At 41.7% G+C, this 576,716-nt stretch overlaps 1 protein-coding gene across 1 annotated transcript; it reads right to left on the minus strand.

Moving 5' to 3' along the window:
- Positions 1-173,238: 173,238 nt before the first annotated feature.
- PLCL1 (phospholipase C like 1 (inactive)) lies at positions 173,239-454,994 on the minus strand. Its single transcript, XM_063429886.1, has 6 exons — positions 454,718-454,994; positions 288,216-290,687; positions 285,770-285,973; positions 256,172-256,247; positions 231,019-231,128; positions 173,239-174,694 (listed from the first exon to the last, which is right to left on the minus strand). The coding sequence occupies exons 1-6, from the start codon at positions 454,850-454,852 to the stop codon at positions 174,506-174,508; spliced, it is 3,186 nt and encodes a 1,061-aa protein (XP_063285956.1). The 5' UTR covers positions 454,853-454,994; the 3' UTR covers positions 173,239-174,505.
- Between the last annotated feature and the right edge of the window lie 121,722 nt (positions 454,995-576,716).

Raw genomic sequence — 576,716 nt, forward strand, 5'->3', positions numbered from 1 at the left:
TCCAAATCTGTTTGTTTTTGTGTGAAATTGGGGTCAAATTTGTCTATTTATATTTACCATAAAAGATCTAATAAAAAGAAGCTGATACATAAATTGAGTTATTTGCGGTCCTAGTGCTTAAATTTCAACTTTACAATTACATACCCATACAACATTAAAATTACAAGCCAGTAGCATAGCATTAAATTTTGTCGCTTCCCATCTCAGATGAAATTCAACAAAATCGACCCTTATGTGTTCTTCTCACAATTCTACATTTCGCTCACAATTCCTGCCTTATGATTTGTCTATATGCTAATTGCATAAGCACACCATATAAATAAAAGTAATAACAGCAAATCTAATTTCTTCCAAGCATCTCATGAAAAACACTAAAACATTTGTTTTATAATATGAGATTATTTTAATAGCTTTGCAAATTTAGGCAAGAAATATATCACCATAAATCTAGCAGACTGTAGAAAGTATAAAGCTTTCACCACTATCTCTCTGCGGCTACAAATGTTTATTCCCAATGTTGCTTGTGTCTGACAACATATTGTAATTTTTAATTCCTGACAGAATTAATGTAAATGGGACATTATGTTAAAAATACACGCAGTGACCTTTGCATACGTTTTTCTTAATTTTGATATTATCTACAGGAATACATATTCTGAAACGTTGTTTAACATGGAAATTCTACATAGGGATGTTTTACATTTTTCTATTAAGTCTTTTATTCAACTTTAATTATTGAAGACAGAAAAGCATTCATTTTAATACAGAATTGTGCTTTCCATTAACCCAATGGGTACCAGTAAATATACAAGGTGATTTATACTGTTTGGTTCTATTTTGTCTTAAAAGTCATGTGTTTTTCATTCTTCATTGGTGATCTGTGGCAGGAGAGATAAGATCTGTCTTAATGAATTAATACACAGTTTATGTAATTCATCAGTAATTAATTAAGCAATTGACCATTAACTATATATGTAAGCGAGACATTGAGGTATATAATATATTCAGATAATGGAGTGTTCATTTTAACATTATAATGTATTTGATAACAATACATTCAATTGGGTTGCACATTGGGAAACGACTTTTTCAAATAAAAAATAGCATTGCATCTTTTAGTTTTTGGAAGAGACCCTTTTTAATTATGTATTAAATCATTTTTTTCTTCATTAAAATTTGAATTGCCAAAGAAATACCAAATTTTTAACCAAGATACAAAATAGCAGATATTTCCATTTAACCTATTTTGGTTTGGTATTTCCATTTCCTTAATTGTTCTCCATGATTCCAGGTTTAATAAATAAACACTTTTTGATTCAGTTTAGTAACTTGAAAAATATACAAAGAGTGTGCACAGGTTGGCAGAGGGTGTCCAACAAAACCAGTGTTTTGGCAGGAAAAAACAAACAATAAAATGATCCAACACGAACCTTCCAGATTTAGTGTACTTTATTAGGTGCCCAAACAGAATAAGTGACGTTTTGACCTCACACTCTGTACTAGGTTCTCTTTGGCCAAGTTTAGTTCAGTGGGTTAAATTCAACACAATTTACAAGTTGATTTCCATACTAAAGCAACCAAAATCTCCATATCCACATAAAACACAGGCCTCAATGCCTCAAGCTATGCATTCCCTTTATACATTGAGGTAAAATACTACACACGGCAGGTAGCTTAGAATGCTTAGACAAGTTTGCGGTCTGTGGATATATCATCCCCAGGATGTACTTGAAACCCAGAGTAATCTGAATGTGCCTTTCATAGTCAAATACTTTGTTATTAATATTTTATTCTAACCCATGCTAAATGAAGATGCTTTGATCTCTAGTATTCCTATTAGCCCTCAAAGATTTAAGCAGTTCTGAGGCCCTCCTTCGCTGCCTGACCAGGGAAAAGGACTCCCTAATAAAATAGGAGGATCCAATAAGGTGACCTTGGGCTTACTAGTAAAGAAATTGGGATTCCACTGAGAAACATTGCTTAAGGTTAAGTCCAATACGGATTGGGTTGCCACTCTACACTCCATAATGAACACCTTCCCCGTGATTCATTACATCCCTCAGCCTCACCCCTCTGTCAGTCTCTACACTGGCTTCCTGTTTCAGTTAGGGTTCAGGTCAAAGTTCTCATGGTTATCTACAAATCTCTTCTCACGGCTCACGGTTTGCTGCAAGGCGCGTCTGTGCCCGACCGGCGCGACCGCGCCGACATGCTGAGCTTACCTGCTCGGCGGCGAGCCGGGAACTGCTCCTCCGCGTCCTCATGGCGGTATGCCGAAATCAAAGATGGCGCCGACCATGCGGTCGCGTCCGTCAGTGGCTCTGCCCCCCCAAATTATACTAACGTGCGTGTGACGTCACAACGTCAACGCACGCGTACGTTCTGGGATCAGAGGTCGCCCTCTGACCAATCATAGCCTAGAGAGGGATATTTAAATTCCTGATTCACTCCAGTACCTTGCCCTGTCGTGGTTTTCTGTCCTGGTTCACGAGAGTGCATTTATCCTTGCTGTTATATTGATTCCCGGTATTCTGACCTTGGCTGTTCCTTGTTACTCCGATTTCTGGTTCCCCTGACTTGGCTTGTTTAACCCCTTAAGGACACATGACGTGTGTGACACGTCATGATTCCCTTTTATTCCAGAAGTTTGGTCCTTAAGGGGTTAAACGGTATTTGTGTATTTTCTGGCTTCCTTGACTTCGGCTTTCCCTTGGCCATTCTCTGTCTCTAACGTATTAGTCCGGCCATTCTAAGGACCAGTTTACGTTCTGTCCTTTTATTTCTTTTCTACCTTCTTTGTATATGTTACACAGTTCTGCGTGTTGGACCACACTAGCAGTTGTGACAGCTCTCTATAACTTTGTCCTTGCTTATATCTCCTCCCTTATTGGCAGATATATTTGAACTGGCTTCTTTTCTCTGCCAATTACATGTTACTATCCTGTTCTTGTACTTGCATCCCAAGCTCTTTCCTGCTTCTCCAGATCTGGCCCATCCTAATTTGACTCTCCCCATCTCTGCAATCCTTTAAAAATCATTAAAAGCACACTTCTTTAGAGAAGTCTATCAGATCACCCCTTAACTCTTCACCCCTTACAAGCTTCCACTGATGTCTTCCATCTGCAGAGCTCCTTCATCCCAAACGCCCCTGCCATCCTTTCAGGTATATAGATTGGATTCCCTTACTTACCTCTGTGTATTTCCCCCTTCCTCCTTCCCTTCCCCCATCCTTTTAGATAGTAAGCTTGTACTTTTCCCATATGTCAAACATCTTTTGTTAGAATATTTTGTCTTGTTTTACCAATTGTGAAGTGCTGTAGAATATGTCGGCGCTACATAAATAATTGTAGTGGGCTGTACATCCAGCCAATCAGAAGCTTCCCTATCTTTTCATACACAGGACCCCGTGTCCTTTTATCCCTTCAAGTACTAAGCATTTTACCAAGTACCACTAACTAGATGATTGCTGGGGTAACTTTCTGTGATGTTATTATACCTTAACCTTTCTAACAGACGTTTATGCCTATATATACACAGGGAGTACGGAAACTTTAGAGCCCAACCTATCTATGCCAGAGAACACAATATGCCCATCCTATGCATGGATATGTACTGTGAAGTGGATTTCTTGAACAGTGAGACTTATTGAACCTTCACATGATGTCAATGAAAGACTTTCAGTAAGTGTTGAAGCACTATCATTGAAAGAAACAGACTGCCAGAGTTGTATAATTGCCCCTTCACCGTGTCTAATGCTGGTAAAAAGTGAATCTCAGCAACCAGTTAATTTCCAATTACTTCAATCGGAATTCGCCCTGAAGATAATTTGTGATATTTTGGGAGCCATTTTGTAGTATATATCATTTTTGTGTAGTCCTACCCAAGTGAAGAATTATAAAGCTTGGAAGCTCCATTAAAGTCCAATAGGATGGATTAAATATACTGTTCTAGAAGTCTGTTTTAATAGCTCATCTACTCTTGTAAAGCTGTTGAAGGAGCAGCATCATTAATCATATATAAAGATTGTGCTTGGCACATTGGCAGTAAATATACCTGTAGAATGCTAATAATTGTATTTACTTTTGTATGCACTCTTTGAGACAGCCTCTTCTTATTTTCGATCTTTCAGCTGCTTAGTAGATAGTACACTAAAATAGTAAACGAATGTGGGATTACCATATTTAAGAATAGCAAATTAAGGGAGTTATCTACTGAACAGTTTAAAGATGAAAATTAAGACAATTTGCAATTTGTTATCCTTAAATATTTCAATCCTACATAAATATACTATATTAGGGAGCTATCTACTAAGCAGCTGAAAGATCAAATTTAGGAAAAGTCAATTATCATAATTTTGCTCTTTTAGTTGTTTAGTAGATAACTCACAAATTTGCCATCCATATCAAAACAAATGGATCTGAAATGATTTGTTTAATTAGTAATGGTTTGTTTAATTTGTTCCTTTTTTATATAGTTTTTTCGTTGATTCCGAAATTTTAACACTTCACAATAGCTAAAACATCCACAATTCAGCCAAAATTCGATTTGGAACTAAACAAACTGAACATGTCTAATGAAAAATATGTTCCTTAAAAAAAACCTCAATAGGACCAACTAGTTTATATATAAAACAGCAATGGTGTAAGCAAATCATGTCCCACTGTAACATTACCTATACTATAGTGAGCATGCACGTGTTTAATCACTACTGACTAAATGTAACTAAATTACATTTAATAAAATATCAATAAGAAGCTAAAGTAACAGAAGGTTAAATCAACATATCAGTGGATACACAGAAGATTATATACTATTTGAATGCCAAAACATCTAGCAAACAAAAGGTCCCTTTAAATATTGCCTCATCTAGCCAAATCTAGTCTAGTTATGGGTGGCATCATTCCAATTGCTAAACATTCAATGTGTGAATTTTATACCAATATTTCTTGGATTTAATAGTGTTAAAATGCATTCACTTCCAATGCACAACATACTGTGAAGTATACAAAGAGTTAAAGCGCAGTATGGGGAGGTGGAGTTGTTATTTTATAGAAGTCATCTTGTTGATTTTTGGCTTTGCAGGGGGCTGACCTCTCTCAATGACCTGTTTCCAAATTGACTGATGAGGTAAAAACAAGACAGCAGACAGGAGTGGCAGCAGGTAACTCTGGTTATCCTATGCAGGACATGAGTCTGGACTCTGTCTTTTGCCAGAAAAAATAAGCAGGGCCTTAACTCACTGTGTCCCTCAGGACCGATTCCTTCATCTCAGTTTACTTAACCCTTCAACTTCCAGAACGGAATGGAGAATATTGGTTTCAACAGCAATTGCATCATGTAAGCCAGGCTTCCCCAAACTCTGCTGAACTACAACTCCCCTGATCCTCAGCCTCTTTATTTCATTCATAGAATCATGGGAGTTGTAGTTCAGCAACATGTGGAGGAGTTTGAGGAAGCCTGAATTGTAAGCCAAGCTGACCGACTGAGTGCTTATCACATTCATACAATATCATTGGGTTTGGCTGTACAGAATATTTGCACTGCAGTTTTTAATCACATTTTATAGAGGTCGTGGGGGGGTAAAATAAGATATGGTCATTCCATATAATGTAATTTATAATTTAATTTTGTTTCCTCAGAGTCCTAGGTAAGTATCTTATTACGGTGAAAGAGGTAGAAACTAATGGACCATTTATTGGAGGTTTGGTCACAAAATATCCCGAGGTAACAGAGCCACTTTAAATATTGAATATGTTTATTTTGGGAAAAAAAATATGTATTGAGAGTTTGTAGTTATTAACGTATCCTTTTCTTTTTAATCCCAGATGAGGCATGTGTAATTTTTTGTGAGCTTTTGACTGGTGAACATTTTTACCACCTAGCTTGTAAAATGAGGTGCTGATTAAGTTAACGTCTTCTAATCTCTATGGGAGATGTCCTTTTGGTAGCTTCTAATTACAAGTCGTTAAACAGTAAAGGGATACTCTAAGTACCAAAACCACTACATTTTCTTGGACAATGTAAAACATTGCTGTTTTTTAAAAAAAACAGCAATGTTTATTTGACTGAAAACACTCCTGGGGATGTTGTCAGGTAGACAGTTACGAGAGGTGCTTCTTCCTTAACCCCTTAAGGACCAAACTTCTGGAATAAAAGGGAATCATGACATGTCACACATGTCATGTGTCCTTAAGGGGTTAAATCCTTTGATTTTCAAATGTCTTCATGTTCAGTGTCATCAAACACAGCATGATGACTCAAAATGTAGATAATGCTTCTCATGGAGAAGTACTGGATTCATTGCTTCACTGTTAGAACCATTGGAATGGAATGTTACCGCATGTGCATTGTATGTCCTCAGTTCTTCTTTATGTGAAGTATATGATTGGGGGGGAAAAGTAACCAGAATTGGATTTAGATTGGGTTGTAGTGAAGCGTCTGTCCTGGTGCTGTAATAAAGACACACACATGATTTCAATCATTAACAAAAAATGTTTTTTGAAGTTTTGTAGCATGAAAACTGATATGAATCAATGAAATCATGTAAGAAGTGCTCACCAATAGTACACCAAGTGTGTCACAAGCATAACATATCCCAAGTGCAGCAAGCGAAATGGGGGATACCCTTTACCTAACTGGGTACAAACAAGAATCAATAAACAAGCACCGTAGCACACCTTGTCTATCCAAATGATTCTTTATTAGTAATACAAATAAATACAATACACTTCATCTATGTTAGAATGAATTCATATGTTGCACATATAAACGCAAAAATACATGTAATATTGGCATTGTACAAATGTACATTTGAATATCATAAAGTGTTATTTCAAAACTTTTTAGCAAGAGAGTGGAGACCACAACCATTTCTCAAAAGATCCCCTTGAGTGTATAGCCATGACATCGGTTCCTGACAACTGAAGTTCCTGGCAGCTGAAGAGGAGTGGCGGGAGGAAGATGGTAGAGTTCATTGAGGGACAGGTTGAGGTAAGTAAATCTCAGCCTGCCCTCCATGGTCACCATCGGGGATCTTTGCAAATTATGTAACAGAGCCGCTTTAAGCAAAATAAATAATATTTTAAAATGTAATTTTTTTTATGTTTTAGTTTTTTTTATTTAGATATAAGCATTAAATATGATCATTGACATTAACAATCGATATTGCATCATAAATGGATAAGCAATTAAATATTATTAATAATAACAAAGTATTTAACCAGGAAAGGTACATTCAGATTACTCTAGTTTTCCTACATCCGTGGGGTGTTACCTTGGATACCTTGCCCAATATCAATTTTTTTAAAAGTACTGGAATTCAAAATTGAATTGCAAAATACAGCAAAGCTAATGTAGAAAGACAAACATGCCACCAGATTTTTTTTTTCTAATGTTGGGTTCACAGAGGAACCTATTATATTTTTCTGATGTTGCAGCAGTGCAAAAACAATTAACCAGAACGAGGCTGACTGATGCTAAACTGTCATAGAAACACCTGATTTTGCATTTTTTTCTGTCCTCGCCGTTTCTTAGCCCCATTTCACTTTTCCCTGTCATCCCATATGGATTATTATGATTGGTCCAGTAAAATCCGTTCCTCAGATAGCTCAGATTTTATGTACAGTATTCTACTTTTGGCTTACAAATCGTGATGGCTGAGGGTGATATGATTTATCATGTTCCATGGCTAAAGTTTTTCCATTATCAGAACTTTAAAACAATGCACTAAACTATTTTATGGCAGTTTCTTAAACTGTTCAGTAGTGTTTTTTTGTCATAAGTAATTTCTAGCGAACCTAGCACAAATGTATCTAACATGATGCAGTTTAAACAATGATCTTTCCTGAAGAAAGGAATGCTGGGATATAGTCAGTTAAACTGCATAAGTTCCACGTTCTACCTTTGCTGCAGGTAGTATTAAATGCTTTCAGGAGCATTATTGGTAAAGTTCCAAGATGGCTACCTCCATCCTCCATTTTGACATGTAGTAGTAACTCAGATGGCCATTACAGCAATATTTACTATATCATAATGGGATATAAACAATTCTAATCTGTTGCGGAGGTGTGTCATGTAACATAGTTGCTTTGCTTCCATTTTTAAACTTCAACTTGGATTCATTGTTTTATACATATATGTAAGTTAATGATAAAAGTTATTTTGTATGTTCTTAATAGGGACTGAGAATGGATCTTTGTCTAAATCAACTCCCCATCCTAAGGGCAAGTGTAGTGTGTGGCGAATTAATGGACTTTTTCTCAAAGGACGTGATTCCAGTTTGTTAAAAAAAAATGCTTTTCCATACACTTTATCAGAACTGAGTAGAAAGCTACTCTAAAGAAAAATGTAAGTGATGAAAGATATACTACCCGTGGTGTTGTGGAGTTAATGACCATATAAGAAAAAAAGAAAAACCTCTTCATGAAAAGCTTTAATAAAAAATGATTTTAATTAAAATACAATTATTATAAATGGAAAGTAAGATTGAAATGAAACACTTCACTAAACACTGTAAGATGGTGTTTTGTGTATGTTCAGTTAAGTAATGAGATTAATATGAACTATTTGAGTGCCAGAGCGGTGTGTGTTTGGATGTTTGGATAAAAGTATAGAAAGTCCTATGGGCCGTGCACAGTGAGAAAATTAATTTCGGCCTAACCATTTTTCACAAAAATAAAACATTTTTTGGGATGGTGGAATTTCGACTATATGGCCAAGACCGAATTAACATGGGGGCTGATGGAGCTGCATGTCCTTGGAAGAGGCCCATATATTATTATTTTTTTTATTTGTATTACTCTTCACATGCTCTTGCTTAAGCATGAAAACTTAAGTAGGATATAGGGGAACAAAACTGGTGTGGACTGGCTGACAATGAAATTAGTTAAGGTAAAGCTGACATTGCGCACTATGCAAATACTCTTGCTGCCTCAGTCTCTCTAACACTGTGGCATGTTCCCTTTCTTCTACTTTCACTACATACACATTTTCTCTGCCCCAAACTGTATAACAGGAGCTTCTGCCTGCTAGTAAGAAGGTTAGGAGAGGAGTGGACCAGCGAGTGCTAGGGGGCTGTCCTTGGAAAGCGTGGAGTCATCATTAGACGCATTTTTGCCAAGCTTATGGTGCTGTCTGCACAGTATGCATTCACACCTGGCTGGCCTTCCAATTCATAAATGCCCTTTTTGGGCATTTTCGCCCCTTTGGGCAGTTCTGGTTACGTGATTCGCCTCAGTGACCCACCCTTTTACTCTGCCCACCGACATTCTGCTTCACCGGACCTGTTGTTTGGCGGGATGGATTTACTTGAGAGATGAAAGTGAGACATTAGCATTGGGTATTTGTTTTCTGATATATTCTGTAAGCTTCCATCCAGCACTAAGCTTCCCTTCAGCACTACCTCCACCAGATACAGGACACTTTGGAGGTTTGGTTTTAGTGATTTCTGTCGATAAGATTTGGTAATTAGGCCCATCATAACTGTCAGCACCAGGCCCAATGGGCTCTTAATCCGGCCCTGCGTGTAGCAATTTAGCACAAAAGACTTTCGTTAATGAAAACCCAAATCTGGAAATCAATCAGACGAACCAAAAGGGCCCCAAAAAATTAGCCAATCCGTGTACTACAAAACATACACATAATATAAATCATAGCTTGTGTATATATTTTGCAGTACAGTGATAGGAGCATTTTCCCGCCATTTGGTTCATAGAGCAAACAAGAAAAAGTAGCCAGGAAAAGGAAAAAGAGGAGCAGTAAACATTTTTTTATAACATACTATATATTTATTAAGTATATAATATATAAATATATATTTTTGTTTATTGTTTCTCCTTTTTTCCCTTTATTGGTCACTTCTCACGCTATTATTTTGCAGATGTCCCTTTGTCATCAATTATCTTTTCTTCCATCAATCATGTCTTTTTGTGTCGCCATGGGTGGAATTGAGGGCTAGAAGTGGTAAACGTAGTAAGTGCCAAAAGTGAAAATGTTGGGAAATCGCAATATTATTATATTTTGCATATATCTGGCACTTACAACTAGTGACCTCTTTACATGCTCTTTTGAACTACTGAGAGGACTACCAGGAACTTTTCATGTTTACCACATTATAAAGCATTGCTTATTTAACACTTAAACTTGGAAAACGGTGTTTACAATTTTTTGGCACTTACATCTTTTACCACTTTTAGTCTTCAATTCACAATTCAAAAGAAGCATGGTCGGCTATTGTACGGCTTCTTTGGTTCGTGATTCGGCTACATTTCAGCTCAGAGATCGAGAATTTGACAGAACACCTGGTCAACCCAAATTGAGTTGGAAAGAATTTAATCTCCAAATCGAATCTCTTAAAACATGTTACATGTTACTTTCCAGCAGCAACCTCAAAATGTCTACAGAAATAAATCCTTTGTTAGTATTCCTTATGCAACATCCTTGCAGATAAAACCGTGGCAGGTTACATTTTGCAGTTTCAACGCTTACCAATGGCTGACATTTGAATAGTCACCAGGGGCTTCACAAACATTCAGGGTCTCTAGATCTCCAAAAAGAAAAATATTTAGCTATATCACTGAGCAGATATTGTTCTGATTTGGAAGCTCTCTGTTTGTGAGTGTGATTTCATTTTATTATTTGCGATATTTGATCTCGACTAGATTACACCATTGGTATCCCCTGTTTTCTGTCTGTTTCATATACCACCTGGGAGACACCTACATCAAGCTGTCACCTACATAGAGGGTCTGTTTGATCACTCTTCATATATCCCTGGCAAGGATTGTATTGTCATATGCTAAATCAATGCTAATATGCTAGCGCCACACTTGTAAGTGTATTTTTAATTACTTATAATACACCCTGACTATACAATAGTACACTTTTTTGTGCTTAATGTCGTTTCATACCTTCATGATTTTGATTTGATGAGTACACTAGGCTGTCATTAGAATCTCCTACCATTCTATACCATCAAGGCTCTTTGGGACTGTCATGATTACCGATAGACTATCTCACCTGCAATCACTTACGGGTTTTCGCCGACCCGGCCCCGACCATGCATCTGACGTTACATGCTCCCGTGTTAAAAGGAAGTCACTGGTACGCCGAAATTGCTCAGTCAATTTGTTACAATTTGTTACCAAGTGCCTTCTGAGCTCCCTGTATTATCAAGCTGTGTACTGAACCTCTCAACTTTCAAACCGACCTTGCTGAACTCTATACTCCCTGGACACGGAACAGACTCTGACAACTCTCACCTCAGAACTACTGAACTGACTTTGCTGAACTCCATAACCCCTGAACACGGAAAGGACTCACACTATTCACCAACCTCCTCCAACAAGCTAAGTTCTTTTTTTTACAGAGAATTGCTAATTTGTTCAATTGATTCAGTATAATCCTTCCAAGGTTTGATCTCAGCCAATTCATAAGTTAGTTCACTGTGCTTCCATTTATACCTGTATTTAAATTGAATCCTGAATATATCCTGTAAAACTCTTGTATTATTCATCCTGCTTAAACTCTGCGTAGATTCCTTATCTATGCAGAAAGCTGTTCTGATTTATCAAGACCTAATCACTAAAACACCTATTTTATTTTTCCTTAAAGTGCCAGCACATTTTTATTTTAAATCTGCAATTGAGTTCCAACAAACTTTACTTCCTAGAAATTACAGGGACTATCTTTCTATATGTGTCTCAGAATGTATATTTTCATTAAAATGAACTATTAATTTTATCATAACTAGTTATGGACATAATGTCCCCACTAGCCTCCACACATGGGCTGTGGGCCATGAGTATTAAGTAATAACATGGGCAGTGGGTGTGGGCTATTAAGTTAATAACTGGTGGGGACCTAATCGCCTCTTCAACTCCCACCCATGGATAGCAGGTGAGGGCTACAAGTAAAACATAGAAGGAGCAGGCATAGCATTGCATTACCCCTAAATTATGGCCATTCCCCACCAACTCAATCCCCCAGAGTGGCTATGGGTCCCCAAGCTCATAGCCACCTCCCCAAATAAAAATACCCTGCCTGCCATCTCATCCTAATAATACCAAGGGGCAGACTATACATCTATGAACCTGTACAAAAAATATACTTACTTACTTGGGAGCGGAGCGTGACCTTAGAGAAGAGCAGATGAGCTCCTGATTTATGGGCTGACTTTGGGGTCTTACCCCTTGCCAACAAACGACTTTACCTACTGATAGGCACTCCAGGAGCTGGGGTTCCCTGTCGACCACATAGTGACATTGATCGAGTCATTAGCCCTCAGGAAACCCGAGAAACTTTATTGCGGCCTGCTGCAGATAGGGTTGGGGAGAAGCGGCCAATCTCCTCACTCTTAAGCCACTGACAGACCTTGCAGGGCTCCTATCCGGTCCCCACTGTACTGCTTCATACAGTACTCACTGTACCTACCCTGAATACACAGGCTCAATTTCAGCTACACCACGACTATCCAGTGCCAAGATGGCGGACCTGCCAGAAGTGTCACCTCAGCGGCTGGAGACAGCTCTGAGCGACTTAGTGGAACAGTCTCTGCAGCAGCACAACAAGTTGTTCAGTCGTTTCTGGGTGGCAGTTGAAAACAGGACCGCATCCATACCACATTCATCTCAGGAAGGGGTTCAGAGGGGCGGGAAGTGAGTGCACCTCCCTGAGGCTTAGCTTTTACCCGATCATCTGCCCAACTTAAAAATGGCCTGCCTAGGTCGAGACCCACCAGGGGCACGACCCCAAGGTATCACCCACACCAATGAAGGGTAATCCACCGCAGGCGGCATCTGAACACTGATGTCTTCTGTCGCCCACATCATGGGAGGGACTGGAACAAGGATGCTGGCCTTCATATCGGCCTGGGGCTGGAGGACTAGCCTATCTTACTCCCAATGTGCTACTGCCTCCAATAACCCCCATATTCTTAATAATGCAGGCTTCCCAAGCCTGGGCATCGGCTAACACTGGACTGTATTGTGCACCCCACTATAAGCTGTGCCAGTTCTCGGCTATTATTAGTCATCAAGTTGCTGAATCCGCACAGATGTCCAAATGGACCTTGAACCTTTTTAGTTAATTTTAGTTACTTTTGCCTCCTTTATTAACATGTTATTCAACTGCTATGGTGCAGAGTATCAACTAGCTTCAGTGGTTTTCTTTCATGTCATGCAACAAATCTCAGTGATATTTATGCTATTGTGTTTTCTTGTTTAACCCAAACATGCATCTATATAAGTTTAATTCACTTACATCTACTTAGTCTGATGAATATTAAGTGCTAGGGAGCTAACTTCCCAATCACTACCTAGACATACTTACCTAGCTTGATTGTCTCTCATCATGACGTGACTTACTGCTACTTAGAATGTTCCAACTCCATTCTACAGACTACCTTAATCACTTACCTTGATTTAACTTACTATGCTTCACTCTATAGAGTCACTAGCTATATGTCTAGCATACCTTACTCACATCTTAATATACAGTGTGTTTCTGGTTTGGTCATATTCGTTTTGCTCGCCTGTTACTACTAAACAAAAAAAGTTCTCTTATCTCATATATCGTAGTTTGTAACATCTGTACATCGCATTTTGTCTACTTCAATGCTTGTTATGTCATATTACCTGCCTCAATAAAAAATAAATATAATGATATATATATATATATATATATAGATATATATATATATATATATACTTACTTATCATCAGATGTCTTCTTTCTTCTTAAGTTTTCTTTTCTTCAGGTCATAAAAAAAAATCATAAATTCCCAACATTACTAGTAAAAATAATATCTGAAAAGGCTTACATGTCCCTTCAGTGACTGGGCCCCCTCCCTTTTGTTGGTGGGACCTCCCATTGTTGGTATCTCCAGTGACAAAACCCCCAGATCTTACTCACTTGCGTCCCAATCACATACCTCCCAATGTTGAGACGTATGGTGGTATGAGTATTCTATTATTAAATTCACTCAACCCAGTAAATGTTTCAATATTATTTAATAGGGCTAGGAATGAGGATCGGTTAATGTCAAGGAAATGGAAGATATTATTAAAGGAGATCAGCTCTTAAATGGGTTCACTAAATCTTTTTAAAAAGCATGTGTATGTGCGCACTACAGGATCTTGTGAGATGAAACTCAAGAGACAATAGTCCTGTCTGTGCTTTCTAATTATCCATGTTACTGTTGGCAGGGAGTTTTGTAAATTTAGCTAGCCTACTGTCAGCCAGAAATGAAGGGAAGCTATCCATATTAGGTGGGGTTGTTTGGTGAATCTTTAAGATCACAGAATTTCATTATATGTATATTGTTGTCTTTTTTCTTTTTACATTTCATTACTTGCTCTTGTTCCTACAATTTCACACTCAATTGAACTCTCACTCCTGACCTAGCTACTACTCTGTATAATAATTCCATCTGTTTACCTACCTTTGGTACATCACCTCTGACCTTAACCTTTTGATAAAGGTTGGCGATGCAACTTTTGGCATGTTATGGTTCTCCATCCCAGAGTCAGATTGCATCATCAAATGAACCTCATAACCCAGCAACAACTTGTCTTGAATGGAGTTTTAAGTATGTTGTGTTTGCGCGCTACCTCCCATGCCATAATTTGCAACATGTACAATACACTGCAGCCATTGTTACGTATTTCATTGACATACACAAACACTTCTTCATCAATCTGTGGAAAATTGCCTGTTTTAGGACCTCTAAACGCACGTCTAGAAAGGTTTGTGTTTTTTAGCTTGGCTTTTTGGTTTCAGCTAATCTCGCACCAACGTCTTGCTCACTGGAAGCTGTCTTTCCACAGCTTTGTATCCATGCTGTTCTGCAAACATAATCACTTACAGCTTGAAGCCCTCAAAATAGTTTTTATATTTACCAATATTTACCCATAATCGCACTTTAATGCAGAGCCGACAGATGAACTATACAGCTAGCTTGGGAAGATGCAAGTGTTATCATGTCAAGTGATATTTCTAGACTCTCTGTGTGCCGATTACCCTATGAATTGAATTTGAACCAATTTTAGGACTGAAAAACCAGGGTGCGAACATTAAGCGCTGGTGACCGTTAAGCGGTGAAATACAGTAATTCAGCGGGGTATTTAAATGCTGCACCTCCATAGTAGATTTGTTTAGGTCCAAGCTGCAATTCGTCCAAATTCCTAAACTACAAACCAAAATGTATCCAATACACGAACCAACCAAAACACGCAATGGTCAAGCATGTCCAGTTCAGTTCATGATTCTGAATTCTGCCTATGGCACAAAATAAAAAAGAGATCACTGATTGGGGAAAAGGTGATGACTAGGGGACAGTCACAAAATGTTGAGTTTGTTCACAGATCAAGTGAGCAATAGAGGGTGGAAAAAAAGAGAAAAATAATTATGTTTTTGGAAAAAGATGGTTTGACTGAGACAAATATTCTTGCTGTGCACAAGCCTACTCCATATCTCTTGAGGGCTATATGGGCATATTACTAAGCAAATGACTAGTGCACTGGCTAGACATTCTGTATTCTGAATATAGAGTTGATTGATGGGAAAAAAAAGAGATGATTAATGGAAAAAAGCTGATTGATGGCTAGAGGACAACCACTAAATGTTGACTGTATCCACAGATCAAGTGAGAAGTGACCAATGCAAAATTGTAAAAAATGAGGAGCAGTAAAAAAAAAATATATATATTTACATATTCTATATATAATATAGAAGGTATAAAAACACAGATTCTTTTCACTGCTCCTCCTCTTTTTAAATCTATTGGTTACTTTTTCCCACTTGGTCTGTGAACCAAATGTCGGGAAAATATTTATTTTATGTATATATTTTGCAGTACACTGATTGGATCATTGTGCTGCCCTTTTTGGTTTCTCCAAATATTTCCCAATAGACATAGTACTGCTGAACGGAAACATAATTTGAAAGGGTGTTGGACAACCCGCACAAAATGTAAAAAAAAAAATTATTCCGCCATAACAAACTTTCCCCCTGTGCACAACGATGTTCTCTGGCCGTGGCTCTTTTTTTTCGGTTATGGATTTCCATGACCTTAGCCTCAGTTATTATTTGACTTTGATTTTCATATATTTCACTATCCTGCTTTTTCTTCTGTTCTGAGCTAGGCAATTCTAACGTCCAGTAATATTCCATTTCTGTTCTTGTGAACAGGGCCGGATTTACATGTCAGGTGCACAAAATTCAAAGATGCCTTCTGTTCCCCGAAATAAGAGAGATATAGGAAGCATAATGAATTTATTAACGGGACATTACAGGCCTAAAATACCTAATATATATATATATATATATATATATATATATATATATATATATATATATATATATATTTGCCAATTGCATATGTGTAAAAGTATGCATGCGCATATTTCTACTTGTAATGCATTGTGCTTGAATCTGTGAGTATAGTGAGTATAGTGAGTGTATACAGCTGTGTAAATGCACGCAGAGTTAAAAATAATGCTAGAAGTTGTTCTAAAGGGGGGTTGAGGTTAGAGATGGGTAATATCAGAGTTAGATTACACAGGGTGTTTACGTTTTAAGAGGGTTAAATGCTTGTCATGAGTTAAAGTTGTATTTACATAGTTACATAGCTGAAAAGTGACTTGCGTCCATCAAGTTCAGCCTCCCTCACATTTGTTTTTGCTGTTGATCCAAAAGAAGGCAAAAACCCAGTCTGAAGCGCTTCCAATTTTGCAACAAACTAGGAAAAAATTCCTTCTTGACCCCAAAATGGCAGCCAGATATTAGTTATCTCATTGGATCAAGCAGCTATTACCCCACTAATTAGAAATTATATCCCTGTATGTTGTGTTTTTGGAAGTATTTATCCAATTGCTGTTTAAACATCTGTATGGACTCTGATAGAACCACCTCTTCAGGCAGAGAATTCCATATCCTTATTGCTCTTACTGTAAAAAAAACAAAAACCTTTTCTTTGCCTTAGATTAAATCTCCTTTCTTCCAGCCTAAATGCGTGCCCTGTTTATGAATAGATTTCCAGATAATGGTTTGTACTGGCCCCGAATATATCTGTATAATGTTATCATATCCCCCCTGAGGTGCCGTTTTTCCAAACTAAAGAGATTTACAATTTTTAACCTTTCTTTGTAACTAAAGTGCTCCATTCCTTTTCTCAATTTTGTAGCTTGTCTCTGCAATTTTTCTAGTGCCATGATATCCTTCTTTAGAACAGGTGCCCAGATTGCACAGTATATTCTAGGTGTTGTCTTACCAGCGATTTATAAAGAGGCAAAATTATATTTTCATCCCAAGAATTTATGCCCCTATTTATACATGGCAAAACCTTACTGGCCTTAGCACCTACAGATTGATATTGCATATTGCTGCCTAATTTGTTGTCTATAACAATTCCCAAATCCTTCTCGTGTCTGGTTATCCCTAATTCACTACCATTTAGGGTGTAAGTTGCTTGTGCATTCTTGACCCCGAATTGCATAGCTTTCTACATTAAATTGCATCTGCCATTTTAGTGCCCAGTCCCCCAATCTATCTAAATCCCACTGCAGCAAAGCAATATCCTGCTCACATGTTATTACTTTGCAAAGTTTTGTGTCATCTGCAAACACTAAAACATGGCTTTCAATGTCTATTGCAAGTTCATTTATAAATATGTTAAATAGAAGCGGTCCCAAAACAGAACCCTGAGGGACACCACTTACCACTTTTGTCCAGCTTGAAAATTTACCATTAATGACAACTCGTTGTACTCTATCTTTAAGCCAATGTTCTATCCAAGAACAAGAATATTCATCTAGACCAATTTATTTTAGTTTTTTTTTTTTTTAATTCTTTATTTTTGAAGTGCAATTGGTTACAAGATATTATCATACGCCACAACAGCGTGTTTGAGGATGCGTTAAGGTTTGACAGTGGCATGAAAGCTGGCACATTTTTATGGTTATATCGGTTTTAACTAAACAGTAACATCGGTCGCATATAGTAAGATTGTTCTCGTATATCATTGCTAGGGTAGGTTGTCTGAAGTACCAAGTATCTAGGGTAGTCAGCCTTATAAGTCGGTATCACCACCCTGGCTTGGCAGTGATGTGTGTAGGTGTGTTCTGAGTAGGCAGAACAGGGTAGTACTAGCGCTAATTTGCAAAAAGTGAATAGTAGATGAGCAGCTTTAACACCAAATTCTTATCTTTAAGAGTGAGTTCAGTGGTAGTTTACTGGTGAAGCGCTATAAGATATTAAATGATAACAATCGTGTTTTTTCCTATTTACAATCGGTGAATAAACTTTAGCATGTGAATATATGCATAAACAGTACCTTTTAGGTATATACAAAGGTGTCCTAAGTTGGTAATCAGTACCTTAAAAAGAAACAAAATATACCAAACATAGTGTAAACTGTGACAAAAATGAAAATAAATTTGAATTAAGGGGGAAAATTCCCACTCACACTTTAGAGAGCTAATAGTGTATAGCTCAATTTAATCGCCTGTGGGGTCCGTGGAGGCGACCCTATCCCTTCTTTTTGCTGGATATTGTTGTCTTTGAAACTCTGAAACGTTAAAACATATATATGGTGCAGTACCGTATGGTTCCAAATATGTGTGAAAAAAGAACAGATTTGTACTCACAGACACAGAGCCATCCACATCGGCTCTGATCACGGGTATATGTGGTTAAGGACCACACACCTTCTTTAAGAGCAGGAACAATGCCACCAGTGTTTATAGAAATATAAGTATATTTATTACATAAAACTATTTATAACAATAAAAAACTATATATAGCAATATAAAAACACTGTGTGGGCATAAAAAAAGTCCAAATAAATAAAGACCGGTATTCTCCAAGTTCCAGGACGCGTTTCGCTTTAACAGCTTCTTCAACTGGATAAAAAAGTCTGGATAAAAAAGAGACTTTTTTATCCAGTTGAAGAAGCTGTTAAAGCGAAACGCGTCCTGGAACTTGGAGAATACCGGTCTTTATTTATTTGGACTTTTTTTATGCCCACACAGTGTTTTTATATTGCTATATATAGTTTTTTATTGTTATAAATAGTTTTATGTAATAAATATACTTATATTTCTATAAACACTGGTGGCATTGTTCCTGCTCTTAAAGAAGGTGTGTGGTCCTTAACCACATATACCCGTGATCAGAGCCGATGTGGATGGCTCTGTGTCTGTGAGTACAAATCTGTTCTTTTTTCACACATATTTGGAACCATACGGTACTGCACCATATATATGTTTTAACGTTTCAGAGTTTCAAAGACAACAATATCCAGCAAAAAGAAGGGATAGGGTCGCCTCCACGGACCCCACAGGCGATTAAATTGAGCTATACACTATTAGCTCTCTAAAGTGTGAGTGGGAATTTTCCCCCTTAATTCAAATTTATTTTCATTTTTGTCACAGTTTACACTATGTTTGGTATATTTTGTTTCTTTTTAAGGTACTGATTACCAACTTAGGACACCTTTGTATATACCTAAAAGGTACTGTTTATGCATATATTCACATGCTAAAGTTTATTCACCGATTGTAAATAGGAAAAAACACGATTGTTATCATTTAATATCTTATAGCGCTTCACCAGTAAACTACCACTGTGTTCTGAGTAGGGTATGGTACCTGCGAGAGTTAGGTCGGTCCGTGCCCGTATGTGCTCTTCGTGTGGCTAAGAGGGTGATGGGCCCCTTGTCTGTCAGTACGTGTCACTCCTGCGTGCGCAGGGTGTGTTCCCCCTGTGTTGTCTGTGTATGGGCTGTGTGCTTGGGAGTGACCCCTAACGGGTAGGTAGTGGTACCTGGTTAGAGTGTTGTGTCATCCCTGTGGGCAGGAGCTTTCGAGGGTACTCTATGGGGGTGTGTCATCCAACAGTTTGACCGATAACATATCTGTCATAAGTGAGAATTCAAATTACAATGAAAATAAAAGGTCAGTCAAAATAAACATAGTAGTATGAAAAATAAACAGGATGTACTAGACTACATCAATTGGAGAGGAATGGGAGAAACCAGAGTTCGAGTGGCGTGACAGAGAACAGTAACGTTTAGCGACTGTATGTGAGAGGCAGGGTATTCTTTTAGTTTTTAAGACTAACCTATTGTGAGGAACTGTATCAAATGCCTTGGCAAAATCCAAGTAGATCACATCCACTGCAACACCCTGATCTATACTTCTACTTACTTCTTCGTAGAATGCAATCAGGTTAGTTTGGCATGACCTATTTTTCCAGGATGGTTATTGCTAATAACAAAGTTCTTCCCAATGAATTACTGAATATTATCCCTTAATAGCCCTTCAAATATTTTTCCAGTCACAGAAGTTGAGCTCACAGATCTAAAATTTCTAGGCAAGGATTTTGAATCCTTTTTAAATATAGGAACGACATCTGCCTTCCTCCAATCCTCCGGCACAATACCTGAAACAAAAGAATCTTGAAAGATTAAATACAGAGGTTCTGTAACGAGTATATACCCCTACACGCAGGATCCAGCCTAACAGAAGACAGTACAGAGGAGAGATACGTCTACCGGACCTTAGAGTGGCCGGACTCGACGTAATAGGATAAGACAGAGTCAGGAACGATCCGAGGTCAAGGGCACAAAGAGACAGCGTAAACGAAAACTAGCCGGGGACTGGTACACAGGAATCAGCAAGCCGGCAAACAGTACAGAATAGGATAAAGCGAAAACGAAGACAGAATACAAAGCCAAGGTCAAATACGGAGAAACACAACTGAACACAACAAGCACTAAAGGGAACTGTAGCAGAAACCACGATAGGGCAAGGAACTAAGGGAAAAGGGTAAGTATAAGTAGCCTTCAAACTAATGTGATTGGCTCCTGTCACTTCCACTCCCCCAACAGGTAAGTGTATGGGGTGATTGGCATGACAGGAGCCAATGGGAGCCTTTTTGCAATTTAGGCTCCCACTGTCTCTTTAAGGGCGCGCCCGAGATTCGCGGCGCGCTCTTAGCTGCAGGCGGGACACGTGACCGCTTCTCGCGGTCACTGCCCGCCTTCCTGTCTGAACAGTCGGACGAGCCGCGCGCGGCTCGTGCAGCCGCAGGACCGCGCGCGGCTTGAAGAGAGGACCGCATCCGGCCCCTGGATAAGGTAAGTACCGCTACAGGTTCACTTATTTCCCCACTTAGCTCCCTAAGTGCTCGTGGGTGAATACCGTCTGGTCCCGGAGCTTTATTTACATTAATTTTCTTTAACTGTTGTAGCACCTTGTCTCAAGACTTCCAATCACAAGTTATCTGCAAGTTTTTTGCAGCAATCATTTGCATATCTCTTGCCATAGGATCCTCATTGATATATACTGAAGAAAAATAGTTGTTTAAAATTTCTGCCTTTTCCTGGTCTTCATTAAATAACAGACCCATCTCTGTTTCCAGTGTTACCTACACTTTCATTTTTTGTTATTTAAGAATTGATGTACTTGAAAAAAATTTGGGGGTTGGTTTTGCATTCTTTGGCTATCAATTTCTCATTTTCTAGTTTTTGCAATCATTATTGGCTTTCTTATATCTTATATAGGATGCCTCTGCTTTGTCTGATTTAAATGCTTTAAATACCATTTTCTTATTTTTAATCTCTTGTTTTACTTCTCTACTAAGCCACATTGGTTTCAATTTGTTTCTTTTATATTTATTACCCACTGGTTCATATTGAGAAATGTACCTTTCTAATATTTGTTTGAAGAGCTTCCATTTATCCTCCATTTATTTTAAAGATGTTTAGGATTAATGAGTTTAGGGCTAGAGGTGGGTCAAATTTAGTATTGAGGTACTTGAGGTGTTTCGTTTTAAAAAATAGTTAAAATACAATAATGGTAGAGGAATGAGTTTCTTTAGGTTTTGGGAGGGGTTAAATTTAGGGTTTGGGAAAAGGGGTGTTTAGGCACATGGAATTAGACTCTTAGGTCTTCGATAGACCAGCCATATTGGTAATATTAGAGCTACAGGGGCTGTTATACAATATGTAACACTTAGAGCTTCCCCCGCTCCTCTGCAAGGCATTTCCTGTGGGAGAGGCTACCAGTGGGCGGATGGGAAGTGCACCCTTCCACTTCCTGTCCAGCCTCACACACAGACACTGGAGGCGCTGGGACAGCACTGAGGTTTACACCCTCTAACTGATCCTGCAGCTCTGCTTGTAAGACTGATTGGACCACAGAGGACACTGGCCAATGCTCCTGGTATTTATCTCTCACCACCATCCTATTTAAGCTCAAAAAGGCACATTATAAGTGCTGAAAACAGGTGCCCCTAGTGGTCAAGCCCCTATAGGTAGGTAGGTACCTAATTGGAAATCCAGGCCAGCTTGTGAATAAAGGTTGGCTTATGATTTGCAAGGTAGAGTTATACCATCTTAACAATATCTCAGTTATTACAGTTACTTGTGATTTTGCATACAATAAACATTTTTTATTTATAAATGACACAAACACTGTTTTCTTTGTATGTGTCCCCTGAGCTCTGCAGAGACTTGATACAGTGAAACACACACCTATAACTAAATAACTTCAGATTCAGCATCAGATTAGTATTCATATAACTGCACAGAGTTACATTAGTAAGCTTCCATCTGTCTATACTTGCATTTTAAATTTTACACTCTATCATCTGGTAATGTATCTTTAAAATGTAAATTGTAGTCTCCAGTGACATATTAATTGATAGTCCAACTGGGGTCAAATATTTAAGGGGTGCCAATTTTTCAAATTGTTTCTTCCATTTTCTTAAAGTAACAAAACATTTACATTTGTTCCTGGTTTACCCATTCAGTCCCATGCACCATACTACAAATACCATAGAAGCCATATCATTAACCAAAGGTTAACCTTTGGCACCTAAATATCGCTCACATGGGGGGGAGGGGAAAGGAAGGGAGCAAGAGGAAGGAAGGGGGGAAGGTGGGAGGGGGAGAAAAGGAGAAGAGAGAAGGGGGAAAAAATCACACATACATACAGTTGGTACTTCACGACATATATACCTCTCAAGAAAAGCCACCACCACCAATGACTGCTCAGTCCCACTAACACTACCCGACCCAGATGTTGTCGATAGGAAACAGGGAGAGGGGAGGGAATGCTGAGAGGAGAGGACAGAGAGGGGGTGGGAAAACGGTACAGGCCGAAAAGGCTGCAGAGAACCGCAAGGATGCATACTCGGGCCCATCAATAGAGACCCCAGACAGACCAGGCGTAACTGACCCAACTCCCAACCCTGGACACAGTGAGTAACCCGAGACACTCAACTGCGAGTACCACCCTAAGGATGTGTATATACCCCAACAGATCCACCCCCATAACTCGCTATGTAGCCACCCACACTGAATGCACACACCATTCGATGCAAACATGGCAGATACATTTTCACGAAGGGCATCCTTCACGGTCAGAAATACACCTTCGCAAACATCTACGCCCCAAATTCCAAACAATACCAATTCCTCCGCACCACATTTAATAGCCTGATGAGATTTGCAGAGGGTATTTTGATAGTAGGCGGTGACCTAAATGCGACACTCAATCAACAAGAAACCTTCTCCCACACGGCAACACCACCGGACAACTGCCATGCTAAAACACTCATGGATTGATGGAGGGCGCTGAACCCGACAGCCCACTACTACACCTTTTACTCCCAAACGCACATCTCATACTCGAGACTCGACTACTTCCTGGTACCACACAATTACCTTACTCTATTAGCGGAATCTGACATTTTACCCATGACCTGGTCAGACCATAACCCAGTCCGCCTACGACGCACGTCACACTTGTTCCGACCCCGCCAGACATCTTGGCAATTAAATTAATCGATCCTCTCCAACACAAATATTTTCGAGATGACCAGACAGACCATTCGGGACTACTTCTCCACCAACAAGACAGGGGACACAACACCCCTGACCTGCTGGGAGGCCCACAAGGCAGTGTTCCGTGCGATCCAACACTCCTTCCAGCATTTCAGACACCTGATCCATGAACACGGGAACAAATGCAGCAGGCTCCTTGCCAACCTCCTTAAACAACAGAGAACTCAATTGTATATACCTAAAATTAAAGATTCGGCTCAGCGAGTCCAACACCTCCCAGACCAACTCTCTGCACATTCCTCCAATATTACCGAGACCTATACCACATACACCAGGAACCCCAAGAAGAAGGAGAACCTCACAGACAGGGGGAACTACAACGATATCTTGACACCTCGTGAATTCCTTAGATTGGGAATCATGACCGTGAAGTGTTGGAGACCCCCATCATCACGGAAGAACTGACACTTGCCATATAGAAAGCCAAAACAGGCAAATCACCAGGACCAGATGGACTCCCCCTCCTATACTACAAAACCTTCCTACCAAACCTCCTACCGAAACTACAAACAGTCCTGAATTCCATCCTGGAAGGAGCAACACCCTCAACACAATTCACATCTGCAAATATAACATTGCTCCCGAAAGAAGGCAAAGACCCCATGCTGTGCCAGAGCTACCGTCCAATTTCCGTCCTCGATGTTGACCTCAAACTTCTGGCCAGTGTCCTTGACAACCGCCTATCCCCACTACTGCCAGGTCTGGTGAACCCTGAACAAACAGAATTTATCCCGGGCCAGGAGGTCCGGAACAACACTATGCAGGCCCTGAACTTGATTTCTGTGGCTAGATAAGCACCACACCCAATCCTACTCCTGTCAACAGATGCGGAAAAGGCCTTTGACAGGGTGGACTGGGGACTGATGTCTGGGGTACTGGGAAGCCTTGGCGTTCGACCAAAATATATCACTTGGGTAGAAGCAGTATACACCTGCCCAATGGCACAACTGCGAATCAATGGGACCCTGTCAGATCCATTCCAAATCTACAACAGAACAAGGCAGGGCTGCCTGCTATCGCCCTTGCTCTTCACATTGACACTGGAATCCTTCCTGAACAAGATCGGATGTAACGTGAACATCCGCGGAATGGAACAGGGACGAACACATTCCTGCACACACTGGCGAGAGAACAAATCACACGCAATGCCCGATCAATCCCACAAAAACCCAGGATAATCAGAGACCGGACGGAATTCAAAACACTATGCATGCAGGACTCGATACCTCCGAAAGCCATCTTGCTGATCTACTCAACACTGGTGATAAGCAGATATCTACTGGCACCGCCATGCATCAGACAATGGGAAGAAGAACTTGACATGACACTCACGGAGGCAGAATGAGACAAAATCATAACCCATGTCCAAAAGACCCCGAGCTCAGTGCCATTACAAGAAAATGCCTACAAGGTCTTCACAAGGTGGTATATCACCCCCACCACCCTACATGCATGAGATCGCTTGAAATCGGAAACCTGCTGGCACTGCGGTGAGGAGCGGGGAATGTTCAACCATATATGGTGGGACTGCACCTTAATTAGGCCACTTTGGGAGACAGTTGGGCAGGTGATGCATGAGGTGACAGATGAAACCATACCTCAGTCACTAGCCTCATTCCTCCTCCACTACACCACAATGCCGTCAACTACATACAATCGGTCAGTGATCCCATGAGTATTGTACCCTTATACTGGAGACAATCACGCAACCCCCCCCCCCCCCACTCAGGAGATGGGTGGAGGAGGTGGAAGATATCAGGAAATTCGAGGATCTGAAAGCAACCTGTACGAAAGTAAGGGATAGACACACACAACGATGGTTCTACTAGCTACGCCATGTCAGCTCAGATGATTTCATATGCCAACTGGCCAATACTTGAACATCTTAGACGCAACCGCGGACACCCATGATGCACGGCGGATGGGGCAGCAACCAGGGGTACTGCCCCCCTCTTCAATGGGTGTTTTTGTTTTGTTTTTTTTTCTCAATCTTTTTCACAATTCACTATTTCACTACCCCTCCTCCCACCTCACCTTTCCCGTCCCACAGACCAAACCCACCCCCACTTACTCCACTCAAAGACCATGGGACAATCCAGACACCACCGTCACAGACCACAAAGCCACACAACACGGAAGACTCTCACACCACACGTACCCACGCGACCACCACGCGAGGCACATTACTGACAGCCGACCGGAAGGGGAGGGAGAGAGGACCCGGGAGCTGTTACCAGCAGCTCCTCCGGGTCCTCCTCTCGCGAGATTTGGAGCGTTGCCGCGGTTACCACGGCAACGCTCCAAATCTCGCGAGAGTGAACTCTAGCCCTGGAGCGCGGGCTAGAGTTCACTGGAACCACTGGACCACCAGGGATTCCCCACTGGGACCACCAGGGATCCATAAATATCCCCCCTCCTCCTCAATAAAGGTAAGAAGGGAGGGGGGGCATAAATATATTTTATTAAATACATTTTTTTTTTTTTTTTTTTATGAAAAAGCCTCCCTTCCCTCCTCCCCTTCCCCCCATACACACTGCCCCACATACACTGCCCCCATACACACACTGCCCCCATACACACACTGCCCCCATACACACACTGACCCCATACACACACTACACACACTGACCCCATACACACACTACACACACTGACCCCATACACACACTACACACACTGACCCCATACACACACTGACCCCATACACACACTACACACACTGACCCCATACACACACTACACACACTGACCCCATACACACACTACACACACTGACCCCATACACACACTGACCTCATACACACACTGACCCCATACACACACTGACCCCATACACACACTGACCCCATACACACACTACACACACTGACCCCATACACACACTACACACACTGACCCCATACACACACTACACACACTGACCCCATACACACACTGACCCCACACACACAAACACTGCCCCATACACACAAACACTGCCCCATACACACAAACACTGCCCCCGTACACACAAAGACTGCCCCCGTACACACAAAGACTGCCCCCGTACACACAAAGACTGCCCCCGTACACACAAAGACTGCCCCCGTACACACAAAGACTGCCCCCGTACACACAAAGTCCCCATATACACACTGTCCCCATATACACACTGTCCCCATATACACACTGCCCCCACATACAAACACTGCCCCCCATACACACACTGCCCCCCATACACACACTGCCCCCCACACACACACTGCCCACAAACACACACTGCCCACAAACACACACTGCCCACAAACACACACTGCCCACAAACACACACTGCCCACAAACACTGTCCCCATACAACACTGTCCCACAAACACTGTCCCCATACACACTGCCCCATACACATACTGCCCCGCACACACTGCACACCTATACACACACAGTGCCCTACACACACTGCTGCCCCCCATACACACATTGCCCCAAACACATACACACAGTGCCCCCCATACACACACTGCCCCACACAGACATACAGTGCCCCCATACACACACTGCCACCCTTACACACTCACTTCACCGCTCACACACACTGCACCTTTCACACACACTTCACCCCTAACACACACCACTTCTCCTATGCCCTATATCCCAGCAGACCCCAGGTAAGTTGTCAAACTGTTCTTAAACGGTATGACTACTTACTCTGGGGTGGGATCCTGGCACTACTGGCACCATAACTACTACACTGAGCTGTAGTGGTTATTGTGCTAGGATTATTTTTTTTAAATAATCTACAAGTGCCCCTCCCGAGATCAGGCTCTGGATCCGCCACTGCCACTAACCCCCCACAATACCAATACAAGCTAAGCCCAGACATACCAACCACATAACACAAACACACGGCATGAATCCCGCTACCCCCGCACTACACCCTCATCAGGGGGAAATGTTAAACTAGCTAACTAAGCCATTAAATATGGGAAACAAGAAGGAAGGCAACACAAACACATCTCGTTGTTTTCCTTACTCTGTAATACATACCTCTCACATGCCAGAAATTTGCTCTACATATGGATAACAATAATTTCACTAAGCAATATGCAACTCATGTATGCGACTCTGACCTTGTGTACTCATGTACTGATGAATGCGATTATATTGCCATGCCATATTTGGTCTCTGCGTAGGCTCATGTACATTTACCATTATTTGACATACTAAGCCTCTGCATAGGCAATAATGCACCAATCTTTCAAACTCTGACTGTCTGCTATCATACTGCAAACAAAATAAAAAAAACATTTAACACAAAAATATACTATTCCTTGGAGAGGGGGTAATATTAAAAATATCCTAGGTAAAAGTGAAATGGAATGAGTATTCAATCTACAGTCACTCACACCCCATGGCCTCAATGCAGAATTTGATTTAATTTTATAGGATATCATTATGCCTTTTACTGTGTACCCTCCCTACTTTTCTGTTTTATTTCCATTCTATTTTTAGTATTTCCCACCGTTTTAATATATACATTATTGCAACATTTTTCTGTATATCATTTATTAGGGATGTTCATGGGAAAAATATTCGGCTCGGTTCGGTTCGGTTCAGCATTCTGAAATTCGGGACTTCAGCACTTGGGAACTTTGGCACTTCGGTTCGGTTCGGCATTCCAAAATTCAGCAATTCGGCACTTTGGAAATTCGGCAATTCGGTTCGGCATTCGGAAATTCGGCACTTCGGATATTTGGAAGCATCTGAATGTCCGAATATCCAAAATCCGCATTGCACATGTATATATTATATTTATGTATATGTACTTATGTATATGCCTATCATCCCCTTTAATATATACTTAATAGCTACATGTCACCCCCTCCCATTACGGCCAGCGATCCTATTATAGATCTGACTGCCTACATTCCCATCATGGCCGCCGTCGGCCACCATTCACAACACAGCAGCCGGCCATCACAATATACGTGCTAACGCACGTCCTTCCCCATTACGGCCATCCATCCCATTAGGGAAGCTCCAGCCGCCATTCCCAATATGGCCGCTGTTCCGGCCGCCATATAACGATGCCCCACATTGTTACTACTGCCGTCTATATGGCCGCCGTCTAATATATTACCCATGCTGCCATAGAAGTTCCCAACGCCACTCCTAATATGACTGCTGGCATATATGGCCACCAACCGCCGTCTAATATATTACCCATACTGTCACGTGACTTATTTTACTTATACTAGCCTCTAAACCCTTTGTTTTAACTTGTTTTATTACAAAAAGCATTTAATTTAAGTACTAAATTTACAAATATTTCTTCCTTTCTTCTTTTATGTCAATTATGTATATGTTAATTTTTAATTGACAAGCCTAATTTTGGTGCCAATTTTAACCATTTTAGCCCTATATAAACTCCAACTGCCAGGTTTTATACTACTCTATCCACTTGAAGAAGCCCTAGGCGAAACACATTTGAATATTTTATATTGTGTATTAATTAAAGGTTTTTTAGTCACTACCCTGTGCCAATTATCTCTTTTCTTTTACACTGATTTTACGTCCTGGCATTTTACTTTTCCTGTACTCCAAGCAATCCTAGGTGGGGATCATACCACCAATGCTGATACCATAGAGCAGTAAGCCTGCTCTATCCTTGTAAGAACACTTTTATTCATTTTATCTATTGATATTTTTATACTGAGTTTTGGATATCGCTCCTGAGGTGGACACTTGCTGCATATCCTTTAAGTGGGGATTATACCACTGAACGCCTATTACGCTAGCGCTGGCTATAGCTCGAATAAATGTGAGTGTACTACCATTATTTCTAATAATTTTTATTGCACTATTCACTGTCCTCCGTTTTTTGTCTTCTATATATGCATACAGAGCACTCGGATTAATTGACTCATCATTTCAACTGAAGATCTTTCATTTTTCGATCAAGTACTTTATATTGACTCTCATCTATGACTTATAGTCACCTATACAAGAGGACCTCTTACTAGGACTATCTCTACTATTGATATTATCTGTATATATATTTGTAATGTTTGGTGCAACCTTTCCTTGTCTTGTCTTGTTTTATATTAGTTTTAAGGGTCTTGAGGGATCCCCTTTTTTAGGTTGCTGCCTTGCGATATTTTGTGTTTTAATTAGTGCTGACTTATCTCTTTGTTTTTGTATTTCAATCAAAATGGTCGTCTCTTCCCCACAATTCAATAACCTGTTCAACCTCCTCTCTTTCAACTGTCAGAAAACAAATAAAAAGTTTTTATTCTTAACTCTTCTGCCAACCAACGTTTCCAATAGATGAAGAATATCTTACCAGTACCATTTTGTGTAATTTTACTCCACTCCCTTTAGAATGTTCCTGTACGCCCTACTTATCTTGTGGCAAGTAATTGTGTGTTAGACCACCTATTGTACAGCACCGTGGAATATGTTGGCGCTTTAGAAAGAACTACAATATTAATTATAGAAGTGTTGACATATATCTATCCATAACAACCCTACATAACCGTTATCACTATTATAACATTGTAAGCAATTGTATTGCATGATTTTTTTGCTTTTGTTGTATTGGTAAAAGCACTTACAAAGATTTGCAATGCTTAGATTTTACTTTACCATTTTGTATTACTTTTATTGCGGGGGGGGGGAAAAACGAGATTATTATGAAACGTACCATCAGTTGGCAGAAGGAAAGTCATATAACCCAGATCCAGCTGTCTGTACCTGGAAATAAATGGCTGTTTATATTACATGTCTCGTTTAATAAATTAGGCCCATTCCACAGACTGTCAGTTTGCCTTTCTCCTGCAATTCATATTGAACAGATCCCCTGTCTATAGCATATACCTAAAACTGGCCAGTATGACTGTGCTTCCTTCTCATTACCTTTGCTCTGCGGGTTTGGTTATCAGCGGCCTACAGAGAATTAAAAACAATTACTAGCAACAGCCAGCTGCAGCAGAACACTTAAAGCCGTGGCTCTTTTCATACACAAAAAACTTTCTGTTTAGGTCTGAAAATTATTTGATAATTGGCATTTGTTTAAATACAGCATTTAAAACCAGCTTGATTTTTTTTTCTAATGCAGATTAAGTTACGAGGTCTTTTTTTGGTTTCCAAACACTCGAGATTTGTGACTTCTAATTTGTAACATACTTGTGGCACCAGCGTGATTGTAGAGAATCCTATGAATTCCTTTTGTTTTTTGTTTTTCCTAAACAAGAAACAAACCATATATATCAAGGCCTGGCAATCCCACCCACAATCCCACATACCAATTACTTTGTTTAAACACCACAGGGGTCTTTTTGTTGGGAATTAGCATTAAGACAGATGTTTTAATAATGTGCCAATAACCATCACACAGTCAAAGATTTGATTGGCCTAAAGGGGTGGCTGAGTATCACAAGAAATGTATTTCACAAATATATAGATTTACAGAATTAGTCATCCTGGCTCTATCAAGACCATTTTGTACATGATGTCAAACATACATTGAATAGTAGAACAAAACAACAAGAAAAGCAAGAACAATATATTAAACATAATTAAAATATATATATATATATATATATAAAGATACCCAAATTTGATGTTCCTACATTTGCTGTATATTCCCATGTTTTGCAACTTCAGGAGTAAACTTTTCCAAGACCACAAAGTGACTTATCATTTATCTTCTTCTTTTAACTTACTAGGGTTGTGTTACACTTATCTCATAAAATCCTGCACAGAGATGCTTTAAAGGAACACTATAGAGTTAGGAATACAAACATGGATTCCAAACCCTATAGAGCTCCTTTCCCTAGAACAACACAGGTCTACCCCCTAAAAGAAAAATGCACTTACCTTTTTCCAGTGCCAAGGCTCCCTTGGCTCTTCTTGCCTCTCTGCCTCCTGAGAGGTATGGCATCCTTGGCTATGACCCAATCCAATGCTTCTCATAGAGGAGTATTGGGACCTAACTTAAATTAATGCTTTGCTATGGGTGCCTCCGCTTCACGTGGCACAGTTTTATTTAGTCAGTATAGCGGAAGCGCCTCTAGTGGCGGCCATGCTGACCGACACTAGAGGCGGATTTAACCCTGCAATGCAAACATTTAAGTTTTGGTTAAAAGGACAGGGACATTGTACGCAGACCACTTCATTGAGCGGTCATTAATGTGTTCCTTTAAGTGAGGGTAAAGAAGGAGTTTCTAGGTATCCTAGTTCAGTTGTCAGCTTCCAACAGTAGAACACTAACAGCTGAACTACAACTCCCAGATACCTTTGCTGTGCTTAATATACAATTGTATTATGGAGCAAAGAAGATAATACAGCAGGCTGGGAGTGAGAGGCAGAATGGGATGATAGGCAGCACAATTATTATTTTATTTAAAAAAAAATTCCACCTAGCATAACTAACTGTAACCCATTTTACACAATACACCTACGGTGGAAAGCCCTCTTAATAGACATGTGCTTGCAGCCTTTGATGCTCTAAACAGCTGGGCGGCATTTTATTACTCCAAGCGACAGTGCTTAGATAAACAATTACTAATCTTGGCTCTGCAGATTTTTGTAAACTATATTTCACGTGATGTTCAGACAGTCATAGTCCCATGTGTAAACTGCAATTCTCATAATGTTCAGCCAGAACATTGGCTGAGTATCATGGGTAATGTAGTTTACAAACATCTGGAGTGACAACAAGAGAAATCAGCGGTTCATAGATCATCCGACTTCATCATTTCACTCCACCCAGTCATATAAACTGTAAGTTAAATGTATCTTTCTAAATGGCAAATATTGTTAAGTAACACACTTAAACAGCAGGAGCCTCCTTATTTCTTATTATACAACTGAAAAATCCAAAGTAATAAAGATTTGCAAGCAGCGTTCAATTTTGTATTAAAGGGTATCTGGGCAAAGAGAAGTCTAAGATTAGCAGCTTTGGAAAATGTTACCGAGAGGCTCATTTGTGTACTTGTTAATGTCTGATTCATGACAGACAATGAGTTTTCTTGTCTGTTCTGAATCATGGTATAAAATACCAGTATATCTGCCAAATCTCTTTGTGCAGAATGAGAAAGTGCCTGGGTGGGCAACCATATGGCTGATTAAAGGTGCAACTGAAACTAATCTCCAAAAAACAAACTTTTGGCTAAACAAGGGGACTATTAACCATTTAGCTGTCCAAAGGAACAAGGTTTGCAGAACTACTATCAATGACATAGATGAATGTATGTATTGCTGAAATATTTACATTGGCACATTTATGAAAATTCTATACAGTACACGAGGGAATTAGCATACATTGATGTTATGAGAGCTATACATCTTTTAGCAAGTGAATGAAAACTCTAGACCAGGGGTGCCCAAAAGGTAGATCCCGAGCTATTGTAGAACTACAACTCCCACGATGCTTTGCATCATGGAAGCTGTAGTTTGAAAACATCTGGGGGATCTACCTTTTGGGCACCCTTGCTCGACTATATTTTTGAGAATTTGTGAAATGTGTACTCTCACATGGCTATGCCACTATCACAAGGTGCCCCAAACGTGTTGGGTTCATACATTATCTAATAGGTGAAACATATTAATTCGTTACATTGTGCTATTTACATTGGGGCAAAATCATGTTTTGCATAAATGCTTAGGATACCCCCTATATATATTACAATGCTTTAGAAATATATGTATATTAAAAAAAATCAATTTCAAGAACTTAAGAATAATAAAAACAATTCAAAAAGCCGCATTTCTCGTTTTATCTCTGGACTTTGATCTCTACCCAGACTCGGATGTATTTACTTATATGGAAGTCAGATTGTCCTAACATAGACACATTCAATCAGTCATAAAGTAAGTTCACAGCTCCAATTGATGTTACTATTTTATTATATTCAAAAGATAATAAATATCTCTGCAGCTGGGCTCATCTTAGAAGGAGCATCCCTGGACTGCTAAGGAAGGAGGGACATGACTGCTGCCAGAGATAAGTGGTTGGGACTAAGGGGATACAATTGTTACAACTTGGGGACAGGATAAAAGGGATGAACAGGGACAGGACGTACAAGTCATTTAGAATAAGCATAGGGACAAGCTGCTCCAGACTCTTGGTTTTTCAGGATAGAGCTGTCTGTTGGTAAAGCATCCCAACAGCTGACAGGGTTAATATGTTTGCTGGCATTTGTGTTTATAAATAAAGCTGTAATACAGATTAAGAAACAAATCACTTATAAAATGCATTTGTAAATTCTATAAGGCTACTTAACATCACCTATCTCAGCAAACAAATATGAGGATTCAGTTCCACTACATGGCCATATTGTGTTAAACCCACCACTACGTCACAAAGCCCCAATATCGGTGGGTCCTACACTAATTCCAATGTGGGAAACAAATTAAATAGTGCTAGTGCTAAATAAGCTAAAGTAGACTTTTAGAATTTAGAAATGTGTTTTATGAGTGCCCTGTTCCTTACTCTGTATTATGTAAACATTTTGGTCACTACGGCAGCACCATTCCTGCAAGATGCATGTTCCGTTAAAGGACCACTATAGGCACCCAGACCACTTCAGCTTAATGAAGTGGTCTGGGTGCCAGGTCCAGCTAGGATTAACCCTTTCTTCTATAAACATAGCAGCTTCAGAGAAACTGCTATGTTTATAATAGGGTTAATCCAGCCTCTAGTGGCTGTCTCATTGACAGCCGCTAGAGGCGCTTCCGCGCTTCTCACTGTGATTTTCACCGTGAGAAGACGCCAGCGTCCATAGGAAAGCATTGAGAATGCTTTCCTATGGACTGGCTGAATGCGCGCGTGGCTCGTGCCGGCCATGCGCATTCAGACGAGGAGGAGAAGGAGAGGAGGAGGAGAGTCTCCCGCCCGGTGCTGGAAAAATAGGTAAATTTAACCCTTTCCACCCCCTAGAGCCCGGTGGGAGGGGGGCCCTGAGGGTGGGGGCACGCTCAGGGCACTATAGTGCCAGGAAAACGAGTATGTTTTCCTGGCAGTATAGTGGTCCTTTAATGTCCCCAATTCCTTTTTGTTTTTACTATATAAATAAAACTGTGGCCATTGCGCTTATCCAACATATCTATGTCTCCTGTGTTTATTGGGCAACAGGGGAATTGATTTAGGTCAGCAGTCATGGAATGGAATAGAAGAGTAACATTCATTAGAGTTGCAGAGCTACTTTATATGTTCCAGACTAGGAAGTGGCTGACACCTGTTAGCCAATCCTAGCCATCTCTTTGTTTTCCGTGCAGAGTATATCCCATAAATCTCTTTGACTTTTTAACTTTTTAACTTGGTCTGAAAATTAGTTCCAAACTATAATACTTTCTCTTTATATCTCTATTTCACACGAATAATAATCATACTCTTTAAACATGCAGGTGGCTTTGGTGTGTTTGCATACTCATTGCCGGTGATCTTGTGCTGAATTTGGGACAGGAAAAACACAATATGAATCTTCACTTGCCAAGACAAGAAAATCAATTTCAAGCGCTAGAACACAGGGGCGCTGGAGCAGAATGCAGCTAAATTCCACCAGCTGCTCTACCTCCTCACAGAGTGTGCTGCTGTGTTTAGATATGCAATGACCTGGTTAACCCCTTATTACATGTCGACGATCCTCATTCACTAAGAGTTTCGTTAAAAAAAATGTCTTGGTGAAATTAGAAATCAGTAAATCTTAATTATATATTTAGAAACTGAAAATTAGAGTGTCACTTTAAATTTGACTGTTCATGTCAGAATCCATTAGGAAACCAAATGCAGATTGTGGGCAAATAAGAACTAAACTGGGGAAACAGGGGTGAGCTAATGGGTGTGCACATGGTGCATGTACTCATGCGCATCACCTTCTAAGGAAGATTTACCCTCTGCAATGTCTGTGCATTCTTTTTACAGCTAATTTATTGCTGAATAGCACGTGTGAACCAACCCCACCCCTCTCACTAGTCCCCATTTAATTGCATCGACCTGTCACACAACCTGCCACATACTCCCAAACTCTTACATAGTGTCACCTAGGCACATGCACCCAACCACGCACCCTCTTACATACCCTTATACAGTCACATGTAGACACCGAACTAGTCATATTCCCCCACCAAATGAATGACATATATTTATCCATCAACACAGGGAAATTCACCTACCCACTAGCCAACCATTTCCTACATACATGTGCCTCAATTCCAATCTATTGGCCACAAATTGATGAAAAATATAAACTAGTTTTGGGCTAAATTTTTATTGAATTTTGACGCAATGAAAGTTCAGACTGTATAGCGCCCACGATGAGCCAAGTTGGAATTTTTTTTGGCATTGCATTTTTTGGGGGTGCTTTTTTGTGATTTGGTCTTTTATTAGTTTAAAAGTTAAGTTTGGTTTTAATGAGCTTTTTTTGTGGCCTGTTCTGAGGCTGAAGAAAATAAGATTCAAGAAGGAAGAAGACCTATAATGGTAGGTAAAAGTTTTTTTTTATAGCTATTAGATTAACTGGCCTCTCACTGTTATAAGAGTGTTAGAGTTTTGTTTTTTTACTGGAGGGGTGGCTTGGGGCTTGGAGACCTCTAGCCCTTCTATAAAAAAAAAAAAACTGGGGTGAATTGTTTTGTGGGTGGACAATGGCATGTACACCTCCTCTTCTATATTAATTGCAGCACTATGGTAGGGGCTGGAGCGGACACTATGGCATAGGCTGTGGACGAAACTGCACTACACTGTACCAGCCCCCAACCCCCTCATCTCTCACTAGTCTTTTATAACATTATATGTTTAGCAGAGATCACCCGACTCATAGCATGGCAAGTGAGGACATTGGAGTGATGTAAAACCTCACTTGTACTAATGTAGGAGTCATATTTACCCCCTCAGGCTTTTTTTTAACTATTTGCCCACTGGCTGCTAGTGCTGTCAATGTTAATTATTTATTGACAGATTTTGCTGTCAGTATTGTGAAAAACGCTGCTTCCCTCGTACGTTAGCCATGGACTCCGGGAGGAGTGTGGAAGCTGGCCTCCTGCCCACCGACTATGGTCCAGGTCTGGGAATCCGTTTGGGAGCTACCCTGCCCAGCCGCCATTAGTAGCTTTCTCTGGGTGCCACTGGTTTGGCACTTTTCCTTCTTGCGAATGGAACCGAACGCTAGCTCTCTGGCGACCGTTCCAATGAACCAAACCCACGAATAGTCCCAGCTGTACTTAGCCACGACCGCTATGGAACTAATTTCGGCATGAGCACTTTGTAGGTTCCCAGTCAACTCAGTGGGACTTAGCTGCGTATGTTATGGAACTGTTTTCGGCATGAGGTGACCGTGCGGTTCCCGAACAACTTGGTTCGTGGTTTTGAACTACCTGCCCTGGGTTACAGCTGACCTCATTCAAATGTACCAGTTTAGAGATTGACTGTAGTCAAAGTTCAAGCATACTGGTTCCATGAAGGATCACTGTGCCTACAGACAATGGCAAAATGCATGCACAAAACAAACAAATTAAACTCAAGAAACTTTTGGAAAATCATAAATAGCATACAAACCCTCACAATCCACTCCTAACCCTCCACTGTCAAAATGGACAACCAAACACTTCAACACCCCCTAGATGTAGCAAATGCTGTTAATAATTACGTTGTTGAATATGCTACCAACCTGGTTGCTAAGATAACGAATGGCACTCATTTTCAGACCACATATGAAGATCAGGCCCTGCCAAATCTTCAAAATCCTCTTATAGAGAAATTCAACTTTAGGCCTGTGCCTATTAGTGTCATTAATAAACATCTTAATCATTTAAAAATGAAAAACCAGTGTGGACCAGATCAAATCCCAGCTGAGGCTCAGTGCGCCAGCAATTGCTAAACCTGTCACTACCCTTATCAATGAATCCCTGGTGTCAGGATACATACCCAAACTTTGGAACACTGCAAAAGTAGTACCTATCCATAAAAGGGGTGACGATACTTTGGTATCTAACTATCACCCGATGTCATTTCTCCCAGTATTGTCAAAAATCTTGGGAAAATGCGTCCACACACAACTATGTGAATATTATCAACAATCAAATTGTCTGACCCCCTGATCAATTAGACTTTCATCCAAATCACTCAACTTCGACTGCCCTCGAAAGTTTGCAATCCCGTCCAAATTGGCATGGAACAAGAAGACTTAACTGGAGCTATTTTCCTTGATTTTTCCAAGGCTTATGACACAGTAGACCATGGGATTCTACTGCAAAAACTTAAAAACTCAGGCATTGGTGATTGCCCGCTAACCTGGTTTCGATCATATGTTTCAGACCGATTGCAATATGTGGCCATTTCTCATAGCATCTCCCTCCCTCTTCCAGTCACGTGTGGTGTTCCCCAAGGCTCTATACTCGGCCCCCTGGTATTCACATTATTTATAAATGATCTGCCTAACATCTGCAAATCCTCAACTGTACACATGTTTGCAGACGACACTGTAATCTTCGCTAGTAAACCCAATCTACTGCAGCTTCAGGCTGTGTTCCAAAGCCAATTTACAGAGGTAGAAAGGTGGATAGCAGTTAAAAAACTCTTCCTAAACATTGACAAAACAGTTACAATGATCTTTGGAACTGTACCTAAATTATGTAAACTATAAAATCAACAACTGCTCTGCTCTTTCAAATATCTAGATTATGTTGCTAGACCCCAATCTATCTTTTGGCCTTCACATTGAAAAAATCTCTTCAAAACTTTACCCAAAACTAGGTGCCCTGTGCAGAAACAAATCCTACCTAAGCCAGACAGTAAGGAAACAGATAGTGCAACAAATGCTAATGCCAGTCATTGATTATGGGGATGTCGTGTATGCACCTGCATCACAAACCCACCTTAATAAGCTTAATACGTGATATAATTAATTCTGCCACTTTGTACTAGAATGTAATTACTTTAGCCACCATTGACATGTTAAAAGCGCTAAACTGGCTATTGCTAGAATCCTGACGCACTCTTCATCTTTCCAGCCTTGTGCATAAGAGCATTTCTGGGAAGCTCTCACCCTACCTGAGTAGAATGGTCTCCTCAGCTGTTCCAACCTCCTATAACCTCCGAGTCAGTACTAGCACGATATTTTGCATACCGCAATACAAAAATAAAGTGGCTCTATCCTCCTTTTCCTACAGAGGACTGCAATTATGGAATAACCTCAGGGACACAGTAAAATCTTCATTCAATCTAAAATCTTTTAAAAGATTTATGGCAATATACCTCAGCACAGAATGCACCTGTCATGGTTGAATATATTTATCACGTGTTATGTTTTAAATGAATATATGTGTGTGTGTATGTATATATACCGTATTTATCGGTGTATAACACGCACGTTTTCTCCCTGAAAATAGGGGGAAAATGATGTGTGCGTGTTATACGCCAATATACCATATTTACTTACCTGTCTTGAAGCGTGGGCCGGTGTTCAGCGCGCACCGCGGTACTGGAACTTCAATTTCAGGTTCGGGGTTTCCGGCGGGACTGAAAGAAAGTGTGCACACAAAGGAACCTGAAAATTGAAGTTCCAGTACCGCGGTGCGCGCTGTGAAATCGGCCCACGCTTCAAGACAGGTAAGTAATTATGGGACAAGGGGAGGGAAAGTGCACTAGGGGACACTATGGGAGGGGGGGGACACTATGGGAGGGGGTAGGGAATACTATGGGAGGGGGGAGAATACTATGGAAGGGGGGGAACACTATGGGATGAGGGGGGAACACTATGGGAGGGGGTGGAGAATACTATGGGAGGGGGGAGAATACTATGGAAAGGGGGGGGGACACTATGGGATGAGGGGGGAACACTATGGGAGGGGTGGAGAATACTATGGGAGGGGGTGGAGAATACTATGGAAAGGGGGGGAACACTATGGGATGAGGGGGGGGAATACTATGGGAGGGGGGGAAATTTCCTGGAATTTCCTTCTTAAAATGAGGTGCGTGTTATACGCCGATAAATATGGTATATATAAATATATAAATATATATATATATAGTATATTATATATTCTGTAATATTGTATCCTATTGTAACAAAGCAATGTTTTGTGGATCCAGGACATACTTGAAGAGGAGAGAAATCTCAATGTATCCATCCTGGTAAAATATTTTATAAAGTACCGACTATGCTCGCCCCCTCCCCCCTCTTCCCCTCCACCAACCCTTAACGTGACGGACCTTTCATACTACTAGACGCCAGAGGAATCTGGCCCCCTAACTGACTGTACTTCACTCTGACGGACAGGTAACTTTATTCGCACCTAGGTGTTCAAAACCGAGATCCGGACCACACGACATGATACGGAACAAAACCTCTTTGAGGGGACCTAGAAGTCAAGGGAAGCTAGCCAGACGGACATAGACGTGATAGTAGGCCACCACCTAGACACAAACCCATGGACAGCCATGGCCCACCAGACATGACCGATACCCCTGAAAGGACACTCCACCGAGCAGGGTAACACATGGGGCTGCTCAAACCATAAGTAAGACGCCCAGGGGACACACTGTTCCAATAACTACACACAGCAACGGAATCTGGTCCCGGTTGGACCACCCGTGCACACAAAGAGTACACATACCCTGACACGACGTAGGTTCTGGGGTAGTAAGGAGTTAACCCCGAAATGGAAACACTAGAAATCTGTTGTTAATAAGTGGGGATCTGGGAATGGGAACTGCCGACCACAGAGTCGCCCGAATAAACCCAAGCAAACCCAGGGGGAAGCAAACGAGTGTTCTGGCCAAAGCCAATTCTGTTACCTAAGCTTCCCAGAAATCGGCATCCTATTTCGGCACCTCAAAAGTTTAACTGTTATTATGTTGTAAAAGGATCAATCTACATTTCCGTGTGACTTATGTGAAATTGCTGTTTTTGTTACCGGTGAAACCTTACCGATAAAATATGATTGACACAAAAAAAAAAAAAAAAAAAGAAGCTATCGCTCAAAGGAGCTGTGACAACTTGTTAGCATGTTCCCAGCCTGTAAACATACTGTATGTCCCTTCTTCTTTATTCTGTACCCATTTCAATGCTTGCTTCAATAAAGAAAGATTGACATAAAAAAAAAATATTTTATAAATACAAATCCTTCTGAACTTCATGATTCAGATATGATGGCCAGCGGTGTCTTGGTATTTGCTCTTACAGCAGGCCTTTCAAAGGGCCACTGAAACTCAAGCAAGCAAGCATCCTTGGAGGCCACTGTTGTCTTTTTTTTTCTCCCCGTTTTCTCACCGGGAGGGCGGTGTATGAATAGGTGACTTAACGAGACTTCTGACACACAGTTTGAAGTACAGTGGATCCACGACCCAAGTACGACAAAAACATATCTACTGTCTCTCATAGCCAAACACACCCCAAGATATTGGTATTTATTTACTATACTGATTTATTTACTAAAGTGAAAATTGTCAGAAATACAATGTGAATGTTAAAATGTAGACCATAATAGCCGAGCTAAAGGCACAGTTGACTTGGAATTTCCAGCAGTTCACCCTTTAAGTAATAACTCTGAGTGGGTTGACAGCTAAGATAGGTCCTAACAACCAAATTAAAGTCTTCATAAGAAAAAAAAAAAAATTCTAACTCATAACTTTTTTCCAACACGTTTTCTGATTGTTATTCCCTGCTAAAGCACTGGATACCACAAAGTATAGGTTGCCAGAGAAAATAAAAATGTTTTACGCTTTCCCCAGGATAAATGTTGTTATTTTACAAACACATGCATAAGTTATGAATATGCATAATAATTGAATATTATTATTATGAGTTCATTTTTATAGTGCCAACATTTTTTGTGCCTCTCTCCAGTTGGCTGGAAAATTGTACAAATAGAAATTTAACAAAAGTTAAGGGGATTATAAAACAAATATCGTGTCTCCTATTAATAGCTGCAATTCTTCCTGCATTGCTATGGTTATTAAACCACCATGTATACGTTTACGCTATGTCCACAAATAAAGAATCTTATCTCAATGTACGCAGACTCTTGGCTGTGTGGCTGCTGCTGACAGTGAGTTTGCTTTTTCTCAGACAGAGAGCAATTAGAATCAGCAATTTGGGATCACTTAAAAAAAGCTGACAATCAGCAATTTACGATTCCCCCTTGTCAATGCTTTATTTTAATATGTGTGTATATATATATATATATATATATATATATATATATATATACACACACACACACACATATATATATACATATATATAAGAGCTATATATTCACACATACATATATATATATATTTTTTTTTAAGTAGAGAGGTAGCTTTAAACTCAAGATACTCACAAAAAAAAAAAACGAAAAATAAAACAGCCATAAACTCTAAGTATGCTTGGAGTTATAAAATGTGCCCATTGTGGCAATTTGACTGCCAACATTGAAGTTTTAAGCATTAATATGCCTTCATTGCAGTTTTAATGCCTTAATATTGACTCAATGGCTCTTTGGGGTAATATCGCTTTCTCTGCTACTGAAAAGGTGATGATGTCAGCATTTTCTGTACTGATTCATATGCAGGTTGATGAAGCCGAGTTATTTATGGCAAACCATTATATTTTCTATAAACATTAGTTCTCAATAAACAGAGACATTTAGCCGAGGGTTTATTTATTAAATAGGTACTGTACAGATGGTTCTGCCACACATGATGTGCTGCAAAGCATATTACTCAGAAATAATCAGCTGTGTTATAGCTAGACTAAATTAATAAGATGATAATGATGAAATTGATGCTTTTTGAGCTAGGCTTGGCAAATGGTTTTTGCATAAACAAACTGATAAATTTGAGAAGCAATTACTTGCTTGTCAAAGATAAAAACACAACAGGGCCCATTTATAGTTAGGTCCTATTTATTTTTAAAGATTGTACCAGATTTTATGTTTAATACGCTGCAATTAAAAAATAATACTTAAATGAAGAAGAATAAAAAAGGCAAGTGGAAGTTGCTCGGTTCTCCTTGAAAAGCTGAAGATGCAGAGCAGTTTATTAGTGTCTGTGCAAACTTTTTTTTTAATTTAATAAAGATTCTGTATGCTAGGGACATGTATAGCTCTTTAAATCAGTTTAACAATTCACGCATATTTACCTACATAAATCCTGGGCACAGGATATTAGGGTGCAAGGTGTAGGATGGGTTACAGTTGGGTATGCTTGCTGGTTTTTTATTTCGTTGGGTTTTTTTTGTTTGTTTTTTATGAATCCTCTTTATTTATTTTATTTTTTTTCCAGTGTTTTCCTTTATACTTTGACATTTAACAATACCACTGTACATCATGGACACCTTTATTTGCAGTGCGTAGATCAGTAGATAGTCTGTTCACCAATACCAAGTTGCAGTAAGCTGAGATGGATCATTGACTTGTAAAATGTAGGATGCAGTCTCTAAATTGTTGGAATTATTATTAGGAAAGGAGTGGATTGTAATAGAATAAGAAGGTTGCGGAGCGACAGGCTCATACACTGTACATGGGTGGGGGATGGGATTTCATTAAAGGAACACTATGGTATTGGCAGTACAAACACTTAATTACCTTTTTCCAGTAAAGACTTTTGCGCACTCTGTCACTGGTGTCTCTGAGCCGCAGCCACTCTTGTCCAATCAAATGCTTCTTATACGTTTGGATGTCATCAAATGCTGATCATAGAGAAGGATTGGATTTAATGCTTCCCTAAGATAAGCAATTTATGACATCCGAATGTCACATGTGCAGGTCGAGGGTACCATGTACTGCGACCAACCCCCTTTACTTCTCATCCTCCTCAAATAAAACCTGAGACATATTTGTGGTATAAACAGGCCGCAGCTTTATTTATAATTTAACAAGTATACTTAACCAATAAATAACAACTTATTTAACATATCAACAATTTAACCGCAGACTTGTGCTTGCCAACCCATCCCAATCAGGAATAAACCTGGGCGCCTGCCCTCCCCCTTGTCTGAACCACCAACTGGCCTCCAACTTGGCCTTACCTTACCACCATGCCAACCTCTAGCCAGCCTTTTCGCTCAGTGGGCAAGTCCGTTTGTCCAACCATTTACCAGAAGTTAGGGGAGGGATCAGTACCAACCTTCCTTCTTTCCCCATGTACTCTTGCTCCAACCTGGATTGGCACTGTTGACCTGATTGTTATGCTCCCAGGAGTCCTATAAATTCCTCTTGCTCCTAACCAAGTTACCCCATTCCTGTACCCCACAAGCGCCTGTGCCCCCACTATCCTCCCTCACCCTGCCCCCCGCAGCTGAATACTCACCTATGGTTGCAGGAGTAGTGGGCAGCAGCAAAGCCAAGCCAGGACCAACAGGCAGAGCTTTATCAATGGCAACTTGAGCCACAGGATTGGCAGCACCATGCACAGCAGTGGAAGACCGGATAAGAAGCTGCTCAGGAGGGACCTGTGAAGACAGCAGAGGTAAGTGATATCCCATCCCACCCTCCCCGTCATTTGAAGGCCCAGCCCTGGAGGTGTTAGAGTAGGCAGCCTAGAGCCTATAATTATACAGTAAGCATACTCACATGCAGACACAGACAATCTCACTGACACACATAAGCTCAGTGATACACAGCCTCATAGACAAACAATGTCACTGATATACATAAGCTCATTGGCATAAAAACACAAGCTCACTCACTCACTAGCAGGCACACACACACACGCAAGCAAGCTCACTCACTCACTAGCAGGCACACACACACACACACACACACAGCTTAATGTAGTGGTTCTGGTGTCTATAGCCTGTCCCTGCAGGCTTTTCAATGTAAACACTGACTTTTCCCAGAAATAGCAGTGTTTACATTGCTTCCTAATGACACCTCTAGTGACAGTCACTCAGACAGTCACTAGAGGTGCTTCCTGTGTCAGTGCTGCACAGTGTGTATTCAGGGCCTTTGAAGCCAATCGTATGGCAGAGCATTGGATTGGCTGAGATCATCAAGCTTGATGATCTCAGCCATAGAGGCAGGGCCAGTCGAGGGGAGACCAGCACGGCGTGGGGAGAAAAAAAAAAGGTGAGTAAAAACACTGTTTAAATACACACAGACACGCATATACACCATGACAGAGAAACACACACCCCATGAAACAGACACCCCATGACACTGACACACACCATGACAGAGACACAGACACAGACACACCATGACACAGACACACACACAATGACACAGACACACCATGACACAGACACACACACACCATGACACAGACACACACACATACACTCACACTGACAGAATGACACATATTACCTGTGGGTGACCGGCTGGGCGTGCTAGTGGCCGCAGGGGGAGGTCTGATGGCTGCATAGGGAGGTCTGCTGGCGGGCGCTGAGGAGGTCTGCTGGCGGCTGCCGAGGAGGTCTGCTGGGGGAGGTTTGCTGGCGGCCGCTGGGGGAGCTGTTTTGTCTCTGCTCCCCCACCCTCGCGTGCAGCTTAATGAGCCCGGGGCCGGAATATGACGTCATATTCCGGCCCCGGTCTCATTAAGCTGCGCGCTGGAGAGCAAAGACAGAACAGCTCCCCCAGCAGCCGCCAGCACACCTTCCCCAGCAGATTTCCTCAGCGGCCCCCAGCACACCCAGGTGTCTGTCCGGCCCCAGGTGCCGACGGCCCACCGGGAAATTTCCCGGTATCCTGGTGGGCCAGTCCGGCCCTGGAAGCAGGTGGGGAAGAGGGAGGAGCTGTCAGACTCACTTGCCACAGGGAAAGCGAGCCCTGCATTACAGAATGCATGCCCTGCACCCCCAATGCCCTAGACAGAGCAGGGCCCCCTCGCTGCTAACCTCACCCTCCCAGTCGCAACTAGGGGAGGGGAAGGGGGTGGAGGAGAGACCACTAGGGTAGGAGTGGGGGGTGAGGAGAGACCACTAAGGGAGGGGGAGGGGAGTGGAGGAGAGACCACTAGGTAGTGGTGGGGGGAGAGGAGACACTACTAGGTGGGGTATAGACCACTTGGGGAGGGGGGTAAGAAGAGACCCCTAAGGTTGAGGGGAGAAGAGAGACCACTAAGGGAGGGGGGAGGAGAGACCACTAAGGGTAGGGGGAGGAGAGACAACGAGGGGGGAGAATAAAGACCACTAGGGAAGGAGGGGGAGAGATAGACCACTAATGGAAACGGGGAGGAGGAGAGAGATCACTAATGGAAAGGGGGGGAGAGGAGTGACGACTAATGGAAAGGGGGGAAGGAAAGACCACTGGGGGGCGCAGAGGAGAGCAAAGACCACTAAGGGGGAGGAGGAAGAGGAGAGATCACTAATGGAAAGGGGGGAGAATAAAGACCACTGGGGGGGGGAGTGGAGAGACCACTAATGGACAGAGGAGGGCCTAGGGCGGCAAAAATTCTTGCACCGGCCATGTACAGCCCTAATCCCCCTCTCTTACCACTCCCCCCATATTACACCTACACTTCCCCACATCCACACATGCCCCTTATCCGGCTAGCTTTCAGCCTGCTTCCTCAGGATCCAAACTGGGAAAACTTTAAAAAGAGCCACATGAGGTATGTTTCACCTTGCAATTTAAAACATTGCCATATTTAGTAAATTAATTTCAGGATCTAAAAGACAAGGGCATGCCATTCAGACCACTTCATTGAGATGATGTGATCTTGGTGTTTTTAGTGTGCCTTTAAGCAGATACCTTCTACTCTCCCCTCTCCCGGTAGGCAGAGATTCAGTGTGCAATAAGTATTTTTAATCAGTCAGCTAACTAAACATTGGCACCACGTATGGCATTGTGTATCAAGCTTTAGGTCGAGTATTCATTCAGTAAAATACTAGGCATATTCAAAGGAACCAGGAAGTAGAGGTAAAGCGCTGTATATTTGTAAAATTAACCCGTGCAAAACTTACTTGTGTACAAACTTCTATGTGACAATACCTTAATGTTTATACAAAAAGTCCATTGGTGGTATGCAATACCTTAAAAATAGAAACAAACACAACCAAACATAGTGTATACTGTGATATAAATTGGTATGTATAGATATAGAGTGAAAAAATAAAGAGCTAAGTATGTATAGCTCAATAAAATAGCTTGCGGGGTCTTGTGACCCTATCCCTTCTTTGGTGAGTGTTCTTTCCTTTCTTGATTTCTAGAGTGAGGGAGAACACATATGGTGCAGTGCCGTAGGTTTAACCCCTTAAGGACACATGACATGTGTGACATGTCATGATTCCCTTTTATTCCAGAAGTTTGGTCCTTAAGGGGTTAAAATAGTAGTGGAAGAAGTAAAATTCGTACTTACAAGCCCAGAGCCATCCACATCCTTCTTTCAAAAATAGCAGGAACAATGCCAGTAGTGGTAGTAAAAATATAAATAACCTTTATTTATACATAAACATATATCAATATAATATCACTAACTAGGCATAAAAAGTCCAATGCAGTAAAGACTATTCGTCACAAGGTTCCCAGAACGCGTTTCTTTATAAAAGCTTCTTCAACTGGATGTGGAAAAAAAAGTGCTTGTATCTTCAGTGGGACAAGTTCCTGCTTCATATACCTCTTCGAAGGTACGATAATAGATTTCCGGCTTGTAAACTCGCGGGCGTTCACCATGGAAACGGTGACGCTCAGCTTTTCAAGCCTCGCTTGTGGTGGTTTCCAGGTTCCCCCGTTACTTACTGTTACAACTTACTGTTAGGGACCAGGAACCAGACAGAGACAGAACTAGATGCAAAAACACCTTTATTAATAAATAACAAAGAAATAACCAAAAGCAAAGTCCAGGAGGCAAGCAGGTGTCCGTCACCAGAGCAGGTAGTCAGACGAGCCAGGATCAGGAGAACTGAGAGCAGCAGAGTCAGGAACAAGGCCGGAGTCAGGAACCAGGAACAAACAGGAAACACAGGAACAAGGAGACTTCTGGGAAACAGGAAACCACGCAAGGGCAAGGAGGTTCTGGGATTTGCTGCTTAAATAGGCTGAACTGATTAGCAGCAGGGTTGATTACTATTCTCAGGTGAGTAACCGTGGCAACATACTGAAGGAGCTGATCGTTAATTACAGCTGAAAACTCAGACACTGAAAAAGGAAGGGTTGCTGTTTAAAACAGCAAAGAAACCCTGACAATTTCTTGCCTCAGTTGTCATCTTAAACCCTGGTGAATGTATTTAGGTGGTCTCTTTTACTCTTTTGGCTAGTTCATGTGTAGTCGGTCAACCTATTATTTGATTTTACTAATATAGTTACATAAGACAGCAAATACAGGGTGCGCTGGATAAAATAAACGAAAACGATAACACGAAAAGGAAAGTCTCTATAGGTACAGTGTAGACCTTGAGTAACTGTTCTTCTGTTCTCGCTTTGGAATCGCAGTGGTTGGATATGAAACACAAAAGCAGAGAAGGGGGGGGACAAATAGTGCAAAACCGTATTGTTGAGAGGATCACGAACAACACAGACGTAGAGAAATGCCAACTTACAATTTTTAGAGCTAAGCCCAGCTCTAGGTAAAACAGCTTACAGTGGTATTTGATACTCCCCACATGTAGGATATAACTGGGCAATTGGAGTCTCCACACGATTCTTTAAAACTTCTGAGACAGACGTCCTAATTTTTAGGCACCTTGACGTCATACCTACATATTGGCACCTAAAAATTGCCTAAAAATTAGGATATCAGAACACTGTCGGAACATTAAGAATGGATTTGAGAATCATACAGTGTCTAAACATTTCCTAACACACCATCAAAAAAACCCTAATGTTCTTAAGTTTACCCCTATTCAAATATGCAATATTCCATGGAGAGGGGGCGATATAAGAAACATTTTGGGAAAGGCCGAAATGGAATGGGTTTTTAATCTTAAGACATTAACCCCAGAAGGCTTAAATGCAGAATTTGATCTTTTTAATTTCCTGTAGTATTTTAATTTTATGCATAGATTATTAGCTCCAGCACTGTTATTATTCTTCATTTTACTTTTATTGTTATTTTATTGTTATGATATTATAACCATATGCTAAGACCACCATTTCATGTCTTATGTATTACTTTCATTTTTATTTTTATTTTTATTTATTTATTTCTTTTATTATTTATTTCCACCATTATATGTATATGTATTTGATGACATTGTATGACTGTGATTCTATGCTCCCCCCCTTTATCACTTTGCCCCTTTATTTACTGTCCTTCCTTTATATGTCACCCTTCTGCCCCCTTCTCCTCTTTGGCCTTTACCACTATGGCAGCTTAAAATCCCCTTTCCCCTCACTAATTGGGACTCCCCCTACCACTTTTTCCGTTCTAAATTTCAGTCCGATCATGTCATTAGCAGAGACATGATTCGGACTACATTTCCCTGCATGCCTAGCACCATACACGGCATTTTGCCGTTTTTGCCGATCCGCCCGTTTGATTGGTCCAAAATGGCCACGCCCCCGTGACCTTTCCCCTGCCTCTTCTTTCCGTTATTTTTCTCCTTCCACTCCATAAAATTGATTAGTTGTAATTACCTAATAGGTCCCAAGTGGGTTAAGAATTAGCCCATAATATGTATTATTTAAAACGATTATTTTTTTAATGATTTAACATATTAACCTATCATATGTATAATTTCAAGCCATGTGACCGCGGTCACATGGTAATGACGCCATTTTGGCGCCAAACTTTGTAATTTATGCCATATAGCTGCCTATATAATGTGATTAAGCCAGGATTATTATCTTTACACTTGAAAAAGCCTACTGTTTGGCGAAACGCGTTGTGTATTTTTACTCTGTTTTATATTAAAGTATTTTGTTACTACCTTTTACTTTGGGTTAGTTCATTTACTTTATATGCTGCTGTTTTATCCTGGCTGATTTTTTTTATCATCATTTTTAACAAGATCCAGTACTGCAAAAGGAATCCCTGGTGGGGATTATTCCACCTACGCTTGGCTCATAGAGCAGTGTGGCTGCTCTGAACACTGTAAGTATGTTTCTTTTTATCACTTTGTCATTTTTACATATGGAAAACACTATGGGCCCTCTCTTGTGATTTTATTTTTCATAAGACCGGCACTACAAGCATCACTAGAGGAATATCCTACACGTGGGGAGTTTAAATACCACTGTATGCTGTTTTACTTAGAGCTGGTTATAGCTCTTTAGATTGTAAGTTGGCACTCTTAGGACCTCTGTGTTGTCTGTTGTTGCAGTACTACCAAAGTTATTGCACCATTGGGTTTTTCCTTTTATATATTTTATATGCTGACGTCTGTCTCAGAAGTTTTAAAGAATCGTGTGGAGACTCCAATTGCCCAGTTATATCCTACATGTGGGGAGTATCAAATACCACTGTAAGCTGTTTTACCTAGAGCTGGGCTTAGCTCTAAAAATTGTAAGTTGGCATTTCTCTACGTCTGTGTTGTTCGTGATCCTCTCAACAATACGGTTTTGCACTATTGGTCCCCCCCTTCTCTGCTTTTGTGTTTCATATCTAACCACTGCGATTCCAAAGCGAGAACAGAAGAACAGTTACTCAAGGTCTACACTGTACCTATAGAGACTTTCCTTTTCGTGTTATCGTTTTTGTTTATTTTATCCAGCGCACCCTGTATTTGCTGTCTTTTGTTTTCTCCATTTTCTGAAGGGTTTGAGGGTAGCCCTTCCTCTCAGGTGTGCAGCTTTTTTTCCCCTTGTGATCAGTACTGTAGCGCTGTTCCCTTCCCACCTTTTCTTAATATAGTTACATAGTTACATAGTTACATAGCTGAAAAGAGACTTGCGTCCATCAAGCTCAGCCTTCCTCACTTATGCTTTTGCTGTTGATCCAAAAGAAGGCAAAAAAAACAGTCTGAAGCGCTTCCAATTTTGCAACAAACTAGGAAAAAATTCCTTCTTGACCCCAAAATAGCAGTCAGATGTCTCCTTGGATCAAGCAGCTATTACCCCACTAATTAGAAATTATATCCCTGTATGTTATGTTTTTGCAAGTATTTATCCAATTGCAGTTTAAACATCTGTATAGATTCTGACAAAACCACCTCTTCAGGCAAAGAATTTCATATCCTTATTGCTCTTACTGTAAAAAAAACCTTTTCTTTGCCTTAGATGAAATCTCCTTTCTTCAAGCCTAAATGTTTGACCTTGTGCCCTATGTATAGCCCTGTTTATGAATAGATTTCCAGATAATGGTTTGTACTGGCCCCGAATATATTTGTATAATGTTATCATATCCCCTTTCAGGCGCCGTTTTTCCAAACTGAAGAGATTTTAATTTTTTAACCTTTCTTCATAACTAAAATGCTCCATTCCTTTTGTAGCTCGTCTCTGCACTTTTTCTAGTGCCATGATCTTTCTTTAGAGCAGGTGCCCAAAATTGTACAGCATATTCAAGGTGTGGTCTTACCAGCGATTTATAAAGAGGAAAAATTATATTTTCATCTCGAGAATTTATGCCCCTATTTATACATGACAAAACCTTACTGGCCTTAGCAACGGCAGATTGACATTGCATATTGCTACCTAATTTGTTTTCTATAACAATTCCCAAATCCTTCTCGTGTGTGGTTATCCCTAGTTCACTACCATTTAGGGTGTAAATTGCTTGTGCATTCTTAACCCCGAAGTGCATAACTTGCATTTTTCTACGTTAAATTTCATCTGCCATTTCAGTGCCCAGTCCCCCAATCTATCCAAATCCCTCTGCAGCAAGGCAATATCCTGCTTACATTTTATTACTTTACAAAGTTTTGTGTCATCTGCAAACACTGATACATGGCTTTTAATGCCCATTTCAAGATCATTTATAAATATGTTAAATAGAAGCGGTCCCAAAACAGAACCCTGAGGGACACCACTTACCACTTTTGTCCAGCTTGAAAATTTACCATTTATGACAACTCGTTGTACTCTATCCTTAAGCCAATGTTCTACCCAAGAACAAGAATATTCATCTAGACCAATTTCTTTTAGTTTGAAGACTAACCTATTGTGAGGAACCGTATCAAATGCCTTGGCAAAATCCAAGTAGATCACATCCACTGCAACACCCTTATCTATATTTCTACTTACTTCTTCGTAGAATGCAATTAGGTTAGTTTGACATGACCTATGTTTCATAAAACCATGCTGATTATTGCTAATAACACAGTTCTTCCCAATGAATTCCTGAATATTATCCCTTAATAGCCGTTCAAATAATTTCCCAGTCACAGAAGTTAAGCTCACAGGTCTATAATTTCCAGGCAAGGATTTTGAACCCTTTTTAAATATAGGAACAACATCTGCCTTCCTCCAATCCTCCGGTACATTACCTGAAACAAAAGAATCTTGAAAAATTAAATACAGAGGTTCACTTATTTCCCCACTTAGCTCCTTAAGTACTCGTGGGTGGATACCGTCAGGCCCCAGAGCTTTATTTACATTAATTTTCTTTAATAGCTATAGCACCTTGTCTCGAGTTATCCAATCACAAGTTATCTGCAAGTTTGTTGCAGCTTCATTTGCATATCTCTTGCCATAGGATCCTCATTAATATATACTGAAGAAAAATAGTTATTTAAAATGTCTGCCTTTTCCTGGTCTTCATTGACTAACAGACACTTCTCTGTTTTCAGTGTACCTACACTTTAATTTTTTGTTTTTTTAGAATTAATGTACCTGAAAAAATTTTTGGGGTTGGTTTTGCATTCTTTGGCTACAAATTTCTCATTTTCTAGTTTAGCCACTTTAATTGCCTTTTTGCAAGTATTATTGGCTTCCTTATATCTTATATAGGATGCCTCTGATTTGTCAGATTTAAATGCTTTAAAAGTCCTTTTCTTATTTTTAATCTCTTGTTTTACTTCTCTACTAAGCCACATTGGTTTTAATTTGTTTCTTTTATATTTATTACCCAATGGTACATACCGTGAAATGTACCTTTCTAATATTTGTTTGAATAGTTTCCATTTTTCCTCAGTGTTTTTATCACTAAGGAGTTTATGCCAGTCGATATGTTGTAGAGCTGCCCTAATCTTATTCAAATTGGCTTTTTTTAAATTATACGTTTTAATATACACCACGTGCTTTGGCTTTTTTGAGTTTATTTCAAAAGTTACCATATTGTGATCACTATTTCCCAAATGCTCCCTTACTTGAATGTTGGTTAAAAGATTAACATTGTTTGTTATAACAAGATCCAGAAAAGCATCCTTTCTAGTTGGTGCTTGTACCAGTTGTGACATAAAGGTGTCATTTAACACATTCAAAAACCGGATTCCCCTAGCTGAAGTACTAGTCCCTCTATCCCAATTTATGTCCGGGTAATTAAAATCTCCAATAATTAACGTGTTACCCCGATTTGCAGCTTTACCAATTTGCTCTAACAGCAGTTCTTCCTCATTAATATTTATATTTGGTGGTTTATAACATATCCCAACCAATAACGTATTTCCCTTTCTTTGCCCCAAGCAGATATCTACCCATAAAGCTTCCACATTTTCCTCGTCACACTCCACATGCCTAATATTTGACTTTAACTCATGGCTGACATACAAACATACCCCACCACCTTTCTTGTTTTTCCTATCCCTCCTAAATAATGTGTACCCATTTAAGTTAAGTTAACTGCCCAGTCATGTGTCTTATCCCACCATGTTTCTGTTATGCCTATTATATTGTATTGTTTAGTGTATGCTATTGCCTCTAGTTCCCCCATTTTGTTATATAGGCTCCTTGCATTAGTAAGCATACATTTAATATTACCATGAGTCATTTGTACTTTTTGTGAATTAGCAATATTACATACCTCCTCTGTTCTGAGCTTCCCCCTCCCCCCATCTCCACCCCCTTTGTTCTGAGCTAAAGCCCATCTCATTTCTATCCTATCTCAATTTTCTAGATTGCTTTGACCCTCCCCCCCACTACTAGTTTAAACTCTCCTCCAACCTCCTAGCCATCCTGTCCCCCAGGCACAGCAGACCCTCTGCCGTTTAGGTGCAATCCATCACGACTATACAGGTTGTACCCAAGCGCAAAATCGTCCCAGTGCTCTAAAAACCCCAAACCCTCTTTCCTGCACCAAGACTTCAGCCACGCATTGACCTCTCTAATCTCCCGCTGCCTTTCTGCTGTAGCGCGCGGCACAGGTAATATTTCTGAAAATATTACCTTGGAGGTCCTTTTCTTTAGCTTACTTTCTAGATCCCTGAACTCACTCTTTAGGACCTTCCATTTTCCTCTGACTTTGTCATTGGTACCAATATGGACCATGACAGCTGGGTCATCCCCAGCCCCTCCCAATAATCCCTCCACTCTGTCGGCAACATGCCGGACCCGAGCACCCGGGAGACAGCAAACTGTCCGGTTGAGTCGATCAGAGTGACAGATTACCCTATCTACTCTCTTAATAATAGAGTCCCCTACCACCACAACCTGTCTAGACTTCCTTACCCTCTCAACCCCACCTGTACTAGAGGGGCTGTTCCCACGGCTGTTAGAAGGAACAGCTTCCTGCAGTACAGCTACTCATGAGTTGATGCTCCCAACATCTTCACTCAAACGGGCAAATCTGTTAGGCTGCACTAGATCAGGACTAGCTAAACCTTTCCTCTTCCCTCCCCCTCTGCTTCCTTGCCCCACTGTTACCCAGCTATGTGCCTGTTCTCCAACTGTCTCATCTCCTCCCACTCCACTACCTGCACCCACTAAACTCTGCTCAGTGAGCAGCAGACTCCTCTCAAGATTATCAATCTTCCTCAGTGTTGCAATTTGCCTCTCCAGATCTCCAATCCGAGCTTCCAGAAAAGCTACTCGCTCACACCCACCACAGAGGTATGGACCCTGGACAGATTTATCCAGGCATGCATACATGCAGCAGGATGTACAATGAGTAAAACTTGTAATCTTGCTAGTAGGCATGTGCATGGGAAAAAAATTCGGTTCGGTTCGGCATTCCGAAATTCAGGATTTTCACAATTCGGGACTTCGCCAATTCGGCACTTCAAGACTTCGGAACTTTGGCAACTTCGGAACTTCGACACTTCGGATATTCAGCAACTTCGGAACTTCGGCACTTCAGCACTTCGGCACTTCGGAACTTCAGCAACTTCGGAACTTCAGCACTTCAGAACTTCAGCACTTCGGAACTTCGAGACTTCAGAACTTCGACACTTCAGCACTTCGGCACTTCGGAAATTCGGCAACTTCGGAACTTCGGCACTTCAGCACTTCGGAACTTCGGCACTTCGACACTTCGGAACTTAGGCAACTTCGGCACTTCGGCACTTAGACACTTCGGAACTTCGGCATTTCGGAATTTCGAGACTTGACTTCTCTTGCAGCCGCTTGGTAGATAACTCCCTAATTCCCACGGTATCAGTAATGGTCTTTCAGCCAAATTTACTAATACTAAGTAAAAATTACTTAGTATTAGTAAATTTTGACCCTACTCGCTATACCGCAAGTAGGGGCATGTCTAGTAAACAGTGAGCAGCCTGTGACTGCTCACTGTTTAAAAACAAAAAAAATAGTGCCCCCCCTGGCCCCCACCCCTGAGCGATGGGTGGGGGCTCTAAACTAGAATAAGGGGGGGACCTAGTGTCCTCCCTCTGGCCCCCACCCCTGAGTGGTGGGTGTGGGCCCTAAGCAAGAATAAGGGGGGGACATAATGTCCTCCCCCTGGCCCCCACCCCTGAGCGGCGGGTGGGGGCTCTAAATTGTAATAAGGGGGGGACCTAGTGTCCTCCCCCTGGCCCCCACCCCTCAGTGGCGGGTGGGGGCCCTAAATACTAATAAGAGGGGGGACCTAAGCTCCTCCCCCCTGGCCCCCACACCTGAGCGGTGGGTGGGGGCCCTAAAAAAAATATCCCCCCAGTCACCCCCTCCCCCCCAATAAAACGTATCCCCCTACCTACCCCCTCACCCTAAAAACTAATGAGGGGGGACCATTAACTAAGTACCTGTAAAAAAACAACAACTCACCATTCAATGTTTTCTTTCTTCTAAAAATCTTCTTTTTTTCAGCCGCAAAAAAGGGCAAATAAAAACCATAATAACCGACACAATTATATAAAAAAAAAGAGTGCAAAAAAAAAAATAATCCATCTTCACCCATGGATGGCTCCGCGCAGACTGAGCTCTGCAGGGTGGGGGAAGGCTTATAAAGCCTTGCCCCACCCTGCAATTAGGCTCAGAGCACTCTGATTGGTGGGTTTAAGCCATTCAATCAGAGTGCTCTGACAGGTAAATGAAGAGACTGACAGGTAAGTCTCTACATTTACCTGTCACAGCACTCTGATTGGTTGGTTTGAAATCCACCAATCAGAGTGTTCTGTGTCATTTTACACAACGTGGGAAAGTTCTTTAGAATTTTCCCACGCTGTGTAATTTGACTCATAACTCTCTGATTGGTTACTTAATCCACCAATCAGAGAGTTATGAGTCAAATTACACAGCGTGGGAAAATTCCAAAAAACTTTCCCATGCTGTGTAAAATGACACAGAGCACTCTGATTGGTGGATTTCAAACCACCAATCAGAGTGCTGTGACAGGTAAATGTAGAGACTTACCTGTCAGTCTCTTCATTTACGTGTCAGAGCACTCTGATTGAATGGCTTAAACCCACCAATCAGAGTGCTCTGAGCCTAATTTAAAAGCCTCGTTTTTTTTTTGTTTTTTTTTATAATTGCGTCGGTTATTATGGATTTTTATTTGGCCTTTTTTGGGGCTGAAAAAAGAAGATTTTAGAAGAAAGAAAACATCGAATGGTAAGCTTTTTTTTTTTTTTTACAGGTTCTTAGTTGAAGGTCCCCCCCCCCCTCATTATTTTTAGGGTGAGGGTGGCAGGTAGGGGGTTAATTATTCTTGGGGGGGAGGGGGTGACTAGGGGTTTGGGGACCCCTAGTCACCTGGGGGGGAGGGGACATTTTTTAGGGCCCCCACCAGCCGCTCAAAGGTGGGGGCCAGGGGGAGGACCTTAGGTCCCCCTCCTTATTAGTATTTAGGGCCCCCACCCGCCGCTGAGGGGTGGGGGCCAGGGGGAAGACATTAGGTCCCCCCTTATTCTAGTTTAGGGCCCCCACCCACCGCTCAGGGGGGAGGACATTAGGTCCCCCCCCCTTATTCTGATTTAGGGCCCCCACCCACCGCTCAGGGGTGGGGGCCAGAAGGGGAGGACATTAGGTCCCCCCCCTTATTCTGATTTAGGGCCCCCACCCACCGCTCAGGGGTGGGGGTCGGGGGAGGACAATAGGTCCCCCCCTTATTCTGATTTAGGGTCCCCACCCTCCGCTCAGGGGTGGGGGCCAGGGGGGAGGACATTAGGTCCCCCCCATTATTCTGATTTAGGGCCCCCACCCACCGCTCAGGGGTGGGGGCCCGGGGGGAGGACAATAGGTGTCCCCCCCCCATTATTTTTCATTAGGGCCCCCACCCGCCGCTCAGGGGTGGGGGCCGGGGGGGCTTATTTTTTTTTTGGTTACAGTGATCAGCCACAGGCTGCTCACTGTTTAATAGACATGCCCCTACTCGCGCTATAGCGAGTAGGGGCATAATTTAATAATACTAAGTAATCTTTACTTAGTATTAGTACATTTGGCTGAAAGACCAATTTAGGTCTTTCAGCCTTTTAATAGATAGCTCCCTAATACCGTAGGAATTAGGGAGTTATCTACTTATTCATTCCTGTCATTAAACTGACTGGCCAAGTAACTTACATTTTATATGAATGTATGTTACTTGATTGTTGTAAGTGTTGCAAATGCTTACAGGTGAATCCTGGCTATGTTTGTATACTTTTTATTTAAAATGGTATACAATGTAACATTCTTCTTCTTTCACTGGGTAAGTATATTAGTACTTAGGCAATACTGTGCTTCGGAACTTCGGCACTTCGACACTTCGGTAATTTCGGAACTTCGGGTCCTCGGCTATTCGGACCGAAACTAATTGCAAATGTCTACTTGCTAGCACTTATCCCCAGTTACCAAATAACACAAGTGAGCAAAAACAATATTTACCCTCTTGGTTTCAACTCCTTTTGTTTTAACTCCTACTTAAAAGAGACTACTTGAAATAGCCTCCTTTCAAGCAAACTCCAGTGAGTCAGTAGTGGGTTTATATTGGCAATACAAATCCCACACAGGTGGAAATTAAGGGGCACTCCCCCTAATTAGCTCAGCAGCAGCAGTACCCACAAGGAGGGGGATAGAAACAATGAGAGGGGGGAAAAAAAGGAGGGAAAACGTTTTAAATAAAATCAGCAAGGAGAAAATATAGAAGAGAAAAAAAAAAGGGGGCAAAGTTTAAATATATCCAGCAAAGAAAAAAAACATATATATGAAAAGGGGAAAAAAGTTTAAAAAAAATGTAAAATAAATCAAAACAGCAAGGAGAAAAATACATTAAAAAGGGTAAAAGTTAATAAAAATAAAATACAAAACAAAAAATACAAAAAATGTAAACCTGCTTTTTTTCCACTTGGTTTTAACTAATACCAACCACAGTCCACCAGTTCTCCAACAAACTCCTGTTGTTTTAACTCCTACTTAAAAGAGACTACTTGAAATAGCTTACTTTCAAGCAACTCCAATATGTTTCGTTCTGTGCTGACCCACACTCATATATTTCTTACTTTATCTTTAAAAATTGCAGCAACTCTGACATTTAATGTTAAGTCGGTTTATCGCACATATCTCCATTTAAATTTTTGTATAGGCTATCATTTTACAACTGCACAGCAAAAATAAAGAATCTGGAGGATGGAGCCAGCAGCCAACCGAGTTGGACACACTGCTCAAGCTCTGGTTCAGCTTGCCTAGAGGAGTGATCCCCTGCCCCTTACACCCTACCTAAACATTGGATTATACTTACTACCCCTTCTGATACTGATTGGAAAGAAAACTAAAAAGTACTGGGCGGATCTGGACCCAGGTACCTTGGAAAACGTTCCTGCGCATGCATGGTAGGCCAGAGAAGGTCAAAATGGTGTCAGCAGAGGCCTAAAATACTGCCTCCTCGGACGAAGATAGCCTATCTGAAACCCTATTTACATTCCCACGGAAGCCTGCTCCAGCACCAGGCCCATCTGACCCTGGGGTCGCTGCCCCATCCACTAAGGCAGGCATTAGAGCCCTGTCACAGGAAATTAGGACTATGCTCCAAGCTGGCATGGCCGTGCTGAGGAGAGAAATTGCTGCTTGATCTGGACGGGTTGTCACTGCTGAAGCAGACCTGGGAGCTACAAGGGTGGCAAAAACGGCCATGGATGCAGCCCTTAACACATTACAGAAAAGTTATACTGACCTAAATAACCGCATGGCCATATTGGAAAATAGAGCCAGAACAAGAAGGGGGTCCCCGAGACCATTACCAACGAAGAATTGCCACTATATCAGGCACCTTCTGTCTATCCTGCTGACTCTAAAACAGGTGAAATTAGTTACTTTGGACTACTGTCTCCGCTTGCCAGGGCCGGTGCAGGGATTTTTGACTACACAGGTGATGGTGCATTTTGCCCCCCTGTAGAGGAGTACACAGGTTCTGTTGTGGGGGGCACACGGTTGTGGTGGGGGGCAATGGGGCTGTAGTGGTAAGCAAAGGGGCTGTGGTGGGGGGCAATGGGGCTGTAGAGGGGCGGACATGGGCAGTAGAGGGGGACACAGGAGCACTAGAGAGGGGCACCGGGGCAGTAGCGGGGTGTACAGGGGCAGTAGAGGGGGGCACAAGAGCTATATAGGGTGGCACAAGAGCTATATAGGGGGCATGCATTGTAGAGGGGGGACATGGGCTGTGAGGGGGCAGGGGCTGTAGAGGATGGAGACAGGGGCTGTCAAGGGGGGGACAGGGGTTGTTGAGGGGGGACAGGGGTTGTCGATGGGGGGATAGGGGCTATAGAGATGGGGCCAGGGCCTATGAGGGGGCCAAGGGCTATAGAGAGATGGACATGGGGCTATAGAGGGGCCAGGTGCTTTAGAGGGGGGACAGGGGCTATAGAGGAGGGGGACAGGGGCTATAGAGGGAGAGGGGCAGGGGCTGTAGAGGGGGGACAGAATCTGTAGAGGGGGGCACTGGAGCTGTGGGGGTGCACAAGGGCAGTGGGGGGTGCACAGGTAAAGTAGAGGGGGCACAGGGGCAGTAGGGGTTGCACAGGGGCAGTAGGGGTTGCACAGGGTCAGTAGAGGGAGCACAAGTGCAGTAGGGTGGCACAGGAGCAGCAGGGGGCACAGGGGCAACAAGGGGGGGACAGAGACTATAGAGGGGGACAAGAGCTTTAGAGGGGGGACAGGGGCTATAGAAGGGGGCAGCGGCTATAGAAGAGAACTGGGGCTAAAGAGGGGGCACATGGGCAGTAAGGGGTTAAAGGTGGAGTAGAGGGGGGCACAGGGGCACAAGAGAGGGGCACATGGGCTGATTTAAAAAAAAACAAAAAAACTGTTTGATTAAAAAAACAAACTACACAGTATTCTTCCCTCCTTGAGGCTTACCTTGGGCGGGGGAGCCTTATCGCTGGTGGTGGGACTGCCTGGACAGGAGCCTGCATGATGGTGTAAGAGCTGGAGCCTCTGCTGGGAAAAAGAGCAGTGAAGTCACACCCTCCCTTTGACATCATCAGAAGGAGCCGGCTGACTTCAATGCCGAGCTGCTGACTGCAGGGAGAGCAAGGTAGGCTGCAGTGATTTTAAAAATCTGAGTCCCTAGCCAGAGGCAGGGGATTCAGATTTTTGCGCCCCCCTGTGCCACCTCATAGATGCGCCGTCCCTGCCGCTTGCCTAAACCCCCTAAAGCACATCTGGAGGCTCCCAGGGATAGCATACTCAAGTTTGTTTGGGACTCTGATAGGGGTGTTGTAATGGGGGCTAACAGAGGCACCACTTCCATGACCTCTGAAGGCTGTCAACTTACCTTTTACAGGGACTTTTCCCGCCAAATCACGGTGTTGCGACAGTCGTTCCAACAGGTCACTCAATTACTTTGTGACCACAAACTAACCTACAAGTGGGGCTCCCGACGACTACTAGTGGAGAAAATCACGTAACAAACCTCTCAGAGGCACCCTCCCTGCTCTGCGAACATGGAATTCTGTCTGGGCCCACCCCAGCTGGACACTGCACTTCATGGTTCGTAGACCGGATTACTCCATTTGTACTTGCATCGGTGGCGATGTACCCTGAGTAACATACCTGCACAACCACGCATGTCAACAGCAGATTCCTCATAGTCAGATTTAACATGGCATGTATCTCTAACTAATTATTCTCTTCATTATATGCATTTAAAGCTGAGGCAGTTGAACCTTAGTAAGTGCCTTTCTTTTTAATTAAAAAAATGGTGAACCTTTGATGTATTTGAAGAACTTACTGTAACCAGCTTATGTCCATTATGGTATTCCTGCTATGTTATGTTATTTGCAACGATAGCACAACAAAAAATAAAGAATGTAAAAAAAAAAAAGTGCTTTTTAAATGTTATGTTAACTCTTTTATCTCACTCTCTCTTGTATGTTGAAATACATGGATATGTTGGACTTAATTAAGATTTTTTTTTTAAAAAACCAACATATTAAAAGAGTTGATTATCGTATTTTACTAATAGACTCCCTAGTGATAATATATCAATTGGCCTTCCCTATACAATACAGCATGATTCCATGCATGCTCAGGGCCGGATTAAGAGCCCAGTGGGCCTGGTGCTGACAATTATGATGGGCCTATTTACAGAATCTTATCGAACAAAAACACTAAAACGGTCATACCTCCCAAGCGTCATGTATCTGATGGAGATGGTGTTGGAGGGAAACTCATAAGATGCAGCTATAAGAAAACACATACTCTATGCTAATCTCTCTCTAATTTATGCTTTCATCTTTCAAGTAAATCCATACCCCCTAACAGCAGTGTCCAGTGAAGTCAATGAGTGGGGTAAAAGGGTGGGCCACTGGTGCGAATCACGTCACCAGACCTCCCAAAAGGGGAGAACATGCCCAAAAAGGGGGCATGTCTGTCCAAAGAATTTGAAGGACAGCCTGGCATGAATGCATGTCAGGCTGCCCGCCAATCCTGCCGGCTGCCCAACTAAGGGCATACTATGCAGGCAGCATTCTGAGCTTGACATAAATGCGTCTAATGATGCGCTCACTCCATGCTTTCTAAGGACTGTCCCCTAGCACTCGCTGGTCCACTTGTCTCCTTATCTTCTTACTAGCAGGCAGAAGTTCCTGGTATACAGTCTGAGACAGAGAAAAGGTGTATGTAGTGAGTGTAGAAGAAAGGAGGGGACATACCACAGTGTTAGAGAGACCAACAGCATTACCTAAACTAATTTTATTGTCAGCCAGTCCACACAGGTTTTGTTCCCATACATCCCTCTTAAGCTTCCAAACTTAAAGGGACACTATAGTCACCAGAACAACTACAGCTTTTTGTATTTGTTCTGGTAAGTAGAATCATTCCATTCAGGCCTTTTGCAGTAAACATTGTCTTTTCAGAGAAAATAACTCCACTGGCCACTCCTTAGATGGCTGATAGAGGTGCTTCCTGGGGCAGTACTGCCTAGTGTGCAGCACTGCCATTCAGTGTCTCCGCCCTCTGCATGCAGACACTGAACTTTCCTCATAGAGATGCATTGATTCAATTTATCTTTATGAGGAGATGCTGATTGGCCAGGGCTATGTTGGACTTGTGCTGGCTCTGCCCCTGATCTGCCTAGTTAACAGTCTCAGCCAATCCTATGGGCAAGTATTGTAATTTGCTCAGACCACCACTTCTGATGATATCAGCAGACAGTCAGTTCAGAGGCAAGCCAGCAGCTGCAGACTTGAATACAAGTTATATTTTACTATACTTAGGGAGGCAAGAAGGAGCCAGGGTGGTGGTTTTAACATAATAGGGTCAGAAATACATGATTGTGTTCCGGACCCTGTAGTGCTCCTTTAAGCAAGAGTATGTGAAGAGTAGTTAGGGTTGCCACCTTTCTTGGGAAAAAATACCAGCCGTAATCATTTGTATAATCACAAGGAGTGACATCAGAGAAAATTCTGTAAAATCACCAACAAACTACTCACAGTTTGATTCTGCTGTATAGATGGATTGCTCCCAATGTCTCCCTGTCTCCCAGTGTCTCAGTCTTGCAAGTCACCCAGTGTCTCAGTGTCCCTATGTATCACAGTGTCAGTGTCCCCATGTCGCCCAGTTCCCTAGTCTCCCAGTGTCTCAGTGTCCCCATTTCTCAGAGTGTCCCAATGTCTCAGTGTGTCCCCATGTCACTAGGATACTGGGGACACAGTGAGACCCGAGGACACTGAGAGACATGGGGACACTGAGAGACCCGGGAACACACAGACATGGGGACACTGGGAGACATGGGGACACTGAGACATTTAGGGAAACAGGGAGAAATGGGGACACTGAGACACTAGGGACACAGACACTGAGACATGGGGACACTGAAACATTTGGGGACACTAAGACACTAGGGACACAGAGACATGGGAACACAGACACTGGGAGACTAGGGGACACTGGCTGGGAGACAGACACTTGGGGACACTGGGAGACATGGGGACAGTTGTGGACATAGACATGGGGACACTGGGACATATAGGGACACTGGGAGACATGGGGACACTAGGCACACTGAGACACTAGGAACACAGACACTGGGAGACATGGGGACACTGCAACATTTGGGGACACTAAGACACTAGGGACACAGAGACATGGGAACACAGACACTGGGAGACTAGGGGACACTGGCTGGGAGACAGACACTTGGGGACACTGGGAGACATGGGGACAGTTGTGGACATAGACATGAGGACACTGGGACATATAGGGACACATGGGGACACTAGGCACACTGAGAGACATGGGACACAGACACTGGGAGACTTGGGGACACTGAAACACTAGGGACACTGGCTGGGGGGACATGGGGACACTGGGAGAAATGGGGACATAGTGTCTCTGTGTCCCAATGTCTCAGTGTCTCCCAATGTCCCTATGTCTCACAGCATCCCCATGTGTCTCAGCATCCCCATGTGTCCCAGTGTCCCCTAGTGTCTCAGTGTCCCCATGTTTTCCAGTGCCCCCAAGTGTCTGTGTTCCCAGGTCTCCCAGTGTCCGTGTCCCCATATGTCCTAGTGTCTCAGGGTCCCCTAGTGTCTGTGTCCCCTAGTGTCTGAGTGTCCCCATATGTCCCTTAGTGTCCCCTAGTGTCTCAGTGTCCCCATGTGTCCACTAGTGTCTCAGTGTCCCCACGTGTCCCTACTATCTTTCCCCCCATCCCTCACTTACTGTAGAGCTCTTGTCTGGACTCTGTGCTGTGTTGCTGCTCCCTCATGGATCAGTGAGTAGTAGAGAGAGGCAGGGAGGGATATGCTGTAACTTCCTATCCCTGCCTCTCTCCACACACAGTGGTCACTACTATCCGGTGCTGGTATTGCAGAGTAATCTCCATTTATTCTGAGAAAAATACCTGCATTTGTATTGCTGGTATTAATGCAATACCGGCACGGCCAGGCAGCCTCAAATACCGGCTGTGCCAGTAAAATACCAGTCAGGTGGCAAACCTAAGAGTAGTGTGTAAAAAAAAAAAAAAAAATATATGTTTTTTTTTTTTTTTAAATGGGCCTATTCCATGGGCCTGGGCCTGGAGCTGCAGCTCCATCAGCCCCTATGTTAATCCGGCCCTGTGTATGCTCACTATCACTAAGTGGAGCTGGGATTATTATAAAAGGCTATCCTCCAGATTTTACTTGGTACCTGCTCCGATGGCAAGAATGTTGGGGGTCTAACTCGCTTTCTGTAAAATACTAGGGAATAAAGCTGCAAGTAGACATTAGCAAACAAAACACATATAACACATATAAGACAAGGATCCCAGCCATCTTGCACAAAAATAGATACAATTAAGAAAAACATGTGTAAATAACTAGAATCCAACTGTAAACTGCCTATATGTGATAATCCCACTATGCTGTTAACAGGGTATTACTAAAGTTAGAATTGTGAGAATTCAAAGTGAATTCAAAAAAATAAATTTTAAAATGCAAGTCAAAGGCCTAATATAAGTAAAGTGCTTAATTACTACTGCACCTTACCCAGTATAACACTTTTCTCCCTCCAGCTCAACCCCCTCCACTGCATCGATCCCACTAAAGTCGATCACAGGTGAAGCATGCAAAGGGTGAGCCTTTTATACAGTCCAGCTGTGGTTGCTGTGATGGTTACTTTTGCTGCTTCATGCTTGAGTTGATAGCTAAGACGTAGACAGTATCTGTGGGGGCTGACATTAGTAGTATTAGGCCACTAAACATGGGCATTCAAGATTGAAACTAAGTGGCATTTTCGGGTGAAAATATATACAAACAGTTCGATATGAAATGAATGCAGGGAAAACTTATTGGGGACTTGCATCTCGTGGTGATTTCTGCTCTTCACGGTTTTAATATGGCTTGCAATGAGGTTCTATGACAAGAAGATGGTCAACACTGTCAAACGATATGTAAATATACACACTTCAAAACGCAAAAGAACTAAGTAGGACACAGAGAACAACAACTCAAATAGCTTGCCCTTACCTGGGTCCTCACTCAGTTCTCAAGCAGGGACTATGCAAGGATTTTTTATGCCATATGCAAAAAACGCCCCATTCACTCAACCCACATTAATGCAGACTGACACACACAGTGACTCAAGTAGACTAACATTGACCAAAGCAGACTGACTCAACTGCGCACTGACCCATGCAGACTGATACACATACAGTGACCCATGCAGACTGATACACACACATACACACTGACCCATGCAGACACATACACACATACTGACTCATACAGACATACACACTGACCCATGCAGACTGATATACACACACACTGATCCATGCAGACACATACACTCAGATCCATGCAGACACAAATACAGACACACTCTGACACATACAGACACACACTTACCCATGCAGACACACTCATACAGGCACACACTGACCCATGCAGGTACACTCTCTGACACATACAGACACACACTGACCCATGCAGACTGATATACACACACACTGATCCATGCAGACACATACACTCAGATCCATGCAGAAACAAATACAGACACACTCTGACACATACAGACACACACTTACCCATGCAGACACACTCATACAGGCACACACTGATCCATGCAGACACATACACTCAGATCCATGCAGAAACAAATACAGACACACTCTGACACATACAGACACACACTTACCCATGCAGACACACTCATACAGGCACACACTGACCCATGCAGGTACACTCTCTGACACATACAGACACACACTGACCCATGCAGACATGGTGTGGAACAAAAAAGTTGGCAAAGGCTCAGGGGAGCCGAAACATTGTTTAAAGTTTTCTACTCCACAAAACAGTCTACCTGCTGAAGAAACTATTGGGTGTGCCCAAATCTATTTTTTCTTCCACTGGATTTGTCAGGGCTGGGCACCTCCCTGTTTTGGAACACCCAAGAGTACTCCCTAAAAAAGTGCATGTGCAAGGTCCTCTGAAAATTCTGCAGATTCAAAATGCTGGCAGATTCCCTTTTGCAAGAGAAATTCATCAAACCCAGATAATCATTGAGCTGTGGTAGACACCACTCTAAGTTTCATAATAAGGGTGCTACTGTGATCAATAAATACAACATACAAACTTCAGGACTCCAACGTTTTCACAACGCTTATATTAACAGAACCACTTCTAACATATGTTAAATTTATGAAACAGATACAGTATGATTGATGGTTGTATATGTCACAAGTGTTCTATAATGTACTAAGTCCACTATTTGTATCCAATTGGCTTGAAAGGCATCAAAATACATAAGAGATTAACCCTTCTACAAATCAGTGACTCCTGCTAATATATACTTACATAGGCTGTCTTGATGGACAGCAATTTAGTGGTTAAAGGTTCTGTGATTGCCTTAAATTCCAAAATTTAGCTACCAACTGAATGTGGTGTATCCACCGTTCTTGGCATCACAGAGCCTGACGAAGGAGTGCAGAATGTCAGCATGAACGTTTATGACTATTAAGGGAGCTCTTGTGCAAACTGTACGATCTCCAGAGCATCATGAGTTTTGCAAAATTTGATCTATTTACTGTAAGCAAATTTGTGCCAAAATATCCCACAGCGGCTCGTTGAGAGACAAACATCTTCTTGAGGTAATAATATCTTGCTTTTAATTATATTTAATAGACTAGCGTGTTTTTGAAGGCACCATAAAAGCATATTTACTTTTGATTTGCTCCTTTTAATTTGCATTAACACTTTATTTTAAGATTACTAATATTAAAGATTTAATTTTAATATTTTCATTTACAAAATGCAAGCAAAGTAATTTCTCAAATAATGTACAATAATGTACGTAAAGGGCAAATAGTTAAATATTGTTGTTTAAAACTGTTACTAAAAAAAACATAGTCTTGTTCCAGTGTATATTGACTAAATAACCTTTCAAAACCCACCCTATGTCCACCAATATATTCTAGAAATTTAGGATATCATACGGAGTGGATCAAAATTTAGAGTAGGGTTTTAAGAGTCAGTAACTTTTTTTTTTTATTAATGAACCAATTTATATGGACTGATATAACATACAACGAATGCTTAATGTATGGAGATTTGTTTGACAAGGTGTGGAATATACATTTTTTTTCAATGAGCTCCATTTGCGCCTCACAAAGTCGGGCTCTTTCAATTGCATTGTTTATAACAGTTAATGTTTGAGGCTCTAGTGCTCTAATTTCTGCACAGATATTCTCATTGGGCTGCTCAAGTGTACATGATTTGTTCACATACACCCGCTCGTTTAAGATGCCCCCATAGGAAGTAATCGGGAGCTGAAAGGACAGGCAAACATGCCAGACAAATACAAGGGAATTTCTTAAAAATGATTTGCTCACCGAATAGTTGTCTCAGTTTTGAAAACAAAATTCCACTATTTTTACATGTTGTTCCTTGGTGAAATTACCCATGATGACTCTCCCAAGATTATAATATGCACCTGGAGGGGAAAAAAATGAACTACTTACAAATAACTTATCTACCTGTCAAATCCTACTCCTACAAATTCACAATCTGAATTTTGACCCACTTGTATAAACATTACACCAGCTTTAGTTACCTCAGACAGTGGCGTACACACACTCCATGGGGCCCTGGTGCGAAACTGATCTGTGGCCCCCCACCCCCAACACATACATACAGACACAAACACATACACACACACCCGACAGACACATACATGCATACACACATGCAGACACATACATACAGAGACACACACACAGAAACAAACAGAGACACAGACACACACATACAGAGACACAGACACACACATACATACACAGACATACATACAGATACACACATACAGAGACAGACACACAACCATACAGAGACACAGACACAAACATACATACACAGACATACATACAGATACACACACACACATACAGAGACAAAGACACAGACATACATACACACAGAGACACAGACAAACAGACATACATACGGATACACACAAACAGAGACACAGACATACATACGGATACACACACACACAGAGACAGACACGCATACATACACACATACAGAGACAGACACACACACACAGAGACACACACACAGAGACACAGACACACACATACATACACAGACATACATACAGATACACACACAGAGACACAGACACAAACATACATACACAGACATACATACAGATACACACACAGAGCCACAGACACACACACACACATACAGAGACACAGACACACAGACATACACACATACAGAGACACAGACATACACACATACAGAAACACAGACACAGACATACACACACACAGACACAAAGACATACAGAGACAAAAATACACAAAATGTTTCCTACCATGTGTGACTTTCCCTGGGGTCCAGTGGTGGCTCAGCCTGATGGGAGTCAGAGTTCCCACTCTGACTCCCTCCTCCTTTCTGTTTCCTCCCACGCGGGATTTCAGTATGCTGGGAGGAGTGACGTGCGGTCACTTCCTCCCAGCAGTGATGATTTCATCACAGGGGGCCCGGTCGCGCTCTTAAAGCGCCCAGCGCAGACCGGGCCCCCTTACAATTCATGTCCATCGGGTGGCCCTGACAGCATGGGCCACCCGATGGATCCCTTAACATGCGGCCCCGGCGGTTTGCCGCACGGGCCGGGGCCTGCAAAGCGTGGCAGCTGCTACCCGGTCGCGAGGGGCCCCCTGGAGTGCCGGGCCCGGTCGCAGCTGCGACCCCTGCGACAACGGTACGTACGCCACTGACCTCAGACTTGCTACTTAAAACCAGTACTCGCTTCATTAAAACCCCCACGCTGTGCTGTATAATTAACTGTGAAATATGGTGCATTGAAGTGGTGCTTTCACAAATGATGTAATTGGAGGTATTATTCCTCTCTCAATATTCCGGAGTACTTGGGGCAAAGTTTACAGGACTTCACTCATGCTCCAGCTCTCTTACAAACACCCCCAATTGAGGAGTTTTGGACAAGCAATCGCTTGTGTTGGCAGATGTCAAAAGTAGGTGGAGCTGTTTTATATATTTTATTTTATTATTTTTGTTTTACATTTTTTGGGGTCTTTTCATAAATAATTAAGTTATAATAGAGTCAGAATGTAATTTGTAAATTATTACTTACATTATATTACAAAGTATGAATGTAATTTTATAACATGACAGGAGGCTTCGTATTTGCTTAAGACTTTCTTTACTTAAGCTTCACAGCAGCACTTTTTTACTTAGTAACAAGGTAACCAATCAGAAAAAAGATAACATGGTATAAAAGTCCCTCCCTGTGACGTCACTTCCTCTTTCTTTGCTGCTTCACACCAGTACAGGTCAGAGTGCCACTGTCTCCTACTTTTCTGTGGGTTCTGTGGTTTATTCTTTATTCCTTATTTTTTACCTATCTGTTTCTGTCATAATTTCACTTTAAATATGGTTTCTTATTCCTAGGTGTTTGTTTCCTACCCTATCTTATTTTTCCCTAAGTTTCTTTTAACTTAGTTCTTATTACCACCTTATTTTTCTTTCCTCATTCTTACAGTTCCATTTCTGTTGTGTATCTATTGAATGTATTAAATTAATAATTTTTAAAATGTACCATTTTAACGGTCCGGGTTGCGGTCGGCATATTTTGCCCCGTTTTCCCGGGCTTTCTGGGCCGTGGAGAACGCCTCCAGCGGCCCCGAGTGCGCACGGCGGCCATCTTGGATCTCGCGCACCTCTGCGAGATCCAAACGGCCGCTTCTCTTCCTTGTGCGCATGAGCACGATCGCGGCGGCCATTTTCTTGGAGCCGCGATCGGAGCCCAAATAGCCGCACGGCGGCCATTTTAACTGCACTTCGGCAGTATATTTATTTCTAACACCCGGAAAAAGAAATATATATATTTTACACTGCTATTTTTCAGATAATAATAATATTACCTCAGAGTAGGTTTGATTTCACTCCCCTAGGAAATATCTCACTCTGTAATTTCAGTTTGATGAGTTACTGGCTTATACTACTCCCCCTGGTGGTGAATTGGAAGTACTACTTGGAACCAAATATTTATATTTCGAATTCATATTAAACAACTCAATACCGTTGTTGGGATTACTCCATTACCATTCAGCCTGAGTTTTCATCACATTAATACTGAATTATTTTTTTTTTTTGAAATTCTTTATTTTTGTTGCACAAAGAATATACAGATTGGGACTGTCTCGCCACGACAGCGGAGCAGTCCTGTATTTTCAGACATGGTATGACAATATCATAACATTGACAGTGTGTGCATATGGTTTTTATATTATTAGGGTAAAATAATGCAATAACACAGCTTGGTGAGTCTTGTGGGCTATTAACGGCCGTGTAATAACTGGCTGCTGAGTACGTCTGTGGTAAGAGCTCCTCTCTTCTCGCCGGCTGGGCAAGATGTAGGTAGGTGTGGTGTTGTACGTGGGAAAGGCAGATAGTGGTGTTGCTCTTACGGAGTTGGAGGGCTGCTAAGTCGTACTTGTCTCTGGGTTATATTATAAGGAGCCCAAAGAGAAATGTTAAGTGTGCTAGCGGTTCTTGGGCATAGTCGTGGGGGGGGGTGGTAGGTGCCTGCCCCAGTGAGATATAAAGTGAGGTGGCCGATGGAGCGTTGGTGTGCCCTGATATGCGGGGGGTTCTCTGTTGCGAATTACGATAGCGCTTGGGAGGGGCGCACCCCTGGCAGCCGGTCACTGGCCCTGCTTTTCTATGTGGGGAGAGTGCGTTAGGGTAGTGCTCAACGTCTCTTAAGCCTGGGGAGGGGTGGGAACGTAGTCGGTCTGGCTGTCCTTAAGGACTACTGTTGTATTAGCTGCACTGTATATAGACCATATAACATATAACAAAGAAAAACAGGACAAAAATACTAATAATAATAATAAGAAACATAGTAAACAGACTAAGATGTACTTATTAGCTGCAGCAATATTGATTGCCAGTCTCTCGGCATACTCCCCTATGAGAGAGTAAAGGTATGTCCAGGCCTTCCTGTGGGTCTCAGCCTGTGTCCGCTTCCCTGCGAGGCACAAAGGGGGTTATATTTGGCACATCCCAAGAGTGTCCAGGGGTAGGAGCCTTCTTCTTGGGGCGTTTAATCCCAGACTGCGGAGGAAAGAGTCGGCATCAGCTGCTGATGTTAGTCGGCGGGTGGTTTCACCCTGAGTGGCAGCTAGTGTGTGAGATGGGCCCCATCTGTATTGGACGCCTGCTTCACGTAGGATCTTGGTGACCTGGTTGACTGAGCGTCTCCACTCCAGCGTTGCCTTGCAGAGGTCCAGTAGGAAGGTGAGTTGGCAGTCTTCAAATAAGAACGGGCATTTGTTCCTGACGGCTTCCATTACAGTTTGTTTTTCTCGGGGGGACTGGAGGCGGAGGAGGACATCGCGGGGTGCATCCGCAGGTGCCCTTGGAGACTTTGGGAGTCTGTGTATACCGTCCACTTGTATGAGCTTTGCCTGCTTAGGATGTAGAATCTCCGAAAAAAGGCGCCGAACAAAGTGGGGTAGCTCCCTGTCAGTGACCGTTTCTGTTATACCTCTGATTTTGAGGTTGGTACGTCTCCTGGCGTCGTCCATTGCATCCATTCTGGCCTGCAAAGCCTGGTGTGAGCTTTGGAGTTGCCGTATTTGTTCTGATGCACCCGTTTGTTGTTGTGCTATGGAGGAGATATCCTCCTCTGTAGCCTTCACCCGGTCTGTCACGGCTGTGACCTCCTCGCGGAGCAGTGTTATGTCTGTGCGGAACCAGGTACGTAGGTGTTTCAGGAGGCCTAGGATGTCTCCCTTGGTTGCAGGTGCCCCGAGGTCACCTATTTGTATGTCCGAGAATGGGTCATCTGCTTCGGGGATGGCGTCTGGGGAGTCCAGCGGGTCCTCTATCGAGGCTAGGCTTGCTGAGTCAGGCGTCGCCGCCATTTTGGGTTTAGGCCGCGCCAGAAATATGTCCCCTATTCTTCGTGTGCCCTCGTCGGAGTGGGCTTTTAGTTTTTTGGCTCGTTTTCCCATAGTGTGGAGCAAGTGGGTTGGCAAGATATCGGCTGGGCACCGCTGATTTTTGGGGTAATTGTCGAGATTTGATGATTTTGGCCCGGAGCACTGCAGACATGCGACCGCTCTCAGTGGATGCTAAGCTCCGCCCCCGGAATACTGAATTATTTTGAGGGTAAATCCCTAAATATATTTATGATTGCTGTTATGATATACAGCCCATGATTGGCCCGCTTTGTCTGTGCCGCTATACCTCTATACGGGTTTGAAATATTACTCCCGGAGGTTATTAAGACTGGGTGACCCCCAGCTACAGCTTGCACTGTTTTAAAACATTTCAATAAAGTTTTGTGTTATTTCGGTACTACGGTTTATCATGCGGGCAGGTTATTACATTGTATAGATATGTGGAAGACGCTGTCTTCAGATACCTGGGTTCTAAACACAGTTTGGGGTTATTTGATAGAATTTTATTCTCTCCCTACTCAAACAGGTTTTCCCCATTACCCGATAATGTCAAGAGCTCAAACCACACTCCTCGATTCGGAACTACGTTCCTTACTGACAAAAGGAGCTATTCAACCAGCTCCAAACGACAAAGGCTTTCTAAGTTCCATCTTCCTAGTCAAGAAGAAATCAGGGGAATTTCGCCCAGTAATCAACCTTCGCCAGTTGAATACTTTCGTGATATACAGGCACTTCAAAATGGAAGGGATTCATCTCCTCAGAGACATCCTCCGACCAGGCGATTGGTTCACCAGACTCGACCTCAAGGATGCTTACCTCTCCGTACCGGTACATACATCCAGCCGACGTTTTCTCCGCTTTCTTTGGCACCACCGGGTCTTCCAATTCACCTGCCTTCCATTCGGCCTGAGTTCCGCTCCATGGTGCTTCACCAAACTACTCAAACCAGTCACCGCACATCTTCGAGCAAGAGGCATTCGCTGCCTAATCTACCTCGACGACCTCTTACTACTCTGCGACGACGCATCCAGCATACAGTCACAAACGAACTACGCATCTTCATTGATCGAATCTTTGGGATTCGTTATCAACAAGGCGAAATCCTCACTGACTCCATCCCAAATCATTCAATTTCTCGGCTTCGAGATCGACTCCTCTACCTGTGTTCTCCGCTTACCTCAAGCCAAACTAACTGCGATCAGGAAGGAACTACGCAAGACGCTTCGACAAGTGGATATACCTCTCCGAGGTTTAGCTCGGATTGTAGGCCTACTTTCGGCTTCCATTCAGGCGATCTACCCAGGTCCCCTCCACTATCGGGCCATGCAACGCCTGAAGGCTCAGTTCCTCCAGACCCATCCATCATACGACCAGAGGGTCCCGATCACTACCGAGGTGAGGGAGGAACTCAATTGGTGGCTCCGCCACATGTCTGCCTGGAATGGCAAAGCAATTTTCGGCCCCACTCCAGACTTTGTGGTGGAATCAGACGCGAGCCTCCAAGGCTGGGGCGCAACTTGTCATGCAACTTCCACCGGGGGACCATGGACCGCGGCGGAACACTCTCTCCACATCAATTGTCTGGAGTTAATTGCAGGCTCGTTCGCAATCCGCAGTCTGGCCAACCACCTCTCAGACTGCTGCATCCTCCTTCGAATGGACAATATCTCAGCTATCCAATACATCAACAAACTAGGAGGGGGCAGATCACGTACCCTATCCGAAGTGACAAAGGACATCTACAGTTTTTGTTTCCAACGCAACATAACAATTCGAGCAGAATATCTCCCGGGAGAGACGAACATTACGGCGGATTGGTTCTCCCGACATTGGAGGGACGTCAGCGACTGGCGCCTGCACAAATCAGTTTTCTTCCGCATCTCCAAGCTCAGAGGACCGTTTACTCTGGACCTTTTCGCCTCCCGAACGAATTTTCAAGTCCCACATTTCTTCAGCTGGCTACCAGACCCAGAATGCTCGGCGGTAGATGCCTTCCTTCAAAAGTGGCCGACAACGGGAGCCTACGCTTTCCCTCCTTTCGCAATGATCCCGAGAGTCCTTCTCCAGATTCGCAGACAACAAGTCACGCTGGTACTACTCACCCCGCTCTGGCAGGGCCAAGCATGGTTCCCAGATCTCCTGGACCTATCCTGCCAACATCCCCTCCTTCTACCTCCATGGCTCAACCTGCTAGAGGACCCTCAAGGAAACCCTCATCCGATGATAATTCAGGGCCACCTCCAACTAGTGGCTTGGACTCTTTCAGGGGATCCTGGAATTTCGGAGAATTATCGCAGAGAGCTAAGGAACTCCTCTGGGATTCTTGGGCGCCTGGAACCAGAAGATGCTACCTTTCCTCCTGGGGTGCTTGGTGCAATTGGTGCCTGGAACGGAATACCGATCCCCTTACAGCCCCTAGACAGTTCATTTTGAATTTCCTCTCACATCTGTTCGACTTAGGCCGCTCATACCGTTCCATCAACGTTGCCCGGTCAGCAATCTCAGCGGCCCACGTGCCTTTAGATGGAGCTCCAGTTGGCCAGGACCCATTGGTTTGTAGACTATTGCGGGGCATTAAACTAGCTCGCCCCCCAACACCGAAATACTCCCATCTATGGGACGTTAATGTCATGATTCGCTTCCTTGAAGCTTGGCCGAACAACGAAGATCTAACCCTACGTCAACTCTCAGCAAAATTCACTCTGTTACTTTGCCTAATCTCCTTCCGAAGAGTATCAGACGTTCGAGCATTTGACCATAACGCTATCAACTTCTCACCAGAAGGTGTCACCTTTTCCGTGTCCAGACGGACAAAATCAAACTCCTCCTCAGTATTTTACCCTTATTTCCCTAACCATCCAAAATTGTGTGTGGTCTCGCTTCTCTCTCGTTATTTATCAGTCACCTCCTCTCTACGTTCAACCTCCTCCAACCAACTATTGATCTCATACGTCCGACCCCATCATCCTGTATCAACCACAACCCTTGCCAGATGGCTTAGGTGGTTGCTCTCCCTGGCCGGGATTGAAACTTCCTTCGGAGCCCACTCCATCAGGGGTGCGGCGGCATCAGGAGCATTCAACGCTGGAGCCTCTCTTCGGGACATCCTTCACTCAGCAGACTGGTCCAGGGAACAGACGTTCCACAACTTCTACTTTCGTCCAGCTGTGCACGCTTCCTTAGCCCTCCTGGGGGAGCGTTAAAACAGCAAATACGAAGCCTCCTGTCATGTTATAAAATTGTAGATTATGCTAGCTTTAGTGTACTCATAATCTTAATTTTATTAATGACAGGAGGCGAGTATTTCCCACCCATTCACCTTCGTTTTCTTCCCCCCCTTGGGTCGCCTCTTTAGGTAAGTTTATCTAAGATTAGAGTAACACGCTATGTATATTCTACCAGGGGGGGCTAAGAATTTCTCTCCATGGCTGTATAAATTAACACTTTAGGGGAGGTGGTCTATTATATATGATTTTTTCTAATTACTGGACACCATAATTTTAGAAGTCCAATTCTCGGATTAATCCTTGGTTTCGACTCTGCTCTCTCGTTTCAGCGTAAAGCCCCTCAAGAGGACAAGTTTAGTTGCTGTTTCATCTCAAGCATCATCTCAGCTCTCCTAGAAGTCATGTTTTCGTTCCTGTTCCCTCTCAAGCATCAACTTTCTCGTCTGGCATTCCGGATTTCTTATCGGTTCCCTTTACAGTTTCCCGTTCCTTTTGTTCGCAGCCAGAAAGAGGAAGTGACGTCACAGGGAGGGACTTTTATACCATGTTATCTTTTTTCTGATTGGTTACCTTGTTACTAAGTAAAAAAGTGCTGCTGTGAAGCTTAAGTAAAGAAAGTCTTAAGCAAATACTCGCCTCCTGTCATTAATAAAATTAAGATTATCAGTACACTAAAGCTAGCATAATCTACAATTATCCAATCAGATGGTAATAATGTACAGACTGACTCTCACATACATCAGATCCTGGGAATAACCCGGTCTGTCTGTCTGTGGGTGTAATATGGGTGTGATATTTAAAAGCTGCTAACCAGATATGATTATCTGTATATTCAGAAAGGCATTTTGGCTAACCAATATTTAAATAATAAATTCCAAAATATAGAAGACAGACATTACACATTAACGGCAGGTTTTTTTTTTTTTTTTTTGGATTGCTACTGCTTGCATCCTTTGGTATAACAACCCTAAAATAAGGTGTAAAAGTAAATTAATAATATTTAAGCATCCGATCCTAAAACCAAGGATACTAAAAACACATTTTAAAAAACTGTTGGTTCTCTGAAACTTCTACCATTAAATCAAACAAAGAAAATCATCTACTAAGTGTGTTAAAGGGACACTATAGTTACCAAAACAACTTTAGCTTAATGAAGCAGTTCTGCTATATAGATCATGCCTATGCAATCTCACTGCCAATTAGGAGTTAAATCACTTTGTTCATGCAGCCGTAGTCATACCTACTTGCATGTGACTTGCACAGCCTTTCTAAACACTTCCTGTTAAGAGTAATCTAATGTTAATAGCTTGCTAGACCGTGTAGGTGCCTCCTGTATGTAATTAAAGTTCAATTTACAGAGCAGGAAATAAAAACTTTTTAATTAGTTAAGGTGATTAAAAATGAAACCATTTTGTTTTCATGCAGGCTGGTCAGTCATAGTCAGAGTAGGTGTGGTTAGGGCTGCACAAACAGAAACAAGGTGATTTAACTCCTAAATGGCAGAGAATTGAGCAGTGAGACTTTTTAGGCATGATCTATACACTGAAACTGCTTGATTAAGCTAAAGTTGTTTTGATGACCATGGTGTTCCTTTAGCCTTTTTTTACTTCCTCAAGACCTGTATTAAAGGTCAAGCAAGTTGCATAATCCAGTTCAGAGAAGGAACGGCCAGGACAGACATTGCAGATGAAGAGAAGATAAAAAACACATGGTTTAATTGCTCCTCCTCTCTGTATGCTCTTTCTACTCTGACTGACATGTGCAAAGGGCAGAGCTTATAACAGCGATTAACAGGGAGCTAACATGGAGGCGTTAGTTGTAGGATAAAAAGGGTTGGATTTCTCTATTTAATTTTATTTCACATACAAAATAGTCTTTCTTCTTATGTATTTAAATTGTAAAATCTGTTTAAATTGTTTAAATATATATGTTGAAATATATGTATAATAAACATATGTATACTTCAAAGAAACACCTATATCATACATTATTGATTTTTTTTTGTAAATTGACATTCTCATCTCCTAAACTATGTTTATTATTTATTTATTTATTTATTATTTTGCTTATTTACAGCAAACAAACTGAATTACAAGTTCTGCTCTATAAAATAAAACGCTATTTCAAGTGACCAGTACTTGATGTCCTGCTGGGATATGAAGGGTTTAATCATCACCAGGATTTTAAAATACTTATAACTCTTACCCAACAGGATCTGAATATTTTAACTCTCATCATCTTAATTTAACAGCAACAGTCCTAAACAACAGGAAAACATCTATTCACATTGAGCAGAACCTCCCCCCTGTTTCTCCAACAGTGATTTTCTCTAATACCCAAAAAATGAGGAGTAGTTTTCTTTAGTTATTCCACCAGGTGCTTATCCTCTGCTAACGACACTTCTTAAATTGCATGCGGGTATAAAGGTAATTTGGTCTCAGACCATTAAAAAGTAATGGAACCCTTGATGATAAGAAATGCCACAGCTAGCTTGTTGGAAAATGTTTAATTAATAAAGCCATAAAAATATTGTAAAGCGAGGCAGTTTGTGTGAAATCTAGTGGTATCAAAAACAGATGAAATAAAAACTGCTTTGCTGCTAGTTCACTATTTAAAATTAAACATCGTGTTATTGAAAAACAAACAGTATGAAATGGTTCCCCTTTAGAAATACAAATGCAAGATGGTATTCCTCTTAAGATAGATACACAGACAGACAGATTTATTTTAATCAAGAGATTCTCTTTTCTGTAAACCTCTGGATTAGCAACTATTTCGAAATGTAGATTGTTATTCTAATTGTATTTTCTACAGTTTAATGACACTATTACATGTATGTTTAACATTTCCAGTATGCTTATACATATGTAATGTCATGGATGGATACATTTTCCCCCTTTTTCCCTTTTTTTATTTCTGTACCCTTTTCCCTAACTGATTTTACCAAATTTTGTTTCAGAAATTTTATAAAATTATTTCAAAAAAGATAGACAGACTGCCAGATAAATATTACATAATACAGCAAAATGTACAAAAATATAAGGCTGCCAGTGCTTACCAAGTACCCAAATTTTACTGTTCATACTCTAATGATTGCTATTGCGATATACGATATCTGTCAAACATTATACAGGGGCTATAATGAAACATAGAAACATAGAATGTGACGGCAGATAAGAACTATTCGGCCCATTTAGTCTGCCCAATATTTTGAAATACTTTTAATTAGTCCCTGGCCTTATCTTAAGTCTAGGATAGCCTTATGCCTATCCCACGCATGCTTAAACTCCCTCACTGTATTAACCTCTACCACTTCAGCTGGAACGCTATTCCATGCATCCACTACCCTCTCAGTAAAGTAATACTTCCTGGTATTATTTTTAAACCTTTGCCCCTCTAATTTAAGACTATGTCCTCTTGTTGAGGTAGTTTTTCTTCTTTTAAATATAGTATCCTCCTATACTGTGTTTATTCCCTTTATGTATTTAAATGTTTCTATCATATCCCCACTGTCTCATCTTTCCTCCAAGCTAAACATGTTAAGATCCTTTAACCTTTCCTGGTAAGTTTTATCCTGCAATCCATGAACCAGCTTAGTAGCCCTTCTCTGAACTCTTTCTAGAGTATCAATATCCTTCTGAAGGTCTCACCAGTGAGGTCTCACCAGTGTTATGTACAATGGCATGAGCACTTCCCTCTTTCTACTGCTAATACCTCTCCCTATACAACCAAGCATTCTGCTAGCATTTCCTGCTGCTCTATTACATTGTCTTCCTACCTTTTAGTCATCTGAAATAATTACTCCTAAATCCCTTTCCTCAGATGTTGAGGTTAGTAAGGTATCAAATATCCTATACTCTGCCCTGTGGTTTTTAAGTCCAAGGTGCATTATCTTGCACTTATCCTCATTAAATGCCAGTTGCCACAACTCTGACCATTTTTCTAGTTTACCTAAATCATTTGCCATTTAGCTTATCCCTCCTGGAACATCAACCCTGTTACATATCTCAGTATCATCAGCATAAATACATACCTTACCATCAAGACCTTCTGCAATATCACTAATACAAATATTAAAGAGAATGGGTCCAAGTACAGATCCCTGAGGTACCCCACTGGTAACTAGACCTTGCTTCAAATATACTCCATTGACAACAACCCTCTGTTGCCTGTCATTTATCCACTGCCTAACCCATTCAACAATATTGGAATCCAAACTTAAAGATTGCAGTTTATTGATGAGCCTTCTATGTGGAACAGTGTCAAAAGCCTTACTGAAATCTAGGTAAGCAATGTCTACTGATCTACTCACCCTGATCTATTATTTTAGTTACACAATCAAAAAAATCAATAAGATTAGTTTGGCATGATCTCCCTGAAGTAAACCCATGTTGTCTCTAATATTGAAATCCATGTGATTTTGGATGTTCAACAATCCTATCCTTTAACATGGTTTCCATCACTTTCCCCACTACTGAAGTAAGGCTTACTGGCCTATAGTTGCCCGACTGCTCCCTACTACCTTTCTTGGGAATGGGTACAACATTAGCTAATTTACAATCTTCTGGGACTACTCATGTTAACAATGATTGGTTAAATAAATCAGTTAATGATTTTGCTAGTACACCACTAAGCTATTTTAATAACTTTGGGTGTATAGCATCAGGCCCCATCGACTTATTTGTCTTTACTTTTGACAGTTGAAATAGAACCTCTTCCTCTGTAAATTCACATGTAAAAATGACTCATGTGTCCTTTTTCCTAGCTGAGGCCCCTTTCCTTCATTTTCATCTGTAAATACTGAACAAAAATATCCATTGAGGCAGTCAGCTACACCTTTATCCTCTTCTACATACCTTTCTTATTTTGTTTTTAATCTAACTAATCCTTGTTTTACTTTCCTTTTCTCATTTATGTACCTAAAAAATGTTTATCCCCCTTTTTTACTGACTGTGCTATTTTCTCGTCTGTGTGTGCTTTGGAGGCTCATATAACTTGCTTAGCCTCTTTCTGCTTAATCTTATAGATCTTTGTGTCTTCCTCACTCTGGGTTTTTTATAATTACTAAATGCTAACTTTTCATTTTTTACTATTTTGGCCACATCTGCAGAGTACCAGAGTGGTTTCTTATTTTTTTTTTGCTTTTACTGACAAGCCTAATGCAATTTTCTGTTGCCTCCAACTTTTAAATAATCCCATTTCTCCTGGTCTCCATTTACACTGCTCCAGTCTGACAAGGACTCCTTTACACATATTCTAATTTAGAAAAGCCTGTTTTTCTAAAGTCTAAAACTTTTGTTTTTGTGTGGTTGAACACAGTCACTGTTCTTATATTAAACCACACTGACTGATGTGGTACCAGGAGGACACGCGGCTGCCGCCATATTGGGAGAGTCGCAGATGAGTATGTCAGCCTGGGCGGCTGTGCTCTGTGCGACCATTAGCTCCAGACAGCCTCTCAGGGGTGGACCGGGATAACCCCCACCGGTCCGAGGGGGGGGTAACGGAGCTCCTGCTGGGAAGTTGCTGCTCCTGGGCATCCCAGGATCGGGAGAGACCTCGGTCCCATCTCCACCTGCCATTTGGGGGTCCTCCCAGGACCAGTCTATGAGGTCCACTACCTCGGGTACCTCTGGCTGCTGTTGGAGAGGGAGGCCGGATGCCTCCAGTCCCCAGGACGCTGGTTACTGTAAGGTGGAGGGATCGACCATCACCTCCTCCTGGAACTCAGGCCGCCGCTGGGGAGAGAGACCAGTTGTCTCCTTTCCCTGTAAATCAAGCTGCCGCTGGGGATCTGGGCCGGCTGCCCAGCATCCTGGTAGGGCCGGTAGAGAGAGTTTGGTCCCATCTCCACCTGCCATCTGTGGGTCTTCCCAGGACCATTCTATAAGGTCGCTCACCTCTGGGGTTGGTTGGACAGAAGAGGGTACGGTGTCCAGGCAATCCTCTGGGCTGAGGGGCGGTGGTTGGGCTAAGTTGAACAGTTGTTGGCAGCTCTGCTCCAGCTCCCACTCCATTGTGACCAGATGAATCAGGTCTGGCCCCAGGTCGTCCGCTTTTGGAAGATCCAGTAGGGCTTCCCTGATGTCGTGGATGTCCCAGATCTGACATTCTGCTGGACATCCAAAGTCATTGCCTTCCTCAAAGGCCTCCCACAGTAAGCCCGGACCATTATAGGCCTCTCCTTCCGGCATATGGTTGTCAGCCATCCAGCGGTTGCGCTGGGTGGCGTACCACTTTAGTAAGCTTCGTCCAGCCACAACTCCTTCCAAATCAGGTCCCACAGTTCCATCACCCACTCATCCAGGGGTTGCTCTCCTAGGAAAGGTGACCGCAGGGCCATGAGTACCTGGAACCACTGTTCTTCACTGGGAAGGCTCTCTCTCCGCCGCTGCTGCACATCCTCTAAGGCCTCATACCACAGCTCCTTCCGAGTGGCATCTCTCCAGTCCAGTATGCCCTCCTCTGATACAGGCCCATCCTGTTGGGCCAAGTTTTGCTGCAACCTCCAGAGAAACTCCTGCTCACATGGGGACGTTGCACAGGTGCTAGCTCTCTCCATTCTCCCGAGTTCCTCTGTAGATAGGGGTGCTGCACGAGTGCTAGCGTTGCCCTCAATTATAGATCCGTAACGTTACCAGTGTCTCCTCGCCGCTTCTCCTCGCACTAGGACGCCATCCCACCGCTCCCACCAAATGTGACGGAAAGCTGGCACCCCGACTGAGTACCTCCGCTAATCGATGCTTCTAGTGCTTGCCGAGGACTCCAAGCACTCCAACCGACACCATCAGCACTGCAGACCCCACTTCCAGCGATGCAGCTGCGCCAGGGTCTCGCCGTCTTTCACCCACCTTGGACCCAAGGTCAGGATCCAGCTTCCAGTGGGCAGGCCTCTCTTCCTCCAGAGAGCGTAGCAGGAACAAAAACAGCTCTTACAAGAGCTTACCCTGGGGAGTATAGTGTGAATATAGCAATCCCCAGAGTGTAGTTATCCCATCCCCCAGGCATGAGCCAAGGCTTCAAGAAAAGGTCAAGCAGGTCCGATTTATTAAGCACCAAAGGGCTTTCTTTTATGCAGGTTTTACACATACAGTACCGCCCACAAGGTTTTGGAAAACAACCAATAAAACACTCCCAGTCATTCCCACAAAATCCTCCCCTCTGCCTGTGATATAATTACTGAACACAATGCATTAATGTAATTATCACAGGCAGGAAACACACAGTTTTACACAATATTCATAACTTTACAAGTATACATCATATTCACATAAATAAAACTTACATTTTCAGAATCGGCATACTTCAAATACAAACATACCCAAAAATCATACAATTCCAGTAGTTAAAAAGTTAGCTGGAAGTCCTTTTGGACCGACCGCACGCACATTTTCATGCCCAAAAAGAGTTCAGAGAATCAGGCTATATGGCCGGTCTATTTCCCATATAAAAGTCAGTTCAAACAGACAAACGACAACCATTCAAATTGTCGAATGAACTGTCGAACGGCGTTCGAATTGTTGAATGCATTAGTTCCAGGGAAGGTAAAACTTCAGCGGTTTTCGTGCCATTTTGTAGCCAATTTCAGTTCCATGAATTTGATGGCACACACCGCTGACCACGTTCAAATGAATTAAAATGGCCGCCGCCGCCACATATTCGGTTTTCGAATGGCGGCCACTTCGACTACTTCAGCACTTCGGCTGCATCCGAAGTGCCAGTTTAAAAGTACAGATCCTTTTCCTAGGAGTTAAAGGGCCAGCAGCAGCACAATAAAAATCTATTATGCCTAAATACGTTCTTAAAGGGCAATACATCCCAGGGGCCATAGTCACATGGCAGGAGACTGGCAAGTAGTCCTCTCCAGGCCCAAGCTTTGTCACAGTGGTTTATAAAATATCCCAACCAATAATTGATTTCCCTTTGTTTGCTCCAAGCAGATAACTACCCATTAAGCTTCCACATTTTCATTGTCACACTCCACATGCCTAAGATTTGACTTTAACTCATGGTTGACATACAAACATACCCCACCACCATGCTTGTTTTTCCTATCCTTCCTAAATAACGTGTACCCATTTAAGTTAACTGCCCAGTCATGTGTCTCATCCCACCATGTTTCTGCTATGTCTATGTCTGTTATATTGTTTAGTGTATGCTATTTCCTCTAGTTTTCCCATTTTGTTATATAGGCCCCTTGTCTTAGTAAGCATACATTTAATATTATCATTTGTACTTTTGTGAATTTGTGAATTTGTATCACTTTTACAAACCTCCTCTGTTCTGGGCTTGCCCCTCCCCATCTCCACCCCCCTTATACTGAGCTAAAGCCCATCTCCTTTCTATCCTATTTCCATTGTCTAGATTGCGTCTACCCTCCCTCTACTACTAGTTTAAACTCTCCTCCAACCTCCTAGCCATCCTGTCCCCCAGGCACAGCAGACCCTCTTCCGTTTAGGTGCAATCCATCACAGCTATAAAGGTTGTATCCAAGCGCAAAATCGGCCCAGTGCTCTAAAAACCCAAAACCCTCTTTCCTGCACCAAGAATTCAGCCACACATTGACCTCTGGTTGATGCCAGTATAGTGGGATGATTGCTTTAGCTGCGTTAAGAAATAAAGGTATGTGATGTGGCAGCATTGCTGCCAGATGAAATGCAGGTGTATCATCAGATGTACGTTCAATTATAGCATATACTACCTCTCAATAACTCTCAATTATGGCACACACTACCATAAATGCAATAAGGTTCCTTCTGCCTCACCACATCACTAACTTTGTGAAGAATTTGTCAGGCCCTGCATAAAAAGAGTTGTTGGGGTTTGGTACCGTCTGGCACAGATCTTCTAGGAGACCTTCTGAAGTCTAACCAATAGATATGTTTTATGGATGATTGTGAAATATTAGTCCAGTCATCATCTGCAGGTCTTCCTACCACTTGTTCATGCAGGGTGTGGGAATTCCATATCTATCGCTGAGCAACAAATTATAGATGATGGAGATACCCTTACAAAATGACTTAAATGTAGTAAGCTATCAAGCAAAGCATCTTCTCTGAGGGATACCACATTGATAATGTAAGGTCTGAGGATCAGTGTGTGTAGGAATGTATGAACTGTGTTTGTAAACATCTCTGACAGGGGTAGGTCTATGTACTCCCATGGGATTAGGGTAGCCCACAGGGGTAGAGATGATTAGCATTAAAAAAAAAACATGTCAAAAAGCAAAACAAATATATATATATATATATATATATATATATATATATATATATATATATATATATTATTTCTCATAACCACAATATCCATGGAGTAAATATGTCAATTGATTATAAAAATAACTAGGAGTTCACTCAAAATAAATTCAAAGAACATACAAGGACAAATACAATTACAATGATTGATGAAAGAAATGGAATATAGGCAATTCATGCAGAAACCAAACTGGCTCTGATGAGGGATTAAAGTACTTATGATTAATAGAGCAGGGCATGAACTAAACAGACATCACAGATAACAAATAGTACTGGCAAAAGTAGTGTAAAAGAGGAAAAGGCGTACACCAACAGAAATGCCCCCCCAACGTTTTGAACCTTTCTCAAAGGAGGAAAAGGGTAGACCCCACAGAGGTAACATTAGGCTCAGATCCCTGGTCAGGAAGTATCTGGAGTCCTATCTGTGCCAAAGCAACATTCTTCCACATTCTGCCCCACAGAAGGCTGACAAGCTGATCAAAAGAATTGCCCTCTCCAATGAGACCCAGATCATGGTAGTATCCCTGTGGCACCAGTGGAGAACTTGTGAAAGGTGCATTGCCATGTAATACTTCTCAAAATCATGAAAAGCCAATCTCCCCCTTTATTTTAGGTGTACCAATTGTGTGTAAGCTAGACAGGGAAGCTTATGTCGCCATATGAAGTCTCTGATCGCCATCCTGAGTTGTTTGAAGTATGACGGGGGAATTCCGATAGGAATCATTTGAAATAGAAAGAGTAAACATGGGAGCACAAATATTTTAACAGCATTGATTTTTCCCAGCCATAATATGCATTGATAATCCCATTTACGCAAATCAATCTCTATTGAGGAGAGCACAGGAGAAAAATCTGTCTAGAATATCACAGCGAGGTCCCAAGTAAGCCAAATCCCCACGTATCTCTTTCTGGACATGCAGCAATGGAATGAGTGGGTTTTCATCATTATCTCCATCTGATCATACAGGGCAGTGATGTTAAGAATTTCCAATTCAGCATAATTAATTTTAAGTTTGGAAATGGACTCATAATTCATCCAGGGTTGCTCGCAGAGTGGGCACCAGGTCAATAACAACAAACAATAGGTCATCCACAGACTGGAGAGTGTGCTATTTTTAAATGTCATCCTAATCAACACTGGTGGCATGCCACTCAGCCATCCAATCATGCTCCCTTCAGGGCTGGCAAAGCTGGCAGCCTGGAACAGGGCCGGTATGGAGAGGGTCTATATAACAAAAAAAAACATCTCCCAACCCCATAACAACCAACATATAAACATATCACATGTAATCATCCACATATTTTAGTAGGAGTGGAAGAGAATCAATAAGAAAGACTTAAAGTCAATAGCACATTTCTGATAGGTAATGTTGGTAATGTTGTAGACTTTAGGGGTTCATACCAATCCTTGAGAAAATTATGGGTGTGGTATTGCAAAGTCAGTAGAGGACAGAAGGAAACCAAAAATGAATGACTGAATCAATAATACTCATCTGGTATACCGCTATGGAGGTACCATAAGGTAAGGAAACCCCCCTGTGTAGTTGAGAGTATTTTGTAAAACTCACATATGATGTAAGTTTAACAGTTTTGACATTATAATGTTGGTCCTCTAGCACCAACTCCCCCCTCCCCGACCCACCCTTCATACAGCGCGTCAAACCTCCTAGTAGCTCCAGAAGGTCTTCCCTCATGTAACTCACAACTAAGTAGGCCAATTCAAGTAGTAGACATGATCCCTGCAGTTGGGGTCCCATGGGTAGTGGTAAGCTGGCTACAATCTATTATAGTGCAAGGAAGTTAGTTTCAGGAGTTCACCAACCTACTCTCCAATTAATATATAGCATAGGTATGTGGCTACATCACTCCTCCAATTGCGTAGGAAAGTTCCCCGATATCCTGCGTCTATGGAGTAGAGATGCTGGCATATTCAATTAGTGCAGAAAATCAGCAGCCAATCTTGCATATACCACTGAGAGGTCAAGGGCTCTGATGAAACCTGGTAAATCAGATGGATGTCTGATTGTATGAGAATATGTACCTCTATGAGCTGTGAGTGCCAATGGAAAGCCCCACCTGTATGGTAAGCTAATCTCCAACAGTACAAGGAGTGTAGGGAAGCAGCACTTTACAGGTAAAGTCCTTGTATAAAATCCAATGGAGCAATATAAAAGAAAACAAAAATGGGACAGGAATGCAAATATAGTGTAGTAGGTCTCATAGCAGTAGAGGCAAAAACAAAAAAAGTATGGCACTTTTGCATGATGATAAAATGATAAAAGGAGATAATAGGTTTTGCTCAATCCTTAACAGTATAGGTGGTATGTCCCCCACCCGGAAATGTGAGATGCAGCTTCTCCAATAAAATTTTTCAAGGAAGGTCCAAATGGTTAAATACAAACTAATTTTATTGATAAACAAGATTAAAAAAAAGAAAATAAGTAACACACTAATGCGTTTCGCCTATACAGAAGGCTTTTTCAAAGTGTTACAGAATAAAGGACCTTCACTCTTTAAATAGCTGTAAAATTCAAATAAAACAGTCAGATGATGTTACCGATCATGTGGCTTTAACATCAACAGTACCGAAGTAACTGGCTGTAGAGCTCTAGGGGCTTGGAGGGTAAGCGGAGGCAGGTCTTGATAGATCTGAATCCCCTGATTATCAAACAGAATAGGTTCTATTGCCTGGCTGTCTGCATAACAAGTTTCTTCAAGATAAAGTCCTGAAAGAAACATATGACATCCTGGGGAGGGACATCCTGCGATGGCATAGTGTATAGGGCTCTGTGGGCTTGCTGGTGGGGAATTTGGTTGCCATTCTCTTGACCCAGGATATGAGTGAATAAATTTTGAAGTGTTTCAGAGATATCTTCTCAAGTGCTCCCTCCCTTAAGCCTTGCATGCGTTCAACTTGAAGCTCTGATTATCTATTCATGTGGTAAATAGGGACATAGATGTGACTTGTATTGTGGATATCTCTCATAGGTCTCTTATTGCATCCTGGTGTTTCTTCAGCTCGGGCCACTCGGCTATCCAGAGCCCGTAAGTCTGCCATAACTTAGAAGATCTCATTCCGAATGAGGCGAGAGAGCTGGTCCATGAAAGCAAATAAGTCCTTCATGGTTAATATAGGGAGAATGGAGCACCAGTGAGAGTGGTCCCCCTCCTCTCGTGGTGGATTGCTGCTTAGAAAGTACTGAGGCGTGCACGCCACCCTGGGGATGTCTGCCATTTTGGGCTTCTTGGCCTGTGAAGTCAGGCCCCGCGGGGTATGGAGGAACCACCATATGGTTTGTGAAGTGCTACAATTCACACATCCTGGGTTAAGTTTATCGGGCTAATTAACAATAATTATTGCTGATGCCACAAGGAACTGTACAGTTAAGTGGCCATGCTCTTTGGCTGCAGGAAATTCCCCGCACCTTCCAAAATATTTTTGCAAGGGCAATATTCGGCCAAGCCGAACTGCCAACTGGATGATTATTCAGCCAAACAGAATTTTCCAGTTTTCACAAATCAGTTTTGCACTGAAGGAAGGGTAAGGGTAACTCATCCATCCCCTACCCTGCAAACCTCCATTTCACCCCACCACACATGGGATGGAAGAAGAAAACACGCCACTTGTACTGCCATGGTGTGAATGGGGTTCCTGGGAACCCCATTTTTGTAACAGAGAGAGCTGGTTGGAACTCAGTGTAATGAAACCTTGTGTTCCTTATGAGTACAGAACCTACCAAATATTACCTTATACATTTTAATGTACCTTTCAATGCCACAGAGAGGAGAGTGCAAAACTGCTCTCTGATGCAGCACTGAAAAGATTAATGTGGTGGCGTATCAATAGATACATGCTGGAGATTTGCAGCTCCCATGTGTATTTTTTTTTAACTGTTTTTAGTATTTATGGCAGAAACTGTGATATTGTGTTGCTGTTTGCAGCTTTATTTATATATAAACCCATGCCATTTATTTCCTAGTGTCATGCATTGCTAGCCCTTTCTTTTAATAAGTCCTCTGGCTGAGTTCGGATACACTCAATTTACTATGATAGTAAATATCACACATTTTTAAACTGACTTCCGAGAGTAACAGTAGTGCAACTATTTATTTCACTGAGTGAACTGACATGATAGTAGATGGATCCTACGGCTATTGCACTGTTCTGCTACTTTATAACTATATCAATAGTATTTCTAATATTTAAACTTGTTTTTTTTTAGCTTTTACCTGGGTTTGTACAGTATTAGCAAGCTTATTTATTAACTGGTGGTCTCAAATCAATCGGCACCAACAAATAAATTGCCCTAACATAAATTGGTCAATTTATCAGCAGCAGAAAAAAAGAAACTTAATTAAGTAGGTCGAACAATAAATACCATGTTTTCTCAGACTCAAAGAAAATCTTCCCTTGGAAAATGTCTCTGAATACCAAGCCAAATTAATCCACTGTTTAGAACACAGATAATGTTGTTGAATGAAACAAAACTAGGCAATACAGTATTATACACAATGCCGCAATTAATTTAATTGCATTCAATTTACAATTACAAATCGTTCATTCAAAAGGAAGTGGAATGTTACCCATCAGGACTATTCTAATGAAGCACCGTAAAAAAAAAAGATACCATCTACAAACAAGTCGATCCCATGTTCTGGCAGATGACCAACATTAAAAATCTATCAGTATAATGTGCTAAACAAATTTATAAGAAATAAATAAATACATCAGTCAAATGTATATGCAGGTAAATAGAACACAGCATAAATGAAACTAATAATAAATGTAAAAAATATTCAAACATTTCCAACAGAAAATATTTATACAGTTGCTGTTTTCATTGAATCGCATACATGCATTCCACAGACTAAAAATGCTATACTTCCAATACCAATACAAAAGGGACTCTGACCAGCTTACATCTTCGAACGTAGGTGTTGGCTGCTTCTGCAGGGGGGATCTGTAGTATAACTCCTGGGACCCATTAAGTGTTTAGTCCTTTTTACCTAACACCACAGGATCCTGTTCATTATGACTATTATTCTGATACTACAAAATGTAGTGCTTGTGGGCCAGATGCCTATGGTAATTGCCACCATTCCCTCACCCTAACTCCCCCTTGTTAATTTTAGTATCAATTTCACATTCTATTAAGTCCCAGCACAGTGGATGCTGACAGTATAAAATGTATATATCAGAAGAATGCTTTCTAAAAATTTAAAGTCTTATCTACTCATTTTTTCCCAATTATAGCTCATTTTACCTGACGACATGATAATGACACTACTTCACTTAGAACTCACCACTAAATCATTTTTTTATCTTAAACTAATTCTATTCTATTTTTATTTGAAAATAAATATTTTTTTTCCTTCTATTTCAAGCGAAACCTTTTTTTCCTGAGAATAATATATATATATGTTTTTTTTTCCCCTGACAATAATATATATACATTATACATTATATTATTATATTAAATCAGTTAATAACATTTTCAAGTGGATTGGATTATATTTGTTATATCTCAGGGTTTGTTTGTTTTTTACCCAAGAAAACTTTGTCCAACTTAGAGAACATACATGGTTCATCAGAAAGAATAAAGAAAAAAAATAAAGAAAAATACTTCAAAAAGTCCAATTGCCTAACCCACTATTTAATTATACGCAAATGTAAATTGGCCATTTTTCCATAGCTGGTTATTACATTCACTGCTTTACAGTGTTCTGAATTTTCACCATCTCTTCTGCTTCCTGCTATATAATTGTTTTGTTGCATTATTGTCTATATATTTTTTTATTTTTTTTAATGTGAGTGCAGCGGGGGTAAATCTTGGTTTTCAGCCAGCCCCTGTTCTTCATCTGCTTTAAGCTTTTATAGATGAAGATTGCTGTAATTATCAGAATACCTGCTTATTTCAAAAGTATTATCATGGCACCCAGCTGGCATTTACAACCAATTAACAAGCTTTGCCATTAGTTGCATAAGGGATATCTCAGAGTATAGACATTGTGTGCTAATTTTCTGTTTTAGATAATCAGCCTGGCCATCCGAAATGCGAGCGGGTAGGAAAGTTAAAGGTTGACACCCAGTGGTAAGCCAGAAGAAATTGCTATGTTCTTCCTGTAGACAAAGACATCCAGCTATTCCCTGATTGCTTTAGCTGCTGCAACTTGAGTTTGAAAGTATTCCTTTTGTGTTTGTTGAGAAGAAGGGAGGAGAAGGAGAGAAGATGGGCGTTGAAGATGAAATGGGAGGGGGATATGTTAAGAGGACACAGGAGCGAAGAAAAAGAATATCAGTGTCTTCTGTAAAAAAAATAAAAAAATAATGTGCTTTTATTTCGCTAGTAGTTGTTCGCAGTTTGACCTCAGGCCACCGTAATTTTGCCAATTTCTGCTAATGCATAAGTGCTTTAAAAAGGGGCTGGCCGGTGACTGTGCAAATGGCACCTTGATAATTAATGCAGTCCATAGGCGTCCGGGAAAAGGGTACACAGAAATTGCGCCCCCCAATGTGTTTTGTTAAAGATGAGTGTTCAATAACCAGCCAGGGAAATTAATATCATGTCTGGGAGCCGCAGAGGCTTTTCGAGAATGTGTGAGATTGAATATAGGATTTCAATTTCCTTTCAGTGTTAGCCATTTTTTACAGTGTAAATTTCTGAGAATTTATACATCGTCTGCCAGTTTTAGTTGCACGCACAAAGTATTTGACGGAAGAGTTTGTTCAACAAATGGGAACTTAAATATAATGATTAGGGAAGAAGTTAAAGCACATTTTTAAAAAAAAAATGGTTCTGTATCACTATGTGATTTATGAGACAACAACTTTCTTCAGAAAAGCCAAAAATGCCACCTTCTGCCTCACTGAAATATTCTTAAGTAATGGTGGTCTGGTCCCAATGGAATATTTGGTTGACGCTCATGTGAAGTTTATGGAATGACAAATCTCTTAGATGCCTGTATTGTTTTTTGTTTTTTTTGTATCTGCTGTCCTGTCACTATTATACAATACAATAGTGATACAATATAGCCTGCTTTAGTTAATATTAATTAATATTTGTTTGTTTTGTGCAATGTACATTTTAGCTTTTTTTCATGTTTTTATTATTTTTACCTTGATTTTATTTTATTTTATATATAGTATCATTGACAAAAGATTGCATTTTTGACATCCTCTAGAATTATGTACATTTCCTTGTTTAGGACAGAAAGTGTCCCTGTCAAAATGTTTCAGCAAATCCATCCCAAAAATATTGTGTGCTCTACATTTACGGTGTTAAAAGTCCCATTTAAGTTGTATTCGACTGCCTGTAAACAAACAGTGTGTGTCATCTATAAAAAATGGTCTGCAAAATAGGTAATTGATTAGTGATTTATAAGATGTAATTAAAAGAGCTCCAGATAAGTAAATAGATAAACAATCAATGCATTGGTAACATGTTTTGTCCACCAAGTAGAACTGTCTATAACATATATATCACATGCTGACAAACTGCATCAACAAACATGGACAGTAGGTAAACGTTGAGCTCATTGACAGAAATGTTTAGATATGTTATCAAGCAGTCCGCGAACTTCCAGAAATCCTTACTATGTTTCCAATGTGTAGGAAAGCCAAAAAGAACACTAGTCAATAAATTATATTAATTGGTTTATATATAACTTTTTTGTGCAGGTGCTACTCATTGTGTCCATACTGCTGTATACACTGAATGAGGAGGTCTCTCTTCGTTCCTTTTAGGTTGAGTTTTGTCCACAAAGGAACATAACCATGATTAAGAAGAATGAAACCTGGAAAAAACAGAAAAACTTTTTTAGTCTGATAAATTTTCCGCCAACCTTACATTTAAACTTTTCTATAGAAATACACTTCCACTTTGAGAAAACCACTTTCTGTAACAGAATGGACAGCTATGGTCAGTGATAAGGACAGGTGATTGTTTTGAATAGTACTGTTGCAGTCAAGAAATATGAAGCCATTTTGCATGCCAAGGTACATGCTGTGGTTGAAACACACCTAGTCTAAACATACCCGGTATAAAACACTTAGGGGATGGTTTTAGCACACACAAGTGTAAATTAGGCCTCTAAAATAAGTCTCCTCTATCTCCCTCAACCCGTAGAGAACTGGAGGTTAATGTCCTGGGATGTTCGGAACTTGTATCACAGAATTGACCATTGTTTTAATTAATAAGCCTTTATACTGATAATATTATTATAGGACAGTGTTTTTTTGTTTGTTTGTTTTTTAACCCTTTAATTGCCAAGGCTGGGGAAAAAAAACACTTGCAAAAAGACTGGTTTCATGAGCTGCTAGATATCAACATACTACCATGTGTGGTTTGTCAAAAAAGACATAAAGCAATGCAGGTAATAGAGAAATGTCCACCCAGAGGAATCATTACTACAATAATTTCAGTGATTACAACTGCTAATGTTCCTTATCCTAAGAAAGACAATGCATGATATAGTTTGCGTATGAGTGATGACTGGTAAAATTTGTATAATTCACAACTGTAATTTAAGAGGATAAAGATCACAAGGTCATGCAAGCTAAGTAGTATTTTCTCCATTCCAACAATCTTCCACCATCAGCACGATGTACTCCTACAAAGAAATGCTTTTTATGATTACTTATATGCCACAAAAATCAGTGTAAATTATCTCATGTGAAATGTGAAATGTTTGGAATTTTTTGTATTTTTTTTCAGGGGATAATGTCTTTGCTTAAAGACACTAAATTGTTCTTCTACCAACGCGGACGCCCCATCCCCATCCATCCACCACAAAAGGGTTAAAAAAAATTGTAGTCACTTATCTTATTCCAGCGCCAATTTCCCAGGGGCTCCTTCTCCGCCGACGTCAGCCGATGGGGGGGACCTAATGTGCATGCCGCGCGCACATTAGACCTTCCCCATAGAAAAGTATTGCCTCAAAGCATATAAAACGTGAGGGCACCCACTGTTGTTTCACAGAGTCAAACTTCGTGAAACTGAAGGAAGCGCCTCTAGTGGCAGTCTGGTAGACAGCAACTTGAGTCAGTCTTAGCACTGCAATGCAAAATGGCCCTTATATCTAATTTTATATATTTAATATACAATTAATACAAGTTAAATGCATACAAATTGTCAGTTTTACTGTGGTGGTGTCCTGTAATATAAACAAAGTATTTATCATGAAACTTTTTTATATACCAGCAAATTACTTTTTAAAAACTATCATGATCTTTTATGATATACTTTAAAAAAAAATTCAGTTTTTTTCAAATAACCATTTTCTTTTCCCTATCCTGATCAATGGAAGGCTGGGAAATGACAAGTTCAACTGTGCAAACAAACGATTTATTTCTGTCATGAAGCCAAATGTGCTCAGGTTAGAGTAGACAAAATACGATAATTTGGTTCTGAGTATTAAAATGTTGATAATGTTGTTTTTTATTTATTTTTATTTTTTTATTCTTTATTTTTGTTGTGCACTGATTGACATACAGGCTTGAGATGCCATGACGGCAGTGAGAGTCATAGTATGAACATACATCAAGATGCTGTGTCATGTCATATGAGGAAAGTGCACATGTTTTTATTTTATTTTTTATTTTTATAATGTTATTTTCTGCTGAAAAAGTTGCTTTGGCATAAATATACCAGGCAGACATTGCGGTTCCTTGAAAGGAACTGGTTTCTAAAGTTAAAGGGACACTATAGTCACCTGAACAACTTTAGCTTAATGAAGCCGTTTTGGTGTATAGAACATGCCCCTGCAGCCTCACTGCTGAATCCTCTGCCATTTAGGAGTTAAATCCCTTTGTTTATGAACCCTAGTCACACCTCCCTGCATGTGACTTGCACAGCCTTCTATAAACACTTCCTGTAAAGAGAGCCCTATTAAGGCTTTCCTTATTGCAAGTTCTGTTTAATTAAGATTTTCTTATCCCCTGCTATGTTAATAGCTTGCTAGACCCTGCAAGAGCCTCCTGTATGTGATTAAAGTTCAATTTAGAGATTGAGATACAATTATTTAAGGTAAATTATATCTGTTTGAAAGTGAAAGCAGTTTTTTTTTCATGCAGGCTCTGTCAATCAGAGCCAGGGGAGGTGTGGCTAGGGCTGCATAAGCAGAAACAAAGTGATTTAACTCCTAAATGACAGTGAATTGAGCAGTGAAATTGCAGGGGAATGATCTATACACTAAAACTGCTTTATTTAGCTAAAGTAATTTAGGTGACTATAGTGCTCCTTTAAATGGTTGAAATAAAATATAAGGATAATGTATTCAGTTAGCACAGGGGATCTACAGTCTAGTTTATTGCTGTTAAAGAAATAAGCACTATAACACTAGGAATACAAACCTATATTCTAAACACTCCTTTCCCTATTTAGATTAGTGCTTCTTCTCCCACCCCCACCACCCACCACCTCCCCAAGTATAATAAAAATGAGGGGAAAAAAATACATATCTTTTCTCCATGGCTGAAACTCACTCTGTCCTGCTACAGCTCCGCCTCCCGTGACTTCATTGTGGAATTTTTGCTTCCCAGGCATTCGTCCAATTCAGTGCTGTTCATAGAGGAACATTAAGAATGTGATGATCACACATCCAATCAAATGCATTCCTATGAGCTGCCTTCACATGATCACATGACTGAATTCCATTTGGTTGTTATAGAGAAGCACCTCTAGTGGCTGTCAGGAAGCCAGCCACTAGAGCGGTGTTTAACCCTGTGTAACGGGGTTTTGGGGATGCCCCCTAGTGTCTTTGGGGTCCTTAAACCTAGTTAATTCACTATGCCTGACAGGCGGATCCTGAGCCTCCGCTATCTGGGAGCTGGGGTACATGTCTGCGGCAGCGCCTCCACCCAGTGGAACATCCGGGGTAGGGATGTGGGGTCCCACTGGGAACATACTTGGTGCAATAAGACTGACACAGCCTAACTGGAACTAACTTTATATGGTAAATAGCAATTGAACCGACACACATAGGAAAATACAATGGCGTAACAGATAACAATGCAAATGTGGATTTTCCCCACTCACCCACCAGCACACCTGTGTCCCACCCCCTGATCTTCGCCCTAGCGGCCGTTGGTGCACATAGGAGAGTTGGGGCCCTAATAAGTCCTGCTCCACAGAGTCACTGACACAGCCTCAGATGTGTAATGTCTGTACGGGACCTCAGAGTCTTTACTGTGAGTGAGAAGACAGGTGCCCTGTGGTGATACAGGGAGAGGTTTGGCTTACCCTCACAACACAATTAACCAGGTAGTCAGTAGCAGTCTCCTCTCACTGGATTCACCAAACGTCTGGGCTCAATGCTTGTCTTTGCCAGCAGGTCCCTCTCTCATCTGGTGTGATCTTGGGTGAAACAAGTTCTCTCTGCCAGGTTGCATCTCTTTTTACAGTCTCTCACATGTCCTCCATTTCAGCTCAGCATGTCATCCTTCTAGAATCCTTTTTGGCCCTCCTTCCCCAGAGCTGTGCAGGAAAACCTCCCAGGAACTGATGATGCCACACTCCTCCCACTGATTTCAGCAAGTCATGTGATCAATGCTCAATGTTTTATTAACAACATACTGGGGCCATGTGCCATCTACTGGGCATTTCAGATAATGCAGTCTGTGTAACTTCACAGGGTTACATGCTCCCCCTTGAAAATACTTGCCTTCCACTGGCAAGTCCTAGCCAGGGAGCTTAACAAAAATTCAACAGAGAAAGGTTTAGCATACCTACAGTACAGTTAGCACAGTAACATCCTAGCTAGCTAGTTATTTAGGGTAAAGAGTCACTAACATTTACCACTTCAGCTAGTGCATGTAGGAAAATGGCCATTTTAGATGCGGCTTGTGTCAGCGGGGCATAACTGGGCTCTCCTATATTGTCATAAACTAGGGTCCTAGGGGGTTGCCGCACTCTGGTGCTGTGTCTCAGTTCTCGCTGGGGGAGAGGATCTTGGGACATCAACTGTGGAACTTCGACTCCTGCCCTCGAAGTAGAGTCTCTAAGGGAAGTTCCAGGCACAAAACATGGACTTTCTGGATTCAACCTTGGAGAACTTAGTGACCCAGGAGAGGTTCCGGGACTTTGTGAAACCACAGGAGTTAAAGGAGGCAATTGCTGTGTTTCTTCAGCCGGTGATGACCACCACTGATCCTCTGCACTGGGAGTCCCCGAGGTCTCCTCTGCCCCATTTCTAGGACTCTCTGTTGGGTTTTCCTCCAGTTCTTCACTACTCTCTTCCTCTTCATCAGCATACACAACTGGAAGCAGATGGTTTCTATGCCAAGCCTTTATTCGGCCCTCCGGGCCCCTAATGTTGTACACTGGTAGTCCGTCCAGTTTGGACACAACCTCAAACAGGGTATCCTTCCATCTGTCAGCCAGTTTGTGTTTTCCAGGCACACCTAGATTCCGGAGAAGAACTTTATCCCCTGCTTGAATCTCCCGATATCTCACCTTAGCATCATATCTTCTTTTGTTCCGTTCTTCCATTTTTGCTGCTGCTTGGGTGGCCAACTCATAGGCCCGATGAAGGTTTTGTTTGAGGTTCCTCACATATTGAAAGTGTGAAGTTGAATCTGTTCCATCAGGAGACACTCCCAAACGGACATCTATCGGCAATCGAGCTTCTCTTCCGAACATTAGGAAATAGGGTGAGAACCCTGTAGATTCATGCCTTGTACAGTTGTATGCGTGGACCATGGCTTCCACATGTTTACTCCAAGACCGCTTCTCGACTTGCTTGAGAGTCCCTAGCATATCTAGGAGGGTCCTATTGAACCGTTCTGGCTGTGCATCACCCTCCGGATGATAAGGTGTGGTTCTGGACTTCTGCACCTGCAACATGCCCAACAGCTCCTTGATCAACTTACTCTCAAAGTCTCTACCTTGATCAGAGTGTATCCGATTGGGTAATCCATAGTGAATAAAATACTTCTGCCAAAGGACTTTGGCTACAGTCACAGCCTTTTGATCTTTAGTGGGGAAGGCTTGAGCATATCTGGTGAAATGGTCCGTTACCACCAGCACATTTCCAATTCCCGCTGTATCGTTCTCAATGCAGAGATAGTCCATGCACACAAGATCCATGGGTCCCGCACTTTTCAGATGACCCATAGGGGCAGCTCTCACAGGCAGGGTCTTCCTCTGGATACACCTCCTGCATGTCTTTACGTGTTGCTCGACATGTTCCCTCATGCGAGGCCAATAGAACCGATCTTGTACTAGGCCATAGGTCTTGTCCACCCCGAGATGCCCATGTTGATCGTGGAGAGCTCTCAGGACCATGCCACGGTATCTGTGCGGTAGTACCAATTGTTTTCTATCGGGGTGATCATGATACTTCACGACCCTATAGAGTACTCCATCTTCGAGATGTAGTCGGCTCCATTCTCTTCGGTATAATTCTCTTTGACTCACAGGTAGAGAAGTCAGCAATTTAGGATTCTCAGTCTTTATTGCTCTGATAACTATCCCAATATACCAGTCCTGCGCTTGGACCTTCCTCTTGTCTTCTGTGGTTATACTGGGCCACTGTTGAAGCATGACTGGAGCATGGAACACCTCAGGCACAGCTTCTGGAGAGTGGCTAATGGAGTCTATCCCCCTTAGCTCGGCAAATTCTTCTTGACTCTCGGCCACCACATACATCTGACAAAAGGCTCCTACCCCCGGCCCAGGGATCTCTTCCCACTCCTCTTCTTCTTGGTGAGGAGGGAGTCTAGGTCTGCGGGACAGGGCATCTGCGCTGATATTCTTGGGCCCAGGCTTGTACTTCAGGCGGAAACTGTAGCTTGACAAGGCAGCCAACCACCTATGTCCTGTGGCATCCAGCTTAGCTGTAGTCTGGATGTAGGTAAGTGGATTGTTGTCAGTCCTTACTTCGAATGTTGCTCCATACAAATAGTCATGCAGCTTATCCACGATGGCCCACTTGAGTGCCAGAAATTCCAATTTATGGACTGGATAGTTTTTCTCAGCACCTGTAAGACTTCTACTTATGTAAGCCACCGGCCTCAATCCTTCTGGATAACTTTGGTGCAGTACACCCCCTAGGCCTTCCATGCTGGCATCCACATGGAGGATATATGGTTTCTCAGGGTCTGCATAGGCTAAGACAGGAGCTTCTGTAAGTCTATTCTTCAGTGTCAGAAAGGCATCTTCACATCCTGAAGTCCATTTCTCTCCAAAGGGGTCTTTAGGATATGGTGCCTTAACACCCTTTACGTCAGAGGTAATCTTCAGCAGGTCATGTAACTCTCGAGCAATCTTTGAGTAGTCTTTCACGAACCTTCGGTAGTAACCACAGAATCCGAGAAAGGACCGCAACTCACTGATGTTATTTGGTCTTGGCCAATTCAACACTGCTTCAATTTTAGCAGGATCTGTGGCTACTCCTTCAGCGGAGACTATGTGCCCCACATAAGTGACAGAGTTCTGGGCAAATCGGCATTTGTCCACTGATAGCTTCAGGCCTTCAGCTTGCAGTCGATCCAACACCTTTAGCAATCTTTGTTCATGCTCCTCTGGTGTCTTCCCGAAAACAATTAGGTCATCTAGATACACTAAACACTCTTTGGGATTCATATCCCCCACAGTTTTCTCCATCAGCCTCTGAAAAGTAGCAGGAGCTCCTGTGATTCCCTGTGGCATTCTGGTAAACTGGAATAACCCCAAGGGGCAGATGAAAGCTGTCTTTTCCTGATCCTCCTTCTTCATAGGTACCTGATAATATCCAGACCTCAAGTCAAGCACACTGAACCACTGGCTGCCAGATAGGGCGTTCAGAAGATCCTCTATTCGGGGCAAAGTGTACTGATCTGGCACAGTTCTCTTGTTCAGAGTACGGTAGTCCACACATAGCCGAACTGAACCATTCTTTTTCCTCACTACCACAATAGGTGAGGCATAGGGGCTCCGGGACTCTGTGATGATGCCTGCTCCTTCCATCTGTTGGAGTATGTCCCGGACATCTTCCACATCTCGAGGGGGTATTCTTCTTGACCTTTCTCTGAAGGGAGTAGGATCAGCAAGTCTTATAGCATGGGTGGCACTTTTAGAACACCCCACGTCCATCTCTGCTCTGGAGAACACTCCCTCTCGGGTGGCCAGTTTTGAACGAAGGCTGTCTTTCCACTGCTGTGGTAGGGGAGAATCTTCTAGATCAAAATCTAAGGTGCTTTCACATAATCCTTCTGTTCTGCACTCACAGACATGATGGACGAAACTTGATCTAAAAGGTGTATTGCACCAATCGTTTGATGACGATCAATCCGGATTTCCGTGGGGGTTAAATTCTGTACCATCACAGGAAAGCTCCGACACCACCTTTTTCGCCAATCTTTTATCTCAGGTATGAGAGTCCACCCCTTCTTCTGATCCTCTTCAGGCAGAGACTCAATAAGGTATTGTCCAGTTCCCCCCAACATTTCATGGTGCATTGAGGCTATGGCTCGTAAGGTTTTAGTCTCACCAGGCTTCACAAATGCAGGTTCTGTTCCTGAATAGTGGCACAACCCTGGTTTTGTTTCAAGGGCTAGTCGTCGACACTCTTTTCCTAGGACAGGGCTGACCTCCATCAGTCGGTCTAGGGAGACATCTCCCACTTCTGTCAGATAGGCCCTGAATACATCTTGTACCATCTTTGCATTAGTACCCAATATTATTGGGGCACACACTTTCTTGGCTGCAGGGCATATCAAAGCTTCCAGCTCCATAGGACATATCATCCCGGTATTTAACTGGGGAATAGTTATGGTCACTTTTATGCATCCCTCCACAGGTTGAGCTTGCGACCCAACGCCCCATAGCTGAAACTCTCCTGCAGGTTCCATAGGAATGTGTTTCAAATGACGTTCATAGAAATCTCTGTAGATAATGGTGACTTGAGAACCTGTATCTAGCAATGCTGAAGCATGAATTCCTTCCACTTGTACGTGTATCAAAGATTTAGGCCCAATCTTGGCCCCTACAGATAGACTATGTGTAGGCCGGGTCTTCCTTCGCTTGTAAGACCTGGTCATTTGAGTCTCCTCGAGCTCGGTTGCCAGCACCTCCACATCCACCTCCATGGAATTCGCAGGGCACTCCCGCTGAAAATGCCCTGACTTTCCACATTTAAAGCAGTCCCCTCGGCGGGGTGAATCCTCAGGAAACAGCTTTTTCTGAGTCTTCCTGTGTTGCCCCCCACTTCCAGGGGGAAAAACTGCTCTCTTTGGTGGTGATTTGCATAAGAGCTCCAATTCAGCCACCTTCTTCCTAAGAGCTGACAGTTCTGTATCCTCTTTCTCCTTCTGTAGGGGTGGACACGTCTGGTCTTCCATTCTCCTAGCTGTATTTATTAATGTGGAATAAGGCAGAACTTTATCATCCAATTTGGCTCTCAGCAGAATCATAACTGGATTATTGGTCAAACCACCTCTCTGAATTTGCTTAGATAGCCGAGCATCCAACTCAGGGGCAGTGACTGCTCCTTTATGGAATAACTTTCCAAGCGATAGTTGTAACCGGTTGATATAGTCAGTGGCCTTTTCATGCTCCTTCTGCTTAGTGGCTAGGAACTTAACCAACAGATCATCCAAATCTTCTGATTTCCCATAAGCATCCTGTAAAACTTGTAGATAGTCGTGCACAGTAGCTTGCCCATTTACTCCCTTGTACAGTCTTATCATGTCTGTAGCGGGAAAACGAAGACTCTCCACCAACCGCTGTTTCTTTATGGTATTCGTACAAGACCATTCCTCCAACAACTGCATAGCATTATCCTTCCAGACCTCAAAAGGTTCTTCTCCTGCAGGAACAGGCTGATTCCCAGAAAACACCTTTAGTTTGCGGTAACTATGGGTGTGGTTTGCCGTCACTATGGCTTCTGAGAGTTTCTGTAGTATGTCCGATACATCACTACCTCCTGTAGGCAGGGTGTGTACTTCAGGGTTGTCTGGTTTCAGTAATGCTGTAGGTGGATGAGATTCTACTTTAGGAGTAATCATCCCCTGTCCTCTAGGAGGATGGGCAGCTTGTTTAGGAATGGCTCCGGCCTTTCCGGAGATGGGGGTCAGGAGCTTAGAATAATTTTCTGTGACATAATCTTTCCGTTCTAATTTAAAGGGTTGTTGCAGTGAGGCCCTTTCTTTCTTATCAAGGAGAGCGTACACTAAGGAGCATCCTTCATCCGGGGCTCCATATAAATGAATGTTGGTAGGCATCTCGTGGTCTCCCAAGTCCGTATGACAATATATTAACATGTAAGTTTGGCCTTCAGAATCCTGCAGGATATCCCTGACGGTTGCCATTTCTATTCCCAGTCGAATTTCTATACACAAGATGACGTGATTCATCTCACAGCAGGATGGGACTTTGCATAACATCACAGCTTGCTGTAATGGTACATTTCTTTTCTGGGCCCACTCTTTTGCAAAGGAGGGAGTGGCCTGAGGACTTAGCCTATTCTCACTGGTTGTACCCCAATTCATCTCAGCAGCGCCTCCATATGTAACGGGGTTTTGGGGATGCCCCCTAGTGTCTTTGGGGTCCTTAAACCTAGTTAATTCACTATGCCTGACAGGCGGATCCTGAGCCTCCGCTATCTGGGAGCTGGGGTACATGTCTGCGGCAGCGCCTCCACCCAGTGGAACATCCGGGGTAGGGATGTGGGGTCCCACTGGGAACATACTTGGTGCAATAAGACTGACACAGCCTAACTGGAACTAACTTTATATGGTAAATAGCAATTGAACCGACACACATAGGAAAATACAATGGCGTAACAGATAACAATGCAAATGTGGATTTTCCCCACTCACCCACCAGCACACCTGTGTCCCACCCCCTGATCTTCGCCCTAGCGGCCGTTGGTGCACATAGGAGAGTTGGGGCCCTAATAAGTCCTGCTCCACAGAGTCACTGACACAGCCTCAGATGTGTAATGTCTGTACGGGACCTCAGAGTCTTTACTGTGAGTGAGAAGACAGGTGCCCTGTGGTGATACAGGGAGAGGTTTGGCTTACCCTCACAACACAATTAACCAGGTAGTCAGTAGCAGTCTCCTCTCACTGGATTCACCAAACGTCTGGGCTCAATGCTTGTCTTTGCCAGCAGGTCCCTCTCTCATCTGGTGTGATCTTGGGTGAAACAAGTTCTCTCTGCCAGGTTGCATCTCTTTTTACAGTCTCTCACATGTCCTCCATTTCAGCTCAGCATGTCATCCTTCTAGAATCCTTTTTGGCCCTCCTTCCCCAGAGCTGTGCAGGAAAACCTCCCAGGAACTGATGATGCCACACTCCTCCCACTGATTTCAGCAAGTCATGTGATCAATGCTCAATGTTTTATTAACAACATACTGGGGCCATGTGCCATCTACTGGGCATTTCAGATAATGCAGTCTGTGTAACTTCACAGGGTTACACCTGCAATGTAAACATTGTAGTTTCTACAAAGCTGCACCCAGACCACTTCATTGAGATGAAGTGGTTTGGTTGGCTCTAGTGATCCTTTATATCTACAACAAGGTTTATTCATGTATGCATGTCATGATATAGAAAAAGGTAGAAAGACCTAGGACCCAACATAAATTGTGTTTTCTTTGCCTGTAATGATCAACCATTAAATTCATAATTCATATTCTTTAAATTCATTGAACATTAAATTTGTAGATATATAATGACTTTCATAAATAATATGTAAAATAATAATCAAGGACGTATTCTAAATCATGTGCCGAAAAAAGAATATGAGATATTTACAGATGCTGGAATAAATTTTTTTTTAAAAAAAACATTGCAATGCACCTTATTTCTTTCCGTTCTACAGATGAGGGCATAAATGTTGCACTTTGCTCTTGGTATATTCCTCTAGACTTGATTTTACAGAGAGAACAAGAGAGAATATGAGAGTTTTTTTTCTGGATTTGGACTTACATGGTATCACATTTTATATGCCTCTACATCTCTGAGCTCTTCATGTATTTAACAATAAAAAAGAAGTGAATCAAGAGGACCACAAAGCATATTCTCCTTAAAAAGGACAATCCACCGTGAAATTAAAAAAAAATAAAAAATTCAATTAAAAATCATACTTTGGTGAATATATCCCAAATTAAAACATGCATGGATTTAATTAGGCATTTTTTAAATTGGGGTATACCTAAAAACAGCCAAACCTGCATTACTCTCGTCTGATGCCTTTGCAAGTCCTCTCCTTCTAACCCAGACATTCTGTGGCTGTCCAATCACAGACTATTAATGAGAATTCTTTGCAAGGCAGGTGCTCTAGGAAATTGCTACCTGTTGAGTTTAGCGCCACTGTTCTAAACAAACCAGGAAGTAACAGGACCCCGAAGGATGTAACAAAGTAAATTTATAAAGGTGCCAATTTTAATGGAAATCTGTACTTTTTGTAAAATGAAAAGAAGAGGACACACTCTTAGTGCATAAGGCTCTTCACCAGTGCTTTAGGAGGCTGGAGATTCCCTTTAAAGTATCAAAAGGACAGATATCACATTGGAGTTGGTTCTTTAATATTATTTAAACATAGCATTATTCTTTCTATACAAATTTTATTCATAACTTTTCAAAGCAGATGAGATATTGAAATTATAATGTATTATAGATACATTCTAAAGTGGATAATATACACCTTATCTTAATAAACTTCATTTAACTATAATATGTCCATCACTCCCTCCCGCGAAAATGCTAAAAATTATTGTGTGCCGTTTCGTTACTGTGATTGAACTGAGTTAAATGATGAACATGTATCTCGTGTTTAAGCTGCCTTTTCTTTCTCTAAAATATAATCTGGTTGGAGAAGCATTTATTGTGTGCATGTAAATTTGGCTTAATTTTTTTTATTTTCATTTTTTAATTTAGTGATAATACGTAATTATTACTTGTGTCATTACCAATGTACAGACAAAAGTTTAAAAAAAAAAAAAAAAAACGACCGCAAGTATTAAAGGTACTTTTTAGGAAACAGATGGTTGCTGCTTTAAAGGGTTAATATGTTCTTACCATATTTCCCTTTATGTAAGGAAATTACGCAAATTATCATCAAACTTAACAAAAAAAAAAAAAATCAGCCTCCACAAACTTTTCAATTTGGACTTCTTCCTGGCTATTTAAATATATTTAAAGCGATGATTTGGTATAATTTGTCTCTTTTGGAAACATACCGTGCTATTGTCAGTTTTAAAAAGGAGCAATTTTCTGACTTCAGAGATAAACGTATTAAGGTGGAATTGCGCCTGTTGGATACCTATAATTAAATAGAAAAAGGCAGCTGCACTTATGAATAATAAAAAAGATAATTTCCCTATTTTTTAATACCTGGTTGTTAAACAAAATTAAACATTTAAGGTCTTTAAAAGAAATTGAAAGTACTTGTACTTTGCCATTATTAAAATAAACAACATAGTATATATTAAATGAATAAACTATCATTCGCAGAGTTTCAAGCCTGTTCTGTTGTTTTCAATAAGTGATAATAAAAATATATCATATTTTTGAATAAATAATTAACATTTCCATCTTTGCAAAGTAGAAACCACGAGAACCGTATGATGATGCCAAAGAGATTCACAGCGAATTATGACAGGCCTGTGCAGATCGAATTGAATAATATTGTGCGTATTTTAATTTATATCTGATAAAAATAGCATAATTTGTTTTTATTTATTTTTTTAAATTGCGTGTATTTCAAATCTAAGAGCTAAGAACTGTTCATCATTACAATAATATTTTCAAAAGCATCAAATGGACCTTAAAATGAAACTCAATTTAAAATACATAGTTTTAAAAATGTATTAAAAACTAAAATTAGAAGCCAAGTATTTCAAATTAAAATACAGACATATAATATATAAAGTAAATATTAAAATCGGTGCTAAAATATCTACGCGGATAATGCAATGTTATTAGTAAAAAGTACAATATATATAATTTACATATAAATATCTGCATTTCTCAGGTTACACAATACTAGGTTTTGATATTTTATGAACCAAACTAAATTAAGTGAAATATTTTTCTCCAGTGGCATTTTCACTATTTAGCCTAGTATAAAATAATAGTTTTAATATTGGGAGAAAACAAATTATTATTCCTATGTTTTGGATCAACAGCCCATAATTTTCTCCATTCTGCTATGTAATTAGACATTGAAAAAAAATATGGTATTGTGCTTTTGAACCATTTGAAGACAGAAAAGAAATCAACTTCAGCATAGAATTTATATGATAAAAACAAATAAAATAGTTTCTTGATTTATGTGAGATGTGTAAAAAAATTTTTTTATAAAATATATCTGAATGGCTCTATGTGTTCATTGACCTTGTGACAATTTTTCTTGTAAGGAGACGGAAAGAGCTTTTCAATCGATTAATGATTCTCCATCGATATTTGTAAGTTTCATTAAATAAAGACATATATTTATGTACTTCAAGCTGTTTGATACTGAAGACACAATCGTGCCTGAATACTGATAAAACCTGTTTTATTTAGCTGTAATGAATGAAAAATACACAAATACATTATACATCTATAATAATTAAAATTTTATTTTATCTTTCTAGGGTTTTTGTATGCCTTACAAAGCCATAAATTAGACATTCAGCACCTTATGGCAGTTCAGTTACAGTTTTGGAAAAAGAGGTAAAAGTACAGGTTAGGATCCTTGCTGACAAAAAGTAGTATATTATGAGATATTGAAGAGCGGAGTAAAATGTTTAGGGCAAAAAAACAGGTGTATAAGCAGAGGAATGGCTGAGTTGTAATGAAATAAAGGGAATCTTTAGCTGTGATCAGAGACCATGGTGTAAGGCAGTGGTTCCCAACCCAGTCCACATATACTCTCTAACAGTCCAGGTTTTTGGAGTTACCAAGTTGTATTTAAGGTGTTTTTAAAAGAAGAAAAATAAACACTTTAAACACAACAAGGTAATTGTGGCATAACCAGCCACCTATTTGTATTAGAGACGGTTAGATTCATGCCAAAGACTTAGCTGGTTTGACAATTGGGGTTCCCGAACAGACTAGAGCTATATTGTTCGTATACCGAACCCTCTACCGAACAGTTGGACCACCCAGGGGAGTCGTGTGCCTCCAATTGACTGTATTCACACTTAGAAACCGCAAGGTTCTAGGTGGTCGACTGGGTGGCCATCGTTCGTATGACAGAACATGTGGTGGCGGCCATCTTTGTCCACGAACACAGCGGTGTTTGGTCGTCGAGTGCAGGGAACTATAATCGGACACTCGATGACGCGAACACTGCTGAACTACCACCCTTTCGTATGTTCGGTTCAATTCACCTAGAAAGAGCGGCATTCATAGGAAACAAACTACCGAACAAGGGGCACACAATCCCCTGCTATACGAATGGTTTCATTTGTTATTTTCTATGTTTTATACTCCCGAAAGAAGACCGGTCAAAGCCTAAAACCCTCTGGAACTATTTTGGGCCTTCACCTCATGGTGACCGGTTTAAACTTCACTCGAATGGCGTTCCTAATCTACCGAACAGATATGAGTTCTGAACTATTAAAATATGTTTTACTTGGTTTTGAAATATTGTATACTTTCTGTACCTGTGAGATAATGTAATTAAAGAGTTGTTCTTACTCAATTATCTCCCAGGCACAGAGGAGGAGTCTGGGAAATGTTGATTTGTCCTTTGTCCCCAACAAGGACCACCAGGGCAACATCCCTGGAATGCAAGAAACCCCTTGCATGGGGAGTTGCATTAAAGCCTGCTGTGGCTGAATAAAAATCAGTTGACTCCCAGAACTGTGTATCATCCGGATACTGGGGAATTGGAATTATATTGCTACACTGCGCTTCTCTTTGATGTTCTACGGTCTACCAGTGGAGGTATTGATGTTTATATTGCAGCTCCGCTACAGTAATCCCTAAATCCTGGACTGGTAGGGGGTACTTGAAGACTGGGTTGGGAACCCCTGATGTAAGGACCATGGTATGATAGGAATAAAAGGAGGATGTGTGTCAAAGAAGGGAGAAAATTAATAGAACATTGAGAAACAAATAGAATGCCTTTGTGGTAATAAAGAGTAGGAAAGCTCAGGTAGAATATTTTACAACACCCTACAACATATAAATGTTTTTTATAATGATAGCCGTTTTATGACTATTATCTACAAACACCCGGTGAAGAGGAATATTAGCAGGGTTACACATTATAAAGTTGACCATTGCTGGGGCTGGTGAGATAGAGGTTGGTAACCACCTGTAGTATCTCTAACCCCCTTTCCACTCCGATCTGGTGTTCTAGTATTTCTAAAGGGGTCTGCTACATGTGTTATGCTCAATCAAAATATGTGGCAAGAGTCAGACAATAATTGTTGATATAACTCTATGCCCTGGCTTTGTTCCAGCTGGTTTTAGCCAATTTTCATATATATACGTTGTTGGGAAAATTGGTGGATTTTTGATATCTGAGACCACCCTTTATGTGGATTGTCAGAACCAATTAGGTTAATGAATATTATCAGTAATTCTGTATATTTAGTAGGTATATAAGTCTTTGTCCAATCTTCAGTTCTCACTCTCCATACTGGTTTCTGCTTTTACTTTGGATGTGTCATATTGCAATATTATAAACAGATCACCAATACTTGTTCTGGCTTCATTTTATTACCCACCTGTAACACTTGTTCTGGCTTCATTTTATTATCCACCGGTAACAACCCAATTATGGTTGGATTCACACCACAATATGAAAATCAACATAGACTTCTATCCTTCTAAGGTAAGTACTTTTAACTTTACTGTATTATTAACATTACGAGAAGGCAATTTTCAGTATTCTAGGATGAAAAATATATGCAGGACCCCTTAGCTCCCCTCACATGTTAGAATCACAATCAATCCACCTCCCTCCATATCAAGCCCTCCCTATTCCTAGTTTGTACATTCATGTGAACATGACCAGCAGACCCTGTAGCTAACAAAATTGCATTTGTCTGTCAGATACATGCTGTTATATATTCCTAAAGTACAAAACACAAAGGAACATACCAGCTTCATATAATTATTATTATTTATATAGTGCCAACAAATTCCAAACTTTACCGCAATAAATGAAGCCCAACTCATGTGCCCAACCTGCCCCAGCAAATCAGGTCTGACACACTCTCCCCTCTCTTCAACTGAGGTCCACTAGACTAGACATCCACTTCCTCACCATTTCTTCCTTGAGCCTTTTCTCAGTTTTGCTCATTCCATTCTCCTTCTAAACCATAACTCTCAAAGACACTCTTTTATTTTATTCAATCAGCCACCTACCACCCAACATTTTGTTAACTCTGGAGAGCCCACCTAGTGACTAACACGTTCCTTGAAACCAACATAATTCAAACATCTTGTTGAACCAAGTTAGCTCCCTTCATTTCAATTTATAGACGGTCTGTCTATAGTCTATCACCCCTGACACTTGACATTCCCACCGTGGCCAGTGATCACTTTACAGTCATCATCAAATGCTCATAACAGTATAATCACTGCTCAGTGTAACATGCACTAGATACGTTTGCTACATAAGAAATGCAGAGATGTAAAAAAAACACGCTTGTATACAGGTGGCTTGGGATATATTTATGTCCTGACAAATTATGGAAAACATGTTTATACACAGCATATAGAACGTTCATAGTCAACTATTCAAAAGTTAACATTTTCAAAATACTTTCTAGATCAGCTCACAAAGACCAAACCCAGTCATGGTCATGGGGAATTAAGAATAGATGAGATGACCTTGGGTAAAGAAAGACAGGTTCTTCTTGTCAAGGGTTATAACATCATAAACTGTTGCGCTTTTTACTTTTCTGATTTTTTTTTTATTTTTTATTTTTTTAAAGAAGGAATTAGAAAGCTGGAAAAAAAATAAGTATGACAGTTGTAAATCTCTTCTTCCCTCATAAATCCCAGTCATTAACAGAGAATTTTTCCTAATATGAAGCAATAAGGCTCATTACTTTTGATTGTAGGTCATTTAATAGAAGATAGAAGGTCAATAGAGTCTTAAGCAGAGGATCAACTAACATTTGTATGTTTGCCTCTAAGGAAACTCTTTTAACCTCTAGTAGTTTAAATGAATGGTTGACAAATAGTTATCCCTAATCCAGTAACTCTTTAACCCCTTAAGGACACATGACATGACATGTGTGACATGTCATGATTCCCTTTTATTCCAGAAGTTTGGTCCTTAAGGGTTTAATTGCCAAATGCATGTTCAATGCATTGATTACTAGTGTGTTGGACACACCACTAGCATTGAAGTAGTTAATGATTTCTCTCTAAAGTCATCTGGCTTATAATCTCACAAAGCACTGCCTCTGACATAGAAAGGGTTATGGTTAGTAATTTATCCAAAAAGAAAACCCAAGTAATAATTAGCTGTGATTTCACCACTTTATAGCTGGAATGTTGTGGGCCAGAGCAATATACAGTGCTAGAAATTCCAGCGGTTCCTTGTTTGAAGCTAAACTGATAATCATTTATGTTTATTAAAATCAAAAGATGTTTTGGGAGCAAGCTTTTTTTATAATTGTTATTAACAACAGTGCGGCGGCAGAGGGTCTGTCTGCTCTCACTGATGGCTTTGATTTTAATACTCTGATTGCACATGGTAAAACCTAGTAGGCTTTTTCAGTGCGTTAACCCTTCTACTTCTATAATACTCTGCTTCACATATCAAAAACATGATTTATTCACTGAACGGTAATTTCTGGAGGATCGAAAAAACAAATTGCATCATTTAGGTTAAAATAGATGGACTGCAAAAAAATTCTTGGCTATTTTATTATAAAACTGCTTTTCCTGACCCAAACAGAAACTACAGAAACAGAATCCCAAAAACAACCTATCAATTATCCAAACAGAAACTAATTGGGTCGATAGAGCCAGCAATCGATGGGGAACACTGAGCAGAACATAATGATACTCCTCAAGCGACAAAATAAGCAATTTGTGCCGGACGAGTGTTGGAGGCCTACTCTCCAGGTGGGAGCAGGAGAGACAGCCGCTCTCCCCCTGCCACGACTGAGGGCCTCGATGCAGAAAGATCCCAGTCCCCCCCCCCCTGGACCGGTGGGGGTTATTCCGGTCCACCAGCATAAGGCAAGCACTCACCTCTGGGACACAGACCCGAACCACGCTGCCCGGGCGGCACCACGAGGCCTAGCCAAGATGGCCGACGGCAGGGCCACTAATCCTCGACAACAAGATGAGGAGGACTGGGCAAAAGCCTTCAGGGCAAAATTCGACGCGTTATGCATGTGCTTCTGGGACCGCATCGAAGCTAGGCGCTCACCATAGGCGTGCGCAGCCTGTTGCATTAGGGTGTGCACCCTAAAGCACAAACACACGCCGCGTGTATATGTATTTTTATATACACATACACACACATACATATATATATACATACATGCATACACACAAATACAAATATACATAGGTGCAGTGTGTGTGATTGTGAGCAGTGCAGCGTGTAAGGGGTGCAGTGTGTGTGATTGCGAGGGAGTACTGTGTGTGTGTAATTGTGAAAGGTAAAGTGTGCTGTAATTGTGAAGGGTGCAGTGTGTATGATTGTAAGGGGTACATTGTGTGTAATTGTGAGGGGTACAGTGTGTGTGATTGTGAGGGATGCAATGTGTGTGGGGTACAGTGTGTATGATTGTGAGGGGTGCACTGTATGGGCGACAGGGGTTAGGTGGTTGGAGGGGCAGTGACAGGGGGTAGGGGGTGGAGGGGCAGTGGTAGGGGGGTGGAGGGGCAGCGACAGGGGGTAAGGGGGTAGAGGGACAGGTGGTAGGGGGGGGGTCGAGGGGCAGTGACAGGAGGTAGCAGGGGTAGATGGTTAGTGACAGGGGTTGGGGTTGAGGGGCAGTGTAAGGGGTTAGGGGTAGTGACAGGGGTTAGGGGGTAGAGTGGCAGTAACAGGGGGTGTGGGTGAGTGGAGGGGCAGTGACAGGGGGTAAGGGGGTAGTAACAGGGGTTGGGAGTAGAGGGGCAGTGACAGGGGTTGGGCGGTACTGACAGGGGTAAGGGGGGTAGAGGGGCAGAAACAGAGGGTGTGGGGGAGTGGAAGGGCAGTGGCAGGGGGTAGGGGGTAGTGACAGGGGTTAAGGGGGTAGAGGGGCAGTGACAGGTGTTAGGGGGGTAGTGGGGTAGTGACATGGGTTAGGGGGGTTGAGGGGCAGTGGCAGGGGGTAGGGGGTAGTGACAGGGGTTAGGGGGGTAGATGGGCAGTAACAGGCGGTGTGGGGGAGTAGAGGGGTAGTGGCAGTGGTTGGGGGGGTAGAGGGGCAGTGGAAGGGGGTAGGGGGTGGAGGGGAAGGGGGTAGGGGCAGTGACAGGGGGTTGGATGGGGGCAGTGAGTGACAGGGGGTAGAAGGGGGTGGGGTGGGGGGCAGTGGGTAGAAGGGGGTGAGTGAATGGGGTGGGGGGGCAGTGAGTAGATGGGGGTGGGGGAGCAGTGAGTGACAGGGGGTAGAAGGGGAGTTTATAAATACCTGCTGCCCTGGTGGTCCAGTGGGCGCCCTCTCTCTTCAGTCTGCAGCTCCGCCGGGAGTGAGCTGCAGACCACATGGTGAGTCTCGCGATCTCCAGTCAGAGCGTTGCCGTGGCAACGCTCTTACAGGCTGGAGATCGCGAGACACCTCAGTCTGCAGCTCACTCCCGGCGGAGCTGCAGACTGAGGTCGGATCTCTGTCAGGGCAGACTGACAGGAGGGGCCTCGCACACGGCGGCATTGTGGGCAAGCCGCCGGGCCCCGACATGTCAGTCTGCCCAGAGGCAGTGCAGCACGGAGGTGTGATTAGGGTGTGCCCAGGCACACCCGGCACACCCCGTGAGCACGCCTATGGCGCTCCCATCCATTTCCGGTACCTGCTACACAGGCAACGAGCCACTGCACACTCCCCAACACGCAGCCGGGTTACTCAAGCAAAGCACTGCCACCGCGAGAGCGGGCTCAAGCCAAGGAGACCCAGCGGAAGAAGCGAAGACCAGGCATTACCCGCCCGAAGCAACCACACAGAGGCCGAGCAAAAGCGCCAAATACACCTGCGGGAGGCCTCAGCAGATCGCCCACCACCATGTGGGGTCCCAATGGCCCACAACTAAAAAAGCACCGCCACTGGACAAAGGGCCCGCCGACATCACCTGCCCACCATGCAGCCAGCACCGCTGAAACAGACCCGAAGGGCAGCGACACCCAGCCACCAGACACACACCCAGCCAGCAACAATCTTTTACCACAGCCAGGACCGAAGACGCCACAGCGGACCAGCACCTCTGCCCCAGACCCGCAACCATGGCCTCCAGAACGGGCATCGGCTAGGTACATGGGGACTGCCTCATCAACCGGCTTCCAGCCGTAGCCCACACTCACACCATGGGACCCTTTGCTTCTACCCAGACGTTGCCCTGCCTGGGAGCTGAACTTTGGTGCACCCTTAAATTTTAAGACTCAGATATACTCACAACAAATTTTTTAGGGTCCCACGGCGAGTACCTAAAATCAAACAATGAGCCTATGCTCTTTTGCCGAGGTAGTGAGACCACGCTCTAGACACAGCAGACCCTTTTTACTGCAACATGTCGTTTATTAGTAAACTCCAGTACTAGATAGCAAGTCTTAAACCAGTTCACTTTGTCTACCATATAGAACAGCATATTTGACTATATAGTCCACCAAATAACCCTTTTCATTTAATCTTTAAACCATACTTTATTTTATATTTATGCATGCTACAGTATAACCATGACTGGCTAGCCTGCTCGACCAAAACGCAAAGCACCTGACTAAGATACAGACATGTTGGTTTACCCTGTGTTTACTGGTTAGTCTCTTGTGTTTACTGTTACCTTAAAGTTAACCCATGATTAACTAAGCATTTAAAATTGTGCAGATCACTTTCAATATATAACTAACTACAGTAATATGATCTCAAGCAAAATTGTTTTAGACAGCATGTATAACCTGATTGTTATTTTATTCTATTATGCCTGTCTATGCTTACCCATGGATTTCTTATAATAAAAAAAAAAAGTGCAACGTATCTTGAAGCTGACACCAAAATTTCACAAATTGTCGACTACTGTAACATTAACAAAATAAAAAAAAATGAATTAATAAAAAAAAAAAAAAAAGAACTACAAATGAATAGGAGAGAAACCTATCCTGAGGGTTTTGGAAAGGGTTACAGAGGTAGATAGGGCTTAACCCTTGAATTCAAATATTGAGAACTAATGAGGATGGTAATCCCCTAAAAATAGGAGGAAAAACCAGCCCCACAGGGAGTACCTCTAGATAAAATACAATATAGGGTAATAAACTTTATGGGAAAAAGCACATACTATACAAAAAAAAGGTGCTCATGCAACCTACAGGTGATATAGAAAAGTGTATAAAAGGTGATGGTAGAATGACTGCTGGATCTCTATTCTAGATGTGTACAGTAGACTCCACAAGCTACAAATGTAGAATTTGGATAGTATACTAAGACAGAAGTAACAAGCTGCTTACAATGTGTCCTCAAGGTAAAGTGTAATGCATGCAGGATTGAACATGGATTATATTCATAGGGAGGACAAGGAGTAAACAGATAGGGAGTCTATTTGGACTTGGAAATAGATTGTCAATACACCGGAGGTCTAAATAATAAAGGAGGGAACTTGATTAGCATAGGCTAGTAAATGTGGATATATACTTCATACATGAACCTCAAAGAATCCTGGGTAGTTTGATTGTATAGGGGTAAATGGTAAAGACATATACAGGGTAAATCAGACAACTCCTAGTATAAATAACAAAAAAATATACCTAAAACATGAGAAAGAAAACTCATAGGGTAATAACGTTAGGTTAAAGAACCCCCAGCATTTAAGGTTGCACTCACAGAGTCGCAGACAATTCACAGACAGGCACAGCAGATGCCCCGGTATACCTCACTGGCCACCCACTGGTGGAGACCCCTGACCAAACCCCTCTATGGCAAACCCCATACAGGGTACCGGAGGCGGTACAGGAAGGTATGAGCTGGGTGCTCCAAGAGGTGCTCCGGGTGGGGGTCATCGAGCCGTCCAAAAGTCCTTGGGCTTCCCCGGTGGTCCTGGTCCCAAAACGGGACGGAGCCACGTGGTTCTGTGTATATTACCGGAGGCTCAATGACAAAACGGTATGCGATGCCTACCCCATGCCCAGGCACAGCAGATGCTGTCCGCGAGGAGGGAGACATTCTCCAACCTGCCCGGTAACACCACACTGGCCACAAACTGGGTGGAAACCCCAGACAAAACCCCTCTACGGCAAACCCCATACAGGGTACCAGAGGCGGTACGGGAAAGTATGAGCTGGGAGATCCAAGAGATGCTCCGGCTGGGGATCATCAAGCTGTCCAAAAGTCCCTGGGCTTCCCCTGTGGTCCTGGTCCCGGAACAGACACGTAGTTCTGTGTAGATTACCGGAGGCTCAATGACAAGATGGGATCCGATGCCTACCCCATGCCCTGTATAGATGAGCTGCTGGATAGGATGGCTAGGGGCCGGTACCTCACCACGATAGATCTCTGTAAGGGATGCTGGCAGATCCCCCCAGCGGTTGATGCTGTTCCCAAGTCGGCCTTCGTCACCCCATTTGATCTGTACCAGTTTACGGTAATGCCATTTGGGATGAAGAATGCCCAAGTCACTTTCCAAAGGATGGTGGATTGGCTGTTGGAGGGTCTCCAGGACTATGCCTGACACTTGGGAAGAGCATTTGGAACATGTAGGAGCTAAACTAGACAGGATTAGGGAGGTCGGATAATCCTAAAACTCAGCAAGTGCAACTTTGGGTTGGCAGAAGTACAGTACTTTGGACACTGGGTGGGGTGTGTGATGCAAAAGCCCGAGCCAGCCAAGGTATTCATTTTTATATATATTTTATTGAAAATTAAAGCCGCTTTTTCATACCTACACCCGGAGTCCTGCTTTTTGGTGGAAAGATCCAGGGAAGTGTCCAGGGGAACTCCCCCAGCCCCCCCATACAATCAGGGGAGGCACCATATATGCCTGAACTGTCCAAGATCCTGTGAGTGCATTTCATATTGCGCAATGTTATTTTTGTAAAACTTTATTACACTATATTCGTTTTGTATTTATCTCAATTTAGGCTACCAGCCGGTTCCCTCGTTGTGTTTTGTATATATTGGTATTGAAGTTGATTGCTAGCTGGGAGCGATCTGAGGGAGGCTGTATTTTACCTACCACTGATAAGTATCATTGTATATAAGTGTGTGTATAAGGTGTATTTCTTTGAGACAGTAGCTAGTTGGCACCGTCTCCACACTAAGACCCAGGTCATGACTTCCCTAGGGACCGCTGGTTATTATAGAAAGTTTGTCCCCGATTACAGCGCCCTGGTCAAGCCCGTCACTGATTTGGCCCGAAAAAACTTGCCCAGATAGGTGGCCTGGACCCCAGAGTGTCCAAGCCCTTAAGAACGCCTTTGTAAATGCCCCTGTCTTGACTGCTCCTAATCTGAAAAAAGGCTTTATAGTTCACATAGATGATATTATAAAATAAACAGAGTCAGTCAGAGTTGTATCTCCAGAACTGTGTCTCGTCCTTTTACTGGGGGGATATGGGTCTCTTTGTATTTTAAATGGTTCCTGATCAGCTGAAGGAAGGGAATTAGCAGAGGTAACCGGTCGGGTTACCAGGTGGTCCGCTACAATGATGTATATGTCTCTTTATACAAATGGATTGCATGTTTCCTGAATATAAGAAGTTCCTCTCTTCGTGACCCACATCTTGTGTTCAGGATTCCATATGTAATCTCAAAGCCATTCACCAGTTTGCTGAAAAAAAAAATTAAAACTGTTAGTTCAAACAATGTTTCCTTATACACTTGCTAGATGCTGCCAAAATTCTAACGCCCTCCTTTCAATAGTTGTTAGTCAAAAATGAGGAAATTCATATTGTGGAAGAAAGAGCTCACATTATGAAAAATACTATGACCTGGTTTCATTGGGGTTTTTTATGAGCCATCAACTGCGGGTTAGCCAGTCTACCATGGAAGCTCCATCCTAGCTCCAAGTAAATGATAATTTGTAGCAGTGGTTTTCAACCAGTGTGCCATGACATACAGTTGTAATAATTTGAATTTTTTTAGGATTTCGAATTACCGTATTTATCGGCGTATAACACGCACTTTTTCTCCCTGAAAATAGGGGGAAAATCGTGGGTGCGTGTTATATGCCAATATCCCATAATTACTTACCTGTCTTGAAGCGTGGGCCGGTGTTCAGTGCGCACCGCGGTACAGGAACTTCAATTTCAGGTTCCGGTTTCCGGCGGGACTGAAAGGAAGTGTGCACACTTGTGCACACTTCCTTTCAGTCCCGCCGGAAACCGGAACCTGAAATTGAAGTTCCTGTACCGCAGTGCGCGCTGTGAAGCCGGCCCACGCTTCAAGACAGGTAAGTAATTATGGGACAAGGTTAAGTGCACTAGGGGACACTATGGGAGTTGGGGGGAGAGAATACTATGGGGGGGGGAGAATACTATGAGGGGGAGAATACTATGGGAGGGTGGGGAATATAATGGGGGGGGAGAATACTATGGGAGGGGGGGAGAATACTATGGAAAGGGGGGGAGAATACTATGGAAAGGGGGGGCACTATGGGATGAGGGGGGGAACACTATGGGATGAGGGGGGAACACTATGGGATGAGTGGGGGAACACTATGGGAGGGGGTGGAGAATACTATGGGAGGGGGGAGAATACTATGGAAAAGGGGGGGACACTATGGGATGAGGGGGGGGAATACTATGGGAGGGGGGGGAAATTTCCTGGAATTTCCTTCTTAAAATGAGGTGCGTGTTATACGCCGATAAATACGGTGTCATTTTTTAATTTAATTATCGATTTTTTGCATTTTAAGGTATTTGAAAATATTCCCCAATTTTTTTTTATATTTTAACTTGCAAATTTTAAAATAACTTTTTTTAGCACATACATTTTGGATATATCTCACAGCTGTAGGATATTTATTTTATTTGAATTAATTTTCCCCTCCAGTTCTTAATGATGAAAATGTATTTAGAAAATGTAATTTTGTGGTCTGGTGTCTTTCTCGAAAAACTTTCACTTTATATGACAAACTAAGTCTTTTATTTCTATTCTTATTAAGGTGTGTTTTATACCATTAATTTTTCATCATATAAAATAAATTGTCCTTCGTTTTTTAATGAGTACATATTTTTTCTTTTTTATTAATTTATATGCTGCATTACGGTGTATTACGATTTTGGACTAAATGGAACGCATATGCATTCCACATACAATTTAACAAACATTGGACTGACACCTCCGTCTAAAAATACGACAGTGGAATGTAAATATGCGTTCCAAAGAGAAGAAGGAAGTAGTAACATCTATTGAAATGCAGGTCGCCTCCCACTCAATCACGTGACCGAAGAATGTAAGAAAAGTGCGTTCGGGAAGAAGGAACGTGCGTTCCACAGAGAGAACTTCCGGGAATCACAGATGCCGGCAATCTTTGAATCAAAACGGTATAAAAAGATGGAACTTTAAATCATAGAGCATTCAGCAACTGAGGAAGGCAGATATTGGCGAAACGCGTTTTGGATTATATTCTTTATTGATTTCTTAAGTATATTGATCATTTGATCAGATTTTATTTTATCTGTACTAATAAATTTGTTAATTTGCTAAAACCCTCAAGTTTACTGCCTTTCCCTGCTGATACTATATGGGTTTTCAAAGGGATGGAAGAGGGATGTGGATCTCCCCAAAGGACCCAAAGGCGCTACACACTAGAGCCAGGTGCCCTTTTGGCTTTCTCCTTGTGAGTTGGAAACTTTTTATCCATATCTCTTCTTATTGTTTATACCATCTGCACTATTGTTGTATTTCTCATTTTCTTGCAGATTTGTCTTTGCTATTCCATCATTTTCTTTGTATGTATGATTTCTCTGTGGGGGTTAAGTAGATCCCTCGCATAAGTGTTGAGACACTTTTTATCCATTGTATATTGTGCCTTTTATCTTTATATTTATACTGTTGTAATAAAGCCACCGCAAAGCGTGCCACAAACACATTTTGGGTAGCCCATTCTGCAGCGCTGTCCATGGGTATTTCAAATGTAGGGACACGACTGCTGACTGAAAGCAGTCTCTGAGTTGGAGAATGTATCCAGTTTGGATGTTGGAGATGTGAAATTCACTATGGATTCTTGACAATTCACACTTTAGTGAATAACTATAATTGGCTTTAGGGCTGTTATAGTTTGAATACAGTGTTTACAATGTATTATTTTTAATTGTCAGCATTAAGATTGGGATTCCCATCTGGCAATTTAGTAAAAATAATAAACCTCTTTGGCTAGAAAAATGCATATCTCTCTAATAAGGCTTTATGTGTACAAGCTTCTGATATTAGCAAAAACTAAATAAAATGTGCATGTGGAATTTTTCTGTCATTGAAGGGTGCCTTAGTCCGAAAAAGGATGGTAATCATTGCCCTATAGATCCCACTGACTTTTACACATAGTGGGCAAATAGAGTAAGACTGGGACAGAAACCATCCATCACCTTTCCCCTTCTCCACCGTCCCTCCCCCACCAGGAACCCGCCCCAGGTTCACCGCCCCCTCAACCCCCCAACTCCCCCCTACACACACCCACCTTCACCGGCGCTTAAGCCATATCTGCTACATCCTTTAGCTTATTTTATTGTTGATAACTGTGAAATGTGATATACAGAATTTTTAACTATCCCATTGCGTTGTGCTTAAGGTGCGTATTTGATGGGCATATACCAATTATTCTCAAATGAAAATAAATAAATGAATAAAACGTCATGGGGAAATAACAAAACAATGGTTATTTAAAGGACCACTCTAGGCACCCAGACCACTTCAGCTTAATGAGGTGGACTGGGTGCCAGGTCCTTCTAGGGTTAACCCATTTTTTCATAAACATAGCAGTTTCAGAGAAACTGCTATGTTTATGAATGGGTTAAGCCTTCCCCCTATGTCCTCTAGTGGCTGTCTCATTGACAGCCGCTAGAGGCGCTTGTGTGCTTCTCACTGTGATTTTCACAGTGAGAGCACGCCAGCGTCCATAGGAAAGCATTATGAATGCTTTCCTATGTGACCGGCTGAATGCGCGCGCAGCTCTTGCCGCGCGTGCGCATTCAGCCGACGGGGAGTAGAAGAGGAGGATCGGAGGAGGAGAGCAGGAGGAGATCTCTCCGCCCAGCGCTGGAAAAAGGTAAGATTTAACCCCTTTCCCCTTTCCAGGGGGCACCCTCAGGGCACTCTAGTGCCAGGAAAACGAGTATGCTTTCCTGGCACTAGAGTGGTCCTTTAACTATATTTCTGTGCACTTTAGGTGTCAAAAGTGAAAAATAAATTGTGAAACTATGTAAAACGTGAATAAAATGCACACGGACGCTGTCACAAAACACAGAATGTTAAAAGAACATTTATTTTGAAATCAACCAAAACACTAAATTAGCATTATTTTGTAAATACATTTGTACTACTGTGAAATGTACTAACAATTTGTAATTTGATCAACACATAGATATTAGTACATAACACAAAAATGTAATAATTATTTGTTAGTATCTACTTTTATAGAAATTTATTATTGCATTGCTACTATAAAGTTGAAGAAAAATAATAATGTATCAGTACACTTTTTTGTTGTTTTTGTATAACCGTACTTCTTTTACATAGGACTAACAATTTAAAAGCACACATCAGTTGTTAGGCTGCAGTTTTCAATGTTTGAAAATATAAAAGATCTAGAATTGAATGTTTGTATGGGATGCAAAAGGCATTTTATAAATTGACTACAGTGACATCTAGTGGCATGAAAGTATAGCAAACTAGATACCACTGTAGTCACACTGTTATCCTTTGCTCTATCTAACAATAGGTTTGAGGACTATACATGTTATAAATATACATCACAATTTTATTTTCAAAATCTTATACATTATCCCCTTTAAGTATTTGGAGAGAACATTGGAGAGAAGTTTAATGAGGTCTGCAGAAGATGCAGATAGCTACATACATACAATCAGTGGCAGCACTAGCATGCTTTGGGGACCTATACACTTAGGGCCACCTGGTGCGTACTGCTGAACATAGTCCCAGTGGGCGCCATGGCAACTTAGGAGCGTGACCTGGCCATGGACCGGGAGATAGCCGGCTGGGAGAAAGTGACAGCAGATCACTTCCTCACAGTTTTGTTACTGAGCGCCTTGTGGGACAGAGAAGGCAGCAAGGGTAGCATGGGGGGAGTGGAGTAAGAAGAGAGAGCTGCTCCAGATCCCACACTCCCATTAACTTCAGCCAGTGGCAGCAGAAAGCAAGCAACCCTCCTGCACACAAAAGGTATGCTTACAGGACAGTGACGGCAAATATCAAAATTTTGACGGGGTGGGGTCCAGGACATTAGGTCCCCCCCCCTATTCTTGTTTAGGGCCCCCACCCACCGCTCAGGGGTGGTGGCCAGGGGGGAGGACAATAGGTCCCCCCATTTGTATTTAGGGCCCCCACCCGCCGCTCAGGGGTGGGGGCCAGGGGGGAGGCCATTAGGTCCCCCCCCCCATTTGTATTTAGGGCCCCCACCTGCAGCTCAGGGGTGGGGGCCAGGGGGGAGGACAATAGGTCCCCCCCTTATTCTTGTTTAGGCCCCCACCCACCGCTCACGGGCGGGGGCCAGGGGGGAGGACATTAGGTCCCCCCTTATTCTTGTTTAGGGTCCCCACCCACCGCTCAGGGGTGGGGGCCCGGGGGAGGACAAGAGGTCCTCCCCCCTTTTTTTAGTTTAGGGCCCCCACCCACCACAGGCTGCTCACTGTTTAATAGACATGCCCCTACTCGCGGTATTGCGAGTAGGGGCACAATTTACTAATACTAAGTAATTTTGACTTAGTATTAGTAAATTTGGCTGAAAGACCAATTTAGGTAGATAACTCCCTAATACCGTGGGAATTAGGGAGTTATCTACCAAGCGGCTGCAACAAAAGTCCCGAAAAGTCCGGAAATGCGGGAGGGATAATGTATAATAAACACAGGTTACTGGCTATGGGAGGATAATGTATAATAAACACAGGTTACTGGCTATGGGGGGGGGGGGGGTAATGTATAATAAGCACAGGTTACTGGCTATGGGGAGGATAATGTATAATAAACACAGGTTACTAGCTATGGGGGATAATGTATAATAAACACAGGTTACTGGTTGTGGGGTATAATGTATAATAAACACAGGTTACTGGTTGTGGGGGGATAATGTATAATAAACACAGGTTACTGGCTATGGGGGAGATAATGTATATTAAGCACAGGTTACTGGCTATGGGGGGATAATGTATAATAAGCACAGGTTACTGGCTATGGGGGGGATAATGTATAATAAACACAGGTTACTGGCTATGGGGGGGATAATGTATAATAAACACAGGTTACTGGTTGTGGGGGGATAATGTATAATAAACACATAAAAATACATTTTGGAACGCCATGTGGTTAAAGTTGTCTCTTTTGACCGACCGCAAGCATGGCTTTCATGCTCAAAATAGTTCCACAGATTTTGGCTGTGCGTCCGATCTATTTTCAAAGTTAAAAGTGCACTATAGTAGGGTGAGGTCAGAAAATAGCAAGGGCTGATGGGAGATTGAGGAGGAACAAAGCAGCCAGTTTAAACTGGTCTGGCAGTGTCCCTGGGACAACCCCCTGCTGGAGAAACAATAGGACAGGAAAAAGGGGGGAGGGGAAGAGGCACATTTTCCCATGGATTTAAAGGGGCAGAAAAAGTGTTTAAAAATCCAATAAGCCCAAATAGACTTTTTAAATGGCAAAACTTCCAATGGGTCATAGTCGCAGGGCAGGAGGCTGGCAAGCAGGCCCCTCCAAAAATTCATGGCAAACTGTCATGTCTTAACTGCTGGTATTGCCGTTACATTGTCTCTTCCGGGTTGACGGAGCTTAGCCGCACCCCCTTCTCTGACGCGGTCTCCCCACGCTACATAATGAGACCGCGCCAGATTCAAGACGCTGGATTACTGAAAAGCGTTACCGCAAAATCAAACCGGCTAGCAAGATTCCTCTAAACCTTTTTGTGCACCGAACCCGGACTGGAAAACTATTTGACCCACCTTCTCCTCACCTCGACCGCGGCTTGTAACTGGATCTTCTTCTTCCTGCTCTTCCCTCCCCAGAGGAGAACTTGGGGAAACCTGGACTTCCACCATTTAAAGCTAAGTCATATTTGAATCCGTAATAGGAGACTGCCTGCTCTCAAGCCTGCTTGCCTCTAAACCCAAAACTAATCATTCCTGCTGCAGCCTGCTCTCAAGCCTGCTTACCTCTAACTCCAAAACTAATCATTCCTGCTGCAACTTTCATTTTCTAATTTTGTTCCGTTTCCATGGACTGGCAAACTCCTATCTGCTATACTGCATGTATACCAGAAGCTGCTTACTCCATTTAACAACCACCCACTTAATTAAAGATACAGTACCTGTGTTATTCTCTAATATCCTAGTCATCAATCTAAATCCTAAGAGATCTGCAGTTGTTTTCCATTTAAATACATGTAAGCATTACACAAACTCCCTTAAAAATGTCAGTTTGTCACACTCTGTATTAAAACACTTACATTCTATACATCTATCTCTTCATTCAAACACCAACACTACACACAAAGACACACCAGCATTTAAAAACCAAAACTACATACAAACACTCCCATGTATTCAAGCGCAAGCACTACACTCAAGTACCCCACTGCATTCAAATGCAAAAGTACATACAAATATATCACTACATGCACACATATGCTCTATACACAAACATGCTTACATTCAAACACACAGACACTGTTTACAGATACAATCCTGCAAAGATGGGCAAATGGTAGATCCCCAGCTGGCACAGCATCGTTGGAGTTGTATGACAGATGGGGATTTACCTTTTGGTCACTCTGTCACTAGAGGAGTGCCCAAAAAAAAAACGTTTTTGCACCAGGGCCCTCTCTACATTAGCTACTCCACAGCATACAATGCAACCATTTCTGGTATTCTTTAGATAATTTAGGATAGGTCTTCTACTTCCAAACTCTGGCCTTCCAGATGTTGTGGAACTAAAACATAAGGGTTCTTTGAATGAAATAGATAGCAAGAGAATCATAGGAGACTGGAAGCTCGTTTGAGCAGGGTCCTCTTCAACCTATCGTTCCTGTAAGTTCTTTGTAATTGTCCTATTTATAGTAAAATCCCCCCTCTCATAATATTGTAAAGCGCTACGGAATCTGTTGGCGCTTTATAAATGGCAATAATAATAATAATAATAATAATAATAATAGGAGTTGTTATTCAAAAATATCTGGAGGGACAGAGTTTGGAGAACCCTGTTCTAGATCCATAACACGTGACTTTATGGTTATAGACATTGCTGAGATAAAGACAATCGGATGACAAACTGCTCCAGCTGTCAGAAAGGCTTTGATAACCAGGATCTCTTTTTCAGTCTAATGGATCTTTTTGATAACTGTTCTTATCGCTGAGTGCTATTGAGTTGTTAGTGAAGCAAGTACATTTATACGAGAACACGATAAATTGAGCATTAATCTTAAGGTTGCTTTTGCAGGTGTTAGAGTCAGCTGGACAAATCAAGATGTTGTTTATAAACTCTATTTCTTAAGGAGAATCCTGTAAAGGACAATGTGTATCTCTCAGTATATAATGAGTATATAATCATTAGCTACTGGATGCCAGTATACCCCACAGTGGGTCAGCTAAATAATGAAAGTGTTGACCCTTGCTAAACAGGATTATGCTTAGCAAGATTGAAGAAATGTATGTTTTATTACCATGAAGTTTATGTACTGATAATGTCATAAAATATTTCAACTATGCATTTTCCACGATACCTGGGGATAAATGGACTAGCTCAGTTTACCCCCTAAGGTAGGTGTGGAAATTGCAAGGATGAAGAAGCAAGTAAAAATAAAGCAAAATCATATTGACCTGTTTTTTTCTGCCTGCAAAATGAGAAAATCATCTCATTCAAAGGCAAAGCTTTTAAATAAGGCAGTTGTCTCAACGTAGTACATATCCCTTTAACCCCTTAACCCCTTAAGGACACATGACATGTGTGACATGTCATGATTCCCTTTTATTCCCGAAGTTTGGTCCTTAAGGGGTTAAACATGCTGTGCAATAAGCAGGGTCATCTTTAATGCGGGGCAAACAGGGCAGCTGCCCTAGGCCAAGTTAGTCTTGGGGGGCACAAAGCAGCAGCCCCATTTGCCCTCTGCCCCTATTGCCGATCCTCAAAAGAATTGATTGCGTGCAGGGGGCCTGCACGCTGTGGGGGCCATCGGATGGCTTATGCACTTAGAGCCACCCAATAGCATTGTGTCCTCAGGGGCCTGGCTAGTGCTGTGGTGCTTTAATAGAGTGACTGGGCCCCTCTACTGATGTCAGCGCTAGGAGGAAGTGACAGTCAATCACTTCCGTCCAGGTAACACCGAGCAGCGTGCAGGGGGGAGGAGGAGGGGAGTGCAGAGTGATAGCCTCTGACTCCCAACAGTATCAGCCAGCCACTTGTGCACCTAGGAGGGTGGTTAACCCCTTAACGACCGCTGACGGTTCAGGACCGTCAGCGGTAAAACGTGCGTTTGGACCGCTGACGGTCCTGAACCGTCATAACGGTTTTGGGATACTTACCTGATCGCCGTCGGTCCCACGGCGGCGATCAGTGCTCCACCCGGTCCAGGGGGGTTGCCTGTCTGCCCAGGCAGTCCCCCTTCGGCAGATCAGGACCCCACGGCCATGTGATCACTCGATCACATGACCGCAATAGGTGTCCATGTGTCTGCCTGCAGGGGGACTGTCTGTGCTGACAGGCAGTCTCCCTGCAAGTGAAAAATCCAAAATAAAGTGTAAAAAAAAAATCTGTGTAAAAAAAAAAAAAATATGTGTATATATATGCTATATATACATGTATTATATCTATATATACCTATATATAATATATGTATATATATCATATATATAATGTCACACTAAGTGTATTTTTATATTTATATATACGTATATAATTATAAAAATACACTTATATTTAAATTACACACGAATATATACAATATATATAATAACTATATATATGGTATATATATATTATTATAAAATACAAATAATATGTTAATAAAAATAAATAACAAAAAATAAAAATAATTTTTAATAATTAAAAAAAAATTATATATATATATTCAGTTTTATTCTAACAGTATTTTGATATTGATATATATATATTTATATCAAAATATACTTAGAATGTAATGATATATATATCTATGTATAAATAAATAAATAAAAATAATACGAAATATACATATGTCCACATACATAATTACATAAATAATTTCATAAATATACACGTAGACTTCAAATATATAAATATGTATATATATTAAAATTCTACGTGCATATTTATGTAATATTTTTACCTAATTAAGTAATTTTAATGATTGCAATTTGAGGGACCTGCCTGCCAACCCAGGCCAAAAGTCCAGATAATTTAATTTGCTAGCACTGTGTTTAACCCTGTAACTTTCTATGACACCCTAAATCCTGTACATGGGGGTACTGTTTTACTCGGGAGACTTCGCTGAACACAAATATTAGTGTTTCAAAACAGTAAAACATATCACAGCGATGATATTGTCAGTGAAAGTGAAGTTTTTTGCATTTTTCACACACAAACAGCTCTTTCACTGAGGATATTATTGCTGTGATATATTTTACTGTTCTGATACACTAATATTTGTGTTCAGCGAAGTCTCCTGAGTATAACAGTACCCCACATGTAGAGGTTTTATAGTGTTTGTGAAAGTTACAGGGTCAAATATAAGGCTTGATTTTACTTTTTTTTTTTTTATTGAAATTTGTCAGATTGGTTAGGTTGCCTTTGAGAGCGTATGGTAGCCAAGGAATGAGAATTAGCCCCATGATGGCATACCATTTGCAAAAGAAGACAACCCAAGGTATTGCAAATGGGGTATGTTCAGCTTTTTTTAGTAGCCACTTAGTCACAAACACCGGCCAAAGTTAGCGTTTTTTGCATTTTTAACACACAAACAAATATAAATGCTAACTTTGGCCAGTGTTTGTGACTAGGTGGCTACTAAAAAAAACTGGACATACCCCATTTTGAATACCCTGGGTTGTCTACTTTAAAAAATATGTACATGTTAGGTGTGTTTCGGGGATTTATGACAGATAACGGTGTAACAATGTCACTATTGATACATTTAAAATATATATATATTGAAACAGCAATTTCCTACTTGTATTTATAGGCCTATAACTTGCAAAAAAAAGCAATAAAGCATGTAAACACTGGGTGTTTTTAAACTCGGGACAAAATTTTGAATCTATTTAGCAGTTTTTTTCATTAGCTTTTGTAGATAAGTAAAAGATTTTTCAAGTAAAAGTCCAAAAACATGTTTTTTTTTTTATTTTTCACCATATTTTATTATTTTTTTTAAATACAATATATGACATAATATATATACTGGTATGTAAAGAAAGCCCTTCTTGTCGTGAAAAAAACAGTATATAACTTGTATGGGAACCGTAAATGAGAGAGCGGAAAATTACAGCTAAACACAAACACCACAAAAGTGTTAAAACTGCTCTGGTCCTTAACGTACAAACATCGCAAAAACAGGCCGGTCCTGAAGGGGTTAAATGTTTTACTTTTTGCATGTTTGTGTGTGTTTGTGTTTCTATCTGTGTGTCTGTATGTGAATCTGTGTACCTATCTTTGTGTGTATGTCTGCATGTGTGTCTGTATGTGTATCTGCATGTGTGTCTGTATGTGTATCTGTGTATTTATACGAGTATCTGTGTGTCTGTATGTCTGAATGTGTGTCTGTATGTGAATGTGTGTCTGTATGTGAATATTTGTGTCTTTATGTGTATCTATGCATCTATATGTTTTACTGTGTGTTTGTATGTGTATATGTGTGCCTGTATGTGTATCTGTGTCTATGTGTGTATTTGTGTGTCTATATGTGTAACTGTATATCTGCATGTGTGTCTGTAGGTAAATAGGTTTGCCTGTACGTGTATCTGTGTGCCTGTATGTGTATCTGTGTGTCTGTATGTGAATATAGGTGCCTTTATGTGTCTGTGTGTCTGCATTTGTGTCTTTATGTCTGCATGTGTGTCTGTATGTCGGCATGTGTGTCTGTATGTCTGCATGTGTGTCATGATCTGCTCTGCTCTGTCCTATGTCTGGACTTGGCTTCTGGTATCCAGTACTCCTTTTACTATTCTTGTTTAGTATTTCTTGGTTTTTGGTTTTCTATTCTGTGTCTGGTTTTCCTTATTGCTGGGTTTCTGGGTTCATTCTTATATTCCGTCCCTGGATTTCCCAGTCTCTTGGTTTCATTTAAATGTTTGTTTTTTTGCCACACCCGTTGTTTTCCATTTTCCCTTTGGTTCCAGAGTTCCTGCAGGCAGCTGCTCAAGACTTCTGCCCTTTCTTGCAGGTAAGTACTATTGGTCTAGTATAGTTCTTTTAGTGAACATTAGGCAGTGTAGGACCTGCCGAATATGGGGTACATTGGCGTTGTGGCAGGCTTATGCAATGTATGATCATATAGTGTAACTAAATCCCCATACTTTTCTCATTAGTGCTTAGTTATGCCTCCTCTTGTTTTGCCTAATATATCTTGTCTTGTTTTAGTTTGTATCCGCAGTCCATGTATAGTCCTGTCCAGTCTTGCCCATGTTATGTTCATGTTTTCCTCATGTCTTGTGTATATGTTCTGGGTTTAGCTTACTATCCTTCTCTGGTTCTGGGTTCTACTAGTTTTGTCTTGTTTTCTTGTTTGGTGTCTATCCTAGCTTTATCTTGTTTCTAGTACTGGATACATCTCAGCATATGTCTGCTCTGGCTTCCACTAGCTGCTACAGGGTCTTGGTTTGTGGCCGCACAAACGCTGGTGCTCAACAACAGGGGGCGTGCGGTCACCCTGCTCCAGACCCTGCTGTTCTACTTCCACACTGTGACTCCTACTCGGATCATCAGGCATATTGGGTCCCGGTCCACGGACAGTGTCTGGGTCCCGGTCACCGGACCGCCACCTTGACAATGTGTTTCTGTGTATCTTTAGGTGTAACTGTGTGTCTGCATGTGGGTCTGTGTGTGAATCTTTGTGCCTGTATGTGTATATGTGTGTCTGTATGTGAATATATGTGCCTGTATATGTGTCTATTTATCTGCATGTGTCTGTATGTGTGTCTGTGTATCGGTCTGTCTGTGTATCTTTTTGTATGCTTATCTGTGTGTCAGTTTATCTGTTTGTCTATATGTATGTGTATATCCGTGTGTCTATATGTGTATCTGTATGTGTATATGTGTTTCAGTGTATCTATGTATGTGTTTGTGTATCTGCATGTGTCTGTATATGTGTCTGTGTATCTATCTGTGTGTCGGTACATGTGTTTATTTGCATGTATCTGTTTGTATCTGTGTATGTTTGTGTATCTATTTGTATGTATATCTGTGTGTCTGTTTATCTATTCGTCTGTGTGTGTATATCTGTGTGTATGTGCATTCTTATGTGTGTCTGCATGTTTTTCTTTGTATCTGCATGTGTGTCATTGTGTGACCCTGTGTATATGTATATGTCAGTGTTTGTATCTGTATGAGTGTCATTCTGTGTATCTGAATGTATTTTTTGGCTAGGGTGGGGAGGTGTGGAGGGCATGATTGCATGCCTGGGATTAGGAGGGAAGGGTAGGGTCCCAAGGAAAATATTTGCCCAGGGTTCAATCAATATTACAGATGGCTCTGGAAATAAGAGAAGCTAAAATATTTATATTTATTTTTCAGGAAGTGTGTAGGAAGGTTGTGTGAGACTCAGCCAAGCACTGCATAAACAAAGTTAATATAATTCATAATATTGTTTTTGTCTCCATTAGTCCACATCATAATTCTACTGTTCACAAAATGCAGAGGGTAAGGGCGGGGGGGGGGGGGGAGGGTTAGAAGAGACACAAGGGGTAAGAGCATTAAGAGACACAAAAGGTTACGAAAGTTAGGAGAGATACACAAGGGGATATGGGAGTTAAGAGAGACTAGAAGATTAAGAGTGATTAAGGGACACAGAACAGATTAGGGTAGAAATAGACACACATGGTAATGGAGATTAAATAGATCCATTAGGAGGGTTAGGAAAGACACAAGTGGCAAAACAAAGATTCGTTTTACAAAGGGTAAAGGAGGTAGGAGGCAAACAAAGGGTAAGAAGAGTTGAGAGATACACATAATTTGGGTTAGGAGATACACAAGAGGTATGGAGGCTAAGAGACACACACAGTGTTAAGGGGCTTGATGAGAGGCTCAATAGGGTAAGAAAGGTTAGGAAAGACACACAAGAGGTCAAGGGTTGCAGAGAGACAACCTGGAAGAGGTTGTGTTATAAAAAAATTCAGGGAAACAGTGGGTGCCAACAGACATTCCCATCCTGAGTTTCAAATAATATAGATACACCTATGCCAATAATCTTCAAGGGACACTATTGGCACCCAGGCCACTTCAGCTCACTGAAGTGATCTTGGTGCAGTGTCCCGGTCCCCTTAACCCTGCAATGTTAATTATTGGAGTTTCTGAGAAACTGTAATAAATACATCGTAGGGTTAAGACTGCCTCTAGTGGCTGTCAATCAGACAGCCACTAGAGGCACTTTCTGGTGATTAGGCGACTTTTGGTTGCCTAACTGACGATGGACGTCCTCATGCTCTGCATGAGGACATCAAGCATCAGTAAAATCCCCGTAGGAAAGCATTGATTCAATGCACTAATGCACTCACAGCTCTCGCATGCGCATTCTTCAGTTTTCAAGTATTTGCAAGAAAACCTGAACATTGAAATTATAAAGTTCCAAGGTTATGTATTTGAAACAAAAAGTATTTGACGTATATGCAGAAAACACTGGAAAATAAAAAAAAGTGCTTTGAAGGGGGAACCAACACAGCTTGTGATAATGGTTATGGCATCACTAATATTTTTGCATTGTATTAAAAATCAAAAGTTTAGCCATGGTCAGCACTGCATGAGCTGAACTGCAGGAAGTGAAGACGCCTGCTTTAGAAAAAGACACCCATTCAGGCCCTGGGGAGATAGCGCAGCTAAGCGGACAAGGGCACATGTAGGAGTGTGGGGATAGATGCATGGGATTGGTTGTGAAGAATCTGTGGGTGTGATTATGTTCTGTGTAAGACAGTGTGGGGGAGGTCTTACCTCAGTGCCACTTGGGATTCGGGCCAGCAAACAGCTTCCTGTCCTCCTGCTCCTGTTTGCCTGGGCCTGCAGGTTACACAGCTTGATGGTTGAGGCTTCTGGCTTCCCTCAGGGCTGCTGCAGCGTGGATGGTGGCCGGCACCTGTGGGAACAATTGGCAAGCATTAATAGAGGTATGGCTACCGGTGTGGGCCCCCCCCGCGGCCTACCTCCCCCTGGAGCACCCCCTGTGGTCTCCCCTGCTGCCTTCCATGTGGCCCCTGCTGCTGGGGGCCGCTCCAGCACTGGCAGGCGTTCCCACCCGCCTGCCAGGCTCTCTCCAAACCCCACTCCTCGGGCCCGGTGTAGGAGCAGGAGCCTGGGCCCGAGGCATCACCAGGACCGCGTGTCTGGGGGCTCCAGACACGCGGCCTGGGTACTGTGGCCGTGATTTGCGGCCTTCCGTGGCTGCGCGCGTGGCGCAGCCTGCTCCCTCAAGGCCTGAGGTTAAGCCTTCATCTGCTGCGCGCCCTGCGGCCCGGAGGCCTGGTGCGCAGCCTACCCGGCGGGCTCCACATGCCCGGCCGGTTCCCCTGACTCCCGCCCCGGCCGCCAGCGTTGGAACGCGGTCCTGGGCGGTGGGAGGCCCATGAATACTTCCGGGCGGCAGGCGGCCGCCCGGCAACGTGCCAGGTCCCCCGCAGCCGGCGGGGGTGTGGGGCTGCCGCTGGGGCCCCTGTGGTGAGTGGGCCCGCAAGGGCCGCGCGGGGTACCGTGGTACCGCCGCTGGGGGTGCGTAGGGGGGTCCCCTTGTGGGTCGGGAGCCTCCTCTGCCGGTGAGGAAGGCTCCCGGTATGCTTTTCCCCTGTCTCCTCCCCCTCCCATGTGGTTTCTGCGAGAGGGGTCCCCTGGGGGGCCCAGCTTCCCACTGACAGGGCCCCCGGGACCCTCTCATCCCTTACTGTCCTCCTCTTACCCCCTACCCCCCCCCCCCTTTCGGCTCTTTGCCCCCTTTTCCTGCCCCCCCCCCTTTTTTCTTCCTTTCCTGCCCTTTCCCCTTTTTTTTTTTTTTTTTTTCCTGCCCTTTAACCCCTGGTGCCTACCCTGCTCTATCTGGGTCCCCTCTGTTCTCCCCTGCCCCCTATACCTGCCCCCCCCCCCACCCCCCCTGCAGGTCACTTACCTTGGCCTTCTCCTCTGGGGCGTAGGCTCACGTCCTCTCTGCTGCTTCCTTCTCAGGACACTGCTGCAGTTCCTGGATCCATCCAGCAGGTGGCGCCTGGATCACAGCTGATGTCTTCTGTGGATGCTGGAACTGCTGTTTCTTTTCCTCAGCCTTCTGTGAGCGCAGTGCCGGGCTTGGATCGCCAGACTGCGACCGGTGAGTAAATTTCTCCCCTCTTTTAGCGCTTCGCGTACCTACGTTGTTCCTTCCTTTATTCAGTCTAGTTCTCTTTGAACACACAAAAAAAAAAAAAAGATGAAAACAAATTATTACAGGACAGAAAGAAACTGTAAATTGCCACATGGAATAAATCACAAAAAAAAAAAAAAAAAAAATGAGAGATAAAAATACAATGACAAATACGAGAAGAAGATTAAACGTTCAAAAAAAAAAAAGAAAAGACAAAAGAAAAACTGAAATATAATCCAAGTACTTGGGTGCATGGACGCCGCTTCCCCCTCCCCCTTAATTGTCAGTATGTATCGTATGTTTAAGTGCGCTTTCCTGCAGCGTCCAGGGTTCGCGTGACTCTGGGTGTTGCTGAGCTACTATGGCTCGCTTGGCTTGCGCGCAATGCTAGGGTGCAGATGGGGGGAGGGGCTTTTTACTGCAGGGACGTTCCCTCCTGCCTCGGGGGGTGCCTTGACTAAAAAGGAATATTAAGGGTTCCGGGTGGGTCATGGGGTACGTGCCGTGGACGGTAGCGCCCCATGGCGCATATTCGAATGCACCCTGTGTTCTGGATAGCATGGTCGGGGAGAGGGCTCCCCGAGAATGCGCTGCTGTCAGGTCCCTCTCGGGGCGCATATCGACCCTGGGAGGAGCTGGGTTGGTGGAGGTACGTTTTGCACTTTCGTTGGCGGTGCGACCCTTCTTGGCCTGGGGCTGGATGGGCTTCGGCCTCTGGTTATACTTAGGACTCGCCTGGTGCCTCAGCACGGTGCGTTTCTCGTCCTCTCTGCAATCTGCCGGGGTGGGGACGTGGGTGCTCTCGGTGCAGGACCCTCAGAGAGCTCCTTCGGGTGATGTGGGTCCAGTTTACCAAGAACGCTCGATTAGCTTACTTCCCAATCGTTTAGTGGGCCCCTGGGGTCCACTTTGCGGGTCCCCCCTTGGGGATGTGGTGCCCATGGAGGAACGGGGTTGATGTAGCCTGATTCCTTATTTACTCGGTTGTCGTTTCTTTCCGGGGCTGGGTTTTGAGTTGGTGGCTCACCACAGCGGTCTGCGTGGGTAGGGCTGCGGGGCCCTGGGGCCTTTCTGACGAAGGCGGCTGTGGAATCGGTTTTCCGGCTGCTGCCGGTACGCCCGTCGAGTTGTGGTTTCGGGCTGTGTTTTCTGACGGTCAGGATTAGGTGGCTATGTGCCTCCACGTGAGTTGCTCCCGATGTCGCTTGTGTGGGACCGTCGGTGGTGCATGTACGCGCTCTGCTGCTACAGTGTTTTCTTGGGATTGGAGTTTCGGAGTTCCGTGGCCCGGGCCTTATCCGTGGGTCGGGATGTGTGCTCTTGTCTCCTGGATAGTGGGATCAATTCCTGTAAGGGGAACGTCGGTGCCCCTGGCTGCGGTTTGGGGCATCAGGCAGGAGGCGTCTGTGGTTTGGGGCATCAGGCAGGAGGCGTCTGTGGTTTGGAGGGGCGTGGTGGGTTTCGGCTGCGCTACTCATGGTCTCTCCTGGGAAAGCTGGGCTTTGCCTGTTGGGGTTGCCCTTGGGACTGTATGGGGTTCCTGCTGGGCCTCTTTTGACGCTGGCTTGTGCAGTCTGGCCCCTGAGTCCTTTCCGCTGGCTTCCAACTGTTTTGCCGCCGCAGTAGGTTTTGGGGATTTGGGTCTCGGTGGTGTGCTGCCTCTTGCCCAATACGCTGGCTCTGACGGACTCTGGTGTTCTTGGAGGTCCCCCTTTCTGGTGGCATGGTAGGCATGTGGTACCCAGCTCACGAACAAGGGGGTGGGTTTTCCTTGGGGACCATCGTGGGGTGATGCTGGCTGTCTTTCACATGTTACAGTACCCTATACCCCGGAGGTACTCTGGTACTCTGGCTCGGTGCTGTTTGAGTCTAGGGGCGGCTGGTCAGGGTTTGTCCGGTGGTTACCGATATGATGGCCGATGCTCTGTCTTGTTCATTATAGAGCGTACTCGGGTGGAGGTGTCACGGGGTCGATTTGTATGGCAGTGGAGGTGTGGTCACTTGGTCCAGCGGTCTGCTGAAGCTGGTCTGTAGGCAATCTCTGGGGCGGCGTGGGGCCCGCTCCAGTAAGGTTGGAGGGTTCGGGACGGATGGGTACGTTTCTTTTTGGGTTCCGGGATTTGACTGCTCATATACATGTTTGGTTCCATTGAGTAAGCGTTGGAATGGACTTCCTTCAGGTTTCGCAGCTCGATGGCTGTTGTCATTGGGAAGGGTAAGTTGGTTGAGGTTGGCTGTTTCATCGATAGAATCTGTGCAATTCTTGGATGTTGCAGGGTTGACTTTCTGCATCCTCCTGGGGTAGGTGGGATGCACGGTGTTATGGTTGGGCTCCTACCAAGCTGTGGAAGTCTCTACCTACCTCTATTGAAGTCTCATTCCATTTTTGGTCCGCTTGGAGTTCCAGTGGAGAGTGGAGACGTCCAGCCGCCCAAGGTTATCCGGGCAGGCACTTGTTCTGGTGATTTATTCACTTTGATCTTGTGAGTGCAATCTTGTATCAGCGCATTATCTTTTCTTTTGCGGTATTACACTATGTAATTTTTTTTTTTTTTTCTGTTCCTGTTTTAGATTATGTACAGCCGTATCTCATTCCCCTCTGTGTCTATGTATATGTTGTAAAAGGTCAGGAACTGGGCCACGACCTTGAGATGCTGTTGTAACTACACCAGATAAGTGTGGGTATATCTAGATGCCATTGTCACTAATTTGGAGGTATCATATGTAGATATACTGTTTGTATTTTGTCCTAGCAAGCTGTAATGGGTTTCCAGGATGGTCTGTAATATACCGTTCCGATCGGGGGCGGTGCAGGGTTCCGTCATTTGCCTGTTTTCGTTGGGAGTACTGATCCGTCCCTGGGATTGTTCGGCCTCCTCCCCGGTTTGTTTCTCGGAGATGGGTTTTTCACCCCCGCGTCCATCTAGTTGGGGTGTTCCTCTTGGGGGCTCGACTTCCTGGATAAGGATGGTGGGGAATTCAAAGGGCATTTATTTTGGTTGGGGGCGGCTACAGACGCCGCCAGGCTGGGCGTGCCTGCGCCGATGGTTCAGAGGGCTCGAATGGCGGAGGTTCGGTGGTCTGGCTCCGGCTACGTGAAGGGGGTGTGGCTCCTCCTCATACGGGGTCAGCTGCCCCGCCTCATGGGGTACCAGGGGTTTTGCATCCCTGGGTGGAATGACGTGGGTCGGTGGTGGTTTAGGACTTGGGTGCTCTTCGATCGGGACATGTTACGCATTCTGTTTCTTCCCTGAGGTTCCCAGGGGCTAGGCTGCGCCTATCGCCCTTTCCTGTTGGCAGTGTACTCCGCAATGTGAGTGCCCTGGTGCGCTGCCGTCGGTCATCAGAATAGATGGGTTTCTAGGTTTGTCATGGCCATAACAAAATGACTAAACGTATGATGGACAAAATGAATGACTAAAACATGAACACTTCCAGTTCGCATTTTGGGTTTGGCCAAAGGTGGCCTGGGTATCTCGAAGGGAGGGGTGCGCTTGCTGGAGGTCGGACTTGACCTCTGTTACTCTAGCGCTGCGTGAAGTGGTGGAACAGGCCATGGCTGGTTGTGGTGGGGTCCCCCGCTGATTTAGGCGTAAAACAGCGGGGTTGTGGCGGGGGTATGTCCTTGCCAATTGAGTTTGAGGTTATGTTTAAGTAGATGGAATGAGATGAACAAGTCTTTTAAGGTCTCAAACCTCCCCTGCTCTAAAGGTTTAACTTTAGGTTGCCTGAGGTCTCGTGCCCATCGAGCGTGGATAAGGTCGGCTGATGGCAGGCATTGGAAGGATTTTTATGACGAGGGGGGAGGTGAGAGGGAGTGGTGATTAGGAACCACTCGATGTTTTTATTGGCAAGGACGGTTGGGTCACTGTATAACACTATGGGTGGAGTTATATATGTATATATGTTAATTTATGCTTATTTATGTCTAATGTTTTGGTTACAGAAAAGAAGAGATTTAATAAATAAAGTTATGGATGTGTTATGCAGTAATTTAGTTGTGATAATAAATGCTGTGGCCTGTTTCATCCATACTAAGTGGTCTGTCGTTATTGGGGGGTTTAATGGGGTTAGATTTTGTTCTAGGCTGCATCGCGATTCCCCACTACGTACATACAAGACAATTAGAAACCATAGCACTACATATATATGTTTTTCTTTCTGTCTGTCTGCTGCTCAGTTGTGGATTGAATGAAGCAGTTTATCGCATATTATAGAAAAAGGTAACAACAACAAAAAAAAAAACATACTTTGCTAGGAACATTCTTTGGTTAGAGAGTTTCCTGGTACATTCATAGTTCTTCTTTATTTATTTTTTTATTTATACATTTTGATCCTAATCCATATTTAACTCTGCAGTGGAACAATCAAAAGGAGATTCATTAAAGGAACACTATAGTCATTAGAACAACTACAGGTTATTGTATTTGTTTTGGTGAGTAGAATCATTCTCTTCAGGCTTTTTGCAGTAAACACTGTCTTTTTTAGTGAAAAGGCAGTGTTTACATTACAGCCTAGGGATAACTCTACTGGCCACTCCTCAGGTGGCTACAAGAGGTGCAGCATTGGGGCAGTGCAGCGTTGCAGTCTCCTTGACAGTGCAGTGCTTCCTGGGGCAGTGCAGCCTCCTTGACAGTCTCAGCCCATCCTATGGGAAAGCATTGTGATTGGTTCAGAGAATCACTTCTGATGATGTCAGTCAAGCAGGCAGATCAGGGGAAGAGGCAGCAGCTGCAGGAGGCAGATGGTTGTTTTAACACTATATGGGCAGGAATACATATTTGTTTTCCTGACCCTATAGTGTTCCTTTATGTTTCTTTAAGGTCTAGTGGTATTACTGGAAGAGTATGGATATTAGCTGATTAAGTCATCTTACTAGGATATACAGTCATGCATGCTTTATTTGCAGGTTAGTAAGCCCGCTATATCAATGTCCCACTCTCTTATTTATATGGGTGGGAAAGTGTGTGTGCGAATATGTAAAATAGGTATATGTGAGATAGAGTGTGTATGTATGAGAGAGTGTGACTGTAGGCATAAGATAAGCTGTGTGTATGTATAAGGGAGAGAGATTGTGTATATGTGCATAACAGAACTAAAAAAAGTGTAAAATATGCAGAAATGGAATGGAAAAGAGTCACACAAACAGTCTTTGCGCGGGATCCTGGGAATGCTAAGTGTTACATTTTTCCGGTATTTTGTTTTATGTCCTATTTTGTTCAGTATTTGTAAAGTAGGTAACTGTAAAGCATGTTTCTTGTGTTGGAGTGACATCTAGTGGTTATTAGAAAAATAATAATGCTACTTGTTTTTTTAGTAGGTATAATATTACAAAACTACCAAATAACAGCTTCACACTTTGTACTTCAAGCCCCACTTCACTTCCACACTAAAAGACAAGTAAGATATGAGGTGAAGTGGAGCGTTTTTTCAACCCCATTGGGTAACATGCATACATAAATGGAGTGGTGGGAATATCATAGAATGCACTCTGCTGTTCCAAACTTCTAAAGTCGAGTTTTACCATGTGCTGATATCCTGTCATAGAAGGTATGTGGGAATCCCTGTACACTGGAAATGTATAGAAATCCTGCATGGTTGACAGTAAGTAGACATATGCAATTCGTTTCGTTCCGAATGTACATTCGGACACATTTCATGCAATTCGGACATTCAGATACTTACGAATGTCTGAAGTTCAAATTGCGGAATTGCCGAATTTCCAAAGTGCTGAACCGAATTGCCGAAGTCCCAAATTGCCAAAGTCTTAAATTGTCGAAGTTCTGAAGTGAGTTAGGGATAGGGTTAGGGGAAGGGTTTATGGTTAAGGTTTATGGTTAAAGTTTTGGGGTTAGGAGTTAGGGTTAGGATTAGGATCCGAATTGCCAAAGTGCTGAATTGCTGAACTGCCGAAGTCCTGAATTGACGAAGTGCCGAACCAAATTTTTTTCTTACCCGAATTTCCAAACCGAACCAAACCAAATTTTTGTTTCCCATGCACATCCCTAACAGTAGAATTGGACCGCCCCCACTGCCACTACCATACCCAGGCACTGTGGACAGCCACCATTGTGCTATCAAGGAACATAAGGCATGCTGGTGAGTAGGCAATCAAGTGGGTAATTTTGTTATTCTGCTGTTTTAACGTGGCCCTGGAGTGAAATCCAACAAAATGCCCAAAGGTGGGCTGGTGGACACATTTTATACCAACAGTGCGTACATTGGTTCCCCTATCTCCTATCTCAACATCAACATCAAGTGGTTTCCTGGAACTGATATTGACAGTGCAAGATCCTGGGACTTGGGACTTACTAGATATTGGAGTGTAGATATACCTGTACATTACTTCAATATTTACCGTATATACTCGAGTATAAGACGAGTTTTTCAGCACATTTTTTGTGCTGAAAAACACTAACTCGTCTTATACTCGAGTCAGTTGTCTGTATTATGGCAATTTTCATTGCCATAATACAGACATGGACCGGGGGCTGTCAGGAAGCTGTTACTTACCTTCACAGCAGCTCCTGTCAGCTCCCTTCTCTCTTCTCCGGTGCGTGCAGCTCCCAGGTCAGCTCCCTCTGCAACTCTCGCGAGAGCCGCGGGGTCAGAGCGTTGCCACGGGTTACCGTGGCAACGCTCCGCGCGGCCGCGAGAGTTGCAGAGGGAGCTGACCTGGGAGCTGCACGCACCGGAGAAGAGAGAAGGGAGCTGACAGGAGCTGCTGTGAAGGTAAGTAACAGCTTCCTGACAGCCCCCTCCTACAGCCCATCCACTGGACCACCAGGGAGTGAGAGCCCCCCTCCCTGGCCAGCTAACAAGCAGGGAGGGGGGACGAAAAAATACAAATATTAATAATAAAACAAAAAATAATTAAAATAATAACATAAAAATAATAATACAAATAATAATAAAAAAAAAAAATAGTTACCTAAAAAAAAATAACATTTAAAAAAAATATTAAAATAATAATTAAATAATAATTAATAAAATGCCCACCCCCCACCAATGCTCTGCACTCATACACACACACTGCACATACACACTGCACATACACACACTGCACTCATTATAAACACACTGCATTCATACACACTGCACTCACACACACTGCATTCATTATACACACACTGCATACACACTGCACTCATACACACACACTGCACTCATACACACACTGCACTGCATTCATTATATACACACTGCATTCATACACACACACACTGCACTCATATACACACACTGCATTCATTATACACACACTGCATACACACTGCACTCATACATACACACTGCACTCATATACACACTGCACTGCATTCATTATACACACACTGCACTCACACACACACACTGCACTCACACACACACACTGCACTCATACACACACACACTGCACTCATGCACACACACACTGCACTCATGCACACACACACTGCACTCATGCACACACACTGCACTCATGCACACACACTGCACTCATGCACACACACTGCACTCATGCACACACACTGCACTCATACATACACACTGCACTGCATTCATTATACACACACTGCACTCATACACACACACACTGCACTCCATTAATTATATACACACTGCACTCATACACACTGCACTCATACACACACTGCATACACACACACTGCATACACACACACAGCACTCACACACACACACTGCATTAATTATATACACACACTGTAAATAAATATTCAGTTAATATAATTTTTTTAGGATCTAATTTTATTTAGAAATTTACCAGTAGCTGCTGCATTTCCCACCCTAGTCTTATACTCGAGTCAATAAGTTTTCCCAGTTTTTTGGGGTAAAATTAGGGGCCTCGGCTTATATTCGGGTCGGCTTATACTCGAGTATATACGGTAAGTGTAATATTGATTAAAGTTGTGTGTGTTTTTATCACAGAGTACACTATGAAGTGTCTTTTTTTAAAATCCAAGAATTGTTGAAAAATGTCTGGACAAACTTAAGGATGTAACCCTGGAGTATTTTTCTTTATTTTGTTTGTGAGTGCACACAGTACTATACATTACACACACTGTTTTATGTTCTATTATCTTGTCTGTAGAGTTTGTGTTATATTTTGTTGAAGATTTGGGAGGAATCTTTTTGGTGACTACAAGATAAGACTAATCATAAGGTGTGAGTAATAACTTGCCAACTACTTCTGTCCCAGATGCCCACCAACAAGATGGCGCCCGAATATATATATATATATATATATATATATATATATATATATATATATATATATATATATATATATATATATATATATATATATATATATATATATATATATATATATATTATACACTAAACAATATAGGAATGGATCAGGCGTAACTAGAAACTACGCGGCCCGGTGCATAAGTCTACCCCCCGCCACCCTCCCCCATATGTCTACCGTCCTCCTCCCATACCTTCCTCCTCCCCCCCATACATGCAAACAGATACATATGCAGACACACACATAGATACACACACATATATACAGAGACACACATACATACACACACACATACAGACACATACACAGAGACACATACATACTGACACAGACAGACATACACACACACACACACACACAGACAGACATATACACACACATATATGCAGACACACAGACAGACATATACACACAGACAGACACACTCATACACACACACATATACAGACACATACAAAATGTTTTAGTCACCCTCCTGTTTCCTACCTTTTAGGTGCAGGAGGGTGACTTTCCCTGGGGTCCAGTGGCTCAGACTGACCGGGCCCCATGGAAATACATATCATCGGGTGGCCCTAACAGCATGGGCCAGCCAATGGGTCCCTGAACGTGCGGCCCCTGCGGTTCTACTGCACAGCACAGTGGCGCATTACTTAGCCGGTGGGCAACGTAGAGTGACGTGCCTGGTCGCAGCTGCGACCCCTGTGACCATGGTAGTTGCACCACTGGAATGGATGCAGTTGTCCCTTCAACAAAATTAAAACACACAATGAAATACAGTGCGAGATACAATATACATAATGTAACATACTGGTATGATAAAGAGAAATTAACCCTTAATATAGAAAGCATTCTCTATAGCATCGAAACCAAAAATATGACAGTCGTAACTGCTTACAAGCGACCTGCTCATATACTGAGAACATCATTACACACTAACTTAAATTAATTGCAACAAGTTAGTAGGGTGAAAACATTATGACTTCCAGACCTACATTAACCAAACCCATGTTCTATCTGGGAAAGCAACAAAACAAAAAAAACGCTCTAGAAATTAAAGGGGGAAAAAAAGCAGAAAAGCAAAAACCTAAATATCAAAATGCCTGCTTAAATGTTCAAATAAGCTTACATCCACATACTCAATAATAGCCTTCAAACTACTGTGGAAATGCACATCCCACCATACTCAACCTTACTCTGTCAACTGCTGTCACAATCCTAACTTTCCCTCCTGCTCTGCCCAGAGTTGTTACTAGTAAAGTGGAGTTAGCGCTGTGGTAGGTTGTGATAACTGTGCACAGTCAGATATAGTACCAGTGGACCTGTTGCCTGCCTTAGTAGTTGTTCTGCTTCATCCTAAAGTAATACAGACTTGCAGTGTCATTGCAGATGTCTCTTTACACTAGTAAGATGACCCTTTACTTGCCCCCTACTTCTTTGCCATACAGTCTGTTTATTAGTCACCCATCTTGGAGACACTCAAAATTATCCTAAAGTTATCTTAGTTGGCGCAATACAGTAACCTCAACCCTTTGCTTTGTGTCTGCTGAAGGTGTGGGTAGGTTTTATCGGTGGCAGTGGAAGATGTTGCAACACTAGCCTGTACACTAAAACTTGGTTGATTAATGCTAATGAAAATATTCATGGTGGTGGTACAGGGCGGGCAGGCAATTGCCAATGCAGCTGTCCCATGGCCCCACCACCCGCATCCCCCCTCCAAAAAGCCCCCCCCCCATGGGCTTACAGTGCTGGTATTGGGTCTGCACCAGGGTCCACACACTTAGGGGGCCCACCGGGTGACCCATACACCTTATTTGGAGACCCCCACAAAAGAATGAATATCTGGAAAGACCAACTAGATAGAAGACATGGACAGGAAAAACTTTTAAAGTTACAATAAATTGGAGAAACAAGATGGTGGGCAACAGAAAAGGCACTTAACTGGATTTTTGGTTATTTAAACACCCTCAAAGTTTTATATGTAATTTCCCAGAGCAACTTGTTTGAATCAATACCCACTTCTGAGGCCTCATCCCTTTTTCCCCAATCTTTGTCAGTTTAGGATCATCTTAACAGCAAACATATTTTTTTATAGGTTTTTGATGTTATAGGGCCAGTGTCAAAATAGCTACAAACCAGTGGCCTTGACTTCAAGGTAGCATGGCAAATGGTCAAACGTGCAGTTGAGCAACTGAAAAAAATTGATTTCAACTATCTAAAACAAAAGGCTGAACACTTTGCAATACAAACAAATGAGTTGATGGATGAAAGTGATGTTCTCAACTCCTTAGAAGTCGAGACTACGCTTCCAGTTCGAAGAGTGGCATGAAAAAAACGCTTGGCTGGAGAATCTTCACATGATGAATGACCTGAAGATGAAATGCAATGTTTTCGAGCTAGTGTGTTCAGACCAATTCTGGACCAAATCATACAAAGCATTAACCGAGAGATTTTTAGAAAATAAGCAATTGGTCAAGGATTCCCACTACTTGGATCCTCACACTTTTTAGAAAATTAGGACAGATCCGAAAGTGCTAGATGGGGCACTAGAGAGAATTTCTAAGTGAGCCAAAATAAATGAATGTTCTCTCAAAACTGAATTAATAAGTTTTGCCAACTTATTTGCAAGTCTTACAGGATGTCTTTCTGAAGATGAGACACAGAAAGTGGAAATAATTCTTGATGATGAGGAGGAGGAGATTAATGACTGGATTCCACCTACTGACAAACTAGTTGAGGTACAAAAGGAATCAAAGTGTGGTTCTGGCAAGCAGGGCTTTTTTTGCTGTCATAGGTTGGTGTTAAAATACAACCTTTATTCTGCAGCTAATGAAAATCACCTACGAGTACCTACCTGTTGACCCTTTTTTTTACACAAGTGTCATGTGAGAGAGCATTCAGCAAGCTAAAACTCATCAAGACCCAACTGTGAGCCACAATGGGACAAGAAGTGCTAGATGCCCTAATGCTCGTGTCAATGCAGAGAGATCTTCTGGAACTGGTCCTGTTTTCACATGTATTGAAAATTATTCGTCAAAGTTCTTCTTTGATGAGGTCTTTTCTAAGTGTTTGATCAAATATTTTGTTTAAATGTTTTATACAGATATTTATTTCTCTGGCTTGCTTCTGTATATTTTTTTAAAAAAATAAGTGAGAAGGTTTATCCATACCCCTAAATGTATCACATATTCTTTAAGTGTACATACATTGTTCATTTGTTAAAACTGTAGATTTTATTTTTGTTAGACATCCTCCCCCTAAATATATAGCATGCCTCTCCAGCTGTTTGAGATTCTCACTCAATTACCTCTTCATTCCCTTTGTATCTTACTAATAGCTGCTTCTCTATTAACTCTTCCAACCATCACATCCAAACTCCCCCTGCTACCTCTTGTCTCAAATCCCCCTGGTATCCTTTAGATTGTAAGCTCACGGGCCATCTAGCCAAGCACTTTGTATAAAAGAGCTCCAATGGCTAGTTATCAGCTTACGGGCAGGGCTCTCTCTACCTCTTGTATTTGTCTGTATATATTGTATGTTTCTCCACTAATTGTTCAGCGCTGCGGAATCTGTTGGAGCTTTATAAATAGCAATAATAATAACAATAATCCTTTGTTGCTATTACAATCAAACTATGTTAAACCACATTGTATCATATTTGTCTTGCTTCATAACATCAATATCTGCTATAAAACCAGGAAAAGGTGGGCATGGATGCTGAGCTGATTCGGTGGTGCAATGGGCCACTTGACTGGATTTGCCCCCCAGACCTAAGGCTGCCAGCCCTCCCCTGGTGGTGGTGGTATTGGTGTTGGTAGTAGCGGTGATGATAACAATGACAGTGGTGAGCTATTTGTGACACTGGTAGCAGGTGCACCTGATGTTACAACTGTCTCTGTTGGATGAGGTGATTCCAAAGCAGATACAGGTAGGCTTGGATATAATGGAGAAGATGCTAGATAAAAGTGCACTGTAGCTTCCGTAGAAAATGTTAAGCTGCTTCCTGCTCTCTCCACATATTCCTCTTTTAGTTTCTCTGGCTCATCATACTCATAGTCGAGTATCCTAGAGTCTCTCCTGCCCTTACGATGGTGGTAGTTAAAAATAAATAAATTAGGGAACTTAGCACTATAATACTAGTGAGTTTGACTACACTGCACACAGCACAGTGCACTGCAGTGGACAGTGCTTCGATACTTGCACAGCACAGACATGGGGGCTGTAATTATAATAAACAGGTCCCACTAATGGCTCTAAATATAATATTGACCCAGAGGGAAATTAATGTATCTTCTATATTTTAAAAAATATGTATTTAACAGTTGTGAAAATGAATACATTTAGAAAATTGCCCTGCTTTTTTAATCTCTAACCTGAAACTGGATAGATGCCAACTCAACCTTGGCTTCCTTTCGATCTAGACATTTTGCCTTTTCCTTCCATTGTTAGAGTAGGAGAAGGAGAAGAAACATTGTTTCATTGTGGAGCAGCACACACATTCTAGATTCTGCTCAGAGTTTTAAAATAAAGAGGAGTGAATTTCAATTTTTAAAGGACCACTATAGGCACCCATACCACTTCAGCTTAATGAAGTGGTCTGGGTGCCTGGTCCATCTAGGATTAACCCTTTCTGCTGTAAACATAGCAGTTTCAGAGAAACTGCTATGTTTACCTATGGGTTAATCCAGCCTCTAGTGGCTGTCTCATTGACAGCCGCTAGAGGCACTTCCGCGCTTCTCACTGTGATTTTCACAGTGAGAAGACGCCAGCGTCCATAGGAAAGCATTGGGAATGCTTTCCTATGGATTGACTGAATGCATGCGCATGCGGCTCTTGCCACAAATGCACATTCAGCCGATGACAGGGAAAGGAGGCAGAGAGTCCCCACCGCCGAGGGAGCCTGGCAGTGGAGAAAAGGTATGTGTTGAACCCCTTCCTCACCCTAGAGCCCGGTGGGAGGGGGACTCTAAGGGTGGGGGGGACCTAGAGACCCTATAGTGCCAGGAAAACAAGTATGTTTTCCTGGCACTATAGTGGTCATTTAAGCTTATGATTTTACAATACTGACAAAAATACATGAATTATAAGGGTCCTACAAGAATGTGGCAGTCTGGCAAATATACTCTTGAAAAACAAGACAGGGAAACAATAATCCCCCCCAAAATTTATTTTTTAAAATTGTATTTACTATTCTTTCTATGTTTCAGTCCAGCCCATGTCTCAGCTCATTGTAGTATACTTTTTGTGGCCACCAGAGGACAATGTATGACAATAAATGTATGATGTAGATATGAAAGCGGTTAAAATCTATTTTCTATTAGCAACGAGAAAGTTCAAAAAGATCATAGAGTTTAAATTGCAGGGAAAAAAATCTATAATTCAATTTGCAATTTAATTACAACCTGAACTGAAAAAGAAGGATTCGGGCTCCACATATTTTCATTTCTGAATATTAGAATAAGCATATAATTTGTTTTTTTATTTCTGTCCAAAATTAATAGACAGACATTTGGCAATCTCTGACTTTTAACTGATGTCTACTTGGTTGAAGTTATGAAAAGAGCAGTAAAGAACAGATAACAGACAACCCCTTAAGTGAAACTAAATATCAGGGCTCTGAAAAGTCAACATTATTGAGGTACTCACAGGGCTGGAGCGTCCTATAGGCAACTTAGGCAGTCGCCTAGGGTGCACTGGCCCGGGGGGGGCCTAGATTTGAGTGACCCGGCAGGAGGGAAGCACACAGCGCTCCTTCCTGTAGTCACTCAGTGTAGCGTGGCCGGGCGGCACAGACCGCGGTACAGGACCTTCAATCTCCTGTACACGGCCAGACTGACAGGAAGTGTGCTCACTTCCGGACAGTCCAACTGGCGGCCGGGCACAGGAAACAGAAGGTCATGTCTTGTGGTCCGCACCGCCCGGCCACGCAACACAGGGAGGTAGGAGTACATGGGGAGAGGAGAGACAACCCGGTAAGGGGGCGGAGGAGAGACCACCAGGGAAGGGGGGTGGGAAAGGAGAGACCCCAGGAAAGGGGGGGGGAGGGAAAGGTGAGACCACCAGGGAAGGGGGTGGAGGGAGAGGAGAGACCACTAGGGAAGGGGGTGGAGGGAGAGGAGAGACCACTAGGGGCTGGGGTGTGAGAGAGACCACAGAGGGGGAGAGACCACCGGGGGAGGGGGTTGGGAGAGAGACCACTTAGGGACGGTGGAGAACTCTAACGGAAGGGGGGCAGGGGAGATCACTAAGGGATAGGGAAGAGGGAAGAGGAGAGACCACTAAGGGACACATGGGGGGAGACCACTAAGGGACAGGAGGGTAGGAGAGATCACTAAGGGACGGGGGGGGTACTAAGGGATGGGGGCAGGGTAGAGCACTAAGGGATGGGGCGGAGGAGATCACTAAGGGATGGAGAGCACTAAGGGACAGGAGGGGAGATCACTAAGAACAGGAGGGCAGTAAGTGATCCAGGGGAGAGCACTAAGGGACAGGGGAGCAGGGGAGAGCACTAAGGGATAGGGTGGAAATGGGGGGCAGGAAAGATCACTAAGAGATGGGCGAGCACTAAGGGACAGGAGGGGATGGGAGAACACTAAGGGACAGGAGGGAAGGGTATAGTTTTCAGGGACAGGATGCCTAGGGCAGCACAAAACCAGGATACACCACTGATAACAGCCTAGTGATAATTCCACTGGCCATTCCACATATGACTACTAGCAGAGGCGGCTCTCTAATTAGGCGATTTAGGCAGCCGCCTAAGGCCTCGCGCAGTCAGGGGCCTCACGGCCGCCTAAATCGCCTGAGGGCAGACTGACATGTCGGGTTCTCGGTCTATGACCGAGGACCCGACACAGGAGGGGGCCCGGCGGCTTGCCCGGTATGCTGCCGGGTGCGAGGCCCCTCCTATCATTCCACCCGGGGAGAGAGCCAGCCTCAATCTCCAGCTCCGCCGGGTGTGAGCTGCAGACTGAGGTCTCGCGATCTCCAGCCAATCAGAGTGTTGCCGCGGTTTACCACGGCAACGCTCTGAATGGAGATCGCGAGACATTCCCCACGTGGTCTGCAGCTCTGCATCCGGTGGAGCTGCAGACCGGAATGCCCACTGGACCACCAGGGAGCCATCCAGGACACTGGACCACCAGGGACAGATTGACCCCACCGGACCACCAGGGAAAAAGGTAGATTTTGACCCCCTCTCACCCTGTCACCCCCCCTAAACCTGTCACCCCCCCTAAACCTGTCACCCCCTCACCCTGCCACTTCACCCTGTCACCCCCACTCACCCTGTCACCCCCCTCACCCTGCCACTTCACCCTGTCACCCCCCCTCACCCTGTCACCCCCCCTCACCCTGTCACCCCCCCTCACCCTGTCACCCCCACTCACCCTGTCACCCCCCTCACCCTGCCACTTCACCCTGTCACCCCCACTTCACCCTGTCACCCCCTCCTCACCCTGTCACTTCCCTCTCACCCTGCCACCCCACTTGTCACCCCCTCACCCTGTCACGCCACCTCTCATTCGGTCATCCTCCTTCCACCGCACCTGTCATCCCTCACTCCCTCTCACCCTGTCATCCCCTCACTCTGCCACCCCCTCACCCTGCCACCCCACCTGTCACCCCACATCTCACCCTCTCACCCCACCTCTCACCCCCTCACCCTGTCACCCCACCTCTTACTCTGTCACCTCCCACACTGTCACACCCCTTACTCTGTCACCTTAGCCTGTCACTCCCCACACACCGTCACCCTCCCTCTCACTGTGTCACCCCCCCTCACACTGTGTCACCCCCCCTCACAATGTGTCACCCCCCCTCACAATGTGTCACCCCCCCTCACAATGTGTCACCCCCCCTCACACTGTGTCACCCCCCCCTACACTCGTTCACCCCCCCCTACACTCAGTCACCCCCCCCTACACTCGGTCACCCCCCCCTACACTCGGTCACCCCCCCTACACTCGGTCACCCCCCCCCTACACTCGGTCACCCCCCCCCTACACTCGGTCACCCCCCCCCTACACTCGGTCACCCCCCCTACACTCGGTCACCCCCCCTACACTCGGTCACCCCCCCTACACTCGGTCACCCCCCCTACACTCGGTCACCCCCCCTACACTCGGTCACCCCCCCCTACACTCGGTCACCCCCCCCTACACTCGGTCACCCCCCCTACACTCGGTCACCCCCCCCTACACTCGGTCACCCCCCCCTACACTCGGTCACCCCCCCTACACTCGGTCACCCCCCCTACACTCGGTCACCCCCCCTACACTCGGTCACCCCCCCTACACTCGGTCACCCCCCCTACACTCGGTCACCCCCCCTACACTCGGTCACCCCCCCTACACTCGGTCACCCCCCCTACACTCGGTCACCCCCCCCCCTACACTCGGTCACCCCCCCCCTACACTCTGTCACCCCCCCCCTACACTCTGTCACCCCCCCGCTACACTCTGTCACCCCCCGCTACACTCTGTCACCCCCCGCTACACTCTGTCACCCCCCGCTACACTCTGTCACCCCCCGCTACACTCTGTCACCCCCCGCTACACTCTGTCACCCCCCGCTACACTCTGTCACCCCCCGCTACACTCTGTCACCCCCCGCTACACTCTGTCACCCCCCGCTACACTCTGTCACCCCCCGCTACACTCTGTCACCCCCCGCTACACTCTGTCACCCCCCGCTACACTCTGTCACCCCCCGCTACACTCTGTCACCCCCCGCTACACTCTGTCACCCCCCGCTACACTCTGTCACCCCCCGCTACACTCTGTCACCCCCCGCTACACTCTGTCACCCCCCGCTACACTCTGTCACCCCCGCTACACTCTGTCACCCCCGCTACACTCTGTCACCCCCGCTACACTCTGTCACCCCCGCTACACTCTGTCACCCCCGCTACACTCTGTCACCCCCGCTACACTCTGTCACCCCCGCTACACTCTGTCACCCCCGCTACACTCTGTCACCCCCGCTACACTCTGTCACCCCCGCTACACTCTGTCACCCCCGCTACACTCTGTCACCCCCGCTACACTCTGTCACCCCCGCTACACTCTGTCACCCCCGCTACACTCTGTCACCCCCGCTACACTCTGTCACCCCCGCTACACTCTGTCACCCCCGCTACACTCTGTCACCCCCGCTACACTCTGTCACCCCCGCTACACTCTGTCACCCCCGCTACACTCTGTCACCCCCGCTACACTCTGTCACCCCCGCTACACTCTGTCACCCCCGCTACACTCTGTCACCCCCGCTACACTCTGTCACCCCCGCTACACTCTGTCACCCCCGCTACACTCTGTCACCCCCGCTACACTCTGTCACCCCCGCTACACTCTGTCACCCCCGCTACACTCTGTCACCCCCGCTACACTCTGTCACCCCCGCTACACTCTGTCACCCCCGCTACACTCTGTCACCCCCGCTACACTCTGTCACCCCCGCTACACTCTGTCACCCCCGCTACACTCTGTCACCCCCGCTACACTCTGTCACCCCCGCTACACTCTGTCACCCCCGCTACACTCTGTCACCCCCGCTACACTCTGTCACCCCCGCTACACTCTGTCACCCCCGCTACACTCTGTCACCCCCGCTACACTCTGTCACCCCCGCTACACTCTGTCACCCCCGCTACACTCTGTCACCCCCGCTACACTCTGTCACCCCCGCTACACTCTGTCACCCCCGCTACACTCTGTCACCCCCGCTACACTCTGTCACCCCCGCTACACTCTGTCACCCCCGCTACACTCTGTCACCCCCGCTACACTCTGTCACCCCCGCTACACTCTGTCACCCCCGCTACACTCTGTCACCCCCGCTACACTCTGTCACCCCCGCTACACTCTGTCACCCCCGCTACACTCTGTCACCCCCGCTACACTCTGTCACCCCCGCTACACTCTGTCACCCCCGCTACACTCTGTCACCCCCGCTACACTCTGTCACCCCCGCTACACTCTGTCACCCCCGCTACACTCTGTCACCCCCGCTACACTCTGTCACCCCCGCTACACTCTGTCACCCCCGCTACACTCTGTCACCCCCGCTACACTCTGTCACCCCCACACACTCTGTCACCCCCACACACTGTCATTTTCCCCACATACTATGTAACCTCTCTCCGCACACACCATCACCCCCCCTCACACTCTGTCCCCCCCTCACACTCTGTCCCCCCCCTCACACTCTGTCCCCCCCCTCACACTCTGTCCCCCCCCTCACACTCTGTCCCCCCCTCACACTCTGTCCCCCCCCTCACACTCTGTCCCCCCCCTCACACTCTGTCGCCACCTCCCTACACTATGTCACCCCCTCACACTCTGTCCCCCCCCTCACACTCTGTCGCCACCTCCCTACACTATGTCACCCCCTCACACTCTGTCCCCCCCCTCACACTCTGTCGCCACCTCCCTACACTATGTCACCCCCTCACACTGTCATTTTCCCCACACACTCTGTCACCCCCCTCCATACACACTATCTCTCCCTCTAAACACACGGGCACCACTCTCCGCACTCTGGCACCCTCCTGCTCTTTTACACTCACCCTGCCACAAGTACCCCTTTACTCACCCTGTCACCCCCTGAAGGCAATCATTCTACACACTGTCATAAAACATAGCTTCATCATGAACTTAATGCCAAAGGCCACAGGCAGTACACAAACATACACATGCTCAGAGAAACATACATAAGATACAAAGATACTCACTGCCAGACACACACTCTCAGGCACACACAGGTAGACAACGCAACAATGTATACAAAGACTAGCTCTCTATATCCAGTGCTGCAAGCTCCCTCTTCAATATATCTACAGCTTCTTATACACACACAAGTCAACTGCTATTTTTTTCCAATAATGGTGTTAGTGGGGGCCTCATCTATGAGTTTCGCCTAAGGCCTCGCCAAGTCTAGAGCCGCCACTGACTACTAGAGGTGCTTCCTGGGGCAGTGCTGCACAATGTGCAGCACTGACATTAAGTGTCTCCACCCTCTGCATGGAGACACTGAACTTTCCTCATAGAGATGCATTGGTTCAATCCTTTAAGTTCACTCAAAGCAGGTGCCTGCTCTAAAAAGAAAAATCAACTAGTATACTAGTATAGTCCTCGACAAGGCTATTAAGTGAGATGTTTTGCTTTGGGCCATCCCCGGGTGTTTCTGGGACCTAGCAATGACCCTGGGATCAGCTAACCTAATACATAATATTTTACAAAGATTATACTTCCACGCTGGGATAAACAAATTAGACAAGCAAATTACTTTCTAACAGGAGTTGCCGTACTTTTGATCAAGTATGTTAAACTAGTTGTCCGCAACTGGACTGATTGGGACTATTAGAGCCACAGTACTGGTGTTATGGCCATTTGGTATTTACATGGCAATAGAATGGTGTTTACTTGGCAGTAAAATTGTTCATTAAAACTAGAGTTGTATTTGTTTTCTGTAATTTTCCTTTCTATGCAAGCCAAACACTTTCACACACTTGTTCTAATGATGTATTTAAATATTTGCAGTTATTTTCGTGAGTACAAGGTCATTCAGCTCCGACAAGCTTCTCTAGGTGTCTGAGAATCAGAATTGCCTTGTTAGAAGCCAAAATCTTTTCTTATCCGACAAAGAATGTTTTGTGTTCCTTTTAGCTCAGGATTTTGAACTCATACTCACATATGCAGGTTAACTTTAAATCTTACTTTAGTAAAATGATGTGATCATTACATGGTTATGTAGAACACCATATTTGATTTAGCATAAGTTATGATATCAGCATTCATGAATTATTAGACTATATAAGGGATGTTATGTATAAACAATTTGGATCATATCTTCTTCTTGATCTCTATCGATAGGTACTGAATCTACGATTGGCATTGGTATGTTACGTTTTTATTTACTTATCTGACAAGTATCTATACTTTAATAACTACTCTACTTTTTAGGTTTGTAACTTATGCTTATTTTTATAAGAATAATTAAAACTTTATGCGTGAATTTTCTTACTGCTCTTATATTGCAGTATAGTTGCTTGTAGACACGTGCAATTCGTTTCCTTTCAAATTTAGATTTGAACGAATTTCGGCAATTCGTACATTCGGATGCTTCCGAGTTGCCGAATTTCGGAAGTGCCAAACCAAATTGCCGAAGTGCCTAATTTCGGAAGTGCCGAAGTGCTTCGTATTTCTGAAAAGTGGCAAAACAGGAGAGGGAGGGAAAATTAAGGTAATGATGACAGGAATCTAACCCTAACCCTACCCCTACTAGGATTAGGGGTGGAGGTAGGGGTAGGGTGGTGGTTAGGGGTAGGATTAGGGGTATAGTTAGGGGTAGGGTTAAGAGTAGGGTTAGGTTGAGGTTAAGGTTAGGGGTTAGGATGTAGGGTTAGCGTTGGGGTAATGGGTAGAGTTAGGGGTAGGGTTAAGGGTAGGGTTGGGGTTAGGTTAGGGGTAGGTTTAGGGGTCGGGTTAGGCTTAGGGAATTGCCAAAGTCCATAAGTCCCGAATTTCGGATCGGCAAACCGAAGTGCCGAATTGCCGAATTCCGAATTGCCGAAGTCCCGAATTTTCGGAAGTGCTGAACCGAACCTAAGTGCCGAATTGCTGAAGTCCTGCCGAGCCAAAATGTTTGCCCATGCACATCCCTAGTTGCTTATTCTTGTTTTATAACAGAATAGGACTATTTCATACACAAAACATTGGAGTTTAATACGCTACCATCAGTTTGTTAGTAACATTTTTTTCTCCAAGACATTGTGTAGGGCAGGAAAGGTGAAATTGTTACACTGGGGAAAAGTGAGAACTCATTCTCATTTTCTGCATTGCTACGAATACATTCTAGACAGGACATTATGAGGGAAAAACACTTTCTGTTAAACTCAATCTGTTAAAATGTATGTGAGCATTTATAGAGCTACTTACTAAAATGAGAATTCAAACTGAATTTCAAATTTAGGGAACTGTTTAGTAGATAGCTCTCTTTTTAGCTATCTTCAAATATTGTAAATTCCACACGTAGACACAGTTATGGAGCTATCTACTAAACAACTGAAAGATCAAAATAAAGTGTTTCTTAATATTGGTCTTTTAGCTGTTTAGTAGATAGCTCCATAATTTAATATCCTTATGTGGGATTGCCATATTTGAGGAGGCAAAACAATGGATATCACGGACCATACTGAACTAAGGGTGCCTGCAACCTGGTTCTGGGGGTGAAAGGGTTAAAACTTAACTTGCAACCCAAAACAATTCAGAGAAAATAAGAACTCTGAGAATGGGCAAAAGCTTAGAGAAGCTCAGTTAGCCCCTTCACAGCTCTCACAAGGTTTTTGCTCACTTGTGCAATTACAAAGGGAACCTATACTATTTGCATCAGACTGATCCCACCCGTACAGGCACTCCAGAACTGGAATGCTGACAAGTTCCCTCTGCACGAGAGATACAGCAAACCCGGACGATTGTTTCAGCTGTCTTTGGCCCCTAGCAAGCACAAGACATTTTACAAGTCTCACCCTTTGTGCACATCTCGAGTTTCCATGCAACCCCACGATGGAGGTACAGGGATGAGAGTAGGACCATAAAACAGTAGGACCTCTAAGTTGAATACACCTTCCTATTTTTGGCATAAATATTTTTTTCATCTGAGAATTTGTTGCAATTTATCTGATGCACAGACACATTTGCGACTTAGAGTGGCTGACTTCTTCAGTTCCCACAAACACTAGTTATGTTTAGACTTCTTTTGTTGGGGATATCTTTTCATCATTCTGAATATGTATAACAGGAGACACTATTATTCCTCTCTGAATAATTAGTATTGTTTTTTGTTCAAGACCCTTAGCAGAAAATTGTCTCCTGACTGCTACTTGTCAATTAACATGTCAAAAGGAACCAAGAGTTTCCCACCTGGCCACAAAGGGATCCTGGCTTAGCAGGAAGGGACCAAGTCTATAACCCTTTTCCTGCAATGCTAACAGATGTCTCATTCTTCTATCGCAACACAACCAAATTAACTGCTCCACTGCTGTAATCAGTCATACCACCATACACATCATATTTATTAACAATATTTATACAGAAAATGCTCCCTGGGCATTACAAGGTTGCTATATATTAAACACTTCCCTATCTTGGTATCCTTAAATATGGTAATCCAACATAAACGTACCAACTTAGGGAGCTATCTACGATAAAGCTGCAAGAACAAAGCTAAGAAAAGTGCTTTTTCTTAATTTTCATCTTTCATCTGTTTAGTACATAGCGCACAAATTTAGTATCCATATATGAGATTGCCACATTTAAGTTTACCAAACTAGGGAGCTATATAACCCCTCCATCTCTCCTCTGCTCACCCCCTCCCCTCCCCCCCCCCCCAAAAAAAAAACCTAAAAGATCAAAATGGTCAAAAGCTTGAAAACATGTAAAAAAAATTTGTCCGAATAAAATAAATAATGAATGAATGAATTGATTTGTATGCATCAATTTTTTTCACCTGGCACAAATCAAAAATTGGCATCGCCATTAGTAAGAAAAAAATAAACTGATTGTGTTATCAATAAAACCAACTAAGTCATAGCTTGTTAAATACTGTTGCCTGAAGACCATATCACCTATCTCTAAAATGACTTCTGGAAAAAGGTTGGGGCAGCTGCCCTTTAGATGTGGTGGAATGCCAAGTCCCTTTGGGCTGGGGCAGCTCCAATGCTAGAAGTTGTGGGGAGCAATATGGCAATGTCACACAGCATCATTTATAGGTTTATATTTATAAGAAATGGAACAGCAGTAAAGAATGCCCAGACAGTTTTATGTAGCAAAATGTTCCAAACACAAATTGAGTTGTTTTTGTGGTGTCTTTATTCCCCCATCCATTCTAGTTAACATGTTCAGAGTTCAAATATATCTCCATCTCTCTATGGGCTCACTGCTATTAATTATGTGCTTGTCATTAAGCTGATAGTGCATAATTATACTTCTATCAAGTCCTCGTAATCATGCACTCTTCATTAGTGTAGTGAGGCCACATAATCTTCGGTCTAGATAGAGAGGATTTCATGCCACCTCTTTAGAAAGTCCACAGCACTTGTAAATCTAAAAAAAAAAAAAAAAACATTTTAATTCTAAATTGTCTGGAATAAGAAAAAGTTACACCCCTGTCATTCAACCTCTTCTCTAAGTATACTTCTCTTGTAGTTCAATTCTATTAGCATTGATTGCTCCATGTTAATTTCATTGCAATGGACTACTATCTAATTACAAGAGTTTTTTTTTTTTATATTCAATCCAGAGAATGAGTGTTTATTCACTAAACAGCAAATTGTTGTGAATTAACATTCAGACTCTTAAATATATATTCCCTACAATATTCACTTTTGTCAATAACTTTGACAGCGTCATTCTGGGGAGGGCTGCCAATCTTTGGCTATGGGGGCAAGTATAAATAATAAAATGTAAATGTAATATGGACTGACAGTGAGAAATAAATATACCCAATGGGATGAAATAACAGTAGGGCTGCGTCACATACAAGGGAGCGACTTATTAAATGAAACTGAAAAGATATAACTGGTATGTGAGCGCTCCAATTAATTATGCAGATCTACATAAAAATCAAGATGAAAATATCAATAAACTTAAAAATGACCAATCTCGCCGAGATCACCACAATAACCACCATAAACCACAATTGAATGTACTGGGTGAGTCTTATCTGAATCAGAATACTCTACACATATATATAAGAGTATAACAAAATATCATTTATTGTATAATAAACTAATCATAAAAAATGAAACAACATCTCAAAACGTCCAGTATCAGATGTAATCGTGATGAATAGTAAGGGGCCCCTTATTCATATTCTTGTCGACAAAGGACTGATGTAAAAAATCCGAGATGTGCACATTAGCATAAAAACTATATGTGAACTCAAAAAAGTTCAAGCAGTAGGCTCCAGTCCAGTCCGTGAAAAAAAATATATAAGTGGATAAACGGATAGTGCCCAGACGACCAAGCCGTCTTACGGAGAGGGAGCTCAAACACCAGCCAAACACCCTGGTCAAGACTAAGAGGGAAGCGATAGGGATGGCCCCAAAGGTGAAAAATCACATCCAGATATGGAAAACTATGGGGATATCACTTCAACAACTTACCCTATCCGTCCGACCATCGGGTGAGAAACTGGGAGCACATAAACTCCAAACCGTGAGGGCTGCAGGAAAAAGGCCGTTCTCGCCAGGTCGCTTGCCGAAAATCAATGGCGGGTCGTAAAGGACGAATCGGCTGGGAAGTTCAAATCCGTCGGCGGTGTGGTGAGGTAGCAGACAGCACGTCTACGCGTTTCGTCCTAGCTGGAGGACTTTTTCAAGACAATGTCTGCTGTCTAAGAGCCGGGTTTATATACCCACTCTTAATTGATTCATAGAATGGTCATGATTGTTAATTGATTCATAGAATGGTCATGATTGTTAATTGATAAACTGAGATCATTACAGATCTAAAGTAAATGGTCATAATTGTTAATTGATAAACTGAGATCATTACCGATCTAAAATAAAATATGCTGCAAGTGGATAGAAAAACACAAAATATAATAAATGAAAACATATATCCTTATTAGGACAATCTCATATTATTATAGTATATATAAGTATATATAATATATATAAATAACAGATTTTTATAAAACAATTGAACTATATTATCATTATTATTATTTTTAAAAAAAGGCTCACAAATCAAGATTGATTAATTATCTCTGTTAAACTTGAGATTGAAATACTTTATTAGTAAAAATAAAAGTAAAAATAAAAATATATTTTTAATCTTTATTTTATGTCTATATATATAAAATTTTTCGATGTTAATAATATGAGATTGTCCTAATAAGGATATATGTTTTCATTTATTATATTTTGTGTTTTTCTATCCACTTGCAGCATATTTTATTTTAGATCGGTAATGATCTCAGTTTATCAATTAACAATTATGACCATTTACTTTAGATCTGTAATGATCTCAGTTTATCAATTAACAATCATGACCATTCTATGAATCAATTAACAATCATGACCATTCTATGAATCAATTAAGAGTGGGTATATAAACCCGGCTCTTAGACAGCAGACATTGTCTTGAAAAAGTCCTCCAGCTAGGACGAAACGCGTAGACGTGCTGTCTGCTACCTCACCACACCGCCGACGGATTTGAACTTCCCAGCCGATTCGTCCTTTACGACCCGCCATTGATTTTCGGCAAGCGACCTGGCGAGAACGGCCTTTTTCCTGCAGCCCTCACGGTTTGGAGTTTATGTGCTCCCAGTTTCTCACCCGATGGTCGGACGGATAGGGTAAGTTGTTGAAGTGATATCCCCATAGTTTTCCATATCTGGATGTGATTTTTCACCTTTGGGGCCATCCCTATCGCTTCCCTCTTAGTCTTGACCAGGGTGTTTGGCTGGTGTTTGAGCTCCCTCTCCGTAAGACGGCTTGGTCGTCTGGGCACTATCCGTTTATCCACTTATATATTTTTTTTCACGGACTGGACTGGAGCCTACTGCTTGAACTTTTTTGAGTTCACATATAGTTTTTATGCTAATGTGCACATCTCGGATTTTTTACATCAGTCCTTTGTCGACAAGAATATGAATAAGGGGCCCCTTACTATTCATCACGATTACATCTGATACTGGACGTTTTGAGATGTTGTTTCATTTTTTATGATTAGTTTATTATACAATAAATGATATTTTGTTATACTCTTATATATATGTGTAGAGTATTCTGATTCAGATAAGACTCACCCAGTACATTCAATTGTGGTTTATGGTGGTTATTGTGGTGATCTCGGCGAGATTGGTCATTTTTAAGTTTATTGATATTTTCATCTTGATTTTTATGTAGATCTGCATAATTAATTGGAGCGCTCACATATCCTTTCAAGTATAAATAATAGCCTTTGCCCACCACAGTCCATCAGGAAATATCCAAAAAGGGCAGAACATTGAGAACGAAGGTCACCAGCGCATTCACAAACCCATTTAGTGCCAGACTAGTAAAGGTCCTGAAGCCAACCCTCCCATTATGTCATTATGAATGAATTTGAGCATGAACATATACAAAAATATTACATTTTCCCCTCTGTATATTGACATTATACTGTTTTTTTGTCATAAGAATTCAGAATGTTCTGTACTGCAGTGAAAAGGTTATTTACAGAAACTGCAAGCTAAGGGGCTATAGAGGGTGGGGGCGAACCACATAGACCAATTTCTCTCACAGGCTGTCAATTGCAAAACAGCACATCGAGAAGATAAGGCTTCATGCTGTCCTATTACAGGTTAGCTTGTTTTAAAAAATCCTAATTTAGAATGTTGGGGGAGACAAGGATGTGATCTGAATGCTGAAGTACAAGAGAACATTCTATAAAGTGGGATGATTTGAATGGGTGTTCTAGTGAGGGATACAAACAAGATTTGGAGGTCTTGTCTCTAGCCTACAGGCTGAAAGCTTCAGAGGACACAGCACTTTTGCATTTCTGTAATAAACAGGGATATAGTTCAAATGGAAAATCGTCTGCCCTTGTGCAACATGCAAATCTAACTATTTTCTAATTTAAGACAGTAGTACCTATGTGTGATAGGACTTACTCAGTTATTGGTGCCTCGTTTATATGCTCTAATGAACGTAGCCCAAATATTCAGTCTAGAAGCAATTATAAAAAAAAACTGTAGCTTGATTAATGTTAAAAAAAAAGAATTAAATAAAAAAATCTTGTACTTTTGTCACAACCATATTAACTAGATTAGTGTTATGCAGATCTTTACGATATGCACGTCCGTTTTATATTCGATCACAGTTTTTGCCTACTGTTCAAATACTGGCATGAAAAATTGAAATGCGTTAACAGTTGTCCTCCAAATCTATTTTTAAGGGAGCATTTCTCTTCCAGCCTAGGAAAGTGATATGAAACATCCAGGTATGTAGGGCAGCTGTCATGGGACTGCAGAATATCTCTGTATTTTGCTCTAGATACAGACATAACCTATTTACACCTGGAATGTGCATTGAACAGCAGGGAAGTTAAAGAAATAGATAAACAGATAAGCACAGAAGTAAAAGTTCACTCACTGCTTTGATGCTGAGTCAGTGTTACTGAAATAGCAAATATGTTTCATTCTACGTTTGAGTGTTTAAGTTTCAGATTTGCACATAAAGGAAACATTGATGCGGCCGAACCACTTTGTCCCCCAACACCCCACATTTTTGGGGATGGCAGCATTTCATCCATATTAACCTCCAGTCTCACACTAGGATGAATGAAGCAGGGTATCTAACACTCAAAGTTTGAGTAACTTTTTACTGAACAACACTCTCCAAAAAAAATTTTCTTTCTACAAACACTTAGTGGGACACTATAGTCACCAAAACAACTTTAGCTTAATGAAGTAGTTTTGGTGTATAGATCATGTCCCTGTAATTTCACTGCTTGATTCTCTGCCATATAGGAGTTACATCACTTTGTTTATGCGGCCCTAGTTACACCTCCCTGCATGTGACTTACACAGATGTCCTAAACACTTCCCATAAAGAGTCATCTAATGTTTAAATTTCCTTTGTTGCCTAGTCTTTTTAATTTAAAATGTATTGTCTCCTGCTCTGTTAATAGCTTGTTAGACCATGCAGGAGTCTCTTGTTTTTAAATTAAGTTAAATGTACAGAACAGAAGATAAATATGTTCAAAGTAAGTTACATCTGATTGAAAATGAAATCATTTTGTTTTCATGCAGACTGTCAGTCACAGTCAGTGGAGGTGTGGATAAGGCTGCATAAACAGAAACAATAGTAATTTAACTCCTAAATGGCAGATAACCGAGCAGTGAGACTTCGGGGGCACGATCTACACACAAAAACTGCTTCATTAACCCCTTAAGGACACATGCCATGTGTGACATGTCAGGATTCCCTTTTATTCCAGAAGTTTGGTCCTTAAGGGGTTAAGCTAAATTTGTTTTGGTGACTATAGTGTCCCTTTAAGTTTTTAAAGCACAAAAGACAAAAGGACCCTGAAATCGTAACGGTTAGGAGGCCTGTATTACATTAAAAATAAAAGCTGTGCTCTTGAATAAATGTATAGTTTTCATCCATAACTAGAAATGACATAGCATCATTCTGAGGAATGTCGGAATCCTACATTATGGTGAAGGCAACAAAGAAATAAAACAACCTTACAAATACAACAATGCAAAATAACAAGAGATACAATTACATGTTACATACAAGAAGTATGCACAGAGGACACCCATTCAAGTTTATTGGGAAAGTCAGCTCCAATATGCTTCATTTGTGCTGTTTGAAGATCAGCATCATTTTATAGTTTTCTGAAAACAGCATGTTTTTACAGGAAGATTTTAGGTGTCATGACCGTACTCTACAAGATGCCTCAATGCCTTGATTTGCATGCCCTGTTTGTTCACATGTCCTCACTACTTCCCAAGACTAAGGGTGAATAAGGGGTGAGTCAGTGATGTTGTGAGGATGCCCTCCCAGAAATAGGTCACCATTCAAGATAATTGTGTGTGAGCCAGGAGGCATGCGTCTCAATGGACTTATTACTTTTCAAGTTATTTTTTTACTTATTATGTGAAATACATCACGTTTCAGTCCAATCCCTGGACTTTCATCAGGATAACAAAGCAGGACACAAACAGGTTAATACCCTTGGAATTAGAGAGGTTTCTGGCAAATTCTGCTCCTGGATCTTATTGTGATTGTAAGTAGTGGGATCCATCAGTTGTCGGATGATCAGCGTAATTCTTAACCACTATGCTGCCTCATTTGTCCGTCTGGCATATGGCAATAGTGTTGTCCTTGAAGCAGGGCCTGTGTATGTGTGTACCTACCTGACTGGCACTGCCTCCCATAGACAGATCAGGTTCTAATATAAACAACATTGATAGGTGGGACTATGCATTCCAGACATTGTTAGAATCATGCTATGCTTGCAGGGGGGCTAGTATATAAAAAAAAAACACCAAATTAAAACTGGTTACCCAAATTATTGGGTTGATAGAAGTAATTGTTACATCTCTGCTGACCTCATTTGTGACAAGAGATTTATATATTGCGTTCCAGTTCATATCAATTTTATAAGTCTATAAGGGTTAAAATAAAGTTTATTTAAAAATAAATATATACTAGCTTCTGAATGCCACTAGTTTGCAGCAAATCCGCAGGCTCCGATTCTTTTGCAGGGAAATCCTTTTTGTAACCAGGAAATGGCGATCTCTCAACTAATTCTGGTTCATAAATGGCTTTCTATGGGAGAGAAACACCAACAACTTTTCCAGCTCTTGGAAACCTGGCAGCAGTCTCTGCTGTAGTGTGGCCTTCCTGGGCATTGCCAATTCAGAACTTGCATGACTGAATAAGGAAGTGATATTTTATCAATTAGTATCAAAGGAAAGGGGGTGGGGTATGAGCACCAGACTTTTCACAGAAAATAGTGAGGATTCAAAGGCAAGCTTGCATGGAGATTCCAAAAGAAACCCGCAGTATCGTGGAAACATTTGTGGTGGAACCCAATGTGGTGGGAGATCTTGCAAAGTGCCATGTCTCTGTGTGAGCTAAATGTAGATGTTGAAACATTACTTACTAATCCTACAATTATGCAACACTTGAATACCATTAAAAATCAAAGTATTTGTTTGTGCCCCAACTTCAGGGTTAAACCATTGCTATAATATGTATATAGCAAGAGCCATGGAGGCATGTTCGTCTCCGATTGCGATTGGTATGTAAAATGTAAGAAAAATTCCAGTGATTTAAGATAGGAAAGAACATGAAGATTGTAAGCATAGCTTTAGTTTAAGCAAATGGACGGCTTGACACTTACTACGAACCACAATGAAAGGCCTAGGTTTAGCTGTTCTCCAAATGTATTATGTTTAACTCAAATATACAGAAGCCCAGAGAGGCCATGTTCTTTACCACAATACAACATTCACACCATTACATACTATAAAACAGAATCATTTTGTGTGCAAATGTCAGAAAATGCTCAGATATTCTCATTCTGAATGGTGATGTCTGTCCCAAGACCTTTAATCCAGTAGTCCGAATGTAAATATTAAACAATAACAACTATACAGTGATATAATAAAAAGCTCAGCTTTTCTGTGTTTTGTTGTTGTTTTTTAATGTGTATTGCTATTCTATCATTAGTCTCATTTTACAGTTGTTGGAGTTTGTAAAACAATTCTCCTTGTGTCCAAGGTCACAAGTGGCATTTCTTACCTCTTCAGTGCTCAATATAATTTTATTTCAGAAACTTTGCTCTAATTTTAAGATGGTGTGACATCGCAGACAAAGTTTTTCAACAAAGGGTGAAAACTGTCTGGGACGCAAAGTAAATTAAAAGTTTTAGTTCAAAATAGTTTGTTTGAACTGTGAACGTGTAGGTTCTATATCAAACAAAATTGGTTGATTCAGACAATTTTTTAGCCATGAATATTTTAAGTTTCAATATATTGGCCTAAAACTTGAAATTAATTTTATATTCCTCAAAATTCAAACTTTAGTTAACAACCGTGCCTGAATACCATAATAGGAATGAATTTTCAGGGACCGTTGGGACTGATCTATAGTTGAAATATGATCTTTGCTATAAAATGAGATTTACAAATCAAGCAGCACTTGAGTACAGTGCTTGTAATATTTTAGTGAGAGACAGTTGTCTTTCACTACACACATCCCTCGGCAATAATAATAATAAATAATTAAAAAAAACAAAATCACAAAAAATATTTTTTTTCTTTAAGAGTCTTTATACAAATCAGAGTGAACAAATAATATTAATATTTATAAATCACCAACTTATTCTATTAAACTGTACAGAGAAAGGGACAACAGAGGATACACAATGTGACACAAATGTAAATACACTAAAACAGATGATGCGTTGTTTTCATCCAGAGGTGAAATTCTGTTGTATATATAAAACATTTCTTTGAAAATGTGTGAGTGGATCTTGTTATAATTGAGCTTTTAATTGGCATCGATGTGTATATTTATGAGCTTGCTTATTTGCGCACCTTGGAATGTATTCATGAAGTAGACCTCAAGGGAAGCTAATAATTTCTAATAGAATTAGATTTTATTGGGTAAAAGCATCTCCTTGCCAGTTTAATGCGCTCAAATGCCAACTCCTCACTGACCTATTAATACAATCTACACAACAACATTGCTACAGGGAATCCTCCTAGTTAGATTGAAAACTAATATTGCAGGTTGCAATTAAATCTATTATTTATCTAAACAAGAACTGCAGCAGAGACACTGACCTCAAAGTGTATGTTTCATTGCAAAACCAATATGTTACAGGGTTTTCTCTATTAAAGCAGGTGTATATTCTAGTTATTCCGCTAATATGACCAATATGGAACAGATGACAGCAGCTTTTCTATGTACAGCAATTAATAAGAGAGACTGAAGACACTGTTAAAGATAACGAGAGGTCATGTATTTTAGTGCGTAATTATGCGGACAGAAGGCTCAAGGCAATCTAATGTTGTTAGAATACCATATTTTAGCAAATTCTCCCCCTCCCCCCACAGTCAGTCAGCGCTGTAATACAACTTATTTTTTTACAGAAGGATGTAAAATCACATCTGATTACGTCATAATTAAAAAATAAAAAATAATATCATTATATGTGATTTAGATGCATATATTAACCAACATCTCAATTTCTAACTGTTGGCATGGATTACATTATGCATGTTAAGATGAGTTCCTTTGTAGTGGCAGAAGTGGATAATCAGATTTCAGTCTTATTTTACTCTGCTAAGTACAGATCAACACATATATGGGCAATCATTGCAGAGTAATATTTATTTAGGGTTTTTGAAACACAAAATGTACATTCTGCTGTGTGTTATAAAAACATATAGAACAGGAAAAAAAGCAGTATAAAATAATGGAGTAATTTGCCTCTCCTCTCCCACCCTCCTCCTACCAAGAAGGACATCCAAAAGAACATTCCAAGCATGATAACCATAGTGGTTATGGTGACAGGAGTGCCCTAGCGCCCCCCCCCCCCCCAATTCTAACTAATTATCCAATTGTACAGTAGTTCACTTTTTACTGAGGACTGCTGGCTGCCGCTCTCCACTTCTTCTAACAGAGAACCCAGGGGTGCAAGGCTGAGATTGACCAGCCGATGTACTCAGCAGGAACTTACGGCTTTCTGTAGGAAGTAGTCGAGTACACCAGGTAAGAAGCCAAACCATTCTTAAATAGTTTAACTACTCAGAAGTTTCCAGGGCACCCATTGTGCCATAACTACTACAGTGAGCTGTAGTGGTTACAGTGCTTGGAGTGTTTCTTTAATCACTCACTCATGCTATGCTTTAATAGCTGAAGGCATTTCAATATCACTCTGTACTAAAGCAGCCTGGGGATTTGGATATTTGGTGGAGGAGACTGACAAAAAGAAACAAAGTTGGCTAGTAACACGCATGATAAAAAAGCACCTTCTGGGGATTTATGCCATCCACCCGCACCCATGCTGGACCTGCCCCCTCTAGTGTATATACTGCTAAATCTTGACATTTTGTTTTCCAGACTCCATGCATGTGTCATGTTTGTAATCATGATTCTCTTTACTCGTATAATAGAACATGACTTTACCAGTTCTGATCAACACAATATTTTGATAGCAGCATTTAACCCCTTAAGGACACATGACGTGTGTGACATGTCATGATTCCCTTTTATTCCAGAAGTTTGGTCCTTAAGGGGTTAAAGATGACACTTTATCATCTAACTTGACAGAACATTGCAGTTTGATAAAAAAAACATTTCTTAAATTCTGTTATAGGATGTATATTGGCAGCTTCTCCAAGAATCAGCTAAACATCAAAACCTGACCATTTTGTTTTCTCAGTGGTTACACTGAGAATGCCAGATTCATTTATGAAAACAAACTAATGACACTGTGCAGATGCAGCATGATTTCTATTAGTTTATTAAATAAATACATTTTATTGTCTTAACTAGAAAGCCAACATGCAAAAGTGTTTAGTATGACCTGTACTGGCAAGGTGGAAGCAGAGCTTCCCTTTGTAACTTATCCATGTGTGCGGTGGGCTTATAGGTGCTCTGGTCTTTGAAAATTGATGCAGCTAAATGTAACAGGATGAAAGGAGATAGGAACAGGAAAGTTCCATAGCCTATGGATGTATCATAAATCTGTTTCATTAAACTCAGGAATGTCCAGGGCGTGTTCAAGAATAAACCATAACATTCTACTGGACTAGGGCAGTAAATATTTAAAAAGCAGCTATGGGGGACAGAATCTGACTGTGAGCCAAGACGGACGCATTGTTAGGGTGTTCCATCTTAAAGAATGCCCCCCAAGCCATTATTAGCATATTGACAACAGCAGGAAGACACAAATAAACAGATTCCAACCACTTAATTACTGTTGCCTGGTTTTTCATTATGGACAGCTCGAGGTAGAAGAGAAAGTCCACTCCATCAGTGGCCTAACTATTCCGCACTCAGAAAGAGGCATTGCTATCTTCACAAGGCTCATTGGAATCCAAATCGGAGTCAAACAGGAGTGAAATGCCACATTCCCACCCACATATGCCACTGGCTAAGGGAGATCTCCATACCCTTTTGCAGGTGACTACTGTTCACATCAAGCACCATCTTGCAGAACTAAATGCCTTCACTATTTTACCATAAAAGAAAAGTTAATGGCGGCAGCTTGGGACTCAGCTCTGAAATATTAAGATACCAAACTGGCCTTCTACCAAGACTTATTGAGAATCACTCTCCAAAAACAAACAGTGAGATTAGCACCCACTCACAACAGTCTTATCTTGAAAAGGCTTACGCGGTATGCGGTAACACTCATTTAAACTTGTCGTCCGTTGAGAAAATTAGGTACATGTCCTGCCGGACATACACCATGTCCCAATTTCCACTAAATCTTTAGGCCTGATTTGTCCAGAAATGACATAAAAGAAAACAGAAATCACAAATGAGGATCCCCTCCTGGGACACTTCCACCCAACCTCCGTAAACTCCACCCAACCTCCATGAACTTTGGAACTCATAAGTACAACTCCCATACCAGGCAAGTCTGCCGTTACAAGTCTTCGGAGCCGTAAGATCTGCAATTACCTCACTTTACACATATTTCATATTTGAGAACTTTCTTTGTTTTGATTTGTAAATATGTTTTGTTAATATAACTGCACCGAATGTCTTCTTAATCCAAATATCTCAATTGCCATATTTGTTTTGAACCCTTTTAACAAGCTGGCTTTCAGTAATCATACCCAAAATACACCTAAAAATGACCAGAACCCTATGCTAACATCAGCATATTTTGCCCTTGCTTATGGATGTCTGGATTAGTAGCCCAGGGAATGGAATTGAGTTGATTAGACAAAGGGATAGCAGAGGTAGCATAATAACCCTCATTTTGATAGCACTACCTTATAACAGCTCTAGGATTAAATCCTTTACCATTTAACCTTGATTTTGTGTGTAATTGCACATTCATGGACATATGTACTAGTTAGCATCAACTGAATTTTCTGTTTATTACTATATATAGATATTTATATTTGTTTTTGCTGGTCAACAATATTATGGTCATATGAAAAAGGAGGAGACCTGCCGAGGTGGAAACTACTCATTTCAGTATCTTGAGAGGCTGTGTTGTTGCAGATGATCATTGCTGACAACCTTGAATCTTTTTTATATTTGCCTCCGCAGTTTTCAAATATTTATTTGTATCTGCAAACCCCTGACTACATAATAAACAACCTTTATTACAAACAGACACCTAACCCATTATACTAGAAAACAAGTTTTAATTACGGGGAAAGGGTTCTTTTCCCTTTTTCCCCATCCCTCAAAACACAAATTCCCACTAATCCTGCACGCAGGAAGAATCATTGACTGTCCAATGACTTCCCCTACTATCATGACTTCCATTATGATTAGAAGGTTTTACAGGTCAGGCATTCTTTTCTATTCCCATTTCCCTCTACCATCTGGCCCTTCTTCAGACATATTCTCCATGGTGTACAATTCTTTTCTGCCTCCATAATGAATTCTTCATCCGGTAATTTCCCTTACTATCATACAATGATTTTTCTTTATTCCCCCCCCCCTCCCCTAGATTTCTGCTTTGTCTACTCTCATTCATCTACAAGCTACGACCATCACGCACCTCACTGCCAAGAAATACCAGCTAAACTGAAGTGTGTATCACTTAATTGCAATTGTTTAAACAATCCAGAAAAATGTCAACAGATGCTCAGCTGGGCAAACAGGACAGGAGCCAATTAAGTTCTCCTTCAGAAGTCTCACTTTGCCTCTAGAAGGATGTTCCGTCTCCTCAGTCTACACAGATCATATGTGGCAACCTCCCCAACAGGGAAAGTTAATGAAGTGGCAATATTTCTCAGGAAAACCTGCCCCCTTCATGTAGAAAAGAATGATGCCAAACTGCCACGGTTGACTAATTATAGTAAAACAAGCTTTTTTGGAAAACGCTTCAAGCTCATCATAGCCTATTTTCTTCCAACAAATTGATAGTTCGGGGAGATTTCTTCTCAGTGGCGGAGGCTTGCAGTAATGTTTAGGGCATTCCCAAAATTATAGGAACACAATATGATGATCTGTTGTGATCCTTTGCTGACCAAACCAGGCTAGTGGATATATGGAGCGGGCAACATCCATGCGATCATGATTTCACCTTCTTTTCTCATCCCCATCAATCATACTTCAAAATAGCTTACTTTCAGGTCTCCACTGCTGTTTAAATCCAAGATTTATCTTCAAATATAAGGTCAATAACTTTGTCTGATTATGAAAATATTACCTTATATTTTACCTTCCCTCACATTAGGAGGCCATTGCCGTGGCGTTTTAATTCAACTTTGCTCCATAACCCACATATCAGAGAAAATATACAGAAAGAATTGGAATCCTTCTCTACAAATGATGGTTCAGTGTCTTCTCTGGCCACTCTATGGGCAGTCATAAGGGGTAAATTATTAGCATTGCTTCTGCACACAGGAAATGTAAACTACATGAAGTAGATACCCTTCTCTCTACAATACATGACTTAGAACATCAGCACAATTACGCACTGATACCACGAAAGTTTTTCAAAAGACGAGACAAACCTATTATGAAAAGTCCAATAAAGCAGACACAATGTTAGAGCGTCACTTGTGGAATAGAAACGGAGGAATGCAAATTGGGAAACTACAAACACCTTCTGGCAATACCACTGAATGCACATAGTTAAAATATTCCAAGAGTATTTCACTTTTCTGTATGACCACTGTGCCCACATTAGGTCAGACCCAGGTTCATTCTCTAGACAGATCCCTTCTTAGCTCAAACCTTACTACTTTATCAAAGGAAGCAAAAGCCTCCCTTTTGAACAAAAAAGTGGTAGAAGAAATTATAGCTGCTATTTCATTGCTAAAACCAAATAAAAGCCCTAGCCCTGATGGTTTTCTAAGACTATTATAAAACCTATTCTATACTTATCCCTCACCATCATACAACATCTACAACAAGGAAATTCACTTCCCCCAGACATGCCCCCAGAGTGTGAACATTTGCTTGTTCCCTAAGCCAAATAAATCTCATTTAGCAGGTCATGACAGACCTACTTCTCTATTGAATGTAGACAAACTCTTTACTAAAGTACTGGTAAACAGAAGTCTTTCTGGTAAACCCACATCACGTAAGTTTCATCTTAACTAGATAGGCATTCAATAACACAAGTATATGCTTTGATTTAGACATGTGCAATTCGTTTCATTCTGAATGCAAATTCGGATTAATTTCGGAAATTCGGTTGCTTCCGAATGCCAAACCGAACAATTTCGGAAGTGCTGAAGTGCTTCGGATTTCTGAAAAGTGGCAAAACAGGAGAGGGTTGGGGTAGGGTTAGTGGTTGGGGTAGAGGTAGGGTTAGGTTTAGGGGAAGGGTTAGTGTAGGCTTAGGGATAGGGTTAGGGTAACACTAAACCCTAACCTACCTGTAACCCTACCCCTAACCCTACGCCTAAACCAACTCTAACCGTAACCTAACCCTACACTTACCAGAAGTCCTGAAGTGTCGAAGTTCCGAACCCCCGAATTTTGGAATGCCGAGCCGAATATTTTTCCTAAGCACATCCCTACTTTGATTTCATTGGGTATGCTAATCATAAACAAATTCCAACTCTCTTACTTTCAAAAAGTTATTTGGGCATTTCTTTTCTGGACTCTTAAAAAAAAAAAAAAAATGGATTTTCAGATTGATTTCTGAGAGCAATATCAAGCATCTACCGAAACTCAGCAGCTAACCTCTTCATTCCTCACACAAAACCACCTATCTTTCATATACATAATGGAACTAGACAGGGCTGTCCATTGCCCCCCTTACTGTTCACCCTATCTCTGGAACTATTACTGCAGAAAGTTGGGGATGAGGGTTCAGTAACGGAGCTGTGAACCTGAGGAGAGAAATATAAAGTTGGGGCCTATGCCGATGATGTACTATTAACATTAACTAATCCACTCTCTCTCTCAAACCTTCTTTCCCTTTAGATTCTTATTAGTTTGCATATAGTTTTAAGTTAAACCTGGATAAAACAAAAGCTTTAGCCTTACATATACCGGGAGAGCTTAAGCAACTTATACATTCTAGATACACACTTCAGGTGCAGAATTCCCTCCTCCACTTCCTGGGGATTAATTGGCCTTCAGACCCAAATAGTAAACTAAATAAACTAAACTATTTGCCCCTACTAAGAAAAGCAGAACAACACTTACATTCTTTGCATAAATACTCTAATGGTTGGGTAGGATAGCCTCTATTAAAATTACACTACTGCCTAGGTTTTTATATTCGTTTCAGCCATTACCAATTACACCAAGTGTGACAGACTTCAAAAATTACAATCCCAAATAGACCAATTCATATGGATGAATAAAAGGTACAACTCTTTATGTGCCCACCAAAAGAGGAGGATTGGGGTTGCCAAACTTCCTTCATTATTGTCATGCAACGAACAAAAATCCAAGACTTACATGCTCCAGTTGGTATCAAATGCTGGGTTGATTTGGAACAGTGCATCTTTGGGCATGATTTTTCTTTGATGTATATCTTCCAAAGCAAGAGTGATTCCCATTTCCAACCACTTCCATAGCCTTAACCCCTTAATGACACATGACGTGTGTGACATGTCATGATTCCCTTTTATTCCAGAAGTTTGGTCCTTAAGGGGTTAAACAAGGTACTACAAAATTCCCATTATCAACTCTGCTTCACTCTTAAGCAGCTATTGCGTGATAGTTCTCCCCAGGGATGACTCCACAGTTGTTCACACAATTTGAGAATAATGATTTTTTAAATTATTTTTTTAAAGACCAACTGATACAGTTTCATTAATTACCATGAGGTCCCTTATATAACATGATTTTTTTTTTTTTTTTTTAGATACAACCAAATTCAAAGTTTCCTAAGCTTCCTACAGAATACATCAACAAGTCTCACAATGGCTAGTACATTTGAAAAGAAATGTTTAAAACCACCAGTTCATTATTTAACCAAATATCAGACATATACTCTCAAATAATACTGGCAAATACGTTTAACACACTAACATACGTGCCTGCTTGGGAGTAGGATCTGGCCTTCCCAGAGGAAGCCTCTGATTCTTCCAACATATGAGAGTCTACATCTATTGTTGATGTCTACGTAAGCCATAAAGAGGAGGGATTTAAAACACTATTCCGATAGTATCTCACAACAGTTTTCTTATTTAAAAAGCATTGGATAGCCTCAGGTGTGTTTTGGAAGCAATGTGGATCTAGTAGAAGTACCTATATTCACTTATGTGACATTGCTCCATAATCAAACAAGTATGGCTAGAAGTAGCTGAATTACATCACATTTGCTCCAAACAACACTCCCATAAGATCCATAGACCTGGTTATTATCTAAGTCAGTAACTAATCTTACTAGAGCAAAATAAAATGCTAATGGCCTTAGCTGCCAGAAGAGCTATTAATGAAAAATGGGGGGTAGCCCAGACCCTAGACTTAGTCATGGTACAAACGAAAGAAGGGGACGTGGTGGAAATGTACAAACGTACGGCTCTCAGTCACAAACATTCAAAAACTTCCATAAAATTTGGGACCCAAAGATCTCAAGGCTCTACATTGACCACTCTTCTATCACAGCACCTTAGCTTTACCTTGATGAACTAAGCTATTTTTCTACTATTTTTCCTCATCTTCCCAATCCTGCTCTTGTATACTGTTGGTTGTTCCTCATATTTTCCAATTTCCTCTTCTCATGTCCCCTGTTGTTTCTAAATTACTGGTTTATTTCGTATTTACTACCGATGGGATCGAGTTACTCACCCTAGTTGACACTCTTCCCAGTTGATCACATACAATAGTTTTGGATAATATTTGCATAGCTTTTGCTAATTAAGCAATACTGTACACATTGTTCAGATTATAATCGTGATAGCAAGAGTAGTACTGTTGAAAACAGGATTTGAAAGAATGTTTGATCATTGGATTTTAGTTTAAATAGGATGCTGTTCTTTGCAGTATTTGTTCCCCCTTTTGGCTTATTTATTTGAATCTTATTTAATCATTTGTACATTTGTGTATGCATGAATATTGCTTATTATGGTGATGGATACTAAAAAACCTTTTAATAAAGAATAAAAATAAAATTAAAGAGAGAGCAGCTATTAAATAAAACACAAACAATTACACTAAATCCAAAGGAGACATCATATAATTAAATAGTAAAATGACAGTGGTCCCTCTCATTCAAGTTAAAAGTCTTTTGTTTTCTTGTAGGAGTGGATACAAAATATATACCAGATTGGATTATGTTTCAAGCAGCCTTCAGCAAACAGACAATGTTAAATAATGTATCTATACTATACTTGGATTGGATACTAAATCGTGAGAAACAGTAATACAGTGCCCAAATCATTACTTACAAACGGTGTGAATTTTCCTGCGTCTATAATTTGTACACAAATAAGATTAAAAATTAGACCGTGTAGTGCTTTCATTTTAGAGAATAAAGGAAACAACAACCTAGAGCACAGAGAGTTTCTCTTCGTATGCACTATAGCTACAGATAAATGAATATATAGCACACATCAAGTATTACAAAACATATCCGAATGCGTATGGAATGAAATGCCAAGCTAGAACATGGAGCAGAGCTGTGAGCTCCGTCTAGGTGATACACTAAATGAAGGCTGCTGAAGGATCAGTAAATGGGCATCATAAAAGACGATCTGACAATTTTTTTTTAATCTATATACTTCCAATCAAGTTTATCATACATAGCCTAGCCACAATTCTACTTCAAAATAAAGTTTGATCATTTGTACACATTTCAAACATACATTGTTTACAATACTGTTCTGCGTCTGCTATAAAGATTATAACAAAAATCCCACAATCAGTTTCAAAATTGTTGTGTAATGATGGTAACGTGTGTTAGCAGAGCTGACCAGGTTTACAGATTATTTTGATGAGCTATTTTTCACTTTTCTTTTTGTACTCCTCAAAGCAATAAAAACATTATTTGGGGGGTGAACAGAACTGGGTATCCAATAATTCTGTACACCTGCAAACTTTATTGAAGAGCTTTTAAAATGCTGACCCGCTCTGAAAGGTCTGCTCATTCTTACGAAATTATGAATGGAATTCTTAGAACACTAGATCATGATTTTACAAGTACAAAACATCTCGACAGTGTCATATAACCTTGTTGCAAATGTCCCCATTAAAAACCTGCATTTGTAAGCTAGAGTCAGAAGCCTTTGGCTCCTTATCACCTGAGATCTTTACACTTCTCCTGGGCTTGTACAAGAGATTAGTTTGGTTCAAGTCCTCTGTTAATTAGATTATTATTTTTTGGGTTAATACCATGTTATTTCTTAACACAAGTTGAAAAGTTAAAAGAGATTCTTTAAGTACACTATGTTATTAAATCCCCTTGGGGCCCAGAATGGGTCTTTAACAGCTCTAAGTAGTAAATTTGCCTATAAATGTCAAAGACATACATATACACAGCACTCACTGAAATCACTGCTGGGAACAGAAAAATAAATGAGAGACAAACATTTTGATACAACTTTGTCATCCACGTAAAGGCCTCAGGGCTGCTTCCACCAAATGAGTGAAACCTTTTTGATTTTAGGATAACCCCTATAGTATCCCACTGAATGTTTATTAGACCCATGCGTATGTATGAAATATGTACTAGAAAAGAAATGGTACTTTCAAAGTTGTATGTTACCTTAAAAAAAAAAAAAATCCCTGAAGCTCTAAAGTGCCCGTTAGTTTAAAACTACTCTTTCTTTTTGTTCTCTCACACATGAATTAAGTTAATTGTGTCTCATTCATGTTAAAAAAATATATATGTATGAGTTTGATGAATACATTAAAATATTAACTTTAATAGAGGTTATTAGCACTAAAATCTGTAGGAGGACAACCCCATAAAAATCTAGAAGCAGCCCTGGAAGGCCCAATGCTACTAAATCTGCCATTTTTCACAGACGGCCATTTTCTTCCCCTGTGTCTTTCTCTTCTATTGCTTCCAGCCCTCTCTTGGACTTTGCATCAGGTGCCGTACTTGCAGGTACAGGTTTGGCCAGACCACTAGCAAGACAAGCCTGGTTAATTTGTTTCATGTTCTCCGTAGCTTCGTTCTTGGCGCTCTTCAGCAGATCACCCTGACCCTGAATGACAAAAGCACAAATGTAAAACGTTAGATCAATTTCCACATAGAATACACAACTTAAAATAGTAAAGTATTATTAGGACAATCTCTTCACATCATCACATCCTAATTGTTTACAGAGTATCACTGTGTCTTTTTCAGGGAGTCGCTAATAATGAAGAGTAAAGCACTGAGGCCCCACACTTTTTGATGTGCCATATGCAGTGCTGGAAGTTAGCATGGCACGTAGCTCTTTAAACAGGCACTTAAATGCCAATATGGTATATAGTATGAAGGCTCCATTTTAACTGGATAATAGTGAGTTGCTAATTGGAACTTGCGTACTGAGTGGCGATTGTGTGCAACAAGTATGTCAAACATGTGGCCCACAATGGATTATTTGCTGCCCACCTGCCCTGGGGCCACTTTGTGTTGTGGCTGCAACCAGCCGTAAGACAGAAAAGCTATTTCCTGTCTGATTCTTGACTTCCCTCCCACGGCCGATTGCGTGCTTCTGCAGGCCAGCCACTCCCTCTTTCCTCTTGCTCGCAGTGCCAGAGGAGCGTCTGGCCTACTCGAGCAGAGAAGAGCAGGGCTGGAACTTGGGGACAGGTGGCTAATCTTAAGGTAGGGGAAAAGGGACTTGGGGGACCTTCCTGTGTAGTGTGTTAAATTGGAGTGGGGGGGCATTGTATTAATTTGGCAGAGGGAGTGGGTCAGTGTATTAGAGTGGGGGGGAGGCAGTGTGTGAAATTGGGGGGAGGACAGTGTATTCATTTGCAGAGGGGAGGGCAGTGTATTATAGTGGTGGAAGGGGGGCAGTGTGTTAAATTAGAGGAGGGAGGGGGCAGTGTTTTAAATTGGGGAGGAGGGCAGTGGATTCAATTAGAGTGGAGGGAGGAGGGGCAGTGTATTAGATTGGGTGGAGGGCAGTGTATTAGATTGGGTGGAGGGGCAGTGTATTAGAGTGGGGGGGGGGGATTTATAGGATTTGGAGGCAATGTATTTGATTTGTTGCCAGTATATTAGAATGGGGGTAGGAGGCAGGACGCTCCCCATGGAGATGCTGACTGGCCGCACAGCTTTTTGTCACACATGTACAATAGCCTCTCAATGCTTTCCTATAGGAAAGCATTGAATTGGCTGAGATCAAGTTTGACGACCTCAGCCAAAGTGAAGAACACACTCATATGACCTCAAACTCAACAAAATAGCATTTGTTTTTTTACGGCTGTGCAACAGCATACATTCACCATTTCAGTCCCATTATCATAATAAGTCAAGGTAGTTGGACTGAAAAATTCTTTATATGCAAATGCATGTCTCCTTAAAATAAATTTGCTCTTTTGTTTACTTTGAAGCCCTACGATCGTGGGGACGTCCAGTGTCAGTTAGGCCTTTGAGTTTGACATGCTTGGTGTACATACTACACTATGTTGTATTTTTTTTTTCTGTAGTAGAACTACCCATATATACCATATACTTAGCATTCAGAAGACCGGAGGAGATCTTCTGGGTAGTTGCATCTACTGAAGGAAAGTGCCTTTTCTTTTAATTGTAATTTCTACTGACTCCAGGATCTGCAACGTTATAGGGGCTTGTGTTCAGTTCTGTATATATTTTTTACATTTAAATGCCTATAACTAGATTGTAGTGTGAGCAGGATTAAATAAATACCTGGAGCTCCCCTCCGTCAGGCTCTAGAACAAAGTGGGAAAAATCTGTGTAAATCGGAGGTTGCCTCCCACATGTAAGCTGATCGCCATGTGTTTCAGTATGTTATTATCATGTTTATAGCAATAATTGACAAAGAGCTAAGAGGGAAGCACCCAGTTGCACTATAAGTCTATTGATTTATATATTTAATTTTGCTTTCACAACTTACAAATGCATATTTGTTTAATACAGATAATCTAGAAGTGGATTGGTCCTTTCAAATTGCATATTTCAGAGTTGTTATACATCACTAGAAAACCACAGAACAATTAGGAAACTAATCCATGGATTTATTCATCATTTTATTCCAGGGGTCCTGTTTGATAGATCTTAGTAACAGATAGATAAGAGGGAACGCAAATATTTTGTTAAGTTCTCGGCCATGAGATGGCGCCAAGTTACAGCACAGTGCTATAGAATGCTTGTTGGCAAAAGATGAGAGACACAAATTAGAAGCATGTTTTTCCACATGGATACTTAGCGTTACCCTCGCCAAAATATTAGTAAAGATAAGAGGTCAGTGTTTGTTCTCCAGCTCATTAACTCTCAATTTGGAGCACTGCAGAGTTTCTAAAATATTAATTGCAGATGGTAAACACACACACTTTCAAGGCAGATCATTGATAACTGCCAATATTTCACATTCAAGACCTGGTTTTGCTTTAGCCATGAAAACAAGTACCCTATGTTTTTATTTTTATTTTTATTTCAGTTCCCTTGTAAGCACGACTCTACCTCCCTTCCTGCTAAGTGGTACTTCCTCTTGCTCCCCCAGGGACCTCCACCCTTATAATGAAAGTTCCATTCTCAGAAACATACACTAAGTGGTTTGTATCCATTCCCTAATATCACCATGCCAGGCTGGGGAAACGCATTCATCTTTAATTATCATACTGTAACTTACCCATAATTCATCAGAGATTTTAAGCTATACAAATAAAATAATATAATAAAATTCTAAGCACAGGATTGGTTATATTAGTACTGGTCTAAAATAGGTGTCACATCACCAATTCCTGAGCTGTGTAATGCATCCAGCTGGGCGAGAGGCTGCGCATCTCTTGTGAGAAATGCATGTGATAATTGATTCATTACTAAATTGTTTTAGAAACTCAAAGCACATTATTAAAGGGATACTTTAGGTATCAAAACTACTTTAGCTTAAACTAACACTATTGGCACCCAGCTCACTTAATCTAATTGAAGTGGTCTGTGTGCAGTGTCCCTGACCCCTTAACCCTGCAATTTTAATTATTGCAGTCATTGAGAAACTGCAATAAAAACCTTGCAGGGTTAAATAAACCTCTATTGGCGGTCTACCAGACAGCCACTAGAGGAACTTCGGGGTGGTTAGGGGACTTGTCGCCTGACACTGGACATCCTCATGCTTTGCAAGCATAACTCAAAACCCCATAGGAAAGCATTGGTTAAATGCTTTTCTATGGGGGAAGTCCTATTGCAATCCCGGTGCTTCCACCGCATGCACATTAGTTCCCCCCCCTCGGCTGACGTTTGCAGAGGAAGGGAGGTGGAGCGAATGAGGAAAGTGACAAAAGGATTTTTAGCCCTTTCAACGCCGATGAGAGGCACTATGGTGCTAGGAAGACAACTTTGTTTTGCTAGCACTGTAATTTCCCCTTAATTAAGCAGTCTGGGTGTATAGATCATGCCTTTGCAGTCTCATTGCTCAATTATCTGTTAAATCAATCATCCATCCAGTTAGAGCTTACACTTTTTTTAAATTATGTCTTTAAAAAGAATGAAGTGAGGCGGAGCCTGACCGGGGAGCCGACCAGACGCATAATCTGTGAGCTCCCGAGCCCGGTCCTGATTTCAAGCGAAAAACAGGGGGAAAATACCAGACCCTGAACCCCAACTTACCTTACTCGACGACACCAAAGCTGGGGAGCAGAATGATATCCCACACACTCGGAAAGACCGCTGGATCGGTAGATCAGAGGCTTGGGGCCTACACGACGCAGTGCAGGGGAGAGGCGGCCGCTCTCCCAGCCCTTCAAAGCGTGCGGCACCTGAAGTATCGGGCCTCCCCTCCCCCCTCAGGACTGGTGGGGGTTAACCCGGTCCAACCACCCGCAACCTGTGAACCCACACAGCTAACTGGCGACCTGGAAACCCGCTTGAACAGGCTGATGGCAAACCTCTGGGCGAAGGTGGAAGCTAGACACACAGCTACACAACAGCAGCCGCGGGCGGGCAAGAACACGCCGAGGACCCAAGTAAGCAACAGCTGGAGGGGCACAAGGAAGCTCCCAGGCATAAGCCCGACGGCACAACCCACGACCCGCCACAAGAGCCAACTCGGGGTGAGGGCCCCAAGGGGCAAATCCCAGACGCATCCCCCACGCAAGCAGAGGCGGAGGCCTGCGCATGGCACGCGGCGACACACCACCACAGGCCTGGGTCCTACCTCAACAGGTATATACCCGGCCTCTTCAATCCCCCGAGTTAATGGGGAAACAAAGCTGGCCCTGCCACAAGACCGGAGCAGGAGGGGGACACCGGCATGCCCCTGGCTGACAGCTGACACCAAGGACTCCTACCTGCCACAGCAGATGCTAGCCCACGCTCACACACCCCACCCACGCACTGCCCGACCGGGTGAAACACAGACCGCAACACAGCCGCAGCAGACAGCGCAGGGGGAGCCCATACAAGGCATCGGATGAACCACACAGCATTGGGACTTAAGGTCTAGCAAAGGACTCTTCACCCGTCCTATTTTCCCATTTTTTTTTCTTTACTGTTATTTTTCAACGCCATGCAAATGTTGTAATGCTGTATGTACCAAAGCACTTGTTAGCTAACGTAGCTCATTGAAGTTTATACTGCATGATGTCTAGCCTCTAATAACCCAATCAGCCTGATCACGAAGCCTACACGTATTATACGCTAGCTTAGTTGTTTGGCTTCATTAATCGTCGAATATCTTAATTATCCTGATGACAAAACTACATAGACATCACAAAGTGCACATAACCAATATGTACTGTTAACTGTCTAGATAATACGCGTGCACAGTTTATTTACTATCCCTATATAACCATATCGATACCTTGATACTAATACTACAACACTCTATTCTTTAAGCAGGTTATTTGATATATGTTACATCTTGTTGTACTCTTGTTCTTACTTTACAAAAAAAAAAGTGCAAAAACCTTGACTATGTATGCCACTCGTTAGCCATGATATTGTGTACTCAACATGTCATTGTTCAAGCTTGTACTTTCCTCTGCACTCCAAAAATAAAGAATTTAAAAAAAAAAAAAAAAAGAATGAAGTAATCTTGTACAATATTTCTCATTATCAGAATGTCTATTTTCTCAAAGAATGACATTGAAGTTGATGATTTCTTTTGAGAACATATGACCAGAACAGCCAATCATATTCTTTTAGCCTTTCTATACACACCCAAATTGGTGTTAAAGGTGTTTTCTAAATGCGTTCTGATTCTGCCGTTTGTTTTTTTGGGGGGAGCGGGACATCTAAGGTAAGCACATGTTCAGAATAACTTCAACCCTTTATCAGAGTACTCTGTGTGTAGAGAGTATCACGCACTGTATGCCATAAAGAGGTTCCTTAGAGCCAGTCTAAAATCAAATTTCATGTAATAGTGGGTATTTTTGTATATTAAAAGCCAATGCGGCTTTAATTTTCATGTGACTGCATAGACTCTTTTTCACACCGCACAGCCAATTTCCAAATCAGTTAGGTTTTTCCCTAAGTATAGTTCTGTCTGATCCGATGTACAGTTCAACTAAATCAATGTCTTCATTCTTAAAGGGGACACTGTAGTCACCAGAACAACTACAGCTTATTGTATTTGTTCTGGTGAGCATAGTCTGTGTTTACAGCAAAAAGGCTGCAGGTACTGTCTTTTCAGAGAAAAGGCAGTGTTTACATTACAGCCTAGGGATACCTCCACTGGCCACTCCTCAGATGGCTACTAGAAGAGCTTCCTGGGGCAGTGCTACACAGTGTATCCACCCTCTGCATGAAGACACTGAACTTTCCTCATAAAGATGTATTGATTCAATGTATCTCTATGAGGAGATGCTGATTGGCAAGGGGGGGGGGGGGCATTTAGACTTTCTTCCACTCAGTCTTTTAGAAAAGCCTTAAAGCCACCTCTTAAGAAGGCAAAGCACTTAACCAATTATTTTCTGCACCCTACAACTTTCTCCCTTTTAACTGATTTAATTCCTGCTTCTCCAGCACATTTACTCACACCATATGCTGTTGGCAGTCAAAACCTTTGACATTAGGGTAGAGCTGATATTAGGATATGAACTGGGGTAGTGTGTTAGGGCAGCACAGGGTGTAATAGTGAGTTAGGGTAGTGTAGAGATTAATTGGGGTGTCTCTGCCTATTGTAAGGACAAGAATGGGACATACTAGCATGTCCGAGTGCTGCAATATATATTTTTTGTATATTATATATACACACACACACACACACACACATATTTAAATATGCCTTTACATGCCAGAAGCTCTCAGCAGGCTGGAATGTAAACCACATCATTATTTGATCCATATTTCAGAAGGATAACGTCATTTTAAATAAACTTGCACTTACGTGTGTGAGGGTTTTGTTTACAATCGCATGATTCAGAAATTCTGGATCACTAGTAATAGTTAGATCTGCATACTATACCGTAATACTGTCACATATTTGTTTCTATACTTATGCCTTAGACATACTTATCATGAACAGCTGCTTAATGTCATGCTATGTAATTAAAGCAAAACCCAAGGGGTAAAATCTAGATTTAAAGGTATGTGGCCGGTAGTTTTAATTTGAAAATGTCCTATTATGTTTTTTTTTTTTTTTGTTTTTTTAAAGATAAAATCAGTAAGGCAGGATCTTAGATTTAATGGGCAGTATAATTATATTTACTAAAATTAGAACTCGTAGGTTTGCTTGCACAGGTAAATTTGTATCCCTACTCTACATTTACACCGTGTGCTTACAGTCTACTACGGACTTAAAGTTCCGGTTGCGAAACACGGTGTATGATAAAGTCTCCTGAAGCCGGTTACTCACAGCTCCAGGCTACACAAAACATTTAACACTGCTACCTTTAGGTATAAGTATTTACTAGCTGACTTGGTTATGGACGTCAGCATACCAGCAGTGTGTTGAGACCCACTTATGTTTGTTTTTTTTTAATTCTTTATTTGTATTGTGCAGGTGGTTACAGGCTATCACATACGCCACAACAGCGTGTTTCAAAGGTTCACAAGAGTTAGGTAGTGGCATGAGAGTTTGCACATTTTTATATTTATAACAAGTTTGGTTCAACGATATACTGTGTGTACTTCTACGTACTGACATGAAGGATATTAGGTATAGTGAGGTTATGTGCACAAGTCTAAGTAGAAAGATTTAACAATGCTTTTTGTAAACATTTTTAAGCAGTATGCAATATAAGCCGCATAGCATTAACAGTACAGATAATGCAGTTTTTACTCGCTAGTAACGTCACTTGACTAATGCTTTTGTTCCAGGTAATTGTTTAACAGTTAGCTTGTGCGGGATAACCTGTTGGGGTAGGGACACTGATAGTTGGATTGGTTACGCTAATGGCAGTGAATGTGCAGCTTGTTTGTAATGCGACACATTTGCTGCTAAGGCATAGTGTTGGGGATGTCCAGTTGATAAACTAGCAGAGATAACATTATGTGGTGGTCTGCAAACTAGTGTGTAAGGTGCATGTCTATCTTGCATACTAAATAAACAAAGAAATGATGGCGAAGACATTGCTCCTAGCCCTTTGCTAGCCAAATGTACATACAAGTGTCCAGGAGACAGCTGGGCAACGTATTGTGGTGCACCAAGAGTCTGTGCAGTGGTGCTGGTACTTCCCCCGGTGCTTAAAAGAGGCGGTTAGGCCTCTGCCCATAATTATTCCCAGTCAGCCGACGCCTGTTCTGCTGGGCCGTTGGCGTTGCACGTGGGCCCCTTGGATCGAGGTTCTGTCCCCTGTGGGACACTGGGGGGAACTCTGCCCGTGTCTCTCGCCGGTATCTAGCCTCACTGCCCCCTGGTTAGCGGCGCGGCCGGTGCTGTGACTATTCAAACGTGGGGCACGTCTTTGCCTGGTGGTGTCGGTTGGTGCCGCTGGGGTGTAGGTAGATCGGGCTTGTTGGTGGGACCCCCTCCGGGGCTTGGGTGCGCAAGTTTTGGTGCCCCAGTCCCCTGGCGTTGCTTCTCTCTGCGCTGGTCTCCTGTCCCGTCGGGGGGCCACTCTGGGTGTACGAGGAGGATTCCCGCCCATGTGGAGCCGGATTGCCGGGCGGAACCACGCCGCCACCTCTCTGATTGCCATCTTGTAGGGCTGTCTCTGGGCCCGGAGCCTAATCCACAGGCTGGCGCAGATCTGGTCGAAGAACTCCTGTAAGTTCCTGGGAGGCTTAAGCAGTGTGCGTTTTTTAGTAGGCTGTTTTTAGTAGGCTGTAGCAGTGCCGCCTTCTTGTGTGGGCCTGGACAGACCCACTTTGCTTTGGACTTTGTCGCTTGGTCAACAAGCTTGGTGTGGGGGTAATCGTCCCCAGCTAGGACCGGGATATCCCCCGCCGGTCCAGAGGGGGGGTTAGCAGGGTTGTGCTGGGTTCATGCCTGTGAGCGGGTTCGTCCATCACCCCCAGGCCTTAGGCTCCGCTCTGGTGTAGGCCGCATGGTTGTTTTGTGTCGTTCCGCCCCACATCGGTGCCGGACCGGTACCATTCTGTTTCTCATGAGTTTGTGAGTGGTTCCCTGGTCACCGTGAGTCGATTGCGTTACTGGGTCGATCAGTGGTGGCGTGTTTGTTCTCTGTAGTGCACGAGCTCTTAGAGTGTGCGTCCGACCATCTTGGCTGCCAGGCCCCGCCCCCATGTTTGGATTTTTAAGTGACTTTTGGACATATTTCTTCTTAGTTCAGATGTTGGCTATTTATCTTTTGTACCTTTTTAGCCTAGTCTTACATTACAATAGTGTGTTCTTTTTCTAAACTGTAGAGTCCTTTTTATATTTAGTATTTGCCTAACTTTATAGATTTTTGAATATTGGACACTGAAGTATAAATTTTGTTTGAATATGTTTCTTGAAGGGATATTGTAAGAATGTGCATGTCACAAGAGGGACACTTACGCATTTGACAGCACTAATATGACGGTTTTAATTTTTCACAGATGGATGCAATATTTTGTTTTTCTTTATTTTTTTCTGTTTTTTTCCCTTCCTATGTTTATTTTTTCCCTTTACTAGAATTTAGTAAGGTTAGAAATACATGTTCTCTTGCTCTGGTTCAGAACCTGCGTCTCACAGTCAAATCTTCATAGGGCTAATCTAGTTAGGAGCGTTGGGCGACTGCCCAGTGACGCTAATCATTTAGGGAAAGAACTACGCTCAAAACACAAAGAAATGGAACCATTAATAGCAAAGGTTATTTGAGGTTATGTGGTAATCTGTTAGCACTTAATACTCTTCTCAAAACTATGAGGTTATTTGAGTATAACTTGTTTGATACATGAGCGTTCTAGAATGCAAGATAGAAGATTTAGTATAAAATAGAAATAGAAAACTTTTTTTTTTGGACATTTGGTTTTTCATAAATAAAATTTATATTGAGAAGAAAATCTGAATGTAATGCATGAATATTATTTACTACTACTATAGTAATAACTTGAGGTCTGGGCATTTCCTGGTATGTCTCTAAGATTTATGAACAACCCAGTATTCACAACTTAAATTTGTATGTTTATAATAAAATTCTTACATTTTACACAATGGTGTCCACTGTCCTCAAAGCTCCATTAGTTTTAATGGGACTTTTGAAGAATAAAACTGTTTTAGTAGGCTAATTAAACATTTTCATCTGAGCCTGGGAATATTCCGGATTACCATGTGAGTTTGAACGTGACCGAATATATTTAGCGTTGTTTCCCGTTTCCCTAGCTTTCCTTCTTTATTTTCAAGAGGTAGCCTAGTTTAAAGCAAAAAATTAATTTATATTACACATTTATTTTTTTTAAAATCGGTAGTATGTCTTTTTTTTGTTTTGTTTTTTTAAATACCATTCTTGGATGTGACTCTAGTTTAAAGAGACTACAGATACAGCAGGACTTGATAGTCCTACTACATATACAAGACAAGAATAATAACAAAAAAGCCATTGGGAAGTATTATTAACCTAAATCTACCCATAAATTACCACATACTAACGGAACTGATCTCTGGAATGAATAGCAAATATAATGAAAGTAATAACGCGAGAATGTTCTATTTGTAATTTCAATTGATATTTTGCAGTTTTAATGAACTCAGCATTGTTCTCCGCTCAGAGCAAAAATCCATCTGTCATAGTGCAGTTTGTGCACAGTGCAAGGAGCCAGCTTTGCTAAAGACGGATTATGGGGTTTAAGATAAATCTATATTATTTCTAATGAAGGGGTGAAATTGTGTCCCATTGAGAATGTTATATTCCTAGACAATGGCTCATTTCTAACAGAAAGTAATAGAAATGTTCATATACTGATTCGCTGTCTGAGCAGTAACATAGAAACATAGAATGTGATGGCAGATAAGAACCATTCGGCCCATCTAGTCTGCCCAATTTACCAAATACTTTCATTAGTCCCTGGCCTTATCTTATAGTTAGGATAGCCTTATGCCTATCCCATGCATGCTTAAACTCCTTTACTGTGTTAACCTCTACCACTTCAGCTGTAAGGCTATTCCATGCATCCACTGCCCTCTCAGTAAAGTAATACTTCCTGATATTATGTTTAAACCTTCGTCCCTCTAATTTAAGACTATGTCCTCTTGTTGTGGTAGTTTTTCTTCTTTTAAATATAGTCTCCTCCTTTACTGTGTTGATTCCCTTTATGTATTTAAATGTTTCTATCATATCCCCCCTGTCTCGTCTTTCCTCCAAGCTATGCATGTTAAGATCCTTTAACCTTTCCTGGTAAGTTTTATCCTGCAATCCATGAACCAGTTTAGTAGCCCTTCTCTGAAATCTCTCTAAAGTATCAATATCCTTCTGGAGATACGGTCTTCAGTACTGCGTACAATACTCCAAGTGACGTCTCACCAGTGTTCTGTACAATGGCATGAGCACTTCCCTCTTTCTACTGCTAATACCTCTCCCTATACAACCAAGCATTCTGCTAGCATTTCCTGCTGCTTCTATTACATTGTCTGCCTACCTTTAATTCATCTAAAATAATCACCCCTAAATCTCTTTCGTCAGATGTTGAGGTTAGAACTCAAAATATTCTGTACTCTGCCCTTATGTTTTTACATCCAAGATGCATTATCTTGCACTTATCCACATTAAATGTCAGTTGCCACAACCATTTTTCTAGATTACCTAAATCATTTGCCATTTGGCTTATCCTTCCTGGAACATCAACCATGTTACATATCTTAGTATCATCAGCAAAAAAGCATACCTTACCATCAAGACCTTCTGCAGGATCACTAATAAAATATTAGAGAATGGGTCCAAGTACAGATCCCTGAGGTACCCCACTGGTGACAAGCCCAAGCTTTGAATATACTCCATTGACTACAATCCTATGTTGCCTGTCACTCAGCCACTGCCTTACCCATTCAACAATATTGGAATCCAAACTTAAAGATTGCAGTTTATTGATAAGCGTTGTATGTGCAACAGTGTCAAAAGCCTTACTGAAATCTAGGTAAGCAATATCTACTGCACCCCCCATATCTATTATTTTAGTTACCCAATCAAAAAAATTAATAAGATTAGTTTGGCATGATTTCCCTGAAGTAAAGCCATGTATATCCTTTCCTCTTGCCCCACCACTTGCCCGCTCGATCCTTAAACATGCCACTATAGTACCTATCCTGAAATAAATAAATATCGTGACCTCTCCTCCCCCTCTAACTATATATCATATCCCTGCTCCCTTTTTCCTCAAAGCTTCTGGAAAGACTTGTCTTTACCCGTTTGTCTCACTTCCTCAATTCTAACTCTCTCCTTGACCCTCTTCAATCTGGCTTCCGCCCTCTCCACTCTACTGAGACTGCTCTTATCAAAGTTACTAACAACCTAATCACAGCTAATTCTTCTTGAACTCTCTGCTGCCTTTGACACCGTTGATCATGCTCTCCTTCTTCAAACTCTTCAATCACTGTATCTGTGACTCTTTCCTCTCGTGGTTTTCGTCTAATATCTCTCCCAACATTAATTCAGTGTCTCCTTTTCTAATGATACCTCCTCCCCTCGTCCTGTCTCGGTTGGAGTCCCCCAAGGCTCAGTCATTGGTCCCCTTCTATTTTTTCTTTATACTGCCTCTCTTGGATTCCACTACCACCTGTACACTGATGACACCCAGATAAATCTCTCCTCCCCAGACCTCTCCATGCCGTCCTGCAACATGTCACTGCTTGCTTTTCTTCCATCACTGACTGGATGTCATCCCGCTTTCTGAAACTCAATCTCTCTAAAACTGTGCTCCTTGTCTTTCCTCCTTCTAATACTGATCCTCCTCTTTCGCTTCCCCTTCAAGTCAGTGGTATCCACATTAGTCCATCTTTGCAAGCGCGCTGTCTTGCGTCATACTTGATTCTGGCCTCACATCCAGTATGTTGCCAAATCCTGAAGATTCCATCTTAAAAACATAGCCCTCTTTGGCCCCTTTCTTACGCAAGACACTACCAAGGAGCTTGTCTATGCTCTAGTAATTTCTCGCATGGATTATTGTAACCCTCTCCTAATTGGTCTTCCCAAAAGCAGTATTGCCCATGACATTCCTCTAGTCAGTTCTCTCACACCTCACCCCTCTGTCAGTCCTTAGATTGGCTTCCTGTATCCTACAGGAGTTAATTCAAAGTGCTAATCCATACCTATTTGTCGCTCTATACTACTATACCACATCAAAAGGGATGTGAAGCAGTCACCAGAATATTAAGAGAAGAGAATAAGATTTCAGAATCCCAAATTAATTTTACTATAGAGGGTATTATGATTAGGGATTGACCGATTATCGGTTTTACCGATATTATTGGCCGATATTCTGTATTTTCGGCAAAATCGGTATCGGACAATATAGATACCGATATTGCTGATAATACATACCCTGAGGGGCCCGCAGGAAGCGGTTACTTACCTCCCAGCAGCTCCCTTCAGCTCCCATGTCAAATCTCGCGAGTCCCACGGCCGCAGAGCGTTGCCACGGATTACCATGGCAACGCTCCGCGCGGCACGCAGACCGCAAGATTTACACAGGAGAGCTGAAGGGAGCTGCTGGGAGGTAAGTAACAGCTTGCTGCTGGGCCCTCCCACTGCACAGCCAATGGCACTGGACCACCAGGGACTGTCATATCCCCCATACACACTGCCGAGCCCATACACACTGCCGAGTCCATACACACACAGACTGCCGAGTCCATACACACACACACAGACTGCCGAGTCCATACACACACACACAGACTGCCGAGTCCATACACACATACAGACTGCTGAGTCCATACACACACACACACTGCTGAGTCCATACACACATACAGACTGCCGAGTCCATACACACATACAGACTGCCGAGTCCATACACACATACAGACTGCCGAGTCCATACACACATACAGACTGCAGAGTCCATACACACATACAGACTGCAGAGTCCATACACACACACAGACTGCCGAGTCCATACACACACACAGACTGCCGAGTCCATACACACATACAGACTGCAGAGTCCATACACACATGCAGACTGCTGAGTCCATACACACATACAGACTGCTGAGTCCATACACATATACAGAGTCCATACACACATACAGACTGCAGAGTTCATACACACATACAGAGTCCATACACACACACAGACTGCTGAGTTCATACACACATACAGAGTCCATACACACATACAGACTGCAGAGTTCATACACACATACAGAGTCCATACACACATACAGAGTCCATACACACACACACACAAGCTTCCTCACTAGCAGACAGACACACACACACAAGGACATTAAGCCTACCTGTCACTGGAGCCTGGTGCTGGTGGTCAGGCAGCCATCTTCTATCCTTTCCAGCAGGGCTTATGGCGGGGGCGGGGCTTATGTGCGGGAGACGGGGCTTTGTTTGGGGGCGGGGCCTGTGCCAGGGATGCTGCTGGGTGCTGAAAACACCCAGCACTGTTCCAGCTGCTCTGCCCTGCATTCCCTCGGGCTGTAACAGACTGTTACAGCCCGAGGGAATAGAATGTAAGGACATGGCCAGCAAGTTGCTGGCATTTGGGGGGGCCCAAGGGGGGGCACAGCATGATGTAGGGGGGGCCCATGGCCCCCTCTGGCCCCCCCTAGTGACGCCACTGTATATGTAGAACTACAAAAGATATAATATAAAGCACTTTATCACGTGCAACACAAAAAATGTAGTCTTCCTATTGGAGTGCCCATGTGGTCTCCAATACGTAGGCATGACATCCAGATGTTTAAAAATTAGGATATTCGAACATTGCAGATATATCAAGAATGGTTATGAAAATCATACGGTTTCCAAACATATTCTGACACCACCAAAAAAATCCTTGCGATCTAAAATTTACAGCCATTCAAACATGCACAACCCCATGGAGAGGAGGAGACGTAAAAAAAGATATTGGGAAAAAACTAAATGGAATGGGTTTTTAATTTGAAAACATTAACACCAGATGGCCTAAATGCGGATTTTAAATCACCCAAGTGATTTAAATACAGAATATAAAACAAGAAAAAAAAAATTCCCTAAAAGGAGAAAAAAGTGTAGCTGGATTGGCGCTAAATAGTACAAGACAGCAACTACCCCCAGTGTCTAAAAATCACTAAAAGACACTAACAAACAGTGAAATAACAAACAATGTGGGCACTAAACAACACTAACAAACAGTGAAATAACAATAAAACAATGTTAGAAACCTCTGCATTATATCCTGCGGACCAGGTAGACTTTGTCATGGAGGGAATATCACTCATCCTCCGTAACAATTCATTCTGGATCGAGGATGAGTATTTTTTACAGTGCAGAGGGACAGCGATGGGGACCAGGTTCGCACCCAGCTATGCTAACCTATTTATGTCCTATTGGGAGGATAGGTATGTATTTGCACAGCATGACTGGAGTGCGAACCTGGTCCTATCTAGAAGATACATTGATGACATCTTTTTAATTTGGAAGGGCGACGCTAGTTCAGCCCTTAATTTTATTGATTTCTTAAACTCTAATCAGTGGAATATTCATTTAACTCAGGAGATAAAGATTGTATTCACTTTTTAGATTTAGAGATTTTTATACAAGATCAGACAATTAACACTCGCACTTTTTTCAAACCTGTGGATGTGAATAGTTATATCCACAGGGATAGTTGCCATTTTCAACCATGGCTAGACAATATACCCAAGGGTCAATTTATCAGTTTAAGACGCAATTGTACGGATCTCAATTCTTTTGAAAATCAAGCCAATATTCTTAAGAAACAATTTCTAGATAGAGGCTACCATTCCGAAACATTAGAAGATGAAATTAAAAATGTGAGAGATATGGATAGGGAATCCCTTTTAATATATAAATTTTAATATATAAATCTAAGGACAAAAAGGATAAAGATGAGATGATCCCAATGATTTTTAACTATAATAAGGAACACAAAGTTTTTTAAAAAAAGTCCTAAATAAGAATTGGCACATTCTACAGCAAGATATAGGGATGTTACCATATATTGAAAATAAACCTAAAGTAGTTTTTAGGGGTGCCAAAAATCTTAGACAAATTTTGACCTCAAGTTACCTAGAAAAACCTAAAGAGGATAGTAATTTTTTAAATACTTATAGAGAGAATAATAAAGGGTTTTATTATTGTGGAAACTGTATGGGCTGTAGGAATTTTAAAAATAAACCCAGGAAGTTAGAAAACTTCAACTCAAGAACAGGATCCTCTACTTTTAGGACTGACTCATTTATCACCTGTCATTCCACAAATGTGGTATATATGCTCACATGTCCTTGTGGGCTACAATATGTTGGGAAAACATCAAGGGCACTTAAGACAAGGATACGTGAGCATATCTACAACATTAAAAGTTTTTTTTTAAAAAAACATAACGTCTCTTGAAGGTCCATGGAGGAGACCCCACTGGGCTCACTTTTCATGGCATCCAGTTAATGAAAACTCACTGGAGGGGTGGCCATGTTGAGTCCATGTTGAGCCGCTGTGAGAGGAGGTGGATTTTTAATTTAGACACCTTGTCTCCTGGTGGTCTCAACGTTGACTTTGAGATGGCAGCACTTATATAAGTTTTATGTAATTTTACTTTGAATTTGTAGAGAATTCTATTAATTATGATTTGTATTTTTCCAATGATTGTTTACACTTTTTGAAAAACCTCCTGTGATATATTGATGCCACTGTTTGCCTCTATCAATATAATTCTCATTTATATGTATAATTATTTATATTTTTATTGATAATACTGTATATTTGATGATTTATATACAGTATTATGCTATGTATGCATCATTATATTTTTCAGGTTAACCTCAAGACTTACCACTATTAAGTATATATATATATATATATATATATATATATATATATATATATAGTGTTTTCCTCAGGAGTGCTATGTTGATGGTTTATAAATAATCAGGCACACACAGAAGACTTATGAAGGGCCCCCCCATATTTAACTATTTGTTTTCACAAACCAAGGGGATAGAAGGATAATTAACCCTTCACCTTCCTGCCACACGTGAGGGGCACATTTGCAATTCATGCTCAAAGAACAATTCAGACTAACCTTTTTTCCATGCACAAGTCTAATCATGACTGTTTAAAATGATCAAACAAAAAAAAGTAATTCAGTAATAGCCCTCCTATTAAGGAAATATTTTTATTAATGCAATGCTGGCACATCTTCTAAATCAGCGAGCATCAAGAAATGCCTAATTATAGCTTTAATTCCCAACCTGTGTTCAAGCAGACACATAATTGAATTTCCATTCACTTAACTCTGAGCCAACATCAGCTGTTTGAGAACAATTATAAAAATGAAATGAACAGCACATTGCCCACAAGCTGTGTATAGAATATATCTTTAGTAATGATCTCGCTTCCAAAGCATTTTATAAAATGTCCTAGCCTCAAAAGACAAAGTGAGATTTATTTATACATATATATATATATATATATATATATATATATATATATATATATATATATATATATATTTGCCTGTCACTATCAGTCATTTTCAAGAAGCTGTGATGAAATCTGACAACTAAGATTAAGAAGAGGAAACTGCATTTTTACTTTGCCTAATGCATTGGATGTAAGAGATATATCATAATGTTGTGTTACAGCGTAAAGACCCGGCATTATAACTCAATTCCAATCAACTAGTTTTTCAACTTTTAAAACCAAGTATTCCTCTTTGTATTGAGAATTGGTTAGTCTCAGTGCCATCTAATGCATTCTGTTTCTACTATTACTCATGAATTAAATGTGTGGACATTTGTAAATGAGTTTGAACATTCCGAAGGTGTGTATATAATGAATGCAGTGTGTGTGTTTGTATAGTTTGTGTATATAATGCAGAGTGTGTAGTGTGTGTATATAATGAATGCAGTGTGTGTGTTTGTATAGTTTGTGTATATAATGCAGAGTGTGTAGTGTGTGTATATAATGAATGCAGTGTGTGTGTTTGTATAGTTTGTGTATATAATGCAGAGTGTGTAGTGTGTGTATATAATGAATGCAGTGTGTGTGTTTGTATAGTTTGTGTATATAATGCAGAGTATGTAGTGTGTGTATATAATGAATGCAGTGTGTGTGTTTGTATAGTTTGTGTATATAATGCAGAGTGTGTAGTGTGTGTATATAATGAATGCAGTGTGTGTGTTTGTATAGTTTGTGTATATAATGCAGAGTGTGTAGTGTGTGTATATAATGAATGCAGTGTGTGTGTTTGTATAGTTTGTGTATATAATGCAGAGTGTGTGGTGTGTGAATATAATGAATGCAGTGTGTGTGTTTGTATAGTTTGTGTATATAATGCAGAGTGTATATAATGAATGCAGTGTGTGTGTTTGTATAGTTTGTGTATATAATGCAGAGTGTGTAGTGTGTGTATATAATGAATGCAGTGTGTGTGTTTGTATAGTTTGTGTATATAATGCAGAGTGTGTAGTGTGTGTATATAATGAATGCAGTGTGTGTGTTTGTATAGTTTGTGTATATAATGCAGAGTGTGTAGTGTGTGTATATAATGAATGCAGTGTGTGTGTTTGTATAGTTTGTGTATATAATGCAGAGTGTGTAGTGTGTGTATATAATGAATGCAGTGTGTGTGTTTGTATAGTTTGTGTATATAATGCAGAGTGTGTAGTGTGTGTATATAATGAATGCAGTGTGTGTGTTTGTATAGTTTGTGTATATAATGCAGAGTGTGTGGTGTGTGAATATAATGAATGCAGTGTGTGTGTTTGTATAGTTTGTGTATATAATGCAGAGTGTGCAGTGTGTGTATATAATGAATGCAGTGTGTGTGTTTGTATAGTTTGTGCATATAATGCAGAGTGTGTGGTGTGTGAATATAATGAATGCAGTGTGTGTGTTTGTATAGTTTGTGTATATAATGCATAGTATGTAGTGTGTGTATATAATGAATGCAGTGTGTGTGTTTGTATAGTTTGTGTATATAATGCAGAGTGTGTAGTGTGTGTATATAATGAATGCAGTGTGTGTGTTTGTATAGTTTGTGTATATAATGCAGAGTATGTAGTGTGTGTATATAATGAATGCAGTGTGTGTGTTTGTATAGTTTGTGTATATAATGCAGAGTGTGTAGTGTGTGTATATAATGAATGCAGTGTGTGTGTTTGTATAGTTTGTGTATATAATGCAGAGTGTGTAGTGTGTGTATATAATGAATGCAGTGTGTGTGTTTGTATAGTTTGTGTATATAATGCAGAGTGTGTGGTGTGTGAATATAATGAATGCAGTGTGTGTGTTTGTATAGTTTGTGTATATAATGCAGAGTGTGCAGTGTGTGTGTATATAATGAATGCAGTGTGTGTGTTTGTATAGTTTGTGTATATAATGCAGAGTGTGTAGTGTGTGTATATAATGAATGCAGTGTGTGTGTTTGTATAGTTTGTGTATATAATGCAGAGTGTGTGGTGTGTGAATATAATGAATGCAGTGTGTGTGTGTTTGTATAGTTTGTGTATATAATGCATAGTATGCAGTGTGTGTATATAATGAATGCAGTGTGTGTGTTTGTATAGTTTGTGTATATAATGCAGAGTGTGTAGTGTGTGTATATAATGAATGCAGTGTGTGTGTTTGTATAGTTTGTGTATATAATGCAGAGTGTGTGGTGTGTGAATATAATGAATGCAGTGTGTGTGTTTGTATAGTTTGTGTATATAATGCAGAGTGTGCAGTGTGTGTGTATATAATGAATGTAGTGTGTGTGTTTGTATAGTTTGTGTATATAATGCAGAGTGTGTAGTGTGTGTATATAATGAATGCAGTGTGTGTGTTTGTATAGTTTGTGTATATAATGCAGAGTGTGTGGTGTGTGAATATAATGAATGCAGTGTGTGTGTTTGTATAGTTTGTGTATATAATGCAGAGTGTGCAGTGTGTGTATATAATGAATGCAGTGTGTGTGTTTGTATAGTTTGTGCATATAATGCAGAGTGTGTGGTGTGTGAATATAATGAATGCAGTGTGTGTGTTTGTATAGTTTGTGTATATAATGCATAGTATGTAGTGTGTGTATATAATGAATGCAGTGTGTGTGTTTGTATAGTTTGTGTATATAATGCAGAGTGTGTAGTGTGTGTATATAATGAATGCAGTGTGCGTGTTTGTATAGTTTGTGTATATAATGCAGAGTGTGTAGTGTGTGTATATAATGAATGCAGTGTGTGTGTTTGCATAGTTTGTGTATATAATGCAGAGTGTGTGGTGTGTGAATATAATGAATGCAGTGTGTGTGTTTGTATAGTTTGTGTATATAATGCAGAGTGTGTAGTGTGTGTATATAATGAATGCAGTGTGTGTGTTTGCATAGTTTGTGTATATAATGCAGAGTGTGTGGTGTGTGAATATAATGAATGCAGTGTGTGTGTTTGTATAGTTTGTGTATATAATGCAGAGTGTGTGGTGTGTGAATATAATGAATGCAGTGTGTGTTTGTATAGTTTGTGTATATAATGCAGAGTATGTAGTGTGTGTATATAATGAATGCAGTGTGTGTGTTTGTATAGTTTGTGTATATAATGCAGAGTGTGTAGTGTGTGTATATAATGAATGCAGTGTGTGTGTTTGTATAGTTTGTGTATATAATGCAGAGTGTGTAGTGTGTGTATATAATGAATGCAGTGTGTGTGTTTGTATAGTTTGTGTATATAATGCAGAGTGTGTGGTGTGTGAATATAATGAATGCAGTGTGTGTGTTTGTATAGTTTGTGTATATAATGCAGAGTGTGCAGTGTGTGTGTATATAATGAATGCAGTGTGTGTGTTTGTATAGTTTGTGTATATAATGCAGAGTGTGTAGTGTGTGTATATAATGAATGCAGTGTGTGTGTTTGTATAGTTTGTGTATATAATGCAGAGTGTGTGGTGTGTGAATATAATGAATGCAGTGTGTGTGTGTTTGTATAGTTTGTGTATATAATGCATAGTATGCAGTGTGTGTATATAATGAATGCAGTGTGTGTGTTTGTATAGTTTGTGTATATAATGCAGAGTGTGTAGTGTGTGTATATAATGAATGCAGTGTGTGTGTTTGTATAGTTTGTGTATATAATGCAGAGTGTGTGGTGTGTGAATATAATGAATGCAGTGTGTGTGTTTGTATAGTTTGTGTATATAATGCAGAGTGTGCAGTGTGTGTATATAATGAATGCAGTGTGTGTGTTTGTATAGTTTGTGCATATAATGCAGAGTGTGTGGTGTGTGAATATAATGAATGCAGTGTGTGTGTTTGTATAGTTTGTGTATATAATGCATAGTATGTAGTGTGTGTATATAATGAATGCAGTGTGTGTGTTTGTATAGTTTGTGTATATAATGCAGAGTGTGTAGTGTGTGTATATAATGAATGCAGTGTGCGTGTTTGTATAGTTTGTGTATATAATGCAGAGTGTGTAGTGTGTGTATATAATGAATGCAGTGTGTGTGTTTGCATAGTTTGTGTATATAATGCAGAGTGTGTGGTGTGTGAATATAATGAATGCAGTGTGTGTGTTTGTATAGTTTGTGTATATAATGCAGAGTGTGTAGTGTGTGTATATAATGAATGCAGTGTGTGTGTTTGCATAGTTTGTGTATATAATGCAGAGTGTGTGGTGTGTGAATATAATGAATGCAGTGTGTGTGTTTGTATAGTTTGTGTATATAATGCAGAGTGTGTGGTGTGTGAATATAATGAATGCAGTGTGTGTTTGTATAGTTTGTGTATATAATGCAGAGTATGTAGTGTGTGTATATAATGAATGCAGTGTGTGTGTTTGTATAGTTTGTGTATATAATGCAGAGTGTGTAGTGTGTGTATATAATGAATGCAGTGTGTGTGTTTGTATAGTTTGTGTATATAATGCAGAGTGTGTAGTGTGTGTATATAATGAATGCAGTGTGTGTGTTTGTATAGTTTGTGTATATAATGCAGAGTGTGTGGTGTGTGAATATAATGAATGCAGTGTGTGTGTTTGTATAGTTTGTGTATATAATGCAGAGTGTGCAGTGTGTGTGTATATAATGAATGCAGTGTGTGTGTTTGTATAGTTTGTGTATATAATGCAGAGTGTGTAGTGTGTGTATATAATGAATGCAGTGTGTGTGTTTGTATAGTTTGTGTATATAATGCAGAGTGTGTGGTGTGTGAATATAATGAATGCAGTGTGTGTGTGTTTGTATAGTTTGTGTATATAATGCATAGTATGCAGTGTGTGTATATAATGAATGCAGTGTGTGTGTTTGTATAGTTTGTGTATATAATGCAGAGTGTGTAGTGTGTGTATATAATGAATGCAGTGTGTGTGTTTGTATAGTTTGTGTATATAATGCAGAGTGTGTGGTGTGTGAATATAATGAATGCAGTGTGTGTGTTTGTATAGTTTGTGTATATAATGCAGAGTGTGCAGTGTGTGTGTATATAATGAATGTAGTGTGTGTGTTTGTATAGTTTGTGTATATAATGCAGAGTGTGTAGTGTGTGTATATAATGAATGCAGTGTGTGTGTTTGTATAGTTTGTGTATATAATGCAGAGTGTGTAGTGTGTGTATATAATGAATGCAGTGTGTGTGTTTGTATAGTTTGTGTATATAATGCAGAGTGTGCAGTGTGTGTATATAATGAATGCAGTGTGTGTGTTTGTATAGTTTGTGTGTTTGTGAAGGGACATCATTTGTGTAAAATAGGCAGGAGGAGAGGCATTTTTTATTTTAATTTTAATAATGTTTTATTATTAATTTTTTTAGTCCACCCTCCCTGCTTGTTACCTGGCCAGGGAGGGGGGATATGACAGTCCATGGTGGTCCAGTGGCATTGGCTTTTCTCCTAAGGAAAATACTTTAAAGGTAATGGAGGAATCAAGCCAGTATTTTTATCCATCAGACCTGTACAAAAATATTTTGAGTTCTGATTTGGGAACGTGTAGATTGTATGCTAGCTGCACTACTCTGCCTATGGGTCTATGGCTCAAAAGTGGTTTACAATGATGTTCATTGGCAGAATACATGCTGCTTTTTACTCTGACACTTTTTAGAATGCTCAAAGAGAAACAGCACAGGCACACATTCTCTATAAACTGTGCCTCCAGTCCTGAGATAACCAGGCTCCTCAAATAAAACAAAAATTAGGACTAGGTGTAAGGTCCAGTGCAACTGTTAGACAGAAAAGAACAATGTTTCAGCTCTGAGTGAGCCTTTTTCTTACAGAGCCAAAACATTGTCCCTTTCTGAGTAATAAATCTGCTCTAGACCTCACCCTTGTGCCCAGCAGTGGCGTAGCAAGGGGGGTGGATGGGGAGGTGGTATATATTTTTAAAATGTGTAAAAAAAATTATTTCAATAAGCTGCGTTTTACTCGTAAGTGCTTCTTTTCACACCAATAAAAAGTTAAATATACTGAAGCACTTCAATAACAATAAGGACATTCTGCCCAAATGGGCAAACACACCCCCAATAAAATCACTGTTTAGTAGATATTCCCCAATGAATCACATGCATGAATTTTTCATGCATGTATTCATTGGGTGTATATCTTTAAAATGCTTGAAAAGGTTGTTGGGCTAGAGGTGTGGAGTACTTAAAAGAGGTATGTCTGGTGCATCCGCGGACGTACACGACTGCACCGGACATGACGTGGGGCGAGATAGGGGCGGCAAACTTAAGGGCAGCCCCGGGCGGCAAAAGCTCTAGCTACGCCAATGGTGCCCAGTCCTTATTTTGTTTTCTTTTTAGGTTGTATTTGCAGTTCCAGCTTTAACTTTTTTAAGTTAATGGGTATAAATCTGGATACAGTTAGGTTGGACAGCCCTGAGGATGTCTGTTGTAAGAGACACAAAGTGCTGGCACGGTTGAGACACCGTAGTTCAAGCTGCTCAAGGATTTAGTACAGTGAGGAATATAGCATTGAGGTACAGGACAGCTGGGACCAACCTGCCAGGGGGCGGAGTGGTCGGATGGAATTTAAGATGCTAAGCTGTGGAGCAATACCAATACCTGGGATTTGTAGGACTCTATAATTGGGAGTGCACCACTACTCGGATAAACACTTTGTTGCGGATACTGCTGTGTTTTTCCTGCTTTTATGCATTTTTAGGTATGTATAAAAGTGCAGGATTCATGTTTTTTTTCTGAAATCAATGCATGTATGGGATTATTACCAGTTGCTCACTTATTTTGTTTGTATTTTGCGGGTGCACATAGCCACTCCAGGGGGCACCAATAGTATAATACAGCATCTTGAAGAGCATTATGCAAATAAACATGCTTTTTTTGTTTTAGGATAGCAGATTTAGCACTTCCGTTCACGGGTTTTAGGTGAAAAGATTTTTTAAAAATCTGTATGAAGGTTTTCTGCTGTGCACGCTCCTAAGTACATTAAGAATTGCTGCCAAAACACAAGCCGACAACATAACTTAAAAGCAGCAATTACGAACAAATGTTACTATACAAAGCAATCTGCATCTTCCAGTAATTAACTTCCAGAGCTTTGAAATCACTTCACAAGTTTTTAAGATTGAGATTAAATGGATTCCTTAAAGCAGATTATGTCACTGACACTTGGCATACCTGGACAAAACAAACGCCTATCAGTATAGAGGATGTTAGAGTGATCTATGGTGAGTACTTTAGGGGTCTCAGATGTTTAGCTTATTTTGTGTCATTGAAGGAAACCTATACAAATTAAAGTGGCTCTGTGACCCCAAACATGCCTTTCTCCACTAGTTTCCTCTTCTCTTCCTCCTTCAGTATCTGTTATTTTCTTCCTTTCTGATCTCTCAGTCTCACTCCTCAGCAGGGACTACTTTGTCTTATTTATTTTCCCTACGCTTGACAATATTGACATAGGGTGGAGCTTAAGGCAAGTTCCACTTCCTTCGTCAAGTTACATTCTCCCCAATACCTTTACATCGAGTCATTACCCCTGGCCTCGCAAGATCACCTTACATAATTTTCAAGCACCACACATGCCCAGTTGTGTCCGTTCAGTAGGTCATGTCCAATATTGCCAAATATGGTCATGGGGTGTTCTTTAAGGATGCTTCATGACCATATGGAGCTGGTGTCAACCGAGCAAGCACGGAAATTGGGTCCAGTCGCATACTAGGGGTAGATGAAGGCAGTTACGTTACATCACTACCAGTAACTAGAAGATGGAGGCGTCTGAATAGAGGGTAAGATTTAGAAATTTAGGGTAAAGGGGAAAAAAATCCTTAACGAGTACTTCCTGTAGGAAGCTGTACAGTTGGGGGGGGGGGGACATGAAAAAAGCTGTTTTACCATGACAGAGTGTTTTAAATATGTGGGTTCTAACCACATGGAACTGAAATATGTCTCTGTTCTGCTCTGAGATCCAGTAACCACAAAGAAATACTTGAGATAAGCTTCATCTGTGAAGTACGGTGATACCTTTCTGGTCACAGTGAGAAAATTGGAGCCAGCCGCCCTGGTAAAAATGGAGGTGGCCGGCTGAGGCAGCAAGAAGGCGGCGAGGGAGATATAATTGTCCTGCAGCTTCTCTCTGCTCCCTTGCACGCGGTTTAATGATGCTGGTAGCCGGAATATGATGTCACTCTGACCCCGACATCACTGCAGACAGCGCGAGGGAGGAGAGAGGAGCTGCAGGAAGATTACTGCTTCCTCGCACGCAGAAAGAGAGCAGCCCCACTGGCTCCCAGGTAAATATCCACTCAGCTCTCACAAAGGTAGGGAGGCAGAGTTGATTTCAATTAAAATAAAAATGTCCCTTTGTGAGTGTGAGAAATTGTGTGTGTGTCTCCGTTAGTGTGTGCGCCTGTCTGTCAGTGTGTGCGTCTGTTCAGGTACCTGCCCTCCTCCAATCGCACAAGGAAGGTGTTTTTACTCACCATTTTCTCCATGCTGGCCAGATTCGCCATGGCTGGTCCTGTCTCCATGTCTTTTATCATAAATCTTTATGATCTCAGCTAAGTGGTTCTGGTGTCTATAGTGTCCCTTGAGAATTTCATTTTTCTCGTTGAAAATTAAACTTAAAATAGTTTTTTTTAAAGCTACTTCTACCTGCCCTAAGTGAGCATGCTAGTCATAAACAAAGACAGTAAGACTTCACACAACTGGAATAGGTCCAAACAGAACATACTCAATTTCTTCAAGGGTGACCAGGACCCATCAATGCACATTTTCACTTTAATTATGTGATCAACCAGAAGAGGGCTCTAATAGCTGTACTTTATGAAATACGCATGCTGACCGCATTGGAATTTCATTGAAACCCAGACAATGTTTCAGCCTTAAAAGAGACATTTCGTCCTCAAAACAATTTTAGCAGAATGAAGCAGTTTTGGTGTATAGATCATGCCCCTGCAGTCTCACTGCTCAATTATCTGTTATTTCAGAGTTAAATAACAGCTGGTAATGTGCACAGCCTTCGTAAACACTTCCAGTAAAGTGAGATCTAAAGTTTACACTTTGTTTATTGCAAATTCTGCCGAATTTAGAATTTGTTTCTCCTGCATTGCTAATAGCTTGCTTAACCTTGTAGGAGACTCTTGTATGTGATTAAAGTTCAGTTTACAGAAGGAGATAAAAACCTCTAAAGTAAGTTAACATCTGATTGAAAATCAAACTATTTTGTTAATACAAAGAGAAAAACAACAAAGTTAACCGTCAAATACTATATAGCACGCAGTACCCTAGGTTTATAAGTGTACCCTTATAAACACTCAAGAAACAATTGTGACAAGAAAATAATCTGTTTATTTTGCTTTTAAACCGAACTTTTATTTGTACTTTGTTTGGTGCTGCTACTACTGTTCCTAATTCTGTATCCTGATCGGTCCAGTTGCTGCTTTTGAATACCACCCAGTGTGGAGACATGCTGTTTTTACTCTGATACACTGTAAGTGCAATATATGCAATGAAATTGTTATTTTTTAATACAATCTGCACTATCCATTGTCTTTTCTCTGTTTGGAGTGTATTAGAAGATTTTGTCATCCACTCATACTGAGAACCATCGCTGGAGGTTTCCTATACTGTCCAGTTCCCTAATTACAGAGGGAGATATGCCTGAATTCATCTTACTTTTGTGAGTTTTCCACCACCCATATCTCTTAGTGGTCCTTTACAATATTACCCTATGTATTGTTCATATTTTTTGAAGATACCATTCTGAGCTTTTATATCTCTACAAATTTACAGTTGGTATTATATTTATTTACATATTATCACTTTGGTGATTCACATTATTTCGTACCTTTGGTTTTTCTTTATTTTGTTAATACAGGCTGTGTGAGTCACAGCCAGGGAAGGTGTGGCTAGGGCTGTATGGTAAGAAACAAAAGGGATTTAACGCCTAAACAGCAGAGAATTTACCAGCGATACACCAGAGGCATGATCTATACACAACAGCTTAGTACAACATAGATTGTGTGAATGAAAAATGAAAAAAAAACAAAAACATTTCATTGCTAAATTTGGCAGACATTCTAAAATTAGAAAGAATTTAATTTAATCCATAACATTACGAAAATGATGGCAAGCTACAATTAAGGGTATTGCTGTACTCAGGCGTTGTAGCTGAACCCAATGTGTTTTGTTTGGCTTTGTTGATTTTTTTTTTCCGCATTATCTCTCATCCAGATTATAATAATCACAACTAAAATACAAAGAAATATTGGTCAAAGTTAGTGATAAAATGGTAGACAAGTCGGCGGAGTGGTTATGGTGCTTGAAGTGTTTCTTTAAAGCAATAAAGTCATTTATTCTAGACTTCATAAGCGCTGAGCCCAGCCAACCACCAGCTCCCAATGTGAGAGACCATCATTTTTATACATAAGCATTGCAATGGACCTATAGTTGGGATTCTCTCTATTTATCACATACGGATGGAGGTAGACGTGAATGACTGATGGCAGCCGGAGCAGAATGCTTATATCACAATCAAGCACAACATTACTTGAATAATGACAAGGCACAAGCTATATTCTCTCAAACCTAGAGCAATCTGTGATTAACATCTGTGGGTATTAAAGAAACAATTTTAAAAATGGTATGTGTTTAAGATCATTACAATTAACGTACATGTATTTAGCATCATCAATTTACTTAGTGCTCGGTAAGTACTTAAGCAGTATTACTGAATTCAATTTAAATACACAAAAGCTCACAATCCAGAGAGCGACTGAGGGGATTAGTGAGGAACACAAAGGCAGATGTATGAGAAACCACCATCCTGGGTGCAACCACACAGCAAGAGCACCATTGTAATGGGTAATACAAGTTTATCATTTACAGTTGTAATTGGCCACATCTTTACGTATTGTCATGGTTTCCTTGTCATCGTATGAACACAGATTATTTGCTACTCCATTACTGCATCTGCAGTGCAAAATGAGTTGGACTCCTTATTTTTACATCTGCAGACCTTATACTCCTGTAAATGTAAAAGCACAAAAACCCATAGTACTATCTTTGATTTTCCAGAGCTTCTGTCAAAGTATGACTGAATGCAACCTTAACCCCTTAAGGACACATGACGTGTGTGACACGTCATGATTCCCTTTTATTCCAGAAGTTTGGTCCTTAAGGGGTTAAACACGAGAAGGTATTTTTAGATTGCCATCCCAGCTTTTGTCGGGCTACAGTTATCTTCTTGGGCCTGTGAGATTTATCATTCTGGGACACTGCAACCTTTGTGAATTTAAAGGGACACTATAGTCACCATAACAACTATTATTCAAGCTTTATTCAGTAAACACGGTCACGGTCACCATTTGAGCTGCTAAAATTTAAAGGGACACTATAATTGCCAGAACAACTACAGCTTATTGCATTTGTTCTAGTGAGTAGAATCATTCCCTTCAGGCATTTTGCTGTAAATACTGTATTTTCAGAGAAAATGCAGTGTTTACATCACAGCCTAGTGATAACTCCACTGGCCATTCCTTAGATGGCTGCTAAAGCTGCTTCCTTGGGCAGTGCTGCAGAGTAAGCAGCACTGCCATTCAGTGTCTCCTCCCTCTGCATGCAGACACTGAACTTTCCTCATAGAGATGCATTGATTCAATTCATCTCTACGAGGAGGTGCTGATTGGCCAGGGCTGTGTTTGACTTGTGCTGGCTCAGCCCCTGATCTGCCTCTTTGACAGTCCCAGCCAATCCTTTGTGAAAGCATTGTGATTGGCTGAGAACAACACTTCTGATAATGTCAGCCAAGCAGACAGATCGGGAGCAGAGCCAGCAGCTGCAGACTTGAACAAAAGTGAGATTTTGCTATATTTAGGTGGGCCAGGGGGGCTAGATGGTGATTTTAACACTATAGGGACAGTAATACATAGTTGTGTTCCTGGTCCTATAGTGTTCCTTTAACATCCTTTGATACAATACAACAGCAACAATGCCACAGGTTGGTCGAAGAAGGTGATGGCTAACTGTAGAGTGAGGAGAATTACAATTCCATTGGCAGTACCAAAGTATGCCGCACTCTCATGGTTACAAAATACAAAACAGGAACACACACACAGCTCTCTCAGTAGTATTCACTAAAGTGAGAATTGCCATTAATTTAGAGTGCATTTCAAATTGAAGGCTATAGTAGCCAAACTGAAAACACATTTTTCCAATTTTACTATTTTTACCTAAATTCCTAAATTCACTTAGAATTCTCAGCAAGTAAGAGATGCTTGAACAAAATGGTGGAGCAGTGAAAATAAAGTAAGCGATATCAGTGGACAGATGCAGGAAGAAGTATAAGGGTTGTATTGAAAATAAAGAAATATTGCTTGAAATACAGGGCAGCTCAAACAGGAGTGAGAGCTTAAAAGTAAATGGGGGAGTAGAAAGCTGAAAATATAACTACGGAGGGAATAAAAACATGAAAACTGACAAAAAAGGTGATGAAAGTGTGGAGCTACTTTAGCAATATGTACATCCCAATAAAGAACAATATGGTAGCTACCTGAAGCAGTCTGTACAGCTCCATAAAACGACACTTGAGAGCCAGCTACATGTAAAATTCTATAAAGACCAACAATTTGGGAACTACCTGTAGAATTCTACACCGCCCAATAAACAATAATATGGAACTACCTGAGCAGTCTAGACAAACCAATAAAGGACAATGTGGAAGCTATCTGCAACAATCTATACCGACCAGCACAGCAGGAACAGCAGAAGAGCTAGTTGTAGCAGTCTCTAGTGTGACCAATAAATCCAAATATGTGATTTACGTAAAGTAATCTACAGACAAATAAAGTACCAATATGAAGATGGACTGAACACTTAAAGCTAGTACATATTAATACCATTTAAAAAAAATAATAATAAATCAAACTATTAAATACATACATATCAGAACAGACAATTAAATCAAGTAGCAACAGACACTAAGAGTCCCTTTCAATTTGAGAGCCCTCTACAAAGCAAAAAGATATGGCACGGATATGGTTAATCCGCTTTGAGCCCTTTCAGATATACAAATGTGCAGAAACGCAAATCCTACACTCAGTGAAATTCAATTTGAATATATCAGACTGCAATTACGCCAAACAAAATCAGGTGGTCATAATATGTTCAATTATGGATTTCTCAGCAGTAATATCAGCTATTACATTTACAGCAGGGCACAGAAAATTGCCATTGGTAAATCTGTGGGAAGAAGGAATAATTTTTTATTTTTTTTTATTTTTTTTTTAAACAACAACTTTTTTTGTAGTGACCATTATACCTTTGCAGAAACCTTTTCTCTCATACCGATATAATGTGCACAGAATTTATAATGGACACATGATTTCCTCAGACCAGACATTACTATATTGTATGCTCCAATAATTCTACATATAATTAAACAGAGGAGAAGTGAATATTGCAAATGGAGGTGTTAGCAGAAATGTGTACTGGTAACAGCGGTGTCTGCCTTTTGAAATTTCCTCCCATTGAGTCTTTAAAAAAAATAAAATAAAAGTATTGTAAATGAAATTACAGATAATCACCAATAATTGCCAAAACCAAAATAAAATGTACCTAGATAAAATTGCTCCACTTTTGCTAACATTTCAACATCAAATGTATTCCTCGTTAGATATAGCAGTGAATGTATTGACAAATTTGATACATATTAAGTGCGCAACTGTAAGGAGACTTTTTGCCTTTTTTATTAGTGATAATTATTATTTAAGACGTATAAGGCTTTTAAAACCGAATTTGCTCATACACACGATGAGCATGGGAGAAGAATTAACTATTTTCTTTCTGGTTAATATGAGGTGCTGGGCGACAAAAATATAAGCTTTTGCCAGCTCCCTCTCGAAAAGACATGGTTATACTTATGGGATCTACAATAAGCATTGCTTAGCATCAACTTTAGTCAGTTATTAACTTGTATATTGTCCACCCATTGTACAACGCTATGGAATTTACTGGCGCTATATAAATAATAATAAAATAATAATAATAATAATAATAATATACATGTGTAAAAAGTTTAGATAAACTCTTCTTTACTTGCCATTTATCTTCTGACGTCACCTACTGGTCAAACATGGATTCTAACAGCAAAACTCCTATGGAACCCAGATGCTAAAAGAAGTACAGTAGTTTGTAAATCCCTCAGATACAGCTGTGTTATGATGTTTTTCAAATTCGTATTTTATTGAGTTTTCAAAGTATGAAATTGAGGGGGATACAGAAAGGAAAAAGGGGAGGGGGGTATCCACAAACATAAATATCCAAGTTTTGTGTTATGGTAGATACAGATAGTTCGTTACAATTGTGATATTCTACAGACATAGTCTATTATACAAGCATAATATAGTATAGACATAATATATCGCTTGATTGTTGATGCAGAAACACTTTAGAACTAGTTTGGACGAAGCCAGAGAGCAAAATACCAGTTGCTAAAACTTATATTAGCCACAAGTGGGCAGATTGGGAGGGTTATGGAGAGAACCCATAAGTAGATTTGATTTAACACTTAACAGTACACAATGTTCAGTGTATCAGATAGGGACTGAAAGCATAACATTCTAGCCAGTTGCTCCGCACCTACAGGTTAAATGTGGGTACATTGCGTTTACATAATAAAGATAACACATTTTAACAGAAAATAGAAATTTAAAACATAAGATTGCGATCAGGAAAATAAATCTGTCTTGAAGCGCCATGTGCATACAGCATTATAAATGGTATTTAACGGTGGGATTGAGACAAACATGGATGAGCAACCTTTTGTTATCAGTTATGCATTGTATGCCAGGTTTATAGATAAAGCTTACTATCTATGTAGTACCAACTGGACCTGTACGGCAAGTTATTTGGAGCTGTGATTTTCGGTTATGTAACGACTCCATCTCAGCCAGTTATTGTGTGCTATGTCTCTACGTTTGGTCGTAGAGGAGGTCAATGTTTCATGTTTCAAATATTGTTGTATTTTGTGGTGTAACTGTTTTGATGTCGGGCAAATCTGTTGCTTCCAGTGGCAGGCAATAAGGTTCCGTGCAGCTAGAATTAGCATAATTAACAAGTGTTTGTCCTGTGGAGGGACCTGATCGGGAAATATTAGGAATAAAGCGTTGGTGGGTGTAAGTATTTCCTTTAAAAGTCCTATGGAGTTACCCAGATGTTGGACCTCCGTCCACAATGGTAGGACAGTGGAACATTCCCACCAGATGTGACTCATGGTTCCCATCCCATTGGTGCATCGCCAGCAAGTTAGTGGGCTATTCGGATAAATCTTATGTAGCTTGTGTGGAGTGAGATACCATCGATACACTAATTTTTTATGTGCCTCTACATGTGTATAGCATGATGTTACGCCTTTGAGTGCACCAAGTGATTGCAACCATTGGTCATTAGTGAATTGTGGGTGACCTTCTTTATGCCATTGAGTCGCAAAAGCAAAACTCGTCAGAGGAGGATGTTGCTGTAATGCGGCGTATCCTAAGGATAAAGCCTTGGTCCTGAGTGGTGCTTTGTGGCACCTATTGTACATGGCTATAAGCTCCGTGTTCAGAGTGTTATCATCTTGGTTTGGTTTATGTACCCTGTCTATAATTATGCTTTTAAGTTGGAGGTACGGGAATATATAGTTTGACGGTAGAGCATACTTAAGTTGGAGATCAGGGAATGGCACTATGGTCCCATGTCGGTACACATCAGTTATATGTGAGATGCCCTTTTCTTTCCATTTGTGGAAAAACAACCATGGTGATATGGACTGAAGAGCTGTTATTGGGGCCCACGGGGAAAATTGTGTAGTGTTCGTACGTTTTTTGTGGAGGTAATCCCACATCTGGATCGTGAGTTTGGATGTAGGAAGCACCGAGGTATTTTTATCCCTGAGGTGTTTGGGCGTCCATAGCATGTCTGCCACTGAGGAGTTTGGGGAGTAGCTGTTTTCCATATCTACCCATTGAAATAGCTGTGAAGGGGTGTGCAGTTTTATCGCTGCTTCTAGTATCGCAGCTTTGTGATAAAGTGCGATGTTAGGGAGGCCTAATCCCCCTTTGTTTGCCTGCATTTGTAGAAGCACGCATGGAAGGCGTGGTCTCTTGTTATTCCATATGTAGTTGTTTATGAGGCGTTGGAGTTGTTTGCTCAGTGATGGTGATAAAGGGAGATGCAGCATCCTAAATACATATAGAAGTTTGGGAAGGACCACCATTTTTACTGCATTAATTTTCCCAAGCCAAGACAACCTCACATCTTTCCATTTGTGTAATGTGTGCAGGCAGAGGTTTGGGAGTTGGGAGAAATTGAGGGTGTGGATTCCTCTAAGTGTGGGTGCAATTTTTACTCCTAAGTACATAACATGTGTAGTTCTCCAGTCAAACTTATGTTGCTGTTTTAGCGACCGTACTAACTCGTGCTGTTGCCGAATTGGTAGGGCCTGGGTTTTTAATTGGTTCAGTCTATAGTACGAAACTCTGCTATATTCTTCGAGGGCAGTTATGAGATAGGACAAAGATTCATCGGGGTCTGCAAGGGTTATGAAGATGTCATCAGCGAACATAGCCAGTTTGAATTCGTCTGTTCCCACCCGTATCCCTTTAATTTGGGCATGGTTCCTTATCATGTGTGCTAAGGGCTCGAGGGAGAGTACAAATAGTAATGGAGATAATGGGCATCCTTGCCTCGTCCCATTCGTGATGGTGAAGGGGCACGAGACAAAGCCTGCATTTGTGACTCTGGCTGAAGGCTGTCGATACAATGCCATGATCCCCCTTATAAAAGATGATGGAAAACCATATTTAAGCATCACCTGTTCCATGTAGTACCAGTTCAGTCTATCGAAGGCCTTCTCCGCGTCCAGCGCTAAGAGAAGACCTTCCAATCTGTTTGTGTCCATATGGGCTAAGATATTTAGAATTTTTCTAGTGTTATCTGACCCTTGCCTCGATTTAATAAACCCTGACTGGTCATTATGTACAATGCGTGTTAAGATCCCTTTCAGTCTCTCTGCTATGAGTTTTGCATATATCTTAGTGTCACAGTTCAAAAGGGATATGGGTCGAAAATTTGGGCATACAACTGCAGGTTTGCCTGGCTTCGGTAATGTGGAGATATGTGCTTGAAGCATCTCTTTTGGCATACAACCGTTGGTGTAACAGTGATTTATAAGCAGGGTCATATGTGGGAGTAATGCTTTCGCAAATGTTTGATAGTACAGGTTTGTAAACCCATCTGGGCCTGGGGATTTATGCGTGGGCAGATTTTTTATCACTGCCGCTACCTCTGATTCTGTGAATTCGCTCGTGATCATTGCTATTTCCTCGTCTGTGAGAGTAGGTAAGGTCATTTTGGACAAAAAATCTTGAACTTGGGCGGGGGTGGGGACGTGTGTTCCTTCTGAGTCTTTGAGGTTGTACAACGTACTATAATATTTAGCGAATTCATCCACAATGTTTTGCGGGTGTAGTATTTTTTGTTTGTCGGCTGTTAGGAGGTAGGCTATTTTGGCATTCGGTGAACGCTCTTTAAGTTTCGCCGCTAGTGTAGCGCCGGATCTATTACCATGCGCAAAAAATTTATGTCGGAATTTGTGTAAAATATAATTAGTTTTCTCTGTCTCTATATCACTTAGTTGTGTTTGTAGAGATTTAAGAGTTTCATAGTGGTCTTGTGAAGGGTTCAACTTGTTCGCGTGAGTCAACTCCGTTATTCGTCGTATGAGGTCTGTATATTTAGCAGTTCTCTGCTTATTCCTATAGCTGGCATGTTTGATCAAGTTACCCCTGATTACGGCCTTGTGGGCCTGCCAGTTCGTGGCTATGGAAGTCTCTCTTGCGTCATTTATATCAAAGAAGGTGTGGATATCGTCTTCAATGCTTTTAACTATGTGTGGGTCGTGTAGTAACGTTTCGTTGAGTCTCCATGTGCCTTGACCCTTGTGTGGGAAGTGTTCCTGTATTGTGAGTAGCACAGGTGCATGGTCTGACCATGTCATTATCCCTATCTGTGAATTGATAATTTTTCGGGTCAGAGCAGTGGGTATCAAAAACCTGTCTATTCTGGAGTATGAATTATACACATGCGAATGGAAGGTAAAATCCTTTTCAGAGGGATGTAGTATCCTCCATATGTCTATAAGGCCTGCACCATTTATTGTCTGTCGTATTTGCTGTGTAAGGAGAGTGCGTTTTCGTGAGGTCGTTCGATTTACACTGTGGGTGGAGGTTGTGTCGGCAGTGCTGTCGAGAATAAAATTAGTGTCACCTCCTATGATTAGGTTATTACAGGTGAATTTATGAGCTAAGGATATGATTTTGGACAGAAAGTCTTTTTGATTGTTATGCGGGCCATATACATTTAGTAGTGTGTATGGGTCTTCATTTATAGTGCAACATAGTAAAAGGAACCTGCCTTCCTTGTCTTTAATTGTTTTTTGGAGCTTAAAGGTAACATCCTTGTGTATCAGAATAGAAACGCCCCTCTTTTTCTTCGTGTACCCAGAATGGAACCCTAGGGGGAATTGTGCGGAGGTGAATTTGGGCATTTTGGTTTTAAGGAAGTGGGTTTCTTGAAAAAACGCAATTTGGGCTTTAAACTTAGTAGCTTCAGCCAGAGCCAGTCTCCGTTTATGAGGGGAGTTAAGACCTTTAGCATTTAGCGAAAATATAGTTAGGGTCATCATCTGTGGGCGTTAGAAGCCGCTGAAGGTACCATAATGCGCCGTCGGAGATTATTGAGCAGATACCAGTCATAGGTGATAATGCGACTATGTGTTGCCTCTGCATTTATGTTATCTGGCATGTTGGGCCTTATACGAAAAATTCCAAAATTAGCTGTTATATGGGTTTTCCACCATGGGGTATTTCCGTGGGTACGTTTATAGCGTGTGTAAATCAAGTGTGGTCGATGTGGTTGAACATCATACACTGTTCTTATTGTGTGTCGTCTGGCTTGGAAGCTTAAAGTCGTATTAGGATACCTCGGGGGATTCAGGGAGGGGGGGGAGGGGTGTAGGTTAAACCAATGCTCGAAAGCAACTATATACAACATGGTTTGCAGATCTGAAGCGTCTGCCGTCTGTTAGAGGTATGCGGCTCTGTAGAGCCAAGTGGGGGGAGGGTATACGTTATACATGTTTTACCCTACTTTCTCGAGCTCACTATGTTCCCGGATTTAAGTCACTTATCACAACCCGTCAAGTATTATTAACATACATAGAAAGAATTAAAAACATAGGTCAACAAAACTATACAATAAATCAATACGATTTCTAAGTGTAAATACTGCGATCAAGCAGTTGTATATGCTCACGTATCCTCAGGTGATGTTTGCGAGAATACAGGTTAGCTGTACTGGAGAATACGAGAAATGTCCTTCACTTGTGATTGGATATTGTGAACCAGTCTTTGGATACCATCTTTGGTGGTTGGCGATGAGTCCCGTCCTCGGCGTCCCGTCCTTGCGCAGGTATAGGGAGATTCCATTCTTCGAGAAGATGGAGACCTTCTTGTACCGTGCGGACTTGATGTTCCACTCCATTCTTCCTTATTATGAGGCGGGTGGGGTACCCCCATTTATATTGGATTCCTGCATTCCGCAGAGCTGCTGTGAAGGGCGTAAATGCTTTGCGCTTCGCTAATGTGGCCGCTGACAGGTCAGTAAACAGCTGAATACCCGCAAATTTATCTGGTAATGTGCCCGGATTCCTCGCTGCCCTCATAATTTTTTCTTTGGCCACAAAATAGTGTACCCGCGTTAGCACGTCTCGCGGAGCGGTGGAGGCCAGAAACTTAGGGCGCGGTAGGCGGTGTATCCTGTCTAGGTGCAGTTCTTCCTCCTTGAGATCTGGGCATAAAGTTTTGAAAAGTTCCGAGGTGAAGTTTTGGAGCTCAGTGGGAGTAATCTCTTCTGGTATACCGCGCAGGCGGACATTGTTCCGTCTGTCGCGGTCCTCATGATCCGCTACTTTTGCCGCGAGTGCATTCAGTCTTGTGTCAAATGCTTCATAGCCTGAGGCTAGGTTGTTGTGTGCAGCGATTATTTCTTCCGTCTTTTCTTCCAATTGGGAAGTGCGTTCACATATCGCTTTTATGTCCGTGCGGACATCTCTGGCCAATTTAGAAAATTCAGCCTGCAGATTATTCTGTAGGTCTTGCATCATTCGGTGCATGGCTGTTTCTGATGCCGGTATCGTGGGATCTAGTGAAATTGAGGTGCTGTCACTCCGTTCAGAGTAAGCTGTAGGGGAGTTGGGGCCTTCGGCGCCATTTTGAGGCTTACCTCGCGGTGGTGTGAGTGCCGCGATTCTCAGTTCCGCCGGTCGGAGTTTCGTTTTTTTTGCTGAGCGGTGTGACATGGTCGGTGTAGAGCTCACCAGTGCTGGTATGAGTGGGTTTTTTCTTCGGGTATGCTATTATAATCGCTGATTATTGGTTACCCCCGACGGAGCTGATCTCTCACGCGTCCAGTTCCGTGAGTAGCCAGGCCACGCCCCGTGTTATGATGTTTTGAATGCTCATTCTTTACTTTACTATACCAAATGATTTTTATAAATACACACAGTTACAAATAGTGAATTATTGCTGTGGCTGATTAGATAATAAAAAATGTACTATAGGTTTAGATAAGAGACACACACAGTATATCCTGAGGACTTGATTCCAGGGCTGACTGTGCCTCGTCTTATTTTTGGAAGAAATGGGACAGAGTAAAGAGAACGTTTGACGACCACTCAATATTACCGGCAGCAATGGAGAGAGACACGAAGATCCATCAGAGAATCCAGACAAATGTTTTATTACTGCATTAATCTTCCCCTTCAGTGACTTACCTGAACCCAGTGCAATGTCCATCGGTGCTGGGTCAGGCTCCGTCCACGCACCTCCCCCGCCGTCAGCCAGTGGGGTAGACCTAATGTGCATGTGCGGCATTAGGATTTTCCCATTATTCCCATTAAGCATTATTTAACGCTTTACTATGGGGAGTCCGGTGATGCTAGAGGTCCTCGAGCATAGCAACCAAAAGTCGTCTAAGCACCAGGAAGTCCCCACTAGTGGCAATCCTCTGGCCAGCCACAAGAGGAGGACTAAACCCAGCAAGGTAATTATTGCAGTTTCTCAGAAATTACCCCTGTAGGGTTAAGGGACATGGGACATTGAGCTGAAGTGGTCTGGGTGCCTACAGTGTTCCTTTAAAGGAACACTATAAAGTTTTTTAAACTGAAATGTTTTACACAGCAAGCAGGGCCATCTCAATGACATGGTCTGGGTGACTATAGTGTTCCTTCAAGGATAGAGGCAGGGGATGTAAAGATTGTCTACAGTACTAAATGACATATCGTTAATAATGTTCCACATATTTTCATGAACATATCAAGTGTTTTGAATGAAGGCTTGTTTATCTAATTTGCTACATTAAAAGGGATACTCAAGTACCATAAACACAACCGCTTATTGCAGTGGTTATGGTGGAAAGAGTAGTGGGTGTCTCCACTTTCTGTCAAACTATTTGAGTGGTTTGACAAAAAACTAAAAGAGAGCAATTCCAGCACCATCAGCCAGAGCCCTACTCTGCTACTTGAACAAGCAATGGCACACTTGCAGAGCAGTGGTTTCTGTGGCAAAACAAAACTAGCAGCCAAAATCAATAGTGTATGCAGTAAGAATGAACATGTCACTATGATGTGTAAGGTGGCCCACACGTACCCTGTAACATAATATGCAACCTTGCCAAAAGCTCTGGTGGAAACACCATTTTAGATTTCCACTAGTTTTATGATTGTTTTTGCTACAAAGAGAAGTCACAGAAGAGCCTACATCTTTTTTTTGTTTTGTTTTTTAAATTTCAAACAATTTACATTGTTTACTCAACAAATACAATGTGTGTGCAGAATTTAATGGATATCGCACGGCAACTTTGACAGACTTTAAATACTAGTTTTCAGGCAAAAAATATCTGCCCTACATTTGTGTATTCTATACACGAGGTATGAGTCTTACTAAGAGCTCTGAAGTGGGCTGTATGGCACCCCTCTGGTTATAGCACATGCCCTAACCTGCTTATTGGATGATTTGGAATTTTTTACATATACATAATGCATCAAGTGAACGTTCATGATTGGATTCAAGAGCTGGATTACTTTGAATGTCACAGTGAGCTAAGATCATTTAAATGGACTATTATTCAGACTTTATAAACGAAAGCACCACCTGGCTTAACGTATGTCACAGAGGTAAACGTGTTTCTAGTAAATCAAATAACATCAAACCGTCAACAACAACAACAAAATCAAGACGCAAAGTTTAACATGAATGGGACACAACTGTAAAAAGTAACAAATGTTCCTAATGCGGCAAAGAAAGAGATAAACACGCGGTGGTGATGTGCTAACTGGTGACAATGCCATATAAAGCATGGGCTGTGTTTGAGTATGCCATCTCCTTGTCCTCCGCTCAAAGAGAACAATCCAAGTGATGATGGTGAGCTAACATTTGGATATGTGAGTACAATAACGTGCTTTATAACAGTGGAACTGGGTGTCCATCCCAGATGTTGCAGACTGCTTTGAATAAACATGATTTCTGACTAACCCCTTCACTGCCTAAAGCACTGGAAACCATTCGCAGAGCAATGCCTGGAAAATTACCCAGCTTGTAAAAATATAAAGCGCTATTGTGATACATTCAATGGATCACTGACCCAGTGAAAAGGATGGGAGGGAGACAATCTTATGATCCGTTGAAAATACTTCCCTTGTTTATGTAATATTTAACTTGTTTGCTAATCCTTATTAACTCAGGAGTCTTGTTTGCAGCCCTGCAGATCTTTAGATACAAAAACATAAATTAAATGAGCATTACAGACACCATATCTAATAGAATACAAAATTCAATTCATTTTTAAATAAGTACGGTATTCCAAGATTATTTTGAATGCTTCTAAAACTATGAGAAAAAAAAATCTGAGTCCCACCTTAATTCCTCCCTTTTTTACATTAATAAAATATTTTCCATTAATGATACACCCACATTGGTTTCTACTGAAAATCCATAGAAAAATCTTCCTTATGATGCTTATATTAAAACATCTAGAACATGGAATGCCCATCAAGGTAGGTAGCAGGAACAAACAAAATTATACATAAAAAATAAAATAAAAAATCTTTGCACAGGGCATTGGGTAGAGTGGGAGAAAATAAAAATGACCGAAATTATACAGAGGAAAACTGAACGTGTGTCACGCTCTCTTTGATGTTTTATCAACATTGTAAAATGCCCTGATACATGAACGAGGGATTTTTTTTTCTGTATAATTTCTGCTACCTACCTTGGTGGGCATGGCGTGTTCTAAATGTTTTTTTAAGAATCTGCAAACTAAGAAAGATTTTTTATATGGATTTATCTCACAACCTCTCCTGAGTGCGGTGGTGCTAGATTGGTTGAGATTTTCAGGATTTGCAAAACTACACTACTACCACCAAGGACCTTGGGAACATCTAGTGCGAACATAGAGTGAGTAATAAAAGGTATCTATCATTTTGACACGATTCTATAGAATTTTCCCACATTCAGGTAGTGGCACATTTTGATACTATGGGTTTCTATGGGTTTGGATTACATTCATCACGATTGTGCCTGCAATAAGTTGCAGTGGTTATGGTTTAAGGTGTTTTTTTAGCACAGCATTATCTATGATCCAATGCAAGTAATACAATGGAGATACGACTTCACCTAACAAATTGGCAGGCAAAGCAGAGTGCTACATAATGACACTAAATTCACAGATTTTCCCATCTAAAATAAATAGGCGACGAAGCTTGCATAAGATCCATTGCTTGTTGCAAACCGATCTAGCAGTGTGTTAGTTAATAGGATAAGGGATAAAGCTTGGGAGAAAACTTTAATGCCTTTTTATTTCCATGATTACAATTCAGCATAGTGTCTGGGCTCAGAGACACATTTGTCATTAGTCTGCTTCTTATCGATAGAAGACATGTGGATGCACTGTGCGGACTCTCTATGCTGAAGAATATCCTGGTCAGATCATCCTTGGCCTGAAACACTGCAATATTATAAGCAAACCGTTAAAGAGAAAGGTTTCCGTTCTGTAATTTTGAAAGTTATAAAGCGATTTATTACACTCAAAGTTTGAATATGTTCCAGGTGTATTCACTTCCAAGGAGTCAGACACTTTTACACAAGCTATAAAAAAAAAAAAACCCCAAAAAAACCAGCAGAGCAGCACAAAGAACACTGTGAAAGTCACACACATTAATATCACAGGGTGTGATGTCCTTAAAGGAACACTATAGTCACCTAAATTACTTTAGCTAAATAAAGCAGTTTTAGTGTATAGATCATTCCCCTGCAATTTCACTGCTCAATCACTGTCATTTAGGAGTTAACCCCTTAACGCCGTTACGGCGTTCTATGCCGTCGCGGCTTTAAAGGGCTTTAAAGCCGTTGCGGCGGCATAGAACGCCGTAACGGCTTGCAGCCCAGGAGGTCCGGCGGTACTCACCTCCGCCGCGATCCTCTTCTGGGGGGCTGCCTCAGAGCCCAGGCAGCCCCCCCACGGCAAATCAGGCCCCCGGGGGCCATGTGATCGCTCTCAAAGAGCGATCACATGGCCCCCTATAGCTGGCTGTGGATCTGCCAGCAGGGGGGCTGTCTGAATTATCAGACAGTCCCCCTGCTGGTGGGAAGAATTAAAAAAAATAATTAGACATGTGTAAAATTAAAATAAATGCATTTTTATATATATAATATATGTATATATATTATATATATAATATATATACATATATATATGTAACGTCATGCGTAATGTATTTTAATAGTAATATTAGTATATATATTAGTATTAAAATACACTTAGAGTGACGTTACATATATATAATATGTATATATATTATATATATAATAGATATATACACATATATTATATATATATACATATAATTACAATAATAAATAAATAAAATTATTAAATAAATAAATAAAATATTGAAACAAAATTTAAAATAAATTATATATTCATATGTAATTTTATTCTAACTGTATTTTGTTATTAAAAAATATATATTGGTAACAAAATACACTTAGAATGACATTCTATATATATCTATCTATATATAAAATACAAATAACCGCAAATATATATAGAGAGATAAATACATATAATTACATAATAGATTACATTAGTATACACGTAGAATTTAAATACCTATAAATGCATATATATTAAAATTCTACGTGTATATTTAAGTAATCTTTTAACATAATTATGTCATTTGATTAATTAAAATTTGATTGACATGCCTGACAACACAGGGAGAAAGTGCAGAGAATTTAATTCGCAAGCACTATATTTGACCCTGTAACTCTCCAAGACATCATAAAACCTGTACATAGGGGGTACTGTTTTACTCAGGAGACTTCGCTGAACTCAAATATTACTGTTTAAAACTGGTAAATTATATTACAACGATGATATTTTAAGTAAAAGTGAAGTTTTTTGCATTTTTTTCAAACAAACGGCACTTTTATGGACTATATTATTGTTGTAATATGTTTTACTGTTTTAAAACACTAATATTTGTGTTTAGTGAAGTCTCCCGAGAATAACAGTACCCCCCATGTACAGGTTTTATGGTGTTTTGGAAAGTTAGAGAGTCACATATAAGGCTTGCATTTCATTTTTTTCACATTGAAATTTGCCAGATTAGTTATGTTGCCTTTGAGACCGTATGGTAGCCCAGGAATAAGAATTACCCCCATGATGGCATACCATTTGCAAAAGTAGACAACCCAAGGTATTGCAAATGGGGTATGTCCAGTCATTTTTAGTAGCCACTTAGTCACAAACACTGGCCAAATATTAGTTTTTTGCTTTTTTCACACAAAAACAAATATGAACGCTAACTTTGGCCAGTGTTTGTGACTAAGTGGCTACTAACAAAGACTAAACATACCCCACGTTCAATACCTTGGGTTGTCTACTTTTTCACATGGTATGCCATTATGGGGGTAATTCTCATTCCTGGGCTACCACACCGTCTCAAAGGTAACATTACTAATCTGGCAAATTTCAATTTAAAAATGGAACATTCTATATTTGACCCTGTAACTTTCCAAAACACCATAAAACCTGTTAATGGGGGGTACTGTTGTACTCGTGAGACATCGCTGATTACAAATATGTGCATTTTTGTGCAGTAAAACCTAACAGTATTATGACATTTACAGCTAAAATGTGAGGCGGAACTACAAATTTTAAAAAAAATTTAAAATTTCTCACAGTTTATTTTATTTTATTCATAATAAATTAGGTTTCATATATAAATATTTGATATGGAATGAAAGCCCTGTTTCTCCTGAACAAAATGATATATAATAAGTGTGGGTGCATTTAATATGAAAGATGGGAACTATGGGTGAACAGACATATAGCGCAAATACCAGTTTTTGTTTACGTTTTGTTTTGATCAGAACGTGCACTATTGACTCCGTCCTGAAGGGGTTAAATCACTTTGTTTCTGTTTATGCAGCCCTAGCCACACCTCCCCTGGCTATGATTGACAGAGCCTGCATGAAAAAAAAAAACTGGTTTCACTTTCAAACAGATGTAATTTACCTTAAATAATTGTATCTCAATCTCTAAATTGAACTTTAATCACATACAGGAGGCTCTTGCAGGGTCTAGCAAGCTATTAACATAGCAGGCGATAAGACAATCTTAATTAAACAGAACTTGCAATAAAGAAAGCCTAAATAGGGCTCTCTTTACAGGAAGTGTTTATGGAAGGCTGTGCAAGTCACATGCAGGGAGGTGTGACTAGGGTTCATAAACAAATGGATTGAACTCCTAAATGGCAGAGGATTGAGCAGTGAGGCTGCAGGGGCATGTTCTATACACCAAAACTGCTTCATTAAGCTTAAGTTGTTCAGGTGACTATAGTGTCCCTTTAATAGACTGTATTAATGCTGGATGGAAATGCAGGTAGAGGCAGAGATTTTTGGGGACATCCAGATCACATACATAATCCAGAATGGTAAAGGGTATGTGGAAGGTATGCAGGAAAAACTCAATGGTTGGATGGGGAACACAAACCCCCATGGAAGAGGGGTACAGAAGTGCACCAGAGAGTGGGAATAATAAAAAAAAAAGCACAGATATGAACCAGGAGGGACAAACATGCACAGATTGTAAAAGAGAGGAGCAACAGGAATATAGGGGCAGACTGGAGCATACAAAACTCCAAAAAGGCAAATAAGAATGTCAAAAGGACTATAGGATGAAGCTAAAATAAATTATTCTCCAAGGCTTAATTTCTATACAAATATAAAAAAAAAAAACTTTATATTTATATGTCAGTGTTTTGCAGACATCCATTTTCTGGCAGTCCAAAAGGAGGGACTAGCCAATACAGCTTTTTCCATTTAATGAAATCGGATTTATTAAGCCGAATTCATTAGAGACGCATCAGGTAAAGAGATTGGAGTTTGTGGTTTTACAAAGAAGCTTAACTGCTGTTTGGATTACGGGCCTGAGAAACAGACAAGATCATTTGTAATTTGTAAGTTTAATTCACAGGAAAAATAAGGGTTGGTTGATATTGAGTAAAAGTCCCAGTTGTGTTACCTTGGTGACTTCGCAAAGATCCATCATTAGATTCCATTTTCTAATGCCCTTTGCCAGACAGAGGTGTCATAGCCGCTATATTAATCGCTCCTTTCTGTTGAAAGGTACACATTATATATCCAAAGACATCCTTAGCCATCATATTAACCTCCACAGCCTCACAGTAAATATACAGAAGCTGGAGTTTCAAAGAAGCAGAGGAATCCAAATATTTCAAAAGCAGAATAAAAGTAAATTAGTTTTTCAAATGGTCACATTATCAGCTTCTGTGACATTAATCCTGATGACCTCTGGTTGGTCTACTCAAATGGTTCTCAGAAAAATAATGAGGACCTACAGCACATGTCCAGCAATCGCAGCACCCCACCAATCAAACGTTTCTTACCGAGAGACACTGAATCCAGTGCTTCTCTAGGAGAACCATCAGCCATGTTTGTGTTGATTGTGTATCACTTTGAATACAATGTAGTAGTTTTAGTACTTGGCGTGTACCTTTAGAGGAACACGTCACCCACATTAAGCAATTCAGCTTACTAAAGAACTTTGTATTTCTGGAGTTTTATTTTATTGGCCGTCTATAAAAGTGCAGATTTGTTTTAGAAATCATCACTTTTATAATTGGTGCAGATACACCTGCCTGGTTGTCAATCAGAAAGACAGGGAGGTTATCTTCTGCTTCTGTTAGCCCCACTGAGTCTACAGCACATTCAGAAGCATCCGAAAGCCATAATCGCACGCTTGCTAGAAGCTCAAGTCTCTGACTGGGGTACTCCCAGGCACAGACTGAAAGCCTGTGTCTGGGAAAGAGGGGAGGGCTTGCAAAAGTTGCAGACAATAACAATATAACCAAATGTTTCACTCCACCATGACAAAAATGTGGCAAACGGGAGTAACATAAAGCAAATTGGTTACTGTTTACAAAGCATCTGTTGTAGATGTAAAACATGTTTAGTTTCAGGCATGTGGTATGTCTCCTTCCCTCCTACTGTATGCCCAGATTGCCGATTTTGCCAGTTCATTTGCGGATTTTGTTACATGTTTGTTAATTCCGATAGAACATAGAATAAAGAGGAGACTGCTTTAAAGTTACTCCGTTTTCCACATGTCTTTCTCATGGTGGAGTATATTTGGTTATATTGTTGCAATTTGCATTAATTGGAGTTTCCCTTTTGTGTGCATCTAAAAAAATATACCTTTTTGAGATATATTTATTTGCCTGTCCCATATGGAAAAATCTATCGTTTTAGCATTTAAATGTGGGGAAGCAGTGGTTTTGATAGTTTGTTCATAAAGGCTGCAGTTAGAAAATCTGCAGCTTTTGTGAGTTTTTTTTATTTACCCCCACAGGAAACATAAATGCATGTTTTCTAAAGTGTATATCTAGTAAATAAAAATAAAAATACAAAAACATTCCAAACATAAAATAAAAATGGAGTGCTCCTTGAAAATATGAAAATGCCCAGTCCACCAGACACAAAGCCTAAAACAAACGCTTCCTCTTTAACCAATATGATATATTGGGAAGTATAAGATATCTCTTTTAGGGATCTAAGATATGGTATGTTCAATGTAGTAATCTTGTGGCAATCAAATAAGCCCCCCCCCCCCCCCCAAAAAGGGTATTTAATGGTGATCCATAATATTGGAGAAATAACACAAATGCTTAAAATAATGTACAACAAATGTAACAATTGAGCAAAAGGATAACAGCAGAAAATATATAAACATAATAAAGTAAAGAACGATTTCTCCGACACTACAGCCTTTTCACTCTATATAGAATTGTGTCCAGTACAAATATATCTATAAAATGAGGAAAACTAATAGAAAGATCTAAAGCAGGTTGTCTAGACAGAATAGACTTTTAAGATCGACCTTTAATTCTCTGTAAAATAGATATAGGATTATGCTGTATTCCACCCACACACGGATCACTTCTGTCAGGAGAGCCGAGAAGCTGTGCTTAAAATTGCTTCTAATACGAATAGGATGAAATGCTACTATTCTACAGAAACCCACAATATATTTTATAAAATAAACAAGTTGTCATTTCTGTCACATTCTTCATAAAATTGCTGGACATGTGCTGTAGGTCACAGGTCACTAGAATTATAGAATGACCAGGAAAATAACCATAGAAATGGAAATGGATAAAGAGTGTCCCATGATCTGGAGAATTATGGTAAGGTGCATTAAGCTGGGGAATAGCCACCACTGAAGACATTTTCCATCTCCTAGAACTTTATGGTTTTTTTTAACCCCTTAAGGACGGAGGCAATTGTACAAGTTATGATCAAAACAAAACCTGGAATTTGCGCTATACGTCTGTTTAAACATAAATTATCTCTTTCTTATGAAGTGCACCCACACTTATTACACATCATTCTGCTCAGGAGAAATAGAGCATTCAGTTCACATCAAATATTTATATACAAAACTATTTAGTATGAATAAAATCTAACAAAATGTGAGAAAGAAATGCTATTTTTCAAGTTCTGCATCACATTTGAAGTGTGGTTGTTATAATGTTGTTAGCTTTTACTGCAATAAAATACACATTTGCATGCAATGATGTCTTAGGAGTACAATGATGTTCCCCATGTACAGATTTCATGGAGTTTTTTTGAATACTATATTAAACATGAATTTTTTGATTTGAGAAGACCTTTGAGTGCAATAATAAAAAAAAAAAATCCAGAAAAACGCATGTCAAAAAATGTATAAATTGATTTGCATGTCAATGAGTGAAATAAGTATTTCACGCCTTTGGCTTAGTACTTGGTGGCAAAACCCTTGTTGGCAATCACAGAGGTCAGATGTTCCTTGTAGTTGGCCACCAGGTTTGCACACATCCCAGGAGGGATTTTGCCTCACTCCTCTTTGCAGATCCTTTTCAAGTCATTAAGGTTTCGAGGCTGATGTTTGGCAACTCGAACCTTCAGCTCCCTCCACAGATTTTCTATGGGACTAAGGTCTGGAGATTGGCAGGGCCACTCCAGGTCCTTAATGTGCTTCTTCTTGAGCCACTCCTTTGTTGCCTTTGCTGTGTTTTTTGGGTCATTGTCATGCTGGAATACCCATCCACAACCCATTTTCAATGCCCTGGCTGAGGGAAGGAGGTTTTCACCGAAGATTTGATGGTACATAGCACAGACCATCGTCCCTTTGATGCAGTGCAGTTGTCCCGTCCCCTTAGCAGAAAAACACCCCCAAAGCATAATGTTTTCACCTCCATGTTTGATGGTGGGGATGGTGTTCTTGGGGTCATAGGCAGCATTCCTCCTCCAAACACGTCAAGTTGAATCGATGCAAAAGAGCTTGATTTTGGTCTCATCTGACCACAACACTTTCACCCAGTTCTCCTCTGACTCATTCAGATGTTCATTAGCAAACTTCAGAAGGGCCTGTACATGTGCTTTCTTGAGCAGGGGGACCTTGCAGGCGCTGCAGGATTTCAGTCCTTTATGGCATAGTGTGTTACTAATTGTTTTCTTGGTGACTATAGTCCCAGCTGCCTTGAAATCACTAACAAGATCCTCCCGTGTATTTTTGGGCTGATTCCTCACCATTCTCATGATCATTGAAACTCCATGAGGTGAGTTCTTGCATGGAGCACCAGACCGAGGGAGACTGACAGTTATTTTGTGTTTCTTCCATTTGCGAATAATCACACCAACTGTTGTCACCTTCTCACCAAGCTGCTTGGCGATGGTCTTGTAGCCCATTCCAGCCTTGTGTAGGTCTAAAATCTTGTCCCTGACATCCTTGGTCAGCTCTTTGGTCTTGGCCATGGTGAAGAGTTTGGAATTGGATTGATTGCTTCTGTCCTTTAAGAGAGTGCTCCTAATCTCAGCTCGTTACCTGTATAAAAGACACCTGGGAGCCAGAAATCTTGCTGATTGATAGGGGATCAAATATGTATTTTACTCATTGACATGCAAATCAATTTCTAACTTTTTTGACATGCGTTTTTCAGGTTTTTTTTTTTTTTTGGTTATTCTGTCTCCCACTGTTAACATAAACCTACCATTAAAATTATAGATTGATAATTTTTTTTGTCAGTGGGCAAATGTTCAAAATCAGCAGGGGATAAAAATACTTTTTTCCCTCACTGTACAGGTATGTAGAGTAGAGATTGTAGCCGTATTAGTACAGTGATGTAGATGTAAAAAACAGATAAAATGTTATATGTACCAACACTTTAAAATGCATTCCAATATGTTTATTCTATCAATATACAAAGTATTATGTGTAGACCTATGCTTCCCCATACTCTTATGCATGTATGCTTATATATATATATATATATATATATATATATATATATATGACTGTGCATTTATATTTGTGTATATGAGTTCATGTACATGTATGTATATGTGTTCATGTGTTAATGCGTTTGCATATACATATTTGTGTGTGTGTATGTATAAAGTTTACCATCCTCTGCACTGTCTGCTTGTTTTTTTCTCCCTCTCCCCCCTCACTCTGCTCTTCAGATAGATATTTATGACCCTCTGCAGAAATGGTGTCTATTTTGTAACAAACCTGTGTCTTATCTGCACTCATGTCGCTTTAACCCCTATATCACAACTCAACTTTGAATTCTATGTGTCGTCTTGCTCAGAAATGCTTTAGACCTGAGAAAGGGAGGTTCTCCCGAAAGCTTGTCATTAAAAAAGTCTGTTAGTCCAATAAAAAAGGTATTACAAGATACACATTTTATCTGTTTTTTACACATATATATATATATTTATATTCTCGATCCCAGAGCACTCTACGTTCCTGGTCTTAGATGGCTCCCGTGCAATCTCTAGCTCAATATATCTTCCATGAAGAGAGCACTCTGGAGCAGGGGTGTATTTGCCGCGAGGCAAACAAGGCATTTGCCTTGGGCGGCATTTTTCAGGGGGCGGCAAAAAAAGCCGCCCCCAAATGCCCAGGGCAAATGCCTTGTTAGCCTTGCGGCTAACAAGGCATGCTGGGCGGCCGGCGGGCTGCTGGGAAGTGCGGGTAGGTGGGCGGCCGGCGAGGGAGCACTTCCTCTGAGCGGTCTGCTCAGCTCCCTCGCGCGCCGCAGAGTGAGGCTGGGAGCCGGAATATGACGTCATATTCCGGCTCCGCCTCCCAGCATCACTCTGCGGCGCGCGAGGGAGCTGAGCAGACCGCTCAGAGGAAGTGCTCCCTCGCCGGCCGCCCACCTACCCGCACTTCCCAGCAGCCACTGGACCACCAGGGAGACAGATATCCCCCCCCCAGCTTTCCCAAAGGTAAGGAGGCTGGGGGGGTTAAATTAAAAAAAAAAAAATGTATTAAATATGTGAGTGATTGAGTGTGTTTGTATGTCTGTGTATGTCTGTTAGTGTGTGTGTGTATGTCTGTTAGTGTGTGTGTGTGTGTGTATGTCTGTAAGTGTATGTCTGTAAGTGTGTGTATGTCTGTTAGTGGGTCTGTGTGTGTGTCTGTTAGTTTGTGTGTGTGTTTGTGTGTGTATGTCTGTTAGTGTGTGTATGTCTGTTAGTGTGTCTGTGTGTGTGTCTGTTAGTGTGTGTGTGTGTATGTCTGTGTCTGTATGTGTGTGGGTCTGTGTGTGTGTGTGTTAGTGTGTGTGTATGTCAGTGTGTGTGTCTGTAAGTGTGTGTCTGTTAGACTGTGTGTGTGTCTGTTAGACTGTGTGTGTGTCTGTTAGACTGTGTGTGTGTCTGCTAGTGAGTGTGTTTCTGTTACCTAGTGTATGCGTATTTGTCAGTGAATGTGTGTGTGTGTGTATTTAGAAGGCGGGACGGGGGAAGGGTTCGGTGGGGGTGGCGCGGGTGGGGGGGGGAGGGTTGGGTGAGGGTGGCGTGGGTGGGAGGGGGGCGCCGGAGTTTTGTCCTGCCTAGGGCAGCACAAAACCAGGATACACCACTGCTCTGGAGTCTTAATGAAGTAAGTAAATAGTGCTTTTATTCAGCAATCAGGTAACGTCCACGTTTCAGTCAATACAGACTTTTATCAAGACAAGTATTAGATGGAATGAAAACCGTTAAATATGTGCCTCAACTTGTGATTGGAGGGTGAATAGAGGGAAAACGAGATTAGTGATGTCATTCATGACGCTAGTACAACATGTCTGTGCTAGTACAACATGTGACCAGAGAGAAAAAAAGTTAAAAAGGACAAAGTATATACAATCCCAATACCAATTAAAGAGAAAATATGGAGATTAGTTAGCCAATCCGAGGGCTTTGAGTATAAAGTGTAGCACAGCCGGTTGTCAATGATGAATGATCTGAACTATAAACACCTGTCAGATTCACATATCTTATGAATACCACACAGATCTACTTCTTAGATTTCAACATCTTTGTCACCGACAACCGGCTGGGCTACACTTTATACTCAAAGTCCTCAGACCGGAACACGATTCTACACGCTACAAGCTTTCACCCCAGAAAATTCAAAGAATCCTTGCCAGTATCACAATTCACCAGGTACTCCGGAAGAATTGTGATGCAGAAAGAGGGGAGAAACATATACAAATATACCCAAAGCTAATGGAGAAGGGAGTTCCACAAAAAAAGGTGCAGCCCTGGAGAAGTTTTGGAGAGAAGCATCAGATGTGGGAGTACTGACAGAGGATAGAGCATCAGATGTGGGAGTACGGACAGACGTGATCAATATATAATAAGTAATGCCTGTTATCATTACTTATAATTATATAAGTAATGCCTTTTCTTGTAATTATTATAATTAACGCTAATTAAAATCATATATAATATATATTTAACATGGCAGCTAATGAGATATGGTTAATGGCATAATCTCACTAATCCCAAGTGTGGAGAAAGCACAATTAAGAACAGATGATTGGAATGCTACATTATCTAGGTCAGACTCCTACATAGCTTTACTGTGCCAATAGCACATAAAAGGACAGTGACATTAAAAAAATGTTGACAAGGCAAGCTGCAACCGTCTTCTCATTTGGACTTTCATAGTCCCTTGTCATACTTCCCAAAAGTCACAGATATAATGGGACCGTCCCGTCTTGATTGCGGGGGTCTTGTAGCACTGTTGCATTCATGCACTAAAGTTGTAGTTAATGGTTTCAGGACACTATGACCTTGCAAAGAGCTTCAGCAGCCGTCTGTGCATGGACTGTCAGAGAGGCAGTCGGACATCCTGCCACACTGATATGCCCCTTCATTGGATGTGCCAACCCCATTCAAGGTGGGTCTAATTCAAGGCTAGCCAGTGACACAGGTGGCATGATTGGCATTCCCAAGGCCCGTCTACTCCCGTCTCAATTCATACCTTCCAATGTTGACAGCACATTAGACAGTGCCTCCAAAAAGAGAACCCTAAAGGAAGCCAACATAGCGGGATATGGTTGAGGAGCACAAGCATATTGAGTAATTCGGCAGGTAATTAATTCAATATTATATCATCTATTTTAGAATATAGATTTTTTTTCTCTACAAGGTAAATAAAAGCACTATTTGATTTACTTTGTACAGGAAAGGTTAAGAGCATGCTCTCAGTTTTAGCTGAAATGACAGCTGATCAACAGTTATTCCAGGTTGTTGGAGAGCAGGCTTTAAAACGTATAGCTTAACTTTACATTAATTTTGCCAAAAGAAAATGGAACACCAGGCTGGTGCAACACTAACCTTTTCATTTCTTTTCTTTACATCTGAATGATGTGCCACTGGTAACTGAATTGCGCATACATGAGTGGTCATGTTTACTAATGCAAAAATACTGCATAGGGGTGTCAGGAACGTACCAGATCCTAAGGAGCAAAGTATTGTCCAGTATTTATCTAGGATGATATGACAACTAGAAATGGACAGAACAATTTAATACCAGTTCTTCTAATGGTTGGGGGTTACAAAACACCTCCAAGATTGCAAAAACAAACAAACAAAAAAATTAAGAGAAGAAATTTTAAAAAGCACTTTGAAAACCAGAACTGGTCAGGTATATCAGAAGATAGAATAATGTGAAGACTGGCCACATTAAAACCAACAGATGTAAATATTCACCGTCAGGCTGGTAGGAAGGTTTTGACCGTACTATTGCGGTTATTCTTATAAATGAAACAAACAAAAAAGTAAACTTGGAAAAATCTAAATCCAGCACACAGCAAAGAAAAACAGAAGAAATGCCAATGACGATTTTACAACTGCAAAAGGGTACCTTGGCGTTAAAACAGGGACATTTAATTAGTGTCAATAGCTGTCTTAGTTTAACATTGCACAAAGTTGCGTGTATGTATAACGATGCCATACCGGACTGTTTGACAGCCAAGTGACACCATACAGAACTGGAATAAACAGGAGATGGTTGGTACTTGATGATCGAAAGAGATGCTAGCCACATGGCTCCAATGGAAGGTGCAGGAGTATGGACATGGTTTAACTTCCTAACTGGTAGCATGACAAGATGTCCTTTAGAACCCTACAACTGGCAAGGTTCCGGAATGCCTGGTTGGTGAAAATAGGCTTCTTTGCTTTATTTCTTTCCACCAAATTAGGACAACTATGAGCATAGAATTCAAAATAGGTAAGATATCATAGTTATTTTACCTTGAGCGTCAATATGATTCAAAACAGTTTTATCTTCCTGACAAAAGAAAACATTAAATAGTTTAGAAACTTAGTTCTACCTGAAGGGAACTGTAAGCTGAAGGTCTCTGCAATTATTAAAAATAAAAACTTGACTTTCGTCTGTCATCTTTCACTGAGTCGCTATGGTGACTGCTTAAAATATAAATATCAGACATAAACCAGCACAAGCTTTTTAAACATGGAGTTCCATGAGAAAGGTTAGCAAAAGGCATATGGAAAAATGTAGCATGGTGATGGGACAATCCAAAAATATAAATTCATCTGCACAATGTATTAGGCTGAGCGGTTTATTCTTGGCTAAATTTTGCGCATTCAGGCCATCTCACTGTACTCTTTCTGTTCCTTATATTAAAGGTTCTATATTATTTTTACTATAATGATTTATTACACTGTTCAAATTAAAGTGGACACACTCAGGTTGTATACAATTAAAAATGGAAATATGAAAGAATTTTGAAGTTATCAGATGTCAATCAATCTCCTGCCAAATTTCAAGCCAAAATATTTGGATGCAAATTAGGTTAATTTGCCTATTGAAATACCCATTTCTGAGGTTTTGTAACAGATCTTTCTACTTGTGTTAACTATACAGTTTATAACTGTCTACCAAATGCAGCACAAATTAATGTATTAAAGGAATTCTATAGTGTAAGGAAAACAAAGTTGTATTCCTTAAACCAGGCTTCCCCAAACTCCGGCCCTCCAGATGTTGCTGAACTACAACACCCATGATTCTCAGTCTATCTATTTCATTCATAGAATCATGGGAGTTGCAGTTCAGCAACATCAGGAGGGCCGGAGTTTTGGGAAGCCTGCCTTAAACTATAGAGCCCTCTAGTCCCTTCTCTCCTCCATGACCCCCCGACTCATAAAGGGTTAACAAAACCTTTGTGTACACACCTGATTCCAGCATCGGTGTCACTAGGCGCTGGGTCAGCATCCCACCTCCTCAGACATCATCCGACAGGGGAAGGGGCTAATGTCCATGCACCGCAAGTTCATTCGGACCTCCCCATAGGAAAGCATTGCATCAAAGCTTTCCTACGGGGATTTTACTGACGATGGATGTCCTCATGCAAAGCATGAGGATGTCCAGCGTCAGTTAGGTGTCTGAAAGTCAGCCACCAGTAAGTACCTCTAGTGGCTGTCTGATTGACATCATATGCAAAACACATCATTGTATCTAATGTAAAAATATATGGTTATAATATTTTGAGAACACTCTGAATATGATGCAAAGTCCTTTGTGCTTGCAGGGTACCGTAAAAACATGATGGTGTTGAACACGCCAAAATATACGTCACAATTACCTTTGCTGCCCATCTCACCCCGCTAAAGCAGTAAAACCGAGCTGATGCAAAAATCAGAGCTCACAATTCTTAAAAAGTTTAAAAAAAAAAAAATGTAAAAATTAAACTAAAAAGTCAAGAATTTTTAAAAAAGTTTTAATGAAACATTCATATGACGGATTCATTTTTTAAATAGTCTACTGCAATATGTACAGCAGATGTCTTGCCATTTCAAAATTGTATTTATATAGAAAGAGGCGTTATTTTTAAATGTGTTAATATAATGTTAGTACCATATGATTAGCCCCCATATCATAAATGTGTAGAATGTATAGTATATGTTCAATGCAAAACTCTATTTCTGTATTGCCCTATAAAATACTGACTATCTGCATTTAACTGGGGTGAGCATCCTTGTTGTGGTATTAAAAAAAAAAAAAAAAAAAAAAAAAAAAAAGATAAAAAAAAAAAATCAGGAGACTTTAAATGTGGTTTAAGGACAGCCATGTATTTCACTCACTTTGGCCTCAATTTAATATTTTGGGATACATTTTTAAAATAATTAAATATTTTTAGATACACTTTTAAACTAATTTTTTCAAAACATAAAAATATCCAAAAAGAAGGCCTTTTGTTCTCTAAGACTGCCTTCATTAAATTTGGACAGCAGAGGCAGAATCAGTTCTAAATATTAATTTAATTAAATATTCATTAAATGTCAAATATTCAGTTTTGATTCAATAATGCAAGGACACTGAAAATGTTGGTTAATATCAGTGTATCGATTCTTTGGTTATAATAATTTTGGGCAGCCATCACAATCTCGCCAATGGTTGTGGTGCCTCACTACGTGTATAACAGTTCTGGTAATGATAACACAAAATCCAACTGTTGATTTAATATTTTTTTCTCAATACTTGTAAGCATGTATGTATTATTACTTCATTATATCTTAACAAATTCATCTACCGTATACAAGAAGAACACAAGTATAAACGCATGGTAGTCCCAAGAGATATAGGCAGATCCATGACTGTCAGCAACACACTATGCGTAAAAACTCTAGAACAATATTTTAAAAACATATATATATATATATGTGGGAAAGCATACATTTCCTTTTCCCTGGACGCTGGATACTTTTTCACAAAACTGAAGACATCTCAATGTTCTGATGTCTCTGAATGTTTAATAATTGCAATCAAATTTAAGATCATCACCTATTCATGAGGGTCATTTCAATTATTTACTATAGCATGATTAAAATAAAAGAATGTAATTTAAAGCAGATCAATCTTAACTGGTTTACCTTCATAAAGTTCAGACGCCAAGGTAACATTAACTTTAAATGAACATAGAGTCACCCAGACCATTCAATTTCAATGAAGTGGTTTGGGTGCCGTGTCCCTGTCCTTTTAACCCTGCAATGTAAAACATTAACATTTTTGAGAAACTGCAATGTTTACATTTGCAGGGAAAGGTCCACCTCTAGTGGCTGTCAGTATGTCAGGCTCTAGACGAGGCACTTCCGCTACACTGACAGAGAAAAACACATTCACGTGACGAAGTGGTTCATAAAAAAAAAAAAAAAACTTAAACCATGCTTTCCCTATGGGGATCTTCAAATGTGTGCACAGCACTTGCCGCACATGTACATTATGTTACCAATCCTCCTCTATGCCGCATTCCGGCTCTCAATTAGTTTTTATCGGGGAAGAGGTACATTGTAACATTGGATTTTTGTAATTCTGTGCCTTGTACACCAAGTTGAAAACTGGGACCAACTGCACAGTGAAGTATAGCCAAAACTTTAACCTCAAATTAAAGTATTACATTATGCTCAAACACATTTTGTGTGATAGGGCTCCCTTGAAACATACCTTTAACACGGTCATATTCCAGGCAAAACTTTCTACGGCTTTACTGAGTTTTCTTCCCTTGAGTCCTTCCTTTGTCCCCAGACTATGGAGTTCTTCATGAAATTCCATCCCTACACAAATCAAAAAAAGAATAAATGAATAGCTGAACAATCACATAACATAATCGACAAAAACATAAACACATTTTCCTGGAAGCAATATTGCACAGATCACATAAATGAACTTAAGGATATATAATCGCTAGTTAAAGTATTATTTCACTTTCAAACAAGTACTTCATGTACTTTTTGTTTTGTCTAAAAAATAAAATAAAAAAAAAATCTGAAAAATTATATTGAAATGATAAAAGAATTACAATTTGTTTTTCTGTGAATTTATTGTTTGGTTCCCAACTTAAAATGGCAATTTATTCAGGAATACATTTGAAACATTTCACCAGTAACAGTCTTGTTGGCAAAATGTGCATATTTACAATGTATTTAAACCTGGTAAATTCCATATCAGTTTATGTACTATTTAATGCACTTTGTTGTGTTCTTACTGTGTTTTACTGTGAAGGGCTATGTTAAATGTAATAGCTTACTGCTTTGGGTTTTATAACCATATTGTTACTTTATGCACAAACAATGTACTATTTAAATGTTTCTATAGAGACACAGATAGTCTGGGATATGAGTATTAATACTGTAGTGGAATGCTCGCTCTTTTTGCTTTACATTATATCAAGTCTTTTGTCCATTTCCTTTGAAGTGTATCTCCATAGGGTCCACCAATGTCTCACCTGACTGTACGTTTGTTTGGGGGTTTTTTTTGTCTGGCATTTAAACTTGTTTAGTCAGAATAAAAAGCAGTGTATGTATATTTGTGTTAGGCTTGAGAAAGTCTGCTGTTACAACCAATTAATTGTCATTTTATGATATTCAGTGTGGTCCCATTAAGTTCTACAAGTGTGACACTCCAGGAGATTTTACACCCACTATGTATAATCTCTTTGACTTCTCTGCTTAGCCCAGTGGTTCTTAACATTTTTCTTCGTAAGTTTTGTTGTAAATTATTTGTAAAACAACCTCCATGACCACTCTTTATATGCAATATAACGGTGAAAAAACTTTCATAAAAATTAATTAATTAGACTTTAAACAGTATCAGTAAGGTCTCATTTGCGCTGAAAAAGGCAGAAATGTCATAATCTACTCCTTACTGTGGGTAGTTTGCTGTGAGCAGTTTGAAAAGGATATGCTTGCTAGGAACCCAATGAAATAACATGAAGACATATTTTTGGGTCTGGTTGATCTCTGGAGGCGGTGTGGTTGATGTGCAACAAGACCTTCAATTGACATGTAGGACTTGTTATTTTAAGGTCATTGACATCGATTTAGCCCATAGACATCTCCTTTCTTGGTGCGACAACGAGGAAGAAAAATTAGAATATGTGGAATGTAGATGAATATCAGCTTCCTGTTCATTTAATAGGCTGGAGGGTACCCCGCAATTTTAGATGGCACTGGAGCTGCACTACAATGGTTATCCAGTGGAACCATAGGCTAAATACATTCCTCCCTTGCTACTAAGAGTACAGTAAATCCTTGTTGCAAGCTTTCTATGGTATCTGAAAGGTACAGTGGGAGATGGGTTCTTAAAGGCCACAGTGAACCACAGATCAGAAAAAAAGACCAACAAAATTGGCGAATAAGCTCAAGCACATAATAGGTTCCTCGTATTTGAAGATCATAAAATATCACTCTTCCAGGACTTATATCCCTTATATTATAAATTTAAAAAAATAAAAGAATAATAATATATAACAAAGACTCCAAGATAATAAAAAGAAGCCAAAATTAGTTCTGTGGCACAAAACCATGAAAACACTTCTTCTGGAAGACAAATGGCCAAGATAGAGTCCATCTTTCACAAAAAAAGCGGATCAATGTTTTAATGGCATCATAACTGTTTCACATTGTGCGGGAAAGAAACATATGGTAATTCTTGCTAGTTTTGTTTCTCAAATAAAAAAGTGAATGATGCACAGACTGAGAGATTCAATCTTCTTTCAGAATGGGTTTAAAGCTGTTACTAGCGTTTCAGAATTTCTTCACTAGTGCACCAAAAAAAGAATCGTTTGTGGAAAACACAACAGATGTTTTTGTTTCTATTTCTATATGGTACGAATAGCTGTTACTTCATATGTTATATACATATTTGTCACAGTCGTGACGATAAGTATGCTAAATGTTCTCTATTTATTTTGTGAGTGTGTGTGTTTGATTAGTTCCATCTCTATATTTCTAGAGAAAGGTAGTTGATTTGCAAGTTAACATTTTCAGATCTAGGGCAAGGAAATGCTTGTTACTGCTACAATCTATACATTACATACAAATAACATAGGTTGAAGAAAAAAAACAAAAAAAAAAGACTTGAGTCCATCAGGCTCAACCTCACAGTTTCTGCTGTTAATCTAAAAAAGGAAAACGCTAAAAGCAAAGTGGTTTCAAATTATACCTCAAATTAATTTGCAGCATAACTGGATGTAATTCGGCCGAATTCCCGAACTCTGAACTAAAATGTACAGAATCTCTAACAAACCAAACTGTGCAACACTGAGATTCTAAATTCTAAAGAAGATTGATGGCAAGAAGACAGTCACTAAATGGTAATCTTATTCAAAACCTTATAAAACCCTATATTTATATATGATATATTTAATAAATATAGATTATTTTATTTACTGTTCCCTCTGTTTTTCCTTTATTGGTTACTTCTTTGCACTTGAGCTGTGAACCAAATGGTGGAATAATACTCCTCTCAGTGTACTGCAAAATAAATACATAATATGATGTATATATTTTGCAACACACTGATTGGCCCATCATCAATCCTTTTTTGTTTTTCAGATTTGGCCTGAACCTTAATCACAATTCCAACATTCTGCCAAGCCGAATTGTCATTATCCTGAAATTCGGGTGTCTGGAAAAATTATTGGCCTAACCATTTGTTGGTTTCGGCACACCTCAACCAACTTTACTTACACAATTATTTTCCTGTTCATATATATTCTATTCGCTTATGTTCCCGGACACACACACATATATATATGTATATATAGAAAAACCGCACTCCAGTGACTTAACTTTTATTTACAAACCTGTTGTCCTGATGAAATCTCTCTGATTGGAACTGTAACGTCGACATTTTATTGAACTGTGTAAACAAAAGTCAAGTTTTATACTTTGGAACACAGGTAACTGGTGTCAGGATCGGGACAGGGATCCAACACGCAGAGTACAAACAGTAGCCAGATACGTATACCGGACCTTAGAATGGCCGGACTAACGTAAGTAGTACAGTAGAGAATGGTCAAAGGCAAGCCGATGTCGAGGGTAACAGAGATAAGCAGAGTAGAGCAAACAAGCCGGGTCAAAACCAAAAGGGATAACTAGAAAACACGAGCACTGAGTGACTAGAACAAGCTAGAACCACGACAGGGCAATGAGCTAACGAAAGAAGCACTGTTAAATGCCCTGTTCAGATAAGTAGACACACCTCCGACGAGTCCTGATTGGTCCTGAACCAATTGAGTGACAGGTCGTTCCGGTTTGACGTCCTAACGTCGACTTCCGGGCGTCATGCTATAAAAGGGAGTCACTCCCTCGCGGCCGGCTTTGCATGACCGGATGGACCGCGAGGAAGAGGGAAAACAGGCCGTCCGGATGGATGAACGACTAAGTCTCTACCTCTCTCGGAGGTAGAGACCTCAGGTACCCTGACATTACCCCCCCTCTCAGATACGCCCACCGGGCGGAAGGAACCAGGACGAGAAGGGAAGCGAGAGTGAAATGCCCTGCGGAGACGGGGAGCATGAACATCCTCCTGAGGTACCCAACTTCTCTCCTCAGGACCATATCCTCTCCAATCGACCAGATATTGTACTTTCCCCCGGGAGATTCGAGAATTGACGATGGAATTGACCTCATACTCCTCCTGACCCTCCACCTGAACAGAGCGAGGAGGGGCGATCGTGGAGGAGAATCTGTTACATACTAGTGGTTTCAGCAACGAAACATGAAACGAGTTAGGAATGCGTAAGGTAGTAGGCAAAGCTAGACGATACGCAACTGGGTTAATTTGAGTCAACACCCTGTAAGGTCCAATATACCGAGGAGCGAACTTCATGGAAGGCACTTTTAACCGAATGTTTCTAGTACTTAACCATACTCTATCGCCTGGAACAAACACCGGTGCTGCCCTTCTACGTTTGTCAGCGTGTTTTTTAACCAGCATAGAATTGTGCAGAAGAATTTGTCGAGTCTGGTCCCACAACTTCCTTAAATTGGCAACATGAACATCAACCGACGGTACCCCTTGGGAAGAAGCCTCCGAAGGCAGAATGGAAGGATGAAAGCCATAATTCATGAAGAAGGGGCTAGAATGCGTAGAATCACAAACGAGATTGTTGTGTGCAAACTCCGCCCAAGGAATCAGACCGACCCAATCGTCCTGGTGTTCAGAAACGAAACAACGTAAATATTGTTCAACCTTTTGGTTGGTGCGTTCAGCAGCTCCATTGGACTGAGGATGGTAGGCAGAAGAGAAATTCAATTTGATGCCTAGTTGAGAGCAGAAGGATTTCCAAAAACGGGAAACAAATTGGGAACCTCTGTCAGATACAATTTGGGAAGGTATCCCATGTAAACGGAAGATCTCCCTAGCGAATATCTCTGCTAATTCGGGCGAAGATGGGAGTTTAGGTAAGGGAATGAAGTGAGCCATCTTAGTAAATCTGTCCACCACAGTGAGGATAACAGTCTGCTTTTTAGAGATAGGCAAATCAACAATGAAGTCCATAGCTAAACAGGACCATGGCTTTTCAGGAACCTCTAAAGGGTGCAGAAATCCGCATGGGAGCAAATGAGGTTGCTTAGTCTTGGTACAAACCTCACACGCCCCGATGAATTCTTTAATATCTTTCCGTAGATCAGGCCACCAGAAATCTTTAGAGATCAAAGCATACGTCTTGCGAATGCCAGGATGCCCAGCCACCTTGCTGTTGTGGAAACAGCGTAACACTTCTAGTTGGAGAGTGCCGGGAACCAAGTGTCGATCCCCAGGAGTCTGTTTGGGTGCAAGATGCTGTAATTTCATGATCTCAGCAAGCAACGGAGAGTGAATCCTGAGACTCGTGTTAGCGATGATGTTACCCTTAGGAACTATCGAGGAAAGGACTGGCTCAGTTATAATGAACGGTTCATATTGACGAGACAAAGCATCAGCTTTAGAGTTCTTAGAACCAGGTCTATAAGTAAGTACATAATTAAAGTGAGTTAGGAACAAGGACCAACGAGCTTGCCTGGCGGACAGGCGCTTAGCCTCCCCAATGTAAGACAAGTTCTAATGATCCGTTAAAATAGTAACAGGGTGTAATGTCCCTTCTAGTAAATGTCTCCACTCCTTTAAAGTCTTAATGACCGCTAACAGTTCCCTATCACCGATGTCATATCTGCTTTCAGGACCAGATAATTTCTTAGAGAAGAACCCACAAGGGTGTAACGGTTTGTCCACCCCTAACCTTTGAGACAGAACAGCGCCAACTCCCGTCTCAGAGGCATCGACCTCGAGTAAGAACGGCAGAGTCGTATCAGGATGGACTAGAATGGGAGCAGAAGCAAAAAGTTCTTTGAGAGTCTTGAAAGCAACAAGAACCTCCGTAGACCAGGTCTTAGTATCAGCCCCTTGTTTGGTCATATTGGTAATAGGCGAAATGATAGAAGAGTATCCCTTAATGAAGCGCCTATAATAGTTGGAAAACCCAATAAACCTCTGAATAGCCTTGAGTCCTTTAGGCAACGGCCAATCTAAAATAGACTGGAGTTTGACAGGATCCATCTTAAAGCCTTCCCCAGAAATCACGTAACCAAGAAAGTCTATCTGAGACTGGTCAAAGCTGCATTTCTCCAATTTACAGTATAGACCGTGTTGCAGAAGTTTGTGTAGTACCTTTCTGACTTGTCTATGGTGAGTCTCAATCTCCCTAGAGTGTATCAGTATGTCGTCCAGGTAGACAATAACACAATCATGTTGAAACTCCCTAAGTACCTCATTAATCAAATCCTGAAATACTGCAGGAGCATTGCAAAGTCCAAATGGCATAACTGTGTATTCATAGTGGCCATACCGAGTATTGAACGCCGTCATCCACTCGTGTCCATGATGGATTCTCACCAAATTATATGCCCCTCTGAGATCTAATTTGGTGAAGATTTTGGAGCCCTTAAGACGATCAAACAACTCGGTAATCAATGGAATAGGATAGGCATTTCTGATAGTTATTTTATTCAAACCTCGGTAATCAATACAAGGCCTCAGCGTGCCATCCTTCTTTTTAACGAAAAAAAAACCAGCCCCGGCAGGAGAAAAAGACCTCCTAATGAATCCTTTTTCTAAATTCTCACGAATATATTCCTCTAGAACAGATAAAGGATATACATTACCCCTCGGGGGCATAGTACCAGGTAGAAGCTTAATTTTACAATCAAATGACCTGTGTGGAGGTAATGAATCGGCATTCTTCTTGTCGAAGACTGCCTTTAAGTCTTGGTACAGGGACGGTATCTGTCTCTCTGTGGACTGGGTAGAACTACCTGGTGTGTTAATATTAGCCAATGGAGAAACCTTGCGTAAACACCTCTCCTGGCAGCTCTGACCCCACGAGATTATCTCCCCTAATTCCCAATCGATAATAGGGTTATGTCTCTTCAACCATGGATACCCCAGAACTATGGGAACAGAAGGGGACGAAATGAGCATAAGAGATAAATTTTCCACGTGTAGGATCCCAACATTTAAGTTAATGGGTATGGTCTCACGAAAGATAACAGGGTCCAGTAATGGTCTACCATCTATGACCTCAACGGCCAAGGGTGTCTCCCTTAACTGGGATGGGATATTGTGTTTAGTGGCAAAGGCTTGGTCGATAAAATTCTCAGCAGCTCCGGAATCTATCAAAGCCATAGCCTCTATTACTTCCCTCTCCCAAGTTAAGGAAACTGGTAGCAGAAGCCTGTGATCTTTATAATTAGGAGTAGAGGACAAAATAGAAACACCCAAGGCCTGTCCTCTAGAGAAACTTAGGTGCGAGCGTTTCCCGGGCGGTTAGGACAGTTCGAGAGTAAATGACCTCTGGCTCCACAATACATACATAACCCCTCCCTTCTCCTGTACTGTCTCTCCTCCTCAGAGAGACGGGTATAGCCTATCTGCATAGGTTCAGGAAGCAATGAGACCGTGGAGTCAGGACTTAGAAATGCGGGAGCTAACTTAAAGGAAGGTCTCCGGTTCCTCTCTCGAGTGTTCTGTCTCTCTCTTAAACGTTCATCTATACGAGAAATGAACGAAATTAAATCCTCTAAATTTTCAGGAAGTTCTCTAGTAGCAACCTCGTCAAGGATTACATCTGATAGCCCATTCAAAAATACATCCATATACGCCTGCTCATTCCACTTGACTTCTGACGCCAGAGACCTGAACTCTAGTGCATAATCCACAAGTGTTCGGTTCTCCTGTCTCAGGCGTAACAGTAATCTGGCTGCATTAACCTTTCTACCTGGAGGGTCAAAAGTTCTTCTAAAAGCAGTTACAAATGCGTTATAATTGTATACTAACGGGTTATCGTTCTCCCATAGTGGGTTGGCCCATCTCAGAGCCTTCTCAATGAGTAAGGTGATAATAAATCCCACCTTTGCCCTATCCGTAGGATAGGAGCGAGGTTGCAATTCAAAGTGGATACTAATTTGGTTTAAAAAACCACGACACTTCTCAGGGGCACCACCATAACGTACTGGTGGGGTAATGCAAGAAGAAGCACCTACAGTGGCTACCTCTAGGCCTGAACTTACAGGAGAGATAGGGGTAGTACGTAACTCCTCTGGTGGATTATTGGCACGAGATAATAACGCCTGTAGCGCTAGCGCCATCTGATCCATTCTGTGATCCATGGCTTCAAACCTAGGATCAGGAGAACCAAGCTGACTGTTTGTACTTGCAGGATCCATTGGCCCTGTCGTAATGTCAGGATCGGGACAGGGATCCAACACGCAGAGTACAAACAGTAGCCAGATACGTATACCGGACCTTAGAATGGCCGGACTAATGTAAGTAGTACAGTAGAGAATGGTCAAAGGCAAGCTGAGGTCGAGGGTAACAGAAGACAGGTAAGCGAGAGACAAGCCGAATCAAGGGTAACAGAGATAAGCAGAGTAGAGCAAACAAGCCGGGTCAAAACCAAAAGGGATAACTAGAAAACACGAGCACTGAGTGACTAGAACAAGCTAGAACCACGACAGGGCAATGAGCTAACGAAAGAAGCACTGTTAAATGTCCCTGCAGACTCTAGACATTAGATCTCTCTTTACAGTAAGTGTTTAGGAAGGTTGCGTAAGTCACATGCAGGGAGATTTGACTATTGCTGCACAAAAAAGTTTTCTGTTGTTGTTTTTTTTTTGTATTTTTGCAGTACATAAGATAGGTACATACAAGCCTGAGGTACCCCACCGGCAGCCCTCTGGCCTCTTATCAAGCTGTACAATTGGGGTAGTAGAATGAACGTGCACAATTTTATATTATGATAAACATGCGTGAAAATTGCTGAACTTTAAAGTGGTCAAATGTAAAGTGGAGCGCTTACATGCTTGTGTCAGTAGCCTGGTATTTTACATAAGACTGCACATGGTGAGCTTGAGGATGGCATATTGTGTAAGCTTATTTATTAATGTAGAGTATGTGTAGGTGAACGTGCTACATACATGTTGAAGGCATCTTGTGTGCTTTTTTTTTTTGTGCATACAAATAAATCTAAGCTCGTAGTGCCACAGTAGCAACAAGAAGCAGACGTGATATAGCATCCACATGACATTGGAAGAATCTGCACATTTTTTACAGGTTTTTGAAATCAAGTTAGGTTAACAGAAACTGGGAGCAGCTAAATGGCAAAACACCCATGCATTCATGGCATCTTAAGGCATATTGAGAGCTAATGTCGTGGAAACGCAGGAGTATATCAGGCTAACATCAGATTAATTCTAAATAGTTCCTGCCACTAGGTGCACTTTCCATGGGGCTGCCAGCTTGTGACTAATGCCTGAAGACAATACAACTGTTCATGTTAGCTCCACTGCGCCTAGGTCGCCATGCCAACACCTCGTTAATCACAGCACCAATGTAAGAGAAGGTAAAGATTAAAAAGAAGAGACAGAGTAGGTCAGCAGATATTATAACAATAGATAGTACGCTTAACGTTTGCAACTTGCTGTGATATAAACGTAGACACAGAGGGCAGTATGCATTAGGGAGTCCAGGTTCAGCCTATTACCTCACTCGGAAAGTTGGAAAGGGGAGCCAAGAGATTGCTGGAGTTGGCAACTGTGCAGTAGTAAGGCTTGACAGTCCCAAAGCCCTATGTCAGAAGAGAGGCAGGCATCCTGGAACCACGGGCTCTGAAACTTGTGAGGGTCGGTGCAGACTGTAGCCGTCGTCTACGTATGAGTCTCCACTTACGTGGGCGATGCTTTGGGGGGTAACCCCTAGTTGCCTTCAACCTAGGAAGGGGAGTATTAAGAGGAGCAGCCGCTTGTATTTGAGCTGTACCCCTGGGGGTGCAACCTCCACTCCGCACTCCGATCCTGCAATATCCGGTATGTGGACTCTGCAGGGTTCCCGCTCCGCAGGCCATCCCATAGGGCTGTGGACAGCTGATGGATAGTACCTCCATCTTGGCTCCCGGCCCTGAGGAGAGACAGAGAGCTGGATTGCCGCTGGGGACCTCCCCTGTTGCGGTCGAGGTGAGTGATAGTTGCTGCTGGCGAGACTCGATCCGGGACCAAATGAGAAGTGCTCTTCAGACTGGGAGATCGGCCGCCTCTCCCTGTCATCTGGTGCACTAGGCCGTGAGACGAAACCCCTGTGAAAGCCCTTTGGACCGGAACACTCCACACAAATAATCGGTTCAGGCTAGTATAGTGTCGGTCCGCAGCTGTGTCGGAGAGGTTTCAACGTCTCAGAAACGCAATTTCACCCGTAGATTAGTGTTAGGAGAGTCGGAGCTATGCAGATACACGTCTGGTGTCCTTGAGTGTCAGGCCCTGCCCCCACATTTAAAAGCCAATACTACACACAAACACACCCTTACATCCAAACCTAAACACTACACACAAGTACACCACTGCATTCCAATGGCAGCAGTACAGACAAATACACTCCTACATGTACACACACACACACACACTATACAAAAACATGGTTACATTGAAACACACAAACAGTGCTAACAAATACAACCCTGCATGAATGGCAAATGGTAAATCCACAGCTGGCATAGCATCGTGAGAGTTTGACAGATGGGGATCTACCTTTTGGCCACCCTTGTGCTAGAGTGGGCCCAAAAATATTCTTGCACCAGGACCATCTCTGCATTAGTCCTGCCACTGTAAACACCCTATTTATACATGAACAGAGTATTGAATCTGAAATATAGAGAAGATTACCTTCACATCTTTAGAAAATTTAGTCTGTCTGGTTTTATTTACTTGCAAATTTATGTAGGGTCCATTGTTCCATGATGAAAGATATTGCTGCTTGTTTCTCTGTTCTAATTCAGATATTGAAGTGTATTTATGGGAACAGAGCTAGTAGAATGCCAAGCTATTTGGATGCACTGCAGTTAAACAAATTACTTTGAGAGGAACCAGACCAAACGGCCCCTCTCCAGCTGTTATTTCACTGCAGCTCTGTGACTGCCCAATAACAATCTTGTGGCCAAATGGCTGTTAAAAAATACCAGGCCAGCTGTGGCATTCACAATTAGCAAAATTTTAATCAAAACTAATGTTTTTTTGGGAATCCCAGGCTGAAGGCCTTGGTTAGCACCCATGAATGGTATTTTCTGCATGAATGTCATATACTCGGTACGTGATGACGTGAGGCGCGTACGAGCTTCATGTGTGGATGTTGCGTGACATGCTGATCAGCGGTAACGGCTTTCCGAGTATGAACGGATAATCTATCCTTGTCCCCTTCCTTCACCACTCTCCGGAAAAGCTTTTACACCCTTCGACTATACTGTACCCGATAAAGTAATACCGCAACTTTGCGGACAGTTAAGGTAGCCTTGACAGGTTATCGAAAAAACCTCTGAATCAAGCACCAAGAGCGGGGTGCTGCACAGATGGCGCTCTGAGACGACAGTGAGCTTTAAGGGAAGGAGGCAGTCGTGGAAGTGCTGCACCTGAAGAAAATAGGACATAAACCACAAGTTGCAGTGCAAATAATCTCCTTCCTACAGAAACAGTGAAAAAAGACTGAGTATAAACATTGGAAACAACATTTAACTATAAAATCTTTAAAAGAAACCAGGGGGAAAAAGGAGGTAAGGGGAGGGAGGAAAGGAGAGAATAAATTCTGTTCCTTTCTATGTGAAACAGAAGGGGGAAAAGCTAAAGATAATTGATAATTTGTGATCTGTATATTGGAACTTTTTTTTCCGCTACCATATAGACTGCATCGAATCATCGGAAAGTACATACCCGGTAAGTAAAAGTCTGTCTAGAAACCAGACAGAAAAACAGTAAGACGCGTGTTAATAATCTGGGTTTTTAAGAAAAATTGTGTTTTTTTGTTTTGTTTTTTCTCTCCTTACACTTTTTACAAAATTCTATAAAAGATGGCTCCCAAGAAAGATAAAGCTACTGTTGTAGATAAAAACGAATCAATTAGCCCGTTCTGTTCACCGAAATCACAAAAAACGGCTAACACACATTCCAGAAGCTCAGAACAAATAAGGAACTGGTGGAACAAAGTTCCAGAATAGTTACAGAAGAAGAGGGATCAAATCAATCCTTTTCACAAGATTCATTAAATATATTGATGGGAAATCTATACAGGGAGTGCAGAATTATTAGGAAAGTTGTATTTTTGAGGATTAATTTTATTATTGAACAACAACCATGTTCTCAATGAACCCAAAAAAACTCATTAATATCAAAGCTGAATATTTTTGGAAGTAGTTTTTAGTTTTAGCTATTTTAGGGGGATATCTGTGTGTGCAGGTGACTATTACTGTGCATAATTATTAGGCAACTTAACAAAAAACAAATATATACCCATTTCAATTATTTATTTTTACCAGTGAAACCAATATGACATCTCAACATTCACAAATATACATTTCTGACATTCAAAAACAAAACAAAAACAAATCAGTGACCAATATAGCCACCTTTCTTTGCAAGGACACTAAAAAGCCTGCCATCCATGGATTCTGTCAGTGTTTTGATCTGTTCACCATCAACATTGCGTGCAGAAGCAACCACAGCCTCCCAGACACTGTTCAGAGAGGTGTACTGTTTTCCCTCCTTGTAAATCTCACATTTGATGATGGACCACAGGTTCTCAATGGGGTTCAGATCAGGTGAACAAGGAGGCCATGTCATTAGATTTTCTTCTTTTATACCCTTTCTTGCCAGCCACGCTGTGGAGTACTTGGACGCGTGTGATGGAGCATTGTCCTGCACGAAAATCATGTTTTTCTTGAAGGATGCAGACTTCTTCCTGTACCACTGCTTGAAGAAGGTGTCTTCCAGAAACTGGCAGTAGGACTGGGAGTTGAGCTTGACTCCATCCTCAACCCGAAAAGGCCCCACAAGCTCATCTTTGATGATACCAGCCCAAACCAGTACTCCACCTCCACCTTGCTGGCGTCTGAGTCGGACTGGAGCTCTCTGCCCTTTACCAATCCAGCCACGAGCCCATCCATCTGGCGCATCAAGACTCACTCTCATTTCATCAGTCCATAAAACCTTAGAAAAATCAGTCTTGAGATATTTCTTGGCCCGGTCTTGACGTTTCAGCTTGTGTGTCTTGTTCAGTGGTGGTCGTCTTTCAGCCTTTCTTACCTTGGCCATGTCTCTGAGTATTGCACACCTTGTGCTTTTGGGCACTCCAGTGATGTTGCAGCTCTGAAATATGGCCAAACTGGTGGCAAGTGGCATCTTGGCAGCTGCACGCTTGACTTTTCTCAGTTCATGGGCAGTTATTTTGCGCCTTGGTTTTTCCACACGCTTCTTGCGACCCTGTTGACTATTTTGAATGAAACGCTTGATTTTTCGATGATCACGCTTCAGAAGCTTTGCAATTTTAAGAGTGCTGCATCCCTCTGCAAGATATCTCACTATTTTTGACTTTTCTGAGCCTGTCAAGTCCTTCTTTTGACCCATTTTGCCAAAGGAAAGGAAGTAGCCTAATAATTATGCACACCTGATATAGGGTGTTGATGTCATTAGACCACACCCCTTCTCATTACAGAGATGCACATCACCTAATATGCATAATTGGTAGTAGGCTTTCGAGCCTATACAGCTTGGAGTAAGACAACATGCATAAAGAGGATGATGTGGTCAAAATACTAATTTGCCTAATAATTCTGCACTCCCTGTACAAGAAAATTAAAAGAGATTTAGACTCTAATACAACAGAGTTGAAAAATTAAGTTGCCACTCTATGACAACAATTGTCCCAACAATCAGATACACTATTCAAATTCCAGAAAAAATTATCTGAGATACAAGCATACACAGTTCAAATCTAAAATCAATTTCCTGGAGGAGAAAATTTCTGATTTAGAAGACAGCGCCAGGCGCAAAAATCTTCGTAAGAGGCATCCCAGAAAGTAATACGTATCAGCAATTAGAAACTTACCTGTTTTCATCAATTACTGACATAACATCCTACAGTCCAAATCCCCTAGAGAGATGTCACAGGTTAAGAAAACCAACGAGATCTCAGAGCCAAGAGATACAATTGTACGTTTTGCAAATTATCATCTTACAGAAAAAATAATGAGAGAATTAAGGAATAATTCAGTTAAAGAAGAAAGCTTTTTTTCAGACATCGCTGCATCTACTTTGTCGTCCAAAATACGCTTTCAAGAGGTTACAAGAATTCGAAGAAGCAAGAACATTAGTTATGACTGGGGCTTTCCAATTAAATTAATAGTATCCTACGAAGAAAAAAGCTACAACTTTACTGATCCCTTTACTGATCCAGTACAAGTTAAAGGACAATTGATCAAATGGGGTATTATAGAATACCATAAGTCTGATTTTCAAAAGAGAAGGAAAAAATAGATAAAGGGAAGGAAGGACGAAGAAAGAAAACAGGAAAATTGATAAGAGTTGTTTTTTTTTTCCCTTCCATTTTAGGAATATAAGATATAGACTTAGAAATAAGCCTTACACTTATGACAAAGTTTTAAACAGTGCTGTAAAGATGAGTAGACCTAAAAATAATAGAATATTTGTCACAAAGTAAATGGTTAAGCGGGAGAAGAATAATTTTATGAAGCACAAAAAGGTATTTAATAAAATCTAAAAGCACAAAATATAAAAATAATTGAATCTAATAATTGAAAAATAATTTAATTTACCCAATATATAGATATATTAATAACACATAATCACATACACTAATAATGATTGTATATAAGAGGTGTTAAGGGAGGGGAGAGGAAAAGAACGGAAAACTATAACAGAAGAGATATAATAGATGATATTTAAAGACAGTAAGTAAAATAAATGGAAAAGCACAAATTGAATTTGAGGAAATTTCAAGCTTAATTTTATTCGATAGAATTTAAGGTTAAATATTTAACTTGAACTTTTAGTGATACTCCTTCTCTAAAGGAAAATGGGTAGGAAGTAATCAAAGAAAATGGATGAAAGTAAGGGAATGGAAAGGGTTTTTTTTTTTTTCGTTTCTTTTATTACCAGATGGAGAAAGGAAAAAAAATGGCAATACAGACAGGAACTATGGTTTACTTCTCATACAAAAGTAAAAAAAAAATTGTGTAGAAAATGATAAAGATAAAGTGACAATTTTTGGATAAAGTTTAAAGAAAATTAAAGTGTACTAGATAGAAGATCAAGGAAGGAAAGGAGAGGTTAAGTGGAAAATAGAGTCGCATAAAATGGGAAGCAAGTTTTTGAAAAAAAAGGAAAGATAAAATGCCACAGCATAGAACCGCTTACACCTTGATTGTAACCCAAGGCGTTTTTAGGTCTAGATCGGAAATGGTAATTTTAATCTCACTAGGATTTTCTTGATGAATGAAAGAAGTATGAACTAATTAAGTGTTTTGTGTCTGAATGGTTTGTGGGTCATGACAAGCAATGTAGTTAAGGACAGTGACAAGCAAATTTAGACGGTGGACCCAAGAAAAGAGGGGTCGTGTTTATGGTTTCCAGTAGAGTTAAATTTGAGCCAATCTTTGAGGAAGCAGGTCATAATGGCAGATATATTATTTTGATTTGCAAAATGAATTATATAATTTACACATTGGTGAACATGTATAGCCCTAACCAATCTCCAATCTCCAATTAGAGTCCTTCAAAAGATAATGGACAGAACCTAAGGATTCCAAGATCTAATGGCAAAAATCTCCCTTTATGATATATGGAGAGTACAGCATCCTAAGGAGAGAGACTTCACCTTCTTTTTGAAGGTCCATAACTCTTATTCCAGGATTTACTTGTTTTTTACTAGAACACAAATGCTGGAAATGGTCTCCTCCTCAGAGATTGGCTCAATAACTTGGTCAGACCATTCACCTATATTCTTAAAGATTAAAAATAACATAGAGTACCATACGCATAGAAATTGGCACCTAAATTAATCATTAAGCATTCAGGGAATAGAGACAGAAAAAAAAAAGGAACGTACCAAAGATTTTTTTGAGATTAACGATAATGGGGAGACGTTACTCACTTCAGTATGGTGCACATTTAAATGTTATGTGTGAGGCCTGTTTATTAAGTTAGGTTCTAATTTAAAAAAAAAAAAAAAAAAGCGTGGAGAACCTCTAACAAACCTTTATATTTCATTAGCCAAACACGAAAAAATTAATAAATCTACGCCAAATATAAATACATATAAAATTATTTCGGATATTTAAAATTCTATAAAAATAAAACTCCAAAAGAAAATAGAAAGACATTTGATTTCATTAAAAGCAAAATTGGTAAAATAATTTTGAAAAAGATCAGATTAATAAAATTAAAATAGGAAACAAAATTTTCCTTTCTACAAAACAAATTAGTGAAGCATTCAAAAATTAATATTACTCTTTATGCAATTTTAAACACTGCACAGATGAATGTAATCAATGTATTATTAAGAAAAAATTCACATAACAAAATTGGCGTATTTAAATAAACCCTTTAATATCAAAGAAGTTAAAAATACTATACAATGGCTGAAAAATGGAAAGGCCCCAGGTCCCCCAACGGGTTCTCTACGCTTTTTTATAAAACATTTTCGAATGTTATGTAGAACTTTTAATGAGTTTACAAAAAAAAAATACAAAAAAAAAATGTCCACAGGAGTTGTTTCAGGCCAATATTCTCCCAATACACAAACCCGGGAAGGACCCAGACAGGGTCAAATTACCGTCCTCTCTGATAAATACAGATATTAAGATATTTTCTAATACATTGGCAGACAGACTGAAGACAATCATTCCAGATCTTATACATAAAGATCAAACTGGATTTGTGTCACAAAGAGATATAGCAGACAACACTTGAAAAATCTTAAACATAATAAATCACCTGAATCAGCCAAAAGATCAGTCAGTTTTCCTAGCACTAGATGCGGAAAAGCCTTTTGACAAGGTGAACTGGAGATTCCTGGACTTAGTGATGGAGAATTTTGGCCTGATTGTTTATTTTTTAAATATAGTGCCATTATAGTGACATTATACACATCTCTTCAATCAAGAGTCATTAGCCCTGGTATAGTTTTCCAATGGTTTATTATTAACAATGGTACAAGAAAAGGTTGCCCTTTGGCGCCACTCTTGTACAATTTAAGCATAGAACCACTGGCAGTTGCAGTGAGTCGATCTTTACTAAAGCATCATAAAATCACATTGTACGCTGATGACATTCTGCTTACATTGGCAAACCCACTGGATTCTATTCCGCATGTCTTAAATCTGACTTATGAATTTGGTAAATTTTCAGGATAAGCTGAATGCAAAAAAAAACTCAAACTCTAATTTTTAACACTTCTTCTGACTGTATAGAATAATTGAAAGGAGGATATAATTGGGCCTGGGATAGACAAAGAATAGAATACCTAGGTATTTTTACAAGATCAAATGTAAATAATATAATAGAAGAAAATTATAAAGTAATACTTGCATTATTTCAAGAAAGTCTCTTGGATAGGGAGATTAAATACAATTTTCGCCTATGTATTACCAAAACTAATGTTTTGTTCAACACCCATTAGAGTACCCCTTTATATCCTTTCTCAATTTAAAAAAACATTTATGGAATTTATATGGAGAGGGAAAACTTCTAGAATTGCATATAGAGTATTAACTAGGAAAATTGAAAATCTTGGTATAAACTTTCATGATATAATAGAATTGCATGACAGTCATGTTTACTCATTTCTTGAAATAGGATAACAATAGAAGTGCTAACCCAAGCTGGAAATAAATGGAAGAGGAGTCTAAACATACCCTTATTTAATCTAATATGGCTTGGACTCGATAAATATAATAGTGATTTTTCATCTATTATAATTGTTAAAAATATAATTAAGGAGGCGGAGCCTAACAGCGGAGGCAAGCAGACGCAAGTCTAAGGAGCTCCGAGCAAAAACTGAAGAAAATTACTTAAAATCGACAGATACTACCCCCAACAACCACTAACCGAAAGCGGGAACCCCTTAAGCCCTAATGGGACGCAAACACAAGAAACAGATGCCGGATAAACCAGCCCCAGGACTCACAATAGGGGAAATGTGGCGGCAAGCATGCGCCCCGAGCGGATCCAATATGGCGGCACTCCACGGAGGCTGCTCAGATTTCTCAGATGACTACTCAGAGGGAGCTGAAGATGAATGCCTCCTTACCCCAGACCCAAAGCCAAGGGCAAAACCCAGCAAACCGGGGGGGCGGAGCCTGACCGGGGAGCTGAACAGACACGTTTACTGAGAGCTCCTGAGCCTGATCCCGGTTTTAGGCAAAAATCAGTGGGTAATCGACAATTTCTGCACCCCAGTTCACTTTGCCTTGTCACACAGGAGCAGGGGTACCGGGGGACACCTTGAACGCCTACATGCCCGCTGTGATGCTGAACCGGAGGGCCGAGGCCTACATCTCGCAGAGCTGGAGAGAGGCGGCCGCTCTCCCAGCTCACCGAACCTCACAGCACCCGCAGTATCGGACCTCCCTCCCCCCCCCCCCCCCCCAAGACCGGCGGGGGTTATCCCGGTCCCCATCAACATGTACCATCAGCCCACAAATGATGCAAAAACCGACGACACTCCACAACAGGTTCTGCACCAGCAGGCTGTAAACCGCAAAATGGCGACCACAACCCTTAACACAGAGCCTGCAGCCACTCAACCCCTCCATGAACGCCTGGATGCTCTGTTGAACAGTTTTTGGGAGAAACTGGAGCAGCGTCAATTACAACGAACCCCCAACCAACCTGCAGTAGTGGGGAAGCGGGAGGCCGCGAGCCGGAGAGGGCAGATCCCGGACATGGCCGCCATTTACTCAATGGCGGAGTGCCCTTCTAGGCAGAGGCCCAACAGGAGAATCTCTCCAAAACACCGACCACACCGCAGGAGGGTCGACCGCCGCCGGCGGCAGAGAACCATCAGATCCCTCCACAGCGCCCACAAAGGGAAAGACCCGGCCCAGAGAGGTACCCGAGTCTGTGGACACGAGGTGTGGGCCCAATGTAAAGCCTGGAGCTGGGGAGAAGCTTCTCACCGCACTCAATCCTTCTTCACGTTTACCCCACTGACACCTACACTGCTGAACAACCGACCATCCCTCCGTCCAACACCAACCTTGATCCTGACCGGCATCGGCTGAATGATTCCAAGAACTCAGAAAGAATAGGCCAGACCACAAGCTGACGGACACTTTCAACATGGCGCAATATTACCCCAGCAACCTACTTAAGGGATATGATAGTCCTCAGGTTTTGCGTTACCAAATGCTACACTTACGTTTTTACTAGTTATTTAAGTTGTGTAATTCAATCATGCAGCCACCAGGTGGCATTTTCTAGTGTCTTTCCGCTGTAATAGTATGTGACGCACCCCTGACTTACTCAAATAGGCATATTGCTGGGGGTAAATACTTTGGACTGCTACTGCATCCAGACTAAAACTAAGCTAACTCGAAATTCAGCAGCCTAGGCCGTCGTATGACCATTTTTCTATGCTTGCGTCCATTCTTTTAAATTCTGCGACCAGGATCGCACCTAGCCATAGTTCCGAGCATCCACCTGCCCAGCCCGCAGACTAACATGCAATTAACTTGCTGACTAAACCTGGATGTTACTCAGGTTTCAAGATTAACCGTTTGGTTTTTGCAAACCTACCCTCTTAACTGCTTCATTATACGTTATTTCAACCTGCCACTTAAATCGCCTACAGCATATCTATGGTGTTATATAGCTTACAGACTCTTTATTTTGATAACTCACCTAGATAGGCACTGTTTATGGTTACATTTGCTATGCCGTTATATACTTGTTTTTCTTAAAAAAAAAAAAAAATGAGGCTGTCGAATCTCTAAGATAATATGTTTTGCGATGTGACATTCCCGACTTGTACAACTTATTATTGTCTTCCCCTCTTTATTCTGTACCCGAAACCTAACATGCCTCAATAAAACAAAGATTGACAAAAAAAAAAACCCAGCAAACCAAGGACCCAGACGCCGACCTGGTAACCACTGGGGTGTTAAAGACCCTGCTAGCCTACCTACAAAAAAACATCCTCGTGGACGTCACCGCACTAAGGGGAGAGCTGCAGGGCCTGACAGGTTGCAATGCAGTACTAGAGGCCTCCTCCCAAGAACAGCAGAGCACTATCGCCTCACTGCGAAGCGACGTGCAGGACCTGCGCAACCAAAATATGCTGTATGAACGGCGCTTCGCCACCCAGGAAGACACAAGACGGAGACTCAATATCAAGGTCAGGGGACTCCCAGAGGGGTTGTGGGAGACTGACCTACCGCACATGATCAAGCGCCTGCTAACCAGCATTCTGCCCACAGACCAAGCTAAAGCCATAACACCCACAGATCTCTTCCGGATTCCGAAACCCGCTGGGGCCCCAGACATGGCCACAAGGGACACCGTACTCACAAATCGGACTGACAAATCGACGGTCCTCACAGCCGTCCGGGGTAAAGCCCCCATACAATTTGAAAATGCTAAACTAACCTTCTACGCCGACCTGTTCAGTGGAACTCTGGCGTGGCGCAGGTCACTTCGGCCTCTCACCTCCACGCTCCAGCGCAACAACATACCGTATCGCTGGCGGTCCTCGCACACGCTCCTGATACAGCAAGGTGAAACGACACACCAAATCTACAGCATGCAAGATGCAGCGGCCCTTCTCCGAACCCTGGGACTGCCACAGGATTCACTCCCCCAAGCGGGACCCTATGCCCCCACCACCCCGAACCACAGCTGGGATCCAGCAAAAAGTGCCCCATTCAGACCACGGAACACCACACCGGTTACCTACGCCTCAGTTACCTCATAGATGGAGCCGAAGGGCGCACCCTCCAAGATCCGCAACACCATGACCTGCCTACACCGAACTGCCGAGAAAGGGAGTACCGCGCCGGGGTGCCACCAATACCCCGCAAGGCATCGGTTGATGAGATCAACTATCAAGACCTTTGGGACTCTACTTTTCTCTTCTCCCTTTTATCGCTCATTAAATATGCCAGTACATGATACAGGACTCTTGCCTGGAGAACACCAGGGGACCTTGTTGCTCTGTTTGGCAAGTTTGGGGTTGTTCACCTGCAGTAACACGCACACAGCCACTGTTTGTTTAATAATTAATCTACTAATACTTCATACGTATAAGGCACATAACTTATTTTTCTCCGTTTATTTATTTATTTTATTTTTTCTCCCTCTTTCCCTGTTTCTTTGTTTCTCCCTTTTTCCTTTTTATATTATGTAGCCTTTGTTTCTTTAAAATGAGACTCTATACTGAGCTCCATGTGTGGTATATTAAGCGATGGCTAATATACAAATATTTGCCTCCTTAGCAAGCACCCCTAAGCAAGAATTCCCATATAACATTGTTACCCAGAAAGGTACAGGGAAATCGCACCTAGCAGACGCAGGTAGCTTCTTAGGATATCACCTGGGACCTTGCCATATGCAAAATAGAAAGCACCACAACGTTACCCTACTACCTTAAGCCTGGCGGGCCATCAACCCCCAATCACACATTAACCATGACCTTAAGTGTTCCCTACCACATAACCAGGGGGATTTATGTTTGCTCCGGACAGCCTGAATATAGTCTACCCCAGCTGGCCCATTTCCATACTCAGCGAAGCATTTAAGCTGTACAGCTAACATAGTCCTAATGTGTCCCCTCGGACCACCTCGCAGGAGTACCTTCAGTTGTTAAGCACCCAGTTAGTTTCACTGGTGAAGTTTACACTCTTTACTTCTCAATATGCATTACTCAACTTATTGCCGCTAATCTTAGGGGACGGCTCTTAATGTTCATTTTTCTTCTGCCTAGCGCGGCACAATTAAAATCGCAGCTCTGACCAGACATACTGTACTAAACGCATAACACTGTCTAATCCAACACTAAGATGAGAGCGTATAGCTATGATCCGTAATGCAATGTCCTAGCCTGACTGTTAATCTTAATCTTAATATGACTACTAAGTGGCACATATCTGTGAATCAAAATACTACTTTTACTTGTCTCTATAAGCGTAAGTTATTATCCTGTTTATATAACTACTTGAGAAAAAAAGTGCAATGTTATTACTGCCATGTGATTAAGCGTGTATGCGAACTTGAGCGCACCAGCTATTGTGCCTGTGCAACTCCGCCTGTTAACCTTATGAACGACCAAAAATAAAGAATAAAAAAAAAAATATATATATATATATATATATATATATATTTAAATCCATGAGAATCTTAAAAAAAAAAAACATGGAGATTTCTAACAATTCTACACCACTGGAAGAACTTTAACTCTATACCCACGATATTGATTTATCATAGTGGAAATATTGTAACATCTATAAGATATCTCACATTGTATCGCATGGGAGAATAAAGACATTTAATGATTTAAAAATACAATTTAGTTTACCAGATGGAGAACTATATAGTTATGTTAGAAATAATCATCTAATTAACACTATCAAAATTAAGGAAAATCCGGATTTTGCAAAGTTTATTAACAAACATTTCAAAAGTAAAGTTATCTCTAGAACATAACAGCTAGTAAATAACTATAGAATATTAGATAAACCCCAAACTATATTTCAATGGGAAAGAGATATGAATACATTATTTTCAGTGGAAAAATGGGGAGAAGCACTAAGTAAAGTCAATAAACCTACTCATAGCCTAAGTTTATACAAAACCTTTTATAAAATTATCCATTGCTGGTATTTGACTCCATGTAGGGTAAAGAAATGTAAATATAATTATTCTGAGAATTGCTGGAGATGTTTAACCTCTGTAGGAACATTATATCATATGTGGTGGGAATGTGAGACTGGCTGAGATAAAAAGAAAGCCTTCAAAAATACTTTCAGTATTATGTTCTCAGAACATAACATTATCCCCCCAAACATTTCTATTCCATATCGAATTTCCAAATAATAGAAAAGGACTTCTAATTTTATTAATTCATATATTTATGGCTACTATGGAAAATCCCTGTATCGCCCTTATGGTCAGATATCGTAAACCAGATAAATTACCAGATTCGAATGGAAGGTTTCTTTAGGAGAGCAGGGAAACTTACAGAATATAAAGATATATGGTCAGAGTGGAGTAAAATTTCCAAAAAAGTAATAGTAGTTTGGTTATCTCCATAACAAATAATATATGGGAGTAGGGAGTTTGTACAGTTTGCATATTGTTGGATGTAAAGTTATAGAAAAAGAAATAAAGGAAATAGATATATGTACAGACAAAGATGAGATCTTAAATGCTCCCATCGCTCAACGCAGTGGCGTACATACCAGGGTCGCAGGGGTCGCGGCTGCGACCGGGCCCGGCCCACCAGGGGGCCCGGCCGCCCTGCGGCCCAGGTATGTACCCACAGGGCCAGCCTCTTCTGCTGGGGGACCCAGGAGCTGGCCACCTCCGGGCCCCCCGAGGCTGGCCCTGCTGTCACCCGGCTGGCACGCGCGCGAGGGAGCACTGTCCCCTGAGTGCTCCCTCTTCAGCTCCCTCGCGCGCCGCACTGATACCGGAGCCAGAAGATGACGTCATCTTCCGGGTCCGGTATCAGTACGCGGCGCGCGAGGGAGCTGAAGAGGGAGCACTCAGGGGACAGTGCTCCCTCGCGCGCCCAGCAGCCGGGTGACAGCAGGGCCAGCAACACCACTGGACCCCAGGGAATCCCCTCAGCTCTCCTACAGGTAAACGTGTGTTAGTGTGTTAGTGAGTGTGTTAGTGTTAGTGAGTGTGTTAGTGATTGTGTTAGTGTTAGTGAGTGTGTTAGTGTGAGTGTGTTAGTGAGTGTGTTAGTTAGTGTGTTAGTGGGTGTGTTAGTGAGTGTGTTAGTGTGAGTGTGTTAGTGAGTGTGTTAGTGTGTTAGTGAGTGTGTGTGTGTGTTAGTGAGTGTGTGTGTGTGTTAGTGAGTGTGTGTGTGTGTTAGTGTGTGTGTTAGTGTGTGTGTTAGTGAGTGTTTTAGTGTGTGTTAGTGTTTGTGTGTGTTAGTGTTTGTGTGTGTTAGTGTTTGTGTGTGTTAGTGTTTGTGTGTGTTAGTGTTTGTGTGTGTTAGTGTGTGTGTGTGTTCGTGTGAGTTAGTGAGTGTGTGTGTTAGTGAGTGTGTGTGTTAGAGTGTGTGTTAGTGTGTGTCTGTTACTGAGTATGTTTGTGTGCGTCTGTCACAGAGTGTGTGTCTGTCAGTAAATGTGTGCGTCTGTTCATGAGAGAGTGTGTGTGTGTGTGTGTGTCTAAAGCACTTACCTTTCTCCAGCGCCGGGGATCTCTCCGTCCCGATCCGCCTCTCAGCTCCGAATGCACATGCGTGGCAAGAGCCACACGCGCATTCAAACCGCCCATAGGAAAGCATTACTCAATGCTTTCCTATGGACGTTCAGCGTCTTCTCACTGTGATTTTCACAGTGAGAATCGCAGAAAATCCTCTAGCGGCTGTCAATGAGACAGCCACTAGAGGCTGGATTAACCCTCAGTGAAACATAGCAGTTTCTCTGAAACTGCTATGTTTTCAGCTGCAGGGTTAAAACTAGAGAGACCTGGCACCCAGACCACTTCATTGAGCTGATTTGATCTGGGTGTCTGTAGTGGTCCTTTAAGTGTGTGTTTATGCATGCACTGGCGTACATACCGCGGTCGCACGGGTCACAGCCCTGCGACCAGGTGCTCGCCGCCATGTGTTGCGGCCCCAGCCCGCGCACAGTAAGCGCGGGGGGGGGCCCACGGATCAGTTTTCGCACCGGGGCCCCATGGGTTGTGTGTACGCCACTGGCTCAACGTTTAGATAAAAATTATATAATATCTATTGATGTTCGATTTTAGCACCTAGGTTGCATATCAAAATATTTTTTTTTCCCCAATATCAGATACTAGGGCTAGGATCCTTGATTGCACTACCTGCAGTCTTACTGCAAACACGAAACTGCATAATTGAATAATCGCAATCTGCAAATCCAATATGAGCTGTTAAAGAACAAAAGCCATAAACAGAGACCTTTGTCAGATCATTCCAAACAAGGACTATATTAAAACATACATTTATTTGCTAAATAAAAACTCAACAGACTTGGCAGGCGTGTTCTTTAAGTGTATTGACAGTTTACCGCTTGACATTGCTGGACTACGTTAAGGAAAACTACAACAATACACTGTAGCTTTTATGGTGATTAGTGTAGCCCTTTCAATAGAATCTTTGAATTGATTTCATATGAATGTACAATGTACTGCATGAGTCTTATGGCTGACTGTGTGGACGCATTGATCTGTTAATTCCCAAGCCGCTCACAGAGTTAGCATTTTTCATTTATTAATCTGCACGTGGAATAAGCCAGCTGAGAGCTTACCTGTCTTCTGGCACTGCAAGAGTTTGTTGTGAATTACGTCCGCAGCCTCAATAAGAAATTTGCTCTCTTGTATCATCTGCAGTAATGGAAAAACAAAAAAATCCATCAAATGGTCATACAAAGCAATTCTATTTATAAAGTAATAATCACAGTGACAATTTAATTTCTAACAGTAATTATCATACAGTGAACCTGATCAAGGCTACTGTGGTCAAGCAGGTTAAAAAAAATTAAATAAAGAAATGGTCAGCTTTAATATATAGTCATGCTCTCCTTACCAGCATTCACAAATTGTTTTCCCAAAAGTGGTGGACCTACCAAAATATCTTCAAGTGCACAGTGAAGTGACAAACACCCTACATACACACTCTCTACAGCCCCTGCGCGTGCGCACACACACACTACACTCTCTAACCACACATACTACACCACAGACACAACACAACTGAAACAGATTTATTTACACAAAACCACCACATCATGAAGCAGCTCACTCACAATTCCACCACCACACATGCACAAAAACTTTTCCCTGACCCTTTTGTCATCTGGTATCGCACTGATGGAGACACCAGAGCCATGTAACAAGCACACACAGTTGAATCATGTCTTTAAATTTGCTTGTCCTCCACAGCATACACAGCCTTTTTCTGATGCAAGAGCAACATGCTAACTTTGAGGGGGGCATGTTTGTCACTGGCAATGAAACAAAACACCTTCTCTACGGTCCCATGCCATCCAACTGGGCCGCTATGATTAAAAAATGCCTGGGCCAAACAAAATTTCTGGCCCTGGATACCAGCATTGTAGATATACTTTGTAGGAATTGTTGACGTTGATTAGGACTCTCATACCTCCTACCATTTGGAGATATAAGATCAGGATGGGTGGATAGAGCTGAGGAAAGGCATCAATGGCACTGCCCACAATGGGCAGGCTCACCCATTGAAGGCTCCTGTCTGGATTTAAGGATCTACTAATCCCTTATGTAGAGCCATTATTTGCATTTCCATGTTTATAATATCGTGCAGCTTTATTTATTGTCAGATATTCATCCTAACATATGAGCTGAAAGCTTTGTTACTGTTCTAACATTGTTACGTTTTAATAAATTATGTTCCACTTTGTAAAATTGCATCCAGTGCCACAGTTTGCTATATCTATACTTTTATATTGTTAGACAACTGATATTTGAAGATTGTTGCTTTTCTATAATAATAGCTTTTATAATCTATATCTTTTCTTAGATTTTTATTTTTCATAAACTTTAAGAGTAACTTTTAAAGTTACGGGAGAAAAAATAATTAACTTTGAACATGAAAGACCGCTGACATTTGTAAATCAACTAAGCCCCATTTCACGGAATTAACTAAACAAAGGAAATTGGCTTGATTGAAAGGGACTTTGTAGCAGATATTAAAGATAATGTTAAAATATTTAGATAAAAAGGAAAGATGAAAATAGAACAGACTTCCGTGGAAAATTGCACCAGTCATTCAATTGTTTGCATTCAGAAAACAGTACAAAGAAAAAAGTATATATGCATGTGACAATCTCAATTTTCTGACAATGAAACTGGGAAAATAAGAAAATGTAGGAAATATAAGTTTATTCACTATGGCAGAAATCAGAGAATTGACAAGGGAATTTGTAGCCTAAAATAGCCTGGGAAAAAAAGAAAATGAAATTGAAGACTTTTTTTAAAATCAACAATTTTGTCCTAAAACTTGCAATTCCGTTGTCAATTATACTCCATATCCCCTTTAGTTAAAGGGACACTATAGTGTCCAGAACAACAACAGCTTATTGTATTAGTTCTGATGAGTATACGCATTTCCTTCAGGCTTTTTGCAGTGAACATGGTCTTTTCAGAGAAAATGCAGTGTTTACATTACAGCCTGGGGATACCCGAAATGGCCACGCTTACTAGAGGTGCTTCCTGGGGCATTGACACAGTATTTCCACCCTCTGCATGTAGACACTGAAGTTTCCTTATAAAAATGCATTACATCAATGCATCTCTTTGAGGAGATGCTGATTTGCCAGGGCTGTGTTTGGCTTGTGCTGGCTCTGCCCCTGATCTGCCTCCCTGACAGGCTCAGCCAATTCAATGCTTCCCTATGAGAAAGCATTGTGATTGGCTCAAAACACCACATCTGTTGATGTTAGCCAAACAGGCAGATCAGGGGCAGAGCCAGCAGCAGCAGACTGGAATAAAAGTAAGCTTTTACTATATTTAGAGGGGCAGAGAAGCTTGTTGGGGTTTTAACATTATAGGCTATGGGATACATTTGTGTTCCTGATCCTATAGTGTTCCTTTAATACTCTGTTTTAATAGTTTATGTCTATTCCCAAGGTCGGACTGTGCCGGTGATGCACAACAGTACTTTTGGAATAAATATCTATACATACAAGTCTGCAAGACACCATGGATTCATAGGATACGCTTGCATGTACCTTGCAATTTTGAGAAAAGTCTCGGGTGAGAGCTGAATCCAAGATCCTTATCAACGATTTTAATTAAGGACTTTAAAGTATGAATTATGCAGTTGTGTGAGTGCACTTTCTCTTGTGTATATTTTTATGGTTGGAGCGAGGCACCCGGGCAAGAAACTTTAAAAAAGACAACAAGTGCAAGGTACTGGCAAAAGTATATACTTATGTACATAGACAGAGAGAAATTATTTTTCCATTGTAGATGTAGATTTTTAGAATATTAAACTAATTATCCATCTATACCCATGGATTTTGCGCTACTAGAGTATTTCTCATTCTTTCCTAAAATGTCATTCACCAACACATTACTATCCTGTATTTTAGGGATTTGTATAGATTATTTATTTGTATTATATAACTAAGTAGGTATGGAAGATGTGAAAGTTCTGATATTTCTTTATTAGTTTTGCCAGTTTTTCTCATAGTCCACATGGTCTTTATGTTATTGTGTTTTCTTATATTAGAGCTCCATGCAATGTATCCATTTTTCATTTGATCATCTGCATGCACGGCTTTCCGTGTGGTTGTAGATTATTGTCTTCATTATCTTGAAATGCAATACCTATTGTAACTGACATTCACGTTTGCAGACTTAAAGGAACACTACAGGCATCAAAACAACTTCAGTTTAATATAGCAATTTTGGTGGACTGCTGAGTTCTATGCCATTTAGGAGTTAAATCACTTTGGTTTCTAGATGTTCACTTGCTTTAGAAATGTATTTTACCTGCTCTGTTAATTGAGATTTTATCACACACAGGAGGCTCCTACAGGGTTAGAAAGCCATTAACAGAGCAGGAGATGAATTCTAAGTTAAACAGACTGTGCTATTAAAGAAGTTTAAACATTAGATTACTTTTTACAGGAAGTGTTTAGGTAGGATGTGCAAGTCACATGCAGGGAGGTGTGACTAGGGCTGCATAAACAAAGTTATTTAACTAAAATGGCAGAGCAGTGAAATTGTACACCAAAACTGCTCCATTAAGCTTGTTTTGGTGCATATAGTGTCCATTTAATAATCTTACTGATTTTTTTTTATTGATATATATATATATATATATATATATATATATATATATATATATATATATATGATATATATAATGTGGATTTGGGTTCCTTGAGAATTGTTTCAGTCTTGACTAGTTACATGATGCAGGGGTGTGGAAATTAAAAATAAAAATCTACTTGTCCAAAGGACTCAATACAGTAGCACAATCTACTTGTCTTTAAAGAAAATATTATCAGATTGAAGTACCTGCCTAAAGTCCTGGACATAGTTAAGGATATTCCGTAAAATCAAATTTTTCTCAAACTAAATCCAATTGGAAAAACAAAAATGAGACAAAACAAAAAGCTGATCCAGAAAAAGAAATCTCTAACACAACAATAGTCGAGACCTTTTGACCCAGTTCTATCCAGATATAATTTGTAAAAAAAAAAAAAAGCGTTTAGAGAATAACCCTGAGTGTTCCACTTTCTGTCCTAGCAGTGCTAGAGGCAGGAAAAAAAATTCGATATGAATTTTAGGATACATTTCCTGTTCTAAATGAGTCTAACAGGAATAACATATACCTGTTTCACATAACTTTGAGTGACACTTTGCTAATCCAGTGATGGATTAGATTGTTTTTGTATCGGTGTTGCCTCGTATCTCCATGTATGTGCGAGTATTTCTATTTAATTGTGAGTGGCTTGGTATGTATATGTGGTTAGTTTGGTGTACATCAGTGGCATGTGAGTGTGGGGCAGGGTGTAGGTTCATGCAGTAAAAAAGTAGCCAAAATATTATTTAACAAACAATAAACACAGATAGATATTAACATATATATTCTCTTATTTCATTCACACAGCCCGAAGCATTCTAGAGAGACTATGGTCATTTTCCAGGATGAAGAATAAAAATAAAAATGTGTGTTCTTATAAAAAAAAAAAACTGTCAATTGTACTCTTTGAGGAATATATGCTCTTGTGCTTAACATTTTTTCACATGTCTATCAGTTGCCTTCTTGCCAAAAATATCTTGAAAAGCTATTCATGCTGTCCTTATGAAGGAAGTAAGGAGGAAGTGCATCTAGTGGTTTTCAGTCTGACAGTCACTAGAGGGGATGTTCTCAGCCAAATGTAAACACCGCTGTTTCCACGCAACAACAAAAAAAATCCCGCTCTCAATATCATCTCGGGAGACAAGGAGAGCTGGTATAAGGGACAATGCTTTATTGAGCTGGTTCTTTGGACTGTACAGGTTTCTATGTGCAGGAATCTGACTGCATTTTTAGTAATGCAGTTTCTTAAATGTAAACATTTTGAAAACAATTCAAAGCAATGCTAAAGTAGTACACAAGAATATAAATTGTTAAATTAGAATGGGTTACTTATTGAAACCTATAACAGAAAGTCAAAAAAGCACATACAATAGATTAGATTAATTTGTTGGCCTGACAATACAATTAATCAAGATATGGCTTTGTATTACACATATCACATGCAACCCTACAGCTTTTGTTAAGTAAACAACACTTATAATCAGCAAGAATAAGATTAAATTAATTATACACACCAGATCAAGGTAAGTCCTATGAATGTTTGTTTTACAAACAAACAAATCTATTTTGAGAAAACTATTTAAACTATAGACAAAGAAGGCTCTTAGGACCTAAACCTTTGGGCCTTTATGTACCACCACAAAATATGACAGAGAATAACTGAAAATAGCCATATATTTTTGTAAGCAAAAAATACAAAATATCCTTGCCATCATACTCAGTAGACACCTGTGATTTTTCAGGAAGATGTTCATACACCTTTTTCCCTTAAAATGTTCTTCAGACATAGCCTGCATCAAAAACCACTATCTAAAAGATACCGCTGAATCGGAGAAGGATTTTGTAATTGTGTGCAGTAATGTTTGTGCTCATTAATGGCAGGTGAAGAAGGTGACTTGCCACTTGGTGGATGTTTTGGCCTAAAACGGTCCTCCGCTGATTTACAAACATTCTAGAATTCTTAGGGGATTCACTGATTCATAATATGTATAGCCAGTTGGGGATGCTTTGATGGTATTTGTTGCGAGAAGTGTTTTACTTGTTATAGATTTGTGCATTGGAGTTTGTCCTGACCACTCAAACATTTCTCAAGCTCTCCAGAGGTTAACGATTTGCTCAACAGCCGTTTAGATGAGATTTCAATTTTTCTATCCAGTTGATGGCATTCCTATACAGTGCACCACCAAACGTGCAACAAATATGTGTTGTAAAATGACAAGTAGTACAGTATTTTCCTCACTGTTGGATGTTGACAGCACTTAACTTGTTATCGTCAGAGCTCAGTTTTAAAAGCGAGCTTTAAATGCACTAATAAAAATGATATTACACCACAGAGGTTCTGTTTTGACAATGACAATAGAGCCAAATTGTGTTTCTGATTCAGAATGCCTTCAGCAAAGATAAAACTCCACTCTTAAAACCAGAACAGATGTCATCGATAACAGTCTCGCATTAGCTCAGCAGAGGGGAGTGATGCTACCCAGAATCAATATTGGAACATAGTTGCGCAAATCCCAGATTTTAACTGTCTGCAAGCAACACGTTTTCTGATTGAATATGGAAATGTGTCATTTAGGACACTATTTTTACTGAAATTACAACTTTCTGGATTCTTATCTAATATGTGAAACCACAGAAGTAGGTCATACGAAATCAGAAATAGGAAATAAAGATAACTAAATGTATTTGTAGATGCTTCAGTTGGGAAGGATCGAAATCCTAAAACTGCCTTTAATTAATTAAAGGAACACTCTGGGTACCATAAAAACTTTAGCTACATTAAGTTGTTATGGTGCTGGCAGGTGCCTGGCGCCAATTTACCTTTAGGGATTATTGCGTTCACACACTGTTTAACCCCCGAAGTCTTCAATCTAGCGCTGATTAGCTCTGCTCCTGTCCCTCGTCTTTGCTGAAAGTCTTTAAAGAAGTAGACCCAGACAGGAGCACTGTTAATTGGTTGAGAGTATTAGCTGACGCACGCTCTAAGCCAATCGAAAACTTCCCATTCACAAAATAGCTTCAGAAATTTACTTATTTTTCTCAATCCAATCGGTAGCTACTGATTGACTGAGAGCATCAGCTGACACTCTCAACAAATTAGCAGCGCCCCTCTCTGAGCCTTACTCTTTCAAGACTCTCAGAGAAGGGGAAGGACGGGGCAGAACTAAATGGCACTCTATTCAAGACTTTGGGGTTAAACCATTTATAAACAGTTTAACGTTTAAGGTAAGCTGGCACCAGGGATCTGCTGGCACCATAACAACTTAATTCCAATTACGCTGTCTCTTGTCGAGACAGTGTTACAAAATAAGTTCATTCTGATGCGGAGGCATCAGAATTGCCTTACAAAGCTGCTTGCTCATAATCCTGAATATATTTGCTCCTTATTGGGTTTCGTTGGTGTTAATCAGCTTACTAGAACAGCAGCACGGATAAAAACTGCAACAGCTTAAAGTCTTCCAAACAAAATAAGTTATTCTGTGGATTGCTTAAAGGGGCACTCCATGCTAAAACGGATACATTCTTTTGTGTCAGTAGATAATATATTAACCCCTTTGGGACCAGGTCTTTTTTTTTTGTTGGTGACTTGCAAGAGACACAAGCAATTTTGCAGATTGTGCTTGCTAAATCATCCTTAATTTCTTTTTTTTGTGTGTGCCCCAACAGATTATATACAACTACAAATGTACATAACGGATTATTTACAAGTGTTTATATATGATAAAAAAAAAAAATGACAAATAATTGTTTCATTAAGTTTGGACTCAGATAATTTCTACACAACTAGTGCAGCTACAGGACACTTTTTTTAAAATTAGTTATTTAACAGCAAATGCCCCATGAGGCATGCTGACATTTTAATGCAACATTAAAAAGTTTGTATTTTTATGTTTTTTTCACATACACAACCTCGTATTTTGCTGTGTAGTTTTGAAGCCTTGTTTTCTATTCTAATGAAAAAAAAAAGTATGTGCTAACCCAGTGGTTCCCAAACTGTGTGCCGTGGCGCCCCTGGGCACACAGGGGCGCCGCCAAAGGTTTTCCGGGTGCTATGATCATATGAACATAGCACCGGGAACCGTGCCTCCCTCTCCTCTGCCGGCTCTGCAGGAGCGGAGGGGAGATCAGAGATCTCACTCACCGGCCCGCTAGCACTGTAATGCTGCAGCCGACAGGGGAGGGAGAGAAGACCCGGGGGAGCTCTAACCTGCAGCCCCGCCGGGTTCTCCTCTCTCAAGCTTGGAGCGTTGCCGCGGTTACCACGGGAACGGTCCAAATCTCACGAGTATGAACTCTAGCCTGAGCTGCAGACTAGAGTTCACGCTCACTACTAGGACTGCCAGGGCATCTCCACCGGACCACCAGGGATGGTCTTGTACTGTCCCACCTCCCAGGCAACGGTAAGAAGGGAGGAGGGATATGTTTTAATATTTTTTCTCTCTTGTTTTATTAAAGAAAAAATACAAATATATATTTACTAATCTGCCCTCCCACCACCACCACATCTTCCCCCCCCCCACACACATACACTGTACCCCCATACACAAACACACACACACACACTGTACCCTATAGACACACTAAACCCCCCCCCACACACACACACACACAAACACACACACAATACCCCTCACACACAATGTGAGACACATAACCCAAACCAAAAAAAGAAAACCCTTAAAGCAGCTCTGTATTTGTTTTACCACACATAAAGTGCTGCATTGTGTTCCCCTCCCTTTTTGTTTTTAAAAACTTGGTTTATTTTCAAAGTTATACATAAGGAAAGGTAGGGACTACTTTTCCTTATGTAGAAACTGCAGGTTGACAAAAGGTGGTGCTTTAGTCAAGCTCCATATCATTTGTCAACTTTTGTCATTGGCGGTCAATACTTGCTCACCTCCTTCCAGAGTTGACACAAATGGGATCCCAACGGCATAATCAAAGCACCCCACATGACCAGCGAACTGGACATGCGCATGATATGATTGGGTGGCTTAGGGTGCTCAGCATACCCTAAGACAAGCACAAGTCAGCAAGGGGGAAAAAAAGTGACAAAGCTGCTTTAATTTAATAATTTTATGTAAATAAATAAATAAATGTCAGGCATCACTTTGTAAGTACCTTGGCCAAATCAGAGACTTGTCCATTACAGCATTTCAAAAGCTGAGAATAGCAATGTTAAATCTGGGTTGCATTTTGGGGCACCTCCAAAGTCCAAATGACTCCATTTGTCCAATTGATTAGGGGTGTAGTGTTAGGGAGTGGTAACAGTTAGTGAGGACTTAGAACAGTGGTTCCCAGTCCTCATGGCCCAGCTACAGTTCAGGATTCATGCATTTCCCTTTTCTCTTCCAATGGAGATACTGACAAAACTTAGATGGCACCGGTCTTCATGATGCTGTGGACTATAACTCCCATCACTATTCCCCCAGTTAAAAATTATTACAGTAAATGCATATATACCCCCTAAAACCCAATCCAAAAATCAGCAACAACCCCACGTGCCCCCAACACTAAACAATCATAAAGGATCATTTTATAGATCCACCAGATAATTATTTGCAGAGGTCAACAAAAAAGTAGAGCTTTACCCTTAACAGCTTTCATCTACAGCTGGGTCAGTCTTTCAGGTTTTGAGAATCCTGTGACTTTGTTCATGGTCAAGCCAACTAGAAGTATAGTAGGACCAAGATGGCCTTCTTCATAATTTTATACTCTAACTCAGGTGTTTCCGATTAATTTTTCCCCCACGGAAAAAAAATTGTGCCGTTTTTTTGTATGCCGGTGTGTATATCGGTGCTTGTATGTGACAGTGTGTGTGTGTGTATATCTGACACACAGATACACACACTTTGACACACAGTGTGTATATTTGTGTCAAGGTGTGTAATTGTGTTTGTATGTGCCAGTGTGTGTATGTGTGTGTGAGTGTATATCTGACACACAGATACACACACACGGGCGCACAGATACATACACTGACACACAGAAACACATACATTGACACACAGTGTGTATCTGTGTGTGTGTGTGTATCTGTGTGTCAAAGTGTGTGTATCTATGTATGTGCCAGTGTGTATGAATCTGACACACACACACACACACACACACACACACTGGCACACAGATACACACACCTTGATGCACAGTGTGTATCTGTGTGTGTGTCTCTATGCTTGTATGTGCCGGTGTGTGTCAAGGTGTGTATATCTGTGTTTGTATGTGCCAGTGTGTGTATTTGTGTGAGTGCGTGTTTGTAGGTATGTTTTTAGGAGTGCTGGCATGGAGTCCCTGCGGCCCAGTGGGGCTGCTGGGCGGCTGGTGAGCGGTCACTGGGGTTCAGTGGGGCTGCTAAGCAGCTGGCGTGCAGGCGGCAAGGGAGCAGCGCCTCTTAGTGATGCCAGAGTGACGTCATATTCCGGCTCCAGCATCACTGCTGTGCACGCGAGGGAGCTGATCATGGAGATCACTGCTCACTGCTCTCTTGCCAACCGCGGCTATTTTATTTTTTATTTTGGGTCTTCTTCCACCTGTTCTATACAGGGCCAGACTGGCCCCCTTTTAAATCATTTCCCCTCAGTCTGTGCCAGCCTGTGTCAGTCTGAGGGAAGTAAAGAAGAAGGATCTGGTGCGGCCGCAATTAGGCTGCCCGTTGCCGAAGGGAGACCTGTCAATCTCCTTGCACTATTTACCTAAATTTAGGCTGCATGCCCCACCTCAGAACGCAAGCCCCACCTCCTGAACAGAATTTCCGCCTCCAGCGCACAAGCTCTGCCCCCGCATGCAGGTTGCTGACCTCTCTGGGAGCAAAAGGTCACAAAATGGCAACTTCACCCACCAGTGCCATGTACACTTCAGCCATGGCTGTGTGTGTGTGTGTGTGTGTCTCTGCTAGTGAGTGAGCTTGTGTGCGCGGCTGCTAGTGAGTGAGCTTGTGTGTGCGCGCGGCTGCTAGTGAGTGAGCTTGTGTGTGTGGCTGCTAGTGAGTATGTGGCTGCTAGTGAGTGAGCTTGTATGTGTGTATGTGTGTGTGTGGCTGCTAGTGAGTGAGCTTTTATATGTGTGTGTGGCTGCTAGTGAGTGAGCTTTTATATGTGTGTGTGTGTGTGTGTGTGTCGTTGCTAGTGAGTGAGCGTGTGCGGCTGCTAGTGAGTGAGCTTGAGTGTGTGTGGCTGCTAGTAAGGGAACGTGTGTGTAAGTCGCTGCTAGTGAGTGAGCTTGTATGTGTGTGGCTGCTAGTGAGTGAGCTTGCTTGTGTGTGTCGTTGATAGTGAGTGAGCTTGTGTGAGTGTGTGCGGCTGCTAGTGATTGAGCTTGTGTGAGTGTGTGCGTGGCTGCTAGTGAGTGAGCTTGTGTGAGTGTGTGTGTGGCTGCTAGTAAGGGAACCTGTGTGAGTGTGTCGCTGCTAGTAAGCGAGCTTGTAAGTGTGTGCCAGCTAGTGAGTGAGCTTGCGTGTGTATGTCGCTGCTAGTGAGTGAGCTTGTATGTGTGTGCCTGCTCCTGAGTGAGCTTGTGTGTGTGTGTGTGTGTGTGCCTGCTCCTCAGTGAGCTTGTGTGTGTGTGGTAGTGAGCTTGTCTGTAGTGTGCATGTGTGTGTCAGTGGGCTCTGAAAGCACCAATATTTTGAATTTGAAAACAAATATACCAATAATATTATGTAAGGCTATGTCTTGCCACCCCAGATGATTGAGTAATATATAGGCACACACAATATATAGATCATCTGGGGTGGCAAGACATAGGAAAAATGGCTAATTCAAAACACGGGTGCTTTCAGAGTGTGTGTGTGTGTGTGTGTATATATATATATATATATATAGAAAGTCTGTGTCTTGGCACTCACCCTTTCCCAATAAACAATAGGTAAATATAAATGCCTAGGTGCTATCCCACGTTATGTTATATGAATGAATGAAAAGAGATGCACTCACAGGTCTTGATAGATAAAAAAATCGGTATTTTTTATTCTCCAAACAGGATACACATTGTCCGATCGACGTTTCGACCCCTTAGGGTCTTCCTCAGGATCCAGGAAGACCCTAAGGGGTCGAAACGTCGATCGGACAATGTGTATCCTGTTTGGAGAATAAAAAATACCGATTTTTTTATCTATCAAGACCTGTGAGTGCATCTCTTTTCATTCATTCATATATATATATATATATATATATATATATACACATACATACATGCACACACATACATGGCACAATGACTTATGGACTGGCATCAATTTTTTCTTTCCAGGGCTGCTTTGTATCCCCAGTCCGGCCCTGGTTCTATAAAGCCTGCTTATCATGGCTCTGCAGCAAGGTAGTAATTCTTTGTTATTGCTCACAAGTACCTTGTTTACTATAATTCACTATATTTTTCCCTTTTATTTAGTCCCTGTTATTTCTATGAGATCATACGTAACATTATCAAGATACATTTTGTTTGTTAACTTCTTGGTCTGTTTATTGCTGGTATTGTCATTTTGTCACTTTATGTGAAGGACATTTTTTTATTATAGTGTATTCGATTTTATTTTAATTTGAAGTGCCACTTCACCTTTTATTGTCTCGTACAGTGTTTGTTTTTTTTTGTTTTTTTAATGGCTAGTTTAATCTCACTGGAATCCTAATCCTAACATCATCACAGAACTATTGGTGCGTGAAAAGCAGAACACAACGAAACACACATAGCAACTTTAAGACTGTAAAAAATTCCATTTAGATGACAAATATGTGCTATGAGTTCAATAAGACGTCAGTTTGTATAGCACAAATGCAAAGCTTTCAACAAAATACTGTAGCAGAGCAGTTAGAGAAAAAAGCAGTCATTACGCGTCAAAGAATCTTATTTTTTTTCCAGTGACAACTTTGTTGAAGTCCTTTTTTAATATTTTTATTTGACTATCATAGTCCTTGGAAATCTTCTACACATAAATTAGCTATTGTTTGCAAATAAGCAGAGGCCTACCTAGGTGTTAAACATTCCTAGTGGGTGGTGATTTTAGGAGTTATATAAGGGTTGTTGTCATTAGCTTGGCTAATATAGCTTGGTTGCTTCATCTAAGTGTTGCTTCTAAGTGTGTGTGGTTGGAGATATTCTAGAGAGTTTTACAGAAGCTTCAACTGTCTAAGATTTGTGCTAAGCGTTTTCTTTTTTACTGTCACAGGTAAGATTCATCTGTAGGAAAAGGTTACTGATTACACAAGGTTTGATTTCCTGTTGGTAATTATAAGGCATTTGATTTGATTAGTTAGCTACTTGCTATTGATTGCCGTTTAAATTAGCTATTGTTTGCAAATAAGCAGAGGCCTACCCAGGTGTTTAACATTCCTAGTGGGTGGTGATTTTAGGAGTATATAAGGGTTGTTGTCATTAGCTTGGCTAATATAGCTTGGTTGCTTCATCTAAGTGTTGCTTCTAAGTGTGTGTGGTTGGAGATATTCTGGAGAGTGTTGCTTCTAAGTGTGTGTGGTTGGAGATATTCTGTAGAGTGTTGCTTCTAAGTGTGTGTGGTTGGAGATATTCTGGAGAGTGTTGCTTCTAAGTGTGTGTGGTTGGAGATATTCTGGAGAGTGTTGCTTCTAAGTGTGTTTGGTTGGAGATATTCTGGAGATAAACTGGAGGTAATCTGAGGTATTCAGGAGGATAAATAAAAAGTAAAAATTCGTTTGATTTAAATTATTCGCCTCATTGGAATGGCAGACTTAGTTCAGTGTAATAGATGCTATGCATTTGTTTCACGTTCCACTTTTTGGAGGTTTATTTGTTGTCTAATCTGTAGACAGTCTGCTATCTTGCGGCAGGAGATTGTATTTTTGAAGTCTGAGATTTGTAAATTATCTGGTAAACAAACTCAGGCTGGAACTGCTGCAAAGCCACTGCCGCAGAGACATAATAGGAATGGCAGATGGATCACTGTAGGATCTGGTAGACTTAGAGTTGTGGATAAAAGGCATATTGCACAGTCTGTTGCTCTACATAATTCATTTTCTGCACTTTCAGAGTGTAATGGTGTTGTGGAGAGAGGAACGGAGGCTAGTGGTATTGTGGAGAGAGGAACTGAGGCTAGTGGTGTTGTGGAGAGAGGAACTGAGGCTAGTGGTGTTGTGGAGAGAGGAACTGAGGCTAGTGGTGTTGTGGAGAGAGGCACTGAGGGTAGTGGTGTTGTGGAGAGAGGCACTGAGGGTAGTGGTGTTGTGGAGAGAGGCACTGAGGCTAGTGGTGTTGTGGAGAGAGGAACTGAGGCTAGTGGTGTTGTGGAGAGAGGAACTGAGGCTAGTGGTGTTTTGGAGAGAGGAACTGAGGCTTAGTGGTGTTTTGGAGAGAGGAACTGAGGCTAGTGGTGTTTTGGAGAGAGGAACTGAGGCTATCGGTGTTGTGGAGAGAGGCACTGAGGCTAGTGGTGTTGTGGAGAGGGGCTTGGAGACTATGGCGAGGCCTAATAGAAAGCAGTTGTTGTTGGGGGATTCCATCATAAGAGGTGTGGAGATGGACAGTGGTGGTCTTGTGAGGTGTCTTCCCGGAGCTACTGCTCACAGAGACAGGAGACGTATCTGTAATATTGTTAAGTGAGCAAAGCAGGAAGAGGAATTGGATGTACTTGTCCATCTAGGGACAAATTACTTGGCTTGCAATGAGGTTTCAGAGGTTAAGGAAGTTAAGGAAGTTTTTAGTGTTTTTGCCAATGATATACGGCAGGTTGCTTCCACACTGTCATTCTCTGAAGTTCTGCCTGTGCATAACACTCAGAACGACAGGCGGATGCGTATTAGGGACTTTAACTTGTGGCTTGGTGAATGGTGTCGGGAGCAAGGATTTGGCTTTATTTCTCATGGTAGCTCTGTTTGGAATGGAAATAAACTGTAGAAAAAAGATGGTTTGCATCTTTCTTAAAAGGGAACAAATGTTCTCAGTGAGCAGTTCAGAGGTTTTGCTAGGATGTATTTAAACTAGGAGGAGAGGGGGGGGGGGAAAGGGTGATAAAACATCAATCCAATTGTCCCCCAAAACAAGGACAGAAGGTGCCTGTAGCAAGTGTGTTAAAAAATGATAAGCTAAGAGTCATGTCTACAAATGCTCGCAGTTTAGGGAATAAGATCCATGAACTTGTGGCAATAATGACGACTGGTAGTGTAGATTTAGTCGCTGTTACTGAGACATGGTATAATGAGAAAAATGACTGGGACATAGCAATACCAGGGTACTCTTTATATAGAAAAGACAGGGAAGGCAGGAAAGGGGGAGGGGTGGCCCTGTATGTGAAGGATAGCATAAAATCTAGCATAATAAAAGTTAGTGAGGTGAACATAGAGTCCGTTTGGGTTACGTTAGAATTTGGTAATCACACAGTAATTCGTGTAGGTGTGATTTATAGGCCCCCAGGACAAAGTGAAGAGTTAGATAATCTACTAGTTGAGGAAATAGCTAAAATGACAATGAAGGGGGAAATTATCATCATGGGTGACTTTAATCTTCCTGATGTGAATTGGAAAACAAAAATAGCTGCTTGTGCCAGGAGCACATATATTCTACACTCCCTACTGGGATTGTCTCTAAAACAAGTCGTTGAGGAGACCAACTTGTAAAGAGGCCATACTAGATTTAGTGTTAACAAATGGAGATTTGGTATCCGATACTACTGTAGGTGAAAGTTTAGGATCCAGTGATCATCAATCAGTGTGGTTTAATATAAGAAGAGTGACTGAGTCACACCACACAAAAACAAAAGTTTTAGACTTTAGAAAAACAGACTTTACTCAATTTAAAATATGTGTAAAGGAGTCATTATCAGACTGGAGCAATTTAAGTGGCGTCCAAGAGACATGGGATTATTTAAAAGTTGCACTACTGAAAGCTACAGAAAATTGCATTAGGCTTGTCAGTAAAAGCAAAAAATTCAAGAAACCACTGTGGTACTCCGCAGATGTGGCCAAAATAGTAAAAAATGAAAAGTTAGCATTAAGTAATTATAAAAAAACCCAGAGTGAGGAAGACACGCAGATCTATAAGATTAAGCAGAAAGAGGCTAAGCAAGTTATATGAGCCTCCGAAGCACACGCAGACGAGAAAATAGCACAGTCAGTAAAAAAGGGGGATACATTTTTTTTAGGTACATATATGAGAAAAGGAAAGTAAAACAAGGATTAGTTAGATTAAAAACAAAATAAGAAAGGTATGTAGAAGAGGATAAAGGTGTAGCTGACTGCCTCAATGGATATTTTTGTTCAGTATTTACAGATGAAAATGAAGGAAAGGGGCCTCAGTTAGGAAAAAGGACACATGAGTCATTTTTACATGTGAATTTACAGAGGAAGAGGTTCTATTTCAACTGTCAAAAGTAAAGACAAATAAGTCGATGGGGCCTGATGCGATACACCCAAAGTTATTAAAAGAGCTTAGTGGTGTACTAGCAAAATCATTAACTGATTTATTTAACCAATCATTGTTAACATGAGTAGTCCCAGAAGATTGGAAATTAGCGAATGTTGTACCCATTCCCAAGAAAGGTAGTAGGGAGCAGTCGGGCAACTATAGGCCAGTAAGCCTTACTTCAGTAGTGGGGAAAGTGATGGAAACCATGTTAAAGGATAGGATTGTTGAACATCCAAAATCACATGGATTTCAATATTAGAGACAACATGGGTTTACAACAGGGAAATCATGCCAAACTAATCTTATTGATTTTTTTGATTGGGTAACTAAAATAATAGATCAGGGTGGTGCAGTAGACATTGCTTACCTAGATTTCAGTAAGGCGTTTGACATTGTTGCACATAGAAGGCTTATCAATAAACTGCAATCTTTAAGTTTGGATTCCAATATTGTTGAATGGGTTAGGCAGTGGATAAATGACAGGCAACAGAGGGTTGTTGTCAATGAAGTATATTCAAAGCAAGGTCTAGTTACCAGTGGGGTACCTCAGGGATCTGTACTTGGACCCATTCTCTTTAATATTTTTATTAATGATATTGCAGAAGGTCTTGATGGTAAGGTGTGTCTTTTTGCGGATGATACTAAGATATGTAACAGGGTTGATGTTCCAGGAGGGATAAGCCAAATGGCTAATGATATAGGTAAACTAGAAAAATGGCCAGAGTTGTGGCAACTGACATTTAATGTGGATAAGTGCAAGATAATGCATCTTGGACGTAAAAACCCAAGGGCAGAGTACAGAATATTTGATAGAGTCCTAACCTCAACATCTGAGGAAAGGGATTTAGGGGTGATTATTTCTGATGACTTAAAGGTAGGCAGACAATGTAATAGAGCAGCAGGAAATGCTAGCAGAATGCTTGGTTGTATAGGGAGAGGTATTAGCAGTAGGAAGAGGGAAGTGCTCATGCCATTGTACAGAACACTGGTGAGACCTCACTTGGAGTATTGTACGCAGTACTGGAGACCGTATCTTCAGAAGGATATACTAAACTGGTTCATGGGTTGCAGGATAAAACTTACCAAAAAAGGTTAAAGGATCTTAACATGTATAGCTTGGAGGAAAGACGAGACGGGGGGGATATGATAGAAACATTTAAATACATAAAGGGAATCAACACAGTAAAGGAGGAGACTATATTTAAAAGAAGAAAAACTACCACAACAAGAGGACATAGTCTTAAATTAGAGGGTTTAAAAATAATATCAGGAAGTATTACTTTACTGAGAGGGTAGTGGATGCAAGGAATAGCCTTCCAGCTGAAGTGGTAGAGGTTAACACAGTAAAGGAGTTTAAGCATGCGTGGGATAGGCATAAGGCTATCCTAACTATAAGATAAGGCTAGAGACTAATGAAAGTATTTAGAAAATTGGGCAGACTAGATGGGTCGAATGGGTCTTATCTGCCGTCACATTCTATGTTTCTATATGTTTTTTGCAGATTTTCCCAAATATGACATTTGTAGAAATTACGAATTATGTGAGAATTATTTCAAACTCTTAATGCCTGCCATTTCATTGCTACTTAAAATCAAGGACTGATAACGCCAGGAAGCCAGAGAGCCGTGGCTGGTCAAGTCAAGAGAAGAGATAATTGAGTGTGTAAACAAGAGCTTCGGATATGTCTTCTGTTAGAAAGATATGTTTTTACAATGAACGCGGTAGGATTTAGAGATTGACTGTTTGTGAGCAATGAAATAGAGAATTGATGTCAATAATGATGCCATGTTTGAAAGCCTGTCGGGTAGGATAATGTTTGCATCATAATGGTTGCTACGTTAAACAAAGGGGAATCTGTCAAAAGAAGATTACTGCTCCAGTAAGGAAATAGAAGAAAAGAGATACACTGTTCAAGATAGAGGAGATGCAATCGATAACCTAATCCCAGAATGAACAAGAGAGATGTTGGTGATGAAAGTTTATATGATCGTCATCATGTACAAGTGGTATCTGAATCTACAAATAATGGCCTTTATTTAATATTGTTGGGTAAGCTTTCCAAAATGAAGCAATATTATGAATAATAGTTTATTTATGTAATATTTTGAAATGTTTAATTATTTTTTTTATATACATGATACATTTCTTGATATTAAAAATAATAATAATTTTAAACGTTTCTTCAAAAATATTGAATCATTTGAAAAGCCTTTGCAACAATATTAAAATCAAGGCCAATATCAGCATGTCATTAGAGTCAGCATAAAGTAAAAATAAAAAGGACTCTGAATGTAAGCCTTTAGTATTGTAACTGAGAAAGTCATCGGGAAGGAAACAAAAAAATAATATAAAACAAAGCCATAGGTCACTTTCTGTAGAGTGGCAAAACTGGACAACAGAAGTTCAAGCAGGCAACTGGATGTGAAGAAATTAGATGTTATAGTATGTATTAATACCTAAGGTAATATTAAACTACATTTTAATTAGTAGGGTTGAAGTCATGTCAACTTCATTGAGCATTCCGGGGTTAACCTACTAATTTTTTTTATAGAGTAATTGGAAGGGTGACTTTTGCTAGATTCGGCCAACGTAAGGTTGTGATTGTTGAAGTTGGGAATCAATTCAGCATATTTACAAATAAAATAAATGAAGGTTTTAGCGATGAAAAAAAATGTAGTTACATGTATGGAGTGAGGTCAAGGTAGGTGAGGGCAACAGAGTCTGCAGGTTAGAAAATGCCAACAGCCAGAACGGGAAAAGCTATGCTAGATCTATCTCATTTCTTAATTTCTTGTTTGTCATGTTGGACTGTTTTGGTTCTCAATTCACTTTTGAAAATGATAGTTTGCTCGATTATAACTCAACGAATTGGTAAAATATTTTTGAAAGGCAAGTGAAGCAACAAATATGAAGGTGGATAAAATTATTATACATCTAAACTTTTATATAATTGTGAAAATTATAAAAAAAAATTAAAATGTTTATTAAAAAAAAAAGCACATTTCTACAAAAACCCCAATACACCTTTGAACCAAAAAGTATGACATATTTCTTCAAAACAATCAAAAATAAAATGAGAGTGGTAAAAAAAAAAATGTTTCTCTTGGATAGATATCAGATTTTTATCTTGATGTTAAACATCTGCCATGTTAACTTGGGTTAAAAAGTACTCTAAGTAATGTTGTGGTCCAAATCTTGGATGAAGCAATACATTTATGTCTTCAGGTTTGGCATATCAAGCTATTAAACTCTTTGAAGCTGTCCATCAGACATTAACAGATTGGCAAACATAGAACTTTTCCTTCTGAACCATTCTATGTGTAAAGGAGACCACTTTTAGACATTTCTTTTAACGCTCATTTTATATCCCTTGTTGACAACTTGTATTTAAGTTCCACTAATATAGCGCAATTTCATTCAGACGCACTCAGATCCCAACTGTACAAGCTTGTCTAAAGGTCGGAGACAGGCAATTAGCCTTTGTACACTAGCCAAGATGCTCACACTCAACCGTCGAATCCATTTTTCTAAATTTGTTCATAAAAAGTAACTGCTTTAAAAAAACAAAAAATAAAACAGAAAACTCAAGAAACATTTGCTCTCTCATATTACATGGTTTACGTAATAAAGAAAATAAAATGAGATTGAAAAAAAATAGACGGATAACTTTTTCTCATCTTGTGATGTGTTTTTTACTTTCAGTGTAATTATCTGTTACTTTCTTCATCATATGATTCATATTGATAAGTTGTTTACCATACACCAATCAATTACTTGGCAGTAATATAGGTTGAATAAATGCATAAATACAGTTCCACTATTGTAGTTTAAAGTTTGAATCCCCAACTAGTAAAAGAAAGAACTGTACTGCTGTGCAGGATCTGTCACCCAAGTTGTGACATATGTTACATAAAGAAGGTAATATGGAAGTTCTTAAATATTTGATCTTGGTTTTAAGGACATGCTGTTAATATGTGCAGTAATGCATTTTGGTTTTTGGCTGCCCTAAGACCCAGATGCTTTGAGTCCCCTCCTGAAATATTTGATGCTATTTATTTTATATATATACACACACAACAATCCATTCACTTAGCAACACAATTATACATAAATACACAGACAATTGCATATACACACAGACCAATCACATACACACTGACTGTAACTGGGGTATTGGTCTCAGGCATGAGGACCAGAGTTGAACATCCTACAGTGTTCATGCCTTCTCCCTGTCCACATGGGCTCTGTGAAGATACCTGCTGGGGTTCTGCTGCCTGTCCTTTCCTTCTTCCACAACCCCCAGGAAGTGCCTTGAACTGCTCTTTTTAATCTCTCCTCAAACACCAGACAAGACTTAGTGAAGATTAGAGCAGAGCAAAGTATATCTGATTGTATATTTGAAGTGGACATCTGTTATTTAAGAAAATAGAAGGGGAGGACAAAAATTAGCAACCAATAACAGTTACAGGACTTTGAAAAGCAATCCCCCCTCCACCCCTCCCCCTGGTGTTTCGGGGCAGCACTAACACAATCAATGTGGCAATCATACAGATATTTAATCACTATGACAAACAAACAACGCCACAAACCGAAAATCCAAACTGATTTAAAAACTTTACCACAGTTTATATATCCACATGGCTGATTAGTGTTAAAGGATGACCATAGTCTATGGGAGGGAGGCTAGCCTACAAGCTCCTCCACAAGCCACGCAGTCTCTGTTTAGCTAGCATTTAATGACATGAGAGCCCAGTTCCATTTGGCAAACATTGAAAGGTGGAGAACCTTCTGTTACACCAACAAAGACACAATCACACACAGAGAGACACACACCAACAGTCACATATACAACAGAGAACAAAAAAGATTTTAGTCTTTTTTATTTTTTTTATTAGTTTTTTTTATCTACACTATTGCGGTCTCCCTTTGTTTTATACTTTTAGGTTGTGCATTTTTTTGTTCTATATTGATGGTTTTGAAGACATTGAGGAGTCTTTGCACTTCCTATTTATATTCATTGTATTTCCCCTTCTTATAGCCGCAAGGTTTTTTTTTGTACATATACAATAGACACACACACTAGCACATACAGACACAATCACACACAAACAAGTATATACACTTACAGACAATAATAATTCCATATGCAACAGACACAATCACACACACAGGCACATACATACACCAATACAAAGACATTTAAACACACATTCACACAGTTTTTAACTATCCTCCCTGTATCGACTCCACATCATGTCCCCCACACTGCGCTGGCAAAAGTTCATGGGTGATGTGAATCGAAGAAGCAGTTGCCCGCTTTAAGAAAATAAAAATAAACCCTGCGGGAATCCTGCTGCCAAACCTGCCCTCACCCCCAGGACATAGGCCTGGTTGGCCTAGGTCAAAAAAAACACTTGTATATATATGATCAACCTTAATAACTGACAAACCGCCCACTACTACAAACACTTTCTATCATGGGGTAACATGTTCATTTAAAAAGCATTATTATGTCCTTAAGAGAAGCTGTGTTTAATATCAGCACTGAGAGCAAACAGTATTCTGGCAGGGAGCTGCCAAACTAGAAGTGCTTATGGCAGAGGTTGAAAACGATTGTAGATATTAGGAGCCAAACAGATAGAGCCAACAATATTTTAGTTTTGTGTCCTGAATTCAGCAGCATACCAATATCCCTTACCCTATTGACACTACGTAACTGTTTTAGGAGTGATACAATCCTTATTAAGTAAATACATCCCAGCTAGCCAGACTCATGTGAAGCCAAGTAAAAGTAAACCATCGATTTAAAGAATGATGTGTTAGTCATTAATGCTTCAAATAAGCAGAATTGAGCTGGATCCCAGAGTTCTGTGCTTTTTGGGAGAGTTTCTCTGATGTCCCCAGCAGGGTTATATAAGGAAACAAAGCCAGGGCAGGGGGGCAGGAGCCCAAATTTGGGACAGCTGTGAGATATGGTTAAATAATACATTCCAATATGGTTTTTACAAAGACTGATTGACTTCAGTGGATAAAACAAACAAACAAACACACACGTTCAATGTATACATTTAGAATAAATCCTATCTCAGCACATATTCAATCTTCGGCAAAGAATGTCTAGGGAACTTGTACAACCTGGAAGTGACCTATTTGCAGCTCAGTGTGTTTGTATTGTTTAGACAGTAAGGATAACACATTCATTACAAGCCTGTCATCAGCTAGCACTGGCTGATCTATGTGTGTTTATACGAAGTTGAGAAGAACCCAATATAAACTTGAAGCCAAATGGAGCGGACTGAGAGGAAGCGTTATTTCCAGAACGTCTCTACTTGCTCCGCAATGATTTTATTTTGCTGATTAGGAAGGGGGGGAAATAAGAACTTATTCTTAACATCAGCTTTTTTTTTCTTCTTCTTTTAATTCCGAATGAATGTGCAATAATGATGTGCAGAAAAAATCATTAAAGGATCATTATAGGGTCAGGAACACAAACATGTATTCCTGACCCTATACTGTTAAAACCACCATCTAGCCCCGCTGGGCCCCTCATGCCTCCATAAATATAACAACATCTTACTGTATTTAAAGGACCATTCTAGGCACCCAGACCACTTCAGCTTAATGAAGTGGTCTGGGTGCCAGGTCCAGCTAGGGTTAACCCATTTTTTTTATAAACATAGCAGTTTCAGATAAACTGCTATGTTTATAAATGGGTTAATCCAGCCCTCAAAGCCTCTAGTGGCTGTCTCATTGACAGCCGCTAGAGGCGCTTGCGTGATTCTCACTGTGAAAATCACAGTGAGAGCACGCAAGCGTCCATAGGAAAGCATTGATAATGCTTTCCTATGAGACCGGCTGAATGCGCGCGCAGCTCTTGCTGCGCGTGCGCATTCAGCCGAATGGGAGGCGAGGAGGAGGATCAGAGGAGGAGAGCTCCCCGCCCGGCGCTGGAGAAAGGTAAGTTTTAACCCCTTTCCTCTCCCCAGAGCCCGACGGGAGGGGGTCCCTGAGGGTGGGGGCACCCTCAGGGCACTATAGTGCCAGGAAAATGAGTATGTTTTCCTGGCACTATAGTGGTCCTTTAAGCCAGAAGCTGTAACTCTGCATGCTGTTTGCCTAAAAAAAACAAGCTGTCTGCTGACATCATCAGAAGTGGTAGCCTGATCCAATCACAGTGCTTCCCCATAGGATTGGCTGAGACTGACAAGGAGGCAGATCAGTGGCAGAGCCAGCATGATTCAAACAAAGCCCTGGCCAATCAGCATCTCCTCATAGAGATGAATTGAATCAATGAATCTCTATGAGGAAAGTACAGTGTCTGTATGCAAAGGGAGGAGATACTGAATGTTTGGATGCATTTTAGGCAGCCATGACCCAAAAAGGATCTCTAACAGCTATCTGAGCAGTGGCCAGTGAAGTTATCACTAGGCTGTAATGTAAACACTGCATTTTCTCTGAAAAGACCGTGTTTACAGCAAAAAGCCTGTAGGTAATGATTCTACTCACCAGAACAAATTCAATAAGCTGTAGTTGTTCTGGTGACTATAGTGTCCCTTTAACTGTTTTGCAACATTTCTCGGGAACAAATAGTATATTTTATTGCTACAAAAATAAGCTGCAAGGGAAGATTTTGGCAGAACCATCTAAACCTACTATTTGAAAATAGCAAAAGTAGCAAATGAAATGGAACATGTCTATAGCTTTTTAAAAGAACACTATAGTCACCCAGGCCATTTCATTCACAATAAGTGGTTATAGTGCAGAGGACCTGCCATTTTAATCCTGCAATGTGATTTTTTTTTTTTTTTTTTTTTTTTTTTTTTTAAATCGGCAATGATTGCATTGCAGGGTTCAAATGAGTAGCTGACTGCCTCAATTAATATTTTTGTTTAGTATTTACAGATGAAAATGAAGAAAATGATAGGAAAAATGACAAATTAGTAATTTGTTACATGTGAGTTTACAGAGGAAGAAGTTCTATTTCAAGTGTCAAAAGTAAAGTCAAATAGGTCTATGGGGCCTGATGGAATACACCCAAAATTATTAAAAGAGCTTAGTGGTGTACTAGCAAAACCATTAACAGATTTATTTAACCAATCATTGTTAACAGGAGTAGTCCCAGAAGATTGGAAGTTAGTGAATGTTGTGCCCATTCATAAGAAAGGCAGTAGGGAGGAGTCGGGCAACTATAGGCTAGTAAGCCTTACTTCAGTAGTTGGGGACGTAATGGAAATGTTAAAGGATAGTATTGTTGAACATTGTGCAGTAGACATTGCTTACCTAGATTTAAGTAAGGCTTTTGACTCTGTTGCACGTTGAAGGCTTATCAACAAACTGTATTTTTTAGTTTGGATTTGAATATTGTTTAATGGGTAAGGCAGTGGCTGAGCGACAGGCAATAGAGGGTTGCAGTCAATGAAGTATATTTGAAGCATGGTCTTGTAACCATTGGGGTACCTCAGGGATCTATACTTGGACTTATTCTCTTTAATAATTTTATTAGTGGCATATTGGTATGCCATCATAGGGGTAATTCTCATTCCTGGGCTACCATACGGTCTCAAAGACAACGTAACCAATCTGGCCAAATTCAATGTGAAAAAAACTGAAAAATGTAAAATGCTATATTTGACCCTGTAACTTCCCAAAACACCATATAACCTGTACATAGGGGGTACTGTATTACATGTGAGACATCACTGAATACAAATATGTGTATTTTATTGCAATAAAAGCAATCAGTATTATGACATTCACAGTTAAAATCTCACGCAGAACTAAAAAATAAAAAATTTCTTAATGTATCACTTTTTTATATTTTATTAATACTACATTATATTTCATAGCTAAATATTTGAAGTTACATGAAAGTCCTATTTCTCATGAATAAAACGATATATAATAAGTGTGGGTGCACTTAATATGAAATAGGTGAATTATGGTTGAACAGACATATAGTCAAATTCCAAGTTTTGTTTACGTTTTATTTTGGTCAAAATGTGTACATTTGACACGGTCCTCAAGGGGTTAAATTAGAGGGGCAAAGATTTCAAGATAATATCAGGAAGTATTACTTGACTGAGAGGGTAGTGGATGCATGGAATAGCCTTCCAGCTCAAGTGGTAGAGGTTAACACAGTGAGGGAGTTTAAGCATCCGTGGGATAGGCATAAGGCTATCCTAACTATAAAATAATGCCATAGACTAATTAAAGTATTTAGAAAATTGCCGTCACATTCTATGTTTCTATGTTTCAATCCACATCTAGTGGCCGTCTTCCTGAGAGCCACTAGAGGAGCTTACTCATCCGGACCAAGTAAAAATCAGTGTGAGAATCAAAAACTGCGGATAGCAGCATTTGATTGGAGGAGCATAGCATGAGGCTGCACATGCATACCTTCATTCCATTGGTTCTTATAACAAGCAATGGATTGGAGGAGATCACAAACATGTCAGCAGTATATGCGGACATCTTCAAAGGCAAAGCTGGTGGTTGCAGCAGATGAGTGTCAGTGCTGGAAACAACTAATCTCTTTTAAACATTCATTTTTAGCAGCGACCGGGGGTGGGCAGAAGGGAACCTAGAGTTCAGAAATACCGTTCGTTATTTTCGGGAATATAGGTTTCCTTTAATATAAAAACTGGAGTGCTAATCATTGTAAAACATTGTGACTTCTCACTTGGTGTCTATTACCACCACTACTCCCCACCTCCTCTACAGCTCTATGAGAGCTGGAAGATCCTGCTTAGGAACCCCGGTTAGCGCGAATTAAGTGTAGGGCTATCTCACTGGCTGAAAGGTCAGCTTATCGCTCTCAACCAATGGGCTAAGTCCTGCTGACTAAGCTCAGACAGAGCGCGTCTGGAATTCTGTGGGAAGTAATGGAAGCAGGGAGGCTGGCAGGCACCAGGAAGAAGTCAAACTTTTCTAAAATAATGTGACTACTTACAATTTGTGGTGCCTGCTCTCCTTGCACCATAACTACTACAAAGGGCTGTAGTGTCCCTTTAAAGGCTTTAGAGTCCCTGTCCCCAGTTATCTAGGTCCCCGTTTACATGTGCCTTAAAAGAGAATACAATTAAATGTTTACTTACCTTTTCCCTGCCTACCTCTCTGCCTCCTGGGACATCATGGTTCTATAGTTTATGACATCCATAAGTGGTCCACTCAAAAGCTCCTCATAGAGGAGGGACCTGATGCACATGCTTTCCCAAGGGGGATTTTATATCATGTGACTGAGTTTTACTCTGTCAGAGCCACAGGAGCACCTCTAGTGACTACCAATAAGGCAGCCACTAGAGGAGGATTGAACCCTGTGCTGTAAACATTGCAGTTTCTAAAAGTATAGGACCACAACACACAGACCACTTAATTAAGATGAAAAGGGCAGGGTAATTTTCGTGGTCTTTTAAAGGAACACTCCAAGCATTCATTTATGTGCCCTGCTTAGCATATCATGCAAAGGGGTCTCCTTTCCTTGATTGCAAAAAAAAAAAAAAAAAAAAAGCAAAACAAAAATAAAAGTCACTCCACATATGATTACTCCCCTTGGGTACCGGATATCAGAAAGCTATACATCCTCCTCTATTCATTTAAATATTGCTACAGGTATAGCACAATCATTTTTAAATCCCCACCTCCCTGAAAAGGACCTGAACAATTACGTCTGACAGTTTCACTTACACAGCTTAGAAAGGAGGCTTGAAATGGGGCACCGGTTAGTGGATGGGTGGCGGATCAAGGGTGTCTTGTTAAGGTTCCATCTACAAATATTAACAGGTGTGCGAAACCCTTCAACGGACTTAGATTAGTTACTGAGGGTGCAGCTAAAGGAATTATACAGGTTAAAACAAAGTAATCATCTCACGCTCAAAATACAGATTTTAATGAAATCTTGGCTAGTAAGAAAGAATGTGGCAGTAATCACTAGAGTTGGACAACGTGTACTTTGGTTGTATGTGAGAAGTAAACACTCGTGAATCAGATTTTTTGTTATATTCTGTTTGAAACGCTTGCAAATTAATATACAGGAGAACACACTATCGTTTTATCATCCACAGATTGTTAATTGTGTTAAACAAAGGAACACTGTTCTGTTTTAAATGATTCCTTGAACTGAATCTATAATTAAAGCTATAACCAATGAATGGGCCATTGCGTCATTTCAGACAGACCCTCTGATTTTCAGATTTAAAGCATTTAATCAAGTCCCTTAATCGGAAGTTGCAGTGACAAGAGAAAGAGAAGAACCCTTGATGGTGACGTAGTCACATTTGTGCTGGATATGGTGGTTGCTCTCGAGTACCATGTATTGTACACTCACCCATTCTATCTCCTGCTCTATTAATTAAACACTATAGGCACCCAAACCACTTCATCTAATTGAAGTGGTCTGGGTGCAGTGTCCCTGTCCTTTTAACCCTGCAAAGTAAAACATGGCAGTTGTATAGCAACTGCAATGTTTACATTGTGGGGATAAGTCTACCTCTACTAGCCTGTAAGCATGACAGTCATTGGAGGTGCTTCCACTCCACTGATCGAGTAAAATGGACACGTGATGTGAAAGTCCCCGTAGGGAAGCATTGATTTCCCTGTGCATGTCCATTACGTCCACAGTGTTCCTGTATGAGGAGCATTAGATTGGCTCATCACAGAAGATGCCATTATTTTTCTGTGACCTCGCATGAGTCGCAGAGGAAAACAGCGACCAGGCAACCTCGGCGCTGGAAAAGGGCAATTACATTTTTTTTGCGGGAGGAGTAAACATCCTGAAAACAAGTAGGGACAATACAGTGCCATATGAATCCCAAATTCAGTGGGTCTGTCACGATTTTCGGGCCTTGTCCCACTTTTGGGAACCCCAGGGAATTGTCCCCAAGAATCATAGGATGATCATATCAACAGACGTGCTTGCGCAATGATTAGGGCACTAGGACCCTGCAGAGGTCCTGAAGAAATGCTCCCTGCAGTATCTGCCCTCCGTGGGTCAACCTGCATCATTGACAGGCAGCTTGGCGAACAGTCATTGTATGCAGAACTTTCTGGTCATAGAATTGCATCACTGCCCACTCCCCTTACCTCTCTCCCGCAAGCATCCGGATTCGCAGAATGCTGTAGTTGGGAGGTATGGTGTTAGGAATACAGATTTGTATTCCTAACGCTATAGTGTTCCTTTAATAGCCTGCTAGAACCTGCAACAGCCTATTGTGTGTGATTATAATACAATTAAGAAAGCAGGAGGTAAGTTCTGGTAAGTTCACATGATTAATGGAGGCTATGTGCTTCTTAGCAAGGGGAGGTGTGGCTAGGGTTGCAAAAGAAAAGTGATTTGACACAGAAATAATTGAGCAGTGAGATTAAAAAATTGTGCCTGACACATGTGTATGTCGATAGTGTATACTATGTGTGCACAAAATATACAAACAATTATATGGGGAATATCTTTACTGTGACAACGTCAAGCATGGCAGCAGGATTTTGGTCCCAATGATACCTGCAGTTATAAACAAATCGAATAAAGGAAAGTGAAACAAAGTGAATAAGGGAGAACAGGAGACATGGGCTTGACCACAGTTAACTTATGGTGCTCTGAAAGTCCCTTTAATTGACAGTGTAGCTAGTTTATCATATTCCTGCAGAAATGTCAAGACTGGGAGGCACAAAGGTTTGCTCTTAGGTCATACAATACCAGTGGCATAGCATGGGTTGCCAGTGCCTGGATCATGGCAAGTATTGCGCCCCCTAACCCGTGGACTGTTAGCACTCCCCGAGTGGTGGATTTTATAAATTATGCAATGCAAATATAAGTATCGCACACACATAACCGAGATTAGGGAAGGAGGAGCAAGTATGGTACTGGTATGACATAATTTAATAGGCATTTACATAAGCATATTAATAGCCTAGTCTCCTATTTGAAGATACCAGCAGTATCTTCAAACAGTACATCACGCTATCAATAGGCATGATGTAATTCACCAATAAGGATTACATGAGGACATTATGGCTGTAATCAGCAAGATTTGACACATCATGTTGAAAAACTGTGTGGACTGTTCGAACTTCAAGAGATTTTCTGCATGAGGGGTACGGCGTGCTATTTTTGAAAATGTTATTTTGTAAAACCTATTACCAATTTCTTGCCCCAGAATTGTGCGCCCAATACTTAAAGGAGTTAATCACACCTTGGAAAATCCAGCAGAGTAAATGGTGGGCTTGAAAAAGACCTTTACGGTCGAAACGTTGCGCTACATTCTGTTGCAATAAAACTGCCTGCGGCTTGAATTCGGAGTGCCTGTGAGTCTTTCTTCTTTACCTTGGAAAATCCAGGCAAAAACGCATTTCATGATTGCGAATTCTGTAAAAATTAGAATGTGCATTCGTGCGGATAATGTTTTAAGCCGAAAACTGCTGCGTGCATGCCTATTTTGAAAGTGTATTGATATTGGTATGTGTGCTATGTGTAAGTTGTCCTGCTTTGGAACAAAAAGAATAAAAAAAAAAAAAGAAAAGATTTGTGCGCCCAGGGCAACCGCCCCCCGGGGCCCCCTACGTTATGCCACTGTATAAAAATATTCTAGATCTGTTAAAACACACACAATATGTAATTCAAGGCATAAATGCATATAAATCTTTTCAACACTTTTGCAAAGAACCTGAAATACAAAAGTACTCACTGGTCAGCCCTTACCATATCGTAAGCAGAGAGAAGCTTTTTCTGGACATCAGGAACTGTCCCTACAGGCTCCAGATATGGATACGTATCTTTTATAATCAGAGAGACCGAGGGCGTATTATCGCTATTGACAAGACGTGAAGCAAGTGACAACATGCACTGCTTGAGGCTTGAACTTGTTGGGAGTCCACAGAGTTCCTTCAGGGATATCAATGCATTCTGGTAAAAGGGAATTAAGACAGCTTTATTAAACAGTGTAAAAGTAAATATTTATTGATCTACTTGGAAACCGTTTATAACGTTTCCTTAGAATGTTGCCAAAACATCTAAATTACAAGGTTACATTTGTATGAGTCTACACATTAACCATACGTTATGCAATCATTTGTTTTCAAACATAAACCAAGTGCAGTGGTTTATTGATAATATATTGGTTTTATTTTCCCCACACATTGCAATCGGTGGAGAATTTCACTAATCTGATATTTCTACTGTACCAGATTAGGTTTTGGGAATTATATTTTTTTCAAACACATTCTGCACTTTTATTGTGAATTCTACAGATTAAACAATAAATAGTACTGACCCCAGATTTGTATACTTTACATCCTCTCAGAATATATCAGCTTTGTGAGAACTCATTGGGACCAGTAACAGACATGCTCTCATTCTGATGGACTGATCGGCTGGACCAATGGCATCTTTGAGGTGGAATACCAGGTTGCAAATTTAAGCTAGCTCATTATTGGCAAAGAATTTGCAAAATCAAAACTTAATGCATATGAGGTACTTTGAGTTATTTTCCATAAGGTTCTTTTAACCACAAATTCACACCAAAGTTTGGAGTCATATTTATGTATGCAATTTTCACATATACATTGTACTTGAACTGTGAATTTCATTAAGACTGACGTGCCTGGGAGGCAATTGGTCTGAGTTGCTGGACTGCCTCATTTGTGAGACATCCAGTGATAACACAACACAAGCCAAGTGTGGTGTATACAGGCTACAGAGAATGCCATGAAGAATCCAGTGCTATTACAGCCTGTCACAGCAACCAGATACCTGCAGCAGGTGTAGATTGTGTATTGTGAGATGATCTCATACCTGAGGCATGCATTGATAGCCTGATACATGCTGGAAGTCACCAAAGATTTTTTTTTTATTTTTTTAAAGGGAGGGTTATGCAGGAGAATTGAAGATACATTTCTGCACCTTAAATTCACTTTTGTTCTGGTTTACTTCAAATAAAAACAGATTGCAAAGGTTTTTAAACTTGAGATGTTCACAATTAAATTAAAAAAAATTGAGGCTAAAAATATCAAAGCACATCCCTGTGCTTAGAGAAATGCAAGAAAGTTAACGGCATCCTATAGTGCCAGGGAAACAAAGCCATTTTCCTGGCACTACAGGGATAACATGTCCCCCTTCCAGTGCGGCTAAAACCCCTTCTGGCACTTACTTGAATCCAGCGCCAATGTCCCTCGACACTGGGTCAGGCTCCACTAAAGCCCCCCCCCAAAGTCAGCCAGCGGGGGAGACCTAATGTTCATACGTGGCATTAGACCTCCCCATAGGAAAGCACTATTCAATGCTTTCCTATGGGGAAATTCTAACGCTGGATGTCCATGAGGACATGTCATGATTCCCTTTTATTCCAGAAGCTTGGTCCTTAAGGGGTTAAGCTAATTGGTGCTAAGAAGCTGTACCTAAAAATGTAAACTGTTTAAAATTTTATTTCCATAACGAAACCCTTGGGCTCCACCCCTACCCACGGACATGAAACAGAACAGGCTAGTTTTTATTGATTTGTCCAGGCACTCACATTGTTCAAGTAATTCTCTTTAACTTGCAAACAAAAACTGCAAATCATGAAAACGTTGAAGATTTCAAAAAAATATATATTTTTTTTTCAGAGATAGCATTCTAGTAGGATAACCCTTCTATATGATATATTCCTTTTCTCCTGCACTACCATTACATGGACCCGTCTACCTTTCACAATGAGCCAACCAAGCACTTGGATGATGCAAACTTGCTCAACGATCTAATCTTCTTTGAGTGTGGATGAAATCCCCAAATAATGCAGTTAAGTAAAAGGTACATTACCAAGGACAGTTTCCATCACACCTACTATGATAAGCTGTAGTAGAACAATTGAAGCAGGATGATTATAAATTATGAAAGATAAATGAGAACAAAATCAATGTCACAACCGGAATCACTAGGTCCCATGGGTTCCCACCTCCAAACCCTGATAAACAAAAGGACTAGGCACTCCAATGCTAAATTAAGAATTGTATTCCCACACCACAACTTCATATACTGTTTTTTATAGATTCTGTAGAGCTAAGATGTTGCCATATGGCGTGTGGACACAGAAACAACATTAGAATGCCTGGTCTTTCTGTTTGTATTGACATGTTTGACATTTTATTGGTTATTAAGCTACAATAAATACCTGTAGGTTTTCCCTGACATCAGTGGCTTCTCTCATTGGATGAATGGCAAGTTTAAAGATTTCATCCACGGTTTTAAGACCGGTGTTCCTCAGCACTGTGTACTCTCTGGCCTTCTTCCCTATTCGAGCAGTCAGGCCTCGTTTCTGGGCCTTTCCTCCCCCTCCTCTGCTGGTGATGGCAATGTGAACAAAGAGTTTAGCATATTCCATTGTGTCCCCAACAAATGAGCGCAAGGGCACGTGTCGATACCCAGGCTGCAAGCACTCTATAGGTATTGTGTACTGACCAATAAATTCATCTCCAATGTAGTCGTCATCAAGAACCATAAAACGGACCATAGCTAATTCTGGAAGGTTTATCTGAAACTCAAAACTTTCATCAAAAATGGGATTGTCCCCATTTTGCTGTACTGTTTTAGTCCTCTGCTCTGCACAGTCAGCAGGGATCCCATGAATTTCAATGCAAACATATGGATCAATAACATCTCCCTTTGCACAGGCACCTTTGGGTTTAGGAAAGTTCTGTCCACTTATGATCTTGATGTGAAGTACCTGAGGGGATACACCAGGGACAACACCTTTGTTGTTTGCACTAAAATAAGAGACTTCATCTCGCATTATGGATGGACGAAGGACATACCCGCATCCTCCATTCTGCAAGAACCAACCTATGTTGAGATCCATCATTGGTCCAGGTGTCTGGTAATTCATTGCTACAATCTGGCAACCACAATTCCAAAAATCTTGTGGATTCATGTTACTGGAGTCTATTCTCATTGGACTTGGATATACCCTAGACAGAAACTTTTTATTGTAGTTCACAAAGTCCTCTGGATACTCATTAGCAATACGGCTGGCTTGGCTTTCACTGAAAGAACAAATCTCCCCATAGTTTTGGCTTTTCATGGAGACATCAAAATCTCTATATTGCACCGATTTGCAAATTGACACTAAGTCGGAGAGTTCCTTGCAAAGTGTGATCAGTCTCTGCTCTCCAAAGTAGTCATCTGCCATTCGATGAGACATCTCAGCTTCCTCATCCTCGTCTGTTACTTCTCCTTCCAAAAGATCATTCTCTGAAGGTAATTTCTTACCTTTAACTAAAATTTTCTTTCTTAGCTTCTCTGGAGATGGCAGATAGGAATCAGTTGGCAAAGGCTTTTCAATATAAAGCTTGCTCCCAAAAATCTTCTTTATGTGTTGAACCATTACCTTTTGTTGTTGCACTGAACAATGGTTCCCGATGCAAAGAATAAGAGGATATTCAGAAGAAATGAATGCGTATTTGTTGACAACTTCAATAACGTTCCTAAAGGCAAGTGGGGATGTCATGCTATTACGATTACAAATAATTGGTTCATTGTCTGGTCCATCACTAACATCAAGCTCTATGCTTCTGCAGGCCATTTTAAGTGCCCTCACATAGCCATTAATGTCTGCAGGGCCTCTGAATTGGTCTTCTATCAAGTATGTGTTATGGGAAGAGTTGATATAGTAGTGTGATAGTGGCTGTGTCATGTCTTGACTAACCTTTTTGTGGATAGAATCAAATATATCACATTCCTGGGACAGCAGATACTGAGTAAAACCATCTATAGTGAGAAATCCCTTTAAACATCCTTCTTGAGATACCTCATATTTCTGTATAATATCCAGACACATTTCTTCTGTCACCTGGGTCATGCCTTGCTCTGACTCCAAAAATAGCATCATGTCATTTGCATCTAAATATTCTTTGTTTTTTGAAATTTGCACAAGTAAAAAGTACACCTCTGGCCTAGTGCAAAGGTCACTAAATGCTTCACAAAACTCCTCTTGGGTAACCCTGGTGGTAAGCTTTTCTTTACTCTTTTGAATCTCCTTAAACTTTAATCTGATTTTTGCCTCCTTCATGGCTGGTGAAAGTTGTCTGATCAACTCAACGGCTGTGTCTTCCAGCATGATACCATTCCCATCAACATCAGCAGCTTCAAAAATGGACTTCAGCCAAGCAAACCTTGGAGTGTTCTGTACCCCTTCTGCCAAGTCCAAAGGTTGTTTGCTGTGTGAAACCAAGTATCTTAGACCTGACACCCAAATATTGGCTACGTCAGCAGAGTTTGCCACCAGGTCTAAAGACTCATAGTTCTCCCCATGAATGACTGAGAAAGCACTGTCCTCACAGATTTGGTCAGCCAACCCATTGTTCCTGAATGTTTCTGTGTTTTTTCCAAGTCGTATTTCTTTAATGGCAGAAATGTCCAGCTTTGCCTTTTCAGGGTCTTTTTTTGAGGGTTCCCAACGAAGAGCTTGCAAATCAGTGTCTAGGGTAAAAAAGCGACTATAGATGCGGGAGTTTGGCCTCACTTTCTTTAGTTCGCAACCACCTTGCATGAAACTGATACAATCACTGGCACTGCTAATTTTCTTCTCCGATGGCATGCTACTAAAAGACACAGTTTTCTTTCTTCCGGGTTTTTGATTAGCAGGATCCTACAAAAAGAAAGTAAAACAAAGATAAGAAATCATGCATTTAAAAAAAAAAAAAAAGTCTACACAAGTTAAAACGGATTAAAATGAAATCGTCCATGACCATAGTGCACTTTCATGGAATTCCTTAAACACAATCTAAGGACAGGTCTAATGTCGCGATCCTCCAATCAAAATCTGCTCTGAGCAGCAACCAACTGCAGGACCAGTTTTGACTCTGTTCCATCAGAAACTCTTCTAGTAGCAGTCAGGAAGACAGCCTCTAGACGTGTATTTAAACCATGTAAACATGGCTGTCTCTACAAAACGGCAATGTTTTACATGGAAGGGTTAAAAATCACAGGACCACTACACCCAGACAACTTCATTGAGATGAAGCAGACTGGGTGATGTTAGTGGTCCTTTTCCTTTAATACACATTTAAAAGAAAAACTCAGCATTGCACATTGACACGTTATAAGCAATTCCTGGCTAATCCATGGCAGCATTACGATAGGGTTAGCTCCGCCCACTTGGCTGTTTAGGACAGGAAATAAAGGTATAAATACTCCTCCTACCAGACCGGATCTCCAGTCTTTTTTCCTGTCCTCTTGGCTGTGGACATGGTTTCAGGTAAGTTGCATTACCTTTTTTGGATTTGGATTTGGATACTCCAAGAAAGTGGCCTTATTTGACATTTTGGGAAGTTTCCCAGAAACTCTGCAGTCCAGAGTTTGCTTGTTCTTAACTGATTTTACAAATATTGGTGGGTGCTTGTTTATTTCCCTCCCATCAGATGTTGAGCTTGGGTATTACCCTATCGTAATGCTGCCATGGATTAGCCAGGAATGAAGAAAATTTCACCATACTTACCGTAATTTTCTTTTCCTGGATATATCCATGGCAGAATTGCATCCCTCCCTTCTGTATAAATTTATTTTTTAGGAGCTTGTAACTAGACTGGAGATCCGGTCTGGTAGGAGGAGTATTTATACCTTTATTTCCTGTCCTAAACAGCCAAGTGGGCGGAGCTAACCCTATCGTAATGCTGCCATGGATATATATCCAGGAAAAGAAAATTATGGTAAGTATGGTGACATTTTCTTCATTTTCAATGTTTCATTCAATGATATCGTTTTCAGAAAAGTGACATTTCCCATTTAAAAGTTAACCTGCGTGATGCACCCAATGCAAAAATCACTTTTCATTTATACAGTTTGCTCCTACATAATGCCGGACTACTCATTTTGCTTCTGAATAAAAATAAATAAACAAGACAAAAAAATAATAGCCAACAGATCTAGATAATTTTATAAGCAGCCTCGACTTGTAATTGTTCACAGGCATATTTGCTATAGTACTATGTATTTATTTATATCATTTTTATGGGAAGTACCGATACCGATTTCTTAGTATTGTACCCCATTCGTATTAGAATTCTTCTCAATCCTTAATATTAGAAGAGTTCTTCATTAATTTTGTTTGTGAGATATCACCTTTGTATATTGAGAGCACATAGAGGTATTAATAAAGCACTTCACGCTACTGTTTTATAAGCTTTTTATTGATGATGTGCCTTAATCAATGTCTGTTGCTAAAACACAGATTTAAGTATTATGATAAAAACATAACCAGGCCCTTTTTTACAGATGGATTTGAAAACAGTATGGGATTGTCAGCAGAAATTGCAGAGAAAACGCAGAACAAGATTAAATACAACATTTGAGGAACTCGAATAAAATTACGTATAACATACCGTACATCCCAAACAGATTTAGGATAGGTGAATTAATTAAAAAAGGAAGTAATTCTTACTATAAAATAGCGCTTAATAGCTCAAACAGTTGATGTCTGCAAAAGATTTGCATGGTTTGTTCATTTCATTAGAGCTAAAGATAGCCCCTATGTAATTTTTGTGGTCTGGTTCTTGTTTAGAAAAAAGAACACTAAGCAAAAAGGACAATGTGCATAATATTGATAACAATGAAAGCCAATTAAGAGGTGCAATATTACTATACTAAAAATATAAGATTTAATTTATTTTGTTTTGTACAGTATAATACACTGCATTTGGATTACAAAGACTAAAGGCAAAAAAAAAAAAAAAGAAGGCAAACACACAATATATCACCCCCAGGACACCAATATCACAATGGACCCACCAGTCAGCCATATGACACCTATGTTAGTTTTAACATCCAACATCCAGCAGCCTGCTATACATTTCACATAGGATCCACACGTCAACCACAAGTGACCCGTATCGCTCCCAGCTACTACCAGTCATCCATACACGCATACTTTTAGTCAAGCATGAATAATTGCACTTCTAAATTCATCCGTTTGGACGAAGCACGTTTATTCCAGAGGGACTGAATGAACCAAGAGCACAATTTTTTGCCCATTTTCATATAAACACAGATTAAATTTAAAACACACTGCCTGGTACTAGATTGCAAAGAGATAACAATCTGCCTGTTACTCAGAGTTCTTCCCAAAGTACAGTCATCTCATCCTGTAATAGCCACAATCTGCAACCATTAAAAAGATATCATCCGCTTGAATATTTAAAAAGCCACACTAACAGCCCTGAAGCATCTTGTGGTTATAATACACAATACGAGAAGGAAATGTTGGCAACATGATCCTACTGACATCACTCTGTCTGCCACATGGACCACAGCACAAAGATTATACGGGCAAAAATATAGATATATACTGACAGCATCAGAACTTATTTTTCATACCAGCTAAAAAGGTAGTAGCTAGTACTGCTTAACATTTGAGAATATTCATCCTCTAGAATGTAAGCTCATGGAGCAGGGCCCTCCACCCCTCTGTTCCTGTACGTCCAGTTGTCTGGTTACAATTACATGTCTGTTAGTCCACCCATTGTACAGCGCTACGGAATCTGATGGCGCTATATAAATAATAAAATAATAATAATAATAATTGGGGAACCAAATGACTCTGTGTACCCAATTAAGAATTCTGGTAAATATGTTTCAAGTGCATTATAAGCATGTTTGAATTCTGTAAATATGAAAAATCTGGCACTACGTAAATGCTAGTAATAATAACATACCTCCCAAGTGTTCCTATTTAAAAAGTACAGTCCCTATTTTCAGCACAAATCCCTTTGCCTCTCTTTTCTATCCTAATGCACATATTTTCTAGCAGCGCCATATTGTTGGTGCCATAAATGTACAGCAATAATGCAGTAATGTGTCTTCAAACTACAATACATGCATTTAGAAATCAGTATGTGTCAATAAGATAAATTGTTGAAGTTCTAAATTAGATTTTAGTTGCAAAAACAGTTAATTAGTAAGTCACCTAAAATTTCTCAGAACATACCTGCCGCTGACCATGGCAATACTCCCTTAAAATTCCAGTGTCCAATTGTGTTTATTTGAAATGTCAGGAGGCATGTAATAATGGCACACATTAACAATAATATATTAGTAATCAACTTAACGTGATCCAAGGTGCAAGCTTATGGGGCTTTATGGACCTTGAGAGAGGAAGACACCAAGTATTTTGGCACTCTTAATGTTAAATACTGGAGCACAGAGAAGCTATAATTATATTTATGAGTGTTTCATTAAAGTGAATGTGGACTAATTATGAGCCCCATGCATTTGCAATTTATCAGTTCATTTCAAAAAGCTTATTAATGCACAAAGCCGCCTTCGTTCACATATCACACATAACACACTGAGCAGCCGAGCAAATTGCTGTATTTTTTACAAGAATTCAAATAACTGTTCATATTCCATTTCAATGGATAATGTATCACTGTGCCCCGGTGTCTGCACCTACACAAGAATAGCTGATCCAACGCATGAAACTTTCAGACTGAATGTAGTCGTTATGTAGACGAGGCAATGGTATCACTAAGTGGCAAAATGTATCAGGGTTTAAGGCATGATGGAATACATGTTAACACATACCATAACATAATATATACATAAGTGGGCAATCTAAACAGTGTAACCATTACAGTTTGGTGTAAAGTGTACGCTGCCAGCAGCTTATGGGTGCCATGCACCCATTTCTTGGCCAGCTATTCGGGAGCAGTCAGACAAAAACCAATGTATAGTGGATATTATATAAAATGACGATACTGAAAGTGTAGATTCCTCAAATACGCAACTATTGTGACAAGAGCAGCAATTTATGCAAACGCAAAAAAAATGTACTGGATTTTTGGCATCATTCAAGACATCTCAAAAGACTTCTACAAAGATCTTCAAACATCCACACGTAAGAGTCAACAACATATTGTTCAGTAATGGACTGGGATTTTATTCAGACGTTCACAGAGGCTTTCAAGACCGCTTTGGTGAGTAAAGTGATAAAAGCATTCACCGCACGGTGAAGAGAAAACACTTGTGTCAACGTGTCAATAGCTTAAATGATAAAAAAAAAAAAAAACTATAAAAAATAAATAAAACAACCACTCTTGTCACAGGAGAAGCAGTGTCTCTGCAGAGGGATATTACCGTATAAATACCAGGACACATAAGGACATATATAGAATGCAACTCACTTAGAGTGATTGGAATTTAAGTCGAAACACGATTAAGGCCAGAAAGGCTAAAACGTTGTATGTGCAGTTATTGTGTGCTGGGCTAGCCATGCCTTGAATGAAGATTACCAGTTTATAGGATATGATGCCAACATTCCTTGGATATCTGAATTGTGAAAGGGGAGAAGTGGCTGCCCTAGACAGATGGAAACATTTAAAGGAAGACCAGTGGGGCTTTAACAAACTCTACTCGTATTATTGTTGCAACACCACATCAGTATTACACAAATGGCACTCAGCATTTAAAATGAATCATACTAAGGGCAACATGCCATATGCATACTCTTGTTCTCTGGGAAAATTGCCTGATTTGTGTTCATTATTTCTGAAGTCATATATTTTTACATATAAGAGAAATGCCACATTGTACATGAAGGCACCTGTTCCTAAGAACTCTACTGATCTCTACTGAGCTTTACTTCAACAGCCAGCCATGCAGCATCAGCAGGGTACATTATGGGTGAACACATACATCATACAGGTGCACAGGAAGGCCATCCATGTGTGTTGCACTCACATATATGCATTGGAAACCAATAGGATCACAGGAAGAGCTTGGCAAGCCCTTTAGCAACACCGGTATCTAAAAGTTATTCCTAACTCCAAATTGTCATCTCAGAGACTCAGTCACCCTTCAAATTCATAAACAAAAGCACTATATCTTTGGACAGCGACATTTTCATCGTTCACCGAAGAGAGAAAGCAGGTGACTAATGATTTATTTAATTCTAGCACCACCCTTAAGTCTGTCAAATGGACTAAGAAAGTTCTAGAAGTCTTTAAAAACTAGTTCAATGTGCATAAACTTGGTCAAGGATAGTGAAGAGGCAGCCAGCCCATCTAACTCCAGCTAAAATTCCCTGTAATAAATGTTAGTGAATAAAGGACCACTAAAGTCACCCGGACCCCTTTATCTCAATGGAGTGGTCTTCGTGCATTGGTCCTGTAATTTTAACTCTGCAATGTAAACATTGGTAGAAACTTACAATATTTACATTTGCAGTGTTACATACGCCTCTAGTGGCTGTCATACTTCCTCCTCTGGAACAGAGTGAAACTCTGTCCTTGAATCAAATGCTGCTGATAACAATGTTTGATTGGGGGAGCATGGCGTTTGGCTGCACATACGTATCTCCAGTCCATTGCTTCTCTGGGGGTGGTGGGGTTTATAGTCCCAAAAAACATTTTTTATTTTAGAGAATAAAGGTTCCCTTTAAGGCAGTATCTTGGAATTGCAGGTTATGTTCTTGGCTAAATTATTTGTCCTTCTAAGGTCAATAAAATGAGGGCTGCTAAGTTTAAAATTAGAAGGAAAAAAAAACTGATTAAGTCACTGAGCCATTAACGAAGCAAGACAGAGCCAATATCGAAATCACCATAACATCTAATAACAGAGCATCGACAACAAGCAATGTCTGAAGGGTGCTGTGTTCCAATGAACTGTGGCTTTGGAACCTACTTATTGAATACATAACATGCAGGTAACAGAAGTATTTACATCAGGAATGTTGGTAACAGTGTACGAAACTCCTTTTATGCTTTGCTACCCACTGAAGTAAAAGCAAGCACAGCACGCTGCACAATTCAACCAGCAGTGACAGCCAATGCAATACACATTTTAAAGTATATAACCACCAGTTACATGCTGGGTATGATTTTTCTTTATGCCAAAAATATCTCGAGCACTTATCCATAAGTTCGAGAAATGTCAAAATACAAAACAATAGAAGTACACCTGTGCATAGGATGAAATAAATTTGGAATTCTGTTGCCCAGAGCTGTTCTCAACCCCTGACAGATTTTCTGTAGCAAACGGTTATCTACAGTATGCAAAAATAAACTATGAACAGACAGACCTACTTAACCCCTTAAGGACAGAGCTTCAGAAGCTTGACTTACGCTTAATGACACAAGCAATTTTTGCATTTTCTTGCTGTTTGCGTTCAACTGCAATTTGCATCTCTCTCATTTATTGCACCGACACATATTATATACTGTTTTTTAAAGGACAGAAAGGGCTTTAATTTGATATAACATATATATATATAAATGCTTACTTATTATAAAAAAAATACAGAAAAATGCAAAAAAAAGAAAAATATTGGGTTTTTTTTACAGTTTTTGCAATCATAATGTGTGCATAATTAGTGCAGGTTAAGGAAAGTAATTAAAAATAAATTCATTTATTTGTTCTGATTTACAGAATATATAATGTGTCTGGGATTTTAAGTTTTTTTTGGTAGTTACAGGTCACAAAGCACAAGGAGTAAAATAAAATTTTAATGTGGAGCGATTTTAGAATTTGGTATGTTTGTCTTGTAAGCCTAATAGCCATAAAATAAAACAAAATTGCCACACAAAAGTATATATTTATATAAAGTAGACATCACAGGCTATTTACCTAAGGTTGTTTTGACACTTTCTACGTAGCCATTTTACCGCCAACCTCTGCTAAATATTGGAGTAAAATTGTGTTTTTTGGGGGTTTTCGCACACAAACGTATAACAAAGAACTTCTCATGTGTATTTTGTAAAGTTGGTGTGTGCTATTCCTGTACAAAGTTTTATTATGTGTTCAGTTACTTCTGCTGAGTACAACGGTACCCCCATTGTATGTCTTTGGCACTATTTCGTGAAGCTACAGTGCCATATAGGAGACCTGTCCTTTTCAGTATTCACAGTAGAATTTTGAGAGACGGATTTAATGAGCCTATGCTTCCATTTGGGGTATTATAACAGTTTGACTGTTCAAAAACCCCCACAAAGGCCTACCATTTGTAAAAGTAGACACTCCACGGTATCTCATAAGGTGCATATTGTGCCTTAACATGCCCCCATTTTTTTACCATTACATGCCAAAGTATGTGGTAAAAAATAATTTTGTGCATTTTTTACATACGGATTGCATTTTTGCTGGGCATTTTGTATATTTCATATGTGCCACTAAGTTCAAACCCCCCAAATTATGCTCAGCTAAGTCTTCTGAGTAAAAGGACACCCCCATTGTATGTCTATGGCACTATTTCGTGAAGCTACAGTGCCATACAGGAGACCTGTCCTTTTCAGTATTCACAGTAGAATTTTGAGAGACGGATTTAATGAGCCTATGCTTCCATTTGGGGTATTATAACAGTTTGACTGTTCAAAACCCCCCACAAAGTCCTACCATTTGTAAAAGTAGACACTCCAGGGTATCTCATAAGGTGCATATTGTGCCTTAACATGCCCCCATTTTTTTACCATTACATGCCAAAGTATGTGGTAAAAAATAATTTTGTGCATTTTTTACATACGGATTGCATTTTTGCTGGGCATTTTGTATATTTCATATGTGCCACTAAGTTCAAACCCCCCAAATTATGCTCAGCTAAGTCTTCTGAGTAAAAGGACACCCCCATTGTATGTCTATGGCACTATTTCGTGAAGCTACAGTGCCATACAGGAGACCTGTCCTTTTCAGTATTCACAGTAGAATTTTGAGAGACGGATTTAATGAGCCTATGCTTCCATTTGGGGTATTATAACAGTTTGAATGTTCAAAAAAAAACCACAAAGGCCTACCATTTGTAAAAGTAGACACTCCAGGGTATATCATAAGGTGCATATTGTGCCTTAGCATGCCCCCATTTTTTCACCAATATATGCCAAAGTATGTGGTAAAAAATAATTTTGTGCATTTTTTGACATACGGATTGCATTTTTTCTGGGCATTTTGTATATTTCATATGTGCCACTAAGTTCAAAACCTCCAAATTATGCTCAGCTAAGTCTTCTGAGTAAAAAGACATCCCCAATGAATGTCTTTGGCACTATTTTGTGAAGCTACAGTGGCATATTGGAGACCAAGCCATATCAGTTTTTACAGAACTTTGAATTTTGACGCTGGGCCTATGTGCAATTTCCAAGCATCTTCGTAAGTTTTGAATTCAAACTACCCCACAAAGGCCTACCATTTCTTAAAGTAGACACCCCAGGGTATTTCAAAAGGCATATTTTGAACCTTAGCGTGGGATAATTTTTCCGCTAGCTTGTACCAGGTGTAGTGGTAATGAGCGTTTTTTCTGCCTTTTTGACACACAAAGTGAGTTTGCACAGTATATTTTGCAAACCTTATGTGTGCTACGACTGTATAATACTTCATATGTTGCTCAGCTATGTCAGCTGAGTATAAAAATACCCCCGTATGTACCTTTGCCAGGTATATGTGGACATCGGAGGGGCACATTTGGGACACAGCCATTCCATTTTTTTTCAAACTTTAAATTTTTACGCTGTGCCCATGTCCCATTTTAGAGTATTTTACCAGGCTATATAATCCAAATACCCCATAAAGCCATACCATTTCTTAAAGAAGACATCCCAGGGTATTTCAAAAGGCATATTTTGAACCTTAGTGTGGGATCATTTTTCCGCTAGCTTGTACCAGGTGTAGTGGTAATAAGCGTTTTTTCTGCCTTTTTGACACACAAAGTGAGTTTGCACAGTATATTTTGCAAACCTTATGTGTACCACCACTCTATAATACTTTATATGTTGCTCAGTTATGTCGGCTGAGTACAAAAATACCCCCGTATGTACCTTTGCCAGGTATATGTGGACATCGGAGGGGCACATTTGGGACACAGCCATTCCATTTTTTTTCAAACTTTAAATTTTTACGCTGTGCCCATGTCCCATTTTACAGTATTTTACCAGGCTATATAATCCAAATACCCCATAAAGCCATACCATTTCTTAAAGAAGACATCCCAGGGTATTTCAAAAGGCATATTTTGAACCTTAGCGTGGGATCATTTTTCCGCTAGCTTGTACCAGGTGTAGTGGTAATGAGCGTTATTAAATTAATTTTTGAACTTTTTCAAACTTTTTTACTTTTTAAAACTATTTTTTCAACTTTTGTTTTGCTTATTCATTTTTTTAAAGTTTCCTAAACTTTCGTAAAACTTTTTTTTACAGATTTAACATTTTTCTAAGCTTTTTCTTTTACCGTTAACCCCTAACTAGCAGTAAGCAGCACTAACAGTAAATTCCCCATTTTCCCATAACTCCCACCCACCCCAGCTAGCAAAATATTTAATTATACAATATTTAAATTAGTTAATTAAATTAATTTAACCCCTGAGGGTTAAAAAATAAATAAAAGTTAATCGTCAGGGGTTAAAAAAAAAATTAGATCACAGTATAATACTGTGATCTGTATTTTGATCACTGTAGGTAGTGATAGACTGGCAGGGAAGGGGTTAATTTTTATTTGGACTGGGTAAAGGGTTTTTTTTTTTATTTTTTACTTAAACGTTATTAAAACTTTTTTTTAACTTAATTTTTTAACTTTTTAAAGCTTATTTTAAAACTTTTTTTAACGTTAACCCCTAGTTAGCCTAACACTAAATCCCCCAATTCCCCACTAACTTCCACCCTCCCCAGCTAGCTACATTTATAATTTTAAAATATTTAAATTAATTAATAAAATAAATTTAACCCCTGAGGGTTAAAAAAAAAAAGAATTAACCCTCAGGGGTTAAAAAAAAAATCAGATCATATTAAAATGTAATCCCTGCCAATTGATCACTGTAGTCAGTGATCAATTGGCAGGGAAGGGGTTAATTTTTTATTAAAATGGTAAAGGGGGGGTAAAGGGGGGTGGGATTTTAAATAAACTTTATTTTTTGAACACCAGGGGGCAGGATCAGCACTGATCCGTCTCCCTGCACTTCACACTGAACCCGGAAGTGCAGGGAGGCGGAGGTGAGTATGCAGAGCACATGTGCCCGCTCAGACATGCTGTCAGAGCGGGCACATGTACTGGGACAGCCCGATCCGGTGCTCCCGGTCTGCCTCTAATGCAGAGGCAGACCGGAGCACCATTAACCCCACGATCGCCGCGATTGCGGCGATCTGGGGTTAATTTTACCGCGTGACGGACGAGGTCCGTCACCCGTCGTTAAGGGTATCCCCTGGATGACGGACCTCGTCCGTCACCCGTCGTGAAGGGGTTAATGAGTAGAACCCTTCTAAAAGTCAATGATAAATAGTAACAGGGACTGAATTTCCCATAGCAAACACTGCTGGTCGAGGTTTTATTTATTATTTCTTTGAGCCTGAGCCAGAAGACAAATTCTCCCAAGTGTTCACTTCTGGAGCTCTCAAATTCTTCTTCTTCAGTCATTCAAAACATCCAATTAAAAGGCACGGGGAAGGCTATTACTGAGTCCATTAGGACAAAAAAATATAATTTTTTATAAAAACCACATACTGAAAAAAATATATTAACTAACTGACTGATGACAACACAGCGGCTACCTCTACAGATATAGATAGATAGACCCAGGAAAGGTTAAACGATCTTAATATGTATAGCTTGGAGAAAAGACGAGACGGGGGGGATATGATAGAAACATTTAAATACATAAAGGGAATCAACACAGTAAATGAGGAGACCATATTTAAAAGAAGAAAAACTACCACAACAAGAGGACATAGTCTTAAATTAGAGGGACAAAGGTTTAAAAAATAATATCAGGAAGTATTACTTTACTGAGAGGGTAGTGGATGCATGGAATAGCCTTCCAGCTGAAGTGGTAGAGGTTAACATAGAAAGGGAGTTTAAGCATGCGTGGGATAGGCATAAGGCTTTTCTAGATATAGGAAAATTGGGCAGACTCGATGGCTGTCACGTTCTATGTTTCTATAGATCGATACGATATATAAACACACACACCACGGTCATCTTCACTTTTGTATCAAATCAAGCAGAAACAGTGGTGTTCACAGGATTGTCGAGTCTTTCTATCAGGTTACACACATTTTGGTATATTTAGGGTGTTCTTACACTGGCACAGTCATCTGGTAAAAGATCCAGAGGGGGCTGAAACATCGACCGTTACTTTATTTTAATCTAACAATAACTGGCAAAAAAAACAGGTACGAACCACTGGTGTATGGTGGCAGAGCACTTTATGGACCAGGTTAAACAAGAAAATAAAATTATAGAGACAAAGGAAACGCACTACATTTAATACAAAGACAGTATGCAACAACAGTGTCAGAAAGCAACAGAACACGACGATATTTCAAGAGAAATCAATACGTTGTTTTGTGTTTAATAAACACAAGTGAAAGTCAATCCTGCATACGTTTCTTGGCATTTTCTTTATTCAAATTGAAGATACCTGCAAAATAGATTTCTCTATAAATTTCCATAATTAAACTCCAGACATTTGCCCTTTTTGGTTGGTATTTTAGCTTGAAGAGTCTAATTGGAGGAGAATCACATGATGTTTTTGAAGTTTTTAAGTTTCTGATGTGGGTAATGAGGTTAATAGGGTTCCAAAAGGACAGGCTATATGGCACAAATCAAAATCCAACGCCTTGCGCCTGTCTGGGGATTCACACCTAGATGTCAGACTGCATTCTCGAAGATCAGAAGGAAAACTCATTACTGGGTCAGGCCAGAGTCCGGAAAAGACCCCTGGTACTGTGTGAACCACGATTTATATTAGATTTCAAGGGCAGATTACAAACCTACAATTCTCCTGATCTCATCCTTCTGATTTTGTGCTATTGTAGACATTGCTATAATAGCCTCTTCAGTTTAAAAAAAGAGACGATTAACTCTATGCCTCAAAACCGTCTCAGGGCTAAAATTTCATAACCAGTATAGATTTGTATTGTGCTTTTAATTTTGTATACTTAATCCACAGGGACCGAATGTGCGGTTATTCTATACGCATGCCGCCGGCCATTCCACCCTTCATACTGGTGAGACAATTAAACATGTTTTATTTCCAGGACAAGTAGACTCCGCTTCTTTGCACAGAGGGCATGGATCGATTCATTTTCTATACATCTGTTCTAAATTGTGCTCTTTTATTTTTCAAGGCCCTTATCTCCTAATATATCAAGATGTTTCTAACAAATAGTTAATTAACCAATTTACTTTTCACTGCCATATTATATAAGTGTTATATTCACAAAAAACGCCCAAAACATTTTAGGTCAAGAACGCTTAAAGGGCATGTTCTGCGCAACAAGGAATTGTCTGGTTTTGATTTTTCTATTTATTGTTTATACATAAAAGAAAAAAAGTACAATAGAGATGAAATGAGCAGAAGTAGGTTGAGGACAGAAAATCGAGCTTTAGAATGAAATACGCAAACTTACAGGTTATGGATAATCAATCATGCTAGTGGCTGAACGGTAATAGGGAAAATCAGAACAGATAAAGGAAAGAAATAAAAATCCACTCCCGAACAAGTGAATTAAAGCGGCACTGTCATGCCGAATCCCGGTTTTTTTTTAACCCCCCTCCCGCCTCCACTACATCCAATTGACCCCCTAGTCACCCCCAAATGCCCCTAAGCCCCCCAGATTACCTATTTTTAAATCTGTATCTTCTGCCCCGATCTTTATTCAGGGCGCCGCCATCTTTGTGTGGGTAGGTGAAGTCCCTGTGGGACACGTCATCTACCCACACTAGACAGACTGTGAGATTCCCGCACATGCCCAGTGAAACACCTGGACATGCGAACGGGAATTTCATCTATTCATTCATTCATCAGACAGACGAATGAATGAATAGAAAAAATCAGACGAACAAACTAACACTGAGTATCAGTGTTCGTTTGTTCGATCAGTTTATTACAAGGAGGGAGCTACCGACGTGCAGCTCCCTCCTTGTAATATGTAAAGACAGAAGCGGTGGGGAGCTGTGCTCCCCACCACTTCATAAGCCCCCCAGGTCCCCCCCCCTCACTCTATGGGGGTCAATATGACCCCCATAATAGCACAAGGGAGATTAAAATCTCCCCAATGCCCCTACTCGATATACCGCGAGTAGGGGCATGTCCACTAAACAGTGAGCAGCCTGTGGCTGCTCACTGTAAAAACATAAATGGTAATAAGGGGGGGGGGGACCTACTGTCCTCCCCTCTGGCCCCCACCCCTGCGCGGTGGGTGGGGGCACTAATAAAATAATAAGGGGGGGGACCTACTGTCCTCCCCCCCCGGCCCCCACTCCTGCGCGGTGGGTGGGGGCCCTAATAAAATAATAAGGGGGGGGGGACCTACTGTCCTCCCCCCCCGGCCCCCACCCCTGCACGGTGGGTGGGGGCCCTAATAAAATAATAAGGGGGGGGGACCTACTGTCCTCCCCCCCTGGCCCCCACCCCTGCGCGGTGGGTGGGGGCCCTAATAAAATAATAAAAGGGGGGGGGACCTACTGTCCTCCCCCCTGGCCCCCACCCCTGAGCGCTGGGTGGGGGCCCTAAATAAAGATAGGGGGGGGGGACCTACTGTCCTCCCCCCTGGCCCCCACCCCTGAGCGGTGGGTGGGGGCCCTAAATGAACCCCCCCCCATCAAGGTGACTAGGGGTCCCAAGCCCCTAGTCACCCCCCCCCACCCCAAAACATTCTAACCCCTACCTACCCCCCTCACCCTAAAAATAGTGAGGGGGGAATAAAATAACTAACCTGTAAAAAAAATAATTAAACTTACCATTTGACGTCTTCTTTTTTCTAAATTCTTCTTTCTTCAGCCCCCAAAAAGGCCAAATAAAAATCCATCATACCCGTCGCACTTTAAAAAAAAAAAAAAAAAAAAAAAAACGAGCGCAAAAAAAAAAATTAATCCATGTTCACCCATGGAGGGCACGCCGCGTACTGAGCTCCGCAGGGCGGGTCAAGGCTTATATAGCCTTGCCCCGCCCTGCAATTAGGCTTAGAACACACTGATTGGTTGGTTTAAGCCAATCAGAGTGCTCTGTGTCATTTTACAAGCGTGGGAAAATTCCAAAGAACTTTCCCACGCTTGTAAAATGACACAGAGCACTGTGATAGGATGGTTTTCAAGCCATCCAATCACAGTGCTCTGTGTAATTTTACAAGCTTGGGAAAGTTCTTTGGAATTTTCCCACGCTTGTAAAATGACACAGAGCACTGTGATTGGATGGCTTGAAATCCATCCTATCACAGTGCTCTGTGTCATTTTACAAGCGTGGGAAAGTTCTTTGGAATTTTCCCACGCTTGTAAAATGACACAGAGCACTGTGATTGGATGGCTTGAAAACCATCCAATCACAGTGATCTGTCATTTTACACAGCGTGGGAAAGTTCTTTTGAATTTTCCCACGCTGTGTAAAATGACACAGAGCACTCTGATTGGCTTAAACCAACCAATCAGTGTGTTCTAAGCCTAATTGCAGGGTGGGGCAAGGCTATATAAGCCTTGATCCGCCCTGCGGAGCTCAGTACGCGGCGTGCCCTCCATGGGTGAACATGGATTAATTTGTTTTTGCGCTCGGTTTTTTTTTTGGTTTTTTTTTAAAGTGCGACGGGTATGATGGATTTTTATTTGGCCTTTTTGGGGGCTGAAGAAAGAAGAATTTAGAAAAAAGAAGACGTCAAATGGTAAGTTTAATTTTTTTTTTTTTTACAGGTTAGTTATTTTATTCCCCCCTCACTATTTTTAGGGTGAGGGGGGTAGGTAGGGGATAGAATGTTTTGGGTGGGGGGGGGTGACTAGGGGCTTGGGACCCCTAGTCACCTTAATGGGGGGGGGGGTTCATTTAGGGCCCCCACCCACCGCTCAGGGGTGGGGGCCAGGGGGGGGGAGGACAGTAGGTCCCCCCCCTTATTATTTTATTAGGGCCCCCACCCACAGCGCAGGGGTGGGGGCCAGGGGGGGAGGACAGTAGGTCCCCCCCCCTTATTATTTTACTAGGGCCCCCACCCACCGCGCAGGGGTGGGGGCCAGGGGGGGAGGACAGTAGGTCCCCCCCCTTATTATTTTATTAGGGCCCCCACCCACAGCGCAGGGGTGGGGGCCAGGGGGGGGGGAGGACAGTAGGTCCCCCCCCTTATTATTTTACTAGGGCCCCCACCCACCGCGCAGGGGTGGGGGCCAGGGGGGGAGGACAGTAGGTCCCCCCCCCTTATTGTTTTATTAGGGCCCCCACCCACCACGCAGGAGTGGGGGCCGGGGGGAGGACAGTAGGTCCCCCCCCTTATTGTTTTATTAGGGCCCCCACCCACCGCGCAGGGGTGGGGGCCGGGGGGGAGGACAGTAGGTCCCCCCCCTTATTATTTTATTAGGGCCCCCACCCACAGCGCAGGGGTGGGGGCCAGGGGGGGAGGACAGTAGGCCCCCCCCCATCTTTAACCCCCGCGCAGGGGGGGGGCAGTAGGGGCATATTATTTACTAATACTAAGTAATCTTTACTTAGTATTAGTACATTTGGCTTCAAGACCAATTCAGGTCTTTCAGCCTTTTAGTAGATAGCTCCCTGATACCGTGGGAATTAGGGAGTTATCTACTAAGCGGCTGCAAGATGCAGCCACAGCAATGAATAGGATCGGAGTTTCATTCATTAGAATGAAATTCCGATACGATCAAAGTACCGAATTGCATCCTAACACCAATGGAGAAACTCTTCTCATTCTGTTAGGATGCAATTCGGCAGTTTTGCCGGCGTTCTGTCTAAGTGACAGGACTTTCGGCAATACTGACAGGAAGTATTGTGGGAACTGGGAGGAAAGCTAGGGATCATGGGAAAATTGCTCTGACCAGCGGAAATGAAGCACACTTTGCTCCTCCGCTGGTCAGAGCTGGTCAAGCGGAGGAATCCTCCATAAGGCAAAGAGTCCCTACTTTGTCTTATAATTTTAAAGAAAACTAAAGAAGAATGGAAGAAAAGAATAACAGATCCTGAGAGAGGCGGAGAAGAGGAAGAGATTAGGAAAGGTAAGTTCGGCATGACAGTGCCGCTTTAAAGATGATCCATGCCGCTGACTTAATAGCTCCAGTGAACTTATCACATAAGTAGTAAATGGTAAGTAGCTGAATAGGCAAAAATACATTCTCTATATCCACCATTTTAGTTTTTGATTAAGGGTACTGGTTAATCATTTCATATAAGATGATGGGAGCCCTGTGGATGGATAATTAGCACAATAATAAGACGCTTTACGGCGCTTCATTAATACAATGCTTTTAAATTACAGGTGGTCCTCATTTTACGACCTACCTGTTTTATGACGGTTCGCACTTATGACCAGTTCTCTAGCGTGGGGGGAAGTGCAAGCCATCGTGGGGTTTAGAGGGATTCCTTGCTCTGTTGTGTTCTGGGAAATTTCCCCCGAACATAGATTAGAGGGATTCCCTGCTCTGCTGCTTTCATCTATGTTCGGGGAAATTTCCCCGAACATAGACAAGCGCACCCGAGCAGGGAATGCCTCAACTCTTCACTTACCGACCACTTAAGAACAGAACCCGGTCGGTAAGTGAGGAGTACCTGTATATTCAGATGATTTGTCTGCCCTATTTTGAAGGAGCACTATAGGGTCAGGAACACAAACATGTATTCCTGACCCTTTAGTGTTAAAACCACCATCTAGCCCCCTGATCCCCTCTTGCCTCCCTAAATATAGTAAAATCTTACTTGTATTTAAGTCTGCAGCTGCTGGCTCTGCCCCTGTCTGCCTCACAAGTGCCCCTGTCTGCTGATATCATCAGAAGTGGTGGTCTGAGCCAATCACAGTGCTTCCACATAAGATTGGCTTGCAATTTAATTTGTAAGCCCTATATAGCACAAGTCAAACCAGCCCATGCTAATCAGAATCTCCTCATATAAATCAATGCATGTCTATGAAGAAAGTTCAGTGTCTGCATGCAGAGGGTGGAGACCCTGAATAGCAGTGCTGCTTATTCTGCAGCACTGCCCAAGGAAGCAGCTTTACCAGCCATCTAAGGAGTGGCCAGTGGAGTTATCACTAGGCTGTGATGTAAACACTGCATTTTCTCTGATAGGACAGTATTTACAGCAAAAAGCCTGAAGGGAATGATTCTACTTACCAGAACACATGCAATAAGCTGTAGTTGTTCTGGTGATTATAGTGTCCCTTTAAATTTTAGCAGCTCAAATGGTGGTAGCATTTTTTTAATTTATCTTTTTTTCTGGCCTGGCGCTGTTGCACACAATAAAGGTATAATTGGGTCAACATGTTTTAAAGATTTTTATATACACGATCAAATGGAGGGGAGGGGAAAAGGCCTGTGATTCCCATTTCAACGAAAATCGATTTCCAATGGTGCTCTAGAACCAACCGTACCAGCTATATTAGCGAGCTATGCCTGTATCCATCCCTTAGCCAGTAAACAGTGATCCAACCTGTTATATACATACAATGCTTTCAGCATTTGTGCCACCAGGAGCAAACTGTCAGGATCCCTCTATGTGACTGCCAGACATACATAAAGTAGCAGGAGCTTCAGAGCCCCTTCCTCCAACAATCAAGTCCACTAGTCATGCCACCCCCATAACCGTCAGTGGTACAGATTTAATAATCATCTATCTGTTTATGCTAACTAGCCTATAAAAATATATTATGTTCAATTTAGATTTAGAAGCTTGCAATATATTTCCTACCATTAACAAAATAAATCTTTTGTAACAGAGTAGACAAGTAAATGATAAATTACACTGTATACAAAAGTGATATAATACCCCATCCTTGGTGACTTGTGTAAACCCTTCTATGTGCGATAAAGGTAATTGAGTCTTTATGTTAATCCAATTCTTGGCAAGGCAGTGTTTTAATTTCTAAGAGGGGGGTTACAACGGAGAGGAGAAATCATCTTGGCAGGAAAAACAGGCAGATGATTAAATTACCGTATACCAAGATGGTACCAAGCATTTAATCCAAATAATTTAATTCTCTAATTATTTTCATAGATTTGCATTTAAATAATTGATTCAATAAAATGTCCTGGAACATAATTCGCATTCGTAGAACGAAAATGAACATAAAATATTTCAAATTTATTTAACATAAAAAGAAGAAACAAATTTCACAAAGTGCACTGTAAACATCCATGCATTTGAACAGAATTTTTTTTTTTTTTAAATAGAAGAAAAGTATTTAAATGAGCAGTCTTTTTGTAACATACATGCTAAAATGCATACATTTGGGCTGTGCAGATCTTCTAAAAGTAGGATTATTCAGAAATGATCACATCTCTTACCATTCCAAATAAAAAAAAGAGGGACACTTAAATAATAGCGGTGTTGTCATGGGCAGGAGGACTGTTCTGAGGAATTTTAGATGACTTACCAATAATTTATGCAAGCAAATTGTAATTTAGAACAAGAACATATATCTCATTTACACACACTCATTTCTAAACACAAGTATTGTCAGTATTGTAGTTTAACGATACCTTGCTGGGAGTCTTAACATGATAACACAACTCTCAAACATCTTCAATTCAGTCTCCCAGAAAACAAAACCAGAGAACTATATATGTGTATTTGTTGGTGCATAAGTGGACAACTCCACCAAGTGCTCCAACAAATAAAGTTTCTATTTGCATTTTGCGGACGCTTTTATTTATCACCAATAGCAAGGTGCAAAAAAATATATACCGTATATACTTAAATTTTTCCAAAAAACAAAAACAAAAGTCTAAATTCGCTCACTACAGTCAATAAGGATCTGTATACTTTTATCTAAATTTTACCACATTGTCAAAATAATGCTGTCATTTCAAATAAACTATGATGATCTGTAATTATAAACCTTCAGCCAGGTCTGCCAGCCTTGGATGCACTACATTTGACGTTTTATATGCTTGCAGTGTTACCATTTATTTTCTGCTCAGAGAGTTAAAACGATAATGATGAGGGATTTGATTCCCCTCTTCCGACTGTGTAGCTGTACATAGCTGTCCTCATTCTGTACTCGCACACCGATTATACAGAGAGAGGCTGCTGTGCTGCATGGAGCAGGTTCTAAATGGCTCATTATAGCAGCGCTGACAGTGTTTGCTAGGAACCTCAAGAAAGAAAGAAGGATTGATTGACAAATGGCACACTTATTCTGTGCCACCATAATCCGAACACCTGCCCGTTTGATGCTTTTGAGAAGGTTGACTTTTCTAGGGACTCCAAGGCAGCTGTCAGCTCACCCTTCATAAAGAAACACAGCGTGAACTTAGAAATTGTATAGAATAAACAATAGAGTGTATCAATTCACAGCTCACAAAATGCTCATCGTAGATGAAAAGGCTGTTGGCTTGTAGGATCTGGAGCATTTTGTGTGTTGTCTCATGTACTTAAGGCAGAGGGCAGTAGTTTCAATGTATATGTGAGGACTTACTATTTTGACTAAGGATGTCATATGAGGGAAAGGTCATTCAGTGAGGCAGAGAAAGATAATATTGGACAATTCAATACCACTGCCATACCGCCATTGACCCCCTCATGCAGTCGTTTCTGACTGTTTTTTATATATTGTCAATATTTTAGTCAGCACGTGCAAGATAGTGAAGGGAAAAAAAAAAGTGTTTTTTGTTATTTTTTTAAGATGTGCGTTCAATGGTAAAAAAACAATAGTATTGACAAGTAGCTCAGAAGGCAAACTGAGTCTATAGTGGAGACCCAGTTTGGAGACAGAAATTTAGAAAACGGAGTAATGCAATACGGACTCCAAGTACTATTCTGCACAACTACACTAGAACACTAAATGTACTAACACTGAATCCCCATAGAACATTGTATGTTCTTGTGTATAAAGTAAAATTGCATGTTCTTGTGTATGTTCTTCCAGGGGTCAGCAACCATTGGCACTCAAGATGTGGACTACATATCCCATCATGCTCTTACAGTTATAATGCTGGCAAAGTATCAGGGGAGATGCAGTCCACAACATCTGGAATGCTAAAGGTTGCCTACCCCTGGGCTATTTGCACTTAAACAAGGCCGATTTGTAATTGTGTCAAATGTTAATTACATTAGAAGTGCAAATTAAATTGTCGTTGTTGGCAAAGATTGAATTTCCGCAGTAACATCTTAGCTAGACTCCATCACCCCCTCAAGAGACTATAAGCCTATCTTCTCACCTAAGCCCCCTAATCCAACAAAAACAGAATGGTTCCAAAAGGAAAATAAATAAAACTGAACACTGCAAAATTATCACATTAACAGGCGGACATCCATCACATAAACCAAAAATCACTAACAAATAAATGGGAAAAATAATATTAAATACATAAACAAGCAACGGAAAAACAATAAGAAAATAGAACTTTATAAAACTATTAATATTGTGATTTCTCAGGGTGCAGAAATAAAATTAAAAAATTACAGTAATCTCCCGGATATATAAAACATGTTCTTTCTCACAGGCAGAACCACAAATGTATGTATGTTATATCACAGTCCTCATTGTACATAACTAATGATATGCAAGATCCAAAACAATGTATTCTATATCCCTTTTAAGTAGTTGTACCCGTTTCGAAAATAATAATTTTATCGGGATTATAGGTTTGTGGTTGATAGGGTGATGTGGTTAAGAAGTTTGTCTTGTTAAAATTAATTGTGGGCATAAATGAACAGAACAATTCTGATGATTTTTCATAATAAAACATAAGCAATACTGTTTGCAGTACTTCATTAAGACAACCTGGCTGAAGTATGATGGTGACAAATATTAAAACGGATAGCTGGAGAGAAATGCAAACAGTGATGTAGTTTTAGGTTCTATAGAAGAAAGATCATTAAAACTATTTATGTTATTATTATGATTTATAAAACACCAACACATTGCGCAGCCCTGTCCATGGCTTTGATTGGTACAAGTGAACAGGCAAAGGTACAAGACATCAAAGAGACAATACAAAATGTGACAAACAAATACAGGAGGCGTTGATGACCCTATTCCTGTGGGATCTAAATGCTATCTGTATTTGCTGCAGATTTACCCGAAAAAATAAAAAAGGGGGAAAATTCTGTCCGGGTTTCTTTTCTGAATATTTAAAAATGACTATGTTAAAGGAACACTCAAGGCTCTATAGCTACTTAATCGGAACAAAGTTGTTATGGTTACCTTCACAAAATGGCTTGGGAAATATAAATTTTCTTCTCAAGCCATTCTGTGAATGGGGAGTTGAGGTTCTCAGCTGAGCCCCTGTCCGAGGCACCTCAATACAAGCTTTGGGGATAAACCAGTCAACAGTTTAACCTCTGAAGGTGCGTCGGACCCAGGGACTTCATGGCACCATAACAACCTAATTCCAATGAAGTTGTTACGGTGCCCGGAGTGTTCCTTTAATTCGCTAGCCAAATATGTACCCTGATGCTTTGTCATGCTTCTCTTTCAAATACAATTTTAAATGAAAATAAAATGTGTATACTTTGAGATTTGGAGCAGCCTGGTAGACAGCACACACCAGGATGAAAACCAGAGTTGAAGCAAAGGGGTACATGAGTTGAATCTGAACTAAAAAGTATGTTTTGCATTACTTTACTGTTAAAAGTCACTCCAGGGGGGCGGAGCCAAGCCACTGACCTGAATGGCCGCATTTAATTTGAGCTCCGTACAAGAAGAACTATCGGAGACCTAAGGCAGCAGGCCCACAAAAAACATGGGCACAAACATGGGCGACTATGCCGACGAATGCTCAGATATACGGATATACGGATGAGCATTTTGTGAGCTGTGAATTGATACAATCTACTGCCTTCTATACGGATTTATCAGGGGCGACCCTGGCCTGGCGCCACTCAATGAAGCCCTTCACAGCTCTCCTCCGCCAGCACAAAATAAAATACCAATGGAGACTACCTCGGGCGCGATTAATCGACCATAGCGACACATCATTCAAGATCCAAGATGTGCAGAGTGCCACGAATCTCCTATCAACACTGGGCTTGCAGCAGGACTCTCTGTCTACTGTGGGAACAAACCCCACAGCGGCACAACCACCAGCAAGTGACCCTGCCGAGGTGACACCTCTCGTTCCCTGACGGACTGGGGCGAGAACATCCATAGCGTCCAAGACCTGAAGAAGCCAGGGACTAACACCTAACAGCCCTCTTGTTACACGGGCATGCCAGCCAAAGCTTTCGGGACTTCTCCCTCCCCGATGCTTATATTCGTAAGCACACTGTCTGATTACACTGTGGAATCATTCCCCCCCCACCCCCGGTTAAGGGGCAACATCACACACATAAGCAAAATCAGCCTATTTGCCTTTAGTATCGCTAGACTCTTAGGCCACAAGGTCACACCCCTGGGCACACAAGGCTTACGAATACACGCTGCCTCCCACTATCCAAGACTAAATTCCCTCAGCTCCAGGTCCAATATCACTCTATGCCAAAAACCCTGCCTATCTTGTTCTACCATATGTGTTTGTTGTTATGCACAAGTTGGTTTTCTTCTGTATCATTAGACTGAGACCATGACCCGAGTCAAAAATAAAGAATTGACATTTTTTTTTATATATTTCTTTTTGAATGGGACAAATAATATCTTTACTGAGGAAAAACAATTTGCAAAAATGCAGCATAAAGATGGCTGTTTGGAAGAAAATGAAACACATGTTTGGCTGGAATGTTAAAGTAATGTTTCCATAAGGGCCAATTCCAAACGTGCTATGTGAATTCTCATTCTTCCCATTTAGATCTTGTGAACGGAGTATAAAGCCGGATTGTCAAATTAATTTTGTATCATAAAAGGCTCTACTGGCAGTTAACATAAATGGTTTCTCTAACTGTATGTTTCCCAAGGGTTCCGTAAACTTTAAACCCAGTAATCAAGTTGAGAAGAAAAGGATGGATGCCATAAATTAAAAAGCCCTTTTCATACTGTAATGTCATACTGTCATTGCCAGTCAATATAGAGTGCATATGGAATGAACACACAATGGCAGTTGCTATGTGGTTTGAATAGATTTAGGTAATCAGTTAGGTGTTGAGACTTGTATATATTAGAGATTGTAGATGTTTTATTCTTTGTTTGTTTTTTTACTGTGCTCGGGGATGAAAACACAGATAAATATATACTAAATATGTACTAAATTACAAGCACCGTCTACTATCATATATATCTCCCTGCTATCGGGTTGTAATCTCTCCTAGCAATGAAATGGGTTAAAGGGACATTTCTAGAAAGAAGATTCTGGCATGTTATGTGCCTTAGAGGCAAGGACTGTCGAATACTGTAATTTCATCTCTGCTGAGGTCAAATCAACAGATGTTAACATGCGGTGAGCTGGCGCTCAGGGCTTCGGAGCACGGGAAGCTATAAAGGATTCTAATTATGGTAAAATGCTAATGAGCAGTGACATATTTTTGCCCAGACCAGTCTGAGCCATAGGAGACATGCAGGAGTCCTCCACATCCCTGTACAAAGTCTTCAGATCAAAATGCAGTGAACAAATAGAATTATGAGACTCCACAAATGACCACGGACAATCTTTACTTTTTTTATGTGTGTTGCAAAAACCTGGTTTTCAGAATGTATACAATTTTGTCAACCCTTTGCCAAACTGACTAATTGAAATAAATGCTTGTGAACAAATGCAGACAAAGCATCAACTTAGCAGCTGATTTAAGAGGTTTTAGGGCTCTTAATTCCAGAGTTACTCCGGAAGTCCATGTATATAACCACACATTAACGAATTGCTCATGTTTTGTAATAATAATGTTGGAAATATTTTAAAAGTTATGGCTCAGGTATAATACCGACTATTTTATCATATATGCTTGGGATACTCAGACCTTATGGACCTGTGACCTAATAAGATTTGTCTCTGTAATGTACTCCTAATTCAGATATTACAGAGTGTGAATGTAGAGGTGGTTATCTGTGTTCAATTCACTTTCCTTCTTTGGAATCTCCTGAACTCCCCATACCTCCACTTTATATATCTCTCTTTTCCCATTCTATCAGTGAGCAGAAGGGTTTAAAGACATGTAAGTGACAGGGCTGTGTGTATCTACATCCCATCCTTTTATGACCCTCTGCCTTCATCCCGCAGGAACCGGTGCTGTAGTGGTTATGGTGCTTGGCGTATTCCTTTAAAAAGACAGGAGGAATAAATTCCTAATGTTTATACGTAGCTTCAATAATACTTGGATTGTGCATCCTGATAAATTTATTAGTGCAGACGGATCTGGGGCAAACCCTAATTATTATTATTTATTTTATATGACTGGTGCCCTGTAGTATGGATATTTTATACATTTACAGATAAAGGAGAAATGGAAAAAAACAACGTAAGGTAAACTAAACAAGTTGCTGTTTTAAAGCAGGCTGCATATAAAATTAATTCCACTGAAAGCCATGTGGAAATATGGTATTATTACATGGTAAAGTTCCTTCAGATCAAATAAGGCATGGATTAATGGGGTTCTTCAGAAAGAAAAAGTGCCGATGGTACAGCAAGAAGTCTGGCCGCAGGGTTTAGGATAATCCAGAAAACATCAGGTGTCCTTTGGGAGTAGATGAATAAAAGACCTTGTGGGTTTGTCAAACCTAGAACAAAATGAGTGGGACTTCCTTTCATGTTCATATTTTTTTGTTCCTTCAACAAGTTTGGAGCTGGGAAAAAAAAACCAAAAGACAAATGGATAACGTCTATCTCAAGGTCACTCTTCGTAGCTCCCATGAAATGAAGATGAAAACATAGGACAGCAGGTGACAACAGACAGAACAGAATATAACATTCACACCACACTCCCCTTAATTATTACTTGGCAGTATTTCCCACGAAAGCTACAAGTTAACAAATTGCAAGGTATTGGGCAAACTCCTTCTGCTGAGTTATATTTACACATTAGTGATTCAGTATTCAATGTGGGGCACATGCTAGCACACAAATGTATCACACCATTTATATGTATTGATTTATTTTATATATATATTGCATAGTTAAATTGCAAAATAAGATATTGCAGGCTGAAAAAAAAAAAGACCTTCATGTTCAGCCTTTCGAGCATCTGTTTCTGCTGCTGATCCGAAAGAAGGTAAAAAACCCAATTGGATTCTACATTTTGCCAGATTTTTCCATGGATCATCATACTTTGACCCATACATTAAAGGGTTACTACAAGCACCATGACCATTTCCTTTTACAAAGATGCCACCAGTAGCGTACATCCCCACTGGAGGCAACTTAGGGGTTAAACAGTTCCAGAACAGTTTAACCCCTTGAGATAAGAATGCCTCCAGGGTTCTCCTGGCACCATAACAACTTGATTTAGATTAAGTTGTTTTGGTGCCTGGAGTGCCCCTGTAAGTTCTTATAGGGGTTGGAAAGTCCAGATGCTGTCTTGCCGTCAAGGTTTAATGCGTTTTGCACCGTCTTAACCTCAGGGGTTACAGAACAGTATAACCCTTTAAGGTAAAACAGCACCAGCACCCTAGAGCAACTTAAATGAGCTTGAGTATTTCTGGGAGTGCTCCTTTAAGTGATGTTTAACAAAGCGAAATGACAATGACATTAAATCATTGATTATCCACCAGCCGACGGGTGAACATGACTGGCATATTGTCAATTGTGGTAGATAATCTTTTGGTTTCATCTGTCTTTAAAAAAACGATTATCCCCTGAAAAGGTAGATTATGCATTAATGCCGGATGGATCACTGGCAGTAGATAATGCAGGAAATTGGATTGTAGATTGTCAAATAATCAATGACCTACTATTAATAGAAAGAAGGAGAGAAATACCATGTTGCTCTCAATGACATGCCAGGATTACAATAAAGAAACATTTGCAAAGTCTTGGTTCTGATAGGGTTTTATTCAATAATCAAAAATGGCCGCGGAGACTGAACGCATTAATCTGGCCAATAGCTCCATCATTTGTTATCTGAAGGATTTAAACGCATCTTATATCTTCCACTTAGGAGTTTGCCTTTCTATTATCTTCTATTTTCAATATTTATTGCGGTCTTAAATAACAGAGATCAAATTGAGGAAATGTATAAAATTGTTGCAATCAAAAAAGTGGTGCAAACACCACCCTGGCCTCGATTTATATTTTCGAATTAGCTTTTTGAAATTTCTTAATTTTTTGGGATAAAACTTTTCAATAATTTTTCTAAACAATTCAATATCAGAAAGTATATAACACGTATATCAGTAGATAAAAAAAAAAAATAGCAAAATATTAAAATAATTTCACAATACTAAATCATCTGAAAAGCTTATCTAAAAATATTTAAAAATAAATAAATAAATAAATAAATCGAGGCCAGTGTCGGGAAACCACCCTTGAAAACAATTAGCAGAATTAGCAGTTACATTCCATTTGCAGTTACTATATCTTTCTTCCAATGCAAAACTTCTCTGATCAGAACACACTTAGAAACAATATGTTTCTGCTGTTGACAGCTATATGTTAATGGACAGTGCTTCTGCTATAAATTTCAAGAGGAAATGATTGTTTAAACGTTTTTTTTTTTGTCTTCCATTAAAGGTCAGACCTGAAGCAATAACTGGTTCAGACCCCCGAAAGAGTGAAGCACTGGCTAGAAAGCCCTTTAATGACAATGCAGAAGTCTGTCACCTTGAATCAGTAGGAGCGTATTAAAAATGGACACCATGTCTCTGCAATCCGACAAATTTAAACATTGCGATTTGTGAGAAAAAGCAATGTTGACATTTTTGCCAGGCTGTCAGACTCACAAAAAAAAGCTTTGGATTTAATGATTTTCTGTGAGAAGCATCTAATTGGCTGAGCCTTTTTGTTATTTCGGAAAGGGAGGAGACATGTACGGTATGCACAAAGTAAAAATGTTTATTATTAATGTAGTGTTTTTTAGTTCCTGTTTTACTATTTTCCAGCTTTGGACACCTTGGACACCCATTACTGTTAAAACTTTATTTTATTTTTTACGTTGCTTTTTCTTAGTTTTTCTACATTAAAGGACCACTATAGTGCCAGGAAAACATACTCGTTTTCCTGGCACTATAGTGCCCTGAGGGTGCCCCCACCCTCAGGGTCCCACTCCCGCCGGGCAGGATGGAGAGGAAGAGGTTAAACACTTACATTTCTCCAGCGCCGGGCTTCCTTTCTCTGTAACCGCTATGTTTACAGCAGAAAGGGTTAATCCTAGGTGGACCTGGCACCCAGACTACTTCATTAAGCTGAAGTGGTCTGGGTGCCTATAGTGGTCCTTTAAGACCATTTTACTTGCCAGTGTGAGCAGGGGACTTCTATCCCTCTGGAAACATTTACTTATTTTAGTTAGCGGGTTTTCAAACATTAGAGCTAGCTGCTAATCAGCACAATTCCAGTTAAGCTGTAACAATGCGGTTGTGTAACAATCCACAGTGGTTTAATTGCTAGCTGAGAGTCTGTTGCAAAATAAGCAAATGGACATTACTATAGAGCAGGGGTGCCTAAAATGTAGATGCATGATTTAAAACTACAACTTTCATGATACTTTGCCATTCTAAAGTCATTACAAAGATGTGCAAAGCATCATGGGAGTTTACAACAACATCTGGGGATCTAGCATTAAGGCACTCATGCAAGAGAGGATTCCTGTATAAATATACAGCAGCAAAAAGCTGAATGACTACAGATGAAAGTCTGATGAATTCTCAAATCAAAGACAATTTTTTCTATTTTTCCAAGGACACTTTGCAAACACAAAAAAATACAATTTAACACATTATGGTAAAAAAAAAATTTAAAATTGCAGATAATAAATTAGCACAATTGCACTTATACACATCTTGTATTAATATGTGCAATTACAAAGTGCAGCAAAATGTAATGCTGCACATTTTGTGTGTTACACTCACACACACAACTAACCTTGCATGATACAATGACCCACACCAACATCTTAGGTTGATGTCAGATGACACAATTACCGTTTTCTTTTTCAAATTAAAAGAGGAGATTTCTGTCCACGCCAGTCTTCAACTCATATCTACTATGTCGTTAATCAGGATATTAATTACTGTTTATCACATAAACAGGCAGCTCTTCCCATGTCCGGTTGCATAAAGCAGTTATATTTGCACAGTATCCACGTTTTATTTGTCTAGACACCAGTGGTTCTATTTTTGTGCATACACTACAGCGGGGGTCAGCAACCTACGGCACGTGTGCCATGCATAGCACTCGAGGTTCCTTTGCTCGGCAATCAAGGCTGCCAGAACCAAACATGCTCTGGCCAATCAGGAGTCCAAGTGTGACTTCAGATATTTGCTAGTTCAACCTGAGCCGTGATTGCAAGTGGTGAGGGACGATGCTCAATTTAAGCATTGAAGTATTTTGAGGAAGTGATATCAGATTACTTCCTCCTAGCACTTGTGAACAGGAATCCATGCTTTTGACCTGTACCTTGCCAGCCATGTCCCCACTGGACCCCTGGGAAGCCACCCACACTGCTAGATATATACATAGCAGCAGAAGAAACCTCACCTTCATACAAATACAAACAGTCCACACACAAACATACACAGTTCCCACAAAGACAACACCACTGACAATCCACATACATACAATCCCACAAGCAGTCCCACACATACACACACCACCAAGCACACAATAGGACATCGGCCACACACACAATTCCACAAGGAGCCCAAACTACTCATGAACATATACAATATAGCAGCCCGCATACGCACACATACAATGCTACAAAGCAACTGCAGCGCCCATAAATAGCACAAGCAGAATACAACAATATACACACCTCAACAAAAAATATAATAGGACTGGCACGCCAAGGGACTTGTGTTTTGGCACAGTACTACTAAAAGGTGGCCTATCCCTGCACTACTAAATTTTTGTACAATATACATCTCTCTGACTTGGTGACATGGATTTGTAATCAGGATTGCACATATTATAGTATAAATGGTGTCTTCAGGCACTTATAACTAAAAACACTGCATGTATAAAAAAAAAATACTGAATGGGGCTTCACTTCCGAACATAAATTATAATCCTTCAGTGTTTGTATCCAGGCAGGCATATGCTATAGTTTATAGCCTTCAGGCACAGAGAGACAAAATCGATCACAATTGAATCTGGGATGAAATGATTTGCCCGGCTAGAGATCAAATTTACAAGCTGATACTAGCGTAGCCATCTGACAAAGAAACAAGCAAACAGCCTCCGGTTCAAGCTCTGCACAAAACACATTGAAAGGATAAATATTTTAGAGGCTATTTGGCCACAAGGGACGTAAACAAGAATGTCCTTGGGGAGTTAATTTTCCAAACTTCACATCTGCCTGGCGCACCAGTTTAACCCCTTGATTACCAGATGGATTATAACACTGGAAAAGAGATGCCCCTTAACTGGCAGCATGGAGCTGGTCACAGGAGCTATGGTTGAGCAGAAAAGCGTGGCCCCTGCTGTAGAGTATGAAGGTTCGAATAATATGGCCCTAAATCATTTCTATATCCTCAAACACAGGAAGTCGTGAAAGGGACATTAGTATAATTACATAATCCAAGAATTATTTTCCCACAACCCTTCACCCAGATTTAATTTTCCTTCTCACACAATGGATGAAATACATTTATTCTTTAAAAAAAATAATAATAATAATTAGTCTAACAGAATACTTGTGAATGCTTAACCCCTTAATAACCCAATGAAAAGCATATCAATAATATACATTTTTTTGTCTGATCGCTGTCTATTAAGGTGTTCTACTGATGAGTTTTGTTTCCTGGTGTAGTATATAATGCTTGTGTGACTATATTATGAAAAACAACCAAACAAATGTGAAAGATTTATTCTCAAAACGTTACAGGGGAAAAACTAAACTTTTATATATTTATCAGGATATCCTGGGATAAAGGAATATTGAAATACAGTAAACTTTATCTAGGATTCTTTTACTTGATGGCTACCCAGTTTGCCAATTTCGGATGTGATAGTCTTTTTTCAAGTGATACCATGCACTGTATTAAACGGTTATACAAAAACTGTTCCTCTGGTATGCTTTCAAATGAGGGGCATAATATTGCACAGCAATGTAAACTCTAGTTAAATTTAATGATGTCATTACAAAAAATTGACTGATCGCCCTAAACAAAAGTGAAAGGTTAAAGGGACACTATAGGCACTTGACTACTTCATCTCATTGAAGTGGTCTGGGTGCAGTGTCTCTGTCCCCCTGGGTTGTGCAATGTAAAACATTGCAGTTTAAGATAAACTGCAATGTTTCAATTACAGTAATAAGACTGCCTTTAGATGCTGTCTCCCAGACAGCCATTAGAGGCGCTGCATGGAATTTCACAGTTTGCGTTTGAGTCACAACAAAAAATTGATCTCTGCTAGCTGTAAATAAAGTTTTTTGTTTAAAAAAAAAAAAAGCATCCGTTTATAAAAGCATACGCAATACCTCACAACTTTATCTCAAATGCTGCTGGGTACGGAAGTACTGTATCTATCCACACTCAACGTGAAAGCAAATTATATTGACCAACTAATATTGGCCCCTATGATTGCAAGACAAATATCCTAGTAATTGTACATGTTTATCGTCTTTAGGTTTTTTTTTTTAGGTTTTTTTTTGCAGTGCAGAAAATGATAACAACAGACGTGTGGTACCCCAAAGGTAATCCTCACGTTGATTTTCAGCTAGTAAAACATTGGGGTAACCGAGGTTACTTGCACATTTTTATATTAAGTTAGGATAACGTCAGTATATAGCATTCGATTAGGAAGACATATAGGAGTAAAGGTAGGTACATTTAGATGCATCAAACTTATTACATGTTACATGTTAGCAGATTAGCTTAACGTAGTGTTATTTACCACTTGAACTGCACTTGTTTAGTAGGATATATAGTTTAGGCTGTAACTAGTAACCACCTGGCTTATGACAGATAGGGTGTAATGCTTACTCTTTTAAGCAGAATAGGTGGTAGGGTTTGGCTAAGGTCTAAGGAGGGGTACAAGTATTTGCACGTGGGGCTGCTGTGGAGCCTGTCTTAGTGGGGAAGTCCCTAGTATTTTCATATTTAGAAATTGCGTGATGTGCCAGATATCAGGATATTAGTACATAAATTGAAACTAGGAGAGTGAGAGGAAAGGTACCAACTAAAATGCAAAGATAAACTGAAATACCAAGACAACCAGAGTACATGTGGTAGAGAACTTAAAGGCAGACTGAGTGTTCATAACGTATTGCCGGGGCCTTCTTCGGTGCTAGGGCGAAATATCGTGGCTATGGTCCACTGTGTAACCCGGGTTCAACCGACTCCAGCTCTGCGCTTGACTTGTGAGTAGGCCGCTCGGGCCTCGCAGATGGTCCGGTAGCGGGCTTCTCGTGGGCTGCCCTCTCGCTCTATGTCCTGTTCTCGGCTTGCTGCTCTGGTTGCAGGGGTGGTTACGAAGGCGGCTGGTCGCCGGGTGCGAGGTATATCCACCCTCCAGCCCCGGGCCGGGATGAAGGCCGGCATCTTGAAACCACGGACCCGGGCACTTCCATGGGCCGGGTCCTTCCCGTGTTGGGAATAGCGGAGAGGTCTGATGGTCTGCCGCCTTCTGTGGCGGCCATCCCTCCGAACATGTGGGTGATGCCTCAGGGTCCTGCCCTTGGTGGCCCTCGGCCCAGCAATAGGAGGTGCAAGCATGTCACGGTAGGTTAGTCCCGAGGGGGTCCTCCACTCACTCCGTCGCCTGCCGCCTTGTCCGATAATTCGAGGCTGGATCGGTATAGAGAGCATGCGGGTCTCCAATTTGATCCATAGTTGGTGAAAATGCTCATTCATCCGCTGTAGCATGCGGTCCACAGAGCAGAGGGCCTCTCCCCAGCTCCGGTTTAGTAGGCCGCAGCGGTGCTCCTCTGGTCTCCCATGACTTGGCAGTTTGGGAATGTCTTGGGGTGTATCGCTGTGTCCCCTCTGGGATCTGTATTGCCCTTCAGTGGGGTTAATCTTCGTTTTTCCTGGGGTAAAAATCAGCTTTATTTGCGTTCATAGCAGGAGCTCAGGGCACACACGTCTGCTCCCCTTGCTAGTCAGGCTCCGCCCCCTCGTCTTTAGTTTTTACTGTAGACATTTTCATGTGATAACTGGTCTAAAATAATGTAATTTCTTTCCTTTGGGATGTATGCCGATTTTTTTTTTTCCATTTACTTTGACCGCATTGCCTGGCAATGTTTAAAATAAATTATATTCTATTTAATTGAACAAAGCACATGCCCTTGAGTAGTGTGCAATAGCGGAGAAAGACACTTATTTGGCGTGCATTTCGAGAACATTGTAACAAAATGATATCTAGAGTAAATCATGAGCAGACACAAGTCATCACATAATCACCTGACAACAGAGGATATTGATTAATTTTAAAGCTGCAATAAGATTGTAGAAAATGGATTATCTTTTGTTAACTTAGCACATGGACTGCCAAAAAGTAGCTCATCAGCTATTGCATTACCAAAATTCCCATGATACTTTGCTGGCCTCACGGCTGAAAAGGCATCATGGGAGCTAAAATGCAACAGTAGCTAGTGGATCTACTTTTTGGCCCCCCATCACTTAGTACTAAGTTATAATGGCTTTGTGCAAGTTTTCTCACAGACCGCACACCGAATGATTTTCTAAAATCCACAGACTAGCCGGATTAGCGAAATTTTAATTTCACAGGAATAAAGATTACATAAAAAGATTACTTTTTTTTTTGTTAATCTCCCCCATCTACTGTGTGCTTGAATTTCATTCCACCTGCACACACTGCTGAAACTATTTCCTTCCGAAACCATGTAGTATTGTTAAATTAATTTAACCATTTTCTGCATTTAAACACAGATAAAACCCAGCATTGGCTTTTGTGATACGTTAAAATAGTTAAATGCATTGCCTATATATTGCACAATATCCTTCAACTTCCAGATGATTCATTACGGCTCCCTGACATTTCCTCCAAGCTTACTAAAAGAAAAAAAAAGTATTAATTAAATAGATTACTTTTCAATTGTATCATTTAATGGGAGATGAAAGAATATCAAACCAGCACAGCATAACACTCAATTCCTTTTAGATCGCTTTGAATTCCAAACAGAAAAGGCTCTATGCAAGGTTCTCCAGTGAATAATTAGAAACATCTGGTAAGGTTTAGAAGTTAAAATCCAGACATGTCTAAAGGGCCTGCCATCCACGTGAAGAAGACTTCAGATAAATTGTAACATCTAATATATTGGCTTGTGATATTAAAGTGCACTGTCACCCCCACTTCAAACTGAGTATTTCATAAATATAGAATCTATATGAAATACTCATATTGAATGTGGTGGAATTTCACTGAAATTCCAACCCGGTCAAAAGATATACTGAGAAAGTAGGGACTACAGTCGACATTTCTTGATACTGGGTGGCTGGAGCTACTGCCGTCAAGAAGGGTCTATCCCCCGACGGCTGCAGGAAAATGGCTCTATGGAGGTCTCACAGGATCCTCCATAGAACTCATTGTTGTACTCTTGTGCATGCGGGAAGAGCTAAAAATGACCCGCCGGAAGAGGATGGAGGTGCCCGCGAGGGACAGGTTCAGGTAAGTAGAACTCACCAACCCATATCTGATCCTCTGCAAGAATGGTGTTTATGTTTTATCAATCATGTCTATTCTGCACTCATGTCGCTTTAACCCCTGTATCACAACTCAACTTTAAATTCTTTGTGTCGTCTTGCTCAGAAATGCTTCAGACTTGAGAAAGGGAGGTTCTCCCAAAAGCTTGTCATTAAAAAATTATGTTAGTCCAATAAAAAGGTATTACAAGATACAAATTTTATCTGTTATCTATATCACTAGACTAATACGGCTACAATCTCTACTTGAACTATATATATATATATATTTGAAGAAAAAAAAGGAGGTGCACTCACAGGTTTTTTTTACGTAAAGAAAATATAATGAGGCTCATTCCAAAATTTAGAACACAGAATATTGTCCAATCAACATTTCGACCCATCAGGGACATATATATATATATAGATTTTTCCATAATATGGTATAAATGGTTCTAGGAAAACATGATATGCGTTGGCCACTTTCCTTTTCTCCTCCAATTTAAAAGAATCTAATATTAAATATTGAGGATTTTTCAGCAAGAATATATAATATTGAGTGGATCATTACTTTTAATGTCCCATCAGTCTCAATTACATCAACATAATTACATTTAATTGATCCCTTTCGTCAATAATTTCATCAATAAAGTCACATGTTTTGTTATGTAACCAATAACTAACATCATTATCCTGAGATTAATGACTTCTTCCTCTTATGAGATGAAAAGAAGTATTCTTCTTGGTCAGTTCTGAGAGTTATTGGACCAGAAAAGCCAACTTTATTATTTAATGCAATTATGGTGTGTGATATTGTTAGCAAAGACATGATATGCAATTGGCTTAGCATGCTCAGTTTAGCTCTGTATTGTCATTATGAAATATGACACGAACAAATGACACTGCCTGTTTCAGGAAAGCAACGTTCTGTTTATTTAATATCCCCAATCGGCAGTAACATTGACCAATTTGCCATCGGTAATTCAAACACACACACACGCACACCCTCTCTCACATTACAGTACCTAGCAACAAACAGCTATAAACCATGCATCTTGCATTATTAAAAGTTCTGTGTTCACTTAATGTAACTCCCAGCAGATTAGATACTTAAGAATCCAGACAACTTTATACAAGGTACCTTATACAGGAACTACTGCAGTTAAACCTATCAATGATCCGGACTATGTTTCACTGTAGGATCAAGGAAATTTGACAAGTTTGTGGTGTTTCAATATAATTGCTCTTTTTCTCAACCACACTATCTATCTATCTATCTATCTATCTATCTATCTATCTAGATAGATAGATAGATAGAGTGTGGTTGAGAAAAAGAGCAATTATATATATATATATATATATATATATATATATGATCTTTTCTAAAGAGTGTGGTTTTCCTTTCATACCGAGTTTGCATTTTACAATTTACAATATTTTTCTTATGTAGCATAATAGTGCACAAGTATGGTCAACATAATCATTTTTAGAAAATGACCAAACTTGCCATAAGAAGACAAAGACACATTCAACCTGTAGTGCTACAAAAATGTGTTGAATGAAAACCAGTTGGTAGTCCATGACGTAGCTATTGTTTTTAGAATGTGTCTTGATGCTTGACAGTAATGGACCTTACTGAGATTGGTTTGAGGATGATGAACAAGCACCTCCGTCAATGACCGAACATTTTCTTTAAAAAATTATGAATGACTTAGAAAGCTTAAATACCCAACACTCTTCTTGCCAAAGTAAGAGCTTTGAGACCAAGTGTTTTGTGTAAATATAAATGGATTCACAGTATATAATGACTCAACTACAGATTTGGAAAGGGGGCTTTCAGTGGCAAATCCTATCAAACATTGAATGGATAGAAATAGAGACTTGTATTTCTTGTTATTGCTTTAATGGATCTAACCACTATAGAATAAAAGAAAATCGCAAAAACTTGAGCCTTGAGTAAACTCAGACCAATGCAACAATCGAGACTGTGGAGGAACTAATACATTTGCCCATACTGGCAGGACTGTATTTGTGAGCAGTGTGTGTGTTACACAAATCTCAATGTAAGCTGGGAGAAAGTGACCAGAATTGCTAGTCTGAAAGTGACCCAGTCATGCCATTAAATGGCTGTGCCACCCAACCATGTCTCTGATCAGAGATGCGCATCTGATGGACCCAAGTGTGAGGATTACCAGTTGGGCCCCCTGCAGCTTGCATGCTCCGATATAAACTAAATGTGAGTAACACCAGGATCCAAGACTAAGCAAATAGAGGTCAAGGTGATATCTCCCCTTCTCAACTCAAGGTTGATCTCACTAGAGAAGAGATATGTTCTATCTGTTCTTGCCAGAGATGGAAAGGTGTCCAACTAGTTGGTAATAACTACCAGGCTACTGGAAGAAAGGACAGCCGCAGATCAGCAACGCTCACAGATAAGTTCGTTTGAGCAGGGTCCTCATCTACCTATTGTTCCTGTAACATTTTGTTCCCCTTTTAATGTAAAGTGCTGCGGAATAAGCTGTCACTATATAAATACTAATAATAATAACAAGACCTCTGATAACAGATACGGTTATCTGACCAACTGTTGCTCAACCTAACTTGCTGTTGTGATTGCTCTTTTTGAAACTGCAGCTACAGGCAGTAGCTTGAGCAGTACTTTGTCTACAACAGTAGAATCTGACGGAGGCTAGATATAAAGTGAAGATTTCCACACACATTAGAAAGAAAAAATCTATACTTACAACCCTGTAAGGTCAATGTAGCCAAATTTGAAAAATTCTCTAATTGAGCAGTTTTCCATTATCATTTTAGCAAATAACACTGATAATTTAAAACTGATCATTAAGTTTCATGAAATGTAATAAACTTTTAAAAATTAAGAAGTGAAAATCTGATAACGGTTGTCTGCAAGAGTTATATTGTAAACACAACTTTTCATTCCTTTTATTCACTCTCCAGATCTGAAGGCATATATCCCAATGTTGGTAATATCGTAGACTGCCTTTCTCTACAAGCAATGGAAGCGATCTGTTTTACCTCATTGTGTTATAGACAAATGCATCATTATGTAGTTTTCCTCAAACTCAAAAGGTCACCAGTGCCGGTACGACTGTGTGACGGCTTATATATTTTAAAATAGGTAGACTGCTAAATTCCTGAATAACAGCTTCCATATCTCTGCCACCAACACACTATTTAGCAAATTCAACATACAATATTAATGTTTTTTTGTGACCAGGCTATCATTACGTATAATAAAAGCTAGCTGGGCACAGATGAGGTTTTTATGAGTACGGTAGTTATGGTGTTTGGAGTCTCTCTTTAATATCAGCTTCTTTATCTAAGGAGAGATGTAACAGACATTTCCGTATCAAGAAGGAATGTTTTTGCTATTCTGAGGAGAAATTAAACATGTTTATTCCTTCTGCTGAACCAGTAGCAATAACAAATGTGTTGAAGGTTGAACTCGATGGAAGTTACTCATACGTGGGATCATATTAAATTACTCACACAGACAAGAATACAATCCCAAAAAACAAATATTCAACCAGATGTTTAACATAATATGGTTGTAAAAACCAAGACATATATTGTACTATACTGTGCTGCTCTCCTGTGTTGGCGTTTTGAAGATAACAGTTTAATTTCACCAATTCAGATGGACTTATTTCTGTATTTGTATTGTGCTATATTTGCCAATTTTATTTTGTCTTTATTTTCGTTTGGTACATATTCACTCTGCGCTGTCTAACTTGTAATAAAATCTCCCCTTTTATTGGATTTATCTTGGCCTGCATGCAGTGGGTCTTTGCAGCCATATATTTGTAGATATATCATCACTACTCATATGCATCTATATCTTCGAATATAAAACAGATTAGCAAATGTGATACGTCATTCCACTGACAAGGGTTGCCGCATCTCTAAGTAAAATAATTTTAAAAAATTTAAAAATTGCAAAAAAAGGCGGAAATTTTCCAGTAGTGGTTCAGATTTTTAAAATCATGCAAGGAGATGTAACCCTGGTGCTGGACTTTTCCCAATGTTAAACGATAAATCCCAAAAGCTAAACAATAGTCCGCACAAATATGGGTAATCCTCAAATAAGTCACAGAGAAAAACGGAAATATGCAAAAAAAAGTGCACTTTTATTAGTATAAAAATATATATAGGCTATAAGTACATGGCATCAAACTGTCATGGCAGCCCTCATAATAACTGCAGGTGGTACAAGTATGACATATGTTGAGAAAGCACCAACGGGGTGCAAAACGCGTCCAGGTTTATTATTTGACCTTTTCACTCAGGTAGCTGTGTGGGTGGTCTCTCCCCTGTCTGGCAGCTGCAGGTAGTACTGTTTTTTGCTATATACTTTTTTTTAAAAATTCCCGCCTCCCCCTAATTTTAGGCCTAAGTTTGCTGCCAATACTTTAAAACCTATGCCACTTCAACACACCATGTAGTTTGTATAATATATGTCATACATGTACAACCTGCAGTTATTATGAGGGTTGCCATGACAGTTTGATGCCATGTACTTATAGTCTACATATATTTTTCTACTAATAAAAGTGCACTTTTTTCATATTTCCGTTTTTCTCTGTGACTTATTTAAGGATTACCCATGTTTGTGCGGACTAGTGTTTATCTTTTGGGACAAATCTTCGAATATGTTAGACGTTCTAAATTAACAAAGTAGATGAATTCCACAGTGCGCTGCAAAGCTAACACAGAGTTAGCTAGAGCAAAGAAGTGAGGTGCTGAAGGACTTTGCTGACAAAGCTGAACACAGAACAAAAGCGAAAACAAGCAATTTGTCCTTATTCAGTATATTACGAATAGTCAACCAATACATGTATGTGTACAATTGATCTAAGTATACAATATCATCACTAGATGTCTTGAAATTTTACTCCGGTTTAAAAAAAATAAATGAAATAAAATGGATTCCCACCCGTCCAGGTGGTATTTTGTGTACTCTACCAGAGGCATGAGGGTTCTGGGCAGTATCTTAGCTATTTAGAACTGCATTCTCCTGGATGGAAATCTCAGATGTCCCACGAGGAATCTGTTGAAGTCACTCTCCCAACTTGGGGGTTATCGCCCCAAGTGTTCCTATCATAACTGGAATTACCACTGCCTTCTTTTTCCACATCCTTTTTAGCTCCTCTCTCAATCCATGGTATTTGTCCATCTTTTCATGTTCTTTCTTCTTGAGGTTGTGGTCATAAGGTATTGCCACATCCATCACTGCAGTTTTCTGTTTTTTGTCTACCACTACGATATTGGATTAGTTGTCTAGTGCTTACATGTCTGAAAATCCCACTGGTTCTTAGCCCTTTTATTCTCAACTGTTCTTTGTGGTACCTCCCTTCTGAGTTAGGCATGTCCAGACCATATTCTGTGCAAATGGATTGGTACACAATACCAGCAACTTGGTTGTGCTTCTCAGTGTATGTTGTCCCTGCTAACATTTTGCACCTGGCTACTGTGTGGTGGATTGTCTGGGAGGCCACCTTGCATAGCCCGCACATTGAGTATCTGTTGTGGAAGACCACCGCTTCTACTGATCTGGTGCCGAGTGCCTATTCCTGTGCTGCTAGGACTAGTGCAGCAGGGCTGTCTTTTAGTCCTATTGTTCCAACCACTGGTAGGACTACATAATGTGAGCCACATTCACTAACTGCCAAAGTAAAATGGTCACTGGGTACTGCCACATCAACAACCACTGCAGTCTACCATTCCTTATCTACCCCTACAATGTTGGGTTGGATGAACAGTATTTGTCTGTCTGGATCTGGAAGTACCATAGGATCTTAGCCCTGTCATTCAACCTTTTTATCAAAGAAAAAAAATCAACCTTCTTATGTCGTCATGTACCTTTTTCTAGGTAGATAGATCTCCACTTTAAGTTGTATCCCAACCACCACCCCACAGTCTCGTCCCTTACGGCAAGTTCCATAAGGTTTAATATATATATATATATACACACACACACACACACACACATATATATATATATACACACACACACACACACACACACACATATATATATATATATACACACACACACACTGTGGAATTGGTGCTATATAAATGGCAATTTATTAATAATTAAAACTGACTTGTAAAGATTTATGCTGAAATGTAAAATGTAGGCAAAATGTCTCCAAATCTGTTACAGCCATAGCTTTTACAAACAGCCATTTTAGTCTCCGTCTTGCAATTTAGATTTTAATTAAATACAATTTGTAGTTTAGTATAAACCCTGTTAGAGTGGATTACCCTCGTAAGAGCAATCATTAGGTGAAGGATTGGAGTACTTTAAAAACATATTTAGGCAACAACACTTCTGCTTGTATCTATGTCACTTTTCATGAATGCAAATGAGGTTATGTACTAAAGTGAGATTTGTCAGGAAAACCAAGTGATATTACAATATAAGGTCAATAAACAAACTGGAAAATATCTCCAAGTCAGCTATGCCTCCAGTCCAGCTATTGTTTCCTTAAATGTGTAATTCTATTTGAATTCCAGACAATTCTCACTTAAGTGAATAAAACCAATGAGCATCAAAGAGCCAGTATCCTTTTGTTTTCCTCATACCTCCAGTTTTATGATAAGAATGCCTGGGTAATTTTTTTTTTCCTACAATTTACATTTTATTTTTTTCCTCCAATGACAACACTTTATTTTATTTATTTTATTTTTTTATTTGAACACAGTACAGGAAAAAGGACTCTGGGTTTTCTCCGAAGCTGGCTACTGAGTGGATATGACAGCACCCCTCCACTGGGAATTGTTATGCTCCACTAACACAGCTGTACAAAATCTGTAAAGGTCAGGAGCTATGGCGTGACTGTCTTCATTCAATTTGCAACTCTCCTCCTGGCTGCAGAGCTCCCGGTTTTCGACAAAGTCCTGGCCAAGCAGAGCTCCTATTGCAGAAACTAATACAAGACACAAGTATTGCATTTTTACTGAAAAATAAATAAAAAAAATCTCCCTCTTTCCACATTTACCGTTTGTACGGGATTCTCTTGTAGATTTTCCCAATCACACTCTCTGCTTGGCTGAGCTTGCAGATACAATCTTCTTGACAGAGTTTTGAACATCCCAAGAGCCCGGGGACCACGATTCCTAAATTAATTACTGCTGTCAGTGTCACTTTCAAAGTACCTTTCGGATGTACCTTTCTTCTGGCTTCTACAACATTCAGATTGTCAGCGTGTAGAATTTAAGAGCCAGATATGAATACTTAGGTGACAATTAGTTGAGCCTGCTCTTTAGACTACCTCTCTCTAATGAATGTAGTCTTACTTTACGAGGCAGTGAAATAAATTATATCAACCATGACCTGACAATGCTGTGATTTATTTTCTGAACATGTAGGCGCCTAAAAATTTCAGTTACCCTTTTGTGAGACTCGAAAAGAATGTGCAAAATTGAGCAACTAACTTGGTAAATTGAATCTGAATTGAATTACCTATAACTTGCGCCATAATCTGGCTAGCTGCTTAAAGAAACACTCCACCTCACAAAAATAAAACTTACTAAAAACTGTTTAGTAGATATGCCCCAAATGACAGAATGCATGCTTTTAATTATTCATTTTTTTTCATTGGGGTTATTTCTAAGAACCTCTTACAAAACCTGCATTTCTCTTTTCTGCAGCTTTTGCAAGCACTCCCCTTCTAACCACACACAGACTTTTTGTGGCTGTCCAACCACAGACTTCCCAATGCAGCTCAATTAGAAGTCTTTGCAAGGCAGGTGCTCTGGGCAATTTATGCTTCTTGAGTATAGCTCTACTGAGTTAAAGGAAAACTCTGTAATTTTTTTTTTTTTTTTTGGAAATGCAAAAATAAAGAATCTTTTAAAAAACAAACAAAAATACACCCACCTCCAGTGCACGGCCATCTAACAGCAAAGATGCATAAATTGGTTTCATAAATCTAATGGAAAGTTAGTACCAATTTTATAGAAAATACCCATCCCATTTAATATTTGGGACATCTGTTAAAGACAACATAAAGTGAACTCTCAGACATAAAGCTGTATTTTATGTAAAGAAAGAAAGAAAAAGAAAAAAAAAACACTCTTTTAAAAAAAAACTTTTAGGAATGAATTATAGTGATAACACATTAAAAACACAAAACAAAATGTAAATGTTTGTGTGTTTCTTCCTCCGTTAAGTTCTCTTGAAAGGGAAACTGTTGCTTTTTCCAACCTTGACTCCCATGGCTCCCAAGTGTAGATGCGTGCATGGGTACTCATTTTTGAGGTATGGAATGAGCATGCATTCAATTGTATTTTCTATACAGATTCCAAAGAAAGAATGAGCATCATGTGAAAATGTCACTGACTACCAGGGCGCCATGCAAGGGTACTCATTATAAAAGATGGGGTTGAGCGCATATTCGTTAGTACATTACTTTCTATACAGATGCCCAAGAGATAATGATTGCCATGGGAAAATGTCAATACCTGGGAGCCTGGAAGTTCTGAGGAAGTAATTTATACTTACCTCAGTTGAACCCCTCTTCCCAATAAACACTTCAAAAGCATTTATTAGAGCGAGGAATGAGGAACTTTCACTTCCGAGAAACGCCAGTTCTGCTTAAAATAATGCAACATCCCCCGCATACATATTTTGCTGAACACTGCCAGTCAATGGGTAAAAATAAATCACAACAGAACAGAGACAGAAGAGAAGAATGACAAAAAGAAATGTAGTGCAAAGACTAAAATCAGAATCACTGTTCACGTCAAACGCAGCAAGTAGAACAGCAGGATCATTTTGGAACCTTTAAAAAAATATATTTTACTGTCTCTTCAACACTAACACAAGAGGAAAAATTGCTTTTTATTCCTGCACTAAAAAGGCTTATGACGACAGATTCAAGATAATCCTCCTACCGCTACATAAATCTCTGCAAGAATCATTTATTTTGGGGGAGATGGAAGGTTGCAGGGGAAATATAGAGATACAAATAATTATGTTAACCCTTAGAATTCTTACATTAGGTTTAGAGATCTACTTTCGGATTAGCATGTAGCTTTCCCCTTGCCGCCACTTCCCCCCCCCCCCCCATATTTATTAATTCTAGAAATTGGGGGAAAAAACAAGCTATAAACGGTCATCAGATTTTCTGCAATTATCGTTCAAAAGGATAGAAACAGAAATCTGCAAACCTGTGATATATTAAACAGAAAATGCATCGCTTGAGATTAACAATTATCTAGACAATGATTATTATCATGGACAAGTTGTCTAACCTTATGTGACCGATCAGCCACAACATTAAAAGCACAGACAGTGAATAATATTGATTATATTGATTACAAACCCAATCCATGGAGGTACCATCTCGCAAATTTCAGGACTTAAAGGATCTGCTGCTAAGGTCTTTTGACATATACCACTGAATAAATTTAGAGGTCTTGTAGAGTCCATGCCTCAACGTGTATTTTGCTATCACGAGGGGGACCTAAAAACAGTATTAGGCAGGTGGTTTTAATGTTGTGGTTGATCAGTGTCAAGATAGCTTCACTTTAACTTATAACATCTCTTTTTCTGGCGTGGACATTATTTATCCTAAATTATATTGTTAGCACCTTTCAGAGATGTTAATGAAATGCTTGCTCCACACCCCTCCAGCTCTACTGGCAGACCCATGATTATTATTATTATTACTGATATTTATATAGCGCCAGCATATTCCGTAGCCCTTTACAATATTATCAAAGGGGGAGATTTAACAATAAATGAGACAATTACAAAAACTTACAGAAACAATAGGTTGAAGAGTGACCTGCTCAAACGAGCTTACAGTCTGTAGGACGAGCTTACAGTCTATAGGTGTTACACTATTGTAAACCCACCTTCTACTCCTGCTTCATTCTATCACCTTCCTACACAATTACCCCCTCTTGAGAACACCAAAGCAGGGTATTCATTCCTATGACAAACACCCGGTTTTATTTCTGGTGCATCGGCATGAGAACCTTGTGAGATCTGTCATTCCTATATTCACTATCAAAAAGTGGGATGCTAGAGAAATAAGCACATCAACTACTGACTATGTACTGTAATTGCCATGATTCAGGGCAGAAGAACCACATGTAAAGGGTTTCTTCTGCTCTGCTCTATCATTCAATTCTTGGCATAGAGGGCAATACAGATGACGTGATGAAAGGATCAAATAATATAACTTGCATTACTCCCATTTGAAACAGTTTCTGGATTTTGCTTTCATTCTGCTTTATATAAACGGTTAGAAAAGAGAGCAACATCAAAGAGTTATTTTCAGATATACTGGGAACCACACATAGGCAGTTTTATACCAACTTGGCTTTCCAGTGAATACTGTATTAAGTGAGATTGTCTGAGCCACAATTTAACAGTCAGACAAGGAATGTGTTTGTTACAGGGAAAACAAAAGAAGAGAAGAGACTAAGATAAAAATAAACAGTAAACATGGTGTAAAATATGGATTTTAAGAAGATTACATTGGTGACTAATTAACAATGTATGTATAAATTAACAGTATAATAATAGCTTGACGCAATGGATATTCCATTTCACAGATATGAGAGTAAAGGAAGGTAAAAATACAATCCACAAGCTTCACAGTGCAAGATGTTCTGTACTCATGTTTATTGGTACACACAGGATACAACAGAATAAAAATGGGACGTTTTGGCTTACTCGGCTTTAGTCACACATTCACAGTGCTAATGTCGGTGTTCTGTCAGATATCAGGACCTGTCCGAAACCCAGACTCTCGTCATGTCTGGTGTAGCTGAATCAGCTGTGTCCTGTGCTGCACATGTTCACTAGCACTCATGGTGGGAAGAGAAATCTGATGGACACGCATGCGCGTGACCACCGCATCACTCCTGGTAACGTGGCATCAGCTGGCCCTGTAATGCGCAGGAATGTTTCTCCTCACATCTCATCAGTCATCGTTACTCCTCCATCCTCGGGATCCCGGCATCTGAAAAGGCTGCTCGGCGAGGTCCTGCAAGGTAAGTAAAGCTACTGTCACACTCCGCTAATAGTTAGGGCCTTCACTGCAGCACTGAGACATGGGACATTTAGGTCTAAAGTTATGGTTTGATTTAGGGAATAATTTACGATATACAGATTAGTGACACCTGTGGAAAAAGCATTACATTTACAATTATGTTTAGGGTTAATTTTAACCTTACTTCTAGTGTTAGGGTTAGAATAAGAATTGAGGGCGGCTAAATTAGTTCCTAACCCCAATTTTAACCCTCACCTTGACCATAAATGTCCAATGTCCCGGTGTTGCAGCAAAGGCCCTAACTATAAGCGGAGTTTGAGAGTAGCTTTACATACCTTGCAGGACCTCTCGGAGCAGCCTTTTAGACACCAAATCCTGAGGATTGACAAGCTGTGAGGAGAAACAGTCCTGCGCAGTACAGGGCCAGCTGACGCCATGTCACTGGGAGGGACACGGTGGTCTTGTGTATGCTCTCAGTGTATCCTAAGATTTATGGACCTGCCAGGAGTGCTAGCGTGGACACAGCGGATACTGCATTACCGGGCGTGAAGTGTATGCATCAGACATGACGAGGGTCCTAATTTCCGATGGGGTCCAGAAATCTGATAGAACACCGGGCTGCTGGTGATCTGGGACAAGTCATACATAGAGTTCCACACCATCCTATCTATTGAAAGTAAGGGGATATATACTCACAATGTGTGCTTATTCAGAAAGTGTACAAAGGAGACATGGATGAGGAAAGGGGAAATAGAAAGGGTAGAACATGAGGCATACACTCCTTCATTCACACACTTCACACAAATACCATCTGCATTCACAAACACTCTATATAAGTAACACACACACACACTTCAAACAAATGCATCCTTGCATTTATAAATAAATACAAATTGCAGTTTACCTACACATCTCTCTATGCACAGATACACAAGCACGCTTGAGGCTGTGAACATGACGCATATTAAAACCAAAATAATGTTCATGTGTGTTTTAAGGTGGCGGGTAAATTTTGAGCCCTGGCTAGTAGTTCTGATACCGGAGAAACTGACGGAAGCCAAGCACAGAGAGATGGACACAGGTTTCTTCAGGAAGGAAGAGATTCTTTATTGGATCACCGATCGGGACTCAGAGGGACTAGCGTCACCAAAATACAGCAAAGTCTGAGTACTGAATACATAGAGTACATTCCTTATATAGCACTGTAGCTCCTCCCACAATTAACTACACCCACACATACCCTTAACCTATTTAATAAATAGAGTCTAAACTCATCCATCCGGTCTAACCACGTGGCTCATCTGATACAAAGGAGAGGGACGCGTAATTCCAGTTCTTACATTCCTGCACCTGGTCAGTACAGTGATAACAGTATCTTAGCTACGTGTAATTAACTAACTGATACTACAAACACATATACATACATATGCCTTGTGGCAATCTCAGCCTGCTAAACTTGTATTTTACTGGAATTACATCACATTCCCCCCTTTGATGCCTCTGATATTTCACAATTACTTGAGGCATCACTTAACCTTGGTTTGCATATACCTCAGGTTACCATGAACCAGACCAGACTTATCTTATGATGTGAATCTTTTAACACTCATCTTCCTGCATTGGTTCTCCTTGATCTAGAGCCTTATACTTATATATCGCCATTATCTGTGCAGCAGCCTTCCTCTCTGCTATACTTCCTATCAGGCTTTGCACAGACCTAACTACTAAGGGTATAAGACACGGTAGGAGTAGACACAACAGTAAAATCAGTAGGACTCCACCTACCACTGCCTTAAGCCCTCCAAACCACTCATACCAGCTACCAAACCAACTACTTGGATTGTACCCTTTCCATACCTGAGTAGGCACATGCACTAGTTTAACCATATGGCTAGTAAGCTCAGCTATTGCTTGCCCTTCGTCATCTATTTGAAGACAGCAATTGCTCAGGTTAAACTTCCCACATACACCTCCCTCTACTGCCAAAAGGTAATCCAAGGCTAATCTATTTTGGTACACTGCTGTCCTCATCCTGGTATTATGCTTCGCTAGAAGATTGAGTGCTTGTGAGGTCTCATTAGTAATAATCTCAACCACCGCCTGTAATCTTATAATACGGTTGAGCATATAAATTGGGGTTCTATAACCAAAGGTACCATCTTCTGCCCACGTGGCTGGCCCATAATAATCTATGATACGCTGGGGAGGCCATTCATTATCTTCCCAGGTGCCTATCTCTAAGGGTCCCCTTTTCTTCCTATGATTCACATCATACACTTTAACACCTAAAGTCTCACCTGTTTCAATCGGTAACAAGAAGAAGGATGGTTTGAGCATACCCAACACACATGCCCCTTCCCAGTCCTGTGGCAACTCCGAATAGGCTTTCTTACCACAGATCCAGTACAAATTTGCTGGGGCTCTCCAGGTAGATGTGATGGATAAATCAAACCACACATCCTTTAAACTGGCATATCTAGCAAACGGGTTAGATGGTTCTGAGACATTTGAAGCCGACCACCAAGTTGTATTTTTAGTATCATCATCATAAGCTTTTTGCCCTAGACAAGTTAATTCTCCTACAGAAGTATTATACATTATTCCTTTCCTTGCTATGCAAACATAACCTATGATGGAGGTCTTTAATCTCCACTCAGATTTACCTCTAACACTCAAATGATAATCGGCTTGTGTAGATATTAGTTGGTCAACTGCCTCAGAACCGGACATTACCTCCTTTGCTTCCCAAGGCCATTGGTCTCCCATGTTAGTACCTCCACACACATAGCAGTTGGTAACATTAAGACTACCGGCAATACTTTCAGCTAGGTCAATGAACAGGTTTTTAGCGTTATGGGGGATCTTATTATCTATACTCATCTCTTCATAAAAGGAATGGTATACTTGATGAGTCTGGGAGGATACCGTATCAGTCTCTATTCCTATAAACAATAATGTCCCAGGATCTAAACCCGTCCCGTATATCTGAAACCCAAATAAATTTCCATACTTATCTAGGAACTTGTCGGGGTTATTAATAAGTATATGGACTGGGTTGCATTCCATAGACTTACAATAAGGGCTAGTCGGCAACTTAGTCACTATCATGTCTTTATCTACTGTCTGTCCCCAAGTCGCCCACCCCACACAAGACCAATATGGACAAAAGTTATAGTCTTTATTTGGGCATCTAGGACTCACATATTTATTTTTACTACTGGGACAAATATATTTATCATTAGACCCATACGTCCTCTCCCATCTAAGATCCCCACATACATTCCACGGTTTTCTACCACTTGATATCGCCTTACATGCATCAAATAGCAGAACACCCGAAGAATGTACGGATTCTAACACCGTCTTATTAATTAGGGTCCCCTGAGGATCTCCATTCCTGAGAGTCAACCAAATTGTACGAGGTTGATACTCTGGACTGAAGCACTTAGGTTCTCCTACTCCTAAATGGCACACACTATAGTCTATATTTAGGTATCTACATCTTGATACCTCTCCTTTACATTCGTATTGTGAATGCCAAATTAGGGTTTGGGAAATATGGTTACCTGTTCTCGTAGTCTTAATGCATACCTCACAGCTAGGAGTGTCGGTACCTCTACCTTCCTGAATATAAAAACACATATAAATAAACACAATCAAAAGCACATCTTTCGCCGTTATCCTCAGTCTTCGTCCGTGCGATGGAACCTCAGCTTCCAGGATGTGAGGGCTGCAGGGAATGGAGTTCTGCTCGTCTTCACAGGTGTCCCTTCGAGACTTTCCTGGCTTATACACTATGTGTTGGTAAGCGGACAGGCTTTATTATGGCCTTCTCACTCACACCTGTAACAATAAAATTTGTAATCCACAATAATTCCTCGTTACTCCGACTGAGTAGTGCGTTTCAACCGGATCTTGCAGGGATTCTCTGGATCTGCTGTAATTTGCCAAGAATCGACTGCTGCTGGTTTAACCCTGGAGTGATGTATCCACGGAGTTACTTCGGCTACTTTTATCGCTGTAGGGGTAGACAAAAGAACAACATAAGGACCTCTCCACTTGGGCCCTAACGGTACATTATTCCACTCTTTAATCCACACTTGGTCTCCTGGATGATAACTATGAACAGGGGGATAAATATTCACAGGTAATCTATCTTGTACCCATTTCTGTACCTCCTCCATAGTCTTACCCAACTCTACAACCTGCTGCCGGGTAATTCCTTCTCCCAACTGACTCAAGTCCCCCCTTAAGTTACCAAGTACGGGAGGTGGTCGCCCATACATGATTTCAAAAGGAGAGAGGCCCATCCTTCTGGTAGGGGTACTGCGGATTCGCAATAAAGCTATGGGTAAGAGAACGTTCCACTTAAGTTGGGTTTCCTGACACATTTTAGCCAACTGGTTCTTTATAGTTCTATTCATTCTCTCTACCTTACCAGAACTCTGGGGTCTATATGCAGTATGAAGCCTCCACTTTATACCAAGCATATGAGTCAGTTGTTGTAGGCACTGATGAACAAAAGCTGGACCATTGTCCGATCCTATAGAACAGGGTAGTCCATATCGGGGTATTATTTCTCGTAGCAGGAATCTTACAACTTCTCCTGCTTTCTCTGTACGAGTAGGACATGCTTCTACCCAGCCTGAATAGGTGCACACAATTACCAACAGGTAACGATGTCCACCCGATTTAGGCATTACTGTAAAGTCTATTTGTAGATCGGACATGGGGAGTCCCCCCATAAACTGGACTCCTGGTGGCTTTACTGGTCCTTGTCTTGCATTATTCTTAGCACACGTTACACATCTGCGTACAATGGCCTGAGTCAAGTTGGACAATCTTGGTATGTAGAAATGTTTCCTGAGAGATTCTTCAGTACTGTCTCTCCCAGAATGTGTCCCGTTGTGATAATTTTGGACAATTTCTACCGCTAGTGATGCTGGTATGACTATTCTTCCATCTTCTAGCTGATACCACTTGTTCTCCAAATACTTTCCCGGTTCAGTCTTTAACCACTCCTCTTCTTGAGCTGTATAAACTGGAGTCCATTGGGACAGTGGAGTTGGTATAAGAGCAGCTATATGCCCCACATACTCCTGTCTTCCTGATTCAGCAGCACGCTTAGCTGCACTATCTGCCATCCGATTTCCCTTGGTTACATCACCATCTCCTCTCAGATGCGCTCGACAATGTATGATACCGACTTCTTTCGGCTCCCACACTGCTTCCAATAGTTGTAGGATTTCAGCTGCGTACTTGATTTCTTTGCCTTCTGAATTCAGTAGTCCTCTTTCTTTATACAAAGCTCCGTGGGCATGAGTGGTTAAAAACGCATACTTAGAGTCCGTATAGATATTTACTCTTAAACCTTCAGCCAATTGTAACGCTCGTGTTAGTGCTATTAATTCTGCCTTTTGTGCTGATGTTCCTTTCGCCAGTGGCCGAGCTTCTATCACCTTGTCTATTGTTGTCACTGCATATCCTGCATAGCGGATCCCTTCTTTCACATAACTACTGCCGTCGGTGTAATATTGAACATCGGGGTTCTGGATGGGAAAATCACGAAGATCTGGTCTACTTGAAAATACTTCATCCATTACTTCCAAACAATCATGTTGACTTTCAGTAGGTTGCGGCAAAAGGGTAGCTGGATTTAAGGTGTTTACAGTCTCTAAATGCACTCTTGGGTTTTCACACAACATTGCTTGATACTTGGTCATACGGCTGTTACTAAACCAATGATTTCCTTTGTAATCCAACAACGTCTGTACTGCATGTGGGACTCGTACATAAAGTTCTTGACCCAGAGTGAGTTTATCGGCTTCAGCTACTAGCAGGGCGGCTGCAGCTACGGCTCTTAGACAAGGTGGAAGTCCGCTGGCCACTGCATCCAGTTGCTTAGACATGTAGGCAACAGGTCTTTGCCATGATCCCAAGTACTGTGTCAATACTCCCACAGCCATTCTTCTTTGCTCGTGTACATATAAGTAGAATGGTCGTGTGTGATCAGGTAGACCTAATGCTGGGGCACTCATCAAAGCCTTCTTCACATCTTCAAATGCCGTTTGCTGTTCTTGGGTCCATAAGAAGGGGTCGTGCTCTGTACCTTTGATGGCTGCGTACAGAGGTTTTGCCAGTATCGCATAGCTGGGAATCCATATCCTACAGAAGCCTGCTGCCCCCAAGAATTCTCGCACTTGTCTTCTATTCTTGGGTATTGGTATTTGGCAGACAGCTTCTTTTCTCTCTGGCCCCATAATCCTTTGACCTTCAGAGATATGGAATCCCAGATACTTGACAGTTGGCAAACACAACTGAGCCTTCTTCCTGGACACCTTGTATCCTGCCTTCCAGAGAATATGTAGTAGATCGTGCGTTGCTTGCTGACATTTTTCTTTTGTAACTGCTGCTATCAACAAGTCATCTACATATTGTAACAATACACATTCTCCTGGGATAGACTCGAAATCCAGTAGATCTTGACTTAGAGCTGAACCAAATAGGGTAGGTGAATTTTTAAACCCTTGGGGCAGTCTTGTCCAAGTCATTTGGCGTTTTGAGCCCGTTACAGCGTTCTCCCATTGGAAAGCGAAAATACATTGGCTTTCTGCGGCAATTCGGAGGCAAAAGAAGGCATCTTTGAGATCTAAGACTGTGAAGTAAGTAGCCCCGCCCGGAATTAAAGCAAGCAGGTTATATGGATTGGGTACAACTGGATGTATGCTAACAACCGCATCATTGACTGCTCTTAAGTCCTGTACAGGTCGATACTCATCTGTACCGGGCTTTTGAACAGGCAGCAATGGGGTGTTCCAGGGGGAAGTACAGAATTTTAGGATACCATACCGTATGAACTTATCCAGATAGGATTGGATGTTCTTCTTAGCCTTCTGCGGAATGTGATATTGTCTTAGGCTCACTGGATAAACCCCATGTTTCAGTTCAATTTTTATTGGTGGAATATTGCGGGCCAGTCCTGGTGGGTTGTTCTCTGCCCAAACTCCTGGTATGTTAAACAATGTCTCATCACTCCTAGGGTTTTGGCTAGTCAACACTGTATAAAGTCGCCACTCTTCTTCCTTTGGTACGGATAAAGTCATAATACCTGAAGGTCCATTAAACTTTAAGGATGTTGTTCCATTTGGTAGGAACGTAATCTGCGCTTGTAATTTTGATAGCATATCACGTCCCAGCAATTGGACTGGACATTCAGGCATATAAAGGAATTGGTGTTTTACTACGTGGCCTCCCAATGTACAGAGTCGACTTTTAAGAACCGGTTTTTCAGCACTTCTTCCAGTTGCTCCTATCACAGTAATAGTCCTTCCAGATGGAGGAGCAACTAGATTAGTCACCACTGAATGTTCAGCACCAGTGTCGATCATGAACGCACTCCTTTTCCCCCCTATTGATACATCGACCATAGGCTCCGCTCGACCAAGGGGGATGGAGCCCGGTCGGTATCAATAGTCCTCCATGACAGTGTCAGCCAATCCTACAAAGTCCCTACCTTCTCTATCGCGGGACCTTTGCGCTGCTGGAATATACCTGTCTTCCCTAACACTTCCTCTGTTCCCATTACTCCCTCTATAACCATTACTCCCTCCGGGGCCTCCTCTACCTCTCGCTCTACCTCTAAAGTTTCCGTAGCCTGCCCTGGGTTGGTCTCTCTCGTACTGCTCTCTTTGCGGACATTCGTTCCTCCAATGCCCTTCTTCCTTGCAATACGCGCATTGATCCCTACTCAAAGGCTCCCTACTCCATCTATTATTGCCTCTATCTGGGCCCCGTTTATCTACGCCTGCGATCGCTACCGCTAGCATATCAGCCTTTTTACGCATCTTGCGCTCTTCCTCTTTCTTACTTTCTGTATCCCTGTTCATATAGACCTTATTTGCTACCTCCATTAGTTGGGTGATGGACATACCTGCAAACCCTTCTAACTTTTGTAGCTTGCGCTTAATATCTCCGTATGCTTGGCTGACAAAGGCGGAGTTAACCATTCGGGAATTGTCTGCGTCTTCCGGATTAAAGGGGGTATACAAGCGGTATGCCTCCAATAATCGGTCATAAAAGACACTGGGCGCTTCATCGCTTTTCTGGATCACCTCAACTGTCTTCGACATGTTAATGGCTTTCTTTCCTCCGGCTTTCATGCCAGCAATTATAGCGTCTCTATAGGCTCTGAGTTGAACCATATCAGCACCATTTACGTTCCAATCGGGATCGGTGTTGGGATAGTGTGTCGCGGCCCATGCTGCTGGATTGGCTTGGTTCAAAGCACGGGCTCTATCCTCTAATGCTTTAATGGCTGCTTGATTTATTCTTGTCCTTTCCTCATTGTTAAATAAAGTCATTAGTAACTGCTGGCAATCAGCCCATGTCGGATTATGCGTCTGTACTATTGAGGTGAACAGATCAGTCATAGCTTGTGGTTTCTCAGTATACGAGGAATTATGGGTCTTCCAGTTTAAAAGATCGGTTGTGGTAAATGGGACATATACGAAGACTGGGTCAGCGTGTGCCATTTGACCTGCGGCATCGATATAAGCTGACCCGGGATTCAGACGAAGAGGCATCTGATAGTGCTTTAATTGTTGGGCACCAGTCAACTGTCGGGTTTGGATGGGGCTACGTAGAGAGGCGTCAGTCATGGGTTCCGGTCGGGGAGAGATAGGGTATGGGGATGTGGGAGGTCGGTTTTGGGAAAAGGTCGTAAATAAAACACTTCGAGCCGAGCTAGATGAAGCTTGACCGGAAGTCTGAAGTGGCGCCAAATCAGGATATTCGTTTCTAATGGGGGTGGATTCTGGTTCCGGAAGGGGAGATTTAGTACGAGGGGGGGTGGATCCTGTACTGGAGGAGGAAGCGGAAGTGGATGAGGGTAATGAGGGGAGGGGTGCAGGACTTCCTGCGTTTGCGTCACTTCTTCTTAACGGAAAGTAAGGGGGCGGCAAAGGGATCTCGGACTCAGGGGGCGTGTCCAAAATGGGCCTAACACCAGTCCTAGTGGACGAGCAAGTCCTAGCTACCATGAGGCGACACTGCTCCTCGTGGCATGTCTGGAGCCATTTTGGCGAGTCATTTACGGCCTGTCTCCAACAGTCAATATAAGGAAACTGGCCGTAAAGTTCAGGCCTACCCGATACAGCCACGTGTAAGCGCTGTACCAGAGTTGGATCCAAACTGCCACGTGGCGGCCATGCCGCAACCAAAGTAGGCCACTCCCTAGTACACAAAGTGACCAAACGTACAGGAGACATCTTTACCCCAAAATCACAAACTTTGAATCCCTTTTTAAAATTCTTAACCATACATCCTAAGGGATCCGGAATCGTTGACTGCGACGCACCCATACTTAACAATGGAACGTCGTCGACAACGAATACTATACACGCGTACTATTCAACAGTCACACCCGTTTCCTCTGGCAACAGCACCACGTGGTACGGTTACCAAGTGAAACGTACACAATAACAATAAACACTCAGGGAATTCCCGTACACACACAGCTGTTACACCAGTCACTATATAATCAATATTATGCCCTTTGGCGTAACTATACAGTCACCCACGCTATAATTCTCTATATACGAATTACCCGTCTATAACACACCCCAGTAACATCGTCTTTTACAAATAGCGGTTACAGTACGGTTAGCATAGGTCAAAGCACAAGTTAAGGTCACAATACAATTATTAGTGGTTATGGTGTTAAACATGCAATGGACGACAATGATTAGTACTTATTATATAATGTCAGTAAATATACAGGGTTATGGTACCGTGCACTATAATACAGCAACACACTATTAACACTCTCGCTAGACGGCTGAGCTCGCGCTATCTAACAAGATATACACTTTACTAAAACAATCGTTAACACATTTACAATTCCCAACTAAACTATTGGCCAGTACCTTGAATGGACTACCTAAAACTATATACACCCGTTTTGGTTAGCCACACTGCCCAATCACCACATATATAGCGAGCTAGAGAACCGAATTTACACAGGCGCCTCTTAGTCGCACTATCAAAAGTCTAGTGGGTTCCAAATTTACACGCCTTCCCACTTAGCCCAGATAGGATGAGAACTAGCGAACCGAATTTACACAGGCGCCGCTTAGTCTCCCGGTCCCTCCGACCTAGCGAACGTAATATACACCCTAGAACGCTAGTCTAGACAAGACACCGGTGTCCGGCTAGGGCTATTTACACCAGGACCCCGCCTGACTAACCAAATCAAACGGTCTGACTAAAGAGCGTTCGATCGAGCGGTGCGCCTTCGCTCCTTCCCTCCGACAGAGGGGGCAGATACACAGATTCAAAACCCCTTTGGGCCTACCGCACAATCGGTATACCCCTAGTGGGTCCTGCCGTCTAAAACAGCAGTTGTCTTACCTCCTCGTTCCTGAACCTGAGTTCACACTCATCGACGGGGACACCCCAGCACTTCTCACGTAGAGGCCGATGATCTCCTGGACAACAGACCAGTGGCGCCGAGACGAAGGGAGGTCCACGCAGAAGTTCAGGGGTGCAGCCGTAGAGAACGTGGGCAAAGATAGACCGTCTCACGCCTCTGCCTCTCAGCTACCGTTGAACGATGAGCTTCCCGGCCAATGCACCAAATGATACCGGAGAAACTGACGGAAGCCAAGCACAGAGAGATGGACACAGGTTTCTTCAGGAAGGAAGAGATTCTTTATTGGATCACCGATCGGGACTCAGAGGGACTAGCGTCACCAAAATACAGCAAAGTCTGAGTACTGAATACATAGAGTACATTCCTTATATAGCACTGTAGCTCCTCCCACAATTAACTACACCCACACATACCCTTAACCTATTTAATAAATAGAGTCTAAACTCATCCATCCGGTCTAACCACGTGGCTCATCTGATACAAAGGAGAGGGACGCGTAATTCCAGTTCTTACATTCCTGCACCTGGTCAGTACAGTGATAACAGTATCTTAGCTACGTGTAATTAACTAACTGATACTACAAACACATATACATACATATGCCTTGTGGCAATCTTAGCCTGCTAAACTTGTATTTTACTGGAATTACATCACAGTTCAGTCTTAAAATTTTGAGTCCTGACTTACATTAGGTTTGGTTACACAGGACATAGCATGAAACACATCAATACATTTACATCCCGATTCTTTAAAAACATTAAAATGTCAAAGGGAAAAATGTATTTCTTTGAAAAACAAAACACATACACACTGACTTCTCACAAGGACAAAATGATAAGGTCATCAAATTTATGAAGCTGCCTGAAATTTCTGCAGATTCTTGCTGGTCTCTCACTTGTAACAATGCATAAGATTAAGTAATACGATCTCCTCACATTGTCACCTGCATTCACAATGAACACACAGAGCAGAACAAATTGTACCAAGCATCCCATCTCCAACAGGCATTCTGAACGCATCGTAATAGCAGCATTTTTAAAGTAAGAAATAAGCTGTTTTCCCATTGTCCACCACATATTTAATGAGAAGTAAAAAAAAAAAAAAAATATATATATATATATATATATATATATATATATTATTTTTATTAAACTGTCCCTTAAATATAATTGGCTAGATAGAGAAAAAGAACAAATATAATATTTGTAGCGGTTTTCCCGCACATGGATGATACAGAAAGTGATTACCTTAAAATATAAATAAAAAATAATATATATACTGTATATACTCGAGTATAAGACAAGTTTTTCAGCACATTTTTTGTGCTGAAAACCCCCCACTCGTCTTATACTCGAGTGAGTGTCTGTATTATGGCAACTTACATTGCCATAATACAGACAAGGGGCTGGCAGAGAGCGTTTACTTACCTTTCCTGCAGCTCCTGTCAACTCCCTTCTCTCTCCTGCGTTCCGTTCAGCTCCCTCTGCAAATCTCGCGAGAGCCGCGGGGACTCACACCGCGAGACTTGCAGAGGGAGCTGACCGGACCGGAGGAGAGAGAAGGGAGCTGACAGGAGCTGCTGTGAAGGTAAGTAAACGCTCTCTGCCAGCCCCCTCCTACACAGTACACACCACTGGACCACCAGGGAGTGAGAGCCCCCCTCCCTGGCCATGTATTAAGCAGGGAGGGAGGACGAAAATATATAAATAAAAATGTAAATAATAGAAGTAAAATAATATATTAATAATATTAAAAAAATAATTATATATATTATATATATATATAAAAAAATATTTAATATTAAAATAATAATTTTAAAGAAATAATAAAAATGCCCAACCCCCACCAAGGCTCTGCATCACACACACAAACACACTCTGCATTCATACACACACACACCGCACTCATACACACACACTGAATTCATATACACACACACCGCACTCATACAAACACACTGCATTATATACACACACACACACTGCATTATATACACACACACAGCATTCATTACATACACACACTGTAAATAAATATTCAATTAATGTAATTTTTTGGGGATATCCCACCCTAGTCTTACACTCGAGTCAATACGTTTTCCGAGTTTTTTGGGGTAAAATTAGGGGTCTCGACTTATATTCGAGTATATACAGTATATAAAAAAGTTGTCAAATGTGGGTAATTTTCAATACTGGGCAGCCATACGGTCTGAAGGGCAACATAGGCCCAGCAAACTAATTTTAATTGCAAAAATGCGGGAAAACCCTATATTTGGCCCTGTAAATGTCCAAATCCCATAAAACATGTACATGGGGGGTACTGTTGTACTTGTGAGACATTGCTGAACACAAATACGTGTATTTATTAAGAAATTCACATGTAAAATGCCATGCATGTTTAATATATTAATATTTGTTTTGAAATGAAAGCCCTGTTTCTTCTGAACAGAATGAGATATAATAAGTTACATAGTTACATAGCTGAAAAGAGACGAGTCCATCAAGTTCAGCCTTCCTCACATTTGTTTTTGCTGTTAACGCAAAAGAGGGCAAAACACCCAGTCTGAAGCGCTTCCAATTTTGCAACAAACAAGGAAAAAATTTCTTCTTGAACCCAAAATAGCAGTCAGATGTCTCTTTGGATCAAGCAGCTATTACCCCACTAATTAGAAATGATATCCCTGTAGGTTATGTTTTTGGAGGTATTTATCCAATTCCAGTTTAAACATCTGTATGGACAAAACCACCTCTTCAGTGTCAGTGCACTTTATATGAGAGGTGAATGTTGGTTAAGGTTAAATTAAACTGGGTTGGGATGGGCTAGATGGAAAAGGGGAACAAATATAATTGTTGTGGTTGTTTCTCTGTAAATGGATGGTACAGAAAACTATTACCCTAAAATATAAATAAAAAAGTTGTTTGTCAAACTACACTCTATGTATGTCTATACCCTGTGCAAATAGGTGACATTGTAAGCAATGAATAGTTTTTTCCCAGAAACCTCTGAATTCTAGCCTTTGTGATATAATCGCTGCATAAGGACATGCTAATTTAATTTTCGCATTTCAATTTTGCATGTGTTGTCTTTTACAAGTGTTTGAAATTATCTACAGGGAGATGCTAAATATTGGCTGGATATGTGAAGGAATTTAAGGCAGGGGCTCACAGAGTGACAAATATTTGTAGAATTTAGTAGACTGGTTATATGCAAGCCAACCTGAAGTTTTTGAAGCCAGTCTGATCGTTACATAGATTTCCATATACGATTGTAGGCACAAGCCGTAACAGTTTTAACTTTTATTATATCCTAGCTCCAGGGGATTGCCAAATTCAGCTTTAAGGCGTAAGAGATTTCCCTTTAATATTTACTGCTGGCCAAATCAGTCCTTGTCAATGCAGGTACTGTAATGAAATATGTTTCGATCTCATGACATGCCTTCAGTAATGCCTTTTGCTCAACAATAAGATATAGTGTGGTGCTGTTCTTTTAGTGTGAATAAAAGCTGGATACATAATGAATGAATGTAACTAAACTATAGTGACACACCTATTTCAAGCTTATTAATATTTACTGCTCAACCTGACGTACACTACTCAACACACACGACCACACAGCAGGCATGAAGATGAAACCAGTATGGGTTTGGAAATATTTTATGGTTTAAAATAAGGATATATTGTAATCTGTATCAGGGGTGTCGAAGTTTAAAGGATACACACTCTTGGAGTTAAAGGAACACTATAATTACCCAGACCATTTTAGCTCATTGACCACTTGAGCTTAGATTTATTGGTGCACAATAATCTACAGGATAAAACAGGAAATAAATGCGACTTTTAGCCTACTTGGCCTTAGTCATGCATTCATGGTGATCCTGCCGGTGTTCTGTCAGATTTCAGAACCAGTCAGAAATCCGTACCTTCGTCATGTCCAGTGAAGCTGCATCTGCTGTATCCTGTGCGGCAAATGTTCGCTAGCACTCCTGGATGTTACCGGACTCCAGGTTGCCTGGAGGACCTGCCGGGGTGGGGGTGAGGACCTGCGAGTGAGAGTGGACCATAGGGCAATAAAGTACAACTTTGTATTTCTAACATTAAAGAATCCCTTTAAAGTGTCTCAACTTAATTTTAATGGCTTATAAGTACAATGCATTAATCAAATGTGCAAAAAAAAGAAGTACATTAAACACTGCATCTGGTAATAGAAAGGTAGGGACTCGTGTGAGCCTGCCAAATGTCGTAAGGTAGCTCGATCTTGGATGATAAAATTCCTTCTTTGTTGGCCTTGATCCAGAAAGCACAATTACAGCTATAAATTGATGCGGTTTTAAAATAAACTATGTAGGGTAATAGATACCAGGGTACTCTGAGCATAGGTTGTTATGGTGCTTAGAGTGAACTTTTGAGAATCAAAATGCAATAAAGGAATATTACATCCTAATGTAAAAAATTGTCTGACATTGAATCTGGACTGGACTGAATCTGGAGAGGCAGTCCTGATTCGCCAGCTACTAGAGACACTTCCTTGTGAAGACTTTCAATAATTGAAATACTTCTATTCAGAGATTCTGAAATTGGATTCAATGTTTTTTTTTTATAAGAAGCATCCGTTTGACTGAGCGCAGTATTTGCAGTGCATATCGAGTAGGCTCACTATGCAAAGCAGTAGACTGGCAAAAAAAAAAACATCCCAATGGAAACTGTCCAGCTCAAGGTAAAAATAAATAAATAATAAAAACAGATTTTTTACTTTAAAGTGGGGGGATATTATTAAAATAGTGTGCATTATGAGAATAGCAGAGTGTGCACGGCTTAGGTATTGCTAGGAGGAGACACCCTATGTGTTTCCTATTAAGGGTTAATAAGTGTAGGGGTTTAGTAAAAAAAAAATACCCTTCTGGAAGACAGCAAGATGAATTCTTAGTGTAAGACTACCCTAAGAGCATTTGCCTTGACGTGGCAGACGAGCTTACACTTATAGTCAACAGAACAACTACAGCTTGAATGGCCATTAGAGTGATGCTAAAAAAAACTCCAAATGTGCATAGGGATTTTGAAGAGGGTACAGGTAACTCTATTCTTTGTGTTGGGAGGGATGTGTACTATAGTCATTGTTGTCACCCAGGGGTAGTGAGGTGAGAGTTTGAGCGATGGGCTTAATTTTGTATGCTTGTGATTGCTAGGAGTTGTTTAGGGGGGGCTGGAGGCACGGATGCATAGCTCTCTAACCCCAGGTCTCTACAGTTGGTGGAGGACGCAGGAAGATATTGGTGTGAGGTTTTTCTTTGTTTGATTATTTTTTATTTTACATTAGGTAGGCACTTCTCAAAGCAGTTGTCAATGCATAACTGGCTTTATGCAAATAAGAAATACTGTTCCTGTAGAGATCATTATTTCCCCATTAGATGAGATTGAAATAATAGTATTTACATTCTGCACATGTATGTGTTAAAGTACCATTGTATAAGAGGAAATTGTTTTTTTTTCCAGGGAGGAATTTTGGGATGCAAGCAGAAAATTAAATTCTTGGTTCTTCAGGGCACAGAAACTGCTTGCTAACCCTTCCTCAGCTATATATGGAAACATTTTCTAGGGCTGTCAAAGAAATAAGGACATCCCTTTCATACTTAGAGCCGCAAACATGCACAGAGTAAAAAGGTGCCATGTGAGAGAACTGTGTGATATTAACACGTTCCCTGCCTACAGTATCAAGCATTGATAAAAGACAGCAGGCATCGGTTTAGAAAGGAAAATGAATCCGTCGTCGTGACCTTGAGCATGTAAGCAAATTCGTGTTGTTTATGAAAGCATAAGAATGATTCTAGCTGAGTATCGAACTCGCGTCCCTTCTTGGGTTATTACAGTCTTCCTGAGCCCACTGAAATGGCGAATTATTCATATTTTCATAATCAAACAGCAGAGCATTACTGGGCAAAGTTTTAATGTGATTGTGGTCAGTGTTTACAATGTACAAGTTATCGTGAATACAATTCATTTTAAATGTTTGAGTAGTTGCTATATAAATTAGTATTGCAGAGACCCAGAGGCAAATTAAGTGGAGATCTGTCTGACCAGAGGGCTCACACTTAAAGGGGAAGTGTCATTTCCCTGGAAATTACATCTAAGAATAGGATCTCACTTTTTATGTAAAACTCCAATTTAATTTAAAAAGTTATATTACAGATTTAGCAGTTGACACTGCTGTTTAGGTAACAATCCCCTGTATGATCACAGTAAAAAGGTAAATTTACTCATATTTTCTCACTGTGCCAGTGCTCAAGCTTGATGATCTCAGCCAATACAATGCTTTCCCGTAGGAAAGCATTGGGAGGTTATTGTGCATGTGCGGCAAAACACCATGCCAATCAGCATCACTTCATAGAGATGTATTGACTCAATGTAGCTCTACGGGGAGCGTTCAGCGTCTCCATGCAGAGCGTGAAGACACTGTGCAGCACTGACCCAGGTAGCACTTCTAGTGGCTGTCTGAGTGACTGCTGCTAGAGGTGTTACTAGGCAGCAATTCAAACACTGCCTTTTCTTTGAAAAGGGAATGTTTACACTGAAAAGCCTGCAGGGACAGGCTATAGACACCAGAACAACTACATTAAGCTGCAGTGGTTATGATTACTATAGTGTCCCTTTAAGACCTGGCACAGCCAAGACACAATGGATTTAAGAGTAGAAAAGAAAACATGTTTTCTGTTTTTCCTTCTCCACGCCTTTACTCAATGATAGAAAGGGAAGAGCCTTATTACTATTATAATGACAGATGAGGAGCTAAGATGGAAGTGCACACAGTTCTAAGATAAAGCTAGATACAAAGTGTGGGTTGAGTACACTTAATTTAGATTTTTGGAATTTACAGATACATTTTTCTTAGGATAAGTAAATCTTACATACTACATAATATTTGAAATCCTAGGAAGTGACAGTGCCCCGTAAAACACATTAGACAGGCGTATATGAAAATTCTTTGTACAGCACTTCAGAATACAAACAATAATGAGTGACATAAGTACCATAATGGTGATTAATTCCAAAACGTGCTAATGACACTACAATTATAAAACAAGAAAATAAAGGACGCAAACCTCGGGAAATATTAATATGCTACCAGAACACAGAACATAATGAATAGGCAATCAACACGAACAGCAGGTCCCCGAACGAGTGGGGTAGATTTATAAAGTCACAGTCCCATCGGCTATCTACACTGGTTCTCATCACAGAAACGACTGATTGCGTCTTAAGAAAGGGAAAAAAATAAATAAAGAGGCACTGCATCCAGTTCTAAACCTCGAACAGTCATTTTACTTGTACTCCTGTTAAACTTCAAAGCCCAAACGGCCATTTTATAGGCATACAGAAACAAGAACATCATCCATTATTGAGAAAGCACAGTTCTTATCTTACAGGAGTAATCTATAACTGTCAGCTATAAACACAGGCAATTCGCTCTGATTTGCAAACTACTGGCGGAGTAAAGTGTATCTGGTTCAATCTCCTGGACTCTGCTCAACTACAGCTCCAGAACAATAACAAGACTTCTCTGTTTGACACACTACAAGAAGCACAATCCAGACTGCACAAACTGGACACATTTCAGCACCTTTGGACCAGAGTGCCTAAACAAGAGATTTTGAGTTACATAGGCCTCATTATTTTGCTGTGGATTATTGTATCAAGAAAGTAATTTATTGCATTTTAGCAGCTTCTGTTACTCACATGCCTTACACTGTCAAAACCATTCGATCACGATCTGTGATTGTTCACTGCATTTGATTCTATTTTCCTGATGAAAATTTAATTAATTCTTTAACTCCTTCAGGACCGGACTGTTTTGGCCATGTTGTATGTTAAGGACAAGAGCTGCTTTAACATTTTTGTGATGTTTGTGCTGTAATTTTCCTCTCTGTCATTTACGGTTCCCATGCAAGTTATATATTGTTTTTTTTTCAGGACAAAAGGGGCTTTCTTTACATACCATTATTTCTATCATGTCATATAATTTACTTTAAAAAAATATGGTGAAAAATTGAAGGAAAAAAAATCATGTTTTTTTTTACTTTTACTTGAAAAATATTTTACTGATCTACAAAAGCTAATGAAAAAAACTGCTAAATAGATTCAAAATTGTGTCCTGAGTTTAAAAACACCCAGTGCTTACATGCTTTTTTTGCAAGTTATAGGGCTATAAGTACAAATAGGAAATTGCAGTCCAGTCTTTTTTTAGCAGCCACTTAGTTACAAACACTGGCCAAAGTTAGCATTTATATTTGTTTGTGTGTTAAAAAAAAAAATGCAAAAAAACAATTATGAACGTTAACTATGGTCAGTGTTTTTGACTAAGTGGATACTAAAAAAGAACGAACATACCCCATTTGCAATACCTTGGGTTGTCTTCTTTTGCAAATGGTATGCCATCATGGGGGTAATTCTCATTTCTGGCCTACCATACGCTCTCAAAGGCAACATCACCAACCTGGAAATTTTTTATGTACATTTTTTTTACCCTTATATTTGACCCTGTAACTTTTAAAAACACTATAAAACCTGTACATGGGGGGTACGGTTATACTTGGGAGACTTTGCTGAACACAAATATTAGTGTTTCAAAACAGTAAAACGTATCACAACAATTATATCATCAGTGAAAGTGCCGTTTGTGAGTGAAAAATTCAAAAAAACTTCACTTTCACTGACAGTATCATTGCTGTGATATGTTTTGCGGTTTGGAAACACTAATATTTGAGTTCAGCAAAGTCTCCCGAGTAAAACAGTAGCCCCCCCATGTACAGATTTTAGGGTGTCATAGAAGGTTACAGGGTTAAATATAGAGCTTGCAAATTAAATTATCTGGACTTTCGGCCTGGGTTGTCAGGCAAGTCCATCAAATTGAAATCAATAAAATTACTTGATTATGTAAAAATATTACATAAATACGCACGTAGAATTTAAATATATACATATTTATATATCTGAACTGTACGTGTATATTTATGAAATTATTTATGTAACTTTGTATATGAATATGTATATATTTTGTATTTATTTATATATACATATATGTATATATAATTTCATTCTAAGTTTATTTTGATATAAATATATATTAATATCAAAATACAGTTAGAATAAAATGTCCTATATATTTAACATTTTTAAAAAATGTTTATTATTTTTACATTTAAAATTTATTTAAATTTACTTATTTGTATTTTATAATATATTGTTATATATTATATATATATACACACACGTAATTTAATTATAAGTGTGTTTTTATATTAATATATGTATATTAATATAAAAATACACTTAGTATGACATTATAAGATATATATATATATATATATATATATATACACACACACACACACACATACATACACACACACACATATATAATTATATTTTTATTCATTAACAAATATTTTTTTTTTTTTACACATGCAGGGAGACCGCCTGGGTTGTCAAGCAGGTATTATTTACTTACCTGATCGCCACCGTTCACCCGGCGGCGATCAGCATTGCTCCCGGTCTGGCGGGACTGCCTGGGCTGTAAGTAAATAATACCGTTATGACGGTTCAGGACCGTCATTGGTCCTCAAGGGGATGTTTCCGATGACGGTCCTGAACCGTCATTGGTCCTTTAGGGGTTTAAGCACCAGCACTGCTATAGTGTGCTATAGTGGTTATGGTGCCATGAGTGCCCTGGAGTCACCCCTGATGTAAGCATTTAAACAGTTTGCTAGCAGTTTCACTTCTTACTTCCAGGCTCTAGTCTCATCCTTCGGTGGAAGCTCTCGTCACTGAGCTGTCAGGATGCTTTCATCCAATAAGCTGGACCTGCACCAGCAGGACCTTCTGCCTCTCCATGGAGGATGAGACACCATGCGAACACCAGGTAAGAATTCAAACAATTAGCAAACTGTTTGACTACTTTTGTAATTGTGGGTGAAAATGTGTGAACACAGTGCTACTACTAATTAAAATAAAGTGATTAAAGAAAGAAAATTGTGACATAAACCCAGGGCTCGAGTCCTGCAGGAACGCATTGGAAATGCGTTCCTGCACTTTTTCCAAAGCAGGAACACCGTTCCCGCTAGTAGTCCTGCACGACCTGCCCTGTTACCAGCACACGGGGGCCCAGCTCACTCTCCAGCTGCTCACATCCGCGAGTCCCGCGGCTGTCAGAGCGTTGCCACGGGTTACCATGGCAACGCTCCGTACAGCACGCATGCGAGTCTCGCGAGCGTTAGACAGAGATGGAGAGGGAACACAGAGTGTGTTGGGTCCCGGTGTGCAGCGGCTGACTCCCTCCACCATACCACTGGACCACCAGGCGATCTCCCCCCTCTCTGACAAGGTAAGAAGCAGGGAGGGGGGGAATAAAATAAAAAATATACATACACAAATTTTAAAAACACAGTTTGCGCATTTGTTTGATCAGTGATTAAGTTTGACTATTTGCACTGGGTAAACGCTAAGCGCTTATGGCATGCTGCGTGCTGTAGTGGTTATGGTGCTTGGAGATTTTCTTTCATTATTTGCCTTCCATTGAAAAAAGAAATGTTCACAAATGATCAAGGCTTTATTTGGGCTCTTCATGGAATTACAGTTGCTCAATAGAACATACAAACCAATACTAAATGGCTTTTTTAGTGATGATTTTGTGTTGTGGCTTTTACGTTTTTTTGCCAACATCATCATGTTGAAAAGAAAATGTTACTGTCTGAATGCAAAATGCATTTCAAATGGAAGCTAATAGGACGTGCTTGCAAACTACTCTTTGCCGAATTTTTTTATCCCCCAGTACTCTTTTAATAATCAGGCGTGCACGAGGCGGGGTGTTGGGCTCCATTAAAAAGACAATTGCTGGTTATTTATGGCAAATTAGCAAAATAGCAGAGGTGGAGATATTATCCAGTTTGGTTTATTTTGGCTGAAACTTTTCTTTAAAAAAAAAACAACCTTTTAACAGGAAAGGAAAACCACTCCTCTGTAAGAATTGGGCTTGTCTGTATGCAGAAAGCAATGTGACATTCCCACCAGGCTGTTTTTAGAGACATTACGCTGCTGAAAAGTTTATTCCTTAAGGGGAAAATCACTGCCAAAATAAGAGGATTTCTTTAATTAAAATGTAAGCAAACAATATTTTTTTTATTTTTATTTTTTTAAATAGACTGACATTATAAATATTCACTGGGGATCAATTACTTAACAGATAACGGAGGAAACATTGAAATTGGATTTTACAATTTATTAGATTTCTGGACAAAATAACAATATAGTTAAAGTTTGCCAACTCCAACTCTCCAAAAAAGGTATTTCCCCAGTTTGGGCTATTTTGGCCTGAACTTTGACCGTACCCTCGTCAGTTCTGCACAACTCCCGGTTTCATGCATAACCTCACAGGGTCCCAGGCTCTCTCAGGAAAGGAAGTTTCACAGCAATGCTTTACATATTTTTCGGATATGATCTCTCCATCAGAGACGTAACCAATTTATCCTAAACAAAATGTTGTATTGGAAGGACTGGACTATAAAAGTAATGCTGGAATGTTAACCCTTGCTATGCCAGTGGTGGATTCTTTTTCTGCAGAGCACTTCTATGTAACTGAAGCAGTGAAAATATGACTATAATAATCAATCGTACCGATTTCCCTGCTGTCAGGCCCAGCTCTGTAGCTTTTCTTTCTTGTCTCTTATAACACTAAGACTTAAAAATTAAATAAAATTTAAAAAAATCATAAATATTAAATATGCAGTTATGGTCTTTCCAGAAGCATACTGCCGGGTTAATAGATACACACATACATATATTGTATAATAGCCTTGTCAGAGACCTTAGTGGCCTTGTGTAAGTGTGACATTATGATCACTAATCCTTCCATTTACAAGCCACTTTTGCGATGCTAAATTTTCCTCTGGGGGAAAAAAATAAATAGGGTAACTTTCTTTCAAAATTAAATTAATAAAATATTTCCTTTAATGCATCAATCTATACAGTACATACGGATTTGGAGATAATTCCAACCTGGAATGTTCAACAAACGAACAACACATTTCATCATTGAGTGGAATACCGTTCATATGGCACATTCTTCCTGCATACGTGTTTTGTGCAAAATACTTTTAGCGTGACTTGAAATTTGCCACCTTTGATGTAGTTCTAACAGGGAAACTCCAGCTTGAAGACAGTGGAGTGGAATTTAACAAGCAATAGGCAACAGCAATGGGTCATAAAGTATTCATAGCACGGTGTCTCTGTGGGAGCAGTAGTATTCATTGTAATTATTGTAAAATTATTTAGAATATGCAATTACGTTGTATTTTTTATGATTGGTTTAAGAGCAAATTTCACATGAACTGAGACGAGGTCAAAAAATAAACAATGTATGAGTTGTCACGAGCTTGTTACTTTATTGAATATCTTTTTTTTATTATTATTTCAGATGCTAATGAAGCCTTAAAAAAGTTAAATCAAGAGTAATCTTTTTACATTATCTTTATTAATTTCGCTTTATAACTCATTTTGAAAAGGTTTTAATACAAAACATCTATAATTCACTTTGAGCATCTCTTAGAACCACCACCCCGTAAACTCTGCAGTGACAGCAGACATTTCTCAAACAGTGTCGTGACCAATTTTCGGCAATCAATACCAAGTGCATTCACTTCTTACATTACCATAAAAAGGAAGCTTTAATCAGCCCTTTTCAAACACCAAACACTCTTTATACTACTCTAACCACTCTGCCCTCCATATAACCTGCCTTGCCGCAATAATTTAGTGCAGATCTAATATTTTGATTTAATCTCATCCATTTACAATATCACCATTATTTCGCTTTTTAATAAAATCATCCTAATTTTCCTTTTTGTGTTGTGTTTCCATTGCCCACATTTCATTAAAGGGAATCTCGATGAAGTGGTCTGGGTGCCATGCCCCTATCTTTTTAACCTCGCAATTGAAAACATTTCTGCTCTGCATTGCCTAGGAGGAAACATTGGACTTGCTGAGATTATCAATCTTGATGATCTCACCAGAGGAGGCGGAACTCCAGCACATAGAGTGGGGAGGTGGAGGGGGAAACTATACATGTTTGTATTCCTAATGCTATAGTGCTCCTTTAAAGTATAAACCTGATGTTGACTATATAAAAAGCTGGTCACCATAGTATACAACACTACATAATAAGTTGAACTTAATAAATTATTGTACTAACACTTTTAAAAGTATCATTTACTTAGTAACATTTATTTTAATTATTGTTTCAAAGGACATTATAATGCACTTTAATGTATGATATATATATATATAACACTTTAAATGATATGCAAAAAAAATTGGATTAGAACATTAAAATACAAACACTCTCTTATAAAGTCCCGATGTTGGTGCAAATTCCTAGTTTTATTTTCAGCCTTGTGCCTTGCTGACTCTAGGAAGTAGCTTAACCAATCCTGGTCCCTCATTCTGGTCTTAACAGCTGGACATGTTTAACTCAGTGCAGTAATGGTTAATGTGCACAGAATGGCATTAGCGGTTTAACTCTCATAGCAGGGTTAAAAAAAAGTCACTAACCTACTTGCAGATAACATATGTAAGTGTGTTTTAGGCAATTAAACTGTTGGTTTGTCTGCAAAGTTTACAAGGAGAAGGGGGCTGACATATCAAATTTCTCTGTGCGCAGCTTCAATTACGCTCACAGCAGAGGTTTATGGAACTTTTTCTGTTACCAGCTCTCTATTTATTAATGTTGCTCGCAAAATGAAAATTTCCCAGAAACATTTGCTATGAAATGTAGAATGTTTTTTAACTCTTAAGAGAAAAAGGACCGGATTGGTGATTGACAGCTACGTAACTAGACTGACAAATATAAACATTGTCATTTCTCAGAAATAGCAACACTTACATTTGTCAGCTTGTAGGGACAGCACTTGGCATCAAAGTAATTGCATTAAGCTGCAGGTAAAGTGTCCAATTAACATTTGCACACAAAGAAGTTCCTTTTTTATATCCTCGTGTAAAGGCTCGGAAGGAAGTTACTGTGATTTGTAAACTGACTAACCGTTTATAAAAAATATTAAACATGTTCTGCTGAGCTAGGCAATGACATATGGCTGCTAAAGAGATATAGGAGCTCGTGAGGAGTCGGAAATGCATTTCTAGGTTGGTTGTCACGATACGGGGCACCTCTAGCTGTCAGCTAATAACAGACCTCTAGCTGAATGATTTCACAGATAGCTCCCTTCACAGGCCTGTAAAAAGGCTCTTAAGTAAAAGGTGACATTGCAACTGTGAAAAGAACTGGATCACCTCCCCGAGCAGAATGAATTACCCAAGCCAGCCACGGGAGGCGTCTGGGACAGAAGCTGAATACATCATAAGATGAGCAAAGTTGCAGTCAATATATTGGAAAGGTTTGTGTCCATTCTCTTGTCTCCAATGGATAAAAGGTCGGATAATTTGCCTTGCAGTGACGTAGAGAAACATTTCTTAACGGTAGCAGCAAAGAATTTGTTTTTAGTGTACAATGCAAAAAAATATATACCTGAAATGCTTTAAAAAGGATGTATGGCTTGTTTAACTAAGGTTTTTAATGTCCTTTCTTCTTGTACCTGATGTTTTGTATACCCTTTAACTTTTACGAATACTGAAACTTTCAATGAACATTTATTGAATAAAGAATGGATAGGTAGAGTGTTACCAACACATCCTTCCAAAATAGGTTTTATATAATCCAATTTAAGACTGCGTGACAAGTGACCAGTTGGTGTAAAAAACCAGGTGACCGTTGTCAAATAATTTATATTTGGTAATAATTATTGGAGGGGTCCATTACCGAGGAATAATCAATGTGCAGCTCTTTGATACCAAGACAAAAAGTGGCTTTTGGCTACAAAAGCCTATTTTATTTGTCAAACAGACCCCTTAAGTCTTAAGATACACGTTAGTCACTGGTAGTAACCTTGGATTGAATCCAAACTGAATCTAGTAAAACAAACTACGTTCTGCTTCCTTTATTGCTGCTCAGATGGCGATCAGCCTATAAACTATTACACTTTAACTTGGTCAATAAGGAAACTAGGAGCATTCTGTTATGACCAGATGAAGCTACATGTTTGAATATGCCGCACCCAAACTTGGACAACTTAAAAAAGTATCATGGAACTGGGATAGCACTAAATCACAGATCAGTGTAAAATGTGTCCGTATAGGGTGTCTATTGGATACTGGAGGATATTTAGTATCCGATTGTGTGTTTATAGCCATAGAATGACCTTGACTTCACAATCTATGTCATTACAAGTTCCAGTAGTTGCTGATAAATAATACAAGAATACTATACGGTCTATTGTTAGCTTGAATGATGGTCAGTAACCTCAAGGGAAAAATAACACCTTGGTATAATGGATGTTCATGACACGGTTAAGAGGTGGAATGGAAGGGGGTGGGGGTGGGGGTAAGTGTCCCCTACTTCCAATCTAAAATGTTTGCCTGATCAAAGTTAAGAAAACAAACACAAAACTGATGTATTCATTATAATATTGAACAGATGAAGAAAATAAATCAATCTACTTCACAAATACAATCTAATTTGAAAACCTTTTTTGCTTAGTAGGTCATGGTTGTAACACAAGAGGCCAATACGTTTTGTCAAAAAGAAGAGAAGGTCGATAAAACTAAACTCTCCAGCTGTTGAACTAGATCTAATGACTTGAGACAGTATTTGCTTTTTAATTATATCATTATTATTATTATGTTATTTATATAGCGCCATCAAATTCCGCAGCGCTTTACAATGGGTGGACGAACAGACATGTAGTTGTAACCAGACAAGTTGGACACAGGAACAGAGGGATTGAGGGCCCTGCTCAATGAGCTTACATGCTAGAGGGAGTGGGGTAAAGTGACACAAAAAGGTAAGGATAGTATTAGACTATATCATACTCAGGAACTCCTTAGATTTCCAACTGAGACTAGGGAAACGCTAGACAGTGTTCAGTTCTACCCATTCCCTGAAAAAACCCTCCATGAAACAATTGTTCATACCCAAATCCAGTTCTTTATATGTCACCTGACTATGCCATATTTCTTCATTTTTTTGTCACGGGTTGTTCAGCAGTGAAATTTTGGCCTAATAGAGTGTCTTGCTCAAGCTGAAGAAGGCAAGATAATGTGTTTCTGGAATAATGCAAGAACTCTACACTGATTAGCAGCTGTGCAGAATCTAGCTGAGAAATTGAAGTATCTTTACGCTCACAAGAGTGCAACAGAGCTGCACACGTTTCTATGTCTGTTTAAGAGACGTTCATCAACTATCATAAGAAAATGGTAGTCATTCAAGTGAATGTTTCCTACATGGGGAGACAAAGCCTTCATTTTCCCACAAAATTAAAATAAACATCAGCCTAATGTCCACCATAGGAGTATCAATGACCTAGGTAATACATTTAAAAAGAGAAGCTCCACTACCCCCCACAAAAAATAATAATAAACTCACTGAATGTAGATATACCCCTTAATGAAAACATGCCTGCATTTAATTATACATTTTCTTAATTAGAGGAATATCTACAAGAAATGCTTGCAAATGCTCTCTTGTCCCAGACTATCTGTGGCTGTCCAATCACAGACTTCCCAATGCAGCTCAATGAGAAGTATTTGCAAGGCAGATGTTCTGATCAATTGCAGTTTAATTTCACTGAGCTAAACAACAATGAAGTAACTGGTTTCGGACTGACAGCCAGGGTGTGTAACAAGGTTAATTCATAAATTAATTTCAATTCAAATCTGTACTCTCCAAGTACAAGTTGAAGAGCTTTAGGGGTATAGAGTGTCCTTTTAAGTTCTCTACAAAGTGGCTTTATTCATGTCAAGAGTGTTTGTTAAAACACAAAAAAAAACAAAAAACACCAACACAACTATATTTCTAGTTTAGCTATTGTGGCCTTTCATGTTTAATTCCCTTGTTAATGGTGCACAATGCCCAGGTTTAGTATATAAATGCTAAAACCGTGGAGCGCGTATACTACAGGCAACAACTAATGGCACAAGGACTCAGAAAGAAGAATACTGAATAGTTCAGGGGTAGGCAACATTCGACACTCCCGATGTTGTGGACTACATTTCACATCATGTTTTGCCAACATTATTGCGGTAGGAGTATTATAGGAGGTGTAGGCACAGAATCTAGAGTGCCAAAAGAGAGAAAATTGGGCTTCAAATATGTTACTAGCGATCGTTTCCTGGATATTATAATGTTTGCATCTTCATTTAGTGGTTATCCTCCTACCACATAAAAAAATTACAAATAAAAAGAAGATAAAAAATAGAAACAGAGAGGGAGTTGGTGTGGCTGGTCTTACCCTTTTTCATCTGGTTCTATATTCCCCCTTTCTTCCTACCACTCCTTTTTTGGGGGGAGGAGGGGTACTTTATACTGTGACTACCCCTGCCCTTAATTTATCTGCAGAGGATATGTGGTTTCCCTGTTTGTTTTGTATATCTTGCATTACTTTGTTCGTCTGTCTGTTCTGTTAACTTGGAAAATCTTTGCATAATAGCAACAGAAAACTAAATAAATAAATAATAGTACAAATCCACTATAGGCTTTTGTCTAAGCCAATGTGTTTTCATTCATAATGTAATAGATCTTAACAGTATGTTATGCTCTTAGCTGTATTTTAATTTCCTTTCCTACAGTTCAGTATTATAACACCCTGTGCTTACTTTATCATTTATTTAACTGAGCTATCCCATTTACCCCATTGCGATGATAGTGGTATTGTTAAAGAAGCCTCCTGTATTTCTATAGCATATACTGTATCTTGAAGTCTGAATAGCAGGAGAAATCCGAGTTCTCTTGCAATGAGTTAAAAAGACTGAATGTCACATCTGCTTGACAGCTTCTTACAAATACAAATTGTCACCTCCAAGGTAATTATCTTGGAACTTCAGCAACCTGGCAACAGAATTCTGTGTATCCTCTTCTAGACCACTTTGTTCTTGGCTAATCTATCTGCATCATACGGAGGAGAGCAGGTTATTCAACAGAAGTAAAGAGGTCAGACACTAGTCACACTTTGCAAAATGCTTTTCATCTGTCTGTGCTTCATCATAAAGAATGGAAGCAGAGCAGCACATTTTGTAAAAAAAAAAAAAAAACAGGTTTGCGGGAATGGTGAGAATTTTAAAAAATTTCTCATTCTCCATTTTTTGCTGGCGAACAACAGATGGGTAAATACATTAACCTTTGAAGAGTTATAGAAAATTGGGTAAAGGTCTCCCTCTATGCCATATCTTACACAGACGTATTAAATGGGCATGTAAGACCAGTGTGAAAGACTCCAATATTGGATACTTAGAAATTTATATTTTTCTACCTACTTTATTTCCAATTGTGTCGGCATTGCCCACACCTTACCCCAGTTTTAATGCATCCACCTACTCATACATTCATTCTATTAGAGAAATATAGATCACTAGCCGTAAATTATGTCTCATCCCTGCCCCTCAGGTCGTTCCCCAACATCTCTCCAGCTTCCCCATTTCACCTTGATCCATCTTAACACCTGTTCTTGTTCTTCTTACCATTTCCAACCTTATTTTACCATCTCCAACTGCAACTCATCTTTAAATCTTGTCATTTACATCACCGTCTCACCATAGCTCCCTAATTTTTAATTCTGCGCCCCATGGCTGGCTTTAGAACGTCACGTGGATTGTATAAAACATTCTATGCATCCGCTTTGGCCACATCTCCATATTAATCCCCCCCCTCCCTCTTAATGTTGGTGGGATGCACGGTTTAGACAATAGGATGAGGAGCACCGTGTGATAACTATAAAAGGACAGGTGTGGGGTGGCATTAGAGAATGCATAGGTGGAGGCACTGTGGAAAATCGGACTGAAATATAGGTAGACAGCCTTAGTTTCCACCTTACTTCTCAGAATGGTTCCCACTCATTGTCCATCTGACTTCCCCCTGAGAGTTAAGAGCAGATTGAGGACACTGAAGAGTATGATAGGTGTGGGAGGCATTGTGGGTGAACAAGATAGGGGATGGTGGTAGGGGGAATAAAATTAGGAGTGTTGGTAGGCAATGGAAAATAAGTGGGAGGCACTGTGGCTGCTCACCCATCCTCCAACTTAGGAGGGACCGCGCTGCTCCTCATACCACCACAATATCCCTAGTCTTATCTCAGACCAAATCTCATTTCCTGCTTCACCTTCCCACTTCAACTCCCCCATCATTACATCTCCACTCATGACATCTCTTTCCCCCATGGTTCCCTCTGATCTTATCTGCAAGATTTCAACCAACTTTTGTGCCTGCGGCTAAGATGCAAATTTGGGTCACTTTTTTATGAACTGATAAAGCATAAAATGTCTGCATTCTTTGAGCCCCCACTCAGTCAATGACTTGATGAGAAACGTCAGGACCACAACGCTCAATCGAAGGGAGAAGGCGCCGGTCCGAGAACACAGATCTTATGTTCTCTCTGCTGGCTTAGGGTAGGCCTTCCTATAGACAGAGCATCTTTTTTAAATCGCATTTTGGATTGAATGTCATTAAATTTATTTTTTTTTAGAACATTATCTATACAATGCAAATAAAAATGAATGGGTAGTAGATTCCAGCCTGGAGAGACTTTAAGAGCAAGTGAAAATTGGTCTGTGTAGCATCCCGCATGGTTACGACCATTGACAATGTTCTCTTTGAAAAACTCTGGCAAATAACCATTTTGATGTTTGTTAAGTAAAGGAAAAACCAGGGGAAGGAATGATTTAAACCTATTTTTATTTTCTTTTTACCTAGTAAAAAGAAAGAAAGAGTGCCTGCTACTTCTCTTCAATCAAACAAAATGGGTCAAACATTAATTAAAGAGAGCTCTACATCTTCAGACGCTACTCCTATATGCTAATGAAGACATCTAAAAGAAATTAGTAAGATACACAGATATTTACCCTGTAGACATTGGATTTTCAAAACAAACCACTACAGCCTAGAGGCACAACCAGTGCTCTCCTTACAATAATCCAGGCAATCCAGAACTGCACTTTTTTTCATAAGAAAAGTAAAAAAGAATGGACAGAACAGAACTTCTAGTTCCTCTCTGCTAAGGTTCATAATGAAGAGTAGTAAAAAAAAAAAAAAAAAAAAGAACATAATGAGATAGAGGGGATTGTTTTATTTAATGAGAAATCAAGAGAAAAGCAAATTATTAGAGGTTTGAGATTTTTTTCCCATTAGGGGATCATTGTATCAGGGAAGAGCGTCATAATTTAATTGGTTGCCCCTGGAAAATGGAGCTTAGTCTAGAGTGGCATTACACTAGTCGTTAGAATGAAATCTGACTATTATTTCAATATATAGGCATGAAGCAAAATGACAGGAGCACTCTCAGCACAATTATAACAGTCTGCTATAGTTGGTATGGTACTAGAAGCCTTCTGATGCTGGCCCAGTGTTAAGAGTTGGACACTTATGTGGGTCCCAAAAAGCACCTACAGTGCAGACTTTCTTCACAGATGTCTCTCAAAGTTCTTGTCCTTACAGTGAACACGCTTTGAAAAGTTCAGTTTAAGCCATTATAGCTCATCCAGCAATGCCTAAAATGATCAATGTAATATCTAAGTGCTCAAAGATATACAAGGTATGTACCTTTTTCTCTAGCCTGCCGGTCATCACATGATTGCTGTAGGAATAATTACAGCAGATACAGCGTCTGAGCTATAGCTGCTATAAAATAAGGAGAACAGTCTGTAGTGGGGTTCTCCTACTTCTTTACTGTTAATCAACCCTCGGTACAAAAGACATGCTGCTAATATTATTTATAAAGCGCCAACAAATTCCGCAGTGCTGTACAATGCCTGGACTAACAGACAAGTATTTGCAACGTAAGAACAAAAGGTGTTGAGGACCCTGGTCAAACAAGCTTACATTCTAGAGGGAGTGGGGTAAAGTGGCACATGAGTTAATGGTAGAATGTACTTCATGTATGGGAAAAAATAGGTTACTCGAATAGTCTACAGTGATGGGTCAGTTTATTGGATGACACAGTTGCAGGAGAGGAAGTAGGGTGTTTTGTTACGACGGTGCGGGTAGGGAAAGCAATTAACAGTTTATATCCCATTACGTCGAGAAGGCATTGACAAGTAGGGGGAAGAACTTAAAATTAAAATTTGAAAAGACTAAACATTTACACATTTGCTGGCTTTTGTGCTAGCACAATAATGCACAAGCTTGGAGTCCAATGTTTGGAATTTATTTATTTATAAAATATTTTATTTAAAAATATATATTTTACCAGGAAAGATACATTGAGATTTCTCTCGTTTTCAAGTATGTCCTTGGTATGGAATTGTATGTCTGGAATGGGTTAATACAATTTTAAAGAAAAATACATTTCAGAGGATAATCTAATCTACATATTGTGCCTAAAATGTAAGATGCCCCTTTAAATGTACGTTCTAAAATCATCTTATATAATGAACACGTATTTCAGTTAACATATTCCATCATTACGTCCCTTGACAAATCCAATTCTACAAGCAGACACCCGTTTCATCATACATAGTAATTAGCGCACACCTTCTGGATTGTACTATTCAATATAAGTAAACTTCCGTTCTGTAATATAAATAAATATGCAATCTTGCAGCGGAACATTAAAAACAACCAGTTTATAAATAATTCTCATTGCTGGAGTTAAAAATATCTTCTCCATTTGCTCATTCATTCGCTGTAACTCCTACAGAATTAGCTCTTGGTAAATAAAACCACAAAAGATTCGCAAAGAAAACAAACATGCTAGGAGAAACATCAAGTTTTATTATTTTTGTGATGTTTAACCCCTTAAGGACCAAACTTCTGGAATAAAAGGGAATCATGACATGTCACACGTCATGTGTCCTTAAGGGGTTAAGTGTGTGTGTGACATGATGCAAAATCTGTGTGAATGAAGGTTGTTTTGCACAAAAGGTTAAGTGTATAAATGCAAGATTGTATCTGCCCAGTTCGCACAGAGTAACTTGTAGCCCCAAGGAGCCAAAGCGCAGCTTAGCGGAGGAGGGCCTTGACAGGGGTTAGGAGGCGGGCTTAGGAGGAGCCGGCCAGGACTGGGTGGTTGTGGGTAATAGGGCTGGTCTACTTAAATAGGCAGCCATTTTAGGCAGAGCACATTTAATTTCTTACCTAGCCGAGTTTGTGTGCACTTTGTGTTCACTGCTTTGCGGGGTAGGTTTTTTCCTTTTGTCTCCTCTGCAGGGCCATGGAAGACGTGGAGAGGTTGCTGGCTGGAATCCGGACGGCGGCGCTGCGACAGGACGCGGGCTGGGTTCGGGCCCAACTGGACCAGATCCTGACGGCGGCGGCGGAGAGGGATGGCGGCGGAGAGAGGCCACAACGGGCCAGGAGGCCCCCGCGGCGTCTGAGTCCGGGATCGGGACTGGAGGATGGAGGTGTCGGCGGAATGGAGGCCGCGGGCGGAAGCGGCACGTGCAGCAGGCCCGCGGACCCCGTGGTTGAGGCCCCGCCTCCCGCGGCGCGGCCCGGGCCTAGGCGAGGTGCTTCCCGGCGGGTGGCGGCTGCGGAGGCTGACGGTGCGCACCCCGGACCGGGTAGGGTGGCACCCGGCGTGCGGAGGCGTGCGGCTGAAGAACGGCCCTCCCCAGGGCCTGGCCCGTCTGGAATGCAGCCCGGGAGGGCACCCACTACACTGGAGGCCGGGAAGGACGGGGCCCAGGGCAGGACGGCCCGGAGAGGGCCCCTGGCGAGCCGGAAGCAGCAGGCAAGTGCTGGGGATCCTCAAGGGGCCCCCCATGATGTGGCTGGCATTAAGGGTACTCGGGGGAAGGACAGGGCCCAGGCTGTAGGGGACAAGGGGGGTCGGGCTTCCCCTAAGAGACTGGTAGTGGGGGAGGGGGGGCCAGTTAGCCGAGGGCAGAAGGTGGCAGGGGGTGGTCGGGCTGTTTTGGCACAGGGGTCCAATGGTAGGGTGGCCGGAGAAGGGGAGGTTGGGGAGGTAGGCAGGCAGAGGGCTCTTTCCCCTGGTAGGTCAGGGGGTTTGTCTAGGAGGGCTGGACAAGGGGTAGTGGGGGTTCGGGGGGGGAAGCGTAGGGGCAGTTTTTCAGGGCGCAGTGGGGGGGAGGAGGGTGGGGCCCTTAGTAGTTCAGGGGCGGAGAGGGGGGGGCGTAGGCGGGGTCGGCCCAGTGTTAGGTCGGGTTCCGGGTCTAGCAGTGGGAGTCCCTCCCCAGTTAGGTGCGCTAGGGCCGGTAGGCATTTCGAGAGGCGGCGACGTCGATCTTCATCTAGTGGGTCCGCGGGTGGTAGGGGGGGGTCCCCCAGGCATGGTCGACGGGGGCAGGTTCCAGGTGGGGTCGGTAGGAGTCGTAGCCCGCGGGGTGTGGCCCCTGGGAAGCAGCGACAGGACAGCGGGTACCGGGAGGCCTTGGTGGTCGGCAGGCGCTCCCTGGGTCGGGACGGGAGGGCTGCTGGGGAACAGTGCACCCTGCCCAGGACTTCTTCTCCTCGTTTCAGGTCTCGGAGCCGCTCTTCATCAGTGTGCAGGAGGCACCGGGTGAGCTCCCCGGTTGGCGGGACTTCAGTGGACGTTGCCATTCGTGGAAGCACAGCAGTTCCCATCGCAGCCCCGAGCGCTTCCGGTTCTGGGGGCTTGGCCGGTGAGTCCAACGGATCATTGCACTCAGACACACTAATACAAACACTACAATCACTGCTCCACTCATTGGGGGCGGGGGGTGAGTCAGGGGTGAGCGTTGGGCAGGTGTGGGCGCAGGGGGTAGCGGCTAGTGGGCCTGGGGTGGGGCCCCCGGCGGCGCCGCACACAGTGTAGAGGCAGGGGCCGCACCCGGCCCTGGAGATGCTGGGAACGAGCGGGCGGAACTGACTGGGGGGGTGTCGGATGCGGCTAGGCAGCACGCATACGTCTCGTTTGCCGGCCCGCTCGGGGTCCACCTTAAACAGGAGGTGAAAGACAAGATCTGGAAGGGGGAGTACTTAGAGATCTTCTCTCTCCTTCCCTTGGAGGAATATATTGACCTCAAGGAGGAAGATAAAAAAGATGAGAAGAAAGAGGAAGAGGAGAAGCGGAAGAAGTATCGCAAGATACCGAAATCCTTTGGGAACTGGTTAAGGGCGTTTTGCGTCTTGGCCAGCGTGATAGGGGAAAAGTCACCGGGCGTCTGCTCTTCCCTATTCTGCTACTTGGACGGGATTTGGGAGGCATACCGCACCTATGGCGGGCTGGCATGGTGGCGGTATGACGAGCAGTTCCGACAGCGGTTGGCGGCTAATCCGGGTATGAGGTGGGACCAGATGGACCTGCCTCTCTGGATGAAGCTGATGATGGCGCAGAAGGCGCAGCCCTTTCAGCATGCGGCTGGCGCGAAAGGACAGTCCGCCTCGTCGGCCGCCTCGCAAAAGGGACTCTGCTGGCTGTTCAATGAAGGCCAATGCAAATGGGGTGCTTCCTGCCGATTTAAGCATGAATGCTCCGGCTGCGGGGGGGCACATGGGCTGCAGCGCTGCTTCAAGAAAGGTAAGTCCGGGGGATCGGGAGCCGGGTCCGCGGTTGGCGGTGGAGGGGCTTCCGCTGCCCAGGGGACTAACCCCAGTGAGGCTAGACGCGATGGAGCCATGGCTAAGCCGCTACGGTAATAGGGCGGACGCCGAGCTCCTCAGGGCCGGGTTCGGGCAAGGTTTCTATATCCCGTTCCAGGCTAGAGAGAGCATGGGGCACCCGCGCAACCTGAAATCGGTGGCGGAATTTCCAGGGGTGGTGCGGGAAAAGCTGGGTAAGGAAGTTACGTTGGGTAGGATGGCTGGGCCGTTTCCGGTGCCGCCGATGGAGGGCCTTCGGGTCTCCCCTCTTGGTGTGGTCCCTAAGAAGGAGCCCGGGAAGTTTCGGCTCATTCACCACCTGTCGTACCCTAAGGGCGGGTCAGTTAACGATGACATTGATAAGGAGCTGTGCTCGGTCTCTTATGCATCATTCGACCAGGCGGTCGAGCTGGTGAAGAGGGCTGGGCGTGGGGCTCTTATGGCGAAGGTTGACATTGAAGCGGCTTTTCGGCTGCTCCCTGTCCACCCGGCGTGTCATCACCTGCTGGGGTGTTTTTTCGAAGGGGGCTACTATGTGGATTTGTGCCTCCCCATGGGATGCTCTATTTCTTGCTCCTATTTCGAAAAGTTTAGTTCTTTTCTTGAATGGGTGGTGCGGGTTGAGGCCGGGGACAGGGCGGTGGTACATTACTTGGATGATTTTTCTGTGTGGGGCCGGCTGGCTCCCCGGCTTGCCTGCACCTGCTGAGGACCATCGAATGGGTGGCTGGCCGATTTGGGGTGCCGCTAGCGGCGGAGAAGACAGAGGGCCCGACCGGGTGCCTTAGCTTCTTGGGTTTGGAGATTGATTCCGAGCTGGGGGAATGCCGTCTGCCGCTGTCCAAATTGGAGGCGCTACGGTCCAAAGTGGGGGAGGTGAGGCAGGCGCGTAAGGTGACGCTCCGGCAACTGCAGTCGTTGATCGGAATGCTCAACTTCGCCTGCCGGGTGATCCCTATGGGTAGGGTGTTTAGCCGCAGCTTGTCAGCGGCTACGGCTGGGGCCCGGTCTCCACACCATTTCATACGAGTATCCTCGTCCATGCGGGCTGACTTGGGCGTGTGGGACACCTTCTTGAGGGATTTCAACGGGACGGTGTTCTTCCGACGGGAAGGCGTGTCGACAGCCGAGCTAGAGCTGTTTACTGACGCGTCGGGCAGCGTGGGGTTTGGGGCCTACTTCGGCGGGCAATGGTGCGCAGAAAAATGGCCGGTGGCGTGGGGGCAGAGCCCCCTCATGCGTAACTTGGCCTTTCTGGAGCTGTTCCCGTTGGTGGTGGCGTTGGCCTTGTGGGGGGCTAGCTTGCGGGACCGGAAAGTGGTCTTCTTCTCGGACAACATGTCCGTGGTGCATGCGGTTAACAACCTGTCCGCAGCGTCTAGGCCAGTGGTGGCGTTGTTGCGGCGATTTGTCTTGCTGTGCATGTCCCTTAATGTGGTCTTTCGCGCGCGACATGTACCAGGGTACCTGAACGAGGTGGCTGATGCTTTGTCTCGTTTTCAGTGGACCAGGTTCCGGACGGTGGCCCCGGAGGCGCTGGACGTGGGCCTGGCGTGCCCGGACGAGATGTGGCAGTTAGGAGCGTCATGCTTGGAGGTCTTGTGAAGGCGTCGCTCGCACCGGCCACCTGGGCCGCCTACAGTAAGGTCTGGGGTGCATGGGAGCGTTCCTGGGACGGGCTGGGGAGGCGAGCGTCAGGGGAGCCGCCGCTGGACGCCTTCCTGTGGTTCATCTTCCATTTGTTGGCAAGCGGTGCGTCTCCGGCGGTAGTGGATAGAACCATGGCGGCAATGGCCTTTTGGTTCAAGCTCCGTGGGGGGGAGGACCTTACAAAAACTTTTGTTATACGGCAGGCTCTTAAGGGCTACCGAAGGGGACGTAGGGCGCCGGACACTAGGCGCCCGGTGTCAGTACGGGTACTGGGGGGTCTGATTCGGGCCTTGCCTGACATCTGCTTCGATGGGTTTGAAGTGGCTCTGTTTACGGCGGCATTCCTCCTGGCCTTTTTCGGGGCCTTCAGGATTGGTGAGTTGGTGAGTGCCTCACGGTCTGCTTCAGGGGGCATACAGGCAGCGGGGGTTCGCATACTTGAGGGAAAGTTGGTGGTGCACCTGGCCAGGTCTAAAACTGACGTGAAAGGGGCGGGCAGGGACGTGACCCTGGGCTCCCTGCCGGGTTCAGCCTTGTGTCCGGTGGCTGCGGTGGTGCACTACTTGGAGCGGAGGCCGATGGTGGACGGGTCGTTCTTGGTGCATGCGGACGGCTCGTCGCTATCCCGCTTCCAATTCTCTAAAGTTTTCCGGAAGGGCTTGGTACGACTGGGGTTGAGTGCGAGCGCCTACGGCACCCACTCATTTCGCATCGGAGCAGCCACAGAAGCTGCGCGCCTGGGACTGGGGGACGACCTGGTCAAGAGGATTGGGAGATGGGAGTCTGTCAGGTTTCGCTCTTATGTTCGTTTAGGCTTATTGGAGTGCTAGCTAGGACGCTAGTGGGGGGAGTGGGCAACCTGTTGGGCCCGGGGGGTATTTATACTGTTCCTTTTCCTCCTTCCCCAGGTCGTGTTGCTTGGATCGTGGGCCATTCCTTCGTCTTCTGGGCCGCCAGGAGGGCTGCAGCTCGAGTGAAAGGCCAGCAGCTGGGCTTTCCAAAGGACCAGTTGACAATACAATGGCTTGGGTACAGGGGATATTGCTGGAGGGATATATGTGGGGTGGTGTTGCGGAAGGTGGCAAGCGGGTTAAGGCCCGACATGTTGGTACTACATGCGGGGGGCAACGACTTGGGCCTCATTCCGCAGCGGAGGCTAGTGAAGTGGATGAAGCAGGACCTTAACAGGCTGGTTGATCTGCTTCCCGGGGTCATGTTGGTATGGTCGGAAATGGTCCCGCGGCTGCGCTGGAGGCACGCCCGGGACTACGCGGCTTTGGATAGATGCAGGGGCAAAGTTAATAGTTTGATGGCTAGCTTTGTGAGGAAGTTGGGGGGAGTGGTGGTGAGGCACGTGGAACTGGAAGGTGGTTTGCCAGGGTACTATCGCCCGGACGGCGTTCACCTGTCAGCGGTGGGCTGGGACCTGCTGAACCTGGGGCTGCAGGAGGGGATGCAAAAGGCACTCTTTCTCCGGGGTGGGGGAGCTCAGACAGCTTAAGGGGTCAAGGTCTGAGCCCGTGGCGGGTTAGGGAGCCGAGGAGGAGGAAATAGGCTCCCATGAGGAACGTCACGGACATGGAAATTGTGGTCACTGGTGGTTGGTAGGTTTCGAGTCCTGGAGGTGGCTCAGAACCTGGTGGGGTAGGGGTATCCGGGTATACCCCTACCGTGGTTATTTATGGTTGGCACTTAAATGGTTATGTTGGAATAAGGTTGAAAATTGTTAAAGATATATTTATGTGTTGGTATGTTGGGGGTCATTGCCCGTTATATTAAAAGAAGGATGCGGTTGCGAGGGCGGAGTATGGGGGCAATGACCCATATTTATATGTTAAATTATTATTATATTTATGATTGTTATTATTGATGATAACTTATTATTAAACAAATGGTTATAATGGTTAATAAAAGCTGTGGACAATTTTACCCATATACCCTAGTGTCAGTGTCTTATTGGGTTAGGGATGTGGGGTTTTGTCCTAGGTTACGACTGCCCATATGGCGACTATACACCTGTCATGTAGCCCCAAGGAGCCAAAGCGCAGCTTAGCGGAGGAGGGCCTTGACAGGGGTTAGGAGGCGGGCTTAGGAGGAGCCGGCCAGGACTGGGTGGTTGTGGGTAATAGGGCTGGTCTACTTAAATAGGCAGCCATTTTAGGCAGAGCACATTTAATTTCTTACCTAGCCGAGTTTGTCCCGCCCACCCTCCCTTGGGTTTTTTGTTTTTAAGATCATTAATGGTTTCCCGTTTTGTCACAGCGGCGGGTTAGGGAGCCGAGGAGGAGGAAATAGGCTCCCATGAGGAACGTCACGGACATGGAAATTGTGGTCACTGGTGGTTGGTAGGTTTCGAGTCCTGGAGGTGGCTCAGAACCTGGTGGGGTAGGGGTATCCGGGTATACCCCTACCGTGGTTATTTATGGTTGGCACTTAAATGGTTATGTTGGAATAAGGTTGAAAATTGTTAAAGATATATTTATGTGTTGGTATGTTGGGGGTCATTGCCCGTTATATTAAAAGAAGGATGCGGTTGCGAGGGCGGAGTATGGGGGCAATGACCCATATTTATATGTTAAATTATTATTATATTTATGATTGTTATTATTGATGATAACTTATTATTAAACAAATGGTTATAATGGTTAATAAAAGCTGTGGACAATTTTACCCATATACCCTAGTGTCAGTGTCTTATTGGGTTAGGGATGTGGGGTTTTGTCCTAGGTTACGACTGCCCATATGGCGACTATACACCTGTCATGCTTTTCTCATGTCACCAGACCCTTCAATACAAATATGACTTTCCGATTTCTCCTTTCTATACCACTTTCCCTCTTCCCCTCCTCCCATCACTTCCCCTCAAGATAAGCGTTTTTAATAAGTCTTGATAGATGTAGAGCGTGCTGATTTTCCCACGTATTTTTACATACATACATACACCATCATAATCAGCATATTACTCCCTACTAGCTTTATCATAGTCACAGCTAATGTAATTGGTGCAAAAAAAATTATTAAAATACCATTTTATTTTATTTTTAGTTGCATATTCCACAAAAACAAAAATTCTGATAGCGTAGCAGACTGTTCTCTGACGGTAAAGATCACTGTGGGTAGATCTCCTTATGTAATTCATGCAAGAAAAATAATAATTCTGGAGAAATAACAAGCAAGTTCTTCTTGCGTATCATTATGTACATCACTACTGAGCGGGGGGCTCCAACAACCTATAGGCTCCAGAGCAGACGTAGGGGCTTAAACCCATTTACTAAACTATTAACAGAAGCTGGCTGCATTGTTACAGATATATTTGTTGGCCTCAAATGTTTGTGATTACCAGTATTATCAGCTTCTTGTATTCATTAACAGAAACTACAAGGAACTCATCAGAAGCCCATTCGGTTGAACACTACTGACATGTAACGGAGTAACGATGCATGTTCATGCAACAAAGTAAATAAACATGTGTATAATTTAAACCACTAGTAATTTACCATGATTGCTTTCATTCTGATGACTTGGCGTTGCATCATGCTCGGAGACCTTGGTCTCCGATTTCCTGGGCTTATTCGTAACTCGAACAGGCAAAATATTTTCATACCTGGTTGCATACTCATTGGACTGCTCACTGGCTGCCTGTACAATCCCTGTACTTCCGGAGTGCTATTTATACATATATATATTTGACACTGAAGATAGTGGTTATAAGCTCCTCTACATGATGCAGCCGTTTCACTAATGCAATTGAATGTAAAAAAATGAATCCATCCAATAAGGTTTTCATCTTTCTTAGCTCATGAAGAAATGGTCACTAGAGGCGAAGACTTGTACAACATCAAAGGTGATAAGGCAAGTCCCCGATCCAAATGAGGGCAGTTGAAGTCTATTTTCCTTTCTCCTAGCCTGATCTAAAATTAGCTATAGGATATACTGTGTTGAATCACAGACATAATAGACGGAGTTCTCTAGTGTGAGATGTGCAAGTGTAATTTTATTTAACCCCTTAACGTCCATAGGAAGTGCCCTGCTGACTTGGAAGGGCTTTAATTCCATTTGGAGAGCATGAAATATCCTGCACTTTTGATGCAAGCAGCCTTAAATCTCTGCTAGCTCTCAGGAGCCTCTGGTATAATCTGATAACTGGATTTCCCCTCTGTCACCAGGAGTCATATTTAGTGTCCCCAAGCAAGTTTATCTCCATTTTACTTAAATCTGACAGTGTACAGCACTGTGGGTGTTGTACACTATGCACACTGCAGCCAATAGGAGATCAATGCAATCTATGAACAACTCACTCATTTTTACACTAATGTAATCATAGGCGAGTACCAGATTGTCTGACATAACCAGAAATAGTCAATGCTGGCAAAGTCTGCTTTTCTACGGCTACAGCAAAATGTTAATAAATTTGACCCCTGGATATATTGCATTTTATAGATTGGAAAAGAAAATATATCACAGCAATGGTTTTCTATTTCTATGTTCTTAACCATGAAACCAACATATATGGGGCATTGCTGTACTCAGGAAAAAGAGCTAAACACAAATCAATTTTTTACGAACGTATTACACATCAGATTTAGGAAACTCATATTGAAAGTGCAAAGTGTGTGTGTGAAAATGAATAAACAAAAATGAAAGCAATTTATAATAAAACGTCAACACAAAAAGCCTCAAAATACCTTAAAAGGACACTATAGTCACCCAGACCACTTCAGCTCAATGAAGAGGTTTGGGTGCCAGGTCCCTCAGGTTTTAACCCTTCAGATGCAAACGTAGCAGTTTCAGAGATTAAGCCAGCGATGTGGTTAAGCCAGCTTCTAGTCTTCCAGACAGCCACTAGAGGCGCATCTGTGACGCTGGAGGCATATTATGCCTCCATCATGCAGAGCGTCCATAGGAAAGCATTGAAAAATGCTTTCCTATTAACAGCTTGAATGCCCGCGCGGCACTTGCCACGCATGCGCATTCGGCTCCGCTGAGGAGAGGTAACCAGTGCCGAGGGAGCCCGGCGCTGGACAAATGTAAGCTGCTGAAGGGGTTTTAAACCCTTCAGCACCACGGGAGGGGGACCCTGACGGTGGGGGCACCCTCAGGGCACTATAGTGTCAGGAAAACCGCTTAGTTTTCCTGACAATATAGTGATTCTTTAAGGATTGTTTAAATTTACAAAATGTCTGCCATCATGGGGGTAATTTTAATTCCTGGAGTGCTATACTGCCCCAAATACAATATGGGTCAAAGTTGTCAAAGCTTAACATTCAAATCCAGTTATTCAACTATGAAAAATCTTACTTTTTGCATTTGGCAAATATACATGGTACAAAAATAATGTCCTATCATTTATAAATAAAATACGTGTGGGTGGATTAAATACGAAAAAGGAAGATTGTAATAGAACAAGCACTAATTAAAATTCTAAGTTGTGTTTTGGTTATAGAGTTAGACAAATGCATTTGCCCTTATTAGGGATCGACCGATTATCGGTTTTACCTATATTATCGCCCGATATTCGGAATTTTCTGCAATATCGGTATCGGCCAATATAGATACAGATATTGCCGATAATGCATAATATGACTGCCGGGCCCATGAAAAGCCCGGCAGTCCTGGGGGGGTGGCAGCAAGCTGTTACTTACCTTCCCATTAGCTAATTCAGCTTCCTGTGTAAATCTCGCGAGTCCTGCGGCCGCAGAGCGTTGCCACGGGTTACCATGGCAAAGCACCGCGCGGTACGCTGGCCGCGAGATTTACACAGGGAGCTGGAGGAGCTGCTGGGGAGGTAAGTAACAGCTTGCTGCCGGCCCCCCCACTGCACAGCCAATGCCACTGGACCACCAGGGAATGCCAAAGCCCCCCTCTCCGGCCAGGTAACAAGCAGGGAGGGAAAAAAAAAAACACAACATAAATATTAAAAATAAAATTAAAAATTCCCCCCCATTTTACACAAATTCCATCCCTTCAGAAAGACACACACACTACACAAACACACTCTGCATTCATTATATACACCACACACACACACTACACAAACACACTCTGCATTATATATATACACACACACACACACACACACTACACAAGCACTCTGCATTCATTATATACCCACACTACATTCGCTATACACACTACACAAACACACACAAACTCACTCACTGCATTCACATATATATTTATATATATATATATATATATATATATATTTTATATATATACATATACACACACACACACTCACTGCATTCACTGTACACACTACATCCACTACACACACACACAGCTCCCCTGTCTAAACACACTGCATCCACTACATGTGGTATGTATATTTTGTGCATTTACCTTTAATAGTTTATTTTTTTCAAAATGGTAAATGTAAAGAATATCAGCAAGTTATCGGCTATCGGCCTGAAAGTTCACAGATTATCGGTATAAAAAGCTCTAAAAAGTCAATATCGGTCGATCCCTAGCACTTATTGGGGTTACAGCTTTCAAAAAAACACAACTGTAAGGGTTACAGGTGCCAATGCAATAGACAAGAGCAGTGATGATGTGACTTGTTTCATGGATATTTAATAAATGAATACTTTAAATACCAATAGATTGGGGGTTTTAAGATGTTATGCTTAAGGCTATAAAAGTTCTACAGGTGACGAAGGTTCATGGTTATAGATGTGCCAGCTGCCTACAATAGAATATGAAACCTATTATTCAGTGTACAGGAGATCCCATGAACAGAGATATTTACTCCCTTATTACTCCCTTTTTTTATTTGGCATTTAGATGTTTTTCTTGTTTTTCCCACACGCCATCTGCACAGCGAAGATAAAATGCTAAATACGAAAAACCTCCACTTCTTCAAGGACAGTGTTACAATGCAGCTGGCTTTGGTTATGTTCTAGAGATCTCAAAGGTGGATATCAGACCATGAGCTCCTTATCTTCTACTTGTTCACACATTTATGTATTTTTGTCCATTAACAATTTGTTATTTTTTATCAACACATTACAAAGTAAGCATAATTAACAAGCCTCCAAAGCTCTGTATTTATACAGGTGTTACCCTACATCGGATTTCCATATCTTGCTTTAGTTCTTCCAATCTAATGGTTCTCACGAATGTCTACCAACATTGTCCAGCATTTCCCACACATGCCCACTCATGTCATAGAAACATAGAATGTGACGGCAGATAAGAACTATTCGGCCCATCTAGTCTGCCCAATTTTCTAAATACTTTCATTAGTCCCTGGCCTTATCTTATATCTAGGATAGCCTTATGCCTATCCCACGCATGCTTAAAGCGGCACTGTCATGCCGAATCCTGTTTTTTTTTTAATCCCCCTCCCGCCTCCACTACATCCAATCGACCCCCTAGTCACCCTCAAATGCCCCTAAGCCCCCCACATTACCTTTTTTTTATTCTTTATCTTCTGCCCCAATCTTTATTCAGGGCGCCGCCATCTTTGTGTGGGTAGATGAAGTCCCTGTGGGACACGTCATCTACCCACACTACACAGACTGTGAGATTCCCGCACATGCCAAGTGAAACACCTGGACATGCGAACGGGAATTTCATCTATTCATTCATTCATCAGACAGACGAATGAATGAATGAATAGAAAAAATCAGACGAACAAACTAACACTGAGTATCAGTGTTCGTTTGTTCGTTCAGTTTATTACAAGGAGGGAGCTACCGGCGTGCAGCTCCCTCCTTGTAATATGTAACTATAGAAGCAGCAGGGAGCAGAGCTCCCCACCACTTCATAAGCCCCCCAGGTCCCCCCCCCTCACTCTATGGGGGTCAATATGACCCCCATAATAGCACAAGGGAGATTAAAATCTCTCCAATGCCCCTACTCGCTATTCCGCGAGTAGGGGCATGTCAACTAAACAGTGAGCAGCCTGTGGCTGCTCACTGTAAAAAAAAATGGTAATAAGGGGGGGGGACCTACTGTCCTCCCCCCTGGCCCCCACCCCTGCGCAGGGGGCCCTAATAAAACAATAAGGGGGGGGGACCTACTGTCCTCCCCCCCCGGCCCCCACCCCTGCGAGGTGGGTGGGGGCCCTAATAAAACAATAAGGGGGGGGACCTATTGTCCTCCCCCCCCGGACCCCACCCCTGCGCGGTGGGTGGGGGCACTAATAAAACAATTATGGGGGGAGACCTATTGTCCTCCCCCCGGCCCCCACCCCTGCCCGGTGGGTGGGGGCCCTAATAAAACAATTAGGGGGGGGGGACTTTCCTACGCTTGTAAAATGACACAGAGCAGTGTGATTGGATGGATTTCAAACCATCCAATCACAGTGCTCTGTGTCATTTTACACAGCGTGGGAAAGTTACATTTTCCCACGCTGTGTAAAATGACACAGAGCACTCTGATTGGCTTAAACAAACCAATCAGTGTGTTCTAAGCCTAATTGCAGGGCGGGGCAAGGCTTTATAAGCCTTGACCCGCCCTGCGGAGCTCAGTATGCGGCGTGCCCTCCATGGGTGAACATGGATTAATTTTTGTTTGCGCTCGTTTTTTTTTTGTTTTTTTTTATATTGCGACGGGTATGATGGATTTTTATTTGGCCTTTTGGGGGGCTGAAGAAAGAAGAATTTAGAAAAAAGAAGACGTCAAATGGTAAGTTTAATTTTATTTTTTTTACAGGTTAGTTATTTTATTCCCCCCTCACTATTTTTAGGGTGAGGGGGGTAGGTAGGGGATAGAATGTTTTGGGTGGGGGGGTGACTAGGGGCTTGGGACCCCTAGTCACCTTGATGGGGGGGTTCATTTAGGGCCCCCACCCACCGCGCAGGGGTGGGGGCCGGGGGGGAGGACAGTAGGTCCCCCCCCATATTGTTTTATTAGGGCCCCCACCCACCGCGCAGGGGTGGGGGCCGGGGGGGAGGACAGTAGGTCCCCCCCATATTGTTTTATTAGAGCCCCCACCCACCGCGCAGGGGTGGGGGCCGGGGGGAGGACAGTAGGTCCCCCCCCCATATTGTTTTATTAGGGCCCCCACCCACCGCTCAGGGGTGGGGGCCGGGGGGGAGGACAATATGTCCCCCCCCTTATTGTTTTATTAGGGCCCCCACCCACCGCGCAGGGGTGGGTGCCGGGGGGAGGACAATAGGTCCCCCCTAATTGTTTTATTAGGGCCCCCACCCACCGCTCAGGGGTGGGGGCCGGGGGGGAGGACAGTAGGTCGTCCCCCCATATTGTTTTATTAGGGCCCCCACCCACTGCTCAGGGGTGAGGGCCGGGGGGAGGACAGTAGGTCCCCTCCCCTTATTGTTTTATTAGGGCCCCCACCCACCGCGCAGGGGTGGGGGCCGGGGGGAGGACAATAGGTTCCCCCCCCCCCTAATTGTTTTATTAGGGCCCCCACCCACCGCTCAGGGGTGGGGGCCGGGGGGAGGACAGTAGGTCCCCCCCCCTAATTGTTTTATTAGGGCACCCACCGCTCAGGGGTGGGGGCCGGGGGGAGGACAGTAGGTCCCCCCATATTGTTTTATTAGGGCCCCCACTCACCGCTCAGGGGTGGGGGCCGGGGGGGAGGACAGTAGGTCCCCCCCATATTGTTTTATTAGGGCCCCCACCCACCGCTCAGGGGTGGGGGCCAGGGGGGGAGGACAGTAGGTCCCCCCCCTTATTGTTTTATTAGGGCCCCCACCCACCGCGCAGGGGTGGGGGCCAGGGGGGAGGACATCTTTAACCCCCGCGGGGGGGGGGGGGGGGGGGGAGAGAGGAGTGTTTATTAGTTTTTTGTTGTTTTTTTTACAGTGCTTTTTTTCCACTTTTTTTTGCGGTATAGCGAGTAGGGGCATATTATTTACTAATACTAAGTAATCTTTACTTAGTATTAGTAAATTTGGCTGAAAGACCAATTCAGGTCTTTCAGCCTTTTAGTAGATAGCTCCCTGATACCGTGGGAATTAGGGAGTTATCTACTAAGCGGCTGAAAGATGCAGCCGCGGCAATGAATAGGATCGGAGTTTCATTCATTAGAATGAAATTCCGATACGATCAAAGTACCGAATTGCATCCTAACACCAATGGAGAAACTGTTCTCATTCTGTTAGGATGCAATTCGGCAGTTTTGCCTGCGTTCTGTCTAAGTGACAGGACGTTCGGCAGTACTGACAGGAAGCATTGTGGGAACAGGGAGGAACGCTAGGGATCATGGGAAAATTGCTCTGACCAGCGGAAATGAAGCACACTTTGCTCCTCCGCTGGTCTGAGCTGGTCAAGCGGAGGAATCCTCCATAAGACAAAGAGTCCCTACTTTGTCTTATGATTTTAAAGAAAACTAAAGAAGACAGGAAGAAAAGAAGAACAGATCCCGAGAGAGGGGGAGAAGAGGAAGAGATTGAGGAAAGGTAAGTTCGGCATGACAGTGCCGCTTTAAACTCCCTCACTGTGTTAACCTCTACCACTTCAGCTGGAAGGCTATTCCATGCATCCGCTACCGTCTCAGTAAAGTAATACTTGCTGAAATAATTTTTCAACCTTTGTCCCTCTAATTTAATACTATGTCCTCTTGTTGTGGTAGTTTTTCTTCTTTTAAATATAGTCTCCTCCTTCACTGTGTTGATTCCCTTTATGTATTTAAATGTTTCTATCATATCCCCCCTGTCCCATCTTTCCTCCAAGCTATACATGTTAAGATCCTTTAACCTTTCCTGGTAAGTTTTATCCTGCAATCCATGAACCAGTTTAGTAGCCCTTCTCTTAACTATTTCCAAAGTATCAATATCCTTCTGAAGATACGGTCTCCAGTACTGCGTACAATACTCCAAGTGAGATCTCACCAGTGTTCTGTACAATGGCATGAGCACTTCCCTCTTTCTACTGCTAATTCCTCTCCCTATACAACCAAGCATTCTGCTAGCATTTCCTGCTGCTCTATTACATTGTCTGCCTACCTTTAAGTCACCTGAAAGAATTACCCCCAAGTCCTTTCCTCAGATGTTGAGGTTAGGGCTCTATCAAATATTCTGTACTCTGCCCTTGGGTTTTTACATCTAAGATGCATTATCTTGCACTTATCCACATTAACGGTCAACTGCCACAACACTGACCATTTTTCTAGTTGACCTGCCTGTGGCTGCTTGTATTTGGCCATGGCTGCTTTTGAGGGTTATAGGCCCCCAACCTGCGACAGGAAAAAAAAATTTAAAAAAAGAATTAATCTGAAACCACTGTTGTATACTGCTACAGTTACTGCAATTAACAGATTCCAATCAGTAAATAAGTATGGAGTATCTTGTAATCAGAACAACCAGGAACACCAATCATATATCATAAATTGTATTTTAGATTATTTTACCAAGAACATACATTGAGATTTCTCGGATTTTCAAATACAGTCTTAAACATCTATTAGGCGACATTTATAGCATAATTAATAAGTGCAGTTGCTTTTTAATTGAAAGTAGAACATATCAGTAGCACAAAGAATGCCCTTGAGTCTAAAAAGTCACTCTAAGCACATGTAGCTAGACTAAATAAAGAAACTTTATCAGTACGTATATTTTATTTTTGAATTTCTTTTTTATGCAAAAAAGAAATTGTACAAAAAATAATAAGTCGTGTTTACTTCCTACTTTCTATTTGATGGTATTTAATCATTGCTCAACAGAGATGTGTTACTTTTGTAATTAAACCACGTGATATGGCTGCATACGGATATGATCCTCTTTTTTTGGCAATTATTAACGGGATAGTGAAAGGGTTAATGGAGCCGGTTGTTATGGATGCTACCGAGGGTAGCTGAATTTACCGTAATTAATTATAAAGTTTAGCAATCTCCCACAATAATCCACATTAACAATCTCCACTGATGTCATATAATAATGTTTTTTTAAGCCTGGTTTCTCCATTAATTTTCTAGGAGTGAAAACAACTGTAAATGTGTTGCAGTTATTGTGCTTTTATAAAAAAAAATTATAATCTGCCAAGAATTTAAATTCAAAAGTATTAAGTTTCAAATTTTAATACAAGGTACCCCCTTACACCTTCATTTATGCATGAAACGGTATATGGGATTACTCATGCCATGTTAGAAGAAGTTCTTCTGTGTGTGGGCAAATTAATAAATTGGCTTTCTAAACACCATAACCACTACTGATCTTTCTAATGGTTATGGTGCTAGCAAGCGACTGAAACTATCCCTAATTCGATGTCAAAGATTTTTCAACAGTTGGACCCAAATCAAGAGTTTCCCAGGTGACTGCTGTCAAATTCCTAGCCCCACCATATTGATACACTTCCACATGAGCAAAGTCAATTTCATCCAAATGTTTAGTTTAGCATTTCAGCTGAGGCTCTCAGTCAGTCAAAGCCATCCAAATTTGTACAATGCTGACATTTCCTAATAGGCAGAGGAAATGGCGGACTGCTGGTGGTGACGTTTTGACAGAAAAACTACTTTTGGGTTACAGAAATGTATACGGTAACATAAATGCAAACGGATATATATGTAACAATATAGCAAGCTGAAAATACACCTCTTTGAAAATAAAATAAGGAAACCAAATGGTGTTGGATGTTTTAATGTAAACATTACGATAGTAAGTTCAATTTCACTTCTAAGTTTGGGTGTATTATTTTTCTGTAAATCAAAATCATGGGTATCATAACATTAATGGTTCACAAACAAACGCAAAAAACTGATAGTGATTTATAAACATCTGGCTTACATCAACCCAACTGATCACATGTTGCTGTCCAGAGCATTAACACTGACATTTGGTATCCAAAATGGCAATTCTGAAAATGCAAGCACCGTTGAATTTTAAAGGGACACTATTGTCACCAAAACAACTTTAGCTTAATGAAGCAGTTTTTGTGTATAGATCATATCTCTGAAGTTTCACTGCTCAATTCAGTGCCATTTAGGAGTTAAATCACTTTTGTTTCTGTTTATGCAGCCCTAGCCACCCCTCCCCTGGCTGTGACTGACCCAGGCTCCATAAAAAATATAGTTTGACTTTCAATCAGATGTAACTTACTTTAAAAGTTTGTTTCTCCTGCTCTGCAAATTGAACTCTAATAACATACAGGAAGCTCCTACAGGGTCTAGCAAGCTGTTAACAGAGTAGGAGATGATAGATTCTGAATTAATCAGAATTTGCAATAAAGGAAGTGTAAACATTAGATGATATAACTGGTATGTGAGCGCTCCAATTAATTATGCAGATCTACATAAAAATCAAGATGAAAATATCAATAAACTTAAAAATGACCAATCTCGCCGAGATCACCACAATGACCACCATAAACCACAATTGAATGTACTAGGTGAGTCTTATCTGAATCAGAATACTCTACACATATATATAAGAGTATAACAAAATATCATGTATTGTATAATAAACCAATCATAAAAAATGAAACAACATCTCAAAACGTCCAGTATCAGATGTAATCGTGATGAATAGTAAGGGGCCCCTTATTCATATTCTTGTCGACATTAGATGATTCTTTACAGGAAGTGTTTAGGAAGTCTGTACAGGTCACATGCAGGGAGGTGTGACTAGGTCTTCATAAACAAAGTGATTTAACTCCTAAATAACAGAACTGAGCAGTGAGAAGGCATGGATATGATCCATAAACCAAAACAACTTAATTAAGCTAAAGTTGTTTTAATGACTATAGTGTGCCTTTAAATGATCCACATCATTTTAGAACTCTTTGCAGGGTTTAGATACTATATATATATATATATATATATATATATACACACACACACACACACACACACACACACACGTACAATGCGAGTGTGTGTGCATATATATATGTATATTTCACCAGACTCACCAACATTTCAAATGTGTTATTCTATATACCTACACAAGAAAACGATAATAAACATTAGCCAAGACTTTTCAGAGATGCCATGTATTTATGACCAATGTATTTTGCATGTGTTTCTTTCACCATAATTTAACACTTAATCTAGATCTGTATTCTGCTGCATCTCCCAAGTACAACAATATACAAATCCACCTTTTCCATAATTTGGGGGAACTAATAGGGTCAAATTGGAGACATGCCTCTTTATTTGCTCCCCAAAGAAAATATGGTTTAGTGACTCTATCAAGGTCAACATGTGGACCAAGGTTGTGTGATTAACAATAACATCTAAAGTTATAAGAACACTATAGGGTCAGAAACACAAAGATGTATTCCTGACCCTATAGTGTTAAAAACACCATCTAGCCCCTCTCCCCCCCTGCCTCCCTAAATATAGTTACATTTTACTCAAGTCTCAACATTTTTATTCAAGTCTGCAGCTGCTCCCTCTTCCCTTGACCTGCCTGCTTGGCTGACATCATCAGAAGTGATTCTCTGAGCCAGTCACAATGCTTTCTCATAGGATTGTCTGAGACTGTCAAGGAGCCAGCACAAGTCAAACACAGCCCTTGCCAATCAGCATCCCCCCAAGATGCATTGAATCAATGCTTCTCTATGAGGAAAGTTCAGTGTTTCCATGCAGAGAGAGGAGATACTGAATGTTTGGATGCATTTTAGGCAGCCATGACCCAGGAAGGATCTTTAACAGTCGGAGTGACCAGTGGAGTTATCACTAGACTGTAATGTAAACACTAATAATGATTTCTAAATTCAATGTCATTACTGGCAGAAGTGAGATATTTTTGGGTTGTGAGTGCTTTAAAAACCTTTACACAATCCCAGCCAAAGTTACATTATAAAACAAATACTGGCACTGGATGGTGCCATTGGAACCACCATAATAAATTAGTTGGACAATAAAAGGTATCACCCTCAAGTCAATTTTCCTACATACTTCCTAAGCCAACACGATACTACTTACCAACTAGCAAGAAATAAGATCTGATATTCAGAAGATAGCCTATAAGCCCAAGACAAATCTGTGTAGTGGGATACTACAAGACTATCAACAGAGGGAGGAATGTCTATTAGCTGTTCCGCTGTGCTAAATTGTTCTCAGAAGTTGATAATAGTGCCAAACACTTTTATGCCAGCACCAGGTACGGGGCGTCAGTGTTAATGAAAGAGAAAAAAGTCACATTGCATATTACAATAACAATCGCTTATACAACAGGTACATTCTGCTCTTCTGCTCAATATTGCTCAAAGATTCAGATTCAACTTTATTATCACTGTACAAGGTACTTAATGGACAACACAGTTGTGTTTCCCCGCCGATACTACTCCTAGAAGAAAATAGTATCAATACACACCATTATATTAAATTACCAAGGTAGATAATAATTGGAGCAATAAAAAAAAAAAATAAGTAGATCACCTTAACAGCCATTTGTTAAAATTATTGTTTATTTTTGAGAAGCAATGTAATTTTACGCCCACCTGCCTCTGCTGCCATTTCATTGCGCAGTGCATAGCAGCTGGTCTGCTGTGTTTCAAACACATAAATAAAACTCATCCCTCACAGAATGTGTTAAATTGTTTATTTTATCTATTTTGCGCTTTGATCCTGTGCTACCTGTAATAACTAATTAATTATTTGTTTATCACAATGACATTTTCTTTTGTCCCCTGGCAGCATACACCAAGGGAGGTATGCTTTTGGCCGGATGCTCTGTGGTATAGTTACTATGACAACTAAGTACAAGGCTCTGTGTAGCAAACACTAGGATCACTTAGATGTGTGCTGTGTCATAGACTGGTACCCAGAATTTAGAGTTCCAATATAGAATATTAAAGGAACACTATAGTCACCTAAATTACTTTAGCTAAATAAAGCAGTTTTAGTGTATAGATCATTCCCCTGCAATTTCACTGCTCAATTCACTGTCATTTAGGAGATAAATCACTTTGTTTCTGTTTATGCAGCCCTAGCCACACCTCCCCTGGCTATGATTCACAGAGCCTGCATGAAAAAAAAACACTGGTTTCACTTTCAAACAGATGTAATTTCCTTAAATAATTGTATCTCAATCTCTAAATTGAACTTTAATCACATACAGGAGGCTCTTGCAGTGTCTAGCAAGCTATTAACATAGCATGGGATAAGAAAATCTTAATTAAACAGAACGTGCAATAAAGAAAGCCTAAATAGGGCTCTCTTTACAGGAAGTGTTTATGGAAAGCTGTGCAAGTCACATGCAGGGAGGTGTGACTAGGGTTCATAAACAAAGGGATTTAACTCCTAAATGGCAGAGGATTGAGCAGTAAGGCTGCAGGGGCATGTTCTATACACCAAAACTGCTTCATTAAGCTAAAGTTGTTCAGGTGACTATAGTGTCCCTTTAACTTAAAGGCAGAGAACACAAAACACTAAATATATACACTAGTGGTGTGATAATCTATTCTATGTGTTTGTTCCTTTTAAGGAAGACTCTTTAAAACTCCACTAAGTAAAGACATGTCCCAGAACTAAAGGAACACTATAGGGTCAGGAATAAAAACATGCAATTCTGACCATATAGTGTGAAAAACTATTTCAGTGGCCGTCTCCATGAAGAGCTGCCACTGGAGACGTTTTCTCTGAAAAGGCAGTGTTTACGTTAAAAAAAGACTAGCTATACTCACCAGAACATCTGGTAGTTGTTCTGGTGAATATAGTGTCCCTTTAAGGTCAGTGTTAGAATATTCTGTGACCTATATATTTATATAGTTACGCTCTGTGTTAAATAAAGGGCTTTGTAATGTTTTAGATTGTCTTACTCACGACACTACCCTTATTAACATATCTGTGTTAGGTTGACCTACTTTAATATCATTCTGCAAAGCAATGCTTCTTTATGTACCACTATGGATAAGCTTTAGATCATATTGTTGACTAGCTGACTGTGTTTTTCCGGTGTTCGAAACGGCTTAATTAGGAGTGTGTCTTAACTTTATAAAAATTAAGACACAATGTTATGTTGATGTAATTTTAAAAAAATTGTTCAATTTATAATAAATAAAAAAAATTACATAAGAAATATTAGAAGTTTTGGTAAAAATGTTGTTTAACAAATTAGAATTTTCCAAAATACATACATGATATGAGCCTTAATATTTACTGCATCAACCAGTATATTGAGTGAGAGAGAGCAAACACGGCTTCGCAGTTTAGAAAGATTAGCTAATTTTGAAGAGAAAATGTTTGCACATTCTAATTGCGACTTCTGAAGAGGAAAGGTCAGATTTAAATACTGATCTACATAGTCAATTCTCTGAAAATGCTTTCAAAATCTCTTCTGCATTAAAAGTGCTTTTTAATTAGCATCAGTTTGAAAACTGCATATGTAATTAGCATTCGGTTAAAGTCAAAGTGATCAGAAAGTAGCATAGCGAGATAGCGGAGCTTACCCCTGTGCAATACAGCAGGACCTCAACAGTAAGAGAAACGCTTAACCCCTTAAGGACCAAACTTCTGGAATAAAAGGGAATCATGACGTCACACATGTCATGTGTCCTTAAGGGGTTAAAGGGCTACTCTAAGTACCTTGACCACTTCTGCTTTTAGATGCAGACATTGTGTAGGAATCTATATGTGCAGCGTTTCTGCTTGAGTTATTTGCATTTTTGTGTTGGGGCTAGTTATTGGGGATCGACCGATACTGATTTTTTTTAGAGCCGATACCAATAATCTGTGAACTTTCAGGCTGATAGTCGATAACTTACCGATATTCTGTACATTTACCATTTAAAAAGAACAAAACTATTTCTACACAAATCTACCGTTAACTGAAAAGGTTTATTATTTATTTCTTTTTTTGCAAATCTTTTTTTTATTAAGGTAAATGCACAATATATACCCCTTTCTGTCTCATTAGAGATATCTTTGCCAGAAGCTCAAGGAAGCAGGCTGAAGGGTCAGTGTTAGGACCCGCTTAGGGGGGTCTGCCTTGACGTTGGCAGGCGGGCATTCCCTCCAATGGCCATTGGAGCAACTAAATGACCTCCATTTGTCTAAATATACATAGGGATTAAGGAGAAAGCGCAGGTAACATTTTCTTTTCTTTGGTTTTTACTATATATTGGGGCTGATGTGTATTGTAGTCCTTGCTGCTGGCCCAGCAGTAATGGGACTAAGCGCAGGACTTCTCTTTTAGTATTTGTATTTACTTTGTATCACACAGCCTGGTTACAATGCTGCTGCCCATCCCATGTGTTCCCTATTAAGGGTTAATAAGTATAGGGGTGTATATAAAAAATACCCCTTTCTGTCTCATTAGAGATATCTTTGCCAGAAGCTCAAGGAAGCAGGCTGAAGGGTCAGTGTTAGGACCCGCTTAGGGCGGTCTGCCTTGACGTTGGCAGGCGGGCATTCCCTCCAATGGCCATTGGAGCAACTAAATGACCTCCATTTGTCTAAATATACATACTTTATGTATTTTGTTTTTTTCTATATATTGGGGCTGATGTGTATTGTAGTCCTTGCTGCTGGCCCAGCAGTAATGGGACTAAGCGCAGGACTTCTCTTTTTGTATTTGCACAATATATACATGCCAATCAGATTTTTTTATGTTTTCAAGAATATGTGTGTGTGTAAATCGGGGGGAGGGGGGGCATTTTTATTTTTGTAACTTTAAAAAAAATGACATTTTTTTAATTATGTTTTAGTCCCCCCTCCCTGTTTCTTACCTGGGCAAGGAGGTGGAATATAGCATTCCCTGGTGGTCCCGGAGCATGGCCTCTGCAGAGCGGGTCCAGCACATATTTAATTACCTTCCCAGCAGCTCCCCTGTCAACCTCTCGCGGCCTTGTGCCGTGCTGAGTGTTGTCATGGTAACCTGTAGCAATGCTCTGACGGTCGCGGGACTCGCGAGAGTTAGACAGGGGAGCTGAAAGGAAGGTAAGTAAGCTTGTGCTTACCGCGGGTCCCCCAGGACCCTGATGGCAGCCCTGGTCTGCATTATAAGCAATATTAGTATCTTTATTGTCCGATACCGATATTGCTGAAAATACAGAATATTGGTCGATCCCTACTAGTTACAAACACAGCATACATGACTTAGTAACAGTCCTGGCTACCTAATGATAATTCTGTGCAAAAATACCTCTCTCATCAGCGCACCTACAAGGGAAAGCCTGGATCTCCCCACCCTCCCTGCTGTGATCCTATCCCTCCATTTGTTAAAACTGACATTTTTTGGTCCTTTTTTTCCTCATTTCATCCCTACCCATCCAGGCTCAGAGTGCGCGCATGTACTCTGAGCCATAACGAAAAGCCTAATTGATTAGACCTTGCAAGGGAGGAAATGATAAACAGGCAGATGGAAGCCAGCATGGGCAACCGTCCTGGTGCTGGATAAGACTTGCTTTTCCCACAGAAATCCCAAATGTGCAGTGATGTTACAACCGCAAAGGATTCTGGGTGGGCATATGCAAATTAGTTTAACAAAGAATCACAATTTTGCCTCATTCCATTTTAAACATGGATTCCTTTTAATCTGTGTTTGCAGTATACAACTGCTTGGAACACAATTTAGGAAAAGATGCTAAACCAGTGAACCACTTATGGACAGCTGTTTCGCTGTTAATGCAACTCATCAGCATGAGGTTGGTTACTGGTTTGCTTAGTCAAGCTTGGCAGTGCTTGGGAAGAAAAATCCAAAAAGGTTATGGTGGGGAAAAAATGTGATTGAAAACCCCTTCCACCTGAAGTCTATATATATGTATATATAAAATCATTTCATTTAAGACACAGGCGGGTTGAAACGCTGATATTTGTTTAGTGAATATATTATTCGATACATTCCCAGAGAATGCTCCTTTTTAAATTTGATACATACTGTACAGGGGGAGTAACCCTTTAAAATAGCAATCACACATATCTTTTCTTATTTTAGAAGTGCTAACAGTAAAACAAAATGAACCAACTTACAAAAGTGAATAACCTGTTACTGGAATAGGTATTCCAGTCACCCATACATGGTGCCATGCTAGGGTGCAGCTATATTAGGTTCTGGGATCTTTTATTTAATTAATTTATTTTTATAAAGCAGTTTTACAGAAGCAGAGAAGTTCTGCCCAACCTGTGTGTGATGTCATCAATTATATGCTGCACAGCAAAACGTTTTGAGTCATACTAATTCAACCGTTTCTAAAATACAATTACAATGCCCATAAACCCTGCTATGCACCATCATATTCCTGTTCCCCAGTAGTGTATAATAGATAAAAAAGACACATGAGTAAACTTAAAAATATAAGCAGTTTGACATACATGAACCAGATGTGGTGATGAGGACCCAGCAAAAAAACGTTTAGGTATGATGACAAAGGTAGAAGTTAGCGCTCAAGTAGAATTTCAGTTTCCAGGAGAAACCCCTGCATTGGATTTAAAATACTAATAATGCAATCAGACATTAGTTTTGCTTCTTGCTGTTTCTGCATCATGATCAGCAATTAGTAGTTAATGGAACACTCTAGGATAGTTTACATAAAAACATAAAATAAAATAAAAAAGTCCTCAAGTTTTAGGTTTCTGAATTTATAGAAAATCTCTAGGGTATTCAACTTGTGCAGTGGGCTCTCTATGAACTAGGCAATGACTGTCAATCATAACGCTCACTTAAAAATAATAATTAGGGAACCATAACAACTTCATCGCAATGTAGTTATGGTGCGTCGAGTCCCTGGGTGTCATCCCACAATACACGGTTTACCAATGGTTTAATTTGAAAGAGCAACAGCTAGAGTCCATCCATTCTGCTTCATTTCGTCCACCACCACCACTAGATTTATCATAGGTTTTTCTCAATAGGAAGCAAGCGACAGGTTAATAGCATATCAATGGCACACGGCCTGAAGCTTCACATGTGAAAAAAGAGGGACCTGGAGGACAGGCGTCGTCTCGAACACTTTAAGGTTAAACCATTCGTAAACTTCTAAACTCTTAAAGAAAAAAAGACAGAGCCCATCAACTTTGAGATGAAAATGCAATGGTGCCCAGAGTGTTCCTTTGACTCAAGATGAGGTTGTAATGCTTGATTAACACAGCAAGGTTTTTTGGGGGGTTTATTTTGAGCGCTCAAGTTTAATTGTAGGATAAAACCGAGTAAGAAAGAAAGTAATAATAATAATTATATCGTATATTGCACATGAAAACCTTTAACATATACACCTAACTGTGCAAAACAAAATGTAAAAAATCTAATATAGTTTTTAATTTAATACCATGAATATGGAAACAAAGAATATAGTGTGATCAATTTGGTATCCATGTACAGTTTTTGGTTCAGTTTTGCCATAGCAGATGTACTTTATCTACAATATCTGATCTACAGTCCTATAGCCTTATAATAGAGAAGATTATTGCAAACATCATAAGTTTCCTTACTATGCATTATTTGGCAGAGAGAGAATGCAATATAAGTGTAATATTTATTAAACAAGCATAAAATGTTCTCATGTAAGATATTACATAGCCATTACGGTACTTGTATAGTGTTTGCCCAGAACCACATGTTCACGTATTTCACCTGTTTATCTGTACACGTGAGCACACACACTCCAGGGCGCGTTATCTTTATTGTTCAGAAAATGGAATTGTGCCATCCAATATGGGAGATTCTGGAAGCCTACAATAATGCAAAGATGAAATCCCCATGCTGTCCATGTATCGAGATAGCAGGATTTATCCATTTAATACTGTTGTTAATAAATTTATTCTGCACTGGACTGGCTGCCAGACATTTAAATATGTGCAGCTGCACAAGCCTGACACCAGAGACATAGAATGTCAACGCTGGGGAAGATGATGAACCTACGGGAATGGTGTCAAATTGGATGAAGCCTTCCACACTCTCCCCCCCCACTTGCATCCTTTTACAAGAGGGGTAAAACTAGAGGTTAATGGAGCAAAATGAGAAATATGTAACAGTTTAGTCACACAGAAAATATAAGTTTTATTGTACTTTTTCATCTGGTATTTGACACGAGAAAGATGTGCATCAGTTTTACTTTATTTTTATTTATTTATTACTTTTTTTCCCCCATCAATTCTATCGCTAAGCAAATAAAATAATTTATTAGGAGTCAATTTATCTGATTGACAGAGACAAAACAACACATAAAGGTAATGGGTGCACTGATTCGAATTTTGCGCTCTAGAGAGATCATTAGTCTCACGGAACAGTTTGTGGTGGTCTGATATAGTGGTATACAATGGAAGGAGACAGCATAATGGGCATCTCTGGCATTGAGATTAAGCTGACTTGGTTTCAAAATAAATAAACAGATTACACATTGGGAGATTATAGCTTTTCAAGAAATACAGGAACTTTATGCACAGAAATATTTTATTTATCTTGTGTAATATATATTATACCCAGACTAAGAATGGTTATTTTGTTGCATAGCTTAAAAATGATATGCAAGCCAAAAGCAGCACTTTCTATTTAAAAAAATATATATATATAAAGCATTAAAAGCATTAGAAAAACTAAGGAAGATTACCAAAAACACATTAAAGTTTTATTTACTGAAAAAATTACTTATGTTTACTGAAAATTAAGATATTTTATAGTGCAAAATGAAAATGACTAGAGAAATGCTACATTTTGCAAGGTTGTACAGCAAACAGCAAACACAAAATGAAATAAAATTCACAGAACAAGGGAAAACAGAGTGATTCTAGGTTTTATACGTAGATTTGTAAAGAAAAAACATCCTGTTATGTTTTTACATTTAAGCATACTAGTACAAATAAAAATGATACCAAACAGGGTGAGATATAAAACTAAAAGTAGGTAAACTTCCAGATTCCAAGAATGCCAGTGATTTAGCAATGAGCCAGGGAGCACAATGTATTCCATTAAAGGAGGAAAGTCAAATAACATTTATAGACTAACCCGGTCTGCCAAGTTTTCAAAAACAAATCAATCATTTCAGAAATCTGAGTGGTCAGCTTTTAATGGGCAGATAAACTCTTCAGGTGCCAATTTCCATGAAGGATGACAATTCCAAGAAATATAAACCCGATAGGAACAGATATCCAATACATAAACCTGCTCTTTGTACTAGGAAGGTAAGGATCACTATCTCCTTACTGGGGGGGCAGAGCCTGACTGTCGAGCGGCCTAGGCGTGATCAACGTGCCGTGTCTGGTGCTAAAAATCGGGCAACACTGCCTGACTACCTGTTCCTGCAGACCGGAGCCTACCTACTTATCAATCGGGGGAGTTCACCGAACCCGGAGATACCTTACACGGGCCACATCAGCCCTTACAATCGTACTGGAGGCCTGCAGCCTAGACAAGCAAAGGCCAAGGAGAGATGGGCGCTCTCATGGCCTCAAACAGACAGAGTAACTCGCATATTGCTATCTCCCCTCCTCCCCCTTAGACCAGTGAGGGTTATCCCGGTCCCCACTTAGCTCTGAGAACCTAAGATGGCAGTTACAGTGTGGGTGCAGTCTGCTATGCTCCCATTCAAAATGGAGGATAGACCTCCCTCATTCGAGCAACGATCGTCACCAGCTGCACCTGGCCCGCTTCCCAGCTTGGACGAGTTGTTCACCTGCTTCTGGGCGCAACTGGAATAGCGGACTGGGGCGGCAGTGCCGCAGCTCGAGGGGTAGCGGAGACACAAAGACATGATGGGCAAGACTCCTTCAGGTGCAAGCACCAAGCAAACTACAGGACCTCTTAAGCATTGGCCACCTGGGCAGAGGGCCGACCGGGGTACTCACCAGGTTATACTCTATTGTTTATCTAGTGAGGGGCATGGCACACACTCTCTCATTTAAGCACAGCAATAACACTACTACTACCACGCTTAGCCAGACACCTAATGCACAGTGTAGAGTGATGCCTGCTCTGCCTTGAAACACCTAACAATTATTATTTATCCATGTGTTCTCAGTATTGATGTCTAGTCGGTCCCGTTATACTGCACGACCTAGCTAGTTAATTCATCTAGTGTGTTTATTACTTTTATTTATTTTTACTCTATCGTTTAACTACATGACTAGAATTTCTTATTAACCTTGCAGTCTGGTTTTATCACTGATATGGACATGTTAAATTAGCTTGTCATCTCTTATTATAAAATAAGGCAGTATAACCAGGAGACTGTTTAGTATTGAACAAACAACCACCTGACTATTTTGTATACTCTTGCTAAAACTCATTTTTTTCTCTTCTGTAATGTATTACATCTGGCCTCAATAAAAGAAAGATTGACAAAAAAAAAAAAATATTGATTACTAAGTGGAGAATAGACAATCTAGTGGTAATGTGTCAACCTGCAGTCCCACAAAGCACGTACATAGATACCAGAGAGTCTACTACATTTATAGCCACAGGACCCATGCTATTATTATTATATTATTTTATCATTCTCTACCGATGTACAATGGATGGACTAACAGACACGCAATTGCAACCAGACAAGTGGACACACAGGGACAGGGACAGAGTGGTTGGGGGCCCTGCTGAAGGAGTTAAAGGGACACAGTAAGTAACTTGTATGACATGCAAAAGTTTACACATAGAGCCCCCAATAATGGTGCCCAAAGATAGCCACAAGCAGGATGGTTCACTAATATCTAAATTGTTACGAGTTTATAAAGGAAGTTTAAATGTTAGGCGAAAATAGCTTAACTAGTGAAATTCTTAAATTTTTCCATGTTTCCAATTGAGCTAATTTCACTAAATAGTTTAAACTCCTTTTTTTTAAAAATGACTATTCCAAATTTAGTCGATAAACTGTGTGTGTGCCTGTGCATTGCAGCAACATTTTTTTTTACAAGATTTAAAGGATTCTAAAATTATGTTAGACCCCATCTAAATACTGTGATGCAATGGTGGCTAAACGTATTGCTGTCATATAAATGTAATTTAAAATTGTATGACTCTGAAAAGGAATAATTCCCTATTTGTGGAACAACTGAAAATCGCTTGAAATTTATATTTTCACCTTCTTGTTGATCAACGACAAAGCCTAGGTTGTTACTAGAACTTGAATCTTATGATGTGTGCTGATGCCATTAAGTTGAACATGGGCTTCATGCCTGGTGTAAATAAGAAAAATTGCATTGGTTATGTTGGAATATTTTTCCTAGTACAAAAGCTACAAGTCACAGAGCATATGTAAAAAGTGATGAATCCTGTTTGGGATCTTCCTACGGCACCATTCTTTCTAAAACTAAGAATGATGGGGAAAAACTAAATGTAATAAGTGTATGTGCATCATTAGATTTCAGACATGAAGGAATTAAATCTACTTTTTAATTGCAACAGATTTTCAGGAAAACAAAAGATATGGTTTGTTAACTTTTATTTTTTTATAGAAATTTTTCTATATGTTATATAATATTTTTTTTCTCATGCTAAGAAACATTACTGATAAAAAAATTAGGCACAGCAGTAATAGAGATTAAACAGATTGCAAACTACCCTTGGAGACAGTCCAGACATTATTTCAGGATGTTACATTTAAACATTCCAATCGTGTCCTTCCAGACAGACTATGCTGAACACCTTTGTTAGCTACATATCATTTTGCCGTGCTTTTTCTACCGTAAACATGCAATTTTTATGGTGAGTGCATCACAAAGAGACAGCATACTATATTTACAGGGAGTCAACCAAGCATTTTTATCCAAAGGCGAAGCTAAGTGCACAGTCTGTTCTACACATTTGATCATAGTTAAATGCTACTACACAAAATCTGGAGGAGTACCTGTTGATTATATTATTTCAGGAAGCATAAGTCATAAATGCTTTACAACTTTTACAAATTTTCTTCCTCATGTGTAAAACGTCAAAAAACAAAATCAAAATTCCAGTGAGTCTTGAAAGAATACAAAAATGAAAAATAAAAAAAACCAAAATTATCTCAGCCTTTCACTCTCATATGTGCCACATATAACGTTCATTTTACATTGTCGCCTGCCAGTGCTGTGGCTCATACCGGAGCGTAAAACTAGAGATAGCACCTGCTGCAAGTGCAGATCAAATACTGGACACAGGGTTTATACACCTCCCTCCTTCATTGTAGCCCTTTCACCTCCCTATCCCATCTGATATTTTGTGCTTCACCACCCCTTGTCGACTCAGAGCGCAGGCTAAATGGACCAAAGGCTTATCTATGAGAAGGCTTTGATTAGACCTCCATAGCTTTGCCCAGCATTTTCTAAAGGTGAGTAAAAGCTAAATTTAGAACGCTTTCCAAGCATTCTTTTGGGGCTAAGACCCTGATGAATTATACCAATAACGTAATATTTAGAGATAAAAAAATAAAAACAATTTTTTAAAAAAGGGTTGGAGAAATCCTTTAATGTTTATAATGTATTATTCTTTTTGCACACTTTTAATGCATTAAAGGGATTCAATAGGCACCCAGACCACTTTTTCTCAATGAAGTGGTCTGGGTGCCATGTCTGTTGCATTAATCCTGCAATGCAAAACACTGCTGTTCTGGAATTACAGCAATATTTACATTACAGGACTAAAATGCTTCTGGTGCCTGTCACTTCCTAAGAACGGCGAGGGGAGCACTGAAATGCAAATAAAACCTGTCCAACCCTCAAACGTCAAGATGCTAAGGCACTTGTATAGATAGATTAAAACTATAGCATAAAGGATACATGTGCTATAGGTTCTTATTCTAATGGGAGAATGGCAAACCACATTAAATCTATGCTTTTTATTAAAAAAAAAAAATATATATATATATATATATGAAAAAACAAAAAACAAAAACAACAACCCACATGATATATTGTTACTTTCGTATTAAATATCAACGTATCAGTTCTATATATTGGTTTACTGTTCGTTGATTAGCTTTACAGTGTAACAATTATTTGCAACGCAAGACTTTTGAACAATGCTGCACACATGAAATGTTATAGTAATGTGTGACTATCTATAAAACATGCGCCTTTTAGCAGAAACTGGCTGTATGTGGTCTGGCTGTATTATCAAGGTAAAGTATGCCCATATGGTACGTGTGACTGTTACTGGATTTTTACAGCAGTTTAAACGGGGGCAATATACACATGGGACTGGCTCACCTGATCTACACGTTTACTGATCTCCAGTGTGTCCACTAACTGTGATGACTTGACTGTACAAGGCCACACAGATCACTGCCTTGTGCTCGAACAAGCACTCTCTGAGCTGTCTGCTGACCTACAAGCAGCCCTGAGACTCCACGTAGAGGATCACATTTCATCACATTACTTAATGATGCCAGCCATAAGAGAGTGTGCAATTCATTACTGACTTGTTTACTTGACAAAACCACTATGTTTGAACAACACCCATAAATTATGTACAGGCCATTTATAAGTCATAATTAGTTGCTGCTTGGGTTTCTTGGTGCCAAGAGTCCTGTAATGTAACACTTATAGAGCTGCAAGAGAAGACGGTAACAGATCCTGAACACAAGCAGTTTGATAGAATCAGGAAAGAGGCCGTTCGGAAGGCTGAGATAGTAAAACTGGGGCAGCCAGAAGCCAGAAGGTAGATTTCCAGCTGTTTCTGCCGACTGGCAAAGCATCAAATTGCAGAACTGTAATAGTTACATCTGTTGACCACTCCTGCCTTAAAACATCATTTGTTTTAACTCATAAAATGATCTCCACAGCACCTTGATGGCCTGAGACATGTGTCCACTAATCGCGATATTCATTATGAACACAAGGGGATCCAAAGACTAGAAACATAGAATGTGACGGCAGATAAGAACCATTCGGCCCATCTAGTCTGCCCAATTTTCTAAATACTTTCATTAGTCCCTGGCCTTATCTTATAGTTAGGATAGCCTTATGCCTATCCCACGCATGCTTAAACTCCTTTACTGTGTTAACTTCTACCACTTCAGCTGGAAGGCTATTCCATGCATCGACTACCCTCTCAGTAAAGTAATACTTCCTGATATTATTTTTAAACCTTTGTCCCTCTAATTTAAGACTAGGTCCTCTTGTTATGGTAGTTTTTCTTCTTTTAAATATAGTCCCCTCCTTTACTGTGTTGATTCCCTTTATTTATTTAAAGGTTTCTATCATATCCACCCTGTCTCGTCTTTCCACCAAGCTATACATGTTAAGATCCTTTAACCTTTCCTGGTAAGTTTTATCCTGCAATCCATGAATCGGTTTAGTAGCCCTTCTCTGAACTCTTTCTAGAGTATCAATATCCTTCTGAAGATACGGTCTCCAGTACTGCGTACAATACTCCAAGTGAGGTCTCAACAGTGTTCTGTACAATGGCATGAGCACTTCCCTCTTTCTACTGCTAAATTAAACAATTTATTTATTTCACAGTTGTTATATTGTGGGGTTTTATTTTGCATCATTGTACAAGTGATACTGATGTCTGAGCAGCAAATAACAGAAATGCTTCTGAAGCACTTGCAGAACAATCCTTTGGATCAGACATACACACGTCAGGTAGTATGTGTTGAGAAATACAAGTAGTGAGAGAGGTGAAAATAAGCCTGCCCTTCGGTGGGTCTCCGCTCAGATATCAAGTTGGTTTTAGCTCAACGTGTGCCATTACAGAGAAAACATATCTGAAGCATATCAGACTGGCCCCACCCTCACGGGCAGTCCAGATCCGAAATGCCAGCAAGTTCCCTCTGCACGAGAGATACGGCAATCCCAGACGATCGTTTCAACCTTGTAAGGTATCATCAGTGAGGTATAGCCAATATCCCTCTAGGCATCGTAAACAAGAGGTCCACGTATGGATTGCCCTTTAAACTTAAGGAGGGAAATACAAGTAGCAAGAGAGGTGAGAACGGACACCTTGCTACTTATTTTTCTCTCCAGGTAGTATGTGTTAACACATCCCAGTGTTGCTGGATTGAACCCCTACACAATCTAGATTGTAAATTCCCACGGGAACAGAGCCCACAACTCCTCCTGAATTTGTTTGTCAAATTTTGTATTGTGTCTTTTTACTTGTACAGATTGTACCCATGAACAGCGCTGCGGAATTTGTTGCAGCTTTATAAATACAGTATAATAATAAAATACACAACTTTACAGAACTTTACAGCAAGGGTTATGCAGTTTTTTTAACAGAAACGCCATAGAAAAAAGAGAAATTAATTAGGTTTAGGCTTACCTTCATGTATTTATTGCTTATTTTTGACTGTGGCTTTAATTACATATTTTTGTTACTTGAAATAAACCCCCATGTTTTGTCACAGAATATATACTCTGCCTCTGGATTTAGTTTTGTTTATCTAGGCAACCTTTAATTTTGGAGATATTGAGGACTACATTTCGCACAAGCTACAAGAGCACACAGTAGCGGTTGTGGTGCCAGTCCCTGCCCCAATGACATTCGAAAGTCGTGTGCCTGAACTAAGCCATGCGCATAGCATAGTTCGTTAGCCGAAAGCAGTCAACTGTCCCATTTTGCTGGCTCTGCACGTCAGAGAACCAACCGAAGTCCTAGCAGAAGCTTCCAGCTCTTACAGACAGAAGGGAAGGAGCAGGGAGTTGTGCCCAAGGGAAAAGTCAAACTGTTTTAAAAAAAGAAAATGGTTTCACTACTTACATTGGCGGGGTTGTGGGGGAGGGGGGGGCGGTACCAGATAACTTCCGGCACCTTAAATAAACACTCCAAGCACCATACCCACTACAGTGTGCTGCAATCTTTATTGTTTGTAATTTCTGCTTTTCAGATAACCAATATGTTGGCATCCTAGAAATACATGACATTATCACTAATAGGCAACGTGTTTAGACAAAAATCAATGTTTAGTGTGCCTGCATCCAAAGCAGCATGAAGTAGGCATAACTGGCTCCCGGAGGGTGTCAAACCATAGCACTGGCATTTTTAGAAACAGATCCTGGATGGGACAGGACAGACTAAACAAACACCCGGATTAAAATCCTTAAAAAAAAAAAAAAAAAAAACAACATATATATATATATATATATATATATATATCTCAAATCATATCACCAGCTCAATAATCTTGTTCACATAGCTCTCAAGAGAACAACTATCCAGTAAGAATGACTACTGAACTTCAGAAAGTAGAGTAGAATGAATGGATGGTCCCACATGCCCTATAACCTTTCCATGCAAGCATCACAGTGGTTGAAATATCTCTGATACAATGTATTTAATATCATTATCCACCTAGTCCATATATTACTACTATCTTGGGAGCTGGGTCCCATAAAATCAGAACGTAAAGCCTCAGAGCCGGATAGGGACCAAAAACAAAACCTTCTTGGGCTTAATTACCTTAAATATCATTTAGATAGTTCTGATTTATCATTCTATATTAATGATAACATGATATATAATTATAACATGATAGGACTTGAGACATGGCAGAAAATATTACCGTTCTAGCGGCTCTGTGAAAAGTACTGTGGCATTTTTAGGTTTGTTTTTTTCTACTTGATCAAAAGCCACTTTAAAAAGGATTTTTAATCTGGTGTTCTGACTTTTACAATCGTGTTTTGAATCAATTACGCAGGCACGGTTGTCTTTTACACAGATTTTATTTGAAAACCTTATTCCTTGACGCAGGTACATAAAGACAAGTGATTCCATTCCAATTACAGCTAAGGATCCCTCCTACGGGTTTCTAACATCGAGTACCGGGATGTTTCAGACACATAGTGTGACGCATAAATTTAAAACGTCAGGCAAGCACAAGAGTGTTGTGGAGAGAATCACTAAAAAATAATAAATAGATTGGGTAATAAATTATAAACCACGGATGTGACTAAATGTTGAGATTTTGTTTTACTGCTCCCGTTTTCATGTTTTGACATGTCCAGAAGTATAAATTCAACCTGTCATCCACAATTTGTCCCTTCAGGTATGTATTGATTAAAAGCTACACACTATGTGGGTGGGATAGCCAGAAAATAGATTCAATTAAATGATGCACTAATAGGAAGATCTAAAAAAAAAAAAAACATGGCCCTCTAAAGTGACACATTAGCCAGTTCACATAATTCACATATTATCATAATTGTATTTGCAATAATAACCCAATTAACATTGTATTTTTGTGATAGAAAGCAATAATATTTTTTGCACAAGCATGCACACACACAGATTTTTCAAACGGCTTAATCTACACCACACTCAGGGCTGGCCTTATGGGTGTGCGAGCTGTACAGAGTGCCATAGCAGCAGGGGGCACCATGTGGCCGACAGAGCGCTCAAATTCTCTGGGGGGGGGGGGGAAGAGCTTCACTAGCGGTGGAGGTGGAGTTTCACTAGTTGCGAGGGCAGGGCTAAATGAGAAGCAGGGACTGAGCTACATGCAGCCAGAACCCGCTGCCTGGGAACTTGTGAGAACTGTGGGGGAAGCAGGAAGGAGTCCCTGCTCCTGAGACACCTATACATCAGGGACTGCAGTGCCCCTTCTCCAACAGCCAGCTCATCAAATTAAGAGGTAACTATGTGTCTGTATGTTAGAGAGAGGCTGTCTGCAACTCTGTGTATGTGAGTGTGTGTATGTGTAAGAAAGAAATACTCCATATAACTGTGTGTGTGTGTGTGTGTGTGTGTGTAAATGTATGCCTGTAACTGTGTGTGAGACTGTCTGTAACTGGGTGTGTGTGTGTGTGTGTGTGACTGTCTGTAAGAGAGAGACTGCATATAACGGTGTGTGACTCTGTGCCTATAGCGGTTTATGTGTGTGTCTCTGTCTGTCTGTAAGTGTGTGTGTGTGTGTGTGTGTAACTGTCTGCCTGTAACTGTGTGGGACTCTCTGCATGTACTGTGTGTGCGTCTGTCTGTCTGTAACTGTGTGTGTGTGTGTGTGTGTGTGTGTGAGTGTGAGAGAGACTCTCTGCATGTAACTGGGTGTATGACCTTCTGTGACTGTGTGCGGCTGCCTGTACCGGTGTGCATGTGTCACCGTCTGCCTGTACCTGTGTGTGTGACTATATACCTGTAACTGTGTGTGGCTGTGCCTGGGACTGTATGCATGTAGCTGTATTTGACAGTGTATGTCTATAACTGTATCTGACTGTGGTACTGGGGTACTGGGTGCTTGTGAATCTGCAAAAATACACACCTGCATTCACACTTGGGAGTACATGCATATTTTTTATCTGAATTAAATACTTCTCACATACATCGAATAAATCCAGCACAAATATCACACACGCAAGTGAAATATGTGCATACATATGTCACACACAGCCAGCACAAGCCTACATATGACACACAGCCATAACGCCTCTTATACACATTTAATAAATCCCCTAAACAAACATTGCACCCCTTTTGAATGAAGGGGTAAGACTGGGGAGGGGTGGGGGGGGGCGCTGTGAAGATTTTTTGCACAGGGCATCTTAAGTCAGCCCTGACTACACTGACAATAGCCCACTGCCCTTAGAGATTCTAGAACAATACTATCAGTTACAAAGACTATGCCAACCTAGTGTCACAAAGCCACAGGCGTTAAACATTTATCATTGCATAGTGAAAGCAGAAGGGGGAAAGTAGAAAGTTAAACCAGTACCAATATACTAAAACAGCACCTAGTAAACCTACAAATTCACACATTCCTCTACTAGCCGTCGGGGAGCTAGCAGTTGGGTAGAAGTGCTCTGTGCAATAACTGTTTAGTTATTTGTAACAGAGGGATCAAGAAGGTGGCATTGTTCTGTCAATGTACATGTATGTTTCATAGACCAGGAAAATAATGTATAAAATGCCAAGTTTGGGGGGAGGGAGGGTTAAAAGAACAAGTTGCAGCAAAGTTCTTTATGAGTGATGGAATTGTTTACACCTAATAACCCTGGCTTAGTCAAAAGGATTTGTTAATATAAATCCTTTAATAATTGAAAACTCGCATTTTTTTTCTGTTTGGCATTTGGTGGGAAAGTATTTAATTTTAGATCAGACACTCAGCTAAAATTTTTTTTAAAAAAAGCCATTTAAGTGAACACAATCACTACAAATAGCAAGATGGCTGCTGTGACCCCTGAACCCTGTCTGGAGTTGGAGCTATGTGTGTACTCCTGCCAATCTATTGTATTGAAAGGGAACCCGTGTGTCTGGGATGGAAAAAAAACACAAGTCCTTTTTTTTTGCAATTAGTTTTTGCAGGAAAAGGAGAAGAAACAATTAAACAAAGGCAATTTCCTCAGAAAGAAGCACGTGGGAGACATTAACCCTTTAAGGAACAATGGCAGTGCAACACCATCCCAACAAATTAGACTTTTAAAGAGGCTGAACATAAAAATGGGTTTATACACTCAACGGCAAATTGTAATGAACTGAAATACAAATTGCCAAATGTAGGTCTACAGAAATGAGCTGGACAAGTTATCCAGAGTAAGGACTAGTGCTGTACATTTGTAAGATCATCACTAGAGCTTGATACAAGGTAACTATAAATAATGAACATGTTTTCTGCTATTAAATGAAAAACAAAACAAAAACAAAAAACACAAATTAACTTTCCATCAGGGGCCAGTGATAAATGAGGAGGGTAGCAGCTAATTACAAAGCAGGCACAGGGATAGCAGTATGAGATTGCTAAGAAGGATTCTCTGAATCAATTCAATCTCTTAACAAGCACTTCATGATTTTATTTGTGCTGTCCTTGCATTTGACATGCAAGTGACAGTGACAGTGACTTATCCAATCCACAAGACAGGATTTAAAGCAGACAACAAATTATTATGAGCAATCTCTGCATTGTTTGTGGTACCATAAGAGCTGCTTAAACTAGACCATTCATTTGTATGAAATGTGGCCCACAAGCAAATCAAAATAGCCTGAAATTACATAGAGTGATACAATCACATGAAGGCAGTGGGGGAAGTAATGCAAAAGGACCCTGGTGCCAAAATTAAAAAAAAATACAATAGGCCATGAAATGAGCCCGCCACCCTACCATTGTGGCAGTGGCATCGCACTTCCATAAATTGAGTCCATTGCGAGTTACTTACAGCGATCAGCTGACATTCTCAGCCAAAAAGATAGCCCTCCTTAGGAGTTACCAGCTCTCTTTTGGAAGTAGTGGAGGTAGGGAACAATAGACTCCTTACAATAGGGGGTTGGGACAAGATGTAGTAGTTATGGTGCTTGGAGTGTTCATTTAAGCTCTGTCCATTGCCAAAACTTGAAGAAAAAAAAAAACTAAAAAAACAACATCCTCAGTATGTAGGGGGGAAAAATAAAACCAGAAAATAGTGTATATAAATAAAAATACTCTGAACTACAGAGAGCACTATATTCTGTTTTTATATTTTTCCCTACATACTAAGGATATCTAACTGCTGGATTGCCACACCACAAGAATACTCCTAACAGGGAAAGAAGCTCCTAAGGACACACAAGGACCATCAACATATCCACAGACTGGGATTATACCGTTCAAGCGCATAAATCTGAACCGGATCATAAGCTCCAGAAAATTGTAAGAGCATTTCATTTCATTTATAACTATCAAAGAACTCCAAATATACTACACTATATTAAATTTCTTATCATCTTGTTCCCTATATCACTCCGGACTCGAGAACCCCACCACAGACGCTGCTTCCCTGCACCCCCCTTTTGTCATATCACCTAAATACCAGAAAGAAGACACTCTGGTTCGGGAAGTCCAAGCTGCCAACTACACACAAGGGCCAAAAATTCTACCTGTTTCTACTTTTTCTTATGTATACGTAAAGGTGAATTTAAAAAAAAATACAATAAAAAAAAAAAAAAAAAGATAAAGAGGGACAAAAGCATGAGTAATTTTAAACCATAAAACCTGCAAAGTGACAAAGCCACATATTTGTTTAAAAAAATTAATAAAATACAAACAAACAAAAAAATCCCCTTTCTACCGTACCTCGCAACCTGCAGTGTTACTAGTTTTGTTCCAATAATACAGCTGTATGGGAACTCGTCCCTGGTTAGATTTCAGACTGTTAGGTATTTACAATAAAAATGTAATGTAAACCCTTTCTGTACCTTTAGAGCACTACTCAAGGGGTAAGCTTAGCACTTCTATAGAAAGTTAACTGAAACGATTTGTTGTTTTCAATTCCTGGTGTTCTCATTGCAGAAGCTGCAATCCTGGGGGGATGTTTACAGAATCTTCAGGATCTACATATAATTTAGTTTTCATTTCTTGTTTTGCATATTTTAATTCTAGCTAGATAGACAGAACAAAAATGAGTTGGCCTCAATTTGTCAATGTCATTATAACAAAGATAAAATAATCTGACACCGTGGGTGGGGCCTGTCTCGCATGGAGGACAGATGTGCTTTGGCAGAGTTCCTGCACAAACTGAGTGACTTATGGCACTTCCAAACCAGACAAACCTGAACCAAGCGACAGCACTCTACTATTTTGACCAACGAAGGGACTGGGAAGCAACATGCCGGCCTATGAGGCACCCGATGCCCACGGTCCCTGCAGCATGATGCCTAGCATGTGTCAGGCGGCCGATCTTCAGCCGAGCTACAAACCAGTTACTCTCCCCCCCCCCGGACCATCGGGGGTGATCGCAGTCCACCCCAAGGAGGCAAACCAGGGCTGAGGGAAACACAGGGCGCAGCATCACTACACTGCCTACGACCCGGCACAACAGCCATCACGGCGGACGCCACGTGTGCCCCCCGACAGCACTGACCCTAAGCCAGACATCATACAAAAACTAACTACACTGACAATTTCTGGCGTAAGATGGAGGGCAGAACACAGCCACTAACCTCGCAGCAGACAAGAAACCAACTACTCAAGCAGCTGCCCCCAACCCTGAACACCTTGCAAGTCAAGACTACCAGACAGGTCTCAACATGGCGGCAGACCAAACCGCTTAAGCGACCTCGGCACAAGAGGGTAAAGGTCAGTGAGAGAAGCCATCGACGACACCCGTGGCGGCGGAAGACCACGCTCGGGCGCAGACAGAGGCTGAGAGCCGCGCCTCAACCACTGACCCAGCGGAGACCCGCACGCAACCTGCACCAGCATGAGCCCCTGTGGACCCTACAGACCAGGCCCTACGATGCTCAAGCTCGCACAGAGAAGACGACTGGCAGATACTGGGAGCCAGTCCCCACTGACGCAAGGAGCCGGAGAGGCAGGCTGTTACAAACATGCTACCCTGCAAATAGGTCTGGACTTTGTCTGACAGCTACGGGCATAGGCGGAGTAGGATATGTACAAGGGGACACTAAATATGCCAGAGCAATAACCTGTTGTTCCCTCTCACACGCACAGCACTGATACATAGCTTCAGCATGCGATTTAATCCTTATTAATGAAAGAAAGAAAAAATGTAATTGTCAAAAGTGAGGGGTGGGAGGAGATGTATAGATCTATTTCACAGCAGTAATTCCGTATGGACACCTCTCTAGACGCTATGGGTTAAGTTGTAACGAGACGTTCATAGGAAAGCCTGGGATTTTCTATTGGCCCCTTCCCACTGACACAGAAAACGTCCTCACTCAGAGCTCATACACAATCCCCTGAAGCATTATTGTGTTGATTTATTCAAAGACTGTTCCATATTCTTTCCATACTAAGCATATCATTTAGATGCCGTAGCAAAGGCTTAACTGCACATTGTACATGGGATTCCAAAACTTCTGGCTATATAACTTGAGCACCCTGCTCTGAATTATGCTTGGAATCGCTCAGTTAACTTCTATACTGCTGCAATAAAGAATCATGAATTGCTCTACGGAATGGATGGCCAGAGAATTTCAGTCTAATTTAGTTATACCAATGTCAAATATTTTAAAGGTACACTCCAAGTACCATAACCACTTCAGCATAATGGAATAGATATGGCGCCCCTACAGAATAAGTAGTCAAACCATTGATGACTTTCTTGGAGTCGGTCAGGAGTCAGAAACTCTGTGCTCTGAGCTAGACCGGCAGCACAGGGCTTAGCTCATTGGCTGAGAGCTCTCAGCCAATAGGCCTGCCCTACCCTGCTGTGATTTGCGACCAGTGGACTCCAGTAGTTATGGTGCTTGGAGTATTCCTTTAAATAATGCACTTTTTACAGTAGATGCACATTTTACAGAAAATTCAAATACTACTTCATAGGGAGTAATCAGAACATTTTACATATTAGAAAGCCAAAATATAAATATAAAAAAGCCAGTGTTCCAAGTCATCTGCTGTATTATTGTTCTATAGGCATGGGGTGATAATTTTACAATCTTGTTTGTAATATTAAATGCTTTTAATTAATTTTTGACTGTAGCAAAGAGAGTATAATACACAGAGTATTTCAACAAGAATCTTGTGTTACACTTTTAAACCATTTCACCTATGGCACCAAGAGATGAAGAACTACCTTTGTCTCTCCCTATTTAGGCGTTCTAGAGCTTTTTGGCAGTTAAACAGTTAGGTCTTCTACCATCGCAATGTGTTGTTGGGGTAACAGAGCATGTCAGCATGCAGCAGAGCCATTATCTGACTTACCAGAAGCTGGATTGCCTCTAGGCAGAAAAGTGGTTCTGCTACAAACAATGTGGACTAATGAGGCCGGGTTTTGCATAATTTGGACATCAGCCGGATTACGCTTACTGTAAATTGGATTTCCCATTCCCTTCATTGGATATGTATGTCTGGGCTACTGCACATTTCTCAGCAGCAAATGGAACATTTCCCTCCGAAAATAGATCCCGCCAACAGTAGAACATAAACATATGTTAATATGCACTTTCAACAAAAGTAAAATGCTTTGCACCCTATATATCCCACTGAGTGCCAGGTGCAGTTCAAACAAAACGTGTAAAAATCATTCTACAAATTCTACGGACTGTACGAACAAGAAACCTCTGCCGTATAAGGGGATGCTATCGTGCTTTATAGAAAGAAAGAATAAAAAAAATTATATTTAAAAAAAAAAAAAAAACACACACCTTGTATCATTCACAAACAAAAGTTTAATTTATTTTGTTTGCTGTTCTTTCACACAGAACCTTGCACCTAAGGTATGTGGAGTGTCCCTGTAATTTTAAAGGTGTGACCTGCTGAATAGTCTGCCACAATACCACACGTGTGCAAAGGGCACAGACTGAGGGAAAATCAATCATGTTCAGTGCCCGATGTTTTCACACCTGTAACGAAGCCTTGTTCAATGTACCAATCCTTATAATTGCATACCTCCCTGCTTCCAGTCTGCCACCGTGAAGAAGATGCTTCACAAAAAACATCTGGAACACAGTCTGCACTATACAATCCATATAGAAGAAAAAAATAAAATAAAAAGCATTTAATCTGCTGCAAACTTTTTCAAGGAAATGAGCCTGCATGTTTGAAGCTTTGTAATGTTCACACTGGAGTGGACCTGAGCTGCATGGTTGTTGTTCTTCTGGTATTAATGGAACACTAACTTAAAAATAAACATATTCATAACTTTAGAGTGTTCCTTTTACATATTAATTATGGGGCCCCCTTCGGAAATCAGAAAAACAATATAAAAATTTTCATTCAGCAACTTCCCAATCTTGCCACAGCAACCTCTCCACCAACTGTGAGATCATTAGTGATGATTGTTAATTTTATTGTTGGAATGTAGCACCACCTTTTTCCGCAAAACACTTTACAATATTATAAAGGGGATAATTTAACAAATCAATGAGACAATTACAAGTTGTTACAGGAACAATAGGTTGAGGAGGACCCTGCTCGAAAGAGCTTACAATCTGGAGGAGGTGATGATCTCATAGGGAAACACTGGAGGTCTAATGTGCAAGTGCAGTAATCAGCACTGTGCACCAATGGGATTCTTCTCAGTGGACCACTATCCGAATGTTGCTCTGTGAGAACATTCACAGCACGTGTCATCACACCAAGTGTGAAGATGTCAAACAAGAACATTTCCAATTATTTATAGGGACACTACAGTTACCCAGCCCACTTCAGTGTCTCCATGCAGAGGGTGGAGACACTGAATGGCAGTGTGACACAGTGTGCAGCACTGCCCAAGGAGGCACCTCTAGTAGCCATCTGAGGAGTGGCCAGTGGAAGTATCCCTACGCTGTAATGTAAACACTGCATTTTCTCTGAAAAGACAGTGTTTACAGCAAAAAGCCTGAAGGTAATGATTCTACTCACCAGAACAAATACAATAAGCTGTAGTTGTTCTGGTGACTATAGTGTCCCTTAAAGAAGAGATTTTCATACACTTCAATACGCAGCAAATGTTATAGGTCAACACTATATGCATTATTGTACTACTTTTTTTTTGTTTCTTTTAAACTTTTCTTCCTGTACACAATTTCCCTACACAAAATCTATATTGCTGCACTCGTCAGTTTAATTGAATAACATATAGGCTGCCTGCTATCATGATCCCTCCAACCTTCAAATATCATCGTGAAGGGGGAAAGCTTTTCGAATGTATAGATATTGATGGTGGGATGAGAATGGGAAGGCCAGATATAGAAGCAATCAATACTGGTTGTTTAAGCAAACCTCTTGAAAATATATTGAACTGTAGTTGTCCAATGCACTAAAGTTATTTAACTCAAATAAATGACAATGAGTGATAACTGGATCTATTGACATCACGCGGCATTCCATGGCTGCAGATAATAAGCGTGGCCGACAAACCCATCTGTGATGGCTCACTGTCTACGATGCAAGATCAATCACCATACCACGTGCAATGAGTTTAAACCACCGCAAGGCATGATCTCATTAAAGCTAGCTAATTAAATCTTACTCATCAGAAGGAATCACTAGGTTAACAGTCATGCTACTTCGGGATTAAGGGCTATTAAATGAAAACAAAAGTACAGACCAGGCTCACAGAGACTAGAAGAGATTTATTTTTATTTATTTTTGTGAATAGATTTATTAAGTAGTACTTTTTAGGAAGCAATGCACCATAAAGTCTAAAATACACAGTATTTATAGCCAGTCATGGTTTGCTGTATTATCACACACTACAAAGGTGCTGTCCATTTACCAGCCCATTGAGGAAGTACAGTAATCTAGTGAGTATTACACTGGCTGTGAGATAAAGACACACTTTATCCCAGCACAATACAAAACAAATAATAGAAAACAGGAGAGGAAGTATTTTTGGTGTACAGAGTATACCCCTGCAGTCACACTGCTCAATTACCTGCCATTTAAGAGTTAAAGGATCACTATAGGGTCAGGAACACAAGCATGTATTCCTGACCTTATAGTGTTTACACCACCCTCTTGCCCCCCTGGGCCCCTCATGCCTATATAAATATAGCAAAATCTTACTGTATTCAAGCCTGAAGCTGTAACTCTGCATGCTGTTTGCCTCAAAAGAAACAAGCAGTCTGCTGACATCATCAGAAGTGGTAGCCTGATCCATTGATTGGCTGAGACTGACAAAGAGGCAGATCAGGGGCAGAGCCAACATGATTCAAACACAGCCCTGGCCAATCAGCATCTCCTCATAGAGATTAATTGAATCAATAAATCTCTATGAGGAAAGTTCGGTGTCTGCATGCAGAGGGAGGAGATACTGAATGTTTTGATGCATTTTAGGCAGCCATGGCCCAGGAAGGATCTCTAACAGCCATCTGAGGAGTGGCCAGTGAAGTTATCCCTAGGCTGTAAAGTAAACATTGTATTTTCTCTGAAAAGACAGCGTTTACAGCAAAAAGCCTGAAGGTAATGATTCTACTCACCAGAACAAATTTAATAAGCTGTAGTTGTTCTGGTGACTATAGTGTCCATTTAAGTCACTTTGTTTATGCAGCCTTAGCTACACATCTTCTGGCTGTGACTCACACAGCCTCCCTACAGACTACTTAAAGAAAAGTCTATTTTTTTTTTTTGCTTACCTTATTCTAATTTAGCAGCTTTTGCCTCCGGTTTTAATAGCCCGCTAGAGCCCACAATAGCCTTGTGTGTGATTTAAGGTCAGTTACCGGAGCAGAAGATTATAAATTCTAAAGCACGTTTAAAATAAAACAATTTCTTCATTAAGGTTGTGTGAATCATGGCCAAGTAAGTGTGGCTAAGTCTGCATAAACTTAAACAAAATCATAAATAGCAGAGAATTCAGAACTTCACTGCTATATGTTACAATTTGCGTCAAGAAACTTAACTAAAGGTGTGCTCCTGTGCATCTTTCTGTACTATTCCTGATATTTGTAATTTTACATAAAATAAACAAAATAAAGAATTTTTAAAAAAAATGCAGGGAAAGACTGGACATAAACTACAAGGGGTGCTTAAGCAGATGGAGAGGGCAGGCGAATAGCCAGCCTGACCAATCCCTTGATGGCAGGACATGCCCTTTTTGTCAGACTGACCTGCACCCTTTGACAAGCAGGACTGTCCCCTGCATTCTTCCCTGCCCACTTCTGTCCCGGAAGGTAGACAGGGGATGTTGGGAGCTCTGCAAATAGTATTTATATATCTATCTCTCCCCAGCTCTGTGAACATACATTATTCACCACATCCACGGGAAAAGTAAGTTCCTCCACCTTGTCACTATATATAGTGGTATACTGTATGGGTTCATTTTTTGGCCAGATATTGACCAGAATAAATTTTACATCGTATTTAAAGGGACACTATAGTCACCTGAACAACTTTAGCTTAATGAAGCAGTTTTGGTGTATAGAACATGCCCCTGCAGTCTCACTGTTCAATCCTCTGCTATTTAGGAGTTAAATCCCTTTGTTTATGAACCCTAGTCACACCTCCCTGCATGTGACTTGCACAGCCTCCCATAAACACTTCCTGTAAAGAGAGCCCTATTAAGGCTTTCCTTATTGCAAGTTCTGTTTAATTATGATTTTCTCATCCCCTGCTATGTTAAGAGCTTGCTAGACCCTGCAAGAGCCTCCTGTATGTGATTAAAGTTCAATTTAGAGATTGAGATACAATTATTCAAGGTAAATTACATCTGTTTGAAAGTGAAACCAGTTTTATTTTCCATGCAGGCTCTGTCAATCATAGCCAGGGGAGGTGTGGCTAGGGCTGCATAAACAGAAACAAAGTGATTTAACTCCTGAATGACAGTGAATTGAGCAGTGAAATTGCAGGGGAATGATCTATACACTAAAACTGCTTTATTTAGCTAAAGTAATTTAGGTGACTATAGTGTCCCTTTAATTTAGAAAAAAGTTAGAGGGCAGTTCTTCCCCCATTGAAAATAGTCAAACCACTTCAGAATGGTTTAATTTTTTATCTAAGGTCTACAGGGCACCACCCTCCACCTCTCTCTAGCATGCAGGAGAGCCCGAGATGCTCATGCAGAGAGCTTCTGGCTAAACGGAAAGCTGTAGTGGATGCAGGGAATGGCACCTTGCAGAACCGCACCCCCAAATAAAAGTCTCTTTTGGGACCCACTTTCTTCCAAGCAATGCTAAAACCTACTTCAATATTATTTCCTTCCTTCCTGGCCTGTATTACAAGTGGTAAAAACAACAATTATGCCATACATGGCAGCCACATACAGTTATCATCTTACAAACTCCGAATGTTTACTTGTACAAAATAAATTAGAGCAACACAGCATCATATCAGAGCCTTGGGAGTTCAAACGCACCATCACCTTGTCCAATTCCAAATTGAGGACAAGATGTTAAGGTAAATAAAGTATATTGTAAAAGCTATAAGCATGCTGACAATATCTACAGCTATCTGAAGGTGAACTTCTCACAGATGTCAACAGTCTTGAATTTGCTGGGAAACATTGCACGTCCAGACTCCTGCCACCGTGACCCAGGTAATTTGATAAAATCACAAGGCAGCTCTTGCTCAATAAAATAGCAAAAAAAAAATGCATATTTGCAAGATAAAATAGCTTTTCTGTTACAGATCAAAATGAAATGACCTCATCCTGTTCTTTTACTTTGAATTTCTGCACACATTTCGAGAGGATCTCAAATCTGTAATTATAAAATGTATCTTCTTATGTTTTTAATTTAATCAGAGAGTTTTAGTGTATCAAAACATCTGCAAATTGTGGTGTGTGAGAGCGTTCAAAAAGTTTCTCAGTTGTTTATTTACATACATTTCTTCCCCTTTTCTTTATTCTATCAAATCGATGGTATATTTTCACACCAGGTTTAATATGGAGTTATTTTGCATATCCCATTGTACAGTGCTACGGAATCTGATGGCGCTATATAAATAATAATAATAATTTACTTTTGTGCTGGTCTTAACCTTTTAACAGTTTGATTGCCATCTTTCTCAATATGACTGCAACAATATAGTTCAAACAAAAGAAAAAAACAAAACACCTTTTTTTCTGTAATTAGAAGACTATATTTACACAGTATTTAAACACTCCAGCTTGACACTATACTAGACTGGCACTGTCTACAAGGTAAACTGAGGATCAGGAGTTATATGCGAATGCAGATTCAAATATGACCTATGGTGAAAGATCAAATCCATAGCAGAACACCTGATCTCTGGATATTACTGCTATTAAAGGAACATTATAGTCACCCAATTCACCTCGATGAAAAGGTCCTGTCTTTTTTTTTTAAACACTACATGTAAAACATTGCAGTTTTTAGAAACATTACATTATAGGGCTAAGTCCACCTCTAGTGGCTGTGTGTTATTCACTTGACACAGAATGATTTTAAATTTAAAATAGCAATGTATGTATGTAAAACCTGTTAATATGAATGTAACTGAAATTTGCAACAATACAAAAAAGTAAATATCACAATCTGACATATATCATGTTTTTTTACGACCTTCTGTATGTTTAATGGCATTCCATTCTCTTATCTAGTTTAAATTGCCTTTTATCAATTGAGGGTGTCAATAAATCTTACTCTTTATCTTTGGTTCCTGACAATTCCCAGCTTAAAGGGACACAATTGTCACCAGCATAATGTAGTGCTTTGGTGTATATAGCCTATCCCTGCAGGTTTCAATGTAAACTCTGCTTTTTCAGAGAAAAATTACATTTACATTGCTGCCTAGTAACACCACTAGAGGTGCATCCTAGTCCAGTGCTACACAGTGTGCAGCACCTAAATTCAGCGTCTCCACACTCTGCATGGTTCAATGCATCTTCTGCATCTTGATTCAATGCATCTCAATGAGGAGATGCTGATTGGTCAGGGCAATGTTTTGCCGAGCATGCTCAATTGCCTCCCAATGCTTTCCCTTCGAAACTCCTAAATCCTGGTCGACACAAATATGAACAGCATTGTTGAAAGAAATCCATGGTATGGCTGCTGTCAGATTATTATTATTATTATTATTATTATTTATAAAGCGCCATGTGATGGGTGACTGCAGTGGGGCTGAACTGCTTTTTCTATCCCCTCCTGGCTCCTGCACATTTATAGCATGAGTTTATAGCATGAGGGATATTAAAAAACAAAAAAAAACATTAAAAAAAACATCAGAATCAGAGGCTGCGGAGCCTGTTCCTAGTCTGGAAGGGATCTAAGCACTTCTCCCACTGCACGGTATCAACAGAAGTAGCAGAAGCTTGTACCATTGTCCAAGATGTACATAATCATTAATTGACATGTAGTGCTGTAGGTAAGTAACAAATATATCTTATTGCTATTGGCCTGCACAGTCAAACTTACCAAGGCCACACACACACTTTGGTTAGATATAGGCAAACAGCAGCACTACAGCTGTTGTAATATAAAACTTCCATGATGTTTAGTAAGCCAGTTGTCTATATCTTGGGTCTCAATGTAGAAAAAGGATTCACAGAAACTAAAAAAAAATCAATACACAGTATATGTGAGAAAGAATGGTGGATGCCTTAGAGTTAGTCAAAGACAGACTATTTAGATTTGTCAGATAACAGAGCAAGGTGTGACACAAAGGGTTAATAGGACCACTAAAGAAACCCAGACCTCTTTTTCTCAGTAAAGTGGTCTGGGTGCGCTGGTCCTTTAGTTTTACATTTAGATTTGTAGGGAGTACCTTAAACAAAAGAAAGGTAATACTGTAGTGTTTGTATTCCTAACGCTATAGTGTTCCTTAAACCTGCGAAATTAGAGAGTTCTCATAAAAGTAAATATGAGAACTCACTGTAACATTTCATGTTACTAGGCACAGGTTCCCTACTGTCCACTATGGTCCTACAGATAGGGAAAGAGGATCAGTTCCTAGGACAAGCAGCAGAGTGCAATGAACTCCACATTGAAACCAAGTGGCAAAAACTGAAACCGTTAACTTCGGGAAAGCTGGAGAAAAGCTTTAATTCTTCATAATTGGGTAAATTGGTGCAAAGGGAACACAGGAGCTGTCAGTGTCCCAAAAAAAGAAGGAAGGAAGCACTTTACCCCAGGACTCCACAATACCGAAATAGAAAATTAAAAACACGAGGACGTGGGCCTGCATGCAGAGCAGGAAATCAAGTAGTGCTTGTTTAAACATAAAGACATTTCAATTATAATCAACAGTAGGGGCAGGATTATATCAGATCTGTGTTTTTCCAGAGAGGAAATGCTTCTCAGTCTGCACTGGGTGGCTCGGTAAAGCAGGGACCTCAGCCTGGGAAAATTGAGATTAAAGAAACAATTCCACTAGACTGCGAAAACATTAACAAACCGGCATCACAACGCAAAAAGACAGCAATAAATAAATAATAATAAATCCAGGTAAATAAGTAGCTGATGCTATGAAAATAAAATTTTCTTTTTAAGTAGGAATGTTTGCCAGTGAATTGTGAGTATAAAATGGAAATTATATATATACAAAAATAAAAAAAGCTTAATAGCCTTCAGAAACACAAAGCAGTTGTGGTCATCTGATTTTTTGATGTGTAATTTTGCAGTCCATAAGGATGTATGCAAATCATTGCAAAATAAGGCTACCAGAAGCAGTCATGTTGCTTTTGTAGCAGATAGCATACTACTATGGCAAATGTGCAACACATGGGAGGTCATTAAAAATAAAAAACACACTTGAGGATGGACAAGGTCAAAATAAGCCAACTTGAAAAATTGTTTAAACTTCCGTATGTTTCAAGCACAGCTACTTTTGCCTAAAAATTTAACTTTCATGAGATTGATGAGATTAATGATTAAAGATTTTCCTCATCTAAGTATCTATGTTTTTTCAAGCAAATCCTTGGTGTCTGTTCTTCAACAGTGATATCTGAGTTCTCTTGAAAAATTCAGGACGTGAATAATGGAGTGGCATAGCAGTATATTACCAGTAAACCACTTGTACTGCTCTACATTTAAAACTATTGGAGGGCTGTATATTTCCCCTTTAAAATGTTTCACCACTTTCTCTTGGAAAAGATGGTTAACCCCTTAAAACCGAAGGGCGTACTGTTTTACACGTGAGACTTTGCTGAATACAAATGTGTATTTTATTGCAGTAAAAGCAAACAGTATTATGACATTGACAGTTAAAATGTCACGTAGAACTAAAAAAATAACACCATTTCTTATTTTCTCCCACTTTTTTCATATTAAATTATGTTTCATAGCTAAATATTTGATATTAAATGAAAGCCCTGTTTCCCCTGAATAAAATGATATATAAAAAGAGGGGGTGCATTTAATATGAAAGAGGTGAATTACGGTTGGACAGACATATAGGGCAAATTACAGGTTTTGTTTACGTTTTGTTTTGTTCACAACGTGTACATTTGGCTCAGTCCTTAACCCCTTAAGACCGGAGGGCGTACTATTACGTCCTTTTAAAAGCGGCTCTAAACGCCGCCGGACGTAATAGTACGCCCTCCGGTTTTTAGTAACTTACCCGGTCGCTGGCGGTCCCACGCCGGCGATCGCGGTTCGGGGGACTCCCAGGGAGCCCCCCGCGGCACGTCCGCCCTCCAGGAGCCCTCCCGGCCATGTGAGAGTGAGGTCCTTGCGAGGACCTCACAATCACATGGCCGGTATAGCTGCCTGCTGCATTGCCAGCAGGGGGACCAACTGTAATGACAGTTGGTCCCCCTGCTGGCTGAAAATCAAATAATAAAATGTTAAAACAGTGTAAAAAAAAAAAAATTATATACTTAGATCATATATATATATTATATATATATGATCTAAGTATATATATACACATATACACACATACACATACACCGTCTAGGTGTATTTTAATATTAATATATATATAATTATATATATATATTAATATCAAATTACACGTAGACTGATACTGATTAAATATATATATATAATTATTGTTATATATATATTTATAAATAATATAAAAAAAATTAATATGTAAATATGAAAAAAAATTAAATAAAAAAAATAATTAAAAATAAAATATAAAAAAATATATAGATGTGTTTTATTTCGTTCTAACTGTATTCTGATATTAATATATATATATATTTATATCAAAATACACTTATAACGAAATAATATATATATATCTATATACAAAAATATATACGTATATATCACTATATATATACACCTATATATAAATAAAAATATTAAAAAAAATATATATATATACGTATATATACACATATGTATATATATATACATATATTAATTCTACACATATATTTATGTAATAATTTTACATAATTAGGTATCCTAATTAATTACAATTAGCGGGACCTGCCTGACCACCCATGCCGAAAGTATAGGGAATTTAATTTGCTAGCACTATATTTAACCCTATAACTTTCCAAGACACCATAAAACCTGTACATGGGGGGTACTGTTTTACTCGGGAGACTTCGCTGAACACAAATATTAGTGTTTCAAAACAGTAAAATGTATTACAACCATGATATCGCCAGTAAAAGTGACGTTTTTTGCATTTTTCACGCACAAACAGCACTTACAGGGACGATATTATTGCTGCAATACTTTTTACTGTTTTGAAACACAAATATTTGTGTTCAGCGAAGTCTCCTGAGTACAACAGTACCCCTCATGTACAGGTTTTATGGTGTTTTCAAAAATTACAGCGTCAAATATAAGGCTTGTGTTTAATTTTTTTCACATTAAAATTCGCCAGATTGCTTACGTTGCCTTTATGACCCTATGGTAGCCCAAGAATGAAAATTACCCCTATGATGGCATACCATTTGCAATAGTAGACAACCAAAGGTATTGCAAATGGGGTATGTCCAGTCTTTTTTAGTAGCCACTTAGTCACAAACACTGGCCAAAATTGGCGTTTTTTGCATTTTTCACACACAAACAAATACAAACGCTAACTTTGGCCAGTGTTTGTGACCAAATGGCTACTAAAAAAGACTGGACATCGCTTATTTGCAATACCTTGGGTCGTCTACTATTGCAAATGGTATGCCATTATGGGTGTAAATTTATTTCCTGGGCTACTATACAGTCTCAAAGGCAACATAACCAATCTGGCGAATTTCAATTTCAAATGTAACACGCTATATTTGACCCTGTAACTTCCCAAAACACCATAAAACCTGTACATAGGGGGTACTGTTTTACACGTGAGACTTTGCTGAATACAAATATGTGTATTTTATTGCAGTAAAAGCAAACAGTATTATGACATTGACAGTTCAAATGTCATGAAGAACAAAAAAAATAAAAAAAAATCTTATTTTCTCCCATTTTTTTCATATTAAATTATGTTTCATAGCTAAATATTTGATATTAAATGAAAGCCCTGTTTCCCCTGAATAAAATGATATATAATAAGGGGGGGTGCATTTAATATGAAAGAGGTGAATTACGGTTGGACAGACATATAGCGCAAATGCCAGGTTTTGTTTACGTTTTGTTTCGTTCACAACTTGTACATTTGGCTGCGGTGTTAAGGGGTTAAGGGGTTAAAGGTTGTCTCTTTTGTTTTTTTATTTTTTTCCAAAACACAGTCATCCCTCATCATGCATAAAAATATACTGAATGCTTTTTGCATGATTCTCCCACAAGGGTATGTAGGATACCAATGGTGTACATTATAATCTTTGCTACTTTATGTGTAGAACCTGTTGATGGCCTGTATAAACATTTTCCAACCTAATCTATTTAAAAGACAAAACAAAAACAGCAATCTTAAGTTCTACACATTGCTGTTGGTGCATCATAATGCATTTCATCTTGTCGAAATTTGAGGATTGGGGTATGGAACCTGTAAAGCATGCAGAGATTGTGTGCACATCTGTGACAACGTATAGAATACACATATACACACAGACACATTACCAATTAACTCCCAGCATCTGGAGTCAATGTTAACTCCATATGGCATTTAATCCATAATAACACCGGGGAAGACAATCAGACAGGCTATGTTAGTGAAAGGGCAGGAGACGGACTGTGTTGCATTACTTTTCCAAAAACACTATATGGTGGAAAAAAGATGAAATGAATTGTATAGAGATATATTAATTTACTTAAAGGAGCACTACAGTAAGGGAACACAAAGGTATATTTCATACTGTTAAGATGGTCGGCCTCCCTTACCTGGGGTTAGAAAGGCGATTTATTCACCTTTTTCCAGTGCCACGCAGGACTCCTTGCGTCCCCTTTCTCAGTTGTCGAACAAACACCGGTGTAGCCCATTGGGTGGCCGTGCACTTATGGCCACCAGATGGGGATTGCAGAACAGTGGCCTAGTCGTGCGCAGTGGCTCTTTAACAGCGCAACCAGGACCCTGTGGTATCGGTAATGCCATGAGGAAGTGAAAGCACCATGCTCCCATCAGCAGCAACAGGAACCCAAGGAAGCCACCAGAGGGTGGCTACAAACAGAAAAATTATGATATGATATGTATGTGTGTATCTATCCGTGTATGAATCAAAGTGTGTGTGGGTTTCTCTGTGTCAAGGTGTGTGTATCTGTATCAGTGCATATGTACGTGTCAAGGTATGTGTGTATCAGTGAGTGTATCTGTGTGTCAAGGTATGTAGGAGTCAGGGACTTTGTATGTGTTAATGTGTGTATATCTGTGTGTTAATGTGTATGTATATATTTATGTGCATACATCTCTGCAAACAACACAACTTGCAAACACATCCCTGCATTCAATTGTAAAAACTACACACAAGCACACGACTGTACTTTAATGTTAATAGTACATACAAATACAACCCAACATGCACACGCACACACACTCTATACAAAAACATGCTTACCTTCAAACGCACAAACACTGCAAGGATGGGGAAATTGTAAATTTCCAGATGTCATAGCATTGTGGGAGTTTGACAGATGGGATCTACCTTTTGGCCACCCTTGTGCTAAAGGGGGTCCAAAAAGAATTATTGTACCAGGGCCCTCTCTACTTTGGTTTCACCACTGCCCCTTCTGATATTAGACCTGGCAGTTGGCTGGCTATGTTATACTTTGATTAAAAAAAATATATTAAGATAATCCATCTTTAAACATTGACATTAATACAGCCGTTTTCAGTAAATGTTCTAGTATTCATATCTTCCATGTTTAATGTTAAAGGGACACTATAGTCACCAGAACAACACAGCTTATTATATTTGTTCTGGTGAGCAGAATAATTACCTTCAGGCTTTTTGCTGTAAACACTATCTTTTCAGAGAAAATGCAGTGTTTACATTACAGCCTAGTGATAACTTCACTGGCCACTCCTCAGATAGCTGTTAGAGATCCTTCCTGGGTCATGGCTGCCTAAAATGCATCCAAACATTCAGTGTCTCCACCCTCTGCATGGAGACTTTTGAACTTTCCTCATAAGGATGCATTGATTCAATTCATCTCTATGAGGAGATGCGGATTGGTCAGGGCTGTGTTTGAATTGTGCTGGCTCTGCCCATGATCTGCCTATTTGTCAGTCTCAGCCAATCCTGATGTCAGCAGGCAGTGGGTAGGTCTAAAGGAAACAGGGACAAAGTAAGTAGCTGCAGACTTGAATACAATTAATATATTACTATATTTAGGGAGGCATGAGGTGGACAGGGGGGCTAGATGGTAGTTTTAACCCTATAGGAACACAAACATGTATTCCTGACCCTATAGTGCTCCTTTAACAGGGTATAAACACTTAAACATAAGCGTTACTCCAAGCACCCTAACCACATCAGTGATCTAAAGTGGTCATGGTGCTCGGAGTCTCTACATGCAGAGCTTCACAAAAAAGTATGCACATACAGAGACAGGGAACATTCCTCCCAGAGGTGTTACATCACCAACTATAGCATCAGCTACCCGGAACAAGAGTTCTGGGATGGCTTATGTAATTTCTGTGCATAAAATACATATTTAGTCAGCATGCATAGCATGCGCCAGACAACTAATGCAGCATGGCCTCAGGCCCAAGTCCTTCCCTCAGCCAATCCTACCAGACATCCTTACTCTTCAGTGAGGAGAACGAATATCACCAGAGCAGTATCAGGCTGAAGAGAGAACTTGGCTCCTATGTGGAATCGCAGAGAAGATTGTACATTTTTTTATTGTTTATTTTAATATGGGGGGGAAACCATGGCAGCAAGGGTTACTACAATCAAAAATAGTGTTTTAATAATTCTTTAGATTTTAGCTTACAGTGTTATATTAATATTACAATATTTCAAATTAACTAACACCTCCATAGACTATATATGCATAAATAAATTGAAAAACAGGCTTCAGGACATCATTACATTTCTATATAATGGTAATATTAAAAAACATAATTCAGCAGTAAATCTGTAATTAAAATACAACGCATGTCCAATTGTAATTTATTTCATACTCATTTTTATTCAAAGCGAGAGCGAAGACTTCATTATTCCTACCTCTGTCACATTCACCATTTGAAAATGCCCAAAGCATTATGATATTTAAAGGAACACTCACAGCACGCTCCCCATCTAAGTTTACTCCTGAAGTAGCTGCTGAATGACTCAACGGAATAAAGAACGGCCAATCGATAAAGGATTGCACTCATTGGCCAAGAGCACTCAGATGACGCTCTCAACCCATGAGTACAATCCTGCATGACACGATGCCGGGGATGCTGGCAAAATGATACACAGGTAAGTTGTTAAACTGTACTAAAAGAGTTTGGCTATTTAATGTGGAATGATACCAGGGCACTCCACACACCATAACCACTACATTGGCTGCAGAGGTTATGTTGCCCAGAAAGTTCGTAAAAAAAAAAAATCTGAAAAAAAAAAAAAATATTGAGAGATAATTAAAAACAGGAAGAAGCTTCACTCAGAGAACGGGATCTGAGGTGTATCACAGTTATGCACGCCAGAATATCATTTAGTGAATCGTCTTGCCAAGATATCTTTTCAGTGGATAAACAAAGAACTAGCCTAGTTTGCATGCACTGAATTACAGATTCTTTAGAATAGACTCAGCTCAATCTTTTTCTTTAAAAGAAAACAAGAGTAAAAACCGGAGATTTCGGGACTTTGAACGCCACAGTAGTACGAAGCTTGCAATTTACTAACCCTACTTTATTTATGTTCCCTCATAGACCCGATGGGGATTGGAACCAAGCCATTGGCTTATCACATGGACATTCCCTCAAAGTAGGGGGGATAGTTCTGTAAATGCTCTGCATCGCATTTTAAATGTTGACAATCTGTGGCAACATGTGGAATTTATACACCTCTTGAACTTTAAACATAACATGTGATTTCACGATTTGCACTTTAGTATTTATCTCCACAAGTCAAGTGTCCATTATTCTTTGGGGTTGGGGTTGGAGGGTAGATACAATTCCATGCGGCCAACTCCCCCAATCTTATCACACAAACAGAATACAAAAAGGCCTTTCACTACACCTATCCACATTTACCTACAACAGGAGCTCATCATTCACCTTTCTCCAGGTTCATTTACATACATCTAGATCCAACTGTTTACATACACACACTACTTTGCTTTCCTTTAATTATCACTTCCACTTCCATTATCATAGCACGCTCTCTTCTCTCCATCCTTATTCACATAGCTTGCCTAAATACTACTGGATTTTACATTTGAATAAAGTAAATTCCTACCGACAGCCCTGATTACCAGACAGTGGATATCAGATCTGATAGACCACACAGAGCACACTTATTTGCGTTTGCTATATACATTGTGTGAATGTGAAAGCAGGCACACCATTTTTCTAAATCTTCTTTGCGCATGTGGAATTTTTGGAGCTGACCCTCAACCAACTGTAGAGCAATGTGTAAGTGGCAGAGAGGCTGGTTAGAATGTTTAGTTATATGCCCACCCTTCCACCCATTATATGCTACTCTGTGCAGAAGGATATGCACGGCTTATCCTAGCCGCACTACAGTGAGCGTCAGTGCAGGTTTGGGGTGCTGTGTGCACAACCTTTTGGGTTGCTTCTAGTGTCCCTTAAAGGAACGTTATAGCCAACCCAGACCACTTCATCTCAATGAAGTGGTCTGGGTGCCTATAACGTTGGTCTGGATGCCATATGCCAACCATTTTAAACCTGAAGCTGAAAACATTGCTATCCTGCAGGGACAGCAATGTTTTTGTTACGGGGTTAACCTGTCAGAGGCGTTTCTATGAATCAATGGAGTAAAATCCCACTATTTCGATCAACCATCTGATTGGAGCAGCACAGTGTTTTGCCATGCATGCAAGAAAATTCACCTGTTTAAACCTGCAAGCAAGGTCTCTGTCACCTAAACGGTAACTAGGGCACTATAGATCGTTAGAAATACACATTTGTATTTCCAAGACTTCGTTTTCCTTTAAGCTCAGAAAACAGGAACAAACTCAGGCTGCCCAGGCGAATGAAAAGCCGTGCTCTCAATCTGGGAGTGGCCAAGCCAATGCTTCAGTCTGATTTAGTCCAGCTGGAAGGTATACTCTAGGTTTAACACATGATTAGCTAAAGTGGAGATTTAAATAAACAGCAGGAAATATTTTGAAAACTCCCTGCACTTTCTGTCCAAGCAACCTGACTTGCTAAAATGAGTTGAAATCCCCGCACAGTATCTCCGCAGAGACAAATTTGGACTAAAAGCTGTGTGAAAACCAAGTGATGACTAACAGTGTATTTAAGCGATAAACACTTTAAATGCTGTGTAGGTATAGGAGCATGTTTTAGTCTTCGTTTAATCAACAGCCAATTAACAACAGTACGATGCCACAGGCGCCCAGAGAACAGGAACATGTGTCTGAAAGATGAAAACCACAGAACACACAAGCTTGTGCAATCTGCTCTTCGCAACTAATTAAGCCAAGAAGTACCAGATTTAAGCGCTTGCTCATACAGGGGATTAATTGGTAAAAATAAACGGATACGTGTCCAGAGAAGCAGAATTTACGTGTAACACACTGCACTTCAGTACAAATCTTCTGCATAATTATACATCGTTTAAACTGAATTTGTCTGTCTGTGTTCAGCAACCAATGGTCAAGCCAACATTTTACACTTTTAGTACGTAGAGCTAGTAATGTATATAACCACAGAATATATTATCCTGTAGTAGTTATTACTTGCCGCTTATACTCAGAATGTCAGGGCAATAATGAATAATTCTGTCAGAGGATTGCAATTTTTAGACCAAAATAGACAGTTTGACTATTTTGGCCAAATTTCTAGCAATTCAGCAGAGGGTCACTTTTTTACCAAGTTTATGTTTATGCAAAGGGGTAAATGTTTTAATTGGCAATCCATGGGAAGAGAACAGTAATAAAAGGGCAGGTAGGAATGTACCCAGGATGCAAGGCCCTCATTTTCAAAAGATGCCAAAGGGACATCATAAAGACACGAGTTATTGTAGGAGTAGGTGAAATGCTTGATTCTGTGATCGTTCTATTGCTTCGACTACATCAAAGTGGGTGACAATCATCTCCATGGAGACAGGTCTTTCCAGAGGAAGCAGTATACTGCGATACAATTGGAACAAACTGAGGATACATTCAATCCTAAAGAGACCATTTAATACAATAATAGTGTAGTACCCTAAAGTACAAAAATATGGATTTTGTAAATATTGCAGTCACATGTGTTTTCAATGGAAAGGGCCTGGAATAATGACAGACGTCTTCACACTCCTAAATGAATATCTACTGAAACAAAGTACATTGCCGACAGAGCAGGATGCTTGTGCCAAAATAAAAATCACATATTTATTGCATGTAACTTAAAAACTCCAAAATACACCCAGATCACCAATCTTGACTGGCTAGACAGCTGGCTCCAATCATTCTAACGCATTTTGTCACAACCCAATGCGACTTCCTCCATGATATTTGGGTATTAGAGCAATATAGCAATCAGCTTTGCATTTTAATGTAGTTTGTTTTTTTTGTCACTACACAAAGTATAAGTATTTATATTGATCAGGATCGATCAGGGGTTCATTTGGGCAATTAATGGGCTGCTGATTTTAGAAAGGAGTAAATGCATATCTCATCAATGTGAGAGAAATAATGAATTCATACATCTTCCTAGATCACACAACTTTGGTGGATTTAAAAAAACAAATATATTATACTGTATACAATATATTTTGTTTGATCGGTCATGGATGATCACTTTCATTCGAACTTTAAATGTGTGTGTGTGTGTGTGTGTAATATATATTTATATATATTACACACACACATAACTATACACACACAACACAACACATTTGAAGTTTAAATGAAAGTGATCATCCATGACAAAACGAACAAAAGTTTTAAGGCAGGGAGAGAGAAAAAAAAGAAGCAAAACAGAGAGAAAGAAGGAGAGAGAGATAGAAATAACAAAAGCAGAAAATCAAGAACAAACTTTTACACAGAATTTAGACAGTGAAAAATATACACACACCTAATGAAAAAATCTGCAAATACCAAAAAAAAGAAACTTGTCTGTAGATCTCTTTAGCACAGATTCCAAACATTGTTTAACAAATTAGTCAGAAACCAGTACCGCCTCGCACCCATAGAATAATGTATACAATCCAGTGTTTTACACACTCTAATAGGCTTAAGAGGATCTCAGGAAGACTAGTAGCCATGGAAAAGGCCTAGAAGTGTCTTTAATCCATGGGCCTCCAAACAACATATGGGATAAGACCTTATTAATTCTGCACCGTGCCACTAACTGACATTATTTACCTGTTAAAGTTACATTGTTTAAGGTTTTTTCCCTTTTTAGATTTAACAACATTTTAAAGTTTGTAAAATATTCCACTAATCACTATTTATACAGGCAATATTGATCATATTGCCAATTTGTCTGTGTTGGACTAAATGAGGAGCTCTCAGGATAGGCAGGAGCTGCTGCAAATCGTTTAGTAACTAGCTTTATCACAGATCTCTGATAAAGTTGAATGCTATTCTTTTTCGATGTATATCTACTCAGTACTAGTTCACATAGCAGAGAGCCTCTTATACTTAGCGCAGAGGACAGGTCAAAGGAATAGGACTAAAAGACAAACGTTGCTCTCATGGCAACCATAGAGTGTTTTGAATACCTGTCTGATCGCATCCTAGATACCATGTCAATCACATAATCAGACCAAATGCTTTTGGTTCAATATTGTTCAACATTGTATCTAGGATGCAATCTATGGTTAAACTGTGCATTGGCCTGTTTGCAGCAGTTCCTGCCTATCCGAATAGATCCTCCTTTTTGCAATATAGACAAACTGGTAATATGGTCTCAATAAATCATTAATTTTAGCTGCATCATGGTACTGAGATAGATAGATAGATAGATAGACATACAATAATTCTTCCAGTCCAAAGTACCAAAATGCTGCACACTATTGTATGGTGCCAGGAGTTTCCTTCCTACATTGAATTAGCACAGCAAACGGCTAACATGTGTAGCTGGCATAAACATAATGACCAAGCCAATAAAATTTTTTTAAAAAAAATAAAAACAAAGATGTAAATAACAAACAAACCAACAACTAAACAAAGGAACAAGTAAATAAATTAGAAGAATTAAATTTGAGATATGGACGGCGAGGATTTGGACCGGAGCAGCGGGGGAACCTCTGTTTGGTACAGAACAAGCATAGGGTGCTTGAGACATTAGGGCACTATAACCACTACATCATATTGTAGTTGTTATGGCGCTTAGAGTCTCACTTCAATATTTAGTGCTGAAACCTGGATGTATGCTACAGCTACTTTTTAAATATATATTTTTTCTTAAATTTACTTAATTTACATTAGTGCTTTCTTACAGTTTTCATTATAGGCAACTATGTGCAGGGAGAAACTGATAGGGGAACTCCTTAAACCATAACCCATGCAAGGAGCCTGGAGTGTCCCTTTAACCACAAAATAAAATATTTCCATTACCATGAGTCACTAACTGTGCATACAGAAAAATTTGCTTGTAAAATAATTTTACCATTTTAATATGAGGACAATTGTATTATTGTCACTATAGCGGACAATGGTAGTCTCAGTTGTATAGGACTTAAAGGGTTACTACAACTACTTCAGGGATTTGAGGTGGCCATGATGGTAGGAGTCAGTATATGTAGTGTTTCAGCTTGACAACGTGACATTGGCAGCTCGGAACTCTGTTTCAGTCTGCCTAATATGAATTCTGTGCGTAAATTACATGTGTTGTCAGCGCGCACTGCGTACTAACAACAGACGTAGAGATTCTTCAACTTGCAGACAGAACACAGCATGCTCTCCCTTCCCACCCTCCTTCCCTCGTTTGTTTTGAATAAATAAAATGTTAATTATCATTATTTTTTAAAAACTCTCCCTCTCTATGAGAAGCCTGTGATTGGACTGAACTTTGACCCAGTGGCGTCATGAGGCAGCGCATAAGAGCCACGCTGGAAACTCCACTTGGTGCTGAATTTCAAGTACCGTAAGTAAAACCTTTTTTATTTGCAGGGTTTTACTACAATAAGAGAGGGGACTTTCTCCACATTACCCAATAAGGCATATTACATCGGAAAGGGCCCCCTCTCAGTTAAAAGCTGAAAGAAAATTCCAAAATATATTTAAAGAATTGGCAGGACAGGGAAATTTTTAAAATGTTACGTATTTATTATCATAATGTTAATGCCCAAATACAAGCATTGAGGTGGTAATTTACATGCAATTTAATTAGCACATTTACAGTAAATGCTGTAGCAGGTAAAATAACATTAATATTCTCTGCTAGAGAGTCTCAATCTCTGGTATTCGTATCCACAGGCAATATCAGATATAACTCAAAAGTACTTCAAAGCTAGTGTAACATATCAAGAAGAAGGAAAAAAAAAGGATAAATATTTCCTACTAATATATTTCAGATGAAAGTTTTGTGCACTATGGACTGGATTCTCTTACACAACAAGGGTTTACTCTGCTTACCAAAGAGCAATTTTCTCATACACTTCAATGGAGAAACTTCTAATCTGTAAGTAAACCTTTACTCTGCAAAAGAATCCAGTCCTATATGCAGGCCTGCCAACGGGTACATTCCCGATTTCAGGGTCCTTTCTTACCGGTCGATCTAGTTCCCTGTTTTTTCTCAGGCTGCACAATTACAATTATTTATATAGTGCCAACATATTCCGAGGTTCTGAACAATGGGTATAGAAAAAAAAAAAAAAGAAGAATACATTTAATACTAAAAAACATTGTTTATTGAAGATGCTTCACTCTTGCTTGAGTTCTAGCTTTAACCATAATGAAAAATGTGCAGCAGCTTTGACAAATGCCATGCTATAACCTCTGCTCATATGTGAATGTATGCCGTTGTGGCACTCTATATGTGTTTGTAACTCCTTTGCACAACAAAAATAAAGAATATTAAAAAAAAAAAAAAAAAAATACTAAAAAACATGCATGATATATGACAACAGTAGGTGAAGAAAGCCCTGATCCAACAAGCTTATAATTTAAAAAAGCAGAGCAAACTTTTCATTAGGTCTGCTCAAGCTGTGCACCGGCTAGGTCCTGCAGGCTGAGGCACAGACCATTTTCCAGGTAGGTCCATCAGTTATGGGTGTCACAAGTGGTACAAGTTGCTTCATTGCCAACTCCCCTTCCCCCTTTCAAGCCCGCCCACCCATCACAATCTGTGTACCTGTCTACAAAGTATTAAAACATGCAGTGCTACAATTATATTGAATAACACATCTCAAATCCACTTAAAGGGACACTAAAGTCACCAAAACAACTTTAGCTTAATGAAACAGTTTTGGAGTATAGATCATGTCCCTGCAGTCTCAATTATCTGCCATTTAGGAGTTAAATCACTTTGTTTATTAACCCTAGTCACACCTCGCTGCATGTGACTTGCACAGTCTTCCTAAACACTTCCTGTAAAGAGTAATCTAATGCTTATCCATTGCTTTATTGCAAGTTCTATTTAATTTAGATTTTCTTATCCTCTGCTATATTAATAGCTTGCTCTTGTATGTGATTAAAGTTAAATTAACAGAGCAAGAGATAAAATTGTTTAAGGTAAATTACATCTGATTGAAAGCGAAACTAGTTTTGTTTTTTCATGCAGGCTGTGTCAATCAGAGCCAGGGGAGGTGTGGCAAGGGCTGTTTAACCCCTTAAGGACACATGATACGCGTGACATGTCATGATTCCCTTTTATTCCAGAAGTTTGGTCATTAAGGGGTTAAACAGAAACAAAGTGATTTAACTCCTAAAATGGCAGTGAATTGAGAGTGAAACCTGAGAGGTATGATCTATGCCAGGGGTAGGCAACCTTTTAGTAGTTCTGTGCCAAATGGAGATTTTGAAGTCCATTGGAGTGCCGGTACTATTTTTGTTAAATTGAGTGTGCATGTTGCCGTATTCTGCTTGTCTTATTCGTGGGTGCTGCTGTTTTTTTTTGTAGCATTGTATTTGTGTCTATGTAGGCTGTTACATTGTATAGAATTCATTCATGATTAGTTTGTGGTATTGTGTATGGTTGTGTATAATACCTATGAATGCGGGCTGTGTATAGGGCTGCTTGTGGAATTTGTGTGGATGACATGTCACATTGTGTGTTTGGTTTGGGTATATGTGTGTCTGTGTGTGTGTATGTGGATAGTCCATAGTGTTCTGTTTGTGGGGACTGTGTATTTGTATGTGGACTGTTTTTATTATTTGTATAAGTGTGAGGCTTATTCTGCAGCTTTGTGTTTATCTAGCAGTGTGGGTGACTTCCCGGGGGTCCAGTAGGGACCGAGCTGCAAGAGCTGCAATAGCTGCTGCGGGTTGCTCTACTCCAGTGCGGGGCGATGGTGATCTTAGATCACTTCCTTTAAATGCTGCAATGCAGAAATTCAGGATTGCCCTTCATCACGTGCAATCACCACTCAGTTTACACTAAGGACTCCTGATACGCCCCTCTGTTTGGCTCTAGTAGCCTTGAGTGTCGTAGTATGGCACCCCTAGTGCCATAGGTTGCTGACCCCTGATGTATACACTAAAACTGTTTCATTAAGCTAAAGTTGTTTAGGTGACTACAGTGTTCCTAAGGTTTACTTACTCCAAGCATCTTAAACATTACAGCCTGCATCAGCTGTCCACTCTCAGTCAATAACAGGCCAACTCCAAAAAATAACATTTTTGAAAACTGTATATGCTGGCTATTGATGGGGGACCCGTGTATTATATTGTTTTCAGATTATTTCCTGGCTGGCCGATGGCACCCCATGTTGTTGCCAGAGGTGGAGATACACCTCCAGCAGCGAAGGTGTCAAACGTGGAGTATCCCTTTAATTTAATTCATCCAACTATTACAATACAACTAAAATTAAATAATAGACATGCAGTTTTAATATAGATAATAGAACATTATCTCAATGGCCAGCATATTGTGTAATCAAATCCATCACTAAGGGAATAGGCACACTTTAATTATACCTGTCACAAAAATTACATGGGTGTACTTAAAAGGGTTAAAGTTTTGCTTATTCATTGCCCTTGCCAAATTGCTTGCAAAGATATAGATAAGATTGAATTGCTTGGAGAAGATTAACGGTTCTTTTTGCTCTTATATGGTGGTGACTAGAGCTAGATGTGCATTATAGTTTTCACACAGTATAGTAAACGTTGCCAGAGTGTAATATGTATTGTACCCCTGCATTTCTTTCTGGAACTAAGTCACACGGTGACAAATGGTTGCGTAGAGACAACCTTGTACTTGCCATCAGATATATAAATGAAGCTATACATTTGAAAGTGATATGGTTAGTACGCTGTACATATTGATTTTCTTTTTTTTTCTAAAAAGGGCACTTTGTCATTTACGTATTCGTGGATGATAATTTGACTTGAGTTTTACGTCATCATTAAAGTATTAACTTTCCATGACCAGCTAGCTCTAGTTGAAGTGAAGGTTTTTGCAGAGTACGTGTAAACTATTCCATGAGAAACCTTGGAATAAATACATGACACACGTGTGTTAAATGGGAATTATACTGATCCATCAATAGAGACATTAATTTACATTCAAACAAAGCAATTTCTATTCGACAAGTCAGGTGGCGAAATGCTCCTTGATAAAGACTGAAGGAATCAAACACGGACTGTGCCAAACCTCTCAACCACAGGGTTTGTGGTTCTACCAAGTTTTGAAGATGGGTCTGTCTGTCCTCTTGCTCCCACAAGAGCATTTACCTTCACAGAGAGGCTAATCTTAACTTGGCATCAATAGGGTTATTCACTTAAGAGAGAAGTGTTGTGCATTCAGAGTAAATTCAAATGTAATTTCAAGGCCAAAGGTGCCAAATTTGAAGCCTACCTGACTTTTCAGTTCAGCTATTTCGTCCTTAAAATTCGCTTTATTTTCCTGACAATTCTCACCCTGCATGTGTCCACAGTTCACCATAAAAATGTGGATACTGCAGATTGTTGTTAAAAATGAGATTCCAATATAAGAAAGTTAAGAGAACTAAGGCTATAAAATGTCACCAGTATCAGGACATGTGTGCCAATCCCATTCATTTTATTGATTTAATGATTTCTTACTTAAGTGTTACATCATGTATAGGTGCACCAGACTAGACATGGTAATATGGCTTATACATTTTGTGCTGCAGCCATAAAACATTAAAAACTATATATTAAAAAAACAAAACACTATTTTAGATCCAGAATGTATCATTAAAATGGCTCTGTCAAGCCCCTTTCAAAATAAAATTCTCCACTTGACGGAAGGCAGAGCTACCGCCATCAAGTTCTAGCACTTCCTCATCAGTCACTAGCGACGGCTGTGGGAAAAAGGAATTATCGTGTTTATTGCAAGAGAAGATCTTCGGAGGCTCATATAGTCTTGCAGGATCCCCCATAGACATTAGTGCTCGAAAGTAACTTTGCCACTGGTTTTTGGAGGGGCATGTTTGGCAGCCTCCTATTCTGTGACTATGGCCCCTGCAATAGACCTGGCTAAAATACTTTAAACAGGCTCTGTTCGTGCAATTGGGACTTTATGGTTTGTTTACCGAACAGCCGAACAAACCGGAGACCACCCTGGAGCTTGTTAAGCTTAATTGATACATTGTTACAAAGTGTTCGTCTGTGTGGCCGCAATTCTTATGGCGACCACGAGGTGGCAGCCATCTAAAACAGCGAATAAGCTTCAGGGGGACTTAGCCACGAATGCCCTGGAACTATTTTTGGGATGAAAACCGCTCGGTTCCCGGTCGGTCCTCCAGCGGCACTTAGGCGGGATTCTATGGAACTATTTTTGGCTATGGGACCATGCCTGCGGTTGGTAAAAACTATGACTTCCATAACATTTCTGAACCCCTGAACTGATCTGGGTGATTTTTGGATATGTTGGTCACCCAGATCAGGGCTATCAGGGGATGTAACACTTGTGGGGTTTTATGTATTTTTAGGGTACTTTTCGGGTGTTTTAAAAAAGTATGTTTTTTCTGTGCTTGGAGATAATTGGATTAGAATTAGTACAGTTACTGATCCAATTATATCCCAAGCAGGGAGGTTTGTATGTTTGTTATGGGATGCATTTAATCACTGTTTTTATTGGTCGGTGACTTTGTGTTGAAGTCCCCATCAAGGTCCATATGGGTGTAGCCCTTGCATAGGGATTGTTATAGAAGGCCAGTGTGGCACCATTAAAGAGAGATTTGTTTACCCCTTCATGAAGTCTTGCTCATGTTTGGGGAATTGGATACCTACATTCACTCTGGGGATTGCTATATCACAATACTCCCCTGAGTATAATCACTAGCTTGTATAAGAGCTGTTCCTGCTATGCTCTCTGGACTAGGAGAGGTCTACCCACTGAAAGCTGGATTCTACGGTGGTTATGGTGTCCACGTACAGTGCTTATGGTGCTTGCAAATACTAGGAAGCAGCGATTGACGGAAGTACCCGGTCAGGGTGCCAGGGGGTCTGTCACATACAGCAAGCTTGAGAGTACAGCACTGACGCCACATGCTCCTGGCGAACGAAGCATTACAAACTGAAAACTGAAGATGGTGGCGCCCGCAGTGGATAGCATCAGATAAATATAACTCACCTGCACTGCTCCAGGAGACTATGCCTCAATCATATGCAAAGACATAAGAAGGTGACAGAACCACTTTAAAGGAGAATTTACTGGGAGAGAGGCTGAGGAAATAAAGACAGCACAAATCTATCTACGCAGTTCCCAGCATATCACTGTCAAGAGGGCTGAATTAAGGATATCAGCTGCAAATCATTGCAGTGTAGCTCCCATCAATCTCAGCCAGACCACGGCTTATTATGTCTCAAGAACCCCTGTATGGCATTATTTTATTCATAACACATGCCTCATCATTAAATAATATATAAATGTGTTTTTTGGCGCTTCCTTAACCCTGTGACAGTTCAACTGGTCTGCTTAAGTTCCACCTGCCAATGGTGCAATAAAATCTCCGAAGGAGAACCAGACACAGCCAGTGGCGGAGAGTCTTAATTACCAGCGAGAAAGGGACATGGAACTATTACATCAACGGGTTCAAAACTGTCAGCCTGAAAAGGTAGATCCTAAGAGACAAGCCAATTATAGCTCTATATTTGCAAGCTATTAGAGGAAGCGAAGAGGGAAGGTTAACCCTGACAGTGCCTGTAGGATCATATCTTAATATGCCACCAATACAAAATATATGAAGACATTAAATAAACCATCATGCCATCACTTTTGTTGCCTAGTTAAAATGAACCACAGAGGAGGAGGGTATATGAATTGAGCTTTTGATGTTTTACATTACAAAGCTATCCAAGTCCAATATATAAATGCATGAGAAGGACATGGACACACACATATATATATTTAATGGCAAATTTGTTACATAGAAATAATGGAGATGGGGGGGCGGAGCCTGGCTGTGGAGCTGAACGGACGCGTGCAGCACGAGCTCCCGCCTGGAAATATACTTACTTCGACTTAATTGTTGTTCCCCGATTACAAAATCGACTACAACTACAACACTCACAAAGGGGAAACGAAAGAGCACGAAATGAGACCTCTCTTGACACGCTGAGCCGCCGTGAACGTTGACTGCAAGGACGGGGCCTACTGCATAAACGACTAGCATAAACGGAGCGATGGGAACGGGTGAGGCGGCCGACCACCCAGCCCTGAACGCCGACATGTCCTATGCGGGAAATCATCCACCAGCCTTCCTCCCTCCCCCCCCGCCGGTGGGGGTTATCCCGGCACCAGCAGCAAACCCACCGTGGACACTCCCGTCCCAGGGACTGCGCACATCAGGCATCCCTGCCACTAAAATGGCGGACGCCACGCGCCAGCCAGCAAGCACAGACGCTGATGGCGAACCAACAGGCAACATACTGACCAAGCTGGACGAAATCCTTGCAACATTCTGGGCTCGGATTTCGGAGAGGGCACAGGACACAACTAACACCTTGCGGCCTATACCAGCGGGCACACCCCCGGCTACTGCGGGCCTCGACCATACGAAGGGTACAACATGCCTAGACACGACGGCATCCCTGCCTTGGAATGGTCACCGAAGCCCAGTTCTTACTCTCCGACCCAGACCCAGAGGCATACTCACAGGCCCAAAGCTGCACGCACAGCGGCAGAGAAGCGGCATTAAACGGCCAAGACGGATCGCCCAACGCCTCCGACAGTTACCGAAGGTCAATATCGTGGGCCGCCCACAATCCCATCCCAGGTTGAAGGCCACAGGGAGTCAAACTCCGAAGCGCCGACCACACCGCCGGAGGCCTGCCCGCCGCTGGCGGCGGCTGAACACCCAGGCCTCATATGGCGCCCAACGAAGGGTCGACCCGGCCTCAACGAGCAACCGAGTCGGTGGCATACAGGTGCAGGCCTTTGTGAAGACCCGGGGCCGGAAGGCGGCCACCATCAACCCGCACCATGCTGCAGCCTTGAGGATTTCCCTCGATAACATACATTCCGCCCCACTGACCCTACCTAGCAGTGGCATCGGCTAAACTCACCTCTGGGACTGGTAGGCCGGTTCATACCGTACACTATCATGGACTGACGGGGACCTGACCTTAATGGCAGGAATGAACTCCCCTTCCTGGACTCCCGCCCGCTGATACACACAATGCATGGCTTAATGGCATTATCTAGTGATTGCATATAATTAATATGTGAAGTATTTATGTTTGACGCTTTGCATGTACTCATTACCCTCATTTTGATGAAACCATATTCAGTTTTTGCACCTTCTCATTTATATCACGACCTATAGACGGAAATATGGGACTTAGTCACTTACAGTCGGCTCGACTGGCATAAATGCCGATGAGCGGGGCAGCCCTTTCACACTGAACTCATTTTGATCAGGATCAAGTTATGATGGCCTGTCCATACCGCTACTGACACATTTGGGCTCTAAGGTCAAAATTACAATTCAAATATGGCTGCCTAAAAGCGACCATTCCTGAGACCTCGCTACATAAGCACAAGCACACGCCACTACATACTGATTGATACTTCACCGTGCCCTAACCCACATGCCACACTAGCATCTCTGCTGCAAGATAAGCCTCTCCTCCAGTATAGTTGTGTGCAGTTCACTGGTTCACTAGTTCCCACTCGGTACTAATCTTGGGTTTACTTTAAGCACATAGGATGACATACATCTAGATTACTACTCGCTTCAATTTATAGTATAGGCATCAGCACCAACACACATTAGACCAATTTGTCATATCTTGTTTAGCTATGAACACCAGACGTGTATATGGAGCCTATCTGTATTACTTTTGTTTCTCAACCAAGCTTGAATCACTATGTTTGCATGATTGTTTCACAAAAAAAAAAAACCATGGCAATCTTTCTTTGAAGTGCATTGCACACCATCTTGATATTATTGTCTCATGTTATCCCACAATGCCTCCTCTTTTTCTTCTGTATCCCATGAAGCATATGCCATATTAAAATAAAGATTTACAAAGAAATAATGGAGATAGCCTCGTTTATACCAACAGCTTGGCTTCATATTCACATTAAAGAGAAAAATAAAAAAATAAACACTTATGGGGTTATTCATTAAAATGGGATTTGTGAAGAAGTGGCAACAGAATTGCACATTTTAGATCATGGTTCTCAAATATCTAGAGCTCCAAATATTCGACTACAACTCCCATAATTCTTTGAATGAAGTAGATACAAAGTATCATGGGAGTTGTAGTTTAAGAACATCTAGTGGGCCATAGTTTGGAGAACCCTGTTTGAAAACAAAATCTCCAACTTGCCTATTCTGGCCTAAAATACAATTTTTGACAGGTCCCGGATTGGTAAGCAAACCATTGATGCTCAATGGGCTATTCAATAAAAGTGAGAATTCAAAGTGATTTTTAGAACTTCGCTGTGAATCAATTTTAAAAAGTCTCACTTTAATGAACAACCCTAAGTGTGAACAGACAGGCATGTAAAGCGAATTTTAAATTGTAAGCCAAAATAGCTGAATTAAATCACAGCAGACATTTTGGTGTAAAATTTTAAATTACATTGGAATTCACGTTACATTCCAGACAATCCACACTTAAGTAAATAATCCTGATATTTTTCCCATTCGACCAGTGTTCTCAATCTCTACTTATGAACCTATGGGTTCATAGGTAATACATTCCTAGGGATGGAGACACTCCATTTTGCGCCACAAAATATAGATGTGCACAGCCAATTGAAGCCCTAAAGGGTGCCCATTGATAAGTTTAGAGTATCAGCTGATGCACGCAGTCTATCACCAGCTGCTCGCTTAATACTACCTCACTGCAGAGAGACTAGAAGCCTAAATGAAAAAGGGGCGGGTACCACAGCCCCAACTTTTTTTTTTTTTTAGACATTCTTTATTTATGAGAGATTTTTCAAGTAAGGGAAGGGTACAGAAAAAAGGAAAGGGAGGGGAGGGGCGGGGGAAACAAACATCAAATTGCAAAGAATGACATACATCGGCTCAGTACATCGAGCCCAGCATTGATACATAGTTGAGCCCCAATTTTTAACCCCTGAAGGTTAGAATGGGCCCGACCAATCCTGCGCCCATAACAACTGATATGAGCTTAAAGGGACACTCCAGGCACCCAGACCACTTCTGCTCATCTGCTCATTGGAGTGGTCTGGGTGCCAACTCCCACTACTCTTAACCCTGCAAGTGTAATTATTGCAGTTTTTCATAAACTGCAATAATTACCTTGCAGGGTTAACTCCACCTCTAGTGGCTGTCTAATAGACAGTCACTAGAGGGAACTTCCTGGTTCCTAGCACAGGAAACCTGTGTGAGGACCTCCAGCGTCGCTCAAAACCCCATAGGAAAGCATTGAAATGATTTTTCAATGCTTTCCTATGGGGAGACGTAATGCGCATGCCGCATTAGGTCTCCTCAGCCGGTGGGCAGGATCAGTCTCGCCCACCAGCCAACGCAATGGACAGGAGGAGCGTCGCGGAGGAGGAGACAGCGGCGAGGGACATCGCCGCTGCCTCAGGTAAGTGACTGAAGGGGTTTTCACCCCTTCAGTAACCGGGGATTGGGGGGTGGGAGGGAGAGGGACCCTCCAGTGCCAGGAAAACGGATTGTTTTCCTGGCACTGGAGTTTCCCTTTAAGTGGGTCGAAGAGTTCCTTTTAAGGGGTTAATGTCCATTCCCTATGCAGTCACATGCAAACAAATACAGGGAATAGCATTATAGTCATATATAAACTACTTATAGCACATCTGGTGAGCAGGTTTTAAAATTTGCATTGACAAAGAAACTACAGATTTTATACAAAACCCTATAAGCCAGATATTTGTTTAATAGAACAGATAATACCTTTTCATGAGTAGAGTAGCTTTTAAGAATATTTTCTCAATTTGTAAAGATAAAAAATAAAATTTCTAAGGAATTGCCAAAGTTACTGGGCGTTCATTAACATGTCACACACACACAAAATTACAGAATAGGAAAAACGAACACTCCAAGTCAATTACCTACATAGCAATTTCAGTAGACCATGTCAGTCAAAAAAATAAATAAATAAATAAATAAAAACACACACAACAGGATTTAAAGTTGTGTTTTTTTTTTTTTATATAAATTACTTATAAAGATTCATACTTAAATACAACATGTAAAGCAAATTTTTGTTTCATTATATTCTGATATGACGAATAGGGCTTCCACAGTTGATCATTTTAGCACAGCACGTTTTGCCATACTCGTATTAATAGCAGCAAAAGTGATAAGAGAAGAATGAGCTTGATGGGCTTATATCGACACTATGTACCACTACCACTTCAGATAACTCTGGTGGTTAGTGTGCTATAAGGCTACAGCAGACTCTTTTTTTAATAATTGTAGTTCGAAAACTATGGAAGGACCAGGATGCCTGGAGTGGAACCTCAGCCACTTTCTGTTTAGAAAAGGGTGCTACATCGGAGCCCAGGAGTTACTGTATGTCTATATTGAAAAGCATTTTAGTACGGACTTGTTTTTTGTTGGCTTGTTCTGTTAGTATTCCATAATGAATTGCATACCAATCACCTGGTTCCTATGAAAATAAGGCTGCCTTGCAAATCCATCCATATGGGTGCTAAATTCAACACATATTTTCCAACCTCTGTGTTCAATGGAGTTCCTTGGCCATACGGGTTCTAATGGCAATTACACTTTGTGCTTGCTACAAGTGGACTTTTTTTATTGTATAACAATAAACCATATCTATACAATCAAACTTTTTTTTTCCCTTCAAGGAGTAGTTTAGTTTTTCTTTAACTACTGCTGCCCAAGAAAAATACCATTCCAAGCTTTTTCTTCAGCCAGCCACCACCTAGTTTCAGACTTGTATCAATTCTATAAGAAATATTATACAGGATCCCAGCTGTGATTAGCCTAGTTTTGTTTTGTTTTTTGAATGAGGCATGCATGGGGCCTTGCAATCACAGTTCCTAGGAAATATATTGGAACAAAGATTTTCTAGTTGCTTTAACACCTGTGCAACTTAACAATGTCTCCCAAAGAAATAAATCGATTGGGGAGAGGAAATAATTTGTACTGCAAGAACATAAAATGTGCGATAGTGTTCACATGAAGTCTATTATGAAGTGATACTAACTGTTCTATTATCCATTTTCAAGACACTTGCTAAGGGACTAAATTGTCGTCTCTCCTCTCAAAGTAACAACAATAAAGCCTACGTGTCAATAAAAAAAAAACTCAATCACTATATTGTAAATATCTGTATTATCAGGGCTCAACATTTTAATTATCCACTAGCCACAGGCAAGCAGAATTCACCTTTTGCGAAAAGAAAATGACCCAGAGCGAGTTTGCCATGGACCCTCTAGGCTTGCAGTGGCAAGGAACTTTTAAGACTGGCTAGGATCATAGGATTTGCGCACAATGTGTAAAAAATGTAGAGATCGTAAATAAATTGACTCCTTTCTTAAAAACTGCAAAAATGATCTACTCTTGTTTTTGCATTGGTTAATTACTGAGCTTCCAGAGTGAGGCTCAAAGGAAAGCAGTTATTCCTCATAAAAGAAACAACAACTGCATCCAGCAGACTGTTCAACTCGGACCTTAATCAGAGCCGATAAGCACATTCTAATTCTAATTCTAACTCAAAACTTCAATCATAAATATGCAAACCAAAAATGTTGGACATTATTGTCTTAAAAAAAAAAAAAAAAAAAAAAAAAAAATGTAATCCTATTCTATAACCAAAAGACACTAAATAACAGCAAGACTGATAAAACAATTGGGAACATTTATAATCCACTCTATAATCTGCAATTACATCTGCCTACAAATACTGGAGATGGCATGCCACAATAGCAGGAAGGTAGGCATATTCGCAGTGTTTACATCTATGCTGATGGTATAGAGATAAAGACTAAAACGGAAACGCTTAAATAAAATGGTAACTATGCATATTCTAGAACTAGACTGGCTCAATGCATAAATATACAGATTTATATGTAATAGTGTTTTAGGGTTGGGGGTTTTATGGTTTAATATTTAGTATTTTGTTTTGTGGCACAGTATGCACATTAAAAATGGCACACTAAGCACCATAACTACTATAGCTCATTGTAATGATTATGGTGCAAAAAAAGTCTTTGGGTGCTAAAATATGGCCCCCACAGCACCTAAAACCTGGCTCCTTGTGCTGCTGCTTGCAGTGTGAGGTTTCTGAATGCGGTGAGTGATATGTGGGTGCTATACAATTGGAAGGTGATCCATAAAACAATGCCATACAGCTTCTTAAAATGCACACCATTTTTTTTCTAACACAAAGAAGTTGTGTTATGTTACTTTATAAGGTTATTTTTCTTTTTATAAATCGATTTTCTATTTTTATGAAAACTAAAAAAAATCCATGACAGATTGCGACCAGGTCAATTACTATTGTATAATAACATGCATGTCATAACATGATAACTTTTCCTTTCTGTATCACTAAAATAATTATATATGAAACATATACTGCAAATATACCACGATTTTCTGTCATGGCAAAAATAAGGATTTTTTTTTTCCCCCCAATTCATAACAACTTTTAAACTTTGCAAACTGTTCCATTACATTTTTGAAAACCCCCAAAACTCTAGAAGGAACACAAACAATAGGCAATATAAAAGAGTTCCAGAACCCCATTCTAGTACTTTAAGGGCTAAAGTAAAAAAGGGACATATATAAGATCTGATGCATTTGCGCTTCAACAAATGCAAAATGAAAACAAAATATTTATTAGCACTTTAACCTTTTGGTGAGAGATGGTTATTGACCCATAACTTAAATGGACACTTTAAGCACTAAAACCACAACAACTTAATTACGTGGTCTTGGTGCCTAGGTGCTGTCCCTGAAGGCTGAAAATTGTTTATGAGAAACACTACTGTTTACATTTGTCAGTGTGACAGCCTCTAGATCCAGTTTTTTGTTAAGATTGGCAAACAAAAAATGAATAAATAAATAAATAAATAAATAAATAAAAACACAGCTTTTACATTTGTAGGAAAACCTCACCATAGATAAGTATTGCAATACTACTCTATAAGGAGAATTCTTCTGGGGCAGAGTGGCAACTGCAGCGCATGCACTGCAGGGTCATCAATGCTTCTATATTGAAAAGCGTTTGATAGGCTGGGATCATCCATCCTCATAATCTAAGATAGAGGAGCAGCAGCAGTCGTGGCAACAAGTATGCCACTGGATTAAAAGGCGAGTTCATTTTTATATTTTGTTTACACAGAGGGCCCAATGATCTAAATGGAACCAGGGGGACACCAATGTTATAAATACCTATTCTATTAGTATGTAGATCATTAAATGTATATATATTATTATGATATTTCAACCTGGAAAGAACATTAGAGAGTTAGAGGAGGAATAACCAGCTACAAACTATGAAAGGGTTACTGAACCCATTGTGGATGAAGCTTTTTCAGACATCAGGTAAGCTTAGAGCAGCTTCCTAAGACGGAAAGACTTTCTCAGGGATGCCTCCTATGTTTACAGAGCTGCAGCTTTGTTTCCTTAGCTCAGAGGAGCTCTGGAGAGCATCACCGCTGCTCCAGAGACATATAAATCAGCCTTATTTCTAACACCAGGGAAGGCAGAGCTAATAGAATACAGTAAGGACAGATAGCTTCGTGTCACGGTCTCATCAAAGCTTTGTTAAAACCTGTCAGTGCCTTTTCCAAGCACTTTATTTTTGTAAATCTTTCTTTTATTATGGCATATGCGTCATGGGGTACAGAAGAAAAAGAGGAGGCATTGTGGGATAACATGAGTAAATAATATCAGGATAGTGTGCAATGCACCTCAAAGAAAGATTGCCATGGATTTTGTTTTTTGTGAAACAAACATGTAAACAGAGTGGTACAAGCTTGGTTGAGAAGCAAAAGTAATAAAGTTAAGCTTCATATACAAGTCTGGTGGTCATAGCTAAACAAGATATTTTTGTTTTATAACGACATAGGAACAACATAGTAATACAGGCCTGGTAGTATTTGCGGGTCATAGGAACACACAGAGGATTATTAAGGCTCAACTGAGCTGGTATAGTGGGCAGAGTTGTCCACGCTAAAACATTCTGTTTGAGAGTGACCCTGATTGCAATTACTGGGCAGTTTTGGTTCTCAGGGTTGGGTACACTAAATACTATCGTGTTCTGGCATAAACTTTTCACAATGCACAATTTTTGTTTTAAGTGACTCTTGAAAGATACAATGCACATTCAGTAAAGATATAGATCAAAGGCGAGAGCTGCTAAGATTTAAACGGTTAAAGAATCAATTCCTGTAAGTTATCTAGGATTTTCTGTTGTTCCAGACCCACCGGGGCAACGGTACTCTGGCCTGCACTAGTGATTACTCATAGGGCAGGCCGGTTCTACTATTATAGGTATTAGCAAGGGAATAGACAATAATAACGTTGTTCAGACAATGCAAAAACATAAACTTGTAACAGCATCGCTTCTTGCTTTTAGAGTACTAAGCTAGTATGCTATGTCAGGTGCTAGTCAGATGTGCACCGGGATCCCGGTCTGGTTCAAGATGTTATAAATAAAAATGTTGCTTTATGACCATGTAAGACATATTAACAAAGCTCTGGAAGTACCTGGAAGTGGTATATGTAGGTCCAATATGGGTAAATGTAACGTTTGAAAATGGGAAAGTGGGTCAATGCAGGTTATGACTGGTCTGTGAGAGCCTAATAATGTTGCACACATTCCAGATAAGCCCATATTAGTGGGATGGCGGGAGCATGGTTGTTTCACGCCATTCTGGCTAGGTGCTATATGACAGCGGTAATGTGTGGCATGGCTGGCAATGTAAGTCCAAAAGGTTGGACAGTCGAGAGGTTTAGCCTGGTGGCCAGATTGCTTTGCGGGGTCATGTAAAGTGGCGGGGTGACTACTTTTATGATTGACGCCCCACGTGGGCACGGGCTGTTTCGCTATGCCCTCCTAGTCGGAGCAAGTGAGGTATGGGCCTTTCGCTGAGCATTATGGGCATATGGGCATATATACATGTAGTTCAGAGAGCTTAATGGGCGTAAGTTTAGAACTTAGTTATGTACTAAGAAATAATTAACGTCTAGTGTAGTCAGCTAGATGGCACCAGATAGTTGCCTTAAGTGCGATGCGTGGAGCCCCAGCAAGTAGATGTAAAAGCCGATGACCTAATAACTACACAATATGACTACTTCTAGTACTGTACCGGCAGTGCATGGTTCTATTAGTTGTCCCCAGTAAGAAATGCAATTCAACAAGGCCTTAAGTGCTACAGTGGGTGCATGCATCAATTAAGAGGCGTTGTCCAGTACAGAACACCCACAGAACACCTTTCAAATTATAAAATTTTAACATGTAGCACAACCAAAAAAAAAAAAAGTAAAATATGTACGTGTCCTTTGTGTCGAAGGAAAAATAATAAGTTCAAGGGCTCTTGTGGGCCTCGCGAGTTCTCTTCTGGGTGGCAATAGCATAATCCCCTTGAGACTAGGCAATCTCACGCAAGACCGTGTAGTGGACCCATGGCCCGGCCTGGCGGGTTTCCCTGCGCCTCTATGTCGTGACTGCTGAGTATGCATCCGGCGTGGAATTTTGAGGGATGAATGGTGCAATTCTGTCTGGGTCCCATGTGTGGGTGCGGTTGGGGGAGCTGTTGTTGTCCCCGGTGGTCTCTTCATTCGGAGGCAGCAGGTCGTGAGGTAGTTCCAGGAGCCGGAGGAGGGTCGGGGCATCACTTATGTCTTGGATGCTGTGTGTGGTTGTTCCTCGTTGGACCGTCAATGTCCTGGATGCCCGCCAGCGGTAATCGATTTTGTGGGTGCGTAGGATGGAGGTAAGTGGCCGTAACGACCTACGCCAGGCCAGGGTGCCATTGGACAGGTCTGGGTAAAGTGTGAGGTCCATATTGTCCAGGCAGAGGGGGGTCTTGCCCCGGAGGGCTGATAAAATCGCTGCCTTATGACCGCTGTTGCGTAGTATCAGGATGACATCTCTCGTCGCATTAGGTGGGGCGTTTGCCGGTTTTGGGACTCTGAAGGCCCGCTCCGGGGCGATTGTTTGCTGCTGACCACGAGGTAAGATTGCCTGTATCATGCGCTGCATCAGAGAAGGCAGTTCGGCCTCTGCAACGTCCTCCCGGACCCCTCTGATTTTAATATTAGCGGCCCGCCTGGCGTCTTCGAGTGCCGCAAGGCGATGTTCGAATTGCCTGTTTTGCCGTTCCAGGGTATGTACTGCGTGTTGCAGTGTGGCAGCCTCTTGGGCCTGAGATTGTGAGGAGCTCTCTAGTTTGGAGATGCGGCCTGTCAGGCCTGACAGATCTGTGCGGAGCGCTGTAATGTCCTCATGGAAGCTCTGCTTCAGGTCCGCCAGTAACGTCTTCATGTCCGCCAATGTGAGCGGTTCAGTGTCTTTCTCCTTGTCGCCTCGCTGAGCCCTTTGAGATGGGTTAGGAGGCTGTAATAGTCCCCTCTCTTCCTCGTCGGACAAGTCGTCAGAGAAGTCTGAGCAACCGCCGTGCTGGGCCGCCATGATGGAGTCTGAGGCTCCGCGTGTCTGCCTCCATAAGTCTCCGATAGTAAGTCCCGATGTGGGCTTGTGAGGCATCACTTTTTTCCCCTTTCTCCCCATTAGTGTTTAGGATGGGTGCTTGTCGGTTGAGGTGTGAAGGGAGGGAATATTTCACGCTTTTTCTCGTGTTGGACTCGGAGCCCTCTTAATGTGCGTCTGTTCGCTGCTGCAGTCAACCGGAAGTTCCCAAGCACTTTATTTTCCATTACTTCATATCAACTGATGTCTACAAAACACAGCAGAACAAAATCCCAATGTATCCATTGTGAAAAGGTTTCGAGTCGTCTGTAGAAGTGCGAGGCTAGAACCAGAAATTTCCTAAATCCTACAAACCTTGATTTGCAGAAAAGGAGGACCGTTCATTAGTTGAAATTCTAAGGCTGTATTGAAAGACAAACAGTGAAAGAGTACAATCTCTATTTGGTAATGTAAGAAGTGCTACGTACAAACAAGTCACTTTACCACAGTATAGCTCTACCCATCTATGGATTTATATTGTGAATAAACAAAGCGTACCCCACTGTGTCATAAAACACAAAGGGAAGAAATATGGTTCAATTTAAAAATATTAAACCTTTAACATGACATTAACCCCTTAACACTTGCTGGTCTAGTTTTCGGTGTGGGTTTTTTTTTTTTTGGTAGAGTTTAAACACTCAAATGTTTTTTCTACATACACAATCATACAATATTTTATCAGTTTATTTTTTTTAAATGGTGATTTTCTTGTTAATTAGGTACCAAGCAGATCATTGGTGACTACGTACAAACAGCAATAGCGTGGCAAAGTCATATATATGGAGCAATCAGTAAGATAGTTCCATACCTATACATGAGCCACGTTCCGTAATTGTTCTGCATACATTCATATGTTAGCAGGGACCTGCAACACACCAACTGTAGAATACAGCTCTAGTGACATACAACCTAGAACTGATCACGTCAGGCATGAGAAACTCATAACAGCCAAAACTCCAGAGGTTTATAATTCAGTCTCATATTTTCAACTTTTTTTAAAACCCAATGAATGAAAACAAAGCTTCTGAAAAAGTGAAATATAACAACACAATCCGCTAAGTGGTACCGGGGCACAGTGTTACAAGGATTTAGTGACACTAAGTAACGGATAGGCTTTTACTGTTACACAAGTTCAGTAATTAATGTATATAGTGCATACTGCACTGAAACAAACACTTTCATCTTCCCCTATCAATTCTTTGTGCTCAAAGATGTTATTGGCTTTAGAATAACTATATGTATATCACGGATTTCTTTGATTTATACTGTAGCCACTAAGAGGCTGGAACAATGGATGCAGTTGGTGTTTCTTTAAAAACAAATGCTGAATGATACAAGAGAGACGGTCCACTTGACACGGTTTTAACATATTATATGTTCGTTTTGCTTACCATCCAACACAAGATACAGGACTTTGTGCGTTTTCTCATGGTAGCCAAGTATGTTTAATATTTCTGACCGCTCCATTTCCTTAAAGTTATTTGGTGTTTAGAGGGTCTTTAATCAACCTGTATATTAACATGGGTCCAATACCTCTAAATACTGCAGATTGGTTTCAGACAATGATCATTTGTAAGAACCGACTGAAAATGTCTGTCTCTCACTGAAATACTATATTAAATCATTAAAACAGTAATGAAAGCTTTGAGAACACGCAGTGGAGTACAGGTTATTACCGTGTCTTACAGTGTGGGAATTTTAATAGCAAACACATCATATTGTGACAAAATGTCCCTTTTTTTTGTACAGATAGACCTTTAACCTCCAATCCCCGGATCTCTAATTCTACAAGACTTAAAAATGTTACAGTACATGGGGATTTCATTAGCAAAGAGAAGCTGCAGGAACGGAGTTTAAAAGAAAATCAGATAATATCGTTATGAGGCTCTTAACTCCTTCCTCGCTATTCTGACCTCTCTGGCGGCTAAAATAAAGTCTATTCAAGCAATTTAAAAACTACTCTGCATCACCAGAATATAAAAAGCAATCCTCATCAGTAACGTATCCCCCACCGTGACTTGCCTATTCATTATCAGCAAGAAAGTCTTAATAGCAGATCAGATCCCTCTATGTTACGCACTCATATTACACAGGGCGCAGAGCAGACAAATAGACGTAGGACTCTAATAATGGTAGTTAGAAAAATAACAGTTCAGATGCAGCTATCAGCAGCTGTAATCTCCAGGGGATCCAAGAAAGCTGAGTCTCGAAGGGAGAGGGTGGCAAGATTGGGGGGAGGCGGAGAGGGTTTTGACACAGCGATACACCTCCACATAATCTGCTGTGACTTTCTATTTCTAGATCCAATAAAAACAACCTTGTAGCACTTTGCTGGAACATGCCCAATCGTTTCAGATCTTTGGGCCCTGGGGTTGTTGCCAATAATACATTGGAAAGCTGAATAACTGGCATTAACCCTGTATTTTGAAATCAAAGTGTGCCAGCTGGTTCCATGAGCAAAATTATTTGAAATAAAAATGACCAAAAGCACAATGTGTGCATCGATGGGAAAGTTACATAATGGGAAAAGCATATATATATATATATATACAAAAAAAAAAAAAAAAAAAGCAGTGCCTACTGAATTTCTCTAAGGAACTTGCAGTTGACTTGTGTACAACAGCATATTACAGTCATAGCTCCCTTGAAATGTTCTTTTAAAAAAATAAATAAAAAGTACATTGGAATATGTTGTGACAGCACAACAAAAATAGTAGTGCTGTTTTCATATTAACAAAAAACAAAACCTTAAATTTACATGCAGAGATGCTCAGTCTAGCTTACATAAACAAGAAAGACATTTTCTCACAGCCCTTCATACATTTAACAAAAACTTAAATAAATATATTCGCCACTACAAGGTGACCTGGCATCATTTCAAAACCTTTCGGGTATTTACCAAAAAGTTGCCAATGCACTTTGTTGGTGGCTGTAATTAAGTCTGGTTAATTATAAGAACTGCAGAAATTGTATTTTAATAAACTTCACTTGACTGTCTAAATTCTTCTGACCAAGAATAATTCTATATTGTATATGATCAGCCAATTCCGTTGAAATGACAGAGGGTGTATAGCCTGACTTTAGTCCGAGTGTACACTATATTTACATTTACTTGTATAACATTGCATTTTGTACACTTTTCCTAAAAGGTTTGCTGATCAATTTCAAATGTTTGCAACTAAAAGAATTCTAAACACCCATTGCACAGCCCTGCGGAAATTGTTGGCGCTGGCGCTTTATAAATATCAATAATAATAAAAACTGGCTTGGGTGCAACAAGTTAATGTATTTTGGATACTAATTAACAAGAGCAGGGGTAGGCAACCTTCAGAACTCCAGATGTTGTGGACTACACCTCCCCTAATGCTTTGCCAGCGTTATAGCTCTAAGAGCATTCTGGGCGATGTAGTCCTCAACATCTGGAGTGTTGATACTTGCCTAGCCTTGGTCTAGACTCTAAGAGGATAACAAATGCGGTATACTGTGTTTTTAGTAAAGTCAGAGCGAGTTTAACCATGGCTGAACCAAGTTACCAACCAACAGTCTTGGGACAAGGCATGATTTTGAGTATGCTAAAGAATTTCTAATGTGACCATTGCTGTGTTACATAGAACCCTTTTACTCCTTAATGTTAAGAACACTCACATTATAGTGTCCACACCAGACATTGTCATCTATGTTCAAAACTGTACTTGTGGTATGCACGGAATTTAGATTGTTAGAATGGGAGGCAAGATACTACTAAGATAATAATGGAAAGCACTTATAATTTCAGCCATGCTTTCCTGGACACACTACTTCTTCATGATTACTGGGAACAACTTAAAAGGTGCTGCACTAAATTGCTTAGAATTTATGCAATGCATTGCATTTACTTAATCAAGACTAGGTCTTTGGAATCATTCCTTGATTAAAGAATTTACATGCTGCAGCATGCATATTTTACATTTTTTCGGGTTAGAATCATTCATGTACAACACAGAAGCATTATGATTTTTTTTGTGTCAGGATAATGTAGTGAATAATGAAATACTCAATTTATTTACACTTATAGGATTTTCAAGTAGGCTTAGAACGTCAAAAAAAAAAACAACAAAAAAAAAAAACCTAAGTGACCAAACCCAACCTGCAGGTATTCAGATGAACGGAAATACTGTACAATATCCTTAAATTATCATAAGGTCATTTTTGCAAGAGAAACAACCTTTGATGGGATTCATTGGTGTTACACACAAAACAGTGAATTGCAGAACCGATTTTATGCGTATTTGAGTTAAAAGAAATCCCAACTGTGCTATTCCAGACTAAATTTGCAAACATGGTTTTCACCTCAATCACATTTGCTGTTCTGTGAATAAACATCTATGTAAATTTTAATGGTTGCTGACTTCCCTCCCTAGTGTCAGACAAGAGCAGTCACCTCTGTGGTCCTTTGGTATGCTTTCAAACTGATTTAAATGCAAGCTCTGCAAGCCAGTGATTCTTACTTATGCTTTAATGTATGCTGTCGGCTGAGGGTACACATCTACAATTTCTACAGCGATCCCTTATTCTGTTTAACCAGTCCACTGCCAGACAGTATTTGATGTTTCACAGCACAATACAATGATGCTTCTGCTTTGAAAAAGCAATAAACTTTGAACCAGTTGACGGTTACGTCAATCACTTGGCCAAGTACATTAATTCCACATCGTGAATTGTAATGCAATCAGTAATGAACACATAACTATACAATATGCTTTGCTTGGAGACAGGTACAAATGCATTGCTTTTGTATATGTGATTTGTTTAATCAATAAGATGTCAGTGCTGTTTTGCTTCACTGAAGTGAGGTGTGAGACAATCAGTCTTTTTTGAAGCTGCAAGATGAAATTCCTCCCTGGGTTAGAAATATTTATTCATTTTCTGTCAAGATGTAGTAGAAAACTTGCAAGCAGTTACTTAGCGTAATGACAATATCATTGAGATTGCTCTACAGGGATGTGAGTCTGAGTTCATTTGCCAAGATTGTTTCCAGTGCATCCTAGTCAATAATAGATTTCATTCTTGGGTTCCGCAAAAGAAAACCGCCCCTGTGGTGTAATCTGGCCAATGTGGCTGCAATACATAGGCCACATATAACAAGGGTTATGATCTAGTACCAGATTGAAGGATGAAATGTTTTACTGAGCAATTACACAGCGGTAGATATTTGCTCATATTTAGTGGTGTCAGTCGTTCCAGAATACATAGGTGATAGGTGGTGATCACACTACGGTCTGGTTTAGTAAAAGTACTTGGCAAGGGCTCAGCTAACAGCATTAAAGGGAACTTTGAGTCCTAGTAGTTCAGATGAAGAAAGAGTGCACTTAATATAAATGCCTAGTAGCGGACTTGAATTATACATGGAATTAATTAGCTTGGAAGCCCATTCTTTACCTGCACTAAGTTTAGTTACCCATTTCTCACTTGTAAAACTGTAGTAAAATATATTCAAAAACAAATAAAAGCATATGCGTTACACTCTTGAAACTCGCTTTGGGGTCTCTATAGCAGTAGTTCCCGATCTTTTTGGACCAAGGCACATGTCACATATCTTTGATGCCTTACTAGACAGGTATACATACCTCAATCCAAACTGGCACAATAGGTTTAATTATTTGACAAATAGGAATCCCAGGTCTAATGCGGACACAACAAAAGAAAACAAAAACAACACATATTTGAGGACTGCATCTATCTATCCATCTATATATATCTATTCCAGTCTTACAAGATACTACAAATGGGAAGCAAAGAAAATGAATTAATAACCACTGCAATACAGCATGAAGTGAGGTGTACTGACCGTCACTAATTGCACATGTCATAGATAGAGTAGACCTTAAAGTTAACAAAACTGATCACATGTAAAAATAAGAATGTTGGCAGTCACTGTCATATGTCCACCAGCTTTCTGTTATAGAACTGTGCATATATTCTTCCCTTCACATACACAGATGCTAAATGCCTTACACACCAGAAGGGTTACATAAATACAAAACATTTGTGGGACAAAGTTCTAAAAGTGGAGCAGTTGCCATGGATACCAGTGGAAGTTTTGCTGTTCCAATTTTAGAACTTTGACCCGGAGTTCTATAACATTTAGCAATCGTCTCTATACTATTACTGCCAATGTTACCCAGCACTGTCAGGCATACAGCTGTCCTGAACGAAGATTGATGTGGAATGGGCATTTTTTACCCCACCTGAAACAATGCGATGGATTAAATAGCAATGCCAAGTTATGCCCATGGACATATCTTTAAGCTTGTGCCCTTTTCAGCCATAAGCAAGCAGCGTTGCCTTTATCATGCTTTTTACATGCATTACTGAGTGTGTACTCAGTGCAGAACATTCCCTGTACCATGTTTTACTGGGCGATAAGTCATAAAAAGAATATGATGAAGAAATGATAAAATAGCACATTAATTTAGAATACTAAACATTCTCAGAGATGTATTCAATAAACTGTGAACTGCATATTCTATAACCAAGCAGATGACTGAGATAAACAGCAGTTAGAGATTTTGTTTTCTGATCGGCCTGTTTTGTCCCCAGATGCAATTTCCCTTTATAATTGTCAGTTCGGTTAATGTCCCAGTGATGCCAGGTAGCTGGAAGTCCCTTTCTAGTGAATATTCCAGTGATGCCAGACTGCTGGTAGACCCTAGGTTACTCCCTAGTTTAGTGAATACCCCAGTGATGCTAGGTAGATGGTAGTCCCTAGGTTAGTTAATGCCCCATGATCCCAGGCTGCTGGTAGGCAGTAGGTTAGTAAATGCCCTAGTGATGCCAGGCTCGTAGTCCCTAGGTTAGTAAATGCACCAGTGATGCCAGGCTGCCGGTAGTCCCTAGGTTAGTGAATGCCCCAGTGATGCCAGGCTCGTAGTCCCTAGGTTAGTGAATGCCCCAGTGATGCCAGGCTGCTGGTAGTCTCTAGGTTAGTGAATGCCCCAGTGATGCCATGTAGATGGTAGTCCCTAGGTTAGAGAATGCCCCAGTGATGCCATGTAGATGGTAGTCCCTAGGTTAGTGAATGCCCCAGTGATGCCAGGCTGCTGGTAGTCCCTAGGTTAGTGAATGCCCCAGTGATGCCAGTAGTCCCTAGGTTAGTGAATGCCCCAGTGATGCCATGTAGATGGTAGTCTCTAGGTTAGTGAATGCCCGGCTCGCAGTCTCTAGGTTAGTGAATGCCCCAGTGATGCCAGTAGTCCCTAGGTTAGTGAATGCCCCGGTGATGCCAGGCTCGCAGTCTCTAGGTTAGTGAATGTCCCAGTGATGCCAGTAGTTCCTAGGTTAGTGAATGCCCCAGTGATGCCAGTGGTCCCTAGGTTAGTGAATGCCCCAGTGATGCCATGTAGATGGTAGTCCCTAGGTTAGTGAATGCCCCAGTGATGCCATGTAGATGGTAGTCCCTAGGTTAGTGAATGCCCCAGTGATGCCATGTAGATGGTAGTCCCTAGGTTAGTGAATGCCCCAGTGATGCCAGGCTCGCAGTCTCTAGGTTAGTGAATGCCCCAGTGATACCAGGCTCGCAGTCTCTAGGTTAGTGAATGCCCCAGTGATGCCAGCAGTCTCTAGGTTAGTGAATGCCCCAGTGATGCCAGGCTCGCAGTCCCTGGGTTATAGTACAATGCGCATAGTTAGTGTATGAATCCCACCTTGATGATGCTGCTTCTCCGGGGGGCCGCCTTGGCTGCCTCCAGCAGGCTGAGCTCAGTGACCCCGCTCCTCCGCTCCCTGCCGCGGCCATTCTCCGGGCACAGCTCGCAGCCCCCCTCCAGCCCCTCTGCCATGGCACTCACTGCCCGCTAACTTCCATGCCGGCCGGGAGGGAGAGCTGTCAGTGGAGAGGGCTGGGCACACGCCGCATGGCGCGAAGTCCGGTGTGTATGGAGCTCAGAGCCAACCGACCACCGCATGAGGGAGCCGGGCACAGCTGGGCGAACCCGGGGATGGAGCACTCCTCCGATTGGCTGAGCCGCAACGTTGGTGAGCGCTGATTGGCTGTCCGGATCCAGAGCTGTCTAGGGCTGGGTTCCAGGTCTGCGCTGATTGGTTGATGGGCTTGCAGTAGGTGGGGCCGTAAGCTGACAGTTCCATGTGCAGGGGAGGGGGGGTATTGTGATGGGGAGGGTCATGTATTCATGGGATGTGTGCTATTATGGAAGGGGGGGCTACAGTGGGAGTGGGATATGATGAAAGCTGTGCTATAACGGGAGCTGTGCTATGGGGGCTACGGGGTGATTATAATGGGAGCTGTGCTATGGGGTGATTATAATGGGAGCTGTGCTATGGGGGGGAGAGGGGATTATAAAGTAGGTATGCTATAGCGAGAGAGAGGGGACTACAATGGAAGGTGTGCTATAGAGAGGGGCTATAATGGGAGGTGTGCTATAGAGAGGGGCTATAATGGGAGGTGTGCTATAGAGAGGGGGCAATAATGGGAGGTGTGCTATAGAGAGGGGGCAATAATGGGAGGTGTGCTATAGAGAGGGGCTATAATGGGAGGTGTGCTATAGAGAGAGGAACTATAATGGGAGGTGTGATATAGAGAGGGGGCTATAATGGGAGGTGTGCTATAGAGAGGGGGCTATAATGGGAGGTGTGCTATAGAGAGGGGCAATAATGGGAGGTGTGCTATAGAGAGATGAACTATAATGGGAGAAGTGATACAGACAGAGAGGGGCTATAATGGGAGGTGTGCTATAGAGAGAGGAACTATAATGGGAGAAGTGATACAGACAGAGAGGGGCTATAATGGGAGGTGTGCTATAGAGAGAGGGGCTATAATGGGAGGTGTGCTATAGAGAGAGGAACTATAATGGGAGGTGTGCTATAGAGAGAGGAACTATAATGGGAGGTGTGCTGTAGAGAGGGGGTTATAATGGGAGGTGTGCTATAGAGAGAGGAACTATAATGGGAGGTGTGCTATAGAGAGGGGGCTATAATGGGAGGTATTCTATAGAGAGAGGAACTATTATGGGAGGTGTGCTATAGATAGGGACTATAATGGGAGGTGTGCTATAGAGAGGGGCAATAATGGGAGGTGTGCTATAGACAGAGAGGGGCTACAATGGAAGGTGTGCTATAGAAAGAGGAACTATAATGGGAGGTGTGATACAGACAGAGAGGAGCTATAATGGGAGGTGTGCTATAGAGAGAGGAACTATAATGGGATGTGTGCTATAGAGAGGGGGCTATAATGGGAGGTATTCTATAGAGAGAGGCACTATAATGGGAGGTGTGCTATAGAGAGGGGGCTATAATGAGAGGTATGCTATAGAGAGGGGGCTATAATGAGAGGTGTGTTCTAATGTGATATTTTCTATAGTGGGAGGTGGATTATAATGATTTGTTATAATGTATGGAGGGTTTGATATAATGAGTGAGTGTAATAATAGGAGCTTAACATGTTATATGAGATGTGGGTTTATACTATAATAGGAGGTGTGGTGTTCTACTATAATGGTAGGTGTGGTATTACAATGGGTGTGGTTATGGTAGGCTGTGCTCATTATAAGTGGGAGGAGTGTGTTCATTGCGCTCTGTAGCTGAAATTCCGTGCACTTTAAAGGTATACTCCAAGCAGTTAACGACAAACCACTATTTACATTGTTGCCAGGTCACTCCTGGCACCATAATCACTACAGTGAGCTGCAGTAGTTATGGTGCAGGAATGCCATGGCAGCAACAATGTAAACAGTGGTTTGCCTTCTTAGCTGTCACCCCGGACAGACCACTCCCACCTCCACTCCTTAGTACACTATTGAACTCAGCATTCAGAAACACACAGTATTCATACCTAGCACTCACACCTTGCACACAGTATTCATACCTTGTACTCACACCTTGCACACAGTATTCATACCTTGTACTCACACCTTGCACACAGTATTCATACCTTGTACTCACACCTTGCGCACAGTATTCATATATAGCACTCACACCTTTCACACAGTATTCATGCCTAGCACTCACACCTTGCACAGAGCATTCATACCTAGCACCCACACCTGGCACACAGTATTCATACCTAACACGCACACCTTGCACACAGTATTCATGCCTAGCACTCACACCTTGCACACAGTATTCATGCCTAGCACTCACACCTTGCACACTGTATTCATACCTAGCACTCACACCTTGCACACAGTATTCATACTTAGCACTCACACCTTGCACACAGTATTCATACCTAGCACTCACACCTTGCACACAGCATTTATACCTAGCGCTCACACCTTGCACACTGTATTCATACCTAGCGCTCACACCTTGCACACAGCATTCATACCTAGCATGCACACCTTGCACACAGTATTCATACCTAGCACTCACACCTTGCACACTGTATTCATACCTAGCACTCACACCTTGCACATTGTATTCATACCTAGCACTCACACCTTGCACACAGTATTCATACTAAGCACCCACACCTTGCACACAGCATTCATACCTAGCACTCACACCTTGCACACTGTATTCATACATAGAATGCACACCTTGCACACAGTATTCATACTTAGCAACCACACCTTGCACACAGTATTCATACTTAGCAACCACACCTTGCACACTGTATTCATACATAGAATGCACACCTTGCACACAATATTCATACCTTGTACTCACACCTTGCACACAATATTCATACCTTATACTCACACCTTGCACACAGCATTCATACCTAGCACTCACACCTTGCACACAGCATTCAGACTCTACGTTCACATCCTGCACTCTGCATTCCATCCATGCACATTGAATTCACACTCTTCAGAATAGGTTCAGATCTTATGCCATTCACTCATAACATTCACATACTATCCATTTTGCTCACAATGTATTACTTTTTTTTTTTGTGTTAGACAGCACTGTAAATTCATGCTCCAAAGATGAAAATCCAGCCAGGGGCGTGTATGTGTTGTTATCAGGGCCGGACTAGCCCACCGGGATACCAGGAAATTTCCCGGTGGGCCGCGGCATTTGGGGGCGCAGGTAGGTGCCATTGGGTGGCCAGTCCGGTGGCACACTCAGAGGGGGCCGGCCACGTTCCACGCTGGAGCCGCCGGGCTGGGTGGCAGCCTTGCCGGTTTGGCGTCAGTCCTAATGCTGAGGACTGAAGGAGGAGGGAGCATGTCTCTCTACCATGCTCCCTTGCGGTTCCTACAATTCCCAGCACAATACTGTCCTTCAGTCCTCAGCATTAGGAGTGCCGCCGGACCGGCGAGGCTGCCACCTGGCCCGGCGGCTCCAGCGTGGAACGCGGCCGGCCCCCTCTGTCTGTGCCACCGGACCGGCCACCCGGTGGCACCTACCTGCGCAGCCCCCAGATGCCACGGCCCACCGGGAAATTTCCCGGTATCCCGGTGGGCCAGTCCTGCCCTGGGTGTCTCTATGAATGGGAATGTTTAGAGCCTGCTTGTGGGATTGCGTGTTTGTAGAGTGAGCTGATTGTGGTGTGGTATTGTGTCATAAGGTTGGTTTTAGTTGTGTTGTGTTTGTGGTGTAATGTAATGCATATGTAGCTAGGGGCTGTAGAGAGTGTGTGTATACGGGATGTAGCAAGTGTGTGTGTGTGTGTGTATAGGTGATGTAGTGTTTGTAGGGGATGTAGAGAGTGTGTGTTTAGTGAATGTAGTATGTGTTTGCTTACAAGGAATCTAGGGGACCCAGAGTGTGTATGTTAGGAGTGTAGTGTGTGTGTATATAGTGGATTCAGAGTGTATATAGGGATCTAGTGTGTATATGTGTGTGTAAATGATCCAGAGTAATCTTAATGATCTCAGCCAAGGACGCAGAGCATCATGATGGAGAAGGACACGTCGAGGCTTAACAGGTACAAAAACTCACATTGCAAGCTCATCCAGGAGGAGGGGTGGGACATAAATATGTATATTAAAACTATAGCGTTAGAAATACGTTTCTACCTAAAATTCACCAAAACGCACCATTCAAATGTAATATGGATGTGAAATTTTTTTTAAAAATAAATCACTGAATTTACAGAATTTTGTAATGATATGACCCAGTGAAAAGTCTCAAAATGACCATTAATAAAAAGCTCAAGTTGTCTTCTTTTAAAAAATAATAAGCCAAAATGACAATTAAGAGCAACTGGGGATGATTTTTTTTGTCTTAAAAGTAACATGAGCCTAATCAATCAATCAATCAATCAAAATTGCATAGTTGAAAACTGGCATTGAGGTCTGTAATTTGACTCGCTAACATCTCATAAATCCGGCAATGGCCAACAAGGCTTCCAATTCTCAGCACAATAAAGATGGAGGCAGCGAGCAGTGTCTGGTGCCTAAGGTAAGAAATCAACACCTTACTAAACAATTTGACTACTTACATTGGGATGGGAGGGTGCCAGGGATTTCCTGGCACCATAACCACTACAAAGCATAGTGGAACAAACACACAGCAAATGTACCAAAACAGTCCTCGATCACAAAGCACAATAGCTAGGAAAGGCATTGGTCTCAAGGGGGTTATTTGAAAAAAAATGTATAAAAACCACTTGCACAAGTAAACTGAAATTTCCAGTGCCTACCATGCAATCAATTTAATTGAATTTCATTATTTTTTCGTTAATGAAAATGCTACTAGTGCCAGCTTAATTATGTATATACGTGCACTACCAGATCCTTTTTAGTTCTCACCCCCAGTTCATTTTTGGAAGAAACAGCTATAGAGTTAGAGGCCCTAACTTAGGGCTACAGTGGAAGACAGCTTTGCATATCATGCATAAAAACATACATCTGGCATTATTCAAAACTTTTTCAGTAAAATATTACAAACAGTCTATTTTTATGTTTTGGCTAACTCGCCAGGGTGGTCCCTCCGTGCTGGGAAAAGCCACAGTTTATTTAAACCAAGCTCTGGTGGTTATGTTGCTTAGAGCTCTCCTTTAATCAACTCATGGTTCAGGTAGTTGTTGTTTCCATTTCAGATTTTGATTTGTAACAATACTTGCAAAACTGTCCCCGGCCCAAGTACAAACAGTGACATTTATTGCCTATAAAAGTATTTAGTGCTAGTATTGCTATTTACTTTACAGTCCCTTTAATTACACCAGACCAGCATACGTGGAAACTCTCATGGTTGAAACCAACTAGAGAATTTCACGTCAGTTTCAAGGTCACAGGGTCACAACATATGCTGCTTACTGTATATACGTTTCTACCAAAACTGCAGCGTTGTGGGGGTAGAATCTTTGTGATGAGCTATTTGTTTGCTTTGCTCAAAGGTGTGTTCATGAAAATTGGGTTAAATTGGCAAGTAGGCCGCTGGCTATAGGCACCTGTTTAGTAGGTTTTTTACCTTGACTATAAAAAATTATAGACTCTCAGGGTGCACAAGGATCATCAGCAAGATATTATTCAGCAGCACTAAGGCACAGAGAGAAGATAGGCATATTAACTATTAACGGACCTTAGAGTGGCTGGGCTTAACGGGCTAGACACCAGAAGTAATAGCATTAAACCTATCCTAACTCACACCAAGAGGAAGACACAAAAAGTAAATAAATTTCCTAATAGAAATCAAAAAGGCAAATTCAAGGCCAGGGTGGTCTTGGAGATAGGAATATAACTTGTGTTTAATATTTTTTTTTTTTTTTAGACAATCTTTATTTTTCATTTTCAGTTATCGTAAATGCATAGAACTATACATCTAGTGGATAAAGTCATAAACAGATCAAATGGGGGAAAAAAAACAGTTACAAACAGTGAGCATACGATGTTAAAATACATTCTCTTGGGGGGGCGGGGCCTGGCCGCCATGCTGGCTGGTCGCACGGCACAACAGCTCCGGCAACTTTCGGGTTATTAGCCCACAACAAGGTACTTCTGGACCTACTTGACGACCTACCGCGGTGGGCCGGCACATGAGGAGACACTGGACCCGGGGAGAGGCTTGCAGTTAATGTTTTAGTCCCTCGGAGGGATATACATCGTTCCTTTTGGATGAGGCCTACTCGGCGGTGAGTGAGGCGGACGGCCGCTGCCCACTATCCTGCCCAATGATGTCCAACTGGACTCCCTCAGCTGGGCGGACCGGGCCCTGTCCCCCTCACCCCCTCTGGGCCGGTGGGGGTGATCGCGGCCTACACCCTGTGCATCCCGCAGCCCCTGCTTCACCGGAGCAGACCAGACCACGAGCCGCGTCTAAAATGGCGGCACAGTGACCCTGTTGACTCACAATGCCATCTCCAGCTCCTGAAGGGATGCAATCCCCTTGAAACCCACGCAGGCCCTGCATACCTGTATAGAGCAGCTCAAACCACGCTGACACACAACCTCAACTTCTGCCTGGCTAAAAAGCTACCTAAGTCCACACACGGCGGGAGCAGTTATAAGCTGACACACGAAGCATAGACCCAGCTACCCAGACTCAACAGACACCTGTCCAGAAGATTTGCACAGAGAGCACTTCATCGCTCTGACCCACGGATCAGGCCCGCAACGCCTCCACAACAGCACAGCGAGGACACCAACGGCTAGAGGATAGCGGCAGAGGCAAACTTCTTATCACGGAGGGACATACCAGCCTTACACATCCACACTACGGACCACAGGCAGAGAGGACTTGAGTAACAGCTCTGGCCTCACTGAGGGTGCAGAACCTGACTGACATCTCTCCATGGAATCTGGGTATTTAACTGCCTGCTGCTGGGGTGTCGGGGTGTTCAGGACTCTAAGCATATGCTGGCTGCAATGCTTAGTTTGAAATGTGGACACGATCCCTAAATTAGTCAATCTAACGCCATAACAAGGGTCCCCTAATAGGGCTAATCTGTAAGCCATAAGCATTCAGCTTAACTCAAACCATAGTTCAACCTAGGCTCACCTTCCTGTAGTCTTTGCAGCAGGTGATAGTGCAGTCTTATCTGTTAAGCTCCTGGCCATAGCAGTGGTAAAAGCTCCAGCAAACATTGATCCATAAGTAAGTAGCCACTTTAAACATATGCAAATCCCATCAAGTGCCCTCACCGTGTTAATATGCATCATAGGCTATACTTACCTGTTATCAGCATCTGGGGCATAACAAGCCTGTCTAAGACATTAGTGTTTAATTGCATTCTATGACCAAACCTAGTAATATTATCTCAAGCTAAAATGTTCTATGCAGCATGTATAACCTGTTGGTTCCTTTTCCTTCATCTCACTACGCCTGTCCCTGTATACTAAGCTACTGTTACTAATCGACAAATAATTCACAATGACAGACGTGGTTACCCAGCTTGTATTTAGCTTGTATTATCAAAACAAAAAATAGTGCGTTTTCTCTGATGCTGTTCAGCAGTTAACGAATAAGTGCTTGAAATCTGTTTGTGAATGCTGTTGTGGCATTACTGATATACGAATGTTAAACCATGCACAGCAAAAATAAAGAATTGGGGGGGCGGGGCCGGGCCACTGACTGAGCAGGACGCAGGTTAAGGGAGCTCCTCAGCCTAAATACTTTACAAAGAGAAAAAAGGACAATCTACCCCCCAATTCCTCCTGACATGGGCATGCATCGACAGGGGAGTGTGTGGGCAACCTATGGGGGTGAAACCTCGAAGGCAGAGCGCACTCTTGACGAGGGCTCCCTGAGGCCTGCAACTTCCTACAGGGCGGGGGATGCGGCCGGTCCCCCGTCCACCATCCACCCTGCAGACAGCTTGGGTCCCGCTTTCCCCACCTCTGGGCCGGTGGGGGTTATCATTCACCACATTGAAGAGCGTCTGGAAGCAGCCTTCAACCGCTTTTGGGCAGCCTTAATGGACCGGATGAAGCGGGCACCCCCTGCAACACTACCAAGGGTGAGAGAGCAGACACGCGGCGGAATAAGGCCCAAGAGACCTCCCAAAGCCAAACATCCCACCCTGCGCCTCCCCGGGGCCACCCGGAGATCACCCCCAAAGCACCGAACACACAAGCAGAGAGGACCGACACCCAGACACCTGCCTCAAAACGGCAGAGGCACCTACAAACCCCTGGATGGATGGAACTGGGACTCAGGGAACCTCCAAGCTCACAGCAACACGGTGCAGGCCCTGGAGCTAGCCTGGGGTGTGGAGAATGCCTCTACCCTGAAACGCAGCATGGCTCACGCCTGTGGACAGTGCACATGTGGAAGCTGGGTGCCCAGCCAAGGTATCGGCTGACTCTCCAACTAGGAGCTGGCTGTTGCTAAATCTGACAGGAACTCTAACCCAGGCTGTAACAGACCCAGCAGCACACAAGCGACTACCACCTTATTATTTGGTTCAATATTGTTATTTTATTACTATGTTTTCATTAGCCTGTCTTACTCACTTTGGTCACTTATCTCTACCAATAGTATATTAACACTGTTCCTCGCATTGAAGTCTCTCAATGTATAACTAATCATACGGTTATCTTTTGTTGAAATCCCTGCTACGATCTCACAACTTAACTACTTAAAGCATGTATAATCTACTACACATAGCATGTTTAAAACATAACATTTAAAAAATGTGCCGATATTCTTATGCCACAAATGTACAGCTACTGTGTCTATATCTTTCGAATATGCTGTTGTGGCATTGACAAACGCTTTGTTACTCCCTGCACAAAGAAAAATAAAGAATTAAAAAAATAAAATAAAAAATAAAGAATAAAAAATAAAATAAAAAAATACATTCTCTTAGGGAAATGTAGACAAGGAAGTGTACAATATAAGTCCTTGAGTCAGATAGATACAAATTCGGGTATCGTTGGCACTGAAGTAACATCACATTGATGTGGATGAATAATGAACGTAATGTGTGAATAGGAAAGAAAAGAACAAGGGCTCTGAGTGAGGAGAAAGGTAGGTGTTAAGAGATTGCTAGTCGAGCGTATGGCCAAGGCAGCAACAAGTCATCCTTATGTCCTAAGCCATCTATCATACTTTGTGATGAGTATTGAATCCTAGCCCATGTTTCTTCGGGCATGGTTATCTAGAAACAAGTCTCCTACCCGCAGTATGGAAATGAGAATGGTGAAGGTAGAGGAATATCGGTCCAAGGTGGGATAAGAAGCAGAGAGGGAAGTGAAGAGAAAAACAAGTAGAGAAATGAAGAAGAAAGAGAGAGAAAAGAGGAAGAAGCAAAAAATGAGAGGGGCGGAAGGGATAGGAAAAATTTGTATATTAAGAAGTAGGTGATAGAGAAGGGGAGAGGGATGTCTCGCCCACGCCCCTCCAACCAGGTGGTGCGGTGCCTCAAGTACTGCTTACCGCCGGTCGTTACATATAGTCACGCCACGGTGTCCATGTCTGGGAGCAACACTCTGTCCTGCCGTGTAGAGAGGCGGTTAGGGTCTCCATTTCATACAGTTCTTCCACTTTAGCCATCCAGTGTTGTAAAGTGGATTCCTCAGAAGTTGGCCACTTGACTGGAATCAGGGACTTAGCTGCATTAAGGAGGTGTTTAGTTAATGATTTTTTGTATTTGATTTGATTTGTATGATGAAGTAGCATTGGTAGTACTTGTTGGGGAAGGTCTGTGTCTAGAACGTCCTGTATTTCATTGTGTATATGTGTCCATATTGGGAGATCCGGGGGTCATACGACCATATGTGTAGATCCGTGCCTACGTCCTCACCGCATCTCCAGCATAATTTAGATATTCCGTCATACATCCGGTGTAGTTTTTCAGGTGTCCTATACCACCTTGTGAGTAGTTTGTAATTAAGCTCCTAAATTTTCGAGCTCATTGCAGCTTGGTGTGCGAGAACGTAGATTTTTCACATTGTTGATCTGACAATGTTAGACCCACGTCGCTCTCCCAAGCAGCTGCGTGTCTGTGGGGTTCCCTCTGAGTCGCCTCCTGTAGCAATCCATAAAGCTGTGATATACCCCTGCCGATGTGTTTTCTGTTAGTGCATAAAGTTTCGAATGGTGTCAAGTCTCTGTGTACCATTGATCTCCCATCGTGTTTAATATTCTTAGCCAGGTCAGTAACAGAAGTCGGTAGCAAGTGCACTCATGAGCTAGAAACCACAAAAGGGCATTGGTCTAGAGTTTTTAAATGTTTAGGCCCAGGCTCTCAGACAGGATGTGACAGACAGGTCGCCAATAGTAAAAATATATAAAAAGGCACGGAAGTCACATTTCGTGTTATTTACAGTTGATTGGATCTAGAATTACACGACCGTGACCTAGTGAAAATGGCGGTACAAACATATTGACGCAATCATGCCATGGTTTCTGAATGTGGCTGCATCAATGTTACTTGGGTACTTGGGACTGTGGCTAAACTGACGTGGCTGCGTCAAAATTGAGTGAGTATTTTCTAACTACTGCTGAATTGATATGTGTACGCAAGAGTTAGGACAAGGACCCTGTGACCATGGCTGGATTGATGCAGGTGCCAACGTTGGTACATTACCTAACATAGACATGCCCTAATTTTGATATTTCTATTTGCTTGCTTACAAGAGATGCTGTTTGTTGACCATCATCAGACCTTAACACTTTTCTAACCCTACCTAACCATAAGTAACCAGAACCATAACTAACCCAATAAATATCTCACCCTAAAATGTGCTAAACCAAACCCTAGCTAATGCTAACTAACCCTAGTAATGAACTGTCTCATAGATTGACCCCCATGGTGAGTGATTGATGTGATAATAAATTACAGTGATCATATCTCCTAAGCTGACAGCTAACACATGTCATGACTGTGATTGACTCCCAGAGTGATCAGACAGCCCAGAAGCCAGTCAGTCGCCATAGCAGGACTGTATCAAGTGGATAGAGCTTCGGGTGCTCACCTTTATCCCTAAACTAACATGTACACATTTGTATCTCTCCTTATTGACTAAATGCATGCAATTAAAGTGGCAGCACATGCATCAAGTGGATCTATGTTGCACGAAAAAACATTAGATAGTATTCAAACTACATGGCATTTTTTGTGATCTGCAGTCAGACTAGTTACTAATCTGTTAAAGCAGCAAATGTTTATTTAAAAAATACTGTCAAAATATTTATCTTGGAAAAAATGTTTTCAAGCACATCCTGTTGGCTGCTTTATATTATTACTCAACTCAATGGAACTCATTTTATGGACCTTGGAAGGATGAAAGTTTGAGTTGAACCCACGACTCTGAGATCTTACAGCTGTGGCTTCGATAACCACTGAACCGTCTTGGAGCTATTTTTAATAATGAGTGACATTTTGAAACTGAAACAGCGTAAAACAGGTGCACAAAAATATATTCTCTGTGCATAATGATTTGAAACTGAAGTAGCAACATCCCCTAAAAACAGAAATAATTCCATGTATAACCACACTTTACATCTACACCGCTTTCATCCCTTTCCTTGTACAGTGAAAAAAACAGTAAGGTGCATACTTAAAAGTAAAACGAGGACTTTCATAGATTTTTGTCTTCCAGAGGACAAATTATTTGTACTATTCGTGTTGAGAGCTGTGGATTCATTTTTTCTCTACAATGTATTTTTTTAAGAACAAATTCTGCCTCAGACCTTTCACTTTTTGTTTAGTCTTCCTTGTTTTCATGGAGCCCATTATCTCTAAGAATTTATTTATAAATCTAAATCCTCTGGCTGCAAATGTGGGCTTGAACACTAATATACCCAAAAACCTTCTACAATGGAAATGTTGGTAGTTTTTTTTAACCCCTTTACTATAAAGCAGCTACCACCACCAAAAGTAAAGAGAATCCTACAAACTGGGTTAATGCATGGAGGAAACTATAATTTATTGAATATATTATTGTTTAGGGACATCTTAAAAAGTCTGGAATGTAAATTAAAAATATAATTGTGATCCCACAGCCTGCAAAATCCAACGTGATATCTCCAAAATCCGCACCCATCCAGCTCCACAAGCAGCTCCCACTTAATCCTGAGTGTGAACTGAGCTGTTTGATGCCTTTCTTTCAGGCTCCGAAGTAGCCCAGAAAGAGGCGCAAGGCTGTGGCTTACCACACATCGCCACTTCTAGGCCTCGAGACCCTACTCGGCGTACCGGCAGAACCACTGTTGAGCAATATCTGCCCAGCACTCCATCCGACACACCAAACACACCTGGTAGAGACATAGGGGAGATGCTGAAGAGGCCCGCGCAAACTGAGCCTGCAAGGGCAGAGCGTTCACCAGACCCCATTGCAGCCTCGGGCACGGACTGCTGGGAGCCAAGCACCTCAGAGACCCCTCAAGCAGACCCATCCTTACCTGAAAGGTCCCCTGACTACTCAGTCTCAACAACGAAATGTGATCTAAGGATCCTCCTTGCTGATATACAAAAGCTATTGGCAGCTGATGTCGCCCTGGTTAAAGTGAACATACAACAGGTTACAAACCGTGTCAAAAATGCAGAGGACGCAATAACAGATGTCCAAACTACTGTGATCAACCTCAAGGACTCAGGGCTGCACCTCCAAGCTGAACAACACATGCTGGCCCCCAAATAATGTCCGTGGAGGACCGACAGTGCAGAATGCACATCAAAATACGGGGGATAACCACCAGGATCTCGATTTAAGAGCTGCCACACTATACCATGTGCTTGCTATCTACAATCTTGCCACATGCAACAGCCAAGAAGATTATTTTAGACGGGATCTACCGTGTAACTGGCACTGCATGCACTCAAACCGCAGTGGCAAGGGATGTCATATTGCGCTGTGTGACTGTGCATGATAAGATGCAAATCATGATGGCCCTGAAAGGCACACTGCATCCACGATGAACACTAGTTAAACTACACAAACACAGACACTGCATCCACTACACACACAATGTATTCAATACACACACTGCATACAATACAAATGACATCCACAACATGGAAGAAGGGGGGAGAAAAGACATGAAGGGGAGGGGAACAGAGACATAGATTCTAGGGGCGGGCAAAAAAGACATGGATTCTTCAATCCATGGGGTAGGTGCGAGCTGAACGGACAGTGCGGCTACATCTAAGGTGTGACACATTACCTACCTGGCTGAGACTGCAGTTTGCAGAGGGATTAATGGAGCATGTGTATATACACACACATACACATACATACGTGTTTTATATCTGCCCCCCTACTTTTGTCCCTGGCCCACCATGTGCCCCATTACACAAACACACACGCCATTCACCATACACACACTACATCCACTACACAAACGCACTGCATTCACCATACACACACCACATCCACTACACACACACAGAGGTGGACTCAGAATGGGCCCCGTGGGAGGACTTGGGGGTTGGGCCCTGGGGGCACAGACCTTGAATTGTGTCAGGGGCACCAACATTTCTGATGTAGCCCTGAATGGGGACACACAGGCTGTCTCTCGGTCCACTGTGAGGGGACCGCTTACTCCCTTACAGCCTTGTCAGGGGCATCCACCTTCTTGGAAGAACTGGGATTGTGTCATGATCTTGAGCAGGTCAGATAGGAGACTTTGTCCAGGGTTGTTATTTGAGACTTTATTGGTGCTTTTAGACATATTATGAAACTTGAGGCAAAACAGAATTTAGGTAATATGTCACAAAACAGGATACTTGCAAATAATAAAGTCTGTGATCTCCAGGTAGGGTTGAAACAAAGTCAGGTTGGTATCAAAGGCAGGCTGGTAACAGTGGAAGGCTGATAACAGAGGCAGAGGTCAAAATCCTACGTAAGAGTGGAGCAGGTTTGAAGGTAAGTCTGGAGCAGGTGGTGTGACGGAACACTGGCACTCCGACCGAGTACCTCCGCCAATCGATGCTCCTAGTGCTCACTGAGGACTCCAAGCACTCCAACCGACACCATCAGCACTGCAGACCCAACTTCCAGCGATACAGCTGCGTCGGGGTCTCGCGGTCTCCACCCACCCTGGATCCACAACCAGGCTATCCCAAGATAGCTTAGATCTGAGTGCACATTATTATTGAATGGCGCTCAGATCACATACATAGAATTCAATCGCCATGGAGCCAAAGTCTTTTCCATAGTCTTTTGTTACACGAATAGGCTCCATGGCATAGCACTACTCACATACTGAAAGTCAGAAATATGCAGAAATACACAAATAAACATTTATGCAGGGGAAAATACAGCTATCAGCACAGGGGCCATAGTCGGAAGGCAGGAGGCTAGCCAGTAGTCCCCTCCAGGCACAAGTGGCGAAGCGCACTTCGTCACAGGTTGGTATGGAGCAAGGTTGAGGGTAAGTCTGGAGCAGGTTCACAGGAGCCAGGTGAGAGTCTGAGATGACTAGTGGCTAGGGAGGCCACTAGAGGCGAGAGTCGGGTACTGTATTTAAAAGGACAGTATTAAATGAAAAAAGTCTTACTTGTCAGTATAGGAACCTGACAGACTGCCTCTACCACAACCACCATCACAAGTGGGGAACAATGAAGAATCATGGGAACTAGACGGCTCCACCCTTGGATGGACTCGAGGGGGGACACCAGCCTCCTTACCCGGTTACCTGAATCAGGCTGGGGACTCTACTGTCCATACATGGCCGCACATGATGGCCTGACCGCACATAAGTTTTGATTTGTATTTTTTGCTGATGATACTAAATGATGTTCTAGGAGGGATAAGCCAAATGGCAAATGATTTCGGTAAACTAGAAAAATGGTCAGAGTTGTGGCAACTGACATTTAATGTGGATAAGTGCAAGATAATGCATATTTGGCGTAAAAACCCAAGGGCAGAGTATAACATATTTTATACCCTACTAATCTCAACATCTGAGGAAAAGGATTTAGGGGTGATTATTTCTGATGACTTAAAGGTAGGCAGACAATGTAATAGAGCATCAGGAAATGCTAGCAGAATGCTTGGTTGTATAGGGAGAGGTATTAGCAGTAGGAAGAGAGAAGTGCTCATGCCATTGTACAAAACACTGGTGAGAACTCATTTGGAGTATTGGACGCAGTACTGGAGACCAGAAGAATATTGATACTTTGGAAAGAGTTCAAAGAAGGGCTACTAAACTGGTTCATGGATTGCAGGATAAAACTTACCAGGAAAGGTTAAAGGATCAACATGTATAGCTTGGAGGAAAGACGAGACGGGGGGGGGGGGGGGGGGGATATGATAGAAACATTTAAATACATAAAGGGAATCAACACAGTAAAGGAGGAGACTATTTAAAAGAAGAAAAACTACCACAACAAGAGGACATAGTCTTAAATTAGAGGGGCAAAGGTTGAAAAATTATTTCAGCAACTATTACTTTACTGAGAGGGTAGTGGATGCATGGAATAGCCTGAAGTGGTAGAGATTAACACAATGAGGGAGTTTAAGCATTCGATAAGGCTATCCTAGACTTAAGATAAGGCCAGGGACTAATTAAAGTATTTTGAAAATTAGGCAGACTAGATGGGCCAAACGGTTATTATCTGCCGCCACATTCTATGTATCTATGTTTGTTTTTGTTGATAACCCTTTTACTAAGCTTTACAGTGCCAGGACCTTAGCAGTATAACTAAAAGCTAGAAATGTTACAGCAATAGGCTGTTATGCTCTAAACCACCATGATCACATACAATAGGCTACCCTATACAAGATGGCGCCTGCCAACCCCCCACCCCCACCCTTTGCCACGCCCTAGGTTAGATGTAACCAACACGGATGCCATTCCTCTCTTTCCTGATGAGGGGCATATATCTCTACTTTCTCTCCGACTCAAGTCTGACTGCCACCCTAGCCATAAAGCACAAAAGATATTGGCACCCTAAACTCCCACGTTTCAGTAAGTCACACAACTAGCTTTATATACCCAAACTCACCCTCACTGAGCTTGTCAAATTTTAGCCTGGAGTATCTCCGATGCACGGTTAATACCCTTTTACACTGCCCACCTCTAGCTAACTAGGTCTGTAACCTTATCTTTTTTATTTAATGGAGAAACGTGCTTTGGGACAGGTAATTGTCAGATGACAAATACTATAGAAAACTAAATGAAGACGCCACCAAGGAATATACATTACAACTCATGGAGCTCATTAAATCTTTCCCTTTAGAATTTGCATCTAGAACTGCAATCACTCATACCAACTAGTCCCTACATGGGCACTTTCTATATGCTTCCCAAAATCCACAAAGCAGGTAATCCTGGAAGACCATAATTACAGGAATGGGAACTCTCACAGAACAGATCTCAGGACTTTTAGAAAATACCCTAAAACCTCTTGTCACAGCTTCAAAAAAGACAAAACCGACTTTCTCAACAAACTCAGCCAAACCATCAATCTCTCTGTTAACACCATCCTTGTAACCATGGATGTGGAATCTCTGTACAGCAACATTCCACGTACAGATGGTATCAGTGCTTGCTTCCATTTCCTCTCTAATACCGACAACCAAAATACAGCTCCCGAATTATCACAGAACTGGCACTATTCATCCTCACACATAATTATTTCAGTTTTAACAATGGGCTTTACCTACAAACCATGGGCATTGCTATGGGCACTAAGATGGCACCCCAATATGCTAATCTGTTTATGGCAGATCTTGAACAGAGATTCCTAGAAATACAGCACACCAAACCATTCAAATATTATCGCTATATTGATGATATCTTCATAATTTGCACTGAAAGCAAAGAATAACTGATACAGTTACATGACTCTTTTAACACATTCCATCCATCAAACTTAAAGTACAATATTCCGCTAGATCTGTGAATTTTCTGGACACCACTGTGACATGTAACAATGGCACAATCCACACCTTGGCTTACAGAAAACCCACAGACAGGTGCAGGGCCGGTGCAAGGATTTTTGCCGCCCTAGGCAAAAAATTTTTTGCCGCCCCCCCATATGTCCAGACCACTATGTGACATCACAATGCCCCGCCCATATGCTCTGCCATATGGGCCAAAGCCAGTCTTCACAAAGTGTCTTATCTGAAAAGACAGTGTGTTTACATTAAAAAGCCTACAGGCACAGGCTATAGACACCAGAACCACTACATTATGCTGTAGTGCTTCTGGTGACTATAGTATCCATTTAATGTGAGGTAAATTAGAGATTAGTGCCACTAATAATATATTGGATTGCCTACTTACCACCAGATGAGGACAAGAGGCTGATGATGGGCTCAGTCTGGCTCCACAGGTCTGGTGTAGAAGAGGCTCTCTGGAGACTGTTTTTAACAGTGCTCACAACAATTAACGAACAGGAAGCAGCTCCATTTTTTAGGGCCCCTTACACAGCTCAAGGTCTGGGCCCCCCCATAAATCCACCTACATGGCCCATCCATGAGTTGGGGATGTTTTATGTGTGCAATTTGTGTAAGGGTAGTGTGTTTATAGGGGATGTAGTGTGTGTTTGCGTGTAAGGAATGCATTGTATGTTTCTGGGTGTGTGTGTGTGTGTGTGTGTGTGTGTAAGGGGTGCAAGGTTTGTTTCTGTGTATGTAACTGAATGCAGTGTGTGTCTGTAAGGGGTGCATTAATTATGTAAGAGAACGTAAGGGATGAATTGTGTGTTTCGGGTGTGTCTGTGTGTGAGTAGGAATGCATTGTATGTTTCTGTGTGTGTGTGTGGGGGGGTGCATTGTGTATGTGTGTAGTGTAAAAGAGAGGGTTTGTGGGGTAGGATAGGGACTGAGATGGGAACAGCTTTCTTTTTTAAAAAAAAATTCATAGTGCTCTCCCCTCAATTATTGATTTCCCCTTCCCTTCTGTCCCTCCGTGTTCTCCCCTTCTGTCACTTAGTGCTCTCCCTTGGCCCCCTGTCCCTCTGCAGTCCCCCTTGGTGGTCTTCTCACTCCCCCCTTAGTGGTCCTTCCTCTCCCAAACCCCTTAGTGGTCCTCCCTCTCCCAAACCCCTTAGTAGACATTCCCCTACTCCCCCCACCCCCTTAGTGGTAATCACCCTCCTCCCCTCTCCTTAGTAGTCCTCCCTTCTTACCCCCCTTTGGTGGTCCTTCCCCCCCTTAGTGGTCCTTATCCCCCCTCCCCTAGTGGTTCTTATCCCCCCCAACCTCCCATAGTGGTCCTTATCCCCCCTCCCTCCCCTAGTGGTCCTTATCCCCCTCCCCTAGTGGTCCTTATCCCCCCCTCCCCTAGTGGTCCTTATCCCCCCTCCCATAGTGGTCCTTACCCCCCCCCCTCCCTCCCATAGTGGTCCTTATCCCCATCCCTCCCATAGTGCTCCTTATCCCCCCCCCTCCCTCCCATAGTGGTCCTTATCCCCCCCTTCCATAGTGGTACTTATCCCCCCCTCCCATAGTGGTCCATATACCCCCCTCCCATAGTGGTCCTTATACACCCCCCCTCCCTTAGTGGTCCTTATACCCCCCCCCTCCCTTAGTGGTCCTTATACCCCCCTTAGTGGTCCTTATACCCCCCCTCCCTTAGTGGTCCTTATACCCCCTGTGAAGAAATGACTATATTATTCGATATTTTGTTGCATAGTTCTTGTTTTTTGTGTACTTTTCATTCGGCAGATGGGACTGCCGAACAGAGACCACCCCTGGCTCACTTAACTTCAAAGCCGGCATCACTTTCACCCTCTATGTGTGCGGTCAGCGTTCGTACTGTCGAACGCCACGTGGCAGAGAAAACCGCGGCCATCTTTTTTTTCGCCAAACAAAGGCAGCGGGACTTGGTCGTCGAGTGTCTGGAACTAAAATCGGACACTCGACTTCCCAATCACCGGTCTCCATCATGCGAACGCTGGAACTAGTGATACCGATTAGCTAGGAGAGCGCTATTCGGTACAAATATGCACACGAATGAGGGGAACAATCGCTGCTAGGAGCCAGGGGAATTCATTCGGTATTTTTATGCATTTCTTCCCTTTTTCTGAAGTGACCGGCAAAACCACACGAACCTCTGGAACTATTTTGGGCAGTCCGCCCCCAGTGGACCGGTCACAAAAGACTTCCATACTTTTTGCGAACCCCTGAACCGATCCGGGTGAAATTTGGATATGTTGGTCACCCGGATCAGGGCTATCAGGGGATATAGTATTTGTGGGGATACCCCAGGTATAAAGGGGTGTTCCAGAAATTGGGGAAAATAGTGAATTTTCAGCCTGGAGATAATTAGGTTGTTACTATATCAGACCTGATTATCTCCAGGACTAGGGGAGGGAACTGCCTGTTTGTATTGGGTGTGTTTTATATTTTTACTGTTCGGGATTGGATATATGTTACTCCTCCCTGTGGGATGTCCCCTTGCATGGGGACCTGCATAAAAAGCCATGTGTGTGAATAAAAGTCAGTTCTACTTGTATCCTGAACCTGGACTCTGACTGTTATTTGGAATTCGTATGCTGTAACAAGGGAATTATCTTATGCAGCTGTTTTATTCCGTATGGATTTCGGTTCCTGTAACTATCGAAGCAAGCTCGCACTACCTTAGACTCTGACCTTTCGGGAGGAAACTACCGAACGCGGTCTGTCTAAACTTGGTTTCCTTACAACTGGTGGCAAGCGGAGGGATTCGAATCCCGAATGGACATTGCAAACCAAGCAAGGGAATGAATGGCTCAGCAGTACCAGCTACTTAAAAGAACCACACTAAAGGATTTACTGGAAGCTCGAGGCAGAGTGGCAAGTAACAAGACAAAAGCCACGTTAATTGCAGAATTAATACAGAGCGATAATACCAGCAACACAGAAATGGATCAAGAGGAAGAGAACGTGATGCAAAAAGACATCCGATGGATGCTCAGTCTGTTGGGACCCAACCCAGCTACAGAGGCGGTTCTGCAGGTCATGGCACAAGCTAGACAATCGCAAAAAGAGCGAGAGGACCGGGACAGACCGTCACAGGGGGATTTACTACACTCCCCGGGAAGTACTGGGGAAATACCAAAGAAGGTAAACTATGCAGCCTTTAAATCTTTTAATGACAATGAGATGGAAATTGACAGTTACTTGCAAGACTTTGAACGCCAATGTGCACTGGAGGGATTAGACTCCACGAAATGGGCTGCAGTCATTAGCAGTAAATTGTCAGGTAGAGCAGCCGAGGCGCTGCGAGCAGTACCTGAGGGGGACATACATAATTATGAAAAAATAAAAGACATTTTGTTGGCCAGATATGCTGTAACTCCGGAGGCATACCGGAAAAAGTTTAGAGATCTGAGAAAGACTGGGAGAGATTCCCATACGGAATGGGCGTTTCGGCTACAACGGGCGGCCCGCAATTGGATGAAGGGCTGCCAAGCAACCACCCTGGAGGATGCTTTGCAACTTATGTTACTGGAGCAATTTTTTAATCACTCTGCAGAGGACATAAAAGACTGGGTTAAAGATAGAAAACCAAAAACTGTGGAGGAAGCCGCCAGGTTAGCGGATGAGTATCAGGATAATAGGAGGAAGGAGCAAGGGGTGAGCAGACCACCTTTTAAGCCTAACTACCAGGCTCCAACAACCCCTACCCCTCCTAGACCCTCCATGAGTAACCCTTCACCGAACCCAGCAAACACACCACGTCCCCCTGCAGTGTGTCATTATTGCAAACAACCAGGGCATTATAAGAATCAGTGCCCTCGCTTAAACCGGGGAAGCTGGGAAAGGCAACCCCCACAACAACCCAGGGCAGCTGCTCATTGTGTGCAACAGGAAGGCACAACCGGTGTTCCTAACCAAGAAGAACAGTGGAGTGTATTACACGAGGTCAACCCAGTTCAAGCTGGGGGTGACAACCGGGACCACCACCGCCAATGGATTACCGTAGATGGCGTGGGGGCCCGGGCTCTGAGAGACTCTGGGGCTACTTTGACTGTGGTGCAACCTCACACGATCAGAGCGCAAGCTCGCACCGGACGCACAGTCGCTGTGAGAGTGGCTGGGGGCGCTATCCACAAACTGCCCACTGCTAATATCCTTGTTGATTGGGGTTCCGGGTCCAAACAGCTGGAGGTGGGGATTATGCAAGAACTACCCGCCGAGGTTTTGTTGGGAAATGATGTAGGATGCTTGACCTCCCAACTGGCCCGAGACCCCCCTGCCGAGGCATACCCAGTTACCACCCGAGCTCAAGCCAGACTGGAAGCTCCGCTGCACTCTGAGGAAAACCAGGTAAGAGTCGAAATACCCCCCTTACCCGATCCTCCCTGTCCTTTCTGGGATACCCCCCAGGGGTTTGAACAAGAGCAGCGTACCGATCCCACATTAGAGGGTTATAGGAAGGCAGCGGCCGTTACCCCAGGGAACAACCCCCATGAAAAGTTTGAGTGGTATAAGGGGTTGCTGTATAGAGTGACCGAGGGGGTGGGACAGGGGGCCACCCAGGTCATCAAAAGACAGTTAATTGTACCCCGTAAATTCCGGGCTGAATTGCTAAAACTCAGTCATGACATTCCCCTAGCAGGACATTTGGGGGTTAAAAAGACAAGAGACAGGTTAACCCAAACCTTCTTCTGGCCCAGGGTCACCCAGGACCTCAAGTATTACTGCAGGACGTGCGACGTCTGCCAAAGGGTGGGAAAAAGGGGAGACCTTCGGAAGGCCAAACTTCACCCATTGCCCATTATAGAACAGCCCTTTCACCGAGTAGCGGTAGATCTAATAGGACCCCTCAGCCGACCCAGCCAGTCGGGCAAAAAGTTCATACTAACCGTGGTCGACTACGCCACTAGGTACCCGGAGGCAGTCGCCCTCACCAATATAGAGGCCGAGACCGTGGCCGAAGCCCTTATTCAGATTTTCACCCGAGTAGGTTTCCCACAAGAGATCCTATCCGACCGGGGAACTCAGTTCACGGCTACCCTGACACAACAATTGTGGCAGAGCTGTGGAGTGAAACCCCTGTTCAGCGCCCCGTACCATCCCCAGACTAACGGGCTCTGTGAACGTTTCAATGGCACTCTAAAACAGATGCTAAAAACCTTTACGGAGTCTCACAAGAACTGGGAAAAATTCCTCCCCCACCTTCTGTTTGCCTACCGTGAGGTGCCCCAGGCCTCCACTGGGTTTTCCCCCTTCGAACTCCTGTATGGGAGAAAAGTTCGGGGCCCACTGGAGCTCGTACGGGAGCACTGGGAGGGCAATACAGACGAGGGGGGAGTCCCTATCGTCCAGTATGTTCTGGAGTTCCGGGACCGTCTGCGGGCGCTCACCGCATCGGTTCGGGAGAACCTGCAGACGGCCCAGGAGGACCAGAGGAAATGGTACGATAGGGGAGCCCAAGATAGAGTACTAGAATTAGGGCAGAAGGTGTTAGCTTTGAGGCCAGTTAAAAAGGATAAGCTACAAGCCGCATGGCAGGGACCATTTAAGGTCGTAGAACGGGTTAGCGAGACCACCTACATCGTGAGCAAATGCTCAGATGAAAGGCTGACCAAAGCCTTCCATGTGAATATGCTCAAACCATACTTTGAGAGAACAGAGGATGTGGGCGCCGTGTGTGCGCCCGCCACAGAAGATAGTGAGGGACTACCCCTCCCCGATTTACTAGACCCCACTCCCTGTACTATTGACCAAGTAACCTTGGGTCAAAACTTAAACCCCCTGGAGAAAGGTGAGGCCACGCAACTGCTGCAGAGATATCAAGAGATGTTTTCAGCCACCCCAGGCTATACCTCCGCTGCGGTACACCGCGTGGAAACCCAGGGAGAGACGCCACTGCGGCAACAACCATATCGGATCCCGGAAGCAGTGCGTGAGAATATGCTCACCGAGTTAAGGGATATGTTACAGTTAGGGGTAATAGAACCCTCGCAAAGTCCTTGGGCCTCCCCGGTAGTACTAGTACCGAAGCGCGACGGTACCACGCGCTTCTGTGTAGACTATCGGAGGCTTAACGATCGTACCATAACCGACGCCTACCCCATGCCCAGAATCGATGAGCTCTTAGACCGTATGGCGGGGGGGAACTACTTGACTACCCTGGACCTGTGCAAAGGTTATTGGCAGATCCCCTTGGAGCCTGCGGCCATCCCCAAGTCGGCATTCGTCACCCCTTTCGGGCTATACCAATTCAAGGTTATGCCCTTTGGGATGAAGAATGCCCCGGCTACCTTTCAGAGGATGGCCGATAGGCTCCTGGAGGGGTTTCAGGACTTCGCATGCGCGTACCTAGACGATATTGCCGTCTACAGCCGCACATGGGGAGACCATCTGGGCCATGTGTCCAGGGTACTCCAACGAATCCACCTCGCAGGGCTCACGTTAAAACCCGACAAATGTCACGTAGGTCTGGCCGAGGTACAGTATCTCGGCCACAGGGTGGGCTCCGGTAGACAGCGTCCAGAGCCAGCGAAGGTAGAGGCCATAGCGAACTGGCCCCAACCTAGGACCAAAACCCAGGTACTAGCCTTCTTAGGGACGGCCGGTTATTATAGAAAGTTTGTCCCAGAGTACAGCGCCCTGGCCAAACCCCTCACCGACCTTACCAAAAAGGCCCTCCCCAAACAGGTTTCCTGGACCCCAGAGTGCACGGACGCTTTCCAGAAGCTTAAAGCGGCATTGAGTGAGGCTCCTGTGTTGGCAGCACCCGACTACACTAAACAATTTCTTGTACACACAGATGCCTCCATGTTCGGACTGGGAGCCGTGCTAAGCCAAGTGGGCACAGACGGCATGGAACACCCGGTGGCATACCTCAGCCGTAAACTGTTACCCCGAGAAGTCAGCTATGCCACCGTAGAAAAAGAATGCTTGGCCCTCGTGTGGGCACTCAAGAAACTACAGCCCTATTTGTATGGGCGGGCATTTACCCTTATGACGGACCACAACCCCCTGGTATGGCTTAACCGGGTAGCTGGAGACAATCCCAGGCTATTACGGTGGAGCCTAGCCCTTCAACCTTATAATTTTACTATGCAGTACCGGCCCGGAAAACAAAATGGTAATGCGGATGGCCTGTCACGCCAGACCGAACTGGACTCCTAAACCGCTACTTTTCTCGGACATCCCCAAGCCAACCCGACAGGGTCTAGGCGGGTATGCCGACCTATGGACTTATAGGGGAGCAGTGTGAAGAAATGACTATATTATTCGATATTTTGTTGCATAGTTCTTGTTTTTTGTGTACTTTTCATTCGGCAGATGGGACTGCCGAACAGAGACCACCCCTGGCTCACTTAACTTCAAAGCCGGCATCACTTTCACCCTCTATGTGTGCGGTCAGCGTTCGTACTGTCGAACGCCACGTGGCAGAGAAAACCGCGGCCATCTTTTTTTTCGCCAAACAAAGGCAGCGGGACTTGGTCGTCGAGTGTCTGGAACTAAAATCGGACACTCGACTTCCCAATCACCGGTCTCCATCATGCGAACGCTGGAACTAGTGATACCGATTAGCTAGGAGAGCGCTATTCGGTACAAATATGCACACGAATGAGGGGAACAATCGCTGCTAGGAGCCAGGGGAATTCATTCGGTATTTTTATGCATTTCTTCCCTTTTTCTGAAGTGACCGGCAAAACCACACGAACCTCTGGAACTATTTTGGGCAGTCCGCCCCCAGTGGACCGGTCACAAAAGACTTCCATACTTTTTGCGAACCCCTGAACCGATCCGGGTGAAATTTGGATATGTTGGTCACCCGGATCAGGGCTATCAGGGGATATAGTATTTGTGGGGATACCCCAGGTATAAAGGGGTGTTCCAGAAATTGGGGAAAATAGTGAATTTTCAGCCTGGAGATAATTAGGTTGTTACTATATCAGACCTGATTATCTCCAGGACTAGGGGAGGGAACTGCCTGTTTGTATTGGGTGTGTTTTATATTTTTACTGTTCGGGATTGGATATATGTTACTCCTCCCTGTGGGATGTCCCCTTGCATGGGGACCTGCATAAAAAGCCATGTGTGTGAATAAAAGTCAGTTCTACTTGTATCCTGAACCTGGACTCTGACTGTTATTTGGAATTCGTATGCTGTAACAAGGGAATTATCTTATGCAGCTGTTTTATTCCGTATGGATTTCGGTTCCTGTAACTATCGAAGCAAGCTCGCACTACCTTAGACTCTGACCTTTCGGGAGGAAACTACCGAACGCGGTCTGTCTAAACTTGGTTTCCTTACACCCCCCTCCCTTAGTGGTCCTTATACCCCCCCTCCCTTAGTGGTCCTTATACCCCCCCCCCCTCCCTTAGTGGTCCTTATACCCCCCCTCCCTTAGTGGTCCTTATACCCCCCCCCCCTCCCTTAGTGGTCCTTATACCCCTCCCCTCCCTTAGTGGTCCTTATACCCCCCCCCCTTAGTGGTCCTTATACCCCCCCTCCCTTAGTGGTCCTTATACCCCCCCCTTAGTGGTCCTTATACCCCCCCCCTCCCTTAGTGGTCCTTATACCCCCCTCCCTTAGTGGTCCTTATACCCCCCCTCCCTTAGTGGTCCTTATACCCCCCCTCCCTTAGTGGTCCTTATACCCCCCCTCCCTAAGTGGTCCTTATACCCCCCCCCTCCCTTAGTGGTCCTTATACCCCCCCCCTCCCTTAGTGGTCCTTATACCCCCTCCCTCCCTTAGTGGTCCTTATACCCCCTCCCTCCCTTAGTGGTCCTTATACCCCCTCCCTCCCTTAGTGGTCCTTATACCACCCCCCCCCTTTAGTGGTCCTTATACCCCCCCCTCCTCCCTTAGTGGTCCTTATACCCCCCTCCTCCCTTAGTGGTCCTTATACCCCCCCTCTCCCTTAGTGGTCCTTAACCCCCCCTCCCCCCCTTAGTGGTCCTTAACCCCCCCCCTCCGTGGTCCTTAAACCCCCCCCCCTCCCTTAGTGGTCCTTAAACTCCCCCCCCTCCCTTAGTGGTCCTTAAACCCCCCCCCTTCCCCCCCTTAGTGGTCCTTAAACCCCCCTCCCCCCCCCCTTAGTGGTCCTTACCCTCCCCTCCTGCCCATGTAGCGTGGCCGGGCGGTGCGGAACGTGGGACAGGAACCTTTGTTTCCTGTACCCGGCCGCCGGCGGAATGACAGGAAATGCTCACTGAGTGAGCACTTCCTGTCATTCCGCCGGCGGCCGGGTACAGGAAACAAAGGTTCCTGTCCCGCGTTCCGCGCTGCCCGGCCATGCTACATGGAGAGACCGGCAGGAGGGAGCGCTCTGCGCTTCCCTCCTGCCGGTCATAAACCCGGCCGCCCTCCATGCAGCAGTGCTGCGCCGCCTGGGGCTTGCTAAAGCGCTCAGGCGGCGCAGCATGAGGAGGCGCAGCGGGGACAGGGATCCGGCGCCCCCTGGTAAGTTGCGCCCTAGGCGGCTGCCTAGGTCGCCTTACAGGTGGCGCCGGCCCTGGACAGGTGCGTTACCTTCACAGCTCCAGCTTCCACCCCTCCCATACTAAATATGGCATCATCTACAGCCAAGCCACTAGGTACCATGGTATATGCTCTGATCCTAATGACCGTAATTCCCATCTAAATGTACTCTCCCAATCTATGAGACAGAAAGGCTACAAACCAAAGACTATTACCAAACAAAACAACTCTGCTGTAAAAACTCCATGCACGCGCCTGCTACAGTTCAGAGAGAAAAAAATATCTTGTGGTCACCTGTGGTCACCTACAACCCAGCTCTTGAGGAAATACGAAAATCATCAAAGACCTACAACCAATGTTAACAGAAGATGAGACTCTGAAAAACATTTTCTCTGAAACACCCATTTTGGCCTTCAGACAACCACCACACCTTCAACAAAAATTAATCAACAGGAAGCTGTCCACTGATGGGAAGAATAAAGAAAACGGGACCAGGGCGGAGCCAAGCAGCCAAGCAGCACAGATGTGTTTGACACAAGCTCCCACGTCTGGTGACCAAAACCGGGGGCCCTAGCTACCAAATTATGCACAGAGACCGGTAACCCCAAAACAAACAACGAGGAAAGGAAGCTGCACCAGATGGTACCTTTCTCGAAAGCACACAACGCAGGATTACCCCACTGGAGGCTCGAGGCCTACATGCGACCAACAGCCGATCCTCGGGCTCACGAGCTGGCGCTGAGGCCAACGCAAATCACCCTCCCCCGCCCCGACCGGCGGGGGTTATCCCGGTCCACACAAGACTAATCCAATCGATTGCCACAGCACAAAGCAACTAAGCAAAACCGGGACCCGGTCACCCTCAACAAAATGGCGACGGCGCCCTGGCACAATGAAACTGCCACCGAGCAATCGGCACTGATCTCTAACGCAGCAGACCACCTTATGCAGAGAATAGACATGCACTTCCAGCAATTCTGGGAAGCACTGCTGAACCGCCGCATAATCTTACTAGCACGACCGGGGGTGGAGGATTGGAGGGGAGAGAGCCGGATGGCGCGGGAGACCCCCTCGGGCCAAGCAGCACCGCACACGCCCGTCTCTCCTACTACAGGCCTACCCAGGCCCCACGTGAACACCTGGTCCGTGGACAGAAGATGTCGGCCTTCTTACCGGCCTGGGGCTGGAGGGAGGACTCACCACGCTCCCGCCGAGCCGCCACTGCTGGTCCAAGCCCTACACCATACAGCACCAGCCGCGAGCAGCAGAACAACGCACAAAGAATTCGCAACCAGACAACACCCAGGGACCACCCGGCAACCACCTGGGGCTGGAGGGAGGACTCACCACGCTCCCGCCGAGCCGCCACTGCTGGTCCAAGCCCTACACCATACAGCACCAGCCGCGAGCAGCAGAACAACGCACAAAGAATTCGCAACCAGACAACACCCAGGGACCACCCGGCAACCACCCTCCAGCCCCAGGCTGGTAAGAAGGCCGACATCTTCTGTCCACGGACCAGGTGTTCACGTGGGGCCTGGGTAGGCCTGTAGTAGGAGAGACGGGCGTGTCCGGCCTGGGGCTGGAGGGAGGACTCACCACGCTCCCGCCGAGCCGCCACTGCTGGTCCAAGCCCTACACCATACAGCACCAGCCGCGAGCAGCAGAACAACGCACAAAGAATTCGCAACCAGACAACACCCAGGGACCACCCGGCAACCACCGTGAACTTCCCACACACGTGGGCATTGGCTAAATGTGGACAAATATCTGGCACAATCTACCATGGTACCGAACCCAGGCCAATCTAAGTGGACTGCCTCATATACTCTCTGGGTAAACTCCCCCCAGTATAAAATTGCCTCAATTAGTTAAACCCTTAAGCATACTAGATTAGGGGCGAGCTAGATGCCACAAATGTGTTCAGGGTTACAGATAGCTTTCTCTTTGTGACACTCCACCAACAGGAGTAATCATTACCTTACAATCCTGATTCTCTGCAGCGAGTATACATAGCCATTGCTGATCACTCATCTACTGTTATAAACATGTTTAACAATAGTCCTGTGTCACAGCATGCAAAGAGCAGAATATGAAGCCTAAACATACCTGCAGTCAATGCAAAAAAACTTGCTGCAAACTGTGTCAGCACATATGCACAGACAACTCAGCCACACACAACAATCAAACCTACAGCATTAAAGGTTCATACTCCTGCACATCCAGCAATGTGGTATACATGATTCAATGCACCAAATGCCACCTAGGATGCTGCATTAATGAAACCACCCAGCAATTAAATGGCAGAATGAATATGCACAGACACTCCATTAAACACCACAAAGAAGAATCGTACAGCACTCCTGTGGGCAGGGGCGGACTGACCGGCAGGGCCGCCACCAGAAATTTTCGGGCCCCTAACTCAGCTCAGGGTCTGGGCCCCCTGGGGCCCGCCTCCAAATATGCCCACTGGGTCAGTGGCGTATCCAGAGCCTGATCTCGGGAGGGGCACTTGTAGATTATTTAACTAAATAATCCAGACACAATAACCACTACAGCTCAGTGTAGTGGTTATGGTGCCAATAGTGCCGGGACCCCCTCCCAGAGTAAGTAGTCAAACTGTTTAAGAACAGTTTGACAACTTACCTGAGGTCTGCTGGGAAATGGGGCTGTCATAGGGCATAGGAGCAGTGGTGTGTGTGAGGGGTGCAGTGTGTGTGTGTGAGGGGGGCAGTGTGTGAAGGTTGCAGTTTTTTCAAGTGAGGGCGGCAGTGTATGTCAGGGGTGCGGTGTGTGTGTTAGGGGGGCAGTGTATGTGTGTGTCAGTATGTGTGTGTGACAGTTGCAGTGTATGTGTGTGTGGGGGGCAGTGTATGTGTGTGTCAGTATGTGTGTGTGACAGTTGCAGTGTATGTGTGTATGGGGGGGCAATGTGTGTATGGGGGGCAGTGTATGTGTGTCTGGGGCAGTGTGTGTGTATGGGGGGCAGTGTATGTGTGTATGGGGAGCAGTGTGTGTGTATGGGGGCAGTATGTGTATAGGGGCAGTGTGTGTCTATTGGGGGCAGTGTGTGTGTATGGGGGGCAGTGTGTGTGTATGGGGGGTAGTGTGTGTGTATGGGGGGGCAGTGTGTGTGTATGGGGGGGCAGTATGTGTGTATAGGGGGAAGTGTATGTGTATGGGGCAGTGTGTGTGTATGGGGGGCAGTGTGTGTGTATGAGGGGGCAGTGTGTGTGTGAATGGGGGGGCAGTATATGTGTGGGAGGGGCAATGTGTGTGTAGGGTGTGAGAGTGTGTTATAAGGCATGGGGGGCATTTGTTATAATATGCTTTTTTTTTACATTTATTTAATTAAAATAAATATTAATTATGTCCTCCCTCCCTTCTTACCTTTACTGGGAGGAGGGGGGACATTTCTTGATCCCTGGTGGTCCCAGTGGGACTCATTGGTGGTTCCAGTGGGGAGAGTGAACTCTAGCCCGTAGCTTCAGGGCTAGAGTTCACTCTCGCAAGATTTGGAGTGTTGCCGTGGTAATCGTGGCAATGCTCCAAGCTCGCAAGAGGAGGACCCGGAGGAGCTGCAGGTCCTCTCTCCCTCCCCCCGCCGGCTGCCAGCATAGTGCCTGCGGACCGGGGAGAGAGATCTCTGGGGCTAGCACCTGCATGTGCTGGCAGGGGAGAGGGAGACCGTCGCTTTTCTCGGGGGGGGGAGAGGGGGGGCAATTGCCCCGTTGCCCCCCCTGAATCCGCCACTGCACTGGGTCCGCCTCCAAATACCACCCACAGGAATACACACACAGACACAAACACACACACTGATACAAAAGGACGTAGATACATACTAACAGACACACATACTGAAACAGACATACACGCATACAGGCATACATATTGACACACACATACTGGGACATACACACAGGCATACATAGTGACAGACAGACACATACTAACATACATACAGACACACATGCACGAGGACATAGACACATACATACAGACACCGACATACATACATACACACACACACATACATTCATACACGCAGACATACTGACAGACATACAGACACTGACATCCATACATACATTCATAATGGCATACAGACATACACAGACATACATGACATACATTCATAATGGCATACAGATATACATACATACATACATACATACATTCGGACTGACATACATGCATATATACAGACATACTGACAGACATACATGCATACAGACATCCATATACACATACACACAGACATACGTTCATAATAATATGCAGACATACATTCATACTGACTTACAGACATACATATATAATGACATACAGACATACATATATGCATACATAGACATACCTACAGACAGACATACTTGCATACAGACATACATACATACATCCATAGACATACATACACACACAGACATACATACAGACATACATACATAGACATTCATGCATGTATACAGTCAGACAGACATACACACGGACATACATACATACACACAGACATGCATACATACATACAGACAGACACGTAGACATACATGCATACAGACAGACATACATGCATACAGACAGACATAGACATACATGCATACAGACAGACATACATACATAGACATACATGCATACAGACATACAGACATGCATGCATAGACAGACAGACATACATAGACATACATATATACAGACAGACATACATGCATACATACACAGACATACATACAGACAGACATACATGCATGCATACAGACATACAGACAGCCATACACATACATACAGACAGACATACAAAGACAGACATAGCTCATTTTCCAGCCACCCTCCCAGGGCTCGAGTCCTGCAGGAACGCGTGGGAACGGCGTTCCTGCACTTTTTTTAGAGCAGGAACGCCGTTCCCGTTTATGGTCCTGCAGGCACTCAGGGGGCGGCAAAAAATGCCGCCCCCAAATGCCCCCCGTGTTCCCCCTGTCATGGGGGGGGGGGCAAGAGGTGGCCTAATGGCCACCTGATGGAACCCCCGGCCGGCTCTTGTCTCTCTCTGTCAGCCGCGGCGAGGGAGCTGTGTCCTCTCTGCTCCCTCTCGCCGCGCCGTTTGCCGATGCTGGGAGCCGGAATATGACGTCATTTCCGGCTCCCGGCATCAGCAGACAGCCCGCGCGGCGAGAGGGAGCAGAGAGGACACAGCTCCCTCGCCGCGGCTGACAGAGAGACAAGAGCCGGCCGCACTGAAGCCCCACTGGACCCCAGGGACAGGTCCACGCCAGCTCTCCAGGTAGGGAGGCTGGGTGGACATTTTTAAATTTTAAAAAAATATACAAATTATTTTTGTGTATGTGAGTGTGTGTGTCTGTGAATGTATGTTTGAGTGTGTGTATGTGTCTGTGAGTGTGTGTGTGTCTGTGAGTGTATGTGTGTATGTCTGTGAGTGTGTGTCTGTGTATGTGTCTGTGTGTATGTGTGTGTGTCTGTGAGTGTATGTGTGTATGTCTGTGAGTGTCTGTGAGTGTATGTGTGTGTGTCTGGTAGTGTGTGTGTGTGTCTGTGAGTGTGTGTGTGTGTGTGTGTGTCTGTGAGTGTGTGTGTGTCTGTGAGTGTGTGTGTATGTGTCTGGGAGTGTGTGTGTGTGTCTGTGAGTGGATGTGTGTGTGTCTGTGTATGTGTCTGGGAGTGTATGTGTCTGGGAGTGTGTGTGTGTGTATGTGTCTGGGTGTGTTTGTGTGTATGTGTCTGGGTGTGTTTGTGTGTGTGTCTGGGAGTGAGTGTATGTGTCTGGGAGTGTGTGTCTGTGAGTGTGAGTGTATGTATGTATGTGTGTGTGTGTACGTGTGTGTCTGAGTATGTGTGTGTGTCTGTGAGTGTGTGTGTGTGTGTCTGTGAGTGTATGTGTGCACCTGAGTGTGTGTGTACGTGTTTATATATGCATGCAAGTTTTTTTTTTCTGGTGGTGGGGTGACGGGGGAACTCGAGTGAGTTCCCACACTTTATTCCCCAGGACTTGACCCCTGCACCCTCCTGTCTCTTACCTTTTCTTTGCAGGAGGGTGGCTGGGGATGATGGGAGTCGGCGTGGCTGCCTCTTCACTGCCTGGCTCTCCCTCTTCAATGGTGGGCCGCGCGGAGTGTGCTGGGAGGAAGTAGCAGCACTTGCGGCTGCTTTTTTTTTTTTAAAGGGGCCCGGTCGCGCTGTACAACGGCCACAGCGCTGACCAGGCCCCTGAAGATATAGGGCCCATCGGGTGGCCCTAAGTGTGTGGACCACCCAATGGGCCCCACACGTAGAGCCCGGGTTGTCACCCCCTGATGGCGGCCCTGCTGACCGGTCGGGCACTTCGGACATGGTCCGAGGGCCCGGCCGGGAGGGGGGCCCGCCATCAGGGGGTCCGGCTGCCCCTTTAAATGCTGCAGCCGCCTGAGCGCTCTCTTAAGAGCCTCAGGCGGCTGCAGCTTCTCACCTCCCCTCCCCTGTAGCGTGGCCGAGCTGCTCTCCGGTCCGCGGTGCCCGGCCGGAGTGATAGGAAGATTCACACATAGTGTGCACCTTCCTGTCAGTCCGGCCGGGTACAGGAAACAGAAACTCCTGTTCCGCGCGGAGTTTCTGTTTCCTGTACCCGGCCGGACTGACAAGAAGGTGCACACTCAGTGTGCACCTTCTTATCACTCCGGCCGGGCATCGCAGACCGGAGAGCAGCTCGGCCACACTACAGGGGAGGGGGGGTAAGAACAGAGAGGGGGGGGTAAGAACAGAGAGGGAGGGGGGGTAAGAACAGAGATGGAGGGGGGGTAAGAACAGAGAGGGAGGGGGGGTAAGAACAGAGAGGGAGGCTGGGGGGTAAGAACAGAGAGTGGGTAAGAACAGAGAGGGAGGGGGGTAAGAACAGAGAGGGAGGGGGGGTTAAGAACAGAGAGGGAGGGGGGTAAGAACAGAGAGGGGGTAAGAACAGAGAGGGGGGTAAGAACAGAGAGGGAGGGGGTAAGAACAGAGAGGGAGGGGGTAAGAACAGAGAGGGAGGGGGGGTAAGAACGGAGGGGGGTAAGAACAGAGAGGGAGGGGGGTTAAGAACAGAGAGGGAGGGGGTAAGAACAGAGAGGGAGGGGGGTAAGAACAGAGAGGGAGGGGGGGTAAGAACAGAGAGTGAGGCTGGGGGGTAAGAACAGAGAGGGAGCGGGCTAAGAACAGAGAGGGAGGGGGGTAAGAACAGAGAGGGGGTAAGAACAGAGAGGGAGGGGGAGTAAGAACAGAGAGGGAGGGGGGTAAGAACAGAGAGGGAGGGGGGTAAGAACAGAGAGGGGGGGTAATAACAGAGAGGGAGGGGGGTAAGAACAGGGAGGGAGGGGGTAAGAACAGAGAGGGGGGAAAGAAGAGAAAGGGAGGGGGGTAAGAAGAGAAAGGGGGGGTAAGAAGAGAAAGGGGGTAAGAAGAGAAAGGGAGGGGGGTAAGAAGAGAAAGGGAGGGGGGTAAGAAGAGAAAGGGAGGGGTAAGAAGAGAAAGGGAGGGGGGTAAGAAGTGAAAGGGATGGGGGTAAGAAGAGAAAGGGGGGGTAAAAAGAGAAAGGGATGGGGGTAAGAAGAGAAAGGGAGGGGGGTAAGAAGAGAAAGGGAGGGGGTAAGAAGAAAGAGGGAGGGGGCGTAAGAAGAGGGAGGGGGGGTAAGAAGAGAGGGAGGGGGGTAAGAAGAGTGAGGGAGGGGGAGTAAGAAGAGAGAGAGGGGGGTAAGAAGAGAGGAGGGGGGGAGTAAGAAGAGAGGGGGGAGTAAGAAGGGGGTAAGAAGAGGGGGAGGAGGGAGTAAGAAGGGAGGGGGAGTAAGAAGGGGGTAAGAAGAGGTAGTAGTCTCTACTGGGGCCTCGAAGGGATTATTGCACTTTTGTTCCTTGTGTCTAAAGATTGTGTAGGGTGTGGCTGGAGGCGGTGCATGGAGGTGGGACATGGGTGGCACTTGCTGCGGAGTATGGGTGGGGCCTGTAAGGGGGCCCTTGATTTCCCGGGGGCCCTGAGGGTTCTCAGTCCGCCCCTGATTGTGGGACACCACTTTACCCAGCCTGGCCACTCAATGAAGGACCTAAAAATCAAAGTACTGAAAGGGGGTTTTAAAAATACCCAAGAAAGAAAAACTTTTGAAGCCAGAATTATCCAATTATTTAACAGCAAGATTAGTGGACTACATATTGATTTGGGTTTCCTGTCCCACTACCAACACTTTACATGAACACCCCCTCCCCCCCCCGCCCCCCAGCATTATCTTACTGTTCTGTCATATGTATCAATATTTTATAATGCATTTCAATATGTTTATTCTATCAATATACAAAGTACTGTGTGTAGATCTATGCTTTCCCATACTCTTATGCATGTATGCTTATATATGTGACTGTGTATTTATATATATATGAGTTCATGTGCATGTATGTATATGTGTTTGTGTGTATGTAGATGTATATGTGTTCATGTATTTATGTATATACATATACATGGATGTATTTGTGTGTGTGTGTATAAAGTGTATATATACATGCATACACGTATGTAAATGTGAATAGGTGTATGTGTACATCACCAATCTCCCTGTGTGTAGTGTGTATGTGTTTGTCAGTGAGAATGTATGTGTGCTTGTCAGTGGGAGTGTATATGTGTTTGCATGTGTGTCTGTAAAAGAGTATGTTTGTTTGTCAGTGAGAGTGTATGTGTGTCTGTCAAAGAGTATGTGTGTTTGTCAGTGAGAGTGTATGTGTGTCTGTCAAATAGTATGTGTGTCTGAGTGTGTCAGTGTGTGTCAAGGTTTGTGTATGTGTCACTGTGTGTATCTGAGTGTGTGTGTGTGTATGTGCCAGTGTATATCAGTGTGTGTGTGTGTGTGTGTGTGTGTGTGTTTGTATGTGCCTATGTGTGTGTGTATGTCAGTGTGTGTGTATCTGAGTGTGTCAGTGTGTGTATATGACACGGTGTGTATGTGTCAACGTCTGTATCTGAGTGTGTGTATATCTGTAGGTGCAAGTGTGTGTATATGTCACTGTGTGTATCTGAGTGTGTGTGTATTTGTGAGTCAAGATGTGTGTATGTGTCACTGTGCATCTGAGTGTTTGTATGTGTATCTGAGTGCTTGTATCTGTGTGTCAAGGTGTGTGTGCGTATCTGTGTGCCACTATGTGCCAGTGTGTGTATATGTGTGTCATATAAACACACACACACACGCAGATACACACTGACACAGAGATACACACACTGGCACATACAAACACAGATACACACACCAGCATATAAGAACACAGGTACACACACTTTGACACATAGATACACACACCTTGACACACAGATACATACACACACACAGATACACACTGTGTTTCAAGGTGTGTGTATCTGTGTGCCACTATGTGCCAGTGCGCGTGTGCATCTGTGTGTCAGATTCATACACACTGGCACATACAAACACAGATACACACACCTTGATACACAGACACATACAAATACACATACTTTGACACACAGATACACACACCTTGACACACAGATACATACATACACACACACACACACACAGGGGGAGATTGGGGGTTCCACAATGTAGATACACTATGTCAAAGGGTTCCACGGGAAAAATTAATTGGGAACCCCTGATCTATACAATACCAGATTGAGGTGAAAATCGTATTCTCTAACATAGTAAATCTGTGAGCATTTTGAGAAACCATTAATGGTTTTCTATCTCCTATTGGAAGCAGGGAGAAGATGACTCTAATTTGAACTAATATCAGAGTAGAGTAGAGACTCAGTTGGGATGAAATAAAAATATGGAAAATTAGCTGGGACAAAACCATGCTCCTATTACTAGTGTAAGGAGGCGATCCCACCGAGCACCAATGCTTTAAATAGATTTTGTAGTTATATTCCTGGGGGCTGCATATTATACACCCTTTTTTATTTTTATGTGTATACTGGTATTGTAAAAGATGATATAGCTTCTTATTCAGTGCAGTGTTCTTAGTGTGTGTTTTTTATGTCTCAGTAGCTAAGACCCCCCTACAGCACTTCAGAATAGATGTAACCACTGGTCAGACTAAATCGTTACAGATGCTACGTAGAAACGGGTTACCTGGCAACACTGTTCTCTTTCAGGGGTTTTACAGTGAGAATCTTAAGTGAATTCAAAGTGAATTTAAAATTTACGGCCAGAGTAGGTGAACTGAGAGCATGACTGATTTAGAGAACTTTTCTGGTTTGGCTATATTGACCTTATATTTTAAATTCTGTTTAAAGTCACTTTGAATTCACACTTTAGTGAATAACCCTGTTTCTAGTACATATTTTTTTTTAAAAAAAAGCATGATCTATACACCAAAGCTTCATTAAGCTAAAATTGTATTGTTTACTATAGTCAAAATATAGTGCTGATGGTACAATGTCCCCAAGTGAGGTATAGCTCAAATAACTAGGAACACTCCTAGAATAGAACTAGAAAACACTTTGTTTATTCTTGCTGTTATTGCACTTTTTTTGTTTTTATATGTGAGTATTAATAATTTTATTACATATCCATAATATACACTGAACAAAATTATAAACACAGCACTTTTGTTTTTGCCCCCATTTTTCATGAGTTGAACTAAGTCTAAGTCTTTTTCTATGTACACAAAAGGCATTTTTCTCTCAAATATTGTTCACAAACCTGTCTAAATCTGTGTTAGTGAGCACTTCTCCTTTGCCGAGATGATCCATCCACCTCACAGGTGTGGCATATCAATATGCTGATTAGACAGCATTATTATTGCACAAGTGTGCTTGTGTGAGTGTCTTCCTGTGACTGCGTGCTTGTGTGGCTGTCTGCCTGTAACTGTGTGTGAGACTGTCTGCCTGTGTGTGTGCGTGTGTGTGTGTGTGTGTGAGAGACTGTGTGCATGTGACTGTCTGACTATAACGGTGTGTGACTGTGTGCCTGTAACTGTGTGTGTGACTGTGTGCGTGTGACTATGTGCCTGGGACTGAACTCTGAAGGCTGTTGCTAATATTGTTGTGTGAATAAAAAATGAATTCTATTGTAAGGGGCTGAGCAGGGGCTTTAGATGGAGAGGCAGTTTTTATTGGGAAGGGGGGTGCAGGAGTTTTATGGAAGGGGGTGCAGTGGTTTGTAGAAGGGAGACAAGGATTTGGTATAACAGAGACTGAGCAGGGGATTTGTGGAAGGGGGGTGCAGGGGTTTTGTAGAACTGGGGCAAGACACATGTTTTATAGAATAGCGGGTAGGAAAGGGGTTTTGTAGAAGGGGGCAGGACATTTTAAAAATATTGTGGGCGTTTTTTACATTTTAAAGTGCAGGGGAGTGCCAAACACAGGATCCGCACAGGATCCGCACTGGGTGCCAAATGTTCTAGGTACGCCCCTGCTTTTAACACAAATTTACAGTTTTAGCTAAGAATATGAAATTACTAAGTGACAGAATAGGAGAAGACTAAGTGTGAGCTTCACAGTATAAAATATTCAAAAATCCAGGAAAAAACAACTCATTAGGATTAACCCTAACATTTCCAGTACTAATATCAGCATAGGGAATTCCTTTGGGTATTTTTAAAACAATAAAGAGCAGTATGTGACAATATTAAATTTGAACTTCATATACATGTAATGGCACAATATTATGTAAAGTGTTATTCAGTCTTAACATGTCATGTTTTGACTCTAATTTACTAAAGTGAGAATTCAAGGTGAATTTAACATTTATGGCCAAAGTAGCTGAATTTGAAAAATTCTCTAGGCCAGACATGCTTATAGTTCTGCTACTTTGGCCTAAAATGTGAAATTCCCTTTGCATTCATTTTTAAAAACCTCCCTTTAGTGAATAACATTGTAAATGACTGACTTAAATATTTGGTTTCAAAACTTTACTATCTCAATTAAGTGGTCCCTTTTTAACGCTGCAGCAGAAATCATTGTATTCTGCAGGAATTTACCTGCCTCTAGTGGCTATCAGTATAACAGCACTTCCACGAAATAGCAGAATAAAACTACACTACCTCTATAAGATGGTCTCAGAGAAACCATCTGATTGGAGCAGCAAAGCGTTTCGCCATGCATTCGCACTAGCCTCCCATTGCTTTCCTATGGAAAAGCATTGGATTGGCTGAGATCATCGATAAAGATAATCTCAGACAAAGAGATCATAAATGTCATGTACTGTGTTGTCCCAAGGCCTCAACTACTCTTATATTCTACCTCCGATAACCCAAAAATAGGTCACATAGGCCTGGCACTGGTGTATGCCAAGATGACTGAAAGACACTCCGGACAGCCAAAGTCATGGCAACCGGCAAGCAGCACTCTGCAATCGGCTCTATGCCCTGACTGCAGTCTGCACATTGTGGAACACACAAAAAAAACAAGGACGATGGGACAGTCCTGTGGGAATCAGGACAGTTGGAAGGTCCGCACTATACTCTACAGTTTAGTAAACAACCCCTTTTGTGAAATGAGAAATTAATTTTATTCTTATGGTTTTCTGTATCATATTTTAAAAAGCTTTCTTTCAGCTCATTAATAAGCAGCTGCATGAACACCTATGGCTTATTTTTATTGCATGAGAAATTTTGAATAATATTGCTAAAATTAACATCACACATCATTCCAGTCAAATGCTGTTCTTTTCTTATCTATTACGGGTTGAGCACAGGTGGTGCAGGCAGCGAACATATCTACGGCTTATTCACTAAACAGAAAGTTCTAATCAATTAACAAACAGCTTGTTAGAAACCTAAATGTTTTCCCAGCTTGGCACTTTGGGCTAAACTTTACAAGTTACTCTAGAATATACTGAAATAGTCTAATTTTATGTTTAAAAATGTTGAATGGTTACTCCACGTTTGATAACTACTACAGCCCTCTTTCTGTCCTTTAAAAACAATATACAGTATGTATGGGTTAAAGTTCAAACCTTAAATTACAGTGGAACCAACACATATGACAAATCCTAGGTTTTGTTTTGTTTCAGATGTTGGACAATCGCCTCAATCCTTAAAGGGACATTATAGGCACCCAGACCGCTTCAGCTCATTGAAGTGGTCTGGGTGCAGTGCTCAGGTCCCATAACCCTGCAAAGGTAATTTTTAATAAACTGCAATAATTACCTTTGAGGGTTAACTCCACCTCTAGTGGCTATCTACTAAACATCCACTAGAGGGACTTCTGGGTTGTTAGGTGACGTTTGGTCGCCTAACTGATGCTGGGCGTCCTCACGCTGTGCACGAGAACATCCAGCATCGCCTAAAACCCTATAGGATTATACAATGCGTTCCTAATGCGGAAGTCCTAATGCGAGCATGGCCATCGTTGGCAGGGGAAGAGCGGAGGCAGAGCCGGATCCAGTGCTGAGGGGCTGAGGGGCCGAGGGTCATCGGCGCTGGAATCAGGTTTTTAACCCCTTTTGCACCATGGGGATGGGGGGGGAGCGCAACAGAGGGGGGCACAATAGGGAGCTATAGTGCCAGGGATACAACTTTGTTTTCCTGGCATTATAGTTTCCCTTTAAGGGATTAAAGTGTTTTCTTTGACTCAAGTAGACCCACTACAAAAGGCTTATGTCCAATACCATGGCTTTTCATTTGTTTGTTAGCACATGTTTCTATTAGTGACGCAACCTATTATTTCTCAATGATGTAATATACTTGGGATAATCAACAGACAATTAGAGGGATACTTAACTGACAATTACGGTGATTGATGAAACCAGAGGAGGAACAGTCAAAATGCAGTCCATAAGAGCAGGGATACAAGACTTTTTATCTATAGTGTAATCCAAAGAATCATGGTATGATGGTGAAATTCAGAATTACTCATCCCTGAAATGCAACCACAGCTAGTGAATCCCAAGCTAATATTCTGGAAGCTGCATATTCAGTTGGATTCAGGGACCTATCTCTGCAAAGCCTCATATTGAATTGATCTTAGAAACATTTTTGTGTTCTATTTATTTCAACAGTCATACATGGTTACGCTTGAATATTTGGAAATATAGTTTTGCCTATCACTGTCCTACTGAACCTGGTTGGAAATCCAAGTCCATCCTTCCTTGGGTGGGTTCCATTTTTTCCCCATTAAATTTGTATTGATTGTTATTAAAATTGTCAAAACAACAGCATCAGCAAAATGTCTGTTGTAGGTATCAAGCAGTATATTCCAGATAACTGTCAAGTAAGAGTAAAATAATATGGACAGAATGTAACAGCAAAGAAAGAACAGAGAGCAGGGCCGTACTGGGAAAAAAATTTGGCGCAGGCATTTTTTAATGAGGAGGTGGGGGGCATAGATGGGGGGGGGGGTTGCCATCACCTATGACAAGCACGTCCCCTCTCAAAGTGAGCATGTTGGTTCAATGCTCTTCCAGGGCAGCCCATGGGCAGAGACATGCTGAAGAACTCTTGCATGAGAAATATGCCCTATATTTGTTCTGAGCAGCGCAAGGAAATTTAATCCCCTATGTTTGCTTTTTAATTGTCTCTAGTGTCTCCATAAGTGGGATACCAGATAATGAAAGGGCCAGGAAAGTGTACTGTGTGTGTGAGAGCAGTGTAGTGTATGAGTTTGAACTATGTAGTGTGTGTGTGAGGGGGGAAGTGTGTGAATGTGTTGGGATGTATAGGCCTATATTGTGGAGGACAGATGGAGGCAAGATATATATATATATATATATATATAAAAAAATTTTATTAAAAAAATAAACATTATATCCTTCCTCCTTCCTTCTTTCCATTGGCCAGGGATGGGGGACATTACAAACCCTGGTGATCCAGACGTGAGTGAACGCTAGTCTGCAGCTCTTCTAGAGTTCACTCTCGCAAGATCTGGAGTCTCAGAGCATTGCAATAATAACCTTGGCAACACTCCGAACTTGTGAAAGGAACATACAGAACCTGGCGAAGCTGCAGGCTAGAGCCCCCGGGTCCTCCTTCCCTCTCCTCCCTGCTGGAATGAAGGTCCTGTGGGCCGGTGAGGGAGATCTTTGATTTCCACACCGACCCGTCACAGTACACAGCAAGGCCGGCACTTGGCCCATAGCCATCGTGACCCAGTGGGCATTTGCCCAGTTTGCCCGATGGTCAGTCCAGGCCTGACAGATAGGATCAAGAGGGCAATTAAAGAGTAGAGTGAAATGAAGGGGGATCTTTAAACACTACTGTTGAGAACTGAAGATAACATATCCCGGCAAGAAGCACACACAGCAAAAGAACCAGGAGGTGAAATCCCTGTTCTGAATTTGTCTCATATCCCAAAGATCCCATATTCTATATACAGAGGTAGAATATGTCATGCCGAGTGGGCATTATTCATTGTTTCTTCTAAAATATTGTCAATCAATATGGTGAAATTCAGTGTTCTATTTCTATTGTCAAAATATAGTATATAGCATAGTTCATCTCAAATTAATGCTTTGGATTCACCAAGATAATCTGACCTGGTTACAAAGAGATCAGGAACACCTGTACATGAATATATTGCAGTGAGCATTTTCAGCCAAGTTTTAAAAAGCATGAATTTTCTCTTAATATTCCCTCTTTTTATTTTTTCTGTTGGTGTATGTTAATTTGCTTGTAACATACTTTGTATATATATATATATGCACTATGAATATTTTAATTCATAATAAATGTTCCTTTATTAAGATCCGCATTTGTTTGATATAAGAATCACGTTACCGCAGAAACTTATATCGTAATACAGTGATTTCATTGGCATTTCTTCTACACTGTGTTTGTGTAGCTTTTTCTTCTAATGTGATATAACAGGGTAATAGGGTAAACTGAGGCGCCCCGTTTAGAAATTGCTTTGTTGTGACAGCTTTTCTACGTGTAGGTGTTGTTAAGATGGATTTTTTTTAAATTGTTTTCTGTCTAGGTGAAGACAAAGACGGATTCTTTAACCATTTCACGCACTGAGCAAAGTCACCTGCCACATGGAGCTCTCCTTGGGGATAGGGTCTACTTAGGAGAGAAATCAAACGGTTGGGGACTGGGGACTCTCCCAAGGACATTCAAAGGGTCTTGAACAGACTACATCCCCCATAATGCTGTTACACCCATAATGCTGGCAAAGCATCATGGGAGATGTAGTCCAAAACATATGTGCCGAAGGTTGCCTATGCCCTGTCTATTAAGTCTTTATTTACATGTAATCATCACAGGATCCGCTTTCTCATAACAGTTCCCCATCAAGCCAAAAGATGGCACCATCCAATATCCCCCAGTTTCCATTAGAGGTCAGCTATCCCCATCAAAAGGTGGAGTAGAATTGTTAGTATATGAAGTTAAGGAACAGGGCACCCTCTTCTAAAACAGAAGTGGGGAAATGAAGGGAATGACATTAAATGCCCTTCAGAAGAAAGAACTGTTTATTCTTACAACCACAACATTTGTTTTTTTTCTAGCATTATGCAAATAAAAAAAACAAATGTAAATCATTTAAAAAGACGAAGCATTCAAGTTATAAGCCAGCAAGTCTCACAGTATATTTAACAATCTAAATCCTGGAGTTTTAAGAGTATTATAGAATGAAAGTAGGTACTTTTTAAAGCAGAAAACTAGAAGTAAGAAATTGGAAATAAAAAAAAAAAGCTATTGGTCTTTGTGATATATCATCACCATCTAGTGGCAAACTTTGGTATTGTGCATTGTGTCAATAGATTTTTATTTTTATATTTAGCTAATAACTGCCTTTGACATACGTTTGAAAATTACATATGTGGATCCAATATTATATTCCGGGTTTAATGCATTATAGCTGTAAAGTGACGAATGCACTGTCGATTAACCAGTGTAGGAAAAACATGTCATGTAAGCTGTTTGTCTGCCTCAGTCAGTGTTATTCATTAACCTGTGAATTGTTTGTAAAGTAAAATTGATTCCACATTTTAAGCCAGAATGGACTGGTTGAAAACAATTCTCCAACTTAGTTATTATATGTTATAATAATATATTATTATTATTATTATTATTATTTGTAAAGCACCAACATATTCCGCAGCGCTGACAAGTATTTGTAACCAGACAAGGTGGACGCACAGGAGCAGAGAGTGTTGAGGGCTCTGCTCAAGTGAGGTTACATGCTAATGGGAGTGGAGTAAAGTGGCACAAGAGGAAAGAGATAATGTATAAATTGCAGGATTTCTGGTCAATTTATCAACTGATTTACTACTTGCAGCATGCAGGGGCGTATTAGCCGCGAGGCAAACAAGGCATTTGCCTTGGGCGGCATTTTCCAGGGGGCCGCCCCCAAACGCCCAGGGCAAATGCCTTGTTAGCCTTGCGGCTAACTGACATGCCGTCTGGGCGGTCTGCTGGGCGGTCTGCTGGGCAGTGCGGGCGGGCGGGCGGGCAGTGCGGGCGGGCGGCGAGGGAGCACTTCCTCTGAGCTGTCTGCTCAGCTCCCTCGCGCGCCGCACAGTGAGGCTGGGAGCCGGAATATGATGTAATATTCCGGCTCCGCCTCCCAGCCTCACTGTGTGGCGCGCGAGGGAGCTGAGCAGACAGCTCAGAGGAAGTGCTCCCTCGCCGGCCGCCAGCCCGCCCGCCAGCACTGCCCAGCAGCCACTGGACCACCAGGGAGAAATAGGACCCCCCCAGCATTCCCAAAGGTAAGGAGGCTGGGGGGGGGGGGGGGGGTAAATTTTAAATAAAAATAAAAATGTGTTAAATATGTGAGTGAGTGAGTATGTGTGTGTGTGTGTGTGAATGTCTGTTAGTGTGTGTGTGAATGTCTGTGTGTGTGTTAGTGTGTGTGTGTCTGTCTGTTAGTGTGTCTGTGTATGTCTGTTAGTGTGTGTGTGTGTCTGTCTGTTAGTGTGTCTGTGTATGTCTGTTAGTGTGTGTGTATGTATGTCTGTTGGTGTGTGTATGTCTGTCTGTTAGTGTGTCTGTGTATGTCTGTTAGTGTGTGTGTGTGTATGTCTGTTAGTGTGTGTGTGTATGTCTGTTAGTGTGTGTGTGTGTGTATGTCTGTTAGTGTGTGTGTGTGAATGTCTGATAGTGTGTGTGTGTATGTCTGTTAGTGTGTCTGTGTATGTCTGTTAGTGTGTCTGTGTATGTCTGTTAGTGTGTCTGTGTATGTCTGTTAGTGTGTGTGTGTGTATGTCTGTTAGTGTGTGTCTGTTAGTGTGTGTATGTCTGTTAGTGCGTGTGTGTGTCTGTTAGTGTGAGTGTGTGTGTATCTGCTAGTGAGTGTGTGTCTGTTAGTGAGTGTGTCTGTAAGTGTGTGTGTGTTTCTGTTAGCGAGTGTGTGTTTCTGTTAGCTAGTGTATGCGTATCTGTAAGTGAATGTGTGTGTGTGTATTTAGAAGGCGGGGCGGGGCGGGTGGGGGTGGGGGGGGCCCGGGGAAGGGTTGGATGGGGGTGGCGCGGGTGGGAGGGGGGCGCCTGAGTTTTGTCCTGCCTAGGGCAGCACAAAACCAGGATACACCACTGGCAGCATGGGACTTTTACATACTGCAGGGCAGCACTTCTGTATGTTGCCCATCAATTTGTATAAATTATACAAGTCCAGGAAAACATGGTGGATATTGAGAAGGATTTCCCAGTACCCGTTCGGTTGTTTCCACTCCCTCCTATTTAATTCCCTTGGATTATTAGTTTATTTTTCGTTGTTCGAATGTTTTACCGAACGGAGACCACCCTGGGTACTAATTAGAACGTGGAACATTGTGTAACTATACGAAAACCGCAGACTTATTGAATGCTCCTAGGTGGTCACAATTTTGTGCATACGAACGCACGTGGTGAGAACAATGGATGGCGGCCATCTTGTCTCCCGAACGCGGCCAGCGGGACTTGGTCGTTGAGTGCCTGGAACTGTTTTGGGCATGGCACTCACACGAACCCCCGGTCTCTATGGAAGTTCCATACATACTATTTCCCCATACGGTAGTGTCAGGGTACCTGTAGTCTCTACCTCAGAGGAGGTGAGAGACTTAGACGTTTATCCTCCCAGAGGGGTTGTTTCTTCCGTTCCTCGCGGTCCTCTCGGCCATTTACAAGCCGACCGCGAGGGATCCACTTCCTTATATGACGCGACGCTCAGTAGTCGACGTCATGACGCCAACCCGGGTCGACCTGTCACTCAAGTCCCGAGCACTAATCAGGACTCGTCGGGGGCGTGATTACCCTCTAGAATCAAGGTATAAAGTAAGGCTTTCGGCATCTGCTCATTGCCCTGTCGTGGTTCTAGCCTGTCTAGTCACTCAGCGCTCTTGTATTCTTGTTGTCTCTTTGGTTCTGACCCGGCTTGTTTGTACTACCCTGTTTATCTCTGATACCCTTTGACTCGGCTTGTCTCTCGCTTACCTGTCCTCTCGTTCCCTCGACCTCGGCTTGTCCCTGACTATTCTCTACTTACTCCTTACGTTAAGTCCGGCCATTCTAAGGTCCGGTATACGTACCTACCACCTGTTTGTACTCTGCGTGTTGGATCCCTGTCCCGATCCTGACATTACGACAGGGCCAATGGATCCTGCAGGTACAAACACTCAGGTTGGTCCTTCTGACTCTAGGTTCGACGCCATGGATCACAGAATGGACCAGATGGCACTAGCACTACAGGCGTTACTATCTCGTTCTAGTAATCAACCAGAGGAGATGCGTAATACTTCTATCTCTCCTGTGAGTTCAGGTCTAGAGGTAGCCACTGTAGGTGCTTCTTCCCGTATCACTCCACCTGTACGTTATGGTGGTTCTCCAGAGAAGTGTCGTGGTTTCTTAAACCAAATAGGTATCCATTTCGAATTACAACCCCGCTCCTATCCTACAGATAGGGCGAAGGTTGGATTTATTATCACATTACTTGTCGAGAAAGCTTTGAGATGGGCCAATCCATTGTGGGAAAATGATAATCCGTTAGTATACAATTATAATGCCTTTGTAGCTGCTTTCAGAAGAACTTTTGACCCTCCAGGTAGAAAGGTCAATGCAGCTAGATTACTGTTGCGCCTTAGACAAGAAAACCGAACACTTGTGGATTATGCACTAGAGTTCAGGTCCTTGGCGGCAGAAGTTAAGTGGAATGAACAGGCTTATATATATGTATTTTTAAACGGGCTATCAGACATAATCCTTGACGAGGTTGCTACTAGAGAGCTTCCTGAAAATTTGGAGGATTTAATTTCTTTTATTTCTCGCATTGATGAACGTTTAAGAGAGAGGCAGAACACTCGAGAGAGAAACCGTAGACCTTCCTTTAAACTAGCTCCTTCATTTCAAAGTTCTGAATCCACAACCTCACTTCTTCCAGAACCTATGCAGATAGGCAATACTCGCCTCTCAGAAGAGGAGAGACAGTACAGGGGAAGGGAGGGGTTGTGTATGTACTGTGGAGTCAGAGGTCATTTACGCCTAAATTGTCCTAGTCGCTCGGGAAACGCTCGCACCTAAGTTTCTCTAGAGGACAGGCCTTGGGTGTTTCTATTTTGTCCTCTAATCATAATTATAAAGATCACAGGCTTCTGCTACCCGTTTCTTTAACTTGGGAGAAGGGAGTACTAGAAACTATGGCATTGATAGATTCCGGAGCTGCTGAGAACTTTATCGACCAAGTTTTTGTTACTAAACACGCTATCCCATCCCAGTTAAGGGAGACACCCTTGGCCGTTGAGGCCATAGATGGTAGACCTTTAGTTGAGCCTGTGATTTTTCGTGAAACCATACCCGTTAAATTAACTGTTGGTATCTTACACAAGGAAGACATATCTTTATTGCTTATTCCGTCTCCATCTGTTCCCATAGTCCTGGGGTATCCTTGGTTAAAAAAACATAACCCTATTATTGATTGGGAATTAGGGGAGATAGTCTCATGGGGTCAGGGTTGTCAGGACAAGTGCTTACGGACAGTGTCACCGCTTTGCGCAGTTAACACACCGATTAATTCTACCTACTCTACAGAGGTACAAATACCGCCTCTGTACCTGGATTTAAAGGCAGTATTTGACAAAAAGAATGCTGATACTTTACCTCCACACAGGTCTTTTGATTGTAAGATTAATCTACTACCTGGTACTATGCCCCCCAGGGGTAATGTATATCCGTTGTCCACTAAAGAGAACTTAGTCTTAGAGGAGTATATTCGTGAGAACCTTGAAAAAGGATTCATTAGGAGATCCTCCTCCCCTGCCGGGGCTGGGTTTTTTTTTGTTAAGAAGAAGGATGGTACACTAAGACCTTGCATTGATTATCGAGGTTTGAACAAAATAACCATTAGAAATGCCTACCCAATTCCTTTGATTACCGAGCTCTTTGATCGTCTAAAAGGCTCCAAGATTTTCACCAAGTTAGATCTCAGAGGGGCGTATAACTTGGTGAGAATTCAGCAGGGACACGAGTGGATGACGGCGTTCAATACCCGTTATGGGCACTATGAATACACAGTAATGCCTTTTGGTCTCTGTAATGCACCGGCAGTATTTCAGGACCTGATCAATGAAGTTCTTAGGGAATTTCAACATGACTGCGTTATTGTATATCTGGATGATATACTTATACACTCTAGAGAGATTGAGACTCACCACAGACAAGTCAGAAGGGTATTGCGCAAGCTCATTCAACATGGCCTGTACTGCAAATTGGAGAAATGCAGCTTTGACCAATCCCAGATAAACTTTCTTGGCTATGTGATTTCTGGGGAAGGGTTTAAGATGGACCCGGATAAGCTCCAGTCCATTTTGGATTGGCCTTTACCCAGGGGCCTCAAGGCCATTCAGAGGTTTATTGGATTCTCCAACTATTATAGGCGCTTCATTAAGGGTTACTCTTCAATTATAGCTCCTATTACCAATATGACCAGACAGGGGGCTGACACTAAGAACTGGTCTACTGAAGCCCTTCTTGCCTTCAAAACACTCAAGGAACTGTTTGCTTCTGCACCAATTTTAGTTCACCCTGATACGACTCTGCCTTTCCTACTCGAGGTAGACGCCTCAGAGACAGGTATAGGTGCTATCCTGTCCCAAAGGTTAGGTGTGGATAAGCCCTTACATCCATGTGGTTTTTTTTCCAAGAAACTATCAGGCCCTGAGAGCAGATATGACATTGTTGACAGGGAACTACTAGCAGTTATCATGGCTTTAAAGGAGTGGAGACATTTATTGGAGGGCACCTTACATCCTGTTACTATTTTGACAGACCACAAGAACTTGTCCTATATTGGGGAGGCCAAGCGCTTGTCCTCCAGGCAAACTCGTTGGTCTTTATTCCTCACGCATTTCAATTACGTGCTCACTTATAGACCTGGTTCTAAGAATTCTAAAGCCGATGCTTTGTCTCGCCAATATGAACCTTCTGCGATATCTGAGCCGGTTTTGTCTTCTATAGTACCCAGGGGCAATATTATCGCCAACACGAGTCTTAAGATTCACTCTCCGTTGCTTGGTCAGATCATGAAGTTGCAACATCTGGCGCCTAGACAGACTCCTGGGGCAAGGCATTTCGTTCCTCCTGAACTCCAACTGGAACTCTTACAGTGTTTTCACAACAGTAAGGCGGCTGGGCATCCGGGTATTCGCAAGACATGTTCCTTGATCTCTAAAGATTTCTGGTGGCCTTCTTTATGGAAGGATATTAGGGATTTCATCGGAGCATGTGAGGTCTGTATGAAGACTAAGCAACCTCATACGCTTCCATGTGGTTTGTTACATCCCTTGAACATTCCAGAGAGACCATGGTCCTGTTTGGCTATGGACTTCATTGTAGATTTGCCTGTTTCTAAAAAACAGACTGTGATCCTCACGGTGGTTGATAGGTTTACTAAGATGGCTCATTTCGTGCCCTTAACTAAACTCCCGACTTCTCCTGAATTGGCGGAGATATTCGCGAGAGAGATTTTTCGCTTACATGGGATACCTTCCGAGATTGTTTCCGATAGAGGTTCCCAATTTGTTTCACGTTTTTGGAGATCCTTCTGTTCTCAACTTGGCATCAAATTGAATTTTTCTTCTGCCTATCATCCTCAGTCTAACGGAGCTGCTGAACGTACCAATCAAAAGATTGAACAATATTTGCGTTGTTTTGTTTCTGAACACCAGGACGATTGGGTCGGTTTGATTCCTTGGGCGGAGTTTGCACACAATAATCTCGTTTGTGATTCTACTCGTTCCAGTCCCTTCTTCATGAATTATGGCTTTCATCCTTCCATTATTCCCTCGGTTTCTCCTTCCCAAGGGGTACCGTCGGTTGATGTTCATGTTGCCAATTTGAGGAGGTTGTGGGATCAGACTCGACAAATTCTCCTACATAATTCCATGTTGTTCAAGAAACACGCTGATAAGCACAGAAGGGCGGCTCCGGTTTTTGTTCCAGGTGATAGGGTATGGTTGAGTACAAGAAACATTCGTTTAAAGGTCCCTTCTATGAAATTCGCTCCTCGTTACATTGGCCCTTACAGGGTTCTGACTCGAATTAACCCAGTTGCGTATCGCCTAGCTCTTCCAGCTGCCTTACGCATTCCTAACTCCTTTCATGTTTCCTTACTGAAACCGTTAGTCTGTAACAGATTTTCCTCCACTATATCCTCTCCTCGCTCTGTTCAGGTTGAGGGTCAGGAGGAGTATGAAATCAACTCCATCATCGATTCTCGAATCTCCCGGGGGAAGTTACAATATCTTATTGACTGGAAGGGATATGGCCCTGAGGAGAGGACTTGGGTACCTCAGGAGGATGTACATGCTCCTCGCCTCCGCAGGGCTTTTCACTCCCGTTTTCCATCTCGTCCCGGTTCCTTCCGCCCGGTGGGCGTTTCTGAGAGGGGGGGTACTGTCAGGGTACCTGTAGTCTCTACCTCAGAGGAGGTGAGAGACTTAGACGTTTATCCTCCCAGAGGGGTTGTTTCTTCCGTTCCTCGCGGTCCTCTCGGCCATTTACAAGCCGACCGCGAGGGATCCACTTCCTTATATGACGCGACGCTCAGTAGTCGACGTCATGACGCCAACCCGGGTCGACCTGTCACTCAAGTCCCGAGCACTAATCAGGACTCGTCGGGGGCGTGATTACCCTCTAGAATCAAGGTATAAAGTAAGGCTTTCGGCATCTGCTCATTGCCCTGTCGTGGTTCTAGCCTGTCTAGTCACTCAGCGCTCTTGTATTCTTGTTGTCTCTTTGGTTCTGACCCGGCTTGTTTGTACTACCCTGTTTATCTCTGATACCCTTTGACTCGGCTTGTCTCTCGCTTACCTGTCCTCTCGTTCCCTCGACCTCGGCTTGTCCCTGACTATTCTCTACTTACTCCTTACGTTAAGTCCGGCCATTCTAAGGTCCGGTATACGTACCTACCACCTGTTTGTACTCTGCGTGTTGGATCCCTGTCCCGATCCTGACAGGTAGACAAACAGCGTTCGGGAGTTTCAAACAGACGAACAAGAGGAGCATTCTACACTAATTAGCTTTACTCCATCTATGGCGGTTTTAGTATAAATCCATCCTAACGGAGACCTTTCATTGCTGCCAATTCTATGGAACTCTTTGTCGGATACAACCTCGTGGCAAGCCGGTCAAACTTCCACACGGTGCAGTTCATAACTGATTTGCTTGAATTTTTTGTATGTTGCTCCCATCAAGCTCAGCTACCCAGGGATATGGTTCTTGTGGGCTTTTTATGCATATAAAGTATATTTCTGAAAAACGTGAAATTGTTAACTTTTTCTGGCTAGCAGATAATTACATTTTGGTATGTTCCCAAAACTCATTTATCTCGCTGGCTCAGAGGAGGAGATTGATGCTGTATAAATTGAATGCCCTTTCATGCCATTAAACCAGTCCAGAATTAAGCTTTGGCTCATCTGTGAATTACAAACACACATACATAGAAACACACACAGACAGACATACACACACACACACATACACACAGACACACACATACAGACACACATACATAGAAACATTCATACAGACACACACACATACATACAAACAAAAACACACTAATACAAAATATTTTAGTCACCCTCCTGTTTTCTACCTTTTTGATGCAGGAGGGTGACTTCAATGGGGTCCCGTGGTTGGTCAGCCTGATGGGAGTCAGAGTTCCCACAGGGCAGTCATTTCCTCTCAGCTGTGGTGTCACCAAAGGGGCCCTGGTCTCACTGTTAAAGCGCCGCAGCGCTGACCGGGCCCCCTGGAACCATAGCCATCAGGTGGTCCTAACAGCATGGGCCTCCCGATGGGCCCTTAACGTGCGGCCCCGGTGGTTATACAGTGCGGGCCCGGGTGGCAATACATGGCGGCGGGCACCCGGTTGGAGGGGTCCGCAGGGCGGCCGTGTCCCCAGGAGTGACGCGCTCTGTGCGAGCTGCGACCCCGACGACCACGGTAAGTACGCCACTGCCTGGCACAATTGAAGGTCTAGGCCCCAGAAGCCCAGTCCTGAATCTGCCCACAGGGGACACAGGGGACAAGAGTTGGAGAGAGCTTCTGGGATCTGAAGATCGCATGTGCTGGGCCCAGGGCCGGTGCAAGAATATTTTAGCTACACAGGCAAAGTAGCATTTTGCTGCCCTGCCCCCCTAAAAAACTCAGGGGTTGAGATCACTTTATTCCTAGTGGAAAGGGGCTGTAGATGGGGGCACAGGGGCTTTAGAAGGGGGTCAGCGGCTGTGGTACGAGAAAGAGTATGTACAAGGGGGGACAAGGTCTGTGGAGGGCAGGGGCTGTAGAGGGGGTACAGACACGGGCTGCAGAGGGGGATGACGACACCGGGGCTGTAGAAGTGGTGGGTACATGCTGTACAGGGGGGTATAGGCTGACAAAAAAAAATACCCCGAACCCTGAGTCTTACCTTAGGCCAGGGAGGGGTGGGCAGGAGCCTGAAGCAGAAGCCTGCAGCCAGCACAGAACAGCCAGGGAAGTCGGCTGGCCTCTCCTGATGATATCAGAAGGAGGGGGCGTGACTTCCACTGCTCTTCTCCCAGACTCCCCAGCGGATTGCAGATTGCGTATTGCTAGGGAGTCTGTAGAAGAGCAGAGGAAGTCACGCCCCCTCCTCCTGACATCATCAGGAGAGGCCGGAGGAGCTTCCTGCCTGCTGTGTGATAGCTGCAGGCTGCAGGGAGAGAGAGGTGATGTGAAAAGTCCGAGTCTCTAGCCAGAGGCAGGGGATTTGGATTTTTGCAGCCCCCTGCTCTGGCGCCCTAAGCCAGTCGCCTTATGGACGCACCGGCCATGGCTGGGCCCCCTCTTCACTATACAGGCTACCAGGGGTCGTAGGGGCAGTAGTGGAACTAATGTAGAGAGGGCCCTGGTGCAATCATTTTTTTAGGCCTCCCTCTAGCAAAGGAGGCCAAATGTAGATTCCCATCTGTTGTACAAGTCCCAGAATGCTTTGACAGCTGTGGATCTACAATTTGCACATCCCTGCAGGATTTTTTAGCACTGAGCAGTGTTTGTGTCTTTGAATGTAAGCATATTTTTGTATGGAGTACGTGAGTGAATGTTGCTGTTTGAATGCAGGCATGCATTTGTGTGTAGTGTATACATTGATACAAACACGGACACACATACACACACACACACTGACACACATACAGATGAACACACACACACACTGAGACACATACAAACACCCAGATACTGACATACATGCAGACACAAAGATACAGACACACACAGATACACATACACTCAGTTACCCACGCGGGAGGGAGGAGGCACAGGGAGGGGAGAGTTAGACCATGACTCACATCATCCTCAGATAGCAGAGGCCACCCTCCTGCACCCAAAAGGTAAGAAATAGTAGTGGCTGAAAAAAATAACCTAACCAACATGTGAACTCGGAGGAAGTGACCAACGCCCACTTCCTCCCAGCTCTGCCAGTATTGTAAAAGGGTGCTATAAAAGAGCCACAGCCAACAACTGGGCCCTTAAGACATATGCTTATTGGGTGGCCCTAAGTGCGTGGGACAACTGATGGGCCCCCTCAGCAGTCTGGCTGCACCGGTGGTAGTTCTGCTGCCGCTAAGGGCAAATATAGTGCACATTTGTAATGTGGGGCCCAGGCACCTAGGGCCTCCAGGACCACCGGGCCCGTGACTACCATCATGGTTGTCACACACCTGATGGTGGCCCTGCACAGTTATACGTGGGTCTCATTGCCATTGTCAAAACCCTCTTTTATAGACTAAATAGGAAGTGTACACAGTATCAAAGCCATAGAAAAGGGCTTAAACAGTCACTATTGTTTAATATATACTAGCATGCAAAATGAAGACAATGCATTTACATGTAAAGAATATATAGATTTTTTTGCTTTTAAATTAGTAAAACCAATTACCGTATATACTTGAGTATAAGCCGAGTTTTTCAGCACATTTTTTGTGCTGAAAAAACCCAACTCGGCTTATACTCGAGTCAGTGTCTGTATTATGGCAATTTACATTGCCATAATACAGACTGGGGGCTGGCAGCGAGCGCTTACCTCTCCTGCAGCTCCTGTCAACTCCCTTCTCCTCCGCGCCGGTCCTTTCAGCACCTCTGCCAGATCCCAGTTTAAGTCTCGCGAGAGCCGCGGGGTCATAGTGCGGCTCTCACGAGACTTACACTGTGAGCTGACAGAGGAGCTGCACGGACCGGCGCGGAGGAGAAGGGAGCTGACAGGAGCTGCAGGAGAGGTAAGTGCTTCCTGCCAGCCAAGTGCTTCTTGCCAGCTCCCCTTCCTGCCATGTATCAAGCAGGGAGGGGGGACTAAAAAAATAATAAAAATATTAATAATAATAATAAAAAAAAATAATAAATAATAATAATTAAAAAAAAATTATATAACAAAAAAAACTATTAAAATAAAATAATAAAAAAATAATAAAAATGCCCACCCTCACCAAGGCTCTGCATCACACACTCAAACGCTGCATTCATACACACTGCACTCATACACACACTGCATTCATATACACACTGCATCACACACACACACACACTGCACTCATGCACACACACTGCATTCGTACACACTGCATCACACACACACACACTGCACTCACACACACACACTGCATTCATACACACTGCATCTCACACACACACACACACTGCGCTCACACACACACACTGCATTCATACACACTGCACTCATACATACACTGCACTCATACACACACATTGCACTCTTACACACACACTGCACTCTTACACACACACTGCACTCTTACACACACACTGCACTCATACACACACTGCACTCATACACACACACACACTGCACTCATACACACACTGCACTCATACACACACTGCACTCATACACACACACTGCACTCATACACACTGCACTTATACACACACACTGCACTCTTACACACACACTGCACTCATACACACACTGCACTCATACACACACACTGCACTCATACACACACACGCACTGCACTCATACACACACTGCATTCATACACACACTGCACTCATACACACACACTGCACTCATACACACACTGCACTCATACACACACACTGCACTCATACACACACACTGCATTCATACACACACTGCACTCATACACACACTGCACTCATACACACACTGCATTCTCATACACACACACTGCACTCATACAGACACTGTAAATAAATATTCAATTAATATAATTTTTTTTAGGATCTAATTTTATTTAGAGATTTACCAGTAGCTGCTGCATTTCTCACCCTAGTCTTATACTCGAGTCAAAAAGTTTTCCCAGTTTTTTTTTGTAAAATTAGGGGCCTCAGCTTATATTCGGGTCGGCTTATACTCGAGTATGTACGGTATCCCACCACATTTATACTGGCTCCTCTTTCTGATTTTGTTTTTTAAACTATAGTGGGTTGTCCAGCTGTACGCTCGCAATAGCACATGTACAGCACAGCTTTCTCATAAATGTAATAATCTTACCTGGGCATTTTGCTAGCAGACCAAGTCACTAAATTACAAAAAAGGCGGTTTGCCTGCCCGTACAATATCTTCTTTTCTTTTTTATATATATATATATATATATATAGATAGATATATTTTTAATGATGCTTATGCTAGTTTAGGAGTTCTGTGAGATCACTGCTGGAACAAAAGATCAAAATGCAATAATAATTAAAAGTATACATTCACTGCTAGGCATTCAGTTTTTTTTTAGCAGATTGAAGAAACGTCCTTTTAATGTACTGCTATTTCATCATGTAAAACAGTGCTTCATGTAACCAGTAAAACCTAAATAGAATTCAGCAACTCCTGTCTGCCCAAATTTAAATCAAAGCCTTCTGGATGACTGAACATCTCATCTCACTTCACCTATTAGTGCTCCGCTATTTCATCAGTACTATTGTTTCATAGGCGTAATATATATTTAGCAGAGCTGAAAAAGCACACACTCGGACAACTAAAGGTAGCCAGACTGCTTCACCGCAATAAAGTGGTCTGGGTGCAGTGGCCCTATCAGGGTTTTGTATTCCATATGTCAACACTGAAAATAAGATAAACAAAATATATAATTAATAATAAGCTTAAACTCCAATGAATATTTAATGTGTATTTTCTTTTATTCCCAGGAACCAACAGGACTATAAATGAAGCACAAGAGTGTTCCAAGTAAGAAGGGTCGGGTAATCCAAGGTTGAAAAAAATTATAATATTTTTCTAGGCTCAAAAATCAATTACAGAGAAATTGATGAAAATAAATTATTTAGATTTGACTGGAAATCTTTCTAAGCATATACACCTTAAAATCAGTCCATAGTGAGGGAGAGATTATATCAAAAAGACAAATCCTTTAAATCAACGCCAGGTCTATTTGAGGAATCCGTCAGAGGGAGCAACCTGAAATGAAAGCTTGGATACCACTCTGGGTCAGTTTGGAGAATCCGTCCCAGGGAGAAGCCTAAAGCTGAGGTCAGTATCCATGTACATTTCAGAGGTAAAGCACGAGGAGGAGGTGTTGGGACCCAAGGTTGAGGTACTTGCGGGGAACAAATAGCAGAAAATTGAAGTTGGTGGTTAGGCACAATAGCAGTGCACTGAGTCACTGACGTTGTGCATCTAAATACACTCCTATTAAGTAAGATACCTTATAAACAATCTCACTGCCTAACATACACTATCCTTTTAAGCCAGCAATGTGGAACGTTGCAATTTTGTAGTAGCTGTACTGTTTCTATTGCAAGGTGAAACTCATCTCTAGTGGTTGACTTCCTAACATACGTGTGAGTTTGATGGTGTGGGTGCCCATTTGTATTCCTTTTATGTCTTTTGAAAATGAGATGAATCTTATAATAATAAGACCTTTAGCCATATTAAAAAGGATAGGCGATAATGGTCAGCCTTGCTTCACCCCTCTTATTATTGTTTTGAAATCAGACCATTAGTGTTTATTTTTGTGGACCGTTGGGTCTTTTATGAAATAAAAAAACGGACAACCAAAAAAGCTGCATTTTAGAATTCTAGAGAGAGATGAGTTCAAGATACTAGATCAAATCCCAGTTCTAATTCCTTGGATTGCTTGTCTCTAGTAAATCACAATTTTTGGGGGGTGTAAGAGGGAGTCAATAGACTGTTGGAGTCTATTGGCCAGTATTTTAGTAAATAGCTTAAAGTCATTATTGAGTAACACAATTGGCCTATAGGGGGTTAATAGGTCAAGGTCTTTGCCTGGTTTTGGGAGTAAGATTCTTTTAGAGTCCGTAGAAGGTGTGACCGATATTTTATTTCTGTATATGTTATCAAATAATGAGGTTAGCTTGCTGATTATTAGGCCTTTTAGAGTTTTATAATCATCAATTGTGAGCCCATGTAGTCCCAGTGGTTTTCATTTCTTTCCTGTTTTTATTATCCATGCTACCTCTTCCACCCTTATGGGGGCATTAAGGATATCTCTTTGTTTGTTGGTTAGTCTTTGTGGATTTGCTCCCCATATAAGCACCATCTCTTTCATCCGGTCATTTGTTTGCAAGGCAAAAACATTTGAAAAATAGGTATAAAAGTCTTCATTTATCTCCACTGGGTCTGTGGTATATGTCCTATCAGTTCTAGTGATACAAGTTATGTGGTGAAAACCTGGTTTGGATTGGGCTAAGTGCATAATAAGCTTTCCCATTCTTCCCCACAGCGAAAAAAAAAAAGTTTTTGGAAAATTCTAAATGTTTGTTTGCTCTTTCCAGTAGGAAAGAGTCTAAAAATTGTTTTGCCTCCACATAGGTTTAGTCTATAACTATTTTTTTTAAAGTTTACTGAAGATTTCAGTCGGTACAGATTTCAATACAGGTGAGACAAAGTGTGCAGAGTACAAAGTTTAGTAGTTACATCAATTAGCTTTGTGTCATTGACATAATATCCAAGGGTGTGAGGTAACTGTAATGCTACTGCAGATCAGTATTGTTTCTTCCAGTTTTGGTAGTCTGAGTGGAAGGAGGGGATCAGAGATCAATATTCAGGATGTTTGCTTGTTCAATCCGATGGGCGGATGGGCTTGGTATTATTGGTGTAAATTCAGCATGCAATATAGCAGTGAGATGGCAAGTGGTTGGGGTGCAGATTGAGTGCAAAGTACCTCAAATGTGGTAAGTGCTCTCGTCGCTGATGCTAGGTTCGGTATTTGTTTGAGCAGGTAGACTAGCTGGTGATATCTGAACCTTGTCATCAATTCGGGAGGTTCAGGTATAGGCAGTTCTGAGATTGGAATGATGTTCCAATTTGCAAGCACATGCTGTAGTCTGCAGGATGATGGTTGTAGCGGAATGGGCTGTAGTTCAGTACCCCTTTTTGGTACTAGAGGCTGTCCATATAGCTGTGTGTATTTTGTTCTGTTGTTTATTGTATCGCTTCATTGCAACACTGTGTTACTGTGATATTTCGTCTACTTGTTCGGTACTAATAACATTTATATTGGATTACACTATATGGTTCGACAAACGAACAAAGTACCGAACAACTCGGTCACCCAGGAGAGGAGTGTGGCACCAATTGACCCTATTAACCTTCTGCATATCTGGTTAACCACAGATGCCCAAACCTCTGTGTGATCCTCTGGGTGGCCGTCGTTCGTATAGACGAACACATGGCGGCGGCCATCTTGGCATACGAATTTCACCAGTGGTGTTTGGTCGTCGAGTGTCTGGAACCCAAATCGAACACTCGACGGCACGAATACCGCTAAAACCTCCAACATTGTGTACGTTCGTGAAACCCCACCCGAACAGAGCGGTATTCTCTGGGAATAACTATACAAACTAAGCCATGAACACTGTAGCCCTAGGATTTTGCATGTTTTGGCTCCTCGAACGGAGACCGACCGCACAGCCCTTTTTGTGTGGAACTATTTTGGGCATACACCTCGTGTGCAGTCGGTAAAACTAAGACTTTCAGGAAATTGGCGAACCCCTGAACCAATCTGGGTGATTTTTCAGTATGTTGTTCACCCAGATCCGGGCTATCAGGGGATATGTTATGGGTATATGTTATGGTTTGGGGTACATTCAAGAATTGGGGGAAAATGTGTTTTTACAACTTACAGATAATTAAGGTTTCTCTCATTCTGAGGGGAGGCAATATGTCTACTGTATCCATCTATTGAGTGGCTAATTCTTAATTCTCTGTGGGTGTCTCCCTTGCATGGGAGAATTGCATAAAAGCCGAGTGGGTGGCCATTAAAGAGGAGTTCTGTTCCTGATACTGAGTGTCGTCCAGTTATTGGGAAGGGTGATGGGAGATTTGTGGATTTGCTTGCTGTTTATGCTGTTCTTCTTGTAATATCCTGCTTGTTCCTGAGTAGCTGTTGGAGTACCAGTGGAGGAGAGTACATGCTAAACTAGCTCTCCGCTACAATGGTAGTCCAAGGCTGGTCATGATTCGGTTGGCATTAATTATGCGAAACAATGGGTTGCCTGTGATGGGATGCAGGGCTGAGACAGGTGGTGAAATGTCCGGTCTAGCAGATATCCTCCTCCAAACCGTTAGGGTTGCAGCAATTGTGAGGTGACCACCGATCGTGTGGATTGCCAAGGAAGTGTGTGTAGAGGCAGCGCTGAGAAGCTGGCCTCTATGGCAATCCAAAGTTTATCCTGTGGCACTATTGCCCATTCGACGATGCGCTGTAGGTGGATACTTTAATGGTATTTGACTAAATCAGGGAGCCCCAAGCTGCCCTGTTGATTAGAATTCCATATTTTATCCTGGCCGTCCGGTTCCGCCACATGTATTTCGTGACACCTCTGAGTATCTGAGCAAAGAAAGTCTGGGGAAAGAAGATCGGAAACGACCCTGCCAAAAATAGTTCCAAAGAATCAGGGCTTGCGGTCGGTCTAGTTCGGTAGTTTGAAAACGAATAAACTACCGAACAGAGTCAATAGTCTGACCCTGGAGCTTGTTCCCCTCATCCAGACAAATGATCTCACCGAAAAGTGCCCTTCTAAGTTGAATAAAACCAAACGCAGGCGATGATGGAATTCCAGCGGTGTTCTGGAGTTTCTGTATCCGATTTTAGTTCCATGAGATTCATACCCAAACACCGCTGCCTGCAATTAAAATGATAGTGCTTTCATGTATATACCCTCAATCTATATCTTATATCTGCTCTATATCAAATAAAAATATTATTAAAATGATATTGCTATCCAAAACCTAGTGAAATTTATACTTTCCTGTGGTCACCTCCAAAGGGGAATCTGAAGCTGGGGGGCAGGACGGAGTGCTGACACACAGATACACACACCTGCTGACATATACACAGATACACAGACATATTGACACAGAGACATATACACGCTGTCACACACACAGATACACACATACTGACATAAATACACACTCATATCGACATATACACAGATATACAAATACTGACAGATACACATGCACACTGACACACACAGATACACACACATACTGACACAGATACATGTACACACTGTCACACACAGATATACTCGTAAACATACACAGAAACACATACACACTGACACACATATTGACACATATGCACATACACACTGTCACACACACAGATACACACATATCCTGACATAAATACAAATACACACTGACACACAGATACTGACACATACATAGATACACACAGCTACACATACACAGTGACACACACAGATACGCAAACTGACACAGATACATATACACACTAATATACACACATTTCCATATTTTTAGCCACCCTCTTGTTTCCATACCTTTTGGGTGCAGAAGGGTGGCTTCCCTGGGGTTCACTGCTAGCTGAGGATGATTGGAGTCTGGTGCTGCTGGGTGCATGCGCCTTCCTCTGTGAGCCTCTTCTCTCCCCCCTCTCTGCATCCAGTACTCTCTCTGTTAACTGGGAGGAAATGATCGAGGAAATGATCGGAAGTACTTCCTTCCTGCACCATTTGACAGGGACGAAGTCCCGCTAATAAAGGGCCACAGTGTCTGCCAGGCCCCTAATCAGAGATGCACATTGAGTGTCCTAAGTTTGAGGAACACCCAATGGGCCCCAACAGCATGCAGTAGTTCTGCCACTGACATGGAGCCTCTATAGCTTGTAGAATGAAGTCTCTGCGCCCCATCCATAGCCCATGGGACAAGCCTTGTACTCCTTGCATGTTTAGTGTATATGTGAGCTGATTCCCATCTACATATTGTATAATTGTTGGTTCTTTCAGAAACACAACAAAATTACCTCTTAACACTCCTGATTCTGTAGTAAAGTCACAATTTTAGTCCCACTGTCCTGAGTTTGTTCTTAGGTGTCCAATTATTGGGGACATTTTGGTGTCTACCTAATAATCCCCAGTGAGTTTTCCTTACAAGATTTTGTTAGCGAGTACTAAACCTTCAGGCTTTTGGGAAATAACCCTTCAATGCCATTCAAGAACGTACAGCACTGCATTATAAAGAAGTAGCTTTGTCCCTTTAAGTCAGGTTAATTATCCATCTTCATATGAAAACTAATCACAAGAACTTTATAAACGGTTCATAAATAATATTTATTACAGAGGGCCGAGAAGTTAATCGAGTTCAAAATGTTCCAGAACATCAATTAAAACATAATTGTGTTTCAATTTATTATTTGTTATTCTAAAATCGCTTTTGGTCACAAGATGGTGATGTTGCTGTTCTGTTTTAGTAAAGCTTTTTGCAGTTCCAAGTAACAAATATAAACCAAAAGTCATTGATGTGATAATGCATAATGAGTTAGTTATGGTTCTACAGAACAAGTTCCATAGTTGTAAGTGGATGCTCAGAATATGTTCTCTGTTATCTGAGGTCTTGGTCCCTTCACTATCCTACTTGCTTGTAGTTTTACTATTTCACTTTACTAAAGGTACATTTTAAAAGAACATTTAAAGCACCATAACCACTACAGTCTGATGTAGTGGTTATGGTGACAGCAGTGCCCTGACACTCTCCGAATATTAATAATATACTATTTCAGAATGGCATGATAACTTACCTGGGCCCCACTACTCACCTATCAACACAAACCCTGCTGTCGAAGTTCCTTTGAGCTAAGCCTTGCTGTAATTATGTAGTGGTTATGTTGCTTGAAGTTTTCCTTTAAGTCTGGCCATTCGAATGGTTCTGTTATATGCTTCTATCTCATCTATCTCTCACTCTCTAATCTTTTGTTATTCTTTACTATTCTTAAGACTAATTCACTTACACCGTGATCATAAGTTAGGGAAGTAATACAAAAAATACTCAATTAAAGGAGCACTATAGTCACTATAGCCTTCTTTCTTGCTTTTATATTAGTTTCCCTCTAATAAAAAATAAATCCGAGTGCTTTTAACCGTGTTAACATACCTCCGTTCCAGCGACAAGATCCTCGGCAGGCCACGCCCCCTTTTTCGACAAAATGACGAAATAGTGGGGCTCAATCAGAAGTTTCGCTAAGAGAAGTGTCATCGGTAAGTAGTGCAGCATTGAAATCAATGTCGCTCTATGAATGAAATCTGAGTGGTCTACCGCGCATGGGCGCGGAATGCACGTTCGCGAGATGAACTGACTGACAGCTCAGTTCGCTGTCTATGCCTGCCCCCTCCTACCGCAACCCTCCTAAGCCCAAAGTTTGTGTGTTTGCATAGAAACACTATATAGAGAGATATCTCCATAAATAGTGTTTGTATACAAACACACAAATTGTAAATATTGTAAAAATACAAGCACTCTTTCTATCTATACATCTATATCTATCCCTCTCTATTTCTCTCTATCCATCCATTTTCTATCCATCCATTCATCCCTCTTTATCCATCTCTTTCTATCCATACATCCATTCATCCCTCTCTATCTATCCATCCATCCATCCATTCATCCCTATCTATCCATCTCTATCCATCTCTATCCATAGAGATGGATGGATAGAGATGGATGGATAGAGAGGGATGGATGGATGGATGGATAGAGAGGGATGGATGGATGGAAAGAGAGGGCTGGATGGATGGATAGATAGATAAAGATGGATGGATGGATAGAGAGGGATAGATGGATAGAGAGGGATGGATGGGTAGAGAGGGATGGATGGATGGATAGAGAGGGATGGATGGATGGATGATGTGATGGCCCGCCTGGCACCCCGACTGGGTGTCTCCACCAAACGCTGCTTCCTAGTCACCTTGAGAATTATAAGCACCGCACTGGACACCATAAGCTATCCTCCACCCACCCTGGACCCAAGCTTAGTGGGTGGACCTCTCCTACTCCAGAGAGTCTAACAGGTATAGCTGTGTAGCTCTTACAAGAGCTAGTGATTATAGCCTGTATAGCAATCTGAAGCAGGTATAGCTGGTATAGCTGTTCTCTACAATCACAGGACTAGGCTCTGTGTTGAGGGTGAAGTGAACTCATTTTAATGGGACCACAACTGGCCTTTTATGACAGTCCCCGTGCAAGGGGCACTCCCCCCTGGACATGAGAGTAAACCACAGTAGAAAAAATACACAATCACATTGGCTCTCAGATCCAGGACATTCCCACACAAACTAGGTCAATCCCTCCTCTGTACCTGGGAGATAATTGAGTCAAGTACTGTATTAACTCACTTATCTCCAGACACACCAAAATATTTTTTTTACAAAACTCCCCAAACACATAAAATTTCCCACAAAAGTTACATCCCCTGATAGCCCCAATCTGGGTGACCAACATATCCAAAAAATCACCCAGAACGGTTCAGGGGTTCAGTAATTTCCTGGAAGTCAAAGTTTGACCGACTGCACACATGGTCCCATGCCCAAAACAGTTCCATAGAATCGCGGCTAAGTGCCGCTGGCGGACCGACCGGGAACCGCGAAGTCTTCATGATGAAAATAGTTCCAGGGCGTTTGCGGCTGACCTGGCCCATAGTCTTTTGGCAGGAGGCTGGCAAGCAGACCCCTCCAAAAGCCCGTGGCGAGGTTCTGTTCGCCACACCCCCCTGTCATAATATTGTAAAGCGCTACGGAATCTGTTGGCGCTATATAAATGGCAATAATAATAATAATAATAATAGCTCAATGAAGCCATTTTAATGTATAGATCATGAACCTGCAGTCTCACTGCTCAATTCGCTGCCATTTAGGAGTTAAATCACCTCCCTGCATGTGAATTACACAGTCTTCCTAAACATGTCCTATAAAGAGCCATCTAATTTTTTTACGCATCCCATATTTCACAGTCTATTTAATTTACAATTTCGTATCTCCTGTTCCATTAATAGTCTTGCAAACCATGCAGGAGCCTAGTTTACAGAGCAGGAGAAAGCATCTGGAGTAAGTTAACCTCTTAATGAAAATGAAACCTTTTTTTTGTGGTTTGACAACATATCTGTGCCCTATCAGGTTCACTGACTTAAAGGGACAGCTCATTGAAGTGGCCTTGGTGCAGTGTCCCAGGTTCATTAATAAACAACTTTGTTTTACTGGCACTATAGTTTCCTTTAAAGGAACACTTTAGTGTTAGGAATACAAAGATGAAATATGTACTAGTAAAAGTCAAACGGATCTCATATCCTCTAATGTGAATTTTAAGGTGCAAGTGTTTTTATATGTTTCTATGTGAAATGGAATGCTTTTATTTTTTGTAATTGGTATTTTAACGTCACAGGGGAGGCATAGTCTCAAGATGTTTTAACACACATTTATGAAAGAGGACCGTATCTGTTCCGTGTATTAATTAAATTTAAATGTCATCATATATTTTGAGAGAAATAAAAGGTAAGGTCACATTTTCTTCATTTACTCATTTTCATTATATTTGATGATCCTTTTTGTATAAATCAACAAAAAAAGGTTTAAACTGAGAAAGATGTGGGGGGACTCTCAGTTTAATTCACTATGCAAACATGTAAGTCACATGACCATTTGTGGCATTGGTCACCTGACCATTTGTAGCATCACATCACAGGTATGACAGTTTGATGACATCACAATAGAATAGTTATATCTCCAATCTCATCTGTACTTATTCAGTCAGAGCAGAGGCTGCAGAGGATTTACCAGTCAGCGTGTTTTATATTCAGTTTTCACCTCAGAGGAAAACATGAAAAATGTGGGTTTCCATCAAGTTTCTAGAGTGGAAATATGAAAACTCTTCTAATGTGAATTGTTAAGAATACAAATGTCCATCTACTGCAAAATATTTACTCGGAGGTAAGAAAGGAAGGCAAGGAGAAGAAAGGAAGATTCTCAAGAATACTTGTGTACTTTATCTTTCATATTAGAATTAACACTAAGTGAGCAGTGATATCATGCTCTGTATTGTACCACTCATAACATTGATATTAGTTCTCTGTATTGTAACATTCACATTAGACTGAACCTCTGTAAGCAGGGACCTCCGTCTCTGTATTGTATTGTTCGTATTAGACTGTAAGCTCTGTAAGCACGGACAAGCGTCTCTGAATTGCACTGTTCGTATTAGACTGGACGCTGTGTGAGCAGGGACCTCAGGCTCTGTTTTGTACTATTAATATTAGACTGTAAGTTCTCTAATCTTACAGTCTAATACGAGCAGTACAATACAAAGACGGAGGTTTCTGATCAAAGAGCTTAAAGTCTAATACAAACAGTACAATACAGAGACGGAGCAGGGACCTCCATCTCTGTATTGTACTGCTCGTATTAGACGGTAAGCTCTGTGAGCAAGGACCTCCGTCTCTGTATTTTACTGTTCATGTTAGACTGTAAGCTCTGTGAGCAGGCACCTCTGTCTCTGTATTTTACTGTTCGTATTAGACTACAAGCTCTGTGAGGACGAACCTTCTTCTCTGTATTGAATTGTTTGTATTAGACTCTAAGCTCTGTGACCAGGGACCTCAGTCTCCATATTGTACTGTTCATATTAGACTGTAAGCTGTGTGATCAGGGACCTCCACCTCTGTATTGTACTGCTAATATTAGACTGTAGCTCTTTAAACAAGGACCCCAGTCTCTGTATTTTACTGTTCATCTTAGACTGTAAGCTGTGAGAGCAGGGACATCCGTCTCTGTATTGTATTGTTCGTATTAGACTGTGAGCTCTGTGAGCAGGGACCTCCACCACTGTATTGTATTGTTCATATCAGGCTTTAAGCTCTTTGAGTAGAGACCTCCATTTCTGTACTGTACTGTTAGTATCAGACTGTAAGTTCTGTGAGAAGGGACTTCTGCCTCTGTATTTTACTGTTCATATTGGACTGTAAGATTTGTGAGCAGTAACCTTCATCTCTGCATTTTACTGTTCATATTAGACTGTAAGCTCTGTGAGCAGTAACCTTCATCTCTGTATTTTACTGTCCATATAAGCCTGTAAGCTCTGTGAGCAGGGACCTCCATCTCTGTATTGTACTGTTCATATTAGACTTTAAGGTTTGTGAGCAAGGACCTACGTCTCTTTATTGTACTGTTCGTATTAGACTGTAAGCACTTTGAGCATGGACCTCCGTCTCTGTATTGTACTGTTCATATTAGACTGTAAGTTCTGTGAGCAGGGAACTCCGTCTCTGTATTGTACTGCTAATATTAGACTGTAAGCTCTGTGAGAAAGGGCCTCCGTCTCTGTATTGTAATTTTTATATTAGACTGTATGTTCTGTGAGAAAGGACCTCCGTCTCTGAATTGTACTGTTTGTATTAAACTGTAAACTCTGTGAGCAGGTACCTCCATCTCTACATTGTACTATTCATATTAGACTGTAAGCTCTGTGAGCAGGTACCTCCGTCTCTGTATTGTATTGTTCATATTAGACTGTAAGCTCTGTGAGCAGGGACCTCCTTCTCTGTATTTTACTGTTCCTATTAGACTGTAAGTTCTGTGAGCAGGGAACTCCGTCTCTGTATTGTACTGTTCGTCTTGGACTGTAAGGTGTGGGTGTAGGGTCTTCCGTCTCTGTATTGTACTTTTCATATTAGACTGTGAGCTCTGTGAGCAGGGACCTCCATCTCTGTATTGTATTGTTCGTATTAGACTGTAAGCTCTGTGAGCAAGGACCTCCTTCTCTGTATTGTACTGTTCATATTGGACTGTAAGCTCTGTGAGCAAGGACCTCCATCTCTGTATTGTACTGTTCATATTAGACTGTAAGCTCTGTGAGCAAGGATCTCCTTCTCTGTATTGTACTGTTCATATTAGACTGTAAGTTCTGTTAACTGGGACCTCCGTCTCTGTATTGTACTGTTCGTCTTAGACTGTAAGGTGTGGGAGTAGGGTCTTCCATCTCTGTATTGTAATTTTTATATTAGACTGTATGTTCTGTGAGAAAGGACCTCCGTCTCTGAATTGTACTGTTTGTATTAAACTGTAAACTCTGTGAGCAGGTACCTCCATCTCTACATTGTACTATTCATTAGACTGTAAGCTCTGTGAGCAGGGACCTCCTTCTCTGTATTGTACTTTTCCTATTAGACTGTAAGCACTTTGAGCATGGACCTTAATCTCTGTATTTTACTGCTAATATTAGACTGTAAGCTCTGTGAGAAAGGGCCTCCGTCTCTGTATTGTAATTTTTATATTAGACTGTATGTTCTGTGAGAAAGGACCTCCGTCTCTGAATTGTACTGTTTGTATTAAACTATAAGCTCTGTGAGCAGGTACCTCTATCTCTACATTGTACTATTCATATTAGACTGTAAGCTCTGTGAGCAGGGACCTCCTTCTCTGTATTGTACTTTTCCTATTAGACTGTAAGCACTTTGAGCATGGACCTCAATCTCTGTATTTTACTGCTAATATTAGACTGTAAGCTCTGTGAGAAAGGGCCTCCGTCTCTGTATTGTAATTTTTATATTAGACTGTATGTTCTGTGAGAAAGGACCTCCGTCTCTGAATTGTACTGTTTGTATTAAACTATAAGCTCTGTGAGCAGGTACCTCTATCTCTACATTGTACTATTCATATTAGACTGTAAGCTCTGTGAGCAGGGACCTCCTTCTCTGTATTGTACTTTTCCTATTAGACTGTAAGCACTTTAAACATGGACCTCAATCTCTGTATTTTACTGCTAATATTAGACTGTAAGCTCTGTGAGAAAGGTCCTCCGTCTCTGTATTGTAATTTTTATATTAGACTGTATGTTCTGTGAGAAAGGACCTCCGTCTCTGAATTGTACTGTTTGTATTAAACTGTAAACTCTGTGAGCAGGTACCTCCATCTCTACATTGTACTATTCATATTAGACTGTAAGCTCTGTGAGCAGGTACCTCCGTCTCTGTATTGTATTGTTCATATTAGACTGTAAGCTCTGTGAGCAGGGACCTCCTTCTCTGTATTGTACTTTTCCTATTAGACTGTAAGCACTTTGAGCATGGACCTCCATCTCTGTATTGTATTGTTCGTATTAGACTGTAAGCTCTGTGAGCAAGGACCTCCTTCTCTGTATTGCACTGTTCATATTGGACTATAAGCTCTATGAGCAAGGACCTCCATCTCTGTATTGTACTGTTCATATTAGACTGTAAGTTCTGTGAGCAGGGACTTCTGCCTCTGTATTTTACTGTTCATATTGGACTGTAAGATTTGTGAGCAGTAACCTTCATCTCTGCATTTTACTATTCATATTCGACTCTAAGCTCTGTGAGCAGTAACCTTCATCTCTGTATTTTACTGTCCATATAAGACTGTAAGCTCTGTGAGCAGGGACCTCCATCTCTGTATTGTACTGTTCGTATTAGACTTTAAGGTTTGTGAGCAAGGACCTCCGTCTCTGTATTGTACTGTTCGTATTAGACTGTAAGCACTTTGAGCATAGACCTCGATCTCTGTATTGTACTGTTCCTATTTGACTGTAAGCTCTGTGAGCAGGGACCTCCGTCTCTGTATTGTACTGTTCATATTAGACTGTAAGCTCTGTTAACTGGGACCTCCGTCTCTGTATTGTACTGTTCATATTAGACTGTAAGCTCTGCGAGCAGGGACCTCCATCTCTGTATTTTACTGTTCATATTAGACTGTAAGCTCTGTGAGCAGGGACCTCCATCTCTGTATTTTACTGTTCCTATTAGACTGTAAGCTCTGTGAGCAGGGACCTCCGTCTCTGTATTGTACTGTTCATATTAGACTGTAAGCTCTGTTAACTGGGACCTCCGTCTCTGTATTGTACTGTTCATATTAGACTGTAAGCTCTGTTAACTGGGACCTCCGTCTCTGTATTGTACTGTTCATATTAGACTGTAAGCTCTGCGAGCAGGGACCTCCATCTCTGTATTTTACTGTTCATATTAGACTGTAAGCTCTGTGAGCAGGGACCTCCATCTCTACATTGTACTATTCATATTAGACTGTAAGCTCTGTGAGCAGGGACCTCCATCTCTGTATTGTATTGTTCGTATTAGACTTTAAGGTTTGTGAGCAGGGACCTCCTTCTCTGTATTGCACTGTTCATATTAGACTGTAAGCTCTGTGAGCAAGGACCTCCATCTCTGTATTGTACTGTTCATATTAGACTGTAAGCTCTGTGAGCAAGGAACTCCTTCTCGGTATTGCACTGTTCATATTAGACTGTAAGCTCTGTGAGCAAGGACCTCCTTCTCTGTATTGTACTGTTCATATTAGACTGTAAGTTATGTGAGCAGGGACCTCTGCCTCTGTATTTTACTGTTCATATTGGACTGTAAGCTTTGTGAGCAAGGACCTCCATCTCTGTATTGTACTGTTCGTATTAAACTGTAAACTCTGTGAGCAGGTACCTCCATCTCTACATTGTACTATTCATATTAGACTGTAAGCTCTGTGAGCAGTTACCTCCATCTCTACATTGTACTAATCATATTAGACTGTAAGCTCTGTGAGCAGGGACCTCCATCTCTGTATTGTATTGTTTGTATTAGACTGTAAGCACTTTGAACATGGACCTCAATCTCTGTATTTTACTGTTCATATTAGACTGCAAGCTCTGTGAGAAAGGACCTCCGTCTCTGTATTGTACTGTTCATATTAGACTGTAAGCTCTGTGAGCAAGGACCTCCATCTCTGTATTGTACTGTTCATATTAGACTGTAAGTTCTGTGAGCAGGGACTTCTGCCTCTGTATTTTACTGTTCATATTGGACTGTAAGATTTGTGAGCAGTAACCTTTATCTCTGTATTTTACTGTCCATATAAGACTGTAAGCTCTGTGAGCAGGGACCTCCATCTCTGTATTGTACTGTTCGTATTAGACTTTAAGGTTTGTGAGCAAGGACCTCCTTCTCTGTATTGTACTGTTCGTATTAGACTGTAAGCACTTTGAGCATAGACCTCCATCTCTGTATTGTACTGTTCATATTAGACTGTAAGCTCTGTTAACTGGGACCTCCGTCTCTGTATTGTACTGTTCGTCTTAGACTGTAAGGTGTGGGAGTAGGGTCTTCCGTCTCTGTATTGTAATTTTTATATTAGACTGTATGTTCTGTGAGAAAGGACCTCCGTCTCTGAATTGTACTGTTTGTATTAAACTGTAAGCTCTGTGAGCAGGTACCTCTATCTCTACATTGTACTATTCATATTAGACTGTAAGCTCTGTGAGCAGGGACCTCCTTCTCTGTATTGTACTTTTCCTATTAGACTGTATGCACTTTGAGCAGGGACCTCAATCTCTGTATTTTACTGCTAATATTAGACTGTAAGCTCTGTGAGAAAGGGCTTCTGTCTCTGTATTGCACTGTTTGTATTAAACTGTAAACTCTGTGAGCAGGTACCTCCATCTCTACATTGTACTATTCATATTAGACTGTAAGCTCTGTGAGCAGGTACCTCCGTCTCTGTATTGTATTGTTCATATTAGACTGTAAGCTCTGTGAGCAGGGACCTCCTTCTCTGTATTGTACTTTTCCTATTAGACTGTAAGCACTTTGAGCATGGACCTCCATCTCTGTATTGTATTGTTCGTATTAGACTGTAAGCTCTGTGAGCAAGGACCTCCTTCTCTGTATTGCACTGTTCATATTGGACTATAAGCTCTGTGAGCAGGGACTTCTGCCTCTGTATTTTACTGTTCATATTGGACTGTAAGCTCTGTGAGCAGTAACCTTCATCTCTGTATTTTACTGTCCATATAAGACTGTAAGCTCTGTGAGCAGGGACCTCCATCTCTGTATTGTACTGTTCGTATTAGACTTTAAGGTTTGTGAGCAAGGACCTCCGTCTCTGTATTGTACTGTTCGTATTAGACTGTAAGCAGTTTGTGCATGGACCTCCGTCTCTGTATTGTACTGTTCATGTTAGACTGTAAGCTCTGGTAACTGGGACCTCCGTCTCTGTATTGTACTGTTCATATTAGACTGTAAGCTCTGCGAGCAGGGACCTCCATCTCTGTATTTTACTGTTCATATTAGACTGTAAGCTCTGTGAGCAGGGACCTCCATCTCTGTATTTTACTGTTCCTATTAGACTCTAAGTTCTGTGAGCAGGGAACTCCGTCTCTGTATTGTACGGTTCGTCTTGGACTGTAAGGTGTGGGTGTAGGGTCTTCCGTCTCTGTATTGTACTTTTCATATTAGACTGTAAGCTCTGTGAGAAAGGACCTCCGTCTCTGTATTGTACTGTTTGTATTAAACTGTAAGCTCTGTGAGCAGTTACCTCCATCTCTACATTGTACTATTCATATTAGACTGTATGCTCTGTGAGCAGGTACCTCCGTCTCTGTATTGTACTGTTCATATTAGACTGTAAGCTCTTTGAGCAGGGACCTCCATCTCTGTATTGTATTGTTCGTATTAGACTGTAAGCTCTGTGAGCAAGGACCTCCTTCTCTGTATTGTACTGTTCATATTGGACTGTAAGCTCTGTGAGCAAGGACCTCCATCTCTGTATTGTACTGTTCATATTAGACTGTAAGTTCTGCGAACAGGGACTTCTGCCTCTGTATTTTACTGTTCATATTGGACTGTAAGATTTGTGAGCAGTAACCTTCATCTCTGCATTTTACTGTTCATATTAGACTGTAAGCTCTGTGAGCAGTTACCTTCATCTCTGTATTTTACTGTCCATATAAGCCTGTAAGCTCTGTGAGCAGGGACCTCCATCTCTGTGTTGTACTGTTCATATTAGACTTTAGGGTTTGTGAGCAAGGACCTACGTCTCTTTATTGTACTGTTCGTATTAGACTGTAAGCACTTTGAGCATGGACCTCCGTCTTTGTATTGTACTGTTCATATTAGACTGTAAGCTCTGTGAGCAGGGACCTCCATCTCTGTATTTTACTGTTCCTATTAGACTGTAAGTTCTGTGAGCAGGGAACTCCGTCTCTGTATTGTACTGTTCGTCTTGGACTGTAAGGTGTGGGTGTAGGGTTTCCGTCTCTGTATTGTACTTTTCATATTAGACTGTAAGCTCTGTGAGTAGGTACCTCCATCTCTACATTGTACTATTCATATTAGACTGTATGCTCTGTGAGCAGGGACCTGCATCTCTGTATTGTATTGTTCGTATTAGACTGTAAGCTCTGTGAGCAAGGACCCCCTTCTCTGTATTGTACTGTTCATATTAGACTGTAAGCTCTGTGAGCAAGGACCTCCTTCTCTGTATTGTACTGTTCATATTGGACTGTAAGCTCTGTGAGCAAGGACCTCTTTCTCTGTATTTTACTGTTCATATTTGACTGTAAGCTCTGTGAGCAGGGATCTCCGTCTCTGTATTGTATGGTTCCTAATAGACTGTAAGCTGTGGAAGTAGGGACATCCGTCTCTGTATTGTACTTTTCATATTAAACTGTAAGCTCTGTGAGCAGGTACCTCTGTCTCTGTATTGTACTGTTTGTATTAAACTGTAAGCTCTGTGAGCAGGTACCTCCATCTCTACATTGTACTATTCATATTAGACTGTATGCTCTGTGAGCAGGGACCTCCATCTCTGTATTGTATTGTTCGTATTAGACTGTAAGCTCTGTGAGCAAGGACCCCCTTCTCTGTATTTTACTGTTCATATTAGACTGTAAGTTCTGTGAGCAGGGACTTCTGCCTCTGTATTTTACTGTTCATATTTGACTGTAAGCTCTGTGAGCAGGGATCTCCGTCTCTGTATTGTATGGTTCCTAATAGACTGTAAGCTGTGGAAGTAGGGACATCCGTCTCTGTATTGCACTTTTCATATTAAACTGTAAGCTCTGTGAGCAGGGACCTCCTTCTCTGTATTGTACTTTTCCTATTAGACTGTAAGCTCTTTGAGCATGGACCTCAATCTCTGTATTGTATTGTTCATATTAGTCTGTAAGCTCTGTGAGCAGGGACTTCCATCTCTGTATTGTACTGTTCATATTAGATATTAAGGTTTGTGAGCAGGGATCTCTATTTCTATATTGTTCTGTTCATATTCGACTGTAAGCTCTGTGAGCAAGGACCTCTTTCTCTGTATTATACTGTTCATATTGGACCTGTAAGCTCTGTGAGCAGTAACCTTCATCTCTGTATTGTACTGTTCATATTAGACTTTAAGGTTTGTGAGCAGGGACCTCCGTCTCTGTATTGTACTGTTCTTATTAGACTGTAAGCACTTTGAGTATAGACCTCAATCTCTGTATTGTACTGTTCCTATTAGACTGTAAGCTCTGTGAGCAGGGTCCTCCATCTATGTATTGTACTGTTAGTATTAGACTGTAAGCTCTGTGAGCAGGGACCTCCTTCTCTGTATTGTACTTTTCCTATTAGACTGTAAGCACTTTGAGCATGGACCTCCATCTCTGTATTGTATTGTTCGTATTAGATTGTAAGCTCTGTGAGCAAGGACCTCCTTCTCTGTATTGTACTGTTCGTATTAGACTGTAAGCTCTCTGAACCGGGACCTCCATTTTTGTATTGTACTGTTCCTATTAGACTGTAAGCTCTGTGAGCAGGGACCTCCGTATCGGTATTATACTTTTATATTATACTGTAAGCTATGTGAGGAGGGACCTCTGTCTCTATATTGTATTGTTCGTATTAGACTGTAAGCTCTGTGAGCAAGGACCTCCGCATCTGTGTTGTATTGTTCGTATTAGGTTTTAAGCTCTTGGAGCGCGGACCTCTGTCCCTATATTGTATTGTTCATATTAGACTGTAAGCTCTGTGTGCAGGGACCTCCGCATCTGAATTGTATTGTTCATATTAGGCTTTAAGCTCTTGGAGCGGAGACCTCCATCTCCGTATTGTACTGCTTGTATTAGACTGTAAGCTCTGTGAGCAGGAACCTCAGGCTCTGTTTTGTATTGTTCATATTAGTCTGTAAGCTCTGTGAGCAGGGACTTCCATCTCTGTATTGTACTGTTCATATTAGATATTAAGGTTTGTGAGCAGGGACCTCTATTTCTATATTGTACTGTTCATATTAGACTATAAGCTCTGTGAGCAAGGACCTCTTTCTCTGTATTATACTGTTCATATTGGACCTGTAAGCTCTGTGAGCAGTAACCTTCATCTCTGTATTGTACTGTTCATATTAGACTTTAAGGTTTGTGAGCAGGGACCTCCGTCTCTGTATTGTACTGTTCTTATTAGACTGTAAGCACTTTGAGTATAGACCTCAATCTCTGTATTAGGTTTTAAGCTCTTGGAGCGCGGACCTCTGTCCCTATATTGTATTGTTCATATTAGACTGTAAGCTCTGTGTGCAGGGACCTCCGCATCTGAATTGTATTGTTCATATTAGGCTTTAAGCTCTTGGAGCGGAGACCTCCATCTCCGTATTGTACTGCTTGTATTAGACTGTAAGCTCTGTGAGCAGGAACCTCAGGCTCTGTTTTGTATTGTTCATATTAGTCTGTAAGCTCTGTGAGCAGGGACTTCCATCTCTGTATTATACTGTTCATATTGGACCTGTAAGCTCTGTGAGCAGTAACCTTCATCTCTGTATTGTACTGTTCATATTAGACTTTAAGGTTTGTGAGCAGGGACCTCCGTCTCTGTATTGTACTGTTCTTATTAGACTGTAAGCACTTTGAGTATAGACCTCAATCTCTGTATTAGGTTTTAAGCTCTTGGAGCGCGGACCTCTGTCTCTATATTGTATTGTTCATATTAGACTGTAAGCTCTGTGTGCAGGGACCTCCGCATCTGAATTGTAGTGTTCATATTAGGCTTTAAGCTCTTGGAGCGGAGACCTCCATCTCCGTATTGTACTGCTTGTATTAGACTGTAAGCTCTATGAGCAGGAACCTCAGGCTCTGTTTTGTATTGTTCATATTAGTCTGTAAGCTCTGTGAGCAGGGACTTCCATGTCTGTATTGTACTGTTCATATTAGATATTAAGGTTTGTGAGCAGGGACCTCTATTTCTATATTGTACTGTTCATATTAGACTGTAAGCTCTGTGAGCAAGGACCTCTTTCTCTGTATTATACTGTTCATATTGGACCTGTAAGCTCTGTGAGCAGTAACCTTCATCTCTGTATTGTACTGTTCATATTAGACTTTAAGGTTTGTGAGCAGGGACCTCCGTCTCTGTATTGTACTGTTCTTATTAGACTGTAAGCACTTTGAGTATAGACCTCAATCTCTGTATTAGGTTTTAAGCTCTTGGAGCGCGGACCTCTGTCTCTATATTGTATTGTTCATATTAGACTGTAAGCTCTGTGAGCAGGGTCCTCCATCTATGTATTGTACTGTTAGTATTAGACTGTAAGCTCTGTGAGCAGGGACCTCCTTCTCTGTATTGTACTTTTCCTATTAGACTGTAAGCACTTTGAGCATGGACCTCCATCTCTGTATTGTATTGTTCGTATTAGACTGTAAGCTCTGTGAGCAAGGACCTCCTTCTCTGTATTGTACTGTTCGTATTAGACTGTAAGCTCTCTGAACCGGGACCTCCATTTTTGTATTGTACTGTTCCTATTAGACTGTAAGCTCTGTGAGCAGGGACTTCCATCTCTGTATTGTACTGTTCATATTAGATATTAAGGTTTGTGAGCAGGGACCTCTATTTCTATATTGTTCTGTTCATATTAGACTGTAAGCTCTGTGAGCAAGGACCTCTGTCTCTATATTGTATTGTTCATATTAGACTGTAAGCTCTGTGTGCAGGGACCTCCGCATCTGAATTGTATTGTTCATATTAGGCTTTAAGCTCTTGGAGCGGAGACCTCCATCTCCGTATTGTACTGCTTGTATTAGACTGTAAGCTCTGTGAGCAGGAACCTCAGGCTCTGTTTTGTATTGTTCATATTAGTCTGTAAGCTCTGTGAGCAGGGACTTCCATGTCTGTATTGTACTGTTCATATTAGATATTAAGGTTTGTGAGCAGGGACCTCTATTTCTATATTGTACTGTTCATATTAGACTGTAAGCTCTGTGAGCAAGGACCTCTTTCTCTGTATTATACTGTTCATATTGGACCTGTAAGCTCTGTGAGCAGTAACCTTCATCTCTGTATTGTACTGTTCATATTAGACTTTAAGGTTTGTGAGCAGGGACCTCCGTCTCTGTATTGTACTGTTCTTATTAGACTGTAAGCACTTTGAGTATAGACCTCAATCTCTGTATTAGGTTTTAAGCTCTTGGAGCGCGGACCTCTGTCTCTATATTGTATTGTTCATATTAGACTGTAAGCTCTGTGTGCAGGGACCTCCGCATCTGAATTGTATTGTTCATATTAGGCTTTAAGCTCTTGGAGCGGAGACCTCCATCTCCGTATTGTACTGCTTGTATTAGACTGTAAGCTCTGTGAGCAGGAACCTCAGGCTCTGTTTTGTATTGTTCATATTAGTCTGTAAGCTCTGTGAGCAGGGACTTCCATCTCTGTATTGTACTGTTCATATTAGATATTAAGGTTTGTGAGCAGGGACCTCTATTTCTATATTGTACTGTTCATATTAGACTATAAGCTCTGTGAGCAAGGACCTCTTTCTCTGTATTATACTGTTCATATTGGACCTGTAAGCTCTGTGAGCAGTAACCTTCATCTCTGTATTGTACTGTTCATATTAGACTTTAAGGTTTGTGAGCAGGGACCTCCGTCTCTGTATTGTACTGTTCTTATTAGACTGTAAGCACTTTGAGTATAGACCTCAATCTCTGTATTAGGTTTTAAGCTCTTGGAGCGCGGACCTCTGTCCCTATATTGTATTGTTCATATTAGACTGTAAGCTCTGTGTGCAGGGACCTCCGCATCTGAATTGTATTGTTCATATTAGGCTTTAAGCTCTTGGAGCGGAGACCTCCATCTCCGTATTGTACTGCTTGTATTAGACTGTAAGCTCTGTGAGCAGGAACCTCAGGCTCTGTTTTGTATTGTTCATATTAGTCTGTAAGCTCTGTGAGCAGGGACTTCCATCTCTGTATTGTACTGTTCATATTAGATATTAAGGTTTGTGAGCAGGGACCTCTATTTCTATATTGTACTGTTCATATTAGACTATAAGCTCTGTGAGCAAGGACCTCTTTCTCTGTATTATACTGTTCATATTGGACCTGTAAGCTCTGTGAGCAGTAACCTTCATCTCTGTATTGTACTGTTCATATTAGACTTTAAGGTTTGTGAGCAGGGACCTCCGTCTCTGTATTGTACTGTTCTTATTAGACTGTAAGCACTTTGAGTATAGACCTCAATCTCTGTATTAGGTTTTAAGCTCTTGGAGCGCGGACCTCTGTCCCTATATTGTATTGTTCATATTAGACTGTAAGCTCTGTGTGCAGGGACCTCCGCATCTGAATTGTATTGTTCATATTAGGCTTTAAGCTCTTGGAGCGGAGACCTCCATCTCCGTATTGTACTGCTTGTATTAGACTGTAAGCTCTGTGAGCAGGAACCTCAGGCTCTGTTTTGTATTGTTCATATTAGTCTGTAAGCTCTGTGAGCAGGGACTTCCATCTCTGTATTGTACTGTTCATATTAGATATTAAGGTTTGTGAGCAGGGACCTCTATTTCTATATTGTACTGTTCATATTAGACTGTAAGCTCTGTGAGCAAGGACCTCTTTCTCTGTATTATACTGTTCATATTGGACCTGTAAGCTCTGTGAGCAGTAACCTTCATCTCTGTATTGTACTGTTCATATTAGACTTTAAGGTTTGTGAGCAGGGACCTCCGTCTCTGTATTGTACTGTTCTTATTAGACTGTAAGCACTTTGAGTATAGACCTCAATCTCTGTATTAGGTTTTAAGCTCTTGGAGCGCGGACCTCTGTCTCTATATTGTATTGTTCATATTAGACTGTAAGCTCTGTGTGCAGGGACCTCCGCATCTGAATTGTAGTGTTCATATTAGGCTTTAAGCTCTTGGAGCGGAGACCTCCATCTCCGTATTGTACTGCTTGTATTAGACTGTAAGCTCTATGAGCAGGAACCTCAGGCTCTGTTTTGTATTGTTCATATTAGTCTGTAAGCTCTGTGAGCAGGGACTTCCATGTCTGTATTGTACTGTTCATATTAGATATTAAGGTTTGTGAGCAGGGACCTCTATTTCTATATTGTACTGTTCATATTAGACTGTAAGCTCTGTGAGCAAGGACCTCTTTCTCTGTATTATACTGTTCATATTGGACCTGTAAGCTCTGTGAGCAGTAACCTTCATCTCTGTATTGTACTGTTCATATTAGACTTTAAGGTTTGTGAGCAGGGACCTCCGTCTCTGTATTGTACTGTTCTTATTAGACTGTAAGCACTTTGAGTATAGACCTCAATCTCTGTATTAGGTTTTAAGCTCTTGGAGCGCGGACCTCTGTCTCTATATTGTATTGTTCATATTAGACTGTAAGCTCTGTGAGCAGGGTCCTCCATCTATGTATTGTACTGTTAGTATTAGACTGTAAGCTCTGTGAGCAGGGACCTCCTTCTCTGTATTGTACTTTTCCTATTAGACTGTAAGCACTTTGAGCATGGACCTCCATCTCTGTATTGTATTGTTCGTATTAGACTGTAAGCTCTGTGAGCAAGGACCTCCTTCTCTGTATTGTACTGTTCGTATTAGACTGTAAGCTCTCTGAACCGGGACCTCCATTTTTGTATTGTACTGTTCCTATTAGACTGTAAGCTCTGTGAGCAGGGACTTCCATCTCTGTATTGTACTGTTCATATTAGATATTAAGGTTTGTGAGCAGGGACCTCTATTTCTATATTGTTCTGTTCATATTAGACTGTAAGCTCTGTGAGCAAGGACCTCTGTCTCTATATTGTATTGTTCATATTAGACTGTAAGCTCTGTGTGCAGGGACCTCCGCATCTGAATTGTATTGTTCATATTAGGCTTTAAGCTCTTGGAGCGGAGACCTCCATCTCCGTATTGTACTGCTTGTATTAGACTGTAAGCTCTGTGAGCAGGAACCTCAGGCTCTGTTTTGTATTGTTCATATTAGTCTGTAAGCTCTGTGAGCAGGGACTTCCATGTCTGTATTGTACTGTTCATATTAGATATTAAGGTTTGTGAGCAGGGACCTCTATTTCTATATTGTACTGTTCATATTAGACTGTAAGCTCTGTGAGCAAGGACCTCTTTCTCTGTATTATACTGTTCATATTGGACCTGTAAGCTCTGTGAGCAGTAACCTTCATCTCTGTATTGTACTGTTCATATTAGACTTTAAGGTTTGTGAGCAGGGACCTCCGTCTCTGTATTGTACTGTTCTTATTAGACTGTAAGCACTTTGAGTATAGACCTCAATCTCTGTATTAGGTTTTAAGCTCTTGGAGCGCGGACCTCTGTCTCTATATTGTATTGTTCATATTAGACTGTAAGCTCTGTGTGCAGGGACCTCCGCATCTGAATTGTATTGTTCATATTAGGCTTTAAGCTCTTGGAGCGGAGACCTCCATCTCCGTATTGTACTGCTTGTATTAGACTGTAAGCTCTGTGAGCAGGAACCTCAGGCTCTGTTTTGTATTGTTCATATTAGTCTGTAAGCTCTGTGAGCAGGGACTTCCATGTCTGTATTGTACTGTTCATATTAGATATTAAGGTTTGTGAGCAGGGACCTCTATTTCTATATTGTACTGTTCATATTAGACTGTAAGCTCTGTGAGCAAGGACCTCTTTCTCTGTATTATACTGTTCATATTGGACCTGTAAGCTCTGTGAGCAGTAACCTTCATCTCTGTATTGTACTGTTCATATTAGACTTTAAGGTTTGTGAGCAGGGACCTCCATCTCTGTATTGTACTGTTCTTATTAGACTGTAAGCACTTTGAGTATAGACCTCAATCTCTGTATTAGGTTTTAAGCTCTTGGAGCGCGGACCTCTGTCTCTATATTGTATTGTTCATATTAGACTGTAAGCTCTGTGTGCAGGGACCTCCGCATCTGAATTGTATTGTTCGTATTAGGCTTTAAGCTCTTGGAGCGGAGACCTCCATCTCCGTATTGTACTGCTTGTATTAGACTGTAAGCTCTGTGAGCAGGAACCTCAGGCTCTGTTTTGTATTGTTCATATTAGTCTGTAAGCTCTGTGAGCAGGGACTTCCATCTCTGTATTGTACTGTTCATATTGGATATTAAGGTTTGTGAGCAGGGACCTCTATTTCTATATTGTACTGTTCATATTAGACTGTAAGCTCTGTGAGCAAGGACCTCTTTCTCTGTATTATACTGTTCATATTGGACCTGTAAGCTCTGTGAGCAGTAACCTTCATCTCTGTATTGTACTGTTCGCATTAGACTTTAAGGTTTGTGAGCAGGGACCTCCGTCTCTGTATTGTACTGTTCCTATTAGACTGTAAGCTCTGTGAGCAGGGTCCTCCATCTATGTATTGTACTGTTAGTATTAGACTGTAAGCTCTGTGAGCAGGGACCTCCTTCTCTGTATTGTACTTTTCCTATTAGACTGTAAGTACTTTGAGCATTGACCTCCATCTTTGTATTGTATTGTTCGTATTAGACTGTAAGCTCTGTGAGCAAGGACCTCCTTCTCTGTATTGTACTGTTCGTATTAGACTGTAAGCTCTCTGAACCGGGACCTCCATTTTTGTATTGTACTGTTCCTATTAGACTGTAAGCTCTGTGAACAGGGACCTCCGTATCGGTATTATACTTTTATATTATACTGTAAGCTATGTGAGGAGGGACCTCTGTCTCTATATTGTATTGTTCGTATTAGACTGTAAGCTCTGTGAGCAAGGACCTCCGCATCTGTGTTGTATTGTTCGTATTAGGTTTTAAGCTCTTGGAGCGCGGACCTCTGTCTCTATATTGTATTGTTCATATTACACTGTAAGCTCTGTGTGCAGGGACCTCCGCATCTGAATTGTATTGTTCATATTAGGCTTTAAGCTCTTGGAGCGGAGACCTCCATCTCCGTATTGTACTGCTTGTATTAGACTGTAAGCTCTGTGAGCAGGAACCTCAGACTCTGTTTTGTATTGTTCATATTAGTCTGTAAGCTCTGTGAGCAGGGACTTCCATGTCTGTATTGTACTGTTCATATTAGATATTAAGGTTTGTGAGCAGGGACCTCTATTTCTATATTGTACTGTTCATATTAGACTGTAAGCTCTGTGAGCAAGGACCTCTTTCTCTGTATTATACTGTTCATATTGGACCTGTAAGCTCTGTGAGCAGTAACCTTCATCTCTGTATTGTACTGTTCATATTAGACTTTAAGGTTTGTGAGCAGGGACCTCCGTCTCTGTATTGTACTGTTCCTATTAGACTGTAAGCTCTGTGAGCAGGGTCCTCCATCTATGTATTGTACTGTTAGTATTAGACTGTAAGCTCTGTGAGCAGGGACCTCCTTCTCTGTATTGTACTTTTCCTATTAGACTGTAAGCACTTTGAGCATGGACCTCCATCTCTGTATTGTATTGTTCGTATTAGACTGTAAGCTCTGTGAGCAAGGACCTCCTTCTCTGTATTGTACTGTTCGTATTAGACTGTAAGCTCTCTGAACCGGGACCTCCATTTTTGTATTGTACTGTTCCTATTAGACTGTAAGCTCTGTGAGCTGGGACCTCCGTATCGGTATTATACTTTTATATTATACTGTAAGCTATGTGAGGAGGGACCTCTGTCTCTATATTGTGTTGTTCGTATTAGACTGTAAGCTCTGTGAGCAGGAACCTCAGGCTCTGTTTTGTACTGTTAATATTAAACTGTAAGCTCTGTGAACAGGGACCTCCGTCTCTGTATTGTACTGTTTATATTAGACTGTAAGCTCTGTGAGCAGGGACCTTTGTCTCTCTATTTTACTGTTCATATTAGAGTGTAAGCTCTGTGAGCAAGGACCTCCTTCTCTGTATTGTACTGTTTATTAGACTGTAAGCTCTATGTGCAGTGACCTCTGTCTATGTTTTGTATTGTTTATATTAGAGTGTAAGGTTTGTGATATTAGCATATTTGTGTAATATATTCAGCAATATACAGTTAAACACATGAATTCACTGGTTCAGGGTATTAAACCGATCGCCATAAATGGGGTCAGAAAGGAAATTTTTTCCCCCTGTGAGACATCATCCACCGGGGTTTTTTTTGCCTTCCTCTGGATCAGTTAGATATGATTGATCATGTGAATTGCAGGAATGTTAAAATTTCTGCCTGTATATTGCTATATAATAATAAAACAATATAAATGTAAATGTGATTGTCTGATTCTTGACTAATATCACTACGCAAGAGATGCACCACAATATCACATTGGTCTAAGAGAAAAAAGTTTATGATAGACAGAAATAATATCTCAACCTGGAATCTGTGCCTGTATCTTGTTACAAAATGAATCGCATGTACATGATACATAACAATACTCTCACTAGCATTCATGTGTGTGTGGGATGTGTGTAATATACAATCAAAATGTAAATATCTTGCAAAAAATAAGTCAGGAATAAAAGAGGTAATTGGGTTTAATGGTCACACATTCTGAGGTAAATTTATATCTCCTATCTCTATCACCAGCAAACTACCATATCCCTAATACAGGGATTCAAAGGTAGTTTTAAAAAAAATGCATTAAAGGGATACTATACGCATCACACAACTTTAGCTGAACAAAGTTGTTTTCTCATGCCTTCCAGCAGTTCCGAATTCGGCAGGATTATATTGATTTCTTTTATTTTTTTTATGTCTTGTCCCACCGTCCCATCTTAGTTCCAGGTGTCCCGCTTTTGAGAACACCAGGGACTGTCCCCAAAATTTATAGCATGAGCGCATCAATAGACGCTCCCTGCAGGGTCTGCCCTAAGTGGGCCGGCCTGCATGATAGACAGGTAGCCTGGCATGCATTCAGGCTAGGCTGACATACCATTAACTTGGGCAGACATGCCCCATTTCCTTGGTCCACACCTTTGGTGGTGGAGTTAGGGACACCGGCGTCACATGCAGGGAGTTTGTACTAATACTCTATAAGCCACGTGATTTAACTCCTAAGTGGCAGAGAATTGAGCAATAAGACTACAGGAGCACGAGCTATATATCAAAACTGATCTGTAAAGCTAAAGTTGTTTTGGTTTAGTATCCCTTTAAGTGAGAAGTTGACATCAATGGGTACATGTAATAAATAGTGATTATGAGATGAGGCAATTGTAAAAGGTCATTATTGTGTGTTTTTTTTTTTGTTCACATTCTGCCACTTTTGTCCATAGAAGTGTTTATTTAATTATTCTACCAACATATGTTATAGCAGTTAAAGGGAAACTATAGGCTAGGATTACATACACATAATATAGTGCCCCCCTTGCTTGCATCCCTAGTCCCTCCTCCCCCTCCCAGTTCCCCTGCAGCACAGAAAGGGTTAAAAACTCTAAACTCACTTAACTAATTCAAGAGCTAATGTCCTAGGTCAGGCTCTGCTCCTCTTCCCCGACATTGGCCAACGTCAAGGACCTAATGAGCATATGCGGCTAGCGCTGCAATCACATTAATACAACCCTATAGAAAAGCATTGATTCAGTGCTTTCCTAGAAGATTTTAGCTGATGCTGGATGTCGTCATGCAGATAGTGAGGACGCTACCAAAAGTCGCCTATGACCCGGAAGCACCTCTAGTGGCTGTCTAGTTTGGATATTGCCTTGATAGCTTTTACAACTTCATCCTCAGTGATGGAGGAATTCAAGTCACCCTGTTGATAATCAGTGACTTGAGGTCAAGTGATGTTGGCTAAATATTGGTCAATTTCCAGTGGTTTCAAATTTGAAATTGAATCATTAATTTGCAGGTTATATAGGAACTTGTAATAATGAATTAGTTTGATAATAATATGCATGGGATTAGTAAGATTTACTCCTGATTCTGTGAGTAAGAAAGGGGTTTTAGTTTGGATAAATCTTTTAAAAATTTTGGGCAAGAAGTATCCCTGCTCTATTTCCCTGTGTATAGAAAGTGTAGCCCAGTTTGCAGAGATGCTGTTCAGTCCCATAAAGATACCATTCATGTAGTTTTACCCTAGTGTCTGAGATTTATTTGAGGAGTTCCTCTGATGGCGAGGCTTTGTTGGACATTTTTAAGTCAATTAACTCCTTCATGAGATTTTTGAGTTTTCTAGACAGATCTGTTTCTTCCTGGCTCCCAATTGTATCAGCTGTCTTCACAAAATTGCTTTATGCGCCAGCCATGTTGTTTCAGAAGAGGTATCGTTTGAGTCGTTCATTTAGAAGAACGATCGTATAGCCTTATGGATCTTGTCATAGGCGACTTAGTCATCCAGTAGGGCTTCATTTTATCTCCAAGTACCGTGTGCCTCTGTGTTTCTCTAATGAACCGGGGAGAAAAAAGTGTTGTCTTGAGTATTATGATATATTGCTGTCCAGATATCGTAGAGGTTGTCGGAGTAGACTGCTAAACTTATGTTGAGCTTTGGGTATGTTGCTGCGGTATCCTGATTGCACCCCTCCCTGTCACAGGTGCCAAACTCCCTTCCTGTCTTAGGTGCCTCATTTCAGGGCCCTATTTGGCCTTGTCCTGAAAAGAGTCAAAGGAGGAAGCATTTCCCAAGTAAGTGAAATAATCTCAGGCATTAGGTTGCTAGAGTAGGACCTGCCAAGAATTGGGTACATTTACGTTGTGGCAGGCTTATGCAATGAATGATCATATACTGTAATTAAACCCCTCTTTCATTTATTATTTGCCTTAATGAGGTGTTTTTAAATAAAACTATTACTTCCTGTGAAACTTGAAATTTATGTTTAGCAAATGAGGGAGTGTTCTGGATCTTGTACGCAATGAAAGGCCCCCCTGAAGACCAATCTCCCAGTCTTGCGGAGAAGGATGGAGACACCCTTGGATTTGGTGTATGGTGACATAACCTAAGTTTCATAAAGCCTTGCTGATGTTTGCTTATAACAATGTTCTTCTCAATGAATTCCTAAATATTATCCTTTAATAACCTTTCCAGGCAAGGATTTTGAACTCTTTTTGAATATAGGAACCACATCTGCCTTCCTACAATCCTTCGGTACAATTCCTAAAAGAAAAGAATCTTGAAAGATTAAAAACAGAGGTTCACTTATTTTCACACTTAGTTCCTTAAGTACTCGTGGGTGACTACCGTCAGGCCCTGGAGCTTTATTTATATTAACTTTCTAAAGTTGCTGCAGAACGTTATCATTCGTCAACCGATCACACTTTTTCTGCAAGTTTTTTGCAGAAATCATTTGCATATCTCATCCTTAATATATACTGAGGAGAAATAGTCATTTACATCATGTAAAAAGCATATTCTTTATGTGAACAATTCAAATAAAGACATAAACCTCAAAAGCCATATAGATATGTATCTGGCATAAACCTGCTACTAGTTGGAATATTTGTAAGCCACAATTTTTGAAACCTATCATTAATTAGCTATCAGTTGTGGTCAATAGTGACAACTTATGGCATGTATTTACCAACAAGATTGAAAACTAGCCCTTGGACTCCTTACCAATACTTTCCACCACAACTCTTGATTAATAACAGAAGAATGAATAGATGTTTAAAATCATTATGTTTATTGAAGAGACACATTCTATCATAATAATAATATCAATGTTAATTCTAACTCTGCCTGCCGTAAGGTAGTACTTTAGATATACACCAAATTCTTTTCTTGTGAGTAGCATCCTGTAAGAAGAATAGGCATTTTGTATTTTTGTACCGATTGGCAGAGGTAGTAACTTCTTATCAAATTTCAGTTTCACCCGACATGCCAGAGACAATTAGGCAGGCATTACATCACATTCTTTTGGATACTTGATAAAGGGGTTTGGCGGCTTTACTGTCTTGTAGAGGGCATGCAGTTGGCAGTGGTAAATGATTAAATGTTATGATTAATTACTACCTATTCTCTTGCTCAGTATCCCAGTACCTGATCCTGTCCTCTGTGATCTACAAACACTCCAAGCCCCATAACCACTACAGCATGTTGTTATAGACAAATGAATGGTCAAAGGACAGACTGAGGTCAAGGGATACAGAAAGACAATACAATGATGAGACAAGCCAAAGTTAGGAATAGAAAGATCAGGATAGTCCAGGGGTGGGGAACCTTCGGCTCTCCAGATGTTTTGGACTACACCTCCCATGATTCTTTGCCAGCAGTATGTGTATAAGAGCATTATGGGGGATGTAGTCCACAACATCTGGAGAGCCGAAGGTTGCCTATCCCTGGATAGTCAAATAAACCAAGGTCAGAATTTCGGAAACAACACAGTATGAACGCATTCTCAGGCTACTAGATACCACACCAGGGTACAGGAATACTGATGGACTGAGATTATGAGATTTTGGCTAGAGAGGAATCGCCTTCCTTCAATATTGACACTGGAATGAATTACAGTGTTGCAACATGTACATGATTCTCGCTTGCAAAGGACCAGTACCCTGACATAGACAGAGGCACAGAACCGTATGTAGGGAGGATTGTTTGTTATAGAATTTGCAGTCTTATTGAAAGAGAACTCCTGTACATGCTCTGTATATTAATTTAAGCTCTGCAGGCATATGTGCACATATAGCACTATTAAAGGAGTGCCCTAGCATGTATATGCTCATATGGTATTTCTGTGCAGATGCCAGAGAATGCACCACTTTTTAAAGAAGGTGAAATCACCCAGAATGGCTTTTTGTTGTATTTTTATTTACCGCTGCAGCACCATACCCCTTGTAAATGTTTCAATAGCTTCTACTAGGGTGGAGATATAAGGAACTGTCATTTCCAGAGAAGTGATAGTTTCCCTTTAAGGTGCATAAGCAGGGAAATTAATCATTGGGATGAAAATATTATTTTGCCTCTATATAAATCAGAGGTAAGACCACACCTTGAATATGCTGTGCAATTATGGGCACCTGTTCTAAAGAAGGATATTATGACACTAGAAAAAGTGCAGAGGTGGGCTACAGAATGAAAAAAGGAATGGAACATTTAAGTTGAAGATAAATTAGCAAATGTAAATCTCTTTAGTTTAGAAAAACAGTATCTCAGAGGGGATATGGTAACATCATACAAATATTATTGGGGCCAATACAAACCATTGTCTTGACATCCATTCATAAACAAGACTATACACAGAACAGCAGACAGGGCCGGCCTTAGGCCTTTAAGAGCCCTGTGCGAAAAATCTTCACAGCGCCCCCTTCCCCCCTCCGTCATCCATGTATGATGTAATGTTTGTGTTGTCTGTGTATGTGATAGGTGTGATGACTGTGTGTGATATGTATGCTATGTGTTGGCTGTGTGTGATATTTGTAATGGGTGTATTAACAGTGTGTGATATGCGTGTATTGGTTATATTTAGGCCTGTGTGTGAATGCAGGTGTATATTTTTGCAGAGTTATGTGCACACAGTCCCACAGTCAGATGCACACAGTTATACATATACACTGTCAAATCCACCACATGCACATAGTCACATACACAGGATCAGGCAGAAACACACAGGCATAGGCAGTAACACACATACACAGTTACAGGTAGATAAACACACTCACACACAATTACAGGCAGACAGCCACACACACACACAGGCAGACGCCAGATCTGACTGCCATTCTGGAGTCAAGAAGGATTTGTTTCTTGGTTTGTTGCAAAACTGAAAGCGATTCAAATTGGGTTTTTTACCTTCTTTTGGATCAACAGCAAAAACTGATGTGAGAAAGGCTGAACCTGATGGATGCATGTCTCTTTTCAGCTATGTAGCTATGTAAGATACTAGTTACTAGACATGTCGCGAACATAACATTTTCCGTTCGCGAATGGCGAACGCGAACTTCCGCAAATGTTCGCAAACGGGCGAACCGCCATAGACTTCAATAGGCAGGCGAATTTTAAAACCCACAGGGACTCTTTCTGGCCACAATAGTGATGGAAAAGTTGTTTCAAGGGGACTAACACCTGGGCTGTGGCATGCCGGAGGGGGATCCATGGCAAAACTCCCATGGAAAATTACATAGTTGATGCAGAGTCTGGTTTTAATCCATAAAGGGCATAAATCACCTAACATTCCTAAATTGTTTGGAATAACGTGCTTTAAAACATCAGGTATGATTCACTGGGCTTTATGCAGTTACATGTTCTTTCATTGGACATGTATGCATATTTTCAGAAAATATTTTCAATTTAGCAACCGCACCCAAGATCACACATTCTTCTGCTCCTAGGCACTTGTCACATCATTGTAGATTCCTTCCCCTTCTCGTGTGTCTCTGACGTCACACATTCACAATATTGGAGTCGTATGTCATTGTATCAGCCACCACGCTAGCTAAACAGTAGAAAGAAAAATGAACTCATTACTTGATGGCCCAGATTGTATCAAATGTTTATCCTCTTCCTCGTAACCTCCCTCTCAATGCTCCTTCCAAGATACAGGAGAGTGATGTAGCTGATAATTAAGAAAAATGCATTTATTAGAGTATTTTGGGGTTCAGTGTTATGGAACTGGAGAAACAGCTCTCTCAGTCCCTGTTGTTGATATGGTGATGATGAAGAAACAGTATGTGACCAAAAGTACAGGTTGTCACCAGGTGATATTGCTTTTCAACAGCTTTCTCGGTGTTCCTTTTAATTTAAGGGAAGCATACTATAATTACATAGGATTCTAATATGCTGCATGTTTTTGAAAGTTATCTGTTTAAACTATATCATGCTTTTGGAATGTTTCCTTATAGTTTAACATGAGCCGCTGAACTGTTGGCAGCCACTTTCAGTAGATACTTCTGTAATAAAGCTCTATTTAGTCAACTTCAAAATGCAATGGAAGCTGCACTTGTAAAAAGATATATTACATGCTTCACATCAACCACAAACATTATTTAGTGGGTTCAAAAGCAGACTAAGTATATAGGGTCGCCAAACTGGTATACAGAGTTTCATGTACTTAGGGATAATATAAATACTTCCAGATATAGCATTAAATAGAAATACGCCTTTTCAACAAATTTTCTCAGTCAAATGTAAGAAATAATAAAAAGAATTCCACGCAGCAAATTTCTTGGATAAAAATCATACAATATAATGAGAATGGTCCACTCACATATCACAGAGCCAATCAGTGCTCTGTATTGATGACCATGAAGGTAGAGTCCATGACAGTCTTCCTCTCTGGTTTATCCTGTACCTTGGAAAGACCATAAAGAGTCATTAAAATCTACTCAATATATACATGTAAATGCAGGCACTGATGTCCTAGCAGTATAATTAAACATTTAGGCGGTGCACATCGCTGGCGTTACCTAATGCCTCGTTTCCACTGAGCAGAGCGGATCGGTTCGGTTCGGTACGGTTCGCTATTTTGGGTGTTTCCATTATGAAAGTGGTCCATACAAGCGAACCGTACCAATCCATTCAGTGTCCTGCTTCAGACGTAGGGCCATAGAAAATGGAACGGTTCGGTTAGGGCGGAACTACTATACAATCCATTGATTGGTGGACAGGAAGAGCATTTTTTCTAAACCCCGCATGGCCCTGAAGGTCTGACTTGCAGTGGAAACGCTCACCAGAATGGGCTGGTCCATTCTAAACCTTCCAAACTGTACCAACCCGAACCGATCCGCTCAGTGGAAACGAGGCATTAGTGATCTTCTAAGTAAAACTACAGTCCCAAGCTCCAACAAGCACTACAGTCCATGGTAAATATTTTACAAATTTGAATCAACTGTGGAAAGGGAAACTTTGTAAAGAAACAGTAATAATGTATCCACACCGCAGCTTGCTTGAACAGGAGAATCTTCTTTATTGAAATACAAAAGATTAAAAATGCGTTCTGTGCTATCTTAAGCACTTCATCATAGGCCATAAACATCTATAAACATGAACTGTGCAGCCAAGGCCTTCAATATACAACTCTGGGAATTGTGAGTGGAAAATGTAATGAAATAATATGATTGGTATCCATCAGAGTTGCCCTGTGATTATTTAGTTTTGTTTCTAATAATTAAATTATTTTAAGGACCCCCTCTACACAAGATGTATTACTCTATTTTGTATTATCTTTGTATTATTTTTGTTATTGCTGTATACCTATATATACACAGTGATATATAGTACATATATTTGTGCCAACTTTTGATAATCTGTACAATCTCTGTATATAATGACAGTATATGTTTGGTGCAGCTCTGTATCTATTTATTTACTTGGGTATGATACCTGTGTTTAGTTAATCATGTGAAAGTAGTGAGTGGAGGCAATGCAGAATGGAAAGAGACAAAGAGTTGAGTGGGCTGTAAAAGCATCGGTTTCGTGTGGGAGGGTGGGAGGACTGTCATGAGGATAGTTGGCCAGGAAGGTAGATTTTCCTAAAGTGGTGCATTTGTAGTAATTTCAGTGAGTGGAGGCTAGGAGACAGTCTAATAGAATGATATGGATCTTTTTATAGAAAAGGTGCAACCCTTGAAAAGTCCTGTAGATGAGAATTAGCAGAGGAAAATCAAACAAAGGACAAGAGAAGGTCGTTGGTGGATTGAAGGGAAAGGAAAGAGGGATATTTGTGGATTACAGAGTCAATTTAACAAAGAGTTAGAGTTGTTAAGGTCTTTGTATGGATTTGACCCACAATAACACAAATTAAAAAAAATCTGAAACATTTAAAATTTATAGAAGTCTGCATAAAATTACTTTAATATCGAACTCCCCATAAAATTACTTTATGATGGAACTGAATCCCCATATGTATTTGCTGAGATAGGTGATTTTAAGTAGCCTTATAAAATGTAAATATATTTTTGTGCGCCCTGTTCATGTTCCGAGTGTGCCCCCAATTCGACCCTTTTTTTCTACACACATATGGAGAGCACAGAATGGTTCCCTTGTACATGCTACATACATTTATATATTTTCTAATGTCAATCTCTCTTTTGCTGTGACGTCGCTAGACAGAAAAAGGTTAATAAGAGAGATGCTGTAACCTGATTAATGTCTTGGGTGACGTCTTCTGGTTTGACAAATAGCAGGATGCAAGATGATGAAGAGAACTACAAGAGTTTGATTTTGGCATTGATGTATGACGGGAAGTACAGCTCCGTTCCTTGTACTGTAGAGAATGTCGGAGAAAGCAGCATGAAAATGTTGGATATGGTCTTATAGTCTGATAATTGACAAAGAATGCATGATGCAGCATAGTGACGTGTTCTAGCATGACTGATGACTGGGAATGCATGTTACATCTCTATGATATATCTGGTCTGATCAATGACAGAGAATGCAGGCTGCATATGTGTGACGTGTTATAGCCTCTTTAATGTCATGGAATACCGGCAACAGCTGTGTAATGTGTTCCAAGCTGATGAAATATTAGGAAGCAGACATACAGGCTGCAGTTCTATGATATGAGTTAGTCTGATAAATGACAGGGAATGTCCACATTTAGCGTTGAATGTCTATCTACGTGTGTGTGTGTGTAACTGGCTCTGTCACTGTGTGCAAATTTGTAAGTAAGTTTGTCTGTTGTTTTTTACCTTTTCAGAAAAAGAGGATATGTCTGGTCGATCGATGACAGGGGATACAGGCTGCATCTCTATGATATGTCTGGTCGATCGATGACAGGGGATACAGGCTGCATCTCTGTGATATATCTGGTCGATCGATGACAGGGGATACAGGCTGCATCTCTGTTATATGTCTGGTCGATCGATGACAGGGGATACAGGCTGCATCTCTATGATATGTCTGGTCGATTGATGACAGGGGATACAGGCTGCATCTCTGTGATATGTCTGGTCGATTGATGACAGGGGATACAGGCAGCATCTCTGTGATATGTCTGGTCGATTGATGACAGGGGATACAGGCTGCATCTCTGTGATATATCTGGTCGATTGATGACAGGGGATACAGGCTGCATCTCTGTTATATGTCTGGTAAATCGATGAGAGGGGATACAGGCTGCATCTCTGTGATATGTCTGGTCGATCGATGACAGGGGATACAGGCTGCATCTCTGTGATATGTCTGGTCGATCGATGACAGGGGATACAGGCTGCATCTCTGTGATATGTCTGGTCGATCGATGGCAGGGGATACAGGCTGCATCTCTGTGATATGTCTGGTCGATCGATGGCAGGGGATACAGGCTGCATCTCTGTGATATGTCTGGTCGATCGATGGCAGGGGATACAGGCTGCATCTCTGTGATATGTCTGGTCGATCGATGGCAGGGGATACAGGCTGCATCTCTGTGATATGTCTGGTCGATCGATGGCAGGGGATACAGGCTGCATCTCTATGATATGCTGGTCGATTGATGACACGGGATACAGGCTGCATCTCTGTGATATGTCTGGTAAATCGATGACAGGGGATACAGGCTGCATCTCTGTGATATGTCTGGTCGATCGATGGCAGGGGATACAGGCTGCATCCAGGGGCGGACTGACAGGTCGGGCAGATCGGTCATGGACCGAGGGCCCGAGGCAGTCAGGGGCCCGGCATCACAGTCATGCTCTGGCTGAGGAGATCTCCTCAGCCAGAACAACATGATTTCTCATTTATTCCAGTGATATGCTGCAGGACCCCTGCAGCATATCACTCTGTAGTTAACCCCCCCTCCATTCCTCCCCCCCATCACCCATTTCCCCTTTCTCAGGGAGACCTGGCAGTGAGTATTCAGTTCTTGCTGCCAGGTCTCCAGCCGTGCGGTGCTGTGTGAGGAGGAAGAGGCGGGGCCAGGAAGTGACATCACGTCCTGCCCTGCCTGAAGAGCAGCCGGAAGATATGGAGCTGCAGCAGCCTGGCAGACAGCACAGGTAAGCTAATTTTCATTCAGCTTAGCACCACCTGTCTCCCTGTACCCACCTCAGCCCCCCAGTACCCACCTCAGCCCCCAGTACCCACCTCAGCCCCCCAGTACCCACCTCAGCCCCCCTGTACCCACCTCAGCCCCAGTACCCACCTCAGCCCCCCTGTACCCACCTCAGCCCCCCAGTACCCACCTCAACCCCCCAGTGTCCACCTCAGCCCCCCAAGTACCCACCTCAGCCCCCCAGTACCCACCTCAGCCCCCCAGTACCCACCTCAGCCCCCAGTACCCACCTCAGCCCCCCAGTACCCACCTCAGCCCCCCTGTACCCACCTCAGCCCCCCTGTACCCACCTCAGCCCCCCTGTACCCACCTCAGCCCCCCAGTACCCACCTCGGCCCCTAGTACCCACCTCAGCCCCCCTATACCCACATCTGCTCCCACCTCAGTGCCCACATCAGCCCCCAGTACCCACCTCTGCTCCCACCTCAGCCCCCCTGTACCCACATCAACCCCCCTGTAACCACCTCAGTGCCCACATCAGCCCCCTGTACCCACCTCAGCCCCCAGTACCCACCTCTGCTCCCACCTCAGCCCCCCTGTACCCACATCAACCCCCCTGTACCCACATCAACCCCCCTGTACCCACCTCAGCCCCCTACCCACCTCAGCCCCCAGTACCCATCTCTGCTCCCATCTCAGCCACCATTTACCCACCTCAGCCCCCAGTACCCACTTCTGCTCCCACCTCAGCCCCCAGTACCCACCTCTGCTCCCACCTCAGCCCCCCTGTACCCACCTCTGCTCCCACCTCAGCCCCCAAGTACCAACCTCAGCCCCCAATACCCACCTAAGCTCCTCCTCCACACACCACATCTCCCCTTGCACCCACCTCAGCCCCCTGTCTACCTGTACCCTGTCTACCTGTACGTCCTGCCCTGCCTGAAGAGCAGCCGGAAGACATGGAGCTGCAGCAGCCTGGCAGACAGCACAGGTAAGCTAATTTTCATTCAGCTTAGCACCACCTGTCAGCCCCCAGTACCCACCTCAGCCCCCCTGTACCCACCTCAGCCCCCCTGTACCCACCTCAGCCCCAGTACCCACCTCAGCCCCCCTGTACCCACCTCAGCCCCCCTGTACCCACCTCAGCCCCCCAGTACCCACCTCAGCCCCCCAGTGTCCACCTCAGCCCCCCCAGTGCCCACATCAGCGCCCTGTACCCACATCAGCCCCCCTGTACCCACCTCAGCCCCCCAGTGTCCACCTCAGCCCCCTGTACCCACCTCAGCCCCCTGTACCCACCTCTGCTCCCACCTCAGCCCCCCCAGTGCCCACCTCAGCCCCCAGTGCCCACCTCAGCCCCCCAGTGCCCACCTCAGCCCCCAGTGCCCACCTCAGCCCCCCCAGTACCCATATCAGCTCCCAGTGCCCACCTCGGCCTCCCTGTACCCACCTCAGCCCCCCTGTACCCACCTCAGCCCCAGTGTACACACCAGAGCCCCCAGTACCCACCTCTGTTCCCACCTCAGCCCCCCTGTACCCACCTCAGCCCCACTGTACCCACCTCTGCTCCCACCTCTACCCCCCTGTACCCACCTCAGCCCCCAGTACCCACCTCAGCCCCCCTGTATCCACCTCTGCTCCCACCTCAGCCCCCTGTACCCACCTCTGCTTCCACCTTAGCTCCCCTGTACCCATCTCAGCCCCCAATATCCACCTCTGCTCCCACCTCAGCCCCCCAGTACCCACCTCAGCCCCCCAGTACCCACCTCGGCCCCCAGTACCCACCTCAGCCCCCCTATACCCACATCTGCTCCCACCTCAGTGTCCACATCAGCCCCCAGTACTCACCTCTGCTCCCACCTCAGCCCCCCTGTACCCACATCAACCCCCCTGTACCCACCTCAGTGCCCACATCAGCCCCCTGTACCCACCTCAGCCCCCAGTACCCACCTCTGCTCCCACCTCAGCCCCCCTGTACCCACATCAACCCCCCTGTACCCACATCAACCCCCCTGTACCCACCTCAGCCCCCTACCCACCTCAGCCCCCCTGCTTCTAGCTCAGCCCCCAGTACCCATCTCTGCTCCCACCTCAGCCACCATTTACCCACCTCAGCCCCCAGTACCCACTTCTGCTCCCACCTCAGCCCCCAGTACCCACCTCTGCTCCCACCTCAGCCCCCTGTACCCACCTCTGCTCCCACCTCAGCCCCCAAGTACCAACCTCAGCCCCCAATACCCACCTAAGCTCCTCCTCCACACACCACATCTCCCCTTGCACCCACCTCAGCCCCCTGTCTACCTGTACCCACCTCAGCCCTCCTGTACTAACCACAGCTCCACCTGCACCCACCTCAGCCCCCCTGTACTAACCACAGCTCCCCCTGCATCTGCCTCAGTTCCCCTGCACCTACCTCAGCCGCCATTCCTCCTTACACTCACCCCAGGATCTACCTATCCCTGTCCCCTCCTAATCCCCTATGCACCAACCACAGCCCCTATGCCACCTCCACCTACCATAGCTCCTATGCCTTCCAGTACCCACCACAGCCACTATGTCCCCTCCTGCGCTCACCACAACATCTATGTCCCACCTCATACTCTGTCCAGTCCCACCCCCACTTCAGTCCCTGTGCCTCCCCGTGCCCACCTCAGTCCCCGTGCCTCACAGTGCCCACCACAGCCCCTGTGCCTCCCTGCACCTATTTCAGCATTTATCCCCCTACACACACACTACAGTCACTATCCAACCTATACACAGTAGAGCCTCTATTATCCAAACACACACACACTACAGCCCCAATAACCACCAGATGCCTACTACAGATTCTATCCCACACACACTGCAACACAGCCAGCCCTCTCTACTCACATAATTCACTGCAAATAGCCCCATTCACACATACAAAAACTCACAAGGAGCCTCACTGTATAGACACACCACAAGCAGCATCCCCACACATACAAAATTACATGCAGCCTCCTTTCACATACACATCACAAACAGCATACTCACCATTGCAATACTGCACACAGCCTCCACACACACAACTTTTACAATCACTTATATAGCGCCAACATATTCTGCAGCGCTGTACACTCATACAGGGACATCACTAGCAACATCCCCACACACGCAACCCCACAAGTAGACTCTAAACACATGTGGCTACTTGTAAGGTTGTACATGTGGGGGATGCTGCTTGAGATGTCCTAAGCAAAATCAGTGGAAGTGTGTAATTAAATTTGCTTTATTTTAATTGCTGGGAGGCACGCCAGCAAGGTTACTCCATCTAAAAACAATGTTTATTAAAACACTGGTTTTGGTTGGATCAACCCCTTAAAAGTAAATCTGGCCATTTTGGGGGGCACTCAGGGATGTGGGAGTCAGGGATGTGTGGCTCTCACACATCCATTCTGTGTGCTGGGCAGCCTACACATAATATATGTGTAAAAGCAGCAGAAAGAAGGGGGAGAAGAATAGCAGGGGACCAGAAAACCTTGTACCAGGACCAGGAGGGCGGGCCCTTGATCACCCACTGCCCGAGGGCCCTGTGAGGTGTCAGTCCGCCCCTGGCTGCATCTCTATGATATGCTGGTCGATTGATGACACGGGATACAGGCTGCATCTCTGTGATATGTCTGGTAAATCGATGACAGGGGATACAGGCTGCATCTCTATGATTTGTCTGGTCGATCGATGACAGGGGATACAGGCTGCATCTCTGTGATATATCTGGTCGATCGATGACAGGGGATACAGGCTGCATCTCTGTTATATGTCTGGTAAATCGATGACCGGGGATACAGGCTGCATCTCTGTGATATGTCTGGTCGATTGATGGCAGGGGATACAGGCTGCATCTCTGTGATATATCTGGTCGATTGATGACAGGGGATACAGACTGCATCTCTGTGACGTGTTATAGCCTCTTTAATGTCATGGAATACCGGCAACAGCTGTGTAATGTGTTCCAAGCTGATGAAATATTAGGAAGCAGACATACAGGCTGCAGTTCTATGATATGAGTTAGTCTGATAAATGACAGGGAATGTCCACATTTAGCGTTGAATTTCTATCTGCGTGTGTGTGTGTGTAACTGGCTCTGTCACCATAGGCGTGCGCAGCCTATTGCATTAACACACGCCGCATGTATATGTATATATATATATATATATATATTTATATATATATATACATATATATATATATATATACACACACACACACATATATACATACACTGCTGTGTGTGTGTGTGTGTGTGTGTGTGCTGTTAGTGTGCTGTGTGAAGGTGCTGTGTGTGTGAGGGTGCTGTTTGTGTGATGTGTGTGTGATGGTGCTGTGTGTGTGAGGGTGCTGTTTGTGTGATGTGTGTGGGTGTCATGTATTTCTGTGGGTGTCATGTATTTCTGAGGGTGCTGTTTGTGTGTGTGTGTTTGCGAGGGTGTTGTTAGTGTGCTGTGTGTGAGGGTGTTGTGTGTTTGTAAAGGGGCTGTGTGTGTTTGTGAGGGTGCGGTTAGTGTACTGTGTGTGTGAGGGTGCTGTATGTGTACTGTGTGGGTGCTGTTTGGGTGCTGTGTGTGTGAGGGTGCTGTGTGTGTGCTGTTTGTGTGAGAGTGCTGTATGTCTGTAGGTGCTTTTTGTGTGTGGGTGCTGTATGTGTGTGTGTGTGCTGTATGTTTGGACAGATTGTGGAGGTGGGGGCAGATTAGTAAATATCCCCCCTCCCTTCTTACCTTATGTAGGGAGGGGGGATCCTTGCTGCCATGTGCCATCCCTGGTGGTCCAGTGGAGAGCGAACTCTAGCCTGCGGGGCTAGAGTTAACTCTCGTGAGATCTGAGCGTTGCCGCGGCAACGCTCAGATCTCGCCAGAGGAACCTGGTGGAGCTGCTGTCTAGAGCTCCCCAGGTCCTCTCCTGCCTCCCTTCATGCTGCTGTGGGCCGGTGAGGTAGATCTTTGATCTCCCCGCCGGCCCATGGAGGCTTAGAGCAGAGCCGACACTCAGCGCCGGTTCTGCGTGAGCCGACAGGGGAGAATAAAGTCCTGAGGAATAAAGTGTGGGAACCAAGATTCCCACCCCCCAAAAAAATAATATACACTCCAGTGTGTGTATGTGTATATATATATATATATATATATATATATATATATATATATATATATATATATATATACACACACTGACACGCATACTCAAACACACACACATACACTCACAGACACACACACACTCATACATTCATAGACACACACATTCACAGACACACATATTCACATACACTGACACACATTCACAGACACACATTCACAGATACACATACACACATACACTCACACACACACATTCACAGACACACACACACACACATTCACAGACACACACATATTCACATACACACACACACATTCACACACACACACATTCACAGACACACACACACACACACATTCACACACACACACACACACACAAACAGACACACACACACACACACACACACACAAACAGACACACACACACAAACAGACACACACACACACAGACACACACACAAACACAGTCACAGACACACACACACAGACACACACACACACACAAACAGACACACACACAGACACACACACACAGTCACAGACACACACACACATTCACACACACACAAATTATTATTTTTTTAATTAAAAAAATGTCCACCCAGCCTCCCTACCTGGAGTGCTGGCGTGGACTTGTCCCTGGGGTCCAGTGGGTCGGGCGGCTCTCTCCATATCAGCCGCGGCGAGGGAGCTGTGTGCTCTCTGCTTCCTCTCGCCGCACGGGCTGTCTGCTGTAGCTGGGAGCCGGAATATGACGTCATATTCCGGCTCCCAGCATCAGCAAGCAGCGCGCGGCGAGAGGGAGCAGAGAGCACACAGCTCCCTCGCCGCGGCTGATATGGAGAGAGCCGACCGGGGGGGGGGGGGTTCCATAACCTCTTGCCCCCCCCCCTCCCATCCCATCCCGGCACACCCCGTGCGCACGCCTATGTCTGTCACTGTGTGCAAATTTGTAAGTAAGTTTGTCTGTTGTTTTTTACCTTTTCAGAAAAAGAGGATTTTAGTATTGTAATGTGATAAGGAGCAATTTTGTAATGCCCTACATTCTTATTAACCCCTTTATTGAGTTATATGTATTTTCCTTATCTAATGCTTCCCAACTGCCCTGCTTTCATGACTCTGAACATGTCCTATGGTATCTGGCACCAACACATTAACAGCAGATCTTTAAGACCTTCAAGTTGCGAGGTGGAGCCTCCGTGGATTGGATTTGTTGCTTCAGCACATCCTACAGATGCTCAATCAGATTGAAATCTGGGGAATTTGGAGGCCAAGGCAACAGCGTGAACTCTTTGTTATGTTCATCAAACCATTCCTAAACTATTTTTGCAGTGCGGCAGGGTGCATTATCCTGCTAAAAGAGGCCACTGCCACCATGGAACACCATTGCCATTAAGGGTATGTGACCTGCAACAATCTACAGGTAGGTAGTATGCAGTAACGTAACATGATCTTGAAGACAGCATTGAAAGTCATGTTTCAGTGTTTGCAGATGACACAAAACTTTGTAAAATAATACAATGTGAGCAAGATATTACTTTGCTGCAGAGGGATTTAGATAGACTGGAGGACTGGGCACTCAAATGGCAGATGAAATTTAATGTTGAAAACTGCAAAGAATACACAAGCAACGTATACCCTTAATGGAAGCGAATTAGGGATAACAACACACGAAAAGGACTTGGGAATTGTTATAGACAACAAACTATGCAACAATGTGCAATGTCAATCCGCAGTGGCCAAGGCCAGTAAGGTATTGTCATGCATGAAAAAGGGCATTCATTCTCGGGGCGAGAATATCATTTTGCCTCTTTATAAATCACTGGTAAGAACGCATATTGAACATGCTGTGCAATTTTGGGCACCTGTTCTAAAGAAGGACATCATGGCACTAGAAAAAGTGCAGAGGCGGGCTACAAAATTAATAAAAGGAATGGAACATATCAGCTATGAAGAAAGGGTAACAAATTTAAACCTATTTAGTTTAGAAAAACGTCGCCTGAGAGGGGATATGATAACATTATACAAATATATTCTGGGCCAATACAAACCATTGTGTGGAAATCTATTCACAAACCGGACTTTACATAGGACACGAGGCCATGCGTTTAGACTAGAAGAAAGAAGATTTCGTCTAAGGCAAAGGAAAGGTTTTTTTTTACTGTAAGAACAATCAGGATGTGGAATTCTCTGCCTGAAGAAGTGGTTTTATCAGAGTCCATACAGATGTTCAAACAGCTACTAGATGCATACTTGCAAACAACAGAATATTCAAGGATATAATCTTTCAATGTAGGGTAATAACTGCTTGATCCAAGGATAAATCTGACTGCCATTCTGGGGTCAAGAAGGAATTTTTTCCTAGCTTGTTGCAAAATTGGAAGTGCTTCAAACTGTTTTTTTTTTTTGCCTTCTTTTGGATCAACAGCAAAAAACAAATGTGAGGAAGGCTGAACTTGATGGACGCAAGTCTCTTTTCAGCTATGTAACTATGTAACTATGTAACTATCCACCTGAATGCCAGGGCCCAAGGTTTCCCAACAGGATATTGTCCAGAGCATAGCACTGCCTCTGCCAGCCTGTCTTCTTCCCATAGTGCTTGGACCCAGTTGTCTAACCATCGCTATTTGGTCTTTGTCAAAGTCACTAAGGTCTTTTGCCTTGCCCATTTTTCACACACATTCAAGAACTGACTTTTCACTTGCTGCCTAATATATCCCACCCATTGACAGGTGCCATTGTAACAATATAATCAATGTTATTCACTTCTCCTCTTCAGTTATTTTGTTTTGTATATGGTGGCTGATCAGTGTGTATATCAGTGTGAATATATGTACAAACATACACACACATTATATATTTATTTATAAAATATTTTTCCAGGAAGGATACATACATTGAGATTTCTCTTGTTTTCAAGTATGTCCTGGGCCCACAAACATTGTATTGTTACAATAGGACACCTAAGCCCTCTCCTCAAGGCACACCTAACAGTCCGGGATTTAGGGATTACCCAGGTGTGTCTAAGGTGTTTAGAAAAAGAGAAAAAACATTTAGAGTCTAACGTGTGTTTTTTGTTTTGTCTTTAAACTGTTTTGTGTTTAACCTTAGACACACTTGGGTAATCCCTACATCTTTGACTGTTAGGTGTGCCTTAAGGAGAGGGTTGAGGAGCACTGGGGTACAGTATACTATTAAAGATAAAAAAGTAATATTAAAATACAAAGTTATATTAAAATACACATGTACATTTAACACAGAACAAGTAAGAAATAGAATCAACCATGATTACATGTGCATGTGCATTCTGTTCTGAGATATGTTGACAGGGATCTCTTAACCCCTTCCCGACCGCTAACGCATCAGGTACGTCAGACAAAAAACGGTCCTTAAAGACCGCGGACGTACTTGATACGTCCTGGGGTAATTAGAGCTCTGGAAGCGATCATGATCACTTCCAGCAGCTCTAATGGTATTACAGTGATGTCTCAATGTTGAGGCATCGCTGTAATACCACCCTCACTGCGGGGGCCACTGGAGATTACCGGGTGATTGCTACCCCCAGAGCGATCACTTCCGTGCTGCTCCACCTGGAGCCCGGCAGTTAGACAGAGGATCGGAAAGTCTTCAGAGGTCGAGGCACTCAGTAAATAGTAAAAAAATATATATAATTAAATAATAATATATTTTTATAAATAATAATAATTACATTAAAAAAATTAACCCCTACCCTCCCTCCCACTCCCTCTTCCATGTACTTACCGATCAACACGTTCCCCTGCCGGCGATCGGCCTTCTTCTTTTGGGGGGACTCTCTGGCCTGAGCCCATAGAGTCCCCCCTCTCCAATTTATGGCCCCCATAGGTGTTCCACCAGGCAGTCCCCCTGCTGGTGGAAAAGTAAAAAAATAAATAAAAGATAATAATATATATATATATATATATATATATATATGTATATTTGTGTTAGGGGCTCATGATAGTACAGAGGAAAATACACTGATGAGTGTAAGATGGTATTAAAAGAGCAAGTCGGTTGGTGAATTCTCTTGGTCTCAGGAAACCATAAAAGGCTACGTATATTGCTGTTTTAATGACAAGATTTGTGCTGTTGTCAAAAGGTTTTAAATCTAGTAAGTTGGATAAGTCTTTAAAAATATGAAAATGTATAGGAAGCCTCTGAGCCGTATGAGGTGGTTCGGATCTCTGGATACCCCTAAGGATATTCTTCACTTGGTAAGAGGACATGAAACTCGAGTTGTTTGGTTGTAAAGTTAGCATGTGATGTTGGATGCCTGTCAGATATAGTTTGATTGTGTTGTATGATAGTTTGAGTTTGAGGTGGCAAAAAGAAGCAAACCCCAACAAGGATGTCATGATGAAAGGTTGCAAGATGTTGTGTTCTGCAAGGAATCTTTTACATAAAATGAAAGCTCTGTCGTAAGTTTTCCTGGTATTAGTGGACAGTGCTAGTTGGGACAATGTTCTGCTATGTTGCATGATAGCGTCTAGTCCATTACTAGATGGTGAAATAGTGGAGTGGTCGTGGCTGTGAGCACGGCTGATGGGAGTATTTGACGAAAAGCCTGGAAGTTAAAACGAGACAAATTGTCAGCAGCCGTGTTACATACACCTGGAACATGAAAACAACACAAGAAGAAATTATGACATGCAACCAACCAAGTGAGTTTCCTCAGAAATCTCATAATAGTCAGGGATTTGGAGCGGCCTTTGTTAATAATGTGACAAGTTGCTTGGTTGTCTGAGTAACAACGTACTGATAAACCTGCCCATAAATGCCCCCATGCCACGGCAGCCGCCACGATGGGATAGATCTCAAACAGAGCTGAGGTAGTGGAAAAACCCTCCAGGTCCTGAACCTCTGAAGGCCAGCTGCCCCAAAGCCATTCGTTCCCAAAAATTGCTGCGAAACCTGTGGTAGACGCCGCGTCTGACCAAATGGTAGGTGAGGAGTCAGACAATTGAGGGAGGAACATGCTTTTACCATTCCAGGTGGGTAAAATTTTTCTCCACATGAGTAGGTCTGCCGTGGCTTGGGTATCTAGGGATAACCTGTGCGCATCATGTAGAAAAAGTGGGAACATGTAAAGGAGTTGTGAGATGAAGGCACGGCCTTGAGGTATGATGCGCATAGCAAAATTGAGTGACCCCAGCAGAGACTGTAGTTCTTTGCGGTTGCAAGTACCGAGTTGTATGTAGAGATTTATGTTGGTGAGAATGTTTTCTACCTTAGCGCGTGGCAGGCTAGCTTGCATGGTGGCTGAGTCTAGTATGATACCCAGGAATGTGATAAAGGTATCTGGCCCTTCGGTCTTGGTAGGGGAGACTGGGACACCCAACTGTTCAAATAGGCTGATGGTTTCCTTGAGGCTACTGGGAGGGGAAATATTCTCCTGTAAATACATGAAATGATTAACTGTAATTCACGAAACAGACAGGGTCAAGTCCTGGGGAATAAAGATTCCCAAGATTCCCTCTCCCCCCCAAAAAAAATAATAAAATACACTTGTGTATTTGTGTATATACACACACGCGTGCACACACAGAGACACACATATACATATACGCCTGCACACACAGACTCAGACACACGCACGTACACTCACACACACACATACATTCACAGAGACACACACATACATTCACAGACACATACATTCACAGACACATACACTCAGACACACATACATACACTCAGACACACACATGCACTCAGACACACACACACACATACTCAGACACACACTCACAGACACACACACACTCACAGAACACATACATACACTCAGACACACACGCTTACAGACACACACATACTCACACACACACACATACTCAGACACATACACTCACACTCAGACACACACACTCACACTCAGAGTCTAGTATGATACCCAGGAATGTGATAAAGGTATCTGGCCCTTCGGTCTTGGTAGGGGAGACTGGGACACCCAACTGTTCAAATAGGCTGATGGTTTCCTTGAGGCTACTGGGAGGGGAAATATTCTCCTGTAAATACATGAAATGATTAACTGTAATTCACGAAACAGACAGGGTCAAGTCCTGGGGAATAAAGATTCCCAAGATTCCCTCTCCCCCCCAAAAAAAATAATAAAATACACTTGTGTATTTGTGTATATACACACACGCGTGCACACACAGAGACACACATATACATATACGCCTGCACACACAGACTCAGACACACGCACGTACACTCACACACACACATACATTCACAGAGACACACACATACATTCACAGACACATACATTCACAGACACATACACTCAGACACACATACATACACTCAGACACACACATGCACTCAGACACACACACACACATACTCAGACACACACTCACAGACACACACACACTCACAGAACACATACATACACTCAGACACACACGCTTACAGACACACACATACTCACACACACACACATACTCAGACACATACACTCACACTCAGACACACACACTCACACTCAGAGTCTAGTATGATACCCAGGAATGTGATAAAGGTATCTGGCCCTTCGGTCTTGGTAGGGGAGACTGGGACACCCAACTGTTCAAATAGGCTGATGGTTTCCTTGAGGCTACTGGGAGGGGAAATATTCTCCTGTAAATACATGAAATGATTAACTGTAATTCACGAAACAGACAGGGTCAAGTCCTGGGGAATAAAGATTCCCAAGATTCCCTCTCCCCCCCAAAAAAAATAATAAAATACACTTGTGTATTTGTGTATATACACACACGCGTGCACACACAGAGACACACATATACATATACGCCTGCACACACAGACTCAGACACACGCACGTACACTCACACACACACATACATTCACAGAGACACACACATACATTCACAGACACATACATTCACAGACACATACACTCAGACACACATACATACACTCAGACACACACATGCACTCAGACACACACACACACATACTCAGACACACACTCACAGACACACACACACTCACAGAACACATACATACACTCAGACACACACGCTTACAGACACACACATACTCACACACACACACATACTCAGACACATACACTAACATTCACAGACACACACACATTCACAGACACGTTCACAGACACACACATGCATTCACAGACACACACACATACATTCACAGACACACACACACATACTTACATTCAGTCACACACACACATACATTCACAGACACACACATACATTCACAGACACACACACATACATTCACAGACACACAGATACTCAGACACTCACACACACACACATAAATTGTTTGTTTGTTTTTTAACTAAAAAATGTCCACCCAGCCTCCCTACCTGGAGAGCTGGCGTGGACGTGTTCCTGGGGTTCAGTGGGGCAGGCGTCTGTCTCCATATCACACATGTGAAAATGCAATGAAGTCTATGGAGAGTTCACTAAGGAAACACTGCAGTGCTGCACTGTGATTGGCTCAATTTGCGCCCAGCCAACCACACTATATGTGAGCTACAGACCTTAGGGTAATATAAATGGGTCTTTGTCATTTTGCTCCTATGGTTTTTATTTTTATTAGTTGCTTTTAAATTTTTTTGTTTTTTAATTTTTATTTTAGGAACCCATTTCCAAAATGCCAAAGAAAATAATGCAAAAATGGCAAGGCTTTAACCAGAACTGATTTAGGTTCTTAGCTCCATAAATACTAGAATAATCTTTAGCGGTGAGGGCGCTTGGAGTATCCCTTTGAGGAATTTAAAAAAGGCACCGCTGACATTTAGAATATTCCCCTTTGAGCGTTTTGAAGGATCTCTGTAATATGCTTATTTCTAATGTAAATCCAACCATGGATAAATGTCACAATTCTATCTATAAAAAATGTCCACCCAGCCTCCCTACCTGGAGAGCTGGCGTGGACGTGTTCCTGGGGTCCAGTGGGGCAGGCGTCTGTCTCCATATCACACGCGGCGAGGGAGCTGTGTCCTCTCTGCTCCCTCGCGCCGCGCAGGCTGTCTGCTGATGCTGGGAGCCGGAATATGACGTCATATTCCGGCTGCCAGCATCAGCAAACGGCGCGCAGCGAGAGGGAGCAGAGAGGACACAGCTCCCTCGCCGCGTGTCACAGAGAGAGAGACGCCCGCAGGGAGGGGGGGGGGTCCACCTCTTGGGCCCCCCCATGACAGGGGGAGACATTTGGGAGCGGCATGGGTCCTGCAGCAACAGCGGGAACGGCGTTCCTGCTCAAAAGAAAGTGCAGGAACGCAGTTCCCACGCGTTCCTGCAGGACTCGAGCCCTGGAAACAGATCTATGCGTAATACATAGCAGAATAACCGAATCCAATATGAAGGGAACCAGAAGCTAGGACGAATAGTTTAAACGTATGCAATTTTATGCGAACAGTAAGCGTGCTTAAATATGATATGAATAAAGTGCCGAACGGAAACACAACTGAAATGATAATCGTTCAGTGTAGCAAGGGAACAGTTTGTGCGAAATGATTACTTCACTTACTATGCCTGATTTAGCCGAACAAAACGTACAAAATGAAGCCGCGAAACAGCTTGTGTATTTGCGACATAGCAGAGACAAAACCGTAAAGCGAGGACCCGTGCTGTACCGTGCGCCATGGGAACCGATCCTGGCGTGACAGGTAGGTCTAACTTACGGTTTAGGAGTCCCTGGGACGCGATCTACGACGAAGACCGGGGTAAGAAGCTGGACGGACGGAAAAGGCCTGCAACAGGATTCCTAGACACAGCTTGCCGCGGAGAAAACTCGTGGGTAAGAAAACCAAGATGGCATCTGAGAGAACCCAGAAGTGGATCCTCATTCAGCGCTGACCTCGAACGGTATGGATCGAGGTAAGGGTTGTCCCTTAAGTAGGAAAGGGGGGGTGTCATTGCCCCTCCCACAATTACAGGCCAAATGGCCTTAATACATTTGAGATATATATATATATATATATTATATCTATAGATATATTTGTGTGTATATAAATATATCATATATAACATAATACTATATGTATTTTTTTTACTAATATATACATATATTAATATAAAAATAAACTTGGAGTAAAATTACATACGTGTATATATATATAATATATAATAACTATATATATTATGTATATATATTGTAAAAAATAAATAAAAATAAATTGTAAAAATATATTTTTTTATGTTATTTTTTTTCGAACTGTATTTTGATTTTATATATATATATATATATATATATATATATATATATCAAAATACACTTAGAATGAAATTATATATAATTTTATATATATATATATATAAATATATATACACACCCTTAATGACTGTGGACGTACTATGTACGTCCAACAAAAAAAAAACGTTGTTATGGACCGCGGATGTACCTATTACGATCGCAGCAAATATATTATACATATATAATGCACATATATGATTTCATTAAAAGTGTACTTTAAGATATATACACATATATCTCAAAATACACTTCTAATGAAATCATATATATGTATAATATTATGAAATGCTTTAATTATAATATATTATACATATATAGGAAATGCTAGCTTTGGCCAGCGTCTGTGACTAAGTGGCTACTACAAAAGACTGAAAATACCCCATTTGGAATGCCCTGGGTTATCTACATTTGAAAATGGTATGCCATAATGCGGTTATTTCACATTCCTGGCCTACCATATGGTCTCAAAAGGCAACACAGACCCAGCAAACCAATCTGGAAAACTGAATGGGGAAAGCCCTATATTGACCCTGTACCTTTTTAAAACACCATAAAACCTGTACATGGGGGTATTGTTATACTCGGGAGACTTCACTGAACACAAATATGAGTGTTTACAACAGTAAAACTTGTCACGACACTAAAATCACCAGTAAAAGTGCAGTTTTTGTGTAAAAAAATGCGAAAAACTAATAAAAACGCTAACTTTAGCCAGCCTTTGTGACTAAGAGGCTACTACAAAAGACTGAAAATACCCCATTTGGAATACCCTGGGTTTTCTACATTTGAAAATGGTATGCCATGATGGGGTTATTTCACATTCCTGGGCTACCATATGGTCTCAAAAGGCAGCACAGACCCAGCAAACCAATCTGGCAAACTGAATGGGGCAAGCCCTATATTGACGCTGTACCTTTTCAAACCACCATAAAACCTGTACATGTGGGGTTATTGTTATACTCAGGAGACTTTGCTGAACACAAATATGAGTGTTTACAACAGAAAAACTTATCACGATGATGAAATCACCAGTAAAAGCGCAGTTTTTGTGTAAAAATAATGCAAAAAACAAATATGAACGCTAACTTTGGTAAGCGTTTGTGGATAAGTGGCTACTACAAAAGACTGGACATACCCAATTTTGAATACCGTGGGTTATCTACTTTTACAAATGGTATTCCATGATGGGGTTAATTTTCATTCCTGGGCTGCTATACGGTCTCAAATGCAATGTAGGCCCTGCAAACCAATCTGGCAAATTTCAATGTGCAATCATGGAAAAGTGGAAAGCCTTACATTTGATCCCTGTAAGTTTGCAAAAACCCATAAAACCTGTACACTGTTGTACTCGGGAGATGTTGCTGAACACATATTGGGGTGTTCTTTGTCAGTAACACATAACAGGAACCGAGAATCCATGCCTAACGTACAATGTCTGTGAAAAAGAACACAAAAAAATGACTACCCAAAAGGTTGACACAGACTGGTGGTAGAATTAGTGCATGGCAAGTGTTAAAATACCACCATTTGAAATACCCTAGGGTGTCTACATTTCAAAAATATATGGTTTGATGGGGGTTAAATTACATTGACTGGCTTCAAAAATTCCCCAAATAGGACATGGGTGCATGATGACCAGCTGTAAAAATTCCAATTTGAAAAACTGGAATGCGCACCCTCCAAATAAGGTATTTTAGCTCCCAGAGAACCAGACACACCTATACGTGGGGGTATCACTGTACTCAGGAGATGTTGCTGAACACATATTGGGGTGTTCTTTGGCAGTAACCCTTAAAGTTCTCAGTACATGTATTCTTAAATTGCTATGTGTGGCAAAAAAAATCACCAATTATTTTTTTTTTTTTTTAATTTGGCATAGATTGGTGGTAAAATGGTTGAATGAAAAGAGCATGAAAAGAGTCAAAATACCCCAAGTTTAATACCTTAGGTTGTCTTCTTTTAAAAAAATATATACATGGTTATTCAGGGATTGGTGACAGTTATCAGTGTTGAAAAAAAATATTTTGGAAATAGCAAAGTGCTACTTGTACTTATAGCCCTATAACTTTCCAATAAAAGAGCATGTTAACATTGGGCATTTCTAAACTCAGGACAAAATTTAGAAACTATTTACCATGGGTGTTTTTTTTGGCGCTTGTAGATGCGTAACAGATTTTGGGGTCAAAGTTAAAAAAGGTGTGTTTTTTTAAATTTTTCATCATATTTTATATATTTTTATAGTAAATTATATGATGTGAAAATAATGGTATCTTTAGAAAGACTATTTAATGGCGAGAAAAACAGTATATAATATTTGTGGGTACAGTAAATGAGTAAGAGGAAAATTACAGCTAAATACAAACACCGTAGAAATGTCAAAAGAGCCCTGAAAAACGGTCTGGTCACTAAGGGGTTAAAAGATTTGAGTGTGGAGGAAAATGTAATAGTGTCCAGGAGGTTGTTCCATAATTTCGTGCTGGGTATGAATTTTTTTTCGTAATGAAGTAGACTAAAAAAAGTGTTGCTACTGTATCTGAGATTATAAGATGTGGGAATGGCAGGGGAGAGCATTCTACTCGGATGAGGTTTCCTAGAAAAGCTTTTAAACACAAGGCTGGTAAGATGAAGGGTGCGTCTGGATTCCATTGACAGCCAGTTTAGCTCTTTCAACAGGTCACAATGGTGGGTCATGCAATTACATTGTAGCACAGAGCAGGAAAACTAGTTATACAAAATAGTAAGTTTATGCGGCGCTGGTCCATATTCAATGACGGCATTAGCATCTGTCTCCTTACCATAGGGCTTAGGCAGGATTTGTTTTTATACAAGGCACCTAGTTTTTGATAAAGTAAAGTAGTTTTGGATAGATATACTATCAGTTGGTTTTTTTTGTCAATCTTTCTTTTATTATGCCATTTGATTCACGTTTCACAAAATAAAGAAAAGGGGTCATGTCAGGTATACGTACAACAGAAATAAATATATATATATTTGGTGGAGGTGTACTACCCTGCATTTTTCCCATGTTATTGCCAGGATACTAGTTGATCCAGTACGCAGAAATGTATCACACCTAGCACTAAAGGTAACGTCTTACCGGGCCTTTGAATAGCTGGACTTAACGTATCAAAGAATAGTCAGAATACTTGCCGAGGTCAAGGACACAGAATGAGACACAACGATGAGGGAAAGCCAAAAGTCAAGGTTACCAGAATTCAGGGAAGTCAAAACAAAGGCAAAGTCAATAACCAGAAATAAACGCTCAGGAACACACTCTCGGACAACCACTAAGGGAAACCAAGACAGGGCAATGAGTAAAGGCAACAAAGGAGTTTAAATAAGTCTCCTTTGAATCCGATTGGCCGTACCTGACATCTGACCCCAGAATGTGCGTGCACGTGCTTTGCGTGACATCACACGCACGTTCACATCGTCAATATCGTGGGTGGACGTGGGGTTATAAATTAGTGTGGATCCACAGCGGCTGGAATCTTTCACTATGCCGCAGGAGTCAGATACACTGGCACGTTGTTGCCAATCAGCATCTCTACCAATGCCGGGAAGGTCGTTTACCCCGGAGATACCACAAGGTGAGGATGAACATGTGACAGTTAAATGGTTAAAGTTGTTGTTCTTATATGGATTGAGTAAAGTGATGTGAACAATGACCATTGGACATAACCACGCAGTTTGTTTCTTGTTCGGTCCCATAAGGAGAATGGCAATTGCATTGTAGGTAATGCGGAGGTTGGAATTTGTCTGTTTGTCTTGGTTATCCAAATAAAGGAGTTGATATTTGAACATTTTGACAATATGATTCTATGTGCACCCATTGGGTAAGCTAAAAAAGGCTTTGAGTCTATACACCATTTGGTCCTCCAAACCAAAGACCTTCACCTGTGTCTTCGATATATTAAATTTATAAAAGGAATGCTTACTTATTCTTGTAATTCAGATTTAAGGTTCGGCAGAGATAGTAAACATAATGTGAGGAGAGTATCATCTACAAATACATTTAGTTTATATTCTCTGTCTCCTTTGTGTATCCCATGAACGTTAATTTTGTTTCTGATTTCTATGGCTAGTAGTGCTAAGGCTATAATATACAATGGTGATAGGGGACACCCATGCCTTGTCACATTTGTTAATTTGAAGGGGTCTGATATAAAGCCTGAGTCAAGGATTGTGGCTGAGGGTGAACTGTAAGGTGCTTTAATTACTTCAAGGAATTTGATTGGGAAACCAAATCTACAAATAGTCTCTTCTAGAAGCTGCCAATTGAGTCTACAAAATGCTTTTTTCAGCATCAATGGAGAACAGAAACCCCCCTCCCCCCACATACCTTTCCTCAAGCTGTATAAATGTCATGCACTTTTCTTGTATTGTCAGCCTCTTTTTTTTTCCCACAAAGCCAACCTGATCATCTGCAGGTAAGTGTAGTAAGATAGGTTTCAGCCTCAGAGCAAATTGGCCTACTACCAATTAAGCATATTAGGTGATATGCATCTCTGTAATGAGAATGGGTGTGGTCTAATGACATCAACACCCTATATCAGGTGTGCATAATTATTAGGCAACTTCCTTTCCTTTGGCAAAATGGGTCAAAAGAAGGACTTGACAGGCTCAGAAAAGTCAAAAATAGTGAGATATCTTGCAGGGGGATTCAGCACTCTTAAAATTGCAAAGCTTCTGAAGCGTGATCATCGAACAATCAAGCGTTTCATTCAAAATAGTCAACAGGGTCGCAAGAAGCGTGTGGAGAAACCAAGGCGCAAAATAACTGCCCATGAACTGAGAAAAGTCAAGCGTGCAGCTGCCAAGATGCCACTTGCCACCAGTTTGGCCATATTTCAGAGCTGCAACATCACTGGAGTGCCCAAAAGCACAAGGTGTGCAATACTCAGAGACATGGCCAAGGTAAGAAAGGCTGAAAGACGACCACCACTGAACAAGACACACAAGCTGAAATGTCAAGACTGGGCCAAGAAATATCTCAAGACTGATTTTTCTAAGGTTTTATGGACTGATGAAATGAGAGTGAGTCTTGATGGGCCAGATGGATGGATTGCTAAAGGGCAGAGAGCTCCAGTCCGACTCAGACGCCAGCAAGGTGGAGGTGGAGTACTGGTTTGGGCTGGTATCATCAAAGATGAGCTTGTGGGGCCTTTTCGGGTTGAGGATGGAGTCAAGCTCAACTCCCAGTCCTACTGCCAGTTTCTGGAAGACACCTTCTTCAAGCAGTGGTACAGGAAGAAGTCTGCATCCTTCAAGAAAAACATGATTTTCATGCAGGACAATGCTCCATCACACGCGTCCAAGTACTCCACAGCGTGGCTGGCAATAAAGGGTATAAAAGAAGAAAATCTAATGACATGGCCTCCTTGTTCACCTGATCTGAACCCCATTGAGAACCTGTGGTCCATCATTAAATGTGAGATTTACAAGGAGGGAAAACAGTACACCTCTCTGAACAGTGTCTGGGAGGCTGTGGTTGCTTCTGCACGCAATGTTGATGGTGAACAGATCAAAACACTGACAGAATCCATGGATGGCAGGCTTTTGAGTGTCCTTGCAAAGAAAGGTGGCTATATTGGTCACTGATTTGTTTTTGTTATGTTTTTGAATGTCAGAAATGTATATTTGTGAATGTTGAGATGTTATATTGGTTTCACTGGTAAAAATAAATAATTGAAATGGGTATATATTTGTTTTTTGTTAAGTTGCCTAATAATTATGCACAGTAATAGTCACCTGCACACACAGATATCCCCCTAAAATAGCTATAACTAAAAACAAACTAAAAAATACTTCCAAAAATATTCAGCTTTGATATTAATGAGTTTTTTGGGTTCATTGAGAACATGGTTGTTGTTCAATAATAAAATTAATCCTCAAAAATACAACTTGCCTAATAATTCTGCACTCCCTGTACTTGTATGGAGTTAAGCACTTTCTTTTCAGTGAGATGTTTTGCGAAACCTGAAATTTGTGGTTTAATAAGGTTGTGTAGAGTTAATTTGTCTAGATATTTGTTTTTTTCACTCTGATGTTGACTGAGGGACATTAGGGTCAGCTTTTAAATTATAAAGCATAGTATTTAGCAAAATCATTACAAATAATTTTTGGTATCATGATATTATGTCCTGAATGTGACATAATATATGGAATTTTAGTTTGCTCGTGTTGCTCCCTAACACTATTTGCTAGTACGTTACCTGCTCTATTTCCCTAATCGTAATTTATTTTGGATGTTTATTCCATTTACTTGTCGCTGTAATTTCGCTATTTGCGAATTCACCTTGGGAGAGAGAGACAGCTAGTTGATTCGGTGTAGTTCATTTTGTGAGCCCCCCCAAGTAGGATGCTCTTTGTATTAAAATTCCCCTGGCCACTGATTTGTGGGTCATTTACAATGTAAAAGGCTCTTTATCTGGCATGCTATTTGTATCAAAGTAATGCACTATTTCTTCTGATAACGTGGTCACAAATGTCGTATCACTTAAAAGTCTTCATCCTCTATAATCTTAATTATCATTTAATGTTTGTATCACCGGGTTATGGTCTGACCATGGTATGGACCCAAATTCTCAATCACGAACTAAAGGTAAGTGAGAATTATACATCAGAAACCCATCAATCCTTGAATATGTGTTATGAACCTGTGAGTAGTACATGTATTCTTTTTTCGTCGGCATAGTATGTGCCAAATATCATAAAGGCTGATCGTCATTAAGAGTTTATTAATGGATCTGCATTGTCTTTTAATGGTTTTAAATCTAGGGGCATCTGCTTGTTTTTAAGTGTCAAGAGTGGGATTAAACACATGATTAATTTCTCCACACAGGATGACTTTGATCTTTTATCTATATGTCTGTTTGTTTTTTTTTTTTAAATCTATTATATATATATATATATATATATACACACACACACACACACACACACAGACAATCATAAAATTTTCTCTAGGACTGGCCAGGTACAACATTCAAGATCAGATAATGACATTGCAGGCTTAGACTTGTTGGAATCATAGATGCTGACTAGGGGACAGGTGAAATAGCAATGTTACAACAAAAAGGATGACCTAAGCTACTGACCTATTCATTTCCTATTTCCGAGAAAAAAATGATAATGTTTTAATTAAAAGAAAATACAATGTTTGGATGCCTGCTTTAATAAAAGTAATGTAGCACACATTCTAGATAAACTAGCAGACTGCTCACAGTGAAAGGAGTGTGCTGATGTCATTAGCTAGTGAAATAAAAGATGAGAGAAACTGACCCAGCTGTATCGATACTGAAGCAGGTGACAGGGGAATTCCAGTCTTTTCTAGTTAAAGTTTACCTTTAGGTCACAGTGCTGCAGACTTCATTCCTTTAAATTCAGCAGATACCAAGACTTAAGAGTATTTATTAAGACTGTTATAAAATGCAGTTATAGTCTGCATTTCCTGCCAATCATTCATAGCCCTACATCGCGGAGATGCAGCCGACAGTTCCTGCCATTAAATTAGATTGATTTACCCAAACCTTATTGTTGGCACTTGGGTAGAACAATTCAACACACTTCTCATCAGTTTTCAGTGTATAATATAATTTATTTATTGCATAATTTTTTCAATACATTCATTAATCCATGTAATTAATAACAATTAATTATTTAAATAATGTGATTGACCATTTTTGTATGGCAATAACAAAAATACAGACACATGAGCATGCAAAGATATTTTTCCATCACAAACCATTTGGATTAAAGTGGCTCTTTCATCCCCCCATTCAAAATTAGTATTTCATTAAGATAAAATCTTTATGAAGTACTCACATGGACTGGGTTGGAATTTTGTCTTTGATGATGGTGGGTAATTGCAAACACTTTCATTTTGTGCGTATCACCAAGCAGCTGAGGGCAGATCTACAAGTGTGGAATTCATTCTTAGAACGTTATGATAGGCACTTTTGTTGGCTTCATATACCGGTCTCCAATGCTCATTTGGATTTGCTACTGATGTATCAGGTTCCATCGATTTTGGGTTCATCGATTTTGGGTTTATTTTCAGGGAAAGTTGTGTGCAGAGGTGTGGCCCACAATTTTAAAAGTGCTTCCTGGGCGGAGCCAAACAGCCGAGCTGAGCGGTCGCACGGGAGAAGAGCTCCGTGAAAAAACGCTCATAACTATCCATAACTGGGGCAAAACCCGGGCAAACCGAAGTTTAAGCGACCTGGAAAAGGGAGTCCTAGACCGCAGAGATCATGGCGGACACCACATGTGAACCTCCAAACGGCGCCCAGCTGCCACCTCTGGAAGAGAGGTTGGACCGCCTGTTCGATGCCTTTTGGGTGAAAATCTACCGTCAAGGGGGCATGGATGTGGAGACCCCACAAGGGGAGACAGGGGAGAGACCCGTGGCTCCTATCTGGGGCAATGGCAGATCTAAGATGGCAGGAGGGAGGAGGAGGACTCCCCAACATAAACCCTGACACCACAAGACACAGAGGGACCCACAGCCTCATAAAGCTAGAGTCCAACGTTCTGCAGCGACACAAGCACCGGAGAGGTCCGCATGCCGCCCACTGGCAACACAATGCCTCCGTAACCCTTCTAAACCACCCCGCAGCTGCTTATCAAAATGGAGTTCCGGAGGGGGCCAATGCTCTGCAAACCACCGACAGGGTCACACGGCACCCACTCAGCACTACAAAACGCATCATAGCCCTGACCCGGCGGCTGGACTGGGAACTTACCATATTAATAGGGCACTGGAAAGCACCTACATCTGGAGCAGGTGGCACCCTCCCGCGAGGACTAACCTATCGGGCCAAAGAAGGGACTATTTGCTCCAGCACAATAGAGGCATCGGGTGAGGAGCTGTTGTAAAGAGGACTCGCTTTACTGTTGCTGAACACGGTTCTCATTCACTACATTCCTCCTCCATTTCTAGATCTGTTTTCTCATATTGGTCTGCTTTTTCCTGTTTCTGCCTCAATGTTGCAGTCTTATAGTATATGTATTGACTTAAAGACCACAAAGTCCAATGCTCAGTTATTATTGGTTATGTGAGAGTACCCTATAACGACATTACTATCATATGACACTCTAGTAAAGCCTACATTTACACACTTGAGCAGACACATACGTGCAATGTTGCTAGCTATTAGACCCTAACAGGACCCACCACTTTAGACACACTAGCTCAGCCTGCATTCAGCCTACTCTTTGATTAGCAAATATACTCTACTATATTTTCTCACGACAAATACAGTTTGCCTAATCATTAATTACTCACAAGCAATAGTGGAACCTAGCCTGTATTAAAGGACCACTCTAGGCACCCAGACCACTTCAGCTTAATGAAGTGGTCTGGGTGCCAGGTCCAGCTAGGGTTAACCCATTTTTTTTATAAACATAGCAGTTTCAGAGAAACTGCTATGTTTATAAATTGGTTAAGCCTTCCCCCTAATCCTCTAGTGGCTGTCTCATTGACAGCCGCTAGAGGCGCTTGCGTGATTCTCACTGGGAAAATCACAGTGAGAGCACGCAAGCGTCCATAGGAAAGCATTGTAAATGCTTTCCTATGCGACCGGCTGAATGCGCGCGCAGCTCTTGCCGCGCGTGCGCATTCAACCGACGGGGCAGATAGCTCCCCGCCCAGCGCTGGAAAAAGGTAAGTTTTACCCCTTTTCCCCTTTCCAGAGCCGGGCGGGAGGGGGACCCTGAGGGTGGGGGCACCCTCAGGGCACTCTAGTGCCAGGAAAACGAGTATGTTTTCCTGGCACTAGAGTGGTCCTTTAAGCTGTTTACCAAAACTTACACCCTATGAAACGCGTATATCTTGAATCGTTATTTTTTCTTGTTTTAAAAATGTATGCAAACCCAACATGCCACAATAATGTTACGCTATGACTATAAATATCGAGCCTGCTGACGCTGTTGTGGCGATACAGGCACTGTTGTAACTACCTGCATACCAAAAATAAAGAATAATAAAAAAAAAAAAAAAAAGGGACTTCCATTGATTAAGAATTTCACTTTCTTAGAGCTATTTCTGATAGGGGTATCGCTCTAATTGTAGGGTGGTTTTTCATACGGACAACATGAGTGTTGTCCATGTGATCAACTGTTCCACCTCTGCTTCTCCTCCAGTTTTAGCAATGCAGAGGCTTTTAGTTCTGCTTAGCCTGCGTTTTAACATCTGGGTCAGGGCATGTCATGTGGCAGAACATAATTGCTGACTCTCTCTCATGGTTTCAGTAGGACTGGTTTCGGGAGTCAGCTCCAGATGCAGAGGTGGGAGGAATGCAGTGTCTGGACTCGCTATGGTCAATTGCTTTGGAGGCTTGATTGGCTTATTCTTAAAGGACCACTATAGGCACCCAGTGTCACGTATTCATCCGCTTATAAAAATGTGATTAATGGAATTTACTGTTCAGAAAGGATAAGTTGTGCCGAACAACATTACTGTACTGACAAGAATAGTTGTGCCGAGCAGCAATCATATCCACAGCAGGGTTTGTGCTGAGCAGCAATTATGTAAATGGGAACCTGGTAACTGCCTTTGGGGTCAAAGGCTGATTACACCCTATCAGATCCAGAGGAGGGGTATTTAGGCCCAGTTCTCATCCTTGTCAGTGCCCTGTCGTGGTTTCCCTTGTGGTTGTCTGAGAGCGCGTTATTGATTCTGGTAATTCTGGTTATTTGACTTTGGCATTGTTTTTGTCTTCCCTGTTTTCTGGCATCCCGGACTCCTGGCTTTTCCTTATCGTTGTGTCTCTTTCTGTATCCCTTGACCTTGGCTATTCCTGACTATTCTTTGGTACGTTAGTCCGGCCATTCTAAGGTCCGGTATACGTTACCTATCGGTCCTCTGTGTTACACAATTCTACGTGCTGGATCATACTGTAATCCTGACACCCAGACCACTTCAGCTCAATTAAGTGGTCTGGGTGCCAGGTGCCTCTAGTTTTAACCCTGCAGCTGAAAACATAGCAGTTTCAGAGAAACTGCTATGTTTCACTGAGGGTTAATCCAGCCTCTAGTGGCTGTCTCACTGACAGCCGCTAGAGGCGCTTTCGCAATTCTCACTGTGTTAATCACAGTGAGAAGAAGCTGGACGTCCATAGGCAAGCATTGAGTAATGCTTTTATATGGGCTGTTTGAATGCGCGCGCGGATCTGACGTCGGCAGGGGGTGGAGAGTTCACCAGCACAGAGGGAGCCCGGCGCTGGAGAAAGGTAAGTGGTTTTAACCAGCGGAAGGGGGGCCTTGAGGGTGGGGGGGACCTAATGACCCTATAGTGCCAGTAAAACAAGTTTGTTTTCCTGGCACTATAGTGCTCTTTTAAATTCCCTCTCTACATCTTTGAGGTAAGCATATAGGTCAGTCTGGTCACAATGGCTTGCTTGTGCAGAGCTGTCAGATGGTGTGGCCTCGGAATTTGGGAGACTGAAAGCAAAATTATCCTTTCTAGCTGATCTTCGTTCCACTGGAAAATCAGTTTCAGTTTTATTTCCGATTGCTTGTATGACTTGATTTGTTGAAGGATTTCTGATAGGATATTACAGGGATGAAAGCAGAATAAAGTGGCAGATCGCCTACAGCCTATCCCGGCGAAGTTGTTCTTTTCGTTGTTGGAGATGATTTTGCAAGCATGCTACTCACCACATGAGAAATTATTATTTTGGGTAGCCTTTTCACTCTATTTCTGTGGTGCATTGTGTATCGGGTAGCTAGTGGCACCCAATGCTAGTTCCCCTGCTTCGTTTTTGCTAATTGATGTTTTAGAGTCTGACCATTGGGTTGATATTGTAGTTTGCCGATCCAAGACAGATCAATTGGGGGTGGGTGTTCAAATCCGTATCTGTTTGTTGTCTTGTAAGTCAGGCACACACATTTTTAGAGGTTCGCTACAATCAGTGGTGTATTCTGGTTTTGTGCTGCCCTAGGCATGACAATACTCAGGCCCCCCCCTCCCTTTCAAATTTCTCTTCCTGACAGACACACGCCCTCACTGATGCATGCACTGACATACACTCACAGATACACAGTCATTGTCACACACATTGTTTAACCAACACACACTTTCACTGAAACATACACATTCACAGACATACACACTCACTCATTCACAGTTACACACAAACACTCACACACATTCACCGACAGACACACATATACACTGACAGATACGCATTCACTGACAGATACATACACACTCACTGACAAAAACACAAACACACTCACTGACAAACACATATGCACTCTCAGTGACAGACACACATTCACTAACACATACACACTCTAACAGACACACACTAACACTTACTAACAGACACACACTAACACACTCAATAACAGACATGCACTAACAATCACTAACAGACACACGCTAACACTCACTAACAGACACACCCACTAACAGACAAACTAACACTCACTAACAGACACACTAAAACTCACAGACACACACACACTCTCACTAACAGACACATACTAACAGACACATACACACTAACACTCACTAACAGACACACTAACACTCACAGACACACAAACACTCTCACTAACAAACACACTAACACACTCACAATTAAAAAAAAAAATAAAGTTTAAATCCACCCAGACAGCACTAACCTTTCGGATTGGTGCTGTCACCCAAGTAAGTTTGCTTGGATTTTCTACAGAGATGCTTCACCGGCTAGGTCGCTGGGAATCAAGTCATTTTCAGCTGTATGTTTGTCCACATCAACATGTTTGTTTAATAAACTTTAAAAAAAAAATGTTTTTACTTTGTCTATGGTTTCTATCTGTTCTGTTAAATTCCTTCATTTATTTGGCATGAATAGAACAGGAGCTGTGGCCAAAACTTGGGTTTTGCCTATGCGGTAATACTGGGTCACTGGAGGGGATTGCAGAGCCTCTGTTGGGACCAAGTGCATGTGGAATGTATTGCACTTAGCAGGTTTGTGTAGGACCCTGTTGCTAGTGGTGCATGCAGGGGGTAACAACATTGGGCGGTGTCAGGTGGTCCAATGGTCAGGGATGGCAGCAAAGAAACAAGGTCAAGGGTCAAGCTGAAGGTCAGATGCCAGGAGATCCACAAATAGATAGTAGGACGCCAGAAGCCAAGGGTCGGAGACGAGAAGCGAGGTCAGGGCGAAGCCAAAAGTCACAAGTATTACCGTGAATTCATAAATACGAACCAGGATCAGGAACACGGACCAGTATCAGAAACACGGACCAGAATCAAGGAACAAGGACCGGAATATCAAGGAACACAGACAAGGGCCAGGATCAGTGAGGAGAGCACACTGGGAGCACCGGGCAAGGTAATCTGTGACACATACATACACACATTGACACACAAATAGTTACATACACACATACAAGACATAATTTTTACATTTACAGCTACCCTACTGTTTACATACCTTTTGTGTGTAGGATGGTGGCTTGCCTTGGGTCCTGCTGCTGGCTGATGGAAGTGTGGGGCTGAAACTGTGTTTCATCTTGCTTCTCCCCCACCTCCTCTTTGCCTCCAGCACGGCACTCACCCTATAAGTGAGAGGAAAGATCAGGCACTCACTTCCTCCTGTGAAATGGGCCCAGTCATGCTGTTAAAGAGCTGCAATGCCCAACTGGGCCCCTGTGCAGCAATACCCATTGGGTGGCTATAAGTGTATGGGCCTCCCAATAGGCTCCGGCGATAGTTCTACTGCTACACTGGGGAATGCAGAATGGGGTTCTAGATATAGGTTAGACAGTGGCAGTCTTTAAGACCAGGGATGTGCATGGGCAAAAAATTTGTTTCAGTTGGAAACTTCAGGTAAGTAAAAAAAAATTGTATGCCTGGGCAATTCAGACAATTGGCATTCGGTTGGGTATGGCACTTCCAAAATTCGAGACTTCGGCAATTCGGGACTTCGGTAATTTGAACCCTAAACCCTAACCCCCCTTCAGAACTTTGGCAATTCGGAACTTCGGCAATTAGGAACTTCAGAAATTCGGCAATTCGCACTTCGGACATTCGTAAGCATCCGAATGTCCCAATTGCACGAAATTGGTCCGAATGTACATTCGGAACAAAACAAATGGCACATGTCTACTTAAAACTTTCAAGGATGTCACAAACAGAAAGAGCCACAGCAAGACTTGGACAGGTGATTCTATTATTCACGCTTCTAAAGAACAAAATGGAAGTAAACCTAGAGAGCCGTGAGATTTAATTGGTAATCAGTGAAGCCTCATCATCCAAGAGTAGCACTTCTGAAATTGTGAAAGCTTACCTTTCAAAAAAGTCAGGTGTGACCAGGCCTTTAGTATGCACAACAGCAACATAAATGCTGTCATGTCCACCAACAAGTATTCAGTTTTTCTTCTCAGGTACTGTGTCCTCAATCCCAGAGGTCACAGGTCTTACCAGATTTAGTTGAGAAAATTAAATTTTTTAAATTCAATCTACCCATGCTTGGCTACCCACCTCTACATGTTAATGCGGACTGAGTGTCGAAAAGCCAACAGCTTTCTTCTTTTTTTGTTTAGGGTTGTGACTGTCACCTTTTCCCTGGGTTCACGCTCAACGTTTGCTACTGCTGTTCTGACTGAAGAGTGGATTGTATCCCCCTTCAAGGGTTGTTGTGTGTAGGGCCAGGGGTGGACTGAGAACCCTCAGGGCCCCCGGGCAAAATAAACCAAGGGCCCCCTTACAGGCCCCACCCATACTCCGCAGCAAGCGCCACCCTTGTCCCGCCT

This window comes from Pelobates fuscus, chromosome 8 (genome assembly GCF_036172605.1).
Source record: "Pelobates fuscus isolate aPelFus1 chromosome 8, aPelFus1.pri, whole genome shotgun sequence".
Classification (NCBI taxonomy): domain Eukaryota; kingdom Metazoa; phylum Chordata; class Amphibia; order Anura; family Pelobatidae; genus Pelobates; species Pelobates fuscus.

What these genes read in the sequence shown, in the direction of transcription:
- PLCL1 (XM_063429886.1), bottom strand. Translation starts at nt 454,852, where the DNA reads ATGGCAGAGGGGCTGGAGGGGGGCTGCGAGCTGTGCCCGGAGAATGGC. An exon ending in ATGTCAGGGAAAACCTACAG is followed by an intron (nt 285,974 to 288,215) that starts GTATTTATTGTA and finishes CCCTTTTACCAG; the next exon opens with AATGCATTGATATCCCTGAA. An exon ending in TTCTCTCTGCTTACGATATG is followed by an intron (nt 256,248 to 285,769) that starts GTAAGGGCTGAC and finishes CCATTACTGCAG; the next exon opens with ATGATACAAGAGAGCAAATT.